The following is a 576,716-nucleotide window of genomic DNA, read 5'->3' as shown; positions in this document are numbered from 1 at the left end:
GTTTGTGCATTAAAAAAAGGCAAATGCAGATATAATTCTGTCAGATCTAGCTGGGCCTTCACAAACTCCAAGCCTAACCAATCTTCCAAAAAACCCCCAGTGATCGGCGCCCTGGGTGCCGTCACTTCTGCCTTCAGTTACTCTCTTTATCATCATCACTTTTTAACCCTTGAGTCCCAGCATCTGTGAACGGCTCTTCTTCAAACTACAGCACAACAACAAACATTGACTGTAGTGTTCTCAGCAAACTACTGCCGAAGTTGGATTACAGCTGGAGCTGGCTCTTCGGTATATTAAATTGCAGCAAAAACGTCCACAGATGACTTCGCTTTCCCTTTTGTGCGGCATACGCTTTACTGCTGGCGAAGTAGACACAACCGCTCTTCCCCTCCCCCTCTGGCCATGGCGCTGCTGGGCAATTGAAATAAGCAGTTTATTACATCTGGCACTACAACAAAAAGTAACGCCTTTGTTCTCTCTTGCGCGGAATTTGTTCCACTGCCGGCATATTGGTACTGTGGTCGCTCTTCGTGCATCGCGCTCTTCCACATTGGATCGCCTAATACTGCTCCCCTGCGGAAGGTGGGGCCCTTTTATGGTCCAGTTACATCGCTCTTAAGGGGTTATATATAGTTAGAAATTTTAAAAAATTTACTTGTTTTTTATTTTATATTGTTAAGACCGAAATTTGGCTCAAAAATCAATTTTTTTTTTGTTTGGGAAACCGCCATTTTTTCAAAAAACTTTATATAGTGGTCACAGCAAAACGCATTTTTTAAGAGGAGCTCCCGGATATTAGATTCGAATACTTAGTCTTTAAATACAAGTTTATAACACAATATGTTCATATAAGTTCAAACTATCAGATAATTAAATTTAATAGTTTATTCAATTTAGTTAAAATCAGCGAAGTTTTTTAAATATATTCTTCAGATTGTTCATATGGGAGCTAAATTATATAATGGTCTGTATAAACTATTACTATATCCCGAAATATTAAAAAAATGTATAAACAGATATGATTTGTTTTTTATTATTATGTTTTTTTCGTAGATTCAAATAGCTGGTTGAAAAGCTGAGGGCAAATTTTAACTCAGAGGTTTGTATATTATGTAAAAAGAATAAAAAAAATTGTGTTTCTCATAAAACGATTTACAGAACCGTATCCATCTATGCTAGATACGGGTAAACACAGAACTTTTTATGATAAATTGCTAGCATTATTTTTTCACCATACCATATTTTTTTGTCTATATACATATGTATATTTATAAATTGCGATATTGTAACGACCTGATTTAATATATCTTACTCGTTACGTGCGGCTAGTTCATATTGTGTTATATTGTGTTATTGCCTTCAACGCAAAGAATACGCAAGGGTTTTTTGGGTTCGTAGTGCATTGCTCCGTTCTGACTCCTATCTTGCCGCATCGCCAGCAGAATTCCGGCTCTCTCACTCTTTCGTCCAGTGATCTGCGGCAGGAGTCAGCTGGATTTTGGACTTATCCACTGCGATCGCTGTAAACTTTTGCATCAAGCTTGCAGAACAACTTTCCAAATTTAAACTTTTTTTTTTATTGAAAAAAAAATTTCCGCTCAATTTTTTTTAATTATTAGATGTTCTGCTAATTTGATTTCAAAACTTCAACTTTTTCAAAATGTTTTCAACTGGGAATTTGCCGTTACTTGTCCGTAAATTATTCGAGAAAAAAATTTTTTTCGCTCTAAATTTAAGTTTTATATTTATCTGATAAGCTCATTTCAAGTTAGCCGAACACCCTTCTAAATTTCTACTGAATTTTCCAAACTATGTTTAATTTGCTGCTTTTTATCCGTAATTTAATTGTGAATAAATAAATTGGCTGCTCATTTTTTTTAAGATATACCTTTTTTTCCACTACACTTCCTAACTAATCTTGACTTTTCCCGAAATCTGTTTTACAAGGAATCTGTGGTTTATTATCCGTAAAAAACCCATTTCAGATTGTAAATTAAGACACCAAGCCTATATACAAAAAACGGAACTTATGGCCCACTGTAAGACCAGTTTGCCAAATTTTGGAGCAGCAAAAGTTTTTTAAACAAAAAGAAAATTACAGAAAACGATTTACTAAAGAAATGCCCTTTCGCCAGGGACATCCGCTTTGTCACAAAAAATAAATAAGTGACCCGAACACCTCATGTTGACTTAACGTCCGGATTACAGTGCGACTCTGTAAACTGTCACATGTGTGGTACCAAAATAGATTACGTGTGTTCAGCTGCCACAATTAAAATACATTTTTATTTCACGGCTTGCCCCTGACATTTCATCACTAGGAATTACGGTTAATATCCGTAACAACGTCAAAGTTAATAATCTAAAGGACGAACAGGTTAAATTTTTCTCATGCTAGGAATGTATCATCTTGTACGAGTGGTGTTCCTTGTGTGCATTTTCCAACCCTGAGCTAAGCCAGTTTCCTGGCCTGAGGGCATATTTGTGAAAGAGTACGATCTTAGAAAAAAAAATAGTGCAAGGGAAATGGGAAACACCGTTAAAGAGCCACTCCCAGCGCCGTCTACATCCTTTTCTATCTGAAAAACTAGCCTCCTCATTTCTTCTTTCCTATCAAAATACAAGAGGCTAACTATGTAAGCTGACTAAATTGAACGCTGATAGTTTTTGTGTTTACTGAAACTTGATTAAAACCGCAGATTCTCAGCTCCAAAGCTTTGAAGTTTTTGATTGTTCTTTCAGGCGAGGACTGGTGTTGACCTCACGACTGAATTACTAACTTTTAATGAAACGAATGACATCGAATTTCTGGGTATAAAATTATAGTTCCCCGGTAGTTTTATTTACGAAAATTGGAAAGACCGTTAAACGAATAACAAACTTTGATCGCTTAAATACTTGTATATCTACCTTTGGCTGAGGCCATTAATATTTTTTAAAATGCATTGAACTCCTTCATCCAAAAGTGTGTTCCGTTACACTATCCCTGTATCCTCTAGAAATTTAATAAATAGTTGTCACGTCTAAAAAATGTTAAGTCCAGTCTTTATAATAAATATAAAGCGTGTGGCTCGCAAGTCGCCTTTTCCAGATACTTAAGTGCTCGGTCAAATTTTACCGTGCTTACCGCCCTGTGTTATATTGGCTACTTAACTCGTTCTAGAATCCAGTTTTCACAAGATCCAAAACAGTTTTATAATTTTGATAACACTGAGCGTAAATCAGCCTCATACCCAGCATTATCTGAAAATTCCACGGTACACACTGATCAGGCAATTGCCGATCTCTTTGCGCAGTTTTTCCAAATTACAAATTCAGCTTCGTCCAGTACACATCATTCTTATTCATATGCCTGTAACGAACTGATTTTCTTTGTTATCTGCTCGCTACGAATGTCGTGCGGCTAGCTCAGAAGATGTAAGTGTTCGTCCCACCAAATTTATATATACGTGACCGCCCTGTTGATCAGTGAAAAACGCACAGAAGATTGGGAGTACACAGTGATCTTTTATTCGCCGACTTGACCCTCGGCCGGGGTGATGTAATGATAATGTAGAACTACGTTCTTCCGTCGTCTCCTTCCCACGTTGAACGCCTCGCTGGATCGTGCTGGCTGCGAAGTGGTGTCTCCCTCGCCGGTTTGGCTTGCGATGTCTTCTGCTGCCCTTGGCTCGGCTGGGTTACAGGGATTAGGGATGCGTCACCCTTCCCAGACTAGGGTGAACAGGCACTGTGCTCTCAAGGCGTACGCCTTTCGCAGCCGCAGCCTCCTGTCCCTTGCTCTGTCCCGGCCGGTCGCACCGGACGTCGGCTCAGTTTCTACTTGACGGTTCAGGCGTACGCCGGAAGCCGCCAACGCAGTCCCTGGATCAAACGCCAGGTTCTAGACGAACGCTTCCTGCCTTCTCTGCCGCAGGCTTAAGAATTCGACGTATAGGCTGCTCGCTCGACGCTCGTTGTTCGTCGTCCTGGGGTCCTCGTTGTCCTTGTTCTGCCTCCAGGTATCTCGACCAGCTCCGCTCCTTGTTGGCGACTCGGTAAGCTGCCGTTCTGGGTCTCTAGCGGTGGACCGCTGTGCTCTCAACGCATACGCCTTTCGAGACACCAGCTGAACAAACGCGCGTCCTTCCGGGCTATTCTTAGCAGGACCTTGTACAGTTCCTGCAGGACGATCAGCCATACGCCGGAGTTCGCCAATGCAGTCCTTGTAGGCAGGCTCCCCTCCTTGTTGGCGACTCGGTAAGCTGCCGTTCTGGGACTCTAGCGGTGGAGTGCTGTGCTCTTAACGCATACGCCTTTCGAGACACCAGCTGAACAAACGCGCGTCCTTCCGGGCCAGTCGCACCAGGACCTTGTACAGCTCCTGCAGGACGATCAGGCATACGCCGGAGTTCGCCAATGCAGTCCTTGTAGGCAGGCAGCTAGTTCTAGACAACTTTCCTTCTGAGCCCACGGTTCTTTGTCGAAGGACTCTATTTGTTCAACTCTGCCGGACACGCCGGGTGGGATGCCAAGCTCAAATCGCGACAGAAGTTGTGATAAAGCGCCTGGACTTAGCCGTGTGATGCCGTAAGGACCCCAGCTACCTGTGTCTCAATTCGGAGACTTTAGCTCTAAGTCCTGAACGTCTCGACGTAGCGATCTTGTTTCCTTGATGATTCCGCACGGCTTTACTTGCTCCTTCACGTTGTTTCACTGGTTACTGGTTCACTTGATGACTGTTACTTGTTGACTTGGTAGAAATCGACTGATGCAGCTTCCTGCGCTCGGCCGGTTTATATAGGCCTCCATTTACCGCTAGTTATCGGCGTCTCCTTGCCTCCTGGTCCAAAGTCCACGCTTTTACCGTTCGACCTTTCGCCCTCTGCGCACGGCACCAATATCAGGGTCCAAAGTCCGGTGCCGTAACGTTACTTCCTTCTGCCCACGGCCCTTCGCCGCTCTCTTGTATTGCTGTCCCTCTCGGACTTGTTCTTGTCTGGTGCTCAGTGCACCACTCTCTCTCGCCGCACTACCGTTACTACGGGCGAATTCGCCACGTAACTGGTAACTGGTAGGCCACTGCTTGCATGCGCTTACTGTGCTTGCTTCTTAACTTGTGGGGAGTTATTCAATTCCTCACATTCTCCCCTTACTTCCGGAATGAAAAAGAGACTCGCTGTTCCCTCTGCCTTGGTATACTCCACATTCTGACATCCTTCCCTCGACGTGTCTTCTCCTCGTACTTGTCCTGGTTTGCCTGTAGTCTTCTAGTCGTCTTGCTCCTCCAGACGGTTCCCACGACGCTCACAGCTCCTTCTTGAGTTCCACAGCGCCGATCCTCATTCCAGATTTTGAATCTCCCGCCCCAGACGTTTCCCCCGTACACTTTAAATGCCCGCCCAGACGTTTCCCCCGTAGACTTTTGAATTCCCGCCCAGACGTTTCCCCCGATGAATTTCTCGATCTCCGTGATTTGCCTTCTCCGTCGGATGGTCACTCTACGTCGTGCCGGTCGGTCTCCAGTCGTTATCGGTGTTATCGATATTATCTCGTGTGACTCTCTGTTGTATGGTCACTCTCCGCCAAATCGATCGGTCTCCAGTTGTTATCGGTTCCGTGACCCAACGTGGCGTTGCCACTTAATGTATCGATGTTCCACGGTGTGACTCCTTGTGCCGATATTTCCAGTATTTTGTGCCCATCGATCGACACTATCGTCTAGTGCCAATCGGCCGCCATGAATCGAAGTGCCCCCATCCCTTGTTTATAGTGACTTCGCACAATGCTTTGGTAAGCGCAATTTCCTATCTATTTCATGTTTACTTATTTTCTTTTTCCCCCAAAGCTTGGCCCAGGATTGCAGAGTTGACTTTTCCTGCCCTTGGGGCCGGGGTCAATGACCCTGCTCGGCTCATCGCTTTCTTGCGTCGTTCTGCATTTAGTTGGCAAGTGGTTTGTTTCCCTGCGACCCCGGTTTTCATGTATATCTCTCATTTCAGATTGCCGGATCATCCGTAGTGCATTTCATGTGTGTGTATTTTCCTTTTTTTTTTTTTAATCGTGGCCGTTTATGTGTGTGCGCGTCATGTTCGTGTTTTTCCGGCTTGGCATGCTAATTAATTTAACTACGGCCGTTTATGTGTGTGCGCGTTATTTTCGTGTTTTTCCGCGGTCTTTTCGGTTTCTTGTCCTGTGCATCACCTTATTCTTCGCGGCGTATTAACGGATGACTCTGGCTTCATGCCCGACGCAGAATCTGTTTGTCTCGTTGTCTGGGTCACTGTGCCTCCCTGTTTTCTGCGTTCTATATAGACTCTGGTACTTGTGCCCGACGATATAGTCCGCACTTTTTGTCGTTGAATGCTCGTGTGTTCCTGCGGTCTATATAGACTCTGGCTTATGCCTGACGCTATAGTCTGTGCTTTTTGTCGTTGCATGCTTGTGCTACCCTGCGGTCTATATAGACTCTGGCTTATGCCCGACGCTATAGTCCGCACTCTTTGTCGTTGCATGCTAGTGTTGTCCTTGCTTGTCTGTACCGAGTTCTTATGTTTGTTGCTTAAGATCACTGAGGTGGACGGTTCTTTCTTTTTGTGTATCCTTGTGGCGGATTTTACAAATGACTGGTGAGACGAAATCTATTACCGTGTACGGTCCGTCATATTTCGGCGCTAGCTTTGCCGCGAAACCCTCGGCTGCCTTTGACAAATGGTGCTCCTTCGCCCAGACCGTGTCCCCTATTGTTGGATTCCATTGCCTCCTTCGTAGATTGTAATGCCTGGCTTGGTCCTGAGCAGCCTTCTCCATGTTCCTGCGCACAATTTCGAAGATCTCCTTCATCTTGTTGGCTTTATCTTCAGGCGTTTCCGTCTGCTTTCCTGTGCCGGTGGTTGCCCTGTCGTACAGGGCGCTGGGCAGTCGAGGCTTTCGAGCCTTCGTGAGGAAACACGGGGAGTACCCTGTTGACTCCGACGTACTCGAATTTACCGATAGCATAATCTCCGGCCACTTCTCGTCCCAATTTCTCTGGTTCTGTCCCGCAAACTGCGCTATCATGGTTTTAACTGTTCGGTTTGCTCTTTCCGTCGGATTCTCCTGCGGTGTATATGGTGCTGTGAATTGTTGCTTAATGCCCATTTCGCTGAGGAATTTTTTGAATGCGCGGCTGGCAAACTGAACTCCATTGTCCGTTATTACCACCTTCGGGACTCCGAACCTAGCGATGACTCTTTCTCGGAACGCCTTTTGAAGTGTTTCTGCCGTTGCTGCTCGCAGTGGCACCAATTCTGTCCACTTTGAGAACCTATCTATCAGCACTAGCAGCATCTGGTTGCCATGCTTCGACCTGGGCAATTGTCCGACAAAGTCTGCACATACAGTTGCCCATGGTTCTTCGGGTATTTGCGTCAGCATCTTCCCAGGTGCCTGCATCTGGTTAGGCTTATATTTGAGGCATGTCTCGCATTTCCGTACTTGTGCTCGGGCGTCCCTATGCATTCCTGGCCAGTAATATCGAGCCGCCAGCCGTGCAATCGTTTTCCGACTTCCCACGTGTCCAGCGGCTGGTGAGTCGTGATTCTCCTGCAGGACTGTTTCCCTCAGCCCCCGTGGGACACAGAGCTTCCATGCTGCCACGTCTTCGCTGCCTGCTCTGTGCGGGATATGCCTGTATAACGCGCCTCCCTCCATGATTTAGTCCGGAAACTTCTGTGGCTGTGTGTTAATCTTCTCACACATATCCTTGATCCAGCTACATGTTCCCAGCGTGTCCTCCGGAGTTTCTTTGGTTAGCCTAAAGGCTTCTGGTAGAGGCTGTCTTGACAGTGCATCAGCGACCACGTTAAGCTGCCCCTTCCTGTATGATATTTCAAAATCATACTGCTGCAACTTTAGGGCCCACCTCGCTATTCTTCCTGAGGGACTTTCGATGCTGTTCAACCATTTAAGCGCCATATGGTCCGTCACCACTTTGAAGTGGTATCCTTCCAAGTATGGTTTGAGCTTCCGGATTGCCCACACGATTGCCAGGCATTCCTTTTCGCTGGATGAATAGTTCTTTTCCGCGCCATTCAGGGTCCGGCTTGAATATGAAATGACATTTTCGCCGCTTTCGGTTTCCTGCGTCAGGACTGCCCCTATACCATAATCGCTTGCGTCCGTCTGCAGTACGAATGGTTTATCGAAATCTGGGCATGCCAGAACAGGATCGGCCACTAGCCTTGCCTTCACCTCCTCGAATGCTTGCTGGTGCTCTGAATTCCATGTCCATTTCGTGCCTTTCCGCAATAGATCATTTAGTGGTTTTACTATTCGCGCAAGGTCGGGCACGAATCGCCTGTACCACGATGCTACGCCCAATTGTTGGCGCAGTTCCCGGATGCTTGTGGGTGGTTCCAGCTCGGCTATGGCTGCTACTTTTTCGGGATCAGTGCCGATTCTTTGGTTCGTAACGCGGTGTCCCAGGTAAAGCAGTTCGCTTTTGAAGAAATGACATTTTTCGGGATTTATCCTTAGGTTTGCCTGTTTAAGGCGTCGGAAAACTTCTCTCAGGTTCCTACTGTGTTGTTCCAGTGTGCGTCCGATCACGATGATGTCGTCTTGGTATGCAAACGCGTGTGGTGACATCTCCGGTCCAATAACCTGGTCCAGTGCTCTCTGGAAAGTCGCCGAGGCGGAGTGTAAGCCAAATGGCATTACTTTCCACTGGAAAAGCCCCTTTCCTGGCACTGTGAACGCCATGAATGGCCTGCTATTTTTTTTCCAGAGGAATTTGCCAGTATCCATCTTTCAAATCCAGACTGCTTATGTACCTCGCCTCCCTCAACTGGTCCAATATGTAATTTATCCTTGGCATCGGATAAGCATCTTTGATGGATTTGGCATTGATCTGTCTAAAGTCGACACAAGGCCTCCACTGACCTGTCTTTTTCTTCACCATGACTATCGGGGAGCTGTACGGACTTCTCGAGTGTTCTATGCATCCCTTCTCCAGCAACTCGTCGACTTTCGCATTGATTTCCCCTTGAACCTTTGGATTTTTCGGGTAGTATCTCTGTTTGATTGGTTTGTCGTCCTTCTAGGTGATTCGGTGCTCGGCTATGTTGGATGTTCCACTCATTGTTCGAAATTCCGCGAGCTCCAGCTCTAGGAATTTTTCAACGTCGTATTCCTCAGAGTTGGTTTGCACCACTGCCACGGACAATTTTTCCTCTAACCACCTTTTGTGCCTTCTTCTTTCTGGGATCACCACTGTATGTCCGGCACACCTTATTTCGGCGCCGACTCCTGTGAGGAAATTGCATCCTAGCACCAGCGAGTCTTCCACTCCTGGTAGGATCAGCTGGCTCATGGGCAATCGCTTGTTGCCGAATTCTATTTCCACCTCGAGCTGCGTGTTTATCCCGCTGCACCTGACATATGCCAACCTAACTTGCCTTCTCGTCCTTGTAATCTTTCCATAAGCAGCCAGTATTTCCGCCAGCTCCTCGCTTGTAAAGCTCGTTGTTGCCCCGGTGTCGATTGTGGCTTTGTGTGAGGTTCTGCCAATCTGTACCGCTGCGGATAACTGCTGCTCTTCTTCGATTAATTCGCCAGTTAGTTTGGAGATACAACACCTTGCGACCCCTGCTCGCCTCTCTGAGGCTGGGATCGCGGGCCATTTCCCGATCTCTGGCAGCACTCTACACTCTTAACCCCCACCTTGCCGCAAGTCCAGCAGAAAAGCAGCCTCTGGTTTTGGCATCCTCTTGCCCAATGTTCGTGACCACCACACCGTCTACAAGCTTCGTGTGGGTTCACGATGTGTGTCTGTGACCTGTGGGCTCTTGGTGCTGCGCTGGGTGGTCTCTGATTGGTATTGGGTGGCCTCCATAACGTGCTCTGGTGGTTGTAGGCGTTTGGAGTCCATTGGCTTGGACCGTCGATAGGTGCTTGGTGTCCGCCTTCTTCTTCGCACCTTCTACACGTGACTTGTTGTGGTGCTGTTGCTTTGCTTCGCGAGAATTTGTTTTGAATAAATGCTTCTCGCTCTTTCTCGAGTTCTTCATACTCGTCAGCCAGCACCATTAGAGACTCTAGATCGTCTATCTTATACGTCCTCAGGGAAATCCTCAGGTCCGGCGTGCAGTTTTCCTTTATCTGCTCTAGTATTTCCTTTGGGGTCTGCATGTCAACCATATAGTCCTTGAACGACTCTCTAAAGCCCTGTTTTCTTTGTTTGACCTGATCTGCGAGCTTTGAGAAGAAACCCCTTGGCAGGAAATACGTTTGAAAACTGTCGCTGAACTCTCCCCATGTCCTCCAGTGTTTATTGTTTCATATGAACCATTTTAGGGCCTTGCCTTGCAGCAATTCAGGCATGGCTCGGGGAATGAGGTTCAGGTTCAAACCGTATGTGTTTGCTGACCATTCCACTTGTTCCAGAAACTCCAGTGGTTTCTCCGTGCCGTCAAACTTGAACGACCATTCCCTGACTTGCTTTGCGACTTTTGCATAGTCTGGTGCGCTAGGCCTTTGCTGTTCTGTTCTTCTTTCTTGGCTTGGGCCAAGCTATGAGCTATGAGCTGTTCGGCGTCTGGGACTTGTAACTTGCCGCTCGAACCTGGTTTGTCGTACAATTCCTCCAGCTCAGCCCAAATTTCCGCCATTCCTGGGTCGTTTTGTGTCTTCGTAACATACTCTGAAAGGGCTTTTCGCATGTCGTCCGACTTGCCCTCCAGGATAATGCCAAGCTTGGCTGCCACCTTCGGGAAATCCTCTTTCTTGAGGAGATAGATCCAATTTTTCCCCATTTCTGTTTATTGCTGTATTTTCACTGTCAGGACAATCACAATGGGCGCCAGATGTAACGAACTGATTTTCTTTGTTATCTGCTCGCTACAAATGTCGTGCGGCTAGCTCAGAAGATGTAAGTGTTCGTCCCACCAAATTTATATATACGTGACCGCCCTGTTGATCAGTGAAAAACGCACAGAAGATTGGGAGTACACAGTGATCTTTTATTCGCCGACTTGACCCTCGGCCGGGGTGATGTAATGATAATGTAGAACTACGTTCTTCCGTCGTCTCCTTCCCACGTTGAACGCCTCGCTGGATCGTGCTGGCTGCGAAGTGGTGTCTCCCTCGCCGGTTTGGCTTGCGATGTCTTCTGCTGCCCTTGGCTCGGCTGGGTTACAGGGATTAGGGATGCGTCACCGTTCCCAGACTAGGGTGAACAGACACTGTGCTCTCAAGGCGTACGCCTTTCGCAGCCGCAGCCTCCTGTCCCTTGCTCTGTCCCGGCCGGTTGCACCGGACGTCGGCTCAGTTTCTACTTGACGGTTCAGGCGTACGCTGGAAGCCGCCAACGCAGTCCCTGGGTCAAACGCCAGGTTCTAGACGAACGCTTCCACCCTACCCTCTCTGCCGCAGGCTTAAGAATTCGACGTATAGGCTGCTCGCTCGACACTCGTTGTTCGTCGTCCTGGGGTCCTCGTTGTCCTTGTTCTGCCTCCAGGTATCTCGACCAGCTCCGCTCCTTGTTGGCGACTCGGTAAGCTGCCGTTCTGGGACTCTAGCGGTGGACCGCTGTGCTGTCAACGCATACGCCTTTCGAGACACCAGCTGAACAAACGCGCGTCCTTCCGGGCCAGTCGCACCAGGACCTTGTACAGCTCCTGCAGGACGATCAGGCATACGCCGGAGTTCGCCAATGCAGTCCTTGTAGGCAGGCAGCTAGTTCTAGAAAACTTTCCTTCTGAGCCCACGGTTCTTTGTCGAAGGACTCTATTTGTTCAACTCTGCCGGACACGCCGGGTGGGATGCCAAGCTCAAATCGCGACAGAAGTTGTGACAAAGCGCCTGGACTTAGCCGTGTGATGCCGTAAGGACCTCAGCTACCTGTGTCTCAATTCGGAGACTTTAGCTCTAAGTCCCGAACGTCTCGACGTAGTTATCTTGTTTCCTTGATGACTCCGCACGGCTTTACTTGCTCCTTCACGTTGTTTCACTGGTTACTGGTTCACTTGATGACTGTTACTTGTAGACTTGGTAGAAATCGACTGATCCAGCTTCCTGCGCTCGGCCGGCTTATATAGGCCTCCATTTACCGCTAGTTATCGGCGTCTCCTTGCCTCCTGGTCCAAAGTTTACGGTTTTACCGTTCGACGTTTCGCCCTCTGCGCACGGCACCAATATCAGGGTCCAAAGTCCGGTGCCGTCCCGTTACTTCCTTCTGCCCACGGCCCTTCGCCGCTCTCTTGTATTGCTGTCCCTCTCGGACTCTCCTTGTTCTTGTCTGGTGCTCAGTGCACCACTCTCTCTCGCCGCACTACCGTTACTACGGGCGAATTCGCCACGTAACTGGTAACTGGTAGGCCACTGCTTGCATGCGCTTACTGTGCTTGCTTCTTAAATTGTGGGGAGTTATTCAACTCCTCACATGCCAGACAAAGTCTAACTTAAATTATTGTCCGAATTTAAGTGAAAACTCAGTTCTCGTTGATCTGCAAAGGCTTTAGCCAGTTTACTCACCGGGTACTGACGGTGTTTCAGGCTATGTGCTTAGATACTGCGCAGAGACCTTGTGCAACCACTTCACAAATTGTTAAACCTATCCTTAGAAACAACTGACTTTCCTTTTATAAAAAAGGAAATAAATTAAATACAAGCAATCATAGAGATATTTTTCGAAAACATTATTGCAACATCTCTTTAGGTGTTGCCAACACGGGTTTATTAGTCGTAGGTCTACGACAAAAAACCTCTTTGAACTTACGTCTTTCGTTATAAATAGTTTAAGAAATATCCTTCAGACTGACGTTTCTTAATCTGACTTTAGTAATGCGTTTGATTGCATAAATCACTCTCTTCTTGTACGGATGTTAGACTTATTAGGGTTTTCAAATGATCTTCTAACATGGATTTTGTGTTATCTAAGTGGTAGGACACAACGAGTTCTCTTTAAAAACACCATCTCTAAAATAATCCAAGTTACTTCAGGCGTCCTACAGGGGAGCCACCTGGACCCGCTTCTTTTTACACTATTAATTAACGATCTTCCTCTAGTTTTGACAAAGTCGCGTGTCCTTATGAACGCAGATGACGTCAAGTAATGCCTGCAACATAGCGATATTTCCCTCTGTTCAGATTTACAAACGAACTTTAATGCTTTTCAAACATGGTGTTCTATAAATCTATTGGACTTAAATAGCACTAAATGCCAAGTAATGACATTTTATCGGGTCATCCCAAATTATGCCACGTATACGTTAGGTGGTTGTGAGTTAAACATAGCGAAATTTCCCTTTGTTCAGAATTAAAAACGGATCTTAATGCTTTTCAAACTCTCTTTCTTCAAGGAAGCGGCGCTTGGCCTCAAATCTCCCACATTAGATTGCATGTTCGGCACCATGTGCAGTCGCCACTGCTTTCATGGCCGAACCTATGTCTGCTAAGAACTTACGTGAGGAGGAAGTTGATTTGCATGTGCATTCTTTCCACCCAGACAGTTTTGGGGTCTCACTATGACTGCCACGAGGCCAATCCTCCTTCTTCAAGGCAGTGCGGCTTCCATGAAGAAGCCCATAGATCGCAACCTGTTTAGCGGCCAAGAGCTTCAAGGGTGAGATCCCAGAGATCATTGGCGGTCTGATCCGATAGCGCAGGGCGGCTAGTCTATGGGTTGATTCTAGACTTTTAGACCAGCCCAGCGTTGGCTAGCTATGCGCTGATTACCTCAATGCTTCGGTCACAGTTCTCACGGCCTGCAAACCGCCAAGCCCGGTGAAAATCGCTGCGTGGTCGCTGACAGTGTACAAAGGGCTCGACTTCCACGTGCCTTGCCTTGCCTTGGTGGTACTGGCAAAGGTTAAGTCTACCACGGAGCCCGTGTGTTAGGAGCGAGACCTCTAGAGCTGCAAAGGCCACTAGGAGAGCCCTGCATCTGGCGTTAGTTCGTTCACTGCCCCAGTCTACGGTCCAAGCGTTAAAGTCGCCTGCGATCATCAAGGAAAATTTATCTGGCATCAGTGGCGAGGAGATCGACAGTGTCATTAAACGCTGTACACCCACCAGCCTCCAGTATAAGCTCTCACGAAACAGTCTCCAGCGAGCATATCGGTCATCTGGGTGGCAGTGCTGCCGCGTGCGGTCGGCGGCTAATCGCTAAGTACAGCGATGTCCATGTCGCGCTCCTACAATATTTGGGACAGCAGGTAACGCTTTCCGCGTTACCAGTTCGACCAGGTCGTGAAATACGAATATGGTCTGGAGCGTGACCCTTTCAGCTCTAGAATTAGGTCTCAATTCGCCGTTCTCCTGACTTTCTCCACATTCTCACACATTCTCATCCCTGTTGCGACTAATGAGGCAAAGGACCTTGCAATGTGAATGCTTTGTCGTTGGGGCGGTTTTGAACCTGTGTTAGGTTCGTGGCCCGGCACGGTTTGGAAACTTGCATCTGTGCCCTCCTTGTGAACGGCTAAGGCCTTTTCGCCGAGCTGTTGGAGGATCGCGTTCTTCAGCGCCTGGTTGATGCTCTGAACTTTCTGGTCTATAACTTTCCCAAGTATGTCGTCCAGAATTTCCCCCAGTTCCGTGATATCGCGGTGCGGCGTTTTGGCCTTCTTAGGAGGGATGGGTCCGTTTAATCGGGCTACGCGTGTCCCTATATCTCTTCCTGCCCCGTCCGAGTTGGGACGAGATTCTTTGTTTGCGGGGGTGGGGAGTACGGATGTAGCCATCCAGCGCACAGTGGATCCGCTTGCATTGAGCCGCGGCCATAAATACTTCTAGATGCTGTGATGGTCAGTTATTATATGTATATGTAGTTTTGAGAGTCACTGGGTTATTTGTTTTGTATCTCTAAACAAAAGCTTGACCAAGACAAAACCATGCTTGTCAGCATATTACTTGTGTTATTTGACTTATCTAAGTCAGCATCACAGTGTTAAAGAAAGTTTAATCAACGGCCACGCGGGGCAATGAAAAACTTTAAGGCGCTGAATTTTTCGTTGATCAGGGTCTCTCAAGTGAATCACATCATTCTTGGTGGTTATTAAATTCAAGATCTGCAAGCCTGTGTCTATTTTTTTGTTTCAACATGACAAATTTTTAAGGCATATTATTAATTAATTAATAAATAAATTGATAAACTGCCAAAAGTGAAACAAAGTAATAACAACAATCAAGAGACTATTAAAACTTTTTTTTGCAAAAGAATTTGCGCAGGTAATATTTGTTATAAGACACTGCCAGACATGAGACTTATTTAATATCAAGTTGCAGGATTGGAAAATTTGACAAATCGGTGAAATCGTTTTTGCTTATGGCTGGAATAATTCAAACATTCATAAATTACAATCTTTGGTTGACTCTCTATCTCCATCTCTTGGTGTGTCGACTGGTATACCCATTTTTTCGCTAAATTCCGCCAGAATTTTTTTCTCTTCAATACTTTAACCTTCCTTGCATTCCAACACAAAGGCCACAGCACAATAGAAATAAAGTCAAGTTTGATGACGTTAGTATATTTACTCGTACACCTACATCTGCAAATTTCTGCATCTAATTTTATAACACTTACCACTGTAAGTGGTATCCCATAAAAAGCAAATATCTGTATATTCTTGGATCACAACTAAAACTTTAAATAAAAATAAAAAATACGTTCAAAAAGTACACAGTAAAGGTTGAGTCAATAAAATTATTTTAAGAAAAAACTTCGAAATGACTTTTGATTTCAAGTACATACAAATTAGATTTTTCACTTTGCGATATATTAAATAATAGCGATTTTTATTTTTATATACAGTGGAGTTTTATTGGTAATGTCTTAATAGTTAGATTCCCAAAATTGAACTGTCTTTACAATTGCATTATTCTTATAACTATGGCTTTTATCGGTGACAGCGACGCTAGCAGCGAAAGTGGACTTCGATCAGAAGATTTCGATTGCTCGAATTGGTGGCCTGATGGGTGGGTTGTCAGGCTGCATCTTTTGTTTATTAAATTTGGATTGGTCAAAGCTTTTATGCTGATGAATGGGTTCTCATGCTGGACCCTTTGTTTAAAAGTTTACCTCTTGTTTATGTCTGCTGTCGTCGGTAAAGGCGTGTGAAATGTTTATAATAAGGGGACTGTTGATAACAGGCGTGGGAAATGTTTATGTCTAACGGGAAATGTTTATGTCTGATTAATTTGAATAACTCCTATAGTAGGCTCTGAAATGTTATGTGTGACAAATGAATTAATGGGTATCTCGGGATATACAGGTTGGGTGTTATGTTTGACAAATGAAGTAATGGGTATCTCGGGATATACAGGCTGGGTGTTAAGCTTGATGTCTGGAGTATTTGGTAATACGTCACTCGCCCCTCCTTCAGAACATTCAACATCCTTGTTGAATCTAACAAAAATTTGTTTTTTGTTGGCTAGGCGCTTATAGGTAAATATGATGTAAGTAGTGATGGTTAAAACTATAATTATTAAAATTGTGAATACAATCCACTTGTAAACTGTTTCTTGCTTTTCTTGATAACTAATTGATTTCTTAATGTTTAACAATGGAATTGGTTCATATAATGTTACATTCGTGCTAGATAATATAATTTTATATTCGTTTATAATTTTTGAAGTAGTAAATTTTATGTTTCTTATTTCTAAAGTGCATTGACTTAATTGTATTATGTTGTTTCCCTGTATCGTTTTGTAGAATATTTTACAATCTTCTTTAATTTGTGTTTTGCTTAAATTATAAGTTATAATGATGTTCGGTTCAATATATTTTATAGATTCATTTTCTGATATAAACGTGTGTTGACAATTCGCTGGTTGATTAGTAAGAATTTGAGAGATACATTGATCAGTGGTTATAAATTTTTGGTCTAAACTTGGTGTATTTTCTAAATAAAAAACAATGTTTTTATCAGTTACAAAATATTCAAAGTTATCATTTATGTCAATTTGTCGGCCTATATTATCTGGGTATTTTATAATTCTATATTTTTGGGTTTCCTTAAATGAAGTTGGTATATGAACTAAAATAAAAGTGTCTTTAGTCTGGCTACTTATCCAAGCTGAAGTTTTTATTGATAAAAGTTTTTCTTCGTCTATATCATCCAACTCTTCATGTTTCAATATTTTAGGATTGAATATTCCTATTCTTGTTAATTATAATCCCATTTGTAAATCTTCAATATACTCAAGGAAAATGTTTAATGAATATCTAAAAATGTGTAATGCATCCATTTCTTCTTCATCTTTCACAAGTCTTTTTATGTCTTCGGATTGTTTATTTATTACTGTAACTATTTCATTAAAATCTGTTGTCGATGTTACATTCGTCCACGTCATTATCAAGATCAATTTCAAGATCAGAGTCAGTATTGTCAGATTCCCTGGAATGATTAGAGAGATTTTGCGCTTTAGCTTTTTTAAATTTACTTATGTGCTTTATTACCCCTATTAGTTTCTTGCCAATGCTTTTCGTCTTTCTGTTCTAGTGCTCCTGTCTTTTTGAATGGGTTTACTAATTTCGCTTTACGTTTCATTTCTTTTTCAACTTTGGTATATCTTAGATCCACTTCATGTTCCTCGCGATTTTATGTTTTTTTTGTTTTTGCATATTTTTACTCGGTTCCATACCATAAAGAAAGATTTGAGTAGGGGTTTTACCAGTGGCATCATGGGTTATTTCGTGATTGTAGACATACTTTGCCTTTTCTATATTCATTAATTTGTCTTCAGCATCTGAGAGTGTATTTATGATTCTAAGTTTTTCGTTAATTGTTTTATGAACCCTTTCTATGTCAGCTATACCGTTTTTACTACTAGTGATTTCAATATTAATATTTTCTTTCTGTAGCCAGTTTTGTAAAGATTTCGATACTAGGCCGGGATCTTGATCCATTTTAATAGTTTTCGGTTTACCTATCATACAACAAATTTTGAGTAATGCTTTTTTACTTTCAATCCAGTCTGTGGTTTTTGTTTCTATAATGGAAATGAATTTTGAATGAATGTCAATACATGTCAAAAATTTACGTTGGTCAACAAAATAATAGTCAATAACATATTTATCACGAATATTTTAAGTTTCAGGAGTCTTTTCAAAAGGGAGTGCAACTTTTCTGTGCTCTGCTTTGCATAAATTACAGGCCTCGCATTTATTTATAATGTTTTGAATAAGTTTTGTGCGTCTGGGAAATAATATTTAGTTTTAAAATCGTCATACGTCTTTTTAATGCCTTGGTGTATCGTCTTTTCGTGTATTTCTAATATTTTTTCGTGGAAGTCTGCATATGTGGACAAGTTGGGAAGTATTACTGAAGTTTTCATTAATTTTGTACCAGTGTTTGCTTTACTTAAATCCATATAGGCTCGTTGAAAGATAGCAAAGTCTTCGTCATTATTAATGAACATAACAAAATTGTGTCCACATATGAATTTTATAATTATATCTTTTGCTAAACGGTCAGTCATGTCACTGTAAATTATTTTGTTAATAGTTTTGTTAAAGTAGTGAGTAAGTTCGTTAGTGTCTTTATTTCCTTTTTCTAATTCATCATCATTTTGAAAAACTTCTTCAAATTTTTTATCTTTAGTTTCCTTTTTTGTAATTCTTGATAAAGCATCTGCTATGTGATTCTTTTTTCCTTTAATGTATTTTATTTCATAATCAAACTCTCTAAGTTTGATTTTCCAACGTTGTAACTTCATATTAGATTCTTTTAAATTATGTAACCAAACAAGCGGTTTATGGTCTGAGCATATTTTAAAACTTCTTCCAAAAAGATAAGGGCGGAAATATTTGGTTGCCCATACTATAGCTAGTAATTCTTTTTCAATAGCTGCGTAATTTAACTCATGTTCATTTAAAGTTCTACTGGCGAAACAAATAGGCTTACCTTCTTGTGATAAAACAGCACCTAATGCATAACTGCTTGCATCTGTAGTTTTTTTTTTTTTTTTTTTTTACTTATGCATTTTATTTATTGAATCTTCTCTGAATTGAGACTAACAATAAGTATATAAAATCTTAAATTAAAAAGCTATATCTGACAGTCAAGTTGACTGTCGCGGGATGTAAGGGCTCTAATAACTATTGCTGAGCTGGAAGGTCATTTCGTTGCAATCGGGTCCGGTTGGAAACCCTGGCTAGGCCCCTGGCGAGCTGGTTTGGATGAGAAGTTAGCTTGGTGTGGTAGGACGCCTTTTGTTTTGAAATTTCATCTTTTACGGGTAGAATGCCCAGATCTCTGTGGATGTTGTCGTTCCGAACATACCAAGGTGCCCCAGTGATAGTTCTCAGGATTTTTGATTGTGCTCGCTGGATAATGTCGATGTTACTGCTGCTCGCGTTTCCCCACAATTGGGAGCCGTAAGTCCAGACTGGCTTAAGCGTTGAATTGTAGAGCAGAACCTTGAAGTCCAGGCAGAGGGGGGAGCGAGCGTTTATGAGCCAATGGAGGTTATTGGATTTTAGTTTTAGATGAATTTTCTTAGCTTCGATATGTCTCCGCCATGTAAGTCTTCTGTCAAGGTGGACGCCAAGGTACGTTACATCGTCAGCCTGTGGAAGTGGCGTGTTATTCAGAGTTAGCGGGGGACACGTTTGTCTGTTAAGAGTAAACGTTATGTGTTTACACTTTTGCGCATTTATTTTTATACGCCAGTCTGATAACCACCTCTCCACTACAACGAGATGATCAGCTAGTTGTGCTGTTGCCTGAATTGGGCATTTGGACCGACTTAGGATCGCGGTATCGTCTGCGAATGTAGAAGTAGTTAGCCGCTCGTTCGTGGGAATATCTGCGGTGTAAAGGAGAAATAGAGTTGGACCAAGGGCGCTACCTTGAGGAACTCCAGCCTCTATCGTGTAATCGTCGGATATTGTAGTGTTGCATCTCACGGCGAAGGCTCTGTTGTAAAGGTACGATTCAAGTATCCTGTGAGTGTTTTCCGGTAGTAACGTTCTGATTTTATGCATAAGGCCATCGAGCCAGACTCGGTCGAAAGCCTGCGCAACGTCAAGGAATACCGCACTGCAGTATTCCCGAGACTCGAATGCTGTTCGTATTTCTGTTGTTAATCTGTTAACTTGCTCTATTGTTCCATGGCTTTCTCGAAAGCCAAATTGATGCGCCGGATTAATGTTGTGCTCTTCCAGATATGGGATTATGTGTGTCAAAAGGCATTTTTCGAACAGTTTTGACAGACACGAGAGTAAACTTATCGGTCTATATGAGGCAGGTATTGTGTGATCTTTTCCTGGCTTTGGGATCATTATGATTACCGACTTTTTCCATTTTTTTGGGAAGTAGCCAAGTCGTGTAATCCCGTTAAATAGTTTACAAATTACCTCAACTGCACAGTTTGGGAGTTCAATTAGCATCTTAGGAGTTATTAGATCACCGCCTGGGGCCTTTTTTGTTTTTAATCGCTCGCTGATGACTTTTGCAACTTCGTTTGTTTGGAACAGAATAGGCGCCGTCTCAGTTCCACCTCGAATTGGCGGCGACGGTAGTGTGAATGAATTATTTGCAGGGTTTGGCTGAAAAACATTTCGAAGGTGTAAAGCAAATGTACAGGCTCTGTCTTTGTCGCTTCTGGCCCAGCTGCCTGAAGAGTCTCTTACGGGAATTACTGTTTCGGCCGGCGCATTTAGATTTCGGTGGGCCCTCCACAGGGGATGCTTGGTGCTGGTGGGTGAAAGTTTCTCAATGTACTGGCGTTGTGCTTTTTCTTCTTCGTGCCTTAGAGCCCTGGTAAGTCTGCGACCAGCTTCCTTAAGACTATGCTTTGAGGATGGCGATCTGCTGGTTTGCCAAGCACACCTCAAACGTCTTTTCTCCAAAACAAGCTGGTCGATTTCAAGGTTAGTTTTGTGTTGGTGTGTGTGCCCATCCCTCCCTTGCGGTGTAGAGACTTTGGCTGCTGCGACGAGTACAGACTCCAGTGCATTGGCATAGCAGTCGATGTCCTCCTTGATGTTGAGCTGTGGAGTTAGTTCGATGTGGGAACTTACGTACTTTTTGAACTTCAGCCAGTTGGTTCGATGCGACGTCAGCCTGCAAGGGTGCTCGATTAATTCCGGGCTTTGAAGAAGAGTTATTAGCACTGGTGAGTGGTCCGATGATAGATCCAAAAGCGATTTTGCAGATATTAGATTGCGGGAAATATTTTTTGTCACAGCAAAATCAATTAAATCAGGTAGTTTTCTAGGATCTGTTGGCCAGTATGTAGGACTGCCTGGTGAAACGTAGTCCAGTTTGTTGCATGTTTTGATGAGTGCATTATATAGTTGCCTTCCTTTGGGGGTAACAAGGCGGGATCCCCAGTGTGTGTGCTTGGCGTTGTAATCACCTGCTGCTATGAATCGCTGTCCAAGTGAATTGTAGAAGTCCATGAACTGGTCTTCTGAGACTGTAAAGCGGGGTGGGCAGTAGACAGCGGCAATGCAAACCGTTGGTAAAAGTGGTGTTTGATACGGTCTCTTATTAAGATGCCGGCTCCGCCATGTGCTTTACCATCTGGATGATCGGTGCCGTAGAACGTGTATCCTCGTATTTGAAAGTTATATTTGCTGGTGAGATGCGTTTCTGCCAGCAACATAACGTCGATGTGATTTTCGTTCAGAAATTTAGTTATTTCAGGTATATGCCGTGAAACACCATTGGCGTTCCACAGAGTTATTCGGAGGCTAGGCATAATTTATTTGGACTGCTGAGCTGCAAGCATTTGTAACAAGATATTTTGGTTTTGCATTAGAGTTTGCATGGTGGTTTTCATGAAGGACATAAATTCCATCATATTTTGTTGCAAAGTTATCATCATAGTTTCCATGTTACTTGGTGGCTGTCCCATGGCCTGCTGTATGTTATCAGTTTTCGGCTCTATGTGAGCTGTGCCTGATCTTAGAGCACTGGCGTAGGAAATGCTGTTGGTGGTAATTGAAGGGCCAAATGATGACCTGGCTGCTTTTGCGAAGAAAACTTCGGGTGTCGTTTGTGATTTCATGTAAATGTTCTGGCGTGCCGTTGTCGCTCTTTGCATCCGACTTTTCATCTCCTTGTAGACTGGACAGCCTCTGTAGTTTGCTGTGTGGTTTCCTTGGCAGTTTACACACTTTCTAGTGAGAGAGTCTCCCTTGTTTGCAGGGCAGGGTTCGGAGCCGTGGCAGTTACCACAAGCTACACAAACTGACCTGAGGGTGCAGTAAGCCCTGGTGTGTCCGTATTCCTGGCAGTTTGTACATTGCACTGGCCCGTTCCGTTTGTGCGGCTCTTCAACTGTGATCCTACGGTGCAGAAGGTACTGCAACTTGTAGATCGGGTGCACTGCGTTTTTTTTCAAAGTTCTGCTGTCTGGCTCCAGCTCGACCTTGAAAAGGGGTTGCGGCTTCTTGTTTTTGTTCATAATGTTTATAACATTTTTGGCGCAAAAACCGTTTTCTTTTAAAGCCTCTATGATTTCAGAGGGGGTCACATCGGGTTCTATTCCCTTGAGGACAACTTGTAAGCCCTTGCAACTTTTCAGCTGGTACGTGTAGTAATTCTTTTTGGCATTGTTTAGGTACCTCGACACTACTCGGAAATCATCTTCGGTTTTGGTTTGAAGTTTGGTTTCGCTTATGTTCCCTTTCATAAGCGGAATAACATGAAAGTTATCCTTCCCGACAAGCTCAACTATTTTATTTACTAGGACGTTAGAGATCTTCTCCCGAATAAAGATAGGTGGGGGCTTTAGTTTCTTTGGGGCTAATTCTTCGTACTCTGTTTCAGGCTCCGCCAGAATGGAAAATCTATTTTCATTTAATGGCCCGAGATTTTCAGTGCCTTTGTTGGTACGGTTTATTTTGGGCATATTGCCGTCAGATTTTTTTGGGGGGGTTAGCTTGCGCTTGGAAATATTAATATAGCGATCCATGCCTGTCTGCGTGGCCGAACCCGCTTGCGGAATTGTAATTTTTCCTACCGTAGCTTTGTTTTTGCCGTTTGACCCGATTTTTGCACTTGGTTGTGTTGTTGCTTTAACCGCTGCAGAAGAAGAGAGTGGAGTCGTTATTGCATTGTTGGCGACAGAGACCGTTGTAGTTGACGTAGTAGTTGCTGTTGTTGTTGCACTAGGTGGCAGAAGCTCGGTTGGAGTTTTGCATTGCTCACACCATGTTGTTTGTGCGGTGAAAAGCAGGGCGGGAGAGCAAGAACTAGCTCTCTGGTTTTCGGCGGTCAGTAAACTTGCACTTTCTTGCACTTTCGGTTCTAGAGTATTACTCGTGAACGAGAAATAAGCATTGTTTCGGGCCAAAGAGAGACGACGTTTGTCTTGCTCACTCTGAATTTTTTCACGGGCTTCGTCTTGCTGTTGTTGGCGTTGAGTGCGCTGATCCACGTTCTTACTCATTTATTGATAGAGCGTAATATTAATTAATTAATTAACTAAAACTTTAGTTTACGATATGCGAATTAGCATCGCGAATCGCAAAACCACGCGTTTAAAAATTTTTCCGAACGTTTAAAACTCAGTGACATCTGTAGTTAAATCAAACTTTTTTTCGAAATCTGGATATGTGAGAATTTGGTCGTTACTTATTAGAGTTTTTAATTTTTCAAATGCTTCGTTATAAGTGGGTTTTTTAATATTTATTTTGGCTCCTTTCTTTAAATAAAGAGTCATTGGTTTTGCGATTTTTGCGAAGTCTTTTATGAATTTGCGATAAAATCCGCAAAGGCCTAAAAACGATTTTATTTGTTTCTGAGAGTTTGGAATTTTAAAATATTGAATAGCTTGAATCTTATTTGTATTTGCTTTGATTCCTTCAGTTGTAATTATATGTCCTAAAAATTCAGTTTCTCGTTTCATAAACTCACATTTATCTAATTGCAGTTTAAGATTTGATCTGCGAAGACGTTCGAATACTTTTCTAAGAGATTGGATATGCTCTTGCAAAGAGGTTGAAAATATGACAATATCGTCCAAATACACAAGACAATGGGTACCTATTATGTCGTATAAAATATTATTCATGCAACGCTCAAATGTCGCGGGGGCACTTTTAGGCATTTTTTTGTATAGATCCTGGGTCCATTTCAATTTGATGGAATCCTTTAGCTAGGTCTAATGTTGTAAAGTATTGACATTTACCTAATTTATCTAATATTTCATCCATGTTTGGAATAGGAAATTTGTCATTTATGGTTATTTCATTGAGTCCTCTGTAATCAATGGCCATACGAAATTTGGGAATGCCCGATGCATCCTTTTTCTTTGGTACCATTACAATAGGACTACAATAAGGAGATTTTTATTTTCTTATAATACCTTGATTTATCATTTCCTCAATTTGTTTTTCTACTTCTGTGTCATAAATGTACGGATAACTATATGGTCTCCTATAAATCGGTTCTTCATGTTTCGTTTTTATTATGTGTTTGATTTCGTTCGTGAAAGTCAAATTGTCACCTTCGTGATACTGAATATCAAAATACTTGGACATTAAATAATGAAGTTCAGTTTTTTCTTTATTATTTAAGTGATCGTCTCTTAAATAATTATTTGTTAAGTCTGTTTGCATGGCATAAATATATTCGTCATCGTTTGTTATACTGGAAAAGGTTTGATTACGTTCCTCTGTTATATTTATCATTGGGAATTCGTAATTATTTAGAATAATAGTGTTTCTCATGAAATCAATGTTGGCTCAGGTTTCTTTTAGAATTTTTCTTCCTATAAGAATATCATAATGATTTGAAAAATTTTAAAAAAAAAATGTTTGCATGGATGAAAATAATTTTGGGATGCTAAATTCGATATATTTTTCTAAAGTTACAGATTCTTCTATCGTTTGGACTTTTGTCAAAATATTTTTAGTTGGATATTTCAAAAAGTTTTCGTTTATCAAATTTTTGCTTGAGCCTGTATCAATAAGACAGAGGCATAGTTTGTTATCAATTTTAATTTTTATTGCGGTGTTGTTTCTTCCGAGGCTGTTGTCTGAAAATTTTCAATTTTCAATTTTTCAATTGTTGACCTGAGTCTGAGGTTCGGGCACGTTTTTGGGGAATATTAGTACTTTGAGTAGTCTGGGCATTTTGTACTTGATTATTTTGAAAAGATCTAGGATAATATTGATTGCCAGAAGAATTATTATTATAGCTGCTATTATTACCCCAGTTCCTATTTGAGTCGAACTTGTTCTGTCTCTGTTAATTGTTGTTATATCGATTTTGGTAATTATTATTTTGAATTCTTTCTCCTTGACTATTATCTGACTGATTATTTGGGTTAAAGTTTCTTGCTGATCTAAAGTGTGGATATTCGTCGTCATCATTAGAGTTTTGGGATGTATACGAGCGGGTATTTAAAGGCTTATCTACAAACAATCCTACAGCTTGGGCAGCTTGTTTTAATTTAAGAGGAGTTGATATATCAAATTTGCAAAACGTAATATATGTTTGTACTGGCAATTTTTCGCGAATCACTTCAGCTAATGTATCATTCAAAGTTCTTGAAACTAAAACCGTGTTTGATGGATTGTTATCTAAGCTGAGTTTACAACATATTCTATTTGTTTGTTCTTCTAATTCTTCGACAAATCTACGTAAATTATTTTTATATTTAATCTCACGTAATTCCATAATCATCCGATGTGGAGGTGTTGTATTCGCTGATAAGTAAAGTCCTTAATTCCTTCCAGTCCTGTGGTATATTTCTCGTTAACAATGTTCGGGCTCGTCCTATTAGAAGGTTTCGGATGGCTGCTTGTATAATTTGATGTTGGGCTTCTGATGTTGTCGGATAATGGTAAACTAGTTCGTCAACTTTCTTTATGAAGAGAGCCAAGTAGAGTGGGTCTCCATTAAATTTGTTTATCTGCTTAAGTTGCAGAAGAAAATGGTTCATGGCCACGTCTGTAAGAATTTGTGTTGCTTTTGCGGCTGTGGCTGCGGCTGATGTTGATGGCATTTCCATTTTTAAAGATTAATAAAATATTTTTTTTTAAGTTTTTTTTTAAACAAATTTTTTGTTTACACGAAATATATCAGTTATTAGATTTATTATCGCTGAATTTAGACATTAGAAATCCTCATTCGTGATTTGACTAATGTTGTTGTTTTATTTTCACAATATTTTAAGTAATTTCGTTTTGCGGATACAAATAAATTTATTTTCACGAAGTGATTTTTTTGAAGTCCTTTTTAGGTAGTCACTCGCGAGGATATTACTTGCATCCTACCGGCTGCGCCAATTAGATTTTTCACTTTGCGATATATTAAAAAAAAGTGATTTTTATTTTAATATACAGTGGAGTTTTATTGGTAATGTCTTAATAGTTAGATTCCCAAAATTGAACTGTCTTTACAATTGCATTATTCTTATAACTATGGCTTTTATCGGTGACAGCGACGCTAGCAGCGAAAGTGGACTTCGATCAGAAGATTTCGATTGCTCGAATTGGTGGCCTGATGGGTGGGTTGTCAGGCTGCATCTTTTGTTTATTAAATTTGGATTGGTCAAAGCTTTTATGCTGATGAAATGGTTCTCATGCTGGACCCTTTGTTGAAAAGTTTACCTCTTGTTTATGTCTGCTGTCGTCGGTAAAGGCGTGTGAAATGTTTATAATAAGGGGACTGTTGATAACAGGCGTGGGAAATGTTTATGTCTAACGGGAAATGTTTATGTCTGATGAATTTGAATAACTCCTATAGTAGGCTCTGAAATGTTATGTTTGACAAATGAATTAATGGGTATCACGGGATATACAGGTTGGGTGTTATGTTTGACAAATGAAGTAATGGGTATCTCGGGATATACAGGCTGGGTGTTAAGCTTGATGTCTGGAGTATTTGGTAATACGTCACTCGCCCCTCCTTCAGAACATTCCTTGTTGAATCTAACAAAAATTTGTTTTTTGTTGGCCAGGCGCTTATAGGTAAATATGATGTAAGTAGTGATGGTTAAAACTATAATTATTAAAATTGTGAATACAATCCACTTGTAAACTGTTTCTTGCTTTTCTTGATAACTAATTGATTTCTTAATGTTTAACAATGGAATTGGTTCATATAATGTTACATTCGTGCTAGATAATATAATTTTATATTCGTTTATAATTTTTGAAGTAGTAAATTTTATGTTTCTTATTTCTAAAGTGCATTGACTTAATTGTATTACGTTGTTTCCCTGTATCGTTTTGTAGAATATTTTACAATCTTCTTTAATTTGTGTTTTGCTTAAATTATAAGTTATAATGATGTTCGGTTCAATATATTTTATAGATTCATTTTCTGATATAAACGTGTGTTGACAATTCGCTAGTTGATTAGTAAGAATTTGAGAGATACATTGATCAGTGGTTATAAATTTTTGGTCTAAACTTGGTGTATTTTCTAAATAAAAAACAATGTTTTTATCAGTTACAAAATATTCAAAGTTATCATTTATGTCAATTTGTCGGCCTATATTATCTGGGTATTTTATAATTCTATATTTTTGGGTTTCCTTAAATGAAGTTGGTATATGAACTAAAATAAAAGTGTCTTTAGTCTGGCTACTTATCCAAGCTGAAGTTTTGATTGATAAAAGTTTTTCTTCGTCTATATCATCCAACTCTTCATGTTTCAATATTTTAGGATTGAATATTCCTATTCTTGTTAATTATAATCCCATTTGTAAATCTTCAATATACTCAAGGAAAATGTTTAATGAATATCTAAAAATGTGTAATGCATCCATTTCTTCTTCATCTTTCACAAGTCTTTTTATGTCTTCGGATTGTTTATTTATTACTGTAACTATTTCATTAAAATCTGTTGTCGATGTTACATTCGTCCACGTCATTATCAAGATCAATTTCAAGATCAGAGTCAGTATTGTCAGATTCCCTGGAATGATTAGAGAGATTTTGCGCTTTAGCTTTTTTAAATTTACTTATGTGCTTTATTACCCCTATTAGTTTCTTGCCAATGCTTTTCGTCTTTCTGTTCTAGTGCTCCTGTCTTTTTGAATGGGTTTACTAATTTCGCTTTACGTTTCATTTCTTTTTCAACTTTGGTATATCTTAGATCCACTTCATGTTCCTCGCGATTTTATGTTTTTTTTGTTTTTGCATATTTTTACTCGGTTCCATACCATAAAGAAAGATTTGAGCAGGGGTTTAACCAGTGGCATCATGGGTTATTTCGGGATTGTAGACATACGTTGCCTTTTCTATATTCATTAATTTGTCTTCAGCATCTGAGAGTGTATTTATGATTCTAAGTTTTTCGTTAATTGTTTTATGAACCCTTTCTATGTCAGCTATACCGTTTTTACTACTAGTGATTTCAATATTAATATTTTCTTTCTGTAGCCAGTTTTGTAAAGATTTCGATACTAGGCCGGGATCTTGATCCATTTTAATAGTTTTCGGTTTACCTATCATACAACAATTTTTGAGTAATGCTTTTTAACTTTCAATCCAGTCTGTGGTTTTTGTTTCTATAATGGAAATGAATTTTGAATGAATGTCAATACATGTCAAAAATTTACGTTGGTCAACAAAATAATAGTCAATAACATATTTATCACGAATATTTTGAGTTTCAGGAGTCTTTTCAAAAGGGAGTGCAACTTTTCTGTGCTCTGCTTTGCATAAATTACAGGCCTCGCATTTATTTATAATGTTTTGAATAAGTTTTGTGCGTCTGGGAAATAATATTTAGTTTTAAAATCGTCATACGTCTTTTTAATGCCTTGGTGTATCGTCTTTTCGTGTATTTCTAATATTTTTTCGTGGAAGTCTGCATATGTGGACAAGTTGGGAAGTATTACTGAAGTTTTCATTAATTTTGTACCAGTGTTTGCTTTAATTAAATCCATATAGGCTCGTTGAAAGATAGCAAAGTCTTCGTCATTATTAATGAACATAACAAAATTGTGTCCACATATGAATTTTATAATTATATCTTTTGCTAAACGGTCAGTCATGTCACTGTAAATTATTTTGTTAATAGTTTTGTTAAAGTAGTGAGTAAGTTCGTTAGTGTCTTTATTTCCTTTTTCTAATTCATCATCATTTTGAAAAACTTCTTCAAATTTTTTATCTTTAGTTTCCTTTTTTGTAATTCTTGATAAAGCATCTGCTACGTGATTCTCTTTTCCTTTAATGTATTTGATTTCATAATCAAACTCTCTAAGTTTGATTTTCCAACGTTGTAACTTCATATTAGATTCTTTTAAATTATGTAACCAAGCAAGCGGTTTATGGTCTGAGCATATTTTAAAACTTCTTCCAAAAAGATAAGGGCGGAAATATTTGGTTGCCCATACTATAGCTAGTAATTCTTTTTCAATAGCTGCGTAATTTAACTCATGTTCATTTAAAGTTCTACTACGTCTATATCATCCAACTCTTCATGTTTCAATATTTTAGGATTGAATATTCCTATTCTTGTTAATTATAATCCCATTTGTAAATCTTCAATATACTCAAGGAAAATGTTTAATGAATATCTAAAAATGTGTAATGCATCCATTTCTTCTTCATCTTTCACAAGTCTTTTTATGTCTTCGGATTGTTTATTTATTACTGTAACTATTTCATTAAAATCTGTTGTCGATGTTACATTCGTCCACGTCATTATCAAGATCAATTTCAAGATCAGAGTCAGTATTGTCAGATTCCCTGGAATGATTAGAGAGATTTTGCGCTTTAGCTTTTTTAAATTTACTTATGTGCTTTATTACCCCTATTAGTTTCTTGCCAATGCTTTTCGTCTTTCTGTTCTAGTGCTCCTGTCTTTTTGAATGGGTTTACTAATTTCGCTTTACGTTTCATTTCTTTTTCAACTTTGGTATATCTTAGATCCACTTCATGTTCCTCGCGATTTTATGTTTTTTTTGTTTTTGCATATTTTTACTCGGTTCCATACCATAAAGAAAGATTTGAGCAGGGGTTTAACCAGTGGCATCATGGGTTATTTCGGGATTGTAGACATACGTTGCCTTTTCTATATTCATTAATTTGTCTTCAGCATCTGAGAGTGTATTTATGATTCTAAGTTTTTCGTTAATTGTTTTATGAACCCTTTCTATGTCAGCTATACCGTTTTTACTACTAGTGATTTCAATATTAATATTTTCTTTCTGTAGCCAGTTTTGTAAAGATTTCGATACTAGGCCGGGATCTTGATCCATTTTAATAGTTTTCGGTTTACCTATCATACAACAAATTTTGAGTAATGCTTTTTAACTTTCAATCCAGTCTGTGGTTTTTGTTTCTATAATGGAAATGAATTTTGAATGAATGTCAATACATGTCAAAAATTTACGTTGGTCAACAAAATAATAGTCAATAACATATTTATCACGAATATTTTGAGTTTCAGGAGTCTTTTCAAAAGGGAGTGCAACTTTTCTGTGCTCTGCTTTGCATAAATTACAGGCCTCGCATTTATTTATAATGTTTTGAATAAGTTTTGTGCGTCTGGGAAATAATATTTAGTTTTAAAATCGTCATACGTCTTTTTAATGCCTTGGTGTATCGTCTTTTCGTGTATTTCTAATATTTTTTCGTGGAAGTCTGCATATGTGGACAAGTTGGGAAGTATTACTGAAGTTTTCATTAATTTTGTACCAGTGTTTGCTTTAATTAAATCCATATAGGCTCGTTGAAAGATAGCAAAGTCTTCGTCATTATTAATGAACATAACAAAATTGTGTCCACATATGAATTTTATAATTATATCTTTTGCTAAACGGTCAGTCATGTCACTGTAAATTATTTTGTTAATAGTTTTGTTAAAGTAGTGAGTAAGTTCGTTAGTGTCTTTATTTCCTTTTTCTAATTCATCATCATTTTGAAAAACTTCTTCAAATTTTTTATCTTTAGTTTCCTTTTTTGTAATTCTTGATAAAGCATCTGCTACGTGATTCTCTTTTCCTTTAATGTATTTGATTTCATAATCAAACTCTCTAAGTTTGATTTTCCAACGTTGTAACTTCATATTAGATTCTTTTAAATTATGTAACCAAGCAAGCGGTTTATGGTCTGAGCATATTTTAAAACTTCTTCCAAAAAGATAAGGGCGGAAATATTTGGTTGCCCATACTATAGCTAGTAATTCCTTTTCAATAGCTGCGTAATTTAACTCATGTTCATTTAAAGTTCTACTGGCGAAACAAATATGCTTACCTTCTTGTGATAAAACAGCACCTAATGCATAACTGCTTGCATTTGTAGTTAAATCAAACTTTTTTTCGAAATCTGGATATGTGAGAATTGGGTCGTTACTTATTAGAGTTTTTAATTTTTCAAATGCTTCGTTATAAGTGGGATCTTTAATATTTATTTTGGCTCCTTTCTTTAAACAAAGAGTCATTGGTTTTGCGATTTTTGCGAAGTCTTTTATGAATTTGCGATAAAATCCGCAAAGGCCTAAAAACTATTTTATTTGTTTCGGAGAGTTTGGAATTTTAAAATCTTGAATAGCTTGAATCTTATTTGGATTTGCTTTGATTCCTTCAGTTGTAATTATATGTCCTAAAAATTCAGTTTCTCGTTTCATAAACTCACATTTATCTAATTGCAGTTTAAGATTTGATCTGCGAAGACGTTCGAATACTTTTCTAAGAGATTGGATATGCTCTTGCAAAGAGGTTGAAAATATGACAATATCGTCCAAATACACAAGACAATGGGTACCTATTATGTCGTATAAAATATTATTCATGCAACGCTAAAATGTCGCGGGGGCATTTTTAGGCATTTTTTTGTATAGATCCTGGGTCCATTTCAATTTGATGGAATCCTTTAGCTAGGTCTAATGATGTAAAGTATTGACATTTACCTAATTTATCTAATATTTCATCCATGTTTGGAATAGGAAATTTGTCATTTATGGTTATTTCATTGAGTCCTCTGTAATCAATGGCCATACGAAATTTGGGAATGCCCGATGCATCCTTTTTCTTTGGTACCATTACAATAGGACTACAATAAGGAGATTTTTATTTTCTGATAATACCTTGATTTATCATTTCCTCAATTTGTTTTTCTACTTCTGTGTCATAAATGTACGGATAACTATATGGTCTCATATAAATCGGTTCTTCATGTTTCGTTTTTATTATGTGTTTGATTTCGTTCGTGAAAGTCAAATTGTCACCTTCGTGATACTGAATATCAAAATACTTGGACATTAAATAATGAAGTTCAGTTTTTTCTTTATTATTTAAGTGATCGTCTCTTAAATAATTATTTGTTAAGTCTGTTTGCATGGCATAAATATATTCGTCATCGTTTGTTATACTGGAAAAGGTTTGATTACGTTCCTCTGTTATATTTATCATTGGGAATTCGTAATTATTTAGAATAATAGTGTTTCTCATGAAATCAATGTTGGCTGAGGTTTCTTTTAGAATTTTTCTTCCTATAAGAATATCATAATGATTTGAAAAATTTTTTAAAAAAAATGTTTGCATGGATGAAAATAATTTTGGGATGCTAAATTCGATATATTTTTCTAAAGTTACAGATTCTTCTATCGTTTGGACTTTTGTCAAAATATTTTTAGTTGGATATTTCAAAAAGTTTTCGTTTATCAAATTTTTGCTTGAGCCTGTATCAATAAGACAGAGGCATAGTTTGTTATCAATTTTAATTTTTATTGCGGTGGCTGTTGTCTGAAAATTTTCAATTGTGTCCATTGGCTCAGTTCTATGTTGTTGACCTGAGTCAGAGGTTCGGGCACGTTTTTGGGGAATATTAGTACTTTGAGTAGTCTGGGGATTTTGTACTTGATTATTTTGAAAAGATCTAGGATAATATTGATTGCCAGAAGAATTATTATTATAGCTGCTATTATTACCCCAGTTCCTATTTGAGTCGAACTTGTTCTGTCTCTGTTAATTGTTGTTATATCGATTTTGGTAATTTTTATTTTGAATTCTTTCTCCTTGACTATTATCTGACTGATTATTTGGGTTAAAGTTTCTTGCTGATCTAAAGTGTGGATATTCGTCGTCATCATTAGAGTTTTGGGATGTATACGAGCGGGTATTTAAAGGCTTATCTACAAACAATCCTACAGCTTGGGCAGCTTGTTTTAATTTAAGAGGAGTTGATATATCAAATTTGCTCAACGTAATATATGTTTGTACTGGCAATTTTTCGCGAATCACTTCAGCTAATGTATCATTCAAAGTTCTTGAAACTAAAACCGTGTTTGATGGATTGTTATCTAAGCTGAGTTTACAACATATTCTACTTGTTTGTTCTTCTAATTCTTCGACAAATCTACGTAAATTATTTTTATATTTAATCTCACGTAATTTCATAATCATCCGATGTGGAGGTGTTGTATTCGCTGATAAGTAAAGTCCTTAATTCCTTCCAGTCCTGTGGTATATTTCTCATCAACAATGTTCGGGCTCGTCCTATTAGAAGGTTTCGGATGGCTGCTTGTATAATTTGATGTTGGGCTTCTGATGTTGTCGGATAATGGTAAACTAGTTCGTCAACTTTCTTTATGAAGAGAGCCAAGTAGAGTGAGTCACTCGCGAGGATATTACTTGCATCCTACCGGCTGCGCCAATTAGATTTTTCACTTTGCGATATATTAAAAAAAGTGATTTTTATTTTAATATACAGTGGAGTTTTATTGGTAATGTCTTAATAGTTAGATTCCCAAAATTGAACTGTCTTTACAATTGCATTATTCTTATAACTATGGCTTTTATCGGTGACAGCGACGCTAGCAGCGAAAGTGGACTTCGATCAGAAGATTTCGATTGCTCGAATTGGTGGCCTGATGGGTGGGTTGTCAGGCTGCATCTTTTGTTTATTAAATTTGGATTGGTCAAAGCTTTTATGCTGATGAATGGGTTCTCATGCTGGACCCTTTGTTGAAAAGTTTACCTCTTGTTTATGTCTGCTGTCGTCGGTAAAGGCGTGTGAAATGTTTATAATAAGGGGACTGTTGATAACAGGCGTGGGAAATGTTTATGTCTGATTAATTTGAATAACTCCTATAGTAGGCTCTGAAATGTTTTGTTTGACAAATGAATTAATGGGTATCGCGGGATATACAGGTTGGGTGTTATGTTTGACAAATGATGTAATGGGTATCTCGGGATATACAGGCTGGGTGTTAAGCTTGATGTCTGGAGTATTTGGTAATACGTCACTTACATCCAATTTCAAAATGCATTTTAAATGAATGAATTTGGAGCGCTCTAGTCACGTGTTCATGCATTCGAGGTTATTTTTAGTGGTTTGTCATTAAAAAGTATTTTCAAACTTTAAGAGACAATGTGTTCAATGCTAAGAGATAAATTTATTTGACTTTTGGCGTCACTACCGTTAGTATAAACGAGCGTTGGAAGAGCCTTTGCTCGCGATCCCCTAAATTTGTCGCATTAAGTGGGCGTCGGCCAAGTGGGCCGCCGCAGCTTTTGCTTAAATTAGGGTTGAGTCCTCCACTTAAGTATCTGCCACCTGGAGTAGCTGTGTTGTGACTCGACTTCAGCTATGTTTGCGTTTTACACTCTCCGCCAGGTGAAGATAAAGCTGACGACCGCTCCGTTTCAGATGCAGACGCACCGCCGACCACTACGGCACAGACGCGATGCGGGTCTTAGCAGATCAGACTGCCTAGAAGAAATATTAGAGCCTCGCCGAGGCGATTGGGCCGCCGACTGCTCCGGTTCAAACGCAGCCCACACCGATGTCCTATTTGGCACGGTTAGTAAGAGCATCCCACGGTGACCGAAGATTTCCCTCAAACTCAAAAGAGTGGCTTACCGCCATGAGTGCGTTAGCCCAAGACTCAAAAACTTTCGGCCCCGATTTCAACTGTAATATCTCCTCCAATACGGCCTCCATCGGTGCCACCAGATAGGTACACTGTGGAACACCGTGTGACATTTGACCACCGGCTTGGGGCGGCCGCGGCCCCGCTTCGGCCTTCGGAACTCCACTTCCGCGTAAAATAAAGTCGATACGACGTGTCCGCGTGCAGAAAGTTGCAGATGCTGTTATCTGAAATTGCCCCTCGTACCTGCGTGCCAGTTTCGAGCAAAACCTTCTGCTGTCTTGGATAGATGGTGGTCCTTGGCTTAGCACGTGATCTTTTAGAGATCGTCCGATGACGATTATATTGTCCTGTCACGGAACAAATTAATTTACCACTGGCCCAAGTCTTCTTCGAATGATGGGAGCAGCCCACGGACCGCTTAGGAAGTAGAGTTTGCACTAGTTTTAGCAAAAAGTTTTATATCCTTGCCAAGTATGTAAACTTCGAAGAGGACCCTTGCCAGAGGACCGGCTTGAGGCCAACGGTTGGTCATTCAAGTATACGTCGGACGGAGGAAAGGTGGGGTGTGCTATTTACCCGCCTAACCCCGAGGGCTATCCACTTGGAGATGGCCCACGATTTATCAACAGATTCCTGCATCATCGCCGTGAGGAATTTTAGGAAGGACAGAAAGTTCGATGAAGTCTTCGAGCTGGAGAACCCCAGGGTGATCTGGGCGAACCCAGCTGCAGGAAGCGTATGGGACGTAATGTGTGAAGAACGCCACATTGTGTGTGAAGAAGGCCACACCGTGAAGGAGGTGTCCCCTAAGAAGCACGTGGGGGAAAGCTTCCTCATCGAGGCGGATAACATCCGCTTACTCAACTACCAGTTGCTGTAGACCAGGAGGCTCCAGTGGCGTATCGCCCGATTGTTGAGAGACCGGTTTTGGAAACGTTGTGTACAGGAGTACCTACCCACGCTTGTCCGCAGAGAGAAGTGGTGCGAGCACGTCGAGCCTTTACGTCGTGGAAAATTGGTGTACATATGTGATCCGGCCGTTCCTCGCAGAAAATGGCGGAAAGGCGTCTTGGAGGAAGTTTACCTAGGAGCTGAGTACCACGACGAGCGGCGGAGGGCATTGCCAGCGACGATCGAGCCAAGTTAATGATGCGTCCCGTGTTCAAGTTAGCTGTGCTAGATGTGGGTTCGGATGGCTCGGAACGAATTAATGTTACTCGATAGTCGGGCAATTTAAATGAAGCGCCACAGTTCAGTATTTGTATTTCGACATAAATAACCGCTTGAGGATCATTTCACTATGTCGTGGAAACCACACTGCTAATTACAGGGGATGCCCCGTCTATAAAGAGATCAAGAGTCGGCTCAACCAGAAGCGCCAACAACCCAACAGGTTGCTCAGCCAAATCTTTACATTCCCTCGCAAACCACTCCTGGAGTTACTTTTTCGGCTGCACTTCGATACCCTGGATTGTCGCCTATAAGAACCGCTCAGCCCGATGCATTACAGCCCCACCCGCCTATACCAAAACCAAAATATACTCCGCTTCCAGAGCAAAACGCTCAAAGACCAACTCAACCTTATAGCCAACAAAACCAGATTTACACTCCACAAATTCAAAACAACATCGAAGCTACTTTAGCTACACTCACGAACATCATGCTCTCAATGTAAGGTACCCTCCAGGAACTAGTGCGAAACTAGAACAACCCTTTGGAACTTCTAATTAAACAAAAGTCAACTTAAATGGATCCCTAAAGAATATGCTTTTGGAACGCTAACGGTGCTTCGCAGCACAGACTTGAACTTCTACAGTTCTTAAACACCCAGGACATCGATATCATGCTCCTCTCAGAAACGCACCTAACCAATAAAAACCATTTCCATCTCACTGGCAAACAGCGCATTACGCATCACCCTCTGGAGGCGTTTGCTTACAACCACATACAGGCCACATCCCTACGAATCAACATAACCAGCGGTCCAGTCACCCTATCGGCTGTGTATTGTCCTCCAAGATTTAATATTTCAGAGAGCGAATTTTTAGGCTTTTACAACTCATTGGGTAACTGTTTTATAGCTGCCGGTGACTGAAATGCGAAACACCGCTACTGGGGCTCTCGTCTTATTAACCCCGAAGGACGCCAATTATGCAACGCTATTATCAAACCCGGTAATAAGCTAGATTTTGTTTCACCAGGTACTCCCACATACTGGCCAGCAGATCCGAACAAAAAACCAGACATTATCGATTTTGCTGTAACTAGAAGAGTGCAGGCTGATACATGTTGAAACCCTGGCGGAACTGTTATCTGACCACTCGCCTGTTTTACTCTGTCTATCTGAACATCCACATTTTGTAAAACGACCACAATATCTGACATCCAATACAACAAACTAACTAAAGTATAAAAAATATATAAACTCACACTTTGAAATCGAACCTAAAATCTCTTGTGAAGCTGATATTGAAGACTCACTTAAACATATAACGGATGTAAAGTCCTCTGCTGCCAAACACTCTACACCCGAACTTTCAGCCTTATTTCCCCCAAAAGCTACACGTACAACTACACAGATCCAGTCGCTCCTTCAAGAAAAGCGGCGAATTCGCCGAGACTGGCAGGCACACCGCTCCCCAGCCACTAGACAAAGGTTTCAAGAAGCTTGTCGGAAGTTGTCTAAAGCTTTACTAACTGAAAAGAATCAGACTCAACGTGCCTATATAGCGCAACTCTCGCCCACCAGCAACAAATTTCCATTCTGGAGAGCGCACCCAAACATTCAACCACCAATAGAACCCGATTTTCCAATTCGATCACCAACAGGTGGGTGGGACCGTAGTGTCGAGGAAAAGTCCAACATATTCGCCTCTTACTTAAAAAATGTCTTCCAACCTCATCCGCCGACAAACCAATTCACTTTACCAAACATTTCACCAGCGGAACCTTCCTCCACAATAATTCTTTAAACAAGCTCAATCATAAAAGCCATTGCAGAACAGATTTTTTATTCTTACGTTTTATTTTTTTTTTAAATCTTCTCTAGAAGAGACTTACAATAAGTATTCAAATCTTAACCTATACTGTATTAAAATTGTAAATTGGTTAATGGCCCTAAGTTGGGCAGGAGTGGGGGGTCGTTGCGTTGTAACCGAGAGTGGTTACTGAGCCGCCTGAACTGCCTGGCTATCAATTTCTTCTTTAACGGGTTTTATATCCAGGTCCCTGTGGATATTTGCGTTGCGAATATACTAGGGGGCCCCAGTTATTGTTCGCAGTATCTTCGACTGTATTCGTTGGATGATTTCTATGTTGCTACTGCTTTCGTTTCCCCAGAGTTCAGACCCGTACATCCAGGTTGGCTTTAAACAAGAGTTGTAAATAAGTAGTTTGAGTTCCAGTGGCAGGGGTGAGCGGGAATTGATGAGCCAGTGGAAACTGTTGGCCATGAGTTTTAGGGAAATCTTCTTCGCTTCAATGTGCTTTCTCCAGGTAAGCCGCCTGTCTAAGTGGATGCCCAGGTATGTGACTTCGTCGACTTGGAGGATTTATTTGTTGTTTAGGGCCACTGGTGGGCAGGTTGCCCGATTGAGTGTAAACGTAATATGTTTGCATTTTAGTTCGTTGACTTATATGCTTCAATCTGCTAGCCATTTTTCTACGGCCCCCAGGTGGTTTTTTAAGTACGCTGTTGCTGTTTTTGAACATTTTAAACGACTGGTTATAGCTGTCTCATCAGCAAAGGTGGATAGAGTTGTCTGATTGCTTGTGGGAATGTCAGACGTGTATAGGACATACAAGATCGGTCCGAGCACACTTCCTTGGGGTACTCCAGCTTCGATTTTGTCGTTGGCGGAGAAGAAATGTTTGCATCTGACAGTAAATACTCTGTCTTTAAGGTAAGATTCAAGTAATTTGTGGGTGTTTTGTGGTAGGACAGTCTTGGTTTTATGAACTGTAGAATTCCTGTGCGTATTTCAGCTGTTATGCGATTTACCTGTTCGGTAGTTCCGTGCTTTTCCCTGAAGCCGAACTGATGTAGGGGGATCGCTCTGTCATTTTGGAGGTGTGTTCTGAGGTGGCACAAAAGCAGTTTTTCAAATAGCTTTGATAAGCACGGAAGGAGGCTAATGGGCCTGTAGGACGAAGGTTGGGATTTTTCATTGCCTGGTTTTGGTATCATTGTAATAACAGACTTTTTCCATTGTGTGGGAAAATAGCCCCATTTAAGAATTGAGTTGAATATGGTGGTGAAGCTTTTGACTGCGCATAGAGGCAATTCAATTATCATTTTAGGCGAAGTTAAATCATGGCCAGGGGCTTTTTTTGGATTCATCTGTTCTGCAATGGCTTTTATGATTGGGCTTGTTTCAAGAATTATTGTGGTGAGATGTTTGGTAAAGTGAATTGGTTTGTCGGCGGATGGGGTTGGAAGACATTTTTTAAGTAAGAGGCGAATATGTTGGACTTTTCCTCGACACTACGGTCCCACCCTCCTGTTGGTGATCGAATTGGAAAATCGGGTTCTATTGGTGGTTGAATATTTGGGTGCGCTCTCCAGAATGGAAATTTGATGCTGGTGGGCGAGAGTTGCGCTATATAGGCACGTTGAGTCTGATCCTTTTCAGTTAGTAAAGCTTTAGACAACTTCCGACAAGCTTCTTGAAACCTTTGTCTAGTGGCTGGGGAGCGGTGTGCCTGCTAGTCTCGGCGAATTCGCCGCTTTTCTTGAAGGAGCGACTGGATCTGTGTAGTTGTACGTGTAGCTTTTGGGGGAAATGAGGCTGAAAGTTCGGGTGTAGAGTGTTTGGCAGCAGAGGACTTTACATCTGTTTGCGCACTCAGCGCTTGTATTTAAATCACTAGTTGTAGGGCGAGAGCGGGAGCCAATAAAGCTTTCGTCTGTTCGCTCTTGCGAATTCGCCCCGTCTCTCGCCACCGTAGCATAAGTTAGGTTCTAAGAGAAATTATTGAAATATAATTGTTAGTGATCCATCGAACATCATCGTAGCCACTCCTTTTCGTCGCGCTTTCGACATAGTTTCACAATTTTTCGCAAATTAAAATCGTCTCGAACTACTGCGTTCACAAAGTTTTCGCGTTGTTAATACAAAATAGTATTAAATTTTTCATGGTGACCCCGACGTGATCAGCAGTAGAGTTCGCGAGTTTTAATTTTTTTGTCGGTGAAAACTATAAACAATACCAACAACAACCAATTTATTCGTGTCGGTTCGGCCAACAAATTAAATTCAATAATTTCGTCGCTGGAAATTTTCTGCCGTTCTTGAAGTTGCGCCTGACGTTTCGGCAATTTTAATTGCTCAATTTGCTGCTGCCGCCAATGGAAGACAAAAAGGAAGTTGCAATTATCAAGTCGGCCATCCAGGTATAGAGTGCCAAAAGTTGAAAGTTAATCTGTGGCGTTTTGTCAATTGTGTTTTGGCCCATCTTTCAACTTTTTGCATTCGTGTAAAAATCGGTAGATAGTGAGCATTCTAACCAAGAAATAAAAATTTGCATGTACTAACAACCAAAATTCTACAATAAACATAATCTATTTCGAATTATACATATGTGAATCGCTTTGGCCAAAGAACAAGCAATAAAATACTCGTCGTCGACCCAATTAGTGCGAACTTAATTCCCCCAACTTTCGTCGTAGTGAGCACCAATTTAGGGTATAAATAAAAATAGCTGGAAAAAAAAAGTGCAAATTGTAAAAATTGAAGCTCTCAGAAAATTAGCGGCAATAACTTTCGCTGCAGTTTGTACGAACATTTCCCGCGCTTTTCAGAATTTTCCCGCGCTTTTCCAATTTTCCGCGCTTTTCATAATTTTGCGCGCATTTTGGCATCAGGCTTATATATTCGTTGCCCTTAGTTATCGGTCAGTGTATCATTCTCCGTTAGCATCTGCATAGGAAGAACCGCTAGCCGCGTACACATACACACGCACACCGACACCGCTGCCGCTATTTCGAGTTATCTTTTGTCGTTTTCGTTCTCGATCGCTGCAGCAGTGCAATTTTCGGTCTGCCTAAACGTTTGTTCGTTTTGTCGGTACGCTTGAGCTTGAGCGGTAACTCCCCTACAGTGCGTGCGTGCGGCATATACTGTCGCAGGGTTTATATAAAAAAAAATATAAAAACCCTATTTAGATTTTTCGCTGTAATTCTCTCGGCACTTAGCTCCCTTACACCGTGTGCGATCGTTGATTTTATTTTATTATTTAACAAAAAAAAAAAAAAATAATTTAATAAAAATAAATATTTAAAACCTCTTCGATACCAACTAAATAAATACAAATAAACGCAATGGCAACTAAGGATATCGAAGAGCTTAAACATCAACGAGATGTTTGCATGAAAAGTATTAACCGAACTTATCGCCACTTAAAAGAAGCTAAATTATCTATAAATCCGGTCGAGCTTGAGTGTCGATTAGAGATTCTAAATACGCACATTGAAAACGCTTCACTTTTGCAAAACCAAATAGAAGTGAAAGATACAAAAGATGTATACCGCGAAGAGTTGGAAGAGAGGGCCGTAATGACAAAGTCATTGCTGATTTCAATTTTAAATAAGTCCAAACAAAATAATATCGAGAAATCCGCTCCGCCAGCAAATCGCCCGCCTCAATGCCGTCTGCCGAGCGTTGCACTCCCAACTTTTAGCGGAAAACACTCCGAATTTAAAAATTTTATAAGCCTTTTCGAAACTTTCGTTGACAAAGATGACACTTTACACGATATTGAAAAATTCAATCATTTAATTTCGTGTTTAGCTGGAGACGCTTTAGGAACAGTTAGGGCCTTCCAAGTCACTGCGGAAAATTATCCCAAAGCCCTTGCTAGCCTGAAGCGGGTGTACGATAATGATTGTCTTATTTTTTTTGACAACATATCGACACTTTTTAATTTGCAAAAAATTTCCCAGCCTTCAGCTACAGCCTTGAGAACCCTCATCGACACGGTCACAGCCTTGTATGACTCCTTGCTGTCTATTGGGGATGATAGACGCATTACTAATGCCATTTTAATACATCTGGTAATGAGCAAGGTCGATGCAGGAACTAAAAGAAAATGGGAAGAACAGTTAGATTATACTTCGCTTCCACTTTGGAGCGAATGTGAGGCGGCCCTCAACAGGCGATACCAACACATGGTAGCAGAAGAGGCTTCCAAGCCCAAAACTGTTCAGCAGGCCCAATCTAACCCTAAGAAGAATGGAAATAGGAGTTTTTCGTTTGTCGCTGCCAGGAACGACTCTGTTCAATGCATGTATTGCAACTCAGCTGAACATCAGATTGGAAACTGCGCTTCCTTCGCAGCCCTGACAGTTCAGCAAAGATTCGATTTCGCTAAAAGAGCACCCTTATGCATTAACTGTTTAAGAAAGGGTCACACGGTCAAAAAATGCAAATCGAACAGATGTAGAGTGTGCAATTCCTCACATCACACTTTGCTACATATATATGCCCCAAACACAAATCTCGCGTTGCCACCTCCTTCTCAGCCCACGCTCATGCAGGAGTCTCCATCCACTTCGCATGTTTTGCATGCGAATGCATCGGATCGAGTCATTCTTGCAACTGCTGTTGTGAGCGTCCAAACAAAAAGCGGCGAGTTTGTATTAGCTCGAGCGTTGTTCGACTCTGGTTCACAATTAAACTTTGTAACCGACGAGCTCGCTCAGAGGCTCAAAATTACAAGAGAGGACGTGTGCATGAGCTTGCGAGGCATTGGTGGAACTAATGCCCAAGCCACAAAAAAAATACACACGATTGTGAAGTCGCGAATAGGGAACAGCCAATTGTCGTCCGATTTTTGGATTATGAAAAATATTTCTGGTTATCATCCGGATCAAGCGGTGAACACCAGCGGGTGGAGGGTGCCTGAAAATATTCAGTTGGCAGATCCATTCTTCTTCAAGCCCCAAAAAATAGATATGCTTATCGGCGCTGAAACATTCTTTGAACTTTTATCTATTGGCCAGATAAAGCAGGGGCCTGAATTCCCCATCCTACAAAAGACAGTTCTCGGCTGGATAGTGTCAGGCAGATGTGCCTCTGAAAATAATAAAAACGCTGAAAAAATGGTACATCTCAGCTGCCAGGAGGAAGCGTTGGAGTCAATTGACACAACCCTGCAGAAATTTTGGTCTGTGGAGGACTTGCCGCCCAAGGCTAAAGTCCATACTCCTGAGCAACAACTCTGTCAACAACACTTTGAGAAAAATACTCAAAGATTGTCGTCCGGTAGATTTTCGGTTCGTTTGCCGTTTAAATCTGACCCAAATACTCTTGGTTCGCCATACGAAGTTGCGAAACGTAGATTTTTGTCGCTAGAAAGGAAATTGTCAAAGGACCCTTCGCTGAAGAAGATGTATATTGAATTCATGGAGGAATATGTTTCACTGGGCCACATGTCTTCCACCAATGACAAAATTCCGAATACTCCGCACTATTTCATTCCGCACCAATGCGTTTTTACGGCCACAAAGTACTAAGTTGAGAGTAGTTTTCGATGCATCGAGCCGTACTTCTACGCAGGTAGCGTTGAATGACATCTTGATGGTAGGCCCAACTATTCAAGAGGAGCTGTACTCGACTCTGCTTCGGTTTAGATTGCATAAGTTTGCCCTTGCGGCCGACGTCAAAAAGATGTATCGCCAAGTGATGGTGGACGAAGCTGATCGTAACTTCCAGCTCATAGTATGGAGACGAGATCCTTCTGAGTCCCTGAAAATCTTTAAGTTGAACACCGTTACATATGGAACTTCGCCAGCACCCTTTTTGGCGATTCGGTGTTTAATGCAACTAGGAGAGATGGCGCAAGCAACTCATCCAAAAGCCGCAAAGGTTATTCAGAATGATTTTTATGTTGACGATTTGTTGACTGGCGCCGGATGCGTTGAGGACCTGCAAAGCCTTCGAGACGAAGTTTCTCAGGTCTTGCAAGAGGCAGGCTTTGAATTGGCAAAGTGGTTTTCAAACTGCCCAGAGTTATCCGCATCTGATAGCGCTGTAATGCCACTTATGGCAGACTCAGACGTAACCAAGACCCTTGGCGTGGTTTGGTTACCGGTTAAAGATTACTTTCAATTTCGGTTGGATGACTCTTTCCTGGATCTTCGCGCGACAAAACGAAATATTTTGTCGGTGACTGCTCGACTTTTCGACCCACTTGGCCTCTTGTGTCCTTTGGTCACAAAGGCAAAGATGTTGTTGCAGGAACTGTGGCTTCGAAAATTAGATTGGGACGAGTCGCTACCGATGCAGTTGCTCACGTCGTGGGAGACGTTTAAAGCGACGCTTCTGCAGCTGCCTAAAATTAAGGTATCGCGATTCGTCAACACAGATCCACAAGTCCCGATTCAAATACATGGTTTCGCTGACGCTTCCATGCGAGCGTATGGAGCGTGCATCTACATTCGGACTCAAACTGCTGAAGGTTTGAAAGTGTCTTTATTGACCGCCAAATCGAAAGTAGCTCCCCTCAAGACGAAAACTTTGCCTCGCCTTGAGCTGTGTGCAGCTCACCTTTTAGCAGATCTCTATAATCGTGTCAGGCCATTGCTAAATTCTCCCATTGAGAATGTTTTCCTGTGGACAGACTCCGAGATCACTTTACACTGGATTAAAACCCATCCCTCGTCGTTGTCAGTTTTTGTTTCGAACCGGGTTGCAGAAATTCAGGAGTGGTCGGAGAAAGCAATTTGGAGACACGTTCCCACGAAAGTCAACCCAGCAGATATAGTGTCCCGAGGATGTGACGTAGAGGAGCTTACAACGTCCATTTGGTTCGGTGGGCCTTCGTTCTTGCTAGACTCAGAAAATAATTGGCCTGTAAATAAACATTTCGAACTGCCGGCTGATGTAATGTCGATGGAGCTACGCAAATCGGCAATAGCTCTCGTAGTCAGCCCAGAGCCAAATTATGTGCTTCAGAAAATAGAGTCTTTTTCGTCGCACCTGAAGCTTCTGAGAGTTTTCGTGTGGGTTTTTCGTTTTATTCAAAGGTGCAGAAAGGTGTCGAAGCCCTTTGAAAAAAGTATTTCGCCAAGAGAACTGGATTTCGCTTTTGATAAAATTGTCGAAGTTGTCCAATTTCACGAGTTCAGGGACGACATAAGTAAAATTCGGAAGAATAAACCGGTAGCAACGAATATTCAAAAGTTAAACCCTTTTCTTCAGGAAAATAAATTGGATTGGTGCTCCTCGACATTGCCACGAGTTGGGGGTCGGTTATTGAATGCTCCTATCCCGTACGAAGCCAAATTCCCGTTGTTGCTGTCTAAAAGCTCACAGTTCGTCAGATCCTATGTGTCATACCTGTACGTTACGAACTGTCACGCTGGCCCACGAGCTCTCGTAAGTCGTCTGCGCGAGAAAATCTGGCTAGTTAATGCTCAAGAAGTCTGCCGACGAACAGTTCGGTCGTGCATGCGCTGCTTTCGCTGTAAGCCGCAACTTTTGACGCAAATTATGGGAAACTTGCCAGCAGATAGACTTCGAGCTCTCCGCCCGTTCAATATTTGTGGCGTTGATTTTTGTGGTCCCTTCAGCACAACGTATCGTATCCGTGGTAAGCCACCGTACAAGTCGTACGTGGCCTTGTTCGTCTGTTTTGCGTCCAAAGCGGTCCACTTAGAATTAGTGTCTGACCTAACCACTGATGCGTTCTTGTTGGCATTTCAAAGGTTCGTGAGTCGTCGCGGGATTCCGGAGAAGGTGTGGTGCGACAACGCCACCAATTTCGTCGGCGCAGATCGCCACATGAGAGAGTTCCGAGCCCGTCTGGAGGAGCAGGGGGGCGGTATCGAAACATTCGCATCAAAAAAAGGATGCGAGTTTGTGTTCATACCGCCCAGAGCACCGCACTTCGGCGGACTATGGGAGGCAGGTGTGAAGTCTGCAAAGCACCTGTTCCTTCGGACGGTAGGCCAAGACCTCTTGACCGCGGAGGAGCTCGGAACTCTGCTCACCAGCGTGGAGGCCGTGCTCAACTCCAGGCCCCTCGGCGCTCTAAGCAGCGACCCGAACGACGGCGAGGCCCTGACCCCCGGGCATCTGCTCATCGGCGGCCCTCTTCTGGCCCCACCATCAGCGGCGCTCCCGGACCAGATCAGCCTGACCTGCTTGCGACGATGGCGAGGTGTCTCGTCTCTCAGGCACAGGTTCTGGCAGCGATGGTCCCGGGAGTACATCGCCAGCCTCCAGCAGCGGTCCAAGTGGCACCAGGGGGAGCCCAACCTCGTCGTGGGAGCGCTCGTCGTCGTCGCAGAAGACAATCTTCCGCCCCAGCAGTGGAGGATCGGACGAGTGGTAGCGGTGCACGCCGGCGCCGATAGCAAGGTTCGCGTGGCGGACGTCAGGACGCACGACGGCGAATATCGGCGAGCTGTCCACCGACTGGCCCTGTTGCCCGTTCTGGGCTGAAGGACGTCGTCCCTTCAGAGGGGGCGGTGTTTGCGCACTCAGCGCTTGTATTTAAATCACTAGTTGTAGGGCGAGAGCGGGAGCCAATAAAGCTTTCGTCTGTTCGCTCTTGCGAATTCGCCCCGTCTCTCGCCACCGTAGCATAAGTTAGGTTCTAAGAGAAATTATTGAAATATAATTGTTAGTGATCCATCGAACATCATCGTAGCCACTCCTTTTCGTCGCGCTTTCGACATAGTTTCACAATTTTTCGCAAATTAAAATCGTCTCGAACTACTGCGTTCACAAAGTTTTCGCGTTGTTAATACAAAATAGTATTAAATTTTTCAACATCCGTTATATGTTTAAGTGAGTCTTCAATATCAGCTTCACAAGAGATTTTAGGTTCGATTTCAAAGTGTGAGTTTATTTATTTTTTATACTTTAGTTAGTTTGTTGTATTGGATGTCAGATATTGTGGTCGTTTTACAAAATGTGGATGTTCAGATAGACAGAGTAAAACAGGCGAGTGGTCAGATAACAGTTCCGCCAGGGTTTCAACATGTATCAGCCTGCACTCTTCTAGTTACAGCAAAATCGATAATGTCTGGTTTTTTGTTCGGATCTGCTGGCTAGTATGTGGGAGTACCTGGTGAAACAAAATCTAGCTTATTACCGGGTTTGATAATAGCGTTGCATAATTGCCGTCCTTCGGGGTTAATAAGACGAGAGCCCCAACAGCGGTGTTTCGCATTTCAGTCACCGGCAGCTATAAAACAGTTACCCAATGAGTTGTAAAAGCCTAAAAATTCGCACTCTGAAATATTAAATCGTGGAGGACAATACACAGCCGATAGGGTGACTGGACCGCTGGTTATGTTGATTCGTAGGGATGTGGCCTGTATGTGGTTGTAAGCAAACGCCTCCAGAGGGTGATACCTAATGCGCTGTTTGCCAGTGAGATGGAAATGGTTTTTATTGGTTAGGTGCGTTTCTGAGAGGAGCATGATATCGATGTCCTGGGTGTTTAAGAACTGTAGAAGTTCAAGTCTGTGCTGCGAAGCACCGTTAGCGTTCCAAAAGCATATTCTTTAGGGATCCATTTAAGTTGACTTTTGTTTGATTAGAAGTTCCATAAGGTTGTTCTGGTTTCGCACTAGTTCCTGGAGGGTACCTTGCATTGAAAGCATGATGTTCGTGAGTGAAGCTAAAGTAGCTTCGATGCCGTTTTTGTTTTTGGGGTGTAAGTCTGGTTTTGTTGGTTATAAGGTTGAGTTGGTTTTTGAGCGTTTTGCTCTGGAATCGGAATATATTTCGGTTTTGGTATAGGCGGGTGGGGCTGTAACGCTTCGGGCTGAGCGGTTCTTGTAGGCGACAATCCAGGGTATCGAAGTGCAGCCGCAAACGTAACTCCAGGAGTGGTTTGCGAAGGAATGTATATATTTGGCTGAGCAACCTGTTAGGCGGAGGTTGGTTGTTGGTGCCTCTGGTTGAGCCGACTCTTGATATTTTTATAGACGGGGCATCCCCTGCAATTAGCAGTGTGGTTTCCACCACAGTTTCTACAACGCTGGGTCTTCTTTGTTACCCGTGCAAGCTTCTATACAGTGCAGGTCGCCACAGGCAGCACAGACTGGTCGCAAGGTGCAATAACTTTTTGTGGGCCCAAACTCCTGGCAGTTTGTACACTGTACTGGGCCGTTTCGTTTATGCGGCTCCTTTATGGTTTTTCTTCGATGGAGTAGGTATTGCAGTTTGTATATGGGGTGCACTGCGTTTTTCTTCAGAGTAGTCGCGTCTGGTTTGAGTTCAATTTTTTTGCCCTTTGGTTATGTTCATTACGTTTTTAACGTCAAAACCATTTTCTTAAAGTCCTTCAGCTATATCAGCTGCCAGGACGGTTGACTCGATACCCTTTATTGCAACTTGAAGTCCTTTGCTACTTTTGAGTTGGTAGGTGTAATAATTAGCACGTTCACTGTCCAGGAAGTTTGTTACAGAGCGGTAGTTGGCTTCATTGGGCATCCACTTAGACAGGCGGCTTACCTGGAGAAAGCACATTGAAGCGAAGAAGATTTCCCTAAAACTCATGGCCAACAGTTTCCACTGGCTCATCAATTCCCGCTCACCCCTGCCACTGGAACTCAAAGTACTTATTTACAACCCTTGTTTAAAGCCAACCTGTATGTACGGGTCTGAACTCTGGGAAAACGCAAGCAGTAGCAACATAGAAATCATCCAACGAATACAGTCGAAGATACTGTGAACAATGACTGGGGTCCCCTGGTATATTCGCAATGCAAATATCCACAGGGACCTGGACATAAAACCCATTAAAGAAGAAATTGATAGTAAAGTCTCGAAGTACGAAGCTAGACTATCAATACATCCAAACCAACTAGCCAGGCAGCTCAGGCGGCTCAGTAACCACTCTCGGCTACAGCGCAACGACCGCCCACTCCTGCCCAACTTAGGGCCATTAACCAATTTACAATTATAATACAGTATAGGTTAAGATTTGAATACTTATTGTAAGTCTCTTCTAGAGAAGTTTCAATAAACAAATAAAACGTAAAATTACAAAAAAAAAAAAAAATTACACTATGTAAATGCGTACACACAGATAGATAACGCTTTGTTTCGTGCTCTGGAAAAACTACGGTAATTATCTAAATGTTAAGAAAAAGGTTAAGTCCCAAATCGTGAACTTTGTCTACAGAATAAAACCCTATTAATTACCATTCTTACGCTACAAGATCTGGCTTTTTCTTGTTTCGGTGCGGTATAGCGGGTTGGTGGCCATCGTTCGGTCGGCGTCATTTCTTTTATTTGCACTCGTGCTTCAACTTCACATTCACCCCGCGGAGGGCTCGACTTGAAGAGGCGGGAGCTATCACAGGTGCAACGATTTCGAGCACATCAGCCGGAAAATCATAACGAGTGCGCCGGCTGGCGTTAGGAAGCAGCGGGCACAAATTCCTGAGGACAGCGGGCTTCAAGGTTAGAAGCCGAGTGGCGATCAACAGCCAGGCGGATCAGGCCAAGTTGCGGCTCTAATAGAACGGATTGCAAGGTTGTAAAAGGAGCTGCAAAGTGCAAGGGCAGGTGAAGGGCAAGATGCAGCCGCTAAGAATCCCGTTGGAATCGGGCGGTATTGGAGCGAGCGAGGCGGCGAATGCGTCGCCTGTACAGATCTGTGAGAGTCAGTGGCGCCATCTTTAGATGAACAGTTTCCGCCATCATTGAGTGGAACTTTGTCACCACCATTGAGTGGAAATTTGGAAATAGGGCGATTGTTCCTATGGTTTTAATATATTTTTATTTTTTTTTTATATTGTTTTGCTTATTAAACAGTGAGAATACAATGTACAAAATTTTATGACAAGATCACATTGTAATGTAGGTATAGGTTTTTTAGGTATATCTTTTATGTTACTTTGGTTTATAAGCAAATTAATTGTAAAAATTATAAGTATATGCTGAATAAAATTTGCATGGCAGGACAATATTGTAATACAAGTATACCTAGGTAAGTAATTAACTTTTAAGATCGTTTAAACGTTCTGATACCGACCTGTTTTTAATATCGTTCTTGAGAATTATCTTAAAAAAATAATTTTGTATTAAGGTCCATATCAGGGATGCTTCCTCGGGGCATTCAATATTAAGGTCTTGAAATATTTGGAAGCATGCTTTAATGCATTCCAAAATATTATTGAACCCGTAGTATACTCCAGAGACGTGTACAAAAAACTGGGTTAAGATGTACGGAGAATCACCAATACAACAGATTTTTGGTTGACACCTTTTCATTAAATTGAAATTGGCTTCGTCGACTTCAATCTTGGTAAATGTATTTGGCTTTGAAATAGTCTGCTTCCAGGTGAAAAATGCGTTCCTGCCATCTTCAATAGTATAGTTTTTGCTCTGGATTCAATGACTTTTTCTTCCTCGCGCAGAAGGTACCAACAGGGCTGGCAGCAAAAAGCGTCCTTCACGTCTATGAAAAAAATTTAACATTTTATTATTTATTATATAGAAATATTAAAATCAAAAAACAATGAAGGAACTTTGTTAATTATAATTTTTTAAATATTTTTGGCTAGCCTATTTTTTTGTTTAAAAATTGGTTATTTAAAATTTGCATACCCTTGAAGAGGGTATTGTAATTTCAATCAAAAGTTTGCTACGCAGTGAAGAGCGCAGCATATCGTTGAAAGAAAAGGAAAATTAAAAAACAACAAACATTTAAGTTATACCTTTGCTGTTTTTTATTAATTTACTTCGAGATTTCGCCATTATTTACTATTTGATAATAAAGATTTTAACTAAATTAATATCGGACAACAATTTCAAATATCAAAATCGACATAATATTTTTGAAAATATACGCATAAAAGCCTAAATGTAGTTCATATACTTTTCGGCTTACCCAAGTGTTCTTTCTTTCTTGATAAATATATAAATTTGGACTTACCACTTGACACCTCATTCGACTTTTGTAAGAAAGTACAACAATTTTTGCTCGATATGTTGGTTTTAAATATTGGGGATATTTTTATACCCTTGCAGAGTTTTGTTTTAAAATAACCCCAGTTATCCACGAGTAGTTTATCCTTGCCTGTGAATGATCGAGCGAAGTCTGATTCCACCTGTAAAAATACAAATATTCTTTCGTTTTCTAAACATTTTCTAGTTTCAATCGAAAATCTTTAACCACACTTTTAAATTTATTTTTAAGGTGTAATACTTTGCGTATAACAAGCCTCCAGGTGTGTATCCTTAAAATGAGTAATGGTGTAATGGAGTATTAACAAGAAAGGAAGCAAATTTCGGCCAGCCGAAGTTCATATACCCTTGCAGCTATTGCAAGAATTCAATAAAACATTAAAATTATGATTTACTTGCGTATATGTCTAAAACATTGAAGCTATGATGATTTGCAGCTCAATTATTAGATATTTATTTTTATTTATTTTTATTATTTCTATGGGAGCTATATGATATAGTCGTTGTATTTTTTTTTCCGATTGTTCCTATGGGAGCTATATGATATAGTCGTCCGAAAAAAAAATTAAAAAACAGAAAAGTTATAATTTTTTTTCATTTATTTTTCCAATTGTTCCTATGGGAGCTATATGCTATAGTTGTCCGGTCCGGCTCGTTCCGACTTATATACTACCTGCAATAGAAAGACAACTTTTGGGAAAGTTTCATGCAGATAGCTTTAAAACTGAGAGACTAGTTTGCGTAGAAACGGAAGGACAGACGGACAAACGGACGGGCAGACAGACATGGCTAGATCGACTCTCCTAGTGATGCCGATCAAGAATATATATACTTTATAGGGTCGGAGATGTCACCTTCACTGCGTTGCAAACTTCTGACTGAAATTATAATACCCTCTGCAAGGGTATAAAAATATGAAAAATACTTTTTATTGTTTTTTTTTTCGAACGACAACAGCAACAACAATTCTTAAGTTTTTAAAGGTGAAGTTCTTGGCGGGTCGCAGGTTGCAGATAGCGAACGACCTTCTGGGAAGGTTAGTTGCGAATAAGCGCAAGCAAATAAGCAACCCCGGACAAACAGCGGGTATACCGATGAAGGTATACCGACAAGACGCTTGTTTGGCCGTCTTAACACCGTAGCCTTACACACCCCCTCCCTCACAACTACCTACCTCCATCCTATCCCCCACATCTCACCTCGGTGACGGACTAAGGTGTCATTCGACCGGTGCCGATAGTCAGCCTGGCTGGGGGCCCGAGTTAACAAATAGCCCAGTCGCAAACGGAGGGTTCAGGCAAGTGGCGACCGTCTGTCCTAACGGCGGATCTCTGCCCGGGCGGACTATATACTTCTCCGCAACTCGTGGGACCCCATGAAGAAGATCAAAAACATAAAAATCCCGCAGGATATCTCTGCAACCGGTGTCGCAAGACACTTCGAGGAAAGATCCCTCGACGGCGACAGAGCCCAAGCGGCAGCGCACCCGCCTAGGACTTCACCAGCAGCCCAGGCGAGAAGACCTGCGCCGCAGTCATTCCCAGCCAGGGAGCGTGGTGTGCCAGCAGGAGCTACCCTTCCAGCACGCCCACGTCTCGCGTCTGATAGGCCAACCTCTATCAGACAGCTGGAGAAGCAGGACGCTCTTCCAGCCCTAGGACAGCCCGGAGGACTGGACGACCCCAACAGGCGTGGCCTGCCAGGGTCGAAGGTAAAGTGGTAACTTAGGTATCTTATGCAGGGCATGACATCGGAGGAGGCCTTGAAGAAGGCAAAGGAGCCGAGGGAGCAGCCGGCATTGGGGGCAGCACCGGCTGGCAAACGGCTGAACACCAGCCGCACACCACCAACGGACACCCCAAGAGGTCTAGGCACGGCACAGGGGCTAGTGAGACGTCCTCACGGGTCCCTGGGCAGCAGCAGCGACAGGAAAGGCAAAGGTGCAGGCCAGGAAGATACCTTCCCAGCCCCACCAAAACTAGAAGCCGACAACCGCTGGAGGACGACCCTCTAGCTCGGCACCACCGGTCATCGGACCCCGTCCGACATACGCGGAGGCTGCCAAGAAAGCTACGCTCATCAGGGTGGCCATACTCCCGGAGGGTTTCCCGGCGGCCAGCCTGACCGCAGAGGAACTATCCGGGCTCCAGGAGTCGGTCATGGACGAGATGCTCACGTCAGCGTGGAGCGGTCCGGTCGTGTTCAGGGGAATCCACTTCAGGGTGGGTTACCTGATTATCGACTGCCTGGATAAAGGCTCAGCTGAGTCGCTTAAAGTTGCCGTACCTCAGCTGCGGACGTGGAAGGGAGTACCCGTAGAAACCCGCACGGAAGCAGACATCCCGGCAGCTTACAACGCCACGTTGCTCTGCCCGAGGAGCTCAGACCGGACCAATGAGGAGATACTAGCCTTCATTGGTTTCCAAAACCGGGTCGAGACGGACGCCTGGAAGGTCATCTCCAGGAAAAACGACGGAGCTGGTGCACTCCTGGTCGTAGGGATGGACCAGACCGGAAGGGATGAGATAGTGGAGCGTGACCACAAGCTCAACTTCCGGTTTGGCCACGTCACCGTGAGCGGTCTGAAAAAGACTAAAAAAGCTCCGGAAGAGACGCCCAATGACGGCATCTATAAGGCTGTCGAGGATACCCTCGAACCACTGAACGTGGAGCCGAAGTTGCAGAGTGGGGAGCAGGATGGACAATCCATCACCAGCATGGACATTGGGGACGGCCAAGGGGATGGACACCCTATGTCATCCCAAGAGCACCAAACCTCGGAGTGATGGCTGCAACAAGCAGCACTCGGCTAGCCCAGGCAAACATCCATCGGGCCAAAGCAGCATCTGCTGTCTTGGCGAGGATGTTCACCTCCCAACACCTCGGGCTAGCCCTTGTACAGGAGCCATGGTGGCACCATGGCATAAAAGGCCTGTACACGAAAGATACTAAGGTAATATGCGATCCAGGAGGATTACCTCCCAAATCATGCATCGTTATAAGGAATGATATCAATTATAGTATCTTTTCAGAGTTCATGAGCAGAGACTGCGTCGCCGTAACCATCAACGGCACAGAAGCTGCCCCGAAGCTAGCAGTGGCCTCCGCCTACTTTGCCGAGGAGGAGGACTGTCCACCGCCAGGAATACCCGGGCTCATGGAACACTGCCGGACGAACAAGATCCCCCTCATCATAGGATGTGATGCCAACGCGCATCATGTGATCTGGGTCAGCACGGATGTCAACAACAGAGGTGAGCAATTACTAGAATTTATTTGTTACTAGGGTACGGGAAGAGGTGCTAGACATAACTCTAGCAACCAATTAATTTAAACCCCACATTAGGAACTGGCATGTGTCACCAGAAGAATCCATGTCCGACCACCGGACAATTTTGTTTGAGGTAGCCTTCAATACAAAAAGATGTAACCCTAAAAGAAACCCCAGAAAAACAAACTGGGACAAATTCAGGTCAACTCTAGAGCTTAATCTTTCCAACGAACCGTCAGGATACCCTAGACATCCCTTGGAATTAGATAGAGCGGTAGACAACCTAGGCCACAAAATAGTGAATGCCTTTGAAGACAGTTGTCCTCTAGGCAGACAGAAGCGGGAAACAGACGCACCATGGTGGAATGCTAGTCTTGAACGACTACGAGTAACCACTCGGAAGCTCTTCAACAAACCAAAAACTGATAGGAACTGGGAGCTATACAGGCGAAGCCTGACGCTCTACAACAAAGAGATCAGAAAAGCCAAACGGAAAAACTATAGGAACTTCTGTGAGGCAATAAGTAACGTCAACGAGGGCGTGAGACTGCACAAAGCAATGGCTAAAAGTGCAACGGATAGTAATTTAGCCCTAAGGAAAGGTAATAACACCTTCACCTCCACGGATCGGGAGAAATTAGAATTGCTATTTGACACGCATTTCCCGGGAGTACTCCCACTACGGGAAACATAAGGCGTGATCAACATGGAACCCCTAGAACAGTAGCTAGTGACTGGGCAGCAGTCAAGTCTATAGTTACGCCCGAGAAACTCAAATGGGCTATTGGAACCTTCCAACCATTTAAATCACCGGGATTAGACATGATCTCTCCAGCTTTCTTACAGCAGGGGCAGGAACTACTCTTAACCCGCCTAAGAAGTCTAATGGTGAGCAGCCTAGCCCTTGGGTACATCCCAAGTGCATGGTGCAGCGCTAGGGTGGTCTTCATCCCCAAGAACGGGAAGAAAGACATCACCAGCCCAAAGTCCTTCAGACCTATCAGCTTAACGTCATTTTGTCTTAAAACGTTGGAAAACTGGTAGACTACAAAATCAGAAGAACAGCTCTCAGAGACTGTTCGCTGCAAAACACACAGCATGCATACAGAGCAGGCCGTTCAACAGACACTGCACTTTATCAACTATGCCGCACCCTTGAAGGGGCAATTGACAGCAAAGAAATAGCTATCTGTGCCTTTCTAGACATAGAGGGAGCCTTCGACAACACATCACATGATGCAGTTCGAGCTGCCCTGTCCAGAAGGAACATAGATGTTACTACGAGCAAATGGATTGGCAACCTACTTGAATCCAGGCAAGCAACATGTACACTGGGTTCGGATAGAGTGACAATTGCAACCAGCAGTGGCTGCCCGCAAGGAGGAGTACTGATCCCTTTGCTATGGAGTCTGCTAGTAGATGAGCTTCTTAGCAGACTTGCTCGTGATAATCGCCAGCGGCAAATTTGAAGCGACACTCTGCGGCATCGTTCAACTCGGACTAAAGACAACGCTAGACTGGTGCAGGGAGGTTGGACTCGACTTAAATCCTGCTAAGACAGTCATCGTTCCCTTCACAAGGAAGTACAAACTACAGAGAATGAGACAAATCTCACTGCTAGGAAGTCCTATTGAAACTAGCCGAGAGGTTAAATATCTAGGAATCACCACAAAAGACATTGGAAAAGTGTTACAGAGCACTCTATACCTGTCGAAAAATTGCTGGGAAATCCTGGGGAACCAGGCCTCAGATAATACGATGGCTATACTTAATGATCGTGAGACCAATCCTCAATTACTGAGCACTTGCATGGGGCAAACGAGCTAAGTTCACCAGCATGCAAAACCAGCTAGGAAAGCTGCAAAGTCTTGCCTGCGTATGCATGACAGACAACTGCCTTAGAAATTCTGATGGAGCTAACACCACTCCACTGTGCAATTGAAATTCAACGCAAAGCTACACTCCTGAGAATAAGCACTGAGGGCACATGTAGTGGTTGCATTCTAAATAACAGGGATGCGATTAATCTGTTAGGTGAGGTGCCCCTAATACTCCACCCTAGGGATGAAATGACAGCCGAACTAATCTTCGAGCAGAACTTCACAGCACATCTAGGCAATAAGAAAGATTGGACCACATTGTCTGAAGTGCACCCGATGGCTAAAAACACCATTGCGTAGTACACAGATGGATCCCTGACACAACAAGGCACGGGCCTTGGAGTGGTAGGGCCTCGCATAAAATATAATGAGTCCCTTGGCCAATATACCAGCATATTCCAGGCTGAGGTATGAGCCATTGGACGTTGTGCAGAGCTCAACATACAGCGTGGATACAAGGAAAAGGACATATCGATCCTTTTGGACAGCCGAGCAGCAATTACTGCTTTACATAGTAACAAAATCACCTCGAAGCTAGTCCCAGAGGTGAAGAGTGAGCTAAATATATTGGGCAGCCGAAACAGGCTGGCCCTCAGATGGATTCCGGGACATAAGGATATATCCGGAAATGAACTTGCCGATAAAATGGCAAAACTAGGAGCCGAACAGCCCCTGATAGGACCAGATCCCTACTGTGGCATAGGGAGGCACACTATAAAAGAATACCTTAGGAAAGATTAAAGGCGCCATGAGACAAGAACACTGGAGGAATACCCCAGTCCTAAGGCAAGCCAAAACTCAAATAAATAACTACAACAAGAAGAGGTTCAAGGAACTTATTCAACTAGGGAAAAATTCACTTAGGATCGTTACCAGATTACTAACCGGGCACTGTAGACTGAAAGGTCACCTAGGTAAGATGGGAATAACCAGCAGTAGAACTTGCTGATCCTGCGATATAGAGGACGAAACCTCTAAACACATCATCGCAGACTGTCCGGCTTTAGCAAGTATAAGATGTAAAATCTTAGGAACCAGAACTCTTACACCTGAGCTCCTAGGAAGAATCAACCCACTAAAACTCCTCGACTTTATTCGAGGAAGTGGGTTGATATCTGAGCTGTAGGCTCTGAATGGGGGTACAATAGATCTTACAGGTCGCGGTACACTAAACACCCCGATACTAATAATAAAGGTGAATTTGCCTTTGAGTTCCATAGATCAATATCCTTCAAAAATAGAAAACAAATGCAAAAGAAAAAAAACGGTAAAAGGTGAAGTTGATGACGTCGGCGCCAGTCATTTGACTGTGCCAAGCATAACCAAAAAATGTTGGCGCGTGCCACTTAGTGTAATTTGTGAAGTGCAATGGATGCCACGCTGTTAAAGAGGTTGGAAGGCGGGTCCTTCACAACAATTTTTGAAGGTAAGTACTACAATGCATTGCGTTTACATGTGAACTTATGCACCGCGCGCTATAGAAAAATTTGCATAAATAAATTTATGTTACGCGTTTGGTAGTTTTTAAATAATTTGAATAATTTATATTTAAATATTGCATGTTTCAGAACTAAACATCACCAAAAGAGCGATGGAATGCCTTCAGATGGATCAAATAAGGCATCACATACCTAAAGAGCTGTTTGGCCAAGCAGTAATAATTTTCAAAATACAACATACACGTAAAAAATTACGTTTTTGTTAATATATACAAAAACTTGATTCAGAAGTCGAAACAGCTGCAAGTAAAACGGAATATGCGTTTTTAGGAATTCGTTTGCAGTAGATTACGAAGCTGCGCGCGACTTTTAAAGCCAGGGTTGCTCAAGCAAGACAACAATAATATCGTTGGTTTCTTTTTGGATCGCCATAATGTTTTCTCTCTTTTGTTTGTTTGTAACTGCTCTGATATAAAGCAGTATTTTAAATGTATAGGTGGACGTGTCTAAAATTTTGTTAGAGTCAAAGAACTCGAAATACATTTTTAAACATTACTGTAAGGAGCGAACATTGACACTCAAACTAAGAAAGCTAAGCAGTGCAATTGTTGCTGAACACTAAGTTTCAGTGAACATTAAGATTTCACAACAAATGTTTTCCGATGTCGCTGAGCAAATAATCGGGTTGTTTGACACAGAAATAAAGGTAAGACAAAATTTAAATATTTAATTATATTTATACCCTTGCAGAGCGTATTATAATTTCAGTCAGAAGTTTGCAACGCAGTGAAGGAGACATCTCCGACCCTTTAAAGTATATATTCTTGACCAGCATCACTAGGCGAGTCGATCTAGCCATGTCCGTCTGTCCGTCCGTCCGTTTCTACGCAAACTAGTCTCTCAGTTTTAAAGCTTTCCCAAAAGTTGTCTTTCTATTGCAGGTAGTATATAAGTCGGAACGAGCCGGATCGGACGACTATAGCATATAGCTCCCATAGGAACAATCGAAAAAATAAATTTAAAAAAGTTATAAATTTGCTGTTTTTTTGTTTTTTTTTTTAAGTTCTTTGACATATAGTAATGGTTAAATATTTCTGAGTTACGGTTTAAATTTCATCAAAATCGGATGACTATATCATATAGCTTCCTTAGGAACAATCGCAAAAACAATACAAAAAAAAATGGAACTTTGATGTTTTTAAATTTTTTCTATTAGTTCTTCGACATATAGTAATGGTTAACTATTTCAGAATTACGGTTTAAATTTTATCATAATCGGACGACTATATCATATAGCACCCATAGAAATAATAAAAATATATAAAATAACTATCTAATAATTAAGCTGCAAATCATCATAGCTTCAATGTTTTTAAATGTTTTTTTTCTTACGCAAGTAAATCATAATTTTAATGTTTTAAAAAATTCTTGCAATAGCTGCAAGGTGATATGAACTTCGGCTTGCCGAAATTTGCTTCCTTTCTTGTTTTTCTTAAAAGTTCACAATCAATTTCAATTTTTAAATACAATTTTTCCTGAATCAAGAAATTTTTGTCATTGATTCAAAGACCGGCCGATTTAACGGCGGGATTTCAAAGTTTTTGGGAACTTTTTTCTATGAGTCTAATTCTTCAACAAATCATTTGATGTGGAAGTATTGCGCTTTTGTATTCGGTGATTAGTGAAGTCCATAATTTTATTAGTGATCTGGAGCTTGGCTTCAGATATATTACCTCTTTTTAAATAGTAATATAAAAGTTGTTGTTCCCAATTTTTTTGCTTGCGTTTATTGATTAGATCTGAACAATTTTGATCTCTAATGTAGATAGGTGGTGGCTTTACAAATTTTATTGGCTTGGGGTGGTTGACCGTCATCTTTTTTGAGCTATGGCAAATTTGTTTGCAGAAGTTGCCTTAGTGGTGTTGTTTGAAGTTTTCGTAAGTTTAGGCAAGTTTGTTTCTCTAGCTTTTTGCGGACTAAGTTTTCTTTATTTGTACATACCGATCGATCCCAGTCTGTACAAGCGTAGATTGTGAGAGCTCTGCAGCAGAAGCTAGTATTGCTCGCGATGCCAAAATCGGTCAGACGTTGGTCGATGTTGAAGTTGTTGTTGTTGTAGTCGATACGACAGTTGTTATTGAGGGCACCGTATTAGTGAGCGCACAAGCTGATGTAGTCTATAGTCTATAGGTGGAAGGGGGGAAGGGCAAACTCCATGACTGCGTTGGAGCAGCGCAGCTTGAGTTGGTAAATAGTGCTGGCGAAAGAGACCGAGCTCTCTCAGTAGCGGGCGGCGAAATTGCGATGAAACAGATGAATCCAAAAAAAGCCCCTGGCCATGATTTAATTTCGCCTAAAATGATAATTCAATTGCCTCTATGCGCAGTCAAAAGCATAACCACCATATTCAACTCAATTCTTAAATGGGGCTATTTTCCCACACAATGGAAAAAGTCTGTTATTACACTGATACCCAAACTACCGAACAGGTAAATGGCATAACAGCTGAAATACGCACAGTGTTTGAATGCAGGGAATACTGCAGTGCCTTATTCCTAGACGTATCTCAAGCCTTCGACCGCGTTTGGATTGACGGTCTGGTTCATAAAATCAAGACTGTCCTACCACAAAGCACCCACAAATTACTTGAAACTTACCTGAAAGACTGAGTATTAACTGTCAGATGCAAAATTTTCCTCTCCGCCAACGACAAAATCGAAGCTGGAGTACCCCAAGGAAGTGTGCTCGGACCGATCTTGTATGTCCTACACACGGCTGACATTCCCACAAGCAGCCAAACAACTCTATCCACCTATGCTGATGACACAGCTATACCCAGTCATTTAAAATGTCAAAAAACAGCAACAGCGTATTTAAAAAACCACCTGGGGGCCGCAGAAAAATGGCTGGCAGATTGGCGCATACAATTCAACGAACAAAAATGCAAACATATTCCGTTTACACTCAATCCACTGGCCCTAATCAACAAACAAATCTGCCAAATCGATGAAGTCACATACCTGGGCATCCACTTAGACAGGCGGCTTACCTGGAGAAAGCACATTGAAGCGAAGAAGATTTCCCTAAAACTCATGGCCAACAGTTTCCACTGGCTCATCAATTCCCGCTCACCCCTGCCACTGGAACTCAAAGTACTTATTTACAACCCTTGTTTAAAGCCAACCTGGATGTACGGGTCTGAACTCTGGGGAAACGTAAGCAGTAGCAACATAGAAATCATCCAACGAATACAGTCGAAGATACTGCGAAAGATGACTGGGGCCCCCTGGTATATTCGCAATGCAAATATCCACAGGGACCTGGACATAAAACCCATTAAAGAAAAAATTGATAGTAAAGTCTCAAAGTACGGAGCTAGACTATCAATAAATCCAAACCAACTAGCCAGGCAGCTCAGGCGGCTCAGTAACCACTCTCGGTTACAGCGCAACGACCGCCCACTCCTGTCCAACTAAGGGCCATTAACCAATTAACAATTATAATACAGTATAGGTTAAGATTTGAATACTTATTGTAAGTCTCTTCTAGAGAAGATTCAATAAACAAATAAAACGTAAAATAAAAAAAAATAAAAAATTCAACTATGTAAATGCGGTCACACAGATAGATAAAGCTTAGCTTCGTGCTCTGGAAAAACTACGGTAATTATCTAAATGTTAAGTAAAAGGTTAAGTCCAAAATCGTGAACTTTGTCTACAGAATAAAACCCTATTAATTAACATTCTTACGCTACAAGATCTGGCTTTTTCTTGTTTCGGTGCGGTATAGCGGGTTAAAGGCAACTCTTGGTGGCCATCGTTCGGTCGGCGTCATTTCTTTTATTCGCAGGTGAAGGGCAAGATGCAGCCGCTAAGAATCCCGTTGGAATCGAGTTGAGCGGTATTGGAGCGAGCGAGGCGGCGAATGCGTCGCCTGTACAGATCTGTGAGAGTCAGTGACGCCTTCTTTAGATGAACAGTTTCAGCCATCATTTTAAGGTATAGGTTTTTAGGTTTATCTATTATGTTACTTTGGTTTATAAGCAAATTAATTGTAAAAATTATAAGTATATGCTGAATTCAATTTGCATGGCAGGACAATATTGTAATACAAGTATACCTAGGTAAGTAATTAACTTTTAAGATCGTTTAAACGTTCTGATACCGACCTGTTTTTAATATCGTTCTTGAGGTCCATATCAGGGATGCTTCCTCGGGGCATTCAATATTAAGGTCTTGAAATATTTGGAAGCATGCTTTAATGCATTCCAAAATATTATTGAACCCGTAGTATACTCCAGAGACGTGTACAAAAAACTGGGTTAAGATGTACGGAGAATCACCAATACAACAGATTTTTGGTTGACACCTTTTCATTAAATTGAAATTGGCTTCGTCGACTTCAATCTTGGTAAATGTATTTGGCTTTGAAATAGTCTGCTTCCAGGTGAAAAATGCGTTCATGCCATCTTCAATAGTATAGTTTTTGCGCTGGGTTCAATGACTTTTTCTTCCTCCCGCAGAAGGTACCAACAGGGCTGGCAGCAAAAAGCGTCCTTCACGTCTATGAAAAAAATTTAACATTTTATTATTTATTATATAGAAATATTAAAATCAAATAACAATGAAGGAACTTTGTTAATTATAATTTTTTAAATATTTTTGGCTAGCTTGTATTTTTTTAAAAATTGGTTATTTAAAATTTGCATACCCTTGAAGAGGGTATTGTAATTTCAATCAAAAGTTTGCTACGCAGTGAAGAGCGCAGCATATCGTTGAAAGAAAAGGAAAATTAAAAAACAACAAACATTTAAGTTATAACTTTGCTGTTTTTTATTAATTTACTTTGAGATTTCGCCATTATTTACTATTTCATAATAACGATTTTAACTAAATTAATATCGGACAACAATTTCATATATCAAAATCGACATAATATTTTTGAAAATATACGCATAAAAGCCTAAATGTAGTTCATATACTTTTCGGCTTACCCAAGTGTTCTTTCTTTCTTGATAAATATATAAATTTGGACTTACCACTTGACTCCTCATTCGACTATTGTAAGAAAGCACAACAATTTTTGCTCGATATGTTGGTTTTAAATATTGGGGATATTTTTATACCCTTGCAGAGTTTTGTTTTAAAATAACCCCAGTTATCCACGAGTAGTTTATCCTTGCCTGTGAATGATCGAGCGAAGTCTGATTCCACCTGTAAAAATACAAATATTCGTTCGTTTTCTAAACATTTTCTAGTTTCAATCGAAAATCTTTAACCTCAGCTGAAGCCACACTTTTAAATTTATTTTTTAAGTTGTAATACTTTGGGTATAACAAGCCTCCAGGTGTTTTCCTATGTTTTTTATAAAATATGTATCCTTAAAATGAGTAATGGTGTAATGGAGTATTAACAAGAAAGTAAGCAAATTTCGGCCAGCCGAAGTTCATATACCCTTGCAGCCATTGCAAGAATTAAATATTTTTTAAAACATTAAAATTATGATTTACTTGCGTATATGTCTAAAACATTGAAGCTATGATGATTTGCAGCTCGATTATTAGATATTTATTTTATTTATTTTTATTATTTCTATGGGAGCTATATGATATAGTCGTTGTATTTTTTTTCCGATTGTTCCTTAAATTTAAATTTTGAAATATTTAACCATTACTATATCTCGAAGAACTAAAAAAAAAATTAAAAAACAGAAAAGTTATAATTTTTTTTCATTTATTTTTCCAATTGTTCCTATGGGAGCTATATGCTATAGTCGTCCGGTCCGGCTCGTTCCGACTTATATACTACCTGCAATAGAAAGACAACTTTTGGGAAAGTTTCATGCAGATAGCTTTAAAACTGAGAGACTAGTTTGCGTAGAAACGGAAGGACAGACGGACAAACGGATGGGCAGACAGACATGGCTAGATCGACTCTCCTAGTGATGCCGATCAAGAATATATATACTTTATAGGGTCGAAGATGTCACCTTCACTGCGTTGCAAACTTCTGACTGAAATTATAATACCCTCTGCAAGGGTATAAAAATATGAAAAATACTTTTTATTGTTTTTTTTTCGAACGACAACAGCAACAACAATTCTTAAGTTTTTAAAGGTGAAGTTCTTGGTTAGCTTAGCTGAGGCCACCAGGCGGGTCGCAGGTTGCAGATAGCGAACGACCTTCTGGGAAGGTTAGTTGCGAATAAGCGCAAGCAAATAAGCAACCCCGGACAAACAGCGGGTATACCGATGAAGGTATACCGACAAGATGCTTGTTTGGCCGTCTTAACACCGTAGCCTTACACACCCCCTCCCTCACAACTACCTACCTCCACCCTATCCTCCACATCTCACCTCGGTGCCGGACTAAGGTGTCATTCGACCCGTGCCGATAGTCAGCCTGGCTGGGGGCCCAAGTTAACAAATAGCCCAGTCGCAAACGGAGGGTTCAGGCAAGTGGCGACCGTCTGTCCTAACTACGCCTTACCCGGGTACGGCGGATCTCTGCCTGGGCGGACTATATACTTCTCCGCAACTCTTGGGACCCCATGAAGAAGATCAAAAACATAAAAATCCCGCAGGATATCCCTGCAACCGGTGTCGCAAGACACTTTGAGGAAAGATCCCTCGACGGCGACAGACCCCAGGCGGCAGCGCACCCGTCTAGGACTACACCAGCAGCCCAGGCGAGAGGACCTGCGCCGCAGTCATTCCCAGCCAGGGAGCGTGGTGTGCCAGCAGGAGCTACCCTGCCAGCACGCCCACCTCTCGCGTCTGATAGGCCAACCTCTATCAGACAGCTGAAGAAGCAGGACGCTCTTCCAGCCCTAGGACAGCCCGGAGGACTGGACGACCCCAACAGGCGTGGCCTGCCAGGGTCGAAGGTAAAGTGGTACCTTAGGTATCTTATGCAGGGCATGACACCGGAGGAGGCTTTGAAGAAGGCAAAGGAGCCGAGGGAGCAGCGGGCATTGGGGGCAGCACCGGCTGGCAAACGGGTGAACACCAGCCGCACACCACCAACGGACACTCCCAAGAGGTCTAGGCACGGTACAGGGGCTAGTGAGACGTCCTCACGGGCAAGAGGGGCCTAGCACAGCAGCAGCAGCAACAGGAAAGGCAAAGGTGCAGGCCAGGAAGATACCCTCCCAGCCCCACCAAAACCAGAAGCCGACAACCGCTGGAGGACGACCCTCTAGCTCGGCACCACCGGTCATCGGACCCCGTCCGACATACGCGGAGGCTGCCAAGAAAGCTACGCTCACCAGGGTGGCCATACTCCCAGAGGGTTTCCCGGCCTGACCGCAGAGGAAGTATCCGGGCTCCAGGAGTCGGTCATGGACGAGATGCTCACGTCAGCGTGGAGCGGTCCGGTCGTGTTCAGGGGAATCCACTTCAGGGTGGGTTACCTGATTATCGACTGCCTGGATGAAGGCTCAGCTGAGTGGCTTAAAGTTGCCGTACCTCAGCTGCGGACGTGGAAGGGAGTACCCCTAGAAACCCGCACGGAAGCAGACATCCCGGCAGCTTACAACGCCACGTTGCTCTGCCCGAGGAGCTCAGACTGGACCAATGAAGAGATACTAGCCTTCATTGGTTTCCAAAACCGGGTCGAGACGGACGCCTGAAGGGTCATCTCCAGGAAAAACGACGGAGCTGGTGCACTCGTGGTCGTAGGGACCCTATGTCATCCCAAGAGCTGACCCAGGAGCTCCTCCTGGACGACAGCTGCGGAGAAGCCGAGGTTACCGCGATAGACGGTGGTGGAGAGACTTGCTCTCTCTGTTCACCAGACATCACGGAGCACCAAACCTCGGAGTGATGGCTGCAACAAGCAGCACTCGGCTAGCCCAGGCAAACATCCATCGGGCCAAAGCAGCATCTGCTGTCTTGGCGAGGATGTTCACCTCCCAACACCTCGGGCTAGCCCTTGTACAGGAGCCATGGTGGCACCATGGGATAAAAGGCCTGTACACGAAAGACACTAAGGTAATATGCGATCCAGGAGGATTACCTCCCAAATCATGCATCGTTATAAGGAATAATATCTGAAAAATGTAATACTATTTTGTATTAACAACGCGAAAACTTTGTGAACGCAGTAGTTCGAGACGATTTTAATTTGCGAAAAATTGTGAAACTATGTCGAAAGCGCGACGAAAAGGAGTGGCTACGATGATGTTCGATGGATCACTAACAATTATATTTCAATAATTTCTCTTAGAACCTAACTTATGCTACGGTGGCGAGAGACGGGGCGAATTCGCAAGAGCGAACAGACGAAAGCTTTATTGGCTCCCGCTCTCGCCCTACAACTAGTGATTTAAATACAAGTGCTGAGTGCGCAAACACCGCCCCCTCTGAAGGGACGACGTCCTTCAGCCCAGAACGGGCAACAGGGCCAGTCGGTGGACAGCTCGCCGATATTCGCCGTCCTGCGTCCTGACGTCCGCCACGCGAACCTTGCTATCGGCGCCGGCGTGCACCGCTACCACTCGTCCGATCCTCCACTGCTGGGGCGGAAGATTGTCTTCTGCGACGACGACGAGCGCTCCCACGACGAGGTTGGGCTCCCCCTGGTGCCACTTGGACCGCTGCTGGAGGCTGGAGATGTACTCCCGGGACCATCGCTGCCAGAACCTGTGCCTGAGAGACGAGACACCTCGCCATCGTCGCAAGCAGGTCAGGCTGATCTGGTCCGGGAGCGCCGCTGATGGTGGGGCCAGAAGAGGGCCGCCGATGAGCAGATGCCCGGGGGTCAGGGCCTCGCCGTCGTTCGGGTCGCTGCTTAGAGCGCCGAGGGGCCTGGAGTTGAGCACGGCCTCCACGCTGGTGAGCAGAGTTCCGAGCTCCTCCGCGGTCAAGAGGTCTTGGCCTACCGTCCGAAGGAACAGGTGCTTTGCAGACTTCACACCTGCCTCCCATAGTCCGCCGAAGTGCGGTGCTCTGGGCGGTATGAACGCAAACTCGCATCCTTTTTTTGATGCGAATGTTTCGATACCGCCCCCCTGCTCCTCCAGACGGGCTCGGAACTCTCTCATGTGGCGATCTGCGCCGACGAAATTGGTGGCGTTGTCGCACCACACCTTTTCCGGAATCCCGCGACGACTCACGAACCTTTGAAATGCCAACAAGAACGCATCAGTGGTTAGGTCAGACACTAATTCTAAGTGGACCGCTTTGGACGCAAAACAGACGAACAAGGCCACGTACGACTTGTACGGTGGCTTACCACGGATACGATACGTTGTGCTGAAGGGACCACAAAAATCAACGCCACAAATATTGAACGGGCGGAGAGCTCGAAGTCTATCTGCTGGCAAGTTTCCCATAATTTGCGTCAAAAGTTGCGGCTTACAGCGAAAGCAGCGCATGCACGACCGAACTGTTCGTCGGCAGACTTCTTGAGCATTAACTAGCCAGATTTTCTCGCGCAGACGACTTACGAGAGCTCGTGGGCCAGCGTGACAGTTCGTAACGTGCAGGTATGACACATAGGATCTGACGAACTGTGAGCTTTTAGACAGCAACAACGGGAATTTGGCTTCGTACGGGATAGGAGCATTCAATAACCGACCCCCAACTCGTAGCAATGTCGAGGAGCACCAATCCGATTTATTTTCCTGAAGAAAAGGGTTTAACTTTTGAATATTCGTTGCTACCGGTTTATTCTTCCGAATTTTACTTATGTCGTCCCTGAACTCGTGAAATTGGACAACTTCGACAATTTTATCAAAAGCGAAATCCAGTTCTCTTGGCGAAATACTTTTTTCAAAGGGCTTCGACACCTTTCTGCACCTTTGAATAAAACGAAAAACCCACACGAAAACTCTCAGAAGCTTCAGGTGCGACGAAAAAGACTCTATTTTCTGAAGCACATAATTTGGCTCTGGGCTGACTACGAGAGCTATTGCCGATTTGCGTAGCTCCATCGACATTACATCAGCCGGCAGTTCGAAATGTTTATTTACAGGCCAATTATTTTCTGAGTCTAGCAAGAACGAAGGCCCACCGAACCAAATGGACGTTGTAAGCTCCTCTACGTCACATCCTCGGGACACTATATCTGCTGGGTTGACTTTCGTGGGAACGTGTCTCCAAATTGCTTTCTCCGACCACTCCTGAATATCTGCAACCCGGTTCGAAACAAAAACCGACAACGACGAGGGATGGGTTTTAATCCAGTGTAAAGTGATCTCGGAGTCTGTCCACAGGAAAACATTCTCAATGGGAGAATTTAGCAATGGCCTGACACGATTATAGAGATCTGCTAAAAGGTGAGCTGCACACAGCTCAAGGCGAGGCAAAGTTTTCGTCTTGAGGGGAGCTACTTTCGATTTGGCGGTCAATAAAGACACTTTCAAACCTTCAGCAGTTTGAGTCCGAATGTAGATGCACGCTCCATACGCTCGCATGGAAGCGTCAGCGAAACCATGTATTTGAATCGGGACTTGTGGATCTGTGTTGACGAATCGCGATACCTTAATTTTAGGCAGCTGCAGAAGCGTCGCTTTAAACGTCTCCCACGACGTGAGCAACTGCATCGGTAGCGACTCGTCCCAATCTAATTTTCGAAGCCACAGTTCCTGCAACAACATCTTTGCCTTTGTGACCAAAGGACACAAGAGGCCAAGTGGGTCGAAAAGTCGAGCAGTCACCGACAAAATATTTCGTTTTGTCGCGCGAAGATCCAGGAAAGAGTCATCCAACCGAAATTGAAAGTAATCTTTAACCGGTAACCAAACCACGCCAAGGGTCTTGGTTACGTCTGAGTCTGCCATAAGTGGATGCGGATAACTCTGGGCAGTTTGAAAACCACTTTGCCAATTCAAAGCCTGCCTCTTGCAAGACCTGAGAAACTTCGTCTCGAAGGCTTTGCAGGTCCTCAACGCATCCGGCGCCAGTCAACAAATCGTCAACATAAAAATCATTCTGAATAACCTTTGCGGCTTTTGGATGAGTTGCTTGCGCCATCTCTCCTAGCCGCATTAAACACCGAATCGCCAAAAAGGGTGCTGGCGAAGTTCCATATGTAACGGTGTTCAACTTAAAGATTTTCAGGGACTCAGAAGGATCTCGTCTCCATACTATGAGCTGGAAGTTACGATCAGCTTCGTCCACCATCACTTGGCGATACATCTTTTTGACGTCGGCCGCAAGGGCAAACTTATGCAATCTAAACCGAAGCAGAGTCGAGTACAGCTCCTCTTGAATAGTTGGGCCTACCATCAAGATGTCATTCAACGCTACCTGCGTAGAAGTACGGCTCGATGCATCGAAAACTACTCTCAACTTAGTTGAAGTACTTTGTGGCCGTAAAACGCATTGGTGCGGAATGAAATAGTGCGGAGTATTCGGAATTTTGTCATTGGTGGAAGACATGTGGCCCAGTGAAACATATTCCTCCATGAATTCAATATACATCTTCTTCAGCGAAGGGTCCTTTGACAATTTCCTTTCTAGCGACAAAAATCTACGTTTCGCAACTTCGTATGACGAACCAAGAGTATTTGGGTCAGATTTAAACGGCAAACGAACCGAAAATCTACCGGACGACAATCTTTGAGTATTTTTCTCAAAGTGTTGTTGACAGAGTTGTTGCTCAGGAGTATGGACTTTAGCCTTGGGCGGCAAGTCCTCCACAGACCAAAATTTCTGCAGGGTTGTGTCAATTGACTCCAACGCTTCCTCCTGGCAGCTGAGATGTACCATTTTTTCAGCGTTTTTATTATTTTCAGAGGCACATCTGCCTGACACTATCCAGCCGAGAACTGTCTTTTGTAGGATGGGGAATTCAGGCCCCTGCTTTATCTGGCCAATAGATAAAAGTTCAAAGAATGTTTCAGCGCCGATAAGCATATCTATTTTTTGGGGCTTGAAGAAGAATGGATCTGCCAACTGAATATTTTCAGGCACCCTCCACCCGCTGGTGTTCACCGCTTGATCCGGATGATAACCAGAAATATTTTTCATAATCCAAAAATCGGACGACAATTGGCTGTTCCCTATTCGCGACTTCACAATCGTGTGTATTTTTTTTGTGGCTTGGGCATTAGTTCCACCAATGCCTCGCAAGCTCATGCACACGTCCTCTCTTGTAATTTTGAGCCTCTGAGCGAGCTCGTCGGTTACAAAGTTTAATTGTGAACCAGAGTCGAGCAACGCTCGAGCTAATACAAACTCGCCGCTTTTTGTTTGGACGCTCACAACAGCAGTTGCAAGAATGACTCGATCCGATGCATTCGCATGCAAAACATGCGAAGTGGATGGAGACTCCTGCATGAGCGTGGGCTGAGAAGGAGGTGGCAACGCGAGATTTGTGTTTGGGGCATATATATGTAGCAAAGTGTGATGTGAGGAATTGCACACTCTACATCTGTTCGATTTGCATTTTTTGACCGTGTGACCCTTTCTTAAACAGTTAATGCATAAGGGTGCTCTTTTAGCGAAATCGAATCTTTGCTGAACTGTCAGGGCTGCGAAGGAAGCGCAGTTTCCAATCTGATGTTCAGCTGAGTTGCAATACATGCATTGAACAGAGTCGTTCCTGGCAGCGACAAACGAAAAACTCCTATTTCCATTCTTCTTAGGGTTAGATTGGGCCTGCTGAACAGTTTTGGGCTTGGAAGCCTCTTCTGCTACCATGTGTTGGTATCGCCTGTTGAGGGCCGCCTCACATTCGCTCCAAAGTGGAAGCGAAGTATAATCTAACTGTTCTTCCCATTTTCTTTTAGTTCCTGCATCGACCTTGCTCATTACCAGATGTATTAAAATGGCATTAGTAATGCGTCTATCATCCCCAATAGACAGCAAGGAGTCATACAAGGCTGTGACCGTGTCGATGAGGGTTCTCAAGGCTGTAGCTGAAGGCTGGGAAATTTTTTGCAAATTAAAAAGTGTCGATATGTTGTCAAAAAAAATAAGACAATCATTATCGTACACCCGCTTCAGGCTAGCAAGGGCTTTGGGATAATTTTCCGCAGTGACTTGGAAGGCCCTAACTGTTCCTAAAGCGTCTCCAGCTAAACACGAAATTAAATGATTGAATTTTTCAATATCGTGTAAAGTGTCATCTTTGTCAACGAAAGTTTCGAAAAGGCTTATAAAATTTTTAAATTCGGAGTGTTTTCCGCTAAAAGTTGGGAGTGCAACGCTCGGCAGACGGCATTGAGGCGGGCGATTTGCTGGCGGAGCGGATTTCTCGATATTATTTTGTTTGGACTTATTTAAAATTGAAATCAGCAATGACTTTGTCATTACGGCCCTCTCTTCCAACTCTTCGCGGTATACATCTTTTGTATCTTTCACTTCTATTTGGTTTTGCAAAAGTGAAGCATTTTCAATGTGCGTATTTAGAATCTCTAATCGACACTCAAGCTCGACCGGATTTATAGATAATTTAGCTTCTTTTAAGTGGCGATAAGTTCGGTTAATACTTTTCATGCAAACATCTCGTTGATGTTTAAGCTCTTCGATATCCTTAGTTGCCATTGCGTTTATTTGTATTTATTTAGTTGGTATCGAAGAGGTGTTAAATATTTATTTTTATTAAATTATTATTTTTTTTTTTTTGTTAAATAATAAAATAAAATCAACGATCGCACACGGTGTAAGGGAGCTAAGTGCCGAGAGAATTACAGCGAAAAATCTAAATAGGGTTTTTATATTTTTTTTTTTATATAAACCCTGCGACAGTATATGCCGCACGCACGCACTGTAGGGGAGTTACCGCTCAAGCTCAAGCGTACCGACAAAACGAACAAACGCTTAGGCAGACCGAAAATTGCACTGCTGCAGCGATCGAGAACGAAAACGACAAAAGATAACTCGAAATAGCGGCAGCGGTGTCGGTGTGCGTGTGTATGTGTACGCGGCTAGCGGTTCTTCCTATGCAGATGCTAACGGAGAATGATACACTGACCGATAACTAAGGGCAACGAATATATAAGCCTGATGCCAAAATGCGCGCAAAATTATGAAAAGCGCGGAAAATTGGAAAAGCGCGGGAAAATTCTGAAAAGCGCGGGAAATGTTCGTACAAACTGCAGCGAAAGTTATTGCCGCTAATTTTCTGAGAGCTTCAATTTTTACAATTTGCACTTTTTTTTTTCAGCTATTTTTATTTATACCCTAAATTGGTGCTCACTACGACGAAATTTGGGGGAATTAAGTTCGCACTAATTGGGTCGACGACGAGTATTTTATTGCTTGTTCTTTGGCCAAAGCGATTCACATATGTATAATTCGAAATAGATTATGTTTATTGTAGAATTTTGGTTGTTAGTACATGCAAATTTTTATTTCTTGGTTAGAATGCTCACTATCTACCGATTTTTACACGAATGCAAAAAGTTGAAAGATGGGCCAAAACACAATTGACAAAACGCCACAGATTAACTTTCAACTTTTGGCACTCTATACCTGGATGGCCGACTTGATAATTGCAACTTCCTTTTTGTCTTCCATTGGCGGCAGCAGCAAATTGAGCAATTAAAATTGCCGAAACGTCAGGCGCAACTTCAAGAACGGCAGAAAATTTCCAGCGACGAAATTATTGAATTTAATTTGTTGGCCGAACCGACACGAATAAATTGGTTGTTGTTGGTATTGTTTATAGTTTTCACCGACAAAAAAAATTAAAACTCGCGAACTCTACTGCTGATCACGTCGGGGTCACCATGAAAAATTTAATACTATTTTGTATTAACAACGCGAAAACTTTGTGAACGCAGTAGTTCGAGACGATTTTAATTTGCGAAAAATTGTGAAACTATGTCGAAAGCGCGACGAAAAGGAGTGGCTACGATGATGTTCGATGGATCACTAACAATTATATTTCAATAATTTCTCTTAGAACCTAACTTATGCTACGGTGGCGAGAGACGGGGCGAATTCGCAAGAGCGAACAGACGAAAGCTTTATTGGCTCCCGCTCTCGCCCTACAACTAGTGATTTAAATACAAGCGCTGAGTGCGCAAACAATATCAATAATAGTATCTTTTCAGAGTTCATGAGCAGAGACTGCGTCGCCATAACCATCAACGGTACAGAAGCTGCCCCGAAGTTAGCAGTGGCCTCCGCCTACTTTGCCGGGGAGGAGGCCTGTCCACCGCCAGGAATACCCGGGCTCGGGCACTGCCGGACGAACAAGATCCCCCTCATCATAGGATGTGATGCCAACGCGCATCATGTGATCTGGGTCAGCACGGATGTCAACAACAGAGGTGAGCAATTACAAGAATTTATTTTAAACAATAACCTAGAGATCTGTAATGTCGGCGCCAGGCCGACATTTGTTACTAGGGTACGGGAAGAGGTGCTAGACATAACTCTAGCAACCAATTAATTTAAACCCCACATTAGGAACTGGCATGTGTCACCAGAAGAATCCATGTCCGACCACCGGACAATTTTGTTTGAGGTAGCCTTCAATACAAAAAGATGTAACCCTAAAAGAAACCCCAGAAAAACAAACTGGGACAAATTCAGGTCAACTCTAGAGCTTAATCTTTCCAACGAACCGTCAGGATACCCTAGACATCCCTTGGAATTAGATAGAGCGGTAGACAATCTAGGCCACAAAATAGTGAATGCCTTTGAAGACAGTTGTCCTCTAGGCAGACAGAAGCGGGAAACAGACGCACCATGGTGGAATGCTAGTCTTGAACGACTACGAGTAACCACTCGGAAGCTCTTCAACAAACCAAAAACTGATTGGAACTGGGAACTATACAGGCGAAGCCTGACGCTCTACAACAAAGAGATCAGAAAAGCCAAACGGAAAAACTATAGAAACTTCTGTGAGGCAATAAGTAACGTCAACGAGGGCGTGAGACTGCACAAAGCAATGGCTAAAAGTGCAACGGATAGTAATTTAGCCCTAAGGAAAGGTAATAACACCTTCACCTCCACGGATCGGGAGAAATTAGAATTGCTATTTGACACGCATTTCCCGGGAGTACTCCCACTACGGGAAACATAAGGCGTGATCAACATAGAACCCCTAGAACAGTAGCTAGTGACTGGGCAGCAGTCAAGTCTATAGTTACGCCCGAGAAACTCAAATGGGCTATTGGAACCTTCCAACCATTTAAATCACCGGGATTAGACATGATCTCTCCAGCTTTCTTACAGCAGGGGCAGGAACTACTCTTAACCCGCCTAAGAAGTCTAATGGTGAGCAGCCTAGCCCTTGGGTACATCCCAAGTGCATGGTGCAGCGCTAGGGTGGTCTTCATCCCCAAGAACGGGAAGAAAGACATCACCAGCCCAAAGTCCTTCAGACCTATCAGCTTAACTTCATTTTGTCTTAAAACGTTGGAAAAACTGGTAGACTATAATATGTGAAGAACAGCTCTCAGAGACTGTCCGCTGCAAAACACACAGCATGCATACAGAGCAGGCCGTTCAACAGACACTGCACTTTATCAACTATGCCGCACCCTAGAAGGGGCAATTGACAGCAAAGAAATAGCTATCTGTGCCTTTCTAGATTTAGAGGGAGCCTTCGACAACACATCACATGATGCAGTTCGAGCTGCCCTGTCCAGAAGGAACATAGATGTTATTACGAGCAAATGGATTGGCAACCTACTTGAATCCAGGCAAGCAACATGTACACTGGGTTCGGATAGAGTGACAATTGCAACCAGCAGAGGCTGCCCGTAAGGAGGAGTACTGTCCCCTTTGCTATGGAGTCTGCTAGTAGATGAGCTTCTCAGCAGACTTGCTGGAAAAGGAATCCAATGTCAGGGATACGCCGATGACATCGTGATAATCGTTAGCGGCAAATTTGAAGCGACACTCTGCGACATCGTTCAACTCGGACTAAAGACAACGCTAGACTGGTGCAGGGAGGTTGGACTCGACTTAAATCCTGCTAAGACAGTCATCGTTCCCTTCACAAGGAAGTACAAACTACAGAGAAGGAGACAAATCTCACTGCTAGGAAGTCCTATTGAAACTAGCCGAGAGGTTAAATATCTAGGAATCACCACAAAAGACATTGGAAAAGTGTTACAGAGCACTCTATACCTGTCGAAAAATTGCTGGGAAATCCTGGGGAACCAGGCCTCAGATAATACGATGGCTATACTTAATGATCGTGAGACCAATCCTCAATTACTGAGCACTTGCATGGGGCAAACGAGCTAAGTTCACCAGCATGCAAAACCAGCTAGGAAAGCTGCAAAGTCTTGCCTGCGTATGCATGACAGACAACTGCCTTAGAAATTCTGATGGAGCTAACACCACTCCACTGTGCAATTGAAATTCAACGCAAAGCTACACTCCTGAGAATAAGCACTGAGGGCACATGTAGTGGTTTCATTCTAAATAACAGGGATGCGATTAATCTGTTAATCTTCGAGCAGAACTTCACAGCACATCTAGGCAATAAGAAAGATTGGACCACATTGTCTGAAGTGCACCCGATGGCTAAAAACACCATTGCGTAGTACACAGATGGATCCCTGACACAACAAGGCACGGGCCTTGGAGTGGTAGGGCCTCGCATAAAATATAATGAATCCCTTGGCCAATATACCAGCATATTCCAGGCTGAGGTATGAGCCATTGGACGTTGTGCAGAGCTCAACATACAGCGTGGATACAAGGAAAAGGACATATCAATCCTTTTGGACAGCCGAGCAGCAATTACTGCTTTACATAGTAACAAAATCACCTCGAAGCTAGTCCCAGAGGTGAAGAGTAAGCTAAATATATTGGGCAGCCGAAACAGGCTGGCCCTCAGATGGATTCCGGGACATAAGGATATATCCGGAAATGAACTTGCCGATAAAATGGCAAAACTAGGAGCCGAACAGCCCCTGATAGGACCAGAGCCCTACTGTGGCATAGGGAGGCACACTATAAAAGAATACCTTAGGAAAGATTAAAGGCGCCATGAGACAAGAACACTGGAGGAATACCCCAGTCCTAAGGCAAGCCAAAACTCAAATAAATAACTACAACAAGAAGAGGTTCAAGGAACTTATTCAACTAGGGAAAAATTCACTTAGGATCGTTACCAGATTACTAACCGGGCACTGTAGACTGAAAAGTCACCTAGGTAAGATGGGAATAACCAGCAGTAGAACTTGCTGATCCTGCGATATAGAGGACGAAACCTCTAAACACATCATCGCAGACTGTCCGGATTTAGCAAGTATAAGATGTAAAATCTTAGGAACCAGAACTCTTACACCTGAGCTCCTAGGAAGAATCAACCCACTAAAACTCCTCGACTTTATTCGAGGAAGTGGGTTGATATCTGAGCTGTAGGCTCTGAATAGATCTTACAGGTCGCGGTACACTAAACACCCCGATACTAATAAAAAAGGTAAATTGGCCTTTGAGTTCCGTAGAGCAATATCCTTCAAAAATAGAAAACAAATGCTACGCGAAAGAAAAAAAACGGTAAAAGATGAAGTTGATGACGTGGGCGCCAGTCATTTGACTGGCATAACCAAAAAATGTTGGCGCGTGCCACTTAGTGTAATTTGTGAAGTGCAATGGATGCCACGCTGTTAAAGGGGTTGGAAGGGGCCTTCACAACAATTTTTGAAGGTAAGTACTACAATGCAATGCGTTTACATGTGAGCTTATGCACCGCGCGCTATAGAAAAATTTGCATAAATAAATTTATGCTACGCGTTTGGTAGTTTTTAAACAATTTGAATAATTTATATTTAAATATTGCATGTTTCAGAACAAAAATCACCAAAAGAGCGATGGAATGCCTTCAGATGGATCAAATAAGGCATCACATACCTAAAGAGCTGTTTGGTCAAGCAGTAATTATTTTCAAAAATTTAACGAAGTGGCAAAAAGGAAGTTAAATGCAATAAATATAAATGGAGATGAGAAACAGTTAGGAAACACACAACACATTTAAAAAACATGTTCTCGCACACATACACGTAAAAAATTACTTTTTTGTTAATATATATACAAAAACTTGATTTTTTTATAAAAACATGTGCGTATATTCATACATACACAAATATGCAAAAAAAAAAACAACCTAATTTTGGTGCTAAGTGATCTCGCATTGTTGGTGCTCGAATTTGATTAGCAAGAGCAAATAGAGATGGAATATGATATATATGATGCAGAGATTAAATAAATATGCAACTGCAAGGCCAAATAAGCCACCGGTGCAGATCTCTGATATGAATATAAATATATGCATGTTTGTATAAACATACATATGTACATACATACATGTTCTTGCAAGTGTCGAATGTGTTTTTAAATTGTTTATCATCTTCATTCGCAGTCAATCGTGTCGGAATTTGTCTGTCATTAACTTTCTGTCTCTCTCTCGAACAAGCTCCTTTTAACCCTCTCTTCGTCTTTCTTTCTCTGTCATTCGTTAAATCCTACTCTGTTTTTCTTCCATCTCCCTTCCACTGTTTACAACAGTTCTATTTTGCCTAACTCTTTTGCCTCTGCTTCTGTAAAATTCAGAAGTCGAAACAGCTGCAAGTAAAACGGAATATGCGTTTTTAGGAATTCGTTTGCAGTAGATAACGAAGCTGCGCGCGACTTTTAAAGCCAGGGTTGCTCAAGCAAGACAACAATAATATCGTTGGTTTCTTTTTGGATCGCCATAATGTTTTCTCTCTTCTGTTTGTTTGTAACTGCTCTGCCATAAAGCAGTATTGAGCACCCTTGTTTTAAATATACATACGTCACATTTGTGCAAAATAATTACTATTTTTATTTTATTTGTGTCTTTCAGGCACATCATGCTGAAAATGAAACAGTAAGTAATACCATTGTATGATTCTGTTTGTATACAAATATTTTAAATGTATAGGTGGACGTGTCTAAAATTTTGTTAGAGTCAAAGAACTCGAAATACATTTTTAAACATTACTGTAAGGAGCGAACATTGACACTCAAACTAAGAAAGCTAAGCAGTGCAATTGTTGCTGAACACTAAGTTTCAGTGAACATTAAGATTTCACAACAAATGTTTTCCGATGTCGCTGAGCAAATAATCGGGTTGTTTGACACAGAAATAAAGGTAAGACAAAATTTAAATATTTAATTATATTTATACCCTTGCAGAGCGTATTATAATTTCAGTCAGAAGTTTGCAACGCAGTGAAGAAGACATCTCCGACCCTTTAAAGTATATATATTCTTGACCAGCATCACTAGGCGAGTCGATCAGGCATGTCCGTCTGTCCGTCCGTCCGTTTCTACGCAAACTAGTCTCTCAGTTTTAAAGCTTTCCCAAAAGTTGTCTTTCTATTGCAGGTAGTATATAAGTCGGAACAAGCCGGATCGGACGACTATAGCATATAGCTCCCATAGGAACAATCGAAAAAATAAATTTAAAAAATTTATAAATTTGCTGTTTTTTTGTTTTTTTTTTTAGTTCTTTGACATATAGTAATGGTTAAATATTTCTGAATTACGGTTTAAATTTCATCAAAATCGGATGACTATATCATATAGCTTCCATAGGAACAATCTCAAAAAAAATACAAAAAAATGGAACTTTTCTGTTTTTAATTTTTTTCTATTAGTTCTTCGACATATAGTAATGGTTAACTATTTCAGAATTACGGTTTAAAGTTTATCATAATCGGACGACTATATCATATAGCTCCTATAGAAATAATAAAAATATATAAAATAACTATCTAATAATTGAGCTGCAAATCATCATAGCTTCAATGTTTTTAAATGTTTTTTTTCTTACGCAAGTAAATCATAATTTTAATGTTTTAAAAAATATTTAATTCTTGCAATAGCTGCAAGGTGATATGAACTTCGGCTTGCCGAAATTTGCTTCCTTTCTTGTTTTCTTAAAAGTTCACAATCAGGATGGATTTCAATTTTTAAATACAATTTTTTCCTGAATCAAGAAATTTTTGTCATCGATTCAAAGACCGGCCGATTTAAAGGCGGGATTTCAAAGTTTTTGGGAATTTTTTTCTAGTCTAATTCTTCAACAAATCACTTGATGTGTAAGTATTGCGCTGTTGTATTCGGTGATTAGTGAAGTCCATAATATTATTAGTGATCTGGAGCTTGGCTTCAGATATATTACCTATTTTTAAAATAGTAATATAAAAGTTGTTGTTCCCAATTGTTTTGCTTGAGTTTATTGATTAGATTTGAACAATTTTGATCTCTAATGTAGATAGGTGGTGGCTTTACAAATTTTATTGGCTTGGAGTGGTTGACCGTCATCTTTTTTGAGCTATGGCAAATTTGTTTGCAGAAGTTGCCTTAGTGGTGTTGTTTGAAGTTTTCGTAAGTTTAGGCAAGTTTGTTTCTCTAGCTTTTTGCGGACTAAGTTTTCTTTATTTGTACATACCGATCGATCCCAGTCTGTACAAGCGTAGATTGTGAGAGCTCTGCAGCAGAAGCTAGTATTGCTCGCGATGCCAAAATCGGTCAGACGTTGGTCGATGTTGAAGTTGTTGTTGTTGTAGTCGATACGACAGTTGTTATTGAGGGCACCGTATTAGTGAGCGCACAAGCTGATGTAGTCTATAGTCTATAGGTGGAAGGGGGGAAGGGCATTGCAAACTCCATGACTGCGTTGGAGCAGCGCAGCTTGAGTTGGTAAATAGTGCTGGCGAAAGAGACCGAGCTCTCTCAGTAGCGAGCGGCGAAATTGCGATGAAACAGATGAATCCAAAAAAAGCCCCTGGCCATGATTTAATTTCGCCTAAAATGATAATTCAATTGCCTCTATGCGCAGTCAAAAGCATAACTACCATATTCAACTCAATTCTTAAATGGAAAAAGTCTGTTATTACACTGATACCCAAACTTCCGAACAGGTAAATGGCATAACAGCTGAAATACGCACAGCGTTTGAATGCAGGGAATACTGCAGTGCCTTATTCCTAGACGTATCTCAAGCCTTCGACCGCGTTTGGATTGACGGTCTGGTTCATAAAATCAAGACTGTCCTACCACAAAGCACCCACAAATTACTTGAAACTTACCTTAAAGACAGAGTATTAACTGTCAGATGCAAAAATTACTTCTCCGCCAACGACAAAATCGAAGCTGGAGTACCCCAAGGAAGTGTGCTCGGACCGATCTTGTATGTCCTACACACGGCTGACATTCCCACAAGCAGCTAAACAACTCTATCCACCTATGCTGATGACACAGCTATACCCAGTCATTCAAAATGTCCAAAAACAGCAACAGCGTATTTAAAAAAACCACCTGGGGGCCGCAGAAAAATGGCTAGCAGATTGGCGCTTACAAGTCAACGAACAAAAATGCAAACATATTCCGTTTACACTCAATCGAGCAACCTGCCCATCACTGGCCCTAATCAACAAACAAATCTGCCAAATCGATGAAGTCACATACCTGGGCATCCACTTAGACAGGCGGCTTACCTGGAGAAAGCACATTGAAGCGAAGAAGATTTCCCTAAAACTCATGGCCAACAGTTTCCACTGGCTCATCAATTCCCGCTCACCCCTGCCACTGGAACTCAAAGTACTTATTTACAACCATTGTTTAAAGCCAACCTGGATGTACGGGTCTGAACTCTGGGGAAACGTAAGCAGTAGCAACATAGAAATCATCCAACGAATACAGTCGAAGTTACTGCGAACAATGACTGGGGCCCCCTGGTATATTCGCAATGCAAATATCCACAGGGACCTGGACATAAAAGCCATTAAAGAAGAAATTGATAGTAAAGTCTCGAAGTACGAAGCTAGACTATCAATACATCCAAACCAACTAGCCAGGCAGCTTAGGCGGCTCAGTAACCACTCAAGGTTACAGGGCAACGACCGCCCACTCCTGCCCAACTTAGGGCCATAAACCAATTAACAATTATAATACAGTATAGGTTAAGATTTGAATACTTATTGTAAGTCTCTTCTAGAGAAGATTAAATAAACAAATAAAACGTAAAATAAAAACAAGAAGGAAAGCAAACTTTGGCAAGCCGAAGTTCATATACCCTTGCAGCTATTGCATTAATTAAATACTTTTGAAAACATTTAAATTATGATTTACTTGAGTATGTGCTAAAAAAAAACATTGAAACTATGATGATTTGCAGCTCAATTATTAGATAGTTATTTTATATATTTTTATTATTTCTATGGGAGCTATATGCTATAGACGTCCGATTTTGATAAAATTTATACCATAATTCTGAAATAATTAAACATTGCTATATGTCGAAGAACTAAACAAAAAATTAAAAAACAGCAAAGTTATAATTTTTTTCATTTATTTTTCCGATTGTTCCTATGGGAGCTATATGCTATAGTCGTCCGATCCGGCTCGTTCCGACTTATATATTACCTGCAATAGAAAGACAACTTTTGGGAAAGTTTCATGCAGATAGCTTTAAAACTGAGAGACTAGTTTTGCATATAAACGGACGGACAGACGGACAGACGGACGGACAGACGGACATGGCTAGATCGACTCTACTAGTGATGCTGATCAAGAATATATATACTTTATAGGGTCGGAAACGTCTCCTTCACTGCGTTGCAAACTTCTGACTGAAATTATAATACCCTCTGCAAGGGTATAAAAAAAAAAATCAACTATGTAAATGCGGTCACACAGATAGATAAAGCTTAGCTTCGTGCTCTGGAAAAACTACGGTAATTATCTAAATGTTAAGTAAAAGGTTAAGTCCCAAATCGTTAACTTTGTCTACAGAATAAAACCCTATTAATTAACATTCTTACTCTACAAGATCTGGCTTTTCGGTGCGGTATAGCGGGTTAAAGGCAACTCTTGGTGGCCATCGTTCGGTCGGCGTCATTTCTTTTATTCGCAGGTGAAGGGCAAGATGCTGCCGCTAAGAATCCCGTTGGAATCGAGTTGAGCGGTATTGGAGCGAGCGAGGCGGCGAATGCGTCGCCTGTACAGATCTGTGAGAGTCAGTAGCGCCTTCTTTAGATGAACAGTTTTAGCCATCATTGAATGGAACTTTGTCGCCACCAATGAGTGGAAATTTGACAATAGGGCGATTGTTCCTATGGTTTTAATATATTTTTATTTTTTTTTTATATTGTTTTCTTATTAAACAGTGAGAATGAAATGTACAAAATTTTAAGTGTACGCTTAAGTATATGCTGAATAAAATTTGCATGGCAGGACAATATTGTAATACAAGTATACCTATGTAAGTAATTAACTTTTAAGATCGTTTAAAAGTTCTGATACCGACCTGTTTTTAATATCGTTCTTGAGAATTATCTTAAAAAAATAATTTTGTATAAAGGTCCATATCAGGGATGCTTCCTCGGGGCATTCAATATTAAGAACTTGAAATATTTTGAAGCATGCATTAATGATTTCCAAAATATTATTGAACCCGTAGTATACTCCAGAGACGTGTACAAAAAACTGGGTTAAGATGTACGGAGAATCACCAATTCAACAGATTTTTGGTTGACACCTTTTCATTAAATTGAAGGCTTCGTCGACTTCAATCTTGGTAAATGTATTTGGCTTTGAAAGAGTCTGCTTCCAGGTGAAAAATGCGTTCCTGCCATCTTCAATAGTATAGTTTTTGCTCTGGGTTCCCTGACTTTTTCTTCCTCGCGCAGAAGGTTCCAACAGGGCTAGCAGCAAAAAGCGTCCTTCACGTCTATGAAAAAAATTTAATATTTTATTAATTATTATATAGAAATATTAAAATAAAAAAACAATGAAGGAACTTTGTTAATTATAATTTTTTAAATATTTTTGGCTAGCTTGTATTTTTTTAAAAATTGGTTATTTAAAATTTGCATACCCTTGAAGAGGGTATTGTAATTTCAATAAAAAGTTTGCTACGCATTGAAGAGCGCAGCATATCGTTGAAAGAAAAGGCAAATTAAAAAACAACAAACATTTAAGCTATAACTTTGCTGTTTTTTATTAATTTACTTCGAGATTTCGCCATTATTTACTATTTCATAATAACGATTTTAACTAAATGAATATCGGACAACAATTTCATATATCAAAATCGACATATTATTTTTGAAAACATACGCATAAAAGCCTAAATGTAGTTCATATACGTTTCGGCTTAACCAAGTGTTCTTTCTTTCTTGATAAATATATAAATTTGGACTGACCACTTGACTCCTCATTCGACTTTTGTAAGCAAGCACAACAATTTTTGCTCGATATGTTGGTTTTAAGTATTGGGGATATTTTAATACCCTTGCAGAGCTTTGTTTTAAAATAACCCCAGTTATCCACGAGTAGTTTATCCTTGCCTGTGAATGATCGAGCGAAGTCTGATTCTACCTGTAAAAATACAAATATTCGTTCGTTTTCTAAAAATGTTCTTGTTTCAATCGAAAATCTTTAACCTCAGCTGAAGCCACACTTTTAAATTTAAATCTGCCAAATCGATGAAGTCACATACCTGGGCATCCACTTAGACAGGCGGCTTACCTGGAGAAAGCACATTGAAGCGAAGAAGATTTCCCTAAAACTCATGGCCAACAGTTTCCACTGGCTCATCAATTCCCGCTCACCCCTGCCACTGGAACTCAAAGTACTTATTTACAACCATTGTTTAAAGCCAACCTGGATGTACGGGTCTGAACTCTGGGGAAACGTAAGCAGTAGCAACATAGAAATCATCCAACGAATACAGTCGAAGGTACTGTATTCAATGACTGGGGCCCCCTGGTATATTCGCAATGCAAATATCCACAGGGACCTGGACATAAAAGCCATTAAAGAAGAAATTGATAGTAAAGTCTCGAAGTACGAAGCTAGACTATCAATACATCCAAACCAACTAGCCAGGCAGCTCAGGCGGCTCAGTAACCACTCAAGGTTACAGGGCAACGACCGCCCACTCCTGCCCAACTTAGGGCCATAAACCAATTAACAATTATAATACAGTATAGGTTAAGATTTGAATACTTATTGTAAGTCTCTTCTAGAGAAGATTAAATAAACAAATAAAACGTAAAATAAAAACAAGAAGGAAAGCAAACTTTGGCAAGCCGAAGTTCATATACCCTTGCAGCTATTGCATTAATTAAATACTTTTGAAAACATTTAAATTATGATTTACTTGAGTATGTGCTAAAAAAAAACATTGAAACTATGATGATTTGCAGCTCAATTATTAGATAGCTATTTTATATATTTTTATTATTTCTATGGGAGCTATATGCTATAGACGTCCGATTTTGATAAAATTTATACCATAATTCTGAAATAATTAAACATTGCTATATGTCGAAGAACTAAACAAAAAATTAAAAAACAGCAAAGTTATAATTTTTTTTCATTTATTTTTCCGATTGTTCCTATGGGAGCTATATGCTATAGTCGTCCGATCCGGCTCGTTCCGACTTATATATTACCTGCAATAGAAAGACAACTTTTGGGAAAGTTTCATGCAGATAGCTTTAAAACTGAGAGACTAGTTTTGCATATAAACGGACGGACAGACGGACAGACGGACGGACAGACGGACATGGCTAGATCGACTCTACTAGTGATGCTGATCAAGAATATATATACTTTATAGGGTCGGAAACGTCTCCTTCACTGCGTTGCAAACTTCTGACTGAAATTATAATACCCTCTGCAAGGGTATAAAAAAAAAAATCAACTATGTAAATGCGGTCACACAGATAGATAAAGCTTAGCTTCGTGCTCTGGAAAAACTACGGTAATTATCTAAATGTTAAGTAAAAGGTTAAGTCCCAAATCGTGAACTTTGTCTACAGAATAAAACCCTATTAATTAACATTCTTACTCTACAAGATCTGGCTTTTCGGTGCGGTATAGCGGGTTAAAGGCAACTCTTGGTGGCCATCGTTCGGTCGGCGTCATTTCTTTTATTCGCAGGTGAAGGGCAAGATGCAGCCGCTAAGAATCCCGTTGGAATCGAGTTGAGCGGTATTGGAGCGAGCGAGGCGGCGAATGCGTCGCCTGTACAGATCTGTGAGAGTCAGTAGCGCCTTCTTTAGATGAACAGTTTTAGCCATCATTGAATGGAACTTTGTCGCCACCAATGAGTGGAAATTTGGCAATAGGGCGATTGTTCCTATGGTTTTAATATATTTTTATTTTTTTTTATATTGTTTTCTTATTAAACAGTGAGAATGAAATGTACAAAATTTTAAGTGTACGCTTAAGTATATGCTGAATAAAATTTGCATGGCAGGACAATATTGTAATACAAGTATACCTATGTAAGTAATTAACTTTTAAGATCGTTTAAAAGTTCTGATACCAACCTGTTTTTAATATCGTTCTTGAGAATTATCTTAAAAAAATAATTTTGTATAAAGGTCCATATCAGGGATGCTTCCTCGGGGCATTCAATATTAAGAACTTGAAATATTTTGAAGCATGCATTAATGCATTCCAAAATATTATTGAACCCGTAGTATACTCCAGAGACGTGTACAAAAAACTGGGTTAAGATGTACGGAGAATCACCAATTCAACAGATTTTTGGTTGACACCTTTTCATTAAATTGAAGGCTTCGTCGACTTCAATCTTGGTAAATGTATTTGGCTTTGAAAGAGTCTGCTTCCAGATGAAAAATGCGTTCCTGCCATCTTCAATAGTATAGTTTTTGCTCTGGGTTCCCTGACTTTTTCTTCCTCGCGCAGAAGGTTCCAACAGGGCTAGCAGCAAAAAGCGTCCTTCAAAAATTTAATATTTTATTAATTATTATATAAAAATATTAAAATAAAAAAACAATGAAGGAATTATAATTTTTTAAATATTTTTGGCTAGCTTGTATTTTTTTAAAAATTGGTTATTTAAAATTTGCATACCCTTGAAGAGGGTATTGTAATTTCAATAAAAAGTTTGCTACGCAGTGAAGAGCGCAGCATATCGTTGAAAGAAAAGGCAAATTAAAAAACAACAAACATTTAAGCTATAACTTTGCTGTTTTTTATTAATTTACTTCGAGATTTCGCCATTATTTACTATTTCATAATAACGATTTTAACTAAATTAATATCGGACAACAATTTCATATATCAAAATCGTCCGGTCCGGCTCGTTCCGACTTATATACTACCTGCAATAGAAAGACAAGTTTTGGGAAAGTTTCATGCAGATAGCTTTAAAACTGAGAGACTAGTTTGCGTAGAAACGGAAGGATAGACGGACAAACGGACGGGCAGACGGACATGGCTAGATCGACTCTCCTAGTGATGCCGATCAAGAATATATATACTTTATAGGGTCGGAGATGTCTCCTTCACTGCGTTTGCAAACTTCTGACTGAAATTTAGTACCCTCTGCAAGGGTATAAAAATAGGAAAAATACTTTTTATTTTTTTTTCGAACGACAACAGCAACAACAATTGTTAAGTTTTTAAAGGTGAATTTCTTGGTCCTCAAGAACTAGTGGGATGGTTCGAAGGGAGGCTTAGCTGAGGCCACCAGGCGGGTCTCAGGTTACGGATAGCGAACGACCTTCTGGGAAGGTTAGTTGCGAATAAGCGCAAGCACATAAGCAACCGCGGACAAACAGCGGGTATACCGATGGAGGTATACCGACAAGACGCTTGTTCGGCCGTTTTAACACCGTAGCCTTACACACCCCCTCCCTCACAACTACCTACCTCCATCCAATCCCCCACATCTCACCTCGGTGCCGGACTAAGGTGTCATTCGACCCGTGTCGATAGTCTGCCTGTCTGGGGGCCCGAGTTAACAAATAGCCCAGTCGCAAACGGAGGGTTCAGGCAAGTGGCGACCGTCTGTCCTAACTACGCCTTACCCGGGTACGGCGGATCTCTGCCCGGGCGGACTATATACTTCTCCGCAACTCGTGGGACCCTGTGAAGAAGATCAAAAACATAAAAATCCCGCAGGATATCCCTGCGCCGCATTCATTCCCAGCCAGGGAGCGTGGTGTGCCAGCAGGAGCTACCCTGCCAGCACGCCCACCTCTCGCGTCTGATAGGCCAACCTCTATCAGACAGTTGAAGAAGCAGGACGCTCTTCCAGCCCGGAGGACTGGACCACCCCAACAGGCGTGGCCTGCCAGGGTCGAAGGTAAAGTGGTACCTTAGGTATCTTATGCAGGGCATGACACCGGAGGAGGCCTTGAAGAAGGCAAAGGAGCCGAGGGAGCAGCCGGCATTGGGGGCAGCACCGGCTGGCAAACGGCTGAACACCAGCCGCACACCACCAACGGACACCCACAAGAGGTCTAGGCACGGCACAGGGGCTAGTGAGACGTTCTCACGGGTCCCTGGGCAAGTGGGGCCTAGCACAGCAGCGGCAGAAAAGGCAAAGGTTCAGGTCCAGGAAGATACCTTCCCAGTCCCACCAAAACCAGAAGCCGACAACCGCTGAAGGACGACTTTCTAGCTCGGCACCACCGGTCATCGGACCCCGTCCGACATACGCGGAGGCTGCCAAGAAAGCTACGCTCATCAGGGTGGACATACTCCCGGAGGGTTTCCCGGCGGCCAGCCTGACCGCAGAGGAACTATCCGGGCTTCAGGAGTCGGTCATGGACGAGATGCTCACGTCAGCGTGGAGCGGTCCGGTCGTGTTCAGGGGAATCCACTTCAGGGTGGGTTATCTGATTATCGACTGCCTGGATGAAGGCTCAGCTGAGTGGCTTAAAGTTGCCGTACCTCAGCTGCGGACGTGGAAGGGAGTACCCCTAGAAACCCGTACGGAAGCAGACATCCCGGCAGCTTACAACGCCACGTTGTTCTGCCCGAGGAGCTCAGACCGGACCAATGAGGATATACTAGCCTTCATTGGTTTCCAAAACCGTGTCGAGACTGACGCCTGGAAGGTCATCTCCAGGAAGAACGACGGAGCTGGTGCGCTCTTGGTCGTAGGGATGGACCAGACCGGAAGGGATGAGATAGTGGAGCGTGACCACAAGCTCAACTTCCGGTTTGGCCACGTCACCGTGAGCGGTCTGAAAAAGACTAAGAAAGCTCCGGAAGAGACGCCCAATGACGGCATCTGTAAGGCTGTCAAGGATACCCTCGAACCACTGAACGTGGGGAGCACGATGGACAATCCATCACCAGCATGAACATTGGGGACGACCAAGGGGATGGACACCCTATGTCATCCCAAGAGCTGGCCCAGGAGCTCCTCCTGGACGACAGCTGCGAAGAAGCCGAGGTTACCGTGATAGACGGTGGTGGAGAGACTTGCTCTCTCTCTTCACCAGACATCACGGAGCACCAAACCTCGGAGTGATAGCTGCAACAAGCAGCACTCGGCTAGCCCAGGTAAACATCCATCGGGCCAAAGCAGCATTTGCTGTCTTGGCGAGGATGTTCACCTCCCAACACCTCGGGCTAGCCCTTGTACAGGAGCCATGGTGGCACCATGGCATAAAAGGCCTGTACACGAAAGACACTAAGGTAATATGCGATCCAGGAGGATTACTTCCCAGATCATGCATCGTTATAAGGAAAGATATCAATTATAGTATCTTTTCAGAGTTCATGAGCAGAGACTGCGTCGCCGTAACCATCAACGGCACAGAAGCTGCCCCGAAGCTAGCAGTGGCCTCCGCCTACTTTGCCGGGGAGGAGGCCTGTCCACCGCCAGGAATACCCAGGCTCGTGGACCACTGCCGGACGAACAAGATCCCCCTCATCATAGGATGTGATGCCGGCACGGATGTCAACAACAGTAGTGAGCAATTACTAGAATTTATTTTAAACAATAACCTAGAGATCTGTAATGTCGGCGCCAGGCCGACATTTGTTACTAGGGTACGGGAAGAGGTGCTAGACATAACTCTAGCAACCAATTCATTTAAGCCCCACATTAGGAACTGGCATGTGTCACCAGAAGAATCCATGTCCGACCACAGGACAATTTTGTTTGAGGTAGCCTTCAATACAAAAAGATGTAACCCTAAAAGAAACCCCAGAAAAACAAACTGGGACAAATTCAGGTCAACTCTAGAGCTTAATCTTTCCAACGAACCGTCAGGATACCCTAGATATCCCCTGGAATTAGATAGAGCGGTAGACAACCTAGGACACAAAATAGTGAATGCCTTTGAAGACAGTTGTCCTCTAGGCAGACAGAAGCGGGAAACAGACGCACCATGGTGGAATGCTAGTCTTGAACGACTACGAGTAACCACTCGGAAGCTCTTCAACAAACCAAAAACTGATAGGAACTGGGAGAACGGAGAACGGAAAAGCCAAACGGAAAAACTATAGGAACTTCTGTGAGGCAATAAGTAACGTCAACGAGGGCGTGAGACTGCACAAAGCAATGGCTAAAAGTGCAACGGATAGTAATTTAGCCCTAAGGAAAGGTAATAACACCTTCACCTCCACGGATCGGGAGAAATTAGAATTGCTATTTGACACGCATTTCCCGGGAGTACTCCCACTACGGGAAACATAAGTCGTGATCAACATAGAACCCCTAGAACAGTAGCTAGTGACTGGGCAGCAGTCAAGTCTATAGTTACGCCCGAGAAACTCAAATGGGCTATTGGAACCTTCCAACCATTTAAATCACCGGAATTAGACATGATCTCTCCAGCTTTCTTACAGCAGGGGCAGGAACTACTCCTAACCGCCTAAGAAGACTAAAGGTGAGCAGCCTAGCCCTTGGGTACATCCCAAGAGCTTGGTGCAGCGCTAGGGTGGTCTTCATCCCCAAGAACGGGAAGAAAGACATCACCAGCCCAAAGTCCTTCAGACCTATCAGCTTAGCTTCGTTTTGTCTTAAAACGTTGGAAAAATATCAGAAGAGCAGCTCTCAGAGACAGTCCGCTGCTAAACACACAGCTTGCATACAGAGCAGGCCGTTCAACAGACACTGCACTTTATCAACTATGCCGCACCCTAGAAGGGGCAATTGACAGCAAAGAAAAAGCTATCTGTGCCTTTCTAGACATAGAGGGAGCCTTCGACAACACATCACATGATGATGCAGTTCGAGCTGCCCTGTCCAGAAGGAACATAGATGTTACTACGAGCAAATGGATTGGCAACCTACTTGAATCCAGGCAAGCAACATGTACACTGGGTCCGGATAGAGTGACAATTGCTATGGAGTCTGCTAGTAGATGAGCTTCTCAGCAGACTTGCTGGAAAAGGAATCCAATGTCAGGGATACGCCGATGACATCGTGATAATCGTTAGCGGCAAATTTGAAGCGACACTCTGCGACATCGTTCAACTCGGACTAAAGACAACGCTAGACTGGTGCAGGGAGGTTGGACTCAACTTAAATCCTGCTAAGACAGTCATCGATCCCTTCACAAGGAAGTACAAACTACAGAGAATGAGACAAATCTCACTGCTAGGAAGTCCTATAGAAACTAGCCGAGAGGTTAAATATCTAGGAATCACCACAAAAGACATTGGAAAAGGGTTACAGAGCACTCTATACCTGTCGAAAAATTGCTGAGAAATCCTGGGGAACCAGGCCTCAGATAATACGATGGCTATACTTAATGATCGTGAGACCAATCCTCAATTACGGAGCACTTGCATGGGGCAAACGAGCTAAGTTCACCAGCATGCAAAACCAGCTAGGAAAGCTGCAAAGACTTGCCTGCGTATGCATGACAGGGTCAATGAGGACCTGTCCTACAACTGCCTTAGAAATTCTGATGGAGCTAACACCACTCCACTGTGTAATTGTGTAATTCAACGCAAAGCTACACCCCTGAGAGTAAGCACTGAGGGCACATGTAGTGGTTGCACTCTAACTAACAGGGATGCGACTAATCTGTTAGGTGAGGTGCCCCTAATACTCCACCCTAGGGATGAAATGACAGCCGAACTAATCTTCGAGCAGAACTTCACAGCACACCTCGGCAATAAAAAAGATTGGACCACATTGTCTGAAGAGCACCCGATGGCTAAACACACCATTGCGTGGTACACAGATGGATCCCTGACACAACAAGGCACGGGCCTTGGAGTGGTAGGGCCTCGCATAAAATACCACAAATCCCTTGGCCATTATACCAGCATATTCAAGGCTGAGGTATGTGCCATTGGACGTTGTGCAGAGCTCAACATACAGCGTGGATACAAGGAAAAGGACATATCGATCCTTTCGGACAGCCGAGCAGCAATTACTGCTTTACATAGTAACAAAATCACCTCGAAGCTAGTCCTAGAGGTGAAGAGTAAGCTAAATATATTAGGCAGCCGAAACAGGCTGGCCCTCAGATGGATTCCGGGACATAAGGATATATCCGGAAATGAACTTGCCGATAAAATGGCAAAACTAGGAGCCGAACAGCCCCTGATAGGACCAGAGCCCTACTGTGGCATAGGGAGGCACACTATAAAAGAATACCTTAGGAAAGATTAAAGGCGCCATGAGACAAGAACACTGGAGGAATACCCCAGTCCTAAGGCAAGCCAAAACTCAAATAAATAACTACAACAAGAAGAGGTTCAAGGAACTTATTCAACTAGGGAAAAATTCACTTAGGATCGTTACCGGATTACTAACCGGGCACTGTAGACTGAAAAGTCACTTAGGTAAGATGGGAATAACCAGCAGTAGAACTTGCTGATCCTGCGATATAGAGGACGAAACCTCTAAACACATCATCGCAGACTGTCCGGCTTAAGCAAGTATAAGATGTAAAATCTTAGGAACCAGAACTCTTACACCTGAGCTCTTAGGAAGAATCAACCCACTAAAACTCCTCGACTTTATTCGAGGAAGTGGGTTGATATCTGAGCTGTAGGCTCTGAATAGATCTTACAGGTCGCGGTACACTAAACACCCCGATACTAATAATAAAGGTAAATTGGCCTTTGAGTTCCATAGAGCAATATCCTTCAAAAATAGAAAACAAATGCTACGCGAAAGAAAAAAAAACGGTAAAAGACGAAGTTGATGACGTCGGCGCCAGTCGGTTGACTGTGCCAAGCATAACCAAAAAATGTTTTCTTGGCGCGTGCCACTTAGTGTAATTTGTGAAGTGCAATAGATGCCACGCTGTTAAAGGGGTTGTAAGGCGGGGCCTTCACAACAATTTTTGAAGGTAAGTACTACAATGCAATGCGTTTACATGTGAACTTATGCACCGCGCGCTATAAATAAATTTATGTTACGCGTTTGGTAGTTTTTAAATAATTTGATTAATTTATATTTAAATATTGCATGTTTCAGAACTAAACATCACCAAAAGAGCGATGGAATGCCTTTAGATGGATCAAAAAAGGCATTACATACCTAAAGAGCTGTTTGGCCAAGCAGTAATTATTTTCAAAAATTTAACGAAGTGGCAAAAAGGAAGTTAAATGCAATAAATATAAATGGAGATGAGAAACAGTTAGGAAACACACAACACATTTAAAAAACATGTTCTCGCACACATACACGTAAAAAATTACGTTTTTGTTAATATATATACAAAAACCTGATTTTTTTATAAAAACATGTGCGTATATTCATACATACACAAATATGCAAAAAAAAACAACCTAATTTTTGGTGCTAAGTGATCTCGCATTGTTGGTGCTCGAATTTGATTAGCAAGAGTAAATAGAGATGGAATACATGCAGAGATTAAATAAATATGCAAATGCAAGGCCAAATAAGCCACCGGTGCAGATCTCTGATATGAATATAAATATATGCATGTTTGTATAAACATACATATGTACATACATACATGTTTTTGCAAGTGTCGAATGTGTTTTTAAATTGTTTATCATCTTCATTCGCAGTCAATCGTGTCGGAATTTGTCTGTCATTAACTTTCTGTCTCTCTCTCGAACAAGCTCCTTTTAACCCTCTCTTCATCTTCTTTCTCTGCCATTCGTTAAATCCTACTCTATTTTTCTTCCATCTCCCTTCCACTGTTTACAACTGTTCTATTTTGCCTAACTATTTTGCCTCTGCTTCTGTAAAATTCAGAAGTCGAAACAGCTGCAAGTAAAACGGAATATGCGTTTTTAGGAATTCGTTTGCAGTAGATAACGAAGCTGCGCGCGACTTTTAAAGCCAGGGTTGCTCAAGCAAGACAACAATAATATCGTTGGTTTCTTTTTGGATCGCCATAATGTTTTCTCTCTTCTGTTTGTTTGTAACTGCTCTGCCATAAAGCAGTATTGAGCACCCTTGTTTTAAATATGCATACGTCACATTTGTGCAAAATAATTACTATTTTTATTTTTTCTGTGTCTTTCAGGCACATCATGATGAAAATGAAACAGTAAGTAATACCATTGTATGATTCTGTTTGTATACAAATATTTTAAATGTATAGGTGGACGTGTCTAAAATTTTGTTAGAGTCAAAGAACTCGAAATACATTTTTAAACATTACTGTAAGGAGCGAACATTGACACTCAAACTAAGAAAGCTAAGCAGTGCAATTGTTGCTGAACACTTAGTTTCAGTGAACATTAAGATTTCACAACAAATGTTTTCCGATGTCGCTGAGCAAATAATCGGGTTGCTTGACACAGATATAAAGGTAAGACAAAATTTAAATATTTAATTATATTTATACCCTTGCAGAGGGTATTATAATTTCACTCAAAAGTTTGCAACGCAGTGAAGGACCGACTCTATAAAGAATATATATTCTTGATAAGCATCACCAGGCGAGTCGATCTAGCCATGTCCGTCTGTCCGATTGTCCGTCCGTCTGTCAGTCCGTTTCTACGCAAACTAGTCTCTCAGTTTTAAAACTATCTGCATGAAACTTTCCCAAAAGTTGTCTTTCTATTGCAGGTAGTATATAAGTCGGAACGAGCCGGATCGGACGACTATAGCATATAGCTCCTATAGGAACATTCGAAAAAATAAATTTAAAAAAGTTATAAATTTGCTGTTTTTTTGTTTTTTTTTTAGTTCTTCGACATATAGTAATGGTTAAATATTTCAGAATTATGGTTTAAATTTCATCAAAATCGGACGACTATATCATATAGCCCCCATAGGAACAATCGCAAAAAAAATACAACAAAAAATGGAACTTTGCTGTTTTTTAATTTTTTCTATTATTTCTTCGACATATAGTAATGGTTAAATATTTTAGAATTACGGTTTAAATTTCATTAAAATCGGACGACTAAATCATATAGCTCCCATAGGAACAATCGGAAAAAAATACAACGACTATATCATATAGCTCCCATAGAAATAATAAAAATATTTAAAATAATTATCTAATAATTGAGCTGCAAATCATCATAGCTTCAATGTTTTTAGACATATACGCAAGTAAATCATAATTTTAATGTTTTAAAAAATATTTAATTCTTGCAATAGCTGCAAGGTGATATGAACTTCGGCTGGCCGAAATTTGCTTCCTTTCATGTTTTTCTTAAAAGTTCACAATCAGGATGGATTTCCATTTTTAAATAAAATTTTTTCCTGAATCAAGAAATTTTTGTCATTGATTCAAAGACCGGCCGATTTAAAGGCGAGATTTCAAAGTTTTTGGGAACTTTTTTCTATGAGTCTAATTCTTCAACAAATCATTCGATGTGGAAGTATTGCGCTGTTGTATTCGGTGATTAGTGAAGTCCATAATTTCATTAGTGATCTGGATCTTGGCTTCAGATATATTACCTCTTTTTAAAATAGTAATATAAAAGTTGTTGTTCCCAATCTTTTTGCTTGAGTTTATTGATTAGATCTGAACAATTTTGATCTCTAATGTAGATAGGTGGTGGCTTTACAAATTTTATTGGCTTGGGGTGGTTGACCGTCATCTTTTTTGAGCTATGGCAAATTTGTTTGCAGAAGTTGCCTTAGTGGTGTTGTTTGAAGTTTTCGTAAGTTTAGGCAAGTTTGTTTCTCTATCTTTTTGCGGACTAAGTTTTCTTTATTTGTACATACCGATCGATCCCAGTCTGTACAAGCGTAGATTGTGAGAGCTCTGCAGCAGAAGCTAGTATTGCTCGCGATGCCAAAATCGGTCAGACGTTGGTCGATGTTGAAGTTGTTGTTGTTGTAGTCGATACGACAGTTGTTATTGAGGGCACCGTATTAGTGAGCGCACAAGCTGATGTAGTCTATAGTCTATAGGTGGAAGGGGGAAGGGCATTGCAAACTCCATGACTGCGTTGGAGCAGCGCAGCTTGAGTTGGTAAATAGTGCTGGCGAAAGAGACCGAGCTCTCTCAGTAGCGGGCGGCGAAATTGCGATGAAACAGATGAATCCAAAAAAAGCCCCTGGCCATGATTTAATTTCGCCTAAAATGATAATTCAATTGCCTCTATGCGCAGTCAAAAGCATAACCACCATATTCAACTCAATTCTTAAATGGGGCTATTTTCCCACACCATGGAAAAAGTCTGTTATTACAATAATACCCAAACTACCGAACAGGTAAATGGCATAACAGCTGAAATACGCACAGCGTTTGAATGCAGGGAATACTGCAGTGCCTTATTCCTAGACGTATCTCATGCCTTCGTCCGCGTTTGGATTGACGGTCTGGTTCATAAAATCAAGACTGTCCTACCACAAAACACCCACAAATTACTTGAAACTTACCTTAAAGACAGAGTATTAACTGTCAGATGCAAAAATTTCTTCTCCGCCAACGACAAAATCGAAGCTGGAGTACCCCAAGGAAGTGTGCTCGGACCGATCTTGTATGTCCTACACACGGCTGACATTCCCACAAGCAGCCAAACAACTCTATCCACCTTTGCTGATGACACAGCTATACCCAGTCGTTCAAAATGTCCAAAAACAGCAACAGCGTATTTAAAAAAATCACTTGGGGGCCGCAGAAAAATGGCTAGCAGATTGGCGCATACAAGTCAACGAACAAAAATGCAAACATATTCCGTTTACACTCAATCGGGCAACCTGCCCACCACTGACCCTAAACAACAAACAAATCTGTCAAATCGATGAAGTCACATACCTGGTCATCCACTTAGACAGGCGGCTTACCTGGAGAAAGCACATTGAAGCGAAGAAGATTTCCCTAAAACTCATGGCCAACAGTTTCCACTGGCTCGTCAATTCCCGCTCACCCCTGCCACTGGAACTCAAGTACTTATTTACAACCCTTGTTTAAAGCCAACCTGGATGTACGGGTCTGAACTCTGGGGCAACGCAAGCAGTAGCAACATAGAAATCATCCAACGAATACAGTCGAAGGTACTGCGAACAATGACTGGGGCCCCCTGGTATATTCGCAATGCAAATATCCACAGGGACCTGGACATAAAACCCATTAAAGAAGAAATTGATAGTAAAGTCTCGAAGTACGAAGCTAGACTATCAGTACATCCAAACAAACTAGCCAGGCAGTTCAGGCGGCTCAGTAACCACTCTCGGCTACAGCGCAACGACCGCCCACTTCTGCCCAACTTAGGGCCATTAACCAATTAACAATTATAATACAATATAGGTTAAGATTTGGATACTTATTGTAAGTCTCTTGTAGAGAAGATTCGATAAACAAATAAAACGTAAAATAAAAAAAAATAAAAAAATTCAACTATGTAAATGCGGTCACACAGATAGATAAAGCTTAGCTTCGTGCTCTGGAAAAACTACGGTAATTATCTAAATGTTAAGTAAAAGGTTAAGTCCCAAATCGTGAACTTTGTCTACAGAATAAAACCCTATTAATTATCATTCTTACGCTACAAGATCTGGCTTTTTCTTGTTTCGGTGCGGTATAGCGGGTTAAAGGCAACTCTTGGTGGCCATCGTTCGGTCGGCGTCATTTCTTTTATTCGCACTCCATTATCGTGCTTCAACTTCACATTCACCCCGCGGAGGGCTCGACTTGAAGAGGCGGGGGCTACCACAGGTGCAAAAAATTCGAGCTCATCAGCCGGAAAATCATAACGAGTGCGGCGGCTGGCGTTAAGAAGCAGCGGGCACAAATTCCTAAGGACAGCGGGCTTTAAGGATAGAAGCCGAGTGGCGATCAACAGCCTGGCGGATCAGGCCAAGTTGCGGCTCTAGTAGAACGGATTGCAAGGTTGGAAAAGGAGCTACAAAGTGCAAGGGCAGGTGAAGGGCAAGATGCAGCCGCTAAGAATCCCGTTGGAATCGGGTTGAGCGGTATTGGAGCGAGCGAGGCGGCGAATGCGTCGCCTGTACAGATCTGTGAGAGTCAGTGGCGCCATCTTTAGATGAACAGTTTCCGCCATCATTGAGTGGAACTTTGTCGCCACCATTGAGTGGAAATTTGCTTAGGGCGATTGTTCCTATGGTTTTAATATATTTTTATTTTTTTTTATATTGTTTTGCTTATTAAACAGTGAGAATGAAATGTACAAATATAAGTGTATGCTGAATTCAAATTGCATGACAAGATCACATTGTAATGTAGGTATAGGTTTTTTAGGTTTATCTTTTATGTTACTTTGGTTTATAAGCAAATTAATTGTAAAAATTATAAGTATATGCTGAATAAAATTTGCATGGCAGGACAATATTGTTATACAAGTATACCTATGTAAGTAATTAACTTTTAAGATCGTTTAAAAGTTCTGATACCGACCTGTTTTTAATATCGTTCTTAAGAAATATCTTAAAAAATAATTTTGTATAAAGGTCCATATCAGGGATGCTTCCTCGGGGCATTCAATATTAAGAACTTGAAATATTTTGAAGCATGCATTAATGCATTCCAAAATATTATTGAACCCGTAGTATACTCCAGAGACGTGTACAAAAAACTGGGTTAAGATGTACGGAGAATCACCAATTCAACAGATTTTTGGTTGACACCTTTTCATTAAATTGAAGGCTTCGTCGACTTCAATCTTGGTAAATGTATTTGGCTTTGAAAGAGTCTGCTTCCAGGTGAAAAATGCGTTCCTGCCATCTTAAATAGTATAGTTTTTGCTCTGGGTTCCCTGACTTTTTCTTCCTCGCGCAGAAGGTTCCAACAGGGCTAGCAGCTAAAAGCGTCCTTCACGTCTATGAAAAAAATTTAATATTTTATTAATTATTATATAGAAATATTAAAATAAAAAAACAATGAAGGAACTTTGTTAATTATAATTTTTTAAATATTTTTGGCTAGCTTGTATTTTTTTAAAAATTGGTTATTTAAAATTTGCATACCCTTGAAGAGGGTATTGTAATTTCAATAAAAAGTTTGCTACGCAGTGAAGAGCGCAGCATATCGTTGAAAGAAAAGGAAAATTAAAAAACAACAAAAGTTTAAGTTATATTTTTGCAGTTTTTTATTAATTTACTTCGATATTTCGCTACTATTTACTATTTCATAATAACGATTTTAACTAAATTAATATCGGACAACAATTTCATACATCAAAATCGACATATTATTTTTCAAAATATACGCATAAAAGCCTAAATGTAGTTCATATGCTTTTCGGTTTACCCAAGTGTTCTTTCTTTCTTGATAAATATATAAATTTGGACTAACCACTTGACTCCTCATTCGACTTTTGTAAGAAAGCACAACAATTTTTGCTCGATATGTTGGTTTTAAATATTGGGGATATTTTTATACCCTTGCAGAGTTTTGTTTTAAAATAACGCCAGTTATCCACGAGTAGTTTATCCTTGCCTGGGAATGATCGAGCGAAGTCTGATTCCACCTGTAAAAATACAAATATTCGTTCGTTTTCTAAAAATTGTCTAGTTTCAATCGAAAATCTTTAACCTCAGCTGAAGCCACACTTTTAAATTTATTTTTATACCCTTGCAGAGGGTATTATAATTTCAGTCAGAAGTTTGCAACGCAGTGAAGGAGTCATCTCCGACCCTATAAAGTATATATATTCTTCATCAGCATCACTAGGCGAGTCGATCTAGCCATGTCCGTCTGTCCGTCCGTCTGTCCGTCCGTCTTTCCGTCCGTCTGTCCGTCCGTCTGTCCGTCCATCTGTCCGTCTGTCCGTCCGTTTCTACGCAAACTAGTCTCTCAGTTTTAAAGCTATCTGCATGAAACTTTCCCAAAAGTTGTCTTTCTATTGCAGGTAGTATATAAGTCGGAAAGAGCCGGATCGGACGACTATAGCATATAGCTCCCATAGGAACAATCGAAAAAATAAATAAAAAAAATTATAACTTTGCTGTTTATTAATTTTTTTTTTTTAGTTCTTCGACATGTAGTAATGGTTAAATATTTCAGAATTACGGTTTAAATTTCATCAAAATCGGACGACTATATCATATAGCTCCCAGTGAGACGTTCTCACGGGTCCCTGGGCAAGTGGGGCCTAGCACAGCAGCGGCAGAAAAGGCAAAGGTTCAGGTCCAGGAAGATACCGTCCCAGTCCCACCAAAACCAGAAGCCGACAACCGCTGAAGGACGACTTTCTAGCTCGGCACCACCGGTCATCGGACCCCGACCGACATACGCGGAGGCTGCCAAGAAAGCTACGCTCATCAGGGTGGACATACTCCCGGAGGGTTTCCCGGCGGCCAGCCTGACCGCAGAGGAACTATCCGGGCTTCAGGAGTCGGTCATGGACGAGATGCTCACGTCAGCGTGGAGCGGTCCGGTCGTGTTCAGGGGAATCCACTTCAGGGTGGGTTACCTGATTATCGACTGCCTGGATGAAGGCTCAGCTGAGTGGCTTAAAGTTGCCGTACCTCAGCTGCGGACGTGGAAGGGAGTACCCCTAGAAACCCGCACGGGTGCAGACATCCCGGCAGCTTACAACGCCACGTTGTTCTGCCCGAGGAGCTCAGACCGGACCAATGAGGAGATACTAGCCTTCATTGGTTTCCAAAACCGTGTCGAGACTGACGCCTGGAAGGTCATCTCCAGGAAGAACGACGGAGCTGGTGCGCTCTTGGTCGTAGGGATGGACCAGACCGGAAGGGATGAGATAGTGGAGCGTGACCACAAGCTCAACTTCCGGTTTGGCCACGTCACCGTGAGCGGTCTGAAAAAGACTAAGAAAGCTCCGGAAGAGACGCCCAATGACGGCATCTGTAAGGCTGTCAAGGATACCAAAGTTGCAGAGTGGGGAGCACGATGGACAATCCATCACCAGCATGAACATTGGGGACGACCAAGGGGATGGACACCCTATGTCATCCCAAGAGCTGGCCCAGGAGCTCCTCCTGGACGACAGCTGCGAAGAAGCCGAGGTTACCGTGATAGACGGTGGTGGAGAGACTTGCTCTCTCTCTTCACCAGACATCACGGAGCACCAAACCTCGGAGTGATGGCTGCAACAAGCAGCACTCGGCTAGCCCAGGTAAACATCCATCGGGCCAAAGCAGCATTTGCTGTCTTGGCGAGGATGTTCACCTCCCAACACCTCGGGCTAGCCCTTGTACAGGAGCCATGGTGGCACCATGGCATAAAAGGCCTGTACACGAAAGACACTAAGGTAATATGCGATCCAGGAGGATTACTTCCCAGATCATGCATCGTTATAAGGAAAGATATCAATTATAGTATCTTTTCAGAGTTCATGAGCAGAGACTGCGTCGCCGTAACCATCAACGGCACAGAAGCTGCCCCGAAGCTAGCAGTGGCCTCCGCCCACTTTGCCGGGGAGAAGGCCTGTCCACCGCCAGGAATACCCGGGCTCGGGCACTGCCGGACGAACAAGATCCCCCTCATCATAGGATGTGATGCCAACGCGCATCATGTGATCTGGGGCAGCACGGATGTCAACAACAGAGGTGAGCAATTACTAGAATTTATTTTAAACAATAACCTATAGATCTGTAATGTCGGCGCCAGGCCGACATTTGTTACTAGGGTACGGGAAGAGGTGCTAGACATAACTCTAGCAACCAATTCATTTAAACCCCACATTAGGAACTGGCATGTGTCACCAGAAGAATCCATGTCCGACCACCGGACAATTTTGTTTGAGGTAGCCTTCAATACAAAAAGATGTAACCCTAAAAGAAACCCCAGAAAAACAAACTGGGACAAATTCAGGTCAACTCTAGAGCTCAATCTTTCCAACGAACCGTCAGGATACCCTAGACATCCCTTGGAATATGATAGAGCGGTAGACAACCTAGGCCACAAAATAGTGAATGCCTTTAAAGACAGTTGACCTCTAGGCAGACAGAAGCGGGAAACAGACGCACCATGGTGGAACGCTAGTCTTGAACGACTACGAGTAACCACTCGAAAGCTCTTCAACAAACCAAAAACTGATTGGAACTGGGAACTATACAGGCGAAGCCTGACGCTCTACAACAAAAAGATCAGAAAAGCCAAACGGAAAACTATAGGAACTTCTGTGAGGCAATAAGTAACGTCAACGAGGGCGCGAGACTGCACAAAGCAATGGCTAAAATTGCAACGGATAGTAATTTAGCCCTGAGGAAAGGTAATAACACCTTCACCTCCACGGATCGGGAGAAATTAGAATTGCTATTTGACACGCATTTCCCGGGGAGTACTCCCATTACGGGAAACATAAGGCGTGATCAACATAGAACCCCTAGGACAGTAGCTAGTGACTGGGCAGCAGCCAAGTCTATAGTTACGCCCGAGAAACTCAAATAGGCTATTGGAACCTTCCAACCATTTAAATCACCGGGAATAGACATGAGCTCTCCAGCTTTCATACAGCAGGGGCAGGAACTACTCCTAACCCGCCTAAGAAGACTAATGGTGAGCAGCCTAGCCCTTGGGTACATCCCAAGTGCATGGTGCAGCGCTGGGGTGGTCTTCATCCCCAAGAACGGTAAGAAAGACATCACCAGCCCAAAGTCCTTCAGACCTATCAGCTTAACTTCGTTTTGTATTAAAACGTTGGTAAAACTGGTAGACTACAATATCAGAAGAACAGCTCTCAGAGACTGTCCGCTGCAAAACACACAGAATGCATACAGAGCAGGCCGTTCAACAGACACTGCACTTTATCAACTATGCCGCACCCTAGAAGGGGCAATTGACAGCAAAGAAATAGCTATCTGTGCCTTTCTAGATATAGAGGGAGCCTTCGACAACACATCACATGATGCAGTTCGAGCTGCCCTGTCCAGAAGGAACATAGATGTTACTACGAGCAAATGGATTGGCAACCTACTTGAATCCAGGCAAGCAACATGTACACTGGGTTCGGATAGAGTGACAATTGCAACCAGCAGGAGGAGTACTGTCCCCTTTGCTATGGAGTCTGCTAGTAGATGAGCTTCTCAGCAGACTTGCTGGAAAAGGAATCCAATGTCAGGGATACGCCGATGACATCGTGATAATCGATGGATCCCTGACACAACAAGGCACGGGCCTTGGAGTGGTAGGGCCTCGCATAAAATACCACGAATCCCTTGGCCATTATACCAGCATATTCAAGGCTGAGGTATGTGCCATTGGACGTTGTGCAGAGCTCAACATACAGCGTGGATACAAGGAAAAGGACATATCGATCCTTTCGGACAGCCGAGCAGCAATTACTGCTTTACATAGTAACAAAATCACCTCGAAGCTAGTCCTAGAGGTGAAGAGTAAGCTAAATATATTGGGCAGCCGAAACAGGCTGGCCCTCAGATGGATTCCGGGACATAAGGATATATCCGGAAATGAACTTGCCGATAAAATGGCAAAACTAGGAGCCAAACAGCCCCTGATAGGACCAGAGCCCTACTGTGGCATAGGGAGGCACACTATAAAAGAATACCTTAGGAAAGATTAAAGGCGCCATGAGACAAGAACACTGGAGGAATACCCCAGTCCTAAGGCAAGCCAAAACTCAAATAAATAACTACAGCAAGAAGAGGTTCAAGGAACTTATTCAACTAGGGAAAAATTCACTTAGGATCGTTACCAGATTACTAACCGGGCACTGTAGACTGAAAAGTCACCTAGGTAAGATGGGAATAACCAGCAGTAGAACTTCCTGATTCTGCGATAAAGAGGACGAAACCTCAAAACACATCATCGCAGACTGTCCGGCTTTAGCAAGTATAAGATGTAAAATCTTAGGAACCAGAACTCTTACACCTGAGCTCCTATGAAGAATCAACGTAATCGTTACCAGATTACTAACCGGGCACTGTAGACTGAAAAGTCACCTAGGTAAGATGGGAATAACCAGCAGTAGAACTTCCTGATTCTGCGATAAAGAGGACGAAACCTCTAAACACATCATCGCAGACTGTCCGGCTTTAGCAAGTATAAGATGTAAAATCTTAGGAACCAGAACTCTTACACCTGAGCTCCTATGAAGAATCAACCCACTAAAACTCCTCGACTTTATTCGAGGAAGTGGGTTGATATCTGAGCTGTAGGCTCTGAATAGATCTTACAGGTCGCGGTACACTAAACACCCCGATACTAATAATAAAGGTGAATTTGCCTTTGAGTTCCATAGAGCAATATCCTTCAAAAATAGAAAACAAATGCTACGCGAAAGAAAAAAAACGGTAAAAGATGAAGTTGATGACGTCGGCGCCAGTCGGTTGACTGTGCCAAGCATAACCAAAAAATGTTGGCGCGTGCCACTTAGTGTAATTTGTGAAGTGCAATGGATGCCACGCTGTTAAAGGGGTTGGAAGGCGGGGCCTTCACAACAATTTTTGAAGGTAAGTACTACAAGGCAATGCGTTTACATGTGAACTTATGCACCGAGCGCTATAAATAAATTTATGTTACGCGTTTGGTAGTTTTAAAATAATTTGATTAATTTATATTTAAATATTGCATGTTTCAGAACTAAACATCACCAAAAGAGCGATGGAATGCCTTCAGATGGATTAAATAAGGCATCACATACCTAAAGAGCTGTTTGGCCAAGTAGTAATTATTTTCAAAAATTTAACGAAGTGGCAAAAAGGAAGTTAAATGCAATAAATATAAATGGAGATGAGAAACAGTTAGGAAACACACAACACATTTAAAAAACATGTTCTCGCACACATACACGTAAAAAAATTACGTTTTCGTTAATATATATACAAAAATTTGATTTTTTTATAAAAACATGTGCGTATATTCATACATACACAAATATGCAAAAAAAAACAACCTAATTTTTGGTGCTAAGTGATCTCGCATTGTTGGTGCTCGAATTTGATTAGCAAGAGTAAATAGAGATGGAATATATGCAGAGATTGAATAAATATGCAACTGCAAGGTCAAATAAGCCACCGGTGCAGATCTCTGATATGAATATAAATATATGCATGTTTGTATAAACATACATATGTACATACATACATGTTCTTGCAAGTGTCGAATGTGTTTTTAAATTGTTTATCATCTTCATTCGCAGTCAATCGTGTCGGAATTTGTCTGTCATTAACTTTCTGTCTCTCTCTCGAACAAGCTCCTTTTAACCCTCTCTTCATCTTTCTTTCTCTGTCATTCGTTAAATCCTACTCTATTTTTCTTCCATCTCCCTTCCACTGTTTACAACAGTTCTATTTTGCCTAACTCTTTTGCCTCTTCTTCTGTAAAATTCAGAAGTCGAAACAGCTGCAAGTAAAACGGAATATGCGTTTTTAGGAATTCGTTTGCAATAGATAACGAAGCTGCGCGCGACTTTTAAAGCCGAGTTGCTCAAGCAAGACAACAACAATATCGTTGGTTTCTTTTTGGATCGCCAAAATGTTTTCTCTCTTCTGTTTGTTTGTAACTGCACTGCCATAAAGCAGTATTGAGCACCCTTGTTTTAAATATACATACGTCACATTTGTGCAAAATAATTACTATTTTTATTTTTTCTGTGTCTTTCAGGCAGATCATGATGAAAATGAAACAGTAAGTAATACCATTGTATGATTCTGTTTGTATACAAATATTTTAAATGTATAGGTGGACGTGTCTAAAATTTTGTTAGAGTCAAAGAACTCGAAAAACATTTTTAAACATTACTGTAAGGAGCGAACATTGACACTCAAGCTACAAAAGCTAACCAGTGCAATTGTTGCTGAACACTTAGTTTCAGTGAACATTAAGATTTCACAACAAATGTTTTCCGATGTCGCTGAGCAAATAATCGGGTTGTTTGACACAGAAATAAAGGTAAGACAAAATTTAAATATTTAATTATATTTATACCCTTGCAGAGGGTATTATAATTTCACTCAAAAGTTTGCAACGCAGTGAAGGACCGACCCTATAAAGTATATATATTCTTGATCAGCATCACCAGGCGAGTCGATCTAGCCATATCCGTCTGTCCGATTGTCCGTGCGTCTGTCAGTCCGTTTCTACGCAAACTAGTCTCTCAGTTTTAAAGCTTTCTCAAAAGTTGTCTTTCTATTGCAGGTAGTATATAAGTTGGAACGAGCCGGATAGGACGACTTTAGCATATAGCTCCCATAGGAACAATCGAAAAAATAAATTTAAAAAAGTTATAAAATTTGCTGTTTTTTTGTTTTTTTTTTTTAGTTCTTCGACATATAGTAATGGTTAAATATTTCTGAGTTACGGTTTAAATTTCATCAAAATCGGACGACTATATCATATAGCCCCCATAGGAACAATCGCAAAAAAAATACAAAAAAATACACCAAAAAATGGAACTTTGCTGTTTTTTAATTTTTTCTATTATTTCTTTGACATATAGTAATGGTTAAATATTTTAGAATTACGGTTTAAATTTCATTAAAATCGGACGACTATATCATATAGCTCCCATAGGAACAATAGGAAAAAAATACAACGACTATATCGTATAGCTCCCACAGAAATAATAAAAATATATAAAATAATTATCTAATAATTGAGCTGCAAATCATCATAGCTTCAATGTTTTTAAATGTTTTTTTTCTTACGCAAGTAAATCATAATTTTAATGTTTTAAAAAATATTTAATTCTTGCAATAGCTGCAAGGTGTTCATATATCACGGCTTGCCGAAATTTGCTTCCTTTCTTGTTTTTCTTAAAAGTTCACAATCAGGATGGATTTCCATTTTTAAATAAAATTTTTTCCTGAATCAAGAAATTTTTGTCATTGATTCAAAGACCGGCCGATTTAAAGGCGAGATTTCAAAGTTTTTGGGAACTTTTTTCTATGAGTCTAATTCTTCAACAAATCATTCGATGTGGAAGTATTGCGCTGTTGTATTCGGTGACTCGTGAAGTCCATAATTTGGCTTCAGATATATTACCTCTTTTTAAAATAGTAATATAAAAGTTGTTGTTCCCAATCTTTTTGCTTGAGTTTATTGATTAGATCTGAACAATTTTGATCTCTAATGTAGATAGGTGGTGGCTTTACAAATTTTATTGGCTTGGGGTGGTTGACCGTCATCTTTTTTGAGCTATGGCAAATTTGTTTGCAGAAGTTGCCTTAGTGGTGTTGTTTGAAGTTTTCGTAAGTTTAGGCAAGTTTGTTTCCCTAGCTTTTTGCGGACTAAGTTTTCTTTATTTGTACATACCGATCGATCCCAGTCTGTAAAAACGTAGATTGTGAGAGCTCTGCAGCAGAAGCTAGTATTGCTCGCGATGCCAAAATCGGTCAGACGTTGGTCGATGTTGAAGTTGTTGTTGTTGTAGTCGATACGACAGTTGTTATTGAGGGCACCGTATTAGTGAGCGCACAAGCTGATGTAGTCTATAGTCTATAGGTGGAAGGGGGGAAGGGCATTGCAAACTCCATGACTGCGTTGGAGCAGCGCAGCTTGAGTTGGTAAATAGTGCTGGCGAAAGAGACCGAGCTCTCTCAGTAGCGGGCGGCGAAATTGCGATGAAACAGATGAATCCAAAAAAAGCCCCTGGCCATGATTTAATTTTGCCTAAAATGATAATTCAATTGCCTCTATGCGCAGTCAAAAGCATAACCACCATACTCAACTCAATTCTTAAATGGGGCTTTTTCCCACACAATGGAGAAAGTCTGTTATTACAATGATACCCAAACTACCGAACAGGTAAATGGCGTAACAGCTGGAATGCGCACAGCGTTTGAATTCGGGGAAGACTGCAGTGCTTTATTCCTGGACGTATCTCAAGCCTTCGACCGCGTTTGGATTGACGGTCTGGTTCATAAAATCAAGACTGTCCTACCTCAAAACACCCACAAATTACTTGAAACTTACCTTAAAGACAGAGTATTAACTGTCAGATGCAAAAATTTCTTCTCCGCCAACGACAAAATCGAAGCTGGAGTACCCCAAGGAAGTGTGCTCGGACCGATCTTGTATGTCCTAAACACGGCTGAAATTTCCACAAGCAGCCAAACAACTCTATCCACCTTTGCTGATGACACAGCTATACCCAGTCGTTCAAAATGTCCAAAAACAGCAACAGCGTATTTAAAAAAATCACTTTGGTGCCGCAGAAAAATGGCTAGCAGATTGGCGCATACAAGTCAACGAACAAAAATGCAAACATATTCCGTTTACTCTCAATCGGGCAACCTGCCCACCACTGGCCCTAACCAACAAACAAATCTGCCAAATCGATGAAGTCACATACCTGGGCATCCACTTAGACAGGCGGCTTACCTGGAGAAAGCACATTGAAGCGAAGAAGATTTCCCTAAAACTCATGGCCAACAGTTTCCACTGGCTCATCAATTCCCGCTCACCCCTGCCACTGGAACTCAAAGTACTTATTTACAACCCTTGTTTAAAGCCAACCTGAATGTACGGGTCTGAACTCTGGGGAAACGCAAGCAGTAGCAACATAGAAATCATCCACCGAATACAGCCGAAGGTACTGCGAACAATGACTGGGGCCCCCTGGTATATTCGCAATGCAAATATCCACAGGGACCTGGACATAAAACCCATTAAAGAAGAAATTGATAGTAAAGTCTCGAAGTACGAAGCTAGACTATCAGTACATCCAAACAAACTAGCCAGGCAGCTCAGGCGGCTCAGTAACCACTCTAGGCTACAGCGCAACGACCGCCCACTCCTGCCCAACTTAGGGCCATTAACCAATTAACAGTTATAATACAGTATAGGTTAAGATTTGAATACTTATTGTAAGTCTCTTCTAGAGAAGATTCAATAAACAAATAAAACGTAAAATAAAAAAAAATAAAAAAATTCAACAATGTAAATGCGGTCACACAGATAGATTAAGCTTAGCTTCGTGCTCTGGAAAAACTACGGTAATTATCTAAATGTTAAGTAAGAGGTTAAGTCCCAAATCGTGAACTTTGTCTACAGAATAAAACCCTATTAATTACCATTCTTACGCTACAAGATCTGGCTTTTTCTTGTTTCGGTGCGGTATAGCGGGTTAAAGGCAACTCTTGGTGGCCATCGTTCGGTCGGCGTCATTTCTTTTATTCGCACTACATTATCGTGCTTCAACTTCACATTGGAGCGAGCGAGGCGGCGAATGTATCGCCTGTACAGATCTGTGAGAGTCAGTGGCGCCATCTTTAGATGAACAGTTTCCGCCATCATTGAGTGGAACTTTGTCGCCACCATTGAGTGGAAATTTGCATAGGGCGATTGTTCCTATGGTTTTAATATATTTTTATTTTTTTTATATTGTTTTGCTTATTAAACAGTGAGAATGAAATGTACAAAATTATAAGTGTATGCTGAATTCAAATTGCATGACAAGATCACATTGTAATGTAGGTATAGGTTTTTTAGGTTTATCTTTTATGTTACTTTGGTTTATAAGCAAATTAATTGTAAAAATTATAAGTATATGCTGAATAAAATTTGCATGGCAGGACAATATTATAATACAAGTATACGTATGTAAGTAATTAACTTTTAAGATCGTTTAAAAGTTCTGATACCGACCTGTTTTTAATATCGTTCTTGAGAATTATCTTAAAAAAATAATTTTGTATAAAGGTCCATATCAGGGATGCTTCCTCGGGGCATTCAATATTAAGAACTTGAAATATTTGGAAGCATGCATTAATGCATACCAAAATATTCTTGAACCCGTAGTATACTCCAGAGACGTGTACAAAAAACTGGGTTAAGATGTACGGAGAATCACCAATACAACAGATTTTTGGTTGACACCTTTTCATTAAATTGAAGGCTTAGTCGACTTCAATATTGGTAAATGTATTTGGCTTTGAAAGAGTCTGCTTCCAGGTGAAAAATGCGTTCCTTCCATCTTCAATAGTATAGTTTTTGCTCTGGGTTCCCTGACTTTTTCTTCCTCGCGCAGAAGGTTCCAACAGGGCTGGCAGCAAAAAGCGTCCTTCACGTCTATGAAAAAAATTTAATATTTTATTAATTATTATATAGAAATATTAAAATAAAAAAAAACAATGAAGGAACTTTGTTAATTATAATTTTTTAAATATTTTTGGCTAGCTTGTATTTTTTTAAAAATTGGTTATTTAAAATTTGCATACCCTTGAAGAGGGTATTGTAATTTCAATCAAAAGTTTGCTACGCAGTGAAGAGCGCAGCATATCGTTGAAAGAAAAGGAAAATTAAAAAACAACAAAAGTTTAAGTTATAACTTTGCTGTTTTTTATTAATTTACTTCGAGATTTCGCCATTATTTACTATTTCATAAGAACGATTTTAATTAAATTAATATCGGACAACAATTTCATATATCAAAATCGAAATATTATTTTTGAAAACATACGCATAAAAGCCTAAATGTAGTTCATATACTTTTCGGCTTACCCAAGTGTTCTTTCTTTCTTGATAAATATATAAATTTGGACTAACCACTTGACTCCTCATTCGACTTTTGTAAGAAAGCACAACAATTTTTGCTCGATATGTTGGTTTTAAATATTGGGGATATTTTTATACCCTTGCAGAGTTTTGTTTTAAAATAACCCCAGTTATCCACGAGTAGTTTATCCTTGCCTGGGAATGATCGAGCGAAGTCTGATTCTACCTGTAAAAATACAAACATTCGTTAGTTTTCTAAAAATTTTCTAGTTTCAATCGAAAATCTTTAACCTCAGCTGAAGCCACACTTTTAAATTTATTTTTTAAGGTGTAATACTTTGCGTATAACAAGCCTCCTGGTTTTTTCCTATGTACCCTAAAAATGAGTAATGGTGTAATGGAGTATTAACAAGAAAGGAAGCAAATTTCGAAGCCGAAGTTCATATACCCTTGCAGCTATTGCAAGAATTATATATTTTTTAAAACATTAAAATTATGATTTACTTGCATATATGTCTAAAAACATTGAAGCTATGATGATTTGCAGATCAATTATTAGATAGTTATTTATATAGTTTTATTATTTCTATGGGAGCTATATGATATAGTCGTCCGATTTTGATAAAATTTAAACCGTAATTCTGAAATAGTTAACCATTACTATATGTCGAAGAACTAATAGAAAAAATTTAAAAACAGCAAAGTTACAATATTTTTTGTTTTTTTTTATATTTTTTTTGCGATTGTTCCTATGGGAGCTATATGATATAGTCGTCCGATTTTGATGAAATTTAAACCGTAATTCAGAAATATTTAACCATTATTGTATGTAGAAGAACTAAAAAAAAACAAAAAAACAGCAAAGTTATAATTTTTTTAAATTTATTTTTTCGATTGTTCCTATGGGAGCTATATGCTATAGTCGTCCGATCCGGCTCGTTCCGACTTATATACTACCTGCAATAGAAAGACAACTTTTGGGAAAGCTTTAAAACTGAGAGACTAGTTTGCGTAGAAACGGACGGATGGACAGACGGACATGGCTAGACCGACTCGCCTAGTGATGCTGATTAAGAATATATATACTTTAAAGGGTCGGAGATGTCTCCTTCACTGCGTTGCAAACTTCTGACTGAAATTATAATACGCTCTGCAACGGTATAAATATATAGTTAAATATTTAAATTTTGTCTTACCTTTATTTCTGTGTCAAACAAGCCGATTATTTGCTCAGCGACATCGGAAAACATTTGTTGTGAAATCTTAATGTTCACTGAAACTAAGTGTTCAGCAACAATTGCACTGCTTAGCTTTCTTAGTTTGAGTGTCAATGTTCGCTCCTTACAGTAATGTTTAAAAATGTGTTTCGAGTTCTTTGACTCTAACAAAATTTTAGACACGTCCACCTATACATTTAAAATATTTGTATACAAACAGAATCATACAATGGTATTACACAAAATAAAACTAGTAATTATTTTGCACAAATGTAACGTATGTATATTTAAAACAGGGGTGCTCAATACTGCTTTATGGCAGAGCAGTTACAAATAAACAGAAGAGAGAATACAATTTGGCGATCCAGAAAGAAACCAACGATATTGTTGTTGTCTTGCTTGAGCAACCCTGGCTTTAAAAGTCGCGCGCAGCTTCGTTATTTACTGCAAACGAATTCCTAAAAACGCATATTCCGTTTTACTTGCAGCTGTTTCGACTTCTGAATTTTACAGAAGCAGAGGCAAAAGAGTTAGGCAAAATAGAACTGTTGTAAACAGTGGAAGGGAGATGGAAGAAAAATAGAGTAGGATTTAACGAATGACAGAGAAAGAAAGATGAAGAGAGGGTTAAAAGGAGCTTGTTCGAGAGAGAGACAGAAAGTTAATGACAGACAAATTCCGACACGATTGACTGCGAATGAAGATGATAAACAATTTAAAAACACATTCGACACTTGCAAAAACATGTATGTATGTACATATGTATGTTTATACAAACATGCATATATTTATATTCATGTCAGAGATCTGCACCGGTGGCTTATTTGGCCTTGCAGTTGCATATTTATGAATTATTTTACTTTATCATTTTTATTTTCCTAAATCTTTGAACATAAATAAATATAACTTTCTATCTCTATTTACTCTTGCTAATCAAATTCGAGCACCAACAATGCGAGATCACTTAGCACCAAAAATTAGGTTGTTTTTTTGCATATTTGTGTATGTATGAATATACGCACATGTTTTTATAAAAAAATTAAGTTTTTGTATATATATTTACAAAACGTAATTTTTTTACGTGTATGTGTGCGAGAACATGTTTTTTAAATGTGTTGTGTGTTTCCTAACTGTTTCTCATCTCCATTTATATTTATTGCATTTAACTTCCTTTTTGCCACTTCGTTAAATTTTTGAAAATAATTACTACTTGGCCAAACAGCTCTTTAGGTATGTGATGCCTTATTTGATCCATCTGAAGGCATTCCATCGCTCTTTTGGTGATGTTTAGTTCTGAAACATGCAATATTTAAATATAAATTAATCAAATTATTTAAAAACTACCAAACGCGTAACATAAATTTATTTATAGCGCGCGGTGCATAAGTTCATATGTAAACGCATTGCATTGTAGTACTTACCTTCAAAAATTGTTGTGAAGGCCCCGCCTTCCAACCCCTTTAACAGCGTGGCATCCGTTGCACTTCACAAACTACACTAAGTGGCACGCGCCAACATTTTTTGGTTATGCTTGGCACAGTCAAATGACTGGCGCCGACGTCATCAACTTCATCTTTTACCGTTTTTTTTTCTTTCGCGTAGCATTTGTTAATTTAAAGGCTGGTTTTCTATTTTTGAAGGATATTGCTCTATGGAACTCAAAGGCAAATTCACCTTTAAAAACTTATCAATTGATGTTCCTGTTGTCGTTCGAAAAAAAAACAATAAAAAGTATTTTTCCTATTTTTATACCCTTGCAGAGGGTATTATAAGTTCAGTCAGAAGTTTGCAACGCTGTGAAGGAGACATCTCCGACCCTATAAAGTATATATATTTTAGAATTACGGTTTAAATTTCATCAAAATCGGACGACTATATCATATAGCTCCCATAGGAACAATCGGAAAAAAAATACAACGACTATATCATATAGCTCCCATAGAAATAATAAAAACATATAAAATAACTATCTAATAATTGAGCTGCAAATCATCAATGTTTTTAGACATATAAGCAATTAAATCATAATTTTAATGTTTTAAAAAATATTTAATTCTTGCAATAGCTGCAAGGGTATATGAATTTCGGCTTGCCGAAATTTGCTTCCTTTCTTGTTTTTCTTAACAGTTCACAATCAGGAAGGATTTATATTTTTAAATACAATTTTTTCTTGATTCAAGAAATTTATGTCAAAGTTCAAAGGTTTTGGGAACTTTTTTCTATGAGTCTAATTCTTCAACAAATCATTCGATGTGGAGGTGTTGCGTTGTTGTATTCGGTGATTAGTGAAGTCCATAATTTCTTCTAGTCCTGTGGTACATTTATCATCTCAATGTTCGGGCTCGTCTTATTAGATGGTTTCGGATGGCTGCTTGTATAATTTAATGTTAGGCTTCTGATGCTGTAAACTAATTCGTCGACTTCCTTTATGAAGAAAGCCAAGTCCATTAAATTTGTTTATCTGTTTTAGTTGCAGAAGAAAATGGTTTAGGGCCACATCTGTAAGAGTTTGTATTGCTTTTGCTGCTGCGGCTGATTTTGATGGCAGTTCCATTTTTAAATATTAATTTTTTCATCTGTTATTAGAAATACGAGTATTAGAAATCCTCATTCGTGATTTGACTAATGTTTTTTTTTCACAATAATTTTAAGTAAGTTCGTTTTGCGGATACAAATAATCTTTTGTTTATTAAATTTAGATTGGGTAAAGCTTTTATGCTGATGAACGGGTTCTCATGCTGGACCCTTGTTTAAAAGTTTATAATTTGTTTATGTCAGCTGTCGTCGGTACAGGCGTGTGAAATGTTTATAATAAGGGGACTGTTGATAACAGGCGTGGGAAATGTTTATGTCTAATGTTATGTCTGATTAATTTGAATAACTCCTATAGCTGGCTCTGGAATGTTATGTTTGACAAATTAAGTAATGGGTATCTCGGGATATACAGGCTGCGTTTTAGGTTTAATGTCTCGCCCCTCTTTTAGAGCATTCAACATCCTTGTTGAATTTCACAAAAATTAGCTAAGGGTTCCGCGGTTTAGCTAAGAACACGAAATCCGATGTTTGATGCCTTTTTTAATTATGCAGCTTAAAATAAACCATTGACCATGTCTTTGGAACGTGCCTTCAAAGTCGAAATCTGTTATTTTTCCAAATTTCTTCTATCTTAAAGTGTCTCTAAATATATTTCTTCAATGGAAACTATATTTTTTTCTTGAATCTTAAGTTCCCTATGGGTTGTAATTTCCGTTTGAACAGAATTTATAAGAATATTTCATTGGATTTTCAATATCATTAAATGCAAATTATTTGGGCATTATCTACTATAATTTTTTGCGTCCATTCTTAAAAAGACATGGCATATCTCGAAATCTCGAAAATTACGATAGTTATCTGTCGTTTGGTGGTCCGTTGTTAAGCGCGCGGGTCAGTGTGGGCCCGCTGCGGCCAAGCCGCTCTGCAGTGGAGGAACAGTTTTGCTTAAACAACTTAAATTTGCAAATTTGATGCCATTTAATTCGTAATCAGCGACCCCGAAAACATGCGTTCCGATGAATATTTGAGATCTATGAAATTTGACATACATTTTTGCAATTATGGTTCAAATTTTCAAACGCATTTTTATCGTAACCATGTTTTTTGAGTTGGTGGAAGTCCTACAGGTAGCAAAAATTGAGCAATCGTCATGAATTCCACACATGTAAATGCATCAGTGGTACCAGAATCGTCTGAGAATATTGAAACTTTTTTTTTTTTTAATAATGAATAACAAAAAAATTAAGAAAAATCAATTTTCTTTTAAGTGCTCAATATTCGTCTTTTGCAGTTCAGATTTTTTTTACGGACTCTACGACTTCCACCATAAGGACGATTCGCCCCCAACATGCCGCTATTATTGGGTACCCCCTTCACCCCTTTAATGTGTAATGCATCCATTTCTTCTTAATCTTTTACATTTTTTTTATATCATCGGAATGTATATTTATTATTGTAATTATTTTATTAAAACCTTTATTTTCAATTCATCATGCATTTAGACTTTTTGGGGTTCAAGGCTAGCCCATTAGCATTGTGCAGCTTTTGAAGGGGCGAAAACCAGATTGTAGATTGTACATTAAATTGTTTTGCTGGATAAATTGTTTTATCTGGGGTGCTCAAATGCTTTCGAGAGATATGGAAGAATAGCTTTAGGCCTATATTTATTCATTCCCTTAGGTGCTGGAATTATTTTCGTAATTTCCATAGTTCAGGGAAGGTTGAAAATGTTATTGTGTTATTAGTCGCAATATCTGAGGCAAATTTTTAAAAATTTTGGATTGATATTGTCGAAGCCTGTGGCGTTAGATTTCACTTTTAATATTGTGTCAAGGATGGGATGCCATTGACTAATACACATAAAGCTAAACCTATTATCACAGTTGGCCAGAGTAGTCATGTTGAGGTACGAGTTAGAGACTGGCTCAGGTACTGGGGCTTTAACGAAGATATTATTGAGGCTATCAACATTAATGTTTGGTTAATGGGTGATGGGTTTCCTCCCTAGTCCTAGGGCCATCCTGTTGGCTACAAATAAACTTTGTGTTCAGTATTTTATTCTTACGCTACAAGATCTGGCTTTTTCTTGTTTCGGTGCGGTATAGCGGGTTAAAGGCAACTCTTGGTGGCCATCGCTCGGTCGGCGTCATTTCTTTTATTCGCACTCCATTATCGTGCTTCAACTTCACATTCACCCCGCGGAGGGCTCGACTTGAAGAGGCGGGGGCTACCACAGGTGCAACGAATTCGAGCACATCAGCCGGAAAATCATAACGAGTGCGGCGGCTGGCGTTAAGAAGCAGCGGGCACAAATTCCTAAGGACAGCGGGCTTCAAGGATAGAAGCCGAGTGGCGATCAACAGCCTGGCGGATCAGGCTAAGTTTCGGCTCTAATAGAACGGATTGCAAGGTTGGAAAAGGAGCTACAAAGTGCAAGGGCAGGTGAAGGGCAAGATGCAGCCGCTAAGAATCCCGTTGGAATCGGGTTGAGCGGTATTGGAGCGAGCGAGGCGGCGAATGTATCGCCTGTACAGATCTGTGAGAGTCAGTGGCGCCATCTTTAGATGAACAGTTTCCGCCATCATTGAGTGGAACTTTGTCACCACCATTGAGTGGAAATTTGGCAATAGGGCGATTGTTCCTATGGTTTTAATATATTTTTATTTTTTTTATATTGTTTTGCTTATTAAACAGTGAGAATGAAATGTACAAAATTTTAAGTGAATGCTGAATTCAAATTGCATGACAAGATCACATTGTAATGTAGGTATAGGTTTTTTAGGTTTATCTTTTATGTTACTTTGGTTTATAAGCAAATTAATTGTAAAAATTATAAGTATATGCTGAATAAAATTTGCATGGCAGGACAATATTATAATACAAGTATACGTATGTAAGTAATTAACTTTTAAGATCGTTTAAAAGTTCTGATACCGACCTGTTTTTAATATCGTTCTTGAGAAATATCTTAAAAAATAATTTTGTATAAAGGTCCATATCAGGGATGCTTCCTCGGGGCATTCAATATTAAGAACTTAAAATATTTGGAAGCATGCATTAATGCATTCCAAAATATTATTGAACCCGTAGTATACTCCAGAGACGTGTACAAAAAACTGGGTTAAGATGTACGGAGAATCACCAATACAACAGATTTTTGGTTGACACCTTTTCATTAAATTGAAGGCTTACTCGACTTCAATCTTGGTAAATGTATTTGGCTTTGAAAAGAGTCTGCTTCCAGATGAAAAATGCGTTCCTGCCATCTTCAATAGTATAGTTTTTGCACTGGGTTCCCTGACTTTTTCTTCCTCGCGCAGAAGGTTCCAACAGGGCTGGCAGCAAAAAGCGTCCTTCACGTCTATGAAAAAAATTTAATATTTTATTAATTATTATATAGAAATATTAAAATAAAAAAACAATGAAGGAACTTTGTTAATTATAATTTTTTAAATATTTTTGGCTAGCTTGTATTTTTTTAAAAATTGGTTATTTAAAATTTGCATACCCTTGAAGAGGGTATTGTAATTTCAATCAAAAGTTTGCTACGCAGTGAAGAGCGCAGCATATCGTTGAAAGAAAAGGAAAATTAAAAAACAACAAAAGTTTAAGTTATAACTTTGCTGTTTTTTATTAATTTACTTCGAGATTTCGCCATTATTTACTATTTCATAATAACGATTTTAACTAAATTAATATCGGACAACAATTTCATATATCAAAATCGACATATTATTTTTCAAAATATACGCATAAAAGCCTAAATGTAGTTCATATACTTTTCGGCTTACCCAAGTGTTCTTTCTTTCTTGATAAATATATAAATTTGGACTTACCACTTGACTCCCCATTCGACTTTTGTAAGAAAGCACAACCATTTTTGCTCGATATGTTGGTTTTAAATATTGGGGATATTTTTATACCCTTGCAGAGTTTTGTTTAAAATAACCCCAGTTATCCACGAGTAGTTTATCCTTGCCTGGGAATGATCGAGCGAAGTCTGATTCTACCTGTAAAAATACAAACATTCGTTAGTTTCTAAAAATTTTCTAGTTTCAATCGAAAATCTTTAACCTCAGCTGAAGCCACACTTTTAAATTTATTTTTTAAGGTGTAATACTTTGCGTATAACAAGCCTCCTGGTTTTTTCCTATGTACCCTAAAAATGAGTAATGGTGTAATGGAGTATTAACAAGAAAGGAAGCAAATTTCGAAGCCGAAGTTCATATACCCTTGCAGCTATTGCAAGAATTATATATTTTTTAAAACATTAAAATTATGATTTACTTGCATATATGTCTAAAAGCATTGAAGCTATGATGATTTGCAGATCAATTATTAGATTGTTATTTTATATAGTTTTATTATTTCTATGGGAGCTATATTATATAGTCGTCCGATTTTGATAAAATTAAAACCGTAATTCTGAAATAGTTAACCATTACTATATGTCGAAGAACTAATACAAAAAATTTAAAAACAGCAAAGTTACAATTTTTTTTGTATTTTTTTAATATTTTTTTGCGATTGTTCCTATGGGAGCTATATGATATCGTCGTCCGATTTTGATGAAATTTAAACCGTAATTCAGAAATATTTAACCATTATTATATGTCGAAGAACTAAATAAAAAACAAAAAACAGCAAAGTTATAATTTTTTTAAATTTATTTTTTCGATTCTTCCTATGGGAGCTATATGCTATAGTCGTCCGATCCGGCTCGTTCCGACTTATATACTACCTGCAATAGAAAGACAACTTTTGGGAAAGCTTTAAAACTGAGAGACTAGTTTGCGTAGAAACGGACGGATGGACAGACGGACATGGCTAGATCGACTCGCCTAGTGATGCTGATCAATAATATATATACTTTAAAGGGTCGGAGATGTCTCCTTCACTGCGTTGCAAACTTCTGACTGAAATTATAATACGCTCTGCAACGGTATAAATATATAGTTAAATATTTAAATTTTGTCTTACCTTTATTTCTGTGTCAAACAACCCGATTATTTGCTCAGCGACATCGGAAAACATTTGAAACTAAGTGTTCAGCAACAATTGCACTGCTTAGCTTTCTTAGTTTGAGAGTCAATGTTCGCTCCTTACAGTAATGTTTAAAAATGTGTTTCGAGTTCTTTGACTCTAACAAAATTTTAGACACGTCCACCTATACATTTAAAATATTTGTATACAAACAGAATCATACAATGGTATTACACAAAATAAAACTAGTAATTATTTTGCACAAATGTAACGTATGTATATTTAAAACAGGGGTGCTCAATACTGCTTTATGGCAGAGCAGTTACAAATAAACAGAAGAGAGAATACAATTTGGCGATCCAGAAAGAAACCAACGATATTGTTGTTGTCTTGCTTGAGCAACCCTGGCTTTAAAAGTCGCGCGCAGCTTCGTTATTTACTGCAAACGAATTCCTAAAAACGCATATTCCGTTTTACTTGCAGCTGTTTCGACTTCTGAATTTTACAGAAGCAGAGGCAAAAGAGTTAGGCAAAATAGAACTGTTGTAAACAGTGGAAGGGAGATGGAAGAAAAATAGAGTAGGATTTAACGAATGACAGAGAAAGAAAGATGAAGAGAGGGTTAAAAGGAGCTTGTTCGAGAGAGAGACAGAAAGTTAATGACAGACAAATTCCGACACGATTGACTGCGAATGAAGATGATAAACAATTTAAAAACACATTCGACACTTGCAAAAACATGTATGTATGTACATATGTATGTTTATACAAACATGCATATATTTATATTCATGTCAGAGATCTGCACCGGTGGCTTATTTGGCCTTGCAGTTGCATATTTATGAATTATTTTACTTTATCATTTTTATTTTCCTAAATCTTTGAACATAAATAAATATAACTTTCTATCTCTATTTACTCTTGCTAATCAAATTCGAGCACCAACAATGCGAGATCACTTAGCACCAAATTGTTTTCTTGCATATTTGTGTATGTATGAATATAAGTTAACTGTGGCCAGCAAAACCAAAGTTGTTGACCACAGTTTACGTAAACATCGCGCCGGCCAAACTGCTGACACAGCGTCTGGCCGGATGCTCGTGCATAGCCGGCAAGCACTGCCCATTGGAGTGGCTGCTATGAATTCAATTATGTTAGCTTTAAGTTTCAGTTTTGATTTGAATCCAATAAAGAGCACATCGCTCATAAAACGAACTCCGGCAACCGCCGTTAAACAATTTATTATTTGAACACTGACTGAGTCTCTAGGCCAGTAGTGAACGGAGGGCAGTTACCCTTCCAGCGTAATCGTCATAACTCTTCAGTGGACGAAAGCTGACCGCCGGCCAACCGGCCACCTACCTACAGGAGATACAAGGAATCACCATCCCCGTATCAACGTGAACCGGACGACCGTCCACCTACCTACAAGGGCTACGCAGAACCACCATCCTCATACCAACGTAAATCGACCAAACCGGCGATCAACAACGGGACTGCAGCGAGGTACCAACTGCAGTAAACCCATAAATAACTTACTGGCGCCCAACGTGGGGCACGAACCCACGACCCTGAGATTAAGAGTCTCATGCTCTACCGACTGAGAATATTTTCTCACTTGCATCGACAAATTCTCGAAATTTGCTGTCGTGCAACACGTCCACTCAAGGACCATTGAGGATCTTAAACCAGCTTTACTTCAGCTGATGAATTATTTTCCAAAAGCCAGAGTAATCTATTGCGACAACGAACCGTCGTTGAAGTCGCAGACAATCTCAACCTTGCTCAATAATCATTTTGGCGTTAGCATTGCAAATGCACCGCCTCTACATAGTGTTTCAAACGGGCAGGTAGAGCGGTTCCATAGTACCCTATCGGAACTCAGTCGATGTTTAAAAATCGACACCGGAATAACCGACACCGTGGAAATAATTCTATTAGCCACTACCAGGTACAACAAATCAATCCACACGGTCATCGACAAAAGACCAGCTGATGTTGTGCAGGCGAACTCGGACGGCTTACAAACAGAAGTCCGGGAAAAGAAAAAAAACGCACAGGACGCGCTAAGAAACAGGGAGAACGCGACTCGGCAGAATAGGGTCTACGAGGTTGGAGAAAAAGTTTTCGTAAAGTCCAACAAAAGGCTAGGAAATAAACTCACACCCTTGTGTGAGGAAAGAGCTGTAGAAGCGGACCTGGGGACCACGGTCCTCATTAAGGGGAGGGTGGTCCACAAGGACAATCTTAAATAACACAATCAGATAATGTCCTTCTTTAACCATTTTTATTACACTTTTAAGCCACTTGGCGCAAATTCGTACTAGCCATAAGTTCATTGCCACCGGCATACCTTTTAGTTTAAGTTTATTTTATTGGTGGTGGGATACCTCTCGATGAACAAAAAATAGCTAAAGTTCAATTCCGCAGGTTCGGACTCATACCTTATTTTTTCCTATCCTTGGCGTCGGCTCACATAACTGATTATTCCCAGGCCAAGTATATCCCCATCGTTGACGGCCAAATACTAGTGTGGGAAGAGTTCGCGTTTGTCACTCACACAGCGAACCTCTCGGAGTATGCGCGCGTGGTGGAAGAAACAGACAACATGATAAACATGTTTCCACTATCCCACATGCAAAAGCTTCTAAGCGTAGATACCGCCCACCTCCAGGACTTGTTGGAGTCGTTGGGCGTTCATCATCGAGTAGCTAGGAGTCTAGATTTCTTAGGGTCAGCGCTAAAGGTCGTAGCAGGGACACCAGATGCAGGTGATTTAGAGAAAATCAGATTCACCGAAATGAAGCTAGTTGAGTCAAGCAAAAGGCAAATTCAAATAAACAATAAAATTCAAAATCAAATTAATCAGCTAACATCGACCGTGAATCAAATTCTGAGATCCGCCAAAAATTCACAAGTAGACACTGGACACCTATATGAGACACTACTTGCAAGAAACAGAATGTTGATGATGGAATTACAGAATTTAATGCTTGCAATAACCCTTGCCAAAATTAATATTGTTAGTCCGAACATTTTAGACCATGAAGACTTAAAATCAGTTTGGCTTGAGGAACCCACCAACACTCCCATAGGGGATCTTTTGTCTGTTTCGTCCGTGAAGGTTCTGCAGTCCGTTAACGTTTTACATTTTATCATAAAATTTCCCAAAGTAAAATTAGCATGCAAGAAGATAACTATTTTTCCAGTCGCTCACAGTGAGACAATGCTGCAGATAACAGAAAACATTATAGCGGAATGCGGCGGAGAAATTTACGCCATTAAAAACTGCTCCGTGTCACCGGGAGCCACCTTCTGCCGTTTGGCAGAGAGTTCATGCGCCAAAGAACTGCATGCTGGTGGGATGGCGTATTGCCGAACACAACAGAGCGACCTGCACCCAATCACATACGTGGACGAAGGGATCGTGATCATCAACAACAGGTCTGCCAATGTTCGAGTGGACAATGGGGCAGAAGTTTGGATACATGGCACTCACCTTATCACCTTCGATAAACAAGCCATAATAAATGAAACCTTCTTCATCAATCACGCTAACGCCCAGAAGCGAACTCCAGGGGCAGCCAGCTCCCCCCTGTTGAACATCACTGCCAACCAAGATGTTCTCAGCCTCCCGTACCTTCACCGATTGAGTGAACAAAACTTGGAGTTTATCAAGGAGTTCCGAGACGAAATTGACGACAATCAAATGTATCTCGCAGCAATTATTGTAGGAACAATATGCTGTGCACTCATCTGCATTGGTCTTACTTATCAGCGACTTAGTAAGGCAAAAAGATCTGCCATCCAAATAAAAGAAATGATTGCAGATTTAGGATCGACCGAGGGCGGCCTTAACTCAAAAGGGGGAGTAGTTAACTGTGGCCAGCAAAACCAAAGTTGTTGACCACAGTTTACGTAAACATCGCGCCGGCCAAACTGCTGACACAGCGTCTGGCCGGATGCTCGTGCATAGCCGGCAAGCACTGCCCATTGGAGTGGCCGCTATGAAGTTCAATTATGTTAGCTTTAAGTTTCAGTTCTGATTTGAATCCAATAAAGAGCACATCGCTCATAAAACGAACTCCGGCAACCGCCGTTAAACAATTTATTATTTGAACACTGACTGAGTCTCTAGGCCAGTAGTGAACGGAGGGCAGTTACCCTTCCAGCGTAATCGTCATAACTCTTCAGTAGACGAAAGCTGACCGCCGGCCAACCGGCCACCTACCTACAGGAGATACAAGGAATCACCATCCCCGTATCCCCGTACATGTTTTTATAAAAAAATTAAGTTTTTGTATATATATTTACAAAACGTAATTTTTTTACGTGTATGTGTGCGAGAACATGTTTTTTAAATGTGTTGTGTGTTTCCTAACTGTTTCTCATCTCCATTTATATTTATTGCATTTAACTTCCTTTTTGCCACTTCGTTAAATTTTTAAAAATAATTACTGCTTGGCCAAACAGCTCTTTAGGAATGTGATGCCTTATTTGATCCATCTGAAGGCATTCCATCGCTCTTTTGGTGATGTTTAGTTCTAAAAAATGCAATATTTAAATATAAATTTATTTATAGCGCGCGGTGCATAAGTTCACATGTAAACGCATTGCATTGTAGTACTTACCTTCAAAAATTGTTGTGAAGGCCCCGCCTTCCAACCCCTTTAACAGCGTGGCATCCGTTGCACTTCACAAACTACACTAAGTGGCACGCGCCAACATTTTTTGGTTATGCTTGGCACAGTCAAATGACTGGCGCCGACGTCATCAACTTCATCTTTTACCGTTTTTTTTCTTTCGCGTAGCATTTGTTAATTTAAAGGCTGGTTTTCTATTTTGAAGGATATTGCTCTATGGAACTCAAAGGCAAATTCACCTTTAAAAACTTATCAATTGATGTTGCTGTTGTCGTTCGAAAAAAAAAACAATAAAAAGTATTTTTCCTATTTTTATACCCTTGCAGAGGGTATTATAATTTCAGTCAGAAGTTTGCAACGCTGTGAAGGAGACATCTCCGACCCTATAAAGTATATATATTTTAGAATTACGGTTTAAATTTCATCAAAATCGGACGACTATATCATATAGCTCCCATAAGAACAATCGGAAAAAAAATACAACGACTATATCATATAGCTCCCATAAAAATAATAAAAACATATAAAATAACTATCTAATAATTGAGCTGCAAATCATCAATGTTTTTAGACATACACGCAAGTAAATCATAATTTTAATGTTTTAAAAAATATTTAATTCTTGCAATAGCTGCAAGGGTATATGAATTTCGGCTTGCCGAAATTTGCTTCCTTTCTTGTTTTTCTTAAAAGTTCACAATCAGGAAGGATTTATATTGTTGAATACAATTTTTTCTTGATTCAAGAAATTTATGTCAAAGTTCAAAGTTTTTGGGAACTTTTTTCTATGAGTCCAATTCTTCAACAAATCATTCGATGTGGAGGTGTTGCGTTGTTGTATTCGGTGATTAGTGAAGTCCATAATTTCTTCTAGTCCTGTGGTACATTTCTCATCTCAATGTTCGGGCTCGTCTTATTAGATGGTTTCGGATGGCTGCTTGTATAATTTAATGTTAGGCTTCTGATGCTGTAAACTAATTCGTCGACTTCCTTTATGAAGAAAGCCAAGTCCATTAAATTTGTTTATCTGTTTTAGTTGCAGAAGAAAATGGTTTATGGCCACATCTGTAAGAGTTTGTGTTGCTTTTGCTGCTGCGGCTAATTTTGATGGCAGTTCCATTTTTAAATATTAATTTTTTCATCTGTTATTAGAAATACGAGTATTAGAAATCCTCATTCGTGATTTGACTAATGATTTTTTTCACAATTATTTTTAAGTAAGTTCGTTTTGCGGATACAAATAATCTTTTTGTTTATTAAATTTAGATTGAGTAAAGCTTTTATGCTGATGAACGGGTTCTCATGCTGGACCCTTTGTTTAAAAGTTTATAATTTGTTTATGTCAGCTGTCGTCGGTACAGGCGTGTGAAATGTTTATAATAAGGGGACTGTTGATAACAGGCGTGGGAAATGTTTATGTCTAATGTTATGTCTGATTAATTTGAATAACTCCTATAGCTGGCTCTGGAATGTTATGTTTGACAAATTAAGTAATGGGTATCTCGGGATATACAGGCTGCGTTTTAGGTTTAAACTCTGTTTTTTGAGACGCATCGCTTCTTTGAAAATGGAGTAGTTTTGAGGAGTAAGTTGATCATTTGCATAAGACGGCGTAGCAACCTCAAAGCCCAAAAGCTGGAGACGATATGCACCGATCACTCGCAGAAGTGTCGCCTAGTCGCGAATGTTTTCCATTTTTACAAGGATAACAGGGTTCACAACAGCATTTTGAATTTTTCTTTGAATTCCAAATATATTTTTTTCCTTAGCGCTGGTGTGATTCCAAGTGAAAAACAAAGTTTGTTCAAAAGGGTCCGAAAATTCTTGTTATCTTCAAATGGAATACCATATATTCGTAGATCGCCTGCGACATCGTTATTGGCTTGGATCTGAAGACTGTTTGCCCTTTTACAACTAGCATCTTACATTCAAGAGATATTAATGCATTAGCTGACGCTAATTCTTCTTGGAGAAACGATTTGATTCGTCCCTCGGATTCCTTCATCTGAAGAGCCTGCTCATCAAAGCGCTGTTTAATGAGGACCATGATAGTTGATAATGAACGGGTGGGTACATCTGATTCTCGGACCTTTCTTTTCAGTTCAGTAATGTTTGAAGTTCCAGCTTCTATTTTAGCTTTTTTTTACATGTCCACCACTGCTTTATCTGCGTTAAACTGCTTGCAGTCGAAGGGGTAAAACTGCTTGATTACGATTGTTTGTAATCCGGCAGCGCTAAACTCTCATTAACTCCGAAGATACAACTAGATATAATCTCTCACCAAACAGTTGCACAAACAACAACCAAAGCGTTTCCAGGTTATTTTAAATTGACTTTATGACGTAGGTAACAGGTCAATTGCAAGAGTTGCAAGTTATGCGCGTGGCGACTGATTTCACAAACACAGTATCACTCAAATTGACTTATAGGTTATTGTAAACAACACGGCTTAGATCAAAAGCTTGACGGAGCGTTTTGTTGACGTCTGCTCTCTTCGACTCTCTTCATAGTAATTAAGTCTCGTTTTTGTCTTTGTGTAAAAATATCCCAGTCGGAAGTTAGAGAACGCATTCCAAAAAAAATAAAGCTTCTTTCATGTATGCTTTGTAAGCGAAAAAGAATGTAAGAAGCTATATAGAAGCATTGTTTATGCAATCTAAAGAGTTTTTGTGAAATCGTTTACTAAAGAGTTTTTCAATAGGAGCGCTTCAACTTTTTTATACCCTTGCAGAGGGTATTATAATTTCAGTCAGAAGTTTGCAACGCAGTGAAGGAGACATTTCCGACCCTATAAAGTATATATATTCTTGATCAGCATCACTAGGCGAGTTGATCTAGCCATGTCCGTCTGTGCTGTTTTTTATTTTTTCTTAGTTCTTCGACATATAGTAATGGTTAAATATTTTAGAATTACGGTTTAAATTTCATCAAAATCGGACGACTATATCATATAGCTCCCATAGAAATTAAAAAAATATATTAAATAACAAATGCAAATCATCATATGTAGCTTCAATTTTTTTCAACATATTCGCAAGTAAATAATAATTTTAGAGTTTTCAACATATTCGCAAGTAAATAATAATTTTAATGTTTTCAAAAGTATTTTTTTCTTGCAATAGCTGCAAGGGTATATGAACTTCGGCTTGCCGAATTTTGCTTTCTTTCTTGTTTTTGAATAAAACACAAACGGTTTGACTAACTTTTTTTTTTCATTATCGAATTAAAACATATACATTATGAAACTCGATTTCTTTCGCATGACCACCGCGTGTACGTTTTACGAAGTCCAATCGTTGAACCTATTTTTCAACAACTTTTTCGCATAAATCGGTCGAAATTCCAGCAATTTCGTGTTCAATATTGACTCTGAGCTCTTGCAACGTCGCCGGCTTATTGGCATAGACCAATGAACCAAATCACACGAGCGCGGCGGCCACTCGACCGGTCCATTTCGCGAAATAACACGCTAATCGAACTTAGTTTTCAATATTGCGATTGTAGCGTGTGCTATGTGGCATGTGGCCCCGTCCTGTTGAGCATCACTTCGAGCACTTCTTGCTCTCACGGGCACCGGAACATTATGTAGCGAAAACGTAGACTAAAATTTTGCCACTAGACGGTCGATTATCGAACGGGCTGGCTTTTTAAATGGACCGTAAGATGGCCGTAATGCTCTTAAAGTAGCAGCAACTGAACGATTATTTTGATAAAAAATTTGCACAATTTGCAATCGCTGTTCAAGTATGTAGCGTTCCATGATGAAATGTATGTAATGAAGTTTTATATTTAAAGAGAACAAGGAAAAACATGGCGTCGTTCGCCGTCCCTATAGGATAAAAGTTGAAGCGCACCTATTGAAAAACCCTATATATTGCATAAAAAAGCCTTCTTTTGCAATGTAAGCAAAATGCTAAAACCCGAACGCTGCCGATCGTCCGATATTATTGAGGTCGTGTTTTTCACCGAAAACCTCGCTTCAAAAGAACGCAAAAATAAGTCTTGTTTTGGAATTGACAAAAAAATGGGAAACCAATTATTTAATCTATTTTTCTTAAAGAACAGCAGCGGCGTGAATATATTCACTTTCTATCTTTAACAAGAAGGAAAGCAAACTTCGGCAAGCCGAAGTTCATATACCCTTGCAGCTATTGCATTAATTAAATACTTTTGATAACATTTAAATTATGATTTACTTGAGTATGTGCTAAAAAAAAACATTGAAACTATGATGATTTGCAGCTCAATTATTAGATAGTTATTTTATATATTTTTATTATTTCTATGGGAGCCATATGCTATAGATTTATAGCATATTTATACCATAATTCTGAAATAATTAAACATTGCTATATGTCGAAGAACTAAACAAAAAATTAAAAAACAGCAGTGTTAATTTTTTTTCATTTATTTTTCCGATTGTTCCTATGGGAGCTATATGGTATAGTCGTCCGATTTTGATGAAATTCAAACCGTAAATCGGAAATATTTTACCATTACTATATGTTGAAGAACCAAACAAAAAATTAAAAAACAGCAAAGTTATAATTTTTTTTCATTTATTTTTCCGATTGTTCCTATGGGAGCTATATGCTATAGTCGTCCGATCCGGCTCGTTCCGACTTATATACTACCTGCAATAGAAAGACAACTTTTGGAAAAGTTTCATGCAGATAGCTTAAAAACTGAGAGACTAGTTTGCATATAAACGGACGGACAGACGGACAGACGGACAGACGGACGGACAGACGGACATGGCTAGATCGACTCTACTAGTGATGCTGATCAAGAATATATATACTTTATAGGGTCGGAAACGTCTCCTTCACTGCGTTGCAAACTTCTGACTGAAATTATAATACCCTCTGCAAGGGTATAAAAACAATATCTGAACGCTTTGTTATGTTGGTGGTATATGACTTGTTAAACTTTTCCTAAAATTAATTCTGTAAAAAATATTAATATTTAATTTTATTAATAATAATATTTTATATATTTTATATTGTATTAGAAAATTATTAATTTATAGACGTTTTTTATATATTTTAGTTTAAGCTAAAAATATATAAACGATTACATGATTTCTTTTCAAAGCGTGATTTTGTTTTGAATTATTATTTTACATTCCTCCGCCACTGTAATTACAAGTACCTCACAAAACGGTACTCTTAAAAGCAAACGACATTTCTTTTGCATTTCTCGCCACTTGCATTTTGATTTTCAATTGAAATAGCTGGTGCCTCTGTGATTTGTGAAATTAATATATTCTTTGAGGTTGATATAAACAAACTAATATGAAAAAGGAGTTCCAGTACTGTAAATAAAATAACATGAACCAAACACTGGATTAATTAAAACAATATATGATGAGTACCTGTTCCAAAAAATTATAAGTTTATATAAACTTATAAACAATCTTATATACAGTGTACGGTCATAACAAATACTAATAATGTGAACGAAAAAACATGAACAAAAACTGGGCTTATTTAAAACAAGAAAGGAAGCAAACTTCGGTGTGCCGAAGTTCATATACCCTTGCAGCTATTTCAAAAACTAAATACTGTTGAAAACGTTAAAGTTATGATTTACTTGCGTGTATGTTTAAAAACATTGAAGCTATGATGATTTGCAGCTTAATTATTCGATAGATCCTATGGCAGCTATACGGTTGTTCCTATGGGAGCTATATGCTATAGTCGTCCGATTTTGATGAAATTTAAACCGTAATTCTGAAATATTTAACCAATACTATATCTGGAAGCACTAAAAAAAAATTAAAAAAAAACAAACGTTTACGTATTAAAAAACAGAAATGTAATAATTTTTTTTCATTTATTTTTCCGATTGTTCATATGGGAGCTTTATGCTATAGTCGTCCGATTTTGATGAAATTTAAACCGTAATTCTGAAATATTAAACCATTACCATATCTTGAAGAACTAAACAAAAAATTTAAAAACACCAAAGTTATAATTTTTTTCATTTATTTTTCCGATTGTTCCTATGGGAGCTATATGCTAAAGTCGTCCGATTTTGATGAAATTTAAACCGTAAATCGGAAATATTTTACCATTACTATATGTCGAAGAACTAAACAAAAAATTAAAAAACAGCAAAGTTATAATTTTTTTTTTATTTATTTTTCCGATTGTTCCTATGGGAGCTATATGCTATAGTCGTCTGATCCGGCTCGTTCCGACTTATATACTACCTGCAATAGAAAGACAACTTTTGGGAAAGTTTCATGCAGATAGCTTTAAAACTGAGAGACTAGTTTGCATATAAACGGACGGACAGACGGACAGACTGACAGACGGACAGACGGACAGACGGACAGACTGACAGACGGACAGATGGACATGGCTAGATCGACTCTCCTAGTGATGCTTATCAAGAATATATATACTTTATAGGGTCGGAGATGTCTCCTTCACTGCGTTGCAAACTTCTGACTGAAATTATAATACCCTCTGCAAGGGTATAAACATGTAAAGTAATGCGCCAAAAAAATATTCAATTTATAAACACTTTTAACAGTCTTAAAAACAGTGTACGGTTTAAACAAATGTAAAACAAGAAAGGAAGCCAATTTCGGCAAGCCGAAGTTCATATACCCTTGCAGCTATTGCAAGAATTAAATATTTTTTAAAACATTAAAATTGGGATTTACTTGCGTATATGTCTAAAAACATTGAAGCTATGATGATTTACAGCTTAATTATTAGTCTTTTTATATATTTTTATTATTTTTATGGGAGCTATATGATATATTCGTTGTATTTTTTTTCCGATTGTTCCTATGGGAGCTATATGATATAGTCGTCCGATTTTGATGAAATTTAAACCGTAATTCAGAAATATTTAACTATATTTAGACAGCAAAGTTATAATTTTTTTAAATTTATTTTTCCGATTCCTACTATGGGAGCTATACGTTATAGTCGTCCGATCCGGCTCGTACCGACTTATAAACTACCTGCAATAGACAAACAACTTTTGGGAAAGATTCATGCAGATAGCTTAAAAACTGAGAGACAAGTTTGCATAGAAACGGACGGACAGACGGACGGACAGACGGACATGGCTAGATCGACTCGCCTAGTGATGCTGAGCAAGAATACATATACTTCATAGGGCCCTTCATTGCGTTGCAAACTTCTGACTGAAAATAATAAAAAATCGGAAAATCTAGATCTTTAGTAGGATATTAAGTCCAAGTTTGATAATGGAGCTTAATTATGGCGGTACTAGGGACAGGGAAGGTTTGCGTCCTACATTCATTTAAATGAACCATTATTCGGTAAGTGTTTTACAAACTTACAATCATATTTTAAAAAAATTACATATTTCCTTCTCATTATTATATTTTATATTATATTTTCTCATTACTATATTTTTTTAACGCTATTTTGTTTTGTTGTTTTGTGTTCCGATAATAATGTTTTTATTATGTGTTTTGGGAAATCATTGTCTGTCAACATTGATTTTATCTCCTGGGTCGTCTCTTCGTGGTAATCCGTGTCTGAAATTTTGAGCATTCTATGTATACAGCTTCTAGCTGTATTTATTATCATTTGTTTTGGGTGTTTGGAGTTGAAATTGATGATTCGTCCGGACGCAATTGGTTTCTTGTAACATTTTAATTTTAATCGATTTCCACGTCTAATTATCACTGAGTCCAAATAAGGTAATTGGTCGTTTTCTTCTTGGTCGGAACACAAAACAACAAAACAAAATAGCGTTAAAAACAATAAAAACAAAAAATATATGTCAATTACATACGTCCCGGCATTATCCGAACGTGTAGCGAAATCGGAATGCTACGACAAAGAAAACATAAGTATCGCACATAAACCGGACCACACATTAAAATCTATATACAACAGAACAAAATCAAAGATAAATGAAATTGACAAAAAAGACGTAATATATAAAATACCGTGCAACGGCAATATGCAACATGATATATATAGGAACAACAAAATCTAAACTAAAAACTAGACTGGCACAACATAAATCGGACTTCAAAGCTAGACATCATACGAACACGCACAAAACAGCACTCATGTCCCACTGTGCCAAGAGTAATCACTCACCGAACTTCGAAGAGGCGAGTGTTTTATTACAAGAACAACACTATGCCAAACGATTCACCATAGAAATGCTACATATCATAAAAACACCTACAGACATACGGATGAACTACAAAACGGACACTGACAATTGCGCTCATTTATATAGACACTTACCAGAGAAAGAAAAAATTAGTTAACAACTCCACGTCACCGGACGCAGACGTGTAAATTAAATGTATGTCAAATGTAAATTGTTTTCTGTTTGTTAAAAATATTAAAATCGTTGTAATTATTTTATAGTTGTCCTGAAGACGGTTGCCGAAGAGCAACCGAAATATATTGACAAAATTACCAACATTGAAATAATTTTGTGTTTTTTTCAACATCCTGACCTCGAGCCGGCTAACAATTAATATACTTTGGAAAGGTCGCCAAAACCAACTATATAAAATAACACTCCAAAATGGGATATGCGGAAATTAAACGGAACTACTACAAAGCAAGACCAACGATTAACAATTTTCAACTGACGTCAACTAAATTAACCAAGTTAAATACAAACATTAAATTTCTTTTAAAATGTAGGGAGACAAAAATAATACCCAAATTCATAAAAGACAGCACTAGGAGCCACAAATTGTTTACAGACGATAAGGATAAACATTTTGACATTAACAAATTACTGGACAAACACACACATTACTACCATATGAAAATATTAAGCTTGCTAATCAAACACAAACATCATAAACAAAAAAGACTAATCAAAAAGAGAGAGGATAAGAGAACGATATTACAAAAACAATTAGACCCGAACAACTTCACATCATTTATGGAGAGCGATAAGAACATTACCAACAAACTAACAAAAACAACCAAGATGAGACAAATAAAGAAACTAGAAAGACTGCAGATGGAACGGAGCAAAGTTCTAACAGACAACAAAAAAACAGCTGATTGGTTTGTAAACAAAACGGACACCGAATTCCCGCCAGCAATAAAATCACTTTTGGCGAAGGGTCCAAAGTTCGCACTCCCAATAGAGAAGAAGAAATTCCCTCTCTTAAAATACATTGCGGACAGAGAGGAAATCCTCAAAACTATTATTGACAAAGAGAAACAAGAAGAGGCGCGAACCCAATTCTCTTTGCTTATCAAAGACCACAAAACATCAAACAAAGAAAGTGCATTTGATCGTGCAACACTAGACACAGTGGGACAAACAAGGAGATTTCTTAAAGAAAATGACGACATTTTAATATTGCCCTCAGACAAAGGTAACAAGACGGTAGCTATGAACAAAGATGACTACAACCAAAAAATGAAGGACATATTAAAGGATATGAACACATACAGGACATTAAGGAAAGACCCCACCTCTAGACTACAAACAAAAAATAACGAAATAGTGGACAAACTATAAAAAATGGAACTTATCTCAAGGATCGAAAGAAATAAGTTGACAACCACCACAGCTTTACCACCACGAATATATGGACTACCCAAAATTCATAAAGAAGGAACCCCTCTACGACCAATCTGCTCCTTCATCGGATCACCATCCTAGGCACTATGCAAATAGATAATTGACATATTAAAGAACATAACAATAGACTCCAAATACAACATAAAAAATTCAGAAGAATTCAAAGAAAAAATCAACAACACATATATTGGCGACGATGAAAGATTAATTTCATTTGACGTAATTTCATTATTTCCGAGTATACCGACAGATCTAGCCCTGGATATAATTAAAAACAAATGGACAATAATACAAAAACACAGTAAAATACCGCAAACAATATTTATGGACATAATAAAATTTTGTATTCAAGAAAACAGATATTTCAAATTTGAAAACAATTTGTACACACAATTAAAAGGAATGCCTATGGGATCGCCAGCCTCGCCGGTCATTGCAGATATTGTAATGGAAGCTCTCCTGGACAACACGTTAGAAAAATTAAGACGACCTTTAAGATTACTGACAAAATACGTAGATGACCTGTTAGCAATCATTCAAGAGGATGACATTAAAACTACACTGACCATGCTCAACTCTTTCACCAATAATATAAATTTACAATGGAACTAGAAGAAAACGACCAATTACCTTATTTGGACTCAGTGATAATTAGACGTGGAAATCGATTAAAATTAAAATGTTACAAGAAACCAATTGCGCCCGGACGAATCATCAATTTCAACTCCAAACACCCAAAACAAATGATAATAAATACAGCTAGAAGCTGTATACATAGAATGCTCAAAATTTCAGACACGGATTACCACGAAGAGACGACCCAGGAGATAAAATCAATGTTGACAGACAATGATTTCCCAAAACACATAATAAAAACATTATTATCGGAACACAAAACAACAAAACAAAATAGCGTTAGAAACAATAAAAACTAAAAATATATGTCAATTACGTACGTCCCGGCATTATCCGAACGTGTAGCGAAATCGGAATGCTACGACAAAGAAAACATAAGTATCGCACATAAACCGGACCACACATTAAAATCTATATACAACAGAACAAAATCAAAGATTAATGAAATTAACAAAAAAGACGTAATATATAAAATACCGTGCAACGGCAACAACAACGAAATATGCAACATGATATATATAGGAACAACAAAATCTAAACTAAAAACTAGACTAGCACAACATAAATCGGACTTCAAAGCTAGACATCATACGAACACGCAAAAAACAGCACTCATGTCCCACTGTGCCAAGAGTAATCACTCACCGAACTTCGAAGACATATCATAAAAACACCTACAGACATACGGATGAACTACAAAACGGACACTGACAATTGCGCTCATTTATATAGACACTTACCAGAGAAAGAAAAAATTAGTTAACAACTCCACGTCACCGGACGCAGACGTGTAAATTAAATGTATGTCAAATGTAAATTGTTTTCTGTTTGTTAAAAATATTTAAATCGTTGTAATTATTTTATAGTTGTCCTGAAGACGGTTGCCGAAGAGCAACCGAAATATATTGACAAAATTACCAAAATGGAAATAATTTTGTGTTTTTTTCAACATCCTGACCTCGAGCCGGCTAACAATTAATATTACTTACAATAAATTTAAAACTTATATAAAAAAAAATTAAATAAATAAAAATTGGAATTGAAAAAAGAAACGGTTCCCAATAGCTTTTTTGGGAACGATAATATTTGCAATCTTGGGTAAGACAATTAGAAGGCATGTTTTGGAATTATTCTAAATGTGTTCTTGTGGAAGGGATCAATATTCATTCTTTAGATGTGTTAAACAAAGCTTGCTTTGGAAGCTATCCAGGAAGGTTCCCGAGGAACGTTTCTAAGTTCATTCTAACAGTGCGCTGTAGAATGCTTCCTTCGTAAAGTACAAATGGAAGGGAAAGCCGAGCGTTTCTGAAGTTGAAAATAATTCATCAAAGTCGGACGACTATATCATATAGCTCCCATAAGAACAATCGGAAAAAAAAAAAACAAAAAAAGTTATAACTTTGCTGATATTACATTTTTCTGTTAGTTCTTCGACATATAGTAATGGTTAAATATTTTAGAATTACGGTTTAAATTTCATCAATATCGGACTACTATATCATATAGCTCCCATAGAAATAACTATCTAATAATTGAGCTGCAAATCAGCTAATTCTAATTCTTCAAGAAATCATTCGATGTGGAGGTGTTGCGCTATTGTATTCGGTGATTAGTGAAGTCCATAATTTCTTCTAGTCCTGTGGTACATTTCTCATCTCAATGTTCGGGCTCGTCTTATTAGATGGTTTCGGATTGCTGCTTGTATAATTTAATGTTAGGCTTCTGATGCTGTAAACTAATTCGTCGACATCCTTTATGAAGAGACCCAAATTTAATGGACTAATTTGTTTATCTGTTTTAGTTGCAGAAGAAAATGGTTTATGGCCACATCTGTAGGAGTTTGTGTTGTTTTTGCTGCTGCGGCTGATTTTGATGGCAGTTCCATTTTTAAATATTAATTTTTTCATCTGTTATTAGAAATACGAGTATAAGAAATCCTCATTCGTGATTTGACTAATGTTCTTTTTCACAATAATTTTAAGTAAGTTCGTTTTGCTTATACAAATAATCTTTTTGTTTATTAAATTTAGATTGGGTAAAGCTTTTATGCTGATGAACGGGTTCTCATGCTGGACCCTTTGTTTAAAAGTTTATAATTTGTTTATGTCAGCTGTCGTCGGTACAGGCGTGTGAAATGTTTATAATAAGGGGACTGTTGATAACAGGCGTGGGAAGTGTTTATGTCTAATGTTATGTTTGATTAATTTGAATAACTCCTATAGCTGGCTCTGGAATGTTATGTTTGACAAATTAGGTAATAATCTCGGGATATACAGGCTGAGTTTTAGGTTTTATGTCTCGCCCCTCGTTTAGAACATTCAACATCCTTGTTGAATTTCACAAAAATTAGCCAAGGTTTAGCTAAGAACACGAAATCCGATGTTTGATGCCTTTTTTAATTAAATAAACCATTGACCATGTCTTTGGAGCGTGCCTTCAAAGTCGAAATCTGTTATTTTTCAAAATTTCTTTTATCTTAAAGTGCCTCTAAAAATATTTCTTCAATGGAAACTATTTTTTTTCTTGGAATCTAAAGTTCCCTATGGGTTGTAATTTCCGTTTGAACAAAATTTATAAGAATATTTCATTGGATTTTCAATATCATTTAAAGCAAAATTTTTTGGGCATTATCTACTAGTATTTTTTGTGTGCATTTTTAAAAAGTCATGGCATATCTCGAAATTTCTTAAATTACGCTAGTTATCGGTCGTTTGGTGGACCGTTGTTAAGCGCGCGGGTCAGTGTGGGCCCGCTGTGGCCAAGCCGCTCTGCAGTGGCGGAACCGTTTTGCTTAAACAACTTAAATTTGCAAATTTGATGCCATTTAATTGGTAATCAGCGACCCCGAAAACATGCGTTTCGATGAATATTTGAGATCTATGAAATTTGACATACATTTTTGCAATTATAGTTCAAATTTTCAAACGCATTTTCATCGAAACAATATTTTTTGAGTTAGTGGAAGTCCTACAGGTAGCCAAAATTGAGCAATCGTCATGAATTCCACACATGTTAATGCATCAGCGGTACCAGAATCGTTTGAGAATATTGAAACTTTTTTTTTTTTATATAACAAAAAAATTAGGAAATAAATAATTTTTTTTCAAATGCTCAAAATTTTTATATTTTTTATTTTTTTTTTCCTTTATTTTGTTACCATGGATGCGGAAAAGTGTACAGACTAGGGACATATTCGTCTTTTGCATTTCAGATTTTTTTACGGACTCTACGACTTCCACCATAAGGACGAGTCGCCCCCGACATGCCGCTATTATTGGGTACCCCCTTCACTCCTTTACTTTGATCACCCCCAAATTGTGACGCTTTAAAAAACTGTACTCTACAACTGGCTAAAATTTCATTCTGATACCAATCATACTTTTCAAGAAAAAAAAAATCCAGAAAAAACAGCAGGTTTTCCGTTCAACCCCCCTTAATAAATATCTAAATATGTGTAATGCATCCTTTTCTTCTTCATCTTTTACAAGTCTTTTTATATCATCAGAATGTATAATTATTAATGTAATTACTTTATTAAAACCTTTATTTTCAAATCATCATGCATTTAGACTTTTTGGGGTTTAAGGCTAGCACATTAGCATTGTGCAGCTTTTGAAGGGGCGAAAACCAGATTGTAGATTGTATATTAAATTGTTTTGCTGGATAAATTGTTTTATCTGGGAATTATTTTTGTAATTTCCATAGTTCAGGGAAGGTTAAATATGTTATTGCAGAGTTAAATATATGTGTTTTTAGTGGCAATATCTGAGGCAAATTTTTTAAAATTTTGGATTGATATATGTGTTATTAGTGGCAATATCTGAGGCAAATTTTTAAAAATTTTGGATTGATACTGTCGAAGGCTGTGGCGTTAGATTTCACTTTTAATATTGTGTCAAGGATGGGATGCCATTGACTAATACACATAAAGCTAAACCTATTATCACAGTTGGCCAGAGTAGTCATGTTGAGGTACGAGTTAGAGACTGGCTCAGGTACTGGGGCTTTAACGAAGATATTATTGAGGCTATCAACATTAATGTTTGGTTAATGGGTGATGGCTTTCCTCCCTAGTCCTAGGGCTATCCTGTTGGCTACAAATAAACTTTGTGTTCAGTATTTTATGAATATAATTTGCAACTCCTTCTTCATGGCCATCACGATCAGATCTAAATAAATTATATTCAATACTCAAGAATAAGATCAGACATACCCGGGACAAACCATGTTTCTGAAACACAAATGACATCCACATTAGATTGAACAAACATATTTCTAAATTCATCTATTTTCTTAGTTAGTTTTTCTTAGTTAGTTTGGGCATTAATGTGACATACCTTAAGCCCCTTATGGCGATTACTAAGAATGTTAATCATTGGCTGGCTGCTAGTCTCTGATAATTCTATGTTGAGTTCATCGCCCATCTTAAAACTGATATATCAAACTCAAACTGAAGAGCTCCCCATAAAAAAAAGCGTAACCTACACAAATAGAATTTCTAGAAATTTACTACTAATTAAAAAAAAATTAAAATTAAAGATCATTAGCATAGTTGATATTAGATTGATATGTCACAAAAGGAGTTTCCGGGCTCTGCGTCTTGCTGAGTAGTAGCGTCAGACTGATTGGAGATAGAACTCTGTTGTGGAGCAATATCGATAAGTTTTTGAAGATTTTCGATGGGGATGGCTTCCCCTCCGTCTTAATGTTTATTTGCAACAGACCCCTACGGGAAAAGACTGCCGCTAGCCGCCGAAGATTTTTGAGACGCATCGCTTCTTTGAAAGTGGAGGTGTTTTGAGGAGTAAGTTGATCATTTGCATAAAAAGGCGTAGCAACCTCAAAGCCCAAAAGCTGGAGACGATATGCACCGATCACTCGCAAAAGTGTCGCCTAGTCGCGAATGTTTTCCATTTTTACAAGGATAACAGGGTTCACAACAGCATTTTGAATTTTTCTTTGAACTCCAAATATATTTTTTTCCTTAGCGCTGGTGTGATTCCAAGTGAAAAACAAAGTGTGTTCAAAAGGGTCCGAAGATTCTTATTATCTACAAATGGAATACCATATATTCGTAGATCGCCTGTGACGTCGTTATTGGCTTGAATCTGAAGACTGTTTGCCCTTTTACAACCAGCATCTTACATTCAAGAGATATTAATGCATTAGCTGACGCTAATTCTTCTTGGAAAAACGATTTGATTCGTCTCTCGGATTCCTTCATCTGAAGAGCCTGCTCATCAAAGCGCTGGTTAATGAGGACCATGATAGTTGATAATGAACGGGTGGGTACATCTGATTCTCGGACCTTTCTTTTCAGGTTCAGTAATGTTTGAAGTTCCAGCTTCCATTTTAGCTTTTTTTTACATGTCCACCCATATTTATGTATAGTAGTTAGGCGGTTAGCAGAAGCACTGCTTTATTTGCGTTCAACTGCTTGCAGTCGAAGGGGTACAACTGCTTGATTACGATTGGTTGTAATCCGGCAGCGCTAAACTCTCATTAACTCCGAAGATACAACTAGATATAATCTCTCACCAAACAGTTGCACAAACAACAACCAAAGCGTTTCCAGGTTATTTTAAATTGACTTTATGACGTAGGTAACAGGTCAATTGCAAGAGTTGCAAGTTATGCGCGTGGCGACTGATTTCACAAACACAGTATCACTCAAATTGACTTATAGGTTATTGTAAACAACACGGCTTAGATCAAAAGCTTGACGGAGCGTTTTGTTGACGTCTGCTCTCTTCGACTCTCTTCATAGTAATTAAGTCTCGTTTTTGTCTTTGTGTAAAAATATCCCAGTCGGAAGTTAGAGAACGCATTCCAAACAAGAAAGGAAGCAAACTTCGGCAAGCCGAAGTTTATATACCCTTGCAGCTATTGCAAGAATTAAATATTTTTGAAAACATTAAAATTATGATTTACTTGCGTATATGTCTAAAAACATTGAAGCAATGATGATTTGCAGCTCAATTATTAGGTTGTTATTTTATATAATTTTATTATTTCTATGGGAGCTATATGATATAGTCGTTCTATTTTGATGAAATTTTAACCGTAATTCTGAAATATTTATCCATTACTATATGTCGAAGAACTTATAGAAAAATTTAAAAACACCAAAGTTATAATTTTTTTTTATTTACTTTTATGATTGTTCCTATGGAAGCTATATGCTAAAGTCGTCCGATTTTGATGAAATTTAAACCGTAATTCTAAAATATCTGAAATCTCCTTCACTGCGTTGCAAACTTCTGACTGAAATTATAATACCCTCTGCAAGGGTATAAAAAAGTTGAAGCGCTCCTATTGAAAAACTCTTTAGTAGAAGGGACGATTTCACAAAAACTCTTTAGATTGCATAAACAATGCTTCTATATAGCTTCTAACATTCTTTTTCGCTTTCAAAGCATGCATGAAAGAAGCTTTATTTGTTTATACCCTTGCAGAGGGTATTATAATTTCAGTCAGAAGTTTGCAACGCAGTGAAGGAGACGTTTCCGACCCTATAAAGTATATATATTCTTGATCAGCATCACTAGTAGAGTCCATCTAGCCATGTCCGTCCGTCTGTCCGTCCGTCTGTCCGTCCGTCTGTCCGTCCGTCTGTCCGTCCGTTTATATGCAAACTAGGCTCTCAGTTTTTAAGCTATCTGCATGAAACTTTCCCAAGAGTTGTCTTTCTATTGCAGGTAGTATATAAGTCGGAACGAGCCGGATCGGACGACTATAGCATATAGCTCCCATAGGAACAATCGGAAAAATAAATGAAAAAAAATTATAACTTTGCTGTTTTTTAATTTTTTTTTTGGTTCTTCGACATTTAGTAATGGTTTAATATTTCAGAATTATGGTTTAAATTTTATCAAAATCGGACGACTATAGCATATAGCTCCCATAGGAACAATCGGAAAAATAAATGGAAAATAATTATAACTTTTCTGTTTTTTAATTTTTTTTTTAGTTCTTCGAGATATAGTAATGGTTAAATATTTCAGAATTACGGTTTAAATTTCATCAAAATCGGACGACTATAGCATAAAGCTCCCACAGGAACAATCATAAAAGTAAATAAAAAAAAATTATAACTTTGGTGTTTTTAAATTTTTCTATAAGTTCTTCGACATATAGTAATGGATAAATATTTCAGAATTACGGTAAAATTTCATCAAAATAGGACGACTATATCATATAGCTCCCATAGAAATAATAAAATTATATAAAATAACTACCTAATAATTGAGCTGCAAATCATCATTGCTTCAATGTTTTTAGACATATACGCAAGTAAATCATAATTTTAATGTTTTCAAAAATATTTAATTCTTGCAATAGCTGCAAGGGTATATTAACTTCGGCTTGCCGAAGTTTGCTTCCTTTCTTGTCTTCTTTTATTTAAATTGGATCAGCTCGGGTTTTCGAATAATCTATTAACTTTGGTTTCAAGTGGAGGAACAGATGAAACCCTAAGGGTTATTATACCCTTGCAGAGGGTATTATAATTTCAGTCAGAAGTTTGCAACGCAGTGAAGGAGACATCTCCGACCCTATAAAGTACATATATTCTTGATCAGCATCACTAGGACAGTCGATCTAACCATGTCCGTCTGTCCGTCCGTTTCTACGCCAACTAGTCTCTCAGTTTTAAAGCTATCTGCATGAAACTTTCCCAAAAGTTGTCTTTCTATTGCAGGTAGTATATAAGTCGGATCGGACGACTATAGCATATAGCTCCCATAAGAACAATCGGAAAAATAAATAAAAAAAAATTATAACTTTGGTGTTTTTTAATTTTTTTTTACGGTTTAAATTTCATCAAAATCGGACGACTATAGCATATAGCTCCCATAGGAACAATCATAAAAATAAATAAAAAAAATTATAACTTTTCTGTTATTTAATTTTTTTTTTAGTTCTTCGAGATATAGTAATGGATAAATATTTCAGAATTACGGTTTAAATTTCATCAAAATCGGACGACTATAGCATAAAGCTCCCACAGGAACAATCATAAAAGTAAATAAAAAAAAATTATAACTTTGGTGTTTTTAAATTTTTCTATAAGTTCTTCGACATATAGTAATGGATAAATATTTTAGAATTACGGTAAAATTTCATCAAAATAGGACGACTATATCATATAGCTCCCATAGAAATAATAAAATTATATAAAATAACTACCTAATAATTGAGCTGCAAATCATCATTGCTTCAATGTTTTTAGACATATACGCAAGTAAATCATAATTTTAATGTTTTCAAAAATATTTAATTCTTGCAATAGCTGCAAGGGTATATTAACTTCGGCTTGCCGAAGTTTGCTTCCTTTCTTGTCTTCTTTTATTTAAATTGGATCAGCTCGGGTTTTCGAATAATCTATTAACTTTGGTTTCAAGTGGAGGAACAGATGAAACCCTAAGGGTTATTATACCCTTGCAGAGGGTATTATAATTTCAGTCTGAAGTTTGCAACGCAGTGAAGGAGACATCTCCGACCCTATAAAGTATATATATTCTTGATCAGCATCACTAGGACAGTCGATCTAGCCATGTCCGTCTGTCCGTCTGTCCGTCCGTTTCTACGCCAACTAGTCTCTCAGTTTTAAAGCTATCTGCATGAAACTTTCCCAAAAGTTGTCTTTCTATTGCAGGTAGTATATAAGTCGGATCGGACGACTATAGCATATAGCTCCCATAAGAACAATCGGAAAAATAAATAAAAAAAATTATAACTTTGGTGTTTTTTAATTTTTTATACGGTTTAAATTTCATCAAAATCGGACGACTATAGCATATAGCTCCCATAGGAACAATCATAAAAATAAATAAAAAATATTATAACTTTTCTGTTATTTAATTTTTTTTTTAGTTCTTCGAGATATAGTAATGGATAAATATTTCAGAATTACGGTTTAAATTTCATCAAAATCGGACGACTATAGCATATAGCTCCCATAGGAACAATCATAAAAGTAAATAAAAAAAATTATAACTTTGGTGTTTTTAAATTTTTCTATAAGTTCTTCGACATATAGTAATGAATAAATATTTCAGAATTACGGTTAAAATTTCATCAAAATAGGACGACTATATCATATAGCTCCCATAGAAATAATAAAATCATATAAAATAACTACCTAATAATTGAGCTGCAAATCATCCTTGCTTCAATGTTTTTAGACATATACGCAAGTAAATCATAATTTTAATGTTTTCAAAAATATTTAATTCTTGCAATAGCTGCAAGGGTATATAAACTTCGGCTTGCCGAAGTTTGCTTCCTTTCTTGTTTAATTTTTGAAATAGCTGCAAGGGTATATGAACTTCGGCTTGCCGAAGTTTGCTTCCTTTCTTGTTTTTTAAAAACGCAGTTTATATTATGATTAACGTAACATCTGGAGTGCCTCAGGGTAGTTATTTGGGACCATTGCTATTTAAATTTTCATCAATGAACTTCCTTCTGTCATAACACATTCTTGAGCATTAATGTATGCTGATGATGTGAAACTTTTTTTAATATTGTAATTTACAATCGGGTTTCGGTTTACAAGTCTGATATTGATTGTTATCGGAGATGGTGTCAATCTAACCACTTAAATCTGAATTGCCTTAAATGTAACCACTAACCATACAACATACATATAGACTGGTCATTTCATATAACGAAAATGGACACAACATTTTGCAAACGGCAGGCCCCCGGGGCTCTCAGCAGCAGGCCCCGGCGCTTCATGTGCATTCGGGTTTTTACTCTCTCATTCTAATTCTCATTTATTTGCTCACGGTCTCATTGCACGAGTTCATCAATTCAGTCGCAAAGAGGCGACAAGTGACATAAAAAGTGTCAACAAAACAAAAAGCCAATCCGCTGTTTTTGTTTCTGCCCACTCCTCTTAAAAGCAATCGTCGGCAGGGTATGCAGGCACCATCCGCTCGAAAAACAACAACAAAAGCTGATTTAGTGTGAATTTTTCTCAAACACATAAGAGCAGTCGGTGTTTTAAGTGACACAACTGCGATATGCCTGTTCTCATCTCAGTAGACTGATTTATTTCGAATACATAGATTTACTGCTACCACTGATTTGAATTTGTAAACAAAAATAAAATGTATGCTGAAATATTAAAAAATATGTTATAACATATAATATTCATATTTTTATCATAACCCAATAGTAAATACGCCCATATTCTTAGGGTACCAAGTTTGAAAAGTAGCAAAAGACAAAATATTCTTGATGCGCCGAAATGAAATAAACGCAGATATGCTCCCGTATATGAAAATGCATGATCTCTCATACATACAAAGACCAATTCAAGCGCAGGGCAGCCTTCTTCAAAATGCGCCTCTTTCCGCCTGAACGATCGAACTCGTGCAATGAGTCCGCGAGAGTCCAAGGTTTTCCAGTTGTTGATTTTTTTAAATTGAATAAGCAGGTCTGTGTCGATTGAAATGACAATTCCAACTGTATATTGTTCAGCGGTGGCCAAGAAGCCGCCGCTGCCGAATGTGTACATAGGTTCTTATATATTAATGCATAAATGCTTATACACTAATGCAAGATGAAATGAAGAAATGATTATTCGGCAGTCCGTTCGAAGTGGCAGCTCGTGTTGAATTTCCTGTGGCTAGTGGTCGGGGGCATCCTGTTGCGATGTCAGCAAAAGTAGCGGGGCAACGACTTGAGTGTTTACAGATTTCAACATAGTTACGTCCAAATGTGTGGACGTTTGTGAACGCCCAGTCAGCGTACCATTTCAAGGGTAGCTCTGGGTGGTTTGGCCGGAGGCCCGTTGCCTACCGACTGGTCGGTAACTCCTCCCCTCCTGGATTGAAGTGATGGCCAAAACAAAGGAATGGACGGCATGAAACTCGATTCTGGTATGGTAGCGAATACCACCATTCTTCTGGTATTGATGAAAAGGATTGTTGCGAAGACTCCAACTAATAATAATAATAGGTATTTAGCTCCGAAGTAAGTAGTCGTAAACTTTTTCCAATAGATAATTAAATTAGAAGCGTTGATGGAACTTAGGTTCAGTTTGTGAAAATGTATGTCTTCGATGTGAAATTGATGTTTTGAATAATTGCAATTGTAACTTCTATTCTTTCTTTAAATTGTGACAGCTCTTTATCGTAAGGAATTTTATTAATTTTATTAATTTATTTTTTGTAGTCTTTTGAACGTGACTAAAGCAGATCCCTTTACCGAAATTTTCGTAGGACAATTAGATTCGATTGTAGAATTAACTGTGTTCAAGATTAGGATGTGTGCCGGTTCTATTTCTGTGATTATTTCTTGGCTTCCTATATCCTTGACTTTACTATTTTGCGGAATTTCTTGAGATTATATTATCAAAAAGCTCGGTCTTAAAGTTGTCTTGGGTTGATAGAGAGTTTTCGGATATAAAATACTTGTATGCTCTATTACATTTGTGCGTATAATAATATATGTCTTTTACATTATGATATGCCATATAGTTCGGAAGGATTATGGGTAGGGGGATGTTGTGTATGATTGGTAATTGTGTTGCTTAAAAGAAGGTACTTTTATTCTAAAATGGATTTTAATTCCACTTATAAAGCTATCTAATTCTAAAATTTCACATATGTGTTCGTCTCCCATATTACTTAATTGGGGATCAATTATTTCTTGACTAATAACGGTTAATTCTTGTTCGGAAACAAAAAAATTGGGCACAATTTTTAGTCTGGCTAATAAGAAGCTTTTTTCTATATTATTAACATAATTAGATAGCAAGTCTATATTCATGTTGATTCGCGCTGCGTATTGAATCGTATATAACATTTAGCGTTCCTCGTTTACAGTCTTGGAGATAGTGTTTTTGTAGTTGTTTAGGAAATAATTAATTAATTGCTGTTTTCTATTGATGTGGTTTGTTATCTTATCGAATCTGGCTTTAATGTCGTTGTCGAATATTTCTTGTTTGTTTACATTTAGGGTAAGCTCACTCTGATTCTCTGTTGTAGTCTTTAGTCTAAGTTTCCTTTAATTACTTCAATAGCTTCGCCTAATCCATTGATAAGTCCACGTCTTTGTCTTTTCTTTGGTAATAATCATTCTACCCTGCCTTTTAAATTGTTTAGGTTTAGTCGCTAGACTTTCAAATGCTGTGTCCGACCCTGAATTTCTTTTTAACTGATTGATTGCCCTATCAAAGTTTACAGCACCATCAATAAAATCTTGTATATTAATTTTGTGCGTGAGGTATTTGTGAACTTGGACGATCTTTGCCTGTCCAAGGTTTAGTTTTAATAAAGGGGTATCATTTTGTAAGTGTTGGAAACTTAAGTCCTGGACTGCGCTGAGCGTAAATCTGTAAGATTAAAATTTGTTTTAATCCGGTTTCATATTTTTGCTTTTTGTAGTTTCTATTTTCTAGTAGATAATAGGGTAATCTTATTGTCGTTTAGAGCCTTATGTTCCGAAAAACGAGGGGTCAATTTGTTTCTCCTATTTTCCTTTCTAAATATTATATTGTCAGGATTCACCGCGATTGGTTGGTCCCTTTGTTTATTCCATTTGTTTATTCTAGAGGTCGTCTTTTCTTCTAGTTGTGTTCTTACTCTAGGATATAGAGTGTTTTGGAATTCATTAAGTTTTTGTATATAGTCATGTTCTTTATTGTATTCAATTTTTTATTGAACACGTGTGTTCTTCCCGAAAATCACTCAAAAGGTGTGTATTTGGTCGGAGAGTGTATAGCATTGTTGTAAGTATTTAGGGGCTTAAACAGTATTTTCTCGTGATCACAATCCAGCTTTTTAGCCTTCCTGTTTTCTAGAATGATTCTGTAAATTTCTGTGAGAGATGAGTGCAATCTTTTTACGGGTGAATTACTTGTTGATTGCTGGAATGATGTGACATGAATAATAACGTCATATTGTTTGCAGAAGTCCACAAAAATTTTTCCTGAAATTTTTCCATGCTGGAATTAGGCGCTGGCAAATTTTGAGAATTTGTCAATCAGTATTAGGATAGTTTGGCCATTTATGGTATAAATATCCATGTGTACTATTTGTAAGGGTACTTCAGGGATTTCAGTGTATTGATATATAGGCTTTGGTGGTCTCCTGTCATACTTGAATGTTTGTCAAGTATCACATAGATTAATAATTTTTGTAATTCCTTGTTTCATGTATGGGAAGTAGATGGTTCTCCTTAGATGATGTAACGTTTCTTCTATTCCGCGATTATTATTCTTTAGATGATAATCCCTAATTACAAACTCTTGTTCTTCTTTAGTCGTGATGTCTGTTGCAAAACATTTACATCTGATCAGTTTGTAGTCTTGAAAGTATTGAATGTAAGATTCTTCTTTCAATTTAAATATTGTGTAGGGTGCGAAAATGGCGTGTAGCCTGTTAGGTGTTAAGATTTCTCGTAATATTTCGGTAATGGCGCTTAGGTCAAAGTTAGCTTTGGACACAATGCGTCTAATTTAGTTTTTGAAAAAAATTCAATTTCTAGTTTTATCTTCGGCTCCGAGCTCAAAAATGTGTTGTGGTTTAAATTCATTTAGTGGTCTATCGGACGTACTCATGGGGTCTGAATTGGGTAGCTGACTTTCTACACCACTGGAAATGCAATTCATCTGTATTGTTACACGACTTAAGGCGTCGGCCACTACGTTTTGGGATCCTTTTTGTAAACTACTTCATAATCATATTCCATCTAACCAATTTTGAATTTGGTTCCTTAAAGTTCATTAACCAGGTTAAAGGCTTGTGGTTAGTAACTATCTCGAATTTTTGACCAAACAGAAAAGGTCGAAAATATTTTGTGGCCCAAATAATGGCTAGCATTTCTTTCTTAACAGTAGAGTAATTTTCTTCTCGTTCATTAAGTGTTCTGCTGGCAAATGATACCGGTCTGTCGGACCCCAATGTTCCTTGCGACAGAACCGCTCCTAGCGCCACATTACTGGCATCCGTGGTTAATATAAAGGGATTTTTGAAATCCGGGTATCTTAGTAAAGAGTCGTTATAAAGCAATGTTTTACATGTCTCAAAAGATTTTTTAAATTCTTCGGTTAACAATACCGGGGCCTTCTCTTTTAGCTGTTGCGTCATGGGTTTGGTTATTTTTGCAAAATCCTGAATAAACTTTCTATAGTAGCCCAAAAGGCCGAGAAAAGATTTTATCTCCTTTCTAGTGGTTGGGATTGGGAAAACCTTTATTGTCGCAATTTTCTTTGGGTTTGGCTTAATACCATCTTCTGTGAAAAATTGTCCTAGGTACTCTTTTTCTTTGTGTAGAATCTCAGATTTGTCTGGTTGAATTTTTAAGTTAGCGTGACTTAATCTGCGAAATACGGAGTTTATGTCAGTGATGTGTTCTTGAAGGGAAGGTGAAAAACCTGTAATGTCGTCTAAGTAGACTAAACAGAATTCTCCGTTAAGGTCAGCCAACATGTTGTCCATCACACTTTGGAAAGTTGCAGGAGCGTTTGTAAGACCGAAAGGCATACGAATAATCTCGTAATGTCCTCCTTGTGCCGTGAAGGCTGTCTTTGGCGTGTCTTTAGGTTCCATTTCAATTTGTTCCACGACCATTCTCCATTTCTTTATCTTGGAAAAGTCTGGTTTTCTTGAAACTAAAAACACTAGAGCGCTCCAAGGCGAATGACTATGCTATATGATGTTTTGATCCCGTAACTTGTTTATTTGTTTTTGAATCTCAGTTGATTCTATGGGGCTAACCGCGATTGGTTGGTCCCTTTGTTCATTTAATTTGTTTATTCTAGAGGTCATCTTTTCTTCTAGTTGTTTTCTTACTCTAGGAGATAGAGTGTTTTGGAATTCATTAAGTTTTTGTAGATAGTCATGTTCTGTATTCTATTAAATTTTGTATTGAACACGTGTATTTTCCCGAAAATAACTCAAAAGGTTTGTATTTGGTCGCAGAGTGTATAGCGTTGTTGTAAGTAGTTAGAGTTTCAAACAGTATTTTTTCGTGATCACATAAAGGTGAAAACCCTTATTGTCGCAATTTTCTTCGGGCTTGGCTTAATACCATCTTCTGTGACAATATGTCCTAAGTACTCTATTCCTTTGTGTAGAAACTCAGATTTGTCTGGTTGAATTTTTAAGTTAGCGTGACTTAATCTGCGAAATACGTAGTTTATGTCAGCGATGTGTTTTTGTAGGAAAGGTGAAAAACCTGTGATGTCGTCTAAGTAGGCTAAACAGCATTCTCCGTTAAGGTCAGCCAACACGTTGTCCATCACTCTTTGAAAAGTTGCCGGAGGGTTTGTAAGACCGAAAGGCATACGAATAAACTCGAAATGTCCTCCTTGTGCCGTGAAGGCTGTCTTTGGCGTGTTTTTAGGTTCCATTTCAATTTGATGGTACCCACTAGCTAGATCTAGAGCTGTGAAATATTTATCTCGACCAATTTCGTCAAGGGCATCATTAATATTTGGCATGGGGTATTTGTCCTTTACTGTTTTTTCATTAAGTTTACTAAAATCCATAAAAATTCTCCATTTTTCTATTTTGGAAGCGTCTGTTTTTTTTTTGAAACTAAAAACACTGGAGCGCTCCAAGGCGAATGACTATGCTTTATGATGTTTTGATCCAGTAACTTGTTTATTTGTTTTTTTGTTGATTCTGTGGGTCTGAATCTAAACGGTCTACAGAATACGGGCTTGTCATTCGTATTCTTTTTTTCATGCTTTACTTGATTTGTGAATGAAAGTTTGTCACCTTTACGAAATACTAAATTTGGGAACTTATTGCAGAGTTGAGTCAGTTGTTGTTTTACGTCCTTATCTCAATGTTCTGTTCGAATGGTATCAAAACCAGAAGTACGCTGGTCTTAATTGTAACTGACTTTATTGGGCATAACATCGGTAAGGGCAAAATCGTCCTCACTAAATTTGTTTACCTCTAACCTCGAATCTAAATAGAATTTTTTGGGTGTAGTAGAAAAATTATTGATTTCGATCAAGCTGAAATTATAATGTGCCGTATAGATTCCTGCCGTTATGAAAAAATCCTGATCTATTTGAATGTGGTCACACAAAAATGGCCCATCCTTAACGCTTACTGGAACTTTGATTAACGACTTCGACTCTTCTTTGCTTTCATATATCTCTGAAGAAGGATTTGTTTTAAGAAGTAAAGGTATTTCATTGGTTCGAGTAGTGAAGGTAAGTGGTGGGATATTGATTACTGCCGGGAGTTGTGTTAGGATGTTCATACCAATTAACCCATTAAAGAATTGGTTAAGGTCAAATAGCAGAAAAGGGAATTTTCTCTGATCATTAAATTTAAATGGGTAATATTCTCATGTGTAGGACCGGGTGTTCTTGTAAAACGGTCGTTATTGAGATTGGACTTTCAAATGTGATCCTTTTCTCGACCGATACCAATTTAGGGTGGATGAACGAGCACTCTGCGCCAGTGTCTACCAGAAATTTTAGATTTTGGTTCCTTTGAAATGATATTTTGATATATGGTAAATTGGCGTTCAATTGAAATATACTTAGGAATCCTGTTTGCGTTTGGAGACTCTTAATTGAAAATTTTCCTCTTCATCAATATTATGTAGCTTCTCAGTCTCCTCTGTCTTACTCTTTGCCTCTATGTTGAACATCCTCTGTCCGCTCGATTAAAATCAGTTACTGTTTGAGTTCTTTTTGGCTGCGGCGTTCGATGTACTGGGTACGTCATCGCTTACCGCGATAGCCGGGTACCTTGAGTTACGAATATTATTATCGTAGTTTGTTCTGTTATAGAAAGGCCTATTGAATCGGTTATAGTCCCTGTTTTGATATTGATTATAATTCCCTTTTTGACTGCGACGAGGGATCACCGATCTCCACGTACGACAACAAGGTTAAGGACAACTCTTCTCCCCATTCTCTCCACATTCCTCCCGTGTTTACGTAAGGCGACTCCAAGTAGCAGTTTCCAGCTGCCTACCCTCACGTGCGGGTGCCGACGCATTCCCCCCGCATCTACGAGAGGCAACCGCAAGCCGCTAGCTAAGATTAATTGGCGCTCAACTAGTGGTAACTAGTTAACCACTGGATAAATAAAAAATTTGGAAAAAAAGAACACACAATTCACCAAGCATGTAAGTGGGCCCTTTGGTCAAACCTTTTATGTCTTCAAACAAAAATTTATGTAACTGCAAAGTGTCAGGGAAGACAAGCATCGAATTCTGTCCCTACAGCAACAAAACAAAAAATTTAAAATACATTAATAACGAGTGTGAAGTGGGTTTTTTTGAAAAATCTCAGTTTTCATAATTTTATAATTAAAACAGCCACAGTTAGGTTATTAGGTTAGTTATCTTAAACAAACAAAATATAAAAGCTATAATTTTCAGTGCGAAATTATTTAACAACATAATAAATTTATAAGTTAAAATTATGCCCCATAATTTTTCTTTCTGTGTAACGGCGCATCGCTATTTCGCCTGCCATCTCAGATGTCTTTTTTCGTTTTTTCTCCTGTGTACTAAATATAATTTTATGCAGCGGCCGCACATTCTGTAACCCTGCAGACATTGGTGTTTTTATTGTCTCGCATATTGAAAGGAAATTCGACCCCAAAGTCTTTCGACTTTGTCTTTGTTTATGCAGCGCTTTGGCTTATGCGCGCGAATTTCTCTGCGATTAAATCTAGCTGCCCATGAGTAATCCGTTTCTCGAATATAGAAACAATAAACAATACTCAAGCGACTCAGAGTCCGAGAGTGAGGGACAGCTCAACACCTCAACCCCAATACTCGGGCCCCAGCCCCCCCTACAGAAATCGATCCCGAGCAGCTCCGAGCTGTTATACAGGCCGTCGTTAGCAATGCCCTTGCAGAACAGACCGCCCAAAGCCAGCTGAGGGAGCAAGCCCTTAGGAATCAAATTGAGGAATTAGCCGCGCGAGTGGCGGCAGTCAGCGCTACGTCAGCTCCAGCCCATACCCCTCAGATAAGAACATATAAAGCCATAGAGATAGAGGACACCGTACAATGAAACGAGCCTCTGAAAGCCGTAATTCCCGAATTCGCGGGAGCACAGGAGACATACGTCTCCTGGCGGCAGGCGGCCGTAGCGGCCTATCATATTTTTAGACGATACGATGGCAGCTCTCGCCACTACCAAGCAGTAATAATAATCAGAAGCAAGGTTAGGAAACCCGCCGACGCGGTACTGTCGTCATTCGTAAAAGTACTCAATTTCGATGCGATCATAAGTCGCCTCGATTTTACATATAGCGATAAACGCCCAATACATGTCATAGAGCAGGAGATGGGCACCCTCAGGCAGGGAAATCTTTCACTGCTGCAGTATTATGACGAGGTGGAGAAAAAACTGACTCTCCTCACAAACAAGGCCACCATGTCGCACGACGCTTCGGCGGCCGAAGTCCTGTGCGAAAAATTCCGGGATGATGCCCTTCGAGTATTCATCTCGGGATTAAAACGCAGCCATACAGATGCCCTCTTCTCGGCGAAGCCGAAGGACATGCCAACAGCACTTGCTTTGGCTCAGGAGGTGGAGGCAAATCACGAGAGGTAATCCTTCGCGACCTCATTTGCAAGAAGCCAGGTGGATAGGGATAAAAAACAATATCCAAAGGCGTCAACAAACCCCTCCTCAGAAAAGTTTCCAAACAGGTGCTGCCAAAAATCCATATTTCACAAAGCAGCACAAAGCCCAAGTTCACTCTGCTCCACGCAGACTTCGCAGACTAATGACTTCGTGAAAATAATTCCGAGCCCATGGATACTGACCCTTCACTGTCCAAAATGCACAAGCCTCCTCAGACACCGGCATACCAAAACAGGAAGCCGGCCGTGTCCGATCGATCGGGCCGCACAAAAGGCAGGGAGCTAACCACGTCGCGCAGAGCGCGTGCGAAACTGAAGAAAAATACACCGCCGCAGCTTTCAGCGCAGCGACCAAAATCTAAAATGGGGCTTTGAAGTAGAGCAGCTTGATTTCCATACGTGCGCTGATGTAAATTTCACCAACGTGGATTGCTCAGATGCACCGCCATTGGCAAAAAACGCGTTCTTCGAAATGCTAAAGACCAGGAAAAAGGTTTTTGCAGACCCTAATGAGGCTTTACCTTACAACACATCGGTGGTAGCTACCATCAAAACGGTTAGTGAGGAGCCCATATACTCGAAACTATACCCGTACCCCATGGGAGCAGCGGATTTCGTCAACAAAGAGATTGAAGATCTGCTTAAAAATGGGATAATTCAGAAGTCGGTATCCCCTTACAACAATCCGATATGGGTGGTGGATAAAAAAAGAACCGATGAGCTTGGAAACCGAAAAATGCGACTCGTTTTTGACTTTCGCAAATTAAACGAAAGAGCCGTGTCCGACAAATATCCCATGCCAAGTATAATCATGATATTAGGCGACCTAGCTAATGCTAAATATTTCTCATCATACTCGCAGAACGCGACACAGAAAAAACCTCTTTCTCAGTAAATGGGGGGAAATATGAATTCCGCAGATTACCGTTTGGCCTCAAAAATGCAGGCAGCATTTTCCAGAGGTTCATCGACGACATCCTACGGAAACAGATCGGCAAGTTCTGCTATGTTTACGTTGACGACGTAATCATTTTTTCAAAAGATGAAAACTCTCACATCAAGCACGTAGATTGGGTTCTTAAGAGCCTGTACGATGCGAACATAAGAGTATCGGGAGAAAAATCTAGCTTTTTTAAGAAAAGTGTAAGCTTCCTTGGGTTTATAGTCACTTGTAACGGTGCTACAACAGACCCAGAAAAGGTAAAGGCCATAAAAGAATTTCCGGAACCCAAAAGTGCTTTTGAGGTACGATCATTTCTAGGCCTAGCCAGCTACTATCGATGTTTCATTAAAGACTTTGCAGCAATAGCGAGGCCTATATCGGACATCCGATAGGGGAAAAACGGAACAGTTGGTAGACACAGGTCACGAAACATTCCGGTTCAGTTCTCTGAGGCGCAACAACAAGCGTTCCAGAAACTACGAAATATCTTGGCATCCGACGACGTGATGCTAAGGTACCCCGACTACAAAAAGGCGACTGATCTAACGACAGATGCCTCGGCCTATGGCATTGGCGCAGTATTGTCCCAAGAGGGTCGCCCAATAAGAATGATCTCAAGGACATTGAAAGACAGGGAGGCTAACTAGGCCACAAGTGAGAGGGAGCTCTTAGCCATAATTTGGGCACTGGCCAAGATACAATATAAACATCTATACTGACCTCCAGCAATTTACATTCACAGTATCGGAATCCAATCCGAATGCGAGAATCAAACGATGGAAAGCTCGCATCGACGAGTCCGGCGCTAAAATGTTTTATAAGCCCGGCATGGAGAATCTCGTCGCGGATGCCCTCTTCAGACAGCCACTTAACGTTGTGGGGGCGGAAGAAGTTTTTTTGTGTGCGGCCACTATCCACAGTGAAGTGTCGCTCACACACACTATCGAAGCAGCGGAGAAGCCATTGAATTGCTTTCAGAACCAGATAACTCTGAAGGAAGCACGCTTTCCCTCTAAACGCAGCTTTGTGCTCTTTGGAAACAAGAGATGGCACAACATTGACTTCACGTGCATGGAGTCTCTGCTTGAGGAGCTCGCGGACACCATAGTCCCCAAGGGCGTAAACGCTATTCATTGCGATCTGCATACTCTAGCAATGATACAGGATGAATTGGTCCGGCAATTCCCAGCCACCAAATTCTGGCATTGCAAAAACCGAGTGACAGACATTTTTGCAATTGCGGAGAGACGGGAAATCATTACTGCCGAGCACAATAGGGCACACAGATCGGCACAAAAAAATGTCAAGCAGGTGCTCTCCGAAAATTATTTTCCTAAACTGACTAAAGTAGCCATTATGCATCAACAAGTTCTCAAAGTTCGCAGTCGTGCAACCCCTTCCCTCTAGAACAATTGAGGACCTGAAACCAGCACTGTTGCAGCTAATGAACTATTTTCCAAAAGCCAAAACGATCTATTGCGACAATGAACCTTCAGTCGCATACGGTCTCGACCATGCTGACTAACCACTTTGGGGTTGGCATCGCAAATGCACCACCCTTACACAGTGTATCTAACGGACATGTTGAACGCTTTCACAGCACCCTGCTAGAGCTCGCTAGATGCATCAAAATTGACAAAGGTATAACTGATACCATAGAGTTGATTTTACTAGCCACTGCCAAGTACAACAAATCAATTCGCTTGTCATTAACAAAAGACCAGCTGATGTTGTACAGACGAACTCGGAGGACTTACAGATGAAAATCCGAGAAAAAACAAAAAGCGCCCAAGACGCGGTAAGAAGTCGGGAGAACACATCCCGGCAGAATACGGTCTTCGAGGTTGGGGAAAAGGTATTGGTAAAATCCAACAGAAGGCTAGGAAATAAACTTACACCTTTGTGTGAGGATGTCCTTCTTTATTCATTTTTATTACGCCTTTAAGCCACTTGGCATAAATTCTTACTAGCTATAAGTTTCATTGCCACCGGCATACTTCTTGGTTTAAGTTATTTTATTGGTGGTGACAAACCTCTCTATGAGCAAAAAGTAGCTAAAGTTCAATTCCACAGGTTCGGACTCATATTTTATCTCTTCCTATCCTTGGCGTCGGCTCACATAACTGATTAATAAACAGAAAATTTGATCAGCATGTTTCCACTGTCCCATATGAAGAAGCTTCTAAGCGTAGATACCGCCCACCTCCAGGACTTGTTGGATTCGTTGGGCATCCATTATCGGGTAGCTAGGAGTTTGGATTTCTTAGGATCAGTGCTAAAGGTCGTAGCAGGGACACCGGACGCCGGCGATTTAGAAAAAATCAGATTAACCGAAATGAAGTTAGTTGAGTCAAGTAATAGGCAAATTCAAATAAACACTAAAATTCAAAATCAAATTCATCAGGTAACCTCTACCGTTAATCAAATTCTGAGATCTTCCAAAAAATCACAAGTAGATACTGGACACTTATATGAGAACCTACTTGCTAGGAACACAATGCTGATGATGGAATTACAGAATTTAATGCTTGCAATAACCCTTGCCAAAATTAATATTGTTAGACCAAACATTTTAGACCACTAATACTTAAAATCAGTTTGGCTTGCGGAACCCACCAACACTCCCATAGGGGATCTTTTGTCTGTTTCGTCCGTGAACGTTTTACACTTCATCATAAAATTTCCTAAAATAAAATTAGCATATAAAAAGATAACCATTTTTCCAGTCGCCCATAGTGAGACAATGCTGCAAATCCTAGACAACATTATAGCGGAATGCGGCGGAGAAATCCACGCCATTAAAAACTGATCCATGTCACCGGGAGCCACATTCTGCCGTTTGGCGTCAGAGAGTTCATGCGCCGAAGAACTGCATGCAGGTGGGGTGGCACACAACAGAGCGACCTACACCTTATCACATACGTGGATGAAGGGATCATAATCATCAACGACAGGTCAGCCAAGGTTCGGGTGGACAATGGGACAGAAGTCTGGATACATGGCACACACCTCATCACCTTCGACGAACAGGCCATGATAAACGAAACCATCTTCATCAACCACGCTAACGCCCAGAAGAGAACTCCGGGGACAGCAAGCTCCCCCTACTGAACATTACTGCCAACCAAGATGTTCTCAGCCTCACGTACCTTCACCGCTTGAGTGAACGAAACTTGGAGTTTCGCTGACCGCTGACGCGGCATTTGGCCGGATGCTCGTGCGTAGCCGGCAAGCACTGCATATTTGCGTGGCCGCTATGGATTTCATTTTTTGTTAGCTTTAAGTTCAGTTCTGATTTATATTCGCTCGTACAGCAAACTCCGGCAACAGCCGTAAAACATGTCTTTCTTATTTTGCACTGACTGAGTCTCTAGTCTCATTATATATTTATACATATATGCTTTTACACTAACGCAAGATGAAATGAAGAAATGATTATCCGGCAGTCCGTTCGAAGTGGCAGCTCGTGCCACTAGGCTGTGGCTAGTGTTCGGGGGCATCCTGTTGCGATGTCAGCAAAAGTAGCGGGGCAACGACTTGAGTGGGTCGTTGATATGTTTACAGATTGCAACATAGTTACGTCCAAATGTGTGGAGGTATGTGACCGCCCAGTAGCTCTGGGTGGTTTAGCCGGGGGCCCGTTGCCTACCGACTGGTCGGTATCTCGAGCATTCTTCCCCTTAGCCCTTCTTGCAACTACATTCCTTCATCTCTTTTTTATTCCCCTACGAATGTCTGACTTAAATGTTGTGTAAAAAACAAAACAAATTTTTTTTTTTAATTTTCAAAAAGGAAAAATTACACTTAAAAAAAAAAGAGTGACACCAAGTTGCCACTTATATGGCTCTGCCGCTCTCTTGAGTGACTTTCCAGTGATGCCACATGGATAAAAAGAGAGGAAACTTGGCAAGCATTTTGGGGGATGGAATTTAGACCACGTAAATTATGAGCGCCGAGTATTTTCTTCCGCGGTCTAAATTCATTTTTATACCCTTGCAGAGGGTATTATAATTTCAGTCAGAAGTTTGCAACGCAGTGAAGGAGACATTTCCGACCCTATAAAGTATATATATTCTTGATCAGCATCACTAGGCGAGTCGATCTAGTCATGTCCGTCTGTCCGTCCGTCTGTCCGTCCGTCTGTCCTTCCGTTTCTACGCAAACTAGTCTCTCAGTTTTAAAGCTATCTGCATGAAACTTTCCCAAAGTTGTCTTTCTATTGCAGGTGGTATATAAGTCGGAACGAGCCGGATCGGACGGCTATAGCATATAGCTCCTAAAGGAACAATCGGAAAAATAAAAAAAAAAAAATTTAACTTTGCTGTTTTTCATTTTTTATTTTAGTTCTTCGACATATAGTAATGGTTAATTATTTCAGAATTACGGTTTAAATTTCATCAAAATCGGACGACTATATCATATAGCTTCCATAGGAACAATCGGAATAAAATGAAAAAAATTATAACTTAGCTGTTTTTTAATTTTTTTCTTTATGGTTAATTATTTCAGAATTACGTTTTAAATTTAATCAAAATCGGACGACTTCATCATATAGCTCCCATAGTAACAATCGGAAAAAAAATTTTTTAAAATTATAACTTAGCTGTTTTTTAATTTTTTTCTTAGTTCTTCGACATATAGTATTGGGTAATTATTTCAGAATTACGGTTCAAATTTCATCATAGAAATAATAAAAATATATAAAGTAACTCATCATAGCTTCAATGTGTTTCAACATATACGCAAGTAAATCATAATTTTATTGTTTTCAAAAGTAATTAATTCTTGCAATAGCTGTAAGGGTATATAAACTTCGGCTTGCCGAAGTTTGCTTTCTTTCTTGTTAAAAATTAATTAAGGCAGCGTTACTCGAATGATTAAGGCTGCGCGGCTTGAGCTCATTTTTAAGCGCGGCTCTTTTTTTACTTTTAAAATGAATTAAGGCCCCGCGGCCTTAATTCATTTTCGAGTCTCTCTATTTAACTTTTCAAAATAAATTAAGGCCGCGTGGTCTTTGGCAGCCAAGGAAGGTGTTTATTCCTGCACTGCATATTTGCGTGGCCGCTATGGATTTCATTTTTTGTTAGCTTTAAGTTCAGTTCTGATTTATATTCGCTCGTACAGCAAACTCCGGCAACAGCCGTAAAACATGTCTTTCTTATTTTGCACTGACTGAGTCTCTAGTCTCATTATATATTTATACATATATGCTTTTACACTAACGCAAGATGAAATGAAGAAATGATTATCCGGCAGTCCGTTCGAAGTGGCAGCTCGTGCCACTAGGCTGTGGCTAGTGTTCGGGGGCATCCTGTTGCGATGTCAGCAAAAGTAGCGGGGCAACGACTTGAGTGGGTCGTTGATATGTTTACAGATTGCAACATAGTTACGTCCAAATGTGTGGACGTATGTGACCGCCCAGTAGCTCTGGGTGGTTTAGCCGGGGGCTCGTTGCCTACCTACTGGTCGGTATCTCGAGCATTCTTCCCCTTAGCCCTTCTTGGGACTACATTCCTTCATCTCTATTTTATTCCTTTACGAATGTCTGACTTAAATGTTGTGTAAAAAACAAAAAAAAAAAATTTTTATTAATTTTCAAAAAGGAAAAATTAACTTAAAAAAGAGTGACACCAAGTTGCCACTTATATTGCTCTGCCGCTCTCTTGAGTGACTTTCCAGTGATGCCACATGGATAAAAAGAGAGGAAACTTGGCAAGCATTTTGGGGGATGGAATTTAGACCACGTAAATTATGAGCGCCGAGTATTTTCTTCCGCGGTCTAAATTCATTTTTATACCCTTGCAGGGGGCATTATAATTTCAGTCAGAAGTTTGCAACGCAGTGGAGGAGACATTTCCGACCCTATAAAGTATATATATTCTTGATCAGCATCACTAGGCGAGTCGATCTAGTCATGTCCGTCTGTCCGTCCGTCTGTCCGTCCGTCTGTCCTTCCGCTTCTACGCAAACTAGTCTCTCAGTTTTAAAGCTATCTGCATGAAACTTTCCCAAAGTTGTCTTTCTATTGCAGGTGGTATATAAGTCGGAACGAGCCGGATCGGACGGCTATAGCATATAGCTCCCAAAGGAACAATCGGAAAAATAAATAAAAAAAATTATAACTTTGCTGTTTTTCATTTTTTATTTTAGTTCTTCGACATATAGTAATGGTTAATTATTTCAGAATTACGGTTTAAATTTCATCAAAATCGGACGACTATATCATATAGCTTCCATAGGAACAATCGGAATAAAATGAAAAAAAATTATAACTTACCTGTTTTTCATTTTTTATTTTAGTTCTTCGACATATAGTAATGGTTAATTATTTCAGAATTACGGTTTAAATTTAATCAAAATCGGACGACTACATCATGTAGCTCCCATAGTAACAATCGGGAAAAAAAATTTTAAAAAATTATAGCTTAGCTGTTTTTAATTTTTATACCCTTGCAGAGGGTATTATAATTTCAGTCAGAAGTTTGCAACGCAGTGAAGGAGACGTTTCCGACCCTATAAAGTATATATATTCTTGATCAGCATCACTAGTAGAGTCGATCTAGCCATGTCCGTCTGTCCGTCCGTCTGTCCGTCTGTCCGTCCGTTTATATGCAAACTAGTCTCTCAGTTTTTAAGCTATCTGCATGAAACTTTCCCAAAAGTTGTCTTTCTATTGCAGGTAGTATATAAGTCGGAGCGAGCCGGATCGGACGACTATAGCATATAGCTCCCATAGGAACAATCGGAAAAATAAATGAAAAAAAATTATAACTTTGCTGTTTTTTAATTTTTTTTTAGTTCTTCGACATTTAGTAATGGTTTAATATTTCAGAATTACGGTTTAAATTTTATCAAAATCGGACGACTATAGCATATAGCTCCCATAGGAACAATCGGAAAAATAAATGAAAAAAATTATAACTTTTCTGTTTTTTAATTTTTTTTTTAGTTCTTCGAGATATAGTAATGGTTAAATATTTCAGAATTACGGTTTAAATTTCATCAAAATCGGACGACTATAGCATATAGCTCCCATAGGAACAATCATAAAAATAAATGAAAAAAAATTATAGCTTTTCTGTTTTTTAATTTTTTTTTTAGTTCTTCGAGATATAGTAATGGATAAATATTTCAGAATTACGGTTTAAATTTCATCAAAATCGGACGACTATAGCATATAGCTCCCATAGGAACAATCATAAAATATTTAATTCTTGCAATAGCTGCAAGGGTATATAAACTTCGGCTTGCCGAAGTTTGCTTCCTTTCTTGTTTTCTTAGTTCTTCGACATATAGTATTGGGTAATTATTTCAGAATTACGGTTCAAACTTCATCATAGAAATAATAAAAATATATAAAGTAACTCATCATAGCTTCAATGTGTTTCAACATATACGCAAGTAAATCATAATTTTATTGTTTCCAAAAGTAATAAATTCTTGCAATAGCTGTAAGGGTATATGAACTTCGGCTTGCCGAAGTTTGCTTTCTTTCTTGTTAAAAATTAATTAAGGCAGCGTTACTCGAATGATTAAGGCTGCGCGGCTTGAGTTCATTTTTAAGCGCGGCTCTTTTTTTACTTTTAAAATGAATTAAGGCCCCGCGGCCTTAATTCATTTTCGAGTCTCTCTATTTAACTTTTCAAAATAAATTAAGGCCGCGTGGTCTTTGGCAGCCAAGGAAGGTGTTTATTCCTCTTTTTATACACATTTGTGATCTCCTCCGTGTCCACATATATAGTAAATGCGCGCAGCCACATTTCCCACTCCGTACGCCATAGCGCCTTGCCCATAGCCTGGCATAGAAAAAGTTTCAGCTCCGTCATAATTTTTTCCTGAAATTAAAACATGTATCCCAAAATAGTCCTTCAACAACGGGCTTTTCTGTATTCTTTTTTTTTTGCTCTTATTCCATTAGTAATATATAACTTAAGGCTTTTACTTCCTTTCCTTGATCTCATTCCATTTACTTTATTTTTTTTTTTGTTAGCCTAGGCTCATTCCATTTGGAGTAGATTTTTTATTTTTATTTGAATCTCATTTCATTTGGAATAGACTCTCTCTTTTTTTTAGCACGAATTTAATCTCCGGTTTTATCCTCTCCCACGATCTCCCACTGAATGAAACACTTTATATCAACTAATAATTATATCCTTTATTGGCCATCCGCTCTGGCCGGTGACTCTGGAACTAATAATAAGGCTTTGCCAACCGATTGGCGAAGTACAAGCCAAACCTACTGTGGAGATAGGGAGAGAACATAAGTCTTCTCCTTAGCGCCGCTCTCTGCGCCGATCTCCACAATAACTTTTTTTTTTTTTTTTCATAGTTCTTTGAGATGTTTTAAGTTTGATTAAAATCGGACGACTATATCATATAGTTCCCTTGGAAAACAATCAAACTATTAAAAATAATAGTTTTAGTTCTTTTGGAACAATCGGAAAAATAAATACAAAAAATTATAACTTTACTGTTTTATTATTATTTTTTTAGTTCTTCTATAGCTCCCATAGAAACAATAATATATAAAGCATTTTGTTTTAAAATGAAGCTTTTCTATTTTGTAATTTTTTTTAATTCTTTTAGACTTTGTAACAATTTGATAGTTTAGAATAACGCTTTTAATTTAATTTAATTTATTAAAATCGGAAAACAATATTATATAGCTGCCATAGGAATTATAGATTAATTAAGCTGCAAATCATCATAGCTTCAAAGTTATTAAACATATATTTAGTTTTTACCATAGCTGCTAGGGTATATGAACTTCGGCTTGCCGAAGTTTTCTTCCTTTCTTGTTTTAATTACATTTTTCTCACTTATTTGTTTAAAACAACCCAATACTTATTTGTATTACAACAGCAACGAAATTAAGAATTTTACAAAAATGCAAAAGAAACGAAAAGACCGCGCGCGTCTTTGCATGTTTCTTTTTGTTGTTTTAATTTATTTTTCAAGAGTAATGTTTGTTCGCTTACTGTTTGCAGTCACAGTGGCGTGAAAAAATATATCGTTGGAAATTGTACAATAATACAGAACAAAAACACGCTTTGAAAGTTAAATATTAATATTTTTTGTGTATATTTCCTTGATTGAGAAAACTGTATTGATTTTACTACAATATAAAACAGTCGCATAACACTTTCTTAAAATTTTTTTTGTTTTTTGGTTTTTGGTTCTAAGAATAAATAATAAATAATAAAAAGAGCATATATTTCTCCCACTGCTGTAGCTAGAGAAAATATAAAAAGTTAATTTTCTTTCTTTTTGTTCGTTTCAAATCAAGTGTCCTTTTTGCGTTCTTTTTTAATCTAGGTTTTCACTGAAAATCACAATCTGAAAAGAAAACCGGAAAATTGGTAACGTTCGGGTTTCAGCATTTGGTTCACATTGTAAACGAATACTTCTTTATCCATTGTTGTAAAGGCGACGTTTTCATTAAAGTTTCTTGGAATACCAACCAAGGATCTTTATACCTTCCTACATTCCTTTTTGATTTCAAAACAAGCATAAAATAAGCTTTTCTTTTTGGAATGTGCTATCTAAGTTCCGACTGAAAGTGGTCGACACTTTTTTGCGTGAGTAACTTGAAGAGCAAGTCTTGTCAGTGTGTGTGCGGTTTGATACTGTCCGTGTCGGCCTGTGCCGTAGCGCTGCTGCTGCTCTGCAGGCAAGACCTGCAGCGATTACCAGCAGAGCAGCGGCAGCAGCGATTATTAAATACCCGTTACTCAGCTAACAAGTTGTAAAATAAACATTCCCCCAAAAACAACCGGCTTTTAGTTGGCACCATCTGCCGAACTGCATTGACAACACTAAAAGCAAAGAGGTAATGTAATGCAGAGCAGCGGCAGAGCAGGACACGAACAGTATATAACCGCTGTCGGCACACACACAAGTTTCCCGTGCCAATTATATACACAAATTAAGTAATCATTAATCAGTAATCAGTATCATACTTTTCAAAGAATACGATATACCCTTTTACTCTACGAGTAACGGGTATAAAAAAATATATCTGAATACTAAAAACAACAAGGAAGCGAATACTCTTTCAGAAAAGCGGAAATATGTTCAATCTCACAGTCGCATAAGGCTGCCTGCATCAGTTGATCTAGTTTTTGCGGAGAAGTTGGCGACTACTAAACAGCAGATTGACTGAATATACCAAGTGGTGATTCTGCAATCCCGGAGGCGGTGGTGATGGCGATTATGATAGTACTTATTTATGCGCCCGAAGAGTAAAAAGAAAACTTTTTGTCGTTATGTCGTCAGCTCCGCCGATGCGCTATTGCTATTTAGCCTTTGATATATCGAAAGTTAAATATTAATATTTATTAATAAGATGTTTAAATCTACTGCATTAGTAGTTATTTATATTTTTGCACTTCATTTTGTTTTTTTCATAGTTCTTTGAGATGTTTTAAGTTTGATTAAAATCGGACGACTATATCATATAGCTGTCATAGGAACGATCAAATAATTTAGCAGTTATAATTTAACATACACGCATAAAAATCGAAGTTTAGATGTTTAAAAGAATAATTCCTTTTTACAACAGCTGGAAGGGTATAAAAAATCGGCTTGTCGGAGTTTAATTTTAAAACAAGAAAGGAAGCAAACTTCGGCAAGCCGAAGTTAATATACCCTTGCAGCTATTGCAAAAATTAAATATTCTTCAAGACATTAAAATTATGATAATCTTGCGTGTATTTTTGAAAGCATTGAAGCTATGATGATTTGCAGCTCAATTATTTGAGTTCCAATGGCAGCTATTTGATATAGTTTTCCGATTTTAATAAAATTAAAAGCATAATTCTGAACTGTCAGATAATTGAAAAGAATTTCTAAAAAAAAAATAAAAAATAAAAAAGTGACATTTAAAAAAAAATTTTTTTTTAACAATCGGAACAATCGGAAAAATTAAGGAACAAAAATTATAACTTTGCTGTTTTATAATTTTTTGTTTAGTTCTTCGACATAGAGTAATGATTAAATATTTCAGAATTACGGTTTAAATTTCATTAAATTCGGACGACTGTATCATATAGCTCCCATAGGAACAATCGGAAAAATAAATACAAAAAATTATAGCTTTACTGTTTTATAATTTTTTTTTTAGTTCTTATGTAGCTCCCATAGAAACAATAATATATAAAACATTTTGTTTTAAAATGAAACTTTTCTATTTTGTAATTTTTTTAATTCTTTTAGACTTTGTAACAATTTGATAGTTTAGAATAACGCTTTTAATTTTATTTTATTTATTAAAATCGGAAAACGATATTATATAGCTGCCATAGGAATTATCGATTAATTAAGCTGCAAATCATCATAGCTTCAAAGTTTTTAAATATATATTTAGTTTTTACCATAGCTGCTAGGGTATATGAACTTCGGCTTGCCGAAATTTTCTTCCTTTCTTGTTTTAATTACATTTTTCTCACTTATTTGTTTAAAACAACCCTATACTTACTTGAATTTCAACAGCAACGAAATTAAGAATTTCGCAAAAAAACACCTTAGCTAGTTGAAAATCAAAATGCAAGTGGCCGCTCAGCTTAGCATTATATTCAAAACAATACAAGAAAAATATATATATATTTTTTGTTAAGTTCCTTTATTTTTTTTAAATGCGTTTTTCAAATTCAGGGTACTGTTGGGGCCCCCTTAACTTACATTATTTTAAGAAACTTTGTAATCTTTTAGCTTTTTTTACTTCCCAAGACGGCTCGGCGAATAAGTTCCTTTTAAAAAGGATGCTTTATTGGCGAATGGCTAGAGCCACCATTTTGTATAAGTAGCAAAAACTTTTTTAAGCACAAAATAACAAGATAAAAAAAATTAAGCTTTTGAACCTTAGGTCGGAACTAACCTGATATTAAATTTAGTGAAAGCATAGCTAGAAACAATCACATATGCACAGTAAGTTAAAAGAACTTAAGTTCCTAATCTTACAAAATCATAGTCAATGAATACCAAAATTAAAATCAAAAGCCTTTGCAAACAAATCGTATTATTTGTCTTAGCTTATAATTATACATGAGCGGTCCCATAGATCACTTTTTATTTGTTTAAAATAACTATAATGCGTGCTATTAACAGAAATTTTTTGTGCTTTAAAGCTTTCACAGTTTTAAAACAAAAAATATGCTATATAATGCTATATATAAGAAAATCTGCAATTTTGTGCCCAATACACCCAAACTATGATGCTAAGGTGAAACTTAAAATATGAAAAGCCTAATCTACGAGGTTCCCTTCGGGTTCTGTATTGTTTTCCCGTTGGATGGATCCGGATTAGCATAAGGTATCGATTGATTTTTGTTCCATTGGTTCTCATCGTTCACGTTGGATTTGAAACTCTGTATTGGCAAATATGAGCTGATCAAATATTTGCTACCCGAGCCTGCGACAAGCTGAAAAACAGTAAAATAATTTAGAGTTAAAAAATTTGGAATTAAATTCTTGTTTTGTATATTAAATCTCTGAAAATGTATTTAAAAAAATATATAAAACCAAAAGAAGAAAACTGAACCAGTCGATTTTGGAATATGTTTAATCAGGAATGCGTAAAAAACAGGGAGTTTATTACATTTTTATACCCTTGCAGAGGGTATTATAATTTCAGTCAGAAGTTTGCAACGCAGTGAAGTATATAAAGTATATATATTCTTGATCAGCATCTAGTAGAGTCGATCTAGCCATGTCCGTCTGTCCGTCCGTCTGTCCGTCCGTCTGTCCGTCCGTCCGTTTATATGCAAACTAGTCTCTCAGTTTTAAAGCTATCTGCATGAAACTTTCCCAAAAGTTTTCTTTCTATTGCAGGTAGTATATAAGTCGGAACGAGCCGGATCGGACGACTATAGCATATAGCTCCCAAAGGAACAATCGGAAAAATAAATGAAAAAAAATTATAACTTTGCTGTTTTTTAATTTTTTGTTTAGTTCTTCGACATATAGTAATGGTAAAATATTTCCGATTTACGGTTGAAATTTCATCAAAATCGGACGACTATAGCATATAGCTCCCATAGGAACAATCGGAAAAATAAATGAAAAAAAATTATAACTTTTCTGTTTTTTAATTTTTTGTTTAGTTCTTCGACATATAGCAATGTTTAATTATTTCAGAATTATAATATAAATTTTATCAAAATCGGACGTCTATAGCATATAGCTCCCATAGAAATAATAAAAATATATAAAATAACTATCTAATAATTGAGCTGCAAATCATCATAGTTTCAATGTTTTTTTAGCACATACTCATAATTTAAATGTTTTCAAAAGTATTTAATTAATGCAATAGCTGCAAGGGTATATGAACTTCGGCTTGCCGAAGTTTGCTTTCCTTCTGGTTTTAATTCATAAGATAAATGGATAATAAGTATTAAGCATCTTGTGTTAAATTTGTTTTTTAATTTTTTTTAAATCAGGAGATTTTTTAATTAATGAGAAACTTATATAGACAATATAAGCAAATTAATATATTAGTCTGTACAGAATACCTAAAATATACTTAAGCCCCTGACCCTAAGCCACTCGAAAGTAGCAACCAGTCCAAGAGTCAAATCACATGCGCTCACAAAAACATAAATCATTTATACCCATAATATTTACATCTAGACCCCATATTCCCCATACAACTTTTCACCAAATCTTATATAACATTCGGTGTATACCGAAGGCAAACAAAAGTTGATATACCCTTGCAGCTATTATAATAATAAAAAAAAAACTTTAAAAAATATATTTTTTTTTTTTCGTTTTATTTGTTTATTGAATCTTCTCTAGAAGAGACTTACAATAAGTATTCAAATCTTAACCTATACTGTAATTGTTAAAATGTTAATTGGTAAATGGCCCTAAGTTGAGCAGGAGTGGGCGGTCGTTGCGCTGTAACCGAGAGTGGTTACTGAGCCGCCTGAGCTGCCTGGCTAGTTGGTTTGGATGTATTGATAGTCTAGCTTCGTACTTTGAGACTTTACTATCAATTTCTTCTTTAACGGGTTTTATATCCAGGTCCCTGTGGATATTTGCGTTGCGAATATACCAGGGGGCCCCAGTTATTGTTCGCAGTATCTTCGACTGTATTCGTTGGATGATTTCTATGTTGCTACTGCTTTCGTTTCCCCAGAGTTCAGACCCGTACATCCAGGTTGGCTTTAAACAAGAGTTGTAAATAAGTAGTTTGAGTTCCAGTTTCAGGGGTGAGCGGGAATTGATGAGCCAGTGGAAACTGTTGGCCATGAGTCTTAGGGAAATCTTCTTCGCTTCAATGTGCTTTCTCCACGTAAGCCGCCTGTCTAAGTGGATGCCCAGGTATGTGACTTCGTCGACTTGGAGGATTTATTTGGTGTTTAGGGCCACTGGTGGGCATGTTGCCCGATTGAGTGTAAACGTAATATGTTTGCATTTTAGTTCGTTGACTTTTATGCTCCAATCTGCTAGCCATTTTTCTACGGCCCCCAGGTGGTTTTTTAAGTACGCTGTTGCTGTTTTTGAACATTTTAAGAGACTGGTTATAGCTGTGTCATCAGCAAACGTGGATAGAGTTGTCTGACTGCTTGTGGGAATGTCAGACGTGTATAGGACATACAAGATTGGTCCGAGCACACTTCCTTGGGGTACTCCAGCTCCGATTTTGTGGTTTGCGGAGAAGAAGTGTTTGCATCTGACAGTAAATACTCTGTCTTTAAGGTAAGATTCAAGTAATTTGTGGGTGTTTTGTGGTAGGACAGTCTTGATTTTATGAACCAGACCGTCAATCCAAACGTGGTCGAAGGCTTGAGATACGTCTAGGAATAAGGCACTGCAGTATTCCCTGCATTCAAACGCTGTGCGTATTTCAGCTGTTATGCGATTTACCTGTTCGATAGTTTCGTGCTTTTCCCTGAAGCCGAACTAATGTAGGGGGATCGCTCTGTCATTTTGGAGGTGTGTTCTGAGGTGGCACAGAAGCAGTTTTTCAAATAGCTTTGATAGGCACGGAAGGAGGCTAATGGGCCTGTAGGACGAAGGTTTGGATTTGTCTTTGCCTGGTTTTGGTATCATTGTAATAACAGACTTTTACCATTGTGTGGGAAAATAGACCCATTTAAGAATTGAGTTGAATATGGTGGGTATGCTTTTGACTGCGCATAGAGGCAATTAGGCGAAATTAAATCATGGCCAGGGGCTTTTTTTTGGATTCATCTGTTATGCAATGGTTTTTATGATTGTGCTTGTTTCAAGAATTATTGAGCAGGAAGGCTCCGCTGGTGAGATGTTTGGTAAAGTGAATTGGTTTGTCGGCGGATGAGGTTGGAAGACATTTTTTAAGTAAGAGGCGAATATGTTAGCCTTTTCCTCGTCACTACGGGCCCACCCACCTGTTGGTGATCGAATTGGAAAGTCGGGTTCTATTGGGGGTTAAATGTTTGCGTGCGCTCTCCAGAGTGGAAATTTGTTGCTGGTGGGCGAAAGTTGCGCTATATAGCGGTGTGCCTGCCAGTCTCAACGAAGTCGCCGCTTTTCTTGAAGGAGCGACTGGATCTGTGTAGTTGTACGCGTAGTTTTTGGTGGGGATGAGGCTGAAAGTTCGGGTGTAGAGTGCTTGGCAGCAGAGGACATTACATCCGTTATATGTTTGAGTGAGTCTTCAATATCAGCTTCACAGGAGATTTTAGGTTCGATTTCATACTTTAGCCAGTTTGTTGTATTGGATGTCAGAAATTGTGGTCGTTCTACAAACTGTGGATGTTCAGATAAACAGAGTAAAACAGGCGAGTGGTCAGATGACAGTTCCGCCAGGGTTTCAACATGTATCAGCCTGGACGGCACTCTGTGGCCTGTATGTGGTTGTAGGCAAACGCCTCCAGAGGGTGATGCCTAATGCGCTGTTTGATAAGGATTCCGGTCCCTCCATAAGCTTTGCCGTCTGGGTGGTTGCTCGCATAGAAGATGTAGCCAGTGAGATTGAAATGGTTTTTATTGGTTAGGTGCGTTTCTGAGAGGAGCATGATATCGATGTCAAGTCTGTGCTGCGGAGCACCGTTAGCGTTCCAAAAGCATATTCCTAAGGGATCCATCTAAGTTGACTTTTGTTTGTTCTGGTTTCGCACTAGTTCCTGGAGAATACCTTGCATTGAAAGCATGATGTTCGTGAGTGTAGCTAAAGTAGCTTCGATGCTGTTTTGTATTTGTGGAGTGTAAGTGTGGTTTTGTTGGTTATAAGGTTTATATTTTGGTTTTAGTATAGGCGGGTGGGGCTGTAATGCTTCTTTAAGGCGATAATCCGGGTATCGAAGTGCAGCCGCAAACGTAACTCCAGGAGTGGTTTGCGAAGGTATGTAAAGATTTGGCTGAGCAACCTGTTGGGCAGAGGTTGATTGTTGGCGCCTCTGGTTGAGCCGACTCTTGATCTCTTTATAGACGGGGCATCCCCTGTAATTAGTGCTGGGTATTCTTTGTTACCCGTGCAAGCTTCTATACAGTGCAGGTCGCCACAGGCAACACAGACTGGTCGCAAGGTGCAATAGTTTTTTGTGTGACCAAGTATGGCAAATTTGTTTGCAGAAGTTGTTTTAGTGCTGTTGTTTGAAGTTTTCGTAAGTTTAGGCAAATTTGTTTCTTTAGCTTTTTGCGGACTAAGTTTTCTTTTTATTTGTACATACCGATCGATCCCAGTCTGTACAAGCGTAGATTGTGAGAGCTCTGCAGAAAAGCTAGTATTGCTCGCGATGCCAAAATCGGTCAGACGTTGGTCGATGTTGAAGTTGTTGTTGTTGTAGTCGATACGACAGTTGTTATTGAGGGCACCGTATTAGTGAGCGCACAAGCTGATGTAGTCTATAGTCTATAGGTGGAAGGGGGGAAGGGCATTGCAAACTCCATGACTGCGTTGGAGCAGCGCAGCTTGAGTTGGTAAATAGTGCTGGCGAAAGAGACCGAGCTCTCTCTGTGTTAATTATTGTCTCCGATGAGACAATTGCTAAGTATGCATTATTTTTCGAAGACGAAGACAGTCGACGCGCGTCTTGCTGTTGTTGTTGTTGTACACGACTTTGACTCACTGGCTTGCTGTTGGCACTTTTCAATAACGTACCCGCAGGCATTGTTATTTAGTTTAATTTATTTAAATCTTCGTATTTGTTATTAGGTTTGTTAGGGAAGAAACCCCTTGTTGTTTGGCATTGCTGCCAGCGTCTTTTCGCTATTTATTGGTTATTAAGACATATAAATTTCGAATTATAAGAGTATTGTGTGCTGTATGATATAGTTTTCCGATTTAAATTTAATTAAAAGCGTAATTCTGAATTGTAGTACAAAAACAAAATCAAAATTAGAGAAGTTACAATTTTTTTCATTTATTTTTTTATACCCTTGCAGAGAGTATTATAATTTCAGTCAGAAGTTTGGAACGCAGTGAAGGATACATTTCTGACCTAATAAAATGTTTATATTCTTGAACAGCATTACTAGGAGCCATGTCCGTCTATTCCTCGGTCCGTCTGTCCGTCCGTTTCTACGCAAAGTAGTCTCTCAGTTTTAAAGCTATCTACATAAAGCGTTCCCAAAAGTTGTCTTTCTATTTCTAAATTATAATTTTTCTGTTTTTTAATTTTTTATTTTAGTTCTTCGACATACCTATAGTAATGGTTAAATATTTTAGAATTTCATCAGAACCGGACGCCTATAACATAAAGCCATAGAAACAATAAAAATATGAAAAAAAAATTTTTTTTTATATAACTTTTTTATTTTGTAATATTTAATAATATTTTTGACTTATTAAAAATTTGTCAACTCAGAATTACGCTTTTAAATTTGTTAAAATCGGAAAACGATATCATATAGCTGAACTATCGAATAATTGAGCTGCAAATCATCATAGCTTCAATGTTTTTAAACATATACGCAAGTAAATCATAAGATTAATGTTTTTAAGAATATTTAATTTTTGCAATAGCTGCAAGGGTACATAAGCTACAGCTAGCCGAAGTTTGCTTCCTTTCTTGTTTAATATTCCGATTGTTCCAATGGGAGCTTCATTATATTGTCGTCCGATTTTGATCATATTTAAACCGTAGATCCAAAACAATAAAACATCACTAAACATCGAACATTTAGCTTAGCGATTAATTTATATATGCATTTTGCTTTGCGTTTACTTTTGTAATTGCATTTAGCTTTGCGTTTATTTTTGGGCACTATTCCGGCTTAGCTTTTAGATACTTCACTTTGGGAAATACTGCGATTTATTTGCTATAGCCCATAGCTGTTGATAAGCAGAGCGCAGAAGGATTTAGAAACACTTTTGTCTATGCATTTAAATTAATTCGACTGTATGAGACTAAAAATAAGTATATAAAATCTTAAATTAAAACTATATCTGACAGTCTAGATGACTGATGCGAAATGAAAAGGCTCTAATAACTATTGCTGAGCTGGAAGGTCATTTCGTTGTAATCGGGTCCGGTTAAAAACCCTGGCTAGACCCCTGGCGAGCTGATTTGGATGAGAAGTTAGTTTGGTGTGGTAGGACGCATTTTGTTTTGATATTTCAATGCCAACATCTCTGTGGATGTTGTCGTTCCGAACATACCAAGGTGCCCCAGTGATAGTTCTCAGGATTTTTGATTGTGCTCGCTGGATAATATCGATGTTACTGCTGCTCGCGTGTTCCCACAATTGAATTGTAGAGCAGGACCTTGAAGTCTAGGCAGAGGGGGGAGCGAGCGTTTATGAGCCAATGAAGGCTATTGGATTTTAGTTTGAGATGAATTTTCTTAGCTTCTCCGCCATGTAAGTCTCCTGTCTAGGTGGACGCCAAGGTACGTTACATCGTCAGCTTGTGGAAGTGGCGTGTTATTCAGAGTTAGCGGGGGACTGTTATGTCTGTTATAAGTAAACGTTATGTGTTTACACTTTTGCGCATTTATTTTTATACGCCAGTCTGATAACCACCTCTCCACTACTACGAGATGATCAGCTAGTAGTGCTGTTGCCTGAATTGGGCATTTGGACCGACTTAGGATCGCGGTATCGTCTGCGAATGTAGAAGTAGTTAGCCGCTCGTTCATGGGAATATCTGCGGTGTAAAGGAGAAATAGAGTTGGACCAAGGGCTCTACCTTGTGGAACTCCAGCCTCTGTCGTGTAATCGTCGGATATTGTAGTGTTGCATCTCACTGCGAAGGCTCTGTTGTAAAGGTACGATTCAAGTATCCTGTGAGTGTTTTCCGGCAGTAACATTCTGATTTTATGCATAAGGCCATCGAGCCAGACTCGGTCGAAAGCCTGCGCAACGTCAAGGAATACCGCACTGTAGTATTCCCGAAGCTCGAATGCAGTTCGTATTTCTGTTGTTAATCTATTGACTTGCTCTATTGTTCCATTGTTTTCTCAAAAGCTCATTGTGCTCTTTCAGATGTGGGATTATGCGCGTCAGAAGGCATTTTTCGAGCAGTTTTGACAGACACGAGAGTAAACTTATCGGTCTGTATGAAGCTGGTATTGTGTGATCTTTTCCTGGCTTTGGGATCATTATGATTACCGACTTTTTCCATTTTTTTGGAAAGTAGCCAAGTCGTGTAATTCCGTTAAATAGTTTACAAATTACCTCAACTGCACAGTTTGGGAGTTCAATGAGCATCTTAGGAGTTATTAGATCACCTCCTGGGGCCTTTTTTGTTTTTAATTGCTTGCTGATGACTTTTGCAACTTCGTTTGGTTGAAACAGAATTGGCGCCGTCTCAGTTCCAATATGAATTGACGGCGACGGTAGTGTGAATGAGTTATTTGCAGGATTTAGCTGAAAAACATTTCGAAGGTGTAAAGCAAATGTGCAAGCTCTGTCTTTGTCGCTTCTGGCCCAGCTGCCTGAAGAGTCTCTTATGGGAGTTACTGTTTCGGCCGGCGCACTTAGATTTGGGTTGGCCCTCCACAAGGGATGCTTGGTGCTGGTGGATAAAAGTTTCTCAATGTACTGAGCCCTGGTAAGTCTGCGAGCAGCTTCCTTATGACTATGTTTTGAGGATGGCGATCTGCTGGTTTGCCAAGCACGCCTCAAACAACTTTTCTCCAAAACAAGCTGTTCTATTTCAAGGTTAGTTTTGTGCTGGTGTGTGTGCCCATCCCTCCCTTGCGGTGTAGAGACTTTGGCTGCTGCGACGAGTACAGACTCCAGTGCATCGGCAAAACAGTCGATATCCTCCTTGATGTTGACTGTGGAGTTAGTTCAATGTGGGAACTAACGTACTTTTTGAACTTCAGCCAGTTGGTTCGATGCGACGTCAGCCTGCAAGGGTGCTCGATTAGTTCCAGGTGTTGAAGAAAAGTTATTAGCACTGGTGAGTGGTCCGATGATAGATCCAAAAGCGATTTTGCAGATATTAGATTGCGAGAAATATTTTTGTCACACCAAATCAATTAAATCAGTTAGTTTCCTAGGATCTGTAGGCCAGTATGTAGGACTGCCTGGTGAAACGTAGCCCAGCTTGTGATTTTGTGTTTTTCGTTCAGAAATTGAGTTATTGCAGGTATATGCCGTGAAACACCGTTGGCGTTCCACAGAGTTATTCGAAGGCTAGACATAATTTATTTGGACTGCTGAGCTGCAAGCATTTGTAACAAGATATTTTGGTTTGAGTTTGCATGGTGGTTTTCATGAAGGACATAAATTCCATCATATTTTGTTGTTTAGTTTCCATGTTGTATGTTATCGATTTTCGGCTCTATGTGAGCTGTGCCTGATCTTAGAGCACCGGCGTAGGAAATGCCGTTGGTGGTAATTGAGGGCCCAAATGATGACCTGGCTGCTTTTGCGAAGAAAACTTCCGGTGTCGTTTGTGATTTCATGTAGATGTTCTGGCGGGCCGTTGTCGCTCGTTGCTTACGACTTTTCATCTCCTTGTAGACTGGACAGCCTCTGTAGTTTGCGGTGTGGTTTCCTTGGCAGTTTACACACTTTTTAGTGAGAGAGTCTTCCTTGTTGGCAGGGCAGGGTTCGGAGCCGTGGCAGTTTCCACAAGCTACACATACTGACCTGAGGGTGTAATTTGTGCATTGCCTTGGCCCGTTCCGTTTGTGCGGCTCTTCGACTGTGATCCTACTGCAACTTGTAGATTGGGTGCACTGCGTTTTTTTTTAAAGTTCTGCTGTCTAGCTCCAGCTCGACCTTGAAAAGTGGTTGCGGCTTCTTGTTTTTGTTTATAATATTTATAACATGTTTTGCGCAAAAACCGTTTTCTTTTAAAGCCTCTATAATTTCGGATGGGGTCACATCGGGTTCTATTCCCTTGAGCACAACTTGTAAGCCTTTGCAACTTTTCAGCTGGTACGTGTAGTAATTCTTTTTGACTTCGTTTAAGTACTTCGACACTGATCGGAAATCTTCTTCTGTTTTGGTTTGAAGTTTGGTTTTGCTTATATTCCCTTTCATAAGCGGAATAACATGAAAGTTATCTTTTCCGACAAGCTCAACTATTTTGTTGACTAGGACGTTGGAGAACTTCTCCCGAACTTAAATTTCCTTGGGGCTAATTCTTCAGACTCTGTTTCAGGCTCCGCCAGAATGGAGAATCTATTTTTATTTAATGGACCGAGATTTTCAGGGCCTTTGTTGGAACGGTTTATTTTGGGCATATTGCTGTCCGATTTTTTTGGGGGTGTTAGCTTGCGCTTGGAAATATTAATGTAGCGATCCATGCCTGTCTGCATGGCCGAACCCGCTTGCGGAATTGTCATTTCTGCTTCCGTAGCTTTGTTTTTGCCGTTTGACCCGATTTTTGCACTTAGTTGTGTAGTTGCTTTACCCGCGACAGAGACCGTTTTGGTCGACGTAGTAGTTACTGTTGTGGTTGCACTAGGTGGCAGAAGCTCGGTTGGAGTTTTGCATTGCTCACTCCATGGCGTTTGAGCGGTGAAAAGTAGGGCGGGAGAGCAAGAACTAGCTCTCTGGTTTTCGGCGGTCAGTAAACTTGCACTTTCTTGCACTTTCGGTTCTAGAGTATTACTCGTGAAAGAGAAATAAGCATTGTTACGGGCCAAGGAGAGACGACGTTTCTCTTGCTTTTTCTGAGCTTTTTCACGGGCTTCGTCTTGTTGTTTTTGGCGTTGAGTGCGCTGATCCACTTTCTTACTCATTTGTATATTGTTAGTGCGTAAAGATTAGTTATTTAATTAATTTAAACTTTAGTTTACGATATGCGAATTAGCATCGCGAATCGCAAAACCTCGGGTTTAAAAGTTTTTTCGAACGTTTTCGACTGAGTAACTATTTGTTTTTCGGGAGCGTTAAGAATATGCGTCCACACGCGACCGGAGAAGAGTTGATTTTTCACTTTTTGACTTCCTGATGGGGATTCCTTCTCCTCGCTGCCTTGGGGTTATAATGAACATGGTGTCGAACTGATCTTCCAGAATCTGGCCAAGAATTGGTTCAGTGCCACTGTAACACCATATGCGCGCAAAAAAATGTGTGCAGTGGTGAGCTACGAAGGTCTTGATCGGACACAGCCTCCTTACTTTTAGGTGTATAATCGCTGTATCTATGCCAGCTATACAACCGCTCAGGTCGAGACTCAAATTAAGAAGAAATCATGAGGTTTTCGAAGTCAGATATTACAAGATGGGTTACAGCCGGGATTAGAGCTAGGTTACCTCTAAAAACGTTAAAGCGAATGCAGTCCTACCTATTGTCTATTAATCTCTCACGCCATTTACAGCCGATACCGCACGCTAGGTGGCGGAACAGGGCATATGATTGTGGCGGCCCAAGTTAAAATACATCTAGCGGAAAATCTGTAAACTAAGAACTTAGCTACGATATTTATTGTTATCTCTCTGATCGATATGTTCTAAGAAACACATCTCTATCTCTCTCTTCTTCCGGCTCTCGGCTAAGCTGCACGCACGCTTTGTAACTCCTCATTGTGAAACCCAAACATACATTAATAAAAAAATAGTTACACCAATTCGTGTAACTATAGTGGTGACCCCGATAGTAGATTTCAGCTAAGTATATGACAAAATCCTTTTTAACTGAGCCAAACTGTCGCAAAATAAAAAATTTGTCCACGTACTGAGTTTATGCACTTACACATGCAAACATTTTGCACTTACACATGCAAACATTTTGCAACGGAGACACATACATATGACGCTACCAACACAACAAAAGTTTATGCCCGGCGAACCTCGATATAACTTGCGATCCTTAGTACCCAGAAAGCTAATCTTCGAGAGCGACGAGAACATGCCCGACGAGCAACAATAACTGCAAACCAGAATTCGAGAGCTCCAAGCTCAGGTGGAGGCTTTACAAATGAATTCTACTGCAGGACAAGCGGCGAACACTGGACCAATGGCACGGGCAACAGTCCGCCTGCCAAAGTTTACTAGCAGCAATCCTCAACTATAGTTTGCCCAGGTGGAACGTTTCATTTCGTTTGCACGGCGTTAACAATGACGACTACAAATTTGATCACATCACCGTTAACTTGGATCCGGAGGTCGTTTTAGCCGTTGAGGATTTAGCCACGCATCCTCCAGTCGCAAACAAGTTTGACACGCTGAAGGCTCGCTTGCTCGACAAATTTGCAGAGTCAGCAGAATCAAAACTACGGCGTTTACTGCAAGGTGGAGGAACTTCTGGCCTGAAGCCCTCCCAAATTCTAGATCACATGCGTCGGCTGGCACCGGAATCCAGCAGCGAACCAATAATCCGTACATTGTTTGTTTCTGAAATGCCTCAGAATATTCGTCCGAATCTAACCGTCTGGGAAGAGACCGATCTTGAAAAACTGGCCAAAGTGGCAGACGAAATGCTTGAAACCATCGGATCTTCCAACACGTTCGCCATCTCTGCAGATGACGTAGCCGGAACCGCTTCGGTGAATGCAGTTGCTCGTCCGAAATCTATTAAGGACATCGCAGACTCTCTGCGTGCGCTGACAAAAAAGGTTGATACGATGCAAGCTGACCTTAAACGAATTCAATCTAGTAATCGTTCCGCCAGTCAAACTCGTGGATCATTTCACCGATCCGCTTCACAACAACGCTCTCAATCTGCAACAGTTTCTGATGGTCCATTACAACAACCTGGCGATCCACAAGCTGAACTTTGCTATTATCATCGTCGTTTTGGAAATGATGCTCGCAAGTGCAAATACCTTGCTCTCTTGCGCACCTTTTAAACTAATGCCGCTGTCACCCTCACCGCTGGAGGGTGGCAGTACAACCAAAGCCAACAAAAAGCTCGTCCAGTCAGTAATCATATCTGAAGTCCGCCTTTACATTACCGACCGCAACTCCCACCACAGCTTCCATATCGACTCGGGCTCCGTGGTTTCTGTTGTTCCCCGCCCACGGGCAAGGCATCACACAAAACAAACCGACCTTGTTTTATATGCAGCAAACGGAACAGTCATCCACACCTACGGAAGCATGCCAGTTGACCTGAACATTGGGCTACGACGTAACCTTATCTGGCCTTTTATCGATGCTGACAGACTTTCTGTCCCACTTTCATCTCCTCGTCGTCGTAAAGGGCCAAAAACTCATCGATGCGAACACCAATCTATCGACACCAGCTTGTCTTTCCAACGCTGTACATCACTCTGTGTCTACCATTCAGGTGCACACAGATTCCAAACTCTGTTGCAGGAATTTGTGGGCGTTAGTGTTCTAGCACCGAAGGGAAGCAACCATCACGATATACAACACTACATTGAGACTACAGGAAGCCCAATCTCCGATCGGCCCGCGCGGTCTATCTGGTGAGAAACTTTTAACCGCAAAGTCAGAAATCAACTTCTTGCTTAAAGAGGGTATTTGTCGTCCTTCTAAAAGCCAGTGGTCAAGCCCGCTACATATGGTGAGCAAAAAAGATGAATGCTGGCGATCTTGTGGGGACTATCGCAAACTCAATGCGATAACGGTACCTGACCGTTATCCAAGTGCTCATATCCACGATTTCTCGGAGCAACTACACGGGAAAAAGATCTTTTCTACTCTCGACCTAGTAAAAGCGTATTATCAGATTCCAATGGCTGAGTGTGACATCCCTTAAACCGCTGTTTGTACACCTTTGGCCTTATTGAATTCCTCTATATGCCGTTCGGCCTTAAAAACGCTACACAGACTTTCCAAAGGTTTATAGATAACATTTTCAGTGGCATTGATTTCGTTTATTGTTACATTGACGATATCCTGATAATGTCCAGTTCCTTTGAGGAACACGAAAAACATTCTCGCTCGCCTAGCAGGTAGAACTAGGTTCGATCTCTTCGCCCAGCCACCTTTATGGCAGACTCCACGCAAGGACTCCCTGAGCTCGATTTAATCAGACTCCACGCAAGGACTCCCTGAGCTCGATTTAATCACGACCTGGCACCCGTTGGATCTCAGCGTTGTAGTCTCAGCCTTGTAGACTAACAGCCGTTCGGCGTCTCGACTTTGCGATCTTGATCCTGGTACTCGGCACTTGATTAACTGGCTACTGGTCTCGCGTACACGCACTCGCTCTGATTATTGCACTATTACTTCCACGTGACCGTCTGCTGACTAGTAGCATCGAGTTCCCGTGCTTCGACCGAGAAAGAGGCCTAACGAAATCGGCGCATACTGTGGCCCAGGGCTCCTCTGGGATCTGTGTGAGCATTTTTCCGGCTGCCTGCAGCTGACTGGGCTTGTACCTGAGGCAGCTCTCACAGTTTCGCCCGGCCAAGATACCTCGCTGTCACCCTCGCGATCGTCGTCCGGCTGCCCATGAGTCCGGCCGTCGGCATATCGTGGTTCTCGGCCATGACTCGCTGCCTTGATTCGATTGGTACGCATAGATTCCATGCGACCACAATCTCGTTTCCTGCTCTGTGTGGAATGTGCCGGTACGGATATGTTTGGGGGTTCTGTGCTATTTTGCCCCTATGTCACTTATCCAGCTACATTCGGCTTGTTTCACCTGCTGACCAGGTGGCTTCGTTTTCATCATTCGGCTGGGTTCAGGTAAGGGCTGCCGCGACAGTGCGTCCGCCACAATATTCAGCTGGCCTTTCCTGTATGCAATTTCGAAGTCGTATTGTTGGAGCTCCAGTGCCCACCGTACGATGCTATTCAACCACTTCAGGGCCATGTGATCTGTTATCACTTTGAAGTGGTATCCCTCCAGGTATGGCTTTAATTTCCTTAAGGCCCACACGATTGCTCAACATTCTTTTTTAGTGGCCGAGTAATTCTTTTCCGACCCGCTAAGGTCCGGCTGGAATAGGAGAACACCCACTCGCCCTGGTCGGAATTTTGAGTGAGAATGGCATCCAGCCCATAATCGCTGGCATCGGTCTGCATCACAAACGGTTTTGTGAAATCCGCCGTCGTTCGGATCGCTGCTTAGAGCTCCGAGGGGCCTAGAGTTGAGCACGGCCTCCACGCTGGTGAGCAGAGTTCCGAGCTCCTCCGCGGTCAAGAGGTCCTAGCCTACCGTCCGAAGGAACAGGTGCTTTGCAGACTTCACACCTGCCTCCCATAGTCCGCCGAAGTGCGGTTCTCTGGGCGGTATGAACGCAAACTCGCATCCTTTTTTTGATGAGAATGTTTCGATACCCCTGCTCCTCCAGACGGGCTCGGAACTCTCTCATGTGGCGATCTGCGCCAACGAAGTTGGTGGCGTTGTCGCACCGCTCGAAGTCTATCTGCTGGCAAGTTCCCCATAATTTGCGTCAAGAGTTGCGGCTTACAGCGAAAGCAGTGCATGCACGACCGAACTGTTCGTCGGCAGACTTCTTGAGCATTAACTAGCCAGATTTTCTCGTGCAGACGACTTACGAGAGCTCGTGGGCCAGCGTGACAGTTCGTAACTTGCAGGTATGACACATAGGCTCACAGTTCGTGAGCTTTTAGACAGCAACAACGGGAATTTGGCTTCGTACGGGATAGGAGCATTCAATAACCGAACCCCAACTCGTAGCAATGTCGAGGAACTTCAATCTAATTAATTTTCCTGAAGAAAAGGCTTTAACTACCGGTTTATTTTTCAGAATTTTACTTATGTCGTCCCTGAATTCGTGAAATTGGATAGCTTCGACAATTTTCTTAAAAGCGAAATCCAGTTCTCTTGGCGAAATACTTTTTTCAAAGGGCTTCGACACCTTTCTGAACCTTTGAATAAAACGAAAAACCCACAAGAACACTCTTAGAAGCTTCAGGTACGACGAAAAGGACTCTATTTTCTGAAGCACCATCGACATTACATCAGCCGGCAGTTCGAAATGATTATTTACAGGCCAATTATTTTCTGAGTCTAGCAAGAACGAAGGCCCACCGAACCAAATGGACGTTGTAAGCTCCTCTACGTCACATCCTCGGGACACTATGTCTGCTGGGTTGACTTTCGTGGGAACGTGTCTCCAAATTGCTTTCTCCGACCACTCCTGAATTTCTTCGACCCGGTTCGAAACAAAAACCGACAACGACGAGGGATGGGTTTTGATCCAGTGTAAACTGATCTCGGAGTCTGTCCACAGAAAAACATTCTCAATGGGACAATTTAGCAATGGTCTGACACGATTATAGAGATCTGCTAAAAGGTGAGCTGCACACAGCTCAAGGCGAGGCAAAGTTTTCGTCTTGAGGGGAGCTACTTTCGATTTGGCGGTCAATAAAGACACTTTCAAACCTTCAGCAGTTTGAGTCCGAACGTAGATGCACGCTCCATACGCTCGCATGGAAGCGTCAGCGAAACCATGTATTTGAATCGGGACTTGTGGATCTTTGTTGACGAATCGCGATACCTTAATTTTAGGCTTTAAACTTCTCCCACGAGATAAGCAACTGCATCGGTAGCGACTCGTCCCAATCTAATTTTCGAAGCCACAGTTCCTGACCAAAGGACACAAGAGGCCAAGTGGGTCGAAAAGTCGAGCAGTCACGGACAAAATATTTCGCTTTTTCGCGCGAAGATCCAGGAAACAGTCATCCAACCGAAATTGAAAGTAATCTTTGACCGGTAACCAAACCACGCCAAGGGACTTAGTTAGGTCTGAGTCTGCCATAAGTGGCATTACAGCGCTATCAGATGCGGATAACTCTGGGCAGTTTGAAAACCAATTTTCCAATTCAAAGCCTGCCTCTTGCAAGACCTGAGAATCTTCGCCTCGAAGGCGTTGCAGGCCTTGGCTGGAAGTTTCGGTCAGCTTCGTCCACCATCACTTGGCGATACATCTTTTTAACGTCGGCCGCAAGGGCAAATTTATGCAATCTAAACTGCGTGGAAGAACGGCAATATGCATCGAAAACTACTCTCAACTTAGTTGAAGTAGTTTGTGGCCGTAGAACGCATTGGTGCGGAATGAAATAGTGCGGAGTGTTCGGAATTTTGTCATTGGTAGAGGACATGTGGCCCATTGAAACATATTCCTCCATGAATTCAAGATACATCTTCTTCAGCGAAGGGTCCTTTGACAATTTCCTTTCTAGCGACAAAAAAAACGTTTCGCAAATTCGTATGACGAACCAAGAGTATTTGGGTCAGATTTAAACGGCAAACGAACCAAAAATCTATCCGACGACAATCTTTGAGTATTTTTTTCAAAGTGTTGTTGACAGAGTTGTTGCTCAGGAGTATTTACTTTAGCCTTGGGCGGCAAGTCCTCCACAGACCAAAATTTCTACAGGGTTGTGTCAATTGATTCCAACGCTTCCTCCTGGCAGCTGAGATGTACCATTTTTTCAGCGTTTACATTATTTTCAGAGGCGCATCTCCCTGACACTATCCAGCCGAGTACTGTCTTTTGTAAGATGGGGAATTCAGGCCCCTGCTTTATCTGGCCAATAAATAAAAGTTCAAAGAATGTATCAGCGCCGATAAGCATATCTATTTTTTGGGGCTTGAAGAAGAATGGATCTGCCAACCGCTTGATCCGGATGGTAACCAGAAATATTTACATAATCAAAAAATCGCACGACAACTGGCTGTTCCCTACTCGCGACTTCACAATCGTGTGTATTTTGTTGTGGCTTGGGCATTAGTTCCACCAATGCCTCGCAAGCTCATGCACACGTCCTCTCTTTTAATTTTGAGCCTCTGAGCGAGCTCGTCGGTCACAAAATTTATTTGTGAACCAGAGTCGAGCAACGCTCGAGCTAATACAGACTCGCCGCTTTTGGCTTGGACGCTCACAACAGCAGTTGCAAGAATGACTCGATCCTATGCATTCGCATGCAAAACATGCGACGTGGATGGAGACTCCAGCATGAGCGTGGGCTGAGCATGGGGTGGCAACGCGAGATTTGTGTTTGGGGAAAATATGTGTAGCAAAGTGTGATGTGAGGAATTGCACACTCTACATCTGCTCGATTTGCATTTTTTGACCGTGTGACCCTTTCTTAAGCAGTTAATGCAGATGGGTGCTCTTTTAGCGAAATCGAATCTTTGCTGATCTGTTAGGGCTGCGAAGGAAGCGCAGTTTCCAATCTGATGTTCAGCTGAGTTGCAATACACGCATTGAACAGAGGCGTTCCTGGCAGCGACAAACGAAAAACTCCTATTTCCATTTTTTTTAGGGTTACATTGGGTCTGCTGAACAGTTTTGGGCTTGGAAGCCTCTTCCGCTACCATGTGTTGGTATCGCCTGTTGAGGGCCGCCTCATATTCGCTCCAAAGTGGAAGCGAAGAATAATCTAACTGTTCTTCCCATTTTCTTTTAGTTCCTGCATCGACCTTGCTTATTACCAGGTGTATTAGAATAGCATTAATAATGCGTCTCTAATCCCCAATAGACCGCAAGGAGTCATCCTAGGCTGTGACCGTGTCGATGAGGGTTCTCAAGGCTGTAGCTGAAGGCAGGGAAATTTTTTGCAAATTAAAAGTGTCGATATGTTGTCAAAGCAAGGGCTTTGGGATAATTTTCCGCAGTGACTTGACCAGCCCTAACTGTTCCTAAAGCGTCTCCAGCTAAACACGAAATTAAATGATTGAATTTTTCAATATCGTGTAAAGTGTCATCTTTGTCAACGAAAGTTTCGAAAAGGCTTATACAATTTTTAAATTCGGAGTATTTTCCGCTAAATGTTGGGAGAGCAACGCTCGGTAGACGGCATTGAGGTGAGCGATTTGCTGGCGGAGCGGATTTCTCGATATTATTTTATTTGCACTTATTTAAAATCGAAATCAGCAATGACTTTGTCATTACGGCCCTCTCTTCCAACTCTTCGCGGTATACATCTTTTGTATCTTTCACTTCTATTTGGTTTTGCAAAAGTGAAGCATTTTCATTGTGCGTATTTAGAATCTCTAAACGACACTCAAGCTCAACCGGATTCACACATATTTTATCTTCTTTTAAATGGCGATAAGTTCGGTTAATACTTTTCATGCAAACATCTCGTTGGTGTTTAAGCTCTTCCATATCCTTAGTTGCCATTGCGTTTATTTGTATTTATTTTGTTGGTATCGAAGAGGTGTTAAATATTTATTTTTATTAAGTTATTTCTTTGTTAAATAATCTAATAAAAAATCAACGAGTTATATACCGATCGCACACAGTGTAAGGGAGCTAAGTGCCGAGAGAATTACAGCGAAAAATATCTAAATAGAGTTTTTATATTTTTTATATAACCCTGCGACAGTATATGCCGCACGCAAGCACTGAAAAGCGCGGGAAAATTCTGAAAAGCGCGGGAAAATTCTGAAAATGTTTAGACAAGCTGCGGCGAAAATTATTGCCGCTAATTTTCTGAGAGCTACACTTTTCACAATTTGCACTTTTTTCCAGCTGTTTTATTTATACCCCAAATTGTTGCTCACTACGACGAAAGTTGGGGGAATTAAGTTCGCACTAATTGGGTCGACGACGAGTATTTTATTTGCTTGTTTATGGGCCAAAGCGATTCACATATAATTCGAAATATATTATGTTTATTGCAGAATTTTGGTTGTTAGTACATGCAAATTTTTATTTCTTGGTTAGAATGCTCACTATCTACCGATTTTTACACGAATGCAAAAAGTTGAAAGATGGGCCAAAACACAATTGACAAAACGCCACAGATGATCTTCCAACTTTTAGCACTCTATACCTGGTTGGCCGACTTGATAATTGCTTCCTTTTTTACTTCCATTTGGCGGCAGCAGCAAATTAAGCAATTAAATTTGCAAAAACGTCTGGGGCAACTCAAGAACGGGAGAAAATTTCCAGCGACGAAATATATATATATATTTTTTTTATACGTTTTTTTTGTTTATTAAATCTTCTCTAGATGAGACTTACAACAAGTATTCAAATCTTAACCTATACTGTATTATAATTGTTAATTGGTAAATGGCCCTAAGTTGAGCAGGAGTGGGCGGTCGTTGCGCTGTAACCGAGAGTGGTTACTGAGCCGCCTGAGCTGCCTTGCTAGTTGGTTTGGATGTATTGATAGTCTAGCTTCGTACTTCGAAACTTTACTATCAACTTCTTCTATAACGGGTTTTATATCCAGGACCCTGTGGATATTTGCGTGGCGAATATACCAGGGGGCCCCAGTTATTGTTCGCAGTATCTTCGACTGTGTTCGTTGGATGATTTCAGACCCGTACATCCAGGTTGGTTTTTTAAATACGCTGCTGCTGTTTTTGGATATTTAGAACGACTGGTTATAGCTGTGTCATCAGCAAAGGTGGATAGAGTTGTCTGACTGCTTGTGGGAATGTCAGCCGTGTATAGGGCATACAAGATTGGTCCGAGCACATTTCCTTGGGGTACACCAGCTTCGATTTTGTGGTTGGCGGAGAAGAAGTGTTTGCATCTGAAAGTAAATACTCTGTCTTTAAGGTAAGATTCAAGTAATTTGTGGGTGTTTTGTGGTAGGACAGTCTTGATTTAATGAACCAGACCGTCAATCCAAACGCGGTCGAAGGCTTGAGATACGTCTAGGAATAAGGCACTGCAGTATTCCCTGCATTCAAACGCTGGGCGTATTTCAGCTGTTATGCGATTTACCTGTTCGATAGTTTCGTGCTTTTCCCTGAAGCCGAACTGATGTAGGGGGATCGCTCTGTCATTTTGGAGGTGTGTTCTGAGGTGGCACTGAAGCAGTTTTTCTAATAGCTTTGATAGGCACGGAAGGAGGCTAGTGGGCATGTAGGACGAAGGTTGGGATTTGTCTTTGCCTGGTTTTAGTATCATTGTAATAACAGACTTTTACCATTGTGTGGGAAAATAGCCCCATTTAAGAATTGAGTTGAATATGGTGGTTATGCTTTTGACTGCGCATAGAGGCAATTAGGCGAAATTAAATCATGGCCTGGGGCTTTTTTTGTGGATTCATCTGTTCTGCAATGGTTTTTATGATTGTGCTTGTTTTAAGAATTATTGAGCAGGAAGGCTCCGCTGGTGAGATGTTTGGTAAAGTGAATTGGTTTGTCGGCGGATGAGGTTGGAAGACATTTTTTAAGTAAGAGGCGAATATGTTAGCCTTTTCCTCGTCACTACGGGCCCACCCACCTGTTGGTGATCGAATTGGAAAGTCGGGTTCTATTGGGGGTTAAATGTTTGCGTGCGCTCTCCAGAGTGGAAATTTGTTGCTGGTGGGCGAAAGTTGCGCTATATAGCGGTGTGCCTGCCAGTCTCAACGAAGTCGCCGCTTTTCTTGAAGGAGCGACTGGATCTGTGTAGTTGTACGCGTAGTTTTTGGTGGGGATGAGGCTGAAAGTTCGGGTGTAGAGTGCTTGGCAGCAGAGGACATTACATCCGTTATATGTTTGAGTGAGTCTTCAATATCAGCTTCACAGGAGATTTTAGGTTCGATTTCATACTTTAGCCAGTTTGTTGTATTGGATGTCAGAAATTGTGGTCGTTCTACAAACTGTGGATGTTCAGATAAACAGAGTAAAACAGGCGAGTGGTCAGATGACAGTTCCGCCAGGGTTTCAACATGTATCAGCCTGGACGGCACTCTGTGGCCTGTATGTGGTTGTAGGCAAACGCCTCCAGAGGGTGATGCCTAATGCGCTGTTTGATAAGGATTCCGGTCCCTCCGTAAGCTTTGCCGTCTGGGTGGTTGCTCGCATAGAAGATGTAGCCAGTGAGATTGAAATGGTTTTTATTGGTTAGGTGCGTTTCTGAGAGGAGCATGATATCGATGTCAAGTCTGTGCTGCGGAGCACCGTTAGCGTTCCAAAAGCATATTCCTAAGGGATCCATCTAAGTTGACTTTTGTTTGTTCTGGTTTCGCACTAGTTCCTGGAGAATACCTTGCATTGAAAGCATGATGTTCGTGAGTGTAGCTAAAGTAGCTTCGATGCTGTTTTGTATTTGTGGAGTGTAAGTGTGGTTTTGTTGGTTATAAGGTTTATATTTTGGTTTTAGTATAGGCGGGTGGGGCTGTAATGCTTCTTTAAGGCGATAATCCGGGTATCGAAGTGCAGCCGCAAACGTAACTCCAGGAGTGGTTTGCGAAGGTATGTAAAGATTTGGCTGAGCAACCTGTTGGGCAGAGGTTGATTGTTGGCGCCTCTGGTTGAGCCGACTCTTGATCTCTTTATAGACGGGGCATCCCCTGTAATTAGTGCTGGGTATTCTTTGTTACCCGTGCAAGCTTCTATACAGTGCAGGTCGCCACAGGCAACACAGACTGGTCGCAAGGTGCAATAGTTTTTTGTGTGACCAAGTATGGCAAATTTGTTTGCAGAAGTTGTTTTAGTGCTGTTGTTTGAAGTTTTCGTAAGTTTAGGCAAATTTGTTTCTTTAGCTTTTTGCGGACTAAGTTTTCTTTTTATTTGTACATACCGATCGATCCCAGTCTGTACAAGCGTAGATTGTGAGAGCTCTGCAGAAAAGCTAGTATTGCTCGCGATGCCAAAATCGGTCAGACGTTGGTCGATGTTGAAGTTGTTGTTGTTGTAGTCGATACGACAGTTGTTATTGAGGGCACCGTATTAGTGAGCGCACAAGCTGATGTAGTCTATAGTCTATAGGTGGAAGGGGGGAAGGGCATTGCAAACTCCATGACTGCGTTGGAGCAGCGCAGCTTGAGTTGGTAAATAGTGCTGGCGAAAGAGACCGAGCTCTCTCTGTGTTAATTATTGTCTCCGATGAGACAATTGCTAAGTATGCATTATTTTTCGAAGACGAAGACAGTCGACGCGCGTCTTGCTGTTGTTGTTGTTGTACACGACTTTGACTCACTGGCTTGCTGTTGGCACTTTTCAATAACGTACCCGCAGGCATTGTTATTTAGTTTAATTTATTTAAATCTTCGTATTTGTTATTAGGTTTGTTAGGGAAGAAACCCCTTGTTGTTTGGCATTGCTGCCAGCGTCTTTTCGCTATTTATTGGTTATTAAGACATATAAATTTCGAATTATAAGAGTATTGTGTGCTGTATGATATAGTTTTCCGATTTAAATTTAATTAAAAGCGTAATTCTGAATTGTAGTACAAAAACAAAATCAAAATTAGAGAAGTTACAATTTTTTTCATTTATTTTTTATACCCTTGCAGAGAGTATTATAATTTCAGTCAGAAGTTTGGAACGCAGTGAAGGATACATTTCTGACCTAATAAAATGTTTATATTCTTGAACAGCATTACTAGGAGCCATGTCCGTCTATTCCTCGGTCCGTCTGTCCGTCCGTTTCTACGCAAAGTAGTCTCTCAGTTTTAAAGCTATCTACATAAAGCGTTCCCAAAAGTTGTCTTTCTATTTCTAAATTATAATTTTTCTGTTTTTTAATTTTTTATTTTAGTTCTTCGACATACCTATAGTAATGGTTAAATATTTTAGAATTTCATCAGAACCGGACGCCTATAACATAAAGCCATAGAAACAATAAAAATATGAAAAAAAATTTTTTTTTATATAACTTTTTATTTTGTAATATTTAATAATATTTTTGACTTATTAAAAATTTGTCAACTCAGAATTACGCTTTTAAATTTGTTAAAATCGGAAAACGATATCATATAGCTGAACTATCGAATAATTGAGCTGCAAATCATCATAGCTTCAATGTTTTTAAACATATACGCAAGTAAATCATAAGATTAATGTTTTTAAGAATATTTAATTTTTGCAATAGCTGCAAGGGTACATAAGCTACAGCTAGCCGAAGTTTGCTTCCTTTCTTGTTTAATATTCCGATTGTTCCAATGGGAGCTTCATTATATTGTCGTCCGATTTTGATCATATTTAAACCGTAGATCCAAAACAATAAAACATCACTAAACATCGAACATTTAGCTTAGCGATTAATTTTATATATGCATTTTGCTTTGCGTTTACTTTTGTAATTGCATTTAGCTTTGCGTTTATTTTTGGGCACTATTCCGGCTTAGCTTTTAGATACTTCACTTTGGGAAATACTGCGATTTATTTGCTATAGCCCATAGCTGTTGATAAGCAGAGCGCAGAAGGATTTAGAAACACTTTTGTCTATGCATTTAAATTAATTCGACTGTATGAGACTAAAAATAAGTATATAAAATCTTAAATTAAAACTATATCTGACAGTCTAGATGACTGATGCGAAATGAAAAGGCTCTAATAACTATTGCTGAGCTGGAAGGTCATTTCGTTGTAATCGGGTCCGGTTAAAAACCCTGGCTAGACCCCTGGCGAGCTGATTTGGATGAGAAGTTAGTTTGGTGTGGTAGGACGCATTTTGTTTTGATATTTCAATGCCAACATCTCTGTGGATGTTGTCGTTCCGAACATACCAAGGTGCCCCAGTGATAGTTCTCAGGATTTTTGATTGTGCTCGCTGGATAATATCGATGTTACTGCTGCTCGCGTGTTCCCACAATTGAATTGTAGAGCAGGACCTTGAAGTCTAGGCAGAGGGGGGAGCGAGCGTTTATGAGCCAATGAAGGCTATTGGATTTTAGTTTGAGATGAATTTTCTTAGCTTCTCCGCCATGTAAGTCTCCTGTCTAGGTGGACGCCAAGGTACGTTACATCGTCAGCTTGTGGAAGTGGCGTGTTATTCAGAGTTAGCGGGGGACTGTTATGTCTGTTATAAGTAAACGTTATGTGTTTACACTTTTGCGCATTTATTTTTATACGCCAGTCTGATAACCACCTCTCCACTACTACGAGATGATCAGCTAGTAGTGCTGTTGCCTGAATTGGGCATTTGGACCGACTTAGGATCGCGGTATCGTCTGCGAATGTAGAAGTAGTTAGCCGCTCGTTCATGGGAATATCTGCGGTGTAAAGGAGAAATAGAGTTGGACCAAGGGCTCTACCTTGTGGAACTCCAGCCTCTGTCGTGTAATCGTCGGATATTGTAGTGTTGCATCTCACTGCGAAGGCTCTGTTGTAAAGGTACGATTCAAGTATCCTGTGAGTGTTTTCCGGCAGTAACATTCTGATTTTATGCATAAGGCCATCGAGCCAGACTCGGTCGAAAGCCTGCGCAACGTCAAGGAATACCGCACTGTAGTATTCCCGAAGCTCGAATGCAGTTCGTATTTCTGTTGTTAATCTATTGACTTGCTCTATTGTTCCATTGTTTTCTCAAAAGCTCATTGTGCTCTTTCAGATGTGGGATTATGCGCGTCAGAAGGCATTTTTCGAGCAGTTTTGACAGACACGAGAGTAAACTTATCGGTCTGTATGAAGCTGGTATTGTGTGATCTTTTCCTGGCTTTGGGATCATTATGATTACCGACTTTTTCCATTTTTTGGAAAGTAGCCAAGTCGTGTAATTCCGTTAAATAGTTTACAAATTACCTCAACTGCACAGTTTGGGAGTTCAATGAGCATCTTAGGAGTTATTAGATCACCTCCTGGAGCCTTTTTTGTTTTAATTGCTTGCTGATGACTTTTGCAACTTCGTTTGGTTGAAACAGAATTGGCGCCGTCTCAGTTCCAATATGAATTGACGGCGACGGTAGTGTGAATGAGTTATTTGCAGGATTTAGCTGAAAAACATTTCGAAGGTGTAAAGCAAATGTGCAAGCTCTGTCTTTGTCGCTTCTGGCCCAGCTGCCTGAAGAGTCTCTTATGGGAGTTACTGTTTCGGCCGGCGCACTTAGATTTGGGTTGGCCCTCCACAGGGATGCTTGGTGCTGGTGGATAAAAGTTTCTCAATGTACTGAGCCCTGGTAAGTCTGCGAGCAGCTTCCTTATGACTATGTTTGAGGATGGCGATCTGCTGGTTTGCCAAGCACGCCTCAAACAACTTTTCTCCAAAACAAGCTGTTCTATTTCAAGGTTAGTTTTGTGCTGGTGTGTGTGCCCATCCCTCCCTTGCGGTGTAGAGACTTTGGCTGCTGCGACGAGTACAGACTCCAGTGCATCGGCAAAACAGTCGATATCCTCCTTGATGTTGACTGTGGAGTTAGTTCAATGTGGGAACTAACGTACTTTTTGAACTTCAGCCAGTTGGTTCGATGCGACGTCAGCCTGCAAGGGTGCTCGATTAGTTCCAGGTGTTGAAGAAAAGTTATTAGCACTGGTGAGTGGTCCGATGATAGATCCAAAAGCGATTTTGCAGATATTAGATTGCGAGAAATATTTTTTGTCACACCAAATCAATTAAATCAGTTAGTTTCCTAGGATCTGTAGGCCAGTATGTAGGACTGCCTGGTGAAACGTAGCCCAGCTTGTGATTTTGTGTTTTTCGTTCAGAAATTGAGTTATTGCAGGTATATGCCGTGAAACACCGTTGGCGTTCCACAGAGTTATTCGAAGGCTAGACATAATTTATTTGGACTGCTGAGCTGCAAGCATTTGTAACAAGATATTTTGGTTTGAGTTTGCATGGTGGTTTTCATGAAGGACATAAATTCCATCATATTTTGTTGTTAGTTTCCATGTTGTATGTTATCGATTTTCGGCTCTATGTGAGCTGTGCCTGATCTTAGAGCACCGGCGTAGGAAATGCCGTTGGTGGTAATTGAGGGCCCAAATGATGACCTGGCTGCTTTTGCGAAGAAAACTTCCGGTGTCGTTTGTGATTTCATGTAGATGTTCTGGCGGGCCGTTGTCGCTCGTTGCTTACGACTTTTCATCTCCTTGTAGACTGGACAGCCTCTGTAGTTTGCGGTGTGGTTTCCTTGGCAGTTTACACACTTTTTAGTGAGAGAGTCTTCCTTGTTGGCAGGGCAGGGTTCGGAGCCGTGGCAGTTTCCACAAGCTACACATACTGACCTGAGGGTGTAATTTGTGCATTGCCTTGGCCCGTTCCGTTTGTGCGGCTCTTCGACTGTGATCCTACTGCAACTTGTAGATTGGGTGCACTGCGTTTTTTTTAAAGTTCTGCTGTCTAGCTCCAGCTCGACCTTGAAAAGTGGTTGCGGCTTCTTGTTTTTGTTTATAATATTTATAACATGTTTTGCGCAAAAACCGTTTTCTTTTAAAGCCTCTATAATTTCGGATGGGGTCACATCGGGTTCTATTCCCTTGAGCACAACTTGTAAGCCTTTGCAACTTTCAGCTGGTACGTGTAGTAATTCTTTTTGACTTCGTTTAAGTACTTCGACACTGATCGGAAATCTTCTTCTGTTTGGTTTGAAGTTTGGTTTTGCTTATATTCCCTTTCATAAGCGGAATAACATGAAAGTTATCTTTTCCGACAAGCTCAACTATTTTGTTGACTAGGACGTTGGAGAACTTCTCCCGAACTTAAATTTCCTTGGGGCTAATTCTTCAGACTCTGTTTCAGGCTCCGCCAGAATGGAGAATCTATTTTTATTTAATGGACCGAGATTTTCAGGGCCTTTGTTGGAACGGTTTATTTGGGCATATTGCTGTCCGATTTTTTTGGGGGTGTTAGCTTGCGCTTGGAAATATTAATGTAGCGATCCATGCCTGTCTGCATGGCCGAACCCGCTTGCGGAATTGTCATTTCTGCTTCCGTAGCTTTGTTTTTGCCGTTTGACCCGATTTTTGCACTTAGTTGTGTAGTTGCTTTACCCGCGACAGAGACCGTTTTGGTCGACGTAGTAGTTACTGTTGTGGTTGCACTAGGTGGCAGAAGCTCGGTTGGAGTTTTGCATTGCTCACTCCATGGCGTTTGAGCGGTGAAAAGTAGGGCGGGAGAGCAAGAACTAGCTCTCTGGTTTTCGGCGGTCAGTAAACTTGCACTTTCTTGCACTTTCGGTTCTAGAGTATTACTCGTGAAAGAGAAATAAGCATTGTTACGGGCCAAGGAGAGACGACGTTTCTCTTGCTTTTTCTGAGCTTTTTCACGGGCTTCGTCTTGTTGTTTTTGGCGTTGAGTGCGCTGATCCACTTTCTTACTCATTTGTATATTGTTAGTGCGTAAAGATTAGTTATTTAATTAATTTAAACTTTAGTTTACGATATGCGAATTAGCATCGCGAATCGCAAAACCTCGGGTTTAAAAGTTTTTTCGAACGTTTTCGACTGAGTAACTATTTGTTTTTCGGGAGCGTTAAGAATATGCGTCCACACGCGACCGGAGAAGAGTTGATTTTTTCACTTTTTGACTTCCTGATGGGGATTCCTTCTCCTCGCTGCCTTGGGGTTATAATGAACATGGTGTCGAACTGATCTTCCAGAATCTGGCCAAGAATTGGTTCAGTGCCACTGTAACACCATATGCGCGCAAAAAAATGTGTGCAGTGGTGAGCTACGAAGGTCTTGATCGGACACAGCCTCCTTACTTTTAGGTGTATAATCGCTGTATCTATGCCAGCTATACAACCGCTCAGGTCGAGACTCAAATTAAGAAGAAATCATGAGGTTTTCGAAGTCAGATATTACAAGATGGGTTACAGCCGGGATTAGAGCTAGGTTACCTCTAAAAACGTTAAAGCGAATGCAGTCCTACCTATTGTCTATTAATCTCTCACGCCATTTACAGCCGATACCGCACGCTAGGTGGCGGAACAGGGCATATGATTGTGGCGGCCCAAGTTAAAATACCATCTAGCGGAAAATCTGTAAACTAAGAACTTAGCTACGATATTTATTGTTATCTCTCTGATCGATATGTTCTAAGAAACACATCTCTATCTCTCTCTTCTTCCGGCTCTCGGCTAAGCTGCACGCACGCTTTGTAACTCCTCATTGTGAAACCCAAACATACATTAATAAAAAAAATAGTTACACCAATTCGTGTAACTATAGTGGTGACCCCGATAGTAGATTTCAGCTAAGTATATGACAAAATCCTTTTTAACTGAGCCAAACTGTCGCAAAATAAAAAATTTGTCCACGTACTGAGTTTTATGCACTTACACATGCAAACATTTTGCACTTACACATGCAAACATTTTGCAACGGAGACACATACATATGACGCTACCAACACAACAAAAGTTTATGCCCGGCGAACCTCGATATAACTTGCGATCCTTAGTACCCAGAAAGCTAATCTTCGAGAGCGACGAGAACATGCCCGACGAGCAACAATAACTGCAAACCAGAATTCGAGAGCTCCAAGCTCAGGTGGAGGCTTTACAAATGAATTCTACTGCAGGACAAGCGGCGAACACTGGACCAATGGCACGGGCAACAGTCCGCCTGCCAAAGTTTACTAGCAGCAATCCTCAACTATAGTTTGCCCAGGTGGAACGTTCATTTCGTTTGCACGGCGTTAACAATGACGACTACAAATTTGATCACATCACCGTTAACTTGGATCCGGAGGTCGTTTTAGCCGTTGAGGATTTAGCCACGCATCCTCCAGTCGCAAACAAGTTTGACACGCTGAAGGCTCGCTTGCTCGACAAATTTGCAGAGTCAGCAGAATCAAAACTACGGCGTTTACTGCAAGGTGGAGGAACTTCTGGCCTGAAGCCCTCCCAAATTCTAGATCACATGCGTCGGCTGGCACCGGAATCCAGCAGCGAACCAATAATCCGTACATTGTTTGTTTCTGAAATGCCTCAGAATATTCGTCCGAATCTAACCGTCTGGGAAGAGACCGATCTTGAAAAACTGGCCAAAGTGGCAGACGAAATGCTTGAAACCATCGGATCTTCCAACACGTTCGCCATCTCTGCAGATGACGTAGCCGGAACCGCTTCGGTGAATGCAGTTGCTCGTCCGAAATCTATTAAGGACATCGCAGACTCTCTGCGTGCGCTGACAAAAAAGGTTGATACGATGCAAGCTGACCTTAAACGAATTCAATCTAGTAATCGTTCCGCCAGTCAAACTCGTGGATCATTTCACCGATCCGCTTCACAACAACGCTCTCAATCTGCAACAGTTTCTGATGGTCCATTACAACAACCTGGCGATCCACAAGCTGAACTTTGCTATTATCATCGTCGTTTTGGAAATGATGCTCGCAAGTGCAAATACCTTGCTCTCTTGCGCACCTTTTAAACTAATGCCGCTGTCACCCTCACCGCTGGAGGGTGGCAGTACAACCAAAGCCAACAAAAAGCTCGTCCAGTCAGTAATCATATCTGAAGTCCGCCTTTACATTACCGACCGCAACTCCCACCACAGCTTCCATATCGACTCGGGCTCCGTGGTTTCTGTTGTTCCCCGCCCACGGGCAAGGCATCACACAAAACAAACCGACCTTGTTTTATATGCAGCAAACGGAACAGTCATCCACACCTACGGAAGCATGCCAGTTGACCTGAACATTGGGCTACGACGTAACCTTATCTGGCCTTTTATCGATGCTGACAGACTTTCTGTCCCACTTTCATCTCCTCGTCGTCGTAAAGGGCCAAAAACTCATCGATGCGAACACCAATCTATCGACACCAGCTTGTCTTTCCAACGCTGTACATCACTCTGTGTCTACCATTCAAGGTGCACACAGATTCCAAACTCTGTTGCAGGAATTTGTGGGCGTTAGTGTTCTAGCACCGAAGGGAAGCAACCATCACGATATACAACACTACATTGAGACTACAGGAAGCCCAATCTCCGATCGGCCGCGCGGTCTATCTGGTGAGAAACTTTTAACCGCAAAGTCAGAAATCAACTTCTTGCTTAAAGAGGGTATTTGTCGTCCTTCTAAAAGCCAGTGGTCAAGCCCGCTACATATGGTGAGCAAAAAAGATGAATGCTGGCGATCTTGTGGGGACTATCGCAAACTCAATGCGATAACGGTACCTGACCGTTATCCAAGTGCTCATATCCACGATTTCTCGGAGCAACTACACGGGAAAAAGATCTTTTCTACTCTCGACCTAGTAAAAGCGTATTATCAGATTCCAATGGCTGAGTGTGACATCCCTTAAACCGCTGTTTGTACACCTTTGGCCTTATTGAATTCCTCTATATGCCGTTCGGCCTTAAAAACGCTACACAGACTTTCCAAAGGTTTATAGATAACATTTTCAGTGGCATTGATTTCGTTTATTGTTACATTGACGATATCCTGATAATGTCCAGTTCCTTTGAGGAACACGAAAAACATTCTCGCTCGCCTAGCAGGTAGAACTAGGTTCGATCTCTTCGCCCAGCCACCTTTATGGCAGACTCCACGCAAGGACTCCCTGAGCTCGATTTAATCAGACTCCACGCAAGGACTCCCTGAGCTCGATTTAATCACGACCTGGCACCCGTTGGATCTCAGCGTTGTAGTCTCAGCCTTGTAGACTAACAGCCGTTCGGCGTCTCGACTTTGCGATCTTGATCCTGGTACTCGGCACTTGATTAACTGGCTACTGGTCTCGCGTACACGCACTCGCTCTGATTATTGCACTATTACTTCCACGTGACCGTCTGCTGACTAGTAGCATCGAGTTCCCGTGCTTCGACCGAGAAAGAGGCCTAACGAAATCGGCGCATACTGTGGCCCAGGGCTCCTCTGGGATCTGTGTGAGCATTTTTCCGGCTGCCTGCAGCTGACTGGGCTTGTACCTGAGGCAGCTCTCACAGTTTCGCCCGGCCAAGATACCTCGCTGTCACCCTCGCGATCGTCGTCCGGCTGCCCATGAGTCCGGCCGTCGGCATATCGTGGTTCTCGGCCATGACTCGCTGCCTTGATTCGATTGGTACGCATAGATTCCATGCGACCACAATCTCGTTTCCTGCTCTGTGTGGAATGTGCCGGTACGGATATGTTTGGGGGTTCTGTGCTATTTGCCCCTATGTCACTTATCCAGCTACATTCGGCTTGTTTCACCTGCTGACCAGGTGGCTTCGTTTTCATCATTCGGCTGGGTTCAGGTAAGGGCTGCCGCGACAGTGCGTCCGCCACAATATTCAGCTGGCCTTTCCTGTATGCAATTTCGAAGTCGTATTGTTGGAGCTCCAGTGCCCACCGTACGATGCTATTCAACCACTTCAGGGCCATGTGATCTGTTATCACTTTGAAGTGGTATCCCTCCAGGTATGGCTTTAATTTCCTTAAGGCCCACACGATTGCTCAACATTCTTTTTAGTGGCCGAGTAATTCTTTTCCGACCCGCTAAGGTCCGGCTGGAATAGGAGAACACCCACTCGCCCTGGTCGGAATTTTGAGTGAGAATGGCATCCAGCCCATAATCGCTGGCATCGGTCTGCATCACAAACGGTTTTGTGAAATCCGCCGTCGTTCGGATCGCTGCTTAGAGCTCCGAGGGGCCTAGAGTTGAGCACGGCCTCCACGCTGGTGAGCAGAGTTCCGAGCTCCTCCGCGGTCAAGAGGTCCTAGCCTACCGTCCGAAGGAACAGGTGCTTTGCAGACTTCACACCTGCCTCCCATAGTCCGCCGAAGTGCGGTTCTCTGGGCGGTATGAACGCAAACTCGCATCCTTTTTTTGATGAGAATGTTTCGATACCCCTGCTCCTCCAGACGGGCTCGGAACTCTCTCATGTGGCGATCTGCGCCAACGAAGTTGGTGGCGTTGTCGCACCGCTCGAAGTCTATCTGCTGGCAAGTTCCCCATAATTTGCGTCAAGAGTTGCGGCTTACAGCGAAAGCAGTGCATGCACGACCGAACTGTTCGTCGGCAGACTTCTTGAGCATTAACTAGCCAGATTTTCTCGTGCAGACGACTTACGAGAGCTCGTGGGCCAGCGTGACAGTTCGTAACTTGCAGGTATGACACATAGGCTCACAGTTCGTGAGCTTTTAGACAGCAACAACGGGAATTTGGCTTCGTACGGGATAGGAGCATTCAATAACCGAACCCCAACTCGTAGCAATGTCGAGGAACTTCAATCTAATTAATTTTCCTGAAGAAAAGGCTTTAACTACCGGTTTATTTTTCAGAATTTTACTTATGTCGTCCCTGAATTCGTGAAATTGGATAGCTTCGACAATTTTCTTAAAAGCGAAATCCAGTTCTCTTGGCGAAATACTTTTTTCAAAGGGCTTCGACACCTTTCTGAACCTTTGAATAAAACGAAAAACCCACAAGAACACTCTTAGAAGCTTCAGGTACGACGAAAAGGACTCTATTTTCTGAAGCACCATCGACATTACATCAGCCGGCAGTTCGAAATGATTATTTACAGGCCAATTATTTCTGAGTCTAGCAAGAACGAAGGCCCACCGAACCAAATGGACGTTGTAAGCTCCTCTACGTCACATCCTCGGGACACTATGTCTGCTGGGTTGACTTTCGTGGGAACGTGTCTCCAAATTGCTTTCTCCGACCACTCCTGAATTTCTTCGACCCGGTTCGAAACAAAAACCGACAACGACGAGGGATGGGTTTTGATCCAGTGTAAACTGATCTCGGAGTCTGTCCACAGAAAACATTCTCAATGGGACAATTTAGCAATGGTCTGACACGATTATAGAGATCTGCTAAAAGGTGAGCTGCACACAGCTCAAGGCGAGGCAAAGTTTTCGTCTTGAGGGGAGCTACTTTCGATTTGGCGGTCAATAAAGACACTTTCAAACCTTCAGCAGTTTGAGTCCGAACGTAGATGCACGCTCCATACGCTCGCATGGAAGCGTCAGCGAAACCATGTATTTGAATCGGGACTTGTGGATCTTTGTTGACGAATCGCGATACCTTAATTTTAGGCTTTAAACTTCTCCCACGAGATAAGCAACTGCATCGGTAGCGACTCGTCCCAATCTAATTTTCGAAGCCACAGTTCCTGACCAAAGGACACAAGAGGCCAAGTGGGTCGAAAAGTCGAGCAGTCACGGACAAAATATTTCGCTTTTTCGCGCGAAGATCCAGGAAACAGTCATCCAACCGAAATTGAAAGTAATCTTTGACCGGTAACCAAACCACGCCAAGGGACTTAGTTAGGTCTGAGTCTGCCATAAGTGGCATTACAGCGCTATCAGATGCGGATAACTCTGGGCAGTTTGAAAACCAATTTTCCAATTCAAAGCCTGCCTCTTGCAAGACCTGAGAATCTTCGCCTCGAAGGCGTTGCAGGCCTTGGCTGGAAGTTTCGGTCAGCTTCGTCCACCATCACTTGGCGATACATCTTTTTAACGTCGGCCGCAAGGGCAAATTTATGCAATCTAAACTGCGTGGAAGAACGGCAATATGCATCGAAAACTACTCTCAACTTAGTTGAAGTAGTTTGTGGCCGTAGAACGCATTGGTGCGGAATGAAATAGTGCGGAGTGTTCGGAATTTTGTCATTGGTAGAGGACATGTGGCCCATTGAAACATATTCCTCCATGAATTCAAGATACATCTTCTTCAGCGAAGGGTCCTTTGACAATTTCCTTTCTAGCGACAAAAAAAACGTTTCGCAAATTCGTATGACGAACCAAGAGTATTTGGGTCAGATTTAAACGGCAAACGAACCAAAAATCTATCCGACGACAATCTTTGAGTATTTTTTTCAAAGTGTTGTTGACAGAGTTGTTGCTCAGGAGTATTTACTTTAGGCCTTGGGCGGCAAGTCCTCCACAGACCAAAATTTCTACAGGGTTGTGTCAATTGATTCCAACGCTTCCTCCTGGCAGCTGAGATGTACCATTTTTTCAGCGTTTACATTATTTTCAGAGGCGCATCTCCCTGACACTATCCAGCCGAGTACTGTCTTTTGTAAGATGGGAATTCAGGCCCCTGCTTTATCTGGCCAATAATAAAGTTCAAAGAATGTATCAGCGCCGATAAGCATATCTATTTTTGGGGCTTGAAGAAGAATGGATCTGCCAACCGCTTGATCCGATGGTAACCAGAAATATTACATAATCAAAAAAATCGCACGACAACTGCTGTTCCCTACTCGCGACTTCACATCGTGTGTATTTGTTGTGGCTTGGGCATTAGTTCCACCAATGCCTCGCAAGCTCATGCACACGTCCTCTCTTTTAATTTTGAGCCTCTGAGCGAGCTCGTCGGTCACAAAATTTATTTGTGAACCAGAGTCGAGCAACGCTCGAGCTAATACAGACTCCACGCTTTTGGCTTGGACGCTCACAAACAGCAGTTGCAAGAATGACTCGATCCTATGCATTCGCATGCAAAACCATGCGACGTGGATGAGACTCCAGCATGAGCGTGGGCTGAGCATGGGTGGCACCGCGAGATTTGTGTTTGGGGGAAAATAATGTGTAGCAAAGGGTGATGTGAGGAATTGCACACTCTACAGACTGCTCGATTTGCCATTTTTTGACCGTGTGACCCTTTCTTAAGCAGTTAATGCAGAGGGGATGCTCTTTAGCGAAAATCGAATCTTTGCTGATCTGTTAGGGCTTGCGAAGGAAGCGCAGTTTCCAATCTGATGTTCAGCTGAGTGTGCAAATACACGCAATGACAGAGGCGTTCCTGGACATCGGACCAAACGAAAAAACTCCTATTTCCATGTTTTTTAGGGTTACATTGGGATCTGCTGAACAGTTTTGGGCTTGGAAGCCTCTTCCGCTACCATGTGTTGGGAGCGCCGTGTAGGGCCGCCTCATATTCGCTCAAAGTGGAGCGAAGAATAATCTAACTGTTTCGTCCCATTTCTTTTAGTTCCTGCATCGACCTTGCTTTTACCAGGTGTATTAGAATAGCATTAATAATGCGTCTCTATCCCCAATGACCGCAAGGAGTCATCCTAGGCTGTGACCGTGTCGATGAGGGTTCTCAAGCTGTAGCTGAAGGCAGGGGAATTTTTTGCAAAATTAAAAAGTGTCGATATGTTGTCAAGCAAGGGTCTTTGGATAATTTCCGCAGTGACTTCACCAGCCCTAACTGTTCCTAAAGCGTCCTCCAGCTAAACACGAAATTAAATGATTGAATTTCAATATCGGTAAAGTGTCATCTTTGTCAACGAAAGTTTCGAAAAGGCTATATCATTTTTAAATTCGGAGTATTTTCCGCTAAATGTTGGGAGAGCAAAGCTCAGGTAGACGGCATTGAGGTGAGCGATTTGCTGGCGGAGCGGATTTCTCGATATTATTTTATTTGCACTTATTTAAAAATCGAAATCAGCAAATGACTTTGCATTACGGCCCTCTCTTCCAACGCTTCGCGGTATGACATCTTTGTAATCTTTCACTTCTATTTGGTTTTGCAAAAGTGAAGCATTTTCATTGTGCGTATTTAGAATCTCTAAACGACACTCCAAGCTCAACCGAGTTCACCATATTTATCTTCTTTTAAATGGCGATAAGTTCGGTTAATACTTTTCAGCAAACAGTCTCGTTGGTGTTTAAGCGCTTCCATATCCTTAGTTGCCTATTGCGTTTAGTTTGTATTTATTTTGTTGGTATCGAAGAGGTGTTAAATATTTATTTTTATTAAGTTATTTCTTTGTTAAATAATCTAATAAAAAATCAACGAGTTATATACCGATCGCACACAGTGTAAGGGAGCTAAGTGCCGAGAGAATTACAGCGAAAAATATCTAAATAGAGTTTTTATATTTTTATATAACCCTGCGACAGTATATGCCGCACGCAAGCACTGAAAAGCGCGGGAAAATTCTGAAAAGCGCGGGAAAATTCTGAAAATGTTTAGACAAGCTGCGGCGAAAATTATTGCCGCTAATTTTCTGAGAGCTACACTTTTCACAATTTGCACTTTTTTCCAGCTGTTTTATTATACCCCAAATTTTGCTCACTACGACGAAAGTTGGGGAATTAGTTCGCACTAATTGTCGACGACGAGTATTTTTTTGCTTGTTTATGGGCCAAAGCGATTCACATATAATTCGAAATATATTATGTTTATTGCGAAATTTTGGTTTTAGTACATGCAATTTTTATTTCTTGGTTAGATGCTCACTATCTACCGATTTTACACGAATGCAAAAAGTTGAAAGATGGGCCAAACACCAATTGACAAAACGCCACAGATGATCTTCCAACTTTTAGCACTCTATACCTGGTTGGCCGACTTGATAATTGCTTCCTTTTTTACTTCCATTTGGCGGCAGCAGCAAATTAAGCAATTAATTTGCAAAAACGTCTGGGGCAACTCAAGAACGGGAGAAATTTCCAGCGACGAAATATTATATATATTTTTTTTATACGTTTTTTTTGTTTATTAAATCTTTCTAGATGAGACTTACAACAAGTATTCAAATCTTAACCTATACTGTATTATAATTGTTAATTGGTAAATGGCCCTAAGTTGAGCAGGAGTGGGCGGTCGTTGCGCTGTAACCGAGAGTGGTTACTGAGCCGCCTGAGCTGCCTTGCTAGTTGGTTTGGATGTATTGATAGTCTAGCTTCGTACTTCGAAACTTTACTATCAACTTCTTCTATAACGGGTTTTATATCCAGGACCCGTGGATATTTGCGTGGCGAATACCAGGGGCCCCAGTTATTGTTGCAGTATCTTCGACTGTGTTCGTGGATGATTCAGACCCGTACATCCAGGTTGGTTTTTTAAATACTGCTGCTGTTTTTGGATATTAGAACGACTGGTTATAGCTGTGTCATCAGCAAAGGTGGATAGAGTTGTCTGACTGCTTTGGGATGTCAGCCGTGATAGGGCATACAAGATTGGTCCGAGACATTCCTTGGGGTACACCAGCTTCGATTTGTGTTGGCGGAGAAGAAGTGTTTGCATCTGAAATAAATACTCTGTCTTTAAGGTAAGATTCAAGTAATTTGTGGGTGTTTTGTGGTAGGACAGTCTTGATTTAATGAACCAGACCGTCAATCCAAACGCGGTCGAAGGCTTGAGATACGTCTAGGAATAAGGCACTGCAGTATTCCCTGCATTCAAACGCTGGGCGTATTTCAGCTGTTATGCGATTTACCTGTTCGATAGTTTCGTGCTTTTCCCTGAAGCCGAACTGATGTAGGGGGATCGCTCTGTCATTTTGGAGTGTTTCTGAGGTGGCACAGAAGCAGTTTTTCAATAGCTTTGATAGGCACGGAAGGAGGCTAATGGGCCTGTAGGACGAAGGTTTGGATTTGTCTTTGCCTGGTTTTATCATTGTAATAACAGACTTTTACCATTGTGTGGGAAAATAGACCCATTTAAGAATTGAGTTGAATATGGTGGTATGCTTTTGACTGCGCATAGAGGCAATTAGGCGAAATTAAATCATGGCCAGGGCTTTTTTTTGGATTCATCTGTTATGCAATGGTTTTTATGATTGTGCTTGTTTCAAGAATTATTGAGCAGGAAGGCTCCGCTGGTGAGATGTTTGGTAAAGTGAATTGGTTTGTCGGCGGATGAGGTTGGAAGACATTTTTTAAGTAAGAGGCGAATATGTTAGCCTTTTCCTCGTCACTACGGGCCCACCCACCTGTTGGTGATCGAATTGGAAAGTCGGGTTCTATTGGGGGTTAAATGTTTGCGTGCGCTCTCCAGAGTGGAAATTTGTTGCTGGTGGGCGAAAGTTGCGCTATATAGCGGTGTTGCCTGCCAGTCTCAACGAAGTCGCCGCTTTTCTTGAAGGAGCGACTGGATCTGTGTAGTTGTACGCGTAGTTTTTGGTGGGGATGAGGCTGAAAGTTCGGGTGTAGAGTGCTTGGCAGCAGAGGACATTACATCCGTTATATGTTTGAGTGAGTCTTCAATATCAGCTTCACAGGAGATTTTAGGTTCGATTTCATACTTTAGCCAGTTTGTTGTATTGGATGTCAGAAATTGTGGTCGTTCTACAAACTGTGGATGTTCAGATAAACAGAGTAAAACAGGCGAGTGGTCAGATGACAGTTCCGCCAGGGTTTCAACATGTATCAGCCTGGACGGCACTCTGTGGCCTGTATGTGGTTGTAGGCAAACGCCTCCAGAGGGTGATGCCTAATGCGCTGTTTGATAAGGATTCCGGTCCCTCCGTAGCTTTGCCGTCTGGGTGGTTGCTCGCATAGAAGATGTAGCCAGTGAGATTGAAATGGTTTTTATTGGTTAGGTGCGTTTCTGAGAGGAGCATGATATCGATGTCAAGTCTGTGCTGCGGAGCACCGTTAGCGTTCCAAAAGCATATTCCTAAGGGATCCATCTAAGTTGACTTTTGTTTGTTCTGGTTTCGCACTAGTTCCTGGAGAATACCTTGCATTGAAAGCATGATGTTCGTGAGTGTAGCTAAAGTAGCTTCGATGCTGTTTTGTATTTGTGGAGTGTAAGTGTGGTTTTGTTGGTTATAAGGTTTATATTTTGGTTTTGTATAGGCGGGTGGGGCTGTAATGCTTCTTTAAGGCGATAATCCGGGTATCGAAGTGCAGCCGCAAACGTAACTCCAGGAGTGGTTTGCGAAGGTATGTAAAGATTTGGCTGAGCAACCTGTTGGGCAGAGGTTGATTGTTGGCGCCTCTGGTTGAGCCGACTCTTGATCTCTTTATAGACGGGGCATCCCCTGTAATTAGTGCTGGGTATTCTTTGTTACCCGTGCAAGCTTCTATACAGTGCAGGTCGCCACAGGCAACACAGACTGGTCGCAAGGTGCAATAGTTTTTGTGTGACCAAGTATGGCAAATTTGTTTGCAGAAGTTGTTTTAGTGCTGTTGTTTGAAGTTTTCGTAAGTTTAGGCAAATTTGTTTCTTTAGCTTTTTGCGGACTAAGTTTTCTTTTTATTTGTACATACCGATCGATCCCAGTCTGTACAAGCGTAGATTGTGAGAGCTCTGCAGAAAAGCTAGTATTGCTCGCGATGCCAAAATCGGTCAGACGTTGGTCGATGTTGAAGTTGTTGTTGTTGTAGTCGATACGACAGTTGTTATTGAGGGCACCGTATTAGTGAGCGCACAAGCTGATGTAGTCTATAGTCTATAGGTGGAAGGGGGGAAGGGCATTGCAAACTCCATGACTGCGTTGGAGCAGCGCAGCTTGAGTTGGTAAATAGTGCTGGCGAAAGAGACCGAGCTCTCTCTGTGTTAATTATTGTCTCCGATGAGACAATTGCTAAGTATGCATTATTTTTCGAAGACGAAGACAGTCGCGCGCGTCTTGCTGTTGTTGTTGTTTGTACACGACTTTGACTCACTGGCTTGCTGTTGGCACTTTTCAATAACGTACCCGCAGGCATTGTTATTTAGTTTAATTTATTTAAATCTTCGTATTTGTTATTAGGTTTGTTAGGGAAGAAACCCCTTGTTGTTTGGCATTGCTGCCAGCGTCTTTTCGCTATTTATTGGTTATTAAGACATATAAATTTCGAATTATAAGAGTATTGTGTGCTGTATGATATAGTTTTCCGATTTAAATTTAATTAAAAGCGTAATTCTGAATTGTAGTACAAAAACAAAATCAAAATTAGAGAAGTTACAATTTTTTTCATTTATTTTTTTATACCCTTGCAGAGAGTATTATAATTTCAGTCAGAAGTTTGGAACGCAGTGAAGGATACATTTCTGACCTAATAAAATGTTTATATTCTTGAACAGCATTACTAGGAGCCATGTCCGTCTATTCCTCGGTCCGTCTGTCCGTCCGTTTCTACGCAAAGTAGTCTCTCAGTTTTAAAGCTATCTACATAAAGCGTTCCCAAAAGTTGTCTTTCTATTTCTAAATTATAATTTTTCTGTTTTTTAATTTTTTATTTTAGTTCTTCGACATACCTATAGTAATGGTTAAATATTTTAGAATTTCATCAGAACCGGACGCCTATAACATAAAGCCATAGAAACAATAAAAATATGAAAAAAAATTTTTTTTTATATAACTTTTTTATTTTGTAATATTTAATAATATTTTTGACTTATTAAAAATTTGTCAACTCAGAATTACGCTTTTAAATTTGTTAAAATCGGAAAACGATATCATATAGCTGAACTATCGAATAATTGAGCTGCAAATCATCATAGCTTCAATGTTTTTAAACATATACGCAAGTAAATCATAAGATTAATGTTTTTAAGAATATTTAATTTTTGCAATAGCTGCAAGGGTACATAAGCTACAGCTAGCCGAAGTTTGCTTCCTTTCTTGTTTAATATTCCGATTGTTCCAATGGGAGCTTCATTATATTGTCGTCCGATTTTGATCATATTTAAACCGTAGATCCAAAACAATAAAACATCACTAAACATCGAACATTTAGCTTAGCGATTTTTATATATGCATTTTGCTTTGCGTTTACTTTTGTAATTGCATTTAGCTTTGCGTTTATTTTGGGCACTATTCCGGCTTAGCTTTTAGATACTTCACTTTGGGAAATACTGCGATTTATTTGCTATAGCCCATAGCTGTTGATAAGCAGAGCGCAGAAGGATTTAGAAACACTTTTGTCTATGCATTTAAATTAATTCGACTGTATGAGACTAAAAATAAGTATATAAAATCTTAAATTAAAACTATATCTGACAGTCTAGATGACTGATGCGAAATGAAAAGGCTCTAATAACTATTGCTGAGCTGGAAGGTCATTTCGTTGTAATCGGGTCCGGTTAAAAACCCTGGCTAGACCCCTGGCGAGCTGATTTGGATGAGAAGTTAGTTTGGTGTGGTAGGACGCATTTTGTTTTGATATTTCAATGCCAACATCTCTGTGGATGTTGTCGTTCCGAACATACCAAGGTGCCCCAGTGATAGTTCTCAGGATTTTTGATTGTGCTCGCTGGATAATATCGATGTTACTGCTGCTCGCGTGTTCCCACAATTGAATTGTAGAGCAGGACCTTGAAGTCTAGGCAGAGGGGGGAGCGAGCGTTTATGAGCCAATGAAGGCTATTGGATTTTAGTTTGAGATGAATTTTCTTAGCTTCTCCGCCATGTAAGTCTCCTGTCTAGGTGGACGCCAAGGTACGTTACATCGTCAGCTTGTGGAAGTGGCGTGTTATTCAGAGTTAGGGGGGACTGTTATGTCTGTTATAAGTAAACGTTATGTGTTTACACTTTTGCGCATTTATTTTTATACGCCAGTCTGATAACCACCTCTCCACTACTACGAGATGATCAGCTAGTAGTGCTGTTGCCTGAATTGGGCATTTGGACCGACTTAGGATCGCGGTATCGTCTGCGAATGTAGAAGTAGTTAGCCGCTCGTTCATGGGAATATCTGCGGTGTAAAGGAGAAATAGAGTTGGACCAAGGGCTCTACCTTGTGGAACTCCAGCCTCTGTCGTGTAATCGTCGGATATTGTAGTGTTGCATCTCACTGCGAAGGCTCTGTTGTAAAGGTACGATTCAAGTATCCTGTGAGTGTTTTCCGGCAGTAACATTCTGATTTTATGCATAAGGCCATCGAGCCAGACTCGGTCGAAAGCCTGCGCAACGTCAAGGAATACCGCACTGTAGTATTCCCGAAGCTCGAATGCAGTTCGTATTTCTGTTGTTAATCTATTGACTTGCTCTATTGTTCCATTGTTTTCTCAAAAGCTCATTGTGCTCTTTCAGATGTGGGATTATGCGCGTCAGAAGGCATTTTTCGAGCAGTTTTGACAGACACGAGAGTAAACTTATCGGTCTGTATGAAGCTGGTATTGTGTGATCTTTTCCTGGCTTTGGGATCATTATGATTACCGACTTTTTCCATTTTTTTGGAAAGTAGCCAAGTCGTGTAATTCCGTTAAATAGTTTACAAATTACCTCAACTGCACAGTTTGGGAGTTCAATGAGCATCTTAGGAGTTATTAGATCACCTCCTGGAGCTTTTTTGTGTTTTAATTGCTTGCTGATGACTTTGCAAACTGTCGTTTGGTTGAAACAGAATTGGCGCCGTCTCAGTTCCAATATGAATTGACGGCGACGGTAGTGTGAATGAGTTATTTGCAGGATTTAGCTGAAAAAACATTTCGAAGGTGTAAAGCAAATGTGCAAGCTCTGTCTTTGTCGCTTCTGGCCCAGCTGCCTGAAGAGTCTCTTATGGGAGTTACTGTTTCGGCCGGCGCACTTAGATTTGGGTTGGCCCTCCACAAGGGATGCTTGGTGCTGGTGGATAAAAGTTTCTCAATGTACTGAGCCCTGGTAAGTCTGCGAGCAGCTTCCTTATGACTATGTTTTGAGGATGGCGATCTGCTGGTTTGCCAAGCACGCCTCAAACAACTTTTCTCCAAAACAAGCTGTTCTATTTCAAGGTTAGTTTTGTGCTGGTGTGTGTGCCCATCCCTCCCTTGCGGTGTAGAGACTTTGGCTGCTGCGACGAGTACAGACTCCAGTGCATCGGCCAAAACAGTCGATATCCTCCTTGATGTTTGACTGTGGAGTTAGTTCAATGTGGGAACTAACGTACTTTTTGAACTTCAGCCAGTTGGTTTCGATGCGACGTCAGCCTGCAAGGGTGCTCGATTAGTTCCAGGTGTTGAAGAAAGTTATTAGCACTGGTGAGTGGTCCGATGATAGATCCAAAAGCGATTTTGCAGATATTAGATTGCGAGAATATTTTTTGTCACACCAAATCAATTAAATCAGTTAGTTTCCTAGGATCTGTAGGCAGTATGTAGGACTGCCTGGTGAACGTAGCCCAGCTTGTGATTTGTGTTTTTCGTTCAGAAATTGAGTTATTGCAGGTATATGCCGTGAAACACGTTGGCGTTCCACAGAGTTATTCGAAGGCTAGACATAATTTATTTGGACTGCTGAGCTGCAAGCATTTGTAACAAGATATTTTGGTTTGAGTTTGCATGTGGTTTTCATGACGGACATAAATTCCATCATATTTTGTTGTTTAGTTTCCATGTTGTATGTTATCGATTTTCGGCTCTATGTGAGCTGTGCCTGATCTAGAGCACCGGCGTAGGAAATGCCGTTGGTGGTAATTGAGGGCCCAAATGATGACCCTGGCTGCTTTTGCGAAGAAAACTTCCGGTGTCGTTTGTGATTTCATGTAGATGTTCGGCGGGCCGTTGTCGCTCGTTGCTTACGACTTTTCATCTCCTTGTAGACTGGACAGCCTCTGTAGTTTGGCGGTGTGGTTCCTTGGCAGTTTACACACTTTTAGTGAGAGAGTCTCCTGTTGGCAGGGCAGGGTTCGGAGCCGTGGCAGTTTCCACAAGCTACACATACTGACCTGAGGGTGTAATTGTGCATTGCCTTGGCCCGTTCCGTTTGTGCGGCTCTTCGACTGTGATCCTACTGCAACTTGTAGATTGGGTGCACTGCGTTTTTTTTTAAAGTTCTGCTGTCTAGCTCCAGCTCGACCTTGAAAAGTGGTTGCGGCTTCTTGTTTTTGTTTATAATATTTCTAACATGTTTTGCGCAAAAACCGTTTTCTTTTAAAGCCTCTATAATTTCGGATGGGGTCACATCGGGTTCTATTCCCTTGAGCACAACTTGTAAGCCTTTGCAAACTTTTCAGCTGGTTACGTGTAGTAATTCTTTTTGACTTCGTTTAAGTACTTCGACACTGATCGGAAATCTTCTTCTGTTTTGGTTTGAGTTTGGTTTTGCTTAATATTCCCTTCATAAGCGGAATAACATGAAAGTTATCTTTTCCGACAAGCTCAACTATTTTGTTGACTAGGACGTTGGAGAACTTCTCCGAACTTAAATTTCCTTGGGGCTAATTCTTCAGACTCTGTTTCAGGCTCCGCCAGAATGGAGAATCTATTTTATTTAATGGACCGAGATTTTCAGGGCCTTTGTTGGAACGGTTTATTTTGGGCATATTGCTGTCCGATTTTTTTTGGGGGTGTTAGCTTGCGCTTGGAAATATTAATGTAGCGATCCATGCCTGTCTGCATGGCCGAACCCGCTTGCGGAATTGTCATTTCTGCTTCCGTAGCTTTGTTTTTGCCGTTTGACCCGATTTTTTGCACTTAGTTGTGTAGTTGCTTTACCCGCGACAGAGACCGTTTTGGTCGACGTAGTAGTACTGTTGTGGTTGCACTAGTGGCAGGAAGCTCGGTTGGAGTTTTGCATTGCTCACTCCATGGCGTTTGAGCGGTGAAAAGTAGGGCGGGAGAGCAGAACTAGCTCTCTGGTTTTCGGGCGGTCAGTAAACTTGCACTTTCTTGCACTTTCGGTTCTAGAGTATTAACTCGTGAAAGAGAAATAAGCATTGTTACGGGCCAAGGAGAGACGACGTTTCTCTTGCTTTTTCTGAGCTTTTTCACGGGCTTCGTCTTGTTGTTTTTGGCGTTGAGTGCGCTGATCCACTTTCTTACTCATTTGTATATTGTTAGTGCGTAAAGATTAGTTATTTAATTAATTTAAACTTTAGTTTACGATATGCGAATTAGCATCGCGAATCGCAAAACCTCGGGTTTAAAAGTTTTTTCGAACGTTTTCGACTGAGTAACTATTGTTTTTCGGGAGCGTTAAGAATATGCGTCCACACGCGACCGAGAAGAGTTGATTTTTTTCACTTTTTGACTTACTGATGGGGATTCCTTCTCCTCGCTGCCTTGGGGTTATAATGAACATGGTGTCGAACTGATCTTCCAGAATCTGGCCAAGAATTGGTTCAGTGCCACTGTAACACCATATGCGCGCAAAAAAATGTGTGCAGTGGTGAGCTACGAAGGTCTTGATCGGACACAGCCTCCTTACTTTTAGGTGTATAATCGCTGTATCTATGCCAGCTATACAACCGCTCAGGTCGAGACTCAAATTAAGAAGAAATCATGAGGTTTTCGAAGTCAGATATTACAAGATGGGTTACAGCCGGGATTAGAGCTAGGTTACCTCTAAAAACGTTAAAGCGAATGCAGTCCTACCTATTGTCTATTAATCTCTCACGCCATTTACAGCCGATACCGCACGCTAGTGTGGCGGAACAGGGCATATGATTGTGGCGGCCCAAGTTAAAATACCATCTAGCGGAAAATCTGTAAACTAAGAACTTAGCTACGATATTTATTGTTATCTCTCTGATCGATATGTTCTAAGAAACACATCTCTATCTCTCTCTTCTTCCGGCTCTCGGCTAAGCTGCACGCACGCTTGTAACTCCTCATTGTGAAACCCCAAACATACATTAATAAAAAAATAGTTACACCAATTCGTGTAACTATAGTGGTGACCCCGATAGTAGATTTCAGCTAAGTATATGACAAAATCCTTTTAAACTGAGCCAAACTGTCGCAAAATAAAAAATTTGTCCACGTACTGAGTTTTATGCACTTACACATGCAAACATTTTGCACTTACACATGCAAACATTTTGCAACGGAGACACATACATATGACGCTACCAACACAACAAAAGTTTATGCCCGGCGAACCTCGATATAACTTGCGATCCTTAGTACCCAGAAAGCTAATCTTCGAGAGCGACGAGAACATGCCCGACGAGCAACAATAACTGCAAACCAGAATTCGAGAGCTCCAAGCTCAGGTGGAGGCTTTACAAATGAATTCTACTGCAGGACAAGCGGCGAACACTGGACCAATGGCACGGGCAACAGTCCGCCTGCCAAAGTTTACTAGCAGCAATCCTCAACTATAGTTTGCCCAGGTGGAACGTTCATTCGTTTGCACGGCGTTAACAATGACGACTACAAATTTGATCACATCACCGTTAACTTGGATCCGGAGGTCGTTTTAGCCGTTGAGGATTTAGCCACGCATCCTCCAGTCGCAAACAAGTTTGACACGCTGAAGGCTCGCTTGCTCGACAAATTTGCAGAGTCAGCAGAATCAAAACTACGGCGTTTACTGCAAGGTGGAGGAACTTCTGGCCTGAAGCCCTCCCAAATTCTAGATCACATGCGTCGGCTGGCACCGGAATCCAGCAGCGAACCAATAATCCGTACATTGTTTGTTTCTGAAATGCCTCAGAATATTCGTCCGAATCTAACCGTCTGGGAAGAGACCGATCTTGAAAAACTGGCCAAAGTGGCAGACGAAATGCTTGAAACCATCGGATCTTCCAACACGTTCGCCATCTCTGCAGATGACGTAGCCGGAACCGCTTCGGTGAATGCAGTTGCTCGTACCGAAATCTATTAAGGACATCGCAGACTCTCTGCGTGCGCTGACAAAAAAGGTTGATACGATGCAAGCTGACCTTAAACGAATTCAATCTAGTAATCGTTCCGCCAGTCAAACTCGTGGATCATTTCACCGATCCGCTTCACAACAACGCTCTCAATCTGCAACAGTTTCTGATGGTCCATTACAACAACCTGGCGATCCACAAGCTGAACTTTGCTATTATCATCGTCGTTTTGGAAATGATGCTCGCAAGTGCAAATACCTTGCTCTCTTGCGCACCTTTTAAACTAATGCCGCTGTCACCCTCACCGCTGGAGGGTGGCAGTACAACCAAAGCCAACAAAAAGCTCGTCCAGTCAGTAATCATATCTGAAGTCCGCCTTTACATTACCGACCGCAACTCCCACCACAGCTTCCATATCGACTCGGGCTCCGTGGTTTCTGTTGTTCCCCGCCCACGGGCAAGGCATCACACAAAACAAACCGACCTTGTTTTATATGCAGCAAACGGAACAGTCATCCACACCTACGGAAGCATGCCAGTTGACCTGAACATTGGGCTACGACGTAACCTTATCTGGCCTTTTATCGATGCTGACAGACTTTCTGTCCCACTTTCATCTCCTCGTCGTCGTAAAGGGCCAAAACTCATCGATGCGAACACCAATCTATCGACACCAGCTTGTCTTTCCAACGCTGTACATCACTCTGTGTCTACCATTCAAGGTGCACACAGATTCCAAACTCTGTTGCAGGAATTTGTGGGCGTTAGTGTTCTAGCACCGAAGGGAAGCAACCATCACGATATACAACACTACATTGAGACTACAGGAAGCCCAATCTCCGATCGGCCCGCGCGGTCTATCTGGTGAGAAACTTTTAACCGCAAAGTCAGAAATCAACTTCTTGCTTAAAGAGGGTATTTGTCGTCCTTCTAAAAGCCAGTGGTCAAGCCCGCTACATATGGTGAGCAAAAAAGATGAATGCTGGCGATCTTGTGGGGACTATCGCAAACTCAATGCGATAACGGTACCTGACCGTTATCCAAGTGCTCATATCCACGATTTCTCGGAGCAACTACACGGGAAAAAGATCTTTCTACTCTCGACCTAGTAAAAGCGTATTATCAGATTCCAATGGCTGAGTGTGACATCCCTTAAACCGCTGTTTGTACACCTTTGGCCTTATTGAATTCCTCTATATGCCGTTCGGCCTTAAAAACGCTACACAGACTTTCCAAAGGTTTATAGATAACATTTTCAGTGGCATTGATTTCGTTTATTGTTACATTGACGATATCCTGATAATGTCCAGTTCCTTTGAGGAACACGAAAAACATTCTCGCTCGCCTAGCAGGTAGAACTAGGTTCGATCTCTTCGCCCAGCCACCTTTATGGCAGACTCCACGCAAGGACTCCCTGAGCTCGATTTAATCAGACTCCACGCAAGGACTCCCTGAGCTCGATTTAATCACGACCTGGCACCCGTTGGATCTCAGCGTTGTAGTCTCAGCCTTGTAGACTAACAGCCGTTCGGCGTCTCGACTTTGCGATCTTGATCCTGGTACTCGGCACTTGATTAACTGGCTACTGGTCTCGCGTACACGCACTCGCTCTGATTATTGCACTATTACTTCCACGTGACCGTCTGCTGACTAGTAGCATCGAGTTCCCGTGCTTCGACCGAGAAAGAGGCCTAACGAAATCGGCGCATACTGTGGCCCAGGGCTCCTCTGGGATCTGTGTGAGCATTTTTCCGGCTGCCTGCAGCTGACTGGGCTTGTACCTGAGGCAGCTCTCACAGTTTCGCCCGGCCAAGATACCTCGCTGTCACCCTCGCGATCGTCGTCCGGCTGCCCATGAGTCCGGCCGTCGGCATATCGTGGTTCTCGGCCATGACTCGCTGCCTTGATTCGATTGGTACGCATAGATTCCATGCGACCACAATCTCGTTTCCTGCTCTGTGTGGAATGTGCCGGTACGGATATGTTTGGGGGTTCTGTGCTATTTTGCCCCTATGTCACTTATCCAGCTACATTCGGCTTGTTTCACCTGCTGACCAGGTGGCTTCATTTTCATCATTCGGCTGGGTTCAGGTAAGGGCTGCCGCGACAGTGCGTCCGCCACAATATTCAGCTGGCCTTTCCTGTATGCAATTTCGAAGTCGTATTGTTGGAGCTCCAGTGCCCACCGTACGATGCTATTCAACCACTTCAGGGCCATGTGATCTGTTATCACTTTGAAGTGGTATCCCTCCAGGTATGGCTTTAATTTCCTTAAGGCCCACACGATTGCTCAACATTCTTTTTTAGTGGCCGAGTAATTCTTTTCCGACCCGCTAAGGTCCGGCTGGAATAGGAGAACACCCACTCGCCCTGGTCGGAATTTTGAGTGAGAATGGCATCCAGCCCATAATCGCTGGCATCGGTCTGCATCACAAACGGTTTTGTGAAATCCGCCGTCGTTCGGATCGCTGCTTAGAGCTCCGAGGGGCCTAGAGTTGAGCACGGCCTCCACGCTGGTGAGCAGAGTTCCGAGCTCCTCCGCGGTCAAGAGGTCCTAGCCTACCGTCCGAAGGAACAGGTGCTTTGCAGACTTCACACCTGCCTCCCATAGTCCGCCGAAGTGCGGTTCTCTGGGCGGTATGAACGCAAACTCGCATCCTTTTTTTGATGAGAATGTTTCGATACCCCTGCTCCTCCAGACGGGCTCGGAACTCTCTCATGTGGCGATCTGCGCCAACGAAGTTGGTGGCGTTGTCGCACCGCTCGAAGTCTATCTGCTGGCAAGTTCCCCATAATTTGCGTCAAGAGTTGCGGCTTACAGCGAAAGCAGTGCATGCACGACCGAACTGTTCGTCGGCAGACTTCTTGAGCATTAACTAGCCAGATTTTCTCGTGCAGACGACTTACGAGAGCTCGTGGGCCAGCGTGACAGTTCGTAACTTGCAGGTATGACACATAGGCTCACAGTTCGTGAGCTTTTAGACAGCAACAACGGGAATTTGGCTTCGTACGGGATAGGAGCATTCAATAACCGAACCCCAACTCGTAGCAATGTCGAGGAACTTCAATCTAATTAATTTTCCTGAAGAAAAGGCTTTAACTACCGGTTTATTTTTCAGAATTTTACTTATGTCGTCCCTGAATTCGTGAAATTGGATAGCTTCGACAATTTTCTTAAAAGCGAAATCCAGTTCTCTTGGCGAAATACTTTTTTCAAAGGGCTTCGACACCTTTCTGAACCTTTGAATAAAACGAAAAACCCACAAGAACACTCTTAGAAGCTTCAGGTACGACGAAAAGGACTCTATTTTCTGAAGCACCATCGACATTACATCAGCCGGCAGTTCGAAATGATTATTTACAGGCCAATTATTTTCTGAGTCTAGCAAGAACGAAGGCCCACCGAACCAAATGGACGTTGTAAGCTCCTCTACGTCACATCCTCGGGACACTATGTCTGCTGGGTTGACTTTCGTGGGAACGTGTCTCCAAATTGCTTTCTCCGACCACTCCTGAATTTCTTCGACCCGGTTCGAAACAAAAACCGACAACGACGAGGGATGGGTTTTGATCCAGTGTAAACTGATCTCGGAGTCTGTCCACAGAAAAACATTCTCAATGGGACAATTTAGCAATGGTCTGACACGATTATAGAGATCTGCTAAAAGGTGAGCTGCACACAGCTCAAGGCGAGGCAAAGTTTTCGTCTTGAGGGGAGCTACTTTCGATTTGGCGGTCAATAAAGACACTTTCAAACCTTCAGCAGTTTGAGTCCGAACGTAGATGCACGCTCCATACGCTCGCATGGAAGCGTCAGCGAAACCATGTATTTGAATCGGGACTTGTGGATCTTTGTTGACGAATCGCGATACCTTAATTTTAGGCTTTAAACTTCTCCCACGAGATAAGCAACTGCATCGGTAGCGACTCGTCCCAATCTAATTTTCGAAGCCACAGTTCCTGACCAAAGGACACAAGAGGCCAAGTGGGTCGAAAAGTCGAGCAGTCACGGACAAAATATTTCGCTTTTTCGCGCGAAGATCCAGGAAACAGTCATCCAACCGAAATTGAAAGTAATCTTTGACCGGTAACCAAACCACGCCAAGGGACTTAGTTAGGTCTGAGTCTGCCATAAGTGGCATTACAGCGCTATCAGATGCGGATAACTCTGGGCAGTTTGAAAACCAATTTTCCAATTCAAAGCCTGCCTCTTGCAAGACCTGAGAATCTTCGCCTCGAAGGCGTTGCAGGCCTTGGCTGGAAGTTTCGGTCAGCTTCGTCCACCATCACTTGGCGATACATCTTTTTAACGTCGGCCGCAAGGGCAAATTTATGCAATCTAAACTGCGTGGAAGAACGGCAATATGCATCGAAAACTACTCTCAACTTAGTTGAAGTAGTTTGTGGCCGTAGAACGCATTGGTGCGGAATGAAATAGTGCGGAGTGTTCGGAATTTTGTCATTGGTAGAGGACATGTGGCCCATTGAAACATATTCCTCCATGAATTCAAGATACATCTTCTTCAGCGAAGGGTCCTTTGACAATTTCCTTTCTAGCGACAAAAAAACGTTTCGCAAATTCGTATGACGAACCAAGAGTATTTGGGTCAGATTTAAACGGCAAACGAACCAAAAATCTATCCGACGACAATCTTTGAGTATTTTTTTCAAAGTGTTGTTGACAGAGTTGTTGCTCAGGAGTATTTACTTTAGCCTTGGGCGGCAAGTCCTCCACAGACCAAAATTTCTACAGGGTTGTGTCAATTGATTCCAACGCTTCCTCCTGGCAGCTGAGATGTACCATTTTTTCAGCGTTTACATTATTTTCAGAGGCGCATCTCCCTGACACTATCCAGCCGAGTACTGTCTTTTGTAAGATGGGGAATTCAGGCCCCTGCTTTATCTGGCCAATAAATAAAAGTTCAAAGAATGTATCAGCGCCGATAAGCATATCTATTTTTTGGGGCTTGAAGAAGAATGGATCTGCCAACCGCTTGATCCGGATGGTAACCAGAAATATTTACATAATCAAAAAATCGCACGACAACTGGCTGTTCCCTACTCGCGACTTCACAATCGTGTGTATTTTGTTGTGGCTTGGGCATTAGTTCCACCAATGCCTCGCAAGCTCATGCACACGTCCTCTCTTTTAATTTTGAGCCTCTGAGCGAGCTCGTCGGTCACAAAATTTATTTGTGAACCAGAGTCGAGCAACGCTCGAGCTAATACAGACTCGCCGCTTTTGGCTTGGACGCTCACAACAGCAGTTGCAAGAATGACTCGATCCTATGCATTCGCATGCAAAACATGCGACGTGGATGGAGACTCCAGCATGAGCGTGGGCTGAGCATGGGGTGGCAACGCGAGATTTGTGTTTGGGGAAAATATGTGTAGCAAAGTGTGATGTGAGGAATTGCACACTCTACATCTGCTCGATTTGCATTTTTTGACCGTGTGACCCTTTCTTAAGCAGTTAATGCAGATGGGTGCTCTTTTAGCGAAATCGAATCTTTGCTGAACTGTTAGGGCTGCGAAGGAAGCGCAGTTTCCAATCTGATGTTCAGCTGAGTTGCAATACACGCATTGAACAGAGGCGTTCCTGGCAGCGACAAACGAAAAACTCCTATTTCCATTTTTTTTAGGGTTACATTGGGTCTGCTGAACAGTTTTGGGCTTGGAAGCCTCTTCCGCTACCATGTGTTGGTATCGCCTGTTGAGGGCCGCCTCATATTCGCTCCAAAGTGGAAGCGAAGAATAATCTAACTGTTCTTCCCATTTTCTTTTAGTTCCTGCATCGACCTTGCTTATTACCAGGTGTATTAGAATAGCATTAATAATGCGTCTCTAATCCCCAATAGACCGCAAGGAGTCATCCTAGGCTGTGACCGTGTCGATGAGGGTTCTCAAGGCTGTAGCTGAAGGCAGGGAAATTTTTTGCAAATTAAAAAGTGTCGATATGTTGTCAAAGCAAGGGCTTTGGGATAATTTTCCGCAGTGACTTGACCAGCCCTAACTGTTCCTAAAGCGTCTCCAGCTAAACACGAAATTAAATGATTGAATTTTTCAATATCGTGTAAAGTGTCATCTTTGTCAACGAAAGTTTCGAAAAGGCTTATACAATTTTTAAATTCGGAGTATTTTCCGCTAAATGTTGGGAGAGCAACGCTCGGTAGACGGCATTGAGGTGAGCGATTTGCTGGCGGAGCGGATTTCTCGATATTATTTTATTTGCACTTATTTAAAATCGAAATCAGCAATGACTTTGTCATTACGGCCCTCTCTTCCAACTCTTCGCGGTATACATCTTTTGTATCTTTCACTTCTATTTGGTTTTGCAAAAGTGAAGCATTTTCATTGTGCGTATTTAGAATCTCTAAACGACACTCAAGCTCAACCGGATTCACACATATTTTATCTTCTTTTAAATGGCGATAAGTTCGGTTAATACTTTTCATGCAAACATCTCGTTGGTGTTTAAGCTCTTCCATATCCTTAGTTGCCATTGCGTTTATTTGTATTTATTTTGTTGGTATCGAAGAGGTGTTAAATATTTATTTTTATTAAGTTATTTCTTTGTTAAATAATCTAATAAAAAATCAACGAGTTATATACCGATCGCACACAGTGTAAGGGAGCTAAGTGCCGAGAGAATTACAGCGAAAAATATCTAAATAGAGTTTTTATATTTTTTATATAACCCTGCGACAGTATATGCCGCACGCAAGCACTGAAAAGCGCGGGAAAATTCTGAAAAGCGCGGGAAAATTCTGAAAATGTTTAGACAAGCTGCGGCGAAAATTATTGCCGCTAATTTTCTGAGAGCTACACTTTTCACAATTTGCACTTTTTTCCAGCTGTTTTATTTATACCCCAAATTGTTGCTCACTACGACGAAAGTTGGGGGAATTAAGTTCGCACTAATTGGGTCGACGACGAGTATTTTATTTGCTTGTTTATGGGCCAAAGCGATTCACATATAATTCGAAATATATTATGTTTATTGCAGAATTTTGGTTGTTAGTACATGCAAATTTTTATTTCTTGGTTAGAATGCTCACTATCTACCGATTTTTACACGAATGCAAAAAGTTGAAAGATGGGCCAAAACACAATTGACAAAACGCCACAGATGATCTTCCAACTTTTAGCACTCTATACCTGGTTGGCCGACTTGATAATTGCTTCCTTTTTTACTTCCATTTGGCGGCAGCAGCAAATTAAGCAATTAAATTTGCAAAAACGTCTGGGGCAACTCAAGAACGGGAGAAAATTTCCAGCGACGAAATATATATATATATTTTTTTTATACGTTTTTTTTGTTTATTAAATCTTCTCTAGATGAGACTTACAACAAGTATTCAAATCTTAACCTATACTGTATTATAATTGTTAATTGGTAAATGGCCCTAAGTTGAGCAGGAGTGGGCGGTCGTTGCGCTGTAACCGAGAGTGGTTACTGAGCCGCCTGAGCTGCCTTGCTAGTTGGTTTGGATGTATTGATAGTCTAGCTTCGTACTTCGAAACTTTACTATCAACTTCTTCTATAACGGGTTTTATATCCAGGACCCTGTGGATATTTGCGTGGCGAATATACCAGGGGGCCCCAGTTATTGTTCGCAGTATCTTCGACTGTGTTCGTTGGATGATTTCAGACCCGTACATCCAGGTTGGTTTTTTAAATACGCTGCTGCTGTTTTTGGATATTTAGAACGACTGGTTATAGCTGTGTCATCAGCAAAGGTGGATAGAGTTGTCTGACTGCTTGTGGGAATGTCAGCCGTGTATAGGGCATACAAGATTGGTCCGAGCACATTTCCTTGGGGTACACCAGCTTCGATTTTGTGGTTGGCGGAGAAGAAGTGTTTGCATCTGAAAGTAAATACTCTGTCTTTAAGGTAAGATTCAAGTAATTTGTGGGTGTTTTGTGGTAGGACAGTCTTGATTTAATGAACCAGACCGTCAATCCAAACGCGGTCGAAGGCTTGAGATACGTCTAGGAATAAGGCACTGCAGTATTCCCTGCATTCAAACGCTGGGCGTATTTCAGCTGTTATGCGATTTACCTGTTCGATAGTTTCGTGCTTTTCCCTGAAGCCGAACTGATGTAGGGGGATCGCTCTGTCATTTTGGAGGTGTGTTCTGAGGTGGCACTGAAGCAGTTTTTCTAATAGCTTTGATAGGCACGGAAGGAGGCTAGTGGGCATGTAGGACGAAGGTTGGGATTTGTCTTTGCCTGGTTTTAGTATCATTGTAATAACAGACTTTTACCATTGTGTGGGAAAATAGCCCCATTTAAGAATTGAGTTGAATATGGTGGTTATGCTTTTGACTGCGCATAGAGGCAATTAGGCGAAATTAAATCATGGCCTGGGGCTTTTTTTGTGGATTCATCTGTTCTGCAATGGTTTTTATGATTGTGCTTGTTTTAAGAATTATTGAGCAGGAAGGCTCCGCTGGTGAGATGTTTGGTAAAGTGAATTGGTTTGTCGGCGGATGAGGTTGGAAGACATTTTTTAAGTAAGAGGCGAATATGTTGGCCTTTTCCTCGTCACTACGGGCACACTCACCTGTTGGTGATCGAATTGGAAAGTCGGGTTCTATTGGGGGTTGAATGTTTGCGTGCGCTCTCCAGAGTGAAAATTTGTTGCTGGTGGGCGAAAGTTGCGCTATATAGCGGTGTGCCTGCCAGTCTCGGCGAAGTCGCCGCTTTTCTTGAAGGAGCGACTGGATCTGTGTAGTTGTACGCGTAGTTTTTGGTGGGGATGAGGCTGAAAGTTCGGGTGTAGAGTGCTTGGCAGCAGAGGACATTACATCCGTTATATGTTTGAGTGAGTCTTCAATATCAGCTTTACAGGAGATTTTAGGTTCAATTTCAAAGTGTGAGCTTATATATTTTGTATACTTTAGCCAGTTTGTTGTATTGGTTGTCAGAAATTGTGGTCGTTCTACAAACTGTGGATGTTCAGATAAACAGAGTAAAACAGGCGAGTGGTCAGATGACAGTTCCGCCAGGGTTTCAACATGTATCAGTTTGGACGGCACTCTGTGGCCTGTATGTGGTTGAAGGCAAACGCCTCCAGAGGGTGATGCCTAATGCGCTGTTTGATAAGGATTCCGGTCCCTCCGTGAGCTTTGCCGTCTGGGTGGTTGCTCGCATAGAAGATGTAGCCAGTGAGATAGAAATGGTTTTTATTGGTTAGGTGCGTTTCTGAGAGGAGCATGATATCGATGTCCTGGGTGTTTAAGAACTGTAGAAGTCCAAGTCTGTGCTGCGAAGCACCGTTAGCGTTCCAAAAGCATATTCCTAAGGGATCCATTTAAGTTGACTTTTGTTTGATTAGAAGTTCCATAAGGTTGTTCTGGTTTCCCACTAGTTTCTGGAGGGTACCTTGCATTAAAAGCATGATGTTCGTGAGTGTAGCTAAAGTAGCTTCTATGCTGTTTTGTATTTGTGGAGTGTAAGTCTGGTTTTGTTGGTTATAAGGTTGAGTTGAAGCGGAGTATATTTCGGTTTTGGTATAGGCTGTAACGCTTCGGGCTGAGCGGTTCTTTTAGGCGATAATCCAGGGTATCGAAGTGCAGCCGCAAACGTAACTCCAGGAGTGGTTTGCGAAGGATTGTAAAGATTTGGCTGAGCAACCTGTTGGGCAGAGGTTGATTGTTGGCGCCTCTGGTTGAGTCGACTCTTGATCTCTTTATAGACGGGGCATCCCCTGTAATTAGCAGTGTGGTTTCCACCACAGTTGCTTCATTTTCTCAGTGCTGGGTCTTCTTTGTTACCCGTGCAAGCTTCTATACAGGTCGCCACAGGCAAAGCAGACTGGTCGCAAAGTGCAATAACTTTTTGTGTGCCCAAACTCCTGGCAGTTTGTACACTGCACCGGGCCGTTTCGTTTATGCGGCTCCTCTACGGTTATTCTTCGATGGAGTAGGTATTGCACTTTGTATATGGGGTGCACTGCGTTTTTCTTCAGAGTAGTCGCGTCTGGTTTGAGTTCAATCTTTAAGATTGGCTGAGGAATTTTTGGCCTGTTGGTTATGTTCATTACGTTTTTAACGTCAAAACCATTTTCTTTAAGTTCTTCAGCTATATCAGTTGATACCCTTTATTACAACTTGAAGTCCTTTGCTACTTTTGAGTTCGCTCACTGTCCAGGAAGTTTGTTACAGAGCGGTAGTTGGCTTCATTGGTGATCAGGAGCTTGGAGATCTGAACAATTTTGATCTCTAATCTAGATAGGTTGTGGCTTTACAATTTTATTGGCTTGGGGTGGTTGACCGTTATCTTTTTCGAGCTCGCCAAGTCTGGCAAATTTGTTTGCAAAAGTTGCCGTGGTGGTGTTGTTTGAAGTTTTCGTAAGTTTAGGCAAATTTGTTTCTCTAGCTTTTTGCGGACTAAGTTTTCTTTTTATTTGTACATACCGATCGATCCCAGTCTGTACAAGCGTGGATTGTGAGAGCTCTGCAGCAGAAGCTAGCATTGCTCGCGATGCCAAATTCGGCCACACGTTGGTCGATGGTGAAGTTATTGTTGTTGTAGTCGATACCGTATAGGTGAGCGCACAACCTTCCAGGGTCTTCCTCATCGCCTCTACCGAGCCCTCGAGTTCTATTCCCAGAAAATTGCTCACCTCGTAGAAGTCCTCCTTCCTGAGATTATAAATCCAGGACTTTCCCATCTTTGATCTTTTGTTATCTTGGTCAGGGCAATCACTCATGGGCGCCAGATGTAACGACCTGATTTTTTATGTATTCTCGCTCGCTACGTTAACGGGCGGCTAGCTCAGAGAGGTTATGGGTTCGTTCCACCAAATTTATATTGGGTGATTGCCTTTGACCAACGAATAACGCAAGAGTTCTGTTGGGATCGTAACGGCTTTTTTTCGTCTCCTTATACAAGCCTCGCGGCTTCTCGTCGTCGTCCTCTGCGTCGTCGCTCCTCGTCGCTGTCCTTCGCGGCGTCGCTCCTCGTCGGCTCTTTCGAGACTCTGGATATTATGCGAACCTCACTGTCGGGACCGGCAAGGTGTTTCGCCTAGTAGGAAGAACTCGGTTCTGCTTTTCGCCCAGCAACTTTTATCGCTGGCTCCTTACGTTTGGTCCGAATTGTGTCGGCGAGGTGTATCGCCTAGCAGCTAGAACTATGTTCGACCTCTTCGCCCAGCCACCTTTATCGCAGACTCCACGCAAGGACTCCCTGAGCTCGATTTAACCACGACCTGGCACCTGTTGGATCTCAGCGTTGTAGTCTCAGCCTTGAAGACTAACAGTCGTTCGGCGTCTCGACTTTGCGATCTTGATCCTGGTACTCGGCACTTGATTAACTTTCTACTGGTCTCGCGTACACGCTCTCGCTCTGATTCCGCACTACTACTTCCTCGTGCGCTGCGCTTGCGCCGCCTTTTTATAGCCTGTGACGGTCCCGTTATTTCCCTTCTCCAGCTCGCGTGATTGGGTGCGTCCTCTTTGTGCGGGTCCGAAGTTTACCAATTTACCGTTCGACCTTGTTGCCGTGTGGGGGTCCAATGTCCAGGGTGGTACCGTTAATTCACGATGTCTCCGCTTTGCTCGGGTCCAAGGTCCGTTGTTTACCGTTTGACCTTGTTGCCCTTGACTCCTCCGGCACTCTCGCCTCCTTCGCTGTTACTAGGCAGCTCTCCTGCATCGGAATTTGTGGGGAGTTTTAAGACTCCTCACAACACAACCGATCAGAAGTGACTTTAGATCGACTATAATCCAGCTCCTTCAATTCTGTAGGTACTGCAGCTAAGGTGGCAAAATAAACAATCTCTAATACCACTTTTGTTGCCCAAAAAATTACTTGCTTATTTTTAAAGATATTAAAGTTGAAACATTACCAATCGTTTTTTTTAATGCATCTTAGGCAACATTTATATCAACAAAATTGAGATCGTACGAATAAACCGTATATATCCCACATTGTGGTTTAAAAAAAAAATGTTTGTTACATTTTTTTAATCATTAATCATTATTCAACTACCCGAGGTAGACGTGTTTCCGATCACCGCGCCGAGTGAACGGGAAAACTAAGTTATTTAAAAATAAAAACGCACCAATAAATAGCGAAAAGACGCTGGCAGCAATGCCAAACAACAAGGGATTTCTTCCCTAAAAAATCTAATAACAAATACAAAGATTTAAATAAATTAAACTAAATAATGTAACGAACAAAGTTGAGCTGATGGTATTGCAAACTGTTAGCCCTGCACGCGTTTAAATCCGGCTCTAGCTCATCAGCGAATGTCGTGGTGTTCTTGAGAGGCTGCAGTTTACGGGTGCTCTTGAATATCTTTCACAATTAAAAAGTATCGCATGCAAACAGGCAACGACCCAATATCGGCCGGAAAAGAGATAGCATAACAAACAGACAGACAGACAGATAGAGATAGCACTTCTCACATTACACGCCCCAAGATGTAAATGGGGGTGTTATCAGCCCACCCTACCTTGGCCAATGCTCTACCAATAAAATACTGCATCAGGCCCCTTTTAACAACTGATTCTACGACGGCTCTCGGGTTAGCATGGAGTAATAAACGTGATTGTTTACTCAAACATAATAATAATTGTTTATTCTCAAAATATAAGAGGGAAAGATATGAATTTCATTTACATTTAGATATTTTTGTACACAGGTATTGTTTAAAACTAGCATGAGTAATCCTTAATAAAACTGTACATTTTCATAACTTCATATATCGTGCGATCTCAATTACAGTAACAAAAAACTAATAAAATATATTTACATTTAATATTACAGATTTACTCTATTTTCTTCACTGTTTGTTTCATAAGAAATATTGTCGTTAGCATTTAGACATTTTATTCAGTAGTTATTTACTTTACATTTTATTTAGTATTAATTTACACTCGATCACTTAATTGCGTAATAAAATTTCGGATAACTCTCAAGACCTTTAAATTTGCCGCAGGGTATAAAATGGTCAAACTTGAATCACCTGAGATATCCCACTGATGAAAGCGCTTCCATGTGTTGGTGGTGTTGCTGAAAATTTGTAAACAAATGCAAGCCAAAGAAGTTCGGCAATTATAACCTTATCGGCTCATACGTCTGCACATCTTTAACGTGACCGAAATTTGCATACATATCTCTTGAATTTTACATGTCCCTACTCTTTGCCTATATTCGCATCTTTTTACTCTATTTAACTAACGATAACAACTTTCGAACTTCTTGTTCTCTCCTTATGTTCAACTAATTCTCATTTTTATATTTACATTTCGTTTAACATTTTAACTTATTGATATTTTTTTTGATTTTAATAAGTAGAACTTAGCCTTGTCTTATGCGATTTTTATGTCTTCATTAGGTTGTATATGTTTACTTGGCGATTTCAAATTTAGTACATTTTATTTGCGTAAACACCTGGGATTGCTTTTACTTTTGTGTTTACATTTAGGTTTGCGTTTACTTTTACATGCTTTGCGCTTACTTTTGCCCGTGTATTTTTCGTTTACTTTTATATGTGCATATAGCTTGCGATTACTTTTATATACTCATTTTGCTTTTCGTTTTCTTTACTACTATTTTTGGGCACTATTCTGACCTAGTTTTAGACACTTCACTATGGGAATTACTGGGATTTATCTAGTGTAGGCCATAGCTGTTGATTAGCAGAGCGCAGACGAATTTATAAACACTTTTTGGTATGTATTTTTAATACTTCGACCGACGTATGATAGGGTTTCCTCCTGATGGGGTTTCCTTATCCTCGTTGCACCGGGGTTTAGTGGAAGGCGTTGGCGAACTGACGGCCATTTTGGGGCAGAAATGACTGATGATACGATCGCCGGAGGCTCTCGGCGACGAAAGGATGCCGTCCCCCGTGAGGGTGTGGTAATTAACCGTTTTGGCCAGAATCTGGCCAAGAATTGGTTCACTGCCACTGTAGCACCTTATGCAGTGCAAAAATAGGTGCAGTGGTGAGCTGCGCAAGTCTTGATCGGCCACAACCTCTTTACTTTTAGTTGTATTATCGCTGGGTTTGCTGGGTTTTCGCTAAAAACGTTAACGCTAATGCAGTCCTACCTATTGACGATTAATCTTCCACTTTTAAGGTTGCCATTTACAGCCTATACCGCCCGCTAGGTGGCGCAACTAAACATACGATATGTGGTTCTATACTCCACTACAACACCCCCCCGCTAAAATCAGACTTGGGGGCTGATCCCGCCAAGACTATTGGCGCAGATCTTTTGCATGGTAGTGTCCAACGAGTTTACATTGAAGGTCCTCAATGTATGAATTTCCTAGCTTCTGACGCACACGTGCCTACACAAATGCAGGAAATAATTTGGCATTGTACCCCGTTTGAAAACAGCTTTGTTTAAAATTCCTCCGAAACACTTCTTGACCATTGGAGAAGGAATCCTCACGCGATCTAAGATTGTAGCGCTCTCTATTATTGCTGTCTTGCTTTTCTGATAACTTAACTGCCTTGCTAAGAGCTAACTCTAACGAGTCTGTTCTGGTGAATGACACCCCTCTATCTTGTAATGATTGCAGCGATCTTGATAAAGAGTAAGTGCCTCCTGTGCCTCACCATGTGTTGGCCAAACACCATATAGTACGGCGACGTCCCTATGGCTGAATGGGTGGCAGACCTGAGGGCGCAGGAAATGCTGCTTAGATTTGCATCCCAATCTTTTTGTCTAGCAACTACATACGATCGAATAGCAGTAATGATTGAACGATTTACTCGCTCTGATGCATTTGCTAGAGGCGCATGGATGGCTGTGGGCTTATGAGTAATCCTGTGTTCCCTTAACAACTTCTGAAACAATTCAGCCCTAACTGTGAGCCGTTATCTGAAACTATTGTTTCCGGCACGCCGCACAAATGAAACAACTCCTCCCTCATATACTTCACAGCGATGGCCGCTTCCAGCTTTTTAACGGCTTTCAAGAAAACAAACTTTGAGAACTTTATCTGAAACTATTGTTTCCGGCACGCCGCACAAATGAAACAACTTCTCCCTCATATACTGCACAACGATGGCCGCTTCCAGCTTTTTAACGGCTTTCAAGAAAACAAACTTTGAGAAGTGATCCAGAACTATAAAAATTGCGACGTTTCCACTACGCGACCGATGGTATGGACCTAGAAAGTCTATATAAACACGCTGGAAGAATCGTTGAGATTCTGGTGCTTTCCCTATAGGAGGCCTTAACGGACAGTTGGGGCTTTTGTGGACTTGCACGTCTCACACTTGCTTATGTATGACTTTACGTCACCTACTAAGCCAGGCCAGTAATAGTAGCGCCGTATACGTTCTAAAGTTTTATGCACGCCTCCATGAGCAGCAAGTGGGTGTTCGTGTGCATTTTCCAACACAACGGGCACCAGCTGTATTGGTACCCATAATTTCCAGATATAGAAATCGTCACCTGTCGCTTGCTCTGATCGTCGATTAACCAACTTATCAACAACTTTTAAGTCAGGAAATTTCGAATTGTTGGCCATAACACTATCTACCAGGCTTAAATATTCTGGGCTTTGAAAATGTTTGGACGTTACATCCACCAATAAGCCATGTGAAGCATCAATGCTCGCCATTTCGTCCTCGTTGACTCTAGGAGAGCATCTGGAACTACATTAAGTGATCCCCGGCGATGTTCGATCGTAAATTTAAACGCTTGCAATTTGAGAGCCCATCTTGCTAAACGGCAATTGAGATCCGTCTGACCCATTAATCATTTTAGCGATGCATGGTCGATAATTATCGTGAAGTCCTGACCTTCTACGTAGGGACAAAATCGCTTAACGCTTACAATTGCAGCCAGGCACTCTTGTTCACTTACTGAGTAGCTTCTTTGGGCCTTGTTCAGTTTTTTAGAGACAAAAGCCATCGGATACTCGTCACCCTGTTCCGTTTTCTGGACTAAAACGCCTCCTACGCCACTTTTGCTAGCATCGCAATGGACTTCTAAGGACAAAGCATTCGTTTCAACTCTATAATTGCCTGATGTCCTTCCCCTGTCATCGTGAATATTCTTTTTGTCTTAAGTAGGTTTGTCAAGGGTGCAGCAACCGAAATTTGCGGTACCAGCCCGCCACACCTAGGAAGCTTCTCAAACTTTTCAGGGTTTTGGGCAACGGAAACTTCTCAATCGCTGACACTTTTTCCGGGTCTGTGCGTAACTCGCCTTCCCCGATAACATACCCTAAATATCTAACCTGCTGTACGCAAAAATGACTTTTTTGGACATTGATTGCCAAACCGGCAGATCGGATGCGATCAGAGACTGTTTACAGAACTTTTATATGGTCTTCAAAGCTTTCTGACACTAGCAAGGGATCATCAAGATAGATGAAAACCTCATTGCGCAGTGAAGCGGGGATAACTTTGTCCATTAAACGCGACATGGTTTGGCCAGCGTTACAAAGGCCAAACGGCATTACCTTAAATTGGTAAAGCGGCCGACCTGGGATCGTAAACCAGGTCTTATCCCTAGATGCTGGATCCAACGGGATTTGCCAAAATGCATCCTTAAGGTCCAGACTGCTTATAAAAACGGCTTTCGGTAGACGACTTAGGATGCCGTCAGTTTGTGGCAGTGGATACGCATCCTTGATGGTAGCTGCATTCACTTTCCTGCTATCTAGGCAAAGCCTAACCTTTACAGGTTTCTGCACCAGGACGGGTTTTCTTCTGTTCCTCTGTCAGATTATGAGCGCTTAGCTCAGAAATCTGAATATCTATTGGTAGCAAATCGAAAAGTTGCCAAAAGTTAACGCCTAGATAAAGGTTCTGCTTCAGAGAAGGAACTATGTGAATATCAATCGCCTTTATCTGACCATTAAATTCTTTATCTGTGCTTAATCGACCCACAATATTTTGCTTGCTCCCATCTGCAGTACAAACATTATTAAAGACTCTGCGAATGGGGACTTCACTATCAAGAATTTCCTGTGCGAACTGACCGATACAACTCATAGCGGCTCCGGTATCCATAAGCCCTTTAATTTTTCCATCAAGGATTTTGACCACTGTGTAAGGACGCTGGTCGACACAAGTATTGCGAAGCGCACTTAAGTCCTTAGTAACTTTCCAGAACCTTTTTAGTCTATTTCGTGAACTATTTTTAACTTTAGAGTTATTAAGAAAAGAAGATTATTTACTACTAATTTTAAAATTACTAACTCTCTGATGCCATCCATCCAAAGGAGCATCATCAGGAATAAGAGGGTCCTTTTCAGGACGGTTCCTAATGGGACTTATAAGTGCTCGTTTTCGGTGTTTGTTGACTGCGTCTTCTGAACACACCGAGAACGAGTGACTTGGGTGTTCTGCTAAAGGTTTTTTTTGACATCTTTGGCACGACGGCATGTACGTGTTGCGTGCGCCACATCTATAGCAAAACACTTTTCGACGAGCAGTGCAGTCCTGGTACCTGTGACCTTCCTTTCTACAGTTCCAGCAAATTAGAGATATTGCTTCAACTGCACCATCATCGTCTTCAATTAACTCTGATTCACAAACTTTATGATGGTCCTCTAGCAGTTCTGAGACATGGCTTTTTAAAAGAGAATCGTTTTTATATATTTGATTCCTCTATATTTCATCAAGGAAACATTCTCGTCTTCTACATTTTTCGCGAAGTTTTGAGATTATTTCCGTGGGAATATTTAAGATTTCGTGTCTTATTTCTGCTCTCAGATTGCGCCTAAGAAACTCTATCAAAGCTTTTTCATTTAAAGGGCAGTCTAGGCTATCAGTCAACTGAACTATGGCATCATAAAACGAATCGAAATTCTCTTTTTCTTTTTGTTTTCGAGCTCTAATCAACACTCGAATATCTACATCTGTCCTAGTATCCCTGAATTGAAGACGAAGTGCGGCACACAGTTCGCTCCACTTTACGGATTGCACTGATTTATGATACCGCCAGTAAAAGTCATTCTGGCCGCTAGATTGGATTGATTCATGTTGGACATTTTTTCTGATTATTGCGTAAGCATAGCATAGCTTTTACTGCATCTAACACCATACTTTGTAAGTCCTCGCCCCCACGTTCTCGACTCTGACTTTCTTTCTCCATAATTTCTGATCCCTGACTTTCGCCCTCTGCTTGTGAACTTAAAAGTTTTTGGCTTCTTGTTTTTTGTGCGATAAAACTATCCGATCTTGCAGTAAGTTCTCCAGAGCCAGCAGCTTTACAGGTTGGGCAGGTTTTCTTGCTCTTCAAATGTGTGCTTATATACTTTCTATGAAACCCGTGCCCGCATTTTGTCTTTTACAAATCTTTTTCATGAATGCGTAAATTGCATAAGACACAAAAATCGGACGATCTCCCATTGTTTATCAATTTCCCGCTGACACAACAGTTGTCTGGTTTGTAAATCAAATTTGAATATCGAAATGGAACGCTGAAGAAATTCGGAATAATCGAAAATGTAAGATCATAAGCAACTAGCTTATGTTAATAAGAAAATTTATGACGGTAAAACAATTAACTCCATGCATAACCAAGAGCTCATCGACGAAGCTCTAATTTAAAATGATGTGAGAAGTTCTTAAGAAAAAAAAGGAGAAAAGGTAAAGCTGAGAATGAATGCACAAAAAGAGAGTACTGGCTATTTTGATTATTTGACCTTCGTATCAAGCGTGGCCAACCTAAGCTACGAATAGTTCTTTTTAGGATTGTAGCTCCAAGCACTTCACACTCTGCATTAAATAAAATTCCCTGGTAACAATTATTCAAAGACCTAATTCCTAAACCCGCGGCCAGGCTTTTTCTTATTTGCATTAGCTCTGTTAGGCTATGAAAATTATAGAAAAATAACTGAAAGGAAAAGTATATTATTTGTATGCTATTTAGTGGGTTTTACTGTACAGTAATGTAACGTTGGTTGTATATATGTTAGACTTGATTTTATAAACACAAGAAAAGAGTGCACTGTAATGTTAATATATATATTGGGCTTTATTATTTCGTCCGTTTAGATCGGGACTCATTTTTAGAATGCTCACTTAAGACTAATGTTGGCTTGGCTTACAATTCATATAGCTGCACGAGCAGCGCCGCGGCCAACGCTTATGTATCTCAATATATATGTTAATGTATACGTAAGTGTATTTACTCGGCGCAAGCAGCGGCCGCGCATGAGAGAGAGAGTGTTATGCTCACATGGTAACCGAATGGTCGGCCGCGCATGCAGACATGCCGACTCAGCATTTAGGATGTGCATAACATTGTTGTGTGGGTCGAATTGCTTTGCACTTGAAGTGCTGGGAATATTCGGACATAAACAAATGCTACAATGTTACAGTGATATAAGCGGTACAGTGTGCACCCTATATATGAGCATACTACATCTCCCTCCTTTTGAAAAATAACATAATCTATGGAGTTATTTTGTTAAATATTGTGTTAGGTATATATATATATGTATGTTTATAAAAATTAGCAAATTAGTAAAACTTTTTTTTTGTTATTATTATTATTATTTTTTTTTGTTTAATATAGTAAATATTGGAAAACTTAGTGAAGTTGAAACTTTGAAAATTTATGCGACTATTTCTTATTATTTATTATAAAATGTATTGTGTATTTGTATTCCTATATTTTTATTATAGTAAAGTAATAAAATTTGTTTGTTTTTTTTTTTGAAGAGAAAATTTTTATGTTATTTTATTTCTTTTTTTTTTTTTTTCTTATGAATGGCCATCCTACAAAATCTATTCTATAAAAATTTTTAATCTATCTTTATGAACTGTCTGTGTTTTATTTTTTGCATTAAAAATAGTTATATTATTATTGGATTCTATCTTCTTTACTATATATGGTCCTGAATATTTAAAGTCTAGCTTATGGCCAGTTTCATTTTTTTATAAAACCTGGTCTCCTATTTTTAATTCAAAGTCTAAACTATTTTTGTCGTATCTATCTTTTTGTTTATTAGTTTCTATCATTATTCTGGCTCTTTTATATGCCTGTTCTAATCTAAATTTAGATTCCTTAGCATAATCTTCTATATTATATAATGGTTCTATTCTATCTATGCTATTGAAATGTTTTGATAAGTTTGGAGTTTTCCCAAAAACTAGTTCATATGGACAATAATTATGTGCCATAGAGGGTGTTGTGTTAAAGCAGTATACGAAGTATTGTAGCCATACATCCCAATCTGTTTTATCAACTGAGATGTATGTGCGTATGAACTCGTTAAGTGTTCTGTGGCTTCGCTCCGCTGTTCCGACAGTCTGGTGATGGTGTGCAGTAGAATTTATGTTTTTGATATTTAAATTTTTACATAAATCTTCAATTATTGAATTTTTATATTCCGTTCCCATGTCCGTAATGAACGTCTTCATTAGACCGTACTTCAGAATAAAATCTTCGAATATAGCTTTTGCTATTGTTTTTGCACTTTTATTTTGAATTGGTATTGCTACAAGGTATTTAGTTAAATCGCAGATTAAAGTAACTGCGTATTCATTCCCTTGTTCAGACTTAGGTAGTGGACCGATCGTGTCCACGATTACCCTGTCAAAAGCTGTTTGTGGTGTTTCCGTAATTGTTAATGGGGTCTTCGTATGCGTGATTATTTTCGCTTTTTGACATTTTAGACATTTTCGTACGTTCTCTGTAATATATCGAGTCATTCCTTTCCAAAAGTAATGTCTTTTGACCTTGGCCAAGGTTTTAGAAATGCCAGTATGACCTCCTTGAATTGGTTCATCATGGTATGTAGACATAATTGCTTCTTTTTCTTTTTCAGAATTTACTAGGGTCACCGGGTTGAGTAGCGCTACTCTCAATGATTTTAATGTTTTATTGCCCATTTCCTTGAAATTATCTATTGAAACGTATTCAAAGATATTTTCCCACGGTGCCACTTTGAGTTGGCTGATTTGATGTATACCGGCTTGCTTCTCAAGCCTTTGGAAAAACTGACCTAAGTCAAGGACTCCATTGGTATATAAATCGCTAACATCATATCTTGCAGTAACTTTTTTTCCATGTTTAAATAAACATAGCATATTTTTTACATGCAAGGTCACTACTTTACGTACTTCGTCATTGTTTATGACTCCGTATACGTTGGGCTTTGAAGCTTTTTCCATAGATTGCCTAGGCAAGTCTATTTCTTTTTCTCCTGCGCAGGATTTCTGTCTACTTTGATTTCTTGTAGTGACTTTATGTATATTTCCGGTTATATTTTGTAGTTCTTTGATGGTTATTCTTGATAACGCATCAGCTACGTAATTGTGTTTTCCCTTTAAATATTCAACGGTGAAGTTGTATTCTTCTAATTCTAGCCTCATACGTGTCAGTTTGGAACTTGGGTTAGTCATTGAGAACAAGTATGTTAACGGTCTGTGATCGGTTTTGATAATGAAATGTTTGCCATAAATGTATGGTCGAAAATGTAATATTGCCCAATGTATTGCAGCTAGTTCCTGCTCGGTAGTACACTTATTACTTTCTCCCTTGGTAAAAGCTCTTGATGCATATGCAATGGGGAGTTGGAGTCCGTTATGGTTTTGAGTTAAAACCGGTCCACATGCTTGCTTACTTGCATCAGTAATTATACAAAATTCTTTACTAAAATCTGGATATTGTAGCAAAGTAGGTTCCATAAGTTTTTTTTTTAAATATTCGAATGCGTTTTGGCATTCAGATGTCCATTCAAAAGGAACATTCTTTTTACATAATCGTGTTATGTGCCGTGAATAATCGGCGAAATTTTTTATGAATCTTCTGTAGTAATTGCAGAATGCTACAAAACGTCTTGCGCTGTCTGCATCGTGTGGGACTGGATAATTCAGTATGACGTCATATTTCTTGTCATCTGGAAGTACTCCTTTATCTGTGCACTGATGACCTAGAAAAGTCACCTCATGCATAAAGAATGAACATTTTTGTGGATGTAACTTTAGGTTGTATTTCCTACATTTCTCAAAAACGTCTGTTAAGTTTTTAAGCATATGTTTTTCGGAACAACCTATAACTATTAAGTCATCCATATAAAGGAATGCTTGTGAAGGTTCAAGTCCAGAGAATGCAATAGTCATCATTCTCTGAAATGAATTTGGCGCTATTTTTAAGCCAAAAGGTAATCGTGTGAATCGATACGAGCCATTGCTCGTTGAAAAGGAAGTTATGTCCCTTGAGCTTTTTTCAAGTTCTATTTGATGAAATCCTGACATTAAATCAAGACATGAAAAGTATTTTGCTCGACCTAGTTGGTCTAAAATATCATCAATTCTAGGGAGTGGAAATTTATCGGACAATAATTTTTTATTAATCTGACGATAGTCAATTACTAATCGCCACTTTTTTTCTTCGGAACCTGGAACTGATTTTTTAGGGACGAGCAATAATGGGCTATTGTATTCCGATACTGAAGGTTCGACTATCCCGTCGGTGATTAGTTTTCCGACTTGCTTTTGAATTTCGTTCACCTGACCATGTGGGCTTCTATAGTTTTTTATGTAAACGGGTTCATCATCTTTCAATCTCAGATTTTGTTTGTAGAAATTATTTGTGCGAATTGGTTCGGATTCTAATCCGAATATGTCATTATATTTTTTACATAAATTTGTGAGTTGGATTTTGAATTGTGGGGGAAAATTTTCTGACAATTGGGATAATACAGACTTTTCTCTATTTTCTTTGTTTCCTTCAACTACTTCATAGTTCAATAGTGATTCAAATTTTAAATTGTCTGCACTGACCACTTTATCTTCGCTTGTTGTAATCAGTAGTCTTATGAAGGCATTTTGTGTTGTAGCTATTGTACTTGCTATATAAATTCCTTGCTCAATTTCTTGAGTTGGAATTAATACACTGTCCTCTTTTAAATTTAATTTTATTTTTCTAATGACTTGTGATCTTGCTGGCAGAAGAATTGAGTTATTGCCAGAACTGTATTCTATTGGAACATAAATTGGAAATTTTAAATTGTTTGGTCTTATTATAAGCCAATCTTCAGATGGCTGAAAATCTAATTGACAGTTGTATTTTTTAATAAAATCAATTCCTAAAATGCCATCACAAGGGACGGCTAAGTGTAAGTCTACGATATGAAAATCGTGTGGAATTATGTACTTGGTAGTCTGTATTTCAATTGATGTTAAGCCTTTGGATTTAGTAATTTCTTGGCTTATTCCCCGTATATCTATTATGTTATTATTTTGTACGTTTTGAAATATATCTGAATTTTCTTTTACTATAGAGATTTCGGCACCTGTGTCTACCAAAAAGACAAGTTCTTTTCCAGTAGTCACATGGGTGAATGAGACGAAAATATTCTGACTGAGATTAATAGTATGGACCGTTACTTTTTCTACTGTTGAACATTTAAAGGGGGTTCGGAGTTTCCCGAGGTGTCATTGGCTACTCTTACATTGCTTGTATTGTTGTTATTGTAGCCTCCGCTCGAGTTGCCACGGCCCCTTGAGTTTCCTCTGTAGTTGCCGCGACCATTGTTTTGGTTGGTATTGTTGTAGTAACCATAATTGTTACCACGACCACGATAATTACCTCTATAACTTCCACGTCCGCGGTTTCCGCCGCGCTGTGTATAATTGTTGTAGTAGAGGACAGAATTTGGTTGTCCAGTTGCTTCTGTGCAGCTGTTTACGAATTTTGAAACTGCTTCGTTCATTGTGTTGAAGTTGCCGGCTTGCATGATAAGTTTTACCTTATCAATCGTGCAGTTTTTAGTCATTGCTTTTACTGCGTGCTGTGTGGAATAACTTCTTGCTAGTTCTAGTGTTAAGCCGTCTGTTATGTATGCACTTTCTAAAGCCTTCGTCATCTGCTCAATTTCTGATGTATATTGATTAGCAGTTTTATTTCGTTGCTGTAGGTTCATTAGCTTTGCTGACAATACCTCTACAGTTTCGCCTTTGACGTTGCTTTTTAACTTGGCAATTACTTCACCTACCGTTGTTTCGTTTCCAATTAGATTTCTTGCTACGCCCTTTAGTTTTGTCTTTATTATAGAGACGGCTAGGCTTTCGTGTTCGCCTTTTATTGACTCTATAATATGCAATGCATCAATGAAACTGGTTAAGTTTTCTGCTTTACCATCGAAAACCGGTATAAGCTTTGATGCAGTGTTAATGAAGTCGATATTAGTTTGCGCCATTTCGAAGTTATTGTTCTTAATTATGTTTGCGCTTGAGTCTGTTTCTGAATCTGTTTTATTATCTGCGTTTGATAATAAAACGGCTGGGATAGTAAGATTATTTAAATCTTCTTCCTTAATTTCCGCGTTAAAATTTTCTTGCTCCGTTTGATCTAAACCAGTTGACTCTTCCAATGTTGATTCTTCATCGGTTTCAACTGTTATTGCGGTATTAAGAATGGTAGGTACAGAGATATCCAAATTGAATTTTTCTTTTATCAATATTAGGTTTTCTCTGAGCCTTTGCAAAAATTTTGATACCCTTGACCAATGGTCGTCATCTAATTTTTCCCGTTGCCCATGTATTAATATGCGCGCCTCGTTAAAACAATTTACTACTATTTCTGCGTGTTTTTTTATTGTGCTTCCTTGAATTGGTCTGTTTTGATTAAGGGATTTGTAGGATTTATCGAACTCTGTTTTTATTTTGTTCAATTTCGCATACAAATCGTTCCATTCCATGGCAATATTATCTATGTAATTTTACCATGAGGACCGTGGTTTCACCGAGTATAGAATGGTAATCCACGATCTCTTTTACTGAGACGTATGGCAAAGTATTTAGGATTAAACCCTTAATTTTTTTATTGTAAGCAAACAAAAGGCTAAATTCCAAATTGTACTTTTCCATATAAATATATTCGAATTCAGTGATTGTAATGAAGTTTTTATGGCAATGGAGAATATTTAATGCACGCATTCAAAATTCTGAATCTTTAGTAGTTATTTCCTCAAGACAGCTATCCAATTCTATTGTGTTAAATGCCATAATTTAAACAAAAATAATTTAAAAAAAAATTTTTTTTTTTATAGGGGGGTATAAATTGAACACTCTAATCTTTTGAAAAAGAAAATTTTCTTTTTTTTTTATATCTTATCTAGATCGTGTGCTCTACTTAAATACTTCTTCTTTAAACATTTATTGTGCATTTTGTATATTTTGGTAATAAAATTTGCACTCAAGATGACAATGATTATTATTAAGAGTACATGTACCCAATATAGGTCAATATTGTTTGGTTCTACTTTATTAATAACGTTAGCAGTGGAGTCCACTGACTTAACGTCTACGATTCCCATTTTGGGTAGATGTACTTCTAATATATCGGTATTATTATAATTAATATGATATTCATCAGAGAATTTATCTATTCTATTGTTATTCATTCATATGAAGAGATTTTATATGGATATACGTAAATATTCCTGTCTAGCTTTTAAAGTCTGAGGAGCCCTCAGCAAAATAACGTCATCAAACAAAAATGTAGGAATTTAGTTATTCAAATCTGATTGATTAAATTATTGTCTTGTGGCATAATCGCATAAATTTCATTTTATTAATATTGAAAATTGGAAGAAAAAAAAAATTTTGTGTTAATATTCATATAACTGATACAATATTTTGCTCTATATAAACCAATATCAGTTATATGTTGTTAATATATAGCCTAACAGTGGTTAGTGTTTTTCGAGCAGCGCTTTCGCGCATCGGCTCGGGTTTAGAAGTTTATAATTAAAGACAACTTAGGCATTGGCATAAATGCAGCCCTTGTTGCGTTACTTTGCTCGTTTACAAAGTATTCTGTCCAGTTCTTTGATATTTTGTTCATGTGTTTCCTTCTCCTGTGGGGTTGTTGCTATTTTCCTGTAGTCCTTCAATAATCGTCCCTGTTGCGCTCAGGCGGCGCCGGTGCTGGTCATCGCACAGACTAATTACTGTTTTTATTTATTTTTTTTTTTTTTTTGGCTGGAGATTTCGATTGACGATTTTCGAGGGCGGCTCTGGAGAACCTAATTTTGGACAGCCGAGGATTAGGGATCGGCTTGCATCGTCCACATTGGACGGCCACACTTGTTAAGCACTGGCTCTAATTAGCCAAACTCGCCGATTTACGCATTTTGGGGCCAAAATGACGAAAATTACACAGCGCGCAGAGACAAAAATTAAACAGTCTCACTTCCTACTCGCGCACATGTCACGGTCGCCATGTAACGTTGGTTGTATATATGTTAGACTTGATTTTATAAACACAAGAAAAGAGTGCACTGTAATGTTAATATATATATTGGGCTTTATTATTTCGTCCGTTTAGATCGGGACTCATTTTTAGAATGCTCACTTAAGACTAATGTTGGCTTGGCTTACAATTCATATAGCTGCACGAGCAGCGCCGCGGCCAACGCTTATGTATCTCAATATATATGTTAATGTATACGTAAGTGTATTTAGGCGGCGCAAGCAGCGGCCGCGCATGAGAGAGAGAGTGTTATGCTCACATGGTAACCTCAGCATTTAGGATGTGCATAACATTGTTGTGTGGGTCGAATTGCTTTGCACTTGAAGTGCTGGGAATATTCGGACATAAACAAATGCTACAATGTTACAGTGATATAAGCGGTACAGTGTGTACCCTATATATGAGCATACTACAATAAGGCCAGTATGTTGGGCGCCAAATTATTCAGATATTACTTATTATTATTCCTGTAACAAACAACGTTGAGCTGATGGTATTGCAAACTGTTAGCGACATTCGTCAGCGAATGTCGTGGTGTTCTTGAGATGCTGCAGCTTACGGGTGCTTTTGAATATCTTTAACAATTAAAATGTATCGCGTGCAAACAGGCAACGAGCCAATATCGGTCGGAAAAGAGATAGCATAACAAATAGACAGACAGACAGATAGAGATAGCACTTCTCACATTACACGTCCCTAAATGTAAATGGGGGTGTTATCAGCCCACCCTACCTTGGCCAATGCTCTACCAATAAAATACTGCATCAGGCCCCTTTTAACAACTGGTTCTACGACGGCTCTCGGGTTAGCATGGAGTTAAAAAATATGATTGTTTACTCAGACATTATAATCATTGTTTATTTACTAAATATAAGAGGGAAAGATATGAACTTCATTTACATTTAGATATTTTTGTATACAGGTATTGTTTAAAACTAGCGTGCATAATCCTTAATAAAACTTTAAATTTTCATAACTTCATATATCGTGCGATCTCAATTACAGTAACAAAAGGCTAATAAAATATATTTAAATTTAATATTACAGATTTACTCTTTTTTTCTTCACTGTTTGTTTCATAAGAAATATTATCGTTAGCATTCAGACATTTTATTTAGTATTTATTTACTTTACATTTTATTTAGTGTTAATTCACACTCGATCACTTGATTGCGTAATAAAATTTCGGATAACTCTTAGACCTTAAAGACCTTAAAATTTGCCGCAGGGTATAAAATTGTCAAACTTGGCTCACCTGAGATATCCCACTGATGAAAGCGCTTCCATATGTTGGTGGTGTTGCTGAAAATTTGTAAACAAATGCAAGCCAAAGAAGTTCTGCAATTACAACCCTATCGGCTCATACGTCTGCACATATTTAACGTGACCGAAATTTGCATACATATCTCTTGAATTTTACATGTCCCTACTCTTTGCCTATATTCGCATCTTTTTACTCTATTTAACTAACGATAACAACTTTCGAACTTCTTGTTCTCTCCTTATGTTCAACTAATTCTCATTTTTATATTTACATTTCGTTTAACATTTTAACTTATTGATATTTTTATTGATTTTAATAAGTAGAACTTAGCCTTGTCTTATGCGATTTTTATGTCTTCATTAGGTTGTATATGTTTACTTGGCGATTTCAAATTTAGTACATTTTATTTGCGTAAACACCTGGGATTGCTTTTAATTTTGTGTTTACATTTAGGTTTGCGTTTACTTTTACATGCTTTGCGCTTACTTTTGCCCGTGTATTTTTCGTTTACTTTTATATGTGCATATAGCTTGCGATTACTTTTATATACTCATTTTGCTTTGCGTTTTCTTTACTACTATTTTTGGGCACTATTCTGACCTAGTTTTAGACACTTCACTATGGGAATTACTGGGATTTATCTAGTGTAGGCCATAGCTGTTGATTAGCAGAGCGCAGACGAATTTATAAACACTTTTTGGTATGTATTTTTAATACTTCGACCGACGTATGATAGGGTTTCCTCCTGATGGGGTTTCCTTATCCTCGTTGCACCGGGGTTTAGTGGAAGGCGTTGGCGAACTGACGGCCATTTTGGGGCAGAAATGACTGATGATACGATCGCCGGAGGCTCTCGGCGACGAAAGGATGTCGTCCCCCGTGAGGGTGTGGTAATTAACCGTTTTGGCCAGAATCTGGCCAAGAATTGGTTCACTGCCACTGTAGCACCTTATGCAGTGCAAAAATTGGTGCAGTGGTGAGCTGCGAAAGTCTTGATCGGCCACAACTTCTTTACTTTTAGTTGTATTATCGCTGTTCTTATGCCAGTTATACAACCGCTCATGTCGAGACTCAGATTAAGAAGAAATCATGAGGTTTTCGAGGGCGGATATTACAAGATGGGTTACAACCGGGATTAGAGCTGGGTTTTCGCTAAAAACGTTCACGCTAATGCAGTCCTACCTATTGACGATTAATCTTCCACTTTTAAGGTTGCCATTTACAGCCTATACCGCCCGCTAGGTGGCGCAACTAAACATACGATATGTGGTTCTATACTCCACTACAATAAAAATGCCTGCGGGTACGTTATTGAAAAGTGCCAACAGCAAGCCAGTGAGTCGAAGTCGTGTACAACAACAACAACAGCATGACGCGCGTCGACTGTCTTTGCTTCAACTGTCTTTGTCTTCGAAAAATATTGCATACTTAGCAATTGTCCAATTGGAGACAGTAAATAACACAACAACAAGTGCAATGTCGACGCCCGCTACTGAGAGAGCTCGGACTCTTTCGCCAGCACTATTTACCAACTTAAGCTGCGCTGCTCCAACGCAGTCATGGAGTTCGCAATGCCCTTCCCCCCTTCCACCTATAGACGCACCGACTACATCAGCCTGTGTGCTCACCTATACGGTATCGACTACAACAACAATAACTTCACCATCGACCAACGTGTGGCCGAATTTGGCATCGCGAGCAATACTAGCTTCTGCTGCAGAGCTTTCACAATCCACGCTTGTACAGACTGGGATCGATCGTTATGTACAAATAAAAAGAAAACTTAGTCCGTAAAAAGCTAGAGAAACAAATTTGCCTAAACTTACGAAAATTTCAAACAACACCACTACGGCAACTTTTGCAAACAAATTTGCCATACTTGGCGAGCTCGAAACAGATGACGGTCAACCACCCCAAGCCAATAAAATTATAAAGCCACCACCTATCTACATTAGAGATAAAAATTGTTTTAGATCTAATCAATAAACTCAAGCAAAAAATTGGGCAAAACAACTTTTATATTACTATTTTTAAAAGAGGTAATATATCTGAAACCAAGCTCCAGATCACCAATGAAGCCAACTACCGCTCTGTAACAAACTTCCTGGACAGTGAGCGAACTCAAAAGTAGCAAAGGACTTCAAGTTGTAATAAAGGGTATCAACTGATATAGCTGAAGGACTTAAAGAAAATGGTTTTGACATTAAAAACGTAATGAACATAACCAACAGAGCAAAAATTCCTCAGCCATTCTTCAATATTGAACTTAAACCAGACGCGACTACTCTGAAGAAAAACGCAGTGCACCCCATATACAAAGTGCAATACCTATAGAGCAATAGAGGAGCCGCATAAACAAAACGACCTGGTACAGTGTACAAACTGCCAGGAGTTTGGGCACACAAAAAGTTATTGCACTTTGCGATCAGTCTGCGTTGCCTGTGGCGACCTGCACAGTATAGAAGCTTGCACGGGTAACAAAGAAGACTCAGCACTGAGAAAATGTAGCAACTGTGGTGGAAACCACTATGCTAATTACAGGGGATGCCCCGTCTATAAAGAGATGAAGAGTCGGCTCAACCAGATGCGCCAAAATCCAACCTCCGCCCAACAGGTTGCTCAGCCAATTTTTTACATTCCCTCGCAAACCACTCCTGGAGTTACTTTTGCGGCTGCACTTCGATACCCTGGACTATCGCCTAAATGAACCGCTCAGCCCGAAGCATTACAGCCCCACTCGCCTATACTACTTAAGCTACTTTAGGTAAACTCACGAACATCATGCTCTCAATGCAAGGTACCCTCCAGGAAATCAGAACAACCTTATGTAACTTCTAATGAAACAAAAGTCAACTTAAATTTATCCCTTAGGGATATGCTTTTGGAACGCTAACAGTTCTTAAACACCCAGGACATCGATATCATGCTCCTCTCAGAAACGCACCTAACCAATAAAAACCATTTCCATATCACTGGCTATATCTTCTATGCGAGCAACCATCCAGACTTTACCGAGGGACCGGAATCCTCTGTAGGCGTTTGCTTAAAACCACATACAGGCCACATCCCTACGAATTAATATAACCTGCGGTCCAGTCACCCTATCGGCTGTGTATTGTCCCCCACGATTTAATATTTCAGAGAGTGAATTTTTAAGCTTTTACAACTCATTGGGTAACTGTTTTATAGCTGCCGGTGACTATAATGCGAAACACCACTACTGGGGCTCTCGTCATATTAACCCCAAAGGACGCCAATTATACAACGCTATTATCAAACCCGGTAATAAGCTAGATTTTGTTTCCCCAGGTACTCCTAAATACTGGCCAGCAGATCCGAACAAAAAACCAGAAATTATCGATTTTGCTGTAACTACGAGAGTGCCGTCCAGGCTGATACATGTTGAAACTGTCATCTGACCACTCGCCTGTTTTACTCTGTCTATCTGAACATCCACAGTTTGTAGAACGACCACAATTTCTGACATCCAATACAACAAACTGGCTAAAGTATATAAAAAATATTAGCTCACACTTTGAAATCGAATCTAAAATCTCCTGCGATGCTGATATTGAAGACTCACTTAAACATATAACGGATGTAATGTCCTCTGCTGCCAAACACTCTACACCCGAACTTTCAGCCTCATCTCCTCCAAAAACTACACATACAACTACGCAGATCCAGTCGCTCCTTCAAGAAAATCGGTGACTTCGCCGAGACTAGCAGGCACACCGCTCCTCAGCCACTAAACAAAGGCTTAAACGAGCTTGTCGGCAGTTGTCTTAAGCTTTACTAACTGAAAAGATTCAGACTCAACGTGCCTATATAGCGCAACTTTAATTTCGCATAAAATGATAATTGAACTGCCTCTATGCGCAGTCAAAAGCATAACCACCATATTCAACTCAATTTTTAAATGGGACTATTTTCCCACACAATGGAAAAAGTCTGTTATTACAATGATACCAAAACCAGGCAAAGACAAATCCCAACCTTCGTCCTACAGGCCTTCCGAGCCTATCAAAGCTATTTGAAAAACTGCTTTTGTGCCACCTCAGAACACAACTCCAAAATGACAGAGCGATCCCCCTACACCAGATCGGCTTCAGGGAAAAGCACAAAACTACCGAACAGGTAAATCGCATAACAGCTGAAATACGCACAGGGAATACTGCAGTGCCTTATTCCTAGACGTGTCCCAAGCCTTCGACCGCGTTTGGATTGACGGTCTGGTTCATAAAATCAAGACTGTCCTACCACAAAACACCCACAAATTACTTGAATCTTACCTTAAAGACAGAGTATTTACTGTCAGATGCAACCATTTCTTCTCCGCCAACCACAAAATCGAAGCTGGAGTACCCCAAGGAAGTGTGCTCGGACCGATCTTGTATGTCCTATACACGGCTAAAATTCCCACAAGCAGTCAGACAACTCTATCCACCTTTGCTAATGACACAGCTATATCCAGTCGTTCAAAATGTCCAAAAACAGCGAATGATCGCCGGATACTAAGTGCTGACCTTGCATTTTGGTGACAGTGCTGCTAGCAGGCAAAGGCCTCAAGCTGTGGCCGGATCAGAACCTTAAGTTAGTCTAAATTTGGTACTCCGCAGCCATAGCTGTGTTAAGAAAAACATTTATAAATTTATCTAACCCTTTGCCTTGGGAGTAATGAATAACCTTAAACAAAAATATAAAACGGTCTAAAGTAATTGGCGCCCAATCGTGAAAAAAGGAATTTACAAAAAAAAAAAAAATAAAGTAGTTAATTAAATAAAAAAGAGAAAACCGAAGTTTAATCGAAACGAGCAGGCTTTATTATACCAATACCCGGGAAGTCGGGCCCCTACCGAAAGTAGGCAGTTCATATGAATAAATGGACTGTGAGTACAGTTCTGCAGGTAGAAACAAAACTTAAAGTTTAAAGAAAAAATCTTTAGAATTTTCTGGTGTCTGTCTACACTGAGAGAAATCATTTTCTCCCTAATTAAAAAGTATTTATAAAGCAAATAAACAAATCATTTGTAAAAGCTAAACTGGAAATTTTTTTCCTTCCAAAATTTCCTAAAATAAATATTATACAAGATAGCTCTTTACTTTGAAAGGTATTACAATTTGTTTATTATATTTTTTTTAAAAAAACATTTTGTTGTACGTCTTTAAACTTATATTGCGTGTTAAAACAACGAAGCAATACAAAAAAAACATAATTTAATAATTGTTCGATTGTATACACGAAAATATTAAACGGGTTTTTCTCGAAAATAAAAGAAAGCTCTAACTCATGTACAGAAACGACCACCCTAGCTCGCCGGGGGATGAAATAATAGAAGAATATAAGCGGTTATTAACAAGCAAAGTAAATAAAGAGGAAAAAAACCAAGTAGAGGCCTGCACCCCATCAAGCAGTAGAAGTCAAATTGTATTAAAAAAACTGTTCTTAAAAGTCGCGTACGGATAGAAACCCATACGCGAGAAATGCAGGCCGAACAAATCGCAAACATGGAGGCAGCCATAAACGCGGCCGCAGAAAGACAACAAAGGCTGTTCGATGAGAAATTAGGTACCATCATAGGGGAGTTGGATAGGCTAAAACTGAAAGCCCATAAAAACGAGACATTTAAGGAAATCGTTATCACACCAGGGGTAGATTGTAATGAGCCTCTACACATTATTAAGTCAGTTCCCGAGTTTGACGGGAAACAGGAGTCGTACATATCCTGGAGACAGGCAGCCATTGCGGCCTATAAGGTATTTGAGCCTTATAATGGCAGCAGTCGGCATTGCCAGGCAGTGGCCATTCTAAAAAACATAGTTAGAGGTCCGGCAGCAGCTTTATTAGCTTCGTTTAATACGGTGCTAAACTTTCACGCCATCTTGGCACGTCTCGATTTCACATACGCGGACAAAACTCCAACACATGTAATTCAGCAAGAACTGAGCTTGTCAAGGCAAGGGGATCTACCACTTCTTAAATACTATGATGTGGTGGAAAAAAAATTAACAATTAAAAGCATGGAACTACCGAACAGGTAAATCGCATAACAGCTGAAATACGCACAGCGTTTGAATGCAGGGAATACTGTAGTGCTTTATTTCTACACGTATTCGACCTCGTTTGGATTGTCGGTCTGGTTCATAAAATCAAGACTGTCTTACCTCAAAACACCCACAAATTACTTGAATCTTACCTTAAAGACAGAGTATTTACTGTTAGATGCAAAAATTTCTTCTCCGCCAACCACAAAATCGAAGCTGGAGTACCCCAAGGAAGTGTGCTCGGACCGATCTTGTAAGTCCTATACACGGCTTACCACCACTGGCCCTAAACAACAAACAAATCTGCCAAGTCGACGAAGTCACATACCTGGGCATCCACTTAGACAGGCGGCTTACCTGGAGAATGGACATATAAGCGAATAAGATTTCCCTAAAACTCAAGGCCAACAATTTCCACTGGCTCATCAATTCCCGCTCACTACTGCCACTGGAACTCAAAGTACTTATTTACAACTCTTGTTTAAAGCCAACCTGGATGTAAGGGTCTGAACTCTGGGGAAACGCAAGCAGTAGCAACATAGAAAACATCCAACGAATACGAATAGTCGAAGATACTGCGAACAATAACTGGTATATTCGCAACGCAAATATCCACAGGGACTTGGACATAAAACCCGTTATAGAAGAAATTGATAGTAAAGTCTCGAAGTACGAAGCTAGAATATCAATACATCCAAACCAACTAGCCAGGCAGCTCAGGCGGCTCAGTAACCACTCTCGGTTACAGCGCAACGACCGCCCACTACTGCCGAACTTAGGGCCATTAACCAATTGACGACTATTATACAGTATAGGTTAGATTTGAATACTTATTGTAAGTCTCTTCTAAAGAAGATTCAATAAACAAATAAAACGTAAACAAAAAAAAAAAATTTTTTTAGCTATATAATTATTTTAAATTTAACAATGGTAACTTTTGCTTTCTATGTTCCAGATTGTCTTATTTCTTTAGCTGCTTATAAATATAATACATTTCATTTATTCAGTCAACCTGTAATTTTTGTTTATTTATTTAATATTCAAGCTAAATTAAAGTTTTTATTTGAGAGTTTCAATAAAAAACAAGAAAGAAAGTAAACTTCGGCAAGCCGAAGTTCATATACCCTTGCAGCTATTGTAAAAATTAAATATTTTTGAAAACATTAAAATTATGATTTGCTTATATGTTTAAAAACATTGAAGCTATGATGATTTGCAGCTCAATTATTAGATTGTTATTTTATATATTTTTATTATTTCAATGGGAGCTGTATGATATAGCCGTCCGATTTTGATGAAATTTAAACCCTAATTCTAAAATATTTAACCATTACTAATGTCGAAGAACTAAACACAAAAATTTAGAAAACAGCAAAGTTATAATTTTGTTTATTTATCAAATCAAGCTTCGGTCGCGTGTGGACGTGTATTGTCGAAAACGTCGAAAAAATTTATAAACGCGAGGTTTTGCGATTCGCGATGCTAGTTCGCATATCGTAAACTAAAGTTTTAATTAATTAATTAATTAATCTTTACGCACTAACAATAAACAAATGACGCCGAAAAAAAACAAGACAAAGCCCGTGAAAAAGCTCAGAGAGAGCAAGACAAACGTCGTCTCTCCTTGGCCCGTAACAATGCTTATTTCTCTTTCACGAGTAATACTCTAGAACCGAAAGTGCAAGAAAGTGCAAGTTTACTGACCGCCGAAAACCAGAGAGCTAGTTCTTGCTCCACCCCCCCCGCTACTTTTCACCGCTCAAACGCCATGGAGTAAGCAATGCAAAATTCCAACCGAGCTTCTGCCACCTAGTGCAACAACAACAGTAACACGGTGCCTGATACAGAGTCTGAAGAACTAGCCCCAAAGAAACTTAAGCCACCACCTATCTTTGTTCGGGAGAAGATCTCCAACGTCCTAGTCAACAAAATAGTTGAGCTTGTCGGAAAAGATAAGTTTCATGTTATTCCGGTTATGAAAGGGAATATAAGTGAAACCAAACTTCAAACCAAAACAGAAGAAGATTTCCGAGCAGTGTCGAAGTACTTAAACGATGTCAAAAAGAATTACTACACGTACCAGCTGAAAAGTTGCAAGGGCTTACAAGTTGTGCTCAAGTGAATAGAACCCGATTTGTCCCCCTTCGAAATTATAAAGGCTTTAAAAGAAAACGGTTTTTACGCAAAACATGTTATAAATATTATAAACAAAAACAAAAAGCCGCAACCAAGGTCAAGCTAGAGCCAGACAGCAGAACTTTGAAAAAATCGCAGTGCACCCAATCTACAAGTTGCAGTACCTTCTGCACCGTAGGATCACAGTAGAAGAGCCGCACAAACGGAACGGGACAGTGCAACGCACAAATTGCCAGGAATACGGACACACCAGGGCTTACTGCACCCTCAGGTCAGTTTGTGTAGCTTGTGGAAACTGCCACGGCTCCGAACCCTGCCCTGCCAACAAGGATGACTCCCTCACTAAAAAAAGTGTAAACTACCAAGGAAACCACACAGCGAACTACAGAGGCTGTCTAGTCTACAAGGAGATGAAAAGTCGTATGCAACGAGCGACAACGGCACGCCAAAACATCTTCATGAAATCACAAACGACACCGGAAGTTTTCTTCGCAAAAGCAGCCAGGTCATCATTTGGGCCCTCAATTGCCACCAACGGCATTTCCTACGCCAGTGCTCTAAGATCAGGCACAGCTCACATAGAGCCGAATACGATAACATACAGCAGGCCATGGGGCAGCCACAAAGTAACATGGAAACTATGATGATAACTTTGCAACAAAATATGATGGAATTTATGTCCTTCATGAAAACCACCATGCAAACTCAAACCAAAATATCTTGTTACAAATGCTTGCAGCTCAGCAGTCCAAATAAATTATGCCTAGCCTTCGAATAACTCTGTGGAACGCCAACGGTGTTTCACGGCATATACCTGAAATAACTCAATTTCTGAACGAAAACCTCATCGACGTTATGTTGCTGGCAGAAACGCATCTCACCAGCAAATATAACTTTCAAATACGGGGATACACGTTCTACTGCACCGATCATCAAGATGGTAAAGCACATGGCGGAACCGGCATCCTAATAAGAGACCGCATCAAACACCACTTTCACCAACGGTTTGCAATAAATTATCTACAAGCTACATCGATAAAATTACAATTGGGAAACTGCAACCTTGCCATTGCCGCTGTCTACTGCCCACCACGCTTTACAGTCTCCGAAGACCAATTCATGGACTTCTACAATTCACTTGGAGAGCGATTTATAGCAGCAGGTGATTACAACGCCAAGCACACACACTGGGGATCCCGCCTTGTGACCCCCAAAGGAAGGCAACTATATAATGCACTCATTAAAACATGCAACAAACTGGACTACGTTTCACCAGGCAGTCCTACATACTGGCCTACAGATCCTAGGAAACTACCTGACTTAATTGATTTTGGTGTGACAAAAAACATTCCTCGCAATCTAATATCTGCAAACTTGCTTTTGGATCTATCATCGGACCACTCACCAGTGCTAATAACTTTTCTTTAAAACCTGGAACTAATCGAGCACCCTTGCAGGCTGACGTCGCATCGAACCAACTGGCTGAAGTTCAAAAAGTACGTTAGTTCCCACATTGAACTAACTCCACAGTCAACTATCAAGGAGGATATCGACTGTTTTGCCGATGCACTGGAGTCTGTACTCGTCGCAGCAGCCAAAGTCTCTACACCGCAAGGGAGGGATGGGCACACACACCAGCACAAAACTAACCATGAAATAGAACAGCTTGTTTTGGAGAAAAGTTGTTTGAGGCGTGCTTGGCAAACCAGCAGATCGCCATCCTCAAAACATAGTCATAAGGAAGCTGGTCGCAGACTTACCAGGACTCTAAGGCACGAAGAAGAAAAAGCACAACGCCAGTTCATTGAGAAACTTTCACCCACCAGCTCCAAGCATCCCTTGTAAAGGGCCCATCCAAATCTAAGTGCGCCGGCCGAAACAGTAACTCCCAAAATAGACTCTCCAGGCAGCTGGGCCAGAAGCGACAAAGACAGAGCTTGCAAATTTGCTTTACACCTTCGAAATGTTTTTCAGCTAACTCCTGCAAATAATTCATTCACACTACCGTCGCCGTCAATTCATATTGGAACTGAGACGGCGCCAATTCTGTTTCAACCAAACGAAGTTGCAAAAGTCATCAGCGAGCAATTAAAAACAAAAAGGCCCCAGGAGGTGATCTAATAACTCCTAAGATGCTCATTGAACTCCCAAACTGTGCAGTTGAGGTAATTTGTAAACTCTTTAACGGAATTACACGACTTGGCTACTTCCCAAAAAAATGGAAAAAGTCGGTAATCATAATGATCCCAAAGCCAGGAAAAGATCACACAATACCAGCTTCATACAGACCGATAAGTTTACTCTCGTGTCTGTCAAAACTGCTCGAAAAATGCCTTCTGACGCGCATAATCCCATATCTGAAAGAGCACAACGAGCTTTTGAGAAAACCATGGAACAATAGAGCAAGTCAATAGATTAACAACAGAAATACGATCTGCATTCGAGCTTCGGGAATACTACAGTGCGGTATTCCTTGACGTTGCGCAGGCTTTCGACCGAGTCTGGCTCGATGGCCTTATGCATAAAATCAGAATGTTACTGCCGGAAAACACTCACAGGATACTTGAATCGTACCTTTACAACAGAGCCTTCGCAGTGAGATGCAACACTACAATATCCGACGATTACACGATAGAGGCTGGAGTTCCACAAGGTAGCGCCCTTGGTCCAACTCTATTTCTCCTTTACACCGCAGATATTCCCACGAACGAGCGCCTAACTACTGCTACATTCGCAGACGATACCGCGATCCTAAGTCGGTTCAAATGCCCAATTCATGCAACAGCACTACTAGCTGATCATCTTGTGGTAGTGGAGAGGTGGTTATCAGACTACTTTTAACAGACAACCGTGTCCCCCGCTAACTCTGAATAACACGCCACTTCCACATACCTTGGCGTCCACCTAGACAGGAGACTTACATGGCGGAGACATATCGAAGCTAAGAAAATTCATCTAAAACTAAAATCCAATAGCCTTCATTGGCTCATAAACGCTCGCTCCCCCTCTGCCTAGACTTCAAGGTCCTGCTCTACAATTCAACGCTTAAGCCAGTCTGGACTTACGGCTCCCAATTGTGGGGAAACGCGAGCAGCAGTAACATCGATATTATCCAGCGAGCACAATCAAAAATCCTGAGAACTATCACTGGGGCACCTTGGTATGTTCGGAACGACAACATCCACAGAGATCTTGGCATTCTACCCGTAAAAGATGAAATAGCAAAACAAAAAGCGTCCTACCACACCAAACTAACTTCTCATCCAAACCAGCTCGCCAGGGGCCTAGCCAGGGTTTCCAACCGGACCCGACTAAAACGAAATGACCTTCCAGCTCAGCAATAGTTATTAAAGCCATTTCAGCTCGCGTCAGTCATCTTGAGTGTCAGATATAGTTTTAATTTAAGATTTTATATACTTATTGTTAGTCTCAATTCAGAGAAGATTCAATAAATGAAATGCATATGTAAACAAAAAAAAAGAAATTATTTTTCCGATTGTTCCTATGGGAGCTATATGCTATAGTCGTCCGATTTTGATGAAATTCAAACCGTAATTCTAAAATATTTAACCCTTACTAGTGTCGAAGAACTAAAAACAAAAATTAAAAAAAAGCAAAATTTTTTTTTTATTTATTTTCCCTATACTTCCTATTGGAGCTATATGCTATAATCGGCCTCTATATGAATTTCTAAAACGTTACATTGCAGATTAGTCTTCGGTTAATGCATCCTAAAAAAAACATTTTTGAATATACCCTTGCAGAGGGTACTATAATTTAGTCAGAAGTTTGCAACGCAGTGAAAGAGACGTTTCCGACCCTATAAAGTTTATACGTTCTTGATCAGCATCACTAGGAGTGTCGATCTAGCCATGTCCGTCAGTGCATCTGTCCGACCTTCTGTCCGTCCGTCCGTTTCTACGTAAACTAGTCTCTCAGTTTTAAAGCTTTCTGTATGAAACTTTCTCAGAAATTGTTTAATGCAGGTAGTACATAAGTCGGACAGAGCCGGATCGGACGACTATAGCATATAGCTCCCATAGGAAAAATCGGAAAAATAAATGAAAAAAATTATTACTTTGCTGTTTTTTAATTTTTTTAGTTCTTGAGTAATGGTTAAATATTTCAGAATTACGATTTAAATTTCATCAAAATCGGACGACTATAACATAAAACTTCTATGGAAACAATAAAAATATTTAAAAAAATATTAAACGTTTTATTTTATAATTTTTTTTTTAAATCTTTTTGTCTAATTAATAATTTGATAGTTCAGAATTACGCTTTTAATTTTATTAAAATCGGAAAACGATATCATATAGCTGCCATAGGAAATATCAAATAATTGATCTGCAAATCATCATAGCTTCAATGTTTTTAAACATACACGCAAGTCAATCATAATATTAATGTTTTCAAGAATATTGCATTTTTCAACAGCTGCAAAGGTATATGAACTTCGGCTTGCCGAAGCTTGCTTCCTTTCTTGTTTTTTAAATATTATATTAATAATAACCATCTACTGAACATTTTTTTTAAGAAATACGCCATATTTGGATTTTTTTTTGCTTGTATGGAAGCGGTAGGAAAGTGTGGTTAAAGTGGCAAACAATTTTTTTGGAAATACTAATTTCGTCTCCCAAACATTTGTGCAAAATTTCAGAATTTTGGGTTCATTTATAGAGTTTATGCCAAACAGTTTGAGTTTTGGACCATAGTCCTTGTAGAGTTCGAAAAAAAAAATAAACAATAATATAAATAATAAAATTCAAAGTCTGAAACGAGAAACTCTGCGAATTAGGAAAAATAAAAATAATTTCCTCTGGCAAAATATTTCGGAGCTAAAAATAAAAGTCGGAGCTTGAAGAATAGGTTTTGATTTAACCCTTAGCGAGTTGAAATTTTAAATTTATAATATTTCGACTGAAATAAATGAGAAAATTAAAGAGAATAATGTTAGTAATTTGGAGGTGGTGGGTAAAATAAAAAATTTGCCAAGCCTGCCAAAAATTGAGGTGCCCACATTTGGTGACGCTAAAGAGTGGGACCCCTTTCAACAATTGTATGTCGAAATAATACACACAAGGGAGAATCTAAGCACCTCCCTAAAATTTAATGTTTTAATATCTGCAGAAAACTACGATGACGCTTGGGATCTTCAAACCAAGCGGTACGAAAACAATCTTTCAATTTTTTTTTGGAACAGCATAATTGCCTGATGAAACTTTTAATTTTAAATATTGATTCTGTCAGGAAAATACAAAATTTTATTGACACAATAAATGAAGCGATACACATCTTAAAACTCAAGGCCAAGTTGTCAGACGAAGTTGATGTGATATTTGCTCATATGGTGCTCAAAAAATGTATCACTCAGACTCTTCCACTATATGAAAGATGTGTAAAACATTCTTGTTAAAAAATGCAAAAGCGATAAAACGTGTACGGTTTGCAAGAAAAACCATCATTACATGCTTTACATAATAACATAATAACATAATAATAAAAATGAAAATATAAATACTTGCAATACGTCGGAAAATGCTTTATTAGCAACAGCACGCGTTCAAATTTAATCCTCAAATGGAGGTCTTAAAACATTAAGAGGCTAACAATGGTTCACAAAGCACATTAATTTCGGAAAAATCTGCGCATATTTTAAGATTACCTGAAATTCTATCCCAAACGGAGATCAGCGGAGTGTTTTCCACAGGAAAATGCGAATCAAGGCACAAAGTAGAGCTTTCGATAAAAGTTAAAATTCCCAGAAAGTTTTAAAATTGGAAGTACTAGTGCTTCCAAAGTTAATGGGGAATCTTCCAGTCAACATAGCTAATGTTGACAAATCAAGATGGAAGAATTATAATTTGGCTGACCCCGACTTTAAGAAGCCGGGGAATGTAGATCTGATAGAACTCGTTCAGTTCGTTTTTTCGTTTGTCGTCACTGCCCGCAAGCTTCCCAAGTAGCTATCCAGAGCGCTTGACCGAATTTCGATCGGCAGCGTGTGGCTGTTTTACCCTGCCACTTCATACGTTCCGTATGCCGATGGATCGCCGCCAGCCACTGCAATGCGATCCCCTATTGTCAACGTCGTCAGTCGAAAGTTACGTCATTGCTCTTGACCCGAGTCTTTCCATTTGCGCCAGATCCACCTTATAATTTATTGAAAAGATTTTTCATTTAAAAGGTGCACATTTAATTGACAAACAAAAGTGTAAATTTAGGTGCCAAATTATTTAAACTGAGAGCTGTGTATATAATATTTGTATTAAAGTGTCATAAAACTGTTAAGAATTGTGAATGTTAAGAAAAAATAAATTCAAGAATAATATTTGGAATTAATTTATAAAAATAATAATATGGATACTACATGACTTGAAATTTAATGTATGCGGTTTATATAAAAAGGTTTAAATTGCACATAGAAGTAGGAATTTACGCATATATATAAGTTAACACGCCCAGTTCCCATGAGCGGAATTTGTCGAGTTGCGGGTCATATTCGGTGACCAACACGCGCAGAAAGGAAACTGCCGAATCCACGATTCGGGTGCCATCGTCCTATCGCCTGATACCAAGTGCTGACCCGGCGCTTTATCGGCAACACAGGGAACATGCGCTCAGCGAATGATCGCCGGATACCAAGTGCTGACCTTGCATTTTGGTGACAGCGCTGCTAGCAGGCAAGGGCCTCAGGCTGTGGCCGGATCAGAACCTTAAGTTAGTCTAAATTTGGTAATCCGCAGCCATAGCTGTGTTAAGAAAAACATTTATAAATTTATCTAACCCTTTGCCTTGGGAGTAATAAATAACCTTAAACAAAACCAGAAAGGAAGCAAACTTCGGCAAGCCGAAGTTCATATATCCTTGCAGCTATTTCAAAAACTAAATACTCTTGAAAACGTTAAAATTTTGCGTGTATGTTTAAAAACATTGAAGCTATTATGATTTGCAGCTTAATTTTGATAGTTTCTATGGCAGCTATAAGATTGTTCCTGTGGGAGCTATATGCTATAGTCGTCCGATTTTGTTGAAATTTAAACCGTAATTCTGAAATATTTAACTATTACTATATCTCGAAGAACTAAAAAAAAAAATTAAAAAACACCAAAGTTATAATTTTTTTTTTTTTTTTTTTCCGATTGTTCCTATGGGAGCTATATGCTATAGTCGTCCGATTTTGATAATTCTGAAATATTTAACCATTACTATATCTCGAAGAACTAAAAAAACAATAAAAAAACAGCAAAGTTATAATTTTTTTATTTATTTTTATGATTGTTCCTATGGGAGCTATATACTATAGGCGTCCGGTTTAGATGAAATTTAAACCGTAATTCTGAAATATTTAACCATTACTCATATCTCCCTTGCAGAGGGTATTATAATTTCAGTCAGAAGTTTGCAACGCAGTGAAGGAAACGTTTCCGACCCTATAAAGTATATATATTCTTGATCAGCATCACTAGTAGAGTCGATCTAGCCATATCCGTCTGTCCGTCCGTCTGTCCGTCCGTTTATATGCAAACTTGTCTCTCAGTTTTAAAGCTATCTGCATGAAACTTTCCCAAAAGTTGTCTTTCTATTGCAGGTAGTATATAAGTCGGAACGAGCCGGATCGGACGACTATAGCATATAGCTCCCATAGGAACAATCGGAAAAATAAATGAAAAAAAATTATAACTTTGCTGTTTTTTAATTTTTTGTTTAGTTCTTCGACATATAGTAATGGTAAAATATTTCCGATTTACGGTTGAAATTTCATCAAAATCGGACGACTATAGCATATAGCTCCCATAGGAACAATCAGAAAAATAAATGAAAAAAAATTATAACTTTGCTGTTTCTTAATTTTTTGTTTAGTTCTTCGACATATAGCAATGTTTAATTATTTCAGAATTAGGGTATATATTTTATCAAAATCGGACATCTATAGCATATAGATCCCATAGAAATAATAAAAATATGTAAAATAACTATCTAATAATTGAGCTGCAAATCATCATAGTTTCAATGTTTTTTTTAGCACATACTCATAATTTAAATGTTTTCAAAAGTATTTAATTAATGCAATAGCTGCAAGGGTATATGAACTTCGGCTTGCCGAAGTTTGCTTTCCTTCTTGTTTTAAATAAAATCTCTGCTCCCGTACGTTACACGAAGGCTAGCAGGGCGGGAAGTTAAAAGGTTAATAGATACCGGAACTTCAAAAAATTACATTGCACCCCTCCCGATGTTGAAAGGCGTCGTGGAAGTAGTAACCCCGTTTAGTTTAAGTCAATTCATGGCCACACACAAACTACAAAAATGTGCTTAATTTAAATTTTTCAAGTTTAGTATCATTTCTTCCTCTTAAATACTCTTTAGGGATTCGACGGACATGTCTAACATATTAACATTAACACTATTGCCACAATAAAAACAGATGGACAACCGGTGTACTCCAAGACGTACCCGCACCCCATGGGCGTGACAGAATTTGTGAACGCAGAGGTTAAACAACTTCTAGCGGACGGCATCGTAAGTCCATCTAGATCACCCTCCAATCCAACTTGGGTCGTGGACAAAAAGGGCGCCGACCAAAATGGGTTAAAAAAGCAAAGATTAGTTATTCGTTTCAGAAAATTAAAACAGAAAACAGTTGACGATAGATATATAATATATAATATTTCGACCATATTGTTAAATATGGGAAAATCTAAATTTTTTACAACACTTGATCTTAAATCGGGCTTCCACCAGATAGAACTGGCGGAAAGAGATTGGGAAAAAAACAGCTTTTTCAATAAAAAAACGGTAAGTATGAATTTTGTAGATTGCCGTTCGGCCCAAAAAATGCTACGAGCATTTTTCAAAGGGCTATTAATGATGTATTACGGGAAAAAATTTGCTACGAGCATTTTTCAAAGGGTTATTGATGATGTATTACGGGAAAAAATTTCAAAAACATGCTATGCTTATGTTAATGATGTAATAATTTTTTCTCAGACAAAGGAGGACGTTGTTAATTATATTCACTGGGCTCTTGAGAAGCTCTTAGAGGCAGGTATGAGGGTGTCCCAAGAAAAATCAAAGTTTTTAAAAAAAAAGTTGAATATTTGGGATTCATAGTATCAGAACCTTACCTGAAAAGGTCAAGGCTATCAAGGAATTTCCTCTACCAAAAACCCCTTTTCAATCTCCGATCTTTTTTGGGGTTATTATATACTAAGTTATTATATACTAAAAGGGGAAAAAGGAAAAGTAAGCAAGTGTCAATCAAGGAAAATTGATATCGAAATGACTAAACAGCAGAGGGAAGCATTTCATAAGTTAAGAGAAAGTTTAGCATCAGACGATGTCCTACTGTCATACCCTGACTTTACGAAGCCGTTTGATTATCCCAAGGGGGACGCCCTATTCCAATTACGTGATGACGAAAAAAAACTTCGCAACAAACGAACGCAAGCTACTTGCCATATTCTGGTCCCTAAAAAAACTCCGCATCTACTTATACGGAGTAAAAGACTTTCGTAATTATACTGATCACCAGCCGTTAACATTCGCTGTGTCGGATAAAAATCCCAATGCGAAACTAAAACGCTGGAGAGGTATTATCGATGATCGCGGACCTAAAGTAATTTACATGTCAGGCAAGGAAAACCTTGTAGCAGACGCATTGTCTCACCAAGATATAAACGTCTTACAAGACACTCCAGAATCGGACGCGGCTACGATACATAGCGAGCAATCGCTTTCTTACACCGTTGACACGACCGACAACCCGGTCAACTGCTTCCAAAATCAAATTATAATTGAAAAAGAAAACAGTTCGACTATAGACAACTTTATTTTATTCAAAACCAAAATGAGACACATTATAAAGTTCTCGGATCGCATTAGCCTGATCAATACAATGCAAGATGTAAAAAATCCAGAGGTAGTAAATGCGATACATTGCTCCCTCCCAGTCCTAGCTTTTATTCAGCATAGGATAATCGTGTTATTCCCAGGCACAACATTTAAGTACTCAAAAAGCTCATAATTACTGAGCATAATAAAGCCCACCGTGCTGCTCAGGAAAATGTAAAACAAATTTTACAGGACTATTTTTTTTTTCAAAAATGGTCAGGCTAGCATCGGAGGTTACTTTAAGTTGTAAAATCTTTTCCAAGGTACAGCCGCCACCCCACCAAACAGACGGTCGGCCAAACACCAATACCCTCTTACGCAGGGGAAATTCTTCATGTCGACATATTTTCAACGGACGGAAACCTTTTTCTCACATGCATAGACAAGTTTTCAAAATTTGCTATAGTACAAAAAATAACCTTAAGAGCCATCGTTGATGTAAAAGCTCCAATATTAAATGTAATACATTTTATTCCGAACACAAAAACTATTTACTGAGACAACGAGAGGTCACTTATTTCCGAAACGATAAAATCAATTCTACTTAATAATTTTAATATATGCATCTCTTGACTAATTTAACAAGGACAGAACCTATAAAAATTATTAGGTGGGGGACAAGGTGTTCCTAAAGGCAAATAAACGTCTAGGAAATAAACTCTCACCTTTGTGCTCAGAAGAAACCATTGAAGCAGACTTGGGGATACGGTTCTCATTAAAGGGAGGGTGGTCCATAAGGACAATTTACGATAAACATTATCATTGAATTCTAAAATTACCTCACCTTTTTGATTTTTTTAAGTTAAGGAAATACTTTTTACTACTTACGCTAACGGCTGCCATGACGAACGCGACAGTCAAACTTAACAACTATACGAACGCAGACTACATCCCCATAGTGGACGGTGACATTGTAATTTGGGATAGTTACGGATACCTACGACATTCAACGAACTTGACATCGTACGAGGACTATGCGGACCAGACAGAAGCAATGACAAAGACCTTCACGAACGATCACAGGACGCAAGTAATAACCACTGACTTAGGTCACATTCGTAAGTTAGTTGCTACCCTTAAAGTCCACCACAGGGATACTAGGAGAATTAACTTAATCGGAACAGCACTTAAAGACATTGCAGGAACTCCCGACTTTAATGATTGGGAGCAAGTAAAGTTTAATCAGGAACAATTAATAACGCTGAAGAAGGACAATCTGAATTAAATATTAAATTCCAAGAACGTTTAAATGCACTTACCAATTATATGAATAAAAAAAAAACAACCCAATTCGGCCAATAACTACCTTTTTTTTATACCCTTGCAGAGGGTATTATAATTTCAGTCAGAAGTTTGCAACGCAGTGAAGGAGACATCTCCGACCCTATAAAGTATATATATTCTTGATCAGCATCACTAGGCGAGTCGATCTAGCCATGTCCGTCTGTCCGTCCGTTTCTACGCAAACTAGTCTCTCAGTTTTAAAGCTATCTGCATGAAACTTTCCCAAAAGTTGTCTTTCTATTGCAGGAAGTATATAAGTCGGAACGATCCGGATCGGACGACTATAGCATATAGCTTCCATAGGAACAATCGAAAAAAAAATAAAATTTCTTCGACATATAGTAATGGTTAAATATTTCAGAATTACGGTTTAAATTTCATCAAAATCGGACGACTATATCATATAGCTCCCATAGGAATAATCGGAAAAAAAATACAAAAAAAATTATAACTTTGCTGTTTTTTAATTTTTGTTTAGTTCTTCGACATATAGTAATGGTTAAATATTTCAGAATTACGGTTTAAATTTCATCAAAATCGGACGACTATATCATATAGCTCCCATAGGAATAATCGGAAAAAAAATACAAAAAAAATTATAACTTAGCTGTTTTTAAATTTTTCTATTAGTTCTTCGACATATAGTAATGGTTAAATATTTCAGAATTACGTTTTAAATTTCATCAAATTCGGACGACTATATCATATAGCTCCCATAGAAATAATAAAAATATATAAAATAACTATCTAATAATTGAGCTGAAAATCATCATAGCTTCAATGTTTTTAAACTAATTTAATTTTAAAATTTAATTCTAGCAATAGCTGCTAGAATGCCGAAGTTTGTTTGCTTTCTTGTTTTAAAAGGATATATTGTGAACAAAAACTAAAAATCGAACTTTATTCTGTGAAAAACAAAAAATTTAATACGGCAGTTGCACAATTGTCAGAGGCCAACTTCAACCAAATATTGGGCCAAATTAAAGAATTTCCGTAGTTCAATGGATCCCCAGGAGATCTAAGCCGCTTTGTAACAAGAATCGAGTATCTACAACAATTAAACCCGACTGAGGATGTCAGACAGATATTTTCGGAGCCATCAAGAGATTGGAGGTTGATGCATCCCAAGATGTCGTCGCCAGATCCGGAGCCAACAACTGGAAAGAGATGAAAGATGCTCTTATCATGGCATTTAAGGACCACAGGCTATATGAAGACTTAATAAAAAACCTGTACGAGACACAATACATAGGAAGCATCAGTAAGTTCATCACTGAACTAGAAGGTAAATCACGTAAAATTTATGACAAATTGGCTTTAGAAACCAACCCGATAGATAAAATTAACTTTTCAAATTTCCTGAAAAAATCAATTCAGGATTCTATTGAAAGAATGCTCCCTGATAGATTGATTATTGGCTAAAAAGGATATAACAACTATTGAAAAATTCAAGATTGCTCTCATGGAATTGGGATATTATGATGCAAATCCGTATGAAACATTTTTCCAAATGTTTGGGAATTCGTAGGAATTCGGAAAATTTTCATAAAAATAATTAAAACAATAGAACATGATGCAATTCCAATTTTCAGTCAAGAAACTATTTTGATTACTCCAATTATTCGAACTTAAACAATTCGACAACTCCTCATCGTCATTCAAATAAAAATCAATCTAACCCAAATAAGTAGCTCATTTATCAGGAAGTTAGAAATTCATTAGTTCGAGGTAGGGTCCAAAGTCCATTGAATTTCGAACCATCAACTTCGCAAACGCGTCAGTTAAAAGACAAAGGGATAGCCAGAGCGGACAAAATAGGATGGTCGTAAATTTTCATCAAACTGCCTCGGACTTAGAAGACCTATATAAAAATGGTTATTAATAATAAATAGGAATAATAGATATGGGGTCATCTATCAATATAATGAAAAGGAAATTTACAGATAACATAGCAACAATTGAAACATTGAAAGATTATACAATAAATGGACTGCTTAAATTAAATACAGTGTAACAGTTAAACCAACAGTAATTTGCCCGTCCAAACAGAAATTTTATTTGCACAATTTTTCAGATAATTATGGCAAGCTATAATAGATTACGATAAAGAAACAGTAACATTGGGAGGCAGAATGAGGTATATCAATGAAAAGATTCAAGAGGGCAAGTCCCGATAGATAAAATTAACTGTTCAAATTTCCCGAAAAAAACAATTAAGGATAGATAGATTGATATATGACAGATTGTATACATTCTTGGCTAAAAAAGATATAACAACTATTGAAAAATTCAAGATTGCTCTTATGGAATTGGGATACTATGATGCAAATCCGTATGAAACATTTTTCCAAATGTTTGGGATATCGTAGGAATTCGGAACATTTTCATAAAAATAATTATAACAATAGAACAAATTCCAATTTTCAGTCAAGAAACTATTTTCATTACAACAATTATTCGAACTTAAACAATTCGACAACTCCTCATCGTCATTCAAATCAAACCAATCTAACACAAATAAGTTGCTAATTTATCAGGAAGTTAGAAATTCATAAGTTCATGGTAGGGTCCAAAGTCCATTGAATTTCGAACCATCAACTTCGCATAATGCCCCAAACGCCTCAGTTAAAAGACAGAGGGATAGCCAGAGCGGACAAAATAGGATGGATTACGTCCATTTTCATCAAACTGCCTCGGACTTAGAAGACCTATATAAAAATGGTTATTAATAATAAATAGGAATGATATTTACGGGGTCATCTATCAATATAATGAAAAGGAAATTTACAGAAACATTGAAAGTTTGTACAATAATTGGACTGGTTAAATTAAATACAGTGTAACAGTTAAACCAACAGTAATTTGCCGTCCAAACAGAAATTTTATATGCACAATTTTTCAGATAATTGTGGCATTTTGTTAGCTAGAGAATATCTAGCAGCAAGTAAAGCTATAAAAGATTATGATAAAGAAACAGTAACATTGGTAGGCTGAATGAGGTATATCAATGAAGAGATTCAAGAGCGCAAATCCGCATTAAAATGCCTCTATCAGAGGACCAATCTGTTAATTATGCTATCAACAATGAACTAAGAGAATGTAATCAGTTTAGATTTGAGCATTTAAACGATGAAGAAAAGGAAAGTTTAAAAAGGGATTTGTTTGATATTAAAGATATTCAGTACATAGAAAGTGATTTGAAATTCGAAAGTGAAATTTGACTTTCACAAGTACTATTAAACATTCAATACTGTTACGTCGGTGTATTCGCACTTGGGCTGAGGGAGTTGCGTCCTGGGTAGGCACGCTGGGTGCCGGCTCAGCTCGCCGGACGGGGTGGGTTCTGTGGAAACCGCTCCCTCCCCTACATTAATCGTGCCTTATGAAAAAGACTCGTTTAGTTCGTTTTGTCATTTGTCGTCGCTGCCCACAAGTTTCTCAAGAAGCTAGCTCGAGCGCTTGACCGAATTTCGATCGGCAGCGTGTGGCTGTATTACCCTGCCCTTTCATACCTTCCGTATGCCGATGGATCGCTACTGGCCACTGCAAAGCGACCCTCTATTGTAAATGTCGTCAGTCGAAAATTACGTCATTGTTCCTGGCCCTAATTTTTCCATTTGCGCAAGCTCCCCCTTTTATAGACGTTTACCAAGACATTATTGAGTTCTGCTTCAAATCATAATTTATTGAAAAGATTTTTCATTTAAAAAATAAAGGTGCACATTTAATTGACAATTAAAAGTATATTTAGGTGCCATACGAATTCAATTGAGAAATTTTCTAAGCGGTGTATATAATATTTGTATTAACGTGCAATAAAACTGTTAAGAATGAATATAAATTTAAGAATAATATTTTGAGTTAATGGATATTACATGACTAAATATGTGCAATTTATATATATATATGTAATATCCATTAACTCAAAATATTATTCTTAAATTTATATTCATTCTTATATATATTATATATATATATATATGTATATTTTATAAAAGTTCGCTTGACAGTATGTTGAACGCAACTCACTTGCCGCTTTTTATTTCCATCGACGAGAGCTCTCATTGTGGTATTCTGGGTTTGGAAAATTGATTTTACAATTATGCATAAATATATATATCAGTGCAAATTCACTAAGCATTATTAATAAATTGTTGAATTAATTAAAAACAAGAAATGAAGCAAACTTCGGCAATTTGAAGTTCATATACCCTTGGAGCTATTTCAAAAACTAAATACTCTTGAAAACGTTAAAATTTTGCGTGTATGCTTAAAAACATTGAAGCTATTATGATTTGCAGCTTAATTTTGATAGTTTCTATGGCAGCTATACCATTGTTCCTATGGGAGCTATATGCTATAGTCGTCCGATTTTGTTGAAATTTAAACCGTAATTCTGAAATATTTAACCATTACTATATCTCGAAGAACTAAAAAAAAATTTAAAAAACACCAAAGTTATAATTTTTTTTATTTATTTTTCCGATTGTTCCTATGGGAGCTATATGCTATAGTCGTCCGATTTTGATGAAATTTAAACCGTAATTCTGAAATATTTAACCATTACTCATATCTCATTAATCATATCTCGAAGAACTAAAAAAAATTAAAAACCAGCAAAGTTATAATTTTTTTTATTTATTTATATGATTGTTCCTATGGGAGCTATAAGCTATAGTCGTCCGAGTTAGATGAAATTTAAACCGTAATTCTGAAATAGTTAACCATTACTAAGGTTAAAAAAGGAAGGGAGCAAAATTCGGCAAGCCGAAGTTCACATACCCTTGCAGCTATTGCAAAAACTATATATTTTTGAAAACATTAAAATTATAATTTACTTGCGTATATGTTTAAAAACTTTGAAGCTAGGATGATTGCAGCTTAATTAATCGATAATTCCTATGACAGCTTTATAATATGGGTTTCCGATTTTAATAAATTTAAAATCGTTATTCTAAACTATTAAATTATTACAAAGTCTAAAAGAAGTTAAAAAAATATTACAAAATAGAATAGTTTTATTTTGAAACAAAATGTTTTTATATATTATTGTTTCTATGTGAGCTATATGATATAGTCGTCCGATATTGATGAAGCAAAATTCGGCAAGCCGAAGTTCATATACCCTTGCAGCTATTAAATATTCTTGAGGACATTAAAATTATGATTTAAAAGTGTCGGAGGAGATCTATTGTTATAATTATAAGTTTTGAATTTGAATTTAACGTAACTGAAATTATGTAGCAACCACACACGGTTGCATTTTATATTTTACCAACACTGCGCCACGCATAACATTCTGTAAACTTAAGCCAAATTTAATGTAAGCGCGGAAGCGCAGCTCACTTTGCTTTCGTCGATCACGCTAACAAGACAATTTTTACAACTTGAAGAATAATAAAAACACATGTATTGAGAAAATACGCATCAGAACACAACACGAGACTCAGAGCATTATCAATCACTCATGGATGACGGAAAGTAGCCAGTTAGCTGCTACATTAATGGCGACCGTGACAGGACTAGGAAAAAGGAGAAGTATTCGTTCATTTTCGTCATTCGGGCGTCATTTGTTTGCATGAGTCTCTGATTATTAATCACGTGCAGGTTATGGTGGCAGTTGTATGTGCATAAGCCAAAGAAGCTTTCAGCTCGAGTGGAGTACTCGCACCAACACAACGGTGGTACATTCATCGACATCAACACGGACACATACACTGGGCTCACCCTAACCTGAAACCCAGCGTGGGAACTTTGGTCAAACAATCTTCTAGCTCGAGTGGAGTACTCGCACCATATCAAAGGTGGTACATTCATCGACATTATCACGGAAACATATAGAGGGCTCATCCTAACCTCAAATCCAACGTGGCCGAGAACATTCGGACAACAGGAGAGCATCAACGGCTGCGCCAGCTGAGGAACGCAATCATCGCAAATCATCTATAAATTTATCATTGACCCTGTAGCTTGTGGAGTAAATATCATCATTTCACCCCAATGACAAAGGCTACACGTGGAATTCAACATCACACACATCATCTCACGCATACGCATTTGTAAACATCAAATCGCAAGTATACATTCTCGATTATATCAAAGAAAATCCTGTATACTCGGCGTTACCGAGCTAATCATTAAAAACAAACACACACATTCTGCGTCGGCTACGGCAATATTAGGCATGGGGAAAGAAGAGGATCCTAATTTAGCTGCCGGCGAGGCAAAACTTACACATCTTAGATCGCAAAGAAGCACCATCGAACGCCATATAGAAAACATACATGGCAAAGTCATAGCTAATGGAGCTAATGAAGAAATTCCAGTTCTCGAGTGTAGGCTGCAAATTCTAGAATCGCACTATCGACAGTTGTGTCAGATTCAAACTCAAATTGAATCTCTAAGGTCTGGTCTACTGATAACAATCGGGCAGAAATAGATGAATGTTTCATAGCAGCTAGAGTTAGCATCATATCACTTATCCAGTCAAGACAACGTCAAGGCCATGCAGATCAAAGCGTCTTTGAAACAACGTTGGCTGGATCTCACAATACCAGGTTGCCAAAGCAGATGCTTCCCAGCTTTGATGGCAAATACTCTCAGCTTAACCGGTTCGTCACTTCATTTAATAATTTAGTTTACAATGACTCTTCTCTCGCGCAAATGGATAAGTTTAATTATTTACTAGATTGCTTATCTGGTCCAGCGCTGGAAGTAGTTCAGGCATTTCAGATTTCGGATGATAACTATCCAAAGGCTTTAGAGCGGTTGAAGTCAAGGTACGACAACGACGTGCTCATATTTCTGGACTGCATCTCTAGTTTATTCGCGCTTCCAAGTCTAGCGAAGACCGATCCTTCACAATTACAGCATCTCGTAGACAAAGCTTCAGCCATTAGCGGCTCTCTACTATCATTGGGGAGTACAGAGGATATTATGAATAACGTAATGATTCATGCGATTTTATCAAAGGTTGACAGTCAAACAAAGGCTAAATACAACGAACAACAGACATTCGAGCAATTACCGTCTTGGGATGAATGCTACAAGGCTTTTAATCGTAGATGCCAGGTTCTCGAAAGTCAAAATGGTGACGTTAGGAAGTCCGAGCAAAGGGATAAAAAACTCAAGATTAAAACACATATATCTCAAAATTCACTCGTGACCACAAACGTTGATTGTTTTTATTGTAATTCAAGCGCACATTTCATCAGTAGCTGCATAGCATTTGCAGACTTAGCAATTCAACAACGACACGAGTTGGCCAAGAAAGCAGGCGTTTGCTTTAATTGTCTTCGAAATTCTCATCAGATCAAGGACTGCCGATCTAAATCTAGTTGCAAAATCTGTCGCAATTTACATCATACACTACTTCACCAATTCCAACCAGAGCGTATATCAGCATCAAACATAAATCATATCGAGAGGCACGGATCAAGACACGATCCAAGGCCACACAACAATGTCACCCTAATAGCTCGCACTGTAAAAAGGGGCATTATTCCGACAGCAGTCGTTCTAATCAGGGACAAATTCGGGCAATTCAATCCAGTTCGCGCTTTATTAGACTCCTGTTCCGAAGTTGATTTCATAACCGAGGAAACATCAAAGCGTCTTCTACTAGACAGGTTTCATGTACAACAAGAAGTTAGTGGAATTGCTGAAGTCAGACAAAGGATTAATCATACCGTGGTCGCAACTATAAAATCGCGTACCTGTCCGTTTGAATGGTCTTCAACGTTCTCAACAATTAAAACTATTTGTAAACAAGAAGGAAAGCAAACTTCGGCAAGCCGAAGTTCATATACCCTTGCAGCTATTGCATTAATTAAATACTTTTGAAAACATTTAAATTATGATTTACTTGAGTATGAGCTAAAAAAAAACATTGAAACTATGATGATTTGCAGCTCAATTATTAGACAGTTATTTTATATATTTTTATTATTTCTATGGGAGCTATATGCTATAGACGTCCGATTTTGATAAAATTTATACCATAATTCTGAAATAATTAAACATTGCTATATGTCGAAGAACTAAACAAAAAATTAAAAAACAGAAAAGTTATAATTTTTTTTCATTTATTTTTCCGATTGTTCCTATGGGAGCTATATGCTATAGTCGTCCGATTTTGATGAAATTAAAACCGTAATTCTGAAATATTAAACCATTATTATATCTCGAAGAACTAAACAAAAAATTAAAAAACAGCAAAGTTATAATTTTTTTTCATTTATTTTTCCGATTGTTTCTATGGGAGCTATATGCTATAGTCGTCCGATCCGGCTCGTTCCGACCTATATACTACCTGCAATAGAAAGACAACTTTTGGGAAAGTTTCATGCAGATAGCTTTAAAACTGAGAGACAAGTTTGCATATAAACGGACGGACAGACGGACATGGCTAGATCGACTCTACTAGTGATGCTGATCAAGAATATATATACTTTATAGGGTCGGAAACGTCTCCTTCACTGCGTTGCAAACTTCTGACTGAAATTATAATACCCTCTGCAAGGATATAAAAACAGCCTGAAAAATCAGTTTATGTTCCAAACTGGAAATTACCAGAAGGCTTAATCTTAGCATACCCTCAATTTCATATTTCGTCAAAAATCGATCTTCTTATCAGTACGGAAGGTTTTTTTGAAGCGATTCGAGAAGGAAAGATTAGTCTAGGAGAAAACTTACCAAGTTTAGTAAACACAGCGTTTGGGTGGATTGTAGGTGGCAACATAGCGGTAGGAAAACCTACACAAAATCAAACTCGTAAACAAATTTTGGGAAATCGAAAAGTGTAAAATAGGCAAAGGCATTCTCACTGAACAAGAAAAACAATGCGAGGAATACTTTCTACAAACAGTCTCAATTCAAGAGGAGGGTCTAATACAAGTCAGACTTCCATTCAAGGAAACCCCTGATAAACTAGGAAATTCATTCGATCAGGCTCTTAAAAGATTCATGTTGTTGGAAAGGAGACTCAACAAAAATCCCCAACTAAAACAGTCATATGTAAATTTTATGGAAGAATATCTCGCACTAGGACATATGTCACAAACTGAAAGCGTATATCGTGCTAAGCCACACTTTTACACACCGCATCACTGCGTCTTACGGCCGGAGAGCCTGTCAACAAAACTGCGCGTGGTCTTTGACGCATCTGCCAAAACCACCTCTGGAAAGTAGCTCAACGATATTCTTTTGGTAGGTCCCACAATACAAGCAGACCTCATCATAACACTTTTAAAGTTCCGTTTTAATAAATTCACACTAACAGGAGACATTGTTAAAATGTATAGGCAGTTTTCTGTTCACGAAGATAGAAATTTTTAATTAATTCTCTGGCGAGGAGATTCAACTAACGAAATAAAAACTTACAAGTTAAATACAGTAACGTACGGTATGTCAGCTGCTCCGTTCCTAGCCATACGAGCTTTACGTTACAGCGCAGAAATCAATGGAAAGGACTGCCCACTCGGTGCGTCGGTGCTGCATAGCGATTTGTATGTGGACGATGCATTAACTGGCGCAGATACCTTAGCCGAATTAATGGAATTAAAGGAACAGCTCACCAAAATATTAGGTAGGGCTGGATTACAACTCGCAAAGTTTAGCAGCAATTCAATTTTCGACATATTAGGGCTTATAAGTCCTATTATAATACGTGCTAAAATATTTCTTCAAGATCTCACACTGAAAAGGCTACCATGGGATACATGCATCAACGAAAAACAACTCGGCATGTGGACCGAAGTCACCGATGATCTTCGTGTGTTAGAAAATCTTACTGTACCGCGTTATGTTCTCACTGCAAATTCCAAAGCGTTTGAAATCCACGCTTTTGCGGACGCCTCCGAGCGGGCGCACGGTTGCTGTTCATACATTCGTGTTCAGAACGAAATGAAAATTGGGATCAATCTTCTGATGGCCAAGTCTAAGGTTGCATTAATCCGCGCACAGTCGTTGCCCAAGCTGGAGCTATGCGCTGCGTTACTAATGAGCAGAACGTGGCGAAAAATTTCAGGATTGCTAGAACCTTATCTCTCAAGTGTGTACTTCTGGACGGATTCAACTATTGTCCTTCTTTGGATGACAATGCGTTCTTCACAATTACAATGTTTCGTAGCTAACCGAATTTCCGAGCTACAAGAGAACAACGACGACATTATCTGGAAACACGTCCCTTCGGCAAAAAACCCGGCAGATATCATATCACGAGGATGTCGAGCCGAGGATCTTTGGACCAATATGTGGTATACTGGACCAGCGTTCTTGAGAGAACCAAAAGAAAAATGGCCTGTTCTTAGTGGAGCTCTTCCAGAACCGATAGAAGTGCGAAATCGGGTTGTACTGCAATGCGCCAGTGCCGAAGAGTCCATTTTAGACTCCATTATCGACAACAGTTCATCATACATAAAAATAGTCCGGATTCTCGATTATGTCTACCGAGCTATCAACAACGTTCCAGCAGCTAAACACTTAAAAGGAAAGGACGTCTCACACATTCGTGCGCGCGAAATGGAACACACATTTTGGAATATTATATCTCACATTCAAAGGAATGTGTATTCGTCTGAAATTCTTGCGTTAAAAAAAGGAAAGCCGCTGCAGCCAAGTTTGCAAACGCTTACACCTTTTTTACAGGAGACTACATCAGGAATCGTTATATTGAGGGTAGGAGGAAGACTTGAATATCTACATCGCTCAAATCATCATGCTGGTCCTAAGGCACTGCTAGCAATCTTGCGTCATAAATTGTGGATAATTAACGCCCGAGCAGTAATTCGAAAACTTGTTAGAAACTGTATCCATTGCTTTCATTATAAGCCCCAGTTGATGAAGCAAATCATGGGAGATTTACGAGCCGATAGGTTAAGGCAAAATCGACCATTTTTGATTTCGGGCGTAGACTTCTGCGGCCCATTTTTCACAAGTTATAGGATTAGGGGTAAGCCGCCCTACAAAACCTATGCCGCAATCTTTGTTTGCTTTACATCAAAGGCCATTCACGTAGAGCTCGTGACTGAGTTGTCTTCGGTTGCATTCTTGCTGAGTGTCCGCAATTTTATCGCTCGGAGAGGCATCCCTCTAAAATTGTATTGCGACAACGGCACCAACTTTGTCGGAGCCTCATCCAGGTTAAAGGAATTCAAGGATCAAATGCTTAACGACGTATCATTAAACTTTCTTCATTCATACAGTAGTTGTAAAGGCTTCGAATTCTGTTTTATACCCCCCAGGTCACCCCATTTCGGTGGAATTTGGGAAGCCGCAGTCAAATCAACGAAGACTTTTGTATTAAAAACGGTTTCAAATGCTAACTTAACTCTAGAAGAGCTTCAGACCGTGTTCATAGAAGTGGAGGCTATTCTCAACTCAAGGCCAATAGCTCCCGCATCTGATGACCCGAATGACGACGAGGCAGTCACTCCAGCTCATCTGATAATTGGTTCAAGCTTACTAGCCGCACCTGTCGAAAGACTTTTCAACGCCATGGATCCAAAAGGAATGCGCTCTCTCGATCGTTGGCAAAGGGTTGCCTACCTCAAGCAACAATTCTGGCACGACTTAACGACGTATCATTAAACTTTCTTCATTCATACAGTAGTTGTAAAGGCTTCGAATTCTGTTTTATACCCCCCAGGTCACCCCATTTCGGTGGAATTTGGGAAGCCGCAGTCAAATCAACGAAGACTTTTGTATTAAAAACGGTTTCAAATGCTAACTTAACTCTAGAAGAGCTTCAGACCGTGTTCATAGAAGTGGAGGCTATTCTCAACTCAAGGCCAATAGCTCCCGCATCTGATGACCCGAATGACGACGAGGCAGTCACTCCAGCTCATCTGATAATTGGTTCAAGCTTACTAGCCCCACCTGTCGAAAGACTTTTCAACGCCATGGATCCAAAAGGAATGCGCTCTCTCGATCGTTGGCAAAGGGTTGCCTACCTCAAGCAACAATTCTGGCACCTTTGGCATAGGGACTACATACGCAGTCTTCAGCAACGAACCAAGTGGCCAGTCAGACAGCCAAACTTGGAGGTTGGCCAGCTTGTCATTGTTCAAGAGTATAACATGTCTCCACAACAATGGGTCCTTGCAAGAGTGACCAATGTTATCACTGGACGAGACGGAGCAGTGCTCGTCGCCGATTTGAAAACTTCAAAGGGTACTATGAGGCGTCCGATTCATAAACTCGCTCTCCTCCCCGCAGCTTAATCTTAAAGAATGGTTGTTTAACGGGGGAAGAATGTCGGAGGAGATCTATTGTTATAATTATAAGTTTTGAATTTGAATTTAACGTAACTGAAATTGCATTTAACATTTTACCAACACTGCGCCACGCATAACATTCCGTAAACTTAAGCCAAATTTAATGTAAGCGCGGAAGCGCAGCTCACTTTGCTTTCGTCGATCACGCTAACAAGACAATTTTTACAATTTGAAGAATAATAAAAACACATGTCTTGAGAAATTACGCATCAGAACACAACACGAGACTCAGAGCATTATCAATCGCTCATGGATGACGGAAAATAGCCAGTTAGCTGCAACAAAAAGCTATGATGATTTTCAGCTTAATTATTTGAGTTCCTATGGCAGCTATATGATACCGTTTTCCGATTTGAATACAATTAAAAGCGTAATTCTAAATTGTCAAATAATTAAATAGTCAAAAAAAATTTTAAAAAAAATTACAAAATAAAAAAGTTAAATAAACAATTTTTTTTTTATTATTTTTTTTATTGTTTCCATGGGAGCTTTAAGTTATAGTCGTCCGATTTTGATGAAATTTAAACCGTAATTCTGAAATATTAAACCATTACTATATCTCGAAGAACTAATTAAAAGATTAAGAAACAGCAAAGTTATAATTTTTTTTTATTTATTTTTCGGATTGTTCCTATGGGAGCAATATGATATAGTCGACCGATTTTGATAAAATTTAAACCATAATTCTGAAATATTCAACCATTACTATAAGTCGATTTTCTCCAGTTCGTGTCCGTGGTCCCTACGAATCTGGATAGATTGCTTATACATCCGGAGGAAATTAATAAGCAATATAAGGATTAAGAGTCCAGTAATGAGGCAAAAAACATTGTCGATTTTAGTGATGTCCTCCTTGTGATCTACAATTTCGACGTTGTATACCACGTTGGCCGTGCTGTCGAATGCTTTCCAAATTAGATCACTCGGATAGGTCCTCCGCGTTTGCTGTTTTCGCCGGTAGTGGACTTATCGCGGTACCGCGGTCGTTTCTGTCTCCACTCCCGATTCGCAATTTTCTTGGATTGAGACTGCTCGATCATAAGGTGGGGGACCTTTTATACCGGTGGTATTGCTTCCGGGTCATCTAAGTGTACAGCATTTCCCCGTTTTCTGGCTTAATGGCCCTGCACTTCACAGTGTCTTCTGTCTCTGGTTATTTAATTTTTTTTGTTTTATTCCTTACCGCGCCTTAGCCCGCTTCCGTAACAATTAAGCTGGAGACTAATTAAGGGGTTACATAGGTGTTGCTGACGAGGATTGCAAACAATCCAATTTGAAAAGTCAGTTTATTTAAAATTAGATTTTTGAAAGTTTTTTAACACTATTTGCCAGTGTGGCCCAATTAAAAAAAAGGAAGCTATTGGAAAATTGACGAGCGGCAAGCTACAAGTGAAAGAGAGAAAATGTATTAATTAATGCTTTATGAACTAAATTTATATTGATGTAAAGAATTCAGCTTACTGAAAACGAAAGCTTGTTCCAACATTCTGAAATACTTCGCCATCCGGAAAATTCTGTGCCAAGGGTGCACGTACTTTCGGGAAAGCATTCTTCTACCAAGGGTGTAGGATAGTGACCATCAATTCCCAATCCGCAAGTTGGACGACTCTGACGATTACTAGCCACAGGAGCTGCGCAGTATACATAGAGAGTGACGTCTCAGGTGCGAAATGGATTACGCAACATGACGCGGATCTGATGATTAGCAGGCTCAGTTGGAATCGCAGGAGGCAGTTCCATTCATAGGATTTGAGGAGGGAAATATATCTGGACAAACCGTGGTACAATCAAATTACAATAATTCATGTCGCTTGAAAATGCAAATACACCGATGAGGCTTGACCACGCCAGGTACATGATGGGGCTGGGCAGCTGCTCACACCTCAAATGAACATGGCCAACAAGAATTTTCAAGGACAAACGGCTCCTTATATGCATCAGCAGGTTGCACATGAGTTTATCCCGACCAACTTTTCGAACGCGAATCTGCAGGGAAGCAGCGCAGCGCATTTAGGATCGATGAATAACTCGACAGTTATAAAACTGGCACTCGCAGTTCAGTATTATTGTGCCACTTTGCTGCCAGTGGGATTGCAAAAATACCTAAACGACTCTGCTCTGTTGACTGATTTGGTTGGTAAGTTGTCGAGGAATTGTAGCTAGGCAATTTTGCCACCTTTGACAATTGACTGTTTGGCATAGAAATGTGCGCTACGATGGTCGCACCTTATGACGGGCAATCAGAGAAAGACAAAAGTGGAAAGTACTTAAGGGAACGAATATTGGTGCACGATATGGTGGAAAGCAAGAACATTGTCCGTCATTGCAAAGTAAAGAAACCTTGCAACCTCAATGAATGCAAACTGCCACACAATGGGGTTCTGCACGCTGCGCCCACAGAGGCTAACAGAGAGATTTGTAACGAGAAGCAAAACATCCCCACGACAAACAGCGAGTCAGCAGTTTTCTTCCATGAAAAATCGACAACAAATGCTCTGTTTCGTTAGTCCCGAAGTGTGAATTTTTATGCTCTTATCGACGAAGGTGCATCCTGCTTGCTAATGAAGCGAAGCTTAGCTGATGAGATTGGCCTTGACGGCCCTGAAGAACGGTTGTCCCTTAAGTGGACCAGCGACATGACACAGACTGAGGCAAAATCGATAGTCTGCGCCAGAGCAACTGCTAACGGGCAACCAGAAAAAAAAAATATGCTTAAGGGAGTAGGCACTGTGAGTAAATTGGATCTCCCGATACAAAGCATCGATGATAAGTCCCCGTTCCATTCCTGTTAAACCTTTGCGATCCAAGGGAGATGATCAGTCGCTAAAAATAATGGAAGCAACCACCAAATATATCGCAGGCGAGAGTCGTTGGGAATTTGGCCTGTTATGGAAGTATAAAACGGCTCTTAAACGCCTCAAGAGCCTTGAGGCGAAGATTTTGAAGGACCCGAAGCTAAAGATGTTGCTGACTGGTGAGGAGATGAAGAGAAGGAATACATTAGCAAACTGGAAAATTGCGGGTTGTCAAAAGGCGTACGTTCTTGGTATCTTCCTGTATTTACAGTTACAAACCCTAACAAAAAAATACGTGTTTAGTCTGCGTCGTGGAAGCACAAGTAGATAGCATATCACTAAATGACACTCTTCTAAAAGGACCGAATATGCTAGTGTCCCAGCTGGGAGTGCTTTTGCGCTTCAGAGAAAGACCTATAGCGGTGTCGGGAGATATAAGATAAATATTCCACCAAATTAAGGTTTCTATGGTAAAATGGAGAAATTGTTCGCCCACCAGATACATTCGTAATGCAAGTGATGACCTTTTGTTCCAAAAGTCATCCTGAAGCAGTAAAGGCGATTTGCTAAAACATTCGGTTGATATGAAGGATCAAATGGTTCAACTAGCGAACAGTTTTAAAGAAATGTGGATTCGAAGTGACAAATTGGCTATCCAACTCCAAGCGCGTCGTATAATCTCTGCACGATGAACTTGAAGCGCCAACCAAATATCTTGGCACACATGAGGAACCGTGGAGGAATGTGGTGGTTGACAAAGTCCGACATGTTGAAACTTGTTATCCGGTCTGATTTGCTTCAGAGGTCGCCCGGCACGTACATCAAACGCCGAGTGTTGAGTTTTGTCATGTCCGTTTTCATTCCGCTTGAACTTCTTGGATCTTTTAGCATTCGCTCTAAAATCAGGCAATCACGACGCAATTAAGGAACCTGATGAGACTGACTGGCTGAGTTGGCAAGCCTTACTACCCAAATTAAGCAATATGTGCATCGCTCGCTGCATGTCATGCTTAAGTAGCGCTAGAAGCCTGCAACTGCACATGCTCGTTGACGCCAGTCTGGATGCTTACTCTGCAGTACCATACTTGCGAGCCGATTTTGGTAACGAAATCCGGTGCCCATTAATGGCTCCTTTAAGACCAATATCTGTACCACGAATGGAGTTAATGGCGGCGGTATTGGGATTGCGCCTAGCTAAATGTTTGGAGTCGGAACTAAAAGACAAAATTGAAAAACTCACATTCTGGACTGATGCTCAAAATATTTTGTTCAGGGTAAGGTCCAACGCTCGTGGCTCTAAGAGTTGCAGAAATCCTTGAAGGATCTGAAGTTGATGAATGGCGCTGGTTACCATCGGAACGTAACATAGCGGATGAAGGTACTAAATGGTCTACGAAATTTAAATTAAACAGCTCAATTAGATGGTTTTCCGGTTGTTTTTTTTGTTGCAAGAGTCGGGGTGGCCGCTTAGAAATAAACTAAGCGTGTCCGAAGTACTTTTTCACAAGGAGGAGCCGCGTAAGCAGATATCGGCTTTGGCATCTATTATGCCGATATCACTACGTTTCAGCAAATTGGACCGTCTGCGTGCTGGCCAGAGAAGAGCTTTGGATTTTTTACGTTTGGTGTCTGTCAAACCTAATGGACGGAGAAATCGTTGTCAACGAAATACGACAAAGCTAGAAGGCCTGCGATCCCTTGTAAAGGAAATCATTAAAAACTCTCCGAAGTGTTGCATCAGACGAGCACAGCCGCTTTCACCATCTATGGGAAGCTTGCCGAAGGAAAGCTTATCGCCGTATACCCTACCATTCACGTATACTGGAGTGGACTACTTCGAGCCGATTGAAATCGTCATGGGACGTCGCCGCGAAAAGAGATGGGGAGTCCTATTCATCTGCCTTACAAATCAAACTGTTCACTTGTAAATGGTGTCTCTAAAAATTTTAGCAGACAATAAAACGAATTTTCGTGGCGCTAGCAGAGTAATTGCGCTAGATATCGAAAGAATATTAACATCAGCTGTACAGCATCGATCCTGACCGAAATCATGTCTAATGCCGGACTGCGCGAAGAAGGTTTGCGCGCTGCCTTAGCCGATGTGGAATGTACTTTAAACTCTAGGCTAATGAATTATATTCCGTTGGAATCTTAAAATGCGGAAGCTCTAACACCGAATCACTTTTTGGTTGGTAATTCGAGTGGACTTCGTGATCGTGGCCCAATGGTCTGCACTGGACTGGCCAAGAATTTTAGGACTGCTGCTCAACAAGCAGACCGATTCTGGAAAAGATGGATTCGAGAGTATTTGCCTTCACTGACAGGACGAATAAAATGGTTTTATCCAACTTCGATTTCTATATATGAAGTTGTTTTCATCGTTGATGAAACGAGCAAGCGGAACTCCTGGACAAAGGGAATTGTTGTGGATGTTCACCGAGTGAAGGATGGCTAAGTACGTAGCGCTGTTGTGCGTACTCCTGATGGACTTGTTACTCGCCCGCAGTCAAGTTGACATCTTGAAGATTGGTAATACTCAGCGAAGCGACTCAGAAGAATTACGAGGTAAGGAATGTTGTGAGGGTGACGAGGATTGTTCAGTCGCGCGCTAACAGTCCAATTTGAAAAGTCAGTTTATTTGAAATTAGATTTTCGTTAGTTTGACAATACACAAAAGTTGCTTAACACTATTTGCCAGTGTCGCCTTATTTAAGTTTGACATAGTAAGGAAGTTTCAGTTCAGTTTAGTTCAGAAAGAGGAGGGACGCTATTGAAATATTTACGAGCGGCAAACCACATGTGTAAGAGAAAAAATGTGTTTATATTAAAATAAAGATTTCAGCTTTCTGTATACTGTAAACGAAAACTCGACGTAAGTGGAAAACCCTCTGGGAACCTGAATGTTCCAACAATGGGTTTCCTCGTACAAAAACCAGCCTATATTCAATAATTTTTTTTCTTATGAAAAATGATATATTTTTTACAAACTATTTTTATTTTAAAAATAAAGGTTTCAATCGTTTTTTTTTTAATTTCAAAAAAAAATATTCAAAACTGGGCTATTACGGCGTCATTTCCAGCAGTCCCTTGGAAAAAAGTGTCTCCGTGTGACTGCAAAACTTATTTCAGGATCATCAGCAGTAAAAAATTAAAAATAGATGTTAGACATTGGACGTAGGGCAAAAAAAAGACAGATTTTTGCCAAAACTACCATTTTTATAAAAATGTCCTACGTTCAATGTCTAATACCTAGTTAGAGGGTATTATAATTTCAGTCAGAAGTTTGCAACGCAGTGAAGGAGATATTTCCGTCCCTATAAAATATATATTTATTCTTGATCAGCATCACTACGCGAGTCGATCTAGCCATGTCCGTCTGTCCGTCCGTCTGCCCGTCCGTTTCTACGCAAACTTGTCTCTCAGTTTGAAAGCTATCTGTATGTAAGATTTTTTTCAAAAGTTGTTTTTCTTTGGCAAGCCGAAGTTTATATACCCTTGCAGCTATTGCAAAAATTAAATATTCTTTAAGACATTAAAATTATCATTTACTTGCGTATATGTTTAAAAACATTGAAGCTATGATGAATTGCAGCTCAATTATTCGATAGTTCTTATGGCAGCTATATGATATCGTTTACCGGTTTTAATAAAATTTAAAGCGTAATTCTGAACTGTCAAATTATAAATAAGTCAAATATTATATAATAACAAGTCAAAAGAAAAGTTACATTTAAAAAGAATGATTTTGATGAAATCTAAACCGTAAAACTGAAATATTTAACCATTACTATATGTAATCAGCAAAGTTATAATTTTTTACTTTTCCGATTGTTTCAATGGGAGCTATATGAAATAGTCGTCCTATTTTGATGAAACTGGAACCGTAATTCTAAAATAATTAACCATTACTATATGTCGACGAACTAAAAACAAATTTAAAAAACAGCAAAATTATAATTTTTTTAAAATATTTTTTCGGTTGTTCCTATCGGAGCTATACGCTATAGTCGTCCGATCCGGCTCGTTCCGACTTATATACTACCTGCAATATAATGACAACTTTTGGGAAAGTTTCATTCATATAGCTTTAAAACTAGTTTGCGTGGAAACGGACAGACGGACGGACATGGCTAGATCGACTCTCATATTTATGCTGATCAAGAATATATATACTTTATAGGGTCGGAAACGTCTCCTTCACTGCGTTGCAAACTTCTGACTGAAATTATAATACCCTCTGCATGGGTATAAAAAGAAGGCAAATAAGAACAAGAAATAACGCTACATAAGTAATTCTCCTACAAAACAATCGAAGTTTAGGTGGCGCCATCGGTCGAACTGCATAGCCAACACTAGAAGCTAAGAGCGTGCAGCACCCCCACCCCCACCGCTAACAGTTATGTAATTCTTTATCTCCGACAAGTGGCAAGCCAGTGGCAGAGGGGTGGCAGGGGGGCGGCAGAGGGTCTACCAATAGTTATGACCGAAACGCACAACAATCAACCTTCACTTTTTAACATTTCTCACAGTGACGGTACATATTTTCACGATTTGTGGTCGCACTGCTTAGGAAATACTAGAATCTGCATGCCAAATCCCAAATCTCTAGCTTTTATAGTTTCCGAGATCTTGACGTTCAGACAAACGGACAGGCAATCAGACGGACTGACAGACGGACATGACTAGATCGACTCGGCTAAAATATATATATCAATAATATATATACTTTATATATATATATACCATTTTACTCTATGAGTAAAACAAACAAACAACAGATCAAAAAACAAAAAAATGTTAATAAATGGAACGCGGGAACTCAACAAAATCGTAGTACTCGAAATAATTGAATAGTAAAATTTTGTTTTTATGTATTTGTATTTGATGATCAGCGAACAAAGCAAAATGTTAAAAAAAAATTGTAAAACGGTAATGCCAACCTGATTTTATAGTAAAAAACATGCTTGCAAACAAAGTTAAAAATGTTATTAAACTTCAAATAAAGAGCAAGCCTTATTTACTATGAAGTCAGTTGCCAAAAAGTTAAAGTGTTTCTATAAATAACATAGAAGAAATTTTTGAATGAAAATGCTTGCACGTCCAAAATCAAACATAGGTTGATGTAATCGAAATGCTCGGGGCGTGTTGTCACAAAAAATACCACATAGTGCATTGCGACGTTGACAAGATAGATTTGAGGAAGCTCATGCAAGAACTCCAGCAAGGCCCACGCAAATTCGACGTCGATATGTTCTGTGCTGCATTTGATTACGACCCTCTTATCGACTATAATGTACATTGATATAATGGAATGATGAATATTATATGCCCACATTGTAAAGCGGATAAACTTAGAGGAATTGTGTTTTTCACATGGGCAGTTATATGTTGTATGTTCGAGAGTCGGCACTGCACATAGTTTATTCATTCATGCACCGTACAGTAAAACTAAAAACGTTGTTTATACAATTGTTTTGGATTAGAATTTAAATTTTTGAGATTTATAATTTGTTATATGTGCTTATTTTAAACTAAAAGGAAACTGTAGAATAAATAGTTCAAATGTTTGATAAGTATAAATTTGGAATTTTTTATTGAATTGATTTGACAATTTTCTTATGAATCGTAATTTTTCATGCTTTTGAATAAAAGCGTTATAAAAATGTTATTGAGCGAATGGATTAAATTGTTCTAATGCATCTTCATAATCTTAAGCGAAGTGTGCTTGATTAGGTAGTAATATATATATTATTATACATAAAATACCAATCAATCAAATATTATATATATACAAATAAAAATAATGCAGGAGTGGAACTTGGGCCGTGCACGCCCAAGACCTACCCAACGCGCTGCGCCACTAACCCCTTGCATTCTATGTGCACAATGCCCATATTATTTTGTTCTTCTTTGTCAACATGATACTTAAATCGAGTTGACAAAAATTGAAATTCAGAAGACAATTTATGTTTGACGAAAAATTCAAGGTCATCTCCAGGAATTTCTAAAAATAGAACTATGTGGCACGAGTATGTATAAAGCACAAATACCTGTGAAGTTTGTTTTGTTTTTGGCTTTGCAAAAAAGCAGCAATATAGAGACATTTTCTTGCTCTCCGTTAATCATCTTAGTGTTATAGAGTCTTTGCCTAGATCTTGTGTTTAGAAGATAAGGGCAATCACTGCTGTCCTTCTAACTACGCACCTAGCATAATTCCATGTCCTGATGACTAGTGCTCTTGAGTACTTTTATGACTACCAAAAAGACTCACCTGCTGGTTAACAGCAGCAGCGAATTCCTTCCCCATATCCCTACCCAAAGTTCTGTAGAAGCACTCGTCATCGTCATGGCATCGCTCTAACTCTACGCAGGAGTTGGTCATTGTGGAAATTCGCTTAAGAGTGATTATGTCACAGGTGTGCCCCTTGTCACTGCTCTCATCGACGTACAACAATGCTGGCTCCTTGTCCAGGGCGTAGGTAGATTTTCGGTGAAGCTGCCGGAAAGCTGAGTCTTCGTCGACCAATCGATCAATAACGTGTGGCTTGGCAAACTGACGGTCTTCTATGACCTTTATCCCGCAGGGTTGGTACGCTTGACTAAAGGCCCTACCAACCTCGGAAATATTGGTCACATGGCGAGCGTGGTTCGACATGTGGATCGTAGCTCTAGTAATAGCATAGCCTAGGAGACTTATTCCCAGCAGAAGACCACTCCAAAAGCCTAGGGGATTGACGAACGGCAAAATGTTTAGGTAGAAGTTAAACCGCGAGTCCAGAGAATCGGGAAGTTCTGACATCATCTGAAACAACGATTTTACTGAAAGGCTGATATCGCAACGATTAGGTTGATACGTACGATCTCGAACCACAGCATGGGCACCGTAAGATGACTAAACTTGGAGACTGTCGGAAAATTATTAAGGTCCTTGAAGTGCATATTAATTTGCACTTTAACAGATAGCGAAAGCGGCAGTCCGGATTCCTAAAAAAATAACAATAAATACATTTGTGAACGAGAAAACTTGCAATCTTCGCAAGTTTGAAAACATTAAGACTACAATTGGTTAAATTCCATCTGAATGCGATTAAAAAATATGGCTGTTGCGTATGTCTTGTTATAATGTATGGTAGTCTTTCTCAAAAATTTGTTGACTTGTTTGTTATTTCCTTTTTTTTGTGATTCGGTTCTTCTGTTTTTTTTAAATTGGTTAAATTAAGTCTTGTGAAATAAAAGTAAATTAAATGAAACAAGAAAGGAAGCAAACTTCGGCAAGCCGAAGTTCATTTACCCTTGCAGCTATTGCAAAAATTAAATATTCTTTAAGACATTAAAATTATGATTTAAAAGCATTGAAGCTATGATGAATTGCAGATTTATTATTTGAGTTCCTATGACATCTATATGATATCGTTTTCCGATTTTAATAATTTTTTTATATTTTTTTATTATTCCTATGGGAGCTTTATGGTATAGTCGTCCGGTTTTTATGAAATTTAAACCGTTATTCTAAAATATTACTATATGTGGAAGAACTAAAGAAAAATTAAAAAACAGCAAAGTTATATTTTTTTTCATTTATTTTTCCGATTGTTCCTATGAGAGCTATATGCTATAGTCGTCCGATCCGGCTTGTTCCGACTTATATACTACCTGCAATAGAAAGACAAATTTTGGGAAAGTTTTATGCAGATAGTTTTAAAGCTGAGGGACTCGGTTGAGTAGAAACGGGCGGACATGTCGGAAATGTCTCCTTGCAGAGGATATTATAATTTCAGTCAGAAGTTTGCAACGCAGTGAAGGAGACATTTCCGAACCTATAAAGTATATATATTTTTGATCAGCATCACTAGGCGAGTCGATCTAGCCATGTCCGTCTGTCCGTCCGTCCGTTTCTACGCAAACTAGTCTCTCAGTTTTAATGCTATCAGCATGAAACTTTCCCAAAAGTTGTCTTTCTATTGCAGGTAGTATACAAGTCGGAACGAGCCGGATCGGACGACTATAGCATATAGCTTCCATAGGAACAATCGAAAAAAACAAATACAAAAAATTATAACTTTGCTGTTTTTTAATATTTTTTTAGTTCTTTGACATATAGTATAGTAAATTTTATCAAAATCGGACGACTATATCATATAGCTTCCATGGGAACAATCGGAAAAATAAATTCAAAAAAATTATAACTTTGCTGTTTTTTAATTTTCCATTAGTTCATCGACATATAGTAATGGTTAAATATTTCAGAATTAAATTTTAAATTTCTTTAAAATCGGACGGCTATATTATATAGCTACCATAGGAACCATCGGAAAAAAAATACAAAAAAAATTATAACTTTGCTGTTTTTTAATTTCTCAGAATTACGGTTTAAATTTCATCAAAATCGGACGACTATATCATATAACTCCCATAGAAATAATAAAAATATATAAAATAACTATCTAATAATTGAGCTGCAAATCATCATAGCTTCAATGTTTTTAAACATATACGCAAGTAAATCATAATTTTTATGTTTTCAAAAATATTTAATTCTAGCAATAGCTGCAAGGGTATATGAACTTCGGCTTGCCGAAGGTTGCTTCCTTTCTTGTTTTTTTCGCATTTGGTTAAGCATACAGTAATTGATTCTAACAATGAAAGTAGCTGGCAACTTATACATACCGGTTGAATGACAAAGGCTGAAGAGTGCTTAGCCGGATCAGGATTTATGCCGGAAACGTTTTTTTGCAGCCCCAAGTCACCGTTCATAAAATGTGGAAAGCTCAAGGAGATTGGGAACCCGTAGTAGCAGTCAGTGACGTCAATCAGACCAACCGGCTGGCAGTCACCTGTAGAGAATGGTGAAATGTGAGAAAGAGTACAAACAGAAAAAAAATCACCTTTATTAAATACAATCCGTGTTAGTTTATTTACGATTTTATAAATTAAATAAAATGCGCGTTTTTAAATCAAGCAAAAATCAGATTTAAGTTCAACCACTAACCATGCAACATATAGACTGGTCATTTCATACAACGAATTTGGACACAAAAACTTTTTTTTTTTTATCGGGAGGCCCCCGGTGCTCTCAGCGGCAGGCCCCTGCACTTCGTGTACATTCGGGATTTTTGCTCTCTCATTCTTATTCTCATTTTTATGCTCGCGCACTCATTGCACGAGTTCAGTCGCAGAGAGGCGCTATTTGATTTCAATTTCAAGCCATCTCTGGAAATACCTGTTGTAAAAGCAATATTGACCCCCGAGTGAGTAAGTTTTTGGATTTTTCCAAGGACCAGATCATTCGACCACCCGTCAATAAAGACGAAGTTGTCAAAAAAGGCGTTAACCAAGCCTCTGGGAATGCCAAGGCGATTTCCTTTGATGCCATTTCGGACCATTTAACCTATGGAAATTATCCTTTTGGTCCTGGCACCTGCTCTTCATCTTTGAATCTGACAAACAATGAATCTTTTCCGGCTATGATAGCTGAAATTTCTGCCAGGCTTAAAGCCTTGGGGCAAAATCCTCACCCCCTGGTCAGAATGGCAAGGCGAACCGGGATATATTCTTTGTTGATTTGGAACCAGCGAGAAACAACAAAGAAGTTTATGATATACGCACAGTAGATTACCAGGTGGTGACAGTAGAACCGATACTCCAGAGAAAAGGACCTTTAAGGTGTTTTCTATGTCAAGAATTTGGGCATTGTAAAAATATTTGCTCACTTTTGCCAAAGTGTGCCAGATGGCCACGAAAGAAGAGCAGTTTAAATGCGTTAACTGTGGCTCTAACCATAGTGCTTCTTCCCGCCGATGTCCTGCCTATTTAGAGGCGATTAAGAAACGTAGGCTCAATACCTCTGTGGATCGCAGCACGATTCAAAAGCGTGTCCTTAAACCTGCTTTGCCCCCGCTCATAACACTTGGTTTACCTCGCGACCTTCTGTATCCTCAAGTTAGCCCTTGTTAATGCGTGATTCGCGCCAAAATGTATTGCACCCGCTAAGCCAGCCAAACCTTGAAACTACTCAACAACAGGCTTCTGGAATTTATCGATAAGTTAAGGACGCTGCAAGAGAATGCTGCGATGGCTCAGGCGGCTGCAATTGACAAACTGTTCGTACGCTTTAAACAAATGATGTCGATGAAGACGACGTTGCAAATGCTACAGAGCGTGATGTTTAAGCACGCCACCCCTCTGAGGTCGACGCATTGCGATTACTAATTTCGGGCTAAATATCGTAATTTCGAACGCCAGCGGCTTAGTTGGCAAATATCTGGAGGTTGAGCATCTTCTCCAGGAACGCAACATTGACATTCTTCTTATTTCGGAGACACATTTTACCAGCCGTTCTTATGGATATACAGAGGCATCGCCTGTAGCCACCTTGCACCTTGCTATCACGGAGTCTCCGGGTCTTTCCGCTGACCATATTCCGCTTTTGATATATCTCTGCGTTGCTGCCTGTACGGTCGTTACCAAAATTAGGTTTCTACCTCGTGGTTCGGATATGAAAAGTTTCGTTGCCCGACTTTCTGCCCTGACTCAAGAGAATCCCTCTCTTGCTACCGTGGACGAAGAAGATTCCTTTGCTGAGTGCTTAGTTGACCAGATCCACCAAGCTGCCCTCCTGGTAGAAGTGTTCCTATTCTTCCACCATCTTGGTCTGCTTCGAAGCCAGAGATTGCTACCTTGGCCAGAAAAGGTCATGTACTCCGCCGCGTCTGGATGAGCACGAGGCATACCATCGACATGACAAGGTGGAAGACTGCTGTGTCAGAGCTTAAAAAAGTCCTCCGTTTGGCCAAGTCTGAATTCTTTATGGACAAGCTCAGTGCTATTGACCCTAACCAAAATCATGGGTTTGCGCTGTGGAAACCTAAAAAGACAACCGCTTCAGAGATTTTCACCTAAACGTAAGGATGGCACTTGGGCCCACAGTGATTCCGAGATTGTTGAAGTATTTCCATGATTTGGAAAATCGCTTCACTTGATTTGACTTTGCAACAAGCCAAGAAGTCCAAACAACGATCTCGAGATTAGGACACTCTTTTGGCCCTCCTGTTAATGCGACTAGGCGACTAGTTTCCACTAAGGCTCCTGACATCGACACAATTGACGGAAAAGTAGTATTACGCAGCTCTACCAACTCCTTAATGCCTCCCTAGACCTTGGTCATTTTCCAGCCCCTTGGAAACGTGCTCTAGTCACTATGGTAACAAAAAAGACCGATTAGTCTCCTATACACTTTTTCCAAGATTTTTGAGCGGATCATGCATGCTAGGCTCTAAGCTATATCTGCGTCTGACGAAGCTCTTCCAGACCACCAATTTTCGTGGTCGCAATTGTGCTGTCGAGCAATTGCACAGAGTAGTTAATCATGTAATGGGTGCTCTGGAAGATCGCAAATACTGCTCAGCTGTCGTTCTTGATGTTCGACAGGCCTTTGAAAGGGTTTGGCACAAAGGTCTTTTTTACAAACTAATGCCACTTTTGACTGAGGGATTATGGAAGCTAATCGTGTCATTCTTGAATAGAGAGTTTGCTGTCGACATCCGTGGGCATCGTTCTGGACTACGCCCAATTCGTGCTGGGGTCCCGCAAGGGAGCGTCCTTGGGGCGGTCCTGTATACAGTTTATACGTCGGCTCTTCCAAAGCCAGTTGCACGCGGTACACTCCTGGCGACCTATGCAGGTGACACTGCGTTTCTTGCAGTTGGTAGTGCAACATCGTCTGCCTCCCGGCGTGTCCAGACATTCTTATATGAATTCGAGTGTTGGGCTTCTCGGTGGAACATTGCACTGAACGTCGACAAAACGCAGCACGCAAAATTTCCTCTCCTTAATAGGAATAGGCTTAAACATGAAGACAAGGTGACCTACCTTGAAGTTACATTGGACCGTCGCCTTTGCTGGAAAGGACAAAATGGCTGCGTGTGTGGCTCAACTAGATCAAAACTGGACAGAACAGATTGGCTTCTTCGACCAGGTAGCGGTCTAACCCTTCAGGCTAAGTTCCGACTCTTCAAGACCATTGTCCTGCCGACGTTAAATTAGGGCACAGCCTATGATTCATCTCTTATAAGGATACAAACGTGCATATGTAAGGCTGGGGGTGAAATGGTACCATTATGTCGAAAATCGTGTGTTGTTTCAGGACACGGGAGTGACATTTTGTAGCTTTTCAAATCGATACAGAGATCGCTTGCTTGATCACACGAACCGTCTGGCTAGACGTCTTGCTACACCATTGGGTCGACGACGTCTCCGCAGACGGCACCCAGCGGACCTGTGAATTATTCTTAGACACGGGCGCCTATTATAACAACACAGTAATACTGACAAGCTTTTACCTGCCCTGCACTTAATCACCGAATATTTGGGATCTTTAAAAACTCCTAAGCAGACACGAAAACAAGAACCATCCTTGTGTGGCGTATAAAATAAATATAATTGCCAAAAAAAAGTTAAATTTTTTAAGAGTTTGCGAGGAAGTGAAGAATACATTGTCCACTCTATAAGGTATATATATATAGTGGTGACAAAATAATAGAAACGACTATTTCTTTTGCAGTTAAAAGCCAATTCCTAAAAACGGTAAGGTAAGACCTGATATCCATACTTTTTCTGTTTTCTTTTAAGTAGTTTACGCCTTTATTACTTGCGGTGTCTAGCTAATTTATGGCTTACCACATGTTTGGTTGGAAAAAAAAAATAGAAACGTTACCGATTTACATCGAAATCGCAGCGTAGAGTCTGTTTTTTTTTTCCAAAATATAGGTTTATTTAAAGTACTTTAGAGTAAGTTAAGCATTAAATTTAAAATTTGATGAAAATCAGTTTTCAAGTTCAACTCTTATATTAAGAAGAAAGGAAGCAAATATCGACAAGCTGAAGTTTATATACCCTTAAAGCTATTGCAAAAATTTAATATTCTTGAAATCATTAAAATTATGATTTACTTGCGTGTTTATTAAAAACATTGAAGCTATGATGATTTGCAGCTCAATTATTCAGCTATATGGAAGCTATATGATATCGATTTTCGATTTTAATAAAATTAAAGGCGCAAATCTGAATTGTCAAATTATGAGTAAGTCAAAACGAATTTTTTAAAAAAATTAAAAAATAGTTAAGTTACTTTTAAAAAACTTTTGTTTTTAATATTTTTATTGTTCCCATGGGAGCTGTATGTTATGGTCGTCCGATTTTGATGAAATTTAAACCGTAATTCTAAAATAATTAACCAATACTATAAATATGATAATGTAATATTAATATTACATTAATAACAATAATAATTATTAACATATTTGATTGGTTTATCCAATAGAAAAATTGTAGAATTCAATTTTTTATACCCTTGCAGAGGGTATTATAATTTCAGTCAGAAGTTTGCAACGCAGTGAAGGAGACGTTTCCGACCCTATAAAGTATATATATTCTTGATCAGCATCACTAGTAGAGTCGATCTAGCCATGTCCGTCTGTCCGTCCGTCTGTCCGTCTGTCCGTCCGTTTATATGCAAACTAGTCTCTCAGTTTTAAAGCTATCTGCATGAAACTTTCCCAAAAGTTGTCTTTCTATTGCAGGTAGTATATTAGTCGGAACGAGCCGGATCGGACGACTATAGCATATAGCTCCCATAGGAACAATCGGAAAAATAAATGAAAAAAATTATAACTTTGCTGTTTTTTAATTTTTTGTTTAGTTCTTCGACATATAGTAATGGTAAAACATTTCCGATTTACGGTTTAAATTTCATCAAAATCGGACGACTATAGCATATAGCTCCCATAGGAACAATCGGAAAAATAAATACAAAAAATTATAACTTTGCTGTTTTTTAATTTTTTGTTTAGTTCTTCGAGATATAGTAATGGTTTAATATTTCAGAATTACGGTTTTAATTTCATCAAAATCGGACGACTATAGCATATACTAAACAAAAAATTAAAAAACAGCAAAGTTATAATTTTTTTTCATTTATTTTTCCGATTGTTCCTATGGGAGCTATATGCTATAGTCGTCCGACCCGGCTCGTTCCGACTTATATACTACCTGCAATAGAAAGACAACTTTTAGGAAAGTTTCATGCAGATAGCTTTAAAACTGAGAGACTAGTTTGCATATAAACGGACGGAAAGACGGACGGACAGACGGATATGGCTAGATCGACTCTACTAGTGATGCTGATCCAGAATATATATACTTTATAGGGTCGGAAACGTCTTCTCACTGCGTTGCAAACTTCTGACTGAAATTATAATACCCTCTGCAAGGGTATAAATATACAAAAAAAAATATGCGATTTTCCTAGGGAGAAACATTGGAAAAATTCTAACGGTGTATTTTCGTTCAGTATTATACGCAAACTAGTCTGGTACAATAAGAAAAAAAAAATAAAAATTACAACTTTGCTGTATTTCAATTTGTTTCATAAAAATCGAAAAAATAGTCGTTTTAAAGAATATATGACTTTTGGTAAGGCTGCAAGGGTGTGATTAAACTTTACCCTTGTAGAGGGTATTATAATTTCAGTCAAAATTTTGAAAGAGACATTTCCAACACTATAAAATATAAATATTCTTGATCATCATCACTAGGAAAGTCGATCTAGCCATATCCGTCTGTCCGTCCGTCCGTCCGACTGTTTCTACGCAAACTAGTCTCTCAGTTTTAAAGCTGTTAGCATGAACTTTTTAAAAGTTGTCGTTAAATTGCAAGATCAGACAACTATAGCATATAGCTCCCATAAAAACCATCGGAAAACAAATTATAGCTTTGCTGTTTTTAATAAATTTATAGACATAGCCTTTGTTAAATATTTCAGAATAACGGTTTAAATTTCCTTAAAATCGGCTAGGATACAGAGCCAAGTTACGGAGATAAACATATCAAGGAACACAAATATACCGGTGAGTTTGAGTACTTTTCCTTGACACATGAGATGTTCAGATCATTTTCCACCTCAGACAACGGTTTTCACGATTGAAGAATTGATGGAACGTCGACAAGGTTACAATAAGTCTTTTAATGATTAATTTATTATGCATTTCAAGCTTAAGCACAAAATTCGCAAAAAGAGTTTGGTTGCGATCTTAAAAGAAAATCTCAACTCACAAATTGGGTCTCATCACCAGAAATTTCAGATATTTCCATTGGATAACTCACAGACGCACAATTTCACAGACTACTAAGCTTAAGTGCTACCAAACAATGCTTGGTGCCAGCAAGGAATACCTCCATAGAGTTTCTGATGCATGATCGAAGCAACTAGTGACATCTTGTAGTTACAGCTGGGTCCATAAAATCGGCCGGTTTTTCAATTCCCAGATTTCAAAGAATTAATACGGACTGTGGAAAAAAATTCAGATAAGACCCCCACAATTAAGAATTCAAGGGAAACATTTACAAACGGTTGAATTAAACACCGAAAAATGCCCGGCTAGCTAAGTCAGTAGAGCATGAATACTCTAATTTCAGGGTATGGAAAGAGGCTGCACGTTTGTGCAAATGTATTTCTTTTGCGAATCCAATCCATGCTCAAGTCGCATCGTTGATTTCGAAAGTCTAAAGCCTTATTCGAGTGGATAACTAAAAATGGTTAACTTATCTTCCATCTAAGGTCTTCGTCCTTGAATGTTTAATTCAACAACGACTACAGTCTAGCAAATATAATAAATTAATACATCGTCAAAGGCAGGAAAATAAACCACATAAATTAATATAATATAAGACAAAAAAAAAAATTATCAATGAACACAACAATGGTCGGAAGCACATCTAAAAATGACGAGACTTACAACCAGTCTCGAAATCCCTGTTCCCATGGGAGCTATATGCTATAGTCGTCCGATTTTGATGAAACTGAAACCGTAATTCTGAAATATTTAACCATTACTAAATGTCGAAGAACTATACAAAAATTAAGAAACAGCAATGTTATAATTTTTTTCATTTATTTTTCCGATTGTTCCTATGAGAGCTATATGCTATAGTCGTCCGATCCGGCTTGTTCCGACTTATATACTACCTTCAATAGAAAGACAACTTTTCATGCAGATAGCTTTAAAACTGAGGGACTAGTTTGCGTAGAAACGGACGGACAAACGGACATGGCTAGATCGACTCTCCTAGTGATGCTGATCATGAAAAATGTATTTAAAAAATTTCGTGATGTAATTTAAAATTACAACTAGACAAATGTGAATTTATGAAAAAAGAAACAGAATTTTTAGGCTATATAGTAACTACTACAGGTATTAAGCCAAATACAAAAAAGATAAGTGCCATAATAAATTTCCCAATACCAAAAACACGAAAAGAAATTAAATTATTTCTAGGGTTGTGTGGATTTTATCGAAAATTCATACCGGTCTTTGCACATATCGTTAAACCAATGTCAATGAAATTAGTATTAATTATACTAAAGACAAACCCTACATAGAAGCATTCGAAAAAATGAAATTTTTAATTACTTCAGACCCCATTTTTATTTAACCCGACTTTAATCAACCATTTTCTCTAACAACGGACACAAGCAACATGGCTATAGGAGCAGTATTGTCACAAAATCATAAACCAATCTGTTATGCTAGCAGAACTCTTAACGAAAATGAAATAAATTACGCGATTATTGAAAAAGAAAGGGTTTTTCAATAGGAGCGCTTTTTTTTGAATAAAACACAAACGGTTTGACTTTTCAACTAACTTTTTTTTATTATCGAATTTGAACATATACATTTAATTATGAAACTCGATTTCTTTCGCATGACCACCGCGTGCACGTTTTACGAAGTCCAATCGTTGAACCCAATTTTCAAACACTTTTTCGCATAAATCGGTCGAAATTCCAGCAATTTCGCGTTCAATATTGGCTCTGACCTCTTGCAACGTCGCCGGCTTATTGGCATGACTTCACGTAACCCCAAAGAAAATAAAATAAAAATAAGCCAAGATCTTTACGCAAAATTCGCCACAATGACGTCACAGAAAGGCCCAATTGTTGCGAACGTCGTGTGAGCGACACATTCGCGTCTTCTTGAACTGAAGCGCTGGCGGCTGCGATGTTTTCATCACTTCGAGCACTTCTTGCTCTCACGGCACCGGAACATTATGTAGCGAAAACGTAGACTCAAATTTTGCCACTAGACGGTCGATTGTCGAACGGGCTGGCTTGTTAAATGGACCGTAAATTGGCCGAAATGCTCTTAAAGAAACAGCAACAGAACGATTATTTTGATAAAAAATTTGCACAATTTTCAATCGCTGTTCAAGTGTGTAGCGTTCCATTATGAAATGTATACTAATGAAGTCTTATATGTCAAGAGAACAAGGAAAAACATGGAGTCGTTCGCCTTCCCTGAAGCGCCTATTAAAAAACCCTTTATTTTAGATCAAATTTATTCGGTAGGTCTTTTGAAATATTAAGCGATCTTAAACCTTTAAACCAAATATGAAACTACAACGATGGAAAATAAAATTAAACGAATTTGATTATCAGATTAAATATTTGCCAGGAAAATAAAATTATATAGCGGACGCATTATGCAGGACAAGAAAAGAAGAAAATATGTTTACAGATGATATTGAGGAAAATATACCAGAAGAAACAGACAGTAGTAAAAATGAAACAGCACACAGTGCTCAAGAAGATAGCCATACCTATATTTCCATAAAGCTTATGTGGAAATTATAAATGCAAATCACTTGACGAAAGTTTAACGAATTAAGAAAACCACAGGATATCAAATTAGATAAAGATTCAGAATTTATATGTGTAGCCTTACACAATTGGTTAAATTCAGAAGGAGTTCAGATTCAAATAACAACATGTAAAAACGGTATATCAGACGTGGAAAGATTTCATAAAATATTTAATGAGAAATTGAGAATTATAGGAAGTGAACCAGACATTGAAAATAGGTATACCAAATTTGAATTAATTTTGTACATTTATAATCATAAAACTAAACATAATAGTACAAATCAAATACCAGCCAACATATTTATGTATGCAGGAACTCCTGATTATGACACACAAGAACAGAAAAAATATAGAATTGAAAAATTAAATGAAAAACGTCATGATTATGAAATAGATACAAAATATACCCAAGCACCTTTAATAAAGTCCAAAACTACTTATCCATTTAAGAAGACAGGAAACTAAAGAAAAAGAGACGAAAAACATTTTGAAGAAATAAAAAGGGTTAGAAAGATTATTCATTATAAATCGAAATTCAAAAAGAAGAAGAAAATTAATAAAAGTACTGACGTAATACAAATCCGATATCTAGTAGAAAAACTTAAAAGAGAAATCAATGGAATTACTTTAGCAAAGCGCAGTAGGAGAGGTTTATTCAATATTATAGAATCAGTTTATAAATACCATTTCGGAACATTAGACCAAGATGCTAAAGATGAGATGGAAGAAAAAATTAATAATTTAGTAGACACTAGTGTTCAGAACACCGATTTAAACATGGTTATCGAAGTCATAAATAATGGAATTGAGGTAATCAATAAATTAAAGGCAGACGCAGAAAGGGAACAACGAGTCAGCGTTATTAAAAAATGATTATTTGAAGAGCGTGAACCTTGAGAAATTGTTGAATATCAAAACCTCCACTTGGATTAAAACAGACACAAATGAAATTTCGATTCTTTCCCATATTTCTTTAGAGATAGTTAAATCTCCCGTTTTTGAAATTATTCCTTATCCCGATGAAAATAATAATATTTTAATAGAAAATATATTCGACAAATATTTCTTATACGAAAATAAAGTATATAACAAAGAAACAGAAAAAAATTGTTTTTGACGAATGTATATATGGAATAATTAAGCAAGAAAATACTGAATGCAAATATACCAAAACATATACAAATTTCCAAATTAATTATGGTGAACCAAATATTTTATTGACATGAAATATCCCTAAAACATTATTAAATCAAAATTGTATTAATAATATAAGAAAATTTCTATAGTTGGAAATAGCCTTGTTAAAATCCTTAAAATCAGTACAATTAGAGGAATTCACTATTTCAAATACAATGTTAGATTACACACAGAGTAAATAATAATGTAACAAAGTTAGAACCATTATCTTATATTCAAACAAAGGAAATAATAGAATCACACAAAAAATATTATAATGTATTCCAAATAATCACTTTAACTTTAATCACTTTAGCGAATTCAGTTTGAGACTTGTCTTAAGACAGTCAATGCGCTTCCAAATAAAAAATAATTGTAACCAGTTTAAAATAAATTAAATAATTTTTTTTTTTATATTAAACTTATACTTCGAAAATTTAATTATATATATTTGTGCCTAAAAATTTCCTTAAACATAATTATAATAAAAATATTATTTAATCATAATCAAATAAGTAAAGATATATTTAGATATGTGCATTTAAATAATCACATAATAATTAAATAATTATTAAATTTTTTTTATAAATTTAAAAGCATGTGTAGACTTAAATCAGGTATTTGCAGAAGCAAATACAAGCAGATTAAGAGCGACGTTTGTTGTCGTATACAGTCTGCTACATTTTTGCTGCGCTTTTCCAAAGCGATTTAATCGATACGTTCCGAAAAAAAAATCTTTGACTTAATAAATAAATAATTTAGAAGTATCATCTATATATAATATAGGTATGCTGTTAAATTTAATGATTGTCGATTTATTCATTTAAAAGTTAAATTTTTAATAATGTTTATAAAAATAATTATTATTATTTTCTACTGAAAAAAGCTTTTTACTTGCTCTAACTGTGGCCATGCACTCGTGGGCTTAAGCGTCAGTCATTTTAACAGGTGCCCATACTCCGTCCTGATGGTACTTGGGATAATAAGGACGATGAGATAAATAAAAAATTTACGGACTCTCTGGAAGGAAGATTCGAGTGTTTTGATTTGGCCACTGAAGAGGAAGTTGATCTGGAAATTTTTCTTTAGATGCTAAGGAAGTTAAAGTCTCCTGGGCTTGCTTTTCTTTCATATTATCCGGAGCAGTGCAAGCACGCAAATGTTGCTATGATAAAAAGGAGTTTCCCCCCGCTGTGCCGACTCTTTCCGGCCTATAAACATTCTACCGACCTTCTCCAAGCTCTTCGAGCGAATTCTCCTCAAATGTCTTTTAAGTTTTGATGCTTTCCATGAAGCAATCCCGTACCACCAGTTTGTTTTTTGGAGTCTGCATAGTGCTGCTGAGCAGATGCATCATGTTTTTGATCATACTCTGAAAGCATTTGAAACCAAAAAATATTGTTGGGGAGTTTTTCTTTGGCACTGAAAAAAGGTTGTCTTCTTTTTTCGTTTCTTGTCGGTAGAACCTTCCTGGTTGGTGTTTGAGGCTGTTTCTGGCTGTAGTTCCTCAAGGAAGTGTGCTCGGACCTGTTCTCTTTACCATCTTGACTTCGAATCTTTCTTCGCCTAGATGCAGACATACTCTCATAGCTACTTATGGCGATGACACTGCGTTTCTGGCGACGATGGTGGTGGAATATGTTCATTCTGCAAAGTCCCAACAAGCTGCCTTCTCCCTCAACAGGCTTTAAACCTATCCATTCGTTTTAGACGGTGTGCCTATAAAACACACTCCCACAGTGAAGTAAATTGGGTTTTTTTGACAGGCAGCCACAATGGCTGCTTGTGCTTCTACAGCACTGTGTTAGCGGCTGTTTAGAGCAGACCGCCAGCACCTAGTAAAATGCTCATAGGTGTGCGCTGCACATGCAGGGCTTTTATACAGCTTTACATGTTTATTGTTCTTCGTCTTTCTTATCTCGCTACATTTGTCGCGTTATCTATTCATCTGAGCATGTACAAAAATTTGAAGACAAGCTTTCTGCAAGTCAGTTCTAAAATCAAGAAATAATTTCAATTGAACCTATCGACCGTTTAATTTATATTTCTAAACTAAAACGTGGCATTATGGTTGTTTTCCCAATAAACATTTTGGTGATCCCGACGTGATATTCGTTTAATCGGAGTCCGCATGTCGGATTTTAACATTGTTTAATATCGTTTAAGCAATAACTTATTTTCGCTGTCGTTTGCTGCATCTCAGTCACAAACACACGAACACTTTATGTGCGCGCTGCCGGCCGGCCGTTTGTTTTTTTTGAGCATTTTCGCGCTGCAAAACTGTGTTGTGCTGCAAACATTAAACATAAAAGAAATCGCAATTAATTGTTGTTAAACGCGTATATTGCATACATATATGTGTAAATAGCCGTGTATGTCTATGGTCACAAAGTAATGTATACTTTGCCAAGTCAATGCGCTGTTGCTAGGCAAAAATTTCGGTAAAAAGGACAAAAACAAAGTCAAAGTTTCCGTTACGTTGTTGGCGATGCTCGGTGCACTAACATTTGCGCGGCAATAGGCATAGGGTGTTACCTGCCCTCTGAATCCGGTCAGACAATTAAACAAAAAAAATTGGTTAACGCAGGAGACGCGATTCAGCCTCGAAATGATGCTCCCAGTGACATGGAGTTTTACCGAGCCAAAGTGCGTTCCGTTTTACGCAATGAAAGATTACTTAACTGCTGGAGCTACTGAGCAGTTTGATGAATCTGATGTCCTCGCGCGGCTGGAATGGGTGAACTTTATGAACTTAGAATTCGATTCTGCACAGACTTCGCTGGAAAAACTGGACTTTTCGGAGATTAGTAAAGATACGCGGTTTGAATTTTCCGCAATCTTAATGGATTTAAAGGCGAAACTAAATTGGGCCTTAGCAGCTCTGCGCAAACTGCATTTGCCGGGTTCCACAGCTGCCAAATCTACATCCTTTGATATTATAAACAATACGGATCTTTCTTTCAGATTTAGAAAGCCTCGATTGCCAAATCTAGAGATTGATCGTTTTCAAGGATCGTACTCAGAATGGCCGGACTTTATTGCAACTTTTACCACGGTCATTGGAAATGATGACGAGCTAAGTGATATTGAAAAGTTACAATATTTAAGGTCCTCTTTAGGCGGCGTGGCTTTGGAAACCAAACCTCAAATGAAAATTATAAAAAAAGGCTTTAAATTTACTTATTAATCAATTTGATAATAAAGTTTTACACTTTCAGGCACACGTTCAGGCAATATTCGGTTTAAAAGGTGTCGAGAAGGGTCAGCTAAGGGTCTTAGGGAGCTCAGCGATTGGATGAATACGCATCTTCGAGCAATCCGTACTCTGGCCACTACACAACAAATACTGAAAGGATTTCTCATTCATATTGTGACACGCAAGCTGAATCAAAGGACCCGTGAGCTATCTACCTGGGCTGCTATGGAGTCGTTTTTGGAGAAGAGGTGTCGGATGATGGAAAACTTGGACCAAGCTGTGGTAATTCAAACACCACACCATCAGGTGGAAAAAGCATGCATAGATATAACCCAAGTGTACAAATTGCCTATTTTGCGATGCTAGAGATCAATATTTGCCAAAATGCTCTCGATTTTTAAGCTTGAGTCCCAATCTTCGATATAGGGATGCAAAGAAAATGCACCTTTGCACAACTGTTTACGCAAGGGGCATAGCTTGCAGCAATGTAAGTCAACTCATTGTAAACATTGTCGCACGAAGCACCATTCATTACTGCACATTATCCCAGAGGCATCCATACCATCGACCTCAGCTTCATCTTCATCATCCGACCCATCTATAAGCTCTCAGCCATTACCATCAACTTCATCATCACCAGTGTCATGCTCATCTCCATTATCACAACCTAATCACCATTTAACGCTTTCTCCACCACAAACCTTAAAAACAATGCCAATGAATTACGTGCTGCTATTACTTAATTTCAAACTTAGACAATCGCACACACTAATTTCTGGGATAGGGGAATCTTCCATGAACTCTGATAAGGCAGTCGATATTCTGGCGCAATCACGGGATGCAAGCTATCGTGCGTCATTCGCAGCTGTTGTAACCCTTAGTACCACTGATTACCAGCCAAATTTCAATATAAATACTACAGGATGGAGAATTCCACAAAACATTTCGCTAGCTGACCCTCATTTCAACCAGTCACAACGAATTGATTTTTTAATTGGCGCTGGTCTGTTCTTCGAATAAAAGGGAAAATTAATTTGGATAGCACCTTGCCCACGCTTCAAAACACCAAGATTGGTTGGATAGTTTCTGGAGGGATGTCAAGGATCCTGCTTATCATGCAGATGATGACACACTTGCTGCCGTAGTAAAGCGGTTTTGGGAGATTGAAGACATTAGTTCAGAAAAACCATCGATGCTGGCCGTGGACTTACGTTGCGAGCAGCATTTCAAAGAAAATTGCATTAGGCTGGATAATGGTCAATATTCGGTTCGCCTTTTATCCACTTTAGGATTCGAATCTTTTGGTGACTCCTACTGTCTGGCCCGTCGTCGTTTTAAAAGTTTGGAATCAAAACTAAATAAAAACCCCAATCTGAAAGCGCAGTATTCGGCATTTTTACAGGAATACCTCAACTTAGGCCACATGTCTCTCGCATTAAGGGATCCAGCGGTGCCACAATTTTTCTTGCCTCACCATTCTGTTCGGAAGCTTGAAAGCACTACCACTAAACTTCGTGTCGTCTTTGATGGTTCTGCAAAAACTACATCTGGGATAGCTATAAACGACTTGCTTCTAGCAGAACCAACAATTCAGCAAAAAATCTTCAATATTTTCCTTCGGTTTAGATTTTTTAAAGTAGCTCTTTGTGGAGACATCTGCAAGATGTTCCGCTGCGTTCGTGTTTCGTACCCTGATGACTTTTTGCAATGTATCGTTTGGCGAGAGAACTCCACAGATAAATTGAGTGTTTATAAACTAAACACGGTAACTTATGGAACCAAGTCGGCTGACTTCTTGGCTATAAAGTCCATGGATCGGCTCTCTTATGATTATGGAATCATTTCCAGTTGGAGCAAAATTGGTTCGTAGAGATTTCTATGTGGACGAGCTAGTCTCTGGTGACGATTCAGTTGAAGAGGTGAAAGAAATTCGTCATCAGGTAAAGGAGCTACTGGCGCAAGCAAGCGCTCTCGAAGGAGAGTCTGATCGCGATAAAAAGCAATTGATTAAATTCCACGACGGATCAGCTATCGCCAAGGCTTTGTGGTTGGTCTGGGATCCATCTTCGGATAATCTTCTCTTTAACTTTGCACAAATTTTATCAAGTCAACGAGCAACAAAACGGATTGTGTTGTCAACAATTTTATGACCCGCTTGGTTTAATAGCACCCATTGTTACAAAATCCAAAATTTTTTTGCAAAAGCTATGGAGCATTAACATGGATTGGTACGACACACTGCCAGAGCCCCTTCTTTCGTCATGGGAGGAGTTGACATCTCAGTTGTCGATCGTCCAGAACCTAAAATTTCCACGATTCGAAATGCAATCGCAGGCTTCCGTCGAGATGCACGGATTCTGTGATGCTAGCACAGCAGCTTACGGCGCGTGCTTATATTTGCGGTCGGAGGCCAATGGAAACGCTGAAGCACATCTACTCTGCGCCAAGTCTAGAGTAGCTCCCTTAAAAGCTTTAACAATACCAAGATTAGAACTTTCAGCAGCGTGTTTATTGGCTGAGCTTATTGTAAACGTTAAGGAAACCATAGGTTTTGATTGCACCTTTCACTGCTGGTCGGACTCGTCTATTGTGTTGGCTTGGATTTGGCAACCTCTGAGGAAGTTCAACGTATTTGTATCTAATAGAAAATCCAGGAAATGCTGAAAGGTATGGTTTGGCATCATGTTCCAACAGAATTGAATCCGGCGGATGTGGTATCGCGCGGATGTACCCCCAAAGAATTGCTGGAGCACTCCCTTTGGGCAAATGGACCTCCATTTCTACTGAATCGAGCGTAGAACTGGCCCTCCCTATTAGATGCAGTAAAGAACCTTTCGGAACTGCATTCCACGGCGCTAATTGGAACCGTTGGCACTGACATATCTATCAACTGCAAGTTTCTCAACTCATTCGAAAAGTTGCAGCGTGTTTTCGCATACATTTATCGATTCATTTCAAATTGCAGAGCCAAATCATTACCTTCAACCATCTATCTTACCATTGACGAGATCACCTTCGGAACCGTTCTGCTTCTAAGAAGCATTTAACAGGTTCACATAGCGGTGGAGTATGAGGTTCTTAGCCAAGGCAAGCCTTGCCCTCCAAAGAGCAAGTCGATTTCTCTGAGGCCAATACTTAGCTCTGAGGGTTTACTTCGTGTTGGTGGAAGGCTTCAAAATGCGAGCTTCGACTACGAGGCTAAGCATCCGATATTGTTACCCATCCGGTCACCAGGGCGATTATCGTCTATTATCATGAGAAATACTTCCACGCAGGTCCACAGGCGTTGCTCGCTGCTTTACGGCAAAGGTATTGGCCACTTGGAGGCCGAAAGTTCGTGGCTAGCGTCATCAACAAATGCGTCAGATGCTTTCGGATCTGCCTGCCAGCAGATCGAGTTCAGCCTAACCCAGCTTTTCACACCACAGGAGTGGACTATTGTGGACCGTTCTATCACAAGTCAGAGGCCCGGAACAAAGCAACCCACAAGTGTTACATCGCTGTCTTTGTCTGCTTTTTAATGAAGGCTGCGCACTTGGAAGTCGTCCAGGATCTCACAACGGATTCTTTCATTGCAGCTTTGAGAAGATTCATTAACCTTAGAGGCAGTTCTCGTACTATTTGGAGTGATAATGCTACAAACTTTGTTGGCGCAAAACGAGAGCTAGCAGAACTGAAGGAGCTATGTTTGAGCGAACCGCACACGGCTTCGATAACTTCCTCCTGTTAAGCGAATGGGATTGATTGGAAATTCATACCACCGCGGGCCCCACAATTCGGTGGTCTACTGTAAAATCGGCCAAATTTCACTTCTACTGAGTTGATGAATTGAGAACTCTTGCATATTAATTTTCTGCCATCCTTAACTCTAGTTTGAAGTCAAGCTTTCGTCAAGCCAGTATTACAGAATCGCTGCAACTCCGAGCACAGCTAATAAAATCAAGAAATAATTTCAATTGAACCTATCGTGCGATTAATTTCTATTTTTAAACTATTTCCCTATAAATAATTATATTAATAAATTAAACATGTACAAAAGCCATTGTTGTCCAGAGTAATACTTTTCTGAACTCTCATAAATTTGCTTTATATAATTGCTTTTGCAATTTACGCACAATTTGGTATCAAACAGTATGTGATACTTACCTTTTCTGCAGAAACATTTGTTGGCCTTATTGGTTACCCCATTATCAAACGCGTTTTCCTCGAACATATAGCTGTATCCCTTTAGGCTACCATAGGTTTTCTCTTCGCCCACGCGGTACTGTAAATAAAAAGGAGTGTGTTTGACTTAAACCTTAAAAAAAAAAACTGTCTTTGAGAACATACCAAGTTAATCGGCCTGCACATGCTTTTTCTAAAAAACTTTACTGTCTCGTTCGGTTGAATGAAGCTTTTGAACTTTGTGCCATCGGATGCGTACTCTATGTTATTGCAGTGGTCTTGCTTCCACTGGGGAAGTTTTGTCTCTCCACGGTAAGTCGCATACAGTCCCGATAGCGCCGGATTGGGAACGCCTGTGTAGAACGTCTCGAAATCCGTAGAGAAGTCGTACATGCGATCAATAAGCCCTACTTTCTCAAAGGATATCCAGTTCGGGAGGAAGGTGTTGCCCAGTGTGGCCAACGTCGAAGGGTATCCAAACATAAACTCCTTGGCAGTGGTTCGAACTATTGGCTCCGACTTTGTGCTTACAAGCAGTGTCTTTAGAGCCATTCTAATCAAGAACGGATGGTTAGCAGTAAGGTGTGATATGGCCTGAAAAGACAATATGGTTTCCAATCATAACTATAACTCAAGGTCTTTGGATAATTTTATTGAAAGCCAATGGGTAAAATTTGTTTGACAATGTTTCTTTTCATTTCATTTTCATTTCACTTCAGAAATTCAGAAGACAACGTATAAAATCTTAAATCGAATCTCGCCCGACCGGATAGGAGTTTTTTCTTACAATATGTGTTTTTTTCCTCACATCTGTGTTGGCAGAGATTTACAAATATTTTGAAGATAAATAGCCCATAATAGTTGAAACATTTATAGATACAGATGACTCCTAATACGGCTATGACATTACATTGTTCGCCTCGTTCATTGACGAATTCATTGAAGCTCAGAGACAGAGACAAGACACAAGAGAGCTCAGAGACAGAGAAAGTATATGGATACTGTTTGAGATTTTTTTGGTTATAAAATCACGGTCACACTGCCTTTTTAACGTTAAATTCGAACTTTATGGTTTTGTTTATTATATTGTGTTGATGCCGCTAATTTTAACTTTTAAATGTTTTCAGTTGTTACCTTTTAATGGTAAAAAATATTTCTTAAAATCGTATAGTTAAAACAAAAAATGAATGAGGCCAACAATGTAGTGTCATAACCCCATAAAAAAGCACGTTGTAATGCGAACAAAGAATCCGAAGTCGTTAAAATAGGTCAAAATTAGACCTGCATATAACAAGGTAAGAAATGTCGATCTTAATGGTTTGGCTATTTCTTAGTTTATATATGAACATTTCACAATCGCTAGTTCAGAAACAAGATCCTGATACTTTGCCTGTTGAGGTGACCATACCCACGAACAATATTCAAGCAAATGTCGACCATGCGAAATAAAATTAAGGCTTGCGGAGTAAGGGGGGGTTAAACTCATTAGACCAACGTTTTATAATCGCGAAGACCCCAATGACGTTCCTCCTATAATGCTAATAAGAAAGGTACAAATTTAATTGTAAACGTCTAGGTCTATCTAGCCAGCTTTATTTAAAAAGGTAGGTGGTTGTTGAAGCCGGGAAATTTAAGAGGTAGAAAAAAAACAAAGAATTTATTCTTAGGAGTGCAACCAATTTACTTCGTCTAATTATTTAGACTGACTCAAGCAAACAACTTCGTGTATATGGTAGAAGCAAGAGAATTCTTATCAACATGTTTAGAGATAAATTTAAATAAAATATAAGAAAATGACCATGAGTTCATTATCTATATGCAATGGCAGTGGAGCATATATATATAAGATATTATTATTATATATTACAATATATCCACGGAGACGATCTGAGCTAGCTTCCAGTGCTGGGAAGGCAAATTGTCCTCATGAACCAGGTCTATTTGGCAAACTTGCACATCTGCTTCCGGTTTGAGCCAGTTCATAGGAACAATCGAAAAAATAAATAAAAAAAATTATAACTTTTTTTTAGTTCTTCGACATATAGTAATGGTTAAATATTTCTGAATCATTGTTTAAATTTCATCAAAATCGGACGACTTTATCATATAGCTCCCATAGGAAAAATCGCAAAAAAAAACTTAAAATTACAAAAAAAAATATTACTTTGCTGTTTTTTAATTTTTTTTTAGTTCTTCGACATATAGTAATGGTTAAATATTTTAGAATTATTGTTTAAATTTCATCAAATTCGGACGACTATATCATATAGCTCCCATAGATATATAAAATATCTATCTAATAATTGAGCTGCAAATCATCATAGCTTCAATGTTTTTCAACATATACGCAAGTAAATAATAATTTTAATGTTTTCAAAAGTATTTAATTTTTGCAATAGCTTCATATACCCCTGTTAACAAGTAAAATCTTTATCGATTTGACGGCAGCTTCCCAAAGGCGCTAAAATGTAGTCTTGATCTAAGAAAATTTGTTCTTGACTTCGGTAAATCCGTTCTTGGCTCACTATTGAGCACGGAAATACTAAAATCGAGATTGTTGAGAACGGTTTTTTTTCACTAAAATGCCAGATCCCAACAACTGTTAAAATTTTCTGTTTTTTTTTTTATTTTCTTCTTTTATTAATTTTTTTTATAAATTGTACATTCCAAATTATAAAGCTAAATATATTTTAAACTTATAATTTTCTTATCAATAATTAAAACATACATATGAAGGGGAGGGGAATCGTCTCTTTGCCGTCTCCTCTGCTGTGATGAATTCAAGGACGCAAAATTAACTCCGGCACCTTGAAAAAAATTATTAAACAGCGTAACAATTCATATATGTATTCGAATTTTAAAACTAAATTGTCTGAAAAAAAACTGATCAAAAAAATTTGAAACGTGGTTCTGCTACACAAAAATGTGTATTTGACACGTGCTTAAGTGAAACAAAATATTTAACACGAGTTGTGAATTATAAATTAACCGCAAGTGGCGCTGCAGCAGTCTATGTACATATGTATGTGTATTTTTTGTCTGTTTTGATTCTCACTCTTTTACGACTGTGACGTAGTGCGAGCATTTACAAGTCGAACAAGAATAAGAATCAAAGGAAACAAAAAACACATACATACATGAACTGCAGCAACTTCTCTTGCGGTGTCGTTTTACTTAAGCACGTGTTAAATAGTAAATTTAAACATTCGGAACACGTTTTTTTTGTTCACAAATAAATTAATACAATCACACTTGCTTAAATTAAATGAAAATTATTATATAAAATATTATTTCTACATATATGTAAATAATAATAATTATATGCTTAGTTTTCATTTTATAAAATATTAATTACTTACTTGTCCCTGGGCCTCCAACAAATCAAATGAGACCAATAGGTCGAACAACCGGTCTTCTATTGCGGTCTCAGTCTCCATGCCTCCACTTTTCAAAACTCAATCAATCAAAGACAAAACTTTACCTCGCGCCCTGAGCGAAAATTTCAAAGGAAAACGACAATGCCCGAAAAATACTTCGGTAACATTCCGAACAATTTGAGAGAGGACTTCTCTCACAATTTTTATCTCTTTCAATTTTTTAAAGTTTTAGACTATTTTCTTCTCGGGTTCAAGATCTTTTATTCTCGAGTTCAAGATCTTTTCTTCTCGATCAGCGAAATCGAGAACAAACAAGAAAGGAAGCAAACTTCGGCAAGCCGAAGTTCATTTACCCTCGCAGCTATTGCAAGAATTAAATATTTTTGAAAACATTAAAATTATGATTTACTTGCGAATATGTTTAAAAACATTGAAGCTATGATGATTTGCAGCTCAATTATTAGATAGTTATTTTATATATTTTTATTATATCTATGGGAGCTGTATGGTATAGTCGACCGGTTTTGTTGTAATTTAAACCGTAATTCTAAAATATTTAACCATTACTATATGTCGAAGAACTAAAAAAAAAAAAAAAACAGCAAAGTTATAATTTTTTTTGTATTTTTTTTCCGATTGTTCCTATGGGAGCTATATGATATAGTCGTCCGATTTTGTTGAAATTTAAACCGTATTTCTATATTATTTAACCATTGCTGTATGTCGAAGAACTAAAGTAAAAATTAATATACAAGTTATAATTTTTTTTATTTTATTTTTCGATTGTTCCTATATGCTATTGTCGTCCGATCTGGCTCGTTCCGACTTATATACAACCTTCAATATAAAGACAACTTTTGGGAAAGTTTCATTAAGATAGCTTTAAAACTGAGAGACTAATTTGAGTAGAAACGGACGGACAGACGGACAGACGGACAGACTGACAGAGGGACAGACGGACATGGCTAGATCGACTCGCCTAGTGATACTGATCAAGAATATATATACTTTATAGGGTCGGAAATGTCTCCTTCACTGCGTTGCAAACTTCTGACTGAAATTATAATACCCTCTGCAAGGGTATAAAAAACCAATTTCTCCTCGATTTCAAGAACGTTTCTTCTTGATAAAGTGAGAAGTAAAAATACTGAAATAGAGCAGATTTTCTCCTGGTTTTGTAGTTCTCAAATTTTCTCGGTATAGCTGTGTTGTTGTGCCAACGAAATTTGTTGCATTATCACAATATAATCGCATAGGCTTTCCACGGCGAGCTACAAATCGTCGAAAAAGATTGATAAATCAGATAGCAATTTAGCATAGACTGCTTTTGTCCTCGATCTCTATGTGTGGTATAAAACGGTCCACATAAATCTCCAGACATAAAAATGGACGTCAATCAAGAATGCGATCAGAAGGAATAGAGCCCATAATTTGTGTCATAAATTGTGGATTATCGTGGAAGCATTGCACACACTTTCGAACGACCAGGCTTCAAGTCGAACAATTCCAATTAGAGCCTTAGGCCCAGCGTGAACATGCTTCCTGTGTAAGTGTTCGGCAAAAAGTCACGTTAACCTATAATTTTTTTTAAATGATCGGAAACCTAGCTCAAAGAAGTTGGGTCGACTAAAATCGAATTTTCGAAATTTGAAAAGCGGAATCGTTTGCCCATTTTTTGCCCACCAATTAGTTTTTTTGCCCACCTCCAGTTTTAAAAATATGGGAAGTTCGAAAATTTTTAAGATTTTCGAAAACATAAAAGTTGACTTTTTAAAATTTTTTTTTTTAATCGCAAGAGAATCGTTTGCCCAAAATAAAAACTGCCCATGTTTGCCCACCTCTTAAAATTTAATAATTTAAAAAAAAATCGTTTGCCCACCTCTTAAAAATATGTTTTTTCAACAAAAAACGTTTGCCCACCTCTTAAAAATTAATTTTTCCAACAAAAATCGTTTGCCCACCCCTTTAAAAATAGTTTTTCGAAAAAATAAAAACTGCCCATGTTTGTTCACCTCTTAAAATTTCAGAATCTAAAAAAAAATTCGTTTGCCCACATCTTAAAATATGATTTTTTAACAAAAAACGTTTGCCGACGGCTTTTAAACAGCCTTGTCCGAAAAAAAACGTTTGCCCACCCATTAAAAATAGTTTTATCAAAAAAATAAAAGATGCCCATGATTGCCCACCTCTTAAAATTTAAGAATTAAAAAAAAAATAGTTTGCACACTTCTTAAAAGTAATAAAAAAAGGTTTTTGGGTTTTTCACAAGGAAACTCGAAATGAAAACAAGAATTTCGTGCTTTGCCACTTCACTTTATTTCACTTTTTTCAAAAGGCGATTTAAAGAGTTCCGTACGGTAAGCGTTTTCAAATATCGCGCAGAACTTTTCATTTCACTTTTCACACAAAAATAGACTTATTGTGCAATCTTGGTGTCGATTTATAGACCTAGTATGAGAATCGAGGAGAATATCGATTTTTAAAAAGACAACAAGTGTTTTTATTATGCAATCCCAAATTTGTGCAGGTTTGCAATATAGGTACCTGTTAAAAACCCAAATTTTGGTCAACAAATTTAACCCCTTGACAACGTGCAGACCTTAAATGTAACAAGTCATTCAGGTTATAAATTATTCAAATATTTAACTACCTGCTAAAAATTGCAACTAAAAATCCCTATTTTAGGTTTTGGTTTTCCCGAAAACGGAACACTGTTTTCCGGTTACTGTCATTGACGAAAAAAACTAAAAACTTTTTTTATTACTTTTAAGAAGTGGGCAAACGATTTTTTTTTAAATTCTTAAATTTTAAAAGGTGGACAATCATGGGCATCTTTTATTTTTTTGAAAAAACTATTTTTAATGGGTGGGCAAACGACTTTTGTCGAAAGAAGCTATTTTTAAGAGGTGGGCAAACGATTTTTTTTTAAATTCTTAAATTTTAAGAGGTGGGCATACATGAACAGTTTTTATTTTTTCGAAAAAACTATTTTTAAGGGGTGGGCAAACGATTTTTGTCGGAAAAATTAATTTTTAAGAGGTGGGCAAACGTTTTTTGTTGAAAAAACATATTTTTAAGAGGTGGGCAAACGATTTTTTTTTAAATTCTTAAATTTTAAGAGGTAGGCAAGCATGGGCAGTTTTTTATTTTTTCGAAAAAACTAATTTTAAGCGATGGGGAAACGATTTTTGTCTGAAAAATTAATTTTTAAGAGGTGGGCAAACGTTTTTTGTTGAAAAAACATATTTTTAAGAGGTGGGCATACGATTTTTTTTAAATTCTTAAATTTTAAGAGGTGGGCAATCATGGGCATCTTTTATTTTTTTGAAAAAACTATTTTTAACGGGTGGCAAACGTTTTTTTTTCGGACAAGGCTGTTTAAAAGCCGTCGGCAAACGTTTTTTGTTAAAAAATCATATTTTAAGATGTGGGCAAACTAATTTTATTTATATTCTGAAATTTTAAGAGGTTTGCAAACATGGGCAGTTTTTATTTTTTCGAAAAAATTGTTTTTTTGCCTTCGGCAAATGATTTTTTATTGGGTAAAAAATTATGAAAACTTAAAAGTTCAATATTTTCTAAAGTTTTTACTTTTTCAAAATTCTAAAAGGTGGGCCAACGTGGGCAAACGATTCTCTTGCGATTAAAAAAAAAAAATTTAAATAGTCAACTTTTATGTTTTCGAAAATCTTCGAAAATTTTCGAACTTCCCATATTTTCAAAACTGGAGGTGGGCAAAAAAAACTTATTGGTGGGCAAAAGTGGGCAAAAAATTTCGAAAATTCGATTTTAGTCGACCCAACTTCTTTGAGCTCGGAAACATTGCATTTGACGCTGATTGGTGCCTCTAATAGGCGTCCTCCAACACGTATTAAATTAAAAGTTCCAATTCATGTTTTTGTTTTGGAAAGAAAAGCAGTTAATTTTTAGGACTAAGAATTTTGTTAGCTTCTAATGCTGCGATCTCCTTAGAATATTCTTTCCGCAGGATCAGAAAGGCGAGAAGAATAAAGGTTTCTTTTGCTTCGAACGTGATAAAGCCTTGACATCACCAATTTTTAATTTTCGAACAGGAGATGTGCGGTTAAAAATTCGCAGTACGTAAGAAAATACAATTAATTAAATATTAATAAAATAAAATTAATATTTTATAAAATGATGAAACTCGATCAATTACCGTTTCACAACTGTTCTGCCTTTATTTGCTACTCTTTACAACTACCATTTTGCGAAGTTCTAGCGATTCTTTATCTATTTTTGTGGTGAATAGGGGATTGGGCCATTTTGACTTTTCTGAGTCCATTGGTCCATTGAACCAAATTTTTTGTGGGAGATCAATTGCCTTGCATCCGCGAGAAGCAATGTCAGCAGGGTTATGTTTGCTCGCGACATGCTTCCAAGTTACTCCAAGAGATTTTGTTTGCAGCTCGGCAATACGATTACCAACGAAGCAGTTTAATGTGGAAGAATGCATACCCATCCACTGCAAGACAATACTACTACCAGAAAACTTCAATGGAAAGAGGACTATTATTATTTTTGTTCCATGTTTGCACAGTAAAATAGGTGCGCACAACTCCAATCTCGGAAAAGATACTGTCTTAATGGGTGCGACCTTGGAGTTGGCTATTAACAAGGTAGATTGAAAGCTAATGTTGCTCCCACTGACGCGTAAATTTAAGCAGCATCCAAATGCACGGGGTGATGCATCGGAAAAATCCATGAATTAAGAATAGTCTATTAGCATCTGTATTTACGAAGCGTGGAATTTCAATCTTGTGCAATTGGAAAAATCCGATTCTATTTGTCTCCAACTGGTTTGAAGTTCAGGCGTAAATGGTTCATCCCAGCCTAGGCGTTGAAGGTGCAATTCTTGCACTAAAATTTTGCATTTGATGATCATTGGGCTCAGGATGCCAAGCGGATCGTAAGTTCTGGCCACCAGCGATACTATTAAGCCTCTGGCCAGCACCTCAATTGTGGATTGTTCATACCGAAAACAAAAGGTGTCCATACGAGGTTTTAATGCGAGGCCGAGGGCCTTCGATATCTCCTCATCGTCGACTTTTATTTTAACTTCTTCGTTTCCTTTTCTCCGCTTCTCATGGTTTGAGTTCCATTTTGCTAGTTGTAATCCAGCTTTCGCTATAAGAGAACTGACTTCATTAGCCTTGCGCTTAAGTTCTACCAGTGTATCCCCACGTGTCAATAAATCACTCACATACATATCTGAGAGCAAGATTTCAGCTCCGATGGGATTCCCCGCTTGATGGGTATCTGCAATATGTTGTAGACTTCAAATGGGCGAATAGCGGGCACTCGAAAGTCCACAAGTTACTGTATTTAAGCATCGGTCCATTGGGTGAACTTCAAATTGTCTATGCATCTTAGACACTACTGCTATTAGTGCATAACGATGCAGTATATAAGATAAGAGTGTAATGATGAGGTATCGTTGAATTCTAAGACCAGTAAACATAATCATGTTGAGGGTTATTCCAGTGGTTGTCTTGGCCGAAGCATCAAATACAGCCCGAAGTTTCGTTTTAGTGCTTTGGGGACAAAGGACGCAATTTGGCGGAATAATATAATGACGCTACGCCAGTCTATAAATGCTGTATACAATTTTTTTAATGATGGGTTTCAATTTAATCTTGCTTCTAGTTGCAGATAACGACACTTAGAAATATTGAGCAAATCACCAAGTCATGTTGGTGGGCTTTTGAAGGGCAGGCGATCTTGTACTCTACTTGTGTCAGAAAGTCAATATGCGCTGCAAAGTGATCGTCGCAGATAATGTTATATTTTGTTTGAAGATTTTTATTGTGCAATGTTTCAAACTCTTCAACTTCCCAGAACCTTTACCTCAGGTCTTGCAGCTCAGACGTGCGAGCAAGATTCCAACGACTTATATTACTCACAGAGTCTCGTAGCTTACCACCAACACCAAGCTAACTGAGTGCCTCGAACTTATCAGAAAGTCGACGCGGAGGCTTAAAATAGAAGGGATCAGCTTGAACAAAGTTTTCTGAAACCATCCAGTCTGAAGTCTTTTTTCCAGTCGTCGGGCTGGTTGGCAGATATAGCTCGAGTTACGGATAACTGAGAGGACCAAGAGAAGTTGCATATGCGTGATTTAAGCTCTGCAACTATCGAAAACATCAAAGCTGTTCTTACATCGGCAATCCCTGAGATTTCCTGTTGATTGCGATGCAATTTTACTGCAAGCGTTTGGCAAGTTTCTCTGTGATAAAATCTACTTCAGAACAGGAATCCAGTAAGGCACGAGAAGGTTGAAATACTCCATATTTGTCCTTGATGAAAACTACAGAAGTTGTCAAAAGAGATAGGGGAATCTTTATTCAAGCTAACGCTACAACCGCTGCTGTCTACTGAGAAGGTGACTCTAACGTGTGTTCACCCTTATGTAAGACAGTATGGTGAGCGCTGTAACACATTCTGCATCGCGTATTTGAATTACACTTTGCTATCATGTGCCCATGTCCCAAACAATTCAAACAGAGGGTAAAAAAAGTAAAAAAAGCGATCCACAATTGAGAGTATTAGGTATGATGGGCACATACCGAGTGTGTGACCAAAGTCCCTGTAGCGTGGGCAACTTTTGGCAGCTTGCGTAGTTTAAAAAATGGTTTACGCCTGTATGAGCGTGATCTGCTTTCCTTGTGTAATTCAGAAGATGTACTTCGAGAACTGCACCCCGGCAATGCCGGCTGAGATTTCTGTCATTTGTCCCACATTGGTAAGAATGTATAATCCTGTGTACTGTCATAAATAAGTTTAGTTTCTTTATCTACTTTCGAACAAACAAGGTGGATGATAATTTAATACACTCTTAGAGAAGAGATAGTGTTTAAAATCGATCATGGAACAGATTTAGTCATTGGTTGAACATCTGTAGTGTGCAGACATACAGAGTTCACACTGTAGCATCGGCAACAATGTCGCGCCAGCTTATCCCACAGCTTGACGACTGCAACAAATATATCCATGTATGCACATAAGATTCCTTTGCTCTCTCTCTCTCTCTCTCTCTGTGCACCGCTCTCAGAGATAAACATAAGTTAACATATAAGGCTTTTGCGTAGCTGCCGGCTTGACCGACAGCGCCGACTGCGCAGCATAGAACTAAGAATCCAAGAATATAATAAACGTATTCATATAAAATATGATCAGTGCGTTATATTTCTATTGAAAAATACTGCGAATCTTTAATATTAACTTTAAATGGCGACATTCACAGTGATTTGTGTTAAAAAGCCTAAATTAAAAGGTAAAAAGTGACGTACTGAAAAAAAAGAAAATATATAATATAATATAAAAAATTTTAAAACTGTTATAAAAACCAAAAAATAATAAATTCAATATAATAAAAAAAAAACCCATTTCAAAACATCAAGTGAAAAAGCGAGTGCCCGAAACATCTAAAAAATTTAAAATCATCAAATAAAAAAAAAAAGTTTGTGCGAGGACCAGCACAAACCTGAAGACAAGAAGAAGGACGGAGAAATGCAGAACAACTAATTTTTTTTTATAATAATATATTATGTATTAAAATTGTACAAGAAGTCGGTCCAATTAGAAAACTTTTTTAAAGGCAGAAAAAGAAATTGTAACAATAAAAAAAAAACACATATATATAAATTCACGCAGAGCTAGACTCAAAAAAAAAAATTGTAAGCACTAAGCTAAGCAACAGTCAAGAACCCGAACCCACAAAGCCCAAAAAAGACTAATAAAAAAAAATCTATACATTTACAAACCTGTTCTTATTATGGACACAAACAGATGCATAGAAAAAACACGAGAAAGGGAATTCATGAAGGAAACCCACCTCGGTGTACCAACTAGAAGTTGAATATATGGAAAAATTCAATCCAATTAATTCCCCATTGATATTATTATTACTATTATCAACAATAGAATGGTTTTTTCTGTCATTGATAAAAATGCATTGCTTGGCAATGTAATCATGTTTTTAATTATCCTAAAATAAATCCTTGTGGATTGGAATCTATTTCCGACAAATTAAAAGAAATAAGAACAAATTTCGATAAGGCATACAAATGTCTTTCCCAAAACCGCAATGTTCAGGGAACAACCATATAAAAACACGCTAAGGTTCTAGTAGACATCTTTAATGAAGCACGCCTTATTATTTACGAACACAGAGATAAATTATGCAGTAAACACTGAACAGATATCTAAAAATTATTATCTAAATTTAAAAACAATCTTAAAAATATAAAACAAAAAAATATGTTAGACATATTTTACTTCCATCTATCCTTAATACACCACAAACATTTGAGGAGGAATTGAAATCAGAAGAAACAGAAGAAAAAGACTCCGATACTGAGGATTTAATCGAAACAAACACAGAAACCGAATTCCCAAAAACCGAAGACCGAACTGTCGAATCAGGAAAACTCGGACTCCGACGAAATTATATCATATTTTTATATATATCAAATAATATCATTTATTTGACGGACGACTCGATTGCCAATAAAGCATAAATGAAAGAAATAACCTCGGCCATTCCAGAGTTCGTTGGAAAAAAATCCACTTGTAAAGAGTCTCAACAGCGCTGAGATTGGTCAACCTTACCAAGGGACCATTCGAAAACATTGCTGTTGAGGTAATCAAATTTAAAATAGTTTGATCAACATTGTACACCGTTTAGAACGAAACAACTATTAACAATATTATCAGTAAACTTCAGGCCACTATAGTGAACGAATCTTCTGACGTTGTAAAAGCGAAATTATTAAACATATACCAAAAAAGAAAAACGGCTACAATAAAAAACAAAACAGTTCACTCTATTACTCTTAATTTAAATGTATTTGTCGGAGAGTATGTAGTGCAGCATTTCGACAGGTATGACCATGGGTTGTGCTGGGTGTACTAGATATACTAAATACTAGTTTTGGTAGAATGGGGACTCAGTTTGCGAGCTGAGGCCGAGTGTGGCTTCGTATGCGTTGCTAGGTCTGGTCTCTCTTTTTTTTATGCTTCTGGCTTGTAGCGTGGCGTGAGATAGACACGTGCTTGATCCTTAAGAGAGAATTATGAGCAACAAAGGCATCGAAGAATCGCTGCATTTGCCAGAATTAAGCTCAGGCAATCAACAACCAAACGATCAAGTAACCAGCAATGACGACTTACAAGGGGATGACTTTAATTCTCCGACATATTCATAAAAGTAAAACATGAACTTATACAAAAATCACTCCTCTTTTTGATAGACACCGGAGCGGATATTTCCCTCATTAAAGAAAATTCCGACAACTTCGTTGATACGGATTTCAATAACAACATACAAATATCAGTAATAGGCAAAGAAGAACAAGCAATTATATAATACCACATAGTTTTTCATAACTTCATAGACTTCATAAAGAAATTCAAATTGTCCGAATTTTAAACCCTACAAATGAGAACAAAATAGTAAACCTTCAACACGAATCTATTGACAATTATAATATTGTCAACTTAAATGGCACAATTTGAAACGAAAAAATCATTAATAAACTAAAACAAAATTTTCTGAATCAATTTAAAAATGTCTTAACAAATCTTTGTTCAAAATATGGTGACATATTCGGTCTTGAAACCGAAATGATATCTACTAATAATTTCTACAAGCAAAAATTAGAAGTGAAAGATGATGAACCCGTGTATATAAAAAACTATAGAAGCCCACAATGTCATAAAGAGGAAATAACTAAGGAAGTGGACAAACTTATATAAAATAAAATCGTAGTATCTGAATATAATAGCCCTTCCAAAAAATCATTACCTGACTCAAAGGAGTAAGGATGGCGTTTAGCAATTGATTACCGTCAAATTAATAAAAAACTTTTAGCAGATAAATTTCTACTACCTAGAATCGATGATATACTGGATCAATTGGGCCAAGCAAAATATTTTTCTTGTTTAGATCTCATGTCCGGGTTCCACCAATTTGAATTAGAGGAATCATCCAGAAATATAACTTCATTTTACACGATTACCTTATGGTTAGAAAATAGCCACAAATTCTTTTCAGCGAATGATAACAATCGCATTTTCCGGTTTGGAGCCATTTTAGGCATTCCTCTACATGGATCTACATTATAGGATGTTCAGAAAATCATATGCTGAAAAACTTAACAAACGTCTTTGACCTTTGCAGAAAAAAATAATCTTATACATCCGGAGAAATGCTCATTGCAGATTTATTGAATTTTGCAATTATTATCGTCGGTTCATTAAAAACTTTGCGGATTATTCTCGTCACATAACTAGATTATGCAAAAAAGATGTTAAATTTGAATGGACACCAGTGTGCCAAAATGCTTTTGATTACTTAAAGAACAAATTAATGAGTCCAACATTACTACAATACCCCGATTTTTCTAAAGAATCTTGCATAATCACGGACGCAAGTAAACAAGCTTGCGGAGCAGTCCCTACACGAGAACATAATGGCATACAGCTTCCTGAATCTTACGCATCGAGATAATTTATTAAAGGGGAATCCAATAAAAGCACAAAGGACCAAGAACTATTAGCAATACATTGGGCAATTAACCATTTTAGACTTTACGTTTATGGGCGACATTTCCTAGATAAAACAGATTATAGACCATTAACATTCCTCTTTTCTTTAGATAACCTAAACTCTAAATTAACAAGAATGAGATTAGATTTGGAAGAATACGAATTTACAGTTGAGTATCTTAAGGGATAGAACCATTACGTTGCTGATGCGTTATTTAGCACAACCATCAAAGAATTAAAAAACATGCAAAAGTAAATTTAACAAGTCACTACAAGAAATCAGAAGCTTGAAAAAGCTTCTATGCCAATAATATACGACGTCCTTAACAACGAAAGTAGTGACCTTTCATTTAACTAATTTCTAATGCTATTTTAAACATGGTAAAAAAGTTATTGTAAAATAAATGTTAGCTATCTATATAAAAATTGTACATTTGACTTAGATCAATTTTTCATAACGCTTGAAAAAGAAGCCGGTATATACAAGATCAGCCAACTTAAAAAAGCTCTCTGTGAAGAAATATTTGAAAATATTGCAGTTCATTCGTTTTAAAGAATGGGCAATAAGATATTACAAAAATTAAGAGTAGCGCTACTCAAACCAGTGACCATAGTAAAATATAAGAAAGATAAAGAAGCTATAATGTCTCAAAAGCATGACGATCCACTACAAGGAACCTTGTCAAAAATAACACATTTCTATAGGAAAAAGATGACTAGAGACATAACTAACTACGTAAAGACATATGGAAAATACCAGAATTCCAGAATAACTAAACATACAAAAACTCCATTAACTTTAACAGAGACTCCAACTCTGGCATTTGATAAAGTAATCGTTGATACGATAGGTCCATTACCAAAATGGGATCAGGGCAATGAGTACGCAGGAACTTTGATATGCGACTTAACAAAATACTAAATAATAAATACACAAAATCATAGCTAAAGCTATTTTTGAAAATTGTATTCTAAAGTACGGTCCAATGGAGACGTTCATATCGGACATGGTAACTGAATATAAAATTAAATTATTAAAGATTTATTTAAATACCGAGGTATAACAAATATAACATCTACAGCGCACCACCACCATACATTAAGAACAATAGAACGTAGTCACCGAACACTTAACGAATACATTCGATCCTATACATCCGTTGTTAAAACAGATTGGGAAACATGGTTACAATACTTTGTCTATTGTTTTAACACAACACCTTCCTCAAATGACAAGACACAACTATTGCCCCTTTGAATTAGTTTTCAGCAAATATACAAATTTAAGTAAAATTAAAGGATAGATAGATTATATAATATAACATAGATGATTATGCTAAGAAAGCAAAATTTAGACTAGCAAATAGATAGAATCACACCAATGTTACTCGCTAAGATACGTTATGAAATAAAAACAGTTTGAAATTATAGGTCAGCAAATGAAGACGTGCGTTCTTTTCATTTTTGGTCCTTCGAGGCACTCTGCAGTTTTCCTCCCTCAGTGGTTCTTGAGGCCATAAACATCAGCTAATACGGTTTTTGTGATATGTGAAAATTTAGTGTATGATATGATAGAAATACAAGTGCATTAAAAATAATCATAAACAGAAAATCAAAAACAACAACAACAACAACAACAAAATCAAAAACCCAATTTGTTATGTTTCAGAGTTTCGTTCCTCGCCGCAGTCATGTCGTAGGGAATTGTATATGAGTCAGAACGCAGTTTTGGCAGGTAAGTGTAGTTTTTGTTTTGATTTTATTAGTTGCGTATTTGTTTTAATTATATTTATATTATTTTCACAGTCTCGTCCCTCGCCGCAGTCACACCAGCAGGGATTTGTCAAGGAGCCGGAAAGCATTGGGGCAGGTAAGTGTAGCGTTTAATTTGATTTTAAATGTCTTTATAATTTTTATTTATTTTTTTCGCAGGCGCATCCCTCAACACAGCTTCATCAGCTGGATCTGGACGGGAGTCGGAAACGCAGTTTTAGCAGAAGTGTGTTTTTTAATTTTGGTAATGTTCATATGCTTATTAATTGTGTTTTTTATAATGTTTCAAATTTTTGTCCCTCGCCGAGCCTGTATGTCTGTTTGAAAAGTAACCCTCGCCGCAATCTCATCCTGGTGTCCTTGAAGGATTCCATCGCATCGGGTTGTAGCAGCCTGAAACTTCCGAGGCCAAAGGAACTCAACGTGTATCTAGACAGGAGGAACATGGCCCAGTCAGACAACATAGGATTTCCCCTAGGAACCAGGATAGGAGTTCAGGGCAGTAACAGATGCATGTGGAAATCAGGTTTTTTCGTTCATGAGTGGGATATTGCAGGTGAGTGTTTTATCTATTTTTAAGTTGGACTTGTTTTGGCCCATGATGTCTTCTGCGTTTTTGGAGAGTCAGCCATTGCAGCAAGGACCCAAAAGGAGAGCTGTGGTTGATAGGGACCCTTACTTATTTTATGCTCCAGTTTGGGAGAGTCAGTCGCAGTAAGGACCCCTTTTTGGGAGAGCTGACATGGCAAGGACCCTTTATTGTGATCAAGTATTTTGTGTTTTTGTTTGAGTTTCGCATTTTGGAGAGTCGACGTTTACAGCAAGGACCCCAAAGGAGTGCTGTGGTTGATAAGGACCCTTAATCATTTAAGGTGTCGTAAATGTTATTTGTGTTTACTATAGCTCAGTTTGGGAGAGCCAACCGTGGTAAGGACCCCTATTGGGAGAGCTGCAGTTTGCAAGGACCCCTTATGGTGAGCGTCGATTTTTTGTTTGTTTTTGATTTTATTTGCTCGTTTTTTACTCTGTGTGAGAGAGTCCCTCGCGCAGTCACGTCAGCAGGAACCTATTTTAGTTCAGTTAAGGAGAGTCAATCGCAGTAAGGACTTCTAAATTTGGGAGAGCTGTTTAGTTCACGAGTCTATATGTTTATGTGAAATTCGCCGCATTCAGAATGTGGTTGGGGTATGTAAGTGTGTTTTGCTTTGGTTTTGTTTATTGTGAGTGTGTTTTTTAATTATGTTAAAAAGCAGCAGTCGTGTCCAGATTTCCTTATAGGACTCCGCTTTTGTGTGGGCAGAAACGCATCGTGAATCTTAATTTATTTATTATTTTTTTTTTTAATCTGTTGAGTAGTATAGGGTTTGATGTCCTACGTGGGTTTGGAAATCAGGGATGATTATCCTTATGATGCCGTGGGGTTGTCCTTCAATTTTGTCAAGTAGTTCTTCTCCTGTTATTCTTCCCCCTCTAAAAAGTTTATTATATTTGTTGATAAGATTTTCACTCTATCTATCTGGGGCTTAATTTTTATGTTTTTTATTAAAAGCAGCGGCATCTACAGCAGCGCAACTACAAGCAGCAGCATATACAGCAGCGGTCAAGACAACAGCAGAATCTACTGCAACGTCTACAGCAGCAGCAACGATAACGTCAGCATCGACAACAGCAGCTTTTACAAGCAGCAGCATATTCAGAAGCGGCCAAGACAACAGAAGCATCTACAGCAACGGCAAATGCAGTGACGACACCAGCGACCAGCACAAAATCAAGATAAGATATATTTAAGTTAATATAATATACATATAAAATATGGCTGAGCAAATCTTGAATCTGCTAAAAGGCATTCAGAAATAAACAAAGCCTGCAGGGAAATTAGCGAAAAAGGTGGTAGAAATTTCTCAAACGAGGAGGTTGAGCTTATAATAGAGTTAGAAATAGAATTTTTAGCCAATCATACCTTTTTAATTAAGCTTGGTCCAGTAGACCATGAAACGTATACAAAGAAGAAGTATTACCAGGTATTGTTGACAATTAATCAATTAAAGAACGACTCTTAAAAAAGAGGCAGAGCTTAAAAAAGAGCATAATAGAACAACAAATTAAGCAGCTTAGGGAATATTTAAATGAAACGTTTCTAGAAATTCAAAGCCAGAAAAGAGAAACTCTGCGAATTAGAAAAAATAGTATTCATATCCCCTGGCAAAATATTTCAGAATTAAAAACAAAAGTTGGTGCTTGCAGTGTAGATTTTGATTTAAACCTTATCGAGTTGGAATTTGACATTCAAAATAGTTCGACTGAAATAAATGATCAAATTAAGGAGAAAGTAATAACTAATTTGGAGGTGATGGGAAAAATAGAAAATTTGGCAAGCCTACCAAAAATTGTGCCCACACTTGATGATGTTCTTATAGGAATTGAAGGATTCTTGAAAGCAATTCGCAGCGGCAAGTGTCAGCTCGGCGGCGGCATGCTCCCGAAAAGTTGGGACAATTGTATGATAGCGCTTTAAAAAGATTTACGATGCTTGAGCGCCGACTGGATCGAAACCCATTGCTACAGCAAGCCTATGAGGGAATGAGGGAATATGTGGAACTTGCACAAATGTCTTGCACTCGTACAGTGTGTGTCCACAGCCATATTTTTACATTCTTCACCACTGTGTGTTGGGGCTGCAAAGCCAAGCTTAGGGTTGTCTTCCAAACAGCAGGATCTCAGTACGATCCTTCTCTCATTCAGATTGAACCGTTATGCACTGTCGGGCGAAATATCCAAAATTTATAAACAATTTTCAATGGATGAACGAGTTCGGCGGTTCCAACTTATTCTGTGAAGGGAATCGGAAAGTGATTTATTGCACACTTACCATTTAAACACTGTGACATACGGTACTTCAGCGGCCCCATTTCTTGCAGTTCGTAGTCTTTTTAAAATAGCTCAGTTCGTAGTCTTTTTAAAATAGCTCAGTTAAATGAATTGCAATTCTTACTTGCAGCTAATGATCTACAAAAAGGCTGAAATTACGAATCAGCAAAGCTGGCTTAGCTATGTCGAATCTTATGAAATCTTCTGACAACAAAAATTCAATGCAACTGGACGAATGCCACTCTGCCACTCTTAGCACATCACTGCATTATAGCACAAGTTAACATTATCAATGGACTAGCCGTTGACTTACTTAACTCCGGCAGAAATTGCTGATGCAGCTTTTGGGCCGGACGCTCGTGCACGGACGGCCAACACTTACTTGAATCTACTGCAACGTCTACAGCAGCAGCAACGATAACGTCAGCATCGACAACAGCAGCTTTTACAAGCAGCAGCATATTCAGAAGCGGCCAAGACAACAGAAGCATCTACAGCAACGGCAAATGCAGTGACGACACCAGCGACCAGCACAAAATCAAGATAAGATATATTTAAGTTAATATAATATACATATAAAATGGTGGCTGAGCAAATCTTGAATCTGCTAAAAGGCATTCAGAAATAAACAAAGCCTGCAGGGAAATTAGCGAAAAAGGTGGTAGAAATTTCTCAAACGTGGAGGTTGAGCTTATAATAGAGTTAGAAATAGAATTTTTAGCCAATCATACCTTTTTAATTAAGCTTGGTCCAGTAGACCATGAAACGTATACAAAGAAGAAGTATTACCAGGTATTGTTGACAATTAATCAATCAAAGAACGACTCTTAAAAAAGAGGCAGAGCTTAAAAAAGAGCATAATATAACAACAAATTAAGCAGCTTAGGGAATATTTAAATGAAACGTTTCTAGAAATTCAAAGCCAGAAAAGAGAAACTCTGCGAATTAGAAAAAATAGTATTCATTTCCCTGGCAAAATATTTCAGAATTAAAAACAAAAGTTGGTGCTTGCAGTGTAGATTTTGATTTAAACCTTATCGAGTTGGAATTTGACATTCAAAATAGTTCGACTGAAATAAATGATCAAATTAAGGAAAGAGTAATAACTAATTTGGAGGTGATGGGAAAAATAGAAAATTTGGCAAGCAAGGAATTGAAGGATTCTTGAAAGCAATTCGCAGCGGCAAGTGTCAGCTCGGCGGCGGCATGCTCCCGAAAAGTTGGGACAATTGTATGATAGCGCTTTAAAAAGATTTACGATGCTTGAGCGCCGACTGGATCGAAACCCATTGCTACAGCAAGCCTATGAGGGAATGAGGGAATATGTGGAACTTGCATAAATGTCTTGCACTCGTACAGTGTGTGTCCACAGCCATATTTTTACATTCTTCACCACTGTGTGTTGGGGCTGCAAAGCCAAGCTTAGGGTTGTCTTCCAAACAGCAGGATCTCAGTACGATCCTTCTCTCATTCAGATTGAACCGTTATGCACTGTCGGGCGAAATATCCAAAATTTATAAACAATTTTCAATGGATGAACGAGTTCGGCGGTTCCAACTTATTCTGTGAAGGGAATCGGAAAGTGATTTATTGCACACTTACCATTTAAACACTGTGACATACGGTACTTCAGCGGCCCCATTTCTTGCAGTTCGTAGTCTTTTTAAAATAGCTCAGTTCGTAGTCTTTTTAAAATAGCTCAGTTAAATGAATTGCAATTCTTACTTGCAGCTAATGATCTACAAAAAGGCTGAAATTACGAATCAGCAAAGCTGGCTTAGCTATGTCGAATCTTATGAAATCTTCTGACAACAAAAATTCAATGCAACTGGACGAATGCCACTCTGCCACTCTTAGCACATCACTGCATTATAGCACAAGTTAACATTATCAATGGACTAGCCGTTGACTTACTTAACTCCGGCAGAAATTGCTGATGCAGCTTTTGGGCCGGACGCTCGTGCACGGACGGCCAACACTTACTTAACATTTTAAATTGGTTATCGTATCTTAAAGGCCGGTGATAACGGAGGTAGTTCCTTCCACTATAGACTTCAACCAACAGAAGGAAGACAGACAGGCAACGACCCTCATCGGCTGCTGTAAAGACTCTCACTGCAACTTTCTCCGACTGCTGCGATCCCGACTGTACTACAAAAATCGACAGTCCACAAGGAAATAGTGTCAAATCTGAGCTAATTTTTTTTGGAAAATAATTTACACAAACATAGTCTGTGTATAACAGACAAAATATTTGTTTGCAAACAATATTTTCTGCAATAAAAACATTAGAGTGTTAAATCTGATTATTCTAATCATTTAAGAGTTTCTGGAACTAAGATAATATCAGTGGTGCGAATAAAACGCATTATGAAATACGACCGACAAAAACAACGAATTTGTTTTAGGATATTAAAATTTTTTGTGTTTTACATTTTTTGTTTTTACATATTTGTAGTTTTTTTCGCTGCAACTTTGTTTGAATCAGGGGTGGCAAGTCTCCCCGCAAACCCTTGAACATTCCACTTGTAATGCTTATATTTGTGTATAACTCAGCGGGGACACATCCCCCCGCAATCCCCTGACCGTTCTATCTGTAGTGTTTGTAGCTTTATAAGACTCAGTGGTAGCGTTCGTTCCCTCAGCCCCCTCGCCACATTATTGAATTTTGTCTGCTAATATACTTAGTCATCCGCACAGATTTAGATACTCATGAGTTGCCCATTCCAATAATATATTTAAGTTAATATAATATACATATAAAATGGTGGCTGAGCAAATCTTGAATCTGCTAAAAGGCATTCAGAAATAAACAAAGCCTGCAGGGAAATTAGCGAAAAAGGTGGTAGAAATTTCTCAAACGAGGAGGTTGAGCTTATAATAGAGTTAGAAATAGAATTTTTAGCCAATCATACCTTTTTAATTAAGCTTGGTCCAGTAGACCATGAAACGTATACAAAGAAGAAGTATTACCAGGTATTGTTGACAATTAATCAATTAAAGAACGACTCTTAAAAAAGAGGCAGAGCTTAAAAAAGAGCATAATAGAACAACAAATTAAGCAGCTTAGGGAATATTTAAATGAAACGTTTCTAGAAATTCAAAGCCAGAAAAGAGAAACTCTGCGAATTAGAAAAAATAGTATTCATTTCCCCTGGCAAAATATTTCAGAATTAAAAACAAAAGTTGGTGCTTGCAGTGTAGATTTTGATTTAAACCTTATCGAGTTGGAATTTGACATTCAAAATAGTTCGACTGAAATAAATGATCAAATTAAGGAGAAAGTAATAACTAATTTGGAGGTGATGGGAAAAATAGAAAATTTGGCAAGCCTACCAAAAATTGTGCCCACACTTGATGATGTTCTTATAGGAATTGAAGGATTCTTGAAAGCAATTCGCAGCGGCAAGTGTCAGCTCGGCGGCGGCATGCTCCCGAAAAGTTGGGACAATTGTATGATAGCGCTTTAAAAAGATTTACGATGCTTGAGCGCCGACTGGATCGAAACCCATTGCTACAGCAAGCCTATGAGGGAATGAGGGAATATGTGGAACTTGCACAAATGTCTTGCACTCGTACAGTGTGTGTCCACAGCCATATTTTTACATTCTTCACCACTGTGTGTTGGGGCTGCAAAGCCAAGCTTAGGGTTGTCTTCCAAACAGCAGGATCTCAGTACGATCCTTCTCTCATTCAGATTGAACCGTTATGCACTGTCGGGCGAAATATCCAAAATTTATAAACAATTTTCAATGGATGAACGAGTTCGGCGGTTCCAACTTATTCTGTGAAGGGAATCGGAAAGTGATTTATTGCACACTTACCATTTAAACACTGTGACATACGGTACTTCAGCGGCCCCATTTCTTGCAGTTCGTAGTCTTTTTAAAATAGCTCAGTTCGTAGTCTTTTTAAAATAGCTCAGTTAAATGAATTGCAATTCTTACTTGCAGCTAATGATCTACAAAAAGGCTGAAATTACGAATCAGCAAAGCTTGCTTAGCTATGTCGAATCTTATGAAATCTTCTGACAACAAAAATTCAATGCAACTGGACGAATGCCACTCTGCCACTCTTAGCACATCACTGCATTATAGCACAAGTTAACATTATCAATGGACTAGCCGTTGACTTACTTAACTCCGGCAGAAATTGCTGATGCAGCTTTTGGACCGGACGCTCGTGCACGGACGGCCAACACTTACTTAACATTTTAAATTGGTTATCGTAGCTTAAAGGCCGGTGATAACGGAGGTAGTTCCTTCCACTACAGACTTCAACCAACAGAAGGAAGACAGACAGGCAACGACCCTCATCGGCTGCTGTAAAGACTCTCACTGCAACTTTTTCCGACTGCTGCGATCCCGACTGTACTACAAAAATCGACAGTCCACAAGGAAATAGTGTCAAATATGAGCTAATTTTTTTTGGAAAATAATTTACACAAACATAGTCTGTGTATAACAGACAAAATATTTGTTTGCAAACAATATTTTCTGCAATAAAAACATTAGAGTGTTAAATCTGATTATTCTAATCATTTAAGAGTTTCTGGAACTAAGATAATATCAGTGGTGCGAATAAAACGCATTATGAAATACGACCGACAAAAACAACGAATTTGTTTTAGGATATTAAAATTTTTTGTGTTTTACATTTTTTGTTTTTACATATTTGTAGTTTTTTTCGCTGCAACTTTGTTTGAATCAGCGGTGGCAAGTCTCCCCGCCAACCCTTGAACATTCCACTTGTAATGCTTATATTTGTGTATAACTCAGCGGGGACACATCCCCCCGCAATCCCCTGACCATTCTATCTGTAGTGTTTGTAGCTTTATAAGACTCAGTGGTAGCGTTCGTTCCCTCTGCCCCCTCGCCACATTATTGAATTTTGTCTGCTAATATACTTAGTCATCCGCACAGATTTAGATACTCATGAGTTGCCCATTCCGATAATATAGGCGTAATCAACAAGAGTCCAACAACTCAGAATTCGAGAACGAAGGCCCATCCCAATTGTCGACACCAAAACCCAACACACCTTTGCCCCCACCAACTGCCATTAATATGAGTCTCGAACCCGATCAACTTATCCACGCTTCCAAGCGTGGATAAGGATGTTGCCTATACACACCTTTACCCCCACCAACTGCCATTAATATGAGTCTCGAACCCGATCAACTTATCCACGCTTCCAAGCGTGGATAAGGATGTTGCCTATACATGCGCGCAGAAATCGTTGGGGTCATCGGGGTTCACTTTCTCATAGGTAAATCAAAGGTTTCACTTATCAAAACACTCTCAATTCCCAAACTGGAACTGGAACTGGAATCGCACATTTCGCAAATTCCAGCACAAACTGCAGCAGTACACATCAAAGGTGTATTTCTGGACTGATGCCAAAACGGTTTTGCAATGGCTTCGCAAGCGTTCGTCAGTTTTGCCAACTTCAAATCACACAGGATTTCTGAGCTTCATCATCACGCTAATGACGTCGAGTGGCGCTATGTTCCTTCATCCAAGAATACGGCAGACATAGTGTCTCGCGGATGCAGCGTTTTGCAGTTACAAATAAACATGTTTTTCACCGGTCCATCCTTTCTCAGGTCTCCGAAAGGAGTCTGCATCACAGCCAAAGCAGAAGGCTTCCTTAATCGATGTTCAATTAAAGACTTCGCTAATCAGCACGATCAATAATTCATCTTCATAAATAAAAATTGTTTCAAACAAGCACCAGTTCAGAAATTACTTTCTCAAAACATTGTACATGACACGTTTTGGCCAATAGTAGCACACATTCACCACTCAGCATATCAAAGAAATAAGTTTGTTACAGAAAGGGAAAGTTCTACCGCCGAGCATTCAAGCATTGGAACCCGTTCATCATGAAACTCATACAAGAAACGCAACACTGGTCGTGGTCAAAGTCGGCGGAAGATTGTCAAACGCTGGTCTACTATTTGACGCCAAACATCAACCAATCTTTCCCAGTAAGCACAGATTCACACGGATTTTCATCGAGTTTTTTCACCGATCAAATTTGCACAGCGGCCCAAGGATGTTACTATCCTTACTGCTTGAAAAAATCTGGGTCATCACCGCTCCAGGCCTTACTTGGAAAGTACTCATTACTCATGTACTCATTGCCTCCACTACAATCCACGTTTGATGTATCATATCCTGGGAAGCCTCTCACTCGATCGACTGCACCGCGAACGCCCCTTCCTAGTTACAGGACTCGACTTTTGCGGGCCGTTCATGACATCACATAAAATCAGAAGCAAATCTCCTTACAAGACCTACGCGTCAATTTTCATTGTTTTGCCTGGTAACTAAATTGACAACTAATGCATTTATTTCTTTTTTCCGAAGGTTCATCGCACGTCGTGGACTACCTAAGCGCATTGTATGTGATAATGCAACTAACTTCGTAGGTGCATATACCAGGTTGATGGAGTTCAAACGCGCTGTTCTGAGTCAGGTGAGCGTCAGAAGTGCTTCGATACATTTCTACAAAATCGCTCCCCTGCCTGATGATTGTAAATTTAATTATACCAGGTTCTTTCAACGGGCGGAGAATGCTGGGGCAGATTAGCGCTTACTTCAAATGTTATCGATCACATATATTGCAGGGTCTCACACATATTAAGTATTTAATCTAGGATTGTAACGCTGTCAAATTCGAACTCATTAACGCGTTTGCGATTTCTCTTGCCCTCTCAAGCTGCTGGGACGCTCACTTTTTCATTCCTTCGTTTTCTGTAACTTAAGCCAGAGACACGTGTAACAAAAACCAAGCGAATAAAAACTTTGTAACGAATAAAGAACCACTATAGTCTATCACTTTTCGAGCTGGGCTTGAAGAATATAACAAACATGGGTATTACCGCAACACTGTTCGTAACGGCCTCTGCCGCCGTACTGCTGCTGCCGAGTTGGCCTTAGACTATAGTCCGGAGATAGGCCCTAGCACATCACTGCATTATAGCACAAGTTAACATAATCAATGGACTAGCCGTTGACTTACTTAACTCCGGCAGAAATTGCTGATGCAGCTTTTGGGCCGGACGCTCGTGCACGGACTGCCAACACTTACTTAATATTTTAAATTGGTTATCGTACCTTAAAGGCCGGTGATAACGGAGGTAGTTCCTTCCACTATAGACTTCAACCCACAGAAGGAAGACAGACAGGCAACGACCCTCATCGGCTGCTGTAAAGACTCTCACTGCAACTTTCTCCGACTGCTGCGATCCCGACTGTACTATAAAAAAACGACAGTCCTCAAGGAAATAGTGTCAAATCTGAGCTAATTTTTTTGGAAAATAATTTACACAAACATAGTCTGTGTATAACAGACAAAATATTTGTTTGCAAACAATATTTTCTGCAATAAAAACATTAGAGTGTTAAATCTGATTATTCTAATCATTTAAGAGTTTCTGGAACTAAGATAATATCATAATGCGAATAAAATGCATTATGAAATACGACCGACAAAAACAACGAATTTGTTTTAGGATATTAAAATTTTTTGTGTTTTACATTTTTTGTTTTTACATATTTGTAGTTTTTTTCGCTGCAACTTTGTTTGAATCAGCGGTGGCAAGTCTCCCCGCAAACCCTTGAACATTCCACTTGTAATGCTTATATTTGTGTATAACTCAGCGGGGACACATCCCCCCGCAATCCCCTGACCATTCTATCTGTAGTGTTTGTAGCTTTATAAGACTCAGTGGTAGCGCTCGTTCCCTCAGCCCCCTCGCCACATTATTGAATTTTGTCTGCTAATATACTTAGTCATCCGCACAGATTTAGATACTCATAAGTTGCCCATTCCAATAATATAGGCGTAATCAACAAGAGTCCAACAACTCAGAATTCGAGAACGAAGGCCCATCCCAATTGTCGACACCAAAACCCATCACACCTTTACCCCCACCAACTGCCATTAATATGAGTCTCGAACCCGATCAACTTATCCACGCTTCCAAGCGTGGATAAGGATGTTGCCTATACATGCGCGCAGAAATCGATGGAGTCATCGGGGTTCACTTTCTCATCGGTAAATCAAAGGTTTCACTTATCAAAACACTCTCAATTCCCAAACTGGAAGTGGAACTGGAATCGCACATTTCGCAAATTCCAGCACAAACTGCAGCAGTACACATCAAAGGTGTATTTCTGGACTGATGCCAAAACGGTTTTGCAATGGCTTCGCAAGCGTTCGTCAGTTTTGCCAACTTCAAATCACACAGGATTTCTGAGCTTCATCATCACGCTAATGACGTCGAGTGGCGCTATGTTCCTTCATCCAAGAACACGGCAGACATAGTGTCTCGCGGATGCAGCGTTTTGCACTTACAAATAAACATGTTTTTCACCGGTCCATCCTTTCTCAGGTCTCCGAAAGGAGTCTGCATCACAGCCAAAGCAGAAGGCTTCCTTAATCGATGTTCAATTAAAGACTTCGCTAATCAGCACGATCAATAATTCATCTTCATAAATAAAAATTGTTTCAAACAAGCACCAGTTCAGAAATTACTTTCTCAAAACATTGTACATGACACGTTTTGGCCAATAGTAGCACACATTCACCACTCAGCATATCAAAGAAATAAGTTTGTTACAGAAAGGGAAAGTTCTACCGCCGAGCATTCAAGCATTGGAACCCGTTCATCATGAAACTCATACAAGAAACGCAACACTGGTCGTGGTCAAAGTCGGCGGAAGATTGTCAAACGCTGGTCTACTATTTGACGCCAAACATCAACCAATCTTTCCCAGTAAGCACAGATTCACACGGATTTTCATCGAGTTTTTTCACCGATCAAATTTGCACAACGGCCCAAGGGTGTTACTATCCTTACTGCTTGAAAAAATCTGGGTCATCACCGCTCCAGGCCTTACTTGGAAAGTACTCATTACTCATGTACTCATTGCCTCCACTACAATCCACGTTTGATGTATCATATCCTGGGAAGCCTCTCACTCGATCGACTGCACCGCGAACGCCCCTTCCTAGTTACAGGACTCGACTTTTGCGGGCCGTTCATGACATCACATAAAATCAGAAGCAAATCTCCTTACAAGACCTACGCGTCAATTTTCATTGTTTTGCCTGGTAACTAAATTGACAACTAATGCATTTATTTCTTTTTTCCGAAGGTTCATCGCACGTCGTGGACTACCTAAGCGCATTGTATGTGATAATGCAACTAACTTCGTAGGTGCATATTCCAGGTTGATGGAGTTCAAACGCGCTGTTCTGAGTCAGGAGAGCGTCAGAAGGGCTTCGAATTCAGCTTTATACCTCCCAGGGCGCCTGGCAGCGTGACTACATTTCTACAAAATCGCTCCCCTGCCTGATGATTGTAAATTAAATTATACCAGGTTCTTTCAACGGGCGGAGAATGCTGGGGCAGATTAGCGCTTACTTCAAATGTTATCGATCACATATATTGCAGGGTCTCACACATATTAAGTATTTAATCTAGGATTGTAACGCTGTCAAATTCGAACTCATTAACGCGTTTGCGATTTCTCTTGCCCTCTCAAGCTGCTGGGACGCTCACTTTTTCATTCCTTCTTTTTCTGCAACTTAAGCCAGAGACACGTGTAACAAAAACCAAGCGAATAAAAACTTTGTAACGAATAAAGAACCACTATAGTCTATCACTTTTCGAGCTGGGCTTGAAGAATATAACAAACATGGGTATTACCGCAACACTGTTCGTAACGGCCTCTGCCGCCGTACTGCTGCTGCCGAGTTGGCCTTAGACTATAGTCCGGAGATAGGCCCTAGCACATCACTGCATTATAGCACAAGTTAACATAATCAATGGACTAGCCGTTGACTTACTTAACTCCGGCAGAAATTGCTGATGCAGCTTTTGGGCCGGACGCTCGTGCACGGACTGCCAACACTTACTTAATATTTTAAATTGGTTATCGTACCTTAAAGGCCGGTGATAACGGAGGTAGTTCCTTCCACTATAGACTTCAACCCACAGAAGGAAGACAGACAGGCAACGACCCTCATCGGCTGCTGTAAAGACTCTCACTGCAACTTTCTCCGACTGCTGCGATCCCGACTGTACTATAAAAAAACGACAGTCCTCAAGGAAATAGTGTCAAATCTGAGCTAATTTTTTTGGAAAATAATTTACACAAACATAGTCTGTGTATAACAGACAAAATATTTGTTTGCAAACAATATTTTCTGCAATAAAAACATTAGAGTGTTAAATCTGATTATTCTAATCATTTTAGAGTTTCTGGAACTAAGATAATATCATAATGCGAATAAAACGCATTATGAAATACGACCGACAAAAACAACGAATTTGTTTTAGGATATTAAAATTTTTTGTGTTTTACATTTTTTGTTTTTACATATTTGTAGTTTTTTTCGCTGCAACTTTGTTTGAATCAGCGGTGGCAAGTCTCCCCGCAAACCCTTGAACATTCCACTTGTAATGCTTATATTTGTGTATAACTCAGCGGGGACACATCCCCCCGCAATCCCCTGACCATTCTATCTGTAGTGTTTGTAGCTTTATAAGACTCAGTGGTAGCGCTCGTTCCCTCAGCCCCCTCGCCACATTATTGAATTTTGTCTGCTAATATACTTAGTCATCCGCACAGATTTAGATACTCATAAGTTGCCCATTCCAATAATATAGGCGTAATCAACAAGAGTCCAACCACTCAGAATTCGAGAACGAAGGCCCATCCCAATTGTCGACACCAAAACCCATCACACCTTTACCCCCACCAACTGCCATTAATATGAGTCTCGAACCCGATCAACTTATCCACGCTTCCAAGCGTGGATAAGGATGTTGCCTATACATGCGCGCAGAAATCGATGGAGTCATCGGGGTTCACTTTCTCATCGGTAAATCAAAGGTTTCACTTATCAAAACACTCTCAATTCCCAAACTGGAACTGGAATCGCACATTTCGCAAATTCCAGCACAAACTGCAGCAGTACACATCAAAGGTGTATTTCTGGACTGATGCCAAAACGGTTTTGCAATGGCTTCGCAAGCGTTCGTCAGTTTTGCCAACTTCAAATCACACAGGATTTCTGAGCTTCATCATCACGCTAATGACGTCGAGTGGCGCTATGTTCCTTCATCCAAGAACACGGCAGACATAGTGTCTCGCGGATGCAGCGTTTTGCAGTTACAAATAAACATGTTTTTCACCGGTCCATCCTTTCTCAGGTCTCCGAAAGGAGTCTGCATCACAGCCAAAGCAGAAGGCTTCCTTAATCGATGTTCAATTAAAGACTTCGCTAATCAGCACGATCAATAATTCATCTTCATAAATAAAAATTGTTTCAAACAAGCACCAGTTCAGAAATTACTTTCTCAAAACATTGTACATGACACGTTTTGGCCAATAGTAGCACACATAATAAATAACATAAATAACACATAAATAAGTTTGTTACAGAAAGGGAAAGTTCTACCGCCAAGCATTCAAGCATTGGAACCCGTTCATCATGAAACTCATACAAGAAACGCAACACTGGTCGTGGTCAAAGTCGGCGGAAGATTGTCAAACGATGGTCTACCATTTGACGCCAAACATCAACCAATCTTTCCCAGTAAGCACAGATTCACACGGATTTTCATCGAGTTTTTTCACCGATCAAATTTGCACGACGGCCCAAGGGTGTTACTATCCATACTGCTTGAAAAAATCTGGGTCATCACCGCTCCAGGCCTTACTTGGAAAGTACTCATTACTCATGTACTCATTGCCTCCACTACAATCCACGTTTGATGTATCATATCCTGGGAAGCCTCTCACTCGATCGACTGCACCGCGAACGCCCCTTCCTAGTTACAGGACTCGACTTTTGCGGGCCGTTCATGACATCACATAAAATCAGAAGCAAATCTCCTTACAAGACCTACGCGTCAATTTTCATTGTCTTGCCTGGTAACTAAATTGTCAACTAATGCATTTTTTTCTTTTTTCCGAAGGTTCATCGCACGTCGTGGACTACCTAAGCGCATTGTATGTGATAATGCAACTAACTTCGTAGGTGCATCTTCCAGGTTGATGGAGTTCAAACGCGCTGTTCTGAGTCAGGAGAGCGTCAGAAGGGCTTTGAATTAAGCTTTATACCTCCCAGGGCGCCTGGCAGCGTGACTACATTTCTACAAAATCGCTCCCCTGCCTGATGATTGTAAATTAAATTATACCAGGTTCTTTCAACGGGCGGATAATGCTGCGGCAGATTAGCGCTTACTTCAAATGTTATCGATCACATATATTGCAAGGTCTCACACATATTAAGTATTTAATCTAGGATTGTAACGCAGTCAAATTCGAACTCATTAACGCGTTTGCGATTTCTCTTGCCCTCTCAAGCTGCTGGGACGCTCACTTTTTCATTCCTTCTTTTTCTGCAACTTAAGCCAGAGACACGTGTAACTATAACCAAGCGAATAAAACCTTTGTAACGAATAAAGAACCTCTATAGTCTATCCCTATTCGAGCTGGGCTTAAAGAATATAACAAACATGGGTATTACCGCAACACTGTTCGTAACGGCCTCTGCCGCCGTACTGCTGCTGCCGAGTTGGCCTTAGACTATAGTCCGGAGATAGGCCTAGCACATCACTGCATTATAGCACAAGTTAACATAATCAATGGACTAGCCGTTGACTATTGTCTCTTACTTAACTCCGACAGAAATTGCTGTTGCAGCTTTTGACGCGGACGGTTAACACTTACTTAATATTTTAAATTGGTTTTCGTATCTTAAAGGCCGATGATAACGGAGGTAGTTCCTTCCACTATAGACTTCTACCAACAGAAAGAAGACAGACAGGCAACGACCCTCATCGGCTGCTGTAAAGACTCCCACTGCAACTTTCTCCGACTGCTGCGATCCCGACTGTACTACAAAAATCGACAGTCCTCAAGGAAATAGTGTCAAATCTGAGCTAATTTTTTTGGAAAATAATTTACACAAACATAGTCTGTGTATAACAGACAAAATAATTGTTTGCAAACAATATTTTCTGCAACAAAAACATTAGAGTGTTAAATCTGATTATTCTAATCATTTTAGATTAACTTAGGTGCGTAATAAAGGCTGCCATCAACAACGCCTTGGCAGAATGAGCTGCTGAAAATCTACAAAGCGGACAAGAATTACTCAAGACCATAGAAGGTCTGGCCGGCAGGGAAGCGGCAGAAAGTGTGGCATCGCCATTAGACAGAGCCACAAAAATAAAAACATACTCGGCTACTCAAATAGACGATAATGTTCCATGTAACGAACCTCTAGATGCTGTTAAGTGCGGCACGCATTCGCGGGAGCGCAAGATACAAAAGTCTCCTGGCGACGAACGGCGTCGAACGCCGCAAGGTTAGGGGCCCAGCTGACGCCGTGCTGTCTTCATTCGGGACAGAACTGAATTTCGACGCGATTATAAGTCGCCTCGACATCACATATAGTGACAAGCGACCAATGCATGTCATTGGTCAGTGGCCTGACCCTGCTACAGTATTATAATGAGGATGAGAAAAAACTAACCTTATTGACAAATAAAGTCAACCTGACACACGAGCCGTCAATGGCTAAGATTTTTTGCGTCAAATTCCGTAAAGACGCGGGAAGCCGGCCACATCCGATCGTTCAGGCAGAACGATCAACATCCTCAAAAAAGGCAGAGACTATGACCATGTCGGTCAGAGCGCTGCTCACAGCCGCAGCCTTCAGTGCATCGACCAAAATCGACGATGAAGCCAATTCAGAGTATGACGGGGGGACTGACGTGAGATTCATCAACGAATCGGGAGCGTCAAAAAACTTCATCCGACGTTGCAAAGGATTGAAAGGCGTTCGCCCAGTAGATTCCGCATTCTTTTCCCCATTCTCTTCCCCATTCTCTTTCCCATTCTCTTCCCCATTCTCTTTTTCGTGAATAAACGCTTCAAATCATTATTAAATTTGAAGGCTACGTTCTTCATACTTGCAATTTCCCGTGCGTTTATCATTTGCCACGACTATTAACAAGGCACAAGGAAAAACACTCCAAATGGGCAGTCGGTACTGCACATAGTTTATTCATTCATACACCGGACAGTAAAACTAAGAACGTTGTTTATCCAAATGTTTTGGATTAGAACTTAAATTTTTAAGATTTAAAATTTATTATATGTGCTTTTGTTATAATAAAAGGAAACTATAGAATAAATAGTTCAAATGATTGATAAGTATACATTTTAAATATGACAACTTTCTTAAGATTCGAATTTTTGTATGCTGATGATTGAAAGCGTTATAAAAATTTAATGGAGCGAATTTATAATGTTGTACTAAAGCATCATCATAAACTGCAAATACTTTATCAAAAATAACTTGGTCGATTCTCATTCTCAATTCATAATATTTAATTGTATATTTACGAACTGCGCCGCGAAGAGCGCAGGGTTAGCTAGTATTTTATAAAAATAAGATAATAGAATTCGTTGGTAAAAACTCGTGTTATTAATTAAAACTCCTATAATATTTGTTTTCATCATATAAGGTTAGGTAAGGCCCAACCTTTTTAACGAAAGAGAAATTCCAGGAGTTGGATGTTGATATTGGCTTTAAGTCGGTGTAGTAATCTTCTGCCAAACTAATTGTCCCGATATTACTTTTGCTTGACTTGTGCTTTACTTGCTTACCGGTTCAAAGCCTATTCACACAGACGGCTTTTTTGCAACAGCGGCTAGATTTCGTTTCAACGTCCTTTTTTCCAAAAGAGGTACATGAACTAGCAAGAGACGGGGAAAAAGCGCTACAGCTCATTCTTGCGATTTTAAAAGTACTTAGATGATTTTTAGATTTTTTTGGAGAAGGAGATGCATTTTACCCTAGTCAGCGGTTTTAAGGGCATTTGCCTTTAATTGTAATTAAATCAAAGAAAGTCAATGAAAGAATTGAGAGTAATTGATTTCAATTTGACCTGTGCATAGGTCGCCACAACTGTGGCAAAAAATGTAGTGAAGTACAAAACCACAGATAATAAGCTTAGGTGCGCCATCTAGTGGGCGGTATCCACGGTAAATGGCAACCTTAGCGTTAGCGTTTTGGAAGTAAAAAGTTTGGTCCCGATCAAGACCTTCGCAGCTCACTACTGCACACATTTTGCGCTGCATTAGCTGTTACAGTGGCAGTGAACCAATTTTTGCCCAGAATCTGGCCCAAACGGTGAATTACCACATCCTCACGGGTAAGTCATAACCTATATCCGGTGCAAATGAATATGCGTTTTATTTGTCGTCGCCGAGTACCTCTGCCGCGAAGCCAGAAGTAGCGAACATATCAGTATAAATTGCTACTCCAAGAGGGCAGCTCAGTTCGTCATAGCCTTCACTCAGAGAAGGAAACCCCATCAGGAAGTCAACATAGCCAGCGCCAACAGCTTGCCCCGATAGTTTACGGTGCATTTCTTTGGTATCATACGTCTGTCGAATTGATTAAAATACACAGCCAAAAAGTGTTCCTTAAAAAAATGTTATCAGACTTAAAGAACGAATCTCTTACCACTTTTCTTAAAAGTCTAGATCCTCAATCATCAAACTATGAACATATCCTGTGGAGAGCAACAAAATATCTCAAAAGACCGGCTAAGAGAAGCACAGTTGTATCGTCGTACCGTCCCATAAGCTTACTGTCAACATTTTCTAAGGTATTTGAAAAAATACTCTTGAAGAGAATGTTGCCTAGTTTGGACGAACTCACCATCATTCCCGAATACCAGTTTGGTTTCAGGAGAGGACATGGAACCCCAGAGCAGTGCCATAGAGTTATACATGAAATTATAACAGCATTTGAGTGTAAAGAATACTGCACTGCTGCATTTCTTGACGTTCAGCAAGCGTTTGATAGAGTATGGCATATAGGCTTACTATATAAAATGAAAAAATGGCTGCCTGCAGCATACTATTTGCTGCTAAAATCGTATCTCGATAAACGCTGCTTCTACGTTCATCAAAAAGAGGAGTCTTCTTCAATAGTAAACATAAATGCTGGCGTCCCACAAGGTAGCGTCCTAGGTCCTGTTTTATATACGCTGTTTACTGCTGACATGCCGATTGCAAATAATGTAAGACTTGCAACCTACGCAGACGACACAGCCATCATAGCAAATAGCTCTCTAAGGGAAGAAGCATCTGAAGATCTACAACACGAGCTCGACCTTATTGAAGAGTGGTTTCAGCGATGGAAAAAAAAAGTAAATCCGCTTAAGTGTGTACAGGTAACATTTGCATTAAGAGCTGGAAACTTCCCAGAAGTGAGATTCAATAACTCACCTATTCCGCAAAGTGACTCAGTTAAATATCTTGGCATGCACTTTGATCGCAGGCTTACATGGAAGAACCACATAAAGGCAAAGAGACAACAACTAACTATAAAAGCTAACAAAATGACCTGGTTACTGGGTCGAAATTCTCAAGTCAGCATAGAAAACAAAATACTGCTATATAAAGCGATTCTCAAGCCTGTCTGGACGTATGGTATACAACTATGGGGAACAGCCAGCAACTCAAACATAGAGATCCTCCAGCGCTTCCAATCTAACAAGTTAAGAAGAATTGTTAACGCTCCTTTTTATGTGACAAATGCAAATATCCATAATGACTTGAAAATCCCATTTGTGAAAGATGAAATTAGAAAACACAGTATAGCATACGTAAACAAATTACAAAGCCATGAAAATACTCTAGCAATTAATCTCGCAGATAACAGGTTAGAAATTAGAAGGCTTAAAAGAAAACATGTTCTCGATCTCCAGTATTTGTAAAACTTTAAATAGTATGTAATATAATAGTAAGCTTTACTGAAAGCCTTCTATTACTGTAATTGTTATTGTTATAAAATTTGCTTATTGTCTACAATAGACAGATTGTAAATAAAATCGTTTAAAAAAAAAAAAAAAAAAAAAAAAAAAAACCGTCTGCGCGCTGCTAATCAGCAGCTATGGCCTATAGCAAATAAATCCCAGTATTTCCCATAGTGAAGTGTTCAGACACTTCACTAAGCGAGAACAGTGCCCAAAAGTAAACGCAAAGCTAAATGCATATACAAAAGTAAACGAAAGGCTAAATGCATATACAAAAGTAGACGCAAACCTTTACGCATATACAAAAGTAAACGCAAACCTATAAAGTAATAATTGCCGAAAATCTTTGGCTTGCATTTGTTTACAATTTTTCAGCAACACCACCAACATATGGAAGTCTCAAGTGAGCCAAGTTTGCCCAATTTAATACCCTTCGGAAAATGTAAAGGTCTTGAGTCTTACCCGAAATTTTATTACGTAATTAATTGATCGAGTGTAAATTTATCCCTAAAAACCTTATAATTGAAAAGTAACTAAATGCTAAATAAAACGCATGAACGCTAAAGATAGTATTTCTTATGAAACAAACAAAAAAAAAAACATTGAAGTAAAGAGTAAATTTGTAATTATCAATACTCCGAACTGCAATTGAAATCGCACGATACATGAAGTTATAAAAATTTAAAGTTTTATATATTATATACATTCTAGTTTTAAACTATACCTGTGTACAAGATAACTAAATTTAAATGAAATTCATATCTTTCCCACTTATATTTATTTATAATCAATTATTATAATATCTGAGTAAACAAACATATTTTTAACTCCATGCTTACCCGAGAGCCGTCGTAGAATCAGTTATTAAAAGGGGCCTGAAACAGTATTTTATTGGAAGTGCATTGGCCAAGGTAGGGTGGGCTGATACCACCCCATTTACATCTAGCGCGTGTAATGTGAGAAGTACTATCTGTATCCATCTGTCCGTTTGCTATGCCCATATAATATACTTTTTCCTTTAGTTCTATTTTTATAATTTTCCTAGTCAGCCGTGTCAACTTTCTATCGCATTGGAATGCAGTGCTTATATTTTCAAAAATAGTAAAAACTCACCACGAGGAAAGTTTTGACGCAGCTGTCTCCTTTAATAGTGTTAAAATACAATGGTCAAGTGCTTTGGATTTTGGTCAGTTACAATTAACTAATTATTTCGGCTTACCACACTTGACGAGACATATGTAATTTAGCAAAAGTCTAGTAATTCGTCACTGCAGGATAACAGAGCTAATTTTAATAAGCAAAAGCCTGGCCGCGGGATTTTGGAATTAGGTCTTTGAGCAATTGTTACCAGAGAATTTTTATTCAGTCAGAGTGTTAAATGCTTGGAACTACAATCCTAGGAATAACTATTCGTAGTTTAGGTTTGACACGCTTGATACGAAGGTCAAATGATCGAAATAGCCAGTATTCTTTTTTTTCACTCATTCTCAGCTTTACCTTTTCTTCCTGTCTTTCTTAGACCTTTCACATTCTTTTTTAATAAGAGCTTCGTCGATGAGCTACTGGTTAGGCATGGAGTTATTTGTTTTACCTTCATAAATTTTCGTATTTACATAAGCTAGTAATTTATGATCGTATATTTTCGATTATTCAGAAATTTTTTCAGCTGGTAGCGTTTCATTTCGATATTCAAATTTGATTTACAAAACCAGCCAACTGTTATTTGAGCGGGTAATTATTAAACTATGGAAGTAGACCATTCATAAAGCGAAGAAGCCGGAAGATCGTCCGATTTTTGTGCCTTATGCAATTCACGCATTCTAGACAAAGATTTATACAAGACAGAATGCGGGCACGGGTGTATAAGCACACACATAATAAGCAAGAAAACCAGCCCAACCTGTAAAGCTGTTGGCTCTGCTGAACTTTGTGAGGAGTTGAATAACTCCCCACAAGTTAGAAAGCAAGCAGAGTAAGTGCATGCAAGCAGTGGCGTACCAGTTACGCGGCGTATTCGTCCATAGTAACGGTAGTGCGGCGAGAGAGAGTGGTGCCCTGAGCACCAGACAAAAATAGGGAGAGTCCGAGAGGGACAGCAATACAAGAGAGCAGCGAAGAAGGAAGGGCAGAAGGAAGAAAAGGTGATATTGGTGCCGTGCGCAGAGGGCGAAAGGTCGAGGCAAGGAGACGCCGATAATTAGCGGTAAACAGAGGCCTATATAAGCAGGCCGATCGCAGGAAGCTGGATCAGTCGTTTTCTACCAAGTCAACAAGTAACAGTTATCAAGTAACCAGTGAAGCAACGTGAAGAACCAAGTAGAGCCATGCGGAGTCATCAAGGAAACAAGATCGTTACGTCGAGACGCTCGGGCGTAGATCTAAATTCTCCGAATTGAGACACAGGTAGCTGAGGCCCTTACGGCATCACACGACTAAGTCCAGGCGCTTTGTCACAACTTCTGTAGCGATTTGAGCTTGGCATCACACCCGGCGTGTCCGACAGAGTTGCAACAAATAGAGTGCTTCGACGAGGAACCGTGGGCTCAGAAGGTAAGTGGTCTTGAACTAGCTGCCTGCCTACAAGGACTGTATTGGCAAACTTCGTCGTATGCCTGTTCGTCCTGCAGGAATTGTACAAGGTCCTGGTGCGACTAGCCCGGAAGGACGCGCGTTTGTTCAGCTAGTGTCTCGAAAGGCGTATGCGTTGAGAGCACAGCAGTTCACCGCTACCCAGAACGACAGCTTACCGAATCGTGAGCGCTACGCTAACAAGGAGCGGAGCCAGTCGAGACATCCGGAGGCAGAGCAAGGAAAACGAGGACACCAGGACGACGAATATATATACGTCGAATTCTGAAGTCTGCGGCAGAGAGGGTAGGGTGGAAGCGTTCGTCTAGAACCTGGCGTTTGACCCAGGGACTGCGTTGGCGGCTTCCGGCGTACGCCTGAACCATCAGGTAGAAACTGAGCCGACGTCCGGTGCGACCGGCCGGGACAGAGCAAGGGACAGGAGGCTGCGGCTGCGAAACCGGCGAGGGAGACACCACTTCCCAGCAATCACAACCCAGCGAGACGTTAAACGTGGGAAGGAGCCGACGGCGGAGCACATTTCCTCATTATCAACACAAAACCCCGGCCAAGGCTCAAGTCGGCGAATAAAAGATCCTTGTTATTCCCAATCTTTATGTGCGTTTTCACTGATCAATAGGGCGGTCACGTTTATATCAATATGGTGGGACGAACACTTACATGTCAGGGTCATGAGCGTGGGGCGAGGACCTACAAAGTTTGTTGTTGGATGCAGTTAAAGGGATCCAACACGGGTAGCTTACGCAACTATCAGAAAAAATGGACCTCATGATTTAATCCAATCTATCAGCCAGAATTTCCCAAACTTTAGAATTCCTAAACCGCCACTTCATAGCGCTACCGATTTAGGGTCTTCACTTGATCAGCTTCTTGGCATAGATGAAAGGCAATCGAATGCAGGACAAAATCTATAGCAGGCTAACACCTCACCTAGATCAACCGCCACAGAACTTTTTAAAATGCCAGATAAGGTGGCACATATAATAACACTTGATTCAAAATTCGATGACATGTGTAGCAATGAAAGTGCTTTGTTTGAGGAAGTGACTTTTACTGGCGCTATCATAGTGCAATCCGTAAAGTGGAGCGAACTGTGTGCCACACTTCGTCGCCAATTGCGGGATCGAAAACAAAAAGAAAAAGAGAATTTCGATTCGTTTTATGATGCTGTAGTCCAATTGACTGATAGCCTAGACTGCCCTTTGAATGAAAAAGCGTTTATAGATATTCTTAGGCGCAATCTAAGAGCAGAAATAAGACTCGAAATCGAAAACAAAAAGAAAAGGAGAATTTCGATTCGTTTTATGATGCTGTAGTCCAGTTGACTGATAGCCTAGATTTGAAAGAGATTTTTAGGCGCAATCTAAGATCAGAAATAAGACTCGAATTCTTAAATATTCCTACTCAATCTAAAAATTTCGCGATATATGTAGAAGACGAGAATGTTTCCTTGATGAAGTAAAGCGGAATCAAATATATAAAAGGATTCTCTGTTGAAAAGCGATGTCTCAGAACTACTAGAGGACCATCATAAAGAGGATTATGGTGCAATTGAAGTTATATCTTTAATTTTCTGAAACTGTAGAAAGGAAGGTCATAGGTACCAGGACTGCACTGCTCCTCGAAAAGTGTTTTGCTTTGGAAGTGGTGCACGCATCACGTACAAGCCGTCGTTCCAAAGATGCCAAGAAAACCTTCAGGAGAACACCCAAGTCACTCCTTCTCGGTGTGTTCAGAAGACACAGTCAACAAACACCGAAAACGAGTACTTGTAAGTCCCATTAGGAAAAGGACTATCTTACACCTAATGATGCTCCTATGGGTGGGTGGCATCAGATAGTTAGTAATCTTAAATACAGTAGCAATAAGTCTTCTTTTCTTAATAACTCTAAAATTATCAGAAAAGCCGGACAGCAACAATAGGGAGCGTTACAAGCTTAGTTGCCTACTTCAATGAATAAGAAGTTTTTCGGAGGAGTTTGTAAAGGCACGTGTGCGTCAGAAGCTAGGAAATTCATAATACGACATTGAGGACCTTCAAGGTAAACTCGTTAGACGCTACCATGCAAAGGATCTGCGCCAATAGTCTGGTCGGGATCAGCCTTGTTGGGTTTACCCCCAATTCTGATTTTAGCGGGAGGGGTGTTGTAGTGAAGTACAAAACCACAGATCATTTGGTAACACGGATTGGTGTTACTATTATTTAATTGAAGTATGTTTGGGTTTACAAATAGGAGTTACAAAGCGTGCGTGCAGCTTAGCCGAGAGCCGGAAGAAACAAGAGATAGAGATGTGTTTCTTAGAACATATCGATCAAAAAGATAACAATAAATATCGTAGCTAAGTTCTTAGTTAACAGCTTTTCCGCTAGATGGTATTTTAACTTGGGCCGCCACAGTACTCCCTCTCCAGTGACGACGTCACGATACGTTAAATTGTACTCGCTTGTTCTGGTAGGTTCGTGGCTGTACAGCGATCTCAGGTTGAGCATCCTGCTGTGTGTCGGTATTAGCTAGAAAGGCCGGTTTTATTCGATCCACGGAGACAGCTACTTCCTTGCCGTTGACATTTAATGTGAAAACTCGGTCGCTGTTGCGATAAACGACTTCAAAAGGTTCTGAATAAGGCGGTTACAATGGTAGTTTGACGGCATCGGTCCGAATAAATACATGAGAGCATTTGTCTATTTCTTTTAGGCGGAACATTTTTTGCTTGCTGTGGTGCGCAGAAGGAGTCGAACGAATTTTTCGGATCAGGTCACGAAAATCGCCAATGAAGGTTGCAGGATCCACGTTTACATCGAGATCTTCAAAAAATTCATTCGGCATGCGGATTGTTGTTCCATATAACATCTCCGCAGCCGATGATTTAAGGTCCTCTTTTAAACAGGTACGAAGTCCAAGCAGAACGATGGGTAGCAGTTCCGGCCAAGGGGTGCTTGAATGGCACATCATCGCAGCCTTAAATGATCTGTGCCATCTTTCGACCATTCCGTTGGACTGGGGGTGATAAGCAGTCGTGTGGATGTGTTCGCTGCCCATGAGGTGGGCCAGCTCCTTGAACAGCGCTGATTCGAATTGAGTGCCTTGGTCAGTTGTTATTGTTTTAGGTGTTCCAAAACGAGCAACCCATTGTGACCAAAAAGCTTTAGCCACCGTATCAGCCGATATGTTTGTAAGAGGGACAGCCTTCGGCCAGCGAGTAAATCTGTCTATCATAGTAAGGCAGTACCGAAAGTTTTGATGGAACGGCATGATGACGATGTCCAGATGAACATGGTTAAATCTGTCGCTGGGAACTGTGATCTTTTCTGGAGTCAGATGATTATGTCTGCTTATCTTGGCACGTTGACAAGAAAGACAAGCCCTGCACCACTCAATGACGTTTTTCCTCATTTCCGGCCATACAAATTTTTGCTTAATTTGTTGCAGAGTGGATCTGCCGCTCGGATGTGAGAGGCTGTGAAAGAAAGAGAATATTTTATTGCGAAGAGCAGTGGGTACATAAGGACGAACGTAATTTGTTGATATGTCGCAGTAAAGTGCGACATTGTCATCGTAGCGAATTTTTTGCAGCTGAAGCGAAGTAGTTTCTTGCAGTAAGTTTGGGAGCTCAGTATCGGTTGCCTGCGCTTCCTCGATTTGCTTTAGGCTGACAGAGACTGGCATGGTAATAGCACATAGTCTGGAAAATGCATCCGCGACTACGTTTTAAGATCCCTTGACATGTATGATCTCGGTCGTGAACTGCGAAATGTAGCCAAGATGACGAAGTTGCCTCGGTGACGCTTTTTCAGGCCGTTGCCTAAATGCATACACGAGAGGCTTGTGGTCTGTTTTAATGCAAAATATTCGACCTTCAAGGCAGTGCTTGAAATACTTGATGGCTTCATAAATGGAGAGCAACTCTCTATCGTATGTGCTGTAATTTTTCTCAGTGTCGGTAATTTTTTTGAGAAAAAACCAAGAGGCTGCCAATGACCATTGACCAGCTGTTCTAGTGCAGCTCCGATTGCGACATCAGAAGCATCACATACGAGAGCCAGTAGTACCGCATCCATGACGCTTTGTTTACAAGAATCGTAAGCGGCAACTCGTTCTGGTGTCCATTCGATCAGGCGTTGGTCGTTTTTCTTGACGTTCCGAAGAAGTTCTGAAAGAGGAGCCTGGATGTGTGACGAACGAGGCAGGCACCTCCGATAATAATTTATTATGCCGAGGAATCTTCCTAGTTCGTTGATTGTAGACGGCCTCATATAGTTTTTTATTGGCTCTACCCGATTACTAGGAGGTTTGATTCCGTGCTCGTTAATGGTATAGCTTAGAAAATTCACCTCTATCTGGGCCAATTGACACTTGCTTAGGTTTATGCGAAGTCCATGGTTACGAAGGATCTCCATAACGGTACGCAGATGTTTTTCGTGTTCCTCAAAGGAACTGGACATTATCAGAATATCGTCAATGTAACAATAAACGAAATCGATGCCACGGAAAATGTTATCTATAAACCTTTGGAAAGTCTGTGTAGCGTTTTTAAGGCCGAACGGCATATAGAGGAATTCAATGAGGCCAAACGGTGTACAAACAGCGGTTTTAGGGATGTCACACTCAGCCATTGGTATCTGATAATACGCTTTTAGAAGGTCGAGAGTAGAAAAGATCTTTTTCCCGTGTAGTTGCTCCGAGAAATCGTGAATATGAGCAATTGGATAACGGTCAGGTACCGTGATCGCGTTGAGTTTGCGATAGTCCCCACAAGATCGCCAACTTCCATCTTTTTTGCTCACCATATGTAGCGGGCTTGACCACTGGCTTTTAGAAGGACGACAAATACCCTCTTTAAGCAAGAAGTTGATTTCTGACTTTGCGGTTAAAAGTTTCTCACCAGATAGACGGCGCGGGCGATCGGAGATTGGGCTTCCTGTAGTCTCAATGTAGTGTTGTATATCCTGATGGTTGCTTCCCTTCGGTGCTGGAACAGTAACGTCCACAAATTCCTGCAACAGAGTTTGGAATCTGTGTGCACCTTGAATGGTAGACACAGAGTGATGTACAGCGTTGGAAAGACAAGCTGGTGTCGATAGATTGGTATTCGCATCGATGAGTTTTTGGCCCTTTACGTCGACGAGGAGATGAAAGTGGGACAGAAAGTCTGCACCAATTATAGCTACTTCGGTGTCAGCAACGATAAAAGGCCAGATAAGGTTACGCCGTAGCCCAATGTTCAGGTCAACTGGCATGCTTCCATAGGTGTGGATGACTGTTCCGTTTGCTGCATATAAAACAAGGTCGGTTTTTTTTGTGTGATGCCTTGCCCGATGGCGGGGAACAACAGAAACCACGGAGCCCGAGTCGATAAGGAATCTGTGGTGGGAGTTGCGATCGGTAATGTAAAGGCGAACTTCAGATAAGATTGCTGACTGGACGAGCTTTTCGCTGGCGTTGGTTTTACTGCCAAACTCCAGCGATGAAGGTGAAAGCGGCATTAGTTTAAAAGGTGCGCAAGAGAGCAAGGAGATTTGCACTTGCGAGCATCATTTCCAAAACGACGATGATAATAGCAAAGTTCAGCTTGTGGATCGCCAGGTTGTTGTAATGGACCATCAGAAACTGTTGCCGATTGAGAGCGTTGTTGTGAAGCGGATCGGTGAAATGATCCACGAGTTTGACTGGCGGAACGATTACTCAATTGAATTCGTTTAAGGTCAGCTTGCATCGTATCAACCTTTTTTGTCAGCGCACGCAGAGAGTCTGCGATGTCCTTAATAGATTCCGGACGAGCAACTGCATTCACCGAAGCGGTTCCGGCTACGTCATCTGCAGAGATGGCGAACGTGTTGGAAGATCCGATGGTTTCAAGCATTTTGTCTGCCACTTTGGCCAGTTTCTCAAGGTCGGTCTCTTCCCAGACGGTTAGAATCGGACGAATATTCTGAGGCATTTCAGAAAGAAACAATGTACGGATTATTGGTTCGCTGCTGGATTCCGGTGCCAGCCAACGCATGTGAGCTAGAATTTGGGAGGGCTTCAGGCCAGAAGTTCCTCCACCTTGCAGTAAACGCCGTAGTTTTGATTCTGCTGACTCTGCAAATTTGTCGAGCAAGCGAGCTTTCAGCGTGTCAAACTTGTTTGCGACTAGAGGATGCGTGACTAAATCCTCAACGGCTAAAACGACCTCCGGATCCAATTTAACGGTGATGTGATCAAATTTGTCGTCGTCATTGTTAACGCCGTGCAAACGAAATGAACGTTCCACCTGGGCGAACCATAGTTGAGGATTGCTGCTTGTAAAATTTGGCAAGTGGACTGTTGCCCGTGCCATTGGTCCAGTGTTCGCCGCTTGTCCTGCAGTAGAATTCATTTGTAAAGCCTCCACCTGAGCTTGGAGCTCTCGAATCCTGGTTTGCAGTTGTTGTTGCTCGTCTGGCATGTTCTCGTCGCTCTCGAAGATTAGCTTTCTGGGTAGGATCGCAAGTAATATCGAGGTTCGCCGGACATAAACTTTCGTTGTGTTGGTAGCGTCACTTTTTGTGACTATATGTATGTGTCTCCGTTGCAAATTGTTTGCATGTGTAAGTGCATAAAACTCAGTGTGGGCAAATTTTTAATTTTGCGTCAGTTTGGTTCAATTAAAAAGATTTTTGCCATATACTTAACTGAAATCTACCGTCGGGGTCACCACTTTGGTAACACGGATTGGTGTTACTATTATTTTATTGAAGTATGTTTGGGTTTACAAATAGGAGTTACAAAGCGTGCGTGCAGCTTAGCCGAGAGCCGGAAGAAGAGAGAGATAGAGATGTGTTTCTTAGAACATATCGATCAAAAAGATAACAATAAATATCGTAGCTAAGTTCTTAGTTAACAGCTTTTCCGCTAGATGGTATTTTAACTTGGGCCGCCACAATCATAAGCCTAGCTGCGCCACCTAGCGGGCGGTATCAGCTGTAAATGGCAACCATATGCGTGAGAATTTAATCGTAAATAGGTAGGACTGCATTAGCGGTAACGTTTTTAGAGATAACCCAGCTCTAACCCAGCTCTAAGCGTCCAAACAGGCAACGATACGCCAATATATTGTAGCACAGCGGATTAAGGAACACTTTTTTTGCTATGCATTTTAATTAATTCGACAGACGTATGATACCAAATAAAAAAAAAATTATAACTTTGGTGATTTTAATTTTTTTTTAGTTCTTCGACATATAGTAATGGTTAAATATTTCAGAATTACGGCTTAAATTTCATCAAAATTGGACGACTATAACATAAAGCTCTCATGAAAACAATAAAAATATTTAAAAAAAAAAATTTTTATATTTAACTTTTTTATTTTGTAATTTTTTTTTTTAATATTTTTCATTAATTAATAATTTGATAGTTCAGAATTACGCTTTTAATTTTATTAAAATCGGAAAACGGTATCATAAAGCTGCCATAGGAACTATAAAATATTTGAGCTGCAAATAATCTTAGCTTTAATGTTTTTAAGCATATACTCAAATCAGTCTTAATTTTAATGTTTTCAAGAATATTTAATTTTTGTAGTAGCTGCAAGGGTATATACACTTCGGCTTGCCGAAGTTTGCTTCCTTTCTTGTTTTTAAATAAATTAAAGCCGAAAATGCTGCTGATTTCCGACAAAAGTAAACATATTTGGTATTAATGTTTAGGTATGAAGACAAAGCATAGTAACAATTATAAAGGAAAGCTTAATTGGAATACAAAGCTTTTTCTGCTATATATGGTCAAAAATCTGATGCGAACACCTCCACAGAGTTCTGAAGGGTTTGGTCAAGATAAAGAGTACGCAGGCTATTGCGCGTATATTTATCGTTGAGTATAAAATTATTAGTAAAATATATGTCATTGTTCGAAAAAAAGCAAATACAAACGACTTAACTAATGCCTAAGTAAACCGTTTAAATATTTTTATGGTGTGTTGCCCAACGATTATGTTGATAGTTTGATATTACCTGAAATATGCGAGTTAGATTATGTCATAAACATAACAAGTCTTTATATATTTTGGACTTGGCATTTGTTTGTGTCTTAATAAAGCTTTAATTGCAAGGATAGGAGCTAATAAACTCTTCAGTTAATTGTCCAATCAGTAGCATAGATTGTTTTCAATCATGAATTTAAATTTTGCCAAGATAGCTAATAGCAACAGGTAAAACAATGCAATGGTATATAGTGACATATCCATATTCCCACATAACTCTTATGCACATGTCCACATGCCCACCTGCCCACACACACATAGTACACCCTTAGTACCCCAATCAGCCAATATCTAATTGCAAATGGACCCAAGCCTTAGACTAAGCATCCAGAACGAATCAGCCGATATCTAATTGCAAATGGACCCAAGCCTTAGACTAAACATCCAGAACGAATCAAATTACGTTGTCAGTTCGTTCCCACACTTTCGGACCCCAACGAAAAATTACCATGCGAACGAATCCCCAAGATTCTAGACTTAACAATCGGATTGAGTAGCTGGTGCATTATCAATCAACAACCCAAAGGGCAATTAGAAAACTCACTCAATTAACGCCAACTCCACTCATAGAAAGCTCTAAAGCTCAATACCGAGGTATGATCGTCAAAGAAGCTTGAGTTAAGAAGCGAGTACAGTTTGAGACTTGTCTTAAGACAGTCAGTGTTCTTCAAAATAAACAAGAAAGGAAGCAAAACTCGGCAAGCCAAAGTTCATATACCCCTGCAGCTATTGCAAGAATTAAATATTTTTGAAAACGTTAAAATTATGATTTACTTGCGTATATGTTTAACAAAATTGAAGCTATGATGATTTGAAGCTCAATTATTAGATAGTTATTTTATTTATATTTATTATTTCTTTGAAAGCTATATGTTATAGTCATCCGATTTTGACCGTAATTCTGAAATATTTAACCATTACTATATGTCGAAGAAAAAAAAAAATAATTAAAAACAGCAAAGTTATAATTTTTTTCAATTATTTTTACGATTGTTCCTATAGGAGAGTAGCTGGAATATACAGGAGCGGGTTTTTTAACGGTTTTATAATCAGTTGAATTTTTTCCAAATGCATTCACATACAAATTTCATAATCAGTGTACATGATATCCGATGAAACTCACTCGTTTTATTTGGTTTCTAAATATTCTCGCCAAATGTTCGGACCGATCCTTATCGTTTGAGAAAATGTACGAGCAAGTGAACACGCATACCCACGAACCCTAATATCAACCCCAACCCTCTTGTGCGTCCTGATGACTGCTTGTGCGCGAAGGTGTGAAAGTAAGAAAGGGTACGAGAAAGTGAACTCGCATACCCACGAGCTCTAATCTCAACTCCAACCCACTTGTGCGTCCTCACGACTGCTTGTGCGCGAAGGTGTGAAATTATAATTTTGATAGTTTTGATCAAACGAGTAATTTTTAATTAAGAATCGTGACAAGTATACCATTGGAAAGGTCTTGAAAAATGCTTTCGAATGATACCAAACTTTTTTTTTTTTGAATTTGAATTTGAATTTTTTCCAAATGCATTCACATACAAATTTCATAATCAGTGTACAGTGTACCAAACTTTTTTTTTTTTTTTTGGTGGGGGGTGCATATATTTTTTTTGGTTTTCCTCTGTTTTTGGGGTAGTAGAGGGGACTTACTTAAGCGGCAGTCGGGAGCGGCGGTCGTCGGATGCGGCGGTTAGCTAAGACACCCTAAACCCGTGGTGCTTGTCTAGGATAAGCCGGATTCGCTGCTCCCGTAAGTCCCCTCTACTACCCCAAAAACAGAGGAAAACCAAAAAAATATATGCACCCCCACCAAAAAAAAAAAAAAAGTTTGGTACACTGTACACTGATTATGAAATTTGTATGTGAATGCATTTGGAAAAAATTCAACTGATTATAAAACCGTTAAAAACCCGCTCCTGTATATTCCAGCTACTTTCAGCTTAAGGCTTTGGGAAATGTCCATGGTTGCAATGCAACATCTTAAGCAAATGTTGACCCTAACCTAAGGACAAGGTTGATACACCATCAATATTTACCTACAACCTGAACCCTCCTACACCACGTTCACCACCCGATGACTTGTTATCCATCCTTGTATTGATTTGACCTCTGATATTCATTAGACAGGTGTCTGGGCGGGTTTCTATATTCAAGAACCAATCGGATTGGTTCTAGGAGTAAAACATACCTGTATGCACTCCCTGTATATGTCAAACTGTTAAGTGAACATTCTAGACTATAAAAATGACACCACTCAAATTGCTCAGGATCAGTTCTTCAAATGCCTCAGTACTGCATACCAATTGAAAACACAGATCAGGAGCCTCTGGATGCTTCCGACTCTCAGGATGCGGTTGAGCTGGTCCTACGAGGCGTGTTTGCGCCTGCTACAGTGTCAACCCAAACGGAGCCTATTGGAGCTGACTATGGCTCCCTTGAGTGGAGCGATTTTCCATTGGGGAGGACCACTGAAGAAGTTTTGAATCAACTAATACGGGACGATGAAGACGATGATCAATTTAAATGTGGACAGAGATTTGAATTGGACGAAGCTTTCTCAAACTCTCAAGGCAATACGTTTCCAGATGATGATCACATCTTTGATCAGATCATCGAGTCCAACCCCTCGAACGAATATTTAAAAATGATGGATGACGACGAAGATCACAACCTACTAGACGTTTTATTTGATCTGGGATTGTAATTTCCATGTTGAAAAAAAATTATAATAAATAAAAAACCTTTTACAAAAATTCAGTTGTTAAAATTGTTTTTTCTTTATTTGATAATTTTCTTGTGCCTTGCGAATGCTTTTTAAGACTGCATCGTGTTTCAACAGGAGATGAGCGTTATAATCATATCGCAACCAGAATGTTTGTACTTTTGGACAGAAATAACAGCAATAATATGACGTTCTTGATTTTTGATAATTAAAGTTATGTAACTTTAAGATATGATTTTTGAGGCCTATGCGTCTAGTAAACGATTTTGTTTCTGGACACAACTCACAAAGGAACTTCCTCATTTTAATTTAAAGAAATATAAACTGAGTTTTCTTTAAAAATGTTGTCTTATATAGGGTCATGGGTACATTTTTTTTGTAACTATTTACTTATTTAAAAAGAGATAGATATAATAATGTTAACATGAAAGCATTACATAGTTTAAACTATGTTTCGTATATGTTTTCTTATAAAGAGACATAGATATATTTTTTAGAACTATTTCTTAAAAATAGAGATAGCTATAATAAAGTATATATGAAAATATAGCATAGTTATGTGTTTTAGTTTTATTGTGTTTGTGTATATATGTATGTATAAAAGAGAAAAAAGATATCGGTATATTTTGCATGTTCTGGATAGTATAAAAGACCAAGTAATCTTAGGTAAATCAATTAGTACACAACTGTTAGGTACTAGAGCACATCGAATCAAAACTAGCGCTGTTTAAAAATGGTATGCATATATATTGACGATAAATAAATCATAAAGTAATTTTTGTTGATTTCTTAGGACTTCTTAGAGACATTAAACGAATTGAAGCCTGTGATTGGTTATACAAAAATTGAAAATCTATGTATTGGATTCGAGTATAAGATCACTGGATGCAAGTTGAAAAAGACACCATATGGAACCAAAGTAGCTCTTTATTTAACAGACAAGGACAACAAAGATGTTTGGATATTTTTACCTAAAAGTTATTTTTGTACTAAGACACCTTATAGGAAATTAAATGAGAACGGAATTACTCATATAATATATAAAGGAAAAGATGTAAATAGATATAGTTGTGCGCAAATAGAATTTTTGTCAGTAAATAAGAAAGAGAAATAAATGCATTTTTCCAATATAAAGCCCTGGGTTTCTAAATCCAACATCAGTCTTAAAGCAATCGAAAGAAACGACCACTTCTCCCTTAAAATGTACGCTCAACAAATTGAAGTCTTCTTGATGCAATTTGAAGACATGCTTTTCGAACAACACTTGGAGAGGCTTAAATACCTAAAGGCTACTCTGGAGGATTTGGAGGAAAAGGAGCTAATTCATTCTAAATTTGGATTCCATTACAAACTTTGTCCCTGGAGCGATGATGATGCCACGTCTGGCCCTGACACATGCCAGTGTCATATGCTGCCTGTATTAGAAAAAGAAGCCCTTAGTCTTATGCTTAGATATTATAAGTTAAGCCGACGATTGTATCGAACTGAAACATTTAATAAACTAAATTAATTATATTTTAAAAACTCGAATTTTATTTTTTAAAATTGGACTTAAACATTTTAAGTATTATTTTGTCATTGTATGAGAAGTCATTTTTCTTGAAATATTTTAAGAAATTTTTAAGTGATTTGTTTTTACTTTTAAAAAGGCCATACAGCATGCAATAGTGACCGCAGGTATTAGAAAAATATCCCTGTAGTTGTTGCTTATTACAAAAGATTTATAAGCGTTTGATCTTAAAAATGTTACGAATTCTTTTTTCTGGGGATATTGTCCATATGAATCGAAAAATTCCGCTGATCTGCGACTATTAAAATAAAATGCAATCCAATGAGTTCCGGGCTGATCTGAAGTGTCGGTGTTCGCAATAATTAGAGCAGGATATTTAAAAATGGTTTTGGGTAGCTGGTCCGACGGAAAAACTCCTTAAAAATTGATTGTGTCTTGGCATGTTTGGAAAGCAATTGCTGAATTTGTAAAGTATTCATTTTAAAAAAGCGTTCGAATATTTCTATGTTTATCAATATCAATCATGGAATCATATTCACAGTATATTAGACAAGTAACTGCTTCACTTAGGGGTTCTGAAAATCTTCCTTCGACTCGTATAGTGCCTTGTGACATCAAATTTGAGCATACAGTGGAATTTGAATGATCAGTAGTTAGGTCAAAGGCTAATATGAAACTGTTAGTATCAAACATTTCCTTGGTTATTTGTAGACCACGATCATAATGCTTTATTCCATTCGATCTGAATAGCATATTATAACTTCTAGAGCTTTGAACATTTTCAGCGTTCGAGTAATCAAATTCTAAGGCCTGGGAGGGAACTTGCACTCCGTTAACCATTAGGTTAAAGCGTTGCATTTTAAAATGTTCAAAATGAAATGGATCTAAGCCTCGGTTTTCTGAGTATGAGCGGTTTTTAACCATACTAAAAGCCAAGAAATTGGGTAGTTGCCCAATAACTGCGTTATCTATCGATAGTGTATTGTTGCCTGGATATATTGTAAAAGATTTGACTTCTACTTTACTGAATGGGTATAAAGCATTTTTTGTTTGTAAAACATGATGATGAGCCAACAAAATGCTTGGGTTAACTGTTATATGATTCATAAAGAGTTGTGCTTCTAGTATCTTTAAATTTGATTCAGTTTCATTTTCCATTAAATAAAATGCTGTTTTTTCAATGTTAAATTAATTCTTAGATCTACATTATTAAGAAGCAGTTTGCTTTGCTTAAAAATATCACCATGAACTTTTCCGAATAATTCGACCTTATTACTATTTTGGAAAATATTTTTCAGAGTTTCATTAGTGGCTGGATAAACGTATTTTCCTGCTGTTAATCTTCCAAAATTCGGGAAATAGCCTTGGGAAGCCAAGTGGCTTTCTGATGCATCACTTCCATAGTTTAAAATTGTTTGCAAATAAGCTCTATAATGATAATTATTATCACTCTGCGATACTAATATGTTATTTAAATAAACTGAGGAACTTCTAAATATTGAATGTAAATATTGTTTACTACACCGACAGCGTTTCCTTCAATGACGTTATTATCATTTTTTTGAGTTGCACCACAAGCCGTAAATAAACACTTGATAAGTCTCGATATGTTTCACCATTTCCCAAGCAAACAAATTCAATTGAGGAGGCGCCGTCCAAGGATGCAATAGGATTGTATGAGACTTCTTCAGTTCTTAGAATAGAACTTTGCGTAGGGTGTGGTGTAAACAAATCTAGTTCGCTTTTCATACATTCAATATGGTTACTCATTTTACTTTAGAAAAAATATCACTAATATTCAATTTCCTTGATTTTTTTTTTCCTTTTTGATGGTGGTGGGTATGTTTACCTTGTCGTTTAGACGTTAAATGATAACGATTTTTTCTCGACCCGCGCTTTTTGTTCCTTTTTCCGCTACCATTTTGAGAGCGTGTCATTTTATTTATTGCTTTATTTGTGAGATTTGTTAACGCAATCTTGCTCTGTTCTTGAATAATATTTCTTAAGGGCTTTCCGCCAAATTCATTTATTACTGCTTTACCAGTCTCTGCAGCCTGATTTTTTATAGCAGTTATACCCGAAAGGAAAAGAGGTTTTATATAATTAAAAAGACCGCTAAAAAAATTTCCAATTCCTCGTCCTTGCTGAATAATTCGTGGAGACACATACAGACTGCCAATATTATTTAGTCCGGCACCGCACTGATTCACATAATATTCGTGATACGATTTCACCATGATGACTATTCTTGTTCTAATTAAACATCATTGGGGTATGTATTATTTATAGGCTTAACCTTCTTTTTTTTCTAAAGTGTAGAGTTACAAAAATCAGAACAGCTGAAGTTTCAAAAGGAACCTTATATCCATTTGAATCAGTAATTAGTATTGAGATTTCGTTTGGAGACCATATATCTAAAGGATAATATTCAATATTTTTAAATTGAATATTTCTTTTTTTTCCATTATAATGCATTACACGAAGATATCGAGGTCTTTTACAACCTACAGACCTTGGTTTGATTATGTCAGTATAAATAAAAATCAATCCATTTTCAGGTATTTTAGATTCAACAGGAACATTTGAGTATCTAAATGTTTCAGCATTTACTAAGCTAACAAATTCAGTTTCTTCAGCTATATTTCTTTCTTTAGTAATTGTTTTGTAAATGTAATTATTCAGATATATGTCCGTAATGCCTACCTCCCAGTATTCATTCATGTCTTGTGGTATATTTACAATATTTGTAAATGCACATTTTACATTATCAGGAAATACATTCATTGAATCATTACTAAGCAATGTGACAAACAACTCAATTGAATAACACATCTTTATATTGAAATTTCTGTTATTGATAAGATATCCAATTAATTTTGTTTTTCCCTATTTGCACCGGCTTAGTTCTAACCGATCTAGACAACTTTTCTTTTTTTTTAGCTTAACTCTCAATTTGCGTTGTTGATCACTAAGCTTTATTTTTGGTACTGCCAGTTTTTTGATATCCTCTTTGTCGTCTAAAAACGAAGTATCTCTTATTTTTCGTTTAACGTTCAATAAATTTCGTGTTTTATTTGATTTAAAATCTTCTCCATCACTCTCGGTAGGTAAGTCCATGAACTCTATCTTTTTTGGGAGGGATACATCAGACTTAAACTTTTGTTGAACGTTAACAGAATTAGGAATTTTGTTTGATTTAAAATCTTCATCATCACTTTCAGGGGACCCAAGTGTCGCATCAGTCTTTGGTTTTAATTCAGAAGTCGTAGGTTTTATATCAATCCAATCTGTAGTTTGCGATTCAGTTGTTTTGGTTGACATAAATGGCGATTTTTGTTCATTTTGAATATTCCATGATTTGTTACGTTTTTTATTTTGATAGAAACTAAGTTCTTGTCTAATTTTAAGCCATTTTTCAAAATCACTTATTTTGTTATTATTTAAAATTGGTAAAAATTTTGTACTTATCAATTCATTTCCTCGAGAGTTGTTTATTAATTTTTGAAAGGTGTGGGGGTTCATTAAAATTACTTTTTTTAAACTATGTTTGTTTTTAATCATTTTTTAAAATTATTCCAAAAACTCCTGAGAGCAACGAATAGGTAAAAGGTAATAGGTAAATAGGTAGAATAGGTAAAAATCCACCTTTTTGAATAAGAACTTTTCTCTTAGAGTTTAATGTGCGCTTTGGACATGAAAGGTAGCGCAATGCACTTTTATACTTTTTTAGGGAATTTAGATGCGTTTTAGTAAACTTATGATTTCCTCGTAATGTGTTCAAAACTATTTCCACTATTGTTTTTACCAGTTCACTATCGCTATTGTTTATTATTGCCTTTCGTAGTTTATTGCTAGCCTTTTTGAGCACATACAATATATGTTTGTTCGCTTTCAAGCGATTTAGATTCTTTTTGTAAACCATTTTCTTCGGAATAGCACACCGTATACTCAGAGTTAAAAATGTCTGATCTAAACCGTAAGAGATCGTTAATTCCCTGAGTGAGATCAATAAGTAAATATCCGTGGGGTTGCTCTGTTACTTCTTTATATATTCTAAATAATTCTGTTGGGTTTTCTGGATAAATTTGTCTTGCCAAACATTGAAATTGAAGCTTATCTCGGGGATTTTTAAAAGCTATTATATATTTGGTATTTAGTGAAATATCACGGGTATGCGATGATTTATGAAATATATTTTGAATAACCACAACAACTGATAAATTCCGGTGATGTGATCCTTTCGTAAACAGTTCACAAACATTTTTGTTAAAGGCACCCATTATCAAGTCGTCTAGAATCAACAGAATAGGCTCATTAATTTCGTTTTCGATTGTTTCAGGAACTCCTTTAAAGCATTCAATATTACTAAAATTTGGTTTAGCACTTTCCTCCCCATAACACCAAATAATTCGATCAATTGAAATATTAAAAAAATCATTCTTCTTGGAAATTAGCCCGCAAATTAACATTGTGAATGGATGTATAAATTGTGTAAACATATTTTAGTTTTAGGTATATATATATATATTTTTTAAAAATTATTTTATTCAAGATTAATATAAAAGTGTTCAAAGATATTCAACTATCTGATTTAAATGGTTCCTACGATCCCGATGTACAAATAGATTTAACTCGGTTATGTTTTGAAATTTCAAAAATAAAAAGAGATGTACTGGTGTATAAGCAATCACTATTAACTAAGCAATCATTGTGTTCTAATAAAAAATAATACAAGCAAACCAACGCCTTAAGATGAGTAAACTACAAGTCGTTAATGAAATTCATAAGCCCGCTCGGAAAAACTTTAGACGCCGAAAATTTGTTCAAAAAGGGATAAATGATACGTGGCAAATTGATTTAGTCGAAATGATACCGTTTAGTAAAGAAAATGGAGGTTTTAGATATTTACTGACCGTTATTGATACGTTTTCAAAGTATGCGTTCGCTGAACCAGTTAAGACAAAGTCTGCACCGGATGTAGCAGATGCAATGAAAACTGTTTTTATAAATAGTAAATGTACACCAAGGAAAAGAATTTTATAATTCCACTTTTGGGGAACTTATGAAAAAATGTCATATAAATCACTATCATACATATACACATCTCAAGGCTTCTATATGTGAGCGATTTAATAGAACCCTCAAAAATCGTATGTGGAAAATGTTTAGTATTCAGGGTAAATACAAATGGATTCATAAAATCAAATTTCTTGTAGATCAATACAATAATTCTTACCATCGAACTATAAAAATGAAACCTATAGATGTATGCCCTAAAAATGAGGAGTTCATTTTAAAATCAGTTTATAATATTGCCAAAATATTCCCAAAACATAAATTTCCAGTAGGGGATTTCGTTAGAATAAGTAAATACAAGGGAGTATTTATGAAGGGATATGAACCCAATTGGTTTAGCACTTTCCTCCCCATAACACCAAATAATTCGATCAATTGAAATATTAAAAAAATCATTCTTCTTGGAAATTAGCCCGCAAATTAACATTGTGAATGGATGTATAAATTGTGTAAACATATTTTAGTTTTAGGTATATATATATATATTTTTTAAAAATTATTTTATTCAAGATTAATATAAAAGTGTTTTACTTCATTTTTGTTTATAAAAGGATATTATATTATTTATTTTTATTACACTAAGCTTTTTTATGCTTTTCTTGATCGCGTTTCTTGGCGCAGTTCTTCTCGAAATGAGTATCAGATGCGCAATAATTACAATATATAAGCTGCATGTATCCCTTTTTGCGGGGATCATTTCCAAAAATTTTTTTAAGGGAATCCACTAATTATTTTCTACTAAATCTTAAACGGATGTGTCACCATTACTATATTTTTCATAATTAGAGTTTTCTAAGAATACAAAAAGCTTAAACAAATTATTTAATGAACATCGTAGTGGAATTTTTATCTTATGTATTGTACAATTAGTGAAAAAATTGGGTAATTCAGTTAAACTTTTTCCAATATCTATATCGATTATGTTAGTTGATAAATATTTGGTTAAAAAGTTTTTCTTTGTTTCACCCCGAACAATAACTGTTTGATACTTGTTAAGTGGTGAAAGTATATCTTCAAGTCATGTATACGGTATATCACCAGCTGACCAATCCAATCCATTTATATTTCGCTGATTTATGTGTTGTTGCTTAAGAGTCTCATTATCCAATTCTTTGATATTAAACGGCGGTTTAAAATGAAAGAAATTAGGTGTCACAGTTCCAGCCGGCATGAATGCTAGTTCCTTAACAAAAACTTGTTTATTGTTTCCGAGTAAATATTGAAAATCTACTATAATGCTTGAATTTCGACTTGGAGTGTTCATGATTGAATGAGTTTTTTTAATCAACTGGGAGTAAGTTTGCAAGGGCTACCGCCTTTATATACCCGCAAGACAAGAACCAATTTTTAGTTTAAATAAAGTACTCTAACCCAATGGACATGTGTCTAACTAAACGAAATAAAACTTCCCGAAAGACTCAGGACCATGGCGTAATTTTCGGATTCGAATATTATGTCGTTCATAACTTAAAGTTGAAATGTGGCTTGTCAACTTCCAGAAAATTTTCTCCCATGGTTTGGATGCAGCAAAGTAAAAATAATTTCGTGGGATTTGATAAAGACGAATGGATGCAACTGCTAACATATAAGGAATATATTCAATTGAAGCTTGACCAGTATGACTTTTCGATGTCGGATTCAATTATTGATCACCCACGCAAGTCTTCAATAAAGTGTACTTTTAGATTTAGGAAATCAGATAAGCAGTACGTTTTTGTAATTAATCAGTATGGTAACAAAATTGAGTTCGATTCGGAGTCATGAAGATCTTTGTTACGATTGGGTATATTTTTTACAACATTTTAATGTTTGAATTCCATATTACGACAGCAAGTTATATATCTTTATCATAATCATATTATTCCTAAGTGTGCTTCTTTGGAAAGATTAGATATTCAACTATCTGATTTAAATGGTTCCTACGATCCCGATGTACAAATAGATTTAACTCGGTTATGTTTTGAAATTTCAAAAATAAAAAGAGATGTACTGGTGTATAAGCAATCACTATTAACTAAGCAATCATTGTGTTCTAATAAAAAATAATACAAGCAAACCAACGCCTTAAGATGAGTAAACTACAAGTCGTTAATGAAATTCATAAGCCCGCTCGGAAAAACTTTAGACGCCGAAAATTTGTTCAAAAAGGGATAAATGATACGTGGCAAATTGATTTAGTCGAAATGATACCGTTTAGTAAAGAAAATGGAGGTTTTAGATATTTACTGACCGTTATTGATACGTTTTCAAAGTATGCGTTCGCTGAACCAGTTAAGACAAAGTCTGCACCGGATGTAGCAGATGCAATGAAAACTGTTTTTATAAATAGTAAATGTACACCAAGGAAAAGAATTTTATAATTCCACTTTTGGGGAACTTATGAAAAAATGTCATATAAATCACTATCATACATATACACATCTCAAGGCTTCTATATGTGAGCGATTTAATAGAACCCTCAAAAATCGTATGTGGAAAATGTTTAGTATTCAGGGTAAATACAAATGGATTCATAAAATCAAATTTCTTGTAGATCAATACAATAATTCTTACCATCGAACTATAAAAATGAAACCTATAGATGTATGCCCTAAAAATGAGGAGTTCATTTTAAAATCAGTTTATAATATTGCCAAAATATTCCCAAAACATAAATTTCCAGTAGGGGATTTCGTTAGAATAAGTAAATACAAGGGAGTATTTATGAAGGGATATGAACCCAATTGGTCCACCGAAGTTTTTAAAGTTATAAAAGTTAAGTCAACAGACCCAGTAACTTACGATATAGAAGACTATATGAGTGTTCCTATTGAAGGGTCGTTTTATGAAGTGGAACTTCAAAAAGTAAAAGACAAAAATGCTTACCTGGTGGAGAAAATACTTATAAGAAAAAAGAACAAAGTATTCGTAAAGTGGAGCGGTTTTGATTCCAGCCACAACTCATGGATATCTGTAAATGATCTGCTTAAGTAATAAAACACTGAAAATAAATTTGATTTCACTTTATTTACATTTTTTATTTGTATTTTATTTTTTTTTTTTACATTTTATTATTGTATTGTACAAGTATGGGAACATATTTTTTTATTATTATTAATTATTAGTTTGATCTCTGCTTAATATATGAGATATTTTAAAATGACCGTGGGCTAGTGTATTTACATTATCAGTTAAAATATATCTCTTATCATCCTTATAGTAAAGACTAATTTTATTTAAAATTTCAGTATAAAGAATGTGAGACCTACTACGAATAACTCGCTGTGCTCCATAAAATGTTTTTTTATGTCTAACACATTCGATATAATCTTCATGATTTAGTTTTTTAATAACTGATTTTTTTACACCTTTAATTTTTTTAATACATTCTATATCATTTCCTTCTCCCTCAACTAAACAAGAGTATGCCTTAGCCTTAAGCCCAGCAAAAGAAGTCATAATCTTACCGGCATGTTCGTCCTTCATTTTTCCAGGTTCTTTATTATTAGCCAGAACTATATTAAACTGGTTTTCTAGCTTATAGTTAGAGGTATCAAAGCGGTCGGGATTGTCCCTTATAGTTTGGTAAAAATCTTCTTTAGAAGATAATATAAATGAAAATGTATCCTTCATTTTTCCAGGTTCTTTATTATTAGCCAGAACTATATTAAATTGGTTTTCTAGCTTATAGTTAGAGGTATCAAAGCGGTCGGGATTGTCCCTTATAGTTTGGTAAAAATCTTCTTTAGAAGATAATATAAATGAATCTGTATCCATATATATTATTTTCGTAGAAGGACTTTTAATTAATAGAAAGTTATAATAAAATTCATACATTAACCACTTTGATAATTCTAAAACAGTTACTCCTATATATATGGGTTTATCATACATAATTTTTGATGGTGTTGATTCAATTGCTGCTAAATCTGAGTCGAATATTTCAACGCTATGAAAATCATGCCTAGCTATGCGCTGCCTAAAACCTGGTGAATTTTGTCGCGATTGGTAATGCCTTACTAAAGCTACTTTTCGGCGCTTGGCCACGTTTTCCATGGTCTTCCCGTAAATAGCATTGTTCATAAGCTTAAAAAGTTTTTCTAAAAATCATTTTCAGCAATTTTTCTTTGGTCTGTATTCAAATCAATATAAGGCTTCAGCCAGCATGATTGAGTAAAAGACAAGACTCTTTGTATTTTTTTTACAATTAAACCCTGTTCTAAGCAAAGTTGAAGCTGTTTTAAATGAATTATGTATTCACTTTTATCAGTTAGGTCAGCAATCAACTTTCCTTGCTTACCCCCTGGCGGAACTTTATTTTCTGGACAGAAAGGCAGGTAGTTATGTAGGTCATGTCGATCGGAAGGGTACTCTAGATCAACTTCTAGCATATATCCTATATTACCATCAACAGATATATTTTTATAGTCAAAAGATTCTACTTCTTCTTTGTCTAAAAACTTAAACCCTGCAAGCGGTAAGGGCTGACTCATAGCCGATCCATAAAAATTATTTGCATCGATATAACTTAGAAAATTTATTGGTTTTATAGGATCAAAGCTTTTTAAATATTTATTATTGGCTATGGAAATACGCTGAGTACATTGAGTTAACCCACCTCGTACTGCTCTTTTTAAAAAATTGTACATATCACCATCGCTTATTAGTTCTAATTGTACATTAGTAAATTTAAGCATTGCATCCCATGATATTGATGGTGCGGTAACATAATTTACGGGGTCCAACTTGTATATCTGTTGACAAATTTTTCTAAAATTTTCAAATACATCGGCCAAAATTAAAACATCACTTTCTAAATAAAGTTTTAAATAATCTTTAATGGTCTGACAGTTGAAAGATTCCCAAACTTTTAGTGCAAAATTATAATCGTCTATACTACATTTTTCGTCACTGAGAGAATTATAAAACCTATCAATACTAGGAAGTTGTGTCTCATTAAATTTCTCTGTGCTATCTATATAGTCATTCGGGAACACATTCTTCCTCCTCATTTGCTTAAATTTTTCTCCCTCAAATTTTGTATTAAGAATGTTAAAATCTTTGTCTTCCATATATCTCGCTAGTTTTTCCAAGCTTGAGTTTAAAAATCTAACTGAATCTATGTATCTAATTTTATATCTATTTGTGCTGTAAATATTTATTGTCAAGGTATTGGACTTAATTCCCCCTCTAGTTTTGTAATGAACAAATGTAGATCGTATTTCGATAAGTTGTGAAAACTACTGGGAAGAATGGATCACTTAACTTGTACTTAGGCTTACAATTCTTATGAATAGGACCTACGTATTGTCCAGTAAATTGGTTGTAGCATTTATCCAGATCGCCCGCATTTATTTCCATCACACAGGCGGTGCAATTACCTTCTTGGGCGCGAACATCTATGGGGCTGACACTCGGTTTCTTGGGGGTTGACCAATATATGTTGTACAGACTCGAAGTTTTTTGTTTCAGAGCTGTACAAAATTTTTGCATGCAATCATCACCTGAAATTTTGATAAATTTTAAATAAATAAATCATTTAAAAAAATCTAATAGTTAATTAGTTTGTAATATAGTTTTTTCTATTTACCGTCGTATGTCCACAAGTCGTTTTGACTAGGATTATATTTGTGTACAACATAAAATGATACTGCACAGGCAGTATGCTTCTGTACTTTTGTTGTTGACGAAGATGATGGTGAATTTAGGCATGTTCTGTAACTTTCCAGAACAGCCTCAATATCGGCATATATCACCACCGGAGGAGATAATTTCTTGTGGTATCCTTTAAACGACGTTTTTGTGTTAGGCTCTGGATAAAACGACGCCACTTTTCCGCATTCAAATTTGTTGTGTGTAGTGTTTTTAACGTGATAACACTGAAGACAATTTTCACAAAAGTATCCTCCCGATTTGGCTTTGGAAAATTGTGATGAACATAATGTAAACACATTTGTTATATAGGCGTAGTGCATCATATTTTGGTGTATATTATCGATACCCAAAATATTTATGTGGTTTGGTCTTCTTTCTTTTGTTTGAACAGTTGGTCCAATAATTTTTTCGCCAGCTTCATCAATTTCATAAATGTTTATGCTGAAGTCCGCATTATTTTTCTCAAAATGTCGTACACCAAGTTTATCGATTGGAAATATAATTCCCGAAAAATTCAACGTTATTCCGTCATATATAATAATTTCATCATTGATGTTAATGTTGTAGTTTTTTGGTTTTGTCATTTTTTCTCTTGAATATTTCCTTTGTTGTGGTGTTGAGAAACTAGCATTCTCATGGGCTTTATTTGCTATGGATGCTAGTATGCACCACTTAAAACAAAATACGTCAGTATTCTGAACGTTTATAAGCGCATTTCGGGCTCTTATTTTTTTAGGAGCCTGTATGTAACCGCTAGCAGGAATATTTTCGAGTTTTATAATGGTGGTTTCAAAATAGTCAAAATTTTGAATAGCCCAGCCAGAGTCTTTTTCTTGGAATTCACTGCTCAATGTTAGTAAACATTCTATTGCAGAATTCAGCTCATTTACAATATCTTCATAAATGTATAAAGATTTGTATGCAGTTCTAAAATGCTTTATTGTGCTAACTGTCTCTCCGTCATCTCTTTGTTTTACATATGTACCATATACACTCAAATTAAATTTTATGGCTCGATAATCTATCATACAATGCTTTATAATTTCAATTATATTTTTTTGACATTGTTGATAAAATTCATTTAAGTCTATCATATCCTTGACTGCACAATCAATTCGATATGATTTGACAGGAAACTTAGTCTCTGCTGTGAGCAAAATAATATTTACATTATATTTAACTTCTCTGGTAGAAGCGTTTTTATGCTTGTCTGTCAACATATGTTGACGTTCCCTGGTTGACATATACTGTTCACCACAAGTAGGACATAAAAGTTCTATTCTTTGTTCAATACGACCTTTTTTGGGGTTACTGGACTGATGTTTCTCCTTATTCTCCTCCGCTCTCAATCGCTTAAGGGCATTAGCCGAAGTTGTAGGTTGATCCTCTGGAGCATTAGCCGGAATTTCCGGTATGTCATCTAGGACATTATCTGGAGTTTTAGAGCGGTTTACTAGTTGATGAATTGATCGCTTTTGATGTTCTTTCCGGTTCCCTCCAGCCATTAAAACGTTGAAAGCATTTCGCGGTCCTTTACAGTTGCGGTAGTGGGGGTCAAATTCATAATTTTTTACAAGGGTAGAACATAGGTCACACCTCTTTCTTTTCGTATTCGACATTAAAACGTCGAAGGCATTCCGAGGCATAGAACACTTGGCATAATGAGCTTCAAACTCACTAAGCTCAATATCTTTGGAACACAAATCACAAGCAACTGATAACTCCATTTTGAAATGGTTTTTTTTGTTTTGTTTTTTTGATAAATTGTATTATATATTTTTATATTTTATATAATAATTTGTTTTAAACAACGATTTTTTTTTTCACAGATAGGGGTTTAAGCCGTAACAAAATAAATCTTATTGGTACAAGCGATATCTCGAACCGGTCCGGATTATATTTGACGGGAGCAGCGAATCCGGCTTATCCTAGACAAGCACCACAGGTTTAGGGTGTCTTAGCTAACCGCCGCACCCGACGACCGCCGCTCCCGACCGCCGGTTAAGTAAGTCCCCTCTACTAAAAAAAAAAAAGTTTGGTATCATTCGAAAGCATTTTTCAAGACCTTTCCAATGGTATACTTGTCACGATTCTTAATTAAAAATTACTCGTTTTGATCAAAACTATCAAAATTATAATTTCACACCTTCGCGCACAAGCAGTCGTAAGGACGCACAAGTGGGTGGGGGTTGAGATTAGAGCTCGTGGGTATGCGGGTTCACTTTCTCGTACCCTTTCTTACTTTCACACCTTCTCGCACAAGCAGTCATCAGGACGCACAAGAGGGTTGGGGTTGATATTAGGGTTCGTGGGTATGCGTGTTCACTTGCTCGTACATTTTCTCAAACGATAAGGATCGGTCCGAACATTTGGCGAGAATATTTAGAAACCAAATAAAACGAGTGAGTTCCATCGGATATCATGTACACTGATTATGAAATTTGTATGTGAATGCATTTGGAAAAAATTTAACTGATTATAAAACCGTTAAAAACCCGCTCCTGTATATTCCAGCTACTTAGGAGCTATATGATATAGTCGTCCGATTTTGATGAAATTGAAACCGTATCTTAAAGAATTAAAATTTTTTCGATTGTCCTATGGGAGCTATATGCTATAGTCAGCCGATCCGGCTCGTTCCGACTTATATACTACCTCCAATAGAAAGACAAATTTTGGGAAAGTTTCATGCAGATAGCTTTAAAACTGAGAGACTAGTTTGCGTAGAAACGGACCGACAGACGGACGGACAGACGGACGGACAGACGGACGGACAGACGGACGGACAGACGGACATGGCTAGATCGACTCGGCTAGTGATGCTGATCAAGAATATATATACTTTATAGGGTCGGAAATGTCTCCTTCACTGCGTTGCAAACTTCTGACTGAAATTATAATACCCTCTGCAAGGGTATAAAAATTATTGTAACCAGTTTAAAATAAATTAAATAAAATTTTTTATTGAAAATTTAAATTTGGTTCGGAAATTTAATTATATATATGTAAGTATATTTTGGCTAGCCGAGATACCTTTCTCTGGTGATATTTCAATTTTAAAGATTTAACCATAGTCTTTATAATAAAAGTTAATAAAAGTAAGTACTCACCAACATGGCAATATTTAGCATTATAACCTCATCATCCTCACGACGACCCTCTGACATTTGATCCTGCCAGACCAAGGGATGACTGGGTGTGCTGGACATGGTGTTATTTTCATTAAACGTGATGTTCTTGTGGGTCATTACCTCCCTTTGTACCATTATTAATCATCGGTATTTGTAAATTTTGCTAATGAACTTACTTGTATACATAGGGACCAACTTGTTCCACGTTGAGCAGCTCCCGACCCGCCAGAAAGGCCTTAGCATTGGTTATGTTAAACAGATATATCTTAATGTATAAATCAACTGGAGGCTGCGCCCACAGATTAAAGATTTCGCCCCCCTCCGTCATTATTAACTTCTGCAGGGAAAAGGCTTGTATAAATTACAGATGATTCTTTGACATTGATATTTGTTTTGAACTTTTTCAGCTTACCACCAGGCTCATAAATGGCTCATAAGGACAGCAATTCAATTTTGGACTTACCCATTTGAATATCAAATCGTAGGGCTCGAAAACTTTAACCAGCGTAGCTGCTGTTATGGCCAAAAATCCGATGGCTAGTAGAAGAAACGCGCCTGCAAAAAATAATACAATTTAAAGATTGTTAAATTCATTTAAAATTTTTCATTTAATTTAACTATAATAATTAATTATAAATATTTTCTGTTTTTTATGGTTATTTTGGTCGATATCTCGTTAAATCTCCGTGGTCGGCTTTCCACGTATTGACGACAAGCACCGAAAAGCGTTCGCAGGAGACTACTATTTATAGCCGCAACATTTGAAATCGGGAAAGAATAGTCCCATCTTAATAAATTAAATAGCAATCGAGCGGTAGGGGATTCAAAAGAGTTTGTGCTTATTAAAAGATTTATTCGGAAATTTTGGCACGCGGGTTTCCCTCTGCTAATGCCATAAACAGTATACTTGTCTATCGCCAAAAATCGAATAAACCAAGAACTTTAGCCAAGTGGATGGTGGACTGTTGTTTCCACAGAGCCACCATCCACCATCCGCCATTTACCATCCGTCAAAAGTCACAATGGCTAAACAGAATTTTTTTAAGAATACATTTTTCTTGCTTTTATTTCATTTTTATTCTGTGAAATAATGGTTAAATGTTAAATTTGACAACAACTCTGGCTCTCAGAAACAAAGATGACCGCCATGTCAATTCATTTTTATTCGCGCCTTAACATTAGAGTGGCACAGAGAAAACATCGGCTACAGTTTGTCTAGGAACGTTATTCCTCCGACAAGAAATTAACTGGAATTTATTGGCACGACAAAACCATACGGACCATCTTTCAAAGAGATGGTTGATGGTGCTCTGTGGGACTAGCCACCACAGATAAAAAATTTCAAATAGAACAAAGAATGAAAAAAAAAAACCCTGATTTGATGCGTGCCAAACAACAACTGTTTGGCAACATTCCCGTTTGAACATTTCTGGTATCGCTGTATGTAAATGTCTCCTTGTGAATTACAATCCACTAGGCAAGGCCCGTAATGATTATAAATTTTATTAAACAAATTAATTTTTATACCCTTGCAGAGCGTATTATAATTTCAGTCAGAAGTTTGCAACGCAGTGAAGGAGACGTTTCCGACCCTAAAAGTATATATATTCTTGATCAGCATCACTAGTAGGGTCGATCTAGCCATGTCCGTCTGTCCGTCCGTCTGTCCGTCTGTCCGTCAGTTTATATGCAAACTTATCTCTCAGTTTTAAAGCTATCTGCATGAAACTTTCCCAAAAGTTGTCTTTTTATTGCAGGTAGTATATAAGTCGGAACGAGTCGGATCAGACGACTATAGCATATAGCTCCCATAGGAACAATCGGAAAAATAAATGAAAAAAAATTATAACTTTTCTGTTTTTCAATTTTTTGTTTAGTTCTTCGACATATAGTAATGGTAAAATATTTCCGATTTACGATTTAAATTTTATTAAAATCGGACGACTATAGCATATAGCTCCCATAGGAACAATCGGAAAAATAAATTTAAAAAAATTATAACTTTGCTGTTTTTTAATTTTTTGTTTAGTTCTTCGAGATATAGTAATGGTTAAATATTTCAGAATTACGGTTTAAATTTCAAAAAAAATCGGACGACTATAGCAAATAGCTCCCATAGGAACAATCGGAAAAATAAATGAAAAAAAATTATAACTTTTCTGTTTTTTAATTTTTTGTTTAGTTCTTCGACATATAGAAATGTTTAATTATTTCAGAATTAGGGTATATATTTTATCAAAATCGGACATCTATAGCATATAGCTCCCATAGAAATAATAAAAATATATAAAATAACTATCTAATAATTGAGCTGCAAATCATCATAGCTTCAATGTTTTTTTTTTAGCACATACTCAAGTAAATCATAATTTAAATGTTTTCAAAAGTATTTAATTAATGCAATAGCTGCAGGGGTATATGAACTTCGGCTTGCCGAAATTTGCTTTCCTTCTTGTTTTCAATTATTTCTCAAGTTTAACTTTTTACTCAAAAAAAAACAAACAGTTTTTTTCATCGGAAGTCTTATTTACTACACTGTAAAAATCGTTAATCTCATATTGTGAATAGGTAACAGAGCTGATGGACTGAATGTAAAGTTTCAATAGTTTATTAAGGGTGGAAGAGCTTCATTCTGAATATATTATTCAAAACACGTTATATATTGTCATTTTAAGTATCTTAAAAAATGTACCCATAAAGATTGACATATGGTGGCGGGGCAGTCAGATGTCAGCGACCCTTCGAAAAAAATGTGGATTGCAATGAACATCAAATGGCATCACAGTAATAGTAATCATGAAGACCTTTTTTTTAATTTCCAGTTTTTAATATATGTTTAACAAAAGTTATAAATAGATAGCGTATACATTCTGTGATTACCTAAAAATACTTTGCATTTCTTGCCCTTTTTGAGAGCCTTAATCAACAGATTTGTATGCAATGCCCCCCTCAAAACTAATAAACAAAGAACTCAGGCTTTACTAATAAACAATAATAAAGCATACACAAAGGTAAAAAATAAACTAAATTTGGTACGCTCGGGAGTGGACGAAGAAAACAAATTGCTTGGTTTGTTTTGTATTATGATATCAGTCGAAAGTTTAATCGTAATGAAAGAGACATTGTCGATAGGTATAATCGGATATACATGGAAAACAAATATTACTTTGTAGTAGTTAAACATACATGTGTCTATATAAAAATAAATTCGTGTTAAAACATATTTTATTTTATTATAGCTTATGTTTATATGATTTTTCTTTGTTATTTTGGAAATTTGTAATTTGTGTTGCCACCCAACTAGATGTCGTTGCCCGTGGATATATACATACATACATAGGCACTCAGCTTCGACGCTTTAGCTGGCGAAGACACTCTTGCTGACAGCTACTTAGTTTAAAGCTTGATTCTTTTGTTTGATGAACAAATTTCGAACTAGATTTTTAATTTTAGAAATCCTCTTACTCAAAAGCCGAGTAATTAAATTCTCTCAGACAACTGCTCTGTCTGGGGTTTCAACGAGTTGGCCACGGCATCTGGAATAGCCCTTTAATAAAACCTGGTATTATTTGTTTAACAAAATCACCTCCAAAAATTTCAGATATCAAATTTTGTGATGATTATTATTTGTTTTACTGAAAAATTTACTTTATATTTATTTAATTAGCTTCGTAGTCGGTTCGCTGAATTGGAATTGTTAAATAACAAAGCTGGTTTTATTGTTCAGCTTTGTGCCGATTACAAAACTTATTAAATACTAATAAAGTACATTTTTTATACCCTTGCAGAGGGTATTATAATTTTAGTCAGAAGTTTGCAACGCAGTGAAGGAGACATTTCCTACCTTATAAAGTATATTTAGGAGAGTCGATCTAGCCAAGTCTGTCTCTCCGTCCGTTTCTACGCAAACTAGTCCCTCAGTTTTAAAGCTATCTGCATGAAATCTCTCCCAAAAGTTGTCTTTCTATTGCAGGTACTATAAGTATATAGTATAAGTCATAACAAGCCGGGTCGGACGACTAAAGCATATTGCTCCCATAGGAACAATCGGAAAAATAAATGAAAAAATTATAACTTTGCTGTTTTTAAATTTTTTTATTAGATCTTCGACATTTAGTAATGGTTAAATATTTCAGAATCACGGTTTAAATTTCATCAAAATCGGACGACTATAACATAAAGCTTCCATGGAAACAAAAAAATATTAAAAAAAAAATTTCAATAAAATTTAACTTCTTTATTTTCATTTTTTTTTTTTTTTTTTTTGACTTTTTTGTCTTTGCAGGCCTGTTTGAAGAGGTAAACGATAGCTATGTGTCCCTTTCTGGAACATTTGTGTGTGAGTGACCGCAGCCGGAGCACGATTTTAGCACTATCTTGCCTTCCTTTCCATCAACATAATTGCGATCATTCCAGCTGCTGCGAGAATTGTTGCTGTTGAGCCAACAATGTTTCAAAGTTTAACTGATTGTTATTAGGCATTGTTTTTTTTCTTTCGATCTCTACAAATTTAGACTACCGACACGAAATACACAAAACTAATAAGAAGACACGATCGGGTTGAGGTCAAATATGCAAGTGATTTTATTCGGCTTCCTTCGCAGTCTTTTATAAATGTTTTGAGTGTGTTAGTATTATGTGCGTGTACATGTTGTAAGTGATGCAATAGGAACAGAGTTTTCATAAGAAGGGCTGATACCAGGAAATAACTTTTAAGAAGAATGATGCATATTCTTTTGAATTTACGAAACATATCAATAACTTTGATGTTTTTAATTTTATAACTACGGATTCAATTAAATTAAAATCGGACGACTATATCATAATGCTCCAATGGAAAAAACCGTACCTTTAAAATAAAATTATTAAAAAAAATTTTTCTTTTTTTTTCCGAGGACGGAAGCTAACTTCGGCAAGCCGATGTTTTAATACCCTTGCAGACTTGGCCGAAGCAGCGTATATACTGAGCAAAATATCCTGAAAAGTATAAAATTTTAAGCGATTTCACCCTATTGTTTCAATGGGAGCTGTGGACTTAGACGTCCGATCGGCACGCGCTTTTACCCTGATCAAGGTATGCATAAAAAAGTACGATTTGGAAAGATTCATATTTTTCAGAAGAACACAAATAACCATAAAGTATAAGATTTTATAAGCCTTGGGTTTTGTGATGTTAAACGATCTAAATCTGTTACTCAAAACAAGACATGGGTGCAGTTCTTAGCACTTGTAATCTGTAAGTGCAGGCCACTTGAGATGCCAAATATTATCACTAAAGATATGTCTCACACCATGAACCTCCTGTGCGGCGGACAAAAGATAAGTAAAAACGCTTGCTTAAGGTCGCTAAATAGTTGACTCTTGTTTTCCCCCACCAGTGGTAAGAGTCTGAGTATAAATTTAAAAAAAGCAAAGAGATAAAAAAATTCTTTTCAGTTTTTTTAAAGATCACTTAAAACAATACAAAATTGTTCGTAAAACTGTGGTCGAGAAATCGTCATATATAAAATAAAAATAAATATTTCCATCGAGCAATTATATTTTTTGTAGCGTTTTAGAGGCCAGAAACATCGAAAAAGTGCAATGAACTCATTCATTTAAGAGAGGAACTAAGTCAATCCTAAAAATTTAATTACCTTAAGATATCACTTAAAGGAGAAGCCAGAAAAAGCCTTACGTTTTGATCCCAGTTCAAACAACGTAGGGCGAAAAGAAGAAATTTTTTTGTGCCGACTCAATACGATCAATATGTACTTGATATTACGGACTCCAAACGGAAGCGCAATATTCTAAATTAGGATGGACAAGTGAATTAAATAATAATTTATTTGTATAAGGATCGTCATATTCTTTTGACCATCGCTTAATAAATCCAAAAACACTAATAGCCCTGTTAACAGTAGACTTTTAATTTGACAGTCGAATTTTAATTTTAAGTCAAGAAGAACTCCTAAATCGTTGACCAAATATATTCGGTCCAGTGGCCTATTATGAAGATAGCTTATAAATGAAAGCGTACCCCTATAAAAGGCAATTCAGATTTAAGAGGTTGGATTGACACGATCTATGAAAACAATCAATATCAGACTGTAAACCGAAACTCTAATGAAAACTATTGTAGGACAAACCAAGCTTACCATCATCAGCATACATAAATACTGAGGAAAAAGTTATGACGTCTACCCCGAAGCACTCCAAATGTAACGGTAATCATCTTGGAAACTGCGATTTTAAAAATAACCCTCTGAGTTCTTCTATTCAAATAACTTGAAATCTAAGTTAAAAGATTATTCGAAAGCCCGAGCTGATCTAATTAAAATAAAAGAAGAGAATGGCTAACACAATCAAAAGCCTTTCTAAAATCTGTATATATAACATCATTTTATTATTAAATCCTTTAACTATAATAGATGGGAATTCAAGTAGGATCGTGGACCATGTTTATAAGGTGATATTAGTGAGGAACACAAATGTTGCAAATGAGAAGTAATAATGCGCTCAAGTGCTTTAGGTATTGCAGACTATTTAGAAATACCTCTAAAATTTTGAACATTCGACTTTCCTCCCTTTTTATGGAGTGGAATAATAAAATAATCTTTCCAGATAGTTGGAAAAACTGTTGTTGAGGTAGACAGTTGAAACAGTTTAAGAATCGGTTTACAAACAGTCAGAAGACGCCTCAGTTGGGTTGAAGCGTACCTATAAAGGCAAAGCGGAGTTTCTTTGCTTGACATTTACAAAGTTATAAAATTGCTTTGGATTATTTGAAAATTCGGTTTTACACCGGTTCAAATACATAGAACAGCATTAACTGTAAGAACTTTAAAATCCGATCGAGCAACCACATATTTCGAAAATCTAGATGGCTGGCCCGTCCTTTTGTAATTTTTGTGTTTGTTTTTAGGTTTTAAGTCCTTGAAGCTCTTGTGTAAACCACGGAGGTCTGTTATATCTTAAAGGAAAACTGTCAGGAACGTATTCATTAAAAAACGTGTTTAAAACGGTATAGAATAATTCAGTGGCACTTTTCATATCCATGAAATTGTATAAGTTTGTCCAGTTGTGTTCGGAAATCAAGTAGTTAAGCTTATTATTATTATCGTTTTAGTTTCAAAAACTTAATGGGAAAAGGTATCAGGGCAGGGCAGGAAAATTTTAAATTCCATTGTGGGATTGTATCGATCCTAGAGGGTCAATTCATGATACAACGACCACAGGCGGATCCAAAACAAGTGCAAGATCTAATGGCCTATTTAAAGAGTTATAGTATAAATCTAATTTGTTGTAACGATAGGTCTAAAAGTCCATCAACAAAGTCATGATCTGACTAAGGCGTCCAAACAAGTAAGTCAGTAGGAGATGACAGATAAGATAAATAGATAGATAGATAAGGCATCTAAGGAAACACTTACAAATTCTATTTCATTAGGGTAACCAGTCTGAATTATCTCCGATGTAAGACTGTAGTTAGAAGAAATAAGCACAATAACTCCCCTACGAGAAACGCGATCTGTTCTATAAGTGTTAAAGTTGATTGGAAAAACTTCGGACTTAGAAATCTCCGGTTTCAGCCAAGTTTCTGTGAAGACTAAAATATGTTCTTTAATAGCAGAGGAGTCAGCGAACAGCATAGGTTACTTCATATTAATTCCCCTTACATTTTGATAGGCAAGAAACATAGAAGTGTCCAGAGGCCGATTATTATATGTTATCTTATTATAGGTTCATCATCAGGCCATTATTTAGAACGTTAAAAGCAACTGTTATGTTTGAAGATCGGTATTTTTCTTGAATGAACTCCATAACAATTAATTGTTTCCTATGGGGAACAACCGAAAGTTTCTTTTTACCACTTCCAACACCTTGAACACTTTGAACATTTTTACTTTGATGAAGAGAGTACTTCAGAGCACGTAGTACCATTAGGAACAGCTGGCTGTAAAGCTGGTTGTAAAGCTTTTGATCCACCGGGCTGCTCTACAACTTCTCCAGTGTCAGGGGCTGATGAACTTGGTTCCGGTAAAGACTCATTACAAGTATTTAAAATTGGAATTGGGGCAGATTCTTTTTCTGTTACTGAATTTAAAGAAGCGGCCGTTCTAATGGGCTCGGTTTTTTTTACGCTTAGGTGACTTACTTAATAGTTTTTTTCATACTAAATTGTTCACTTACCGAGTTTAACCCTTGAGTGAGTTTAAAACAACTCAAAAAAGATTCTTAAAACCGTCACGAGTCTACCTCATAAAGCCAATCATCTCAAGTTCCATTTCCCTGCAGGACTCACATGACCACTTGAGCCCAGACCGCAGGTCAATGTAATCCCTAACTCTGCCAACAAGTCCTGCACATTTTGCATGCATGATTGTGTCGCAGAGCCAGCAGAAGATAAATAAATCTTTTGATGTAGATTTGTTTTATTTAAAGTAAAACAAGAAAGGAAGCAAACTTCGGCAAGCCGAAGTTCATATACCCTTGCAGCTAAAGCAAAAATTAAATATTCTTGAAAACATTAAAATTATGATTTACTTGCATTTATCATTAATAACAATGAAGCTATGATGACTTGCAGCTCAATTATTCGATAGTTCCTATGGCAGCTAAATGATATCGTTATCCCATTTTAATAAAATTAAAACCGTAATTCTGAACTGTCAAATTATTAATAAGTTAAAAAGAACTTAAAAAAATAATTACAAAGTAAAAAAGTTAATTTTTTTTAAAATTTTTCTTTTTTAATATTTTTATTGTTCCAATTGGAGCTTAATGTTATAGTCGTCCGATTTTGATCAATTTTAACCGTAATTCTGAAATATTTAACCATTACTATATGTCGAAGAAAGAAAAAAAATTCAAAAACAGCAAAGTTATAATTTTTTATACCCTCGCAGAGGGTATTATAATATCAGTTTCAAGTTTGCAACGCAGCGAAGGAGACATTTCCGACCCTAAAAAGTATATATATTCTTAATTAGAATCATTAGCAGAGTCCATCTAGCCATGTCCGTCTGTCCGTCTGTCCGTCCGTCTGTCGGTCTGTCCGTCCGTCTGTCCGTCCGTCTGTCCGTCCGTCTGTCCGTCCGTCCGTCCGTCTGTCCGTCCGTCTATCCGTCCGTCCGTCTGTCCGTCCGTTTCTAAGCAAACTTGTCCCTCAGTTTTAAAGCTATCTGCATGAAACTTTCCCAAAAGTTGTCTTTCTATTGCAGGTAGTATATAAGTCGGAACGAGCCGGATCGGACGACTATAGCATATAAGTAAAAGTAAATAAAAAAATGTATAATATAACGGACAGACGGACATGGCTAGATCGACTCGTCTAGTGATGCTGATCAAGAATATATATGCTTTATAGGGTCGGAAACGTGTCCTTCACTGCGTTGCAAACTTCTGACTGAAATTATAATACCCTCTGCAAGGGTATAAAAAGAAGAGATAATTTAAGTTATTACGCCAAAAAATAAAATTATAAATAAATACCTCAGTCAACTTGACACTGGGATCAAATGAAAATACAAAAATTATAAACGCAATAGTAAAAGAAACGCGTGTAAACGGAAGAGTGCGAGATCAAATCTTTTCTATTGACTGAGTGCGGCTTGTGAAACACTAACAACTATTTACGTACACTAGATAAACCGCAAAAAGTAGCGTAGTAGGATCTGTCGAACTGTGAGCTCTTAGACAGCAACAACAGACTTTGAGCTTCGTACGGGATAGGAGCGTTCAATAACCGACCCCAAACTCGTAGCAATGTCGAGAAGCACCAAACGTATTTATTCTCCTAAATGAAGGGAATAAGTTTTTGAATATTCTTTGCTACCAGCTAATTTTTCCGAAATTTTCTTATGTTGTCTGAGTTCATAAATCGGATAAGTTCAACAATTTTCTCAGTTGTCTTGTCGAAATACTTTTTTCAAAGGGATTTTACACTTTTTTACACCTTTGAATAAACCGGAAATCCCACACGAACACTCTAAGAAGCTTCATGTGCGACGAAAAGGACTATATTTTCTGAAGCATAGATTTTGGTTCTGGACTGACTACGAGAGCTAGTTTGGCATCGACACTACATCAGCCGACAGTTCGAAATGTCTATTTACAGGCCAATTATTTTCTGAGTCGAGCAAGAACGATGGCCCACCGAACCAAATGGACGTTGTAAGCTCCTCTACGTCAGATCCTCGGGACACTATGTCTGCTGGGTTGACTTTCATAAGAACGTGTCTCCAAATTGCTTTCTCCGACAACTAAGTTTCTGCAACCCGGTTGAAAACAAAAACCGACAACGACGAGGGATGGGTTTTGCTCCAGTGTAAAGTGATCTCGGCGTCTGTCCACAGGAAAACATTCTCAATGGGAGAATTTAGCAATGGCCTGACACGATTATAGAGATCTGCTAAAAGGTGAGCTGCGCACAGCTCAAGGCGAGGCAAAGTTTTCGTCTTGAGGGGGGCTACATTCGATTTGGCGGTCAATAAAGAGACCTTCAAACCTTCAGCAGTTTGAGTCCGAACGTAGATGCACGCTCCATTGTGGATCTGTGTTGACGAATCGCGACACCTTAATTTTAGGCAGCTGCAGAAGCTTCGCTTTAAACGTCTCTCACGACGTGAGTAACTGCATCGGTAGCGACTCGTCCCAATCTAATTTTCGAAGCCACAGTTCCTGCAACAACATCTTTGCTTTTGTGACCAAAGGACACAAGAGGCCAAGTGGGTCGAAAAGTCGAGCAGTCACCGACAAAATATTTCGTTTTGTCGCGCGAAGATCCAGGAAAGAGTCATCCAACCGAAATTGAAAGTAATCTTTAACCGGTAACCAAACCACGCTAAGGGTCTTGGTTACGTCTGAGTCTGCCATAAGTGGCATTACAGCGCTATCAGATGCGGATAACTCTGGGCAGTTTGAAAACCACTTTGCTAATTTAAAGCCTGCCTCTTGCAAGACCTGAGAAACTTCGTTTCGAAGGCTTTGCAGGTCCTCAACGCATCCGGCGCCAGTCAACAAATCGTGAACATAAAAATCATTCTGAATAACCTTTGCGGCTTTTGGATGAGTTGCTTGTTCAACTTAAAGATTTTCAGGGACTCAGAAGGATCTCGTCTCCATACTATGAGTTGGAAGTTACGATCAGCTTCGTCCACCATCACTTGGCAATACATCTTTTTGACGTCGGCCGCAAGGGCAAACTTATGCAATCTAAACCGAAGCAAAGTCGAGTACAGCTCCTCTAAAATAGTTGGGCCTACCATCAAGATGTCATTCAACGCTACCTGCGTAGAAGTACGGCTCGATGCATCGAAAACTACTCTCAACTTAGTTCAAGTACTTTGTGGCCGTAAAACGCATTGGTGCGGAATGAAATAGTGCGGAGTATTTGGAATTTTGTTATTGGTGGAGGACATGTGGCCCAGTGAAATATATTCCTCCATGAATTCAATATACATCTTCTTCAGCGAAGGGTCCTTTGACAATTTCCTTTCTAGCGACAAAAATCTACGTTTCGCAACTTCGTATGACGAACCAAGAGTATTTGGGTCAGATTTAAACGGCAAACGAACCGAAAATCTACCGGACGACAATCTTTGAGTATTTTTCTCAAAGTGTTGTTGACAGAGTTGTTGCTCAGGAGTATGGACTTTAGCCTTGGGCGGCAAGTTCTCCACAGACCAAAATTTATGCAGGGTTATGTCAATTGACTCCAACGCTTCCTCCTGGCAGCTGAGATGTGCCATTTTCAGAGACACATCTCCCTGACACTATCCAGCCGAGAACTGTCTTTTGTAAGATGGGGAATTCAGGACCCTGCTTTATCTGGCCAATAGATAAAAGTTCAAAGAATGTTTCAGCGCCGATAAGCATATCTATTTTTTGGGGCTTGAAGAAGAATGGATCTGCCAACTGAATATTTTCAGGCACCCTCCACCCGCTGGTGTTCACCGCTTGATCCGGATGATAACCAGAAATATTTTTCATAATCCAAAAATCGGACGACAATTGGCTGTTCCCTACTCGCGACTTCACAATCGTGTGTATTGGGTGTGGCTTGGGCATTAGTTCCACCAATGCCTCGCAAACTCATGCACACGTCCTCTCTTGTAATTTTGAGCCTCTGAGCGAGCTCATCGGTTACAAAGTTTATTTGTGAACCAGAGTCGAGCAACGCTCGAGCTAATACAAACTCGCCGCTTTTGGTTTGGACGCTCACAACGGCAGTTGCAAGAATGACTCGATCCGATGCATTCGCATGCAAAACATGCGACGTGGATGGAGACTCCTGCGTGAGCGTGGGCTGAGAAGGGGGTGGCAACGCGAGATTTGTGTTTGGGGAATATATGTGTAGCAAAGTGTGATGTGAGGAATTGCACACTCTGCATCTGTTCGATTTGCATTTTTTGACCGTGTGACCCTTTCTTAAGCAGTTAATGCATAAGGGTGCTCTTTTAGCGAAATCGAATCTTTGCTGAACTGTTAGGGCTGCGAAGGAAGCGCAGTTTCCAATCTGATGTTCAGCTGAGTTGCAATACAGGGTTGCCCATATTCGACGGAACCATGTTTCTTTTTTAAAAATCAAAGAAAAAAATAAAAATTTGGCGGTTGGCAATCTTAATCATTTAATTTGTTCCAAGTAGATTTGTTTACATCAATTTTTGAATATGATATCTTTCAAATGGCCGCCTCTGGCGTTGATGGCGTATTGTGCCCTTTTTGCAGCATTTTCCATCGTTTTCGCCAACATTTCGGCCGGAATAGCGGCTATTTCTTCACGTTGTTCTTGAGCTCTTCTAGGGTCCTCGGCTTGTTAACGTAAACCTTCAAATATCCCCACAAGAAGAAGTCAGGCGGCGTCAAATCGGGCGAACGCGGTGGCTTTTTTTTGCTTATTTACGGTCCCATTCAATGTGAAATGGGCTTCATCGGACTTGATAATTTTGTTCCAAAATTGATCGTCATCCTCGGCCATTTCGATGATTCTCGCGTGGCGTGTATTGTTCCATGGTAAAAATCTGCTTGGACTGACGCTTCAAACGCGGTATGTCATTAAGCGATCTGGCATCTCTGTCAAAAGTTATGGTGTCGTCAGATGGGTCCGTCGAATATGGGCAACCCTGTACATGCAAGTGACGTATTACCAAATACTCCAGACATCAAGCCTAACACCCAGCCTGTATATCCCGAGATACCCGTTAATTCATTTGTCAAACATAACACCCAACCTGTATATCCCGAGACACCCATTAATTCATTTTCAAACATAACATTTCAGAGCCTACTATAGGACGAAAGCTTTATTGGCTCCCGCTCTCGCCCTACAACTAGTGATTTAAATACAAGCGCCAAGTGCGCAAACACCTCCCCCTCTGAAGAGACGACGTCCTTCAGCCCAGAATGGGCAACAGGGCCAGTCGGTGGACAGCTCGCCGATATTCCCCGTCCTGCGTCCTGACGTCCGCCACGCGAACCTTGCTATCGGCGCCGGCGTGCAATCCTCCACTGCTGGGGCGGAAGGTTGTCTTCTGCGACGACGACGAGCGCTCCCACGACGAGGTTGGGCTCCCCCTGGTGCCACTTGGACCGCTGCTGGAGGCTGGAGATGTACTCCCGGGACCATCGCTGCCAAAACCTGTGCCTGAGAGACGAGACACCTCGCCATCGTCGCAAGCAGGTCAGGCTGATCTGGTCCGGGAGCGCCGCTGATGGTGGGGCCAGAAGAGGGCCGCCGATGAGCAGATGCCCGGGGGTCAGGGCCTCGCCGTCGTTCGGGTCGCTGCTTAGAGCGCCGAGGGGCCTGGAGTTGAGCACGGCCTCCACGCTGGTGAGCAGAGTTCCGAGCTCCTCCGCGGTCAAGAGGTCTTGGCCTACCGTCCGAAGTAACAGGTGCTATGCAGACTTCACACCTGCCTCCCATAGTCCGCCGAAGTGCGGTGCTTTGGGCGGTATGAACGCAAACTCGCATCCTTTTTTTGATGCGAATGTTTCGTTACCGCCCCCCTGCTCCTCCAGACGGGCTCGGAACTCTCTCATGTGGCGATCTGCGCCGACGAAATTGGTGGCGTTGTCGCACCACACCTTCTCCGGAATCCCGCGACGACTCACGAACCTTTGAAATGCCAACAAGAACGCATCAGTGGTTAGGTCAGGCACTAATTCTAAGTGGACCGCTTTGGACGCAAAACAGACGAACAATGCCACGTACGACTAGAACGGTGGCTTACCACGGGTACGATACGTTGTCCTGAAGGGACCACAAAAATCGAGGTCTATCTGCTGGCAAGTTTCCCATAATTTGCGTCAAGAGTTGCGGCTTACAGCGAAAGCAGCGCATGCACGACCGAACTGTTCGTCGGCAGACTTCTTGAGCATTAACTAGCCAGATTTTCTCGCGCAGACGACTTACGAGAGCTCGTGGGCCAGCGTGACAGTTCGTAACGTGCAGGTATGACACATAGGATCTGACGAACTGTGAGCTTTTAGACAGCAACAACGGGAATTTGGCTTCGTACGGGATAGGAGCATTCAATAACCGACCCCCAACTCGTAGCAATGTCGAGGAGCACCAATCTAATTTATTTTCCTGAAGAAAAGGGTTTAACTTTTGAATATTCGTTGCTACCGGTTTATTCTTCCGAATTTTACTTATGTCGTCCCTGAACTCGTGAAATTGGACAACTTCGACAATTTTATCAAAAGCGAAATCCAGTTCTCTTGGCGAAATACTTTTTTCAAAGGGCTTCGACTCCTTTCTGCACCTTTGAATAAAACGAAAAACCCACACGAAAACTCTCAGAAGCTTCAGGTGCGACGAAAAGGACTCTATTTTCTGAAGCACATAATTTGGCTCTGGGCTGACTACGAGAGCTATTGCCGATTTGCGTAGCTCCATCGACATTACATCAGCCGGCAGTTCGAAATGTTTATTTACAGGCCAATTATTTTCTGAGTCTAGCAAGAACGAAGGCCCACTGAACCAAATGGACGTTGTAAGCTCCTCTACGTCATATCCTCGGGACACTATATCTGCTGGGTTGACTTTCGTGGGAACGTGTCTCCAAATTGCTTTCTCCGACCACTCCTGAATTTCTGCAACCCGGTTCGAAACAAAAACCGACAACGACGAGGGATGGGTTTTAATCCAGTGTAAAGTGATCTCGGAGTCTGTCCACAGGAAAACATTCTCAATGGGAGAATTTAGCAATGGCCTGACACGATTATAGAGATCTGCTAAAAGGTGAGCTGCACACAGCTCAAGGCGAGGTACTTTCAAACCTTCAGCAGTTTGTGTACGAACGCACGCTCCATACGCTCGCATGGAAGCGTCAGCAAAACCATGTATTTGAATCGGGACTTGTGGACCTGTGTGAACGAATCGCCTTAATTTTCGGCAGCTGCAAAAGCGTCACTTCACATCGTTTCCCAAGATGTAAGCAACTGCATCGGTAGCGATTCGTCCCAATCTAATTTTCGAAGCCACAGTTCCTGCATCCAACACTCCTGCCTTTGTGACCAAGGGACACAAGAGGCCAAGTGGGTCAAAAAGTCGAGCAGTCACCGACAAAATATTTCGTTTAGTCGCGCGAAGATCCATGAAAGAGTCATCCAACCGAAATTGAAAGTAATCTTTAGCCGGTAACAAAACCACGCCAAGGTCCTTATTAAGTTGGAGTCTGCCATAAGTGGCATTACAGCGCTATCAGATGCGGATAACTCTGGCCAGTTTGAAAACCACTTTGCCAATTCAAAGGCTGCCTCTTGCAAGACCTGAGAAACTTCGTCTCGAAGGCTTTGCAAGTCCTCAACGCATTCGCCGCCAGTCAACAAATCGTCAAATTTGGATGGGTTGCTCGCGCCATCTCTCTTACCCGCAGTAAACACCGAATCGCCAAAAAGGGTGCTGGCGAAGTTCCATATGTAACTGTGTTTTCAGAGACTCGGAAGGATCTCGTCTCCATACTATGAGCTGAAAGTTTCGGTCAGCTTCGTCCGCTATCACTTGGTGATACATCTTTTTGACGTCGCAAGTGCAAGCTTATGCATCCTATACCGAAGCAGAGTCGAGTACAGCTCCTCTTGGATAGTTGGGCCTACCAACAAGATGTCATTCAACGCTACCTGCGTGGAAGTACGGCACGATGCATCGAAAACTACTCTTAATTTAGTTGAAGTACTTAGTGCCCGAAGAACGCATTGGTGCGGAATGAAATAGTGCGGAGTATTCGGAATTTTGTCATTGGTGGATGACTTGTGACCCATTGAAACATATTCCTCCATGAATTGAAGATACATCTTCTTCAGCGAAGGGTCCTTTGACAATTTCCTTTCTAGCGACAAAAATCTACGTTTCGCAACTTCGTATGACGAACCAAGAGTATTTGGGTCAGATTTGAACGGCAAACGAACCGAAAATCTGCCGGATGAATATTTCTCAAAGTGTTGTTCACAAAAATGCTGCTCAAAAGTATGGGCACAGATTAAAATTTCTGCAGGTTTGTGTTAATTGACTCCAACGCTGCCTCATGGCACTTGAGATGCAGCATTCTGTCAGCCTTTCTGTTATTTTCAGAGGCTGTCTTTTGAAAGATGTCCCTGCCCCTGCCAACAGATAAAAGTTCAAAGAACGTATTTGCATCAATAAGCATGTCTATTTTTTGATGCTTGAAGAATCATGGATCTGCCAACTGAACTGGTGTTCACCGCTTGATCCGGATGATAGCCAGATATATTTTTCAGGATTTGAAATCATTTCCCTAACTGTTCCTAAAGCGTCTCTAGCTAAAAACGAAATTAAATGATTGAATTTTTCAATATCCTGTCTTTTTCAACGAAAGTTTCAAAAAGGCTTATACAATTTTTAAATTCTGAGTGTTTTCTCCTAAATTTTGGAAGACTTTTGGCAGGCGGCATTGAGGCGCAAGCAAGTATTTTTTTAAATGGCACTATCCTTCAACTCTTCGCGGAAAACTTCATCCATTACTTCTATTTGATTTTGAGTAAGTGAAGCATTTTCAATGTGCGTAGTTAGAATTTCTTAACGACGCTCTAGCTCAACTAGATTCACACACAATTTACCGAGAGAAGTACAAAAAATCACAATTAGGGTTTATATATTTGTTTATATTAACCGTACGGCTGTACTAAACCGAACGCACGTAGTGTAGGGACGCACACGCACAAAGATAACTTGAAATCGCGGCAGCGGTGTCGGTGTGCGTGTGTGTGTACGTGACTAGCCGCTCAATTCCGAAGCAAATGCAAATGCTAACGGAGAATGATGCACTGACCGCTAACTTGGGCCATTAATATATAAGCTTGATGCTTAAAGGGCCATGTATATATAAGCTTGATGCTGAAAGGCGTGAAAAGCGAGAAAAAATTCTAAGGCAAACTGCGACACAGGGTTTTTGCCAAATATTCTCGGACTGACACTATTACAATTCGCACTTTTTTCAACTTTTTTACCAATACCCTACATTTGTGCTCACTACAATGAAAATGGGGGAATTAAGTTTTCACTAATTTGGTCAACAATGAATATTTTGCTCGCGATTTTAATGGTCCAAAGCGATTCACTTATAATTCGAAATATTTATGTACATATATGGCAGAATTTTAATTGTTAGTACATGCAACTTTGTGCTCAGTATCTACCAATTTTTACACGAATAAAAGAGTTTACAGATGGGCAGAAACAGAATTGACAAAACGTCACAGAATCACGTTCAACTTTTAGCACTCTATACCTGGTTGGTCGATTCGAGATTTGTAACTCCCAACTTCCAGCCGCAGGAGGCATATATAAAAGAATTAAATTGAAGCGGAGTCGACCGAATAGGAACCGGAATCGATGATAAATACATAGTTAGCAGCAGCAATGAAAGGGTGACAGTAATATTCCAACGACGAAATTAAATATATTGGAAATTGTAACTTGTTTGCCTAGCCGACTTAAATAAACATGATCTGCAGTAGCGCTCGTGACTTTTTGTTTCAATTTTTATACCCTTGTAATACCCTTTTAATTTCAGTCAGAAGTTTGGAACGCAGTGAAGGAGACATCTCCGACCATATAAAGTATATATATTCTTGATTAGCATCACTACGAGAGTCGATCTGGCCATGTCCGTCAGTCCGCCCGTCTTTCCGTCTGTTTCTACGCAAACTAGTCTCTCAGTTTTAAAGCTATATGCATGAAACTTTCCCAAAAGTCCTTCTAATGCAGGTAGTATATAAGTCGGATCGGACGACTATAGCATATAGATCCCATAGGAACAATCGGAAAAGTAAATAAAAAGAATTCTAACTTTGTTGTTTTTTAATTTTTTTTAAGTTCTTCGTCTTATAGTAATGGTTGAATATTTCAGAATTACGGTTTACATTTTATCAAAATCGGACTACTATATCATATAGCTCCCATAGGAACAATCGAAAAAATAACTAACAAAATTATAACTTTGCTGTTACTTCATTTTTTATTAGTTCTTCGAGATATAGTAATGGTTAAATATTTCAGAATTACGGTTTTAATTTCATCAAAATCTGACGATTATTGGAAACAATAAAAATATAAAAAAAAAATTTTTTTTATATTTAACTTTTTTATTTTGTAATTTTTTTTTTACAAATCTTTTATGATTAATTAATAATTTGACAGTTCAGAATTACGCTTTTAATTTTATTAAAATCGGAAAACGATATCATATAACTGCCATAGGAACTATCAAATAAGCTTCAAATAGCTTCAATGTAAACATACACGCACGTCAATCATAATTTTAATGTTTTCAAGAATATTTAATTTTTGCAATAGCTGCAAGGGTATATGAACTTCGGCTTGCCGAAGTTTGCTTCCTTTCTTGTTTTTATGTATATTAATTATCATGGAAAAAAACATGAGTGCTACTACACATCGGGGTCACAATGAAAATGTATAATATTTGTATTAATTAAAACGCGAATGGCTAAAAAAGGGTCTCAAAGAGTCTTCGTAAAGAAAGTGATGAATTTGAGCAGGATTTTAGCAGTACCCTATTAAAGAAAAACATTTCAGTGACAAGATGGGGGTTTTTGTACCGTGATATTCTACTTGGCGTTTTTTTCATAAATGACGCTTATAAAATTTTGTTTTATGTCGAAACACCTGATTATGCCCTTATATTCTTTACGATATTTCTTTTGTTTTGAGTCCTATATGATTAGGGATTCAAGAAATATTAATTATAAAATCTAGAACTACAATTAATATGTTGTGAGGAGTTGTTACACTCCCCACAAATAAAAGCAAGCAGTGCGAGCAATCAACCTTGCGGTTGCCGGATACGCGGCGAATTCGTTTTAGAGTTTGATGTCGCCGAATTGAGACACTGTTAGCGGAGGTCTTTAGGGCATCACACGACTAAGTCCAGGCGCTTTGTTCTGTCTCGATTTGAACTTAGCGTATTACCCAGTGTGTCAGGCAGAAGTGCACAAAAATAGTCCTTCGACAAGGAGCCGTGGGCTCGAAGGGAAGTAATCAAGAACTAGCTGCCTTGCTACAAGGATCGCAAAGCCAGGAAAGACTGAGCAGGCAATCGGATCGACCGGCCGAGTACCTTAAAAGCACAGTTCCTTTTCACACTAGTCTGAGTACGGTGACGAATCCCTAAGCCCTGATAGCCGCCAAGCCAACGACAGCAGAAGAAACCGCGAAAAGCCCAAGCGAAACTTGCAGCAGCAGATTCAACCCGGAGCACCTGTCGGAGCCCACTAGATCATCAACGTGGAAAGGAGAGTGTTCATAGCCGACCGGCGAAGAAAACGATAAAGTTACCCATTTGTCATTGTCGGCCAAGGCCGAGGGTCAAGACGTCAAATATAGATCCTGTGTATACCACAAATTTTTGTGCGTTCTTGCTGGTCAATTGGGCGGTCACATTTATATAAATTAGTTGGGACGAACACATACATCTTGTTAGCTAGAAGCGCGATATTCGTTGCGAGCAGAATACACAAAATCAATTCATTACATCTGGCGCCCAAAACATGATTATCCTAACAGTAAAAACCAGCATATAACAAAATGGGAAAAGGATGGACTTATCTCCCCAAGAAAGAGGACTTACCGAAGGTGCAGACCAGCTTGGAATTAGAAGGCAGGTCAAACGGAAAAGAAAGATTCAAAAATGGCTAAAATTTGAGCTGGACTGGAGGAGACATACCGAAAACCAGGCCCAAGGGACAGGCTGAACGTAGACGCCAAACAGCTTACACCAAGTCTGGGCTCGGAAAGCATAAAGAAGGCGGGAAGAACTTGGGGATCAATTCAAGACAGAAGACAACGCTAAAGTCGCAAAAAAGTAAGAGAATAGTCCTTTAAATTCGGCGGCACAAAGAAGCAGTTAGAATTCCTAGAACAAGTGTAATGGTCTGCAAACACATATGGGCTGAGCCTGAACATGATTCCCATGATTCAGGCAATTATGAGGCCGCTCGGGTTCACCGCAAAGAAACTTTAAAGGATAACTGCACACCGGATCTGAGGATCTCTTTGAAAACATATAATGTAGGCGATCGGGGTCGCAGTCTCGAATTCATCGAAGAAGAGCAGCAGTTGTCCCCAGCGGTATCGATTGGTGGAAGCAACAGCAAGCGTTATTAGAAAGGAGCTGGTGGATATACTGGCTGGCGAAGAATTTTAAGGTCGAGACGGCAAGATAGGTTGGCAGATGGCAGATGCATCGGGATAAACACACAGCTTGAGGTACAGAACGAACTCGGCAACAAACGATTGCCCGTGAGCCTGCTGATCCTACTAGGAGTGGTAGACTCGCTGTTGCTCGGCGAGGAAATAAAGTGTGCTTGACATAAAGGGGTAATCCTGAGAGGCAAGGGCACAATGGATGGTTCGAGGAAAAGTTGTCAGTGACGATGATCCAAAAGACATTTGAGAAAAACGGCATTGAAAAATTCTTGGATACCGAGCTCGAGGAATTTTGAACAATGCAGGGAACATCCTACATATCCGAGCACCAAATCACCATGAAGGACTCCAGGCCAATCAAGCAAAGGGTCTCTCCAAAGCACCCGAAAGTGCAAGGGGAAATCAATGCATAAGTCGAGAGATTCTACAACTGGAATGCATAGAGCACTCGAAAAGCCAGTACAGCTCCTCGATCGTCATGGTGAGGAAGAAGGCAGCCTAATAGGGACTGTGTGTCGATTTTAGGCAAATAAACGCCAAGTCGATAAAAGACGCGTACCTAATGCCAAGGATAAACTACATACTGGACCAACTCACGGAAGCAAGATATACAGAAGCCTGGATTTGAAAGATGGCCTTCGAATAAAACAGCAGGCAATGCACTGCATTCACAGTGCCAGGAAAGGGAAACTCAGCTGCGTAGCTTTGATGTCATTCGTTACTCTTCAGATTGTCGCCGCTTTGTGTGTTGATTTGATCACAGTCTTGCCTTATCTCATACTAATGCTAATCGCCTAGCTCTGAATGCTGAGTTATCAGCTGCGGCCAGTAGTGGGATCATTAACAGAATAATATTCGGAAAAACAAAAATAAGAAGCCTCCTAGTTGTGGGGAATTTGAAGCTCTGCCCAGCAATGCCTTCTTACATGTTGATTAATTCCCCGTAAGCACAAAGCCAGAGGCTTAGTGAAAATTTGTGTCTTAGAAGCTGCATATTAATGATGAAGGTATTTCTTGCGATGCTCTAGTCAAAAAAGACGTGAATATTTCTTCGTTTAAACTTGTAAACTTCAAGTTGGAAGTACCAGACGTGCATTTCCCGACTGTTTTCAGAGAAGATTTTACCGAACAGTGTAAAACAGAGTCGATTCGTCCACCATCAACCACTTTTAATTAAGTTGACTTGGCAATTTTTTTCGGGATGATATTTCTAATGTTAACTGGAATGAGATCCTCTCGTGTCACAGTGTGGATTTTTGCTTTGAACATTTTTTGTCTTCTCTCTCTCTCTCTACTTTTATCATACAAATAGCATACTTATTGCTAAAGACAAACAAAAAACTTAGAAATAAGTTTAATAAGTTTAATAGCGGAGTTGTGTACACTTTGATCGGTAAAGGCAAGATAAGCGCAATCTCGAATTTTAAATAAATTTGTATACAGTCAATACATTGCAGATGTGGAAACTGATTACCAACCCTAAATCATTTTGGCATTTTGTTAATTCTAAAAGAACAACATCGCACATTCCTTCCCGTATGTGGCTTGAAAACGAATCAGCTTTCTCTGACTTGGGGGAGGCTAATTTATCGCAAAGTATTTTTCATCCTTCTTTAAGCCAGCAAAGTATGTGGCAACGTCTGGCCTCCCTAAAGCAAGTGCTCTTGGCCCGTTATTCTTCATTATATTTATTAACTGCATTAAAAGTTCCGAGTTTTTGTTATTTGCTGACGATCTCAAAATATTTAAGTCTATTAACTCAGTTTTGGATAGTCAGCTTCTCCAAAATAACTTAAACAGATTCGGTAATTGGTGCTCCTGTAATTTACTGCCGCTTAAACTTTTCAAAATGCTTTTTTGTTACGTACAGTAAAAGGTTTAATAATGTGCGTATTGTATTTATACTCATTCTCTGGCCTCAAGAAATGAATCCCTGGACTAAGGAGTAATAATTGATTCTAAATTTCTACAATAGCATACCACCTCACATGATCCTGGATCCGAGCTTCCCTAGAGACTCTGTTAGTTTTCCATGATGATTAGTTAAGTCCTAGTTAAGTCATAAATAAGTAGACAGTTAAAGATTGTTCTGTTGTCGAAATAAACAAATAAATAAATGTCACCACACGGCGTATCAACACGAAATCATTGTGATAAGACGCGCACTGGAAAACACAGACGGAACCTGAGAGAGGTCGTTCGACGCCTAAGGCACGCTAACCTCAGGATAAATTCCGAGAAGTGGCAATTTTTCAGAAACGAACTGCTGTACTTGAGTCACCGTGCTACAAACCAAGGAATCGGCATTGATCCAGAAAAAGTAGCAGCAATAGCCGAATTGAAGCCACCTTCAACCGTCCGGGAACTACGTCAATATCTTGGCGTAGCTTCTTGGTACAGACGTTTCGTGCCGGACCACTCAACGATTTACTGCGCAATGGCACAAAGTGGGCATTGACTCCAGAGCACCAGCAGGCCTTTGAAGAAGTAAGCAAAACCAGTGGCCGACCCCGTACTGGCATGCCCGGATTTCGAGAAAACATTCGTGTTACAGAGAGACGCCAGCGATTATGGGGAAATCCTGACGCAAGAAACAGAGAACGACGAAAACGTCATAACATATTGAAGCCAGACCCTGAATGGCGCGGAGATGAACTACTCCCCCACTGGTGGATACACACGGAGCATGCAGCTGAGTAAGAGAAATTAAGAAGTTTCCGGACTACCGCATGGCGCCTTAAACAGCAAAGATGTGACAGCATGGTCCCAAAGGAGAATATTGATTCCGCAGCTGCTGGACATTTGGCCTTGCGGCCCGCTATTACAGACTTTGACGCACCGTTGTTTAGATCGAAGCATGGAAACCAGATGCTGCTAGTGTTTATAGTGATAGTGTCTGTCGAAGTGGACAGAATTGGCGCCACTGCGCACAGCAACAGCAGAGACACTTTAAAAAGCATTCCGAGAATAAATCATTGCTAGGTTCGGAGCCCCAAAGGAAATAATAACGGACAACGAATTACAGTTTGCCAACCGAGCATTTAAGAAATTCCTCAGCGAGTTGGGCACTTAGCAACGATCCACAAAGCTCAGAACCAAGCCAGGAATTATAATTTGCGAAGGAGTCAATGGAATCAGGCACCTATTGCCAGGAAGGAGCACCTTTTGTCAAAGACAGGGAAGGGTTTCGCGGCAATACTAGTACCCAGATACGGTGATGGACTTCGTTTCTCCCGTTACTTAAAAGTTCGCACCGCCCATCTCAGATAGCTGAAACAACAAATACACAGTCGGACAAGGAACAAAAGCAAAACGAGGCAAACGCATGCAACAACAAAAGGAGCGGACTACTGCGGCGGGCATATACCGAGTTGTATATAGAACGCAGAAAAGGCTGCAGTGACCCAGACAGCGAGGCAGACAGATTAAGCGTAGGGCGCATGCCAGAGTCAGCCATCGATACTCCGCAAGAAAAAGGTGTGCACATGAAAAAAAAAATGAAAAAAAAAAGTGAAATAAACAGCCGTAAGCCAACAACCAGAAGGGATCTCTGATCCGAAAAAAGAGGGGAGACTGTACAGCTCGGGAGCTTTACCGTAGCATGCCAATGCTGAAAAAACACCAAAATGATGCACACACACAAAAGAGTACAATAAAAAAATATAAAATACACTATAGCTGACCCGCAACCTAAAACAAGAGAACGTAAATAAGAACGGGTCGCAGGTAAACAAACCACTTGTTAAATAAATGCAAGCTATGAAGCGAAAGAGAGAATAAGTAAACAATAACAATTCAGTAGGAAATTTCTCTTGTCATATGCTCAGGGATGAGGCGCTTCGATTAATAAGCGGTACTGGACGATAGTGTCGATCGATGGGCAGAAAATACTGGAAATATCGGCATGTGAAGGGGCACACTACCGAATATCGCTATCATCGGATGGTAACGCTAAAAGTATATGGAGAAAAATCTTGGGCGGGAAATTCAAAGCCTGAAAGGGGGAATCGAACTTTACTAGGAGCTGTGAGCTTCGAGGAAACGATCTGGAGGATTAAGATAGCTCAAAAGCTACAAGTTAACAGGGATGAAAGCACGAGCACGAGAAGCAGAGACGTCGAGGGAAGGATAAACACGAGTATAAGGAACTTAAAGATAACAAGGCAAAGAGAAGGAACAAGTCTCTTTTTCGTTCCCAAAGAAAGGGGAAAATGTGAGGAGTGGAACAACTTCCCACAAAAAAAAAGCAAGAAGTGCGAGAAATCACGCAAACAAGGGCCTATCGGGCCAGATACGCCGCGAATTTTCCAGTAATAATGTAAGTGTGGGAGGAGAGACTGGTGCCGTGTACCCAAAAAGGGATAGGAAAAGTCCGAGAGAGATAGCAACAGGAGAGAGAGTGTCGAAGTGCCGAGTGCAAAAGAAAGTAAAGGGACAGCACCGGACTTCCGACCCTTCTGTGGTGCAGTGTGCAGGGAGCGAACGGTCGAACGGTAAAACCGTGGACTTTGGACCAGGAGGCAAGGAGACACCGATAACTAAAGGTAAACAGAGGCCTATATAAGCAGGCCGAGCGCAGGAAGCTGGATCAATCGCTTATTCCCAGTCAAAAAGTACCAGTCATCAAGTATCAGTAAACGAGTACCCAGTAATCAGTGAAAAAACGTAAACATCAAGTGGAGCCTTGAGTTTGAGTTTTAGTTTGATGTCTCCGAATTGGGACAAAGGTAGCGGAGGTCCTTAAGGTTGCACACGACTAAGTCTAGGCGCTTTGTTACAACTTCTGTCTTGATTTGAACTTGGCGTATTGCCCAGCGTGTCAGTCATAGTTGTCCTTCGACAAGAAACCATCGGGTCGGAAGGGAAGTTGTCAATAAATAGCTGCCTTGCTACAAGGATCGCATTGGCGAAGGAAGAACTCGCGTTCGTTCGGCAGCCGACCAAATCCCGAGAGCAAAAGTCTCCTCTGAGTCTGCTATAGAAGAGAGCCAGAACATCTTTCCGGGGAGCAGAGCGAGGACATCGAGGACGGCGAGCGTCAAGCGACGGGCGAGAAGCAACATACGCTTACTTCAACATCTACAAGTCCGCGGCAAAAAGGCTGGAAGCGTTCGTCTAGCTTACGCATGAACCGTCAGGTAAAAACTGAACAGGCGTTCGTCGTGACCGGCCGGGAAAAAGCAAGGGACAGGATGCTACGGCTGCGAAAGGAGTTACTTGAGGGTAGAGCTGCAAAAACATCGATAGTAGTACCATCGATGTTTATGATGTTTTTCGGAGTAAACACCGATAATATCGCTCATAGCTAAGCTTTAGGAGTGCTCACGTAAAAAGCCGAATACTTCTTTCAATTTGCAATATTTACCTTCAATTGGTTGTACTAGTTTTAATTCAAATAGGACCTTAATTAACTACTTTTTGTTATCTTTGCAGGATAAAATTACCATGAACCAGTTTTTGTTCATAAGCAGTAGATAACTGGCTGTCTTAGGCCTTAGTTAAAGCCCGTAGTTCCGATATTGTATTTTTCAGAAACCAAAGACTATGTAGAACCACCAGAACTTAAATGTTTCTGTCGGAAACGAGAACTTCAAGTGATGTAAATTTTAAGTACTATTATGACAGTCTGAACATATCGATGGTGGTGACTGGGACTCAACCATCGATACTACGGTAGACGGTAAATACGTATACGGAGGCTTATGTGATTTGAGTAGAAGGTGGAACATTAACGAAGTCAACAAGTACAAGAAGTGTCGAAAAAAGTGTCCTTGTTTGAGTGTCAAAAAAAAAGATGCATGAACACAATGCAGGGGGACTCTCAAGTGTCGAAAACAATTGTGTAAGGTCCAGTATTCAAGCTACCAAAATTGCTCATAAAACGAAAAAACTTCATACCACCAATATTTTGGTAAAAATTTTTGATTTGGTCCTTGAACAGCAGTCAAGTACCAAAGACAAACTAATTTATTGAGCTATCGACTATGGAACCGCCAGTCTCTGCTCTGGTTTAAATTCAAAAATTAATTAAAAAAGTCTGTAGCGCACTAAATCTTTCGTAACAGATGACAACAGTTTATTAATTTCTTGCGTTAAAAGTCATGGCGAAGTTTGACAACAGAGCAGTCCGAGAGGATTGGGATTTCCTAGCCCATTGAGCACTAATGTTGAAGCAACAGCAGCCGTAAGCATTAGCTTAGAATATATATTTTTTTTCAAAATCTGCTTGGTTTGTAAAAGAATTACCCATTTTTCCAAAAATTGTAATAACCAACTTATTCATGCTAGGCTTAATGTAATTTACAATAGCTATTTTTAGCTGTGTTAATGGGTAAAACTGTCCTTTAATATCTTTTTAAGCAAACCATCCAAAAGTACTGACAATTGGCTCCTGTTAAGCCCAGTTCGATAAAAATTTTAAAATCTAGCAATATGGGGCTTAAACATATAAAACTTACTCAACATTTTAGCAACGGTTTTTTAAACCAATATTTTGGTACACAGAGATCTCGATATACAAGTAGGTGTTGAAAGATGTAAAACAAATTGATTTTTAAAAAATGTGTTTGAAAAATTTATTACTATTTTGTATTAATAACGACGATTTTAATTTGCGAAACTTTGTGAAATCTATGTCGAAAGCGCGACGAAAAGGAGTGGCTACGATGACGTTCGATTGATCACTAACAATTATATTTCAATAATTTCTCTTAGAACCTAACTTATGCTACGGTGGCGAGAGACGGGGCGAATTCGCAAGAGCGAACAGACGAAAGCTTTATTGGCTCCCGCTCTCTCCCTACAACTAGTGATTTAAATACAAGCGCTGAGTGCGCAAACACCGCCCCCTCTGAAGGGACGACGTCCTTCAGCCCAGAACGGGCAACAGGGCCAGTCGGTGGACAGCTCGCCGATATTCGCCGTCCTGCGTCCTGACGTCCGCCACGCGAACCTTTCTAGCGGCGCCGGCGTGCACCGCTACTACTCGTCCAATCCTCCACTGCTGGGGCGGAAGGTTGTCTTCTGCGACGACGACGAGTGCTCCCACGACGAGGTTGGGCTCCCCCTAGTGCCACTTGGACCGCTGCTGGAGGCTGGAGATGTACTCCCGGGACCATCGCTGCCAAAACCTGTGCCTGAGAGACGAGACACCTCGCCATCGTCGCAAGCAGGTCAGGCTGATCTGGTCCGGGAGCGCCGCTGATGGTGGGGCCAGAAGAGGGCCGCCGATGGGCAGATGCCCGGGGGTCAGGGCCTCGCCGTCGTTTGGGTCGCTGCTTAGAGCGCCGAGGGGCCTGGAGTTGAGCACGGCATCCACGCTGGTGAGCAGAGTTCCGAGCTCCTCCGCGGTCAAGAGGTCTTGGCCTACCGTCCGAAGGAACAGGTGCTTTGCAGACTTCACACCTGCCTCCCATAGTCCGCCGAAGTGCTCTGGGCGGTATGAACGCAAATTCGCATCCTTCTTTTGATGCGAATGTTTCGATACCGCCCCCCTGCTCCTCCAGACGGGCTCGGAACTCTCTCATGTGGCGATCTGCGCCGACGAAATTGGTGGCGTTGTCGTACCACACCTTCTCCGGAATCCCGCGACGACTCACGAAACTTTGAAATGCCAACAAGAAGGCATCAGTGGTTAGGTCAGACACTTATTCTAAGTGGACCGCTTTGGACGCAAAACAGACAAACAAGGCCACTTACGACTTGTATGGTGGCTTAACACGGATACGATACGTTGTGCTGAAGAGAGCTCAAAAATCAACGCCACAAATATTGAACGGGCGGAGAGCTCGAAGTCTATCTGCTGGCAAATTCCTCAAATTTGCGTCAAGAGTTGCGGCTTGCAGCGACCGAACTGTTCGTCGTCAGACTTCATGAGCATTAGCTAGCCATATTTGCTCGCGCAGACGAATTACAAGAGCTCGTGGGCCAGTGTGACAGTTCGTAACGTGCAGGTATGACACATAGGATCTGACGAACTGTGAGCTTTTAGACAGCAACAACGGTAATTTGGCTTCGTACGGGATAGGAGCATTCAATAACGGACCCCCAACTCATAGCAAGGAACACCCATCTATTTTATTTTCCTGACGAAAAGGGTTTAGCTTTTGAATATTCGTTGCTACCGGTTTATTTTTCCGAATTTTACATATGTCGTCCCTGAATCCGTGAGATTTGATAACTTCAACAATTTTCTCAAAAGCGAAATCCAGTTCTCTTGGCGAAATACATTTTACAAAGGTCTTCGACACCTTTCTGCACCTTTGAATAAAACGAGAAACCCACTCGAACACTCTCAGACGCTTCAGGTGAGACGAAGCAAATAATTTGGCTCTGGGCTGACTACGAAAGCTATTGGCCATTTGCGTAGCTCCATCGACATAACATCAGCCGGCAGTTCGAAATGTTTATTTACAGGCCAATAATTTTCTAAGTCTAGCAAGAACAAACATCCACCGAACCAAATGAACGTTGTAAGCTCCTCTACGTCACATCCTTGACACTATGTCTGCTGGGTTGACTTTCGAACTTTCGACTCAATGGGACAATTTAGCAATGGCCTGACACGATTATAGAGATCTGCTTAAAGCTGCACACAGCTCAAGGTGAGGCAAAGTTTTTGTCTTGTGGGGAGCTACTTTCGATTTGGCGGTCAATAAAGACATTTTCAAACCTTCAGCAGTACGAACGTAGATGTACGCTCCAAACGCTCGCATGGAAGCGTCAACGAAACCACATATTTGAATCGGGATTTGTGGATCTGTGTTGACGAATCGCGATACCTTAAAGCGTCGCTTTAAACGTCTCCCACTATGTAAGCAACTGGATCGGTAGCGACTCGTCCCAATCTAATTTTCGAAGCCACAGTTCCTGCAACAACATCTTTGCCTTTGTGACCAAAGGACACAAGAGGCCAAGTGGGTCGAAAAGTCGAGCAGTCACCGACAAAATATTTCGCTTTGTCGCGCAAAGATCCAGAGCAAACCGATAACCAAACCACGCCAAGGGTCTTAGTTACGTCTGAGTCTGCCATAAGTGGCATTAACTCTGGGCAGTTTGAAAACCACTTTGCCAATTCAAAGCCTGCCGCTTGCAAGACCTGAGAAACTTCGTCTCGAAGACTTTGCAGGCGCCAGTCAACAAATCGTCAACATAAAAATCATTCTGAATGACCTTTGCGGCTTTTGGATGAGTTGCTTGCGCCATCTCGCCAAAAAGGGTGCTGACGAAGTTCCATATGTAACGGTGTTTAATTAAAGATTTTTAGGGACTCGGAAGGATCTCGTCTCCATACTATGAGCTGGAAGTTTCGGTCAGCTTCGTCCACCATCACTTGGCGATACATCTCTTTGACGTCCGCCGCACGGGCAAACTTATGCATTCTAAACTGAAGCAGAGTCGAGTACAGCTCCTCTTGGATAGTTGGGCCTACCATCAAGATGTCATTCAACGCTACCTGCGTGGAAGTACGGCTCGATACATCGGAAACTACTCTCAACTTAGTTGAAGTACTTTGTGACCGTAGAACGCATTGGTGCCGAATGAAAAAGTGCGGAGCATTTGGAATTTTGTCATTGGTGGGGGACATGTGGCCCATTGAAACATATTCCTCCATGAATTCAAGATACAGCTTCTTCAGCGAAGGGTCCTTTGCAGCGACCAAAATCTACGTTTCGAAACTTCGTACGACGAACCAAAATTATTTGGGTCAAATTTGAACGGCAAAAGAACCGAAAATCTACCGGACGACAATCTTTGAGTACTTTTCTCAAAGTGTTGTTGACAGAGTTGTTGCTCAGGAGTATGGACTTTAGCCTTGAGCGGCAAGTCCTCCACAGACCAAAATTTCTGCAGGGTTGTGTCAATTGACTCCAACGCTTCCTCCTGGCAGCTGAGATGTACCATTTTTTCAGCGTTTTTACTCATGCACACGTCCCCTCTTGTAATTTTGAGCCTCTGAGCGAGCTCGTCGGTTACAAAGTTTATTTGTGAACCAGAGTCGAGCAACGCTCGAGCTAATACAAACTCGCCGCTTTTTGTTTGGACGCTCACAACAGCAATTGCAAGAATGACTCGATCCGATGCATTCGCATGCAAAACATGCGAAGTGGATGGAGACTCCTGCATGAGCAGTGGGCTGAGAAGGAGGTGGCAACGCGAGATTTGTGTTTGGGGCATATATGTGTAGCAAAGTGTGATGTGAGGAATTGCACACTCTACATCTGTTCGATTTGCATTTTTTGACAGAGTGACCCTTTCTTAAGCAGTTAACAGAGTCGTTCCTGGCAGCGACAAACGAAAAACTCCTATTTCCATTCTTCTTAGGGTTAGATTGGGTCTGCTGAACAGTTTTGGGCTTGGAAGCCTCTTCTGCTACCATGTGTTGGTATCGCCTGTTGAGGGCCGCCTCACATTCGCTCCAAAGTGGAAGCGAAGTATAATCTAACTGTTCTTCCCATTTTCTTTTAGTTCCTGCATCGACCTTGCTCATTACCAGATGTATTAAAATGGCATTAGTAATGCGTCTATCATCCCCAATAGACAGCAAGGAGTCATACAAGGCTGTGACCGTGTCGATGAGGGTTCTCAAGGCTGTATCTGAAGGCTGGGAAATTTTTTGCAAATTAAAAAGTGTCGATATAGTGTCAAAAAAAATAAGACAATCATTATCGTACACCCGCTTCAGGCTAGCAAGGGCTTTGGGATAATTTTCCGCAGTGACTTGAAGGCCCTTACTGTTCCTAAAGCGTCTCCAGCTAAACACGAAATTAAATGATTGAATTTTTCAATATCATGTAAAGTGTCATCTTTGTCAACGAAAGTTTCGAAAAGGCTTATAAAATTTTTAAATTCTGAGTGTTTTCCGCTAAAAGTTGGGAGAGCAACGCTCGGCAGACGGCATTGAGGCGGGTGATTTGCTGGCAGAGCGGATTTCTCGATATTATTTTTTTTGGACTTATTTAAAATTGAAATCAGCAATGACTTTGTCATTACGGCCCTCTTTTCCAACTCTTCGCGGTATACATCTTTTGTATCTTTCACTTTTATTTGGTTTTGCAAAAGTGAAGCATTTTCAATGTGCGTATTTAGAATCTCTAATCGACACTCAAGCTCGACCGGATTTATAGATAATTTAGCTTCTTTTAAGTGGCGATAAGTTCTGTTAATACTTTTCATGCAAACATCTCGTTGGTGTTTAAGCTCTTCGATATCTTAGTTGCCATTGCGTTTATTTGTATTTATTTGGTTGGTATCGAAGAGGTGTTGAATATTTATTTTTATTAAATTATATATTTGTTAAATAATATAATAAAAATCAACGAGTAATATACCGATCGCACACGGTGTAAGGGAGCTAAGTGCCGAGAGAATTACAGCGAAAAATCTAAATAGGGTTTTTATATTTTTTTTTTTATATAAACCCTGCGACAGTATATGCCGCACGCATGCATTGTAGGGGAGCTACCGCTCAAGCTCAAGCGTACCGAAAAAAACGAACAAACGTTTAGGCAGACCGAAAATAGCACTGCTGCAGCGATCGAGAACGAAAACGACAAAAGATAACTCGAAATAGCGGCAGCGGTGTCGGTGTGCGTGTGTATGTGTACGCGGCTAGCGGCTCTTCCTATGCAAATGCTAACGAAGAATGATACACTGACCGATAACTAAGGGCAACGAATATATAAGCCTGACGCCAAAATGCGCGCAAAATTATGAAAAGCGCAGGAAAATTGGAAAGGCGCGGAAAATTCTGAAAAGCGCGGGAAATGTTCGGACAAACTGCGGCGAAAGTTATTGCCGCTAATTTTCTGAGAGCTACACTTTTCACAATTTGCACTTTTTTCCAGCTATTTTATTTATACCCCAAATTGGTGCTCACTACGACGAAAGTTGGGGGAATTAAGTTCGCACTAATTGGGTCGACGACGAGTATTTTATTGCTTATTTTTTGGCCAAAGCGATTCACATATAATTCGAAATATATTATGTTTACTGTAGAATTTTGGTTGTTAGTACATGCAAATATTTATTTCTTGGTTAGAATGCTGACTATCTACCGATTTTTACACGAATGCAAAAAGTTGAAAGATGGGCCAAAACACAATTGACAAAACGCCACAGATTAACTTTCAACTTTTGGCACTCTATACCTGGATGGCCGACTTGATAATTGCAACTTCCTTTTTGACTTCCATTTGGCGGCAGCAGCAAATTGAGCAATTAAATTTGGCGAAACGTCAGGCGCAACTTCAAGAACGGCAGAAAATTTCCAGCGACGAAATTATTGAATTTAATTTATTGGCCGAACCGACACGATTTAGTTGGTATTGTTTATAGTTTTTCACCGAAAAAAAAATTAAAACTCGCGAACTCTACTGCTAATCACGTCGGGGTCACCATGAAAAATTTAATACTATTTTGTATTAATAACGCGAAAACTTTGTGAACGCAGTAGTTCGAGACGATTTTAATTTGCGAAACTTTGTGAAAACTATGTCGAAAGCGCGACGAAAAGGAGTGGCTACGATGACGTTCGATTGATCACTAACAATTATATTTCAATAATTTCTCTAAGAACCTAACTTATGCTACGGTGGCGAGAGACGGGGCGAATTCGCAAGAGCGAACAGACGAAAGCTTTATTGGCTCCCGCTCTCGCCCTACAACTAGTGATTTAAATACAAGCGCTGAGTGCGCAAACAGTGTTTGAGCAATTTGTAATTGGATGAAACTTTTCGAAAAATATTCTTTTAAAAAGTGTCTCTTTTATTTTGTTTTAAAATTCTATACCATCTCTAAAATATTGTCCTAACATTTTTTATCCGAATGATAGTCTTGGAGATACAGCTTTGAAAAGTTATGCGCTCGCTCTCCAATTTTATTGTTACTTGTAACTTTTAACGCGATTTTCTCGAATTTCTCGCGAACTACTCAACCGATCGTAATAAAACGATGTATTTTTTTCATTAATATTCGCATTTTGTTTGTAAAAATGTTTGTCAAAAATAAAATAAATTTTTTTTTTCCTTTGCTGAACACCTAGCTTATGGTCTTAGCTAAAACATGTATTTTATAATTTTTTCAGAAGATCTTGAAAAAAATAAGCAATCCTTGCAAAGAGACCTTTTTTCCGGAATTGGCGTGGTAATCGCCAAGTATTGAATTTTTTTTAGTATGTTTCATAAAATCTTTATTAACCATTAAAAAACAAAATAAATAATAAACTTTTGAAAATAGACCGTTTTTTGACCAAGGAAACCCATGTAACTTCTTAACTGCAGGTAGACTCAGAAAATTAGAAAACGAAAAAACCAAGAGCAAATATGCTGTATTTCAGTATTTTAGCTTCACAATTTATCAAGAAAAAACATTTTGGAATTTAGAGGAATTTTGTTTAATTGTGTTTTTGTTTTTTGGGAGCACATTTTTCTTATCAAGAAAAAAAATTTTCAAAATCAAGGAAGAAATTTTCCTCAAAACTAAAAAATTGAGAGAATGAATATTGGGAAAGAACGTCTCTCTCAAATTTTTCGGAAAGTTACCAGAGTATACTTCGTACCTCGTTGAAAAGTTTGAAGAGGAAGGCCGCAGGCGATGGAAGGATATTCGACCGGTTAGTGGAGTTTACCTCTAAACGAGGTAAAAAAGTCGTGACGAAATATAAAAAATTAAAAAAAATATAAACAAGAAGGAAAGCAAACTTCGGCAAGCCGAAGTTCATATACCCTTGCAGCTATTGCATTAATTAAATACTTTTGAAAACATTTAAATTATGATTTACTTGAGTATGTGCTAAAAAAAACATTGAAACTATGATGATTTGCAGCTCAATTATTAGATAGTTATTTTATATATTTTTATTATTTCTATGGGAGCTATATGCTATAGACGTCCGATTTTGATAAAATTTATACCATAATTCTGAAATAATTAAACATTGCTATATATCAAAGAACTAAACAAAAAATTAAAAAACAGAAAAGATATAATTTTTTTTCATTTATTTTTCCGATTGTTCCTATGGGAGCTATATGCTATAGTCGTCCGATTTTGATAAAATGTAAACCGTAAATCGGAAATATTTTACCATTACTATATCTCGAAGAACTATACAAAAAATTAAAAAACAGCAAAGTAATAATTTTTTTCATTTATTTTTCCGATTGTTCCTATGGGAGCTATATGCTATAGTCGTCCGATTTTGATGAAATTTAAACCGTAAATCGGAAATATTTTACCATTACTATATGTCGAAGAACTAAACAAAAAATTAAAAAACAGCAAAGTTATAATTTTTTTTCATTTATTTTTCCGATTGTTCCTATGGGAGCTATATGCTATAGTCGTCCGATCCAGCTCGTTTCGACTTATATACTACCTGCAATAGAAAGAACACTATTGGGAAAGTTTCATGCAGATAGCTTTAAAACTGAGAGACTAGTTTGCATATAAACGGACGGACAGACGGACGTACATGGCTAGATCGACTCTACTAGTGATGCTGATCAAGAATATATATACTTTATAGGGTCGGAAACGTCTCCTTCACTGCGTTGCAAACTTCTGACTGAAATTATAATACCCTCTGCAAGGGTATAAAAATTATAACTTTGGTGTTTTTAAATTTTTCTATAAGTTCTTCGACATATAGTAATGGATAAATATTTCAGAATTAAGGTTAAAATTTCATAAAAATCGGACGACTATAGCATATAGCTCCCATAGGAACAATCGCAAAAATAAATGAAAAAAATTATAACTTTGCTGTTTTTAAATTTTTTGTTTAGTTCTTCGACATATGGTAATGGTAAAATATTTCCGATTTACGGTAATAAAATTATATAAAATATCTACCTAATAATGAGCTGCAAATCATCATTGCTTTAATGTTTTTAGACATATACGCAAGTAAATCATAATTTTAATGTTTTCAAAAATATTTAATTCTTGCAATAGCTGCAAGGGTATATAAACTTCGGCTTGCCGAAGTTTGCTTCCTTTCTTGTTTTCATTTATTTTTCCGATTGTTCCTATGGGAGCTATATGCTATAGTCGTCCGATTTTGATAAAATTTAAACCATAATTCTGAAATATTAAACCATTACTAAATGTCGAAGAACTAAAAAAAAAATTAAAAAACAGCAAAGTTATAATTTTTTTTCATTTATTTTTCCGATTGTTCCTATGGGAGCTATATGCTATAGTCGTCCGATCCGGCTCGTTCCGACTTATATACTACCTGCAATAGAAAGACAACTTTTGGGAAAGTTTCATGCAGATAGCTTAAAAACTGAGAGACTAGTTTGCATTTAAACGGACGGACAGACGGACGGACAGAAGGACGGACAGACGGACGGACAGACGGACGGACAGACGGACATGGCTAGATCGACCCTACTAGTGATGCTGATCAAGAATATATATACTTTATAGGGTCGGAAACGTCTCCTTCACTGCGTTGCTGACTGAAATTATAATACCCTCTGCAAGGGTATAAAAATCTGATATAAAAGTTTGTGTCGAAAATTAATAAGCATTCGACTAAACAATTACACTTTTTAAATGTTTCCATTCGGACCGCTTCATCCAGGTATTTTGTGCACACAGGAATTTTTTTGACAAATGGGAACATTTTATTTAGTTGAATGCTTATTCATTTTTCGTCAAATAATTTGATATCCGATATTTTATATGTATGTTGAAGATAGCACGGCGTCGCGACTTTTGTACCCTTTACAAGGTGTTTCTGTTTGGTATCAGAAGTTTTTGTTTGAAATATAGTCAAAGTTCTCCAATATTGTGACCATGGTTTCCACAAAAAAAACTTTTACCTATCCTTCAGTACAATTGTGTTTTTACGAACTATGTTTGATAAGACTTTAAAGCTTAAATAACAAGAAAGGAAGCAACCTTCGGCAAGTCCAAGCTTATATACCCTTGCAACTATATTAAAAATTAAAATATATAATTTTATGCATTTATGTTTTACAATCAGCTATTTGATTTCGTGGTCGGATTTCAATAAAATTAGAACTGTAATTCGGAAACAATAAAACGTTAGTTTGTATCGAAGTATATTCAAATCAATTTAAAAAAACAGCCGAATTATAATTTTTTCATATGTTTTCCCGATTCTTCCCATTTGAATATGATATGATATAGTCGTCCGATCCGGCTCGTTTTAATTTCTACGGATGGGCTAGTTTGCGTAGAAACGAGTGGACAAACGATCGGACATGGCTAGATCGACTCTCATAATGATGCTGTTAGGGTAGGGAATGTGTCCTTAAACAATAATTAATATTTTACAATTATTTCATGAAAATGTTTCTTCCTTTAACCTGAAACCTTTTTTTACAGCATTTTCCTAACTAAATTGGTGGTGGATACTTTTAGGAGGAAATTCAGGCCTAAGCAGCGTTAACTTCTCCAAACTGAGAAAAGTAGCCGTTTTCGTGGCTTAATAACTTTTGAAAACATTCATGCATAATTTTTTTATTTACCAAAAGTTGAGTATTCTCAAGGGCTATAAACGTATAAAAGAAAAACAAAAATAGACTGTAACAATTTTTAGATATTTGCAAAAAAGTAAAAAAAAGAAAAAAATATTTAAATTATTTTATTTAGAGCAGTTATGTTCAGGCAACGTGATTAGCTTTTAATGACATACAGCACTAGTCTGTAGCTTAACTATTTTAGAAGTTATAGCAGGGCAAAGTTAAGATGTTTTTAGCTATTTCCCGCAAAATAAGCTAGTTTTTCAAAAAGTCTAAGAACAAACTTTTTTTTAAAAACCTGCCCAATACAAAAAAAATTATTCCGGAATTCTTAAACAAGTCTTCAAATTTGTTGAAATTGAGAAACGATATAGAAAACTTTTGTATTTTTAAAATAAACAAAAAATAAGTATTTTTTGAATAACTTTGGTGCCATTAGACGCGTATTTTGAATAAAATTTAAACTGGCTTAAAGTGTAATATTTTACAAAACCAAGCTCAGTATCCCCACTTATCAGTCACTTTATAGTATATCACTTTCACCGCCCTTACTGCTCAACCAATCAAATTTTCTAAAGTCTTGGTATGCAATTCTTATTCATTTAGCGGTTCCTTTCGATTGGTGTTTTACGTCGTCACGATCGGACCATCACAGCAGATTTTCAATTCTGCGGCTATATAAAAGTAGTCTCCTATGCACACGCTCTTGATGCGCATCATCACTACATGTACTGCCGTCCATAGTGATTATATTATTAAATGTGTATTATATTACATTTACTTTGTTTTAATACATACACTGCTAAAAAAAACATAGTAAATGTAAGTATTTCATCATTGAATCAATTATTTTTCCTAACGAATGACAGTCACACATGAAATTAGTAAATATGATTATGTCATATATGCGCATAGTAAATTCAAACGTTTTTGTATTTGATTTAAATATGCCAGAATAGTTAAAAATATTTAATTTAAATACGCCGCGTAGTAAACCATAGTAACTATTTCCATACTTGATTTGACCATTTTAAACTTCAATTTAATAAGAATACATATTTATTTCAAATTAAGTTCATATTCACAATAAAAAAAACCTATCATTGTTTTGAACATTTTTCTGTTCAACCTAAATAGTATTTTATATTTAATATTAATATTGACCTATTTCGAATGAATATGACATATTGTTAATTTATATATATTTATTTTAAAAATAACTTGAAAATATAAAATAAAACAAAATAATACATTATTAATATAGTAAATTCATTTTATCTTCACTTAGTTTTCTTCAGAGCTCGATCGCTTTTTCCTTTATTTTCCATTGGCAAAAATCTATAAATACTTGATTAAAAATCTTACTTTTGACCGAAACTCCGCCTTTGTGCCGATTCTTGGAATAGAATCAAGGATTTCCGCCGCTGATAAAACATGAGCACCCCAAAATTAACTCCGTTTCCTGTAAAATAATTGTAATTAAATAAATTAATAAATTATTGAAAAGATTATACTTACAACTTCGGTCATCATTAGGTTCCAACCTTGATACAAATAAAACGAAATAAAAAGATGAGAATAAACACAAAAGAAAATAAAATTCCTAGAAAAACAAGAAATAAAGATAAAAATACAAAAAAACACACGTATAAGTTTTACAATAGTATCAATAATATAATAATTATATAACAATATAATAAATAGTTATTTTAGTTATTACTCACCTTTTTATCACAACCCTAATCCACTTTAATTGACGTCCGCGTTGCTCAACCGTGAAACTTAAAGTGATATTCTTCGCGACAGCGCGGCTTGTAAGATTCTTTACATGTGTAAGTGTGTGCAAAAAAATTGACAAATTCTGTCGAACTTTGTCGCATGCCGTTATGTTACAGTAGAGGTTAAAAAAATAGCACATAATAGCAGCATGAATACATATTCCTATATCTTTATATTGTACATGCCTAAGCATTATACAAAATATAGGAATATATTATATTTACGAATTAATTTTAAATTTTAATCTAGAAAACCAATGTTTTTTGTTGGCTTGTTATTATGTTTGTCCATCGATAGATTTTTGACCACTGGTGTACGAATTCGGATTAAAAGGACAGACGCAACCTTGCATTTGCTTCTTGTTCACGCATGTGTGGGTGTAGAAAAAGCGAAAAGAATGAAAAACGAAAAGCAAATACGCGATCTTGGTTTTTTGGTTGCTTGACCTTGCGATTACAATACATACATTTCTCAGTATATTCCTGTACACATGAGTATAAAAAAAAATGCATAAATGTATAAATGAACATGAAAATAAGAATTTTCGGCGCATTTTGCTTTTATTCTCTCTCCTCTTCCTCTGCCTTAACTAATTCAATGTTGATGTTGTTCAGCATTCGTAAATATTGCTGCAGTTTAACAATTGCATATGTATAAAAAAGAGCACACACATATTTTGTGAACGCATATTCATAATAATTATGTTAATGTTTCAAATAAATTGCTTAAATGGTTAAATCAAATATGAAAGAACATTAGTTAAACTATGTTAATTATATACCACTTTTCATAGTAAAAACTACGATGTCAAACTTCATCTTAATTCCTCTTTGCACATTTTTATTTTCTTTGAAAGTTTTTAACAATATGGATGGAAAACTTTGATTTTAATATGAGGAATATCTTTTTAAATATTATTCTCTTTGATTTAATTATATTTATAATTGACTGAAAGTTTAACTATGTTTTCTATTGAAATCAATGATTTATATAAATGATTCGAATACGAAAATATTATGCTAAATCAATTATAAAAATTTTTGATTTCACTATGCGTTTTTTTACCAGTATTAGTATTAAGTATTAATTAATACATTTTACCGCTCTGTAACGTCATACTACGTCTTAAATTTAAAATATTAAATATTTTTAGATTTTTTTATTTAAGAAATAGAATAATTTTTTTTGTTTAACAAATTACAAATATTCAACTTTGCATCATATTCATTAGATGGATTGTACATATATATTAAATTTTATATTTTCTTTTAATACATATGACAGAATTAATTAATACTTATCACGATGAGATCTTAAATTTGAAGTATAATATAAAAGTATTCAAAACTTTCATCATTTTCATAAGATGCATTTTACTATATGTACATATATTATTATGATATATTATATTTACTTTTTAATCTAATAGTAATCAAGCAATCTGAAATGAATTAGTTAATACATGTAATAGTATTAAAGTAATTGTTGTTGTGCATACAAACGCACAGAACTTAAGGGGTCCCGTACATTTCTCTTGATCGAAAAAAATCTTGTTAAATTTTGATAAATGTCTGAATTTTTCAGAAATACATGTAGGACAAAGATTAAAGACTGTGTGAAATGGAAATATAATCAAATTAAAGTAACTGATAAATAGTATGAAAGCGAGATCAATGTTGTTGTTGGGCATACAAACGCACATATCATAGCGGGTTCCGTATATTTATTTTGCTCGCAATAAAATTTTGCTAGATGTCTTCATTTTTTCAGAAAGACATGTACATATGTATGTATACAGCAGCGTTAAAAATAATAGTAGTGGGAAAATATAAAGTGATTTAAAACGCGAAAATTACGCGGTATGGTCTGTGCAAAAGAAAGTGCATCTTGGTGCACAACGACTATTGGACTGTCGTGTGCGGAAAAATAATAAAACCGGATGAAGAGATCCCGGAGGCGGCAGTTTTGTTTGTGACTCTTGCGCGGTGTGAAGGCGTCACAGATCAACATAATAAAAAAAAACTGCAGCATAGCAAAATGCGCTTGGGAAAAGCTTGCAGCGATTTACCGACCCCGCGGACCTGCAAGAAAAGTCCAAATGCTTAGAAAATTGCTCAAATTGAATCTTAATGAAGATAGTAGTGTGCAAAATTACATTAGTGAGTTATCGGACAAGCTAACAGAAATCGGGATTGATGTATGTTAAGACATTTAAATAATTTTGGTATTACTAGCACTCAGCAAATCGTTTGAAAATTTTGTTGAAACAATAGAAACGAAAGAACAGTTTCCTTCCCTTTCCGACTTAAAGATTAAGATTACGGAAGAGGGGGAAAGGCAAAAAATGTGAGACGACGACTCGAAGCGCTGTAGACCGCAGGTATTGATTTCGCAAAAAGCAAATAGGAGCGCAAGTAAGACGCAAAAAAAAAGTGTGATAATCTAACGGAGTCTACATTATGTCTTGACAGCGGGGCGAAGGCGCACATGTGTTGCGATAAAAAGTAGTTCCCAAGCTTTAGAGCTCATAAGAAGAAAACACAACTTGCCGGCGAAAATTCAATTTACGCCGAGGTCATTGGAATTATGTGTTTCAAGTTAGGAAATATTTCAATTGATATTCTACATGTGCTGTGTGTAAAATATTTGCCGGCAAACTTTATTTCAGTGTCGAAAGCCGTCGAAAAAGGGTGCAAGGTTACTTTTAACCTTTATAGCCCAGTTATAACAGATGACCAAAATAAAGACATTTTGATCGCTAAAAAAGCAACGAATTGTTTACAATCGACATGAATCCCAATCATTCCATGTACCCAAAAACGAAAAGCGAGGAATTTAGGAACCAGCCTGGCGACTGTGGCTAAAGATAATTTAGTGCTTAATTCATGTAAAAAGAAAGTCGATCTCGAAGCCGTTTTCAGCCTTAGAAAGTCGAGCACGCGAAAACCTAGAGTTGGAACATACGGATATTTGTGGGACAATGAAACTAGTCTCTGCCGGTGTGGCTTGTTATTTTGCGACCTTTATTGACGACTGCTGGCGCTTTGTTTTTGTTACGTTTTAAAATCGTCAGATCAAATACTCAACAGGTTTAAAGACTCTGTAGCCTTGGCAGAGAGTCAATGCGGTAGAAAACTGAAAGCAATTCGTAGCGATAACGGGCGCGAGTATGTCGGCAAAAACTTCGAAAACGGGATAAAACGGCAATAAACGGTGCCGTACACACCAAAAGACAACGGAGTGGCAAATCGAACTCTCGTTGATATGGCCAGGAGTATGATCGTGCCTTCCGGCCTAGATTAATCCTCTGGGGGTAGGCTGTGCAAACAGAGACAAGGACGTTGGACAATAAAACTCCTATAGAGGTGTGGACAAGCAAAAACCGTCTGTCGACCATCTAAGGATCTTTGGCTCTAAGACAATCCAAGAAGCAAAAATTCATTGCGAAAGGAGACGAGTGTATCATGGTAGGCTAACAGCGAAGGCGTATAGATTGTACTTTCCAGAGTCACGAAAATTGTTGAAAACAGAGACGTCGTTTTCTTTGAAGAAATTTCTGAGGCTTCAAAAGATATCGTTCGAGTATAGTTTACCGCTGATTCCTCAGGTAACTGAGGAACTCTTTAAAGAAGATGGCTGCCAAGAGGAAGTTCTAATCGACTTTAAGAGTAAAAGCAGTGAGTTGAATGTCACTGAAAACTAATAAGCAGCTAGCGGTGGAGGCGCAAAGGAAGACAATGTCGTGGAGAGGCGAGGCCCAGGTCGAACGAAAAAGATTAGAACCGGAGATCCAGGCCGACCACGTAAGCAGTATAATATTCTGAATATGCTCGGAGGATGTACTAATACCTATGAGCATCAAGGAAGCGTCAAATTTTTCGATGTGTTCGAAGTGGACAGCTGCGATGTAGAAGACGATAGGTGCGCTACAATCAAGTTCTACGTTAAAGTTCGCAATTTTGCCCAAAGGCAAAAAGGCAATTGCAAGCAAAAGGCTGTTTGGCGTAAACTGGACAAGGACGGCTGTATGGAGCGATTAAAGGCAGATTAGTTGCGAAAGGATGCGCGCAACAATTTGGAATCGATTTTTTCGAAACGTTTTCTCCAGTATTAGAAAAGGTCAAAATGACCTTGGCGCTTGCAGAATGTTCGCCTACTTAAACAGCGATCTGTCAGAGGAAGTTTACATGAAGCAACAGAAGGTATTCACTAGTAGAGGCCATACAAGTAAAGCGAATTGCTAGTCATAAAAGTTTCAATTTTGAACGAATTTGATATGATAGATGGTGGCGAACTTGGGCATCGAACTCGAGCGCAAGAGCGAGACTAGAATGGTAGTATTCGGGCATCGGCAGAACATCAAGCGTCTACTATTAACATGAGAATTTCGAATTGTAATATGGTATTTACAGCCTTGGAGGCTGGTCATCAAGTCCGCTGCGAAGATACGAGGTGCAAGTCTGTTAACGATCAAAGCTTCAAATCGCTCATTGGTTTGTTGATGTTCTTGGCCATCACAGCAAGGCCGGATATTCTAAACTCAGTAGCAAAATTGAAACAACTGAACTCTGAACCTGACAAGTATCATGAGGTAGCAATCTGAAGCAGTTACTGTAAGAGGTGGGATGACAGCAAATCTATTACTCTAAACAAGTGCAAATTGTTAAAAACAATTTTAAAAATAAAAAGGTTTACGCACCAAATTTGAATTTTAACCGATGTCAGAATAACTTGGGACTTTTGCTTTAGTTGTGACGAAAAAAAAAGACAAATAACCGAAAAGATAATAGAAGCCTATTCAAATTTTTTCTTAAATATGTCATTTTTAAAATGAAGATAAAATGGGTACCCGTTACTCGTAGAACAGTATTTGGTGAAAAGTGTACAACAGGTAGAAGAAAGCGTTCCTGATCCTATAGTATATTCTTGATCAGGATATAAAAACCGTCGATGTCGAGTCGATGTCCGTCTAACTGCCCGTTTTGTCGGTCAGTATGAACAACGAAATCTCGGAAACCATTTAACTAGAGATTTGGATTTTAACATGCAGATTCTAGTTATTCTTACGCAACGAGAGTTTATTTCAGAACGTGGCCACGCCCAAAATAACAGCCTCAAATCCCGAAGGTCTGTCATGTCACTCTGAGTCATCGTAAAATTTAGTTATTGGGCTTTTTCGTCCATTTCATTCGGTCATCTGCCGCTGCTACCTGTACAGAGCTGTGCTGCACTCTCTTAGCTGCTAGTGTTTGCAATGGAGGGCGACAGATGGCGCCACCTTAGCACCGACTATTTTGATAGTTTTTTATTTAGTTTACAATTTTTCAGTCGGGGAACTCGTGAAAAACCACAATATAATAAAAAACAAGAAAGGAAGATAACTTTGGCAAGCGGCATATCCTGCAGCTATTGCAAAAATTAAAAATTCGTGAAAACATTAAAATTATGATTGTCTTGCGTGTATGCTTACATTGAAGCTATTTGAAGCTTATTTTTATAGTTCCTATGGCAGCTATATGATATCGTTTTCCTGAACTGTCAAATTATTAATTAATCTTAAAGAATTTCTAAAAAAACTTACAAAATAAAAAAGTTAAATTTAAAAAAAAAAATTTTTTTTTGATATTTTTATTGTTTTTATGGGAGCTTTAAGTTATAGTGGTCCGATTTTGATGAAATTTAAACCGTAATTCGGAAGTATTTAACCAGTAACATATTTCGAAGAACTAATAAAAAATTAAGAAACAGCAAAGTTATAATTTATTTTTATTTATTTTTCCGATTGTTCCTATGGGAGCTATATGATATAGTCGACCGATTTTGATAAAATTTAAACCGTAATTCTGAAATATTCAACCATTACTATAAATCGAAGAACTAAAAAATAATAAAAAAAACACCAAAATTATAATTTTTTTATTTATTTTTCGATTGTTCCTATGGGAGCTATATGCTATAGTCGTCCGATCCGGCTCGATCAGACTTATCTACTACCTGCAATAGAAAGACAACTTTTGGGAAAGTTTCATGCAGATAGCTTTAAAAACTGAGAGACTAGTTTGCGTTGAAACGGACGGACAGACGGACGGACATGGCAAGATCGACTCTCCTAGTCATGCTGATCAAGAATATATATACTTTACGGGGTCGGAGATGTCTCTTCACTGCGTTGCAAACTTCTGACTGAAATTATAATACCCTCTGCAAAGGTATAAAACTGGGCTAAGAAAATTTCTGCCCGAGAACTTGTTATGAGGGCCCAACTGACTACTCTGAAGTAGTCATAATCGTATTGAAAATAACGTTTTTAAAAACAACCCTCTTAGTTCTTCCATTAAAATAACTTCAAATCAGTGTTAATAGATTATTCGAAATCTTGAGCTGATCTTTTAAGTAAAAGAAAAGAAAGAAAGAAATCGAAAAGCCTTACTAAAATCTGTATATTATTATTAAGTCCTTTAAATATAATAGGGGTCAATTTAAATAGTGTAAAAATGCTTTAGGTATTGCAGAAATTTTAGAATTAAGTGGAAAAATATAAAAATCTTTCCAGATAGTTAAAGAAACGCAAGTTGAGGTAGACAATTGAAACAGAGTCAGATTCGGTTTAAAAATAGTTGGAGCACAAATCTTTACCACGCACCCTGGAAGCCCGTCATGCCCTGGAGAATATGTTGGTGTTGTGGAGACTCCCTTAGAAGAGATCTTTCCGTTTTTACCGGGGAAAAAATTTAATTTGACCTGTTTAAATTGTGAGGGCAAACTGAATTTAGACAAAATTCCTCATTATTCATAAAATAAATCAGCAATTTCAGAATTTCAACTTTTCGCTTAACACTTACAAAGTTATAAAATAGCTTTTTATCATTCGGGAATTCGGCTTCTCACCAATTGAAATACATACAATATTTACTGTAAAGATCTGGGAGTTTAAAGTCACCCAAAACAATCAATTTAGATCTAAAAGCTGAAAAATGAGGTTCATAGATTATTATGTCAGCTCCAGGGGCGATATAAGAACAGGTTACAAAAACAGATAAGGCCTGTAAGGATTCGATTCTTCTTCATCGGGTTGCTAATTGCTTCATCGGGTTGTTAATAAGCAATAAGCGCCCCACCACCCCTACGAGAAACGTTATCGGTTTTATAGGTATTAAAGTTAATTGGGGAAATCTTCGGTTTCAGCCAAGTTTATGTGAAGACTAAAATGGCAGATGAGATTTTTGGAACAGACTCTAAAATCGGAGGCCGATTATTACTTCCGTGTCTGTTAGGAAAACAATTTTTAAATATTATTTTAACGTCAGGCCATTTCAAATATAAAAAAATATTCTGGAGGATTTTTTAAAAAAAGGATAAATTTGTTCAACTTTTTTGTTCAGAGATTGTTATCTTTATAAGGTATTATAATATCTGATCAAACCGTTCCTACTGGCCTAGTCCCGCAGAGCAACATCCACCATCTTTTTAAAAGATGGTCCGTAAGGTTTTGCCATGCCCAAAATTTCCCGGTTATTCCTTGACGGTGGAATTAACGTTCCTGGCCTCACGTTTCTACCCGATGTTTAGCCGAAGTTTTTTCGGTGCAACTATAAAGTCATGGCGCGAATGAACTTGTATTGCCATAGCGGCCAACTTTGTTTCTGTGAACCAGAAGCGTTGTCGAACGAGAAGTGGGGGCTTGGTAGGCTGAAGCTCCCCCAGGCTGCAATTTGAATAGATATAAGAGTAGATATAAGCCATTATTTAAAAGTTTAGAAAACATTTAACATTTTTTTTTTAATTGCTTTGCTATTTATCTATTAAATTTTTTCTTTCGGATACTAACAATAAGTGTATCAAATCTTATGGAAATAACCTAACTAACAGTCGTATGACTGAGTTATGGGGCCCTGAAAATTATTGCTGGGTTGGGAGGTCGTTGCGTTGTAGGCGGGTTCTGCTGGAAACCCAAGTCAAGCCTCTTGCAAGATTATTTGGGTGCACAGAGTTCATTGTAGGTCGTTTTTTGTTTGTCTTTTTCATCCTTTACTGGATGTTTTGGTTGCAATATATATATCTATATAAATATTTATATAGCTGAATGGATGCTGCTTGCGTTCCCTTATAGCTGGGAGCCATATGTCCAGATGAGCTTGCGAGTTGGAATTGTACAGCAGGACCTTGTATTTCAGACACAGGGGCGATCGAGCGTTTAAGTGGAAGATGCTGGTTTTTAGTTTTAAAGTAGTTTCTTGCATTCGATGTGTCTTCTCCAGGTTATTCGCCTGTCTAGGTGAACGCCGAGATACGTTACTTCGTTGACTTGGGGAATCTACGTACTATTCAATGATAGTGGAGGGCATGTTTGCCTGTTTAGAGTAAACGTAATGTTCTTGCATTTTTGTTCATTTATTTTAATACGCCAGTCAGATAGCCACCTCTCTACTATGATTAGGTGATTGGCTATTTGACTTGTTGCTTGGATTGGGCACCTAGGATTAGGATTACGACTTAGGATTACAGTGTCGTCAGCGAACGTAGATGTTGTAAGCTGCTCATTCGTAGGAATATTCGCTGTATATAGGACGAACAGAGTAGGTCCAAGTTCTCTTTCTTGCGGGACTCTAGCTTCGATAATGTAGTCGGCAGATGTTGTTGTGTTGCACCTTATTGCGAAGACTCTTTTGTAGAGATACGACTTAAGTAGCTTATGAGTGTATGAAGGCAAGTTTGTTTTGATTTTATACATGAGGCCATTGAGCCAGACTCGATCGAAAGCTTGAGATACATCGAGGAATATTGCGCAGCAGTATTCCCGATGCTCGAAGGCTGTGCGAATTTCTGATTTTAATCTGTTAACTTGTTCGATTATTCCATGGCTTTGACGAAAGTCAAATTGATGTACCGGATGACATTTTGTGCTTCCAGATATGGTATTATGCGTGTTATAAGTAACTTTTCCAACAGTTAAAATAGACACGATAATAAACTAATTGGTCTGAAGGACGACGGAATTGTGTGGTCTTTTCCGGGTTTCGGTATCATTATGATAGTAGATTTTTTCCATTTTCTAGGATAGTAGCCGAGACGTATTAACCCATTGAAGAGTTTACAAATAACCTCGATACAGAGTTTGGAAGTTTTAACACTATCATTTTTAGGCTTATAAGATTACCGCCCGGGGCGTTTTTCGGTGTCAGTTCCCCTATGACTTTGGCTGAAACCAGTGGACCAGTGGCTGAGTTTGGCTAGAAGACTTTTCGGAGATGTGAAGCAAAAGTTTCGGCTCTATCTTCGTCGCTGCGAGCCCAGCTACCGACCCCATAAAGTATATATATTCTTGATCGGCATGACTAGGAGAGTCGATCTAGCCATGTCCGTCTGTCCGTCCGTCTGTCCGTCCGTCTGTCCGTCCGTCTGTCCGTCCGTTTCTACGCAAACTAGTAGTTTTAAAGCTATCTGATATATACGGGAAGAACCCGTCTCTTCGCTGAGCTTCGAAGCTCTTTATTTGTTCGTCGTTTATTGACCTTTTTTTAGCGTAGCACTATTGTAAAATAATTATGCACTTGTTTTAATCATATCATTGTTTTTTTTTGATTTGAATAACTATTTAGTTCTGATTTAGCGTCTTTTCGCTTGTTTTGTATTTTTTTTTGTTTGTATATATATACCCTTGCAGAGGGTATTACAATTTCAGTCAGAAGTTTGCAAGGCAGTGAAGGAAACGTTTCCGACCCTATAAAGTATATTGTGTAAAGGTTTTAAAGACAAGAAAGCTCTGTCGATTTTCTGCTGATTATACCCTTGCAGAGAGTATTATAATTTCAGTCAGAAGTTTGTAACGCAAAGAATGAGACATTTCCGACCCTATAAAGTATATAATTTGATGATCAGCATCACCCGTGACCGTCTGTCAGTCCGTTTCTACGCAAACTAGTCGTTCGGTTTGAAAGCTATCTGATTGAAAATTTACCAAAAATTGTTTACCCATGGCAGGTAGAACACAGTAATGGTTAATAATTTCGGAAATAATTTTATTGAAATTGGAAATCGATTTCAAATAGCTACAATAGAAACGATCGAATCATTGAGCTAAAAATCGTCAAAGCTTCAATGTTTTTAAGCCTATACGCATATAAATCGAAATTTAGATGTTTTAAAGATAGTTTAATTTTGAATCTTGAAGTTTTTCAAGGGTATATAAGCTTCGGCTTGTTGAACTTTGTTTCCTTTCTAGTTTTTTTTTAAATGGCTGGTGAAAAAGTTTCAGACAAAATTTGTAATTAAAAAAATTGTTTAGAAATGTCCCTACTTTCAAAAGAAATGTACAAAATATATTTCCTCCAACAGAAATTGCTTTAATAGATTTTAGTTTAAAAATTTCAGTCCATTGTAGCAAACTATTCTAAAGTTAGCATTTTTAAATTAAGAGGTGCCCTAAACATTGTAACGCTGTACAAAATATTCTTAAAAATGACGGATATGAGTTGTTGTATTTGGCTTCTCTACCAAAATACATTTTGTTTTTCATTTTTAAAAAATGGTTGGAGCTTTTGACATAGAACGACATAAAAGCGAGAGAGTGCGAGAGAAAAAATGTCGACTGAGAGTCGACAATAACTGTCTATGTTTACGTCAACAGTTAGATAAAGCGCGAGCTAAAGCGGGCGAGAGAGAATAAGATATTCCAGAGAGCTACTCATGCAGTGTTACATGAACAAAATTGCCAAAGCATGCAAACTAAATTCGCTGTTTGAAGAAGATTTAAAAAAATGTAAAAATTTTTTATTTTTAACACTCGGGTGATAAACCTTTATTCTTAATACTCAATTAATTAACAAGACAATTAAGAAGACCGCTTAATACTAGAAAACCGATCGCGGACTCGATCAAAATAAGGCTGGCTCTTCAGTTCTTAATCTGATCCAATGAACCTCGGCCATGAGCTCTTCTTTTTGAATTTTAGAACTTAGATTTATGTTTAGATTAAAAGCTTAAGATGAAACTGTTGCAGCGGTGCAATTTGGTGGGAACTTGAAACGTAAAAGGCGCAATTGATTGGGCTTTGAACGGAAGCTGATGTTTACTTTAATTTTGATTTGTTTAACTTAGCTGGGAAACCAAGATCAGACCTCAAAGCCAAAGGCAAAGACAAAAGCAAATGCAGAGTTTGAAAATATAGTTTATAATAGCTATAAGCGGCTTGGTTTCACGGGTTGGATAACTCTCCCCCTTCTAAAATGGATCCTCCCGATTCAATATGAAATTCGTTTAACTGATCTTTTAATTCTGTCAAAAAAATTGTCTTGGTTAATAAATTTTTCTAGCATTTTTGTATTTTATAATAAGTAAAAAAATCAAATATGTTGTAGTAATAAGAACTAAGTAAGCAACTACTCTTAATATAAACATGGCCAAAGTAGTTTTAAGTTATATAGTTAAGTTATATTTTAATGTGTGTGTAACTCTGGATATATTTTGTGTGTGCTATCCCTTGTTTGTAAAAGTATCGATGTGTTTTGCATCCCTAAAAAAATCGCACGAACGAAGAAGGGGGATTCATTCGAAAAAGCGTGGCCGGTGCGATCGAAAGAAAAGCTGAATAAAAGATAATTAAATTAAAGCAGAACCAAGAAAACTATAATTCAGAAGTGGTAACTGAACCTAAGCAAGTAATATTGGAATAGGAAAATATCTGTAAGCATGGCTTCACGCGTTAATCTCGGCGAACTCAAATTAATGGAAATCAAAAGTTTTTGTGAAAAACTTGGCTTTTCCACTAAGGGAAACAAAGCCGCACTAATTGCGCAGTTAAGTGCTGTACTACCGTCTGAAATTGATCCGGAGTTGTACTACGAAATGGTGGAGTCTACGAAGGGTGGAGGCGAAATTGGTGTTGAGATGGCTGTCGCCAATGCATCCAACAACAACAACGAAGAACAAGACGGCGAGATGGCTTTCGCCAACGCAGCCAACAACAAAAACGAAGAACAAAGCGAAGAAGAAGATGAAGACGTTTTCGGCAACGAACTTAAACTTGTCGAGACAGTTGATCGTGGTGGCGTTAAACCTCCAGGAACCGGCGTTCAACCGAGTACTTCAACCTTCTGCGTTCAACCAAGTGCTTCAACCTTCGGCGTTCAACCGAGTACTTTAACTTTTGGCGTTCAACGTAGTCCAGCTAGCAACATACTGGACGAATCGGGTGGCAACGCTGCGGGAATGGAACAGGTGATGCAAAATTTACGTTTCGAAAATGTGGACCGTCTTTCCATGCCAGAAATGAACTTGAATACCGTGAAAGAGCTACTCCCAGAATTTAACGGCGATGGCAACATAAACGAATGGTTGCTGGTGGTGTTCAAAGTCAGTGATGACGTCATGCGTCCATTAATTTGCTCACGCTTAAAGGGCAAGGCTAATTTTTGGCTGTTATCTCGCCCATCACTGTTGTCTGGGAGTATCGACTTGATTCTGACACAACTAAAAATTATTTTTGGAACCAAGGATAACGTCCTGGAAATGCGACGCAAGTTTGAAAACCGCTAGTGGCAATTCGGTGAGAAGCTTGCCATCTACCACGTTGACAAACTTCCTCTGGCACAAGACACCGCTATGAGTGTTCACGAACTAGTGCAGTATTTGATAGAAGGCATACAAAATGTACAACTTAAAAACCAAGCGAAACTACTACGTTTTGCAGTGCCTGCTGATGTATTGGAAGCATTTCAAGATGTAGAGAAACCCAGAGCTCCGGTACATCAAAATAGGATGCAAGGAAAGCCTTCATCAAACGCTGCGACCCCGGAACATAGGGTTATCAAATGCTTTAACTGCCACAGTCTTGGCCATCTGGCTAATGAATGCCGCAAGCCAGTACGGGCTGATGGAGCTTGCTTTTCCTGTGGAGAAGTTGTACACTTGGCTAGAGAGTGTTTATTGTACAAGAAGAAAGAAGAAACTGGCAACGAATATGTAAGACATTTTAGAGTTTAATCTAAAAATACGATACATAATTCTAATAAATTTTATTCCATAGAGTGCCTCACAGATTCGGGGAGCCCCGTCTCATTTCTAAAGAAGTCAGTTGCTCCCAGTAACGTAATCATTGATAAGAACAAGTTGAATAATACCTTCTTCGGAATAAACGAAAGTAAACTAGATGTAATTGGAAAAAAAGGTTTGTCTAATTTAAAGTTCAAATAAAAACGTATTGATTGAATTACTGGTTTTTTAAATCTAAGCAATTTTAAACTCGTACAAATAGTTAACGATGCTAACCAATTATCTGTTAAGCCAGAGGGTATACATTTAGTGGAAAACTGCGAAACAGGTAAATGTAGAGACAAAAGTAAGGAGCAATCTTGGAAACAATTACAAAAGACAGGTGAACTTAGAATGTGTGTCGATTATCGTCGCCTTAATAAGGTTACTCTTAAAGATAATTACCCGATTCCGTTAATTGACGACTTGTTGGAAAGGTTAGCGAATAAAAAATTCTTTTCGAAACTTGATTTGAAAAACGGATTTCATTATGTGTTCATGGATGATAATTCTGTTAAGTATACGTCTTTTACCACGCCATTAGGGCAGTTTGAATTTCGAAAAATGCCTTTTGGCTTGACGAATGCACCACCAACATTCCAAAGATTTATTAACAAGATATTTGCCGACCGGGAAAAGTTGTGATCTATCTTGATGACATTATGATAGCGACAGAGATTTTGTATGAGCATTTCGAAATTTTAAAAGAGGTTCTGAAACGTATAGTTGAAAACAAATTAGACTTGATAAATGTGAATTCTTGCAATCATTCATTGATTACTTGGGATATACAGTCAATGGGGATAGGCTAAAAGCGAACGAAACGGGCTTAGAAGCAATTAGGTCTTTTCCAGTGCCCTCGAAAGTCAGCGAGTTCTCAAGCTTAATAGGATTAAGCTCTTATTTCAGAAGATTTATTAAAGATTTTTCTATTATTGCAAAGCCACTTTACGATTTAACCAGAAAAGACAAGAAGTTTGCTTTTAATAAAGAAGAACTGGATGCGTTCACTATACTTAAGGAAAAGTTAATTGAAGCTCCAATATTAGCAATATATGATCCAAGAGATGAGACAGAGTTGCACTCTGATGCAAGCTCATTAGGTTATGGGGCAATATTATTACAATGGAAAAGGGATAACAAATTTCACCCTGTCTTTTATTTTTCGAAACGTACAACCGATGTGGAGTCAAGGTACCACAGCTTCGAGTTAGAAACTTTAGCAATAATAAACGCAATAAAAAGATTTCGAGTTAATCTGCAAGGAAATAGATTCAAAATTGTGACTGATTGCAATTCGTTTCCTTTAACTTTTAATAGAAAAGAAATAAATCCCCGTATATCAAGATGGGCTTTAGAGCTTCAAAACTATGACTACGAGCTTGAGCACAGATCGGGAAAAAGAATGCAACATGTGGACGCACCGAGTCGAAGCAATAGTATTTTTGTAATTGAAACAAATACTTTCGAAGAAAATCTAATTATATGTCAAGGAAGAGATGAAAATATAAATAGAGATAAAGAAATTTTATTAAATCAAGAGGATGAGCACTATGAACTACGAAATGGTGTCGTGTATAAGAAAAGAAACGATAGGCTACTGTTTTGTGTTCCACAGTCAATGGAAGAAAGTGTTCTGTACAAATACTATGACGAAATGGGGCATGTAGGAATTGAGTAACGGACATCATTTTCCAACGAAACAGGTAAAACTGAGGTTTTTTTTACATCCTATTCCGAAAGGTACAAGTCCGTTTGAAGTCATTCATATTGATCCCTATGGTTGCTAACGGGCAAGTAGAAAGAGTCAATAGAGATTTAAGTCCAATGATAGCAAAGTTAACAGACGTAGAGAATAATCAACCATGGCACAAAGTTTTAGACAAAGTAGAGTTTACAATGAATAACACAAAAAACCGAAGTTTGAATCAATACCCAAGTGGAATGTTGTTTGGGGTTAGGCAGAGCGGTTGTTATATTGATAGTTTAAAAGAAAATTTCATCGATAAAAGTCAAGAAATTTTGCACAAAGACCTAAACGAAATACGACTACAAGGTGATATATGCCAGAAAAAAGCGCAAGGATATAACAAAAACTATGTTGATTAAAAACAACAAAAACCGCAACTATTTTCTGAAGGAGATTATGTTGTTATTCGAAATTTTAACTCGCAGCAAGGCGTGTCCAGTAAGTTAATTCCAAAATTCAAAGGGCCCTGTGTTGTGTCCAAAGGTGTTAGATAATGATAGGTACTTTATTGAAGACGTAGAGACCATTCAGCAGTCATAAGTGCCGTATTCGGTTATATTGGCGGTGCATAATATGAATCCTGGCTTAATGGAAAAGACATAGTTGATGTTAATGATAGTCCAGATATAAAAGATAAATAGATCCTGCTGATGAAATTAGCAATCCAAATAAAATTATTGTAAATAAAAACAACAATAATAGTATTAATATTGTAATGTGTGTGTAACCCTGGATATATTTTGTATGTGCTATCCCTGGTTTGTAAAAGTATCGATGTGTTTTGCATCCCTAAAAAAGCGCACGAACGAAGAAGGGGGATTCATTCGAAAAAGCGTGGCCGGTGCGATCGAAAGAAAAGCTGAATTAAAGATAATTAAATTAAAGCAGAACCAAGAACACTATAATATTATGATTAAAATTAATAATATAAAGAAACGTGATATTTTAGTATTATTAATTTTAATGAAAGGATTTAAAATGTTTATATTATCTAAAGAAAGTTCATAATTTTTGAAATTGTTCGTAGCTATGTAGTTAAGAATTTTGTTTTCCAAATTGACATATGTGATATTATTCATTTTGGTTGTACCATCAAATGTTATTAAAAATGAACCGTTTAAACAGGAGCTGTTAACAATATTGTTACTATTTATAAGAATGGCACCATCTTGTATGATGTCTATTTTTTTTTTTTTCGCTTAATTTTTTCAAGTTGATTTCTCACCATTTAATATTCGGGTAAAACAAATTTTTTCCTTAACTAAAGAGTAATAAATATTAAAAAGTTCGTTCTTTAAGTTAGACATTTCATAAAACCTATTTGCGCATTTTGCAACTTGATTGCTTTATACTAGTTTCCCATCGATTTCGGAAATCGCTCTAGCGTGATATGTCTCGCATTTGTTTTTTTTTATTGGGTATTTTATATAAATTATTAAAAGTTCTTTATGCAGTGCGATTTTAAGGACAGAGATGTTCATTAATTCAGCGATAATTACTTCCATGATGCCATCATTATTTAAAATTTTAGTATTAAAAAGGTCAATTTTTGCTGGTGTGATTGTGTCAATTAAATTTTGCAGATCAGCTAACCATTCCACACAGTGCCTTACTTAATTGTTGATATTGATATTAATTGTGATAAAATTAAATCGATTAATTATTTAATTTCCCATTGTGACCTTTTACTAGTGTCCCTTTTTATAATATCTGATTTCAATTTTATTGAAATTTATTTTTTTCTTTATAAAAACTTAGTTACGTGGAATAAATCTGCGTTTGAATCGTACGTCAATACGTCTTTAATGTCCTTGAATAAAAAATATTCGTGACTTGTATAGTCAATTATTTCTGATTTTTTTAATAATATAAGGTGTAGTATGATCACCTTATAAAACATTTTCTGGAAAAGGTAAAAAAAGTAACATATAAATATTTCTAATTTTATATTATCTTTGTGAATAATTCTATTTATATTATTAAATATTATTTGATTAGGTAAATTTTCTTTATCTTCTTGTTTTTTATATCCAGTTTTAAGTTTATACTTTTTTTTTCTATTGTCATTATGTGTTTCTTACATTTTCTGTATTTTATAAAATTTGAGGAATGTTATCTTGCTTTATTTTATTATATATTTTTGGTTCGTTGTAGAATGAAAGCTCTGATTATATTCTTGAGCGGCTCTTATTACTATATCGGAATAGTTGGTTAAATTAAGTTCGTCTTTAATGCAACGTGCTTGATCTGTTAATGCAGAATGTGCCCTTTCAACTTGTCCGTTTGAGGTACTGTGCCTCGGGTCTACGTAATGTAAAGTTAAACCGCACCTTTGTGCAAAAGATTTAAATTGGGCCGATTCATTATTACTTTGGCTTGTGGAAATTGTTGAAGCAGTTCCATTACTTTGTTTTCGATATTTAATTTATTTTTGATTCTTTTTACTACTAACAATTTTGAGTAAGCGTTAATACAAGTTATGAAAGTAAGACCTTGCGCATAATGTATGTCAATGTATAAATTTTCGACTTCTTTATTTGGGCTTGGGCCCTCTCCACTTGGAATTTTAATTGTGAAGTCTGTTTTATAATTTAGTATATGTTCTTTTAGTTTTGTAATTAAGTTTGGCCAATAATACAATCTACGGATTTGTTTATAATTTTAGTCAACTCCCCTGTGTGCTCTACAACGTGATTCTTTCATTAGAATTTTCAGAATCTTCAGAATTTTCCACATCTTGGACAAATATTCTTGTATACAAAAATTTATTCATATAATAATTTTTAAGTGGTTGTTGAATTCTATAGTTCTAAAGTACAATCTACCGTTAAATTAAAAGGAATATTTTTGATGTCTGCTTTTTTCGAAAATATTAATCGACTCATGTATTGTATACCTCCCCGTTGCTTATAGATATTGTTGCTTAAACTGGTTTAAGGGTTTACGGGTTTCTTGTTTAACATTCTCAAAACGACTCTCTGCTGAGAGTTTTGAATTGAGACCGATTCGTTACTGTCAATTAATTTGTTGATCTGAATCCTTGAGACGGCGTCTGCAACTACATTAGTTGTACCGGGCTTATAAGTGACTTTTGGAGTGAAACTATGAAGGAGTACCAGCGTTTCATTTCGATAATCATTAAGTCTATATAATGTTGTTCAATCGAATTTGAGAATATTATAATGTCGTCCATGTAGACATAACATGTTTTTCCTATTTGTTCCCTTAGGATGTCGTCCATTGCTCTCAAAAAAATTCTTGGTGCATTTGTTAGTCCTAATTGCATTCCTAAAATTTCGTATTTTCCATTATTTATTCAAAAAGATGTTTTTTCGACATCAGATTCTTTCATTAATATCTGATGAACACCAGATTTTAAATCTATTGTTGAATAATATCTTGCTTTTCCCAAATTAGATAACATTACTGATGGGTCTTGCTTTGGGTACCTGTCAGGTATGGTACTTTCATTTAAATTTTTATAGTCAATGAAAGTCATAGTTTATGGCTTACATCTTGATGTTCTCCTTTCTTTGGGACTACCAGAACCGGTGAATTGTAAGAAATTCGGCTAGACCTTATAATTTCTTCTGCTAACATTCTAAGGATTTCGCTATTCACGATTTCGGTTATACCTTTGCAGGGGGCATTATTTTTTCAGCCACAAGTTTGCAACGCAGTGAAGGAGACATTTCCGACCCTATAAAGTATATATATTCTTGATCAGCATCACTAGGAGAGTCGATCTAGCCATGTCCGTCTGTCCGTCCGTTTCTACGCAAACTAGTCTCTCAGTTTTAAAGCTATATGCATAAAACTTTCCCAAAAGTTATCTTTCAATTGCAGATAGTAGATAAGTCGGAACGAGCCGGATCGGACAGCTATAGCATATAGCTCCCATAGGAACAATAGCAAAAAAAGGTGTAAAAAAATTATTACTTAGCTGTTTTTTAATATTTCGTTTAGTTCCTCGACATATAGTAATGGGTAAATATTTCAGAACTACGATTTAAATTTCATCAAAATCGGATGACTTTATCATATAGCTCCCATAGAAACAATAATAACATAAAAAAATTAGTTTTTTAATGTAACTTTTCTATTTAGGAATTTAAAAATAAAAATTATTTTTGACTTATAAATTACGCTTTTAATTTTATTAAAATAGGAAAACGATATCATATAGCTGCCATAGGAACTATCCAATAATTGAACTGCAAATCATCATAGCTTCAATGGTTTTAAACATAAACATAAATATATTTTTTAAACATAATTTTAATGTTTTCAAAAATATTTAATTTTTGCAATGACTGCAAGGGTATATGAACTTCGGCTTTGGCTTGGCGAAGTCTGCTTCCTTTGTTTTTTATTGACTTCGGTTTAGTATATAGTAATTGTCATTCGTCTCTGCCTGAGGATACTTAGTCGCTTATCGCTATATATTATGTATTAGTCGCTTATCGCTTTATGTAAAGTCCAATCTAGATAGGATTGCTTGAAAGTTGATGTTGAATTGTTGGCCGCGCGAGCTCCGTTTATATTTTTGGAACTTTTTTTTTACGCGGTCCCAGGTTGGGCGCCAATTAAATTCGTTGTTTGCAGATGATTTAAAATATAAAACATGTTTTTTTTTTAATACTCGGGTGATAAACCTTTATTCTTAATACTCAACTAGTACAAGACACTTTTAATACTAGAGAACCGATCGCGGACTCGAAAAAAAATGACTGCTTTCATTCTTAATCTGATCCAATGAGCCTCGGCCATGAGCTCTTCTTTTGAACTTTAGAACTTCAATTTATGCTTAGATTAAAAGCTTAAGATGAAACTTTTGCTTCTCATTGTGAAATTCAATTATGCTGACCACTGCAATTTGGTGGGAACTTGAAACGCAAAAGTCGCAATTGATTGGGCTTCAAACGGAAGCTGATTTTTACTTTAAATGTGATTTGTATAACTTAGCTGAGGAACCAAGATCAGACCTCAAAGCCAAAGGCAAAGACAAAAGCAAATGCAGAATTTGAAAACATTTTTTATAATAGCCATAAGCGGCTTGGTTTCATGCAATTACAATACAAATGCACAAGGCTTAGCAAAATTTAATACAATTATTCAAATTCGAACTTTGCGCACACAATAACAGGAATAGCCTAATTCCAAACACATTCACTGCAGTTTAGCTAAGCTTGGTTAAATAAAAAACACATTTAGTTAAAAAAAAAATCAAAGTTGTACAAAATTCACCGAGCACAAGATAAGCACAACCGATAATCGAAAATCTTTAAATCAAGATGGCATGTTTTTCGGTATAAAAAAAAAAACAACATTTTCCGGACTTAGTAAGAAGGAGTTTTTTATTAGATGTCAAATCAGGGAGCTTTTTTTTTCTCGGACGTTGATGCACTATGACCAGTACAAAGTAGCCCTGACGACACTAAGCAGTGCCATTACTTATATTGTGCTTAGTAAGATAAAATTCATGCATAATTCTCTAAATGGTTTGATCTACAATGTTTCAAAATAAAAAGAAGGTAGTTCCTAGACATTCTATAAGACACAAAGATGTGTAGACTCAGTTACTCGGGACTCTTCACATCCCCGTAAATAGGTTTGGGAATAAAAGTAGTACACTCAAAGAAAATATTTTTTTTTAACAATTTTCAAAAAAAAAAAGAATTGTTTAAAAATATTTTCTAAGCTATAGAAATTTTTTTAAAATTTTTCTAAATTAAATAAAACTTTATTGAGATTGAGTATTCTCGATTTGAGAATAAGTCTTTACGACTACAAGAGTAAATCGTTCTCAAATCAAAAATGATTTACTCTCATAGAGAGCATATGCTTGGGTTCAAGAACCTAGTCGTTTTCGAAGCCGAGAAGACATGCTCCCAAATTGAGAATACTCTGTCTGAAAAAAAGCATTATCGATCTAAAAAAACTTCTTTTATATTTTGGTAATTTAGCTCTCGGTCTACAACTGAGCACGGAAATACTGAAATCGAGACTGTTGAGAACGGTTTTTTTCTCAGTAAAAATGCCAGATACCAGAAACTTTTTGAATTGTCAATTCTTTTTATTTTGGTTACATTTAACATTCGGTATTTTACTAAAGTTGTTATCGCTAAATATATTTTTACCTTATCGTTTTATATCATTATTTTAAATACTTGAAATGAACGGCAGCACTTAAAAAATATAACAAATTTACCAAATTTTATATATAAAGAAAACTTTCTGAAAAAAAATTTGTCTAAAAATATGAAAAGCGGGGAATGGCTACAAAAAAAATTAAATATTCTTTCTAGCACGTGCTTAGATATAATGAAAATTTTAACAGGAGTTGTAAAATATCAATTCACCGCAATTTTTTGTTTTCTTTAATTCTTATTAATTTAAGACCTGCAAATGCTTGCAACAATGTCACAGGCTGACATACATTATGTACATACATGCACTGCAACTTTACGACACGTATTAAATCTTTCATTTTACTTCAGGGGATATTCTGGTCTAGAAGCCTAGGAAGTTTTGCCAGTAAGATAAGCAAAAAAAAAAAATTTAATTTCATTAACAATATCATTTTATACCCCTATAGAGGGTATTAGGGTTTGTAACGCAGTGAAGAATAACATATAGCTCCCATGAGAACAATCAAAATATACAAAAAATTTATTTTTTAATTTAACTCATTAATTTTTTAATATTTAAAAAAAAAATTTCCACAAATTAATGGTTAAGAAATTCAGAATTACGCTTTTAATTTTAATAAGATAAGAAAACGATGTCATATAGCTTATATAGGAACGATAAAAATATTGAGCTGAAAATCATTATAGCTTCAATGTTTAACATTCACGCGTAATTATCGAATTTTATATGGTTTAAGGCATATTTAAATTTTAATAGCCGGTATATAAGCTTCCGCTTCCCGAAGTTTCCTTACATTCTTGTTTTTATATGTTATTTATTAACATTTTGAGAATATAAAATAAAATAAAAATAAACCAAAATGCGCCGAGATACAGGCCGGTGGAGTGACATGATTTCAACCTTTTTAGAGATCGGAAAAAAAAATCAAACTAATTTTTCATAAGTAAAGACGAAGGTTAAAAAAAATATTTATATACTTATAAGTAATCAAAACTTTTTAAATCCGAAGCAGACGCGAAAGGGAGTTGTATAAACAAGATAAACACCAAATTTCAAAGGAAAGAAGTAGATTCAAGAAAAAGGCTTTTCAAGTTAACTTATAATGGCTCAGACTCGTCACAAAATCGTCTGAATCTCCTTAAATACTTCAAATTTCACCAAGAAAGGAAGCAAACTTCGGCAAACCGAATTAATATACCCTGCAGCTATTGGAAAAATTAAATGTTCTTGATAACATTAAAATTATCATTTATTTGCGTATATGTTTAAAAGCATTGAAGATATGATGATTTGCAGCATAATTATTCGATAGTTCCTATGGCAGCTATATGATATCGTCTTCCACTTTTAATAAAATTAAAAGCGAAATTCTAAACTGTCAATTTATTAATAAGTCAAAAAGAATTTTTAAAAAAATTTACAAAATAAAAAAGTTACATTAAAAAAAAAAAAGTATATATTTTTATTGATTCAATGGGACCGTCCGATTTTAATGAAATTCAAACCGTTATTCTGAAATATTAAAAAAAAAATTTAAAAAATTAAAAAACACCAAAGTAATAATTTTTTTTATTTATTTTTCCGATTGTTCCTATGGGAGCTTTATGTTATAGTCGTCCAATTCAGATGAAATTAAAACCGTAGTTCTGAAATATTTAACCATTACTATATTTTGAAGAACTAATTTGTTCGATTGTTCCTATGGGAGTTATATGCTATAGTCGTCCGATCCGGCTCGTTCCGACTTATGTACTACCTGCAATAAAAAGACAACTTTTGGGAAGGTTTCATGCAGATAGCTTAAAAACTGAGAGACTAGTTTACGTAGAAACGGACGGACGGATGGACGGACAGACAGACGGACATGGCTAGATCGACTCTCCTAGTGGTGCTGATCAAGAATATATATCATGGGAGCTATATGCTATAGTCGTTCGATCCGGCTCGTTCCGACTTATTTACTACCTGCAATAGAAAGACAACTTTTGGGAAAGTTTCATGCAGATAGCATTAAAACTGAGAGACTAGTTTGCGTAGAAACGGACGGACAGACGGACGGACGTGGCAAGATCGACTCTCCTAGTCATGCTGATCAAGAATATATATACTTAAAGGGGTAGGAAATGTCTCATTCTCTGCGTTACAAACTTCTGACTGAAATTATAATACCCTCTGCAATGGTATAATCAGCAGAAAATCGACAGAGCTTTCTTGTCTTTAAAACCTTTATACAATATACTTTATAGGGTCGGAAACGTCTCCTTCACTGACTGAAATTGTAATACCCTCTGCAAGGGTATATATATACAAACAAAAAAAAAAATACAAAACAAGCGAAAAGACGCTAAATCAGAACTAAATAGTTATTCAAATCAAAAAAAAACAATGATATGATTAAACAAGTGCATAATTATTTTACAATAGTGCTACGCTAAAAAAAGGTCAATAAACGACGAACAAATAAAGAGCTTCGAAGCTCAGCGAAGAGACGGGTTCTTCCCGTATATATCAGATAGCTTTTAAACTACTAGTTTGCGTAGAAACGGACGGACAGACGGGCGGACAGACGGACGGACAGACGGACATGGCTAGATCGACTCTCCTAGTCATGCCGATCAAGAATATATATACTTTATGGGGCCGGTAGCTGGGCTCGCAGCGACGAAGATAGAGCCGAAACTTTTGCTTCACATCTCCGAAAAGTCTTCTAGCCAAACTCAGATACTGGTCCACTGGTTTCAGCCAAAGTCATAGGGGAACTGACACCGAAAAACGCCCCGGGCGGTATCCTTATAAGCCTAAAAATGATAATGTTAAAACTTCCAAACTGTGTATCGAGGTTATTTGTAAACTCTTCAATGGGTTTATTACTTCTCGGCTACTATCCTAGAAAATGGAAAAAATCTACTATCATAATGATACCGAAACCCGGAAAAGACCACACAATTCCATCGTCCTTCAGACCAATTAGTTTATTATCGTGTCTGTTTAAACTGTTGGAAAAGTTACTTATAACACGCATAATACCATATCTGGAAGCACAAAATGTCATCCAGTACATCAATTTGACTTTCGTCAAAGCCATGGAACAATCGAACAAGTTAACAGATTAAAATCAGAAATTCGCACAGCCTTCGAGCATCGGGAATACTGCTGCGCAATATTCCTCGATGTATCTCAAGCTTTCGATCGAGTCTGGCTCAATGGCCTCATGTATAAAATCAAAAAAAACTTGCCTTCATACACTCATAAGCTACTTAAGTCGTATCTCTACAAAAGAGTCTTCGCAATAAGGTGCAACACAACAACATCTGCCGACTACATTATCGAAGCTAGAGTCCCGCAAGAAAGAGAACTTGGACCTACTCTGTTCGTCCTATATACAGCGAATATTCCTACGAATGAGCAGCTTACAACATCTACGTTCGCTGACGACACTGTAATCCTAAGTCGTAATCCTAATCCTAGGTGCCCAATAGCCAATCACCTAATCATAGTAGAGAGGTGGCTATCTGACTGGCGTATTAAAATAAATGAACAAAAATGCAAGAACATTACGTTTACTCTAAACAGGCAAACATGCCCTCCACTATCATTGAATAGTACGTAGATTCCCCAAGTCAACGAAGTAACGTATCTCGGCGTTCACCTAGAAACTACTTTAAAACTAAAAACCAGCATCTTCCACTTAAACGCTCGATCGCCCCTGTGTCTGAAATACAAGGTCCTGCTGTACAATTCCAACTCTTAAGCTCATCTGGACATATGGCTCCCAGCTATAAGGGAACGCGAGCAGCATCCATAAATATTTATATAGATATATACATTGCAACCAAAACATCCAGTAAAAGATGAAAAAGACAAACAAAAACGACCTACAATGAACTCTGTGCACCCAAATAATCTTGCAAGAGGCTTGACTTGGGTTTCCAGCAGAACCCGCCTACAACGCAACGACCTCCCAACCCAGCAATAATCTTGCAAGAGGCTTGACTTGGGTTTCCAGCAGAACCCGCCTACAACGCAACGACCTCCCAACCCAGCAATAATTTTCAGGGCCCCATAACTCAGTCATACGACTGTTAGTTAGGTTATTTCCATAAGATTTTATAAACTTATTGTTAGTATCCGAAAGAAAAAATTTAATAGATAAATAGCAAAGCAATTAAAAAAAAAATGTTAAATGTTTTCTAAACTTTTAAATAATGGCTTATATCTACTCTTATATCTATTCAAATTGCAGCCTGGGGGAGCTTCAGCTTACCAAGCACCCACTTCTCGTTCGACAACGCTTCTGGATCACAGAAACAAAAATGGCCGCTATGGCAATACAAGTTCATTCGCGCCATGACTTTATAGTTGCACCGAAAAAACTTCGGCTAAACATCGGGTAGAAACGTAAGGCCAGGAACGTTAATTCCACCGTCAAGGAATAACCGGGATATTTTGGGCATGGCAAAACCTTACAGACCATCTTTTAAAAAGATGGTGGATATTGCTCTGTGGGACTAGGCCATTAGGAACGGTTTGATCACCGTCTATAACAAACTGGGAAATTTCTGGCACGACAAAACCTTACGAACCATCCGTCAATGATTGGTGGTGCTCTGTGGGGCATTATGTTATAAAATAACATCGGGTAGAAACGTGAGGCCAGGAACGTTAATTCCACCGTCACGGAATAACTGGAAAATTTTGGACATGGCAAAACCTTACGGACCATCTTTCAAAGAGATGGTGGATGTTGCTCTGTGGGACTAGGCCAGTAGGAACGGGTTTTTCACCGTCTAGAACAAACTGGGAAATTTCTGGCACGGCAAAGCCTTACGAACCATCCGTCAAATGAATGGTGCTCTCTGGGGCATTACGTTATAAAAAATTTCACAACAAATGATTTCCGATGTCGCTGAGCACATAATCGGGTTGTTTGACACAGAAATAAAGGTAAGACAAAATTTAAATTTTTAATTATATTTAATACTCAATTACACCATTACTCATTTTTAGGATACATATTTTATAAAAAACATAGGACAAAATTATTAGGCTTGTTATACGCAAAGTATTACAACTTAAAAAACAAATTAAAAAGTGTGGCTTCAGTTGAGGTTAAAGAGTGGTCGATTGAAACTAGAGAATTTTTAGAAAACGAAGGTAATTTATATTTATTTCTCTTTTAATTTCAAACGCTTATAATATTTGTTTAGTTTTTCAGATGAATGTGAACTGGCAAAACACTGGATTCGCTACAATTTTGAGCCCATGAGCGAAGTCCTTGCCAAGTGGAACAGCCTTTACGAAACAAGGCGATTTTTTTTTCAGTCTTTCTTGACCCTAGACGAAATTTGCCAGGAATACCCAATTCTTCGCCAGTCGTTTGGACACGTTTTGGTGAGAGACTTAGTAATATTCGGCTGATAAAAATTAAAATCTTTGTATTTTTACAGGTGGAATCAGACTTCGCTCGCTTATTAAACAACTCGTGGATAACTGGGGCTATTTTAAAACAAAAATATTCCCAATATTTAAAACAACATATCGAGCAAAAATTGTTGTGGTCTCTTACAAAAGTCGAATGAGGAGTCAAATGGTAAGTCCAAATTTATATATTTATAAAGAAAGAAAGAAAACTTGGGCAAGCCGAACAATCAAGGAACAATCGGAAAAATAAATGAAAAAAAACTATACCTTTTCTGTTTTTTTATTTTTTGTTTTAGTTCTTCGAGATATAGTAATGGTTAAATATTTCAGAATTACGTTTTAAATTTCTTCAAAATCGGAGGACTATATCATATAGCTCTCATAGGAACAATTAGAAAAAAAATACAAAAAAAAATTATTACTTTGCTGTTTTTAAAATTTTCTATTAGTTCTTCGACATATAGTAATGGTTAAATATTTCAGAATTACGTTTTAAATTTCATTAAAATCGGACGACTATATCATATAGCTCCCATAGAAATAAGAAAATTATATAAAATTACTATCTAATAATTGAGCTGCAAATCATCGTTGCTTCAATGTTTTTAGACATATAAGCAAGTAAATCATAATTTTAATGTTTTCAAAAATATTTAGTTCTTGCAAAAGCTGCAAGGGTAAATAAACTTCGGCTTGCCGAAGATTGCTTCCTTTCTTGTTTAAGCATAAAATTAATGACAATATTTGATGAACATTTTATGTGCCATGAGTTGAAAAATAAGTTGGGGTACACAAATATTAATTTAAGTGATATTAATGCACCACCTATACATATTCATAAGCTGAATAACAAATGTTACCTTAAGCCAACATTTTATTTTTGAAAACTCAATTTAAAAATATGTTCGATTTAATAGAATTATGTTAATATATAAAAGATGTGTGCATACACTTTTAATAAAAGTAATATTTTTTAAATAAATAAAATATGTATGAAAACTAATTTTTTTAATGGAGTTTGATTTCTTGTTCCAAAAAAAATTAATTCTCATTTTGAGAAAAAATATTTTTCGTTTTAGGAAAAATTATATTTTATTTTAAGAAATATTATTTCTTATTTTGAGAAATTTTATTTATTATTTTAAGAAATATTATTACTCATTTTGAGAAATATTTTTTCTTATTTTAAGATATATTATTTCTTATTTTAAGAAATGTGATTTCTCATTTTGAGATAAATAATTTCTTTTTTAAGAAATATTATTTCTCGTTTCAAGAAATATTTTTTCTCCTTTTGAGAAATATTATTTCTTTTTTAAAAAATATTATTTTTTATTTTCAAAAATAATATTTCTATTTTTAAGAAATAATATTTCTTGCTTTATGAGTTGCATTTCTTTTTTGGAGAAAGGAATCACTATTAATTTAAAAAAGAAATTTTCTTCAAATGAAGGCGACTCGCCTTTGGCAAAACTTTAAAAGCGATTTTACTAGATTTTAAGAAGAAATTTCTATGAGTGTAGAAGAACAAAAAAGTGGAAGATGTTATAAACTCAGCTTAGATAACAATCCACCCAACACGGTTTTAGTTTCAAGAACTTTGAATGATACATTAGCTGAAGTGTCTCGCGAAAAATGGCCAGTGCAAACATATATTACGTTGAGCAAATTTGATATATCAACTCCTCTTAATTAAAAGCAAGCTGCCCAAGCTATAGGATTGTTTGTAGATAAACCTTTAAATACCCGCTCGCATACGTCCCAAAACTCTAATGATAACGACGAAAATCCATATTTTAGATCATCAAGAAACTTAAACCCAAACAATCAGTCAGATAATAGTCAAGGAGATAGATTCCAAAATAATAACTACCAAAGTCGATATAATAGCAATCAACCGAGACAGAGCCAGTTCGACTCTAATAGGAACTGGGGTAATAATAGGAGTTCTAATAATAATTCTTCTGGTAATCAATATTATCCTAGATCCTTGCAAAATAATCAGGTACAAAATTCCCAGACTACTCAGAGTACTACTATTCCTCAAAAATGTGCCCGAACCTCAGATTCAGGTCAACAACGTAAGACCGAGCCAATGGACACAATTGAAAATTTTCAGACGATAATAATAAAAACTTTTTTAAATATCCAGCTAAAAATATTTTGACAAAGTCCAAACGGTAGGAGAATCAGTAAAACAGTTATCTAAAAAAAAAATATATCGAATTTAGTATTCCAAAATTATTTTCATCTAAACTAACATTTTTCTTAAAAACTGTTTAATTTATTATGACATTCTTATAGGAAGAAAAATTCTAACAGCCAAAATTGATTTTATGAGAAACACTTTTAGTCTAAATAGCTACGAATTCCCAATGGTAAATATAACTGAGAACGTAATTAAACTTTTTCAAGTATAATAAATGATGACGAAAATATTTATGCCATGCAAACTGACTTTACGAATAATTATTTATGAGACGATCACTTAAATAATGAAGAAAAAACTGAACTTCATTATTTAATGTCCAAATATTTTGATATTCAGTATCGCGAAAATGACAACTCGACTTTCATGAACGAAATCAAACACATAATAAAAACATAACGAGAAGAAGCAATTTATAGGAGACAATATTGTTACATTTATGACATAGAAGTAGAAAAACAAATTTAGGAAATGATAGATCAAGGTATTATCAGTAAAGGAAAAAAAAATGCATCGGGCATTCCCAAATTTCGTATGGCCATTGATTACAGATTCCAAACATGGATGAAATATTAGATAAATTAGGTAAATGTCAATAAATTACAACATTAGATCTTGCTAAAGAATTCCATCAAATTGAAATAGACCCAGGCTCTACACAAAAAACTCCAATTTCCACCAAGAAAGGACACTATGAGTATACTAGCATGACATTGTCATATTTTCAACCTCTTTGCAAGAGCATATCCAATCTCTTAGAAAAATATTCGAACGTCTTCGCAGATCAAATCTTAAGCTGTAATTAGATAAATGTGAGTTTAGGAAACGAGAAACTGAATTTTTAGGGTTTATAATAACAACTGAAGGAATCAAGACAAATCCAAATCCGCCTTCGCGGATTTTATCGCAAAAGTATAAAAGACTTCGCAACAATCGCAAAACCAGTGACTCTTTGTTTAAGGAAAGGAGCCAAAATAAATGTTAAAGATCCCAGGTATAACTTTAATAAGTAACGACCCAATTTTCACATATCCGGATTTCGAAAAAAAGTTTGATTTAACTACAGATGCAAGCAATTATGCATTAGGTATAAGCCGCTTATTTGGTTACATAACATAAAATAACCTAATATGAAGTTACAACGTTGGAAAAGAAAACTTATTATTAAATGAAATACATTAAAGAAAAAGAGAATCACGTAGCAGGTAATTTATCAAGAATTACAATAAAGGAAACTCAAGATAATAAAATTGAATAAGTTATTCAAAATGATGAAGAATTAGAAACTACAGCAGCAACAGTGCATACTGCAAAATAAGATAATGGTAATTGCATACAGATAACTGAACGACCTATTAACCTATTATTAGTCACCAACTAATATTTGAAAAAGGAAATCAAGACATTTACGAACTTACTCACGACTTTAACAATACTATTAACAAAATCATTTATACTGACATGACTGACAGTTTAGCAAAAGATATAATTATAAAATGTACACAATTTTGTTATGTTCATTAATAATGACGAAGACTTTGCTATCTTTCAACGAGCTTATATTCCCTTAATGAAATCAAACACTGGTACAAAATTAATGTAAGCTTCAGTAATACTTCCAAACTTGCCCAAATATGCAGACTTCCAAGAAAAATATTAGAAATACATGAAAAGACGATACATCAAGGTATTAAAAAGAATTATGACGACTTTAAATCAAAATATTATTCAAAACATTTTAAATAAATTGCGAGGTTTGTAATTCATGCAAAGCAGAGCACAGAAATGTTGCACTCCCTTTTGAAAAGACTCCTGAAACCCAAAATATTCGTGATAATTATGTTATTGACTATTATTTTATTGACCAACGTAAATTTTTGACATGTATTGACATTCATTCAAAATTAATTTATATTATAAAAACAAAAACCACAGACTGGGTTGAAAGTAAAAAATCATTACTCAAAATTTTTAATATGCTAGGTAAACCGAAAACTATTAAAATGGATCAAGATCCTAGCCTACCATCCAAATAATTACAAAACTGGTTAAAGAAATAAAATATCAATTTTGAAATTACTAGAAAGGGTTCATAAAACAATTAACGAATAATTTAGAACCATAAATACACTCTCAGATGCTAAAAACAAATTAATGCATATAGAAGAAGCAATTTATGTTTACAGTCATGAAATAACCCATGATGCCACTGTTAAAACCACTGTTCAAATCTTTCTTTATGGTATGGAATTAAGCAAAAATATGCAAAAACGAAAAGAACATAATAGATAAAATTAATAAAAACCGCGAAGAAGATGAAGTGGATCTTAGATATACCAAAGCTGAACAAGAAATGAATCGTAAAGCGAAATTAGTAAACCCATTAAAAAAGACAGTAGCATTAGAAAAGAAAGACGAAAAGCATTGGCAAGAAACTGATAGGGGTCATAAAGTAATAAAGCACTTAAGTAAATTTGAAAAAGCTAAAGCGCTAATCTTTCTAATCATTCTGGGAAAGCTGACAATACTGACTCTGATTTTAAAAATGATCATGATAATGACAACAGCTCAACAAATTAGAATTACACCTAACACTTCAAATAACGGTGATTTACTTCTGAACACAGGGATTTCAAAAATAAATTTAAATTACGAACAACATATGATATAGATTAATCAAACAAAAAGATTAGAAACATATCAGGACTTTATGAAATACGAAAACAAGTTTAATTACGTAATTAATTAATTACCTTAGCACTAAAACAACTAAAACATGAAATCAAGTAAATTATTTTTACTTAAAGACAAAAACGAGGATTAATTAATGTTGTAGGAACTGCTTGTTTGAATCAGAGAGTGAATCTATAAAATATATTGAACCTAACTTCATTGTAACATATAATTTAAGAACATATAACATAACATATAATTAAAGAAGATTGCGAAATATTCAACAAAACGATTCAGGGAAACAACATAATATAATTAAGTCAATTAGAAATAAGAAACATAAAATATACTACTTCAAAGATTATAAACCAATATATAGCACGAATGTAACATTATATGAACCAATTCCATTGTTAAAAATTAAGAAGTCAATTAGTTATCAAGAAAAACAAGAAACAGTTTACAAGTGGATTGTATTCACAATATTAATAATTATAGTATTAACCATCACTACTTACATCCTATTTACCTACAGGCGCCTAGCCAACAAAAAATAAATTTTTGTTAATTTCAACTAAGATGTTGAATGTTCTAAAGGAGGGGCAAGGGGCGTATAACTAAATACTCTAGACATCAAGCCTGTATATCCCGAGATACCCATTTGTTCATTTGTCAAACATAACATTAACACCCAGCCTGTATATCCCGAGATACCCATTACTTCATTTGTCAAACATAACATTTCACATTGTTATCAACAGTCCCCTTATTATAAACATTTCACACGCCTTTAACGACGACAGCAGACATAAAAAAATTATAAATTTTTAAACAAAGGGTCCAGCATGAGAAGCCATTTATCAGCATAAAAGCTTTACCCAATCTTAATTTAATAAACAAAAGATTCAGCCTTACAAACCTTTCATCAGGCCACCATTTACACCAATCGAAATCTTCTGATCGAATTCCACTTTCGCTGCTAGCGTCGCTGTCACCGAGAAAAGCCATAGTTATAAGAATAATGCAATTGTAAAATCAGTTCAAAATTAGGAATCTTACTATAAAGACTTTACCAATAAAACTCCACTGTAAATTAAAATAGAAATCGCTTTTTTTAAAAAAATATTTCAAAGGGAAAAATCTAATTTGTATACTATTAATATTATATATATATATATGTAAAATTATGAATTACAATCTTTAACAAACATTACTGGGATACATTTATATGTTATGAATTACAATCTTTAACAAACATTACTGGGATATATATATATATATATATATATATATATATATATATATATAGTGGGATACTTTTGTCTTCAACTCTTGATTGTTGGCGGCGGTTTTTCTGAGTTTTTTTTTTAGTTTTTCCGCTAACTTTTTGATCCGATAAATACTCTTCTCTGCCAACTGAAACTGCAAAAGATTACATGTATTATTAGTTTCGATAGGGCCTGACGAACGTTTAAGTTTAAGATTATATTTAAATGATTTTTATTAATTGTATAATAACATTTTGGAAGTTAATTTGCTATAGGCAATGCCATAATGTTCATGTTTGATTATCTGCCTTCTGTAATTTTGATTACAAGGCATTGTTATGATCGGATATACCCTGGCACTCGCCAGTCAGAATTTTCGGTTTCGTTTCCGTTCTCCCCATGCCCTTTGCTGCAAGTGTTTTAAAAAGTGAAAGAAAAGATTTTTCATTAACCAAGTAAGTGCAGTTAATTAATTTTTAAGTGAAAATAAATAAATTAATTTTCACACTTGAATTGTAATTTTTGTTGTACCGTTGTAAAATTAAATCGCGGTCAGATACAATAATTATTTAAAACGGCTGAAACGGAATCCAATTGTGCAAATGAACTTAGCTTTAGTGATAAAAGTGCAGTATTTTGTATGCTATTCTTAATGTATATGTGTTTTGTTTACAAAAAGCATAAGTGCTTTGCAATGCCAGCAGCCAGTAAATAAGTGTTTCGCCCACCAAACGAAAAACAAAAAATAAATAAATAATAAATGAAATAAATAAATTCAATTAAAATCTATTGTATGTAATATGTTATTGGTAATACTCGGAGGATTCCCAGGAATTGCCCAGGGACTTGATTTGGTTTATGTTTCTTATTTCTAATTGATTTGGGGTTTGGTGTGTTAATACATACAAAAAAATATTTGAAAAGTTTAATTTAGTAAGCACAGGTACATATTATATTTAGAAGATTTTTACATTTTTATACCCTTGCAGAGGGTATTATAATTTCAGTCAGATATTTGCAACATAGTGAAGGAGACATCTTTGACCCTATAAAGTATATATATTCTTGATGGGAGCTATATGCTATAGTCGTCCGATATGGCTCGTTCCGACTTATATACTACCTGCAATAGAAAGACAACTTTTGGGAAAGTTTCATTCTGATAGCTTTAAAACTGAGAGACTAGTTTGCGTAGAAACGGACGGACAGTCAGACATGGCTAGATCGACTCGCCTAGTGATACTGATCTAGAATATATATACTTTATAGCGTCGGAAATGTCTCCTTTACTGCGTTGCAAACTTCTGACTGAAATTATAATACCCTCTGCAAGGGTAAAAATTTGGTTTTAATTTTATAAACTTCGGACGACTATATCATATAGCTCCCATGGAAACAATAAAAATATAAAAAAAAATTTTTTTTTTAAATTAATTTTTTTTATTTTGAAATTTTTTTTAGAAATCATTTTTGATTAATTAATAATTTGTCATAATATTAATGTTTTCAAGAATATGTTATTTTTGCATTAGCTGCAAGGGTATATGAACTTCGGCTGGCCGAAGTTTGCTTCCTTTCTTGTTACCATTGAAAAAGCTACAATTGATGTTGGAAAATGGTAACTTAATGATTTCTCTCTCTTTGAAAATTCTCTCAAATCGAAAACGAGAGAACAAAGCCAGATGTCGACTAAAGTACCTTCAGTTAGAGGAAGATGGACATTTTCCAAATTCAAATTAACATGTTGTCCTGCTCGCATTGGCAATCGCTTTGCTCGCTTTTCGGTCAGTTCAGTGAAATCTGGCGATCGGGCAAACTTTTTCCCTCGTGGCACAGGAAATAATTTGACAGTTTAAAATTACGCTTCTTAATTTTATTAAAATCGGAAAAGTCAATCATAATGTTAATGTTTTCAAGAATATGTTATTTTTGCATTAGCTGCAAGGGTATATGAACTTCGGCTGGCCGAAATTTGCTTCCTTTCTAGTTACCATTAAAAAAGCTATAATTGATGTTGGATAATGGTAACTTTACGATTTCTCTCTCTTCGAAGATTCTCTCAAATCGAAAACGAGAGAACAAAGCCAGATGGCGACTAAAGTACCTTCAGTTAGAGGAAGATGGATATTTTCCAAATTCAAATTAACATGTTGCCCTGCTCGCATTGGCAATCGCTTTGCGCGCTTTTCGGTCAGTTCATTGAAATCTTGCGATCGGGCAAACTTTTTCCCTCGTGGCACAGGGGCAAAGATTATTGGCTAGAAACCCGAGCAACGCAGGTTTGAATCCCACGGCGGCAAACTTCGGCAAGACGAAGTTCATATACCCTTTCAGCAAAATTATTAAATTATTTGATCGTTCCTATGGCAGCTGTCGGATATCGTTTTCCGATTTAAATAAAAAAAAACGTAATTTTGTTCCATTCAACCATTACTATAACAAAAAAAAAAAAATAAAAAGTTATAAATAGAAGTGCCAACGTTTTTTTTGAAATTTTTTTTTTTTTTAATATTCCTAAAATTCTTATTGTGGAGTCGTCCGATTTGACCTAAATTTAAACCGAAATAATAAACCATGACTATATTTCGAAGAACTAAAAAAACTTCAGAAACAGCAAAAAGTTATACGCTATTTACTACCTTCAACAGGAAGCCAAGTGATGCTGTCAAGAATATATATACTATATAGGGTCGGAAATGTCTTCCTCACAAACTGAAATCTGACTGAAATTATATGACCCTCAAGGGTATAAAAATGTTCATTTTCTTTTCTTTTTCTTCGATAATAATATTAATAATTATGATTTTAATAAAGTTAAAATCGTGTTAACCTCTTCTAAACTTTCGATAGAAAGTGGAAACAGCACCATGCTTATACTTAATGATAACATATGGTTGTCAGACGATACAGCAATTTTAAAAAACCTTAACCCGAACATTATACTTGCAAGTCTATTTGTATTTATAAACTTTGTAAAACTAGTTTTTGCTGTAAATACACGCCCCTTCCTGTATTCCTTCCGATGGTCACTTCTCTGTAATCATTGTCAACCTTGTCTGCATGTTCACCATTCATAAATTAATCAAAAAGCTGAATTTATTTGTATTTCATTTATTAGCGGTTGGAATCTTTTGCATAAATACAATTTGGCAATCCAAACAAGAACAAAAAAAAGAAAAGCTTTTTTTTTTTTATTTATTGTTATGGACTTTTATAAGATAAAGTTAATCCAAACCGAAATTTTTTCCGATTGTTGTTTTTTTTAGTTTTAGAAAAATAGAGTAGGAACCGGATTTTAATCTACATTTACGTATAAATACATCAGTTCAACAAAAAATGTAAACTACTTAAAATATTAAATATTAAGGGTTATAGTGGCTTTATCAACTTTTAAAAATGCCATCTTTTGATACCTGTTATCAATAATATACAAAATTAGTAAAATAATCGACCCATTTCATCTACAATACATCATCAAAAGTTTAAAAAAAAAACAATAATATGTTTATCAAATATTTTTTAATATTTTTTTAATGATGACTAGACCTCGGATTTCGCATATATGCATATATTATAATGTTAATGTAGGTAGATTCTGATAATACCAAAATTCGGCTTTTTACAAATTGAGTCAAAAACTTGGTGCATACTTAAATTTTTGTAGCATTGCAAATATATGCAATATATTCAAAACATGCCAATTATATGCAAAATATGATAAATATTTGCAAAATACGCAAATAACATGGAATGTGTATGTACGAGAAATATATAAAAAAAAACAAGAAAGGAAGCAAACTTCGGCAAGCCGAAGTTCATATACCCTTGCAGCTATTTCAATAACAAAATACTCTTGAAAACGTTAAAATTTTGCGTGTATGTTTAAAAACATTGAAGCTGATTTGCAGCTTAATTTTAATAGTTCCTATGGCAGCTATACGATTGTTCCTATGGGAGCTATATGCTATAGTCGTCCGATTTTGATGAAATTTAAACCGTAATTCTGAAATATTTAACCATTACTATATCTCGAAGAACTAAAAAAAAAATAAAAAAACAGCAAAGTTATAATTTTTTTTGTATTTTCTTTCCGATTATTCCTATGGGAGCTATAAGCTATAGTCGTCCGATTTAGATGAAATTTAAACCGTAATTCTGAAATATTTAACCATTACTATATCTCGAAGAACTAAAAAAAAATTAAAAAACTCCAAAGTTATAATTTTTTTTTATTTATTTTTCCGATTGTTCCTATGGGAGCTATATGCTATAGTCGTCCGATCCGGCTCGATCCGACTTAAATACTACCTGCAATAGAAAGACAACTTTTGGGAAAGTTTCATGCAGATAGCTTTAAAACTGAGAGACTAGTTTGCGTAGAAACGGACGGTCAGACGGACAGACGGACATGGCTAGATCGACACTCCTAGTGATGCTGATCAAGAATATATATACTTTATAGGGTCGGAGATGTCTCCTTCACTGCGTTGCAAACTTCTGACTGAAATTATAATACCCTGATAGCTTTAAAACTGAGAGACTAGTTTGCGTAGAAACGGACGGACAGTCAGACATGGCTAGATCGACTCGCCTAGTGATACTGATCTAGAATATATACTTTATAGCGTCGGAAATGTCTCCTTTACTGCGTTGCAAACTTCTGACTGAAATTATAATACCCTCTGCAAGGGTAAAAATTTGGTTTTAATTTTATAAACTTCGGACGACTATATCATATAGCTCCATGGAAACAATAAAAATATAAAAAAAAAATTTTTTTTTAAATTAATTTTTTTTATTTTGAAATTTTTTTTAGAAATCATTTTTGATTAATTAATAATTTGTCATAATATTAATGTTTTCAAGAATATGTTATTTTTGCATTAGCTGCAAGGGTATATGAACTTCGGCTGGCCGAAGTTTGCTTCCTTTCTTGTTACCATTGAAAAAGCTACAATTGATGTTGGAAAATGGTAACTTAATGATTTCTCTCTCTTTGAAAATTCTCTCAAATCGAAAACGAGAGAACAAAGCCAGATGTCGACTAAAGTACCTTCAGTTAGAGGAAGATGGACATTTTCCAAATTCAAATTAACATGTTGTCCTGCTCGCATTGGCAATCGCTTTGCTCGCTTTTCGGTCAGTTCAGTGAAATCTGGCGATCGGGCAAACTTTTTCCCTCGTGGCACAGGAAATAATTTGACAGTTTAAAATTACGCTTCTTAATTTTATTAAAATCGGAAAAGTCAATCATAATGTTAATGTTTTCAAGAATATGTTATTTTTGCATTAGCTGCAAGGGTATATGAACTTCGGCTGGCCGAAATTTGCTTCCTTTCTAGTTACCATTAAAAAAGCTATAATTGATGTTGGATAATGGTAACTTTACGATTTCTCTCTCTTCGAAGATTCTCTCAAATCGAAAACGAGAGAACAAAGCCAGATGGCGACTAAAGTACCTTCAGTTAGAGGAAGATGGATATTTTCCAAATTCAAATTAACATGTTGCCCTGCTCGCATTGGCAATCGCTTTGCGCGCTTTTCGGTCAGTTCATTGAAATCTTGCGATCGGGCAAACTTTTTCCCTCGTGGCACAGGGGCAAAGATTATTGGCTAGAAACCCGAGCAACGCAGGTTTGAATCCCACGGCGGCAAACTTCGGCAAGACGAAGTTCATATACCCTTTCAGCAAAATTATTAAATTATTTGATCGTTCCTATGGCAGCTGTCGGATATCGTTTTCCGATTTAAATAAAAAAAAACGTAATTTTGTTCCATTCAACCATTACTATAACAAAAAAAAAAAATAAAAGTTATAAATAGAAGTGCCAACGTTTTTTTTGAAATTTTTTTTTTTTTTAATATTCCTAAAATTCTTATTGTGGAGTCGTCCGATTTGACCTAAATTTAAACCGAAATAATAAACCATGACTATATTTCGAAGAACTAAAAAAACTTCAGAAACAGCAAAAAGTTATACGCTATTTACTACCTTCAACAGGAAGCCAAGTGATGCTGTCAAGAATATATATACTATATAGGGTCGGAAATGTCTTCCTCACAAACTGAAATCTGACTGAAATTATATGACCCTCAAGGGTATAAAAATGTTCATTTTCTTTTCTTTTTCTTCGATAATAATATTAATAATTATGATTTTAATAAAGTTAAAATCGTGTTAACCTCTTCTAAACTTTCGATAGAAAGTGGAAACAGCACCATGCTTATACTTAATGATAACATATGGTTGTCAGACGATACAGCAATTTTAAAAAACCTTAACCCGAACATTATACTTGCAAGTCTATTTGTATTTATAAACTTTGTAAAACTAGTTTTTGCTGTAAATACACGCCCCTTCCTGTATTCCTTCCGATGGTCACTTCTCTGTAATCATTGTCAACCTTGTCTGCATGTTCACCATTCATAAATTAATCAAAAAGCTGAATTTATTTGTATTTCATTTTATTAGCGGTTGGAATCTTTTGCATAAATACAATTTGGCAATCCAAACAAGAACAAAAAAAAGAAAAGCTCTTTTTTTTTTGTTATTGTTATGGACTTTTATAAGATAAAGTTAATCCAAACCGAAATTTTTTCCGATTGTTGTTTTTTTTAGTTTTAGAAAAATAGAGTAGGAACCGGATTTTAATCTACATTTACGTATAAATACATCAGTTCAACAAAAAATGTAAACTACTTAAAATATTAAATATTAAGGGTTATAGTGGCTTTATCAACTTTTAAAAATGCCATCTTTTGATACCTGTTATCAATAATATACAAAATTAGTAAAATAATCGACCCATTTCATCTACAATACATCATCAAAAGTTTAAAAAAAAAACAATAATATGTTTATCAAATATTTTTTAATATTTTTTTAATGATGACTAGACCTCGGATTTCGCATATATGCATATATTATAATGTTAATGTAGGTAGATTCTGATAATACCAAAATTCGGCTTTTTACAAATTGAGTCAAAAACTTGGTGCATACTTAAATTTTTGTAGCATTGCAAATATATGCAATATATTCAAAACATGCCAATTATATGCAAAATATGATAAATATTTGCAAAATACGCAAATAACATGGAATGTGTATGTACGAGAAATATATAAAAAAAAACAAGAAAGGAAGCAAACTTCGGCAAGCCGAAGTTCATATACCCTTGCAGCTATTTCAATAACAAAATACTCTTGAAAACGTTAAAATTTTGCGTGTATGTTTAAAAACATTGAAGCTGATTTGCAGCTTAATTTTAATAGTTCCTATGGCAGCTATACGATTGTTCCTATGGGAGCTATATGCTATAGTCGTCCGATTTTGATGAAATTTAAACCGTAATTCTGAAATATTTAACCATTACTATATCTCGAAGAACTAAAAAAAAAAATAAAAAAACAGCAAAGTTATAATTTTTTTTGTATTTTCTTTCCGATTATTCCTATGGGAGCTATAAGCTATAGTCGTCCGATTTAGATGAAATTTAAACCGTAATTCTGAAATATTTAACCATTACTATATCTCGAAGAACTAAAAAAAAAATTAAAAAACTCCAAAGTTATAATTTTTTTTATTTATTTTTCCGATTGTTCCTATGGGAGCTATATGCTATAGTCGTCCGATCCGGCTCGATCCGACTTAAATACTACCTGCAATAGAAAGACAACTTTTGGGAAAGTTTCATGCAGATAGCTTTAAAACTGAGAGACTAGTTTGCGTAGAAACGGACGGTCAGACGGACAGACGGACATGGCTAGATCGACACTCCTAGTGATGCTGATCAAGAATATATATACTTTATAGGGTCGGAGATGTCTCCTTCACTGCGTTGCAAACTTCTGACTGAAATTATAATACCCTCTGCAAGGGTATAACAAGGTGGAGACAAACTTCGGCAAGCGGAAGTTTATATAGCCTGTCAGTTATTGCTTAAACTAAATACTCTTTATGTTAGCAGCGTATATCGCGTGTCTTGGAGGCAGCTAAAACCGCTGCGTTCAACTAGCAACTTATACCGCTGACTTAGATGGTTTTCGCATGTCCATTCCAAGAACAGGCGTTTAATTGTGTATTTGTTTTCAAAGCCTTAGAGTCTTTGTTAAAGTTGTATATTAACAAGTCAGCCTTTAACTGAGGAACGATTGTTTTGCCATAACTTTCGAATGGTATTGGTATCATTCTATACACCGTTGATGCTTCCTGATCGAGCAACGGTATTTCTGCGTGTATGAATAGTTTCTCATCCATAATTATCGCTTGGGCTGTCATTAAATTGTACATTTCTCTTGTTTCTGTTCCAGTTGCTGATCCAGGTAGCTGTAGGTTCGGTGCTAGTTTTTCCTTTCTTATTTGCGGCAATTTTAACAATTGAGGGTTAACCCGACCGTGATTGAGATTCATAAATTTGTATGCGTTCATTCGCTACGGTCGGATTTTTACTGTTTCGTTTAATATCTACTATGAGGTCCATATTTAATTTTTTTTCTGCACCAACAAAATGAGTACCATTGTCAGAATATATATGTCTGCATCGTCCTTTTCTTGCTACAAATCTTTTGAGGGCTGTCATAAAAGCTTCGGTAGTAAGATCACTTACTGCTTGTAAGTGAACGGTCTTTGTCTCATACATACAAAAACGGCGATGCATCCTTTGTACGACTTTTGTCTTTTTTCTTTGGAAGCTCTCATATTAATAGGTCCGGCGGTCTACTCCTGAGTGCGTAAACGGTTGTGATGTAGTAACTCTTTGTTCCGGAATCTGTCCCATTAATTGCTGTGCAAATTGCTGTCGAAATCTGGTGCACCGTTCACAATGATGAACAACGGTTTTAATTGTATTTTGTAAACCCATTATCCAGAATTTCCTTCGGATCCGTGCTTTATTATCCGATTTCCTCCGTGCATCATGTTTAAATGTTTATACTGATTTCGCCAAGGCTTTTGACAAGGTTTCTCACTCTGCCTTGCAAGCAAAAGCTTGCAAGCTTTTAAGCTTGGTATTCACGGTTCTTTTCTAAATTGGATCTCTTCTTATTTGGCAAACCGATCCTATCATGTTGAAGTCAGCGGCTTTGTTTCTAACTTCTATGAAGCAACCTCTGGTCTTCCTCAAGGCAGTTCTCTTGGTCCTTTGCTTTTTATTCTTTTCTTTAGTGATATTTGTTTCTGCATTCAGTCTGCCAAGTATCTTTTTTATGCGGATGACCTTAAAATTTACATGCCAGTGAATTCCTTAAATGACAGTTATTTGCTGCCATCGGACTTGAACAAAATCAGTTTATGGTGTATTCAAAACCATTTGCCTATCAACCTAAATAAATGTTATGTTGTTAGTATAGTAAATGTACCTTAAATATTCTTTCTACATATGATATTAATAACCACTCACTCTCTGCACTTACTGAGATTATGGATCTTGGGGTCCTCTTCGACAGTAAATGTTTGTTTATTAACCATATTAACTGTGAGGAGTTGAATAACTCCCCACAAGTTAAGAAACAAGCAGAGTAAGCGCTTGCAAGCAGTGGCCCACCAGTTACCAGTTACGCGGCGAATTCGCCCGTAGTAACGGTAGTGCGGCGAGAGAGAGTGGTGCACTGAGCACCAGACAAGGACAGGGAGAGTCCGAGAGGGACAGCAATAGAAGAGAGCGGCGAAGGGCCGTATGCAGCAGGAAGTAACGGGACGGCACCGGACTTTGGACCCTGATATTGGTGCCGTGCGCAGAGAGCGAAAGGTCGAGCGGTAAAACCGTGGACTTTGGACCAGGAGGCAAGGAGACGCCGATAACTAGCGGTAAATGGAGGCCTATATAAACCGGCCGAGCGCAGGAAGCTGGATCAGTCGATTTCTACCAAGTCAACAAGTAACATTCATCAAACGAACCAGTTACCAGTGAAACAACGTGAAGGAGCAAGTAAAGCCGTGCGGAGTCATCAAGGAAACAAGATCGCTACATCGAGACGTTCGGGACTTAGAGCTAAATACTCCGAATTGAGACAAAGGTAGCTGAGGTCCTTACGGCATCACACGGCTAAGTCCACGCGCTTTGTCACAACTTCTGTCGCGATTTGAGCTTGGCATCCCACCCGGCGTTTCCGACAAAGTTGAACAAATAGAGTCCTTCGACGAAGAACCGTGGGCTCAAAAGGAAAGTTGTCTAGAACTGGCTGCCTGACTACAAGGACTGCATTGGCGAGCTCCGGCGTATGCCTGATAGTCCTGCAGGAACTGTACAAGGTCCTGGTGCGACTAGCCCGGAAGGACGCGCGTTTATTCAGCTGGTGTCTCGAAAGGCGTATGCGTTGAGAGCACAGCGGTCCACCGCTAGAGTCCCAGAACGGCAGCTTACCGAGTCGCCAACAAGGAGCGGAGCCGGTCGAAATACCTGGAGGCAGACCAAGGACAACAAGGACCCCAGGACGACGAACAACGAGCGTCGTGCGAGCAGCACATACTTCGAATTCTTAAGCCAGTTCCAGAGAGGGTAGGGTGGACGCGTTCGTCTAGAACCTGGCGTTTGACCCAGGGACTGCGTTGGCGGCTTCCCGCTTACGCCTGAACCGTCAGGTAGAAACGGAGCTGTCGTCCGGTGGGACCGGCCGGGACAGAGCAAGGGACAGGAGGCTGCGGCTGCGAAAGGCGTACGCCTTGAGAGCACAGTGCCTGTTCACCCTAGTCTGGGAACGGTGACGCATCCCTGTAACCCCGCCGAGACAAAGGCAGCAGAAGACATCGCAAGCGAAACCGGCGAGGGAGGCACCACTTCGCAGCCAGCACGATCCAGCGAGACGTTCAACGTGGGAAGGAGACGACGGCAGAACATAGTTCAACATTATCAATACACTACTCAGGCCGAGGGTCAATTCGGCGAATAAAAGATCACTGTATACTCCCAATCTTTCTGTGCGTTTTCACTGATCATCAGGGCGGTCACGTTATATTAATTTGGTGGGACGAACACTTACATCTTCTGAGCTAGCCGCACGATATTCGTTACATCTGGAGCCCAACGTGATTGTCCTGACAGTGAAAATACAGCATTAAACAGAAATGGGGAAAAATTGGATCTATCTCCTCAAGAAAGAGGATTTCCCAAAGGTGGCAGCTAAGTTTGGCATCATCCTGGAGGGCAGGTCGGACGACATGCGAAAAGCTCTTTTAGAATATGTTAAGAAAACACAAAACGACCCAGGATTGGCGGAAATTTGGGCTGAGCTGGAGGAAATATTCGACAAACCAGGGTCAAGAGGCAAGTTGCATGTCCCAGACCCGAACAGCTCATAGCTAGCCAGGGCGTGGAGTGCATGAAGGAGGCAGGAAGATCCAGGGGCCTAAGTCAGGAAAGAATACCAGAACAGCAAAGGCCTAGCGCACTAGACTATGCAAAAGTCACAAAGCAAGTCAGGGAATGGTCGTTCAAGTTTGACGGCACTGGGGTCTCTGGAACAAGTGGAATGGTCAGCAAACACATACGGTTTGAACCTGAACCTCATTCCCCGAGCCATGCCAGAATTGCTGCAAGGCAAGGCTTTAAAGTGGTTTATTTCGAACAATAAACACTGGAGGACATGGGGAGAGTTCAGCGACAGTTTCCAAAGTTATTTCCTGCCAAGGGGATCTTTCTCAAAGCTCGCAGATCAAGTCAAACAAAGACTGCGTTCTATATAGACTCTAGCTTATGCCCGACGATATAGTCCGTACTTTTTGTCGTTGCATGCTCGTGTTATCCTGCGGTCTATATAGACTCTGTCTTATGCCCGACGCTATAGCCCGCACTTTTTGTCGTTGTATATTCTGCCGAAAGCCTATGCATTGTTCGGATTTGTCAAAAGACATACTATACTTTTTAAGGACCCATACTCACGACTGACAGTGATCTCAGCATTTGTGCGTTCAAGAGTGGAATATGCTTCCTTTATTTGGAACCCTTAAGGTGTTGTTCATATCAATAGAATTGAGAGGCTGCAGAAAAAATACCTAAAATTTGCACTTCAGCCGTTAAACTTTTCGGAATCTTTTCCAGTTTACTCTAGCCAATGTTGCCTACTGTATACCTGCAGTCTAGTAGACCGGCGTTCGATACCGAGCTTGCTTTTTATCAACGATGTTATAATTGATAGATAGTTCATTCATATTAAGCTCAATTAAATTCAATATCCCAGCCAGGAGTCTCCGTACCGTCATCCCATTTTATGAAAGTGCTGCGAGGACTAACAATGCGCGTAATGAGCCAATCTTAAGAACTTTAAGATTTTTTAACTCTTTGCCACTAAGCATTCGATTGGTTTGGGGATCCAAGAAGGATGTGCTTAGGCCATTACTTAGGGAATATTTGTATACCCTTGCAGAGGGTATAATAATTTCAGTCAGAAGTTTGCAACGCAGTGAAGGAGACATTTCTTGATCAGAATCACTAGGCGAGTCGATCTAGACATGTCCGTCTGTCCGTCCGTTTCTACGCAAACTAGTCTCCCAGTTTTAAAGCTATCTGCATAAAACTTTCCCAAAAGGTTGTCTTTCTATTGCAGGTAGTATATAAGTCGGAACGAGCCGGATCGACTATAGCATATAGCTCCCATAGGAACAATCGGAAAAATAAATAAAAAACAATTATAACTTTGGTGTTTTTTAAATTTTTTTTGTAGTTCTTCGACATTAGTAATGGTTAAATATTTCAGAATTACGGTTTAAATTTCATCAAAATCGGACGACTATATCATATAGCTCCCATAGGAACAATCAGAAGAAAATACAAAAAAATTATAACTTTGCTTTTTTTTTAAATTTTTGTTTTAGTTCTTCGACATATACAAATGATTAAATTTTTCCGAAATACGTTTTAAATTTCATCAAAATCGGACGACTATAACATAAAGCTCCCATAAGAACAATAAAAATATAAAAAAAAAAATTTTAAATGTAATTTTTTTATTTGTAATTTTATTTAGAAATTCTTTTTGATTATTTAATTGTTTGACAGTTTAGAATTACGCTTTTAATAGGAACTCAAATAACAGAGCTGCAATTCATCATAGCTTCAATGCTTTTAAACATACACGCAAGTAAATCATAATATTAATGTCTTAAAGAATATTGAATTTTTGCAATAGCTGCAAGGGTATATGAACTTCGGCCTGCCGAAGTTCGCTTCCTTTCTTGTTTACTTAATATTTAGTTTTAAAGTTAAGTTAGCTGATAGCCAGATAAGGATTTATCCATCCATTGACGCATAAATAAATAAATAAATACATGTGTTTTTTCAATTAACAGCTTAGCCAAATGTGACTTGTTTATTATAAATAAATGAGTGTAAGGGTGCTAATTTACACTTGGAGTCTATCTCCTTTTTCCTTTTCAATTTTTCGACTTCTTCGGGTAAGCTGATGTAGCTTGAAAATTTTAGTTTCTGCTCGTTCCAATTTTTCTACTGATAAATTATTCGATCCTGACATGAATTCTTTTTTACATCGATTTATGAATCTCAGTACATAAGCCATTACTTTAATCAATTTTTCCATATTGTTAAATTTATTTTCTATATCAGGCAGAACATTTTCCTGTTTACCGTGCTCAAATTTTGTAGTACTGTATCCTCTTCTTTCAAGGGCCAGTGTTTCTTTTCTTTACTATGCCACTTCGAACCTTTCCACTAAAGTTCAGAGATTCCAAGCTTGTCCAATTGTATGCCTCTCGTTCCTAAATCAGCAGGATTTTCCTTTGACCCTATGTGTCTCCATGCAGTCATTGGTGCCAGTTGCTTGATTTGTTCTACTTTTGATCGTATAAACCTGTCTTTATTTCTGCAATTTTTTATCCAACTTAACGCAATTGTTGAATCACTCCAAGCATAGACATCAGTTTTCGTCGCTATGGTTGCAGTAACTTAATTCAACAATTTTGCTAGCAGGTGTTCGGCACACAGTTCCAATTTTGGCAGAGTTTTTCGATTTTTTATTGGATTAACTTTTGTTTTGCTTGCTATTATGGTAATTCCACTTGATGTCTTCCCATATACTACTGATGCATATGCTAGCTCCGATGCGTCTGCAAACCCATGTATTTCTATAGGTTCGTTTTCCGATCCTCCAGTCCATCGTGTAATCCTTATGTTTTCTATTGCTTTTAAATTTGCATTAAAATTTATCCATTCACCATCCATTTTTTCGTCCAGCACTTCATCTCATCCAACCTCAGATTTCCACAGCCCTTGGATAAATAATTTTGCTATGATTGTCGATTGTGCCAACCATCCCATTGGATCAAAAATTCTTGTTAAGGTCGATAGAGCTCCTCTTTTTGTTATAATCCTTCCTTCTGTCATATTGATTTTAAACCCGAACTCATTACTTTGGGGTTTCCAAATCAATCCCAGTGTCTTCACTGTCTCTTCATTGTTTACTTCAAACATCTTCTCCGTTGAAGTTTCTGGTAACGATTAGAATTTCACGTTAATTTGCCGCCCATTTTCGTAAATGTAAACCACAATTTCCCAGCTCCGTTGATATTTTATTCTGAATTTTAGTACAGCTTTCGATGTCTTCAGCAGCTGTCATTAAATCATCCATGTAAAAATCATTGTGAATTATTTCTTTTATTCTATCGTCGTTACATCTTTTTCTTATTTCTAATAGAGTTCTTGTTGCTAAAAATGGAGCAAATGCAGTTCCATATGTTACCGTTTTTAGCTTAAATTCCTTTATGTTTTCATTTGATTTCCTCCTCCACAATATTCGCAAATAGTCTTGATCGTCTTTATGTACCCTTATTTGTCTGTACATTTTTTCAACATCAGCTGTTATAACATATTTCCAATTTCTCCATTTCATAATTATTTTCAATATAGTCCATTGAATGTGTAGTCCAGACAATTGAATATCATTTAGACTTTTTCCATTTGTTGTTTTTGACGATCCGTCAAACACCACCCGAAGTTTAGTAGTAAGACTATCCTCTCTTACACCCGGTTGATGGGGAATATAATATTTTCCTAAATCATGCTTCCTCCATGTGTCCTTGTCGTATATAATCATCCATGAATTCCGAATATTGTTGCCTTAATTTTGTATTTTTTCCAAACTTCTTTTCTAAGTTTATTAATCGTGCCATTGCTTTTTTCCGAGATTCTCCCAACTCTTTATTTTCCACCAAGGGCATTTTGACCACAAACCGCCCGTCGACATCAATCATCGTCGTTTTTTCGTATAATTCCATTCATTTCTTATTATCTGTTATGATTATTGTTTCTGGAACTTCTCCCAATTCCCAAAATTTCTCCAAATTGACTGCCGAGTTAATGCGCTTATTTCCCGGTATTTGCACCATTCCTGACAAAATCCATCCTAGTTTAATACCTTGACCAATCATGGATTCTTCCTGCTTCAATCCTTGAGTAATAATTTCGGCTAAGAGATCTCCTCCTATTAGCACATCAATCCTGCTACGCTTGTAAAAGGTCGGGTCCGCCAAGGTTGTATCTTCCCATTTTCGCATATCATACTCAAATGATTGCGGCGGTTGTGGGTTTAATAACACCGTTAAAACCACTGCTTCCGTCTCAAATCGATTATTGCTGGAAAATCTTGGACGAATTTTAAGCTGAATCGACGCTTTTGATAACCCAACCAAACTTTCTCCTAATCCATATATTTGGGTTCTCTTTTTCTTTTTGGGTACTCTTAACATTTGAACTGCTTCTTCAAAAATGACAGTAATTTGAGATCCTTGGTCCACTAATGCTCGAAGGGTTAACCATGCTCCACTCGCATCTTGGACCTCAATCTGCGCTGTGGCCAACAAGGTTATTTTTCCCGTTCTTGATATAGGAGTTGCTTTAGTTTCTTCTTGTTTATGTAACAACTCGTGATGGGGTCTACCACACTGCGAACAACCTTGTTCCACTTGACATACCTTGTAAAGAGTATATGTGTAGCCCAAGCACTTGAAACAAATTCTTTCTCGACGAACAAAATTCCACTTTTCCGTAATATCCAGTTGACAAAATTTAATGCAATCTTGTAATTAGTTTAGTTTTTTAGTATGGGCAGTTGCCACTCATAACCGCAACCAATACTCTCGGAGTTTCTCGGGTCATGTGTCTGGGCTGCCTTACTGCTTTTATGGCTTGTAGATGTTTCTCCAAAAATTCAAACACATCTTTAAAGGTCTGAACTTCTTTTGTTTTGTTCGAAGAATGTTCGTATTGAAAACATCGGTGTCATCTATTGCGATACCCATGCCCTTGATGGCATGAGTGCATTTTTGCGCTGTATCCAGCATGTTTAAAACATTTTTTTCTGATTCGATGTTCATCATAGGCAAATCAAGTATTTGATGAAAATTTTTCATAAGCAACTGACGTCTGTTCTCGTATCTATTTTTTAAAATATCCAAAGCTATTTTATAATTTTCATCACATAACAGCAGATGCTTTATCAAATGTAAAGCTTCTCCCATTACAGCTTCCTTCAGTCGCATTAGTTTCATCTTAGGCTTCATCATTTCATCGCTGTCAACCATTTCCTTAAACATGTCAAATAATCCCGACCATGCGGAAATGTCTCTAACAGAAACTCGACTTTCTTCGAATTTATTCTGTTGCATAAAAATTTTTTTTTCTTTTTTCCATTTTTAACTTCTTATACCCCTTTAAAATCGTAGGGGTAATTTGTCCATTTATTTTATTCTTTTAGATTTTTAGTAAAGCGCTGAAAATCTTCCTCAATATATTTAATATATATAAGTTGTAGTTTCGGGTCTTGGCCCGCAGTTTCTAAAGTTCCATGAAGCGCTTGTCTGGCTTGGTTGGACTCGTGTAAGCAAATTTCCTGATCCCCAACCAAGTGTTGCATCGAGTGGTTCATTGTTGCCTCGGCGGACTTCTTATTAAATTCCGCCAAAATGTTGTTTTTTACGGCTTGTGTTTTTCCATACCCATCTTTTGAGAAGCAGTCTCCTGTGAACGCTGATGCCGAATCCCTGACTAAAACACAACAGTATTTCGTTAGGAAATGAACTTTATTTGGCGCTCATCACGTCTTTTATACCCTTTTCCATTTATGTACTAGTTACAGTGTTCTTATGTATAACCAATTCTAGGGGTTAATTCTAGGAGTTTATATGTATATTCTATTTCGGGGACAAGTGTATGTTATAAATGTCAATTCTTTGGGTTATCCCATCCTATTAATTAATTAACATACTTCTTAGGTCACAAAAATAATCTGAAGTGGTGTTGCACCAGCAACCTAACTATCCATGTTCTAGAGTGAACACTTTAAACATCTTTAATTCGATTTTTATGTATATATGTTAAAAAACATTGAAGCTATGATGATTTTCAGCTAAATTTTTTGATTGTTCCTATGGCAGCTATATGATATCATTTTCCGATTTAAATAAAAAAAAAAACAAACGTATATCCAAGGAAAGAAAGAAAGAAAGAAAGGAAGCAAACTTCGACAAGCCAAAGTTCATATACACTTGCAGGTATTACAAAAATTAAATTTTCTTGAAAACATTAAAATTATGATTGACTTGCGTGTATGTTTACATAGAAGCTAATTGAAGCTTATTTGATAGTTCCTATGGCAGCTATATGATATTGTTTTCCCAACTTCAACTTCCCAACTTTTGGGAAAGTTTCATGAAGACAGCTTTAAGGCTGAGAGACTAGTTTGCGTAGAAACGGAAAAACGGAAAAACAAATGAACGGACGGAAAGACGGACAGATGGAAATGGCTTGTGATGCTGTCAAGAATATAAACCCTATCGACCATTTTAAAAAATTAAATACTCCTTAAACATCTTAAATTCGATTTATTTATATTTAATGCATTGAAGCTATGATCATTTTTAGCTTAATTATTCGATCGTTCATATGGCAGCTTTATGATACCGTTATCCGATTTATAACGAATAATGTTGAGCTGATGGTATTGTAAACTGTTAGCCCTGCTCGCGTTAAAATCCGGATCTAATAGCCTGATTCCATTGGCGCATTAAAACGCATTTAGCCTAATGCGCATTTATTTACACAGGGAATCCCATAAGGCTAAATGCCGCATTTAAAATAAATGCGATTTTTAAATGCGATTAAAAACCATTCGCCCCGAACATATTTAGAAAAAATACCGGAAAATACCGATGTTGAACGATATTTTGTTCGTGCCACCACTACAACAGCTGTTTTCTATATGCAAGGTTGGAGCAATTTTTGATTTCTTTTGAATTTAAAATCTATTTTGTATAAAAATGACTGAAAACGAAGGCGCACGCTGCAAATTCTGCTCGCAGTACCACAATGCATTACTGCTGGATCTCTGGCATAAAATAACTCCCACATATACGGGGATCCTAGCCCTTTTTGGAAACTGTGGTGGTCTCCATTGCAAACCCGTCATAACAACGTAATCAGCTTCTCTTCCTTTTCGTCCAAGTTGGCAAATGCCTCGGTCGCATTATAGATGTCCTGCTGACCATTACAGAGTTTAGTAAACTCACTCATGTTCATTAATTTTGATTAATTTCTTTTGGATTTGCCGAAATGCAAAAGTAAACAAACCCAGATCAGCTGCTCGTGCCACTCACATGTCGGAGTAGCATTAGCTTAATGCTAATGCGCCAATGGAATCAGGCACATTTAAAAAGTCCACTAATGCGGCAATGGAATCAGGCTATAACTCGTCAGCGAATGTCGTGGTGTTCTTGAGAGGCTGCAGCTTACGGGTGCTTTTAAATATCTTTAACAATTAAAATGTATCGCGTGCAAACAGGCAACGAGCCAATATCGGCCGGAAAAGAGATAGCATAGCAAACAGACAGACAGTTAGAGATAGTACTTCTCACATTACACACCTCTAGATGTAAATGGTAACACCATCAGCCCACCCTACCATGGCCAATAAAACACTGCATTAGGCTCCTTTTAATAACTGGTTCTACGACGGCTCTCGGGTTAGCATGGAGTTAAAAATATGTTTGTTTACTCAGACATTAATATACTTGATATTAACTAATTATAATATAATATAATTTCATTTAAATTTAGCTATTTTGTACACAGGTATTGTTGTCATGTATCGTGCGATCTCAACTGCAGTCCAGAGTATTGGTAAAAAAGGCTAATAATATATATTTAAATTGATAATTACCAATTTCTTTTACTTCAATGTTTTTTTCTTGTTTGTTTCATAAGAAATACTATCCTTAGCGTTCAGACATTTTATTTAGTATTTAGTTATTTTTCTATTTCAAGGTTTTTTTTATTGCGATAAATTTACACTCGATCAATTAATTGCGGATAAGAACATTAAATTTGCCGAAGGCTATTAAATGGTTCAAACTTGGCTCACCTGAGATATCCCACTGATGATAGCGCTTCTATGTTTTGGTGGTGTTGCTGAAAATTTGTAAACACATGCAAACCAAAAAAGTTCGGAAATTATAACCCTATCGGCTCATACGTCTGCACTTCTTTAACGTGACCGAAATTTGCATACACATCTTTTGAATTTTACATGTCCCTCTTTGCCTATATTCGCATCTTTTAGCTCTATTGATAATTAACTAAAAAAGCTTTCGAACTTCTTGTTCTCTCCATATGTACAACTAATTCTCGCTTTATGTTCACATTTCTTTTAACATTTTAATTTATTTATAATTGTATTGATTTTATTTAGTAGAACTTAGCCTTATTTTTATGTCTTCACTAGGTTTTATGATTTATTTGGCGATTTCGAATTTACTTTTTACTTGTGTAATCATCTGGATTTGCTTTTACTTTTGTGTTTACATTTAGGCTTGCGTTTACTTTTATATGCATTGAGTTTTGCGTTCACTTTTATAAGTGCATTTTTTTTACTTTTATATAGCTTTGAATTAATTAATTTATTTATTTGTATTGGTATCCCGACGATTTAAGACTAAGTCTTTTAAGTTTCATCGGCCCTTTGTGATTGTTACATTAAAACTTAAATACTTTGTGATTCGTACAATAAAAATTAAATACTAGAAGTACAATTACATTACATTACGTTACAATAACAATACTCATTTTAACATTTACAGTTTAATACATTTAATAGGTTTTGGTGACATGAGCAACATAAAGAAATGAATTGAATTTGAAACAAAATGAGATTAATAAATAATAAATTAAAATTAAAATAAGAACTAGCTTTTGCCCTTTAAATAGTTTATAAGTTCGTTTTAAAATTGCTTTTCGTTTCTTATACTTTTTATATTGTTTGGGAGGTAATTCCAATAGCGAACAGCCTGTATGAAAAAGTGTTTTTCCGTCATCGCCAATTTTAATCTTTTGCAGACAATGTTGTTTGTTCTAGCTGACGAAACCAGTTGCACATGTTCAATTAAGTACTGCGGCTCTTTTTTAGTCAGGAGTTTATGCAGAAATAAGAGGGTTTTTAACATAATCCATAACTCAAAGCTTAGTTCAAAAATCTTATTTGAGCATGAGCATGCCATATGCTTTTCCTGTGGTTTTGTTCACATGGTCATCCCACGTTAAGGTGGAATTAAATTCTATTCCCAGATTTTTTTTTGCATCAGCCCAATCATTTATTTGATTAATTTCATTGATGCTAACTCTAATACACTCACTAAATTAACTTAGGGGACGGATAACATATAACTGGACATCATCTGCATATAGGTGCACATCACATACAGAAATACACTTAGGGAGATCATTTACATATAACGAGAAAAGCAGTGGACCTAAAACTGAGCCTTGTGGGACTCCTTGTTTGAGAGGCAGAAATGACGATTTTAGCGACCCGGAGACGACGCCCTGCACCCTGTTTGTGAGATATGTTATTGCACTTGAAGAGAAATTGTACAGTGTGCGAATCTTTATGCAGAGTATTTTGTGGTTTGTAGAGTCAAACGCTTTGCAAAAGTCAAGAAGTGTTAGGAAGGTTACTTTGCTGTAATTGATTTTTGGCGAATGTCTTCGGATATCATTAAAATGACAGTTGCACAACTTCTGTGCTTTTTGAAACCTGATTGTTCTCCAGGTGAGTTTGCATCCGCAGGGCAACTAATTGCTCTAATGACTTTGCAAGGAAAGGCAAGATGGAAATTGGTCTAAATTAATTTTTTGATTTCGGGACGGGCAAAATTTTAGAAATTTTCCAGCAGCCAGGAAACATTGACGTGGTAAAAACCGTATTAACCCTTGCAGCTTTGCAAAAATTAAATATTCTTGAAAACATTAAAATTATGACAGACTTGGGTGTATGTTTAAATTGAAGATAAAATGATTTGCAGCTCAATTATTTGATAGTTTCTATGGCAGCTATATGATATTGTTTTCCGATTTTAATAAAATTTAAAGCGTAATTCTGAACTGTCGAATTATTAATTAATCAAAAATAATTTCTAAAAAAATTACAAAATAAAAAAGTAAAATTAAAAAAAAAAAATTTTTTATTATTTTTATTTTTTTTATAGTCGTTATAGCCGCTATTCTGAAATATTTAACTATTACTATATCTCGAAGAACTAAAAAAAAATTTAAAATCACCAAAGTTATCTGCATCATGTCTTTCTATTGCAGGTAGTATACAAGTCGGAACGAGCCGGATCGCACGACTATAGCATATAGCTCCCATAGGAACAATCAAAAAAATATATAAAAAAAATTATAATTTTGCTGTTTCTTAATTTTTTTTTTAGTTCTTTGAGATATAGTCATGGTTAAATATTTCAGAATTACGGTTTAAATTTCATCAAAATCGGACGATTATAGCGTATAGCTCCCATAGGAAAAATTGAAAAAAAAAATAAAAAAAAAAGTCATAAAAATCGGACGACTATAGCGTATAGCTCCCATAGGAAAAATCAAAAAAAAATAAATACAAAAATTATAACTTTGCTGTTTTTTAATTTTTTTTTTTAGTTCTTCGACATATAGTAATGGTTAAATTTCAGAATTACGTTTTAAATTCATCAAAATCGGACGACTATATCATATAGCTCCCATAGGAACAATCGAAAAAATAAATAAAAAAAATTATAACTTTGCTGTTTTTTAATTTTATTTTAGTTCTTCGACGTATAGTCATGGTTAAATATTTCAGAATTACGGTTTAAATTTCATCAAAATCGGTGGACTATATCATAGAGCTCCCGTAGGAACAATCAGAAAAAATATACAAAAAAAATTATAACTTTGCTGTTTTTAAATTTTTCTATTAGATCTTCGACATATAGTAATGGTTAAATATTTCAGAATTACGGTTTAAATTTCATCAAAATCTGACTACTATATCATATAGCTCCCATAGAAATAATAAAAATATATAAAAGAATAATATATAATCTAATAATTGAGCTGCAAATCATCATTGCTTCAATGTTTTTAGACATATACGCAAGTAAATCATAATTTTAATGTTTTCAAAAATATTTAATTTTTGCAATAGCTGCAAGGATATATAAACTTCGGTTTGCCGAAGTTTGCTTCTTTTCTTGTTTATTTTTATTGTTCCCATTAGAGCTTTATGTTATAGTCGTCTGATTTTGATGAAATTTAAACCGTAATTCTGAAATATTTCACCATTACTAAATGTCGATGAACTAAAAAAAAAATTAAAAACAGCAAAGTTATATTATTACTATTACTATATGTCGAAGAACTAAAGTAAAAATTAAAAAGTTATAATATTTTTTCATTTATTTTTCCGATTGGTCCTATGGGAGCTATATGCTATAAACGTCCGTTACGGCTCGTTCCGACTTATATACTACCTGCAATATACTTTATAGGGTCGGAAACGTCTCCTTCCTTGCGTTGCAAACTTTTGACTGAAATTATAATACCCTCTGCAAGGGTATAAATATACAGTTACACAATGTATTTGTGATAATGTGAGCAATTGTATTGTGAAAAATTTTATATATCATATTAATAGGCCACGTATTTTTCAAAAATATCCGTACAGAAGAAAATTGAGTGCAATTGACTACAGAATTGTTCAAAATTATGTAAGCCCGAAATGCTTAATTTTGTGATAAATGCCAATTTATTAAAATAGATCCAAACAACAATTTTTTAAGTTTTAATAGTTTTAAGGAGTTTTTGAAGCAGGTTTAATCTGAAACGTGTCCCTGGTTGTATGTCCAAGAAATATCAAATAATAAACAAATACATTTTATGAAAAAAATGTTATGTATACAAGTACAATAAGCTTTTTTAAGCCAATAAAATATAAAGGTTTTTTAAGTATTTTACTATGTTCACAAAAGCTAGGTTGTCAGTAACCATTTAAGGTCAGCTATGATCGTTGTTGCTAACCCCCAGCATAAGCAACAGTAAGTCAACCGATAGCATGAAATTTGAAACTGGCACTTGCCTTACGACTCATATATGGAAAGTAAAATGTAAATCAATTTCAGGTTGTTTGGTTTTATTTTATGGTCAAGTTCAAGGTCGAACTGAATCCATACGTAATTGATATAATTTGTGTTCAAAGTTGTTTGTAGTTTGTCAAGATAGTTTGCGAAATCTCAAAGCCAATCAAAGAATCTATGTCACTGCCGACTTTTGATTTTATTTGTTTTACATTTTTGCTGATCAAAACAAAAAACAAACAGGAAGTTAACAGCTTTGATGGTTTTATGAGAGGTTTCTATTTTAACTGTTCCGCATTTGTCAAACACGCGTCCAAGCAAGTCTAACGAAAAGTGATTAAAGCTAAAGCAAATAGCTTCATCACGAAACTTATTATTGATGACTACTTATGTGAATTTGACCTTCACAACGATATGCTTAGAAATACCTCTTTCTTAGGGACAATTCCTCGGTTCTGAACTTTCTAGAACTTACGGGTAGGAATTCTATTGCGGTTGCTTTGGTTTGGTTCGTTGAAAAAGCTACCCAACATGTCCATCGGATTCATCGAACGATTTGCCTTGAGACTCTTGCGAATGGAGGTCTGAGTGGCCCATGACGCAGCAGGATCTGCGTCGGGTTGCAATTCCATTCCAAATCCATGCATCGCCATCGATGGCCGCTGACTGTTGGCCTCTTCATCGCTTACACAAACTGCACTATAACGGCGCGCAAACAAATCCTTCATATTTGCAGTTGAGTTTATTAAAATTTTGAGTACACCGAGTTGTGTTTTTAAATTTGTTTATCACTTTACACTTTTAGAGTTGATTATTGTAACCGCAGCACTTAAAAACTTTTATTAGCATTTGCTGCTGCAGCTCCTTATTTATAAGGGTACATTTACTTGTTATCAAGGTTTTTTATCTTATACCGCGTTTGCGTCTGTTCACAAGCATTGCTCACATATGAATGGAAGTATATTCAATATACCAGGCAATCACCAACTTTAGTGTATTGCTATTATCTAGAGAGAACACTCAGAGAGAGTAACGAAAAGAGAGCGTGGCCCTACCAACAGTCTAGGGTTTTGAGTTCCGAGATACTCTCTCAGCTGTAGCTTTGTTTTCAGCCGGTCTTCTGATCTAGGCGAAAACCAAAAATCAACAAGTACCCCTGAGCAAAACCAGTTTAAGATTTTGTTGGCATTCCGCTGCTTGGCACTGCATTGGGGAATTACCATATCAGCTGTTTTTTGGCTAGATGTTACATTGATTAAAATCACATTGAATAGATCTCATTGGATGCTTTTCAGCTTTTACATTTAATAAAATACTACGGATCCCTTTCCTTTTTGCAGTGTTATTTAAGTAGCTTAAGCATTGTTCTTAGGATTTTGTAGTAAAACAAAAGTTTCACTTAGTGTTTACTCAATATCTACAGATTTGTAAGAGATTTAATGGTCATATTTACCCTGGTGGAAGCCTGTTTATTTTGGTTTAAATCAATTCTCTTTAATTATTTTACAAATTTTAGTTCTTTAAAATAATTCAATAATAGTGTTTAAATTTTTATTTACTAAAAATATAATTCTGTTTAATAAAAAACAACATAAATAGTATAACCAAAAAAAACTATTTATAACTTAAATATTCTTAGAACTCATTGCAATTTTAAAATGATATACATTTTACAAACACAATATAAAACAAGAAAGAAAGCTAGCTTCGGCTGGCATTAGATTACATAACGTGTATTTTTCTATTTGTATGCGTATGTGTTAAAAAACTATTTGTCTATATCGAGTTTTCACTCAGATGCCACCATATGGCATACCCTTGCGGTAAGATTTTTAATTTCTGCCAAATGTTTGGAAAGCTGTTCTGGCGCTAAATACGCTTACGATACGATGCTTCGTTCAAAAGATAAACAAGATATAGACTGCATTTGTTTGTTGGTTTGAATCAAATTGATGTTTTGGGCCCCGAAACCGATTTTACTATGTTAAGCAGCTTGAGCTGAAAAACATTTGCTTTACCACTTTTGGGAAAACCCGCTAGTTGAGCGAGAAATCGACTAAAAAGATTTAATTAAGAAATTATAGACAAAACTAAGTTTCTGTGTCCACATGCCAGAAACAGTTTTTTTCTAACTTCGAGTCCTTATAGGTATTGAGATTACGCAATTATTGATAAATAACACACTTTTCTCTAATACAGCTTTAAAGAATTCAACCCATTTCAGATCCTTATAAAAAGCATTTTATACTTATTTGAATGCCTAGAAATCTATGACAAGCCAATTTGATGATTAAAAAATTCTTACTAGAGCTTTTTTATGTAGAATAAAAACATAAGCAAGGGTATTATAGGCAGAAATAATTTTTTATGATCTGGGGTCTGAACTGTGTTCTTTGGTGTACTTAAATAAAAAATTTTATGCTAAATTATATTAATTAAATTATTTTTTTTAATTAATAACGACCAAAAACACCGTTAGATTACATTTCTTTAAAGTATATCACCACTTACATCCCTTTAAATGTACAGTTAGCTATATATTAACTAAAAGAGAGTTAATTATGACTTTTACTCGTAAAGTAAAAGGGTATATTGTATTCGTTGAAAAGAATGTAACAGGTAGAAGGAAGCGTTTCCGACCATATAAAATATATATATTCTTGATCAGGATCAAAAGCCGAGTCGATCTAGCTATGTCCGTCTGTCCAAGGCTCTGTAACACTAAGATGAGTATCGAAGAACAAAGCCGAAAACAAACAGCAAAAATCAACCAAGCCATAAAAAATAAAAGTTGAGAATTTTTTTTGTTTAATAAAATATTAAAGAAACACTTAAATATTGATAAGCGAGTCCGTTTCTTACTGTTCCACTAAGATAGACGACTTTGGAACAGAAGCAAAACTAACTATTTGTCTCAGCAACTTTTTTGTTTCGCGTCCGAAATCAAAAAACCTTTTTTTTTTCGTTTTACTACCACAATGGTTACCAAACACATCTGTGCTTTTATGCCTTAGTTAAAGCTTATTTACAATTTTTTCAAAAATGTAAAATTTGTTTTTTTTTTAAGTCTGTCGCGTCCGAAATCAGTATTTTTAAAAATAAAAATTAATGAGCCATCTTCTTAGCTGTCTTAATAGCGAAAATAGCGATAAAACTTCTTTGTTTGGTATAATTGTAACCAAAATTATAAGAAATCTTAAGGAACAGAAAAATAACTTTATATTTTTTGATGGCAGCAGCTCGCAATTTAAAAATAAATTCATCGTCCGTAGCTTAAAAGATTTTTTTACTATTTTGGCTTTGAAAATATTGAGTAAAACTATTTGACTACCGTTGTAGGAAAAATGGAAAAATTTGGCCCAGGTTCCAAGAACACGAAAAATACACTACAAATCTTGAAATAACAAATTTGACATTTACGTAGGCCTTACATCACTTTTTATAAAAAAATAAATTAATTTAATTTAAATTCGTAATGAGCGACATAGTACAAAAACTGACTTATTTATTGAGCACAATTATACGATTTAATTTACGACTTTTATTAAATTCCAACCACTAACTTATATGGCTGCCGTAGAATAAGTCGAAATAATGTCGCTTAACTTTACAGTCCAAACTTTAATAAAACAAAATATATCTCTGCATCATTTCGGGAAAAAAAATATTTGACATTTTTATTTGAGTTCCTACGGTAGCTATAAGATATTCTTTTCCGATTTTAATAAAATTAAAAGTGTAATTCTGAACTGGCAAAATTTTAAATAGTCAAAAAGAATTTCTAAAACAAAATAACAAAATAAAAAAGTTAAATTTTTATAATATTTATATTGTTCCCATGGGAGCTTTATGTTATAGTCGTCCGATTTTGATGAAATTTAGGCCGTAATTCTGAAATATTTAAATATTATTATATGTCGAAGAACTAACAAAAAAATTAAACAAGAAGGAAAGCAAACTTCGGCAGGCCGAAGTTCATATACCCTTGCAGCTATTGCATTAATTAAATACTTTTGAAAACATTTAAATTATGATTTACTTGAGTATGTGCTAAAAAAAAAACATTGAAACTATGATGATTTGCAGCTCAATTATTAGATAGTTATACCCTCTGCAAGGGTAGAAAAATTATAACTTTGCTGTTTTTATACCCTTGCAGAGGGTATTATAATTTCAGTCAGAAGTTTGCAACGCAGTGAAGGAGACGTTTCCGACCCTATAAAGTATATATATTCTTGTTCAGCAGCTTTAGTAGAGTCGATCTAGCCATGTCCGTCGGTCCGTCCGTCCGTCCGTCTGTCCGTCCGTTTATATGCAAACTAGTCTCTCAGTTTTAAAGCTATCTGCATGAAACTTTCCCAAAAGTTGTCTTTCTATTGCAGGTAGTATATAAGTCGGAACGAGCCGGATCGTACGACTATAGCATATAGCTCCCATAGGAACAATCGGAAAAATAAATGAAAAAAAATTATAACTTTGCTGTTTTTTAATTTTTTGTTTAGTTCTTCGACATATAGTAATGGTAAAATATTTCCGATTTACGGTTTAAATTTCATCAAATTTGGACGACTATAGCATATAGCTCCCATAGGAACAATCGGAAAAATAAATGAAAAAAAATTATAACTTTGCTGTTTTTTAATTTTTTGTTTAGTTCTTCGAGATATAGTAAAAGTTTAATATTTCAGAATTACGATTTTAATTTCATCAAAATCGGACGACTATAGCATATAGCTCCCATAGGAACAATCGGAAAAATAATTGAAAAAAAATTATAACTTTTCTGGTTTTTAATTTTTGGTTTAGTTCTTCGACATATAGCAATGTTTAATTATTTCAGAATTATGGTATAAATTTTATCAAAATCGGACGTCTATAGCATATAGCTCCCATAGAAATAATAAAAATATATAAAATAACTATCTAATAATTGAGCTGCAAATCATCATAGTTTCAATGTTTTTTTTAGCACATACTCAAGTAAATCATAATTTAAATGTTTTCAAAAGTATTTAATTAATGCAATAGCTGCAAGGGTATATGAACTTCGGCTTGCCGAAGTTTGCTTTCCTTCTTGTTTAATTTTATTTTAGTTCTTCGACGTATAGTAATGGTTAAATATTTCAGAACTACGGTTTAAATTTCATCAAAATCGGACGACTATATATAGTTCCCATGGAAAAAATAAAAATAAAAAACTTTTTTTTTTAAATGTATCTTTTCTATTTTGTAATTCTTTTCAATCCTTTTTGACTTATTAATAATTTAATAATAATTTTAATTTTATTAAAATCGAAAAATGATATCATATAATTGCCATAGGAACTATCGAATAATTAATCTGGAAATCATCATATCTTCAATGTGTTTAAGCATATACTCAATTAATTGATAATTTTAATGTTTTCAAGAACATTTAATTTTTGCAGTAGCTGCAAGGGTATATAAGCTTCGGCTTGTCGAAGCTTGCTTTCTTTCTTGTTTGGTAAGTAATATTTTTTTTTCGTCCGAAATCTACAATCATTTAAAAAAAAAATTCTGAAATTTTTTCAATAAAACTTGCTTAGGTGAATGCTAGCACCCTCTGGGTATATTGAAAAAAAGAATGTGTAAAGCCTCCATCCATATTCGCAAACCTCTGTGTTTTTATCATGTTTTGTAGATTGCTGTTACAATTTTGTCGAGTTTGAAATTCATGTATTTTTTTAATTCCAAGAAGTTATCTGCTATGTTTAGCTAAGTTTTTTTACCATTGGTAGATATGATTTGGAGCTATCCAAAACAAAAATTAAAATATAAAAAAAGCTAATTTTCACACTTATTTTGAATGTTAAAGTTGTCAGGATGTCGCGTCCGAAAACCTGGAATTGCTCATATTGTCTTCTAAAATTTATATATATTTTTTATATATTATTTTTTTACTTGTTAAGATGATATTTTTAATTATGTATATCCATGTATTTTGGGGTCCTGATTACGAATAATTAAGCCAAAGTTTGCGACTAAACCGATTAGTTGGAAAATAACGCCATTTTCTTGCAAATTATTACCTTTATCAAAAAATACGTCCAAACAAAAAGTCTTTAAAATACACAGTTTTGGTTAAGTGACTTTTTTCGGAAAAATTTTAACGAATAATAATAAATAATTTGTGTTTATCTATTTTTCCGATTGCTCCTAAGAAAGCTATATGATATCAAACAAAAAGACCTCTTGACGATGAAATAAAAAAAAAGTGAGGAACGCACATTCAATTCAAAAACTTCTGAAATCAGATTTTGTGACGATTATTATTTGTTTAACTTTTTACTGCAAAGCTCCAAAACCTTATCATAATTAAAGATTGGCATGCAAGCTGTACAGCACTGTTTCATTTAAAATGCTGCTGCAACAACAAATGCTGATGTCAACAATTAAATTGTTGGTCTCTAGTCAGAAAGCTTTGTCAAAGCAAGCTGTTGTAAAAGTGTATCAATAATTAAAACAGCTTATTAATCTACGAAGCAGTTCCTTGATGGCCATAGTTAAATATTTATCATTTCTGAGTTCGCGGAAATACTTAAAAAGTCAGAAAACCTCAAACTTAAAATAAGAAATATTATTTCTTAAAATAAGAAATAATATTTTTTAAAATAAGAAATAATATTTTTTAAATAAGAAATAATATATCTTAAAAAGAGAAATAGTATTTCTTAAAATTAAATATAATGTTTCTTAAAACCAAAAAATATTTTTTCTTAAAATGAGAAATAATTTTTCTTAGAACAAGAAATCAAACTCTATTGAAAAAATTAGTTTTCATAAAGTACAATGTATTATTATTACTATACACATACATATTTTAAATATTTACATAATTCTATTAAAAGGTAACAACCAGGGGTGGCAGCAAAAAGCAAGTCAGGGCGTCATTCACGTCTATGAAAAAATTGAACATGTTATGAGTTATTATATAAAATATTAAAACAAAAAAGCTATGAAGGAACTTTGTTAATTATTATTCTTTAAATATTTATGGCTAGCTTTTATTTTTTTTTTAAATTCTTTATATAAAATTTGTATACCCTTGTATTTTTTTTGTAAGAGAGCACAATAATAATAATATTTTAGTTTTAAAATAACCCCAGTTATCCACGAGGAGTTTATCCTTTCCTGGGAATGAGCGAGCGAAGTCTGATTCCACCTGTAAAAATACAAATATTTTAATTTTATTCAGCCGAATATTACTGTAACTCTTACCAAAACGTGTTCAAACGACTGGCGAAGAATTGAGTATTCCAGGGAATTTTTGTCTAGGGTCGCCGAAGATTGAAACAATGATTGCCCTAATTCGTAACGGCTGCTCAGCGAAAAACAAGGATGCTCAATACTGCTTTAGGGCAGTGCATTTACAAGCAAACAGAAGACAACAACATTTTGGCGATCCAAAAAAAAACCAACGATATTGTTGTTGTCTTGCTTGAGCACCCCTGGCTTTAAAAGTCGCGCGCAGCTTCGCCATCTACTGCAAACGAATTCCTAAAAACGCATATTACTTGCAGCTGCTTCGACTTTTGAATTTGACAGAAGGAGAGGCAAGAGAATTAGGAAAAATAGAACTTTTGTAAACAGTGCAAGGGAGAGGGAAGAGGAATAGAGATTGAGTAGAGGATTGAACGAACGAATTACAGAGAAAGAAAAATGAAGAGAGGGGTAAAGAGAGATAAAAAGTTACAAAGAGACAAATATATGAATATAAATATATTTAAAATAAATATATTTTAAATATATTTACAAAAACGTAAGTTTTCTACGGACATGTGTGCGAGAATGCCTTATTTGTTCCCACTGAAGGCATTCTAATGCCTTTTTGGTGATGTTTAGCTCTGAAACATGCAATAAATAAAAATAAATATTTCAAATTATTTAAAAATTATCAAACGCGTAACATAAATTTCCTTATGCAAAGTTTACTGTAGCGCGCGGTGCATAAGTTCACATGTAAATGCGGTTGCATTGTAGTACTTACCTTCAAAAATTGTTGTGAAGGCCTCGCCTCCAACCCGTTCAACAGCGTAGTATCACTAACCATACAACATATAGACTGGTCATTTCATACAACGATTTTGGACAGAAAAAAACGAAAAACGGGAGGCCCCCCGTGCTCACAGCAGCAGGCCCCTGCACTTCGTGTGCGTTCGCGTTTTTTGCTCTCTCATTCTTATTTCATTTTTATGCTCCCGCACTCGAGTTCAGTCGTTCAGTCGCAGACAGGCGCTTTTTGAAGAAGGCTGCCCTGCGCTCGAACTCGTTTTTGTATGTATGCGTGATCATGCATTTTCATACACGGGATAATAATTTATTTTAATGTGATAATTTTAGATTTAAAATGTACCAATATCTTGGATTAAAACGAGTTGTTTAAAGACAATTAAAATTACACTGCGAATCATTAAAAAATAAACCAACCAAAGATCACTAAACATAACATACAAAACAAGTGTCCTAAAAGTTTGAAGTTTGGCAAAAGACAAAATATTCTTGATGCGCCGAAATGAAATAAACGCACACATGCTCCCGTGTATAAGAATGCATGAACACGCATGTCAAATACCAATTCAAGCGCAGGGCAGCCTTCTTCAAAAAGCGCCTCTCTGCGACTGAACGACAGAACTCGTGCAATGAGTGCGCGAGCATAAAAATGAAAATAAGAATGAGAGGGCAAAAAACCCGAATGCACACGAAGTGCAGGGGCCTGCTGCTATGAGCACGGGGGGCCTCCCGATAAAAAGTTTTTGTGTCCAAATTCGTTGTATGAAATGACCAGTCTATATGTTGTATGGTAGGTAGTAGTATCCATTGCACTTCACAAATTTAACTGAGTGGCACGCGCCAAGAAAACATTTTTTGGTTATGCTCGGCACATTCAACCGACTGACGCCGTCTTCGACTTCATCAACTTCGTCTTTTACCGTTCTTTTTCTTTCGCGTAGCATTTGTTGGTCAGAGGCTGGTTTTATATTTTGAAGAATATTGCTCGTCTTTAAAAACTTGACAATTGTTGTTACTGTCGTCGTCCGAAAAAAAACGAATGAAAGTCTTTTTCCTATTTTTAAGATTACATTGAGAAAGAATTTATATTTTTAAGTACAATTTTTTCTTGAATCAAGAAATTTTTGTTATTGATTCAAAGGCGAGATTTATAAATTTTGGGAATTTATTTCTGTAAGTGAGCTAAGGTAAAAGGTTGCCTCACATTTTTTTCTAGGTAAGGAATAAAGTATCCAACATTTGTACCTAGGTATACCCCAACACTGCTTCTGAAACATTAGCTCGGTTTTAAAAATTATGTCTACCTATAGATATGAAAGAAACACACAGAGTCCAACACCTACGGTCTAACATGTTTTAGAGTGACAGTACATACTTTCACGTTTTGTGGGCGTGGCTCCGTTTTGAAATAAACTTGCGCTGCGCAGGAACAACTAGAATCTGCATGCAAAGTCCCAAATGTCTAGATTTAAAAAATTCCTAGATCTCGACATTCATACAGACGGACTCTGTTATACACTAGGATGCGTAATGCTCTTACAACCGAATGAAAAAAAAGCAAAATTTCAGCGTGGATTTTCAAAGTGGACCCACCATATTTAAAGGTTGCAAAGTCAGTGTGTTGTGCTTTGATTTTGTTGGTGTTTTAGGGTTAGGTTAGGGTATGGGACAGCACGAGCGCGGGTTCAAATCTGGTTTCAGTACAAATTTTTAATATTTGTTTTCTTAATTTTTTAATATTTTTTGTCGTTGTGATTTCTTATTAGTTTATATACATATTTTTCTTGCATTTTTATTTGGTTTTTATGTTTTATTTTTGTTTTTATTCCATTGCAGTGGGTATTATAATTTCAGTCAGAGGCTTGCAACGCAGTGAATGAGAAATTTCCGAACTATTAAGTACATATATTCATGATCAGCATCACTAGGAGAAAGGATCTCCCATAGGAGCAATCGAAAATAAAACGAAAAAAAATTATATCCTTGTTTGATTTAAAAATAAAATTGAATTGCGGTTTAAAAATAGGACAACTATATCATATAGCTCCCATGGGAACAATCGGATATAACTTTAATTTTATTCAAATCGGAGAACAATTATCATATAGCTGCTATAGAAACCATCGAAAAATTGGGGTGAAATTTATCATAGCTTTAATGGGTTTTCATTGGAACTCATATAATTCGCAATGTAGATGTTTTAAAGATATTTTTATACCCTTGCAGAGGGTATTATAATTTAAAAAGTTTGCAACGCAGTGGAGGAGACATTTTCGACCCTTTAAGGCACTTGGAGAGTTGATCTAGCCATGTCCTCCTGTCCGTCCGTCCGTCGGTCTGTCCGTCCGTCCGTCGGTCTGTCCGTCCGTTTCGACGCAAACTAGTCTCTCAGTTTTAAAGCTATCTGCATATAACTTTCCAAAAAGTTGACTTTCTGTTGTACGTTGTACATAAGGAACGAGCCGGATCGGACGATTTAGCATATAGCTCGAATAGGAACAATCGGAAATGAAACGAAAAAAATGATCCATGCATTTGGGGGTCCTGTTAACGAAAGAATAGGTCAAAGTTTGCGACAAGACCAATTTCTGGGAAAATTCTGAACTATTAAACTATTTATATTACCAAAAGAATTACAAACAAAAATTGAAAGTTAGAGAATTTAAATTTTGTTTCATTAATTTTTTTTTAATATTCCGATTGTTGATTGAGCTATATGATATAGTCGTTCTTGGCAACAGGGACAAATACTCTTTGCTCCATCTTTTCCAGAAGTGCTGCTGCATTTGTGTTATTCTTTGCCATCTGCTTAACCGGCCTACGCGAAGATGAGTAACGTCAGGCTCAGGAAATCTTGTCTAGCTGGAACCTTTGAGGAAATGCGCTGGCGTTAGCACCTCAAAATTTTCAGCATTTTCTGAAATTGGACAAAGCGGACGGGAGTTAAGAATGGCAGAAATTTCATATGCAAGAGTTCTTAATTCATCAAGGGCCAAGATGGCTGCACCGACAACTCGGTAGAAGTGAAATTTTACCGATTTTACAGCCGCCTCCCATAGACCACCGAAATGTGGGACACGCGGGGGTATGAACTTCCAATCAATCTTATTCGCTAAGCAGGAAGAAGTTATCGAAGCCGTGTGCGGTTCGCTCAAAAATAACTCCTTCAGTTCTGCTAGCTCTCGTTTAGCGCCAACAAAGTTTGTCGCATTATCACTCCAAATAGTAAGAGAACTGCCTCTAAGGTTAATGAGATCCTGGACGACTTCCAAGTGCGCAGCCGTCGTCGAAAAGCAGACAAAGACGGCGATGTAGCACTTGTGGGGTGCTTTGTTCCGGGCCTCTGACTTGTGATAGAACGGTCCACAATAGTCCACTCCTGTGGTGTGAAAAGCTGGGTTAGGCTGAACTCGACCTGCTGGCAGGCTACCCATCACATGTTCCCAAGCCACAGGCTTCATCCGAAAGCATCTGACGCATTTGTTGATGACACTAGCCACGAACTTTCGGCCTCCAAGTGGCCAATACCTTTGCCGTAGCAGCGAGCAACGCCTGTGGTCCTGCGTGGAAGTATTTCTCATGATAATAGACGATAATCGCCCTGGTGACCGGATGGGTAACAATATCAGATGCTTAGCCTCGTAGTCCAAGCTCGCATTTTAAAGCCTTCCACCAACACGAAGTAAACCCTCAGAGCTAAGTATTGGCATCAGAGAAATCAACTTGCTCTTTGGAGGACAAGGCTTGCCTTGGCTAAGAACCTCATACTCCACCGCTATGTGAACCTGTTGAATGCTTCTTAGAAGCAGAACGGTTCCGAAGCTGATCTCGTCAATGGTAAGATAGATGGTTGAAGGTAATGATTTGGCTCTGCAATTTGAAATGAATCGATAAATGTATGCGAAAACACACTGCAACTTGTCGAATGAGTTGAGAAACTTGCAGTTGATAGATATGTCAGTGCCAACGGTTCCAATTAGCGCCGTGGAATGCCGTTCCGGAAGGTTCTTTACTGCATCTAATAGGGAGGGCCAGTTCGACGCTCGATTCAGTAGAAATGGAGGTCCATTTGGCCAAAGGGAGTGCTCCAGCAATTCTTTGGGGGTGCATCCGCGCGATACCACATCCGCTGGATTCAAGTCTGTTGGAACATGATGCCAAGCCATACCTTTCGTCATTTCCTGGATTCTATTCTATTAGACACAAATATGTTGAACTCCCTCAGAGGTTGCCAAATCCAAGCCAACACAATAGACGAGTCCGACCAGCAGTGAAAGGTGCAATCAAAGCCTATGGTTTCCTTAACGTTTACAATAAGCTCAGCCAATAAACACGCTGCTGAAAGTTCTAATCTTGGTATTGTTAAAGCTTTTAAGGGAGCTACTCTAGACTTCGCGCAGAGTAGATGTGCTTCAGCGTTTCCATTGGCCTCCGACCGCAAATATAAGCACGCGTCGTACGCTGCTGCGGAAGCCTGCGATTGCATTACGAATCGTGGAAATTTTAGGTTCTGGACGATCGACAATTAAGAGGTCAACTCCCCCCATGACGAAAGAAGGGGCTCTGGCAGTGTGTCGTCCCAATCCATGTTAATGCTCCATAGCTTTTGCAAAAAAATTTTGGATTTTGTAACAATGGGTGCTATTAAACCTAGCGGATCATAGAATTTCGCAATTGTTGACAATTTTGTTGCTCTTTGTCTTGATAAAATTTGTGAAAAGTTAAAGAAAAGATTATCCGAAGATGGATCCCAGACCAACCCCAAAGCTTTGGCGATAGCTGATCCGTCGTGGAATTTAATCAATTGCTCTTTATCGAGATCAGACTCTCCTTCGAGAGCGCTTGCTTCATTCGAACACCATTTTCGGATCGGAAAGTGGCCGCGCGCCAGTAGCTCCTTTACCTGATGACGAATTTCTTTCACCTCTTCAACTGAATCGCCACCAGAGATTAGATCGTCCACATAGAAATCTCTACGAACGATTTTAGCTCCAACTGGAAATGATTCCTCTTCATCATAAGAGAGCCGATGCATAGCTCTTATAGCCAAGAAGGCAGCCGACTTGGTTCCATAAGTTACTGTGTTTAGTTTATAAACACTCAATTTATCTGAGGAGTTCTCTCGCCAAATACATTGCAAAAAGTCATCAGGGTACGAAACACGAACGCAGCGGTACGTCTTACAGATGTCTCCACAAAGAGCTACTTTAAAAAATCTAAACCAAAGCAAAATATCAAAGATATTTTGCTGAATTGTTGGTTCTGCTAGAAGCAAGTCGTTTAGAGCTATCCCAGATGTAGTTTTTGCAGAACCATCAAAGACGACACGAAGTTTAGTGGTAGTGCTTTCAAGCTTCCGAACAGAATGGTGAGGCAAGAAAAATTGTGGCACCGCTGGATCCCTTAATGCGAGAGGCATGTGGCCTAAGTTGAGGTATTCCTGTAAAAATGCCGAATACTGCGCTTTCAGATTGGGGTTTTTATTTAGTTTTTATTCCAAACTTTTAAAACGACGACGGGCCAGACAGTAGGAGTCACCTAAAGATTCGAATCCTAAAGTGGATAAAAGGCGAACCGAATATTGACCATTATCCAGCCTAATGCAATTTTCTTTGAAATGCTGCTCGCATCGTAAGTCCTCGGCCAGCATCGATGGTTTTTCTGAACAAATGTCTTCAATCTCCCAAAACCGCTTTACTACGGCGCAAGTGTGTCATCATCTGAATGATAAGCAGGATCCTTGACAATGACAGCCAAGACAGATTTGCGATTTAGCATACTTGACATCCCTCCAGAAACTATCCAACCAAGCTTGGTGTTTTGAAGCGTGGGCAAGGTGCTATCCAAATTAATTTTCCCTTTAGCGATTATTTCGAAGAACAGACCAGCGTCAATTAAAAGATCAATTCGTTGTGACTGGTTGAAATGAGGGTCAGCTACCGAAATGTTTTGTGGCATCCTCCATCCTGTAGTATTTATATTGAAATTTGGCTGGTAATCAGTGATACTATGGGTTGTGCGAATGACGCACAATAGCTTGCATCCCGTGATTGCGCCAGAATATCGACTGCCTTATCAGAGTTCATGGAAGATTCCCCTATCCTAGAAATAAGTGTGTGCGATTGTGTACGTTTCAAATTAATTTGGCTAGCTAGGCGCGTAGTAATAAAGTTTAACTGAGAAGCTGAATCTAATATTGATCGGCAAGGCATAAATGCACCAACTCTATTTTTTACGTAGATTATAGCAGTTGGAAGCAGCATTGGCATTGTATTTAAGGTTTGTGGTGGAGATGAAGTCGATGGTACTGGCTGAGGGCTTATAGATGGGTTGGATGATGGAGATGAAACTGAGGTCGATGGTATGGATGACTCTGGAATATTGTGCAGTAATGAATGGTGCTTCATGCGACAATGTTTACAATGAGTTGACTTACATTGCTGCAAGCTATGGTCTTTGCATAAACAGTTGAGGCATAGGTACACTTTCTTTGCTTCCCTATATCGAAGATTGGGACTCAAGCTTAAAAATCGGGAGCATTTTGGCAAATAATGATCTCTAGCATCGCAGAATAGGCAAATTGGATGGTTTGAGTTAGTAGCAGACGTAATCAGTACACTTGGGTTATCTCTATGCATGCTTTTTCCCACCTGATGGTGTGGTGTGGTCCCAGGTAGATAGCTCAGAGATTGACAAATCAGCTTCCCATTTTTCACGGGTCACGATATGAATGAGAAATCCATCCAGAATTTGTTGTGTAGTGGTCAGGGTACGGATTGCTCGAAGATGCGAATTCATCCAATCGCTGAGCTCCCGAAGACTTTTAGCTGATCCCTTCTCGACACCTTTTAAACAACTTTTGTACAACTTTATTATCAAATCGATTAATAAGTAAATTTAAAGCCTTTTTATAATTTTCATTTGAGGGCTCAAGCGATCGTATGGTTTCCAAAGCCACGCCGCCTAAAGAGGACCTCAAATATTGTAACTTTTTAATATCACTTAGCTCGTCATCATTTCCAATGACCGTGGTAAAAGTTGCAATAAAGTCCGGCCATTCTAAATACGATCCTTGAAAACGAGCAATCTCTAGACTTGGCAATCGAGGTTTCCTAAATCTGAAAAAAAAGATCCGCATTGTTTATAATATCAAATGATGTGGAACCTGGCAAATGCAGTTTGCGCAGAGCTGCTAGGGCCCGATTTAGTTTCGCCTTTATTCCATTAAGATTGCGGAAAATTCAAACCGCGTATCTTTACTAATCTCCGAAAAGTCAATTGTCTGACCGGATTCAGAGAACAGGAAACACCCTATGCCTATTGCCGCGCAAATGTTAATGCACCGAGCGTCGCCAACAACGTAGCGGAAACTTTGACTTTGTTTTTGTTCTTTTTACCGAAATTTTTGCCTAGCAACAGCGCATTGACTTGGCAAAGTAATGTATGTGACCATAAACATACACTGCTCTTTACACATAAGTTAACACCCAAAATAATACAATTTCTCAGACAGAGGAAATGAGTAAGCATTGATTGCACAACAAACAGCAAAGCAATGCCCTCAATAATAGAATTTCCCAAACCGAAGAAGAGAGCATTAATTGCACAACTAACAGCAAAACAATGCTCTCAATAAAGTTCTAACGAACTTAGCTTGCACCTTTTGGTCAGCGATCGTGGGAATGCAGAATAGCCAATTTCCAAAGTTGATCGAACTCAACTTAGTGCATACAACAAAAACTATAATTAAAATGCACTGGCCAATTACAATTAAGTTTGGCCAACGGCGACGGCGACCAAGAGCAGCAACCAATAATATGAAAGAACGTCAGCAGAAACATCAACAGCGGCAGAGACGGCGGCAGCGATGGAGCGACGCGTAGCTATAAAAACAATTGTTTAATCTAAGTAAGTTAGTTCTTACTCCAAACTCAAAAAAGACAAAAAAGGGCAATAGAAGCAATAGGTACTGCATGGAAATGGCTGGCGGGATCGCCAGATCACCACGACTATCAGATCTTAGAAGACAAGATAAATGAGCAGCTAGAAAACAACAATAGACAAGAAGTAATTAACAGATTAATTAATCAAAAAATAAACCAACTTACTAACGCTACTAATGCAATGTTGAAAATTACCCAGAGCTCGGAAGAAATCATAAATCAGAAAGCAAATATTTTAAAGTATAAAATTCAATTAATAAAAGAAGAAATAATTAACATAATATACGCAATTACATGGGCCAAATCTAATACAATAAATTCATTTGTACTTACAAACACAGAAACCAAAATAGTGGAAGAAATTTTTAAAAAAGAAAATAACTTATTTTTTAACATAGAAGAATTATTGGAATTTGCTCGAATCAAATTAGCCACAAATGGCAACGACCTTATTTACATTATTAGCTTACCAACCATTGAATCAGATAATTGTAGAACTTTAAAAATTAAAGCAATAAAAAAAGCCCAAATAATCAATGATATAAAATATGAAAATTTTTTAGAATGTAAGAGACAATTATTGGCAATAATTAAACCTTGTGAATCCTATAATGATAAGACAATTTGTAATTCAGAAAATTTGTTAGATTTAAGCAATGATACTTGCGTAAACGCTCTATTAAACCTTCGAGAACCAGAATGTAAGATGATCAACAATCAACATATACCGGATTTCGAAGAAATACTACCAGGCACCATCCTGCTAAACAACTTCAATGGACCAGTCTCACTAGATGAAAAACTTCTACAACTGCAAGGCTCTTTCATAATACAATATCGTAATTCGACGGTAACAATTGGTGAAACCATCTTCAAGTCAAAGGAAATCAACGTAGTCGAACCAGAACCTCCGTTATTCCAACTATTGGGCGAAAAGACTAAGTTAGAGGAAGTTCTCTCACTACAAATGGTCAAGGAACTCAACATTAACAACACAAAAGCGCTGGAAAAATTAAGAAGCAAGGCAACCATAGAATCTTCCGTTAGCTACGGATCCGCCATCATCCTACTACTACTTATAATAGGATCAATCACGGAACTCCTACGAAGACGTAGGTCAACGGAAAGGACACCAGTTTCCGTGCCAGAAACGCAAGAAAAGCCCACGCACTCCGGACCTGTACTCTACTACGTTGCGACCGAGGACAGTCGCGTTTAAGGAGGGAAGAGTTAACACCCAAAATAATACAATTTCTCAGACAGAGGAAATGAGTAAGCATTGATTGCACAACAAACAGCAAAGCAATGCCCTCAATAATAGAATTTCCCAAACCGAAGAAGAGAGCATTAATTGCACAACTAACAGCAAAGCAATGCTCTCAATAAAGTTCTAACGAACTTAGCTTGCACCTTTTGGTCAGCGATCGTGGGAATGCAGAATAGCCAATTTCCAAAGTTGATCGAACTCAACTTAGTGCATACAACAAAAACTATAATTAAAATGCACTGGCCAATTACAATTAAGTTTGGCCAACGGCGACGGCGACCAAGAGCAGCAACCAATAATATGAAAGAACGTCAGCAGAAACATCAACAGCGGCAGAGACGGCGGCAGCGATGGAGCGACGCGTAGCTATAAAAACAATTGTTTAATCTAAGTAAGTTAGTTCTTAATCCAACTCAATAAAGAAAAGTTAGATTTTTTTATATAAAAATCATAATCAATCTTTTAACTCATATATGTATGTAATATACGCGTTTAACAACAATTAATTGCGTTTCCTTTTATGTTTAATGTTTGCAGCACAACACAGTTTTGTGTTGCCGGCCGGCCGGCAGCGCGCACATAAAGTGTTCGTGTGTTTGTCACTGAGATGCATCAAACGACAGCGAAAATAAGTTATTGCTTAAACGATATTAAACAATGTTAAAAAACCGACATGCAGACTCCGATTAAACGAATCACGTCGGGGTCACCAAAATGTTTATGGGGAAAACAACCAAAATGACACCCTTTAGTTTAGGAATATAAATTAAACGCACGATAGGTTCAATTGAAATTATTTCTTGATTTTATTAGCTGTGCTCGGACTTGCAGCGATTTTGTATAACTGACTTGCCGAAAGCTTGACTTCAAATTTATGTACATGTTTTCCCTGTAGCTCAGCTGAATAGATAACGCGACAAATGTAGCGAGATAAGAAAAACTAAGAACAAAGCTGCATAACAGCCCTGCGTGTGCAGCGCACACCTATAAGCATTTGACTAGGTGCTGGCGGTCTGCTCTAACCAACAATAATTTCAAGTACAATGCGAGGCACCATAGCATGAGATTGCGGATCACATGACCATATAACAGATTCCAAATTTAAATCTCCTGTCACAATGCAATACAAGCTTACTGGCATGTAAGCTGACAATGTTATTAACATGCGCCTGATAGAGCGTAAAGTCACTTCCAGAAAGAATATAAGAAGCAACTATTACAGTCTTCCCAGACAATCCAGACAACTCGACAGCCAACTGGTCCATAAGAGAGTCCACGTTTGAAAGTACAGCTGTGCAGCAGGTACCTTTTGAACGGCGGACAGCCACGATGAAGCCTCCACGTCTCTCGCACTTCATTCTGCTGAAGTCTCTATCCTTGCGATTAGTAAGTATAGAATAAGTTAGTATAGAAGAACTCATTGGAGTTGAAGTTGGGGTTGAGCCAGGTTTCAACCAATATTATTATGTCATAACCGCTGTTGGAAGTGCTCATGAAGACGGACTGAGGTTTGGTTCTCATTCCAGATATGTTTTGAAAATAAATTTTAAGGCAATTACTTCCAATTCTTTTGTTTGATGAATTCTGTGAAACCGTTGCCATAGCTTTATAACGGAAGTCATGAAGTGGTATAGTAAAATCCACTGGCAGCCTTTGCGTCGCAAGTCCAAAAAAGCCATTGAGAGCCGTACACAACATTTCAGTCCGGATACGTGTTGGTAGGGGGAGATTATTATTACTATATTAGTTGCAATCCATTCGCACTATCGTAGAAGACCTACTTGCAGATACTTCTAGAGTCGGTGAGTGACCTTGGGAGCGCGATGCAGAAAGCTCATCATCAAAGAGAGGCAGGCGAAGAGAAACAAAAGTGAAGATGTACGTAATGGTTCTCCACCCAATATGTCCACAACGGTAGACTCCAAGTGCTCACTATCCCTGAGAATGAATCGGCTAACCTTAACTGATTGTGTCAAGAAATCACCGCTGAATACCGTCAGATAATACTGCTCCGGGACTCCAAGCTTAAAGTTTATGAACTTCAGGGTGCTGAAGATGTACATCTTTTTTTGTTAATGAATAGCATGATATGCTGTCCGAATTTACTTTTAACTTGTCAGAAACAAACTTGCACAGCGCCTCTGACTTTGTGTTTACAGCGAATTTGCCAATTCTTTTGCTGGGCCAATAATACGCTTCTTGTTGTTACGATTCTTTTTATTTTTCTTGGAGACAACCATTAAGCCCTCTGTGGGAGGGTTATGGTCTGACACAACTGGATTGGTATGATGGGAAGTAGATGAATCCGGAGGTTCGTTGGCAACTTTTTCCTTCTTCCGCTTGTTGGTGCTAACATTAGTCGGGGCCTCCACAGATTCGGGAAAAGCGATTTGAAACTTTGAATTTAAGTGCAAGTATAGGCTTTTAAGTTCACAAAGTTCCTCAATGATTTCGTCTGTTTTTGAGTGCGAATCATTGCTCACAACGCAGCTATCACATTGCCATAACAGATTCGGCATTATGGTGAGCAATTTTATTGCCTCTTCAGGCAAATTAACACAAAAAGTGTGGAAAGTGCGATGACAAAGCGATGAACATCGAACCGCCTCAAAACAGTAAAGTTGCGCATGCGTAACGGCAACATTTAACTGAATGGAGTCATAACGAAATAAAAAACGCGTCTGCTCGCAACAAATGCTGATCAGAGACTAAGAAACTAAATGATTTTGATCAAATTTAAGCGGCAGTTCTTGAATATTAAATTATTACTAAATCTTGAAAAACAAAAAAATATAAATTAAAAAAAAGCAAAGTTATAATTTTGTTTCGTTTTATTTCCCATTGTTTCTTGGTGAGCTATATGCTATAGATGTCCGATCCGGCTCGTTCCTTATATATTACCTGCATCAGAAAGATAACTTTTGAGAAAGTTATATGCTGATAGCTTTAAAACTGAGAGACTGTTTTGCGTGGAAACGGACGTACAGGCGGACATAGCTTCATCAACTCTTCTACTGATGCTGATCAAGAATATATATACTTAATAGGGTCTCCTTAACTGCATTGCAATCTGCTGACTGAAATTATATTACCCTCTGCAAGGGTATAAAAAACATCTTTGAAAAATTTTAATTTCGAATTATATGAGTACTTATTAAGCCCCATTGAAGCTATGATGATTTTCACTCCAATTATTCGATGGCTCCTATGGCAGCTATATGATGGTGTTTTCCGATCTGAATATTTAAACTATTTATCTGTCCAAAAGAATTTAAAAAAAATTTTGTTTCATTCATTTTTTGTAATATTCAGATTGTTCCCATGGGAGCTATATGATAAATTTAATTTATTTTTTCAATTATAAGTCGGACAGACGAGAACAGAACTTGTGGACACCTTCGTTTCAAGTTGAGAGTGCTCCACTCAATTTTATTCAAGTTCTTCTAGAGTCATTAAATGAGTTTTAAAGTTACAATAATGGTTCTCGCGAGTGCGAGTGAGCGAAAGCTCTTTCTTATACAAGAGCGCAAGTTCGACTTCAAGAGATCTTAGGTACTAATTGTTACATTGTTTTACAAAAATAAATCGCCACCGAATTGACTGAACATCGGCCGCGTTGAAAGCATTAACAGACAAATGCTTCAACAAATAGGAATAGGTGCAAGGCGGTGAATGTAGCGTTTATATAGATCAGATTTGGTTCTGACTACAGCCACGCGAACTCTCCCATCATGTCCTGGAACCTCTACGACTACGCCTATTATCCATAGCTTCGTGGATTGCCACCACTGTTCCGATCTGAAGATTGTCCACGCCTTTAGTCCATTTCCCTCGCTGCTGTAGGCTCTAAAGTTAGTCCCGCGACCAGTCGCTCCAAAACCGCGGTTTGACTGCTGAGACTAGCTGCCATTTCTGCAAGTACGTGAGGTTGCCGTCTGCCTTTGGCTGCGGGGATGCGGGCGGGAGCGTTGCTAGCGTTGGGCTTGCTAGAATATGAGCTGGCGTGACAACCTCTCCCTCGTTGGGACTGCCACTGTCTACGATGAGCGGCCTCGAATTTAGGACGGCTTCTACCTCCACTATGACGTTTTGGAGCTCGTCCTCCTTCAGAATAGCGCTGCCTATAACCTTGAGAAGAAGATGCTTGGCCGATTTTACGGCCGCCCTCAAAGGCCGCCTATATGTGGCGCTCTGGGAGGGATGATTTTGATGGTGAATCGGTGGGCCGCAGCATACGACATGATGCTCTGGTCGTTGGTGTCGAAAGGTTCAAAAAGCTCTTCAGGATTCGAGCAGCTCCCACAAAATAAAGTTTGACAACAGGACCACGACGACCCACAAACCTGGATAAGCATAAAATAAATGTATTAGACGTCAAATCTTGCACAATTTCCAAATGTACATCCTTGGAAACAAAGCAGACAAACACTGCTACATGTACATCTTGATTGGCTGCTTTCCCCGAATTCCAAGTGAGACTTTAACAGGCTCAAAGAGATCCACTCCGCTTACTTCAAAGGGTCTATTTCCATGCAATCGATCTCTTGGTAAATTACCCATTATCTGTGATAGAAGTTTCGGTTAATAGTGAAAACAATAAACCCACTGCCGTACAATGGTACTGCACTCTCGACGTGCGTTTATAAGCCAAACCACTTGTCTGAGAAGCCCAACCAACGACCGTGGACCCGCGTGACAGTTGGTTCTATGTAAGTGTCTCAAGAATAGGGTCACAAATTTGAAATTTTTAGGCTTTAACAAGGGGAGTTTAGCGTTGCGAGCAATGGGTGCATGTAGAAGACGACCACCTACTCGCAACAAAGAGTATGACGACGTTCCAAACTGTTCAACAGATAGATACTGATTTCATATTTGAATTCCAGCTCGGATATTAGCGGATTTTTCTAGCTTTACAAATTCTTCAGCAAATGCTGTATTTTAAAAAGCTTCAACTACTTTAAGAAAAGTTGTTCCAAGCTCGTCCGCTGACGGACAAATTAAATTCCAAGATATCTTTTTCCTTCGGTTGATAAATCGATACATATAAGCCACAATGCAAACTACTTTCAGATACGAAGATGACCTCTCTACAATATTTAAAATCGGGTTTAGTTCAACATCGGCCGCGATGAGAGCAACGCGTGCCTTTTTACTTTCTAGTGCTGCGTCTGTTTCTGATAGCTGAAAATGAGAATTTATTGGCCAACACTCGGCTTCCTTCTGTAAAAAACTAGGACCATTGTACCAAAATGAGGTATCTACAATAGCTTATCAACAGAGCATCCTCGCGAGACTAAATCCGCAGGATTTTCCTTGGTTGGCACATTCCGCCAAACAGCTGATGACACCAATAGCAATTTGATTAGAGACAAGTGTAGCAAGCTGAGATGGATGAGTTTGTATCCAATGAAAAACTACTTCAGAATCGGACCGAATGACACGACTGGAAAGGTAATGATGTTGCGAACTTCTTCCCAATGCGTTGCCAACAAATGCGCTGCACATAGCTCTAATCTGGGCACCGTGTTTGTTTTTAAAGGGGCAACTCTAAATTTTGCTGTAAGCAACTGCATAACCAAGAAGCATCAGCAAACCCATGCATTTGACAAAATGCTTGTTTGCGTGTTCCAAAAAATCTAAGAATAAACAATTTTCGTTTTTTACTAGGTTCCAATTCTTTTCACAGGGTCATACCAGTTAAGACTCAAAAGCCAAGCCTCTTGCAGACATATTTTAGATCTGTGGATAATTTCCTAACGCCGTGCTTGAAAACGACAGTCTGTGGATTCTATGTCAATCCAAGAGTCTTGAGATCTTGAAGATCTCCGTGTAAAATTTCCGCATTCGATTTGCGCTTGTACCTGTTTTGCAATTTGAAGCCCATTTAGTCAAAACAAAGAACGCCGGTTCCAGAATCTCAATTAGCTCGTGAAGAAGAACAGCCATTTCCTGTTCTGTGTCCGCTCCGGTGAGGAGATCATCGACGTAGAAGTCCGGGCCAAGACATCTTGCACCACATACCATAAGAAGGCCATTAAGCGATACTTGCGAAGTAGTCTTGCAAGATGCATCAAATACCACTCTAAACTTAGTAGATGTGCTTTGTGGTAGGGTATAAAACAATGCGAATCTTTCGGAATTGAACCCTCGATTGCAATCATATGTCCGAGAGCGAAATACTCTTTCATAAATTGATTAAACAATAACTGTGTGTTCGGATTTTAAGTTAGTCGTCTCTCTAACGATTAAATAACGCCTTGCCACCTCAAACGATGATCCGAGACACGTTGGGCTAGATTTAAACGAATACTTGCAATCGACCTGAGGGTAAACGAACAATCGTTTCTCGAAAGATTTTCTCACAAAGCATTTCTTCTAGGGTATATAGTGTGTCACCCAAAACATTTGGAACTTATTCCAACTCCCAGAATCGTTTAACTAGTTTTTCAAGTTTTGAGACTTCTCAACTATGCTCACCATAGAACACGCTTCAGTCCCTTGGGGTTGTTTTGATTTACACCGCCTAACTAAAAACAGTGTTTACAAAGATCAAAAAACGCGTCTTTTCCAAGCAGCAGATCTACGTTCTGAGGCTTATGAAATGCTGGATCAGCAAGCGGTAGATTTGGAGGAATTTTAAGAGATTCAATTGAAACTCCTTTTTCTGGGTGATAAGAGGAAATAGATTTTAGAGCGACGAAGTCAACAACCATTTCATATTTATAAATGCGATAACTAAATGTTGTTTGCACAACTTGATGCGCAGATAAGCTAGACATACGTATCTAAAATACTCAAACGACAATCCAACTGTACAGAGTTAAACGAAATCTTTTTGATTTACGCTTTAGCTATATGATTTATATTCTTTTTAACTGAATCCAATTTTCTCATAATATTTTCTGAACCAGCTTCTTCTAAAATAGAAGTCTTGCTGTCAGAAGCTCCACGAGGCTTAGGCATTTTTAAAAAAATTATAAAAAAATTGAATTAATTATTTTGCAAACCTATTATTCTTGAAGTGTTCCACTGCAACTCTGAACCAAATCACTCAAACCGGTCGAACTCCGTATGAGTGACCTCCAACTAAATAAGCGCAGTGTTATAAAAAAATAATTTTTAATTATTTCACAAAGTTTTAATTCTACCATTGCAACTCCGAATTAAATCACTGAAACAAATCTAGCTCCGTTTGAGTGATCTCCAATTAAATGAGCGCAGTGTTATCCAAAATAATTTTGAAATATTGCGCAGAGCTTTTATTACATATCCACAATTTTCCACTGTCACTCAATGTGGTTCAAACATAAAAGTGACTTCCAATTAGACGAGCGCAATGCAAACAATCAGTGAAAAGCTACCATGCAAATCACTCAACTTTTTTTTATGCATATAAGCTGGGCTTAGCTGCGGTCAAGGAGCTTAAATAACTATATGCAATTATGTTTGCAGCCACAGCAAAACGAAACTTGCACAAAGGAAAGACGAATAACAAAGATACGTAAATTATTTTCTTGTAACACTTTTTGCTGGTACTTGCGAATTATCGGTAATATATATTTTATTAACTTTTTACCTTATTTATTTAATGCCAACTATTTATGTAACAGGACATTCTCACTTTCAAATCAATTTTTGCGATGAGGGCTTTTAATCCAAATTAAATTGCCCGGCGTCCAAAAATCGGCTCCAACCAAATTTTCCAAAGTGCCTCCAACGATCTGGCTCCAACGAAAAGTCCAACGGCTCCAACAAAATGGGTCTGATGAAAATGTCCAAATGTCCACAAAATATCCACACTGGGGGCGCCAAAATGTTCGTGCAACTCACGAATGCCGAAACGTCAATTTATTTTCCAATAATAATTCGGACAGACGAGAACAAAACTTGTGGACACCTTCGTTTTTAAATTGAGAGTGCTCCACTCAATTTTATTCAAGCTCTTCTAGAGCCATTACAATAGTGGTTCTCGCGAGTGCGAGTGAGCAAAAGTTCTTTCCAATACAAGAGCGCAAGTTCGACTTCAAGAGATCTTAGGTAGTAATTTTTACACTATTTTACAAAAATAAATCGCCACCGAATTGACTGAACAGGAGCTTTATGATATAGTCGTCCGATCCGGCTCGTCCCTTATACACCACCTGCAACAGAAAGACAGCTTTTGGGAAAATTTCATGCAGATAGCTTTTAAACTGAGAGACTAGTTTGCGTAGAAACGGACGGACACCTGCGCAAACGGACGCACAGACGGACATGGCTCCTAGTGATGCTGATCAAGAATAGATAAACTTTATAGTGTCGGAAATGTCACTGCGTTGCAAATACTGCAAGGGTATAAAAACAAAAAAACCAAATTAAAATACAATAAAAAAATGTAAAAAAACTAATAAAATATCACAACTGCAAACAAAACTAATAAAATTCGAACCCGCGCTCGTACTGACTCATACACGTGTACCCTAACCACTACAGCACGATGCGACTTAGGTAGCAATTGACAAAATATGACATTAAAGGTTTGATTAGCAGGAGCGTGTTCAAAAAACACCAACAAAATCAAAGCATCACCCACTGACTTCGCAACCTTTGGAAATGTTGGGTTCTCATCATAAATCCACTCTGATAATTTGGCTTGTCCGTCTGTATGAATGTCGAGATCTAGGAAATTATAAAATCTAGACATTTGGGTCTTGGCACGCAATTTCTAGTCGTTCCTACCCAGCGCAATTTTATTTCAAAACGGAGCCACGTCCACTTTAACGCCCACTTTAACGCCCACATTTTTTTGTTATTCGTATAAAACACCTTTATGGTCAAGAACTGTAAAACAGCGAAGTACCTAATTTTAATAAATTAAAAAAAAGAACGGTTTAAGGTTATTTTTCACAGCCATGCAGTGCACCGGTACCCACACACTAGCACAGATTAGTTTCCAAGTGCACTCTTAAAATCCACACTTCTATAACTGTAAACTAAATCTACACTTCAAAACAAAAATATAAACGCGTTATAAAACAAACATATAAACACGTTACAAAACAAACATATAAACACGTTACAAAGCAAAAATATAAACACGTTACAAAACAAATCAAAATAAAATAAATAAACAATGCCTCCAGTTACTACGGCGCAACCGACTAAGCGCACCCGTAATAATGCTGGGCAACCAACCAATTCGCGACCCATGTCCATGAAGGGGAAAAACGCATGCTCTCCGGTATCGAAAAGCGGATGGACACGATCGCCGGAGGTGTCAAGGAGATGGGCTCACGAATCGTGCGCCTAGAACACGAAGTACTTGATCTTCGCTCTGAGCGGGTCGACCAGCTGAATCAGGAGATGGCTGACTTGCATGCATTGCGTGAAAAAAATGAAGAACGGTCGGAAACGTCTCCTTCACTGCGTTGCAAACTTCTGACTGAAATTATAATACCCTCTGCAAGGGTATACAAATTATAACTTTGCTGTTTTTTAATTTTTTTGTTAGTTCTTCGACATATAATAATATTTAAATATTTCAGAATTACGGCCTAAATTTCATCATAATCGGACGACTATAACATAAAGCTCCCATGGGAACAATATAAACATTAAAAAAATTTAACTTTTTTATTTTGTTATTTTGTTTTAGAAATTCTTTTTGACTATTTAAAATTTTGCCAGTTCAGAATTACACTTTTAATTTTATTAAAATCGGAAAAGAATATCATATAGCTACCATAGGAACTCAAAAAATTGAGCTGCAAATCATCATATCTTCAATGCTTTTGAACATACACGCAAGTTAATCATAATTTTAATGTCTTCAAGAATATTTAATTTTTGCAATAGCTGCAAGGGTATATGAACTTCGGCTTGCCGAAGAAAAACGCAATGGAAAGCCTGGGAAGACTTCATTTGCGGTTTTTGGAAAGAAAACACAGATGCAACGAGCCGCTTAAGAATGACATGGTAGAGATGCAAACCCTGATACGGCCGCTAGGAAGGACACAGGTGCTGGTGCTGGCAAGAACCGTGGAGGTCCCGGGGATTCCTCTGAGAGGAGTACTTTAAAAATCTATATTCGTGACGAGAATTAATCGCAAAGCCACTATCGAGAACGAGAGGATCTATCTCTGTGAGAAACTTCATGCCCCGACAATGTTTTTTCTGTATATAAGTTCAATTTTAAGCAAAAACGTAATATCTCTTTATCTAAAATTTGCATTACTGATTCTTATTAATCTAAGGCACTTGATTCACTGTGGCCAGTTAATACTTCAGTGCATGAGTGTCTCCATAACCAGCCTCGTGGCAAAAATTCAGCTGCTTTAAATATTAAAACAAAAAATTAAAATTTTATACCAAAATGTGCGAAGTCTATTGTGTATACTGAGAAATGTGTATGTTAATAGTCTTTCAACCGACGCCGACGACATTGCTTTAAATTAAACATGGCTTAACTCTTCTGTTTCCGATCAAGAAATATTTGTTGATAAGTTGGTTATCTATAAAACCTACCGCAACTCCCTTTGTTATGGCGTTTTAATTCTAGTTCACTCAGTTTCATCGGAGCTTTTTCCTTTTGAAAACCCACATTTCATTGAATTCGTTGCAGTTAAAGTTCATATCAATAAAATTAATATTTATATTAATTGCTCTTAAATTCCGCCTAGGTCTGATTCTTCTCTTTATTTATACACACCTGTCTGCCATCCTCTTCTATTGCCCATGAGGACCGCCTTAATAAAATGGACGATTTCAACATACCTTACGTGAATTGGGTTTCTTCAATGGACTCCAATCTCCTTTTTGTTGAAAGTCAGCACGGTTTTATCGACGGCCTGACGGACATGTCTCTGGGTCAGATACGACTTTGTTAAGAACCATTTGGACAACTTCTTGATTTAATCTTTGTTAATAACGACACTTTCGGAAATGTTCCTAAAAGACATTTTTTTCTCTTCCTGAAGACCCCTACGATCCAACCTCGTTGTTGAATGTTGAGATTGTTGCATAAATTAACACTACGTCGGCCTTACGTGTGAAATGTTTCCGCAATGCCTATTTTATTGGCTTAGAGCAGCATTTGAGTGCTTTTGATTGGTCCTCATTGAAATCATGTAATGATCATCATGTCATTCTTTAATTTGACATTGCATTCGTTGATCGATATTTTCGTTCCTGAAGTATCGGTAAATGACACATAAAAAAAAAAACGAGGTTGTAAAAAAAACTTTGCGCTGTATATCAATGCTCCTAAAAGTAGTTTTGATCGCTCAATGTAATAAATGATCATAATTATCCGAAACATTTTTACTTCTTTGTAAATTCTAAAAGAAAATCGAACACGTGTCCCTCATCTATATATTTACACAACCGAACTGAACAATCATCTTTAAACATTTCTAACCTTTTACTAACTTTTTTTCAGTCAACCTACTCTCTACAATCTATGACTGCTCCAATCCCTATGTGGCCCCGGAAGTTCCGTTAGTGCGATTTGGATTTTCTAGGCTCATCTTTGACAACATTGGCACCACAATCTTATGCATTCTCTCAACCTGCCCGTTACCTTGAGGTACACTTGTAGCGAACAATAAGTGCTGGATCTTCTCTTTGTCGCAGTATTCCTTGAATAAGTGCGATGTGAAAGCTGCACCCCGATCTGACACGATCTTGAAGAGAATTCCAAATATTATGGCCTGCCTGTCCTCGGCTCCAGTAAAACGCGTCGGATACAACCAAACGTATTTCGAAAATGCATCAACAACTATTAAGATATAATTAAGTGACTAAAGGTTTATCCCCCTTATCGATAGGATTCCTGTTTTCCGGAATTTGCGTTAACCAAGATGCACTCCACACAGCTGCCTACAACTTTAGCTACTTTAATTTTCAACTTTGGAATAAAATAGGATTTTTCCACCAGCTCCTGTGTTTTCTTGCTGAAAAATGACCTTGCTTATGAGCAATTTGTTTAATCTCAGTCTCCATTTGAGATGGAACTACAATCAACTCTCTGTCTGGGTTTTTAACAATATTTGATTGGCTATGTAATAATCCTCATGATTCTTTGTTTTAACTAGATTCATAATTACATTTGTCCACTCGTCTGCTTCCTTCAACTTGTGCATTACACTGTCAGTCAACACAAAACAAGCTACTCGACTCAGTGCGTCTACATGCCTCATCTTTGCACCTGATCGATGTTCTATCTCGTAATCGTAGTGATGATTTTAAACTTCGCTCCCAAAACATAAATTCGCCATTTTGTCAACGCTCCTATGACTGCTAGGACCTCCAACTCGTATGAGTGATATTTTTCTTCACAAGGCTTGGTTTTTCTACTCATGTACATGAGAGGGTGTAACTGTCCATCCTCTGAATCCTTTGTAGAAGAACTGCTCCAAAACCAAACTTCGACGCATCCGTTTGTATATCCGTAGCCAATCTAGGATTGTACAGTTTCAAAACTGGTTTGCTAGTCAACTGTAACTCCTTGAACTCAAACTTTACATCCTTTCTCAGCAAATCTGAAAATGGCTTAGCTATTGCTTTCTGTTTTGCGACCTCAAGAACTCTTTGCAGCTTTTGTACTCTCTGCTTGGGATTATAATTTCATCCATGTAAACCACTGCTTCACCGTTTTTGTTGAGTTCCCTGTGAACTGCCAAAAAGCGTAAAAACTGCCAAACGGCACATACAAAAACTCGTACTGTCCGTTCTGTGTAACAAATGAGGTATACTTTTGGTCAACGTTGGTCAAATCCAGTGTCGTAGAAATTGTTGCTTCCTGAAACGTATCAATCACGTTGTCCATCTGTATTATAGGAAACTTGTCCCTCACTATTTTAAAAAATTTAATTTGAGATAGTTGTATTCCCCCCACGACATCTCTGCTAGGGATGATAATGTCATCCATGTAAACCACGGCGTCACCGTTTTTAATGAGCTCCCTGAGATCTGCCATTATAAATCGCGTAAAAACTGCCGGCGAGTTCGAAATGCCAAACGGCATTTGTGTAACAAATGAGGTATACTTTTGGGAGTCTATTTCTACCGGAAGACGAAAATAACCGTTGGTCAAATCCAGTGTCGTAAAAATGGTGGTTCCCTGTAGCTCCTCAATCACTTTGTCCATCTGTATCATAGGAAAATTGTCCCTCACTATTTTCTCATTGTTTCGCAACACAATCGCTTCTGGCCATTCTTTTTTGCCACGAGTATGATCGGAAAAGCGTACTCTGAAGTACTGGGCTTGATAATCCTTTGTTCAAGCCACTCTTTAACCTGCTCGTCAACTACATTTTGTTCACTAAAAGCGATACGTCGAGAATGCTGAAAACTGGCAAATCATCGCTTAACAAAATCTTCATCTCGTCCGGACAATAAACATTCCTATTTGGTTTGTATTCGTCCATCATGTGTTTCACAACACCTCTCTGCGAATGTGGCAAATGTAAAACGTCTACCTCTAGCTTGCTTCCTGCCTGCACCATGGTCATCATACACAAACTCAGAAATTCATTTAGCAGCTCTGAGCACGAACTTCCGTTTTCCTCTATCTAATGAACTTCAAACTTTTGTCATTTACCGACCCGACTGTCTAATCTTCGAACCAACTCTGTTCTGTCCTTTGTCACTTTCATATCGACACTATCTAGAAGAGTTCTACCTAAAATTGCATCAAATGCCTTGCCTTCGTCCGATATAATGCAATCTGCACTGGTATTGTCAGGCTTCCAAAAGTCACAATTTGGCTTTCCCCAATTCCTGTCAAACATTTTTCACTTCATGTTAGGTTTTCTACTCCGAGCGTTATAAAAACGTTGCGTTGCAATAAAAGCATGTCTGCTCCCGTATCTACCAATCCTTTGAAGATTACTTTCCCAAACGAAACATGCTTCAACTCCAATCCCCAAGACGTAAACGTCCTTGTTGGGTTCACCCTGCTTTCCACCTGCACTAGATTAGTTGCCTTTTCCTGTTTAGCTACTAGCTCGACCTTGCACTGGGCTGCTCTATGTCCTGGCTGGTTGCACCTTTCTCTCTCTTTGGACAATCCTTCTTGATGTGAGACTCATCACCACAGTTCAAACATTTCCTAACTTTCTCAACTGCTTTCACTGTCTCCTTTTCACCTTTATAAAAGTGAGAGTCATACTTGACGTGCCTCACAGATCCTAACATTTTCTGATATGCCTCGATTTGAACTTTCAGCTCCTTTAGATTCTTGGCTTGATAAAGTAAAGCCTTCTTTCCCTTCGAGTCTGGAATACCGTCGACAAAGTATACGATCAAGCTTTCATCGTCTAAATCAATTGGCTTCGCCAATTCCATTAACGCGTACAGGTACTCTTGTAACGTTTCGGTTTTATTTTGGTGTCGCTTGCCAAGTCTACGATGAACCTCTGCCGATGTAACTTTAAGCCCAAATTCTTCTAGCAAAGCAGCTTTCAGTAAACTCCAATCTCCAATATCACACTGACTACTAACGTAAAGCTTAGCCGCTTAGTTTTGCGTATATAAACACCTGCAACTGACTTCATTCAACCGTAAGTGCACCCTCTTCAAGTTATTTGATCCACTGATTAGTGTCAGGTTAACCAGTTCCCGAATACTGTGCCACACTCCCCTCTACATCCTTTAATGTAAACCACGATATACCTGTGTTCGCGTTTCCAAATAGACTGTACTGTCCGCTTACAATTCGATTCTATCTGGGCGCACCATTTTTTGCACCTGCACCTGCACTGGTAATTGTCTGAATTCACTGATACTAGAGATACATCCTCATCATCATCCACTTCAATCGCATCTTCGTCGTTTTCATCAGATTGCAAACCATAGTGAGCAAGTGGTTTGTTTTGCAATCCGGTTGTACTTAGACCTAGCTCTGACAACCTAGCGCGCAATTCTGCCACGAGCAGTGCCAAAATCTCTTACCTGTTCACTTTTTAATTAAATATAATTATAGATTATAAGGATATAAAATATAGTACTTATAAAATACAAAAATGTTTATCAAATCCGACAGCACTTCAAAATTAAGTTTTTTATATATACTGGACTTACAAACTGTGAACTTTACTTTACTTAACTGTGTTAGTGTTAATGTGAAATGAATGTCAAACCTTAACACTATGTCAACTTTAGCGGTTGACACAACAGACCGACTGCAGGCACGCAATCTGTTAAATTTCAAATTATTTCCTACTCTCCAATAAGACCAATACGTCTCCAAAACAAAATTGGGCAGTGCTGCTCTCTCTGACACTCACCAATATTTCATCAACCGTTTTCTTTCGTCAGCCCAGCAATACAGTTTTGAATTTGTACCGCTGCCTCACCAGAAATGTCTTCTCGCCATGTCACCAATACAGCTTTGGATTCGTCTCGCTGCCTGACTAGAAATACTGTGCTTGTGTATGGAGCCCTCAATATATTGATCAACAAAAACTAATTGAATCAGTCCAAAAGCATTTTTATTATTTGACAGCTGAATTGGGACCCGTTGAGGCGTTTACCACCTTATTCATCAAGGTTAAAATGAATTGAATTACAGTCTTTACAACATCGTAGAACGTGGATTCACTTGACATCGGTGGTCCCTTAAGATTTACTCGTACTTTTCGCCCTATTTACTTGCCAATTTGTAGATCAAACTTTGCTCTTCATAATACCATTAGGGTACTTTGTTCAATTGGTTATCAGCAAACATTTATGCTTTTCTGCAATCATCTAATATTTAGTAATTTTGTGTCTTGCATAATTTAATTTAAATTACAATTATTTTAGAAAATAGCCTTGTAGGGGTAAGTTAGCAGTTCATTGTTAACTATAAATCAAAGAAAATATACGGCGCTCACTGTGCCAGAAAGGGGTCTATTGCAATGGAGAGTTTTGCTGTTTGGGCTCCAAACGGCATTGGCAGCATTTCAGAGGGCATTAGAACAAGTTACAAGTCTGGAAATGATGCCGCACGCTTTCGCTTACCAGGAGGACATAATTGTTAAAGGACGAACGTTGCCGGCAGCTAATCCGAAATTCAATGTGGATAAGTGGCAATCCTCTCGCAAGGAACTGCAATACTTAGGGCTTTGGATCACAGATCAAGGCAGCGGGACGGATCCGGAGAAGGTGTCGGTTATAACCGAACTCAAACCGTCGACGAATGTCGAAGTCATACGCCAGTATTTAGGAGTGGCTTTCTGGAGTAGACTATTGGTTCCAGATTTTGCCATACTGATGAAACCACTAAACGGCCTTCTGGGGAAAAAGGCAAAGTGAAAGTGAAAGGAGGAGCACTAGCAAGCGGTAGAGACTATCAAAGCAAAGTTGATAGCAGACCTGATATGGGCATGCCCAAATTTCTCTGCAAACAGAAAATAGCGATCACAGACATCGAGCTATCCTCACGCAGCACTCGGAAAAGGGGCAGCGGGCAATTTCGTACTCCAGCCGGTCGCTCAACGGCGTCGAAAAAAGTTGCTCTGCAAAATTAATGTTTACCGATTGTGGGGACCATAAAGCAGCTAAGATCACATGACACTAAACTGGTTAAAAAGCATTGAATGTCCGTCCGGAAAAATCGCTCGGGGGGCAATGGAGCTGGAGCAATATGATTTCGAGATCGCGTACAGAAATGGACAACCAGAAACATGCAGGAGGATGAAAGACGGTATTAAACTACAAGAAAAAGAAAAAACAGACTGAAAATGGACGATAGACATGCGGGATAAAGTGGACCAGAATCCCCAAAAAAGCTTGCCTGAGACCAAGAGTAATGGCCAACAACCATCACACGGCGGCCGCAGGACAAGTAGGCAGCCGTAAGACAATCTCAAGGGTAGCAACAAGATACCATTGCCCAGGTATGCAGAGAGATGGTACGGAAGTACGTACACAGGGAAAAAACTATTTTTGAAAAAGTCGTTTTCTAATGTCATTCTAAAATAAAACAGTCTAAAAAAATATTTCGACTGACAAATTGTAAAATCTAGAAATCTGAGCAACACAAGTTCGAATCCCAAAACGGGATGTCTTTTTTGTTTTTTGTTTTAGATTTAATTGAAAGACTTATTCTTAAAGTCATAGTAAACATCCATGGAAACTTGTGGCATATATTTTGATTGTCGGTGTTGAATGTTGAGATTGTTGCATATATTAAAACTAAGTCGGCCTTACGTGTGAAATGTTTCCACAACGCCAATTTTGTTGGTTTAGACCAGCATTTGAGTGCTATTGATTGCATTCGTTGATCGATATTTTCGTTCCTGAAGTATCGGTAAATGATAAATCAAAATAAAAAAATCGAGGTTGTAAAAAAAACAATGCGCTTTATATCAATGCTCCTAAACGTTGTTTTGATCGCTACATCGCTCAATGAATGATCGTAATGATCCCAAACATTTTTACTCCTTTGTAAATTCTGTCACCATTGGTAAAGCTAAAGTGCTTTACGACCCGTGTACAACAAAAACTCTGTACATTCCCATGGTTCGCCCTATTTTGGAATACTGCGCTGCAGCTCTTTATTATTTGCTGAATTGGGACCCGTTGAGGCGTTTACCAGCTTATTCATCAAGGTCAAAATTAATTGACTATCAGTCTTTAAAACATCGTAGAATGTGCAGTGGAGTCACTTCTTTGCATAAGCTTCTCATAGATGCGGTGAACTCTTGCCTACTCCTTAGCTATATTGACATCGCTGGTCAAGATTTACTCAAATATCAAAGATCAAACTTAGCCCTTCATGAGCCCTTTCGGATGCTTTGTTCAAATTATAATGCATTATAACCTGTAATATCTTTGAAAAATACTATTGATCGGTTATCAGCAAACATTAATGCATTTCTCGAATCATCTAATATTTAGTAATTTTGGGTCTTGCATAATTTAATTTAGTTAGCAGTATGTTAGCAGTTCAAAGTTAAATCAATAAATAAGTACTGTAGAAAAAAATCAGGTTCGCCATGTTGAAAAGGTTATAAATCCATCCCAATTGATAATAAGATAATCGGCAGTTTAACTTAGCTTGAGGGTGGAGAGAGGGGTACTATGTTCACTTGGAGACAGAGCGGCCGCGCATGGCAATTATGCTGAAACTGCAATGTCCAGTCCCACTGCACTCAAGAGCGGTCATATTACCGAGCACTTTGGAAACTGCTTGGGTCGTATGTATGTAAGTATTGTGACCATGTGCTACAATGTGTTTGTACTTATATTAATGCATAACACCGAGTACAGTGTGCATTCGATATGTGAACATACTACATCTCCCTCCTTTTGAAAAATAACGTAATTCTATGAAGTTATTTTCTTAGTATGTGTGTTCATATTATAAATGAACATCTTATTTTATTATTATTAAGTTAATATTTTTAACCTATCCTTATATACTGTTTCTTTCATATTTTTCTTATTTAAAATTACTATGTTTTCTATTTCTTCTATACTTTCAACCATATAGGGTTAAGTTATTTAAAGTCTAGCTTATGCCCTGTTTTTCAATAAAACCTGAACTATTTTTAAATCAAAAACTAAAATATTTTTGTCATAGATTCTAACATTAATCTGGCTCTCTTAATTGCTTGCTCTAGTTTAAACTTAGATTCTTTAGAATCGTCATCTAAATTATTTAGTGGTTTTATTTTGTGTATCCTATTAAATTTTAAGTTTTACCAAAACTAACTCATATGGACAACAGTCATATGCCAAAGAGGCTGTTGTGTTGAAACAATATACAAAGTATTGAAACCATACATCCCAACCTGTTTTATCAATTGAGATGTATGAGAGGATGAACTCATTAAATGCTCTTTGGCTTCGCTACACGGTTCGTAAGGTCTGGTAATGGTGTGCGGTAGCAGTTATGTTTTTACCCTTGCAGAGGGTATTATAATTTCAGTCAGAAGTTTGCAAAGCAGTGAAGGAGACATTTCCGGCTCTATAAAGTATATAAAGGGTTTCTCAATAGGAGCGCTTCAACTTTTTTTTGAATAAAAGACAAACGGTTTGACTTTTCAACTAACTTTTTTTTTATTATCGAATTTAAACATATACATTATGAAACTCGATTTCTTTCGCATGACCACCGCGTGTACGTTTTACGAAGTCCAATCGTTGAACCAATTTTCAACCACTTTTTCGCATAAATCGGTCGAAATTCCAGAAATTTCGCGTTCAATATTGGCTCTGAGCTCTTGCAAAGTCGCCGGCTTATTGGCATAGACCAATGACTTCACGTAACCCCAAATGGTATAGAGGTGTCAAATCACACGAGCGCGGCGGCCACTCGACCGGTCCATTTCGTGAAATAAAACGCTAATCGAACTTAGTTTTCAATATTGCGATTGTAGCGTGTGCTGTGTGGCATGTGGCCCCGTCCTGTTGAGCATCACTTCGAGCACTTCTTGCTCTCACGGGCACCGGAACATTATGTAGCGAAAACGTAGACTCAAATTTTGCCACTAGACGGTCGATTGTCGAACGGGCTGGCTTTTTAAATGGACCGTAAAATGTCCGTAATGCTCTTAAAGTAGCAGCAACAGAACGATTATTTTGATAAAAAATTTGCACTATTTGCAATCGCTGTTCAAGTGTGTAGCGCTATGTTGAAATGTATACTAATGAAGTTTTATATGTCAAGAGAACAAGGAAAAACATGGCGTCGTTCGCCGTCCCTATCGGAAAAAAGTTGAAGCGCACCTATTGAAAAAACCTTTATATTCTTGATCAGCATCACTAGGCGAATCGATCTAGTCATGTCCGTCTGTCCGTCCGTCTGTCCGTCCGTTTCTACGCGAACTAGTCTCTCAGTTTTAATGCCATCTACATGAAACTTTCCCAAAAGCTATCTTTCTATTGCAGGTAGTATATAAGTCGGAACTAGCCGGATCTGACGACTATACAATATAGCGCCCATAGGAACAATCGAAAAAATAAATAAAAACAAGAAAGAAAGCAAACTTCGCAAGCCGAAGTTCATATACCCTTGCAGCTATTGTAAGAACTAAACGTTTTTGAAAACATTAAAATTATGATTTACTTGCGTTTATGTCTTAAAACATTGAAGCTATGATTTGCAGCTCAATTATTAGATAGTTATTTTATATATTTGTACTATTTCTATGGGAGCTGTATGATATAGTCGTCCGATTTTGTTGTAATTTAAACCGTAATTCTAAAATATTTAACCATTACTATATGTCGAAGAACTAAAAAAAAATTAATAAACAGCAAAGCTATATTTTTTTACCGATTGTTCCTATGGGAGCTGTATGATATAGTCGTCCGATTTTAATGCAATTTAAACCGTAATTCTGAATTATTTAACCATTACTATATGTCGAAGAACTAAAAAAAAATAAGAAACAGCAAAGTTATAATTTTTTTGTATTTTTTTTCCCGATTGTTTCTATGGGAGCTATATGATATAGTCGTCCGATTTTGATGAAATTTAAACCGAAATTCTGAACTATTTAACCATAACTATATGTCGAAGAACTAAAAAAAAAATTAAAAAACAGCAAAGTTATAATATTTTTTTATTTATTTTTTCGATTGTTCCTATGGGACCTATATGCTATAGTCGTCCGATCCGGCTCGTTCCGACTTATATACTACCTGCAATAAGGTAAGTTTTGGGAAAGTTTCATTCAGATAGCTTTAAAACTGAGAGACTAGTTTGCGTAGAAACGGACGGACAGACTGACAGACGGACAGACTGACAGACGGACAGACGGACATGGCTAGATCGACTCTTCTAGTGATGCTGATCCAGAATATATATACCTTATAGGGTCGGAGATGTCCGTTCACTGTGTTGCAAACTTCTGACTGAAATTATAATACCCTCTGCAAGGGTATAAAAATTCTTCTTTGTTGTTTTTTTTATTTTTTTGTTAGTTCTTCGACATATAGTAATGGTTAATATATAATAATAATATTTCAGAATTATGTTTTAAATTTCATCAAAATCAAACGACTATATCATATACATAGCTCCCATAGGAACAATCAGAACAATAAATGAAAAAAATTATAACTTTGCTAGTTTTTAATTTTGTTGTTTAGTTCTTCGATATATAGTAATTTTTTTTTAGAAATTCTTTTTGATTATTTGATAATTTTACAGTTCAGAATTACGCTTTTAATTTTATTAAAATCGGAAAACGATATCATATAGCTGTCATAGGAACTCAAATAATTGAGCTGCAATTCATCATAGCTTCAATGCTTTTAAACATACACGCAAATAAATCATAGTTTTAATGTCTTAAAGAATATTTAATTTTTGCAATAGCTGCAAGGGTATATGAACTTCGGCTTGCCGAAGTCTGCTTCCTTTCTTGTTTAAGCATAGTGAATCTTTTATTCGCAAGGTCACTACTTTTCGTACCCATTTACAATGACTTCGTATTCGTTGGGCTGAGAAGCTTCATTTAGAGTTTGTTTAGGAAAATCTTTTTTTTTTTCTTTTTCTGTTCCTGCGCAGGAATTTTTCTGTTTACTTTGGTTTCTGGTAGTGACTCTCAGAATTTTGTTATTCGATTGTCATTGTCATTGAAAATAAGTAAGTTAATGGCCTATGGTCTGTTTTGACGGTGAAATGTCTTCCATAAATATATGGTCGAAAATAATTTATCGCCCAGTGGATAGGTGCTAACTCTTGTTCAGTTGTATTTTTGTTGCTTTCTCTTTTTGTAAACGATCTGGGTAAGAACAGCTCCACACGCTTTTTTGCTTGCATCTGTTGTTATACAAAATTCATTAAAATCTGTATTTTGTAGTTGTGTGGGTTTCATCAATTGAATTTTAAGGTATTCGAATGCGTTTTGATATTCATCTTTCTGTGACGTGATAAATCTGAAAAATGTTTAATAAAACGTCTGTAGTAATTGCAAAATGCAACGAATCTTCTGGCGCTGTCTGCGTCCGTTGGGACTGGGTATTTTTCTATTACATCGTATTTCTTACTGTCTGGCAAAATACCTTTGTCAGTACATTTGTGTCCAAGGAAGGTCACTTCGTGTCTGAAAAATGTGCACTTTTTTGGGTGCAGTTTAAGGTTGTGTTTCCTACATAAATCAAAAAGGTTTGTAAGATTTTTAATCATGTGCTTTTCTGAACAACCGATGACAATTAGGTCATCCATATACAAGAATGCTTGGGAAGGTTCGATACCTGAAAAGGCAATTGTCATCATTCTTTGGAAAGAATTTGGAGCTATTTTTAAGCCATAAGTTAATCGCGTGAAACGATTGGAGCCATTGCTTATGGAAAAGGACGTTATATTTCTAGACGTTTCTTCGAGTTCTATTTTAAAAAATCCTAAAATCAGATCTAGACATGAAAAGAATTTAGCCCTACCTAATTGGTCAAGGATATCGTCTATTCTTGGTAGTGGAAATTTATCTGATAAAATTTGTTTGTTAATTTGGCGGTAATCAATTACTTAACGCCATCTCTTAGTATCGCAATCTGGTAATGTTTTAATATTAATAATGGACTGTTGTATTCTGTAGGTTCTACTATTTTGTCTTTAATTAATTTTTTTGACTTGTTTTTCTACTTCTTCTTTTTGACTGTGCGGAATTTTATAATTTTATGTATGCCGGTTCATCATATTTCATTCTTATTTTTTGTTTGTAAAAATTATTAGTTGAAATCGATTCGGATTCTATTCCAAATATATCTGTGTATTTGGTGCATAATTCATTAGTATTTCTTTGAACTGAAGTGGAAATTTTTGTTCAGTTTGTCTAAGATTTCTTCTTGGCTTACGTTTTTATTAGATTTAATTATATCATAATCATCCAATGGTACACCTTTGAGTGTATTTAGTTAAATGATTTATTTATGTTGTATTCAAATTTCGTACAAACGTGTTTGTTTGCGCACTTGGCGTTTTTATTTGAAGTTGTAGGGCGAGAGCGGGAGCCAATCAGCTTTCGTCCGTTCGCGCTTGCGAATTCGCCCCGTTTCTCGCCACCTTAGCATAAGTTAGGTTCTAAGAGAAATTATTGGAATATTAAATTTAGTGATCATTTGAACTTCATCGTAACCAATCCCTTTCGTCGTCGCATTTTCGCACAAGTATTACACAAATTAACGCAAATAAATTATCTTGAATCCTACTGCAGTCACAAGTTCCGCGTTTGTTAATACAAAATAGTATTAAATTTTCAGTGTTTTTAGAATCCGCAATGGAATTTCCAATAAATAATCCTTTTTGGATTTCTTGGTTTTGTATAATATATACCTGGTTGCTGAATTAATAGCTATTTTTCGGACGACTTCGGATCTTGCTGGTAAAGTTGTCAAATTTTTTTGGAGTTTGGTTTATTGGAAAATAAATGGGGTTATAGAGGTTAACTGGTCTCAGTATGAGCCAATCATTTTCCGGTTTTAAATCTATTTGACGATTGTATTTTTTCATAAAATCTATGCCTATAATTCCATCACATAGAATAGAAAAAATAAATGCTACTATATGAAAAGTATGCGGTATAACATAGTTGCTTGAAAAAAGTTCTATTAATACTTATCCTTTTGATTTGGTTGTTCCTTTAACAAACCTGATATTTGGGTAATATTTTTATAGTCAACATTATTAAATGAGTCTGAAGTTTCTTTTATTAAAAAGATGTCTGCACTTGTATCAACTAATAACGTGTATAATTTATTTGTGCGTTCATTTTTAAGTGAACAAAAAGATTAAAGTTTAGGTTGATAGTGTGAACCGTATTCTTTACTGGGTATTTTATCTTAAGGGTCTTTATTGATTCTCCGACGTGGCTTGTACCTGTCAGACATTATTATTGATTTATCTGTTTGTATTTGTGTTGGTGTTGTTGTTATTGGTGTTTCCACCACGGTTGTTTCCTCTATAATTTTCACGACCTCTTTACTTGTTGCTGGTATGATTATTATAGTTTCGGTTATAACCGTTATAACCATTATTTTGGTAATACCCGTTATTCTTATAATTTCCTCGGTTAATACCTCTACCGCGGTAATTATTTCTAAAATTGTTACCGCGATAGTTGTTTCTGCTATGTGTGTACAATATTAAGTTGGCATTGCCCGTCATTTCAGTACTGCTTTGTATGTACTTAGTGATGGCTTCATTCATAATTGAAAAGTTGCCTTTCTAAAATTGTTTTTAGGCGGCCATGCTCACAACTTTTAACCATTGTGGTGATGGCTTCCTTTGTGCTAAATTTGTCTGCGGGTTCGGCTGGTAGGCCTTCGTCAATATACGAAGCTTCAAGGAGCTTTCGTTAGTTGCCTATTTCTGTTGTAAATTTCTCGACAGTTTTGCCTTTCTGGCTTGTTTTGCGCCATTTTGGCTTTGACTACGTTGGATGTTTCGCCGACTATAGTGTCTTGCAATTTTTTTATGATTGAATTTATTGTTAATTCATTCTTTACCTTGTATAGTGTAGATCCTACAATTTTTGATTTAATGACTTCTACAGCCAAATCTTCGAATGTGCCTTTTAGTCAACCAACTTCAAGGCTGTTATAAATCTTTGAAGGTATATCTTTTGTCAGGATGGCATAAGAGATATCTTTTATATATGCCCTATCTGATTCTATATCTTCTTCTTCTACAGCTTCTGTTACTGTTATAACTGCATGAATTGTTAGATCATGTAGATCTCTTTTTTATTTTCAAGTACTTCGATCGAATCGGAATCTTCATTTTCAGTTAGGTCTATTTCTTAATCTATTGTCAAAGGGGTATTTAAAATTGTCGGTATTGACATATTTAAATTATACCCTTACTTTAGATAAGTTATTAGATTTGTAAGTAACTTGATCAATAATTTAGATTTGTGCGTAACTTGATCAATAATTTAGATAATTTTGACCAATTCGTTTTTTTTATTGCTTGCCTATTTTCATGTACTATGGTTCTTGTCTTATTGAAAGAATCTAAACGAATCTTTGCATGTTATTAATTGTGACTTTATGTACTGGCCTGTTTTGGCTTATACATTTGTAAGACTCGTATACGGAGAGTTAATTGCTCCCATCCATACTAAAATTGTATTATTTTTTTTTATTAGTTGTGCAATATTTTTAGCACATTTATGTGTCCTAATACTGGGTGTATGTCTATTTAATTATTGATAATAATATGTTTGTTTGTTCGTTATCAATAGTTTTTGATTCGACTTTATTAATTACATTAGAAGTGGAGTCCACTGTTTTGGTGTCAATTAGACCCATTATGGGTATTATTTCTGTACTGTATTTAAAATCTGTTTTAGATATTGCGTTACTGTTCATTAAAAAAAATGTCATATATTTGTTTCTTTTATTTTCATACATTTAACTTTTGATGTGACTTGAATATTCGCATATCTGTATTTTCAAAAGGCCCTTTACAGTCTGCAGGGATCTTTGGTTTTCTCGCTTCTTTCATGTCTTTCGTATTTTTTTACGCATCTAACTCTCTGTACGTATTCTCTAGTTCGTTCTTAGTTTTAACATTTTCCTGCCGGGGTACTTGGGGGGTTTTTTAAGCAAATATCTGCCTATTTAATTCCTTTATCTTTAGAATTAAGAAGTTTTTTCTGATCTCATCTTTTCTTTTTCTTACAAATTTTTGTTGTAAATTGTAAAATTTTTTTTAAGTTTCTGGTGATAACTGTTTCACATGTTTATTAAATTACATGTATCGCTCGAGGGTAGAAAAAATTAAGACCCGCAGCTAAAAACTGCCTGGTCTGTACAATTTGTACTAATTGTAAATTGCATTGCAGATGCATTGAGATATATGTAAAAAAATTATAGGTGTGGGCTCTTGGAAACGCTGTCGGTTCACTTTTCCGTGGTCGGGAAGAGTCGATCTAGCCATGTCCGTCTAGTCCATCAGTTTTAAAGCTATCTGCATGAAACTTTCCCAAAAGTTGTCTTTCTATTGCAGGTAGTATATAAGTCTGAGCGAGACGGATCGGACGACTATAGCATATAGCTCCATTGAAACAATCGGAAAAATAAATGAAAAAAATTATAACTTTGCTGTTTTTTAATTTTGTTTTAGTTCTTCGACATATAGTAATAGTTAAATATTTTAGAATTACGGTTTAAATTTCATAAAAATCGGACGATTATACCATAAAGCTCCCATAGAAACAATAAAAATATAAAATTTTTTTTTTTTTAAATGTAACTTTTTATACCCCTGCAGAGGGTATTATAATTTCAGTCTGAAGTTTGCAACGCAGTAAAGGAGACATTTCCGACCCTATAAAGTTTATATATTCTTGATTACTAGGCGAGTCGATCCAGCCATGCCTGTCTGTCCGTGCGTTTCTACGCAAACTAATCTCAGTTTTTAAGCTATCTGCATGAAACTTTCCCAAAAGTTGTCTTTCTATTGCAGGTAGTATATAATATTTTATAGTAATGGTTAAATATTTTAGAATTACGGTTTAAATTTCATCAACATCGGACTACTATATCATATAGCTCCCATATATTATATATAAAAAAACTATGTAATATTGAGCTGCTTCAATGTTTTTCAACATATACGCAAGTAAATAATAATTTTAATGTTTTCAAAAGTATTTAATTTTTGCAATAGCTGCAAGGGTATATGAACTTCGGCTTGCCTAAGTTTGCTTTCTTTCTTGTTTTTTTTTTATTTCTATCAAAAACGAATTCAGATTGTAGTTATTTTTTTACCGTCAAAGACGCGGGTGTCGAAATATTTGCGTTGTGTAACCATCTCGGTTGCGCTACTCTTTTATTTGACTTTTAGTTTTTTTTCACTCCAATGCGTTTATTTTTCTATCACATCACTCAACTGACTCAGATATAAAAAGCCTACAGGCTCAATGTCACGGTCGCCATGTAGAAAAAGATCAGGTTCGCCATGTAGAAAAGGTTATAAATCTATCCCAATTGATAATAAGATAATCCGCAGTTTAAGTTAGCTTACATTGGCGCATTTAGCTACGATCGCTCAGCTATGTCGGCAGAGACGTCTTCAGAGCGGCGGTCGACCTTTATGTATAAATGGGTATATATGAGTAAGGCTGACGGTGGGTCGCCGCGGGAGAGAGGGGTACTATGTTCGCTTGGAAGCAAAGCGGCCACGCATGGCAATTATGCTGACAATGCAATGTCCAGTCCCAGTGCACTCAAGAGCGGTCATATTACCGAGCACTTATATTAACTTATATTAATGCATAACACCGAGTACAGTGAGCATTCGATATGTGAATATACTACAGTACTGCAACAAACTTCAGGTTTCTGGCAGGATGAAATCTATCAAGCGGCAAGTACGGATGCCTGACAAATTGTCAATAGCAGTGGCTGAAACACCGCAGCCATTCAGCGAGGACATCGAAGGGTTTCTGAAAACCGAGTTGGAAAAGATGGAAAGGGTACTGGGCACATCGAACGTAGCAGTGCATAGTATAAAAACGAATTATGATCAGCCTATCAAGTCCTCGAGCTTATGAACCCATTACACAAGCTCCCTAGGTAGACGATCTTATCGACAGCTGTAAAGATTACGATGAAGCCATTAAAGTTGCGCCAAAAGTCCGAGATATTCACGCCGAGGGAGGATTTACTATCAAAAATTGGACTTTTAACTCTTCCCTAGTGCTACAATATTTTGGAGAACACCGAATCGACAGCTATTTGGTCAACGCACAAAATATTTTTATTTAAACTTATTTAATTAACTTTGATTAGCTTGTTGAAAAGTATTTAAATCTCCCGCGTATTATTTATACATTTGTTCAAAAATGAACACGTATAAATATAAGTATATGAGCTGATCATATCAGCCACTTGAGACAAAAAAAGTATTTATACACATAATATGTAAAATAACCTTATGCGACCGTTCATAGAATGTCTATGACTATAAGTGATATCAGGGTAGTACTGATCTACCTTATCGCACTTAATTTTTTTCCCAAGTTAGGAATAAACAAGCCATAAGATAATTATACCGATTATAAGATTTTATGAGCTCTGTACATGTCACTTTTTCAATCGTTCCAGATCCATAATTTGTTACCTAAACCATGCAAGGGAACAGTTGTTCGCACTTGTAATATGTAAGTGTAGGCCACTGCACAAAGGACTTGTGCGGGCGTCATAATATAGCTCTCCCGCTCAGGGCAAACCGATGCGGTCAATGCGTAGGCCATAGATAAGAATAGAATACGGATCACTCCAACGTTACTTGCTAAGAAACTTTATGAAATTAAAACAGTTTGAAATGATAACTCAGCAAACGAAGGCGTGTCATTATTTGGGCGTTATTTTAAGTTTTGGTCCTTCTAGGCACTCTGTAGTTTTCCCACACCAGTAGTAAGGGATTTGGAGTTATAAGCCAGCTCCTTAAATTATGTTTGCACTGCAGCTAAGGTAGCAAAATAAAAGATCTCACCCGTGGAAAGGAACAGAGTATTAAATTAAAGGCAAAAAGATACAAAAAAATATTTTTTGGTTTTAATTTAAAGCTAAGGGTTGCTAAGTATATAACCCATTTTTTTTTAAATCGTGGTAAAGCGTGCTTGAGGCCATAAACATCAGCTAATACGGATTGTGTGATTAATGAACATTAAGTGTGCGATACGACAAAAATACAAGTGCAATACATATAATAATAAACATAAAAACAAATACAAAAACAACAAAATAAAAACCCAATTTACCCATAATTAAATAAAAAATTATTGGTGGGCTCGCTAAGAATTAAAAGCAGCACCATCTACAGCAGTGCAACTACAAGCAGCAGCATCTACAAGCAGCAACGTCTACAGAAGCCGCTACGATAACGTCAGCATCGACAACAGCAGCATCTACAAGCAGCAGCGTATATAGCAGCGGCCAAGACAACAGCAGCATCTATAGCAACAGCAAAAGCAGCGATGACGCCAGTGACCAGCACAAAAGATAAGATATTTAAGTTAATATAATATACATATATTTCGGGTTATTGTTACGATTTTCCATAATTAATTGTGTAGATTGTATACGGCGAATACACTTGATCACTCCACTGCCAATTTGAGACTACTCCAGTTTCTTAGCATCCCGAAAAATGCTCTCCAGAAAATGCTGCAACGAACATACTTTCATCTCTGTCTCTCGCAGTGGCTCAAGGATACACGCTCAACAATCGTAGTGCGCATCTCTCTCTCAAGCTTCCAACTTTACACAACATCTCTCTCTCATGTTCGCATCGAACTATCCTGACCATCTGGCAAATAACAAAACAAAGCATACTAACAGACAACCGTTAGACCTGACCATCGGGCGAATAACGGAACAAAGCATACTAACCGTTAGACCTGACCATCTGGCGAATAACGGAACAAAGCATACTAGCAAACAAGCGTTAGAGTGCAGAGACGAGCATTTTTACTTGGTACACGCATTCAATTTAATGCCTTTACACTGACTGCCATAATTTAAGATCCGACACGGATATTCTGACAATTACTCTTCCTCGTGTAGTGTAATCTTAATATTTCAAATATTACCTATAAATCCGTGATTATAGCTTGTGTTTTCTTTAACTCATCAATTTCAAATACTATTTATTTATTCGATATATTATCTTACGGCTAACATTTTCTCTTATTTCATAATCTTTCATTATTTTACATTCTACACAAAACTATAAACAAATTTCAATTCTTATTCTCATTGCATAATCAAATTCATTTTAAAATTTATTTCATTCCATTTTCTTTTCAGTAATTCAAAATTCGACTCTATTTATCGTCACTATGATTTCCTTTCGATTAAAAGCATAATCCAGTCAAGAGCGCCACACGCCATGTTCCAACTTTCGTCTTTCACTTGTGCTTGCCCAATGACGAAGGTAGCTTAAATCTCAAAACCATATCTTTATCTCATACATTTCAATCAAATATTGTCATAAACTTTGCACCCGCCAGGTTATTTCCATTCGAATTCTCAAACACATCCGCCATTCACAAACATTTTCTTATCTATTACAACTTCATTGCAACCATTCCATACTCTATATGGACATTTTGTTTTCATATAACATATCCTCTCACAGGAATATATTATAACCATTTCAACAAGTCTCAGGCGGGCACTCCAATTCACTCGGAACATAACCATCAGGCATCTTTCTCAAATCTTCATGACAATATTTATAAGTTCTCTTATTATGCAATGACTTCAAGATATATCTATCTCCTTCTAGGACTTCACTAACCAAAAATCTTTACATCCAATTTAGTTTGGTGCCGTTCTTCATTTTTCAGTTAAACAAAATCACCAATTTTATGTCGTTCAACTGCTGCTTTATTTTTATCGAATCTTATTTTGCCTAACTGGCTTGATTGTTCATATTTTCAATTGCCATTTCCCTAGCATTAACTTTATCTACCTCCATCTCTGTATCATACGGTGGAATCAAACCCAAAGGACGAGCCTCCCTGCCGACAAGTAACTCTAGGGGACTTGCTTTGGTTGTACTACTAACTGTGCAATTCAAGGCAGTTGTACCTCACCTAAAGCGTCTTGCCAAGATCGGTGAACCGATTCAACCGCTGACCGTAGATTCTTAAGGGTACTCATCACACGTTCAACTTGACCGTTTGCACGGCTTCCTCCTGTAGCTATAGATGAAGCTTAATCTTCTGTGATGTACAACATTCTGAAAATTTCAACATCTACCCTGATCAGCTATTATACGCTGCGGTATTCCGAACAAAGAAAAATATGATTTCATTGCCTGAATACAACTGTCAGAAACAAATAAACAAATTGTGTTAAGGCATCAATTTGTACTATCACGTATTCCTTAAGATCATTCTTCCCACTTAATTTTCCAGTAATGTCGATATGTACCGTGTGCCATGGCACATTCACTTTTGGAATTGGATGTAACTCGTCTTGTATCTTCCCAGATGAACCCTTAACAGTTTTACACGTAATGCAGCTATCGACAAACTTCCTAACATATTTATTCATCTTAGCAAACCAATAATATTGGTAAATTTTGTTAAGAGTCTTTTTCCATCCCAAATGCATGATGGAGTAGTGCACTTGATTTATTACTGACCATCGAAATGCATGGGGCACTACTGGCAAACAACGGGTTCTTCCATTTCTCTGAACTTTACGAAACAAGACACCTTTTCTCAACTCATAAGTCTGTGCAACATCATCTGTCAACTCTTTAGAGTTACGTTTGGTAATGATATCAGTAGTTTCAGAGTCCTGACGCTGTTGAGCAGCAAGCCAGTCACTTGAGATTTCTGCCAAGTTTACACGCTTTTCAGGAACTAATGATTTTTCAACTTTGGTGGCTTCCTGAATGTGATTTCTCGATAGAAAATCAACATGCGCCATGCGCTTTCTTTCTCTATATTCAATTTTGAAATCGAACGACTGCAAATACGCCCAGCAACGATGCACTCTTGGTGTCAGATCAATCTTTCTCCGCGATGATTTAAGAGAATTACAATAAGTATACACTACAAACGTACGACCAACTAAATTATGACGGAACTGTTTAACGGATTCTACCACTGCCAAGGTTTCTAATAAGTATGAATGGTATTTAAACTCTGCAGACCATAACTGTAAGAGCTTTTATCTGTGTGTAACTCTATTGGATGTTGTGGATCAGAAATAACAAGTACAGGCTCATTTATAAGGATAGCAATAATATTTTTTCTAATATTTTCCAACTCGTTATTCCAATTAAACACACTTTTACTCGAAGTTAAGGAATACATCGGTTTCATAATCTGTGAAAACCGTGGCACGAATTTTCGAAAATAAGACAGCAATCCTATAAACTGTCTTACGCTACAACTTGTTTGCGGTGGTGGCAAAGAATTTAACGCAAGAATTTTTCGCGGATTAGGCCTTAACTCTCCAGCTCGTACCCCATACCCCAAGTATTGTACAGTAGTTTTTAAGAATCCGCATTTTGCTATGTTAAAAGAGAATCCCGCTGCAGTCAATACTTCCAACACAATCCTCAATCTTTCCATACCTAATTCTATGGTAGATGACACCACCATTATATCATCCATATAGACTATTACATAAGAATATGCAAGATTTCCCAATGCGTTTATAATGGCTCGCTGGAAAACAGACGGGGCGTTCTTGAGGCCAAATGGCATTGTCAGATACTCATAGTGCCCATCAGGTGTAACAAACGCGGTATATTCAACAGAATCGGCATGAATGGGTATCTGATAATATCCACTAGCCATATCCAGACAAGTAAAATATGTTGCACCCGCAAGTCTAGCAATCTGTTCGTTGATAAGTGGTAAGGGATATCTGTCAGAAACAGTATTGCTGTTCAGTTCACGATAGTCAACGCAAAGTCGATCGGATCCGTTCTTCTTTTTAACCAAGAGTATAGGGCAAGCATAGGGAGAACAACTGGGTCGAATAATGTTACAATTTAACAATTCTGTTATCCTTTCACGAACAATTTCTTTTTCATTTGGACTCAAACGATATGGACGCCGCTGCACAGTTTTTTTTTGGATTAATTAATCTAATAGTCATTTCACTTGTATTAACCTTTGTGCAAGGGATTCCCTCAATAAATGCAGGTGAATAGTCTTTAAGTAATTTTATTAAGTTTTCCTTGTCATTACCAATCATTTCAGTATCAACATTAAGTAACAAGACAGATGGCTCAGATACTTTACAGACGTTTACAGATTTAGACTTTACAAATTCAAATTTATCAGGTTTCAAGATGATTTCGTATCCTTGACTAAGGATTTCCCTGCCAATTACAATATCATTTGTGAGATGCTTATCTGCTATGACATGAAACAGTATTTCTACAATATTTCCATTAATAATGCATTTAGTTAGTTTTTGTAGCTTACTGGAAATGCCAGCGTCGCCAATATCTCGTATTATGACAATATTATTAATAAGTTTTCCATCAAATTTATCGGCAAAACTGCTTCGAATAAGCGAGCATTCTGCTCCAGAGTCAAAACAAATCGGAAAGATCTCACCCTGGTGTGTCAAAACTCCTTTTGGCTCAGCCACAAAACATTGATTACAATTCTTCTCAGTAAGTGCTCCAGATTTAGCTGCATTGTTCGTGCACCGATTCGCAAGATGCCCAAGTTGTCCACACCGGTAACAGGTCACATTCTGCAAATCGCGATGCTGTTTATTCTCCGATCCAGACCGCTTTAATTTGCACTCCGCCATTTTATGTCCTGGTTTCTTGCATAGGTGACACACGATTTTGGCTTGCTTGTCATCAGTATTTCCAGCACTGCGCTTTTTTTCAAATGTAAATGCTTTTAGTTCCATCTGGAGTTGACTTCTAGTTTGTATATCTGACGAAAACACCATACGCTGGAAACGGTTGTCAAAATTGGCCATATGCGCAAGTACCGTGGATACAGCTATTTCCTCGGCGTTCATGTTGCGCCATTTTGTGGTCAATGACGTCACCATACGGCTTGCGTACACTGCAGGGCACTCGTTGTGGGCTGGACGGCTGTTCAGCAGATTCAGGAACATAGCTGCCGGCGTTTCCTTAATCTCGAAACGCTGTATAAATAGTTCTTTAAACTGCTCCCAATTAATGCCGGGATAGCAGATCTGCGCAAGCCACACTGAAGCACTGCCCTGCATGCAACTACTCAACATCATGATAAGTGTGCTGCCATCAATCTGCTGTTCGTCCATAATAATGCTTGCCGTTGCACTCCATTGAGTCGCATCAGTTTCAGTTACAACTGGGTTAAATTTTGGCAAAACCACTTGATTTTGTGGACGCACAGACGCTTGCATAGCTTTACACATTTCAACGAAATTGCGATTCTGCGGTTCCATAATAGTACGCCACTGATTTTCAGAAAATGCAGGAGTTGGCACTGATCCCACTTCTGATGTCGGGTTATTGTTACGGTTTTCCATAATTAATTGTGTAGATTGTATACTGCGAATACACTTGATCAGTCCACTGCCAATTTGAGACTACTCCAGTTTCTTAGCATCCCGAAAAATGCTCTCCAGAAAATGCTGCAACGAACATACTTTTATCTCTGACTCTCGCAGTGGCTCAAAGATACTCGCTCAACAATCGTAGTGCGCATCTCTCTCTCAAGCTTCCAACTTCACACAACATCTCTCTTTCATGTTCGCATCGAACTATCCTGACCAACAACCGTTAGACCTGACCATCGGGCGAATAACGGAACAAAGCATACTAACCGTTAGACCTGACCATCTGGCGAATAACGGAACAAAGCATACTAACAAACAACCGTTAGAGTGCAGAGACGAGCATTTTTACTTGGTACACGCATTCAATTTAATGCCTTTACACTGACTGCCATAATTTAAGATCCGACATATATATATATAAAGTGGTGTCCAAGCAAATATTAAATCTGCTTGAAAGGCAGTCTGAGATAAACAAAGCTTGTAGAACAATTAACGAAAAAGGTGGTAGAAATTTCTTAACGAGCTAGAAATGGAATTTATAGCAAATCATACCTTCTTAATTAAGCTTGGTCCTGTAGACCATAAATATTATATTATATTATGTCGACAATTAATCAAATAAACATCGGCTATGGGGCTCTTAAAAAAGAGTTTAAATAAGAGCTAAGACATACGTTAATAGAACGAAAAATTAAGCAGCTTAGGGAATATTTAATTGAAATACTAAGCCAGAAAAGAGAAACTCTGCGAATTAGGAAAAATAAAATTAATTTCCTCTGGCAAACTATTTCGGAGTTAAAAACAAAAGTCGGAGATTTTAGTGTAGATTTTGATTTAACCCTTAGCGAGTTGGAATTCGACATTCAGAATATTTCGACTGAAATTAAGGAGAAAGTTTTTAGTAATTTGGAGGTGTTGGGTAAAATAGCAAATTTGCCAGGCATACCAAAAAAAGGAAAAAAAAGACTTTCGGTACGCATAGTAATTATAGCTTTTCCAGGCCTAATAATTTTTCAAGTTGGAGTGAACTGTGCCCAATCTGCAATATGATGGAACAATCCGTAAGTCAATGTCACAAATTTAAAGGAATGAATGGATATCGCAAAAAAAATGCAATTATGCATAAGATACCTTAGGCATCTTAACGGGCAGAGATGCACAAGCGAAAATTTGTGTTCGCTATGTAATAAATCCCATCACACAATGCTGCATTTAAATAGTCAAAAGAGAGAAAAAGAATTTAAGTAAAATCTGGCAATGGCGATTTTGAAAGCTTACGAGCGGTTATTGACAGTGCATCCCAAAGCACTATTATGTCAGAAGAGGCATCACAATGTGTAATGCAGCACATACCTCAGAAAATACACCTACATATAAAGTTGAAACGATAAATTAAACGTCATCTATATATTTATATCCAATGGGCGAAGTGAAAATTGTCTCTTTCTCTTGGAATTTAGTCGTTTTTTACAACATGGTTGGTTATTTTGAAATGATAAGCAAAGGAAGCGCTCTAGTAAGCAAGACAAGACGGGTATGTGAGACGCTTCAAAGCTTATTCTAGACAATACACTAAAACAACTGGCGGAGCTCGAAGAATATAAAACATATCACATTCTGTTTGGAACATTGGATGAAGACGATAGGGTACAAATGGAGCAAAATATGAGAAATTTGTTAGATAACCAACACAGCCTTAATGATCTAGGCAAAACGCAATTTTCTATCGTGGATTTAACGGCTATAGTTCTTAAAAAGACAAATGAGAAAGTAAATAGTAATTTAAATTACACGAAAAAACGAATAGAGAATTTGACGACTATACTTAAAGAAAGTTACTATGCCAACATGGAACCTATAAATTTTTTTGGTAACAATTTGAATAGTTAAATTCAAGATTGTGAAAAGACGCAAGCAGGTATAATTAGCTTACTAACTGATATAAATCATGGCCGGCTAAAGACTAATATTTTAGACCAAGCCAAGTAAAAGGGGAAATATCTAAAATCAAGGAAAATCTTTCTGAAAAATTAGTTTTACCAGGAAAAAGAACTGGAACAGAACTAAAGGAGGTATATACGAGGGGCTTGTTTGTAAACAAAAAATTTATAATAAATGTTAAAATATCTTTATTTAGCAGACACCCATCGAAATTATATAGGGTAATTTCAGTTCGTTTTTGGTCAGAAGAGAGTTTTTTAAAAGCTAGTATTTAGAGTACAATTTTGAGGTTGACTCATATCATTTAATGACGGAACCCACTTTGAATAAGTGTCAAAACTGACAGGCTCAAAGAAGAGTTTGTGAAGGAAATTGGCCGTGGAGTAATGGCAACGATTTGGCATGTGAGTTAAGACCACTCAAGCCAGATAGACCTGCTAATGTTAGACTCTAACTCTATTGGGTTAACTATTGGGTTAAATTAGCAGCAAAAGGCACTTGGCTCTTTAAGGTGCGAATGAATACAAAAATAAGAGTTCAATGCGAAAATTCAAATACGGAGTTAGTCAATTTTCCATAGGATAGAATTTCAACTCTGAGGTCGGATTGCACAGCTCGCACAGACGATAAGATATAAGTAGCATAATATAATATTAAAACAGATAGGCAAGATGTGGTATCATCAGCGTATATAGATGATATCACGGATACACCGAAAATTGTTTGGAGCCCATTTGAGAGCCACTCAATTACCAATATTGCTGAAATTGATAGATTATCAAAATTGAAGGAATTAAATGTGCATCACATATCTGGTCATACTTCTTTAAAAATATGTATGTATATCGTCATTGGAACTGCCAAATTCGAGCTCCCCCAATCCTCCTGTATAATCCATCAATGTTGGGCAAGTCCTACGAAAGAGTATAACTAAATTGAGAGTTGTTTTCGACGCGTAGAAGTCTTACTACTGGAGTATCGTTAAATGACCTACTTATGGTGGGACCAACAATACAGAGTGATCTGAATACATTGTTTATTCGCTTTCGGACCTTCAAACATGCCATTACTGCCGACGTTGTCAAGATGTTTAGACAGGTTTTGATTTGTTCTCCATATCGCTAATTTCAATATATTCTTTGGAAAGACTCACCAGAAAAGGAGCTAAAAACGTATCAATTGAACACCGTTACCTACGGTACAGCGTCAACGTCGTATCTTGCTATCCGCAGCATGGTCTAACTGGCCGACTTTTACGGCGCAAACAATAAGGCTGGTTCAGTAGCGTTGAAATCATCGTTCTATGTAGACGATTTGCTTTGAAGTCATGATACCTTAGAAGGACTTATGCAAATTAAACGCGAAGTTACTGACATTTTCGAGCTAAGAAAATGGCACTCAAATCACAAGGAATTCGTAGACCATCATTACTTAAAACCTGTAAACATTGAAGACACTACAGTTGCAAGCACGCTAAGTATGAATTGGAACCGAACAGATGATTTCTCTTTAAATTCAGACCTAAACAACAAGTTTCGGCCACTTAAAGGGCCATTCTTTCAATTTCGTCATCACTGTTCGACCCTCTGGGATTGACTTCGCCGAGCATCATAGCAACAAAGATTTTGTTACAGGAGTTATGGTTGATGAAGCTGAACTGGGATGAATCGGTTCCATAAAGCATCCAACATGTGTGGAAATCATTCATCGAATCGTTATCGTCACTGCCCAGATATTGCTTACAGCCAAACAAGAAAAGGATTCTACCTTCATAGATTTAGCGGTGCCTCAATACGTGCTTATGGCTGCTGTGTCTGCACACGCACAATCGAACCGAATGGAAAGGTTACTGTAAGATTGTTTACAACGAAAACTGACTTTGCCAAAGTTGGAAAATCTGAAAAACTCCGTGGAATCCTTACAAATCATCGGTACACAATATTTCTATGGCCTGACTCGCAAATCTTCCTGTATTGGCTAGACAGCACTCTGCTTTATTATCAACATTCGTGGGAAACCGTCTGTCCGAGATACAGGAGTTCTCTGCTGATTGTACTTGGCGATACGTTCCGACAAAGGTCAATCCGGCGGATATGGTATCCAGAGGGTGCCCCCCTTAGAACTGGCCGACTCAATTTGGTTCGCAGGACCCTCTTATCAACAACAACTAATAAATTACTCGCCAAAGGACAAACGAGGTCAGATATATCCGGAAGTAGTCTCATGTGAGATGCGCAAAGCAGCATTCGTCGCAAAAATATATGACAATCCCTTGCTCAACTTAGACGAAAACACTAACTCTCATCTTCGTTGCCTTCGTATCGTAGCATGGATGCTTCGGTTCGTATAAAGATCACGAAAAATAGCATCATTTGATCCAATTTTTCCGTCGCCACCACAGCTAAATGGAGCATGCATTTTTTGGAATCTACAAAGGCAGTAGATTCAGATGAGATTTGATCTTCACAAAGAAGTGAACAAGTTCGTTCACAACTAAAGTTTTAGCCCCTTTTCTAGGTACCGTGGATGGATTTTCGCTAAAAAGGGTCGGTGTCAGGCTTCAACAATCGAATCTGCCAGAATCTCAAGAACACCCGATCTTGCTCAGCAGCAAGGACGAGTTCGTTCAGCTCTACATCAAACGTCTTCACATCCGAAATTACTACGCGGGTCCAAAGGCACTAATGGTTTCTTTTTTTTTATTGTAAATGCTCGAGATGCAGCCAGATGCAGCGACAAATAATGGGAAATCTTCCGGTGGAGCGTCTAACAGTTTCAAGACCATTCGCAAGATGACTTCGCTGGACAAAACAACTTATACATGCGTATAAAAGGGAAGAGCCCAACAAAGGGTTATATATGCATGTTCGTTTGCTTTGCGTCAAAGGACGTCCATATCGAATTGGTTTCGGACCTTTCAACGGAGGCATTTGTAGCGACACATATATTTTTTGACAATGCCACAAATTTTGTTGGGACTTGTAACAAGTTGAAGGCTCTCCGCGAATTTCTGTTTAAAATCGAAACTAAATTAGCTATTACATCTGTTTGCTCAAACGAATTTATAAACTTTCGATTTATACCACATAGGGCTCCACACTTCGGAGGACTGTGGGAGGCCGCCGTGAAGAGTGCGAAGGTACTACTAAATCGTTCTATCGTTAACGCGCGCCTAACCTTCGAAGAACTCAGCACGGTTCTTATCGACATCGAAGCGATCTTAAATAGGCCCAGTGCCATAATTTGTTTATGTTAGGCTAGCTTTTGGTGGCGGGAAAAAAACATTTCCGGAAAATCACACAATAAAGGTTCATTACACAAGTGCGGATTTATCATTCTACTATCCCTTTCATTGGCGTTGGCGCACATCGCTGACTATTCGCAAGCGTAATATATTCCCATCATTGATGGCGAAGTGCTAGTATGGGAAGAATTTGAATTTCGTAACGCACACGGCAAACGTTTCAGAGTACATTCGAATTATTGAAGAAACGGCAAACATGTGTGAATTGTTTCCACAGTTCCATAAGTTGTTGGACGTAGATACCGCTCACATAAGAGACCTACTGGAATCGTTAGGCAAACACCACAGGATTGTCAGAAGCTTAGACTTTCTGGGTCAAACGCAAACAACAGACAGGTAGTAATTAATACTAAAGTTCTAAATAAAATCAACCAATAAAATCAAAGATTCACAAGTCGACACAGGTCATTTGTACGAAACTCTCCTTGCCAGAAATAGAATGCTAATAATGGAATTGCAGAACCTAATGCTTGCCATTACACTAGCGAAAGTTAAAATTGTCAGTCCTAATATTCTTGATCACACAGACCTGAAGTCAGTTTGGCTTGAGAAACCCACTAATACCCCCATCGGGGATCTTTTGTCCGCAGCGTCCGTGAAGATATTTCACTTTATAATTAAATTTCAAAAGATTAAACTTGCTTTTAGGAACTATATTTCCAGTCACTCACCATAATGACAACGTTGTGGCCGTGTGTGGCGGAGAAGTCCACACGATCAACAATTGTAACGTATCGCCAGGAGCTACTTTCTATCTAATATAATTAGAGAGCTCATGAGCTGGAGAACTCCATGCAGGCGTATTGGCACACTGCGCAACCCAGCCAAGTGAATTACACCCCGTCACTTAAGTCGATAAAGGAATTACCATCGTCAACTACCAAACAGCCAAGGTCAGAGTACCCAATGGTACAGAAGTCTGGGTACACGGCACTCATCTCGTTGCATTCGAAAATCGTGTCTCCATTAACTATGTTAATTGTCATTGGACTAGCCGTTGACTGCTGTCTCTTACTAAACTCCGGCCGAAATTGCTGATGCAGCTTTTGGGCCGAACGCCCGTGCACGGATGGCAAATTAGGCATTTTTCGTGGCCGCTGTGAGTCTTTTCAAGATCGAATCTCCGGCACCTCCGTTAATTATTGTTATAAATTGGTTATCGTGCCTTGACGGCCGATGATATCGGGAGTAGCAAACTACCACTAAAAGAAACAAGAGCAACCGCCCGACTTATCAGTTGCTGTGAGGCTTCTCATTGCGTCCCCTCCCCGACTGCAGCGCGGGACTGCATAATTTATACACAATTTGAGAGACAAGGGGACCACCATTGCAAGGAAGTAGAATGGGGTTGTTAGTCAAAATTTCTTAGGTTCTAGAATGTACAAAAATAGTCTAGAGTTATTAAAAATATAATCTGGGTCTGAAGCTTAGCGACTCAAGTGGTACGCTAACAAACTTCCGGCCGTTGAACAGGTGTTCAACATCATCCAATATTGATTTCAAAGGCGTCGGATACCGGTGCCTGGTGATGGTGCTCTTATGGAGTTGAATATCCCTTACCTCCCTGACAAGTCGATGTCCTTTGACGATGAAAAGGTTAGTTGATGCGACTTATTTTGGAAACGTCTACATGCATAAAATATTTTCAACCCAAGTGATAAAATTAGGCCGACATGGGTACTTATTTGGTGGTGTTGTAGATCGACGATCTCGTTTGACATTTTTTTTTTTGCTTAACGGAATTAATTCTTTACCGAGCTCATCTATTTCACTATAAATTAGCTTCGACGAATTATTTGAATGTGAAAGTTTAGCAAGCGGTGTTAAAGATTTGCAATTGCAATGTTGCAATTAAGTAAGTAACAAATGGTTAAATGGAAAGAGGACTACTTACATACACTACAACAGAGGTATAAATGAAAAACGAATATGCCCAATTTAGAAAAGGGATCAGTAGTTCTAATAAAGTATAAATGTTGTCATCCATGGTTATGGCCGTTAGGAAAGATAGAAGAAGTACATAAAGGTAAGGACGAGAAAGTTCGAATAGTAAGGGTCAAGATGCAAGATGCAAGATGCACACATTTCTCGACCGAAAAAACGAAGAAGAACCCAAAACAAAAAGGATAACTAGGTGTGGTTCTAGGATTTCCAAACTTAGGTTGATAGTGGGTATGCCGATATTGATGATATTTTATCAAATGTGTAATGCAGCACATAACTCAGAAAATACACCTTAATATAAAGTTGAAACGATAAATGAACGTCAGATATATATATTAAGATCCAGTGGGCTAAGTAAAAATTGTCTCTTTCTCTTGGAATTTATTCGTTTTTTTACAACATGGTTGCTTAATTTGAAATGATAAGCAAAAGAAGGGCTCTAGTAAATAAGACGAGACGGGTATGTGAGACGCCTTATAGCTTATTCTAGACAATATACTAAAACAACTGACGGAGTTAGAAGAATATAATAAATTGTTTATGGTTCATAGCAACCCAAGAAAGAAATTAACTCCATTTTACTTTATGGGGTCCCTATATCACATTCTGTTTGGAACATTGGATGAAGACGATAGGGTACAAATGGAGCAAAATATGAGAAATTTGTTAGATAACCAACACAGCCTTAATGATCTAGGCAAAACGCAATTTTCTATCGTGGATTTAACGGCTATAGTTCTTAAAAAGACAAATGAGAAAGTAAATAGTAATTTAAATTACACGAAAAAACGAATAGAGAATATGACGACTATACTTAAAGAAAGTTACTATGCTAACATGGAACCTATAAATTTTTTTTGGTAACAATTTGAATAGTTTAATTGAAGATTGTGAAAAGACGCAAGCAGGTATAATTAGCTTACTAATTGATATAAATCATGGCCGGCTAAAACTAATATATTTAGACCAGCCAAGTAAAAGGGGAAATATCTAAAATCAAGGAAAATCTTTCTGAGAAATTAAATTTACCAGGAAAAAGAACTGGAACAGAACTAAAGGAGGTATATACGCTTTTGACAGCTAGGGGCTTGTTTGTAAACAAAAAATTTATAATAAATGTTAAAATATCTTTATTTAGCAGACACCCATCGAAATTATATAGGGTAATTTCAGTTCCTTTTTGGTCAGAAGAGAGTTTGTTAATAGCTAATTTAAATTCATAGTATTTAGAGTACAATTTTGAGGTTGACTCATATAATTTAATGACGGAAACCACTTTGAATAAGTGTCAAAACTGACAGGCTCAAAGAAGAGTTTGTGAAGGAAATTGGCCGTAGAGTAATGGCAACGATTTGGCATGTGAATTAAGACCACTCAAGCCTGATAGACCAGCTAATGTTAGACTCTAACTCGTATTGGGTTAAATTAGCAGCAAAAAGCACTTGGCTCTTTAAGGTTCGAATGAAAACAAAAAAGAGTACAATGCGAAAATTCAAATATGGAGTTAGTCAATTTGCCAGAGGGTGGAATTTCAACTCTGAGGTCGGATTGCACAGCTCGCACAGACGATAAGATATAAGTAGCATAATATAATATTAAAACAGATAGGCAAGATGTGGTATCATCAGCGTATAAAGATGATATCTCGGATAAACCGAAAATTGTTTGGAGCTCATTTGAGAGCAACTCAATAAACAATATTGCAGAAATTGATAGATTATCAAAGAGTTAGCACATTCAATAGAAACGCATATAGAATTGAAGGAATTAAAAGTGCATCACATATCTGGTCATACTTCTTTAAAAATATGTATGTTAATCGTTGTAATTGGGAGATTTGGAGATTTTTGGAGATGCTCGGAACTCCACTGTATTTGAGAAGGCACCAAGTCATTCCTTTGTATCGTCATTGGAACTGCCAAATTCGAGCTCCCCCAATCCTCCTGTATAATCCATCAATGTTGGGCAAGTCCTATGAAAGAGCTCGTCGCAGATTTGAAGCTCTCAAACGTCGTTTAAAGCGGTCATCTGTAGTCAAGGCTGCGTGTGTGGAGAGTACAAAGGTTTCAATTATTTAACAGGTTAAATGATCCTCACTTCTTTATTCCACACCACTGCGCATCAAGCACAACTAAATTGAGAGTTGTTTTCGACACGTCATGTAAGATTTCTACTGGAGTATCGTTAAATGACCTACTTATGGTGGGACCAACAATACAGAGTGATCTGAATACATTGTTTATTCGCTTTCGGACCTTCAAATATGCCATTACTGCCGACGTTGTCAAGATGTGTAGACTGGTTTTGATTTGTTCTCCATATCGCTAATTTCAATATATTCTTTGGAAAGACTCACCAGAAAAGGAGCTAAAAACGTATCAATTGAACACCGTTACCTACGGTACAGCGTCAACGTCGTATCTTGCTATCCGCAGCATGGTCTAACTGGCCGACTTTTACGGCGCAAACAATAAGGCTGGTTCAGTAGCGTTGAAATCATCGTTCTATGTAGACGATTTGCTTTGAAGTCATGATACCTTAGAAGGACTTATGCAAATTAAACGCGAAGTTACTGACATTTTCGAGCTAAGAAAATGGCACTCAAATCACGAGGAATTCGTAGACCATCATTACTTAAAACCTGTAAACATTGAAGACACTACAGTTGCAAGCACGCTAAGTATGAATTGGAACCGAACAGATGATTTCTCTTTAAATTCAGACCTAAACAACAAGTTTCGGCCACTTAAAGGGCCATTCTTTCAATTTCGTCATTACTGTTCGACCCTCTGGGATTGACTTCGCCGAGCATCATAGCAACAAAGATTTTGTTACAGGAGTTATGTTTGATGAAGCTGAACTGGGATGAATCGGTTCCATAAAGCATCCAACATGTGTGGAAATCATTCATCGAATCGTTATCGTCACTGCCCAGATATTGCTTACAGCCAAACAAGAAAAGGATTCTACCTTCATAGATTTAGCGGTGCCTCAATACGTGCTTATGTCTGCTGTGTCTGCACACGCACAATCGAACCGAATGGAAAGGTTACTGTAAGATTGTTTACAACGAAAACTGACTTTGCCAAAGCCGTCCATATCGAATTGGTTTCGTACCTTTCAACGGAGGCATTTGTAGCGACACATATATTTTTTGACAATGCCACAAATTTTGTTGGGGCTTGTAACAAGTTGTAGGCTCTCCGCGAATTTCTGTTTAAAATCGAAACTAAATTAGCTATTACATCTTTTTGCTCAAACGAATTTATAAACTTTCGATTTATACCACATAGGGCTCCACACTTCGGAGGACTGTGGGGGGCCGCCGTGAAGAGTGGGAAGGTACTACTAAATCGTTCTATCGTTAACGCGCGCCTAACCTTCGAAGAACTCAGCACGGTTCTTATCGACATCGAAGCGATCTTAAATAGGCTCACATAAGAGACATACTGACATACACCACAGGATCATCAGAAGCTTAGACTTTCGGGGTCAAACGCAAACAACAGACAGGTAGCAATTAATACTAAAGTTCAAAATAAAATCAACCAATAAAATCAAATATTCACAAGTCGACACAGGTCATTTGTACGAAACTCTCCTTGCCAGAAATAGAATGCTAATAATGGAATTGCAGAACCTAATGCTTGCCATTACACTAGCGAAAATTAAAATTGTCAGTCCTAATATTCTTGATCACACAGACCTGAAGTCAGTTTGGCTTGAGAAATTCACTAATACCCCCATCGGGGACCTTTGTTCGTAGCGTCCGTGAAGATATTTCAATCTATCAATTTTTTTCACTTTATAATTGAAATTTAATTATAAATTAAATTTGCTTGTAGGAACTATATTTCCAGCCAGGAGCTACTCTTTATCTAATAATATTAGAGAGCTCATGCGCTAGAGAGCTCCATGCAGGCGTATTGGCACACTGCGCAACCCAACCAAGTTAATTACACCCCGTCACTTAAGTCGATAAAGGAATTACCATCGTCAACTACCAAACAGCCAAGGTCAGAGTACCGAATGGTACTGAAGTCTGGGTACACGGCACTCATCTCGTTGCTTTCGAAAATCGTGTCTCCATCAACGAAACCCTCTATGTTAATTGTCAATGGACTAGCCATTGACTTCTGTCTCTTACTAAACTCCGGCCGAAATTGCTGATGCAGCTTTTGGGCCGAACGCTCGTGCACGGATGGCAAATTAGGCATTTTTCGTGGCCGCTGTGAGTCTTTTCAAGATCGAATCTGCCGGCACCTTCCGTTAATATTGTTATAAATTGGTTAATCGTGCCTTGACGGCCGATGATATCGGGAGTAGCAAACTACCACTAAAAGAAACAAGACTGCTAGAGCAACCGCCCGACTCATCAGTTGCTGTGAGACTTCTCATTGCATCCCCTCCCCGACCGCTGTGATCCCGACTGCAGCGCGGGACTACATAATTTATATACGATTTGAGAGTCAAGGGGACCACCATTGCAAGGAAGTGGAATGGGGTTGTTTGTCAAAAATTCACAGGTTCTAAGATTGGACCGAAAAAACGAAAGAAGAACCCAAAACAAAAAGGATAACCAGGTGTGGTTCTAGGATTTCCAAACTGGGGTTGATAATGGGTATGCCGATATTGATGATATTTTATCAAATGTGTAATGAACCACATAACTCAGAAAATACACCTTAATATAAAGTTGAAACGATAAATGAACGTCAGATATATATATTAAGATCCAGTGGGCGAAGTGAAAATTGTCTCTTTCTCTTGGAATTTATTCGTTTTTTTACAACATGGTTGCTTAATTTGAAATGATAAGCAGAGGAAGCGCTCTAGTAAAATAAGACGAGACGGGTATGTGAGACGCCTTATGGCTTATTCTAGACAATATACTAAAACAACTGACGGAGTTAGAAGAATATATAAATTGTTTATGGTTCATAGCAACCCAAGAAAGAAATTAACTCCATTTTAGTTTATGGGGTCCCTATATCACATTCTGTTTGGAATATTGGATGAAGACGATAGGGTACATATGGAGCAAAATATGAGAAATTTGTTAGATAACCAACACAGCATTAATGATCTAGGCAAAAAGCAATTTCTATCGTGGATTTAACGGCTAATGTTCTTAAAAAGACAAATGAGAAAGTAAATAGTAATTTCAATTACATGAACAAACGAAAAGAGAATTTGACGACTTTACTTAAAGAAAGTTACTATGCTAACGAGGAATCTATAAAATTTTTTTTGGTAACAATTTGAATAGTTTAATTGAAGATTGTGGAAAGACGCAAGCAGGTATAATTAGCTAACTAATTGATATAAACCATGGCCATATTTTTAGACCAAGCCAAGTAAAAGGGGAAATATCTAAAATCAAGGAAAATCTTTTTGAAAAATTAGTTTTACCAGAAAAAAGAACTGGAACAGATCCAAAGGAGGGTATATACGTTTTTGATAGCGAGGGGCTTGTTTGTAAACAAAAAATTATAATAAATGTTTAAATATCTTTATTTAGCAGACACCCATCGAATTATTTAGGGTAATTCCAGTTCCTTTTTGGTCAAAAGAGAGTTTGTTATAGCTAATTTAAATTCATAGTATTTTAGAGTACAATTTTGAGGTGGACTCATATAATTTAATGACGGAAACACTTGAATAAGTGTCAAAACTGACAGGCTCAAGGAAGAGTTTGTGAAGGAAATTGGCCGTAGAGTAATGGCAACAGTTTGGCATGTGAATTAAGACCACTCAAGCCTGATAGACCAGCTAATGTTAGACTCTAACTCGTATTGGTTAAATTAGCAGCAAAAAGCACTTGGCTCTTTAAGGTTCGAATGAATACAAAAATAAGAGTTCAATGCGAAAATTCAAATATGGAGTTAGTCATTTTCCAGAGGATGGGAATTTCAACTCTGAGGTCGGATTGCACAGCTCGCACAGACGATAAGATATAATGTAGCATAATATAATATTAAAACAGATAGGCAAGATGTGGTATTCATCAGCGTATAAAGATGATATCTCGGATAAACCGAAAATTGTTTGGAGCTCATTTGAGACAACTCAATAATAACAATATTGCAGAAATTGATAGATTATCAAAAGAGTTAGCACATTCAATAGAAACGCATATAGAATTGAAGGAATTAAAGTGCATCACATATCTGTCATACTCTAAAAATATGTATGTAATCGTTGTAATTGGGAGATTTGGAGATTTTTGGAGATGCTCGGAACTCCACTGTATTTGAGAAGGCACCAAATCATTCCTTTGTATCGTCATTGGAACTGCCAAATTCGAGCTCCCCCAATCCTCCTGTATAATTCATCAATGTTGGGCAAGTCCTATGAAAGAGCTCGTCGCAGATTTGAAGCTCTCGAACGTCGTTTAAAGCGGTCATCTGTAGTCAAGGCTGCGTGTGTGGAGAGTACAAAGGTTTCAATTATTTAACAGGTTTAATGATCCTCACTTCTATATTCCACCCGCTGCGCATTAAGTATAACTAAATTGAGAGTTGTTTTCGACGCGTCATGTAAGACTTTTACTGGAGTATCGTTAAATGACCTACTTATGGTGAGACCAACAATACAGAGTGATCTGAATACATTGTTTATTCGCTTTCGGACCTTCAAACATGCCATTACTGCCGACGTTGTCAAGATGTTTAGACAGGTTTTGATTGGTTCTCCACATCGCTAATTTCAATATATTCTTTGGAAAGACTCACCAGAAAAGGAGCTAAAAACGTATCAATTGAACACCGTTACCTACGGTACAGCGTCAACGTCGTATCTTGCTATCCGCAGCATGCGCCGGCTTTTACGGCGCAAACAATAAGGCTGGTTCAGAAGCGTTGAAATCATCGTTCTATGTAGACGATTTGCTTTGATACCTTAAAAGGACTTAGGCAAATTAAACGCGAAGTTACTGACATTTTCGAGCTAAGAAAATGGCACTCAAATCACAAGGATTCGTAGACGATCATTACTTAAAACCTGTAAACATTGAAGACATACAGTTGCAAGCACGCTAAGTATGAATTGGAACCAAACAGATGATGTATTTCTCTTAAAATTCAGACCTAAACAACAAGTTTCGGTGACTTAAATGGATGAATCGGTTCCATAAAGCATCCAACATGTGTGGAAATTCATCGAATCGTTATCGTCACTGCCCAGATATTGCTACAGCCAAACAGAAAAGGATTCTACCTTCATAGATTTAGCGGTGCCTCAATACGTGCTTATGGCTGCTGTGTCTGCACACGCACAATCGAACCGAATGAAAGGTTACTGAAGATTGTTTACAACCGAAAACATGACTTTGCCAAATTGGAAATCTGAAAATCCGTGGAATCCTTCACAAATCATCGGTACACAATATTCTTGGGCCTGACTCGCAAATCTTCCTGTATTGCTAGAACAGCACTCTGCTTTCATTATCAACATTCGGGGAAACCGTCTGTCCGCAGTACAGGAGTTCTCTGCTGATTGTACTTGGCGATACGTTCCGACAAAGGTCAATCCGGCGGATATGGGTATCCAGAGGGTGCCCCCTTAGAACTGGCCGACTCAATTTGGTTCGGCAGGACCCCTCTTATCAACAACAACTAATAAATTACTCGCCAATGGACAAACGAGGTCAGATATATCCGGAAGTAGTCTCATGTGAGATGCGCAAAGCAGCATTCGTCGCAAAAATATATGACAATCCCTTGCTCAACTTAGACGAAAACACTAACTCTCATCTTCGTTGCCTTCGTATCGTAGCATGGATGCTTCGGTTCGTATAAAGATCACGAAAAATAGCATCATTTGATCCAATTTTTCCGTCGCCACCACAGCTAAATGGAGCATGCATTTTTTGGAATCTACAAAGGCAGTAGATTCAGATGAGATTTGATCTTCACAAAGAAGTGAACAAGTTCGTTCACAACTAAAGTTTTAGCCCCTTTTCTAGGTACCGTGGATGGATTTTCGCTAAAAAGGGTCGGTGTCAGGCTTCAACAATCGAATCTGCCAGAATCTCAAGAACACCCGATCTTGCTCAGCAGCAAGGACGAGTTCGTTCAGCTCTACATCAAACGTCTTCACATCCGAAATTACTACGCGGGTCCAAAGGCACTAATGGTTTCTTTTTTTTATTGTAAATGCTCGAGATGCAGCCAGATGCAGCGACAAATAATGGGAAATCTTCCGGTGGAGCGTCTAACAGTTTCAAGACCATTCGCAAGATGACTTCGCTGGACAAAACAACTATACATGCGTATAAAAGGGAAGAGCCCAACAAAGGGTTATATATGCATGTTCGTTTGCTTTGCGTCAAAGGACGTCCATATCGAATTGGTTTCGGACCTTTCAACGGAGGCATTTGTAGCGACACATATATTTTTTGACAATGCCACAAATTTTGTTGGGACTTGTAACAAGTTGAAGGCTCTCCGCGAATTTCTGTTTAAAATCGAAACTAAATTAGCTATTACATCTGTTTGCTCAAACGAATTTATAAACTTTCGATTTATACCACATAGGGCTCCACACTTCGGAGGACTGTGGGAGGCCGCCGTGAAGAGTGCGAAGGTACTACTAAATCGTTCTATCGTTAACGCGCGCCTAACCTTCGAAGAACTCAGCACGGTTCTTATCGACATCGAAGCGATCTTAAATAGGCCCAGTGCCATAATTGTTTATGTTAGGCTAGCTTTTGGTGGCGGGAAAAAAAACATTTCCGGAAAATCACACAATAAAGGTTCATTTACACAAGTGCGGATTTATCATTCTACTATCCCTTTCATTGGCGTTGGCGCACATCGCTGACTATTCGCAAGCGTAATATATTCCCATCATTGATGGCGAAGTGCTAGTATGGGAAGAATTTGAATTTCGTAACGCACACGGCAAACGTTTCAGAGTACATTCGAATTATTGAAGAAACGGCAAACATGTGTGAATTGTTTCCACAGTTCCATAAGTTGTTGGACGTAGATACCGCTCACATAAGAGACCTACTGGAATCGTTAGGCAAACACCACAGGATTGTCAGAAGCTTAGACTTTCTGGGTCAAACGCAAACAACAGACAGGTAGTAATTAATACTAAAGTTCTAAATAAAATCAACCAATAAAATCAAAGATTCACAAGTCGACACAGGTCATTTGTACGAAACTCTCCTTGCCAGAAATAGAATGCTAATAATGGAATTGCAGAACCTAATGCTTGCCATTACACTAGCGAAAGTTAAAATTGTCAGTCCTAATATTCTTGATCACACAGACCTGAAGTCAGTTTGGCTTGAGAAACCCACTAATACCCCCATCGGGGATCTTTTGTCCGCAGCGTCCGTGAAGATATTTCACTTTATAATTAAATTTCAAAAGATTAAACTTGCTTTTAGGAACTATATTTCCAGTCACTCACCATAATGACAACGTTGTGGCCGTGTGTGGCGGAGAAGTCCACACGATCAACAATTGTAACGTATCGCCAGGAGCTACTTTCTATCTAATATAATTAGAGAGCTCATGAGCTGGAGAACTCCATGCAGGCGTATTGGCACACTGCGCAACCCAGCCAAGTGAATTACACCCCGTCACTTAAGTCGATAAAGGAATTACCATCGTCAACTACCAAACAGCCAAGGTCAGAGTACCCAATGGTACAGAAGTCTGGGTACACGGCACTCATCTCGTTGCATTCGAAAATCGTGTCTCCATTAACTATGTTAATTGTCATTGGACTAGCCGTTGACTTCTGTCTCTTACTAAACTCCGGCCGAATTGCTGATGCAGCTTTTGGGCCGAACGCCCGTGCACGGATGGCAAATTAGGCATTTTTCGTGGCCGCTGTGAGTCTTTTCAAGATCGAATCTCCGGCACCTCCGTTAATTATTGTTATAAATTGGTTATCGTGCCTTGACGGCCGATGATATCGGGAGTAGCAAACTACCACTAAAGAAACAAGAGCAACCGCCCGACTTATCAGTTGCTGTGAGGCTTCTCATTGCATCCCCTCCCCGACTGCAGCGCGGGACTGCATAATTTATACACAATTTGAGAGACAAGGGGACCACCATTGCAAGGAAGTAGAATGGGGTTGTTAGTCAAATTTCTTAGGTTCTAGAATGTACAAAAATAGTCTAGAGTTATTAAAAATATAATCTGGGTCTGAAGCTTAGCGACTCAAGTGGTACGCTAACAAACTTCCGGCCGTTGAACAGGTGTTCAACATCATCCAATATTGATTTCAAAGGCGTCGGATACCGGTGCCTGGTGATGGTGCTCTTATGGAGTTGAATATCCCTTACCTCCCTGACAAGTCGATGTCCTTTGACGATGAAAAGGTTAGTTGATGCGACTTATTTTGGAAACGTCTACATGCATAAAATATTTTCAACCCAAGTGATAAAATTAGGCCGACATGGGTACTTATTTGGTGGTGTTGTAGATCGACGATCTCGTTTGACATTTTTTTTTTTGCTTAACGGAATTAATTCTTTACCGAGCTCATCTATTTCACTATAAATTAGCTTCGACGAATTATTTGAATGTGAAAGTTTAGCAAGCGGTGTTAAAGATTTGCAATTGCAATGTTGCAATTAAGTAAGTAACAAATGGTTAAATGGAAAGAGGACTACTTACATACACTACAACAGAGGTATAAATGAAAAACGAATATGCCCAATTTAGAAAAGGGATCAGTAGTTCTAATAAAGTATAAATGTTGTCATCCATGGTTATGGCCGTTAGGAAAGATAGAAGAAGTACATAAAGGTAAGGACGAGAAAGTTCGAATAGTAAGGGTCAAGATGCAAGATGCAAGATGCACACATTTCTCGACCGAAAAAACGAAGAAGAACCCAAAACAAAAAGGATAACTAGGTGTGGTTCTAGGATTTCCAAACTTAGGTTGATAGTGGGTATGCCGATATTGATGATATTTATCAAATGTGTAATGCAGCACATAACTCAGAAAATACACCTTAATATAAAGTTGAAACGATAAATGAACGTCAGATATATATATTAAGATCCAGTGGGCTAAGTAAAATTGTCTCTTTCTCTTGGAATTTATTCGTTTTTTTACAACATGGTTGCTTAATTTGAAATGATAAGCAAAGAAGGGCTCTAGTAAATAAGACGAGACGGGTATGTGAGACGCCTTATAGCTTATTCTAGACAATATACTAAAACAACTGACGGAGTTAGAAGAATATAATAAATTGTTTATGGTTCATAGCAACCCAAGAAAGAAATTAACTCCATTTTACTTTATGGGGTCCCTATATCACATTCTGTTTGGAACATTGGATGAAGACGATAGGGTACAAATGGAGCAAAATATGAGAAATTTGTTAGATAACCAACACAGCCTTAATGATCTAGGCAAAACGCAATTTTCTATCGTGGATTTAACGGCTATAGTTCTTAAAAAGACAAATGAGAAAGTAAATAGTAATTTAAATTACACGAAAAAACGAATAGAGAATATGACGACTATACTTAAAGAAAGTTACTATGCTAACATGGAACCTATAAATTTTTTTTGGTAACAATTTGAATAGTTTAATTGAAGATTGTGAAAAGACGCAAGCAGGTATAATTAGCTTACTAATTGATATAAATCATGGCCGGCTAAAACTAATATATTTAGACCAGCCAAGTAAAAGGGGAAATATCTAAAATCAAGGAAAATCTTTCTGAGAAATTAAATTTACCAGGAAAAAGAACTGGAACAGAACTAAAGGAGGTATATACGCTTTTGACAGCTAGGGGCTTGTTTGTAAACAAAAAATTTATAATAAATGTTAAAATATCTTTATTTAGCAGACACCCATCGAAATTATATAGGGTAATTTCAGTTCCTTTTTGGTCAGAAGAGAGTTTGTTAATAGCTAATTTAAATTCATAGTATTTAGAGTACAATTTTGAGGTTGACTCATATAATTTAATGACGGAAACCACTTTGAATAAGTGTCAAAACTGACAGGCTCAAAGAAGAGTTTGTGAAGGAAATTGGCCGTAGAGTAATGGCAACGATTTGGCATGTGAATTAAGACCACTCAAGCCTGATAGACCAGCTAATGTTAGACTCTAACTCGTATTGGGTTAAATTAGCAGCAAAAAGCACTTGGCTCTTTAAGGTTCGAATGAAAACAAAAAAAGAGTACAATGCGAAAATTCAAATATGGAGTTAGTCAATTTGCCAGAGGGTGGAATTTCAACTCTGAGGTCGGATTGCACAGCTCGCACAGACGATAAGATATAAGTAGCATAATATAATATTAAAACAGATAGGCAAGATGTGGTATCATCAGCGTATAAAGATGATATCTCGGATAAACCGAAAATTGTTTGGAGCTCATTTGAGAGCAACTCAATAAACAATATTGCAGAAATTGATAGATTATCAAAAGAGTTAGCACATTCAATAGAAACGCATATAGAATTGAAGGAATTAAAAGTGCATCACATATCTGGTCATACTTCTTTAAAATATGTATGTTAATCGTTGTAATTGGGAGATTTGGAGATTTTTGGAGATGCTCGGAACTCCACTGTATTTGAGAAGGCACCAAGTCATTCCTTTGTATCGTCATTGGAACTGCCAAATTCGAGCTCCCCCAATCCTCCTGTATAATCCATCAATGTTGGGCAAGTCCTATGAAAGAGCTCGTCGCAGATTTGAAGCTCTCAAACGTCGTTTAAAGCGGTCATCTGTAGTCAAGGCTGCGTGTGTGGAGAGTACAAAGGTTTCAATTATTTAACAGGTTAAATGATCCTCACTTCTTTATTCCACACCACTGCGCATCAAGCACAACTAAATTGAGAGTTGTTTTCGACACGTCATGTAAGATTTCTACTGGAGTATCGTTAAATGACCTACTTATGGTGGGACCAACAATACAGAGTGATCTGAATACATTGTTTATTCGCTTTCGGACCTTCAAATATGCCATTACTGCCGACGTTGTCAAGATGTGTAGACTGGTTTTGATTTGTTCTCCATATCGCTAATTTCAATATATTCTTTGGAAAGACTCACCAGAAAAGGAGCTAAAAACGTATCAATTGAACACCGTTACCTACGGTACAGCGTCAACGTCGTATCTTGCTATCCGCAGCATGGTCTAACTGGCCGACTTTTACGGCGCAAACAATAAGGCTGGTTCAGTAGCGTTGAAATCATCGTTCTATGTAGACGATTTGCTTTGAAGTCATGATACCTTAGAAGGACTTATGCAAATTAAACGCGAAGTTACTGACATTTTCGAGCTAAGAAAATGGCACTCAAATCACGAGGAATTCGTAGACCATCATTACTTAAAACCTGTAAACATTGAAGACACTACAGTTGCAAGCACGCTAAGTATGAATTGGAACCGAACAGATGATTTCTCTTTAAATTCAGACCTAAACAACAAGTTTCGGCCACTTAAAGGGCCATTCTTTCAATTTCGTCATTACTGTTCGACCCTCTGGGATTGACTTCGCCGAGCATCATAGCAACAAAGATTTTGTTACAGGAGTTATGTTTGATGAAGCTGAACTGGGATGAATCGGTTCCATAAAGCATCCAACATGTGTGGAAATCATTCATCGAATCGTTATCGTCACTGCCCAGATATTGCTTACAGCCAAACAAGAAAAGGATTCTACCTTCATAGATTTAGCGGTGCCTCAATACGTGCTTATGTCTGCTGTGTCTGCACACGCACAATCGAACCGAATGGAAAGGTTACTGTAAGATTGTTTACAACGAAAACTGACTTTGCCAAAGCCGTCCATATCGAATTGGTTTCGTACCTTTCAACGGAGGCATTTGTAGCGACACATATATTTTTTGACAATGCCACAAATTTTGTTGGGGCTTGTAACAAGTTGTAGGCTCTCCGCGAATTTCTGTTTAAAATCGAAACTAAATTAGCTATTACATCTTTTTGCTCAAACGAATTTATAAACTTTCGATTTATACCACATAGGGCTCCACACTTCGGAGGACTGTGGGGGGCCGCCGTGAAGAGTGGGAAGGTACTACTAAATCGTTCTATCGTTAACGCGCGCCTAACCTTCGAAGAACTCAGCACGGTTCTTATCGACATCGAAGCGATCTTAAATAGGCTCACATAAGAGACATACTGACATACACCACAGGATCATCAGAAGCTTAGACTTTCGGGGTCAAACGCAAACAACAGACAGGTAGCAATTAATACTAAAGTTCAAAATAAAATCAACCAATAAAATCAAATATTCACAAGTCGACACAGGTCATTTGTACGAAACTCTCCTTGCCAGAAATAGAATGCTAATAATGGAATTGCAGAACCTAATGCTTGCCATTACACTAGCGAAAATTAAAATTGTCAGTCCTAATATTCTTGATCACACAGACCTGAAGTCAGTTTGGCTTGAGAAATTCACTAATACCCCCATCGGGGACCTTTGTTCGTAGCGTCCGTGAAGATATTTCAATCTATCAATTTTTTTCACTTTATAATTGAAATTTAATTATAAATTAAATTTGCTTGTAGGAACTATATTTCCAGCCAGGAGCTACTCTTTATCTAATAATATTAGAGAGCTCATGCGCTAGAGAGCTCCATGCAGGCGTATTGGCACACTGCGCAACCCAACCAAGTTAATTACACCCCGTCACTTAAGTCGATAAAGGAATTACCATCGTCAACTACCAAACAGCCAAGGTCAGAGTACCGAATGGTACTGAAGTCTGGGTACACGGCACTCATCTCGTTGCTTTCGAAAATCGTGTCTCCATCAACGAAACCCTCTATGTTAATTGTCAATGGACTAGCCATTGACTTCTGTCTCTTACTAAACTCCGGCCGAAATTGCTGATGCAGCTTTTGGGCCGAACGCTCGTGCACGGATGGCAAATTAGGCATTTTTCGTGGCCGCTGTGAGTCTTTTCAAGATCGAATCTCCGGCACCTTCCGTTAATTATTGTTATAAATTGGTATCGTGCCTTGACGGCCGATGATATCGGGAGTAGCAAACTACCACTAAAAGAAACAAGACTGCTAGAGCAACCGCCCGACTCATCAGTTGCTGTGAGACTTCTCATTGCATCCCCTCCCCGACCGCTGTGATCCCGACTGCAGCGCGGGACTACATAATTTATATACGATTTGAGAGTCAAGGGGACCACCATTGCAAGGAAGTGGAATGGGGTTGTTTGTCAAAAATTCACAGGTTCTAAGATTGGACCGAAAAAACGAAGAAGAACCCAAAACAAAAAGGATAACCAGGTGTGGTTCTAGGATTTCCAAACTGGGGTTGATAATGGGTATGCCGATATTGATGATATTTTATCAAATGTGTAATGAACCACATAACTCAGAAAATACACCTTAATATAAAGTTGAAACGATAAATGAACGTCAGATATATATATTAAGATCCAGTGGGCGAAGTGAAAATTGTCTCTTTCTCTTGGAATTTATTCGTTTTTTTACAACATGGTTGCTTAATTTGAAATGATAAGCAGAGGAAGCGCTCTAGTAAATAAGACGAGACGGGTATGTGAGACGCCTTATGGCTTATTCTAGACAATATACTAAAACAACTGACGGAGTTAGAAGAATATAATAAATTGTTTATGGTTCATAGCAACCCAAGAAAGAAATTAACTCCATTTTAGTTTATGGGGTCCCTATATCACATTCTGTTTGGAATATTGGATGAAGACGATAGGGTACATATGGAGCAAAATATGAGAAATTTGTTAGATAACCAACACAGCATTAATGATCTAGGCAAAAAGCAATTTTCTATCGTGGATTTAACGGCTAATGTTCTTAAAAAGACAAATGAGAAAGTAAATAGTAATTTCAATTACATGAACAAACGAAAAGAGAATTTGACGACTTTACTTAAAGAAAGTTACTATGCTAACGAGGAATCTATAAAATTTTTTTTGGTAACAATTTGAATAGTTTAATTGAAGATTGTGGAAAGACGCAAGCAGGTATAATTAGCTAACTAATTGATATAAACCATGGCCATATTTTTAGACCAAGCCAAGTAAAAGGGGAAATATCTAAAATCAAGGAAAATCTTTTTGAAAAATTAGTTTTACCAGAAAAAAGAACTGGAACAGATCCAAAGGAGGTATATACGTTTTTGATAGCGAGGGGCTTGTTTGTAAACAAAAAATTTATAATAAATGTTTAAATATCTTTATTTAGCAGACACCCATCGAAATTATTTAGGGTAATTCCAGTTCCTTTTTGGTCAAAAGAGAGTTTGTTAATAGCTAATTTAAATTCATAGTATTTAGAGTACAATTTTGAGGTTGACTCATATAATTTAATGACGAAAACCACTTTGAATAAGTGTCAAAACTGACAGGCTCAAGGAAGAGTTTGTGAAGGAAATTGGCCGTAGAGTAATGGCAACAGTTTGGCATGTGAATTAAGACCACTCAAGCCTGATAGACCAGCTAATGTTAGACTCTAACTCGTATTGGGTTAAATTAGCAGCAAAAAGCACTTGGCTCTTTAAGGTTCGAATGAATACAAAAATAAGAGTTCAATGCGAAAATTCAAATATGGAGTTAGTCAATTTTCCAGAGGATGGAATTTCAACTCTGAGGTCGGATTGCACAGCTCGCACAGACGATAAGATATAAGTAGCATAATATAATATTAAAACAGATAGGCAAGATGTGGTATCATCAGCGTATAAGATGATATCTCGGATAAACCGAAAATTGTTTGGAGCTCATTTGAGAGCAACTCAATAACAATATTGCAGAAATTGATAGATTATCAAAAGAGTTAGCACATTCAATAGAAACGCATATAGAATTGAAGGAATTAAAAGTGCATCACATATCTGGTCATACTTCTTAAAAATATGTATGTTAATCGTTGTAATTGGGAGATTTGGAGATTTTTGGAGATGCTCGGAACTCCACTGTATTTGAGAAGGCACCAAGTCATTCCTTTGTATCGTCATTGGAACTGCCAAATTCGAGCTCCCCCAATCCTCCTGTATAATCCATCAATGTTGGGCAAGTCCTATGAAAGAGCTCGTCGCAGATTTGAAGCTCTCAAACGTCGTTTAAAGCGGTCATCTGTAGTCAAGGCTGCGTGTGTGGAGAGTACAAAGGTTTCAATTATTTAACAGGTTTAATGATCCTCACTTCTATATTCCACACCGCTGCGCATTAAGTATAACTAAATTGAGAGTTGTTTTCGACGCGTCATGTAAGACTTTTACTGGAGTATCGTTAAATGACCTACTTATGGTGAGACCAACAATACAGAGTGATCTGAATACATTGTTTATTCGCTTTCGGACCTTCAAACATGCCATTACTGCCGACGTTGTCAAGATGTTTAGACAGGTTTTGATTGGTTCTCCACATCGCTAATTTCAATATATTCTTTGGAAAGACTCACCAGAAAAGGAGCTAAAAACGTATCAATTGAACACCGTTACCTACGGTACAGCGTCAACGTCGTATCTTGCTATCCGCAGCATGCGCCGGCTTTTACGGCGCAAACAATAAGGCTGGTTCAGAAGCGTTGAAATCATCGTTCTATGTAGACGATTTGCTTTGTAGTCATGATACCTTAAAAGGACTTAGGCAAATTAAACGCGAAGTTACTGACATTTTCGAGCTAAGAAAATGGCACTCAAATCACAAGGATTCGTAGACGATCATTACTTAAAACCTGTAAACATTGAAGACACTACAGTTGCAAGCACGCTAAGTATGAATTGGAACCAAACAGATGATGTATTTCTCTTAAAATTCAGACCTAAACAACAAGTTTCGGTGACTTAAAGGGCTATTCTTTCAATTTCGTCATCACTCTTCGACCCTCTGGGATTGACTTCGCCGAGCATCATAGCAACAAAGATTTTGTTACAGGAGTTATGGTTGATGATTCTACCTTCATGGATTTAGCGGTGCCTCAATACGTGCTTATGGCTGCTGTGTCTGCACGCGCACAATCTAACCGAATGGAAAGGTTCCTGTAAGATTGTTTACAACGAAAACTGACTTTGCCTCAGTTGGAAAATCTGAAAAATCCGTGGAATCCTTACAAATCATCGGTACACAGTATTTCTATGGCCTGACTCGCAAATCTTCCTGTATTGGCTAGAACAGCACTCTGCTTCATTATCAACATTCGTGGGAAACCGTCTGTCCGAGATACAGGAGTTCTCTGCTGATTGTACTTGGCGATACGTTCCGACAAAGGTCAATCCGGCGGATATGGTATCCACAGGGTGCCCCCTTTAGAACTGGCCGACTCAATTTGGTTCGCAGGACCCTCTTATCAACAACAACTAATAGATTACTCGCCAAAGGACAAACGAGGTCAGATATATCCGGAAGTAGTCTCATGTGAGATGCGCAAAGCAGCATTCGTCGCAAAAATATATGACAATCCCTTGCTCAACTTAGACGAAAACACTAACTCTCATCTTCGTTGCCTTCGTATCGTAGCATGGATGCTTCGGTTCGTATAAAGATCACGAAAAATAGCATCATTTGATCCAATTTTTCCGTCGCCACCACAGCTAAATGGAGCATGCATTTTTTGGAATCTACAAAGGCAGTAGATTCAGATGAGATTTGATCTTTACAAAGAAGTGAACAAGTTCGTTCACAACTAAAGTTTTAGCCCCTTTTCTAGGTACCGTGGATGGATTTTCGCTAAAAAGGGTCGGTGTCAGGCTTCAACAATCGAATCTGCCAGAATCTCAAGAACACCCGATCTTTCTCAGCAGCAAGGACGAGTTCGTTCAGCTCTACATCAAACGTCTTCACATCCGAAATTACTACGCGGGTCCAAAGGCACTAATGGTTTCTTTTTTTTTATTGTAAATGCTCGAGATGCAGCCAGATGCAGCGACAAATAATGGGAAATCTTCCGGTGGAGCGTCTAACAGTTTCAAGACCATTCGCACGATGACTTCGCTGGACAAAACAACTTATACATGCGTATAAAAGGGAAGAGCCCAACAAAGGGTTATATATGCATGTTCGTTTGCTTTGCGTCAAAGGACGTCCATATCGAATTGGTTTCGGACCTTTCAACGGAGGCATTTGTAGCGACACATATATTTTTTGACAATGCCACAAATTTTGTTGGGACTTGTAACAAGTTGAAGGCTCTCCGCGAATTTCTGTTTAAAATCGAAACTAAATTAGCTATTACATCTGTTTGCTCAAACGAATTTATAAACTTTCGATTTATACCACATAGGGCTCCACACTTCGGAGGACTGTGGGAGGCCGCCGTGAAGAGTGCGAAGGTACTACTAAATCGTTCTATCGTTAACGCGCGCCTAACCTTCGAAGAACTCAGCACGGTTCTTATCGACATCGAAGCGATCTTAAATAGGCCCAGTGCCATAATTTGTTTATGTTAGGCTAGCTTTTGGTGGCGGGAAAAAAACATTTCCGGAAAATCACACAATAAAGGTTCATTACACAAGTGCGGATTTATCATTCTACTATCCCTTTCATTGGCGTTGGCGCACATCGCTGACTATTCGCAAGCGTAATATATTCCCATCATTGATGGCGAAGTGCTAGTATGGGAAGAATTTGAATTTCGTAACGCACACGGCAAACGTTTCAGAGTACATTCGAATTATTGAAGAAACGGCAAACATGTGTGAATTGTTTCCACAGTTCCATAAGTTGTTGGACGTAGATACCGCTCACATAAGAGACCTACTGGAATCGTTAGGCAAACACCACAGGATTGTCAGAAGCTTAGACTTTCTGGGTCAAACGCAAACAACAGACAGGTAGTAATTAATACTAAAGTTCTAAATAAAATCAACCAATAAAATCAAAGATTCACAAGTCGACACAGGTCATTTGTACGAAACTCTCCTTGCCAGAAATAGAATGCTAATAATGGAATTGCAGAACCTAATGCTTGCCATTACACTAGCGAAAGTTAAAATTGTCAGTCCTAATATTCTTGATCACACAGACCTGAAGTCAGTTTGGCTTGAGAAACCCACTAATACCCCCATCGGGGATCTTTTGTCCGCAGCGTCCGTGAAGATATTTCACTTTATAATTAAATTTCAAAAGATTAAACTTGCTTGTAGGAACTATATTTCCAGTCACTCACCATAATGACAACGTTGTGGCCGTGTGTGGCGGAGAAGTCCACACGATCAACAATTGTAACGTATCGCCAGGAGCTACTTTCTATCTAATATAATTAGAGAGCTCATGAGCTGGAGAACTCCATGCAGGCGTATTGGCACACTGCGCAACCCAGCCAAGTGAATTACACCCCGTCACTTAAGTCGATAAAGGAATTACCATCGTCAACTACCAAACAGCCAAGGTCAGAGTACCCAATGGTACAGAAGTCTGGGTACACGGCACTCATCTCGTTGCATTCGAAAATCGTGTCTCCATTAACTATGTTAATTGTCATTGGACTAGCCGTTGACTTCTGTCTCTTACTAAACTCCGGCCGAAATTGCTGATGCAGCTTTTGGGCCGAACGCCCGTGCACGGATGGCAAATTAGGCATTTTTCGTGGCCGCTGTGAGTCTTTTCAAGATCGAATCTCCGGCACCTCCGTTAATTATTGTTATAAATTGGTTATCGTGCCTTGACGGCCGATGATATCGGGAGTAGCAAACTACCACTAAAAGAAACAAGAGCAACCGCCCGACTTATCAGTTGCTGTGAGGCTTCTCATTGCATCCCCTCCCCGACTGCAGCGCGGGACTGCATAATTTATACACAATTTGAGAGACAAGGGGACCACCATTGCAAGGAAGTAGAATGGGGTTGTTAGTCAAAATTTCTTAGTTTCTAGAATGTACAAAAATAGTCTAGAGTTATTAAAAATATAATCTGGGTCTGAAGCTTAGCGACTCAAGTGGTACGCTAACAAACTTCCGGCCGTTGAACAGGTGTTCAACATCATCCAATATTGATTTCAAAGGCGTCGGATACCGGTGCCTGGTGATGGTGCTCTTATGGAGATTGAATATCCCTTACCTCCCTGACAAGTCGATGTCCTTTGACGATGAAAAGGTTAGTTGATGCGACTTATTTTGGAAACGTCTACATGCATAAAATATTTTCAACCCAAGTGATAAAATTAGGCCGACATGGGTACTTATTTGGTGGTGTTGTAGATCGACGATCTCGTTTGACATTTTTTTTTTTGCTTAACGGAATTAATTCTTTACCGAGCTCATCTATTTCACTATAAATTAGCTTCGACGAATTATTTGAATGTGAAAGTTTAGCAAGCGGTGTTAAAGATTTGCAATTGCAATGTTGCAATTAAGTAAGTAACAAATGGTTAAATGGAAAGAGGACTACTTACATACACTACAACAGAGGTATAAATGAAAAACGAATATGCCCAATTTAGAAAAGGGATCAGTAGTTCTAATAAAGTATAAATGTTGTCATCCATGGTTATGGCCGTTAGGAAAGATAGAAGAAGTACATAAAGGTAAGGACGAGAAAGTTCGAATAGTAAGGGTCAAGATGCAAGATGCAAGATGCACACATTTCTCGACCGAAAAAACGAAGAAGAACCCAAAACAAAAAGGATAACTAGGTGTGGTTCTAGGATTTCCAAACTTAGGTTGATAATGGGTATGCTGATATAGCATATAGCATATAGCATAGCATATGACTCAGAAAATACATCTTAATATAAAGTTGAAACGATATATAAAGCGTCAGATATATATATTAAGATCCAGTGGGCTAAGTAAAAATTGTCTCTTTCTCTTGGAATTTATTCGTTTTTTTACAACATGGTTGCTTAATTTGAAATGATAAGCAAAGGAAGCGCTCTAGTAAATAAGACGAGACGGGTATGTGAGACGCCTTATAGCTTATTCTAGACAATATACTAAAACAACTGACGGAGTTAGAAGAATATAATAAATTGTTTATGGTTCATAGCAACCCAAGAAAGAAATTAACTCCATTTTACTTTATGGGGTCCTTATATCACATTCTGTTTGGAATATTGGATGAAGACGATAGGGTACAAATGGAGCAAAATATGAGAAATTTGTTAGATAACCAACACAGCCTTAATGATCTAGGCAAATCGCAATTTTCTATCGTGGATTTAACGGCTATAGTTCTTAAAAAGACAAATGAGAAAGTAAATAGTAATTTAAATTACACGAAAAAACGAATAGAGAATATGACGACTATACTTAAAGAAAGTTACTATGCTAACATGGAACCTATAAATTTTTTTTGGTAACAATTTGAATAGTTTAATTGAAGATTGTGAAAAGACGCAAGCAGGTATAATTAGCTTACTAATTGATATAAATCATGGCCGGCTAAAACTAATATATTTAGACCAGCCAAGTAAAAGGGGAAATATCTAAAATCAAGGAAAATCTTTCTGAGAAATTAAATTTACCAGGAAAAAGAACTGGAACAGATCCAAAGGAGGTATATACGCTTTTGACAGCTAGGGGCTTGTTTGTAAAGTAAAAAATTTATAATAAATGTTAAAATATCTTTATTTAGCAGACACCCATCGAAATTATATAGGGTAATTTCAGTTCCTTTTTGGTCAGAAGAGAGTTTGTTAATAGCTAATTTAAATTCATAGTATTTAGAGTACAATTTTGAGGTTGACTCATATAATTTAATGACGGAAACCACTTTGAATAAGTGTCAAAACTGACAGGCTCAAAGAAGAGTTTGTGAAGGAAATTGGCCGTAGAGTAATGGCAACGATTTGGCATGTGAATTAAGACCACTCAAGCCTGATAGACCAGCTAATGTTAGACTCTAACTCGTATTGGGTTAAATTAGCAGCAAAAAGCACTTGGCTCTTTAAGGTTCGAATGAATACAAAAATAAGAGTACAATGCGAAAATTCAAATATGGAGTTAGTCAATTTGCCAGAGGGTGGAATTTCAACTCTGAGGTCGGATTGCACAGCTCGCACAGACGATAAGATATAAGTAGCATAATATAATATTAAAACAGATAGGCAAGATGTGGTATCATCAGCGTATAAAGATGATATCTCGGATAAACCGAAAATTGTTTGGAGCTCATTTGAGAGCAACTCAATAAACAATATTGCAGAAATTGATAGATTATCAAAAGAGTTAGCACATTCAATAGAAACGCATATAGAATTGAAGGAATTAAAAGTGCATCACATATCTGGTCATACTTCTTTAAAAATATGTATGTTAATCGTTGTAATTGGGAGATTTGGAGATTTTTGGAGATGCTCGGAACTCCACTGTATTTGAGAAGGCACCAAGTCATTCCTTTGTATCGTCATTGGAACTGCCAAATTCGAGCTCCCCCAATCCTCCTGTATAATCCATCAATGTTGGGCAAGTCCTATGAAAGAGCTCGTCGCAGATTTGAAGCTCTCAAACGTCGTTTAAAGCGGTCATCTGTAGTCAAGGCTGCGTGTGTGGAGAGTACAAAGGTTTTAATTATTTAACAGGTTAAATGATCCTCACTTCTTTATTCCACACCACTGCGCATCAAGCACAACTAAATTGAGAGTTGTTTTCGACACGTCATGTAAGATTTCTACTGGAGTATCGTTAAATGACCTACTTATGGTGGGACCAACAATACAGAGTGATCTGAATACATTGTTTATTCGCTTTCGGACCTTCAAATATGCCATTACTGCCGACGTTGTCAAGATGTGTAGACTGGTTTTGATTTGTTCTCCATATCGCTAATTTCAATATATTCTTTGGAAAGACTCACCAGAAAAGGAGCTAAAAACGTATCAATTGAACACCGTTACCTACGGTACAGCGTCAACGTCGTATCTTGCTATCCGCAGCATGGTCTAACTGGCCGACTTTTACGGCGCAAACAATAAGGCTGGTTCAGTAGCGTTGAAATCATCGTTCTATGTAGACGATTTGCTTTGAAGTCATGATACCTTAGAAGGACTTATGCAAATTAAACGCGAAGTTACTGACATTTTCGAGCTAAGAAAATGGCACTCAAATCACGAGGAATTCGTAGACCATCATTACTTAAAACCTGTAAACATTGAAGACACTACAGTTGCAAGCACGCTAAGTATGAATTGGAACCGAACAGATGATTTCTCTTTAAATTCAGACCTAAACAACCTCTGGGATTGACTTCGCCGAGCATCATAGCAACAAAGATTTTGTTACAGGAGTTATGTTTGATGAAGCTGAACTGGGATGAATCGGTTCCATAAAGCATCCAACATGTGTGGAAATCATTCATCGAATCGTTATCGTCACTGCCCAGATATTGCTTACAGCCAAACAAGAAAAGGATTCTACCTTCATAGATTTAGCGGTGCCTCAATACGTGCTTATGTCTGCTGTGTCTGCACACGCACAATCGAACCGAATGGAAAGGTTACTGTAAGATTGTTTACAACGAAAACTGACTTTGCCAAAGTTGGAAAATCTTAAAAATCCGTGGAATCCTTACAAATCATCGGTACACAATATTTCTATGGCCTGACTCGCAAATCTTCCTGTATTGGCTAGGACAGCACTCTGCTTCATTATCAACATTCGTGGGAAACCGTGTGTCCGAAATACAGGAGTTCTCTGCTGATTGTACTTGGCGATACGTTCCGACAAAGGTCAATCCGGCGGATATGGTATCCAGAGGGTGCCCCCTTTAGAACTGGCCGAATCAATTTGGTTCGCAGGACCCTCTTATCAACAACAACTAATAGATTACTCGCCAAAGGACTAACGAGGTCAGATAGATCCGGAAGTAGTCTCATGTGAGAAGCGCAAAGCAGCATTCGTCGCAAAAATATTTGACAATCCCTTGCTCAACTTAGACGAAAACACTAACTCTCATCTTCGTTGCCTTCGTATCGTAGCATAAATGCTTCGGTTCGTATATAGATCACGAAAAATAGCATCATTTGATACAACCTTCCGTCGCCATCACAGCTAAATGGAGCATACATTTTTTGGAATCTACAAAGGCAGTAGGCACCGTTTCTAGGCACAACAACATTCAAATCTGCCAGAATCTCAAGAACACCCGATCTAGCTCAGCAGCAAGGACGAGTTCGTTCAGCTCTACATCAAACGTCTTCACATCCGAAATTACTACGCGGGTCCAAAGGCACTAGTGGCTTCGTTTTTTTATTGTAAATGCTTGAGATGCAGCCAGATGCAGCGACAAATAATGGGAAATCTTCCGGTGGAGCGTCTAACAGTTTCAAGACCATTTGCACGATGACTTCGCTGGACCAGTCAACGTATACATGCGTATAAAAGGAAAGAGCCCAACAATAGGTTATATATGCATGTTCGTTTGCTTTGCGTCAAAGGCCGTCCATATCGAATTGGTTTCGTACCTTTCAACGGAGGCATTTGTAGCGACACATATATTTTTTGACAATGCTACAAATTTTGTTGGGGCTTGTAACAAGTTGTAGGCTCTCCGCGAATTTCTGTTTAAAATCGAAACTAAATTAGCTATTACATCTTTTTGCTCAAACGAATTTATAAACTTTCGATTTATACCACATAGGGCTCCACACTTCGGAGGACTGTGGGGGGCCGCCGTGAAGAGTGGGAAGGTACTACTAAATCGTTCTATCGTTAACGCGCGCCTAACCTTCGAAGAACTCAGCACGGTTCTTATCGACATCGAAGCGATCTTAAATAGGCTCACATAAGAGACATACTGACATACACCACAGGATCATCAGAAGCTTAGACTTTCGGGGTCAAACGCAAACAACAGACAGGTAGCAATTAATACTAAAGTTCAAAATAAAATCAACCAATAAAATCAAATATTCACAAGTCGACACAGGTCATTTGTACGAAACTCTCCTTGCCAGAAATAGAATGCTAATAATGGAATTGCAGAACCTAATGCTTGCCATTACACTAGCGAAAATTAAAATTGTCAGTCCTAATATTCTTGATCACACAGACCTGAAGTCAGTTTGGCTTGAGAAACCCACTAATACCCCCATCGGGGATCTTTTGTCCGTAGCGTCCGTGAAGATATTTCAATCTAACAATTCCTTTCACTTTAAAATTAAATTTCAAACGATTAAATTTGCTTGTAGGAACTATATTTCCAGTCACTCACCATAATGACAACGTTGTGGCCAGGAGTGGCGGAGAAATCCACACTATCAACAATTGTAACGTATCGCCAGGAGCTACTTTCTATCTAACATCATTAGAGAGCTCATGCGCTGGAGAACTCCATGCAGGCGTATTGGCACACTGCGCAATCCAGCCAAGTAAATTACACCCCGTCACTTAAGTCGATGAAGGAATTATCATCGTCAACGTTGTGGCCGTGAGTGGCGGAGAAGTCCACACGATCAACAATTGTAACGTATCGCCAGGAGCTACTTTCTATGTAATATCATTAGAGAGCTCATGCGCTAGAGAGCTCCATGCAGGCGTATTGGCACACTGCGCAACCCAGCCAAGTAAATTACACCCCGTCACTTTAGTCAATGAAGGAATTATCATCGTCAACTACCAAACAGCCAAGGTCAGAGTACCCAATGGTACTGAAGTCTGGGTACACGGAAACCCTCTATGTCAACCATAATAGCTCCTGGAGTTGCAAGCTAGCCATTGCTTAATATCTATGTCAACCAGTACATTCTCAGTCTACCTTACCTTCGACGATTGAACGAAAAGATCCACATCAACCTGATGTACCACGTAGCAGTCGTTGTGGGAATCCTTTGCTGCGTAACGAAGAAGATATATAGCCCAAGGAAGTCATTGCTTAGCTAGCGTCGGCCGAGGGCGGCCCTTATTCTAAAGGGTTGAATAGTTAACATAATCAAACATAAGTCAATGGACTAGCCGTTGACTTCTGTCTCTTATTAAACTCCGAAATTGCTGATGCAGCTTTTGGGCCGAACGCTCGTGCACGGACGGCAAACACGACATTTTTGCGTGGCCACTGTGAGTATTTTCAAGATCGAATCTTCGGCACCGCCGTCACTTGTTGTTTTAAATTGGTTATCGTGCCTTGACGGTCGATGATAGCGGGAGTAGTAAGTGGAAGTAGTAGTAGTTTAGTGGAAACTAAAAGAAACAAGACTGCTAGAGCAACAACTGATAAGTCCAGTTGCTGTGAGAATTCTCATTGCATCCCCTCCCCGACCGCTGCGACCCCGACTGCAGCGCGGGTCTTCATAATTTATGTACGATTTGAGAGTCAAGGGGACCACCATTGCAAGGAAGTGGAATGGGGTTGTTAGTCAATAATTCTTTAGTTCTAGGATATACAAAAATAGACTACAGTTAGTGAAAATATAATCTGGGTCTGAAGGTACTGCAGGCACAGATAGCGTTGTCTGTTTGCGTCGTCATCAGCTTAGCGACTCAAGTGGTACGCTAACGTACTTCCGGCCTTTGAACAGGTAAGGCCGACATGGGTACTTATGTGGTGGTGTTGTAGATCTCGTTTGGCATTTAAATTTCTCTTCTCGAAATTTATTCTTTACCGAGCTCATTTATTTCAATATAACTTAGCTTCAACGAATTATTTGAATGTGAAACTTTAGCAAGCGGTGTTAAAGATTTATTCAGACTGGCAAATCGAGCATATAATAATTTCATTGTTCCACAGAGAACATGGATTGCTTATCTCAGCAAATACACTCGTTGCAATTAAGTAAGTTACAAAGATCAATTTCACTTGACGACATAGTTATGAATTGATTTCGATGTTGATTCACGGCCATAATTGGATGTTCAATATCAAGGGATATTATTTTATTTTGATTACCGGTATTGGAATCAAGTTATATGCTTCAAATAGTGTTGATAACAACGTGTTACATTTGTCCAAGTGTGACAGCAAGAATGCTGTTATTACAATAGGACGAGCAACGGGTGATCAGGCCAAGCACACTTACGTATGACCGCGTAATTTCGCAAGGAATGAGCAAGGGGAATAGGTCACAAAGGTCAACGACCGAATTTCACAACTTCTAGGAAATTGCAGTATGATCCAATATCGCGGAAATAAGTGCAGCACTCGGAATTTGGGAAGTTCAGCCCCTCAGGTATTCAAAGTTCATCACAAGTGAATGCAGAATTTCTGCACCCAAATTGTTCGATCTGAGTGCATTGATGAAAACAGCTTTGAAAGAAGTCACCTCTTACCATTCTCGGTACACAGAACCCTATATGAGGGGACGGCAGATCAAGAAATTCAAGAAGAAGCACAATTTGAACCGCATTAATATCGCAGTAACCAAATGCCTTACTTAAAAAGATCCTGGAGAATCTTCAAAAACTTATTCGGTCCTTGGTCAAGGACCTCGTTCTTGACATTAAATAAAGCCCAAGATGGGCGGAACAGGCTCCAATGCCGAGAACAAGCTGCCAGTGTAGTGATTAATGAGCAAGTGATCTATCATTCCAACCAAATCGACAACTTGTATAAAATAAAACATCTGATCGCACTTTTCTTATTTCTTAATTTGCAGATGAATGCCTATGTTATGCATAATCGAAACCTGCGCAAGAAGTATTCGGGCGCGATTAAAGACATCGAGCGTGACCTCGGCTTGAACACCATTCCGCAAAGACTACCGCAAACCACAATTAACAAATGAATATTAGATACAACATTAATACAAAAACAACAAATGAACTATTTACCCAAACAAAATTCTAATGTATAATATATAAATAAAACGACAAGAAACAAAAACAATACAAAAAAATAATACTATGGGCGATATCACATCGGCACGCAGCGAGCAAATAAAATCACCCCCAACGGGTTCACAATGCAAGAGTACTTAGTATTATACTTAACTATTGACTTTACTAAACGACTCTATTTAATTTGAATTTAAATTGTACCGCCAAAACTGTTCTCGCTCTTCTCACCACTCGTTCTAGTCGCTCTCAACACGCGTCGGCAAAGGAGATGAGAATGAGGTGAGAAAATCAGTAATAAATGAAATTTCTGGAAACGAGGTTGAGTGCGTTCCTTTCTAGGGAAAAGTTGCTGGCCTGAAACAGGCAAATTCGAAGTTTGCCATTAAGAGCGTAAATATTTGGCGCTCCTCGAGTGGACATAGAAGGACGTACTAATAACCAGATATGGAAAATCATCATGAAATAGCAGGTCATAACCATTTCAGAGCATCACCGCGAAAGCCAGTTTGGGCTTTGTGTATTGGACACGCCGCTGGATCGCAGAAGTAAATTAGTTTAAACTTTGTAAAAACAAATAAGTGCGAACAGTTGCATAACTCTTGCAAATTGGATGCAGTTTGGTACACGTGCCGGCATACATCTCTTTTTTTTTGGTTGCCTATGCCGTTCTTCCGTACCAATACATACATACAAACGTGCACATACCGTGCTACCGTACAGTTCACCGGTCCGTCCGATAAAAACTTTAGAAACCGTTGCAGCGTCTTGATTTCGCTTAGCCAGAGTTTCGTGAATTTGAGTTGAATTTGATTATCGTTCCACCCTATTTAATGAATATAAAAAAAAATAAATAAATAAAATAAAGTAAAAATAAATAATATAATCACAATTTCGCAAAACAGAACCCACTGCAATACCAGACGGACGTTCCTTTGATTGTGAAGTACTGTAAATTGGATCACCAAATTATAAATTTACTTTAGTTGCATTCTTGCGTACAATTTCAGCATGCCGTCGAGACGCCGTTTTAATCGTCTGACTTCTAGTGTCGATGATGGCAATGATCATGCCAACATATAACTCTCGCGTCTTGAAAGAGTCAAGGGGATATAGATCGCATTGGGAGATTTTATGCAACAACAAGTCGTACCAAATTCGAGCCAGTAAACTAGAATGCAGATTAGAAATTTTAAAAAATTAAATAAATCGTGCGTTCGACCTGCAAGAGGAAATTAAGTTTATTAATCTGGTATTGTGTTCGCGATCTGAACTTGTGGACAAATGTGTGGCTACTAAATCTCTTAAAATGTCGGCTGGTGCACCGACACTTGCCTCGAATGACATTGTCGAAATTTTCGTGAAATTACTCAGAATATAAGAATTTTATTGGTCCGTTCAACAGTCTAACTGATAGCGATCCAACTGTGACCGACGTCGAAAAGTTTAATCACCTCTTGTCGTTTCTGGAAAAAAAGCTTTAGGTACCGTGAAAGCATATCAATTAACTGACATCAACTATCCAAAAGCACTTTCTTCCTTAAATCGGAAATATGATCACCAATGTCTAATTTTCGTCGATTGTATTGCACGTCACTTTGATTTACCCTCAATGCAAGATCCGTCTGCTAATAATGCATATATTGGACACGGTCACAGCAATTTAAGAATCATAACTATCACAAGGCAAAGAGAAGCTAACAACAAATGCAATGATTATACACATCGTTATGACAAAAGTAGACTCAAAAAGTTAAGCTTCATGGGAAGAAAGTCTGGACTTTCAAACGATTCCCCTTTGGAACGACTGTCAAGACTTAATAAACGCTACCAACATTTGGAAGCTGATGAGGCTACGTCAGGTTCCCCTAAATCTCGCGGATAAATTCTTCAGACTTTTTCTAATTATAATTAATCCCAAGAACCAAAATGCACATATTGCAAAACTGCTGACCATTACATTCACGCGTGCGGTTTGTTTGGAACCGCATCGCACTATGGGGCCAACGACCACATTTTTTGGCCAAAACCCATTTTTAAAAAGTCGTTAAATATATTTTTTTTAATCGCGATGGATAGGAATAACCCTAATCTTAAATGTTGCAAACACAAAATTTTAACAGAGCGCATTACTGTTAAGCTATTAGCTGTCAAAGTCAGCTGTTTGTGCAACTTGAAGCGAGTGCTGTTAAGTCGTAAATTTTTCTTCCAAATTTAACACTAAAAAAGAAGCAAAAAAACCAATTCAAGTGCAATTTTTTGGCATGCAGTCCAACAATAGTGGTTTGTAATATGTGTTTGTAAACGTGAATTGTAGTTATCGATTGTGGTGTCCCTGTAATCTTGTATAAGTTATAACCCCAAAAAAAATAAATGCTTGTAGTGATTTGTTATTTTTAAATAGAGCTACAAAGTGATTCAAGCAATTTCAAACTCTAGAACTTGTTACATGTTGTAGATTGTTCAATTACTTTTCTATTCTGTTAGTATAAAAGTGCACTTTTGCGCACTTATTCTGAAATTAAACTTTTTAGGTTCTAACCTCAAATTTGCAAACTCCGAGTTATTTAACATATGGAAAGCAGAGGCGAGGAGATTGCCATTTTCGAATTTATGAAACCGTCCATACGTGGAACCTCATTCAAAGCAAGTTAAGGCAATTTTGGTTAAAAAAAGTCAAAGCCTTTGCTACAATATAACACAGAAGTGGGCAAAGTGCAAAAAAACTTAAATCTATTCAACATTCTTCTTGCCTTAGCTCGCATTCAAATGTTAGATTACTAGTTCAAGCTGCAAGTGCAACTGCTCGAAAGCGCGATCAGCCCGACCTTGCCTATATTTTGAAAATTTTAATTATTTATTAAAACGAAATTATAGATTTCTTTATTACAGAGTTTTTTAAATTCTTTTCAATAAAATTACTCCGTTTACTCCAAAAATTACTTCACCCAAAAGAAAAAAACCTGTTATATCCTAAAAAAAAGGAAAGACCACGCCCATTTTTTTTCCAAACTTGTATTTTTTCAACATAATGTTCTGAATAAAAAAAAAATTTTATTTAGTATTTAGCAATAAAAAAATTAAAAAACTTAAAAAAAGGGCGTAACCCCGCCCATTTTTTTTATAAAACCTTGCTTTTCGTATTATAGAAAATTTCTTCGTTTTTAAGTTATTAATTAATGTCACAAAAAGTAGTCGTTTGCCCCATAGTGCATCGGTGGCTACAAGATTCCAATTCACCCAAGCAGTCCCATTGTGCACAAACTGCCTACGGAAAGGGCACTTTGTTGCTTCTTGCCAGTCATCAAGGTGCAGGGTGCCTGCAAAACCACATCATTCGCTGCCCCACAGGTACAGCTCTCAATATCAAATCCAACCATACCTCCCCAGATACTGACCACCTCCGCAGTGCATCATTCGAAACTGCTGACTCAAGTCAAATCGTATTTGCTACAGCCCTCTTTAATATCGTAGGAGTACTTTTGGATTCAGGGTGGCAGGTAAACTTTATTACAGAGGAATTATCTAAGGTTCTCGAGTTAAAGCGGTATCGTAGGGACACAAATCTTCTCCGAATAGGTCAATCGAATGTCATCGCAAGCAACAATTCAGTCTCGAGCACAGACTTTTAAAATAGGCAGACTTTTAAAATATTGTTTTGAAGTCGATATCCTCATCCCAAACAGAGCGGGCACTTCAAGTTTTAGACTATCAACATAAAGCTAGCCGATCCCCTATTCCACAAGCCCCAGAGAATTGATATATTGCTTGGCGGCGATGCATTTTTCTAGTTGTTAAGAGAAGGAAATTTTTCTACAAAATTAATTATTTGGCTGGATAGTCTCAGGTCAGTGTAAAAGAGCATTGCACTTTAAACAAGCTGGCTTAAAAATTCTGGGAAATAGAGAGCCTGCCAAACATTGCAGCGAATAAGCTTTACACTTTAAAGCAAATACTGTACGAAAAGACATTCATGGAGACTATTGTTCGATTACCTTTCGGACGACTTTAGGTTTCGTTGCCATTTAAGTCGAGCCACAATTTTCAATGTTCGTCGTTCGGGATTGCAAAAAGACGTTTTCTCGCCTTAGAAAAAAGGTTGTCTAACAATCCAGAGGTCCTTTCTATCTACTTTACCTTTATGAAAGAGTAAATGTCTTTAGGGCACATTAAGTTAGTTTCCAACGAAATACCGAACGAGCCACATTTCTTCATTCCTTATCAATGCGTACTAAGACTACACTTATAGTAGTTTTCGATTCCTCGAGTAAGACTAGCTCTCAAGTTTCACTCAACGAATTATTAATGATCGGACCAACCATACAGCCATGTCTATACGCTACACTACTTAGGTTTCGTAATCGCCAATATGCCACCCAAGCCGACATCACTTAGATGTATAAACATCAATGTAACTTTCCACTAATAGTTTGGAGGCAATCTGAAAATAAACTATTATATTTCTATCCTTTGTACACCATTATCTACGGCACAGCCTGTGCACCAATTCTGGCCATACGCTGCCTAATGTATCTCAGTGATATAAAGTGGTTTTAGCTCGAGTAAAGAATTAGTTGAAATTCTAAACTCGGCCGGATTTGTCTTCGCCAAATGAGCAACCAACTGTGATCAGCTTGGTGATCATAAATAATCTGCAGAGGGTTAACTTGGCGCGAACGAGGACTTAAAGGCGTTTGGCATTTGGAACCCAAGGCACGACGTTTTCAAGTTTTCTTTCCGAGGCCTTTGTGGAAGCATTGCACCAACTAAGAGAGAGATGCTCTCTATTACCGCTCGTCTCTAGGATCCTCTCGGACTTTTATGTCCTGTTGTCACAAAAGCCAAAATTTTTATTTAACAGATTTGGCTACTTAAACTAGATTGGGAATAATCAATCCCTGACTTACTTCAACAAAAATAGCAATCGATCACAGCTGGCTTTGAAGAGTTAGACTTACTGTTAATTTCACGCTTTAAAACAAGGTATGTCAAATACATGGCCCGGAGATGCCTCAATCGTTTAATTGTTAACGGCAAAATCAAGAATGGCACCTCTAAAATCAAATTCTCTCCCAAGACTAGAACTTTGCGCAGCACACTTGCTAGCTAACTTGTGGGAAGAACTTCGTCCATTGGTTGATTGTTTAGTAGATCGAGTTGTAATGTTGTCTGATTCAGAGATCCTTTTGTATTGGCTACAGCAAACCCTTCAAAAACATTTGTTGCCAATCGCATGAGTGACATCCAAGAATTAACATCAGCCGCAGGTTGGCGACAAGTCCCTACCGATAGCCACACCAGATGACTTTTCATCATGTACAGTCAGTGAGTTAAAAAAATCATTTTCGTTTTTTGGGCCTCATTTTTTAACTCAGGACCATGGTCTTTGGCCTTTAAGCACTGCAACTCATATATTCGACAATAAAGCAGACCTGAATCTTCGTAATGTAACAACTTGTCAAGTTGCCACAGAGGTTGAACTCCATTTACTTGAACAAATTATAGAAGATTCATCTTCCTTCCTAAAGATAGTGCGCATTGTTGTGTACTGGCTACGTACGTGATCACCACTGAATCCCATCGCGATTGAACTTGGTTCCGCCTTTCAATTTACGGTAAGCTTCGTACAGACATTTGTAAGTGAATTTATAAAGTTACAAATATCGCTAAAGTTACCAGACTCAGTTAAAATATTAAACCCATTTGTCGTTACTGAATCAATCGGACGGTTTGAGTTGTCTTTGTTGCGAGTAGGAGGTATACTTTTATGCCGAAAGGCAACAGATTTGTAAACCTTTACATCCAGCATTTACATCGAATAAATTTTCACGCAGGACCAAGAGCGTTAGTCGGTCTTGTCCGCCAAACAACATGGCTTATAAATGCTAAGCGCGTACATTGTTTTCGATATAAGCCAAAACTAGCTTCGATTTAGACCGTTTTATTGGTACAAGGCCGTTTAAAATAAGCGAGTCGACTTATTTGGTCCGAATCGAGTTTCATTGGGAATTCGTGGCAAGTTGGACGTCGCGGACCAATCGAGAAACTTTATTGCGACAACGCTACGAATTTTTCAGGCTTCTTTTGCATCATACAGGATCTTATGTGCAAATTAGATAATCACATGGACGCAATGACTACCTTTGGCTCACCTCGCCGGTTCAAATTCATCTTTATCTTTCCCAGAGCCCCTCATATTCGCCAAACATCTGTTTTTCCGCGCAGGTGACTCGCTCTTCTCACCACTCTCTCATTTCACCACTCGATCTAGTCGCTAGCAATACGCGGACGATAAGGAGAAGCGAAAGAGGCGAGAAGATCAGTAATAAATGAAAGTTCAGTAAACGAGGTTGAGTGCGTTCCTTTCTTGGGAAAAGTTTCTGGCCTAAAACAGGCAAATTCTCAGTCTGCCATTAAGAGCAAACAACTTCTAAAGACAATATAACGGATTGTACCATCGAAGTCATCGACCAAAATCAACATATGGCAGAAGTGTTTTACATCCTGGTGTTGATTGCTCTTCTACACGTAGTCCGAATCGTGGAGAATCTTCGGGCCTTGAGAAAAGTGAACATGGTTGCCCTTACAACGTTAATCGATACCGCTCAATAAAATCAAAGTGTTCAAAGACAATAACAATAAACAACAAAACAAAAACAAAAGAAACCAATAATTTCGTGAAATATGAAACATCCAACGGGACCCGCCAGCACCGTACGCACACCGCTCGCTCGCTTCTACAGTTCTTTATAAGCTAATTGCTACGGGAGCGGGGTAAGAAATAAAACAAGAAAGAAATAGATACAATAACCAGAGATAGACGACACTGGGAAGTGCAGGTGGCGAAACACTTAAATTGGTCAGTACAGTAACCAGAAACGTATTGGTCAGAGTAAGCAATTCATAAGAATATACAGCAGGCAATAGGTGTACGCAGCACTTAATATGAAACCTAGCAGAATCCAGAAGTGGGCCATTAAGCCAGAAAAAGCGGAAATGCTGTACCTAAGTGGGAACACTTAGATGACCCGGAAGCAATACCACCGGTATAAAAGAGCCCCCATTTTAGGTTCGAGCAGAGACAGTCCAAGATAATTGCGAATCGGGCAGTCATAGTCCAGGATAATTGCGAGACAGAAACAACCGCGGAACCGCGTTAAGTCCACTACTGGCAAAAACAGTAATCGCGGAGGACCTATCCGAGTGATCGAATTTAGAACGTGATAGAAATATAACTTTTATATCATGGGATCTACAACCTCGAAGGCATCCGACAATACGGCAAAACATGGTAAACAACGTCGAAATTGTAGACCACAAGGTGGACATAACCAAAGTCTACAATGTTTTGTGCCTCATTACTGGACTCTTGATCCTTATGTTGATTCTGAACTTCCTCCGGATGTACAAGCTATCTGTGCAGAGTCGTCTGGACCACGGACACGAGCTGGAGAAAATCATAGTTGCCACCGCCAATTGGCCAGAAAGGAGCCAGCACTAACTCATCAACCCTCCAAAAATAACAATTAACAACAATTAACTTCATTATTATTATTGAATTTCGGCAAAACAATCAACAACACCCATCAATAATAAACGAACAATTAAATGCAAGCAAAAGGTCAAAGATTTAATTTGTAATTGGAACCACCAGAAGAAACCTTAGCAAGAAGTGCTTCCGTCAACCGTCGCGAGTGCCGTTTTCACTCTTCTCTTCCTCGCAATTCGTATTGCAATAAAGCGAAAAACTTCTTTTTTTCTGTTTGTGAAATAAGACCAACATCGCTTAATTGACCAAGAAATGACGATTAACATAATTTCTTTTTTTATATATAAATTAATCCAAACTTTATTGCACTGAATTTGCACTAATATAAATATATTTATGCATATGTGTATAATTAATTTTCCAAACCCAGAATACCACAATGAGAGCTCTCGTCGATGGAAATAACAATAGGTAAGTGAGTTGTGTTCCACTTACTGTCAAGCAAACCTTTATAAAATATATATATATATATATATATATATATATATATATATATATATATATTTACACATATGCGTATATACCTAGATTTATGTCCAATTTTTACATTTTATATCCATATTATTGTTCTTATAAATTAACTCCAAATATTATTCTTAAATTTATATTCATTCTTATCAGTTTTATTACCCGTTAATACAAATATTAGATACACCGCGTAGAATATCAGTTTAATTTGGCACCTTAATTTACTCTTTCATTTGTCAATTAAATGTGCACCTTTTTAAATGAACTAGCTTCTTGAGAAGATTGTTGGCAGCGACGACAAATGACTAAACGAACTGGACGATCTCTATCTTTTTCCTAAGGCACGATAAATTTGTTCTCGTTATGTAGGGGAGGGAGTGGTTTTTAAAGAACCCACCCCGTCCGGCGAGCTGAGCCGGCACCCAGCGTGCCTACCCAGGACTCAACTCCCTCGGCCCAAGTCTTTTGGACTGGGCACTAATACACCGACGTAACAGAATTGGCGCCCAACGGAGGATTCTTTGCATCCTTAGAACTAGGACTTTTAACATCTGAAGATTTTCTTTTTACATATTAAAGGTTACGATTTCAAAATCGGAATACCGGATGTAGGCCATATCTGAAAAAATTACATGCCAGACATAATTTTCAATTTTTCTGAACAAAGATCAAAAATAGTTTTGGCCACACCTGAAATTCCTCTTCGGAGGTATAATTAATTTAATTTTTTTCCCTGCACATATAAAGTTCCCAATTTCAGCGACCGTCTGAATTGAGAAGGCCTCTCAATCGGAACTTTGTCTCAGAATAGCCGTGCGACTTTATGACTTTTTTTAATATCTAGTAAAATCATTAGTCTTTGTTTTATTAATAGAAAAATTTTATGCGTTGTAATTGAAAATTTTATAGTCCTTATATAATATTGTCAAATCACGTGCAAAACCTACACAGCATTTTTAGGGAACAAACTTAATTTTTTGGGTTTTCTCTGGCCGACGCTATCCGCTTGAATCAGGCAAGGATCAGGTCGCTCGAGAGGTATGAGTCCAGAGGAAACCGATTGACCAAGAGGGGGGAGGGGACGAGAAAACAGGGAGGCAATTTCTTTCGTCTGTCAGAAACAAAGCTCTATTCGTCTGTCTGCGAGCAAGTCTACCGACGACTGGGAGGGAGGGGGTTTCAGACAGTTCCTTCTACGGGGAATCAGCACTCCGGTGAATCAGCAGTTCCGGTGGAACTGGTGCCTCCGGTGGAGACCAGTTGAATCCTATCATAAAATTCACTTATTTAGGGACCTTTTTTATAACTTCTTGGGGGCTTAATTTCGAACGGTTTCTTGACCCATAAACAACTTCCAATGCCAGCGAACCCGATTTAAAAATTTCTGTATTCTTTTCATAATATAATTGTCAAATAAAATGCTGTTGTATGCAAAAACAATCAATCAGCATAAAAAGTGAACGAACACACACATATATTTGTCCAGTCTTTTTGAGTGGCGTCTTGGCTCAAGTGTCTTTATCGTCGTCATTCATTTTGGTAATTTGAAGATTTACCTCAATTATTTTTAATTTTTATATTTTTTTTTAATATAACAAAAAACAAGAAAGGAAGCAAACTTCTGCAAGCCGAAGTTTATATACCCTTGCAGCTATTGCACGAATTAAATATTTTTGAAAACATTAAAATTATGATTTACTTGAGTATATGTCTAAAAACATTGAAGCAATGATGATTTGCAGCTCAATTATTAGATAGTTATTTTATATATTTTTATTATTTCTATGGGAGTTTTATGATATAGTCGTCCGATTTTGATGATATTTAAACCGTAATTCTGAAATAGTTAACCATTACTATATGTCGAAGAATTAATAGAAAAATTTAAAAACAGCAAAGTTTTAATTTTTTTTGTATTTTTTTTCTTATTGTTCCTATGGGAGCTATATGATATAGTCCGATTTTGATGAAATTTTAACCGTAGTTCTGAAATATTTAACAGTTACCATATGTCGAAGAACTAAATAAAAAAATTAAAAAACAGCAAAGTCATAATTTTTTTTCATTTATTTTTTCGATTGTTCCTATGGGAGTTATATGCTATAGCCGTCCAATCCGGCTCGTTCCGACTTATATACTACCTGCAATAGAAAGACAACTTTTGGGAAAGTTTCATGCAGATAGCTTTCAAACTGAGAGACTAGTTTGCGTAGAAACAGACGGACAGACGGACATGGCTAGATCGACTCGCCTAGTTATGCTGATCAAGAATATATATACTTTATAGGGTCGGAGATGTCTCCTTCACTGCGTTGCAAACTTCTGACTGAAATTATAATACCCTGTGCAAGGGTTTAAAAAGTGTGGCAGGCGTGTGCCACTATAAAGGTTGATGATTGTTTATTTATTATTTAATTACTTCGGCACGAGCCGAAACCATGAAATATTAAGATAGGTCAGTAAATGGCAGGGAAGAGGAAGAAGGTAACGTTGACAATACCGCCTAGTAGGACTGCAAGGGTTCAACCTTAGCCGCAAGACAGGCCTGTGACAACTAGCGATCAACAGGCACAGGAACGGTCAGTCAGCTTTGGCAGCAAGCTAGATAATTTAGGAAGCGGAAGCCTGGCAGATTGCCACAGTTCCACCATGGAGGAGTCGTCAGGAGCTGTAGGGGGTGAAATCTTTTGCTTAGGACCGCCACAAGGAAGGTCCAGCGTGCTACCTAATACAGTCGGAGTCAGAAAGCAGGCTGGAGCGAATGATGTCTGCGGTGATCATGCAAGGGAACGAGTTAAGGGCTACAGTCGCAACCCAGATTACGGAATTAAATACCCAGATAATTAATCTAAAAACAAAAGTGGCAGAATAAGTGAATCAAAATCAGGTAATTCACAAACAGCCGGAGACACGCCTGCACAAAACAGCACTTCTCGGCCGGCACCTTCGAGCCGCTGTGAGCGTCAACTTAACACCGAAACAGGAGTTTCGGGGTCAGCACCGCCGCCAGGACTTACTTCGCTGGACCAACATAATCAGAATGACTCTGGCAGACGGAACTGCAACAGTGCATGGGAAATATTGGGCACTGAGCACCGACCAACAGAGAACCGGAACGTTAGATTGGACAAGTGGAATCTTAAATTTGATGGGACCAGCCGAGGGATGTCAATAGAAAGTTTTCTCTTCCGAGTAGATCGCATGAAAGCACTGTATGGGTTTACAGATAAACAGGTATTCCGAGAATTTCACTGTTTACTCACTGGATCCGCCAGCAAATGGTATTGGCAAATGCTTGAAAACAAAGCGGACGACCATTATTTTGGGTACCACTCGTTAACCCGAGCAATGACCAGAGCCTTTTCGACATCGGAGAACCACTATGTCACCATAAAAGAATTAATGGAACGACGACAGGGATATAACGAGAGTTTGGAGGAATATATTTCTGCAATTTGCAGTTTAAACTAAGAAATAAGATTCCAAAATCCAACCTTGTGGAGATATTGAAGGAGAACCTAAATTCTCAAATGGGAGACTTTTTGTTGGCGTCAAGCATATCTACATTAGTCGAGTTTAAGAATAAGAAATACGTGTCGAAAAATGGTTGAAGGACAAGAGGTCGCGCCCGCGGCACGTTAACGAATCGGAAGAAGGATGTGAGGCCGATGACTACCAAGTAGAGGCTTTTCAGAACAATCGGCCACCGAAGGATGCTGGATGATAAGGCCAGCAAGAGGAAATTCATTTAGTCAAAAATTGGACAAGAAAACCTTGGAGTCAATGGGAACAGAACCCGGAGGAGAATGCACGTCCCCGTTTCATACATACCTTTCCTATACGTGCAATAAGCCGGCGGACTTTTATCGCCACCATAAAAGCCAAGCCCGGTTCCATGCAACGCAGTGTCACTATTGTGGTAAAAACGACTCTTATCACTCTACTCACTCTTCTTTTTTACGGAAAGGTCTGATCGGAGAGCCGGGGACGACCGGTCGGAAAACGACACCCCGAGACTATAAAAGAGGCGACCTCAAGCCCCGCACAGATATCGTCTCATAAGACATGGTATCAGCGTAAGGAGAACGTATCAGTATAAGAGTACGAGGAGGCTCGCGCCCGTATCTTTAATACGGCACAAGAGGAAGAAGACGAAAGGTTAACCGGAAGAATAAGAAACTTCGACACCTACACCAGACCCTGGAGACTGCACGGGAACTTAAAAGAAAATTAGTTGCGTCTATCATCAGCCTGAAAAATGACAACCGCCTTTTTGCCAAGACTAAAGTAGACGGCGAAGAGATTGTAGCCTTATTAGATACAGGGGCGAGTGCCAACTGCATTGGCAAAGGAGCAGAGCTGTTTTTACAACGAAGGCAGCATAAGGTGCAGAGGTTAACCAGACAAAACGTACAAACGGCCAGTAGGGGGAAAACTCAAGTTACAAAAGAATCGGAGTTTTTAATAGTGCCCGCTCTACAGCAACACAATTATTTCGGAATATAATTCTGGGAGGAATTTAAGTTGCCTTTACTGGGGAAACGCCTATTAGAGATTGCGGAATTAGATACGGTAGCGCCAGAAGAAGAGAATCCCGAACGCCACAAAACTGCATACACCCCACACAAACTTACCGAGCAAGAGGAAGGCACCCTTAAAAAGGTAGTCAACACCTTTCCATCCTGTACAGATATGGGCTTAGGAAAACCGAGTTAGAAGAACATGTCATAGAAGTTACACAGGAGAATTTACCTATAATGCTGCCGAATGTTTGATGGACAAAGTAATTCCAGCAGCATAAAGGGAATTCGTCTTCGTGTATCTGGATGATTTACTGGTCTGTTCTCCAACTTTTGATGAACATTTGGAAATGTTGCGGCAGGTCAGTGATTGCTTGACGAGAGCAAAATTAACAACCAATGTGGCAAAAAGTAAGTTCTGTTACAGCCAAGCTAAATACCTGGGATACGTAGTAGGTGGGAGTTGGATAAAAACCGATTCAGCAAAAATAAAGGCTATTCAAGAATTTCCACAACCAATATCCGCTAAGCAGATGCGGAGATTTTTGGGAATGACAGGGTGGTACCGGCGTTTTATACAAAACTACGTTCAAACAGCAGCACCGCTTCATCAAAGTCTCAGAAAGGACCGAGTCTGGAAATATGAGCTCGATGAAGATGGCATTAAAGCCTTTGAGGCACCGATGACCAGCCTGGTATCAGCACCTGTATTAATAACACCGGATTTTTTAAAACCTTTCACGATTCAGTGCGATGCATCGAAGACCGGAGTCGGAGGGGTGTTGTTCCAGACAGATGAAGAGGCTGGCAGTATCGGCAGTATTGAACATCAGAAGTTCCGCCCATACGTTGAAGGAATGCCATTCAAGGTCTGTAGCGTGTAACGTTCGACTAAAGTGCAAAGTACTTTTAATGTTTTCAGGGACCTGTATTGGCTGGGCACGCTTAATATTCCGGCTCTAGCTCGTCGGCTTGGGGGGTGGAGGTCTTGCTCGTACAGATCTTGACACTGTCTACGTATTACTATTAATAACATCCGAATTGAGCGTGCAAGTTAACCAACCCGTGAAACCGGGCCGCTTATGGAATTAATAAACAATTTTTTCAAAATTCAATTTAAACAATCTTTGCCTATGCCTTTGCATTTGCCTTTGTCTTTGCCCATGCCTTTGGCTTTGGGGTCCGCTCTTGATTTCCCTACCAAATAAACAAACAAATCCTAAAGTAAACATAAGTTTCCACTCGAAGCTCAATCAATTGCGTTCTAAGTTCAAACTATTGCGATCCAAGCCCAAACAAATTGCATCGGTCAGCATATTTGAATTTCACAATAGGATGCCATGATTTCATCCTAAGCTTATATTCTAAACAAAAGGAAAAGTTCGAGAAGCTCAAAGAAAAGCTTCTGGCCGAGGTTCGTTGGATAAGATTTTAGAATTAAGCCGGCAGTCCATCTTTGATCAAGAAACAGTTCGGAAGTAAGAAATTTGATTGTGAAAAATTAAGTGTATTGTACTTGTGAAATTAAATAAAAAGGTTTAACACCAAGTTACTAAAAATAAAAATATATTTTTTTAACAATATTACTAGTGATAAATTTAATTTGCATGCGACAATATCTAAAGCTAGTTACTTAACCGGAAAAAAACGATGCATAATTTAGAAAAGGAAAAGTTTGTGAAATTATTGAAAGGGGACAGTCTAAAAGAAAGAAAGAGAAATTTGTTGTTTGCAACGCCTAAGATGTAATTTGGCTCGCATATTGCCCACCCTACCTATGACCACCTGCCGCTAGAGCATAACTCTGGTGATCCCTTGTATACCCTAAGACCGCAGAGACATCAGCTGAGTTCAGTTAGTTAGTTCATTAAGCTTCCATTTTAAAAATTATTTCAATCGCAAGTAACATATTTAATCTTTCTTAGATAATTTACTACCGGGTGAAGAGATAAAATATAATAAGTGTTAAACCTCATGGGTAAATACTGGGCTTCACAGGTGTATATAATTATTTATGTAAAATACATATGTATGGTGAGAGTATAAACTACTGCATAAATATAGTAAAAATAAGTATTGGGTATATTAAACAATATAATTTTTCAATAAAAAATAGTTTTATGTTTAAAGGAAATTCAATAATTTTTTCTTTTATGATAAGTAATATTCATTCTTATTATCAGAGGTATTATTCTCTGTATAAATTTAAAGAATTAATTTTATTTTTTTTGTTTAATTCATTTTGGCATGGTTAAATTTATAAGTAATGGTTTTCTTAAATTTTCGGCATTGATATATGTTGGTTTTTTTTTTGCTTATGAGAATTTAATTTGCACAAATATTTTCATTTTTTTTTTCTAGAAATTTGAAATAAAGGTAAAACAACTTATACAGCTAGTTCCTCGGCGGACGATCGATCTTCCGACGCAGAAAGGCTGGAAAAGAAATCAAGGCATTCCTGCTTTGACATGGGATTATATGTGCACTTATAAACGCTTCATAATTATTTTGTTGTTTTCGAATCAAAACGAATTTAAGAAAACTTTTGGCAGGGACATAGAAACCGTAAACTAACCGCGCACTAGATGAATCATAATTTATTTTAGATCTTATAATTATTTAATTAAATTACATTTTTTTTCCATAACATAATTATTGTCACTTCAATTTTCAATCACTTAATCTTTTAATAAATTTGCTTCTTGATTTACGTTAACACATGTTTAGGAATTTCTTCCAGTGTAGCCTGTTTGACTGATATACAAGCAAGCTCGATTTTTTTTGGGTTACAAATAAGGTTAAGATCGATGCCCAAGCAAAAATTTAACATCTTTTTGGATTTGGGTAAGGGCCGATCTAATTGAACATTTTTTTCCTAGCTTATAAATTTATTTGGCCGAGGAAATTCCTCGTTGAATTAAACGAAAGCTCCCTGCTGCTACTGCTGATCGCCGAAAAAAATTGGGGTTGCTCCCTAAGGCACTGCGGTTCGCTGGCAAAGGTGGGTGCTCCTCAGGGCGACTGCAGATCGCCGGTCAATTTGGGTGCTCCTCCGGGCGGATCCGAATCGCTGGCCAGCGTGGGTACTCCACAGGGCAGATCCAGTTGCCGGCCGATGTGGGTGCTCCCCTGGACAACGGGCGAAAGTTTACCGGGCACCTTGCACATGCACTCGTGCTGGTTTGCCGTGTCGGACGTATCGGGACAGGTAGAATTTTAGAATTCAGCACTTGAAAATATTTAGCGAGAAAACCCACACAACTCACTTCTTTGCTTGAATTAGTACGTTGAAAAAAATCACTTTGCGGGAAATTCACCACTTTACCGAATGGGTACGAATAAAATTTCACACGTCTGACTGCCACGCCGGTTTAATTAAGAAGGAAGTTCAAATCATGCGGCATCAGTTTCGGCCTTTTCCAGAAATTTCTGCTAGCTGAGTAATCCGCATTTCGGCTTAAGACAAGCTTCTCAGCAACAGCTGATTGTAGAACTATCTGGTATCACCCGCAAAAATACTAATAAAAAGTAAGGTCCATCGTGGTTTATCGATTACAAAACAGGTTCCTCTGTATTTCTTAGTTCCTTAGTATTTTGCTAAAAACACTAATTTCCGACACTAAATTTGGCTATGCATCTGGCTAGTCTCCAAAGGCCACTTAATACTAAAAATAAGCGCAAGCTTTCAAGCTAAACAAAAACAAACGTTCTTCAGGCGCCGCTACAGGTCATAACAGATCATGCTAGTTTAAAGTGGCTCATGGGCCAGAAAGATTTATCGGGCAGACTAGCAAGGTGGAGTTTGAAAGTATAGGCCTTTGATTTTGAAATCGAACATCGAAAAGGGTCACAAAATGTGGTCCCAGATGCGCTTTCAAGGGTACATATGGATGAAGTTACATCGGAACTTAGGGATGCGGCAGAGGTCAACATCGACCTTCAATCAGCAGCTTTCCAGTCAAAAGAATATAAAGAATTAGTTTAAACTGTTGAAAAACATGCAGAAAAGACTCCTAATTCACAAACGTCCGAAGGATACATGTATAAAAGATTAGGATTCCGAACAGGCGAAATAATTAACGAGGACCGTGCTTGGAAGCTGTGGGTTCCAGAGGAACTTCGGCAAGACCTAGTTCATCAGGCACACCTTTTTCAAGTCGGAGGTCAGAGCGGTACACACAAAACTTGGGCTCGACTAAGACAGTCATATTACTGGCCCGCAATGACGGTTGATGTACAAAGAACTGTTAAGAATTGTGAAATTTGCAAAGTCAGCAAAACAACGAACAAATCCAGCAGACCGCTAATGGGAAAACAACAAATATCTAAACTGCCAGGGCAAAGACTTTACATTGATTTCATGGGACAGTATCCCCGGACCAAATCCGGAAACACCGTGATCTTTGTGTGTCTGGACCATTTCACCAAATTCGTCTGGCTAGAGGCTATGCGAAAAGCAACCGCAACAGCCGTGGTAACCTTTCTCGGAAGAAACATTTTCCATCAATTTGGAGTGCCAGAATACATTCACTCCGATAACGGTAAGCAATTTGTGTCGTCAACATTTGCCGAATTAGTCAGCCAATATGGAATCCGACACGTTCGAACGAGTTTTTATTCGCCACAAGCAAATGCAGCAGAACGAGTAAAGACAAAGACCAGCGGCATTGGGACACACACCTGAGTCGAATCTCGTGTACACTACGAAGTGGCTATCACGAAGCTTTGGGACTGGAACCATATTATGCAATGTTTGGGACCAACATGGTCACACACGCAAGTGCGTATCCGATCATGAGACGTATCGGCGGCCTATCAGCAACAGATCAAGCTTTATGCTTGGCGGATAAGATGGAACTAGTACGCAGTGTAGTTAAGCAAGGACTACCACACGAAAAAGCTGAAAGAACGTATAATACCCGTAGTAAGGATATTAAATTTGCAGTAGGTTAGGTGGTATACCGAAAAAACTACAAGCAGAGTAACCGAATGGAAGGGTTTAATGCAAAGCTAGGACCCAATCGGGTACGGTGTCTCATACTTGGACGCATGGGAGGGTCGCTGTACGTATTAGGAAATTTGGTTGGAAAAAGTATTGGAGTATATCATGCCAAAGACCTTTTCGCTGTTCGAAACTTGTTGAAAATCAACAGCGATCAGTGCAATTGTTCTACTCAGCGAAAAAGGAACGTTTTGCCTGAGCAACCAATAAAAAGAAGAAGAAGATATACGGCAGTATGAAAGTTATGCAGGAAATCGAAATCACGAGGGAGGCCGTGAAGAAGCATCTTGAAAGGTGCGAGGCTCAGGAAAGACCCCTCCCCTCAGAAGCCGACGCTCGGGACCGCAGAGACAAAGCGGTGGACGAGCGGGAGAGACTCGCCTGGGCGGATACTGCCCTAGAAGATACGTTGCAGTCAACGCAGCGAGAAATCGAGAAAACCATGGCACGGAAAAAGGTCGACTACATACGTCTCAACGAACTAGTACGGTTGAGGGACGCCACACAGCGGGACCTGCGGATATGGGAGGAGGACTACCGCCAGGCACGGCTAGAGACTCCGCACTTCGAAGCGATGTTTGAATACATCCACGCGAAGAATAAGCTGATCCAGCGAGAAAGCCAATTTGCAATTCGCCGGCGGCAGAAGAGGCAAAGTATGCCTCCAGACTACCGTATCTATACTGAAGATGAAGACGACTACGAGCCCACCCCGGCAAGACGACGTTTGTCAATGTAAAAAGAAAAAAAAATTCATATCCTAGCAAATAAATAAAAACAAAAAAAAAAAAAAGAGTATTTATATATTTGTCACCTGACCTTTTTCTATTTTTTTGTTGAGGGCAAATTAATGATAACTATAGCCCGGATATCTCAGACAATAGAGCGTGAGACTCCTAAATCCCAGGGTATGGGTCGAGGCCACACGTTAGGGCAATAACAACCTAATTACAATCGCTCCTCGTAGGTTTTTTTTTGCGAGTGCATTCCATGCTGAATCAGCATCGACGACCCTCGAGCGTGTTACGGGAGCGGGGTAAGAAATAAAACAAGAAATCAGTAAATACAATAACCAGAGTCAGAAGACACTGGGAAGTGCAGGTGGCGAAACACCGAAATTGGCCAATACAGTAACCATAAACGAATTGGTCAGAGTAAGCAATTCATAAGAATATACAGCAGGCAATAGGTGTACGCAGCAACTAATATGAAACCTAGCAGAATCCAGAAGTGGGCCATTAAGCTAGAAAATGGGGAAATGCTGTACCTAAGTGGGAACACTTAGATGACCCGGAAGCAATACCACCGGTATAAAAGAGCCCCCACCTTAGGTTCGAGCAGAGACAGTCCAAGATAATTGCGAATCGGGCAGTCATAGTCCAAGATAATTGGGAATCGGGAGTCGAGACAGAAACGACCGCGAAACCGCGTTGAGTCCACTACTGGCATAAAACAGTAATCGCGGAGGACCTATCCGAGTGATCGAATTTAGAACCCGATCGAAATATAACTTATATATCATGGGATCTACAACCTCGAAGGCATCCGACAATACGGCAAAACATGGTAAACAACGTCGAAATTGTAGACCACAACGTGGACATAACCAAAGTCTGCAATGTTTTGTGCCTCATTACTGGACTCTTGATCCTTATGTTGATTCTGAACTTCCCCCGGATGTACAAGCTATCTGTGCAGAGTCGTCTGGACCACGGACACGAGCTGGAGAAAATCATAGTTGCCACCGCCAATTGGCCAGAAAGGAGCCAGCACTAACTCATAAACCCGTGCAAAAATAACAATTAACAACAATTAACTTCATTATTATTATTGAATTTCGGCAAAACAATCAACAACACCCATCAATAATAAACGAACAATTAAATGCAAGCAAAAGGTCAAAGATTTAATTTGTAAATGGAACCACCAGAAGAAACCTCAGCTAGAAGTGCTTCCGTCAACCGTCGCGAGTGGCGTTTTCACTCTTCTCTTCCTGGCAATTCGTATCGCAATAAAGCGAAAAACTTCTTTTTTTCTGTTTGTGAAATAAGACCAACATCGCTTAATTGCCCAAGAAATGACGATTAACATAATTTCTTTTTTTTATATATAAATTAATCCAATACTTTATTAATAATGTTAAGTGAATTTGCACTAATATAAATATATTTCTGCATATGTGTATAATTAATTTTCCAAACCCAGAATACCACAATGAGAGCTCTCGTCGATGGAAATAAAAAATGGGTTGTGTTCGACTTACTGTCAAGCAAACCTATATAAAATATATATATATATATATATATATATATATATATTAAACATTTAAACATTTAGATATGTATATGTCGGAACATCGAGTTCCTCAATGAATTCTGCGGCGTTGCGAGCCGTGCGCTTTCTCGGCTGTGAAATTTCGTAACCTTTCGTAACCGCGCCTCGATCGAGACTCCCCGATCTATCCATCAGAACTCCCTTTTATACAGCTCAAATTGGTCAACATCCTCTTGTTCACATACTTTGCCAAATACCATATGGCCGTCTCTTTTACTCGTACCATGTCACACCGAGACTGCACATAACAGAAATCCGTTAGGCTCAACGCGACACTTACACACAGAAACTCTAATAAAGAAAGGAATGCGAAGGGAGAAATAAAAAGCAACGAGTGGCATACATTTAATTCTAAGTAAAAATGTAATTCCTAGTAATTCAGCATTTCATGTTAATTCTTATTTTAATATCGTAATACCACGAAAACAAAACTAAAGATCCGACACGGCCATCCTGATAGTCACACGTCCTCGTGTGTTACAAATTTTAAAGAAAATACTAAGAGTAATTAGACGGTACCGCTCAATAAGAAACGATCATAAAATAATAAAACGTATTAATACGTCGCTCGTCGATACTTTTTCACAATAGTTACTAGTTAATTAGATTATTCGTTTGCGAAGAGCCTTTACTAGAAATCGATTCCCAAAGATTTTAATACCATCTACAACAAACGCACCACTCAGATTTCCACCACTAATTAGGCGCCTCACCATAGTCTGGTGAATACATGACCATGTACCTACGGCAACATTGTGGCTTGAGTTGATCTAAGTGTATGATTGTATAGAATTTCGCATTGAAGTCCAACAATGCCACTTCTTAGTAAGAATCCTCTAACTGACTCTCGACGTCGCCTTCCACGTCGCTTACTTCATTGGAATCCACCAATAAGCTATCATCATTTTCTATTCTCTCATTACACACATCTTACTCTCTGGGAATGTCTTTAATAGGCATTTTTCTTAAAGCTTCGTGCGCGTATTTATACGCACGATTATTAGTTAGTGATTTTAGAACATAGCGGTCACCTTCAAGTAACTTTGACATTAAAAATGGGCCTTTAAACTTATTATCTAATTTGGTCTGATGCCTCTCTTCGTTTTTAAGCAAAATATAATCACCAATTCTAAAACTTTTAACTTTACATTTGTTTTTATCAAATCTTTTCTTTTCATATTTACCATTATTTTCCATATTTACTTTTCTACTTTTTTTTTCTAACAGTGCTTAAATCTACTTTATTATTTTCTTCACAGAGGGGCAACATATTAAAAAGTCTCGCTTCTTTACCAATTAATAGTTTTAGAGGGCTTGCTTTCGTAATTTGATTTACAGTACAGTTTATGGCCAAATCTTCTCCCAGTTCTTCATTTTGAATTCCTGAAATAATGGATAAAGTTTCTTCATCTCGTTGCTGCTCAACAAGCAACCAATTGTCCGATATTTCGGCCATCGAAACGCATTTGTTTTCAGGACTGGGATACGATTTAGTAGTTACCTTCGGTGGCAACGGATTAAAAAAATCTACGTGGCCAGTTTTGCACCAGGTACATATTTTATATCAAAATCAAATATCTGCATATAGGCCCACCAACGTTGTACTCTTAGTGTAAGGCTTATTTTATTTCGCGTAGCTTGCAGAGAATCACAATCCGTAAATACATCAAAATGTCGGCCGTGTAAATAGTGTCGAAAATGTTTCATAGTGTTAAACACGGCCAGTTTTTCTAACTCGTAAGAGATGTAACGTGATTCAGTTGCGGATGTCTGTTTACTGAAATATTCAATTACCCTATGTTTATTGTCGATTTTATGGAGTAGTATTGCACCGTAGCGTAAGTGTGCAGTTCGAGGGGATATTGGGGGTCAAAAAATTAAAAGCACCGGCTTATCAGTTAAAATTTTAATAATTTTTTTCGCACTTCACCATGGTCGCTTTTCTTCTCGAATACTTTATTGTTACAGGTAAGGGCGTACAAAGGCTTAACTATTTCAGAAAATTTTGGGACGAATTGTCGAAAGTATGACGCCAAACCGATAAACTTCCTTACTTGTGCAACTGACTGCGGAGGGGGTAGATTGACCAAAGCATGTACCTTTTGTGGATTGGGTCTAACCTCGCCATCTTTGATTTGAAAACCTAAATAATCCACGCTTGCTTTTAAAAAGGAACATTTCGCGTTATTAAATAAAAAACCAGCTTGAGATAATAGGCTTATAACTGTTCTTAATCTTTCAAATGCTTCTTCTTGTGTACTAGAGGTTATTAAAATATCATCCATATAAACTATGAGATATGAATATGCCAGCTCACCTAACGCCTTAATTACCGCCCACAGGTGCCGCATTCTTGGATCAGAAAGGCATTGTTAAGAACTCAAATTGACCCTCTGGTGTAACGAATGCTGTACGTTCAACTGAGTTTGGATGAATCGGAATCTGCTGATAACCGCTTGCCATATCCAAACACGTAAAATACTTTACCCCACCTTATCTAGCAATCTGATCATTAATAAGAGGCAAGGGAAACTTTTCTGCCACCGTGCTCGAATTCAACTCGCGGTAGTCTACACAAAGTCGGTCAGATCCGTCTTTCTTTTTTACCAGAAGCATCGGGCTAGCAAATGGAGAAGAGCTAGGACGGATGATAATAGCTTGTGGTATTTCATTTATTCTTTTTCTCACTATTTCTTTTTCCTCGATACTGAGTCTGTATGGCCGCCTTTGGACGGTCTCATTTGGATTAATTCATTGTCACTCGACTTTTAGGGAATCCATCTATAAATGCGAGGGAGCACTCTGCTCCAGAATCAAAGCAAAATGGATACGACTCACCGGATGATGTCAAAGTGCTTATTGGTCCTGATAAGTTACACAAGTTAATACGCTTTTCTACTGATTTGCCCATGGATTTGTGATGATAGACGTCCAGGGCAAGCCGATTTTTTTGTGGTTCTGCACTTTTCACTGCTCTTATCACTTCCATCATGCTTCGGTGTAGCATTCCTAGAAGTGCACAAACGCGATCATTGGACTCAATTTGGGGTGTAGGCGATCCCACTGCTGATGTCGCAACATCGAGTTCCTCAATGAATTCTGCGGCGTTGCGAGCCGTGCGCTTTCTCGGCTGTGAAATTTCGTAACCTTTCGTAACCGCGCCTCGATCGAGACTCCCCGATCTATCCATCAGAACTCCCTTTTATACATCTCAAATTGGTCAACATTCTCTTGTTCACATACTTTGCCAAATACCATATGGCCGTCTCTTTTACTCGTACCATGTCACACCGAGACTGCACATAACAGAAATCCGTTAGGCTCAACGCGACACTTACACACAGAAACTCATATAAAGAAAGGAATGCGAAGGGAGAAATAAAAAGCAACGAGTGGCATACATTTAATTCTAAGTAAAAATGTAATTCCTAGTAATTCAGCATTTCATGTTAATTCTTATTTTAATATCGTAATACCACGAAAACAAAACTAAAGATCCGACACGGCCATCCTGATAGTCACACGTCCTCGTGTGTTACAAATACTAAGAGTAATACTAAGAGTAATTAGACGGTACCGCTCAATAAGAAACGATCATAAAAATAATAAAATGTATTAATACGTCGCTCGTCGATACTTTTTCACAATAGTTACTAGTTAATTAGATTATTCGTTTGCGAAGAGCCTTTACTAGAAATCGATTCCCAAAGATTTTAATACCATCTACAACAAACGCACCACTCAGATTTCCACCACTAATTAGGCGCCTCACCATAGTCTGGTGAATACATGACCATGTACCTACGGCAACATTGTGGCTTGAGTTGATCTAAGTGTATGATTGTATAGAATTTCGCATTGAAGTCCAACAATGCCACTTCTTAGTAAGAATCCTCTAACTGACTCTCGACGTCGCCTTCCACGTCGCTTACTTCATTGGAATCCACGAATAAGCTATCATCATTTTCTATTCTCTCATTACACACATCTTACTCTCTGGGAATGTCTTCAATAGGCATTTTTCTTAAAGCTTCGTGCGCGTATTTATACGCACGTTTATTAGTTAGTGATTTTAGAACATAGCGGTCACCTTCAAGTAACTTTGACATTAAAAATGGGCCTTTAAACTTATTATCTAATTTGGTCTGATGCCTCTCTTCGTTTTTAAGCAAAATATAATCACCAATTCTAAAACTTTTAACTTTACATTTGTTTTTATCAAATCTTTTCTTTTCATATTTACCATTATTTTCCATATTTACTTTTCTAACTTTTTTTTTCTAACAGTGCTTAAATCTACTTTATTATTTTCTTCACAGAGGGGCAACATATTAAAAAGTCTCGCTTCTTTACCAATTAATAGTTTTAGAGGGCTTGCTTTCGTAATTTGATTTACAGTACAGTTTATGGCCAAATCTTCTCCCAGTTCTTCATTTTGAATTCCTGAAATAATAGATAAAGTTTCTTCATCTCGTTGCTGCTCAACAAGCAACCAATTGTCCGATATTTCGGCCATCGAAACGCATTTGTTTTCAGGACTGGGATACGATTTAGTAAATACCTTCGGTGGCAACGGATTAAAAAAATCTACGTGGCCAGTTTTGCACCAGGTACATATTTTATATTAAAATCAAATATCTGCATATAGGCCCACCAACGTTGTACTCTAAGTGTAAGGCTTATTTTATAAGCACAATCCGTAAATACATCAAAATGTCGGCCGCGTAAATAGTGTCGAAAATGTTTCATAGTGTTAAACACGGCCAGTTTTTCTAACTCGTAAGAGTGGTAACGTGATTCAGTTGCGGATGTCTGTTTACTGAAATATTCAATTACCCTATGTTTATTGTCGATTTTATGGAGTAGTATTGCACCGTAGCGTAAGTGTGCAGTTCGAGGGATATTGGGGGTCAAAAAATTAAAAGCACCGGCTTATCAGTTAAAATTTTAATAATTTTTTTCGCACTTCACCATGGTCGCTTTTCTTCTCGAATACTTTATTGTTACAGGTAAGGGCGTACAACGGCTTAACTATTTCAGAAAATTTTGGGACGAATTGTCGAAAGTATGACGCCAAACCGATAAACTTCCTTACTTGTGCAACTGACTGCGGATGGGGTAGATTGACCAAAGCATGTACCTTTTGTGGATTGGGTCTAACCTCGCCATCTTTGATTTGAAATCCTAAATAATCCACGCTTGCTTTTAAAAAGGAACATTTCGCGTTATTAAATAAAAAACCAGCTTGAGATAATAGGTTTATAACTGTTCTTAATCTTTCAAATGCTTCTTCTTGTGTACTAGAGGTTATTAGAATATCATCCATATAAACTATGAGATATGAATATGCCAGCTCACCTAACGCCTTAATTACCGCCCTTTGAAACACAGGTGCCGCATTCCTTGGATCAGAAAGGCGTTGTTAAGAACTCAAATTGACCCTCTGGTGTAACGAATGCTGTACGTTCAACTGAGTTTGGATGAATCGGAATCTGGTGATAACCGCTTGCCATATCCAAACACGTAAAATACTTTACCCCACCTTATCTAGCAATCTGATCATTAATAAGAGGCAAGGGAAACTTTTCTGCCACCGTGCTCGAATTCAACTTCGCGGTAGTCTACACAAAGTCGGTCAGATCCGTCTTTCTTTTTTACCAGAAGCATCGGGCTAGCAAATGGAGAAGAGCTAGGACGGATGATATTAGCTTGTGGTATTTCATTTATTCTTTTTCTCACTATTTCTTTTTCCTCGATACTGAGTCTGTATGGCCGCCTTTGGACGGTCTTATTTGGATTAATTCATTGTCACTCGACTTTTAGGGAATCCATCTATAAATGCGAGGGAGCACTCTGCTCCAGAATCAAAGCAAAATGGATACGACTCACCGGATGATGTCAAAGTGCTTATTGGTCCTGATAAGTTACTCAAGTTAATACGCTTTTCTTCTGATTTGCCCATGGATTTGTGATGATAGACGTCCAGGGCAAGCCGATGCAATATGTCCTAGATTGTTTTCACTTTTTTTTGTGGTTCTGCACTTTTCACTGCTCTTATCACTTCCATCATGCTTCGGTGTAGCATTCCTAGAAGTGCACAAACGCGATCATTGGACTCAATTTGGGGTGTCGGCGATCCCACTGCTGATGTCGCAACATCGAGTTCCTCAATGAATTCTGCGGCGTTGCGAGCCGTGCGCTTTCTCGGCTTCGCAACCTTTCGTAACCGCGCCTCGATCGAGACTCCCCGATCTATCCATCAGAACTCCCATTTATACATCTCAAATTGGCCAACATTCTCTTGTTCACATACTTTGCCAAATACCATATGGCCGTCTCTTTTACTGGTACCATGTCACACCGAGACTGCACATAACAGAAATCCGTTAGGCTCAACGCAACTCACACAGAAACTCTTATAAAGAAAGGAATGCGAAGGGAGTAATAAAAATCAAAGAGTGGCATTTAATTCTAAGTAAAAATGTAATTCCTAGTAATTCAGCATTTCATGTTAATTCTTATTTTAATATCGTAATACCACAAAAACAAAACTTAAGATCCGACATATATATATATATATATATATTTAGAGTCATTTAATATCCATATTATTATTCTTATAAATTAACTCCAAATATTATTCTTAAATTTATATTCATTCTTATCAGTTTTATTAACCGTTAATACAAATATTAGATACACCGCGTAGAATATTTCTCAGTTTAATTTGGCACCTTAATTTACTCTTTCATTTGTCATTTAAATGTGCACCTTTTTAAATGAAAAATCTTTTCAATAAATTATAATATGCATTTGCAAAAGCAAACACAAGCAGCTTCAGAGCGACTTTTGTAGGACTGAATAGTCTGCAACATTTTGCTGAATCGTGCGCTCTTCCAAAGCGATTAGTTCAATACCTTTCGCAAAAGCAATTTTTAAACTAATAGTTAAATAATTTAGAATTATCATTTATGTTTGCGCACTTGGCGCGATTTTTGAAATTGAAGTCACAAGTTGTAGGGCGAGAGCGGGAGCCAATATAGCTTTTGTCGTTCGCTCTAGCGAACTCGCCCCGTCTCTCGCCACCTTAGCATAAATTAGGTTCTAAGTTAAATTATATATTATTTAGTGATCTTTTGAACTCCCTTTCGTCGTCGCATTTTCTCACAAGTTTTACACAAGTTATTATCGCAAATAAATTATCCGAATCCTACTGCAGTCACACAAATTTCGCGTTCGTTAATACAAACTAGTATTAAATTTTTATGGTGACCCCGACGTGATCACAGTAGAGTTCGCGATTTGCTTACCAATTTTCTTGTGTGAAAACTAGAACAATTACCAACAAACACCCACAAGCAATTTATTCGTGTCGGTTTGGCTAATAAATTAAATTCAGAAATAAATTTCGTCGCTGGAACTTTAGTCGTTTCGGTCTCGATCGCTGCAGCAGTGCAATTTTCGGTCTGCTTTAACGTTTGTTCGTTTTTCTGTACTATACCCTGTCTGTACCCTACTGTCGCAGGGTTTATAAACAAATATAAGAACCCTATTTAAATATTTTTTGCTGTACCTCGCTCGGTATATTACTCAATGATATTTTTTTTAGTTTATTTAACAAATAAATAATATTAATAAAAATAAATATTTAACACCTCTTCGATACCAACAAAATAAATACAAACAAATAAACACCAACGAGATGTTTTCATAAAAAATTTTAACCGAACGCCATTTAAAAGAAGCTTAATTATCAGTGAATCCGATTCAGTTTGAGTGTCGATTAGAGATTCTAAATACGCACACTCAAAACCAAATAGAAGTGTAGGATTAAAAAGATGTATACCGCGAAGAATTGGAAGAGAGGGTCGTATAGAAAAAGTCATTGCTGATTTCGATTTTAAATAAGTGCAAACAAAATAATATCGAGAAATTCGCTCCGCCAGCAAATCGCCCGCCTTAATGCCGCCTGCCGAGCGTTGCACTCCCAACTTTTAGCGGAAAACACTCCGAATTTAAAAATTTTATAATCCTTTTCGAAACTTTCGTTGACAAAGATGACACTTTATACGATATTGAAAAATTCAATCATTTAATTTCGTGATTAGCTGGAGACGCCTTAGAAACAGTTAGGGCGTTTCAAGTCACTGCTGAAAATTATCTTAAAGCCCTTGCCAGCCTGAAGCAGGTGTACGATAATGATTGTCTTATTTTTTGACAAAATATCGACACTTTTTAATTTCCAAAAAATTTCCCAGCCTTAAGCTTTAGCCTTGAGAACCATCATCGACACGGTCACAGCCTTTTATGACTCCTTGCTGTCTATTGGGTATGATAGACGCATTACTAATGCTATTTTAATACATCTGGTAAAGAGCAGGAACTAAAAGAAGATGGGAAGAACAGTTAGATTATACTTCGCTTCCACTTTGGAGTGAATGTGAGGCGGCCCTCAACAGGCGATACCAACACATGGTAGCGGAAGAGGCTTCCAAGCCCAAAACTGTTCATCAGACCCAATCTAACCCTATGAAGAATGGAAATAGGAGTTTTTCGTTTGTCGCTGCCAGGAACGACTCTGTTCAATGCGTGTATTGCAACTCAGCTGAACATCAGATTGGAAACTGCGCTTCCTTCGCAACCCTAACAGTTCAGCAAAGATTCGATTTCGCTAAAAGAGCACCCTTATGCATTACCTGCTTAAGAAAGGGTCACACGGTCATAAAATGCAAATCGAACATATGTAGAGTGTGCAATTACAAATTACATACAAATCTCCCGTTGCCACCCCCCACGCTCATGCAGGAGTCTCCATCCACTTCGCATGTTCTGCATCGGATCGAGTCATTCTTGCAACTGCTGTTGTGAGCGTTCAAACCAAAAGTTGCGAATTTGTAATAGCTCGAGCGTTGCTCGACTCTGGTTCACAAATAAATTGTGTGACCGCTGAGCTCGCTCAGTGACTCAAAATAACAAGAGAGGACGTGTTCATGAGCTTGCGAGGCATTGGTGGAACTAATGCCCAAGCCACAAAAAAATACACACGATTGTGGTCGCGTGTAGGGAACAGCCAGTTGTCGTCCGATTTTTGGATCATGAAAAATATTTCTGGTTATCATCAGGATCAAGCGGTGAACACCAGCGGGTGCAGGCTGCAGAAAATATTCAGTTGGCAGATCCATTCTTCTTCAAGCCCAAAAAAATAGATATGCTTATCGGCGCTGATACGTTCTTTGAACTTTTATCTATTGGCCAGATAAAGCAGGGGCCTGAACTCCCCATCTTACAAAAGACAGTTCTCGGCTGGATAGTGTCAGGGAGATGTGCCTCTGAAAATAATGTAAGGGCTGAAAAAATGGTACATCTCAGCTGCCACGAGGATGCGTTGGAGTCAATTGACACAACCCTGTAGAAATTTTGGTCTGTGGAAGACTTGCCACCCAAGGCTAAAGTCCATACTCCTGAGCAACAACTCTGTCAATAACACTTTGAGAAAAATACTCAAAGATTGTCGTCCGGTAGACTTTCGGTTCTTTTGCCGTTCAAATTTGACCCAAATAATTTTGGTTCGTCATACGAAGTTTCGAAACGTAGATTTTGGTCGCTGGAAAGGAAATTGTCAAAGGACCCTTCGCTGAAGAAGATGTATCTTGAATTCATGGAGGAATATGTTTCAATGGGCCACATGTCCCCCACCAATGACAAAATTCCAAATGCTCCGCACTTTTTCATTCGGCACCAATGCGTTCTACGGTCACAAAGTACTTCAACTAAGTTGAGAGTAGTTTTCGATGTATCGAGCCGTACTTCCACGCAGGTAGCGTTGAATGACATCTTGATGGTAGGTCCAACTATCCAAGAGGAGCTGTACTCGACTCTGCTTCAGTTTAGAATGCATAAGTTTGCCCGTGCGGCGGACGTCAAAGAGATGTATCGCCAAGTGATGGTGGACGAAGCTGACCGAAACTTCCAGCTCATAGTATGGAGACGAGATCCTTCCGAGTCCCTAAAAATCTTTTATTAAACACCGTTACATATGGAACTTCGTCAGCACCCTTTTTGGCGAGATGGCGCAAGCAACTCATCCAAAAGCCCCAAAGGTCATTCAGAATGATTTTTATGTTGACGATTTGTTGACTGGCGCCTGCAAAGTCTTCGAGACGAAGTTTCTCAGGTCTTGCAAGCGGCAGGCTTTGAATTGGCAAAGTGGTTTTCAAACTGCCCAGAGTTAATGCCACTTATGGCAGACTCAGACGTAACTAAGACCCTTGGCGTGGTTTGGTTATCGGTTTGCTCTGGATCTTTGCGCGACAAAGCGAAATATTTTGTCGGTGACTGCTCGACTTTTCGACCCACTTGGCCTCTTGTGTCCTTTGGTCACAAAGGCAAAGATGTTGTTGCAGGAACTGTGGCTTCGAAAATTAGATTGGGACGAGTCGCTACCGATCCAGTTGCTTACATAGTGGGAGACGTTTAAAGCGACGCTTTATGGTATCGCGATTCGTCAACACAGATCCACAAATCCCGATTCAAATATGTGGTTTCGCTGACGCTTCCATGCGAGCGTTTGGAGCGTACATCTACGTTCTTACTGCTGAAGGTTTGAAAATGTCTTTATTGACCGCCAAATCGAAAGTAGCTCCCCACAAGACAAAAACTTTGCCTCACCTTGAGCTGTGTGCAGCTTTAAGCAGATCTCTATAATCGTGTCAGGCCATTGCTAAATTGTCCCATTGAGTCGAAAGTTCGAAAGTCAACCCAGCAGACATAGTGTCAAGGATGTGACGTAGAGGAGTTTACAACGTTCATTTGGTTCGGTGGATGTTTGTTCTTGCTAGACTCAGAAAATTATTGGCCTGTAAATAAACATTTCGAACTGCCGGCTGATGTTATGTCGATGGAGCTACGCAAATGGCCAATAGCTTTCGTAGTCAGCCCAGAGCCAAATTATTTGCTTCGTCTCACCTGAAGCGTCTGAGAGTGTTCGAGTGGGTTTCTCGTTTTATTCAAAGGTGCAGAAAGGTGTCAAAGCCCTTTGAAAAATGTATTTCGCCAAGAGAACTGGATTTCGCTTTTGAGAAAATTGTTGAAGTTATCAAATCTCACGGATTCAGGGACGACATATGTAAAATTCGGAAAAATAAACCGGTAGCAACGAATATTCAAAAGCTAAACCCTTTTCTTCAGGAAAATAAAATAGATGGGTGTTCCTTGCTATGAGTTGGGGGTCCGTTATTGAATGCTCCTATCCCGTACGAAGCCAAATTACCGTTGTTGCTGTCTAAAAGCTCACAGTTCGTCAGATCCTATGTGTCATACCTGCACGTTACGAACTGTCACGCTGGCCCACGAGCTCTCGTAAGTCGTCTGCGCGAGAAAATCTGGCTAGTTAATGCTCAAGAAGTCTGCCGACGAACAGTTCGGTCGTGCATGCGCTGCTTTCGCTGTAAGCCGCAACTCTTGACGCAAATTATGGGAAACTTGCCAGCAGATAGACTTCGAGCTCTCCGCCCGTTCAATATTTGTGGCGTTGATTTTTGTGGTCCCTTCAGCACAACGTATCGTATCCGTGGTAAGCCACCGTACAAGTCGTACGTGGCCTTGTTCGTCTGTTTTGCGTCCAAAGCGGTCCACTTAGAATTAGTGTCTGACCTAACCACTGATGCGTTCTTGTTGGCATTTCAAAGGTTCGTGAGTCGTCGCGGGATTCCGGAGAAGGTGTGGTGCGACAACGCCACCAATTTCGTCGGCGCAGATCGCCACATGAGAGAGTTCCGAGCCCGTCTGGAGGAGCAGGGGGAGGTATCGAAACATTCGCATCAAAAAAAAGGATGCGAGTTTGCGTTTATACCGCCCAGAGCACCGCACTTCGGCGGACTATGGGAGGCAGGTGTGAAGTCTGCAAAGCACCTGTTCCTTCGGACGGTAGGCCAAGACATCTTGACCGCGGAGGAGCTCGGAACTCTGCTCACCAGCGTGGAGGCCGTGCTCAACTCCAGGCCCCTCGGCGCTCTAAGCAGCGACCCGAACGACGGCGAGGCCCTGACCCCCGGGTATCTGCTCATCGGCGGCCATCTTCTGGCCCCACCATCAGCGGCGCTCCCGGACCAGATCAGCCTGACCTGCTTGCGACGATGGCGAGGTGTCTCGTCACAGGCACAGGTTTTGGCAGCGATGGTCTCGGGAGTACATCTCCAGCCTCCAGCAGCGGTCCAAGTGGCACCAGGGGGAGTCCAACATCGTCGTGGGAGCGCTCGTCGTCGTCGCCGAAGACAACCTTCCGCCCCAGCAGTGGAGGATAGGCCGTGTGGTAGCGGTGCACGCCGGCGCCGATAGCAAAATTCGCGTGGCCGTCAGGACGCAGGAGGGGGTGTATCGGCGAGCAGTCCACCGACTGGCCCTGCGGCCCGTTCTGGGCTGAAGGACGTCGTCCCTTTAGAGGGTGCGGTGTTTGCGCACTTGGCGTGTTTTTTAAAATTGTAAATAATTTGTCACTAGTTGTAGGGCGAGAGCGGGAGCCAATTAAGCTTTCGTCCGTTCGCTCTTGCGAATTCGCCCGTCTCTCGCCACCTTAGCATAAGTTAGGTTCTAAAAGAAATTATTGGAACATTAAATTTTGTGATCATTTAAATTCCATCGAAACCACCACGCCTTTCGTCGTCGCTTTTTCGCACACGTTTTACACAAGTTATTATCGCAAATAAATTATCCGAATCCACCTGCAGTCACACAAGTTTCGCGTTCGTTAATACAAATTAGTATTAAATTTTCAATTTATATAAGCTGTTATAGTTCATGATTGTTGAATTATTTAATTAATCATTTAAGAGTATAATTTTTAATAATGTTTAAAAATATTTAACAATTAAATCAACGATTAAGAAT

The 576,716-nt window shown here is 38.7% G+C and overlaps 3 protein-coding genes and 1 long non-coding RNA gene across 12 annotated transcripts; all 4 read right to left on the bottom strand.

Annotated features, from left to right (window-relative positions):
- Positions 1 to 107,602: 107,602 nt before the first annotated feature.
- LOC128263674 (uncharacterized) lies at positions 107,603 to 111,460 on the bottom strand. Of its 3 annotated transcripts, none has more exons than XR_008268465.1 (5): positions 111,324 to 111,460; positions 111,110 to 111,195; positions 109,882 to 110,091; positions 108,692 to 108,911; positions 107,603 to 108,259 (listed from the first exon to the last, which is right to left on the bottom strand). It is a non-coding gene; the product is annotated as an uncharacterized LOC128263674 (long non-coding RNA). The 3 variants fall into 3 exon arrangements; XR_008268467.1 differs by having other exon boundaries at positions 108,737 to 108,911; XR_008268466.1 differs by having other exon boundaries at positions 111,113 to 111,195.
- Positions 111,461 to 163,841: 52,381 nt separating this feature from the next.
- On the bottom strand, positions 163,842 to 457,980 carry LOC128263668 (scavenger receptor class B member 1). 7 transcript variants are annotated; one of them, XM_052998746.1, is made up of 12 exons: positions 457,365 to 457,504; positions 400,740 to 400,765; positions 400,587 to 400,683; positions 362,518 to 362,609; positions 362,231 to 362,391; positions 362,034 to 362,178; positions 298,103 to 298,531; positions 297,920 to 298,037; positions 280,374 to 280,540; positions 278,565 to 278,690; positions 277,978 to 278,508; positions 163,842 to 164,210 (listed from the first exon to the last, which is right to left on the bottom strand). In XM_052998746.1, the coding sequence occupies exons 5-12, from the start codon at positions 362,380 to 362,382 to the stop codon at positions 164,040 to 164,042; spliced, it is 1,839 nt and encodes a 612-aa protein (XP_052854706.1). In that variant the 5' UTR covers positions 362,383 to 362,391; positions 362,518 to 362,609; positions 400,587 to 400,683; positions 400,740 to 400,765; positions 457,365 to 457,504; the 3' UTR covers positions 163,842 to 164,039. The 7 variants fall into 7 exon arrangements, with proteins under 7 accessions (XP_052854706.1, XP_052854701.1, XP_052854707.1 ...); XM_052998741.1 differs by lacking the exons at positions 400,587 to 400,683; positions 400,740 to 400,765 and having other exon boundaries at positions 457,365 to 457,969; XM_052998747.1 differs by lacking the exons at positions 400,587 to 400,683; positions 400,740 to 400,765; positions 457,365 to 457,504 and adding an exon at positions 457,318 to 457,336.
- On the bottom strand, positions 358,450 to 360,077 carry LOC128263670 (uncharacterized). Its single transcript, XM_052998749.1, has 2 exons — positions 358,859 to 360,077; positions 358,450 to 358,772 (listed from the first exon to the last, which is right to left on the bottom strand). The coding sequence occupies exons 1-2, from the start codon at positions 360,015 to 360,017 to the stop codon at positions 358,459 to 358,461; spliced, it is 1,473 nt and encodes a 490-aa protein (XP_052854709.1). The 5' UTR covers positions 360,018 to 360,077; the 3' UTR covers positions 358,450 to 358,458.
- Positions 457,981 to 467,778: 9,798 nt separating the features above from the next.
- On the bottom strand, positions 467,779 to 476,193 carry LOC128263648 (uncharacterized). The gene is made up of 5 exons (XM_052998722.1): positions 476,028 to 476,193; positions 468,833 to 469,061; positions 468,598 to 468,790; positions 467,928 to 468,480; positions 467,779 to 467,837 (listed from the first exon to the last, which is right to left on the bottom strand). Exons 1-5 carry the CDS (start codon positions 476,191 to 476,193, stop codon positions 467,779 to 467,781), a joined length of 1,200 nt encoding a protein of 399 aa, XP_052854682.1.
- Between the last annotated feature and the right edge of the window lie 100,523 nt (positions 476,194 to 576,716).

This window comes from Drosophila gunungcola, unplaced genomic scaffold (genome assembly GCF_025200985.1).
Source record: "Drosophila gunungcola strain Sukarami unplaced genomic scaffold, Dgunungcola_SK_2 000010F, whole genome shotgun sequence".
NCBI lineage: Eukaryota > Metazoa > Arthropoda > Insecta > Diptera > Drosophilidae > Drosophila > Drosophila gunungcola.
This window is presented reverse-complemented; position numbering and strand designations above follow the sequence as displayed.

Excerpts from the sequence above, each read along its gene's own strand:
- LOC128263648 (XM_052998722.1), bottom strand. The coding sequence starts at position 476,193 with ATGTACATCTTCAGCACCCTGAAGTTCATAAACTTTAAGCTTGGAGTC. Across the intron at positions 469,062-476,027 it reads TACCGTTGTGGACATATTGG|ACTTGAATCCAGCGGATGTG; the intron begins GTGGAGAACCAT and ends ATGTTCCAACAG. Across the intron at positions 468,481-468,597 it reads GCTCTGAGGGTTTACTTCGT|GACCACAGGCGTTGCTCGCT; the intron begins GTTGGTGGAAGG and ends ACTTCCACGCAG.
- LOC128263670 (XM_052998749.1), bottom strand. The coding sequence starts at position 360,017 with ATGATAGACTTAAATGAATTTTATCAACAATGTCAAAAAAATATAATT. Across the intron at positions 358,773-358,858 it reads CGACTTGTGGACATACGACG|GTGATGATTGCATGCAAAAA; the intron begins GTAAATAGAAAA and ends TCAAAATTTCAG.
- LOC128263668 (XM_052998741.1), bottom strand. The coding sequence starts at position 457,617 with ATGAAGGATTTGTTTGCGCGCCGTTATAGTGCAGTTTGTGTAAGCGAT. Across the intron at positions 362,179-362,230 it reads GTTGGTCCCTATGTATACAA|GGAGGTAATGACCCACAAGA; the intron begins GTAAGTTCATTA and ends AATGGTACAAAG. Across the intron at positions 278,509-278,564 it reads CCATGCTGTGGTTCGAGATC|ATGATGTCAGAACTTCCCGA; the intron begins GTACGTATCAAC and ends TCGTTGTTTCAG.